The sequence below is a fragment of the Anser anser genome (genome assembly GCF_964211835.1).
Source record: "Anser anser genome assembly, chromosome: Z".
NCBI classification, from domain to species: domain Eukaryota; kingdom Metazoa; phylum Chordata; class Aves; order Anseriformes; family Anatidae; genus Anser; species Anser anser.
In genome coordinates, this window is record NC_139723.1 from 70,037,531 (window position 1) to 70,584,656 (window position 547,126).

At 37.4% G+C, this 547,126-nt stretch overlaps 4 protein-coding genes and 4 long non-coding RNA genes across 19 annotated transcripts; 4 read left to right on the forward strand and 4 right to left on the reverse strand.

Annotated features, from left to right (window-relative positions):
- The first annotated feature begins 16,728 nt into the window (after window positions 1–16,728).
- Window positions 16,729–39,497, forward strand: LOC310889976. The gene is made up of 5 exons (XR_014576955.1): window positions 16,729–19,035; window positions 33,301–33,547; window positions 35,453–35,607; window positions 36,098–36,234; window positions 39,362–39,497. It is a non-coding gene; the product is annotated as an uncharacterized lncRNA (long non-coding RNA).
- LOC310889978 lies at window positions 23,675–39,368 on the reverse strand. Its single transcript, XR_014576956.1, has 4 exons — window positions 38,563–39,368; window positions 26,895–26,982; window positions 26,574–26,641; window positions 23,675–24,833 (listed from the first exon to the last, which is right to left on the reverse strand). It is a non-coding gene; the product is annotated as an uncharacterized lncRNA (long non-coding RNA).
- A 63,611-nt stretch (window positions 39,498–103,108) lies between the features above and the next one.
- MOCS2 (molybdenum cofactor synthesis 2) lies at window positions 103,109–111,374 on the forward strand. 9 transcript variants are annotated; one of them, XR_014576420.1, is made up of 7 exons: window positions 103,109–103,264; window positions 103,413–103,534; window positions 105,972–106,118; window positions 106,219–106,329; window positions 107,225–107,360; window positions 107,927–108,019; window positions 108,292–108,430. XR_014576420.1 is itself a non-coding variant. In XM_083816269.1 (7 exons), the coding sequence occupies exons 4-7, from the start codon at window positions 107,240–107,242 to the stop codon at window positions 111,327–111,329; spliced, it is 468 nt and encodes a 155-aa protein (XP_083672395.1). In that variant the 5' UTR covers window positions 105,972–106,118; window positions 106,219–106,329; window positions 107,001–107,108; window positions 107,225–107,239; the 3' UTR covers window positions 111,330–111,374. The 9 variants fall into 9 exon arrangements, 5 of the variants coding, with proteins under 5 accessions (XP_083672395.1, XP_083672393.1, XP_083672394.1 ...); XM_083816269.1 differs by lacking the exons at window positions 103,109–103,264; window positions 103,413–103,534; window positions 107,927–108,019 and adding exons at window positions 107,001–107,108; window positions 109,902–110,025; window positions 111,261–111,374 and having other exon boundaries at window positions 108,292–108,445; XM_083816271.1 differs by lacking the exons at window positions 103,109–103,264; window positions 103,413–103,534 and adding exons at window positions 109,902–110,025; window positions 111,261–111,374 and having other exon boundaries at window positions 106,089–106,118; window positions 108,292–108,445.
- A 5,862-nt stretch (window positions 111,375–117,236) lies between these two features.
- Window positions 117,237–183,155, reverse strand: ITGA2 (integrin subunit alpha 2). Of its 2 annotated transcripts, none has more exons than XM_083816263.1 (30): window positions 182,963–183,155; window positions 164,750–164,873; window positions 158,287–158,396; window positions 157,047–157,138; window positions 153,719–153,833; window positions 153,093–153,220; window positions 151,786–151,934; window positions 150,561–150,711; window positions 149,941–150,106; window positions 148,620–148,693; window positions 147,068–147,206; window positions 144,917–145,062; window positions 144,074–144,217; window positions 141,577–141,780; window positions 140,613–140,749; window positions 139,022–139,161; window positions 137,709–137,860; window positions 136,501–136,611; window positions 136,083–136,165; window positions 134,522–134,663; window positions 132,859–132,951; window positions 131,851–131,927; window positions 131,669–131,752; window positions 128,859–128,961; window positions 127,937–128,047; window positions 127,350–127,454; window positions 126,925–127,038; window positions 124,629–124,718; window positions 120,984–121,100; window positions 117,237–120,227 (listed from the first exon to the last, which is right to left on the reverse strand). In XM_083816263.1, exons 1-30 carry the CDS (start codon window positions 183,000–183,002, stop codon window positions 120,138–120,140), a joined length of 3,531 nt encoding a protein of 1,176 aa, XP_083672389.1. In that variant the 5' UTR covers window positions 183,003–183,155; the 3' UTR covers window positions 117,237–120,137. The 2 variants fall into 2 exon arrangements, with proteins under 2 accessions (XP_083672389.1, XP_083672390.1); XM_083816264.1 differs by lacking the exon at window positions 182,963–183,155 and adding an exon at window positions 174,682–176,240.
- A 9,060-nt stretch (window positions 183,156–192,215) lies between these two features.
- ITGA1 (integrin subunit alpha 1) lies at window positions 192,216–272,286 on the reverse strand. Of its 2 annotated transcripts, none has more exons than XM_083817662.1 (30): window positions 272,148–272,286; window positions 243,354–243,474; window positions 240,411–240,523; window positions 239,380–239,468; window positions 239,175–239,289; window positions 238,384–238,511; window positions 231,928–232,076; window positions 228,793–228,943; window positions 226,900–227,065; window positions 220,584–220,657; window positions 218,862–219,006; window positions 217,540–217,682; window positions 216,072–216,215; window positions 214,381–214,635; window positions 213,840–213,970; window positions 211,089–211,252; window positions 210,760–210,896; window positions 209,642–209,752; window positions 208,980–209,065; window positions 208,640–208,775; window positions 207,673–207,753; window positions 205,686–205,762; window positions 204,707–204,796; window positions 203,412–203,514; window positions 202,314–202,427; window positions 200,547–200,651; window positions 199,372–199,476; window positions 198,538–198,630; window positions 196,987–197,103; window positions 192,216–196,264 (listed from the first exon to the last, which is right to left on the reverse strand). In XM_083817662.1, exons 2-30 carry the CDS (start codon window positions 243,425–243,427, stop codon window positions 196,220–196,222), a joined length of 3,441 nt encoding a protein of 1,146 aa, XP_083673788.1. In that variant the 5' UTR covers window positions 243,428–243,474; window positions 272,148–272,286; the 3' UTR covers window positions 192,216–196,219. The 2 variants fall into 2 exon arrangements, with proteins under 2 accessions (XP_083673788.1, XP_083673787.1); XM_083817661.1 differs by lacking the exon at window positions 272,148–272,286 and adding an exon at window positions 271,584–271,765.
- Window positions 263,395–271,677, reverse strand: PELO (pelota mRNA surveillance and ribosome rescue factor). The gene is made up of 2 exons (XM_083817663.1): window positions 265,231–271,677; window positions 263,395–264,178 (listed from the first exon to the last, which is right to left on the reverse strand). The coding sequence occupies exons 1-2, from the start codon at window positions 265,954–265,956 to the stop codon at window positions 263,747–263,749; spliced, it is 1,158 nt and encodes a 385-aa protein (XP_083673789.1). The 5' UTR covers window positions 265,957–271,677; the 3' UTR covers window positions 263,395–263,746.
- On the forward strand, window positions 272,023–395,693 carry LOC310889737. The gene is made up of 9 exons (XR_014576746.1): window positions 272,023–272,101; window positions 272,177–272,404; window positions 333,317–333,411; window positions 341,024–341,167; window positions 344,193–344,324; window positions 374,616–374,798; window positions 375,475–375,564; window positions 379,381–380,237; window positions 395,158–395,693. It is a non-coding gene; the product is annotated as an uncharacterized lncRNA (long non-coding RNA).
- A 10,101-nt stretch (window positions 395,694–405,794) lies between these two features.
- On the forward strand, window positions 405,795–418,756 carry LOC310889738. 2 transcript variants are annotated; one of them, XR_014576747.1, is made up of 3 exons: window positions 405,795–405,869; window positions 410,713–410,857; window positions 418,652–418,756. It is a non-coding gene; the product is annotated as an uncharacterized lncRNA (long non-coding RNA). The 2 variants fall into 2 exon arrangements; XR_014576748.1 differs by lacking the exon at window positions 418,652–418,756 and adding an exon at window positions 412,475–412,758.
- Window positions 418,757–547,126: the final 128,370 nt, after the last annotated feature.

Sequence of the window (547,126 nt, forward strand, 5' to 3'; positions counted from 1 at the left end):
TTTATTTATTTATTTATTTATTATTTTTTCAAAAACCAGGCAGGTTTCCTTTTCAAAACCCACACTCTGTAACTGAAATTTTTAGTGACCCACTTGCTGATTGAAATACTATTGTCGTATCACCTGCAGTTTTTCTTCACCCACCTCAGTGCACCACTTTGGTACAGAAAGAACACATCTAAAAATATATTTTCACAAAATGGTACAATTTAGGTATGAGAAAGGCTGATTACCTAACTATCACCTATTAACTACCTAACTTCCTGCCTTTGTCAGATTGTTTCCTACTTTAAAATAAGTAGTTTTAGTAGGGTTAGTCCATTCCAGTTTTGAAACTCTCCAGGGAGTCTAACCACTTCCCCAGGGGAACTATTCCAAAACCTAACACGTCACAATGTCAGGACATAATTCAACCTAATTACTGTATATTTGCTGTTTACATCCTTTGGATATTTGAAGACGTTTACCATGGTTGCTCTGCTTCCCTTTTCTGCAGGCAAGTGGGTTGGAATTTTAATAAATTATTTAATAAATATTGGACAACTTTGTTTACAAACTATCTGGGGAACATCTGATACCTTTTGCTAACTACGTATTTAGGTTATGTGCGGAAGAAGGCAGGGGGTGGGGAGACTACCAGGGGGTGGAATGACTGGTTTGCTGCATTCAGAAGGGTGTATCCAGCTCATCAAAGAGTGAAGAAGAGAAAAAGACAGCTTCTTTGTTTACCTTGGCCTTTAGTCCTTGATTTCAAAGGTGCAGGAAGTCTAGACTTTGCAGGCTGTCTAACTTGAAAGGACTGTGAACACAGCCCATCTAGAAACCTGGCCATCGTTCTTATTTTGTGTTGCAGTGCAGCTTCCATTATGAGGAGGAAGACGTAGGGAATTAAGTGATTTTTTTAAGCAATAAATGTAGATCATGTGAAATAGGAAAAAATTCCTCTGATTAATAAAGACCACAGTCCTGACCACAGCCCTGATTAATAGTTAGCAGAAGCTCATTTGGATCCAGGACTTTACCCACATTCTATACATACTGTTTCTGCTTACAACATTGCAGTTATGTAATTTCTTGCACCTAAAAATCTTTAGATTTAGAACCATAGCATCACCTGGTTGTTTTGGTATAACGTTGGGCAACTGTATAGAGTGGTGAGTACTAGATATGAGTACTAAAATGAAGACAATATTTACTTTGCTGTTCTGTTCTGTTCTGTTCTATTCTATTCTATTCTATTCTACTCTTTTTTCTATCAGTAATATTCATCACTTATGTGGAACAAAAATCTAAATATCAGCGGGGCCTTGATGCTCTTCAAAATTCCATTATGCTTTTGTTTGCATTTTTAAATGCTTAAAAATTGAAAGCAACAACAACAACAAAAAAAGCCTTAATTAATTTGACATACAAACAAATCTGTTTTCGTTTCTTTCTTTTCTCAAATTAATTTTTCCTTTCTCCCTTTTTATTTGCAGTGGTTTACATGAGCAAAGGTAAGCCAGAATAAGTACATGCCATAGGAAGAATATTGTTCTTTGGTTTCTGTTTCAAGCATCTTTTCCTGTTGGATGTGCTGCAGTATTTAATACAGTATTGTATGAAGCAGGTAAATATTTAGGGTGATCCACAAATGACTTATCTCATATTTTACCCTTTTAAGTGTGGGTTTCAAGTACTATGTTATAAGACGAGGTCAAGGCAACTGTAGTTCAGGGTTTCTACCCAATTTTCTCGAACAGTATGTTGCCAAAACTATATCCAAACAATGACCCTTTCAGCAAGTTGTCCTTCAAGAGAGATTTCTGTGGGATGATCTGAAATGGGAACATAAAAAAGGGCAACACTGGAGCAATCCAGGAAGTGGGATGACTATTTTATAAGAAATTTTGTGACCTTGTGAGAACTTTGCCCTACAAAAACAACCAACCAAAATCTCCTGAAAAACAAAATCCCATTTCATTGTGAGTTTTGGTGTAAAGGAATTGAGAGTTCATTTTTGATTTACCATGCCTTTTATTTAACCACTTAAAGTTATGTGGATGTTGTGCCTTCTGGACTTAATGCCTCTCTTGCATTCATACATATTTTATTTATGTGCCTTCATGTAACCACTGCTTGAGATTTTTACTGGGATAAGCACAAAGGGAGTAGGGCTGTTTGTTTTCAGTAATTTTCAGTAGCTGTACAAAACGCTGGTTTCTTCAGTGCTCTCTCTCTCTATTCAAGGATGGATGTCTGTCCTGAGACTTTGCAAACACAGACTGCTGGTTTTTGCATCTTGTATTCATCTCTGGTGTTAGACTGTGGTCCTGGTGAATTAGTATCTCCTTGCTCCTTTCTCAGACTCTTCTGTGGGTAATGGTGGATTCGGTACTTGGACTGACTTGTTAAGATGTGGTTTGAGGCCTAGAATGGTGCCTGCTGCCTGGTCAGCCACCATTTATCTCCTTTTGATCTTGGTGCCCACTTTGCCTATGGACCTCTGAGCACTTGTAGTGCCTGTATAATGCATAATGTATAATTTGGTCTGAAGGACCAAAGGGATCTGGCTATCTGCTTGTTAGTGCTCTGCTTGGCAGGATCACATGAACCTAATACTTACGTAGCTTTGGGTTCTAGCATTTTTTTTCCCTTGGGAAACAGGCCAGGTAGCCTGGCTTTACAGCTCCTTTATACAACATTGTATCTTCTTTCTTCTCATTTTCTTTGTCTGTCCCTATTTTTTATTTATTTATTTGTTTATTTATTTTTAATGCTGTAAACTTTTTAAAATTGGAGATTACACATTTTGGCACAACATAAGTGGTCCAAATGCCTTTTTTTTCCCACTCCAGCCATTTCCACTTCCTCTGTTCTTTAGCTTATACCAAAGATCTGGGAGGGTTACAGTATGTTTTGTACTCTGATGGAATGTGGTGCTAATAAACCACCAAGGGATAGTATGTGCTGGGACTTGTCCCACTGCTCATGCTCTAAAAGAGTAGCCAGCTGTTAAGCCTACCCCGTGTTCCATCAGACTAAGGTTTGGGCTTGGGGCATTTTATAAACCCCTTAGCTCTTCATAAACTTGGTTAGTTGCAATTAAAAAAGAAACCTCCTGGGATTTCTGGGTAGTACTTTTAAACACTCAGATCTGGTCACTTAGAAATTCTACTAATAGTATATCTTCTTGATTTCTCATTGAGAATCTTTCAAATCAATTCAGGAAATAGGACCATCATGATGTAGTGTACAAAGATCACCCCTACAGTTTGCAATGAGGTCTGGGCAGTTAAAGCAAATGGTAGCCTCTGATGCCCCAAATCCTCCCCTCTGAGGGTTACAGATGTAGTAGAAAAACACTGTGATTACTCTGTCTCACTACAGTTCTCTGGCTGGCCCAGCTCCATCCAAGGTGGCTGACTGCCAGTGAGGTCTGTGATCTCTTGATTTTCTTCTCAGTGTGAACCATCTGCTCCTTGAGTCCTTGCTGCAACTCAACTTTTTTAGCAAGTTCAAAGTTGGCTACACCTTTCTCAGCCTCCCTTATTTTCTAGGAAATCTGATCCATGACACCCAGATTGCTGATCACCTTTTTGATTTCTTTTTAATAATAAATGGTGGGCATGCTGTTATTGGCCTTCCTAATGAATCCAGACTATTTCTGAGTGAGAAACTAAGGCATTTTTCCTCTTTCTTTTCAGCGTTTTCTTCCAAACCCTTCCTGGGAAGTTTCCAGATGCTGTTTTAATTCCTTTTGCGAAGTTTCAGTCTCTGACTGGAAAGCATCTTTGGCTATCTTTGAGTTTAGCAAGCTCAACTGGAATCTCAGCTCACAATTTCATCCCATGGGGAAATCTTTTGTTTCTTCTTCAAAAAAGATCTCACTACTAACACCATTGTTACTGTTTTTATAGAGTAGGTAGCCAGTATTCGTGCTTTTGCAGACTGTTTCTATTATGACAGAAGATAAGTGATATAGCCATATATTTTTTGATGTGATCCTCTTTTTTACAAGGATTATAGGTAACATTCACATTCCCAGAACTGAATAAAGGTCAAACAAGAGAGGGCATTTCTCAGCTCACAGATAAAATCATTTTTTTCAGCCAATGCTCTGTCCCCCAAATTCTATGAGTTGGCTTTCTTTCAAACCCCTAAGTACTTGTCTTGCTGGCTTTTTGGCTTCTTTACTTGCATCTGGCTGCTCCTGCCCATAAACACATGGACACTTTTACCAAACAATATGCAGTTCAGATGAATTTATAGACATCTCCCAGCAAAAGTCCTTCACCGTGTAGCTCAGCTTCTGGTTAGGCCTGCATATGGCCAGATTTTTGGGTAGTCAGAGCTCTCTTGAGCCTTATACATAAAAGCACTGTAAATGCTTCTTCTGTTTGCCCTTTATGAGGAGGCCTGGTAGCAGCATCAATGATGTTTCACTCATCCTTCACCATGACACTAGATCTGTGTTTAAGGAGTCTGGATTATCCTGCAACAGATCACAACTGCATAGCCTGCCATAAAGCTTCACCACAGTTTAATTTATGCCGTGATTCATCTTCATCCTTGTGGTTTCCTTGGAGTGGTCCTTGGAAAGGAACTGAAAGACTATCTGAGTTAAAAATTCACCTTTTACTTGTTTTGCAAGGCATGGGGGGACACAACCATTTCTTGTTCAATCACTAGCCCAATCAGTCAATGAGAATTGACAGTACCCAATAAATGCAACCTGGTGCTGTTTTATTTGATCCCCTCCCATATTGGTAGGATATTGTGTTGGGTGCAGGCCCATGTATTAGCAGTTGTGGGCCTGCAGAGCTGCTCTGTGAGGAGAGGCTCGGGCTGCCCGAGGTGGACATGGATGGCTCCTGCGAGCTCCAACAGCCCCAGCTGCAGTGCATGGCTGGGCCCAGCAGTCACGCGTGTGGTGCTTCTGTGAAAATCTATTTAAGAAAGGGCAGAAAACACGGACAGGCAGAGGAGGAGGGAACAAAAGAATGACAAACAGCAAAGGGACTACCAAAGCCAGATGAGAAGCACCATGGTGGAGCAGAAGTCCCTTGCAGCCCATGGAGGACTCTGTGCAGGTGGGCATTTACTGAAGGAACTGCTGCCTGCTGACAGCCCAGGCTGGAGCAGACATTTTCCCGAAGGACTGTGGCCCTCAGGAGATCCCATGACTGAGCAGGAGAAAAGTTTGAGAGGTAATGAGTGGGAAAGAGAAACTGCTATGTACTGGTTGTACCCCGTCCCCAGTCCTCCCTCAGCACCACTTGGGTTAGTGGGGAGGGAGTGAGAGGCAAACTCACCACAGCTGTGAAGGTAACATAGATGAAGATAACCTACACTTCTGTACTGGAGACATCCTGTTGGCTAGAAAGCCATCTGTAAATCATAGCTGGGATGCTGAGGGGCGTGCTGCGCACTGCTATGCAATGGGAAACAAAAGGCAAAGACTTGAGGGAGAACTGGAGCAGCTGGGTCTGTAGTCAGACCTCTGCATGGTTTACTTCTTCCAGTTCCTTTTAATTTGCACTGGTGAAAGACAGAAGAGAGAAAGACAAAAAAGGTTTTGTCTATACTTATGAGACAGAGAAATAATTTTGTCAGTACCTGCAGAAAACTCTTTCTCTCCTGTACGTGCAGAAATTTAGTTACTGTAGGAAAGCCTTGACTAGGGAACAGGATCCCAGAGCTTTCAAACAGTAGAAATACAGATCTATATTTATGTATGTTTAACTTACATCGTGGTTTCAAGCAGCAGAAAAAAGGTCAGAATATCAGATGAAAAAGGCTTAATACCACACAGAAAAGGCTGAATTTAACACCTATCCTTTAAGTCAAGTCTGAAATTAAAAATAAAATTCATGTTATATATTGATCAGCAATCATGTTAAACAAAAGCTCCTTCCAGAAGGATGGCATTTTTATTGATTATTGTGACTTAAAGTGTATTTCCAAATGGTTACATAACTGTTAGCAATGAAAATACATGCATTCTTTTCCAAGGAATCTATGCGGGCCATTCTTGAAGGTTTACTGAAGCTGTTTTCCCTCCTTTCCTTCCTGAATGCACTGAATTATTTGTGATACTTACCTTTATCCCCAGTGCAACTTGGCTATCACTGTGAGGAATTCAATTGCATAAGTTCAGTGGGAACCTAAATGAACTCTACAGATGGGATAGTTTTCAGAATGTCTTTATCCCTTGAACTGGAACACTGGCCTATGTAATTTTTTGAATTATGTTTGTTTACTTTTGCCTTAACAATTCTGGAACTTTTGTTCAGGCCAAAACCAAAGTCAACCCCATTCGGGCCTTTTTTTTGTTTCATTTTCTGATGGTCCTGTAATAAAACAGAGAAGGCCTTTCAAAAATCTGTTTGTTATTATAACTTCACCCTAATTCCTCCCATACAGGAGACGGATCTTGGTGTCTCAAAACACAGAAAGTTCCTGAAGATCTCAAGGATTTAAAGGAATTAACACTGCTCTTTAAAATACCTACCCAGCCTTTGTATACAAAGAAAACAAATATAAACAAATATAAGTGCTTTAAGAAGTCTATAACAATAATTACCTTTTCTTTCACTTGTTCTTCCTTCATCCAGATTTTATCCTATTTCTTCTTTCTCGCTTGGTGTAAATCTGAGAAAGAGCTGACAGAACACAATAGAAAATACTTGCATATTACCTGAGAAAACTGCAAACAACATACCCAATCCAGTTATATAGAGCATAACACAGTGTAAGGCATAGGACAGAAGTTCAGTTGTGCAATCCTTTCTCTTGTTGCTAAGACAGTTTTCTGACAGCCTGCTTTCTTCACCTCACCTTGTGTGTTCTGAACACTAGTAAAGAGTTTTGTCTAAATTGAGAGACACACAAAGCAGACCATCAGAAATTCTAGTATCATTGGGCATCCACGTTATCAAACCATGGTTTGGTTATCGACTTAGTGTGGATATCTAGATATAATATCATTCAGTCATCATGACAAACAAAATTGAATGAAAGGCAGATAATTCACGGAGTGGCTTTAGTGATGAGACACAGATAAGCTGTTGTTTCTTCTGTCACCAAGAGCTGTGGTTAAAGCAGTGATCAATCTGCCAGTTTCTCAGTTTCCTGAGGGATTGATCTGAATATTTTTCTTTTCCTGTGATTTACAGATTTATACAAGTTTTGAATTAAAGCTCAATCCTAGTGTGAAATAAATGCTGAATTTTAATAATATTTCTTAATCAGGAGAACTGATCTAAAAGACTTTGTGATTTTTGTGGTAGAGCTATCCTGAATTACATGTTTGTAATTTTAAACATAGTTTATCTCCAAGCTAAATCAGGACGTGTTAAGGTCTTCGAGTATTCATAGTCTGATCTATCCTCACATTGAACTGTTGTATGGCCTTTGGGTCTGGTTTTCACATTCATTTAAAAATGTCAGGGTAAAATTTTGGTATTTCTCATATTCAGTTGTGCATCACTCTTAAACCATCTCTATTGGTCACAGAGTAAGGTGACATCCAACATGAGTAAAGGCAAAAGAATCAGCCCTGAGCATTGAAAGCTGTGACGTGATACAGAGCTAATTAATGGAAATTTAGAGATATATAGACACTATGGTAGATACCATTGTGAAGAAAAAAAAAAAAAACAGACAAAAAAACACACTTTATTCAAGAGAGAAAGTAAGAAGTATGAAAGACTATAAACTTGCAATATGTTCCGATTAAACAGCTCATGCTGAAGATCATATTTTAAAAATGATAGATAAATGATAGATAAAATGATAGATAAAAATGATGATAGTGTAAAAATTCAAACAGAATTTAAGAATAATTCACCCTAAAATTAACAAAATATATATATACCAAAGAAGGTAACGCTGTTTGTGCTGTATTTACTAAGATAGCACTTTAATCTCTGATATAGTTGGCTATGCAATTAATAGCAATATATAAATTATTTACATGTTATTTTCATATATGTAAACTTACTGTTTACAGCAGGGTAGCATCCAAAATCACACTCAAAATAGGACATAGATAAACATTGCCTACATTACAGATAATATAACAGTCCCAGTGTTTGTTTTTCCATCACTGTCTAGGTTCGTAAATTAATAAACTTCTCCCTGACTGTCCTGCAAGTTTCTCAGGTGCCAACCTCAGCTGTCCACAGTGAGAACGTAAGTGCTCATGTCTTGCTCTAACTCCACTGCTGTACAGGCTCCAGCGTGGAGGTTGCCTAGATTTTTCCTAAGCACCCAACAAAGCCTGATAATTTGCCATGGCACTGTAGGTGATGCCATTATTCAGAAAGGGTCTTCATAAGGTAACCTATTGCTTAGGAGGTTGTTCTTGTGGTGTCCTGATCCTGACAAGATGTGAACTACTTGAACACACAGTAATTTGGATGCAACGCTCTTTTGTCAATACTTAAAATGCACCAGTGAGGGACAGGAAGAAGAGCATGCATTAAAACTCCAAACTTAAGAAGGGACTGAGGCTATTAATAATCACTCCTAGCTGGATACTTCTGTTTTATTTCTGTACATTCCCTGTCTGGTCCCTGTAAGGGGAGAGCCATTTGTCTGTTTAGCCTGCTTACTTTTGTGTTTTTTGAAGGTGGACAGTGTATGTTTGAGCCTGCTGGATAGGTGACTTGTGTGAGCCATGGAAGCCTGACTCAGATGTCTCAGACTGACCGTAACACCGTGTCTTCCTGATGGTCCTTCCTCTGGCTGGAAATGGCTCCCATGTGCATGTCCTCTGTGGAATCAGTGGAGATTTAGACTGACTTTCATACAAGATGTCTTCAAGATCCCATCTTTTCTCCATTGGTTTTATGATAAGGTGGGCAATTTTTTTAGAAGGACAGGATTACCTTTTCTGTAACTGAGTGACTAAGATTCTTAAGCTAGGCACTGGCCACTGAATCCCACCCAGTGATACAGTAATAGATCTGTAAGCAAACACTACTTTTGTGGTATTTCAGTGTGACACACCACATCATTATCACTGAGTCACAAATGGAAAATTTTTAATGGAACCTTTCAAAAATCTGCTTTTCAGCTTAGTATTGGTTTATGATCATTTTGAAAATTATTTATTTAATTATTAATTGTTCATTTTTTAATGAAGAAAACAGAAGTGGATATCCCTTGGTAGGGTTAAGCTCTGCCATTTTATGAGCTGAGCTGAAAAGTCACAGTGCATGTGCTTCAAATGAGATAGGTTTTCCAACCACTCTGTTGGAGGTGAGGATGGTGAGTGAGCAGTGAGCACGATTGGCTCACCATTTGTTTGATGTCAGGGGCCTTGTGCTGTGCTGTGCACAATGTGACATGTCATCATACTATCTGCTGGCTTTGATCTGCCCTGGAACGCTGACTCCCTTATGGAGAACACCCAGATGTGCTCATCCAGCCACAAGATCTGGATTTGGAAAATTCTTAATTAGGGCAAAATATTCCCCTGTGCCCACCCTGAATGATGCAGCTCTTGCTGACGTAGGTGGGTATCTCATGTGTTGCATGCATGTAGCGGGTGAGTAAGGACTGAAGGCCCAGCCCCTTTTCCCTGGCTACTCCCTGGAGCAGACGTGGGCTGCTGTGTCACAGGAACGGGCTGACTCAGCTGTACCTTGACCTTGCTCTGACCCTGTGGCTCTCGGTCTGAAGGAAATAGTTAAGTAACAACTAAAATACAAACAAGTGTATCTGCTTACTGTATTATTTTGCCTAGATTTACAGTACTTAAGAGCAATCAAGTATTTTACTTCAACAGAGGGATACAATTATAGTATTACAATCAGTAGCAGAGTGATCCTTCTTGCACAATCGCCATGTCCTTTTTCCATAGCATTGACTTAAATGCAGATCACGAGAACAGTGAGTGCTTGCCTGCAATTTTCCTTTAGGTTTGTTATGTAGATTTTTCTCTTTCTGGAACTTTACACGGAGAGGCCAAGGGCCTCAGGTCCCTGCAGGTCCCCAGGCACTGTTGAGTGTTGCCCACATTGTGGAAGCTGAGGTAGCGGACTAGAGTATCTTGCACCATCAGGCAGCACATGGATGGGAATGGGGGAAGCTAGTCTTGTCAGACAACTGGATGTAATTGTATAAGGGTGTGCTGGTTTTACCTTGCTGCGCAGCTGAACTTCACCACAACCACTTTCTCACTCTGCCTCCTTAGAAAAAGAGGGGGAGAAGAAAGTATGCTGGGAAGAAAAAAAATCTCATGGGCTGAGATAAGGATAATTTAATTAAAGGGAAAAGAAAGGGGAAAAAAAGAAACAAACGAAAAAAAAAAGAAGAAAAAAAAAAAGCAACGGCTGTGCAGAAGAACAGAGAGAGAGAAAAGAAATTACTTTCTACTTCCCATCAGCAAGTGATGTTTGGCCACATCCTGGAAAGCAGAGCCTCAATACGCGTGGCAGTTGTTCAGGAGGACAGACGTCTTCACAACAACAGCCGTCCCTCTCCTTCCCCTTCCCCAGCTTTTATTGCTGAGTGTGCCATCTCACGCTATGGGATATCCCTTGGTCAGTTCAGGTCAGCTGCCCTGGCGATGTCCCCTCCCCACTTCTTGCCCACCCCCAGCCTGCAGGCGCTGGGGGGTTTGGAGGCAGTCTTGGTACTGTACCAGCACGGCTCAGCAACAAACACAGCACCGGTGTGATACCAGGGCTGTTCTAGCTACAGGTGCAGAGCACGGCACTGTATGGGCTGCTGTGGGGAAAGGGAACTCCATCCCAGCCAGACCCAGTACAAAGGGAAATCACATGCTCTTAGCATCAATGAGTAGCAGGTAATTTTTCTCCTGCAGCAAGAACTGCTCCTGCCTGTAAGATTATGGACTTCCCTTTAGAAAGGGTCAAATGCACAGTGACCCTGAAGGGCAGCAGAGCTGCCATTCTCTAAGTATCGGTTTTCCTCACATAAACAAATTTTTATGGCTGCTGCTGAAGAATGATGGAAAATGCATTTTCTGTGCATTTACACACTTACAAGCTGTGCCACTGCAGATCTTTCAGTGCTTTTCTCACTAGTATTTATGATCCTTGATTTGAAGCATGAACTACTGGATAGCAGCTGGCAACCCGTGGTGTGAGTGACACCTAGGCAGCCTTGGTGGGGCATGGAAAGATAGAGTGGGGAACATCTCAGCAGATAAAAGGTTTGTTTTTATTATAATTTGGGCACTTAAGATACTTGCCTAAGCAGCTCTGTCTCATTGGTGTCAGTAGGAATTAGACACAGCCACCTATTTATGTTTTAGCAGCTGAAATATTGAAGAAGGTGGCAAAAACTTGTTATACTGCAGTGGTGATACTGGGTAGGATCTTCTGAAATCAGTAAAGCTTCACATACACAGGAGGACCCACTTGCTAAATATGTCTACAGAACCAGGGCCTCTGAGGGGGAAGAGCTGAAGGAAAGGACTGGATACAGTAGAAACAGGGAATCCTATTGCAGCTGCCAAAAGTGCAAATCTGGAAGCATTATCTGTGACTCAGAATTACTCATTATCCAGACGTTCTTCACATGTGCTGCATGTACTCCTAGGGTGGAGGTTTTAAAATAAAGATGGGGAAACTTGAGTGTTTCCCGGGGTTCTGTGAATAAAATAAAATAGTGTTTTTATTGATTACTCTTGAATAATACACCCTTAACTAAAAATGATCCTTGCAAGCACATTAAATGAAAACAAAAGATGAAAGAAAAGGAAAGGGAATATCTGAAAAAAAGTGTAGGTCATTGCAGCTGTGTTGCACTCAGAATGGTTCAGCGATGGACTAATGAAAGATATGTGAATAATTTGTTTCATATTTATCTGCTTTAAGGTAATGTGCAACATCTATTATCATAACATTTGAGTTCTTCACAGTCTCTGTTGTATCTTCGTATCTCCCTTGTCAGATCCAATTATTTCCATCGTGCAGCTGAACAATCAAATCAGCCAGCACCCCAGTAAGGATTTATCCTGCTTTTACGCCATTTATAGCACCTAAGTCAGAAACTCAGACCTTGTGAGGACAGCTGGCACTCAGGAGGAAAGTCAGGCATTCTCAGAATGTGCTTGAGATGTTCTTGGGTTTTATCATTGCCCAGGGAAGCCTGTCTCCCCACCTCACCCTCTGAGGGTCTCAGGGCAATTGGGTTTGAGGGAGACTCTGTGAAGTGCCATAAACTGGATGCAGTAAATGGGAACCTCAGGGATGTGCCAAAGACTGAACAAGAAGGCCATGAAAATGGTACAACCTCCTAAGCCCTATACCATTAACCTCACTGCTTCTGGTGTCTGTTTTCTGACAGAAATACATCCTTTCATAAAGCTCAGTATAATCTATATATATTATCAGCTTGTCCTGATGCCTTTGAATTGGTGCTGATACAGAGAGAGGAGAACATAATAAGCTGTGCTCCAGCTACCGGAATATATACTGTTGTCAATGTATGTTATTCAGTACAATTTAGCATCTCGGCATGACTGGAAGCCTGTTACTGGCTTGCACACAGTGTGTGTCTTTTTAAAGGCAGATAAACTGTAGGCTGCTCAGATTTTATAAACGTTTTCTTCTTCCCAGCTGAAATAAAAGCTGGCCAAAATTCAGGCTCACAGAGACACCAATTTCTGTCCCAAATAAGTCTTTAAGTTATGTTATTTTAGATTTACATGCATGCAATCAGGAGCAGAATTTAGATTATTATGTTTAATCTAGCTCACTCTTTCTAATTCTTTCCCGGTGGGAGGATATTAAAGCTTTCAAGAGTCATTCTTTGTTCCAGTTTTTTGGTGTACCCATGGCAGGTTTATAATTTTCATGTTTCATCCAATTGGAATGACAACCACATGCTGTAGGATTTTTTCCCTCATTACACAAACCTTCAGTATGTACTCTACAGAGAAATATCTGATCTTGTATCAGGTGAGTAAAACTTAATGAGTTAAAGTATAAGTCCCAACCTGTTTAGATTGATTTAAATCCCCTTTTTCCCATTTCCTTCTGGAATTCCTACACCTTGGCTTTGCCATTGCTTGTGACTCCCTACAATTCCTTATGGGTCTTGCAAGGCTGGACTTTTTCTCTTTCCTGCTTGTACTGATGGCTTTTGACAGATTAGGTTTTGAAAATGAAAATACTTTGCATGAATATAGCTCTTAAATGTTTAATATTCTTATCTTAGAGTTTAAGTGACTTGCCCAAGGCAACAAAAGGAGTTAGAACTGGATTAGACAGAGTGTTTCTGGCTCATTGTCTTGGGCTCACACCTCTGGACAAGGCTTTTCTTTCCAGAACAGTAAAATTCCTCCTTCGGTATTAGAAAAGAAGTCCAGTAGGTAAACTTCCAAAAACTAAGAGCTGAGCTCACTGAGATTTGACTTAGAATTTCCCAGGTGGTGATATATAAAAACATCATTTTTCCCTGCCCAGCACTTAGGTCTTATCTGGTTTGTGTCTTTTCCTGATGCTCTTCCTTGTTTTATATGATGCAGAAGGACATGATGTTAATATTTGATTAGTTTTGCTAAACTGTTGTCATTGTAATTAGAATTACTGCTGAAAGTGTATTCCTTATTTCTGTTCTGAATTTATCTTCTCATACAAACTCTTACACTGGTGTCCGTTAAACTGAAGAGCTAGTGGTAGACTGGTGGTATGTTCTGGATTTACAGATTATAAGATTGACACTTAATTTTTCAGTGGTTAAGCAGAACAGTGTAGGCTCCTACTCTCCCTCAATGTAACACAGATTTCACAGAATCACAGAATCACAGAATGGCTGAGGTTGGACGGGACCCCTAAAATCATCTAGTCCAACCCCCCTGCCAAGCAGGATCACCTAGACTGCATTGCATAGGATGGCATCCAGGCGGGTTTTGAGTATCTCCAGAGAAGGAGACTCCACAACCTCTCTGGGCAACCTGTCCCAGTGCCCTGTCACTCTCACAGTAAAGAAGTGCCCCCTCATATTCATCTGGAACCTCCTGTGCTTCATTTTGTGCCCGTTGCCTCTTGTCCTGTCGCTGGGCACAACTGAATAGAGACCGGCTTCATCCTCTCGACACCCTCCCCTCAGATATTTATACACATTGATGAGGTCTCCCTTCAGTCTTCTCTTTTCTAGGCTAAACAGGCCCAGTTCTTTCAGCCTGTCCTTGTACAACAGGTGCTCCAAGCCTCTCATCATCTTAGTAGCCCTCCTCTGGACACGCTCTATTAGCTCCATGTCCCTCTTGTGCTGGGGAGCCCAGAACTGGACACAATACTCTAGGTGTGGCCTCACCAGAGCTGAGTAGAGGCGGGGGGAATCACCTCCCTTGGGCTGCTGGCAACACTCTTCCAAATGCACTCCAGGATAATTTCCCAATAATGTGTTAATTCTCATGGTTCTTTCTGGATTATTCTGTGAAGTACCCACCTGTTTCAGAATTGTGTACACTGGAGAATATACTGTTAGTGCAAGCAAACTGACCAAATGTGAACTACTCGTCCAAGGGTACCTATATGACATTGAAGAGAAAGTCACTTTCAGGGTGGAATTCATCTGATTGGTTTCAGAAGTCTTCCCTAAATGAATCACACCATAAAGGGGCCTACTCCTCACTCGTTACTGTAAAGAAACCCAGCATGAATAAGTCTGTGTGGATGACCTAAGATACGTGATGAGTCCTCCTCACTCAATATTCCAAAAATCAAGCGCAGCCATTTCAGAAGACTTCCTTATTCCTGATGGAGATTCCTTTAATTGTACACAAAAGGGTTAAACACTACTTTCTGTTTTGCAGGAGATCACAGCATCACAGAATCACAGAATTGTAGGGGTTGGAAGGGACCTCAAGAGATCATCAAGTCCAACCTCCCATACCAAAGCAGGTTCCCTAGAGCAGGTTGCCCAGGTAGGCATCCAGACAGATCTTAAATATCTCCAGAGGAGACTCCACAACCTTCCTGGGCAGCCTGTTCCAGTGCTCAGTCACCCTCACCGTGAAGAAGTTCTTTCGCATGTTGGTGTGGAACTTCCTGTGATCAATTTTGTGGCCATTGCCCCTGTTCCTGTCCCCACAAACCACTGAAAAGAGGTTGGCTATATCCCTTTCTCTCCCACACTTCAGGTATTTATAGACATTGATAAGATCCCTTCTCGGTCTTCTTTTGTCAAGGATGAACAGACCCAGTTCTCTCACCCTTTCCTCACAGGGAAGATGATCCAGGCCCCATATCATCTTTGTGGCCCTCCGCTGGACTCTTTCCAGGAGATCCCTGTCTTTTTTTGTACCGGGGAGCCCAGAACTGGACACAGTACTCCAGGTGAGGCCTGACCAGGGCAGAGTAGAGGGAGGATCACCTACCTTGACCTGCTGGCCACGCTCCTTTTAATGCACTCCAGGATCCCATTGGCCTTCTTGGCCACCAGGGCACACTGCTGGCTCATGGTCAACCTGTCGTCCACCAGGACCCTCAGGTCCTTCTCCTCAGAGCTCCTCTCCAGCAGGTCATCCCCCAGCCTGTACTGATATGTCCAGTTGTTCCTTCCCAGGTGCAGGACTCTACGGTTGCTCTTATTAAACCTCATTTGGTTTCTTCCTGCCCATCTCTCCAGCCTGTCCAGGTCTCGCTGAATGGCAGCACAGCCTTCTGGCACGACAGCCACTCCTCCCAGCTTTGTATCATCGTCATACTTGCAGAGGGTGGACACTATTCCCTCATCAAAGTCGTCGATGAAGATGTTGAACAAGACCGGACCCAGCACCGACCCCTGGGGAACACCACTAGTCACAGGTCTCCAGATGGACTCTGCGCTGCCGATCACCACCCTCTGAGCTCGGCCAGTCAGCCAGTTCTCAACCCACCTTACTGTCCACTCCTCTATCCCACACTTTCTCAACTTTGTTAGCAGGATGTCGTGGGAGACAGTATCAAAAGCCTTGCTAAAGTCAAGGTAGATGACATCCACTGCTCTCCCCCCATCCACCCAGCTGGTGATGCCTTCATAGAAGGCATATGTTGGTTGAGCACAGTTTCCCCTTAAATGAGATGTCAGCCTACAGTTTGTGGGGTCTTTGCATCCTTATGGTATACCTTCAGTTTGTGGCCCTCCCAGTGGAAATCTTTCTCCAGAGCAACATCAGTGCTAATTGCAGGCTGGCCTGGGCTAATTGCAAGTTGCACTGACAGGATGGCAGAGTGTTCTCCCACACCACCTCTCCTGGTGGCTCTGAAGCCACACAGCCTTTAGCCATGGAGTTGCATGTGGAGCAGCAGCTTAAAGCTGTTGGGTGCGAGTTCCTGCCCGCTCTGCTGCATGTTCAGTTGTCCATTGTGCCCTGACTCTCCATATGTACCAGTCTACTTGTTGCAGATGTGTGGTCATGTTTGGCAGGTAAGGCTGCTGTAGCAGCATTTCTTTTCTGTCATTCACAGAATTGATGCAGCCTGCCCAGGCATATAACTTGGAAGCTTCAGTTTATCCCAACAGCTCATTTTCTTCCAATATCACATATTATCTTTTTTAAGTCATTGCTTACCATACTGGAGTACACATCTTTTTTAAAATATGACCTGTATTCTCTATTCTCGATTTTCTATTTGGCTGTATACATATAGTCTGTTAGCCCATGCAAGACCAAATAATATGGAGTTTATTTGCATCCCTCTTTTTGCTATTTATGATTGCTCCAATGTAAGCATGGGCCATAAATTTTAACAGTAGAAACTTTATGTTTCACCTCAGGTTAATGATAGAAGATGTCTAATGAGAGAGGGACAAAGAACAGAAGGTAGAGTGACTTCAGAAGGCACAATGATTCTCAGATTACAGTTGTAGTTTAATGCCTACCAGTCAAACAATTTTAATCTGTGTGGGCTGCACTGATTTGTTTTCTCAATCACAAGTTTATGTTGCAGCATATGAAATTGTCTTCCAGAATTACCACATAGGGCTTCCATGTTTTAAACAACTGCTTATGAAAGGAAAGCAGGCAGACACACAAAATATTCACATTTTCCTGTAATTACTTTGATTCAGAGGGGAAAATTGTTCAGTGACTTTTAATAGACAAATTACCATTTTTTTTACAACCAGCTTAATAACATCCATTTATTTAAAACAAAACAAACAGAACCCTCTGTGGTGTAGACAAAATCCAGATAATGGAACTGCTGCTTGGATTTCCACTGGCTGGCTGGTACAGTCATCATGAGGAAGCAAGGAGTAAAATCGTAGAGGCAAACCTAACTTTATTTATTTCATATTCAATAACTTGAGTCCTCTGGTTTGCTGAGATCATAACACATATTTGAACCTTTGCATCTGTACTACTTTACTTTCTGATTGCATTAATAGAGCTGCTGAATTCAATTAACATCTGAAACTACTTGGCTAGCCAGACATTACACAAATACTTTCAGGAGAATCTGAAGTCTTTAGAAAAATTGTAGTTTAGGCTTGTTCTTCCTAAAACGCGACCGATGCTGTGTCCCATGCCTCTAATTTCCATTAGCTACAGTGTGAGTAAGTTAGAGTCCTCATAGCCTTTCAGCTAGTGCTAAAACTTTCCGGAACCATGTCCTGTAAGTCTGTCTCCCATCTGTGCTGGAAACTGAGCAGCTCACAGACGTCTTTATTTTTCTACAGGTTAAAATCTTCATAAACATTCTTCCCTGTTCTCTTGCCTTCCTCATCAATGTTGAAGTTGGTCACTTTATAAAAGTCTATGCATCTGGAAAATTTATATACCCTATGTGTAAAAGCATAGCCGTACCATTTCTAATAATATTGGAACTAATCAGAACTATTTCCCAAAAATCTCTGAGTGTGATTAAACAGAACGCACTGCGGAATTTTTCATGCAATTTGGGAGACAGTTCAAAGCACTGTCAAAGTAGAGCTACTGCTTCAAAAAGAGCAGATGGGAAATGTATATTCGATTTCCACATGGATTGGAATGAGGAACTGAGCCAGCCCCAGACCAGCCCTAAGCTGGAGGCAGGATCGATAACGCTGCACTTCCAGGTATGTCTGTCTGATTGGCCTTTGCTTCCCCTATCTCTCCATCTGCAGTGAGAGTGCTAAGATGTCTGGTATTATTTACAGTTGTTTGCTACACCTGTCATGGATTCAGTAGAGATTTAAGTCTAATGCAAGCCGGCACAGGTAGAATGTAAACAGGAGAGAAACATTAAAACTTGCTTCTTGGTAACAGATGGCCTCCAAGTGAATTTGGAGAGCTGTCCTAACTCTAGCCTGAGCATTTCAGGTGGCTCCATAGGAACACACAAGTGACATGCTGCTTAAAGAAGAAAGAAAGAGAGAAATCTGGTGGTTTTCTTCTGAGTGCTCATCACACCCATGAACGTTACTGGGCAATTGCTAATCAACCTCAAAACTTGCTACGTGCAAGCCATCATCACTTCTTTTGAGGCTGACGTGCGGTTTCTCAGTGCAAAGGTTTTGCAGAATCAGAAGCTCACAGGGCAGGAGATGGATGTAAAGATGATTTAGTCTTTTGGTCATTTGGGCAGTGAGAACTCCCTCTTTCCTCTTATTCCTTATTCCCTAATTGTCTTTCCCCCGAGGTTGCACAAGTATATCCATCGCAGTGCTAATTTTGCATCTTTTGGCAGGATCTGGTATGATGCAGTCTACATTCCAGAAAAAGAAAAACACTGGTATTTATAATTGCAGTTTTGATGAGCTGTGTGGCAGCTAAAATCATTATGGGTGAAATCCGATCTCAGCTTCCAGACCACAGAAATAATGTGTCTACATTTAAGTAGGGAGGGGAACACTGATTCATATAAAATACAGCTTGAATCATACAAGAATGAATGCTTCTTGAAGGCTTACAATGTTAGGTTAATTATTCACTTTTAGTATGCATTTTGATTTCCCACGGGGCTAGGAAAATGTAGAAATACTGTCCTAACCACAATAATACTTGTCTTCACCATGTTTCTAGCCCACAGAAACACAAGAGATCTCCTTGAGAATCCTGATCCCAACAGACTTCCAGCCTTTTTCTCAGAGAGTAGAGCACAGGTAAGTCCAGATAACTTTCAAAGTTTGTATGTGTATTGAAGCCAGCTGCAAAATCTGTAGATGATGTAAATCAGCGTAGTCCCACTGATTTAAAAAGAGCTGCATCAACATTCACCAGCTGAGCATCTGGCTCCTCATCCTGACTCTTATCCCAAACATGTGTTCACTAAATATTTCACTGCATCTTTCTGACGTTAATAAAGTTTTTCTTCTTACTCTGTCTCCTGCTATACTTTCTAAAGCAACTCTCTTACATGTGTTTGTACTTTGCAACTATCATTTCCATCTAATATCCATTATTTATATTTTAACTATCATGCTGTTTTTAAGAGTACATAAGAGCAATTTAGCTGGAGGGGGGAAGTGCCATTGCTGTGTTATTGCTTTTGACACTGATCTGTAAGTGTTTTAAGTTATGTTGTTGCTGTGCTTTCATGTGAAAAAGTAGATCATTTTTTTTCCTCCACATGATACACGAGTGTTTTCTTAACATATATGTAATTGCAGCCTAATACAATTATATTTACCAGTTGCTATACTTTGACATAGTAATAAGCAACTTTCCATTAAAATGTCTTCACAGTTTTGAAACACACTTTTTCTCAGCTGGTCTTACCCCTGTGGAAGACTAACTCATCTCATTTCATGCCCTAGTTACAATATGATTTGGATGGAGTTCAGGAACAGATCTCCCATTCTTAAGATCTGGATCCCAGAGCAGAGCTCTCACATTAATGTGAAGCATGTGGCTAAATCCCTTAAATGATTCTTATATCTCATCATAATTTTTTTTATTATTCTTTTTTTTTTTTCCTTTTCTGGCTCAACTCCTACTGTTAATCAGAAAATATGTGGGGTTTTTTTGTTTGTTTTGTTTTTTAATAAAAAAAAGTATTCGGTTCATAAAATAAAGAATAATGTGAAATCTAGATGAGTGGGATTGCTCTGATAGTGTTCAGATCCTATTTTTCCCAAATTTCATTATGCACTTTGAAGAATTTACTCTGTACCTAACTCCGCACTACAGCTACATTAATAACAGTCCATAAGCTAACTTGATTGAAGCTAGTTCAGTTGGGCTGACAAGCTTTAATATCCCACTTTGACTGCGATGTAGGCACACCCACAATGTGGGAGAGGAAACAGAAGTAAAGCAATATGCCCAAGATTACAGAGGGAGCCCACAGCCAAGCCAGTGAGGAACTCTAGACTTGTGGCTTCAGGATCAGCGCCTTTTTTTCCCTTCCAGGAATCTGTAGGATGTGTTCTACCTTCCAAATTTCAGGCATAATGCAATTTATAGTTTTGGAATTTATGATATATTGTGTTTTGATTTCTCTCACATTCTGTCCTTTATTTTTTAATCACATGAAGGGTTTGCGAGTATTATCTGCCTTGCTTCTCTTAGTGTGAACTGGGGATGTTGGATGCCTGCAGAATTTTTTTCTGCACTTTTTAATCATTTACACAGTCAAGACTGAAATCATTTCATGCTGATTTTTGTACTTGCTAGGCCAGAGGCATCACTGCACTACTGTAGTTTCAGGTAGTAAATAATCCTTTTCTTCATTTTCTAGCATGATTAGTGAATTAGGCCCAGTGTTTATGTGCAATTAAAAAAAGCGATACAAAGATAAAAATAAACCAATCTGTAGTGGCTCTTGGGGCTAATAGGAAGTAGTAAGGAATCATCCTCACAGATTGTTTCAGTGTGATGTAATTTCACTGGTACTCAGGCACCATGGGAAGGAAAATGTTGGAAATACTTAAATACAAAGCTCCAGTTGATTTTAAGAGAGATTGCACATTAGGGTGGAATTTGGCCTTTCTAATTCACAGTGGTCTTATGATCAGACTCAGGCTGATTTCAGCTCCAGCTACACGCTCTCTCCCTCCAAGCGCTTGCTGCTGTGATCCTTTCCAGGATTGCACAGGAGGGGCATTCATAATGCAGAGTGAGGCACTGTGGTTTATTCCCAGAGCTGCCGTTGTCTACCTGAATGACCTCAAACGAGTTGCTTTACATCCTGAGTTTTTCCATCTGTATGGCACTTTGAGATCTACAGATGAAAAGTGCTATATAAAAAGGAGGAATTATTATGGATGTGGCATAATGAAGTTATTCGTTTGTAATCGGTTGCTTGTATCGCACAGTATGTTTATATTGCCCCTTTACACTTCACAGCAACGTTTTCACTCTCATCAGTCCTAAGAACAGGGAGGACGTGACTAGAAAGATGACTCATACAATCCTCTAGGATACAGAAATGATATCAATTATGCCTGCTAATCCTCATTATACCTGTCTCAGCCTTCTGGGAAAGAAAACTCTTGTTTTAGTTGGTCTTTTCTTAAGCAGTGGGAATTTCCCAAGTAATGTTATTTAAATACCAGCTCTAAATATCCATGCTAGTTCCCAGATTGCCATTTGTTCTGAGGGTACAAACAGCACAGCACATGCATTTCTTTGGATCAAAGCAAAGAAATGCCTAAAGGTTTAGTTTACTGGCATTACCTTGGTAGTTCTGACTCCTCAGTTTCCTCAGGGGGTTGTACTTGCAGCAAGCAGACAGCTTGGGAGAGCACAGGATATGGAAATATATAGTGCAAAGTAATGCTATTGCCATGCAACAGCAGACCTCATTACTTTTATTTAGGGATGCTGGACAGACACAGATTTGGGTGGCAAAGTGTTCATATATCTACTTCCTAATTAACTCACTGTGTTACCAGCAATAGCAGAGCACTGAAAGAGACTCCATTAGCTGATGGATCTTACTGAAAAAAAGGAAGGGTGTGTGGCTCAGCAACAAATAAGACCTTCATAAAATTATTTTATTTGGATCGTTGCCTACTCAAAAATAGCTGATATTTCCAACTGCCCCTTTGGTCACTACAATAATATCCAGTCTCGTTTAAAGTCATTCTCACTAGGAGAATGGTTTTTCTCTCATCCCACAGGGGACCATTCCAGAGTCTGATACACCTCATTCTCATATCCATCCTTCTTTCTTTTTCTTAGGATTTTGGTTGTCCTAAAATAATTCCTTTCCTATTAGATACCTTTTAAATATTTATCCATGTGGCTTTTTTTTTTTTCACTTAACCAAATCTGACAGATTTAATACCTAATCTTACCTATTAAAATCAATTCTCCACACCCCTACTCCTTTTTATTTTTCCCTCACTGCTCCCCAGTGCACCTTTTTCTTTTTTCAGAACCTGTATTCCTAAAATATAGTAGAGTGTTGTGGATGGCATGATACCCACAATGTTTGGAAACAGATTTTTGCCATCCTGCCCACTGAGGATGCTACCTTTGCCTGTGTAATCTACAGCTGAATTACCTATTTGTATGCTGTATCCTGTTTCCAATGCACGTCTAACTTTCTGTCCACTCTCACCTCTTGACTCCTCCAAAATGACTGGTTTCCAAATTCCTGCTTTCCACTGAATGTGTTTTCCCTTATATTCATATGCCTGCCTAAAGACTGACCCTTTATTTCTTTTCTCCTGTTCATTTTTTAAATCTCCCTGGATCTATTAATGCTATTTTATATCTTCAGTATTTGCAACACTTACTTTAATGTTACTTGGGCTCATACAGGCATTCTGTTAGACAGCAATGCCTATGATTGAAAAAAAAACACAATAATTTCAATTTATAAAATTCATCACAATGAAAAATACCAAATATGTTATCTTTGACTAAGTTTGGAAGTTTGCAAATCTCACACTACAAAAATCAGTAGCATCTTTCTTCTTACTACAGACAGTAACACTGGTATTCAGGAAGAAAATCCTCTGTGAAAGTCATTTGAAACAGAGGTATTTTTCTGATGAATGCTTTCTGATTAAGGAGTGGTTTTGTGAATATGCTGCTCCTGTTAATCTTCTTGGGACACTTCTCAAGCTAAAAGCAGTATGGTCAGACAGTTGATATGTCAATTGCATTTCATATTGAGAGATTTTAGCTTCTGGATATTTCCAACATATCCAAAACTAAAGAACGTTTCAGAAGTCTTTGTTAAAAAGGTTTGGGGAAAAGATCACATTGCATGCAGCAGCTGTTTGCGTGGATTACCTAGTCTAGCCATTCTGTCAAGGCTAAAAAAAATACTGTCTGAACGGCAGGGAGAAAACAAGTCACTGAAATATCAGTTAAAGTAAGAGCATGCTGCAAGCAGCATGGCTGAAGTTCCTCAGGGGTCGAACTCCAGCTTGGACAATTAAGTGGAACAGTGCTAGACAAAGAGCTTGCCTGGATGTCCTGTTTATGGGCTTTTTTGCCTGGAAAAATATTTCATTGCAGTGTAGATCCTTCAAATGTGTTGTTTTTCACTACATATTGGTGATCAAATAAAAGAAATCCATACCAAGCCTTAGAGCTTCATTTTATGTAATGGTAGGACATGGCTTTCTTGGGCTCTCTATGATCTTCCAGCACATTTCCTTCCTTCCTTCCTTCCTTCCTTCCTTCCTTCCTTCCTTCCTTCCTTCCTTCCTTCCTTCCTTCCTTCCTTCCTTCCTTCCTTCCTTCCTTCCTGTTCTTTCTTCAAAGAAAAAAAAAAAAGCAAAAGGCTTCTTAGAGGTTTCTTTACCATTCTGAAACCTGCTAAGATGAATGTTTATTCTCAAAGTCCTCAGCACTCTATTTTACTCTCAACTTTTCATTTTTTCTTGAATCACTGTCTAGCATCCTGGCTTCCATTTCTTAGCACTGGCTACTCTCATTTTCATGGGAAAAACAAACAAAACAAAACATTAAATTGATCACAGGATTTCTGCTGCAGATCTGGACCATCTGCGGTAATGAACTGAACATACGATGATGACAAAGCAATAATTAAAACATGCCCAGTGACAGTCTGTTGACCCTAGATGGGACATTGGTATCTCTGTGGACCATGTGGGAAATTTTTCTCTTTTATAGTTGTTAATTAGTCAGCAATACAGTCATCAGAATTAATAACCACTAATGAGGATTAAGAGCAGATGAGCAGCTTTGATTCAGACTGTTGTTTTTTATGCTCTTTATTTCTTTTTTCATTTTTCTATGGAATTACCTGTTTCATTGTGTACTACTTGCAAACACCCTACTTTTACTCAGATAATAGAGGTGTCATGGCTTCTTGGAAAGAAACATAATTTAAAGCAGTCTTTGCAACTTCTTTTCCTCTTTAAACCCCTACCAAAGCTTTGAAAAGCCCTTAATTTACTCACTCAGGTCACTTGCTTCCCCTCACACACGGATCTGATTCATTCCCCACTGGGAAGACACAAACACAACTCCCTCCTGAGTCACTTCGTACTACTTGTAAGTTGGCTGGAGGAAAGTAAAAAACTCAAGAAGTGCTCCTTCCATCAGAACATGACTGCATGATATGTTGAAATGACGAATGAGGCTGATGACCCTCTATAGCTGTGACGATGTGGGGCTGATCCACCAAAGGGTCTTATCAGGTCTATGAAGCTGGTAGCAATTTAGTTGCAGGAAAAAGTGAGCACAGAGCCACTTCACTTGTCTTTGCAAGGTTTAGTAAAAAGTGGCACATTGGTATTTTCCATGAGCCACTTTCTGAACTTGAATGGTCTTAAATGAACTGGCCGCAGCCCCAGGAGAAGCAGGAAGGGCACTGCCTTGTGCAGGACCCAAGGGCTCCAATCTTCTTTCCTTCCATATGAGGAGAATCAATTTATATGGCTTTTCTCAATGAGCGTAGTTAATGTATGCGAAGATTTTTCAAGTTTAGACCAGCCTTTAAGCTTTCTGAATTTACGTGCTGCTGGAGATTTCCCTGTGGACATTCAGATCCATTGAGAAAAAATGTATTAGTAGGTTTTTAAGTCACCCATCAGCAGGCTTATTTTTCATATTAGCCTTTTGTGGACCCCTCACTCTATCCCAAGCATCCACATACAACAGTATTAGCATGACTGGACTCAGAAATAATTTAATTCTCACCCTGATTGTATCTAATTTTAGATACTGGCACAATGTTGCCAATTAAAACCAAACCACTTTTTTTTCCTTCTTGTCTAATCCTCAGCATTATTCTCAGGAAATCTCATATCCCTATAAAAATGATCTTCCTTATCCACTGATGAACTGTATGCAGAAAATCAGTTATTTTCTTAGAAGTGCATTTTGATCAACTCCCTTTTTGAGATTTTTGGGGCACAGATCATCGAAGTCTCACTGGAACTGTCAAGACACGTATAGATTTCCCTCTTATTGTTCATTACAAGATAACATAACTCTAAATCGGGCTAGTGACTCACCTCCCCCTGAGGGGCTGCAGTTATAAGAGAGTTAATTATTCACCTTTCAGCCGTGGAAAGATTCCATGCAGCTGTTGGTATTGGTCTGGCTTTTCTTCACCCAACCACACCTACTGAACATCAAGGAGCTTACAGGGGGAAGGGTATGGGGCTGGACTGCTTTTTTTTGAACTGACCAGGCAAGATCCTCATCTGTATGTGACTCAATAACTCGACTATGAACTCAGGTTTCATGAATGTGGAGAAATCTCCCTGAACTTTCACTTACCTCCCTGAACTTATGCTCCCTCTCTCTGTGTTATAAAAGAAACCAAACCAAACAAAACATATTTTGTACTGGACATGGCTAGCATTCCCTGATCTAATCTGGTCTGCAGTTCACATTTTGAGTGGGAGGCATAGGTAATATTAAGCACCACTCGACAGGACATCTCTCTAGGTCTGTATTTGCATGTGTTACATCTCCTTTTTTCCCCCTCCTCTTGCCCCTTTGCCCCATTATCTGGCCAACAACTCACCAAGCAGGAAAAAAAAACAACCTGTGTTTTAATTTAATTTGCAAGCCACAGGCACTTCTGCCTACCTGATCTTTGTTCAAAGATACAAAGCCCCTCCATTCTGCCTCCAGTAGCACTACACAAGTTCCAGCACAGGTAGTAACCCCTCATACACACACACACACACGCACACGCACACACGCCCTTCATTGTTTTGTTCTTCCTATTTCTGTCCTTGTCAGCTGTGTCTGCTTTCACTCAGCACTTAACTCTTTCCCCATCGGCACCAAACCTAATGATTGTTTAATGGCAAGCAAAGAAACAGCCCAAGGAGCAGAGGTCAAAACTTAGGACTTCTCCCAGGCACTGGGCTGCGTAAACATGCTTTCTTTTGTACTCTGCCTCTTGGTCTTAGACCCCTTCCAAGAATGCTCAGCGACAACAGCTTTATAAAGACAACCATTTCCTTCACAGCAAGCTGCGGTTTAAGAGCTAGCTACTAAAGCATTGAGAGAATGGATGAAAGCATCTGCCTTTGGGAAATAGTTTTGAGGAAGATGATTGCAATGTGAATAGAGGTGCCCTAGTCACAGTGAAAAGTATTTACTATTTCCTACTGGCAGACCTGACCCCAGCCGAGTGTCTTCTGTAAAACCCATTTGTGGTACTTTTGCATCCTCTTGGTCTATATGGTCTGTCTGATGTGTGCTCCTGGGATTGGTGCCAGGAATGGGCATGTACACATGTGATGTTTCCTACCTGGGTTGTAGGAGCTCCCATGTCAGTGCTGTGTTCGTCCCTTCAGTCACACTGCCTCTGGACTATTCCTACACAGGACACAAAGCAAGCATAAAGAGGGACAATTAAAGTAGTTGTTAGATTAGGACAATACTGTATGTAGCTTTAAACAGAGCAGAAATCAATGTGAAGACTGACTTTACAGCAGAGCATTAAATATTTCTTTTGGACTCGTATTCAATCCTGTCTCCCAAATCAAGGAGAAGGGATTTAAAGATAAGTCTCTCATATTCGTATCACATCCCACCAGTAAATTAACTATATTAAGGTCTGCAAACTTACCAGCTGGGTGGAAGGTCTCACTTCTTGCTGCTTTTTGTGTGAGGACTGGTCCCATCTGCTTGCTCTGAATGTACCTGGCAGCTGGGCCCTGCATAAGGGGAAGAAGGGAGAACATTTTTAACACTGAGTTGAAACGGGGTTCAAGCAGCCCAGGAATATCAGAAGTTTTACACCTGGACATAGCCCTGCTAACACGTGAAGAGGCACCTGACCAGGGAATTTGAAGCTTCATGTGATACCTGTATATTATATTCAAATGCCTAGCTTGGTGGGAAGGTATCAGAATCTCTCTCTTTCGTCTATACACATCTATACACCAGTTCAGGCTGGGGACTGACCTGCTGGAAGGGAACTCTGCAGAGAAGCTGGGGGTCCTGGGAGACTGCAAGTTAACCATGAGCCAGCAGTAAGCCCCTTGTGACCAAGAAGGCCAGTGGCTTGGGGTTCATTAGGATGAGTGTTGCCAGCAGGTCGAGAGAGGTGATCCTCCCCTCAGCTCAGCCCTGGTGAGGCCTCACCTGGGGTACTGTGTCCAGTTTTGGGCTCCCAACAAGAGGGACATGGAGTTATTGGAGTGAGTCCAGTGGAGGGCTACTAGGATTATTAGGGGACTGGAACATCTTATGATGAAAGGCTGAGAGAGCTGGGCCTGTTTAGCCTGGGGGAGAGAAGGCTGAGAGGGGATCTTATCAATGTATATAAATATCTTAAGGAAGGGTGTCATAACAATGGGGTCAAACTCTTTGGTGGTACCCAGAGACAGGAGGAGAAGCAGCAGGCGCAAGCAGAAACACAAGTTCCATCTAAACATAATGAAGAGCATTACTGTGAGGGCCGGCTGAGCACTGTTACTGTGACTGAGCACTACACGTTGCCTAAAGAGGTTGTGGAGTCTCCTTCTCTGAAGACAGTCAAAAGTCACCTGGTTGTGATTCTGTGCAACATGCTCTAAGTGATCCAGCCTGAGCAGGGGTGTGGACTAGATTAATTCCAGAGGTCCCTTCCAACCACAGCCATTCTCTGATTCTTTGATAATATTCTGTTTACACAGGACCTACACATGACTTCTTGACATTCTGGCTTTATTAGTTGTATTTATTGCTACTATCTTCTGTTTGTAGTTTCAGTGTAACCTGTGAGGAGAAGCTGAATCTGAACTGACTGTTAAATACTTAATTGTTAATTAAGTATTGTTAATTTGTATTGTAAATTGTTAATACTAAATAGGCACTTTTCTACAGAACACCCTTATAAATTCATATTATATCAGGACACTATAAAATTCATATTATATCAGGACACTATAAAACACCATCTGGTAGCTTGCTATTAGATCACAGAACCATAAAGTCATTTAGGTTGGGGAAGACCTTCAAGATTATTGAGTCCAACCATCCAGCTAATATAAGTCCACCCCTAAACCATGTCCGTATGTGCTCATCTACACATTTCTTAAATACCTTCAGCAATGCCATCTCCACCATGTTCCTGGGCAGCCTGTTCCAATGCCTAACCACCCTTTCTGTGCCTAATCACCCTTCCTGATATCCAATCTAAACTTTCCCTGGCACAACTTGAGGCCATTGCCTCATGTCCTATCACTTGCCACCTGACAAAAAACACCAATGCCCTCCTCACTACAACCTCCTTTCAGGTAGTTTTAAAGAACAATGAGGTCTCCCCTCAGCCTCCTTTTGCCTAGACTAAACAGAGGCAGTTCCTTCAACTTCTCCTTATATGTCTTGTTTTCTAGTTCCTTCACCATCCTTATTGCTCTTCTCTGGATAAGTTTGAGCAACTCAATATCCTTCTTGTAGTGTGGGGCTTAAAACTGAATGTAGTACTCGAGGTGTGGTCTCACCAGTACCACATACAAGTGGACCATCACTTCCCTAATCCCAGTGGCCATTCTATTTCTGATGCCTGTCAGGATGCCATCACCCTTTTTGGCCAACTGGGCATACTGCTGGCTCATGTTCAGCTGGCTGTTGACCAGCATCTCCAGGTGCTTTTCTGCTGGGCAGCTTTCCAGCCACTTTTCTCCAAGCCTATACCTCTGGATGGGGTTTTTATGATCCAAGTGCAGCATCTTGTTGAATGACATACAATTGCATGCAGCCCATTGATCCAGCCTGTCCAGGTCCCTCTGCAGAGCCATCCTACCCTCAAGCACTGCACTGCTTACTACCCAACACTCCCAGTCAACTTGGTGTGGTCTGCAGATTTACTGAGGGTGCACTCAATCCCCTCATCATAATCATTGATAAAGATATTGAACAAAACTGTCCCCAGTACTGGCCCTGGGGAACACTGCTTGTGCCTAATTACCAACCAGATTTAACTCCATTCACAATTCTGGTATCACAGAGTATAATAAACAAAGATGGAGGATAGCATAAGTTGAATCCCCCCTCAGAATGTGTCTACAGAACTCAATATCCAAGTTGCCATAAAAAAAAAAATTCACATAAGATTTACTGTAATCTCATTTTCTGTTCCACATACATAGATTGTAGTGCATTTTTCTAAGCAAACAGAAAAGTGTATATGGAATATATGATCCTCTAGGAAAAATAAATTAAAAATGATCTTATTTGTGTCTATTAATTTTATGCTTTAATTGGAAGTTTCAAACTCCATATAAAAGCCCATATAAGACAAATGAACAGAAAAAAATAAACTTTCTTATCCAGCTGAAATAATTAAATAATCATGTCCCCCATATTTTCATCATCTGGAGCAGGCTGAGGATCCAATTTATGAAAATACTTAAGCTCCTGACTGTCTTTAACTTCTTAACTGTCTTACTGTCTGTTTAACTGTTTAACTCCTTAACTGTCTAATTCTATTGACTTCTAAGGAGCTACTCAGCCATATATTTGTATATACATGTACATATGTATAAATGTATATCTATACATACAAAAGGTATATACAACACACATATACACACATAAATTTAAATATATATATTAGTACACGTCAATCTACATTAATGTATTTGCAGAATTTGAACATTAAAAAAGAAATTGATGCTGCATTTCAAAAGGAGGAATATTACTCATCCATTAGAAGAAGACAGATTCCCAAACATTTTAGACCACCACAAAAGTTTCATGATCTGTATTTCTCGTAGAGAACAACTGTTTCTTATTAGAAGTACTGAAAAGGGACCTCCTTAAATTTTTGCAATGATTCTGACTTTTCCAAGCCATAAGCAGACAAAATTGCCAATCTGATAGTTTTCACTGTTTTATATGGTTGTGGCTGTGACTGTTTATGAAATGTAATTTGGGAACCACCAAGTATACAGGCATTTAAACCTTGACAGAAGGTCCATGTGACCAAGGAGAATTGTACTTTGTGTTATCAGACAATGTATGGAGCCACTATTACATCTTTTTCTAAATTTCTTCTACTAAAAACACTTCTGCAATAATGCCAATATGAATTGAATCAGTTAATGATGGTTTGAAAAGATGACTGGGAGAACTAGCACTTTTTTTTGGTCTTTTTACACCAACGATTGCTTCAAAGTGTGGAATTGGTTTATAAGACTGCTACATTTGACTGCATTTGTTAAATTCAACATCTTTAGGAGTCAGCTGTGCCCAGTGCACGATATAAACAGTCTGGCAGGTAGACAGTAGGTGTCTTTATTACCCTTTCTCCATCAACGCTGTGTCAAAGGGGTAATCTTGCAAATCTTTCCAGTAGGGTCCATAGACAATTTAGATGTTCATGCAGACCTTCTGACTCACCGACTAATTGACCTGTGCAAAGGCCAAGGTCTTAATCTGAAGAACTGGAGTACTTCTGATTGAAGTTTTCCATCAAAGAATTACCAATGGTCATACTAAGTGCCCTGTTTAACAAAAATAAACCCAAACTTATCTTGCTTCAAGGAAGTGGAGATTATCCACAATGACTCTGCCTTGCCAATGCAAGAATCTATTAAAGATTTTTCCTGGCATAGACTTTCACAGATAAATATTATAACTCTAACTGTAAATAGTGACCAACAAATACTTTCTCTCAGTATAGACTTCTCTCATGTTTCCTTTAATTGCCTCCCCACACAGGCTAAATAAGAGTTGTGCCTTCTATTCCTGCATTTCTTATAATTGATGCAAGGTTTCCAATGAATTGATTGTCAGAGACCTTCCAATCACACTAGAAATGAGATCTCTACCACAGGTGTCTCTCTACAGTGACTCAGTCGTGATGTATTATTATTGAATAACACGATAATAAGTAATAATAGCAATAAAGTGATAATATCAGGACTGATAATAGCAATAGTAATGATAGAAGCAGTTGTAACAAGAAGAAAAAAAAACAATAAGCAATAAAGCACCTGTAATAAAATAAACCTGTAGGTTACTGAAAAGAAGCATTCAACTTGAGCATATCTGAAACCAGAAATTCTCAACCCAAGAGTTGCTCATCTCCCAAACAGACAGTGGAAGAACAGTAGAAGACATTTATGAAGCACTTAAATCTTGCTTTTTGTCATAATTTTTCCTATTTGCTCTTTGCTTGCATGAGAACACAGTGTTATGGTATGTACCAGGGTTGGTACCATGTTCAGTATGGGGAGATTAGTAAGACCCAAACACAGATGAGCAAAGATGGATCCATATTGTCATTTTGAGCAGTACAAGACCAAGCACTGGAGTTGCGATAGCTCTGATACAAAAATCTGGGAGGCTTTTGGGAGGGTTCAAAATACAAGTGCTAAGTTTCATACATCTCTACTCTGAATATCAGTAAACATAAACACTGGGCTAAATCATAATTATGATGGCATGTTTCGCTCCATATATATTTATTTTATTATTGCAAATAAATATATGTAATATATATATACACACATATATTATTATTATTACTTTATTTCTTTTAATTATTGAGTTGCACGGTGAAAAACTTGTTTAGATTAGATAGACCGGTTTGATTAGAGGTATCACAAGGACCTCCTCAGTTATGGGAGATGGCAAGCAGACAAAATCAATCTTTCTAGACTTACAGGTAGGTCTATAGTGCTAGTCAGGATGTGGAGGCTGTAAACATGAATATGGAACCAAACCTAAATTAATCTGGTAAACTGTGAAGATGTGCTGACACAGAGTTTGGTGCAGAGTTTAGCTATGCAAACCTGTGTGGGACCTTCTGTGCTTACTTGCGTGGGTAACACATCCTGAAGTTAACAATGCAATGATTTCACTGTTACTGGTTCAAGTAACACATAGTCTATCAGCCAGCCAGGGCATGACAGGTTATGGCTGGGGAACATTGCATCCCAGTGATCCTCATCTAGCCCAAAAAAATGGTTGGAAAACAACAGAACGGCCCAAAGTTACACCATACAATAAACCTGTCCCGACAGTCCCTCTTGGGGAGGAAAAAAGTGTCTTGGACTTATTACTGCTGCCTCTCTTTTCTCAGCTGGTTCAGGCAAAGTCCAAAGTTCAAGCAAGTTTACCAGAGCCCAAGCCCACTGTGAAGATGCAATATCAAAAAGAATTAAAAGCTGCAGTACATTATGTGCATTACAGTCACTGTAGCCTGACGCATCATTTTTCTTCTGCCTTTTTAACATTGCAAACTAAAAAAGAGTGCAGTGTTAAAAAGCTCAGAGTTATTGAAAACTGCAACGTGGGGTTTGTTTAGAAGGTTTTGGAATTGTGCATCCACACCATACATTTCAGGGAGACTACATGCAGAAGGATCAGAATGTTGTCAGTTTTCATCAGGAACTTTACTTTTCCCTCCTTTTTGCTTCTTACTCGCCCAGTTCTCGCTACCCTAGCATCTTCTCTTTCTTTCTTACACTTTCACAAGTTATTTTTCTGCCCACATGCATTTTCTTGTTTTTAACCACAGCATATATTTGCTGAAGCTTGGACAGTCCCAGCACACTTGAACATGGTAAACATGACATTTCACAATGCTTGTTACACTTGGATATAGAAAGCATGATATTTCCTGAATAGTCAGTTTCACTAAACTAAACTTTGTGGAGTGGAAAAAACAATAGCTGCAGAAATGTAGGTCACACTGAAAGCTTTTTCTTCCACTTGTTATTGGTGGAAGTTGTTCTTCTTGCAAAAGATTGTTTTCATCCTTCTGCTGGGTAAGGAGAGAAACCAGAAGTACAATAGCCAACACATTACTGTTCTGCAGGGAATTTGGCATCCATATACATCTACAAGACAACTGTGAATCATGCATATATTAACAGGTTGTAAAAGATTTATCATGTTTTTAACTGATGTTGAGTTCTCAGAAACAATTTCACAGAGACAGTTGTTCAAGATTGCTATGTTTTAGTTTGCTGGGGCTTGCTATAAACATTTTCTTTCTAGTCTCCTGAGTTTCATTTCGTTTTTTTGTGTTTGCTCAGAGTCACGCCAGCCAAAACCTGCTGGATTTGTCTGATGTGAAACTGAACCACTGAGAAACCTCTGAGCTTTGCAGTCACAAGCTGGAAGAAAATCTGGGAGAAGTGCTGTGTACAGTTCTGTGCAGGCTGGTGTTCACTGGCCTTCTGTCTTTACTACAGTATTGGAGTCCTGCATCACACAGTCACCAAGAGCTTTTCTTACCTTGAGCACACAGAGCACAATGGAATTTGCAAACTTTTCTTACAGGTAATCGTCATCACATTTTCTATGCTTTTGATTTTTTTTTCCTACTGTTTTGCAGTAGAGGTGCATTAAAATGCCACTTTTCAAGACTAAGGCTATTGCTAAAAATAAACCCTAAAATAAACCTTGTTACTTGAAAGGATTCCCTCCTCCTTCCTATTGTAAAACAGGAATAGGCGCACAGCTGATCATAGATTAATGTTTGGTTAAGTAATAGTGAAAAATGATAAATACAGAAGCAATACAGGTTGTTGCATCTAGTCAACAGTCACACTAGTTATAGCATACCTAGTTACAGCATAACTAGCATAAATGGTCTACATTTTACAGGCTGAAGCTCTAGGGATGCTCTATTAAAAAAAAAAAAAAAAAAAAAGTTAAGACAAACTGGAATATGTTCCAGGATATTTATGTGGCTTCATTTTTTAGAAAAGTGAAAACTTGCATTTCTTTTCAAAATTAATTGTCCCCAGAGAATGTTCCTAAACAAATGCTAAGTTTTTAAATCAGCAGTTTAAATGCATGAGAAAGGGAACATAAATCAGAATGGGGTCAATATGAAAAATGAGGTGTCTGTCCACACAAGGCACAGTCTATATTGAAGATAGCTTCTGAAGAAGGGAGTCACCTGAATACACAGTGCTTTACTGCAGCTGGAGGTTTTCCTGGATTGGCCGGGAAGCCTGTGCACTGCCCTCCTCCTTCCTCCTTTGTCTTTGATTCAGTATTGCTCTAGCAAGAGGCAGGCAGAGCGAGAACAGGAGATAAAGACCTACCTCCAAGAAGAGCCTTCACATGTCTGGATGCTTCTTATTCTTCTTTCAGTATAATGCACATGTTTATTCCTAACATTCTGTATATCATAAAGGTTTAGTAATTGTTTGCACTATAGATGTATGCTATTTCTGGCTGGGATGGAGTTCCCTTTCCCCACAGCAGCCCATACAGTGCCGTGCTCTGCACCCGTAGCTAGAACAGCCCTGGTGTCACACCGGTGCTGTGTTTGTTGCTGAGCCGTGCTGGTACAGTACCAAGACTGCCTCCAAACCCCCCAGCGCCTGCAGGCTGGGGGTGGGCAAGAGGTGGGGAGGGGACATCGCCAGGGCAGCTGACCTGAACTGACCAAGGGATATCCCATAGCGTGAGATGGCACACTCAGCAATAAAAGGTGGGAAGGGGGAAGGAGAGGGACGGCTGTTGTTGTGAAGACGTCTGTCCTCCTGAACAACTGCCATTGCAGGGTGAAATATCCTGATGGTTTTTGAAAATTCCCAAACTCTACCTTGTCTAAGAGCAGAAGCTTTCTGTATGCCTCTAACACAGCAGAGCAGTCAAAGTGGAGCCATTTTGATTCTGCAGGTGTCAGGTTGAAGGGTCAGGCTCAGAGGAGGTCATGCTGGTGGACCACCTTCAGAGCTTCCCAGCCTATTCCTTCCTGAACTTCCAGTCAAATACAGAATGGTCTGATCACTACCCGCCTACAGAGCTGCTCACAAACAATGAAAAAGACTATAACAGTAGGATTCTGGTAGCACTTGGTGCTTGGGCCTTCCTAAATATAAAACCACACACAGACCTGGCCCCAAGTCATATAATCAAGACAAGATGTGAAGAGACAGAGTAAGGGAAAATTAAGTATCATTAAGGAAAGGATGGGGGGACAGGTTCTTGAACCTGCCATTATTTAGCGGTAATTTGGTAAGCTTATATCAGAACACAAGGACACATGAGGTAAGAGGGGTATCACAAGGACAGAGAAGGTAATAGTTTTGCTTATCAACATACTTATTTTCTATTTTCTTAAATTAACAGCTTAGCCTGGTACATAGAAGTGATGTTTCAGTTTCTGCTTTCTTTCTAAGAAAGACAGTAGGCTGTTCCAACTTTGGCGGATTATGAGTTTTTCAGAAATAATCTACATCAAAGACTGTGTGACTACCTTCGCAATGAAAGCAGATTGGGCCTTAGATCTGAGAAGTGGAAAAACTTGGAAAAGAGGAAGGAAAGAAAAATACTTCTGTCGCCTTGTTGCCAGTGTGCTTCTGGGGGTACACTTAATGAAGGTAAACAAGGATTTCCAACATTGTATATTGTGCATCTTCTGAGTCCATTGTGTTGAAAGTGTCTTGGCAGTGAGAACCAACTGTGGGATGAGTTTTAAACTTTAGTTGGAAGAAAGTACAAATAAGAGCTGTACCAACAAACGCTTTGAAGGCAGAAGAATTCCTACCCTTTTGTGGCAAATCAGTCTCTGGAATCCTGCTTAGAGGTGGAATATTTTCTGGACTATCAATGAAAATATCTATTGTATAACCTATAGTCATTCCCAAGAAACTATTTGTGCTTACTAAGATGTTAAGCCTAGTTCAGTTTCCTTGGAAATCTAAGAAATTCTTTGGAAATCTAAAAAATTCTTAATAATCTTCTGTATTTATCATTCTGATCTTCATTACAGTTTCTTTGCCAAACATAATACAGACTCAGAGAGCAATAGAGTTAGCATTGGATGATAAATCTTTGTTGAGAATTGTTTAACGCATTGCTTCTTTGCAGCTTTCGCCTCAGCCAGTTTAAACAACATACGCCTGATCACGATTCTGAGAGATGTAATAAGAAAGCCTTTGGCAACAAAGATGAGATTATTTTAGCCAGGTTCTTTGGAAGCAAAAGATGTAGCTGAGAGATAGCAGGTAAGCAAGAGGCCCTAAAAACCAGTGGCTGTGTTATATATCTATTTTATTTATTTATTTATAAAGATCACCAAAAAGGAAAATAGATCAAATTGAAATTTCAATTTGGAAAAAAAGTGCTCTTCCAAAACTCATGTGGGAAGGCTTTTGTGATATGTTTTCACTAATGTTTTTATGACAATGAGTTAAAGAATGATAAATGAAATCCGTATTCCTCACTCTGAAAACAATTTATTTGCAGAGTTAATACTTTTCTTTCCAGAATGAGCTGGTAGAAATATGAAAACTGAAGTGACATGCTTTTAAAGCCTTCTAGGCCAACTTCCTCATGCAGACATATATATTTCACTGTAAATTCTTGAAAGACTAGTGGATTTAGTTATGTGTATAAGAAATGTCTGGCAAGTAGAGTATCTCGGTACACATGCCAGGTGGAGGAAGGAAGCCCAGACTACAGAAATGAAACAAGAAAAATACTGAATTTTGGTCATTGAGCAGGGAATGAGAAGATTAGATTTCAAGCACTGCCTAACCTAATGGGCCTTGATCACTAATGGGAGCTCTAGCCACTTTTCTAAAGCAATTAAAAAGCGATGTAGGAAAATAGTAGATGACAGCAATCTCACCGCACAAAAAGATTAATCTGTTTCCATTGCTAGGAAGCACCACACCAACAGTGTGTAGGTTGTGATGTAAGGGTAGATGACACACCAACTACCTACACACAGGCCAGGGAGGTGTAAAGACACTTGACAAAGTTTTATTCTGGAGGCCAGAATTTTCTAATGAGGCAATCAGAACTTCCTAGAAATGGTGAAAATATCTCAAAGCCAACTTTGTGGGATACTATGTCTTGGCAAAGATCTTAATATTGGTTTTGCAGGGGGGATTAGTGAATATGCCTAGCTACAGTTAATGCTTATTCCAGACAGCCAAAGTGGTATGTATGACAATGGTTTTGGCAGCTAAGGCAATAGGAAGTATACATGTTGCATGTGATTTTGCAAGAAGAAGTCATATGGGACTGTGACAATCATTTGGGATTATACTTTTTTTCCTTCTGGGTAATATAAGATTTTATCCAAAGCTTGCCATTGCACACCACTCATTAGCAAAACTCATATAAAGTAATTAACAGAAAAATACACTTAGAGCCCTTAAAATATTGCCAAATTTACCGCTTTTTTATTAAAATATTTACCAAATACCACTTAAAGGTAGGTATCACAGATCACTAGACAGAAAACACTGTCAGACTAATTCTTTTAAATGACAGTACTGCTTTAGTTTTATATGGTAAGACCAGATGCATCTGGAAAAAAAAAAAAAGATAAAAACTCAGTAAGAAAGTCAGAAAATAAGTTCCTTAGGGATATGTAAAACATTCATACTTTATTGACCTGCTATTACTAGGTAAAGGCTCTCTTTTTCTTATTTGCATCTTGGACAGAGGCAATTTAGGGCTTAAAAGCACTGCTGAGCAGAAATACTGACATCAAGTGTATCATGTAAATGCTACAGTGAATACAACAACTGTTTAAGAAACGTATGAATAATCATTTCAAAACAAAACACACAGATATGGACTAGTCTGCAAAACTCCTAATTGATCAGTCTTGCAGTCTCAGGACCTTCAGCATCCATCACATCCTTCATGGGGGCTGCAGCACAAAGCACTGATTTGGAATAGTGGTCTCTGAAGGTGAAGAATTCTCATTTCAGGAACTTGTTACTAAGCTCCTTACTGGAAGTGATCAATCTGAACCCAAACTGACAGTGTTTAGATCAAACCATAACCTGTTCCAGGAACATGTTCCGTCCTAGGAAGGATGTCTGTGAGTAAATTCCATCAAATTAAAGTCTATAGGATGTAATTGTTCATGCATGACTATACATATTGCTAAAAGAGAAGGTTATAAGTACCTAATATATGCCTGAAAACAGTTTGAAAGCATTCAAACTGGGATAAATTACTTCCAAGCATTCTTTGATTTAAATGCCCACACGTTTTTTTTAATCGAAATTAAACATAATTAATTTTGTAATTGTTATAATTAAAGATTTCTCATACTGTATTAACTGAATCAGTCCCCAAACCTTACAGAGATGCTTCACACTCCTCCCATTAGTTTCCTTCTTAAAAAACAATCAAAATTCATTAATACCGTTAGATAAGTCCTGGATTACATGGTAAACCTTGAGTGAAAGCTGTCTGGTGATGTGCTAAAGAAATACATGAAACTCAGCCCTTCATAGCCGCAAGGCAGGTTTGCAGACAGACAGTCCTTGCAAAGAAGAGTACCATTCTTGTCTTTCTCTTCTCCTTACCTCCTGTGGGATTTGGGCTCTGCACTCCCATTAATCACACCCGGGTAGCTGCATCTCTGCTGCAGAATCTCCTTCCCTGTGGCTTGGACTTCCTGAACTCACACTTTGTTTCTACTGCTTTAGATTACACTGTGACTGCTTGTAAGTCAGTGCAGAATGAAGCTGTTATTAGAAAGAGATGCTCTTTCGATTCAGTATTGCTCCAGCAAGTGGCTAAAAGCAGACATTTAAATGTGCAACAGATGAATGAATGTGTCTTGGGATAAATATCTTATGAACTGGAAATCATCATTCTGTCCTTTCCAAACAACATTTCTATCTGCTTATGTGGTGAACTCCTGTGGTTTGTGGGCAGCTGATTTGGTAGGAGTTACGAAAAGCTCACAGATAAAGTTAGCATTTAATCTTCATTGCCTCACAGCCTTTATACAGATGTTCATTCGTACGTATTGCATGTATATCAGTGTACATGCTGTATTTAAGACCAAATGTCTATGTAAAGACTGCAGGGTAATCAACATTATATTTTGAAAGCAATTGACACCTTACAAACATTAAATGGAACTGTCTCAGACTTGCAAAGATCACAGGGAGGATACAGTGAATAGCAGGCAGATGCTTTTGTTATATTGCAGTATTCTGGAAATTCAGATATATTTTTAAAAATGTTATTCTTTTTTTTTTTGTTGTTGTTGTTCTGTTTTGCTTTGCTTCCTTGTTTTTTGTTTGTTTGTTTGTTTGTTTTGTTTTGTCTTTGTGCTGTTTTTCTCTTCATGTTGACTATTTGACTATTTTGTAGGTCTCCATATGCCTTTGGGATGCTGTTCCTGCTGCTTCATACTTATCCAGATCCTATCAAAAATTTGATTTGTGTGGAAAAATTGCTTGAAATGGAATTTTCAGAGACTTTAGTTTCTCGCAGTGCAAAGCAGCATCTAAGGAGATTTTTAGGAGTTCCAAAAGCAGTTCAGAATCTAACTCCTGTTAAAAACTGAAACTCAATGGGCTTCACATGCATTTCTGGGTATTTGCCATTCCCTTCACTACCCAACTCAGTCTGCCTGTGCTTGCTTATGGGGACAGTAGGGTTATCCAGCATGCAAAGACATTAACAGCACAACCAGCTTCATCATGCACTTGCATGCGTTGAGAGATTCAGTTCATTATTGACGGTAAAACTTTTTAGGTACCCAAAGGAAAGGGGAGGGTGTAGCAAAGAAGACACACTGTGTAACTACTATGTTTACTTAACGCTAAGCATAGACTCCTGTTAATCTGAAGTGCATAATTAGGGGACAATGGTATCAACATCAAATTGTAGGGTTATATTATAATGCTTCCAGTGTCCCAAATAAATGAGGAATTTCATTAGCTTTACCTTTGGCCTACAAAATATAACTTGAGCTGTTTATGTATTCTTTTATGAATAAAATTTTGGATCTTATCTCATTTTTAGAATGATTCATTCTTAGTACTTTGAATCAGTTCTGAGAAATGAATACTTCTCTAGTACTTTGTTATGAGACAAGGTATCAACCACTGTTACGTCACATTAGTGATTCATTAGTCAGACTTCTGATGCTGAAGCCAATCTTGTGACATTTGTGTAGAGAACTTCTGTTCTTTATTGGTACAGTGGCTCAAACAGGTCAGCACACTCTAGTTTTCATTTAACAGCATTAGTGACTCATGTGCCTTTTTAGTTTTAAGCCTTTTTGTCGGAGATTCTTGAATGCTATTCTTACTTAGTAATTTGGTTTCTCTAAATTTCTTTCTGTCTGCCCTGACAGTGGTTGTTAGATTCCAACATGAATGTCCATGTTATCTTGGAAGGAAACTCACCACTTACTGGCCTGTTTGAGACTGGGGCAGGTGAGAGGGTCAGCAGCTTTAAGGAAGTAGCCTTCAGTTTAGATGCTTGTGAAGAGCTTCATTTGGGTAGCATTTTGGCTACAAGTCCACAGATCTATTAAATAGCAATAAAGTTAACCTGGAATGTAATAGCAATAAAGGCAAACCTGGGAGCCACAAAGAAGATGAAGATGCAAGTTTCTAACCTTTGCAGGTCTGTTTTCTTCAGTCTTCTTCATTGTGACAATACAAAGATGATTCTTCCTCTGTCTGTGCAGAAGAAAGGAAGGGAGAGACATATTAATACAAATGCAGTAGAAGAGGTGAGGCATCTCATGTACTTAAAAGGCTCTGAAAGTGTCAAGGAACACTCTGTAAGGCTGACAACGAATTGTGGTTTTAGGATAAGCATATCAGAAATACTGAGTGCAGTCAATAACAGTTCATGGCAACCCATACAGAAGTCTTATCATTTGGACATTACTAATTAGAAATTCTAGATGTTAACAACTGCAGCATGCCAGCTAATACAAAGCATTTCACTTGGATCCCTCCAAAGACCAGCAAAGAGAAAGGTCTAACACAGGTGTCAGTCAACTGTGGATTATACTTGAGGAGACTGTTTTGTTTTGGTTAGATCTTGTTCTGATCTGAATTTTTCAGTAAGAGTGTTAGGAAGTGTGATACCAATGTTTACAATATTCGTACTATCATTCACTGTAGACTATTTATTTTGTTCTTACAGGAAATGGTTATTGACAAAAAGGTTCAACAATTCAAAAGTTATTGTGAGAAGCTGAAATGGAAAAGACTCAGAACAATTTGAGAAAAACTGAAAATAAGCAGATTTGTCCTCCAAAGTTTTCCAGACATGGAACCCATAAACCTAGAAACTTAAATGCACTTTTTGTGCTTTCTCTGGCATTATATAAAACATAACACCAAATGTATTTTATATTATGCAGTTCATCCAAAATATACCCTAAAGCAAGTCATAAAATGGAATGCATTTAGACACACCCTATTACACTATAAAACCAGAATGCTATATAGCAATTAATCCAAGGTAATTCATAAATCTAAGGAAAACCACTGAGAATAAAGTAAATTAAACATGATAATTTTGATTTGGCATTTAAAATACAGTAAAAATCAAATATAAAGCTCCAGAGACACATTTTGAAAACTCAACCTGTTGATGAGTACCTGTAAACTAAAGAACCAAGTCTCTAAGGTAAAAAAAGATTGTGCTAAATGTCACAAACATGTTTTCTTTGAATGTTTAACTACTACACTGTTCTGGCATATCAAATACTTATATGTGTAAATAGCATATATTGCAAGGGTTTTGTCTTTTAATTATTTCTGTCAGCAGGAAAGGTCACTTTTTGCCATTCATCTGTCTAGGTGTGCCTCCAGACCAGAGGTATCTGAAATCCCAGAAAACCATGCATTGCAGCCAAAGTCCATTGGAGTCAACAACCATCAGGTCATTGATTTTTACAGACATCATATCAGACCATAGCTGACTTAGATGGTAAGAGCAAGTCACTTCACGAGCAGTGTTGCAGACAGACTTGGTGGGTGTGCCTAGGTTGGTACATCTGTGCATGCTTCAGAATGTACTGAGACACCAGGACAGGGTCATCTATGCCAGCAAACTCCTGCAGCAGTTCCTGGCATGAACCTGGCCTGAACCTCAAGCTCCTCCCAACAACCTGTAGGCATGGTTTGAGATATGGATGATCCAGGGATTGTTTCCAACAGACAGTCTACATGCAGCCAACATATTTTGGAGGAGAAAGCATATTACTGTCATAGACTCAAGCCATTTGGTGCCAGTTGGCTTTAGTGGCTGGAAACTTCCCAGGCATGAGTGTAGCTGTAGTTGCTATGGGTCAAGAAGTGACTTTTTCACAGGGTACAGTGAGAATGACCTGGCTCAAATATTGATGAGAACTATGTGTCTCCGGGTCCTAAGACCAGTTTCTCAGCAATCCTGGCTAATAAATGGAACAAAACTTGCCATGGAACTATTATCCCAATCAGTGCAGAAGATGCATAAAAAAAACATATTAAGAAACTGCAGAACATCGTGCTGAAATGTTGTGTAACCCACTTGAATAACATGGTTTGGTGTATATCTCTGTATAAAGAATGTGGAAAATTAGCATATAATAGTTTGTTGGTACACAGTGCAGTGTATAAAGATAAGGAAGTATGCAAAGCATGCAAAGGCTGGGAAAACCTGATCATCATACATCTGTTCAAAAATTGTGGGGGGATGTCCTGCTGTATATTGCTGAATCAGCTACATCTGCACAGTGAGAAACTTGTGATAGTGAGCTGAACTTACAGTGATCAAGCCTACTTGCTGTAGAAAGCATGCAACAATAGCTCAGCACTAGCAAGTAAAAACATCTTTTTTGTGAACATATGAACCACATAGGGTGAGCTGTAAGTATAGTTCATTAGAACCTCTTATTTTCGTCTCTACTTTAAGCAAGCAGCAACATGAGCAGATTAACACATTGTTTTGACTAGTAGCTGAAGAGACCTTTGTGAGAGAACACTCTGCTCACCTTCACTGTAGCCCAGGGCAAGAAGGCTGCTCTGCTTCAGCTGTCCCAGGCGAGCCCATGGGCAGACAGCATCTCAGCTCTGCAAGGGTAAGGCCAGCAATGTTGTATGTATGGGTGGGTGTGTGTGTGTGTGGGGGGGGGGGGTCAACAAGTGCTTTTGGAGATAAGGGTCCAGGTATGGGGTTTAGATAGCTCAGCACTTCAACATGAAAAGGTAAGGACTGGGTAGGCTTTCTAGAATACAGGTAGCTCAGATAAAGAGTCAGACCTACCGAATTAGATGTTGAAGGCATATATTTCATGATTCCCCTATTTAGATAGGACATCTAATTTAGATGACAAATTCATTAGATTATTAGGATATGGGTCTAAAATAAAAATGTATTTCTTGGCAAGTGGTTGGACATGAGTAGAAAAACACCTGACTGACATCTGCTATGTTTATTTTGGAGAGTGGTTCAAGAGCACCCTGCCAGATAGTGATGCTGGCTGGCACTCAGAGATAGAAGTGCCAAAATGAACTGAGCAAAAAAAAATATTTTTTTTTTTTTGAATGTAAAGAAATCTTGGCAGTAATTGGAGAAAGACAACACAATAAATAGCCTCTTAAATTGGAATGATCAATCCTATCTATTGCTTTGTTCAGCAATGATGCTGTGAATATTTTGACCAGATAATATGATGAGAGGAACTAACAGTGCTGTTGGGAATAAAAAAATTTGGTTTTCTACATTGAAACAGGTGGTAAAAATATGTTTCCAGTAATTCCATGGCTATATAAATTGTAATGTAATTATAGTATCTTTAAATTGTCACAGCTCTATGAACTATCATCTGTGGATTCGTTTAAAACTTTTGTCTCCCTGTAGGAAGGGCAAAATTTTCAGAAATAACCATCAAGCACATAAGTCTGCTAGCATCTGCAGCAAATTAAGGGATTGGATGGTTGAGATTTCAGACATTGCTATTTTAGCATAGGCATCAAGCTAACGTATTGACATATTATGCCTGACATTGGATCCCTCTATCTTTTCATTGCCATGTAAAGTTGATGAGCAGTGAACAACTAAAAATCACCTATGTCTTCAAAAGAAGGAGAAAAGGAGATAAGGCATCACTGGCATCAAAATATCAGTTATCCCAGCATCATAATATCAGTTGTCTCAACTACAGTAGATACCAAACACATAGGCGCCTCCAATGCTTTGGAGATAATGGAATATCTAATATTCCCATCCTTTCCCATAATTTTTGTCTTTCCACAAGCTGCATCTACATATTAATTACTTGAACCCTATGCTTCATCAGCTTCTGATGCTGTTACTGCTGAGCAATATACCAGCTGGTGATGTGCTAGTGAAGTACATAAATGGGAGGGACAGCAATTTAACCTAAGCTACAACCAAGGATTGAGGGGTATCCTACTGGATTTTAGCATAGTCTATCATTTTATGCAGGCAAAATGTGACTTTGCTAGGCTATGCTGTGCTGCTGTGATTACCTCCCTGCCTTACACAGATGTAGCACAATCAATATGGAGCAGTCTTGTCAGCTGCTCTTCAGCACAGCTTCTTATTTGGAAGCAAGTGACCTCGTGCTAACTCTGTACCATGGTGAATGTGAAGTTTTTCTGTCTCTGAAGTAACAATGAGTGCTGAGGGCTTTGTCAAGATAATAAAATTAGCAGTGAGAGATGTTCTGGAAGAGAAAGACTGCGTCTTGCCTCAGGAAACAGCTTTTGGTGGCCTGTGGGATGCTGCCTCCAATCTAGCAATGTTATCTGTTTTTGTTAGAAAAGGTAAAATACGGTCAAACCTCTCTGCTACTCTTGTTTTCCTCTCTTCCTTCGCTCACCCACTAATGGAGCTTTTGCCAGCCTTGACAGAGGCATATTGACTCCAGAGGTCAATACTGGGTCCAGTATTGTTTAACTTACTCATCAGTGATTTGGATGAAGGGGTAGAGTACCTCCTTAGCAAGTCTGCTGATGATACAAACCTGGGAGGAGTGGCTGGTAGGCCAGAGTGCTGTGGCATTCAGAGAGACCTGGACAGGCTGAGAGGTTGGCAGAGAAAAACCTCTTGAAATTCAACAAAGGAAGTGCAGGGTTCTGCATCTGGGGAGGAAAACATCTATACACCAGTACAGGCTGGGGACTGACCTGCTGGAAGGTAACTGCTGAAGAGCTGGGGGTCCTGGTGGACAGCAAGTTAACCATGAGCCAGCAGTGTGGCCCTGTGGACAAGGCCAATGTTGGCTTGGGGTTCATTAGGATGAGTGTTGCCAGCAGGTTGCGGGAGGTGATCCGCCCCCTCTGCTCAGCCCTGGTGAGGCCTCACCTGTAGTACTGTGTCCAGTTCTGCGCCCCCCAGTACAAGAGGGACATGGAGCTACTAGAGCGAGTCCAGAGGAGGGCTACTAAGATGGTGAGGGGACTGGAGCACCTGTCACATGAAGAGAGTCTGTCTGAGAGAGTTGGGCCTTTTTAGGCTAGGGAAGAGAAGGCTGAGAGGGGATCTTATCAATGTATATGAATATCTTAAGGGAGGGTGTTATGGCAGTTGGGTTAAACCCTTTGGTGGTGCCCAGAGATAGGAGGAGAAGCAGCAGGCACAATCAGAAACACAGCAGGTTCCATAAGAACATAATGAAGAACGTCACTGTGAGGGCTGGCTGAGTGCTGGCACAGGTTTCCCAGAGAGGTTGCGGAGTCTCCCTTGTTGGAGGTAGTCAAAAGCTGTCTGGACACGATCCTAGCTAATATGCTCTGTGGAACCTTGCTTGAGCAGGCAGGTTGGACTAGATGAGTCCCTTCTATCCTCAACCATTCTGTGACATTGTGATATTTGGTAAAATAGAAATTATCATCTGGAAAGCAGATAATTGAATTTGACCTATTATTCCCTTAAATGCTAAAATCAGACCCCGACTATTTCATTTAGCTTTCTAAATTGTATTTGCTTTATATTGATTTTGCAGTGTGGCTTCAGGGTTCTTTACAAATGTAAATCTCATTAACTAGTTTACCGACATGGAAAGAGAGGGTAAAACCTTTTTTTTTTTTTTTTTGTGGTGGTGGCTCTTTGACAGATACATGCACAACTTGCTGCAGCCATCTACAAGGACAGCAAATCCAGTCAGGTCATCAGGTCATCAATCTTCGGCTTGTCTTTGGGGAGTATTTTCTAATAATTTCAGGAGAGGAAGCTTTTAATTTTGCTGTCCCTGCTAAGATAACAAAATAGTGGGCATACACTGCAAGGAGGAAATCATTCAACAGCGAACAGAAAGTGGAAGCAAGCACAATACAACTCAGGGGTCATCCATCCTCTCTCTGTATTTTGTAGTCGGCAGCAAGTCCATTGGTTCAGTAACCCAAACACTGTTGCAGAGTCTTAACGAATGCCTGCAATACAGATTTTGTTGGATTACCAGCTCAATACCTAACCACTAATTACCAAGGGTTTGTTTTCACAGACATAAAACATGAAGGCGTCTACTGCCTACGCTGCCCTACATATCTGAAAGCCACAAAGACAAATATTTGATGAATAGGCCAGCAAAGAGGTCAGAGGAAAGGAGATCAGTGTAAAATCACCTTGAAGCACACTGTGATCCAAAGCTTATGGCACACGTGTATGTTTGTTGTCAGTAGAGGTTAAAGACCTGAACATATGACCAGAATGTGTAAAAGAGACAAACTCAAATAAAAAATACTGGACTGGGCAACTAGTAGGAACTCTGAATTTGGTCTGAGAGCCAATGCTTTTTTTTTTTTTTAATTATTATTTTTAACAGAATAATAACTGTGGAGAGAAACTTGTAGGCAGCAGGAATACTTCTGTAGGAAATGTGGGATCACGAGGGACTGAGGAAGGGGCCTGTCACACCAGCCAGATGGAAATGCCTGGCTGGAACCACGTACAAGTTGTGATTTACTCAGACACAAGTTGTTGGACTTAATACAAGGGTAACTGAGTGAAATTTAATGGTCTGTGACATACAGGAGATGAATCTAGATGATCTAATGGTCCCCATTAGCCCCAAAGCACGATGAAAGAAAAAAAGTGGAAAATTTTACATTTCTGGATAAACTTTTTTATCTGGAAGAATATCACATTTTTGTATTAGTAGTAACCATAATATTTAGCACTTACAGTGTCCTGGAGGGTGTTTTTAAAGCAGCATTTAAATGTAAACTCTTAAAGTGTTTATGTGTATATGTGTTTGTGTGCTCGCATGTGTGTGCGCCTCTGGAAGTACCAGACTTGCAAGTTAACCAAGACGTTAGACTTAATGCCCAACATTTGATTCTCTTTCAAAGACTGATCTCTAGTGACTTCAAAGTAGACCAGACCTTTGTGGTGCTTCTTGTCCACATGAGATATGGTGTCTCCAGCATGCAATTGTACAAGTACTGTGAGTGCTACAAGACATCAGTTCAGCACTGAATCATCGACATAAACATCGACTCAAATCAAATACGAACAGATCTGTATGATACACACATCTTGTATTTCATTCCAGTTCACATATACAGGGGGTGGGGATCATTATGCACACATATTTTTCTGCCCCTCCGTGATAAGAATGCAAGTTGCACCCTGAGGTGGCAATTAGAAAGATGAACATATGTGCCAAACAAAGACCTAGAAAGGGCTGGAGGGCAAACTGATGTTTGTTTACTTATTTTTGTAAAGAAGCATAAGCCAAGAATTTTATCAGAGAAAACTTGAGGACCAAATTATGTTGCCCAGGATTTCTCTTGTGTGTGAAGTAAATGCAAACCTTCAAATCATGCTTGGTACTGAGTCTGGAGCATTAACAAAATAGGCATTGAAGAACATTTGTAACTGGACCAATCTACTGAGAGCAGTTTCAGTGAAAGAGTACAAAACACCTGCCTTTTCCTCATGACATCGACAATACCCTATGGGCAGTGAGCTGAAATATGTATGTCAACCTGCACCTCTGTAATTGTGACATAAGATACCCAGTGACTTGAAAAATAAGAAAAATCTCTGCATTCCTGAATGCAAAGGTTAAAAGGTCTGGGTCTATGAACAAGGTCCAAGGTACAATCTAACTGCCATTTTTTTCTGTTATGCAGAAGCACAAAGGAAATAATTCTCAAAGTTACCATGAGAAATGCTTGTCAGGGAATGATTTTTTAGAAAAAGCTCTTCTATGTCTTCTTTATTGTGCCAAAGTTAACGCTGCAGTTATTGGCTTGCTCTGACTAGGGTAGGAATTCTGCTACTTTTAGCTAGTTACATACAGTAAAGTATTCCTATATATAGTTCTTATTACATACTTCTTCAAGTATGAGGAGGAAAGAAACTAATCCAAACTAATACAGTATTTTGCTGCACATTTGCAGAAACTGTATAAAAAGAGCTGGGCAAAGGACTGCACTATCACATTAATTAATGAATGTGAAAATGGGTATTTAAGCTACGTAGTCTTGTAACAGGTCATTTTTTCATGGATGTTATGTGCTGGAAAACAAAACTATGTGATAGAAAAATCAGTTATATGTCCCTGTGAGCCAACAACCAGAAGTGGCTATGTTGAATATTGAATTGTATGTTTACTTGCTTTCTTATATTAAACTCAACAAGTTCAGAATCTCCTCTTGGGTCTTTATGAAGTCTTTTCCACTCCTAAGTTGTTATTTTCAATTAAATTTCTCTATTTTCAGCTTGCTCCTGGCTACCCAGAAGATGAGGTTGGATTTGGATGAGGATAGTTCATTCCTGTCAAGGTTTTGCCAGTGGTTTAAGTACAAGTGGTTAGTAATGTTCTCAATTAAGACTAAACTAAATTAAAGTAACTAAATTAAGCCTAGAAACCACTAAACATCAGGCAACTCTTACTGATCTTGTATTGGCACATTAAATTGAGCAGGATATAAACTTGTTTGGGAAGAGACCTCCTCAAAGGGCAGGCAAATGCTCACAAAAAATTCAGTTCTGGACTATGAAGGCGGAAAGTCTAGCACCACAAGCCCACCGAGAAGTTACTCTAGCCATTCAAGACTTTCAGACTTAAGACGCCTCAGATGCAATCCTATGTCTTTGTAGGTAGCTGGACACAAACTACATACAGTATTAATCAGATTGTTGGAAGGAAGAAAATCATTAGCTGTCCAGCACAAAATGAAGAAAAAAAGGGGCTTATGGTGGAGCAGAAAATTAAAGAGCATTTGTCAAGAACAAATGTCAACTCCGGGAACAAAAAATACAGTTCAAGGCTTAATTGAAAATAGCAATAAACTGTCTTTTTTCTGTATAACAAAGGACTATTGTCAAGAGTGCTGGAAGATAATGGGATCACTGATACACGGAGTTTCATTTCATAGTTCTTTGTACTGGAAGTAAAATTGTCATATAACTTTCTGGAATAGAAATTAATTTAGCAAACTGTGAGGGTCACTAATGTTTTCTTAGGTGGTAACAGTGATTTACTTATTTTTAGATTTAGTGTCTCTGATAGAAAAGAAGTATGGATAGATTTAACTTTTTTTTCAAATTATCCAATTCTTCACTTTCTTTATTTTTTATTTTTAATAAATTTCTAACAATTCAAACACAGGTTTAAATTCAGCATCTGCTTTTGCTGTGAGTGGTCACCCGTGCCATCTCCAAGTGTATTTTGTTTCCTAAAGTTTACATCAGTAGCATCTTTCTAATTTGTCTTGATAGATGTTCCTTTCAGTGTTTATTCCTACCATTAGGATGACTTATGTTTCTTTACAAAAATGTAAGTCAGGTCCCTGTAATTTTCTGACTTAAGTATACCATCAAATCCCATCTTAATTGCTCTTTGGAATTACTGACTATTAGCCAACAATATTTCGGTGAAGAGATAGATCAGGCTATAGATCATACCTACAAAATGAAACTTAAGGTGATTTCTCTTAAACTGCATACAGAAGATCAAAGCAGTGTTTGCTTTCAGCTGATGTAACTATACTTTCTTCATTCTCAGGAAAACAAAACAAACAAACAAACAAACAAAAACACAAAACAAGTATCAGATGCCATATGATGCACAATTTGCAGATGGTATTTTAGGATATTCATCTTCTATAAATATAAGCAGAATATGGTTATTTTTCTTGTCACTTCATAATTATTATTTACTTGGTTTCATGTCTCACACACAATTCTATTAAGGAAAATGCAGTTATTTTGCTCCTTTTTTGTTTTGTTTACACGTAGTAGGAATGAGAGTATGTACTATCTGTAAGATAAGAATAGCGCTGCAATATTTGTGTCCAACAAATTGCTTTTATGCAAGAGGAATTACTATCTGGAAGGCAGTGCATATTCTTCATCTTCTGTGTCGTTGTAGCTCAAATTGAGTGGCCCCATAAAACTCAGTTGTAAAATGTGATATTCATTCATGCAGGTGACTAGGTTTACCCATCTCCTGCCTGCATACAGGACAAAGGGGCTGCTATCTCTAACTGAACAGACAAGTTGTGAACTGCTATTTTTTTTTTCCTAATCACAGAAGATTCAAAACTAAAATGCTTTTTTTTTTCTTGATTTAAAATGTAAGTTGATGTTGTGACAGTAACCCCATAATCCTAGGAGTGACACCCAATATACAAGCTAGACAAAGGTAAGAGAAAGGGAAAGCTTTTAAGTGGACAGCTTTGGCTAAAACCCAGTTACATATACATTCAGCATCAAATAATTTAGTGTGATCTGTAGATAAAAGTCTAAAACACTTTGTAATGCCTGCCATTTCTGTGTTATAATCATGGAATGGTTTAGTTTGGAACTCCCCTGCCATGGGCAGGGACACCTCCCACCAGACCAGGTTGCCCAAAGCCCCATCCAGCCTGGCCTTGAGCACCTCCAGGGATGGGGCATCCACAACTTCTTTGGGCAACCTGTGCCAGTGCCTCGCCACCCTCACAGTAAAGAATTTCCTCCTTATATCTAATCTAAATCTCCCCTCTTTCAATTTAAAACCATTCTCCCTTGTCCTATCTGCTCATGTAAAAAGTTGCTCTCTGTCTCTTTTATAAGCCCTCTTTAAGTACTGAAAGGCTGCCATAAGGCCTCTCCAGAGCCTTCTCTTCTCCAGGCTGAACATCCCCAGCACTCTCAGCCTGTCTTCACAGGAGAGGTGCTCCAGCCCTCTGACCACCCCTGTGGCCCTCCTCTGGACCCGCTCTAACAGCCCCACATCCTTCTTGTGCTGGGGGCCCCAGACCTGGATGCAGCACTGCAGGTGGGGCCTCACAAGGGCAGAGCAGAGGGGCACAATCCCCTCCCTCCACCTGCTGCCCACCCCTCTGTTGGTGCAGCCCAGGACGCAGTTGGCCTTCTGGGCTGCAGGCACACACTGCTGGCTCATGTTGAGCTTTTCGTCCATCAGAACCCCCAGGTCCTTCTCTGCAGGGCTGCTCCCAATGAGTTCTTCTCCCAGTCTGTGCTCATGTTTTGGATTGCCCCAACACAGGTGCAGCACCTTGCACTTGGACTTGTTGAACCTCATGCGGTTCACATGGGTCCACCTCTCAAGCTTGTCCAGGTCCCTGTGGATGGCATCCCTTCCTTCTGGTGTATTGACTGCACCACTCAGCTTGGTGTCATCTGCAGACTTGCTGAGATGACTTGCTGAGATTGACTTACTCAATCCCACTGTCAGTATCGTTGATGAAGATATTAAACAGCACTGGTCCCAGGACAGACCCCTGAGGAACATGTTGCAGTCTGGTACTTTCCTCTAGCATGGACTTGAGGTCTGCCTACTCTAACTGAGAATAATGTTTCCTGGGCTTTGCCCAAGAGAAAAAAAAATACTATTTATGATTGCAATACAAATTAAACATAACAGCATTTGTGCCACATCAATTATACTGGTGCTTACAGACCAAATTCAGTGTTAATGAGATTAAGTGCAGTTCATTTGAAAGAATTGTTTCCTTAGCTGCGGTGGAAGCATTTAATTTTATTTTTATTTTATTTTTTTTTACTGTTTCACGGTTTTCAGTCCCCACCTGAAATGAAAACAAAATACTTCTTTTCACTCTTCTAGCAACATTAAAAGTATATAAAGTCACATTATTTGATACAAGAGCTTCACATCATGAATTCAGTTACATTTCTTACCTCTGAAGGCGAATAACATATTAATGAATATAACCTACTGCAGTAGCATTTTTTCATGTGACAGGTTTGGTGTTTTACTGTATGCAGCTTTTAAGTGTTTTGTGTAGTCTTTATAGTTGATTTTAATCTATAAAAACTTTATTTGTATAGCTGATTTTTTGCACAGTTGTATTTTTCAAGCATTTTATTTCATTGTCAGTAACAACTGTGTATTTATCAACTATATGTTTTTCATTGCTCAACATGCTGATAATTCATGATATATCTGAGAGGTTCTAACATCACTAATTTGATTGCTAGGCTATTATGTCTCAATAGAAACAATTTCAAAGCAAAAAAATGTCCAAGTAGGATGACACAAATTTACTTAAATTATTTAAAATAATTCTTTGGAAAGCTTCATCCAGACATTCTTCATTTAAAGAAGGAACTAGGAAAAAAAAATGAAAGAAAAAAAAGAAAAAGTGTCTACACAGGGCTCTCCTGTTCTTAATTTTGGTTGAAACCATGCATACCCCTTTGAAGTATTGGCTCTAGTAATACACACCTTATCCCTCTCTGTGCCAGCCACATGAACCTATTTACATTGTAAGATTCAGCCAGAGGCCAGGAAAGAGATATGTACAGTAATTCCAAACACAGTCTATAAGGAAGTGCCTCAAAGATTTTCATAAAAGTCAATGACACCTATCAAATGGCATTAGAAACATGTAAGCAGGCATGGCCATGATTACCTCAAACTGACATGATAGTACCTGTCTCAAAGAAATTGCACTTTATTGAATTGTCTTTAAACATTTATATAAAGTAACAAAGTCAGCAAAGTAGTTTAAACTTCCACCAAAACAGATGTCAAAGAGTGACTAGGCTTTGAAATATAAATGAAGTCAAGGGTCTTCTGTTGCTTTTGAGTAAGACAAGCTGACTGAAAAGCAAAACAATTTAAATGAAAAACATTGTTTTTCTGTTGTGGTACTTCTAGCCATAACTATCTATCAGTCTGTCTGTCTGTCTGTCTATCTAATAAAAGTAATGTGTGCTCCTAAAGGTAAAGAAACAAGACTGAAAATGCACTCCAAACCCAGGCTGTATTACTCTGCAGTAACAGAAGACTTTATTTTCCATTACTGGATCCCTCATCAATACCGGGGACTGCATACCCGTATAAGGAAATTTCATAAATTTCTGCAAAACTTACTCCACCATCAATGAGTGTTCTAGGTATGATGCTAAATATTTTGGAGATTACTTCAGCTCTCTAGTTATGAAGAATGACAGTCTGGTGTATGTCATAAATCTACAGTAAATCATAAATCTGACATAAATTATCTTAGTATAAGGGGAACTGAGATAAAGCCGTACACACTGAGTGGTAACAGCTTTGGATCACCACAGAACATATGTGTGTGCTTGACTTTAAGTACTGAAACCATCTACATTCTTCAAGGGAAATATGTGCTTGGGGGACTTTTGCTTTTCACCAAACCTTTGGAAAAACTGTTTTTCAGAATTTTCCAGGACTGAATTTTCTGGTAGTGTTTATTTTTTATTTTTTATTTTTTATTTTTTATTTTTTTTTCACATCATACAATATTGACAGCATTTGTCACTCTGTCACTGTCAACAACTGATTGGGCATAGATCCCTGGATACTCACACTGCAGTGCTTCTTTATCGCGATCTCAGTCTGTGTATGAGCACGTGCTGAACACATTAAAATGAATCATCAAAAGGCACCAGGTGCATGGAGCGAACAGAACCATATAAAAAAGCAAGAAAGTCATAAGTGCTATCATGCCCTGTTTTCCATGAAATAAACAAGGGAATACTGTGCCATTCCATATTTATTATGGTTAAGGGTTCATTTAGCTCCCACAGTAATCCAGACCATCCCTATGCCAAAGAGTTTCATGCACTAAGATGGGGGAGATGACAGAACTAACTTACTAAGTGCTAAGTATCTATTGAATAATTTTGCTGTGGGCTATATCCATATGCACTTTGTAACCTATTCGCAAGCTCCAGAATAATTTATTCATGTTTCTGCTTATTCTGTGATGCCTCCAATTAGCATAACATTTTTGTTCTGGATCTCAACCCCTGGTGTTCTGGGATACTTGGCTCTCCCCAGACTCTGGCCATTGCCCAAATTCTGGAATTCTGTAAAGTCCATATGGATATAAAAGTTGCCAGACCTCAAATTCCAAACAGGAGCTTCTCCTGCTCTTGCTCTGCACAGGTCGCTGGATCACAGAGAGATGTACGAGGTTCCTGGGTCGTCTTGTGGGTCTCTATACCCATCTGTTCAGCCTCATCTTTGGATTGAATCAGGGCAGTGGTTGCTGCGTGTGGCTGCTCTGTGGATTCTCTGCAGCTCTGGCTGGATCTGTCCTTCACAGATGTCCTCCCTCAGGTGCCTCACCTGGTGTAATGCTGATGCCCCATATGGAGGCCAACCAAATTCAGAAGCCAAGCTCATGGGAACAAACTGTTCCACCAGACTGTGCTTACTTTGCCCCACCTGATATGGACATAAATTCCATTCTTTATGCCAGAAGTTCTGGATGTGGTTTGCCAATGCTTTGTTCATAATTTTTTGCTTGCTACCTCTAGCATTATCAAGATGCCTAAAATGCCTAATCAAAGTGCCTAACAAATTACAAACACATGATTAATTACTTTCTGAACTTTTTTATCCATGTGTGAATAGTAAAGTGTCTGGCAGTGAACACCAGTTCAACATTTCATTTGCATCACACTGATATGAAAATATGCTAAAAGTAACCAACGAAAATGTGCACTCATTACTATCATAAATGTTCTAGAATTAATGTTGGATTAGGGTATGTCCTCCTCAGTTTTCTGGAGACACAGTGAAATTTTCCATATCTGCATATTGACAGCAATACAGAGAATCCTGCAGAAAAAAATCCCAGAATCACAGAAGCATGGAATCACAGAATGGTTGAGCTGGAAAGGGACCTCTGAAAGTCACCTGCTCCAAACCACTGCTCCTGTTTCTTACTATTATTACCATCAATTATTCCTGTTACTACTATTTTTGTTAATGCAATGTGTTTTCACTGATGGCTGATACCATGTATCTACCATCCACGCTCAGAACATCGCTACCGAAATTCAGAAGTGGCCAACATGCTCCTGCAAATTCCCTTAAATTCCTCAGACTCAACCCTTTGTACACATATCACCGAGGAGCTGTGTTGGTGGTCTCCAGCCTGAGATCAATTGGGTGTTTGCTGGAGAGAAACCAGCTGGACCATTCAGGTTTCATCCTTTCCTGATGGGAGCTCACCTGGAGAGTCCTACTTGTATCATCCCTCCCTTTCTTTCCATGTTTATGCTGCCAGGCCTTGCAGAAATCTTGTCAATACAGTTTAGTTGCTAAGAAATGCTTTAAAAGCACCCTTTCCTTTATAAAGAATAGAAGTGAAGCAAATTGTGCTCTCACAAAAGAAAAACACAGAACCAGCAGCTCATGTGACGACACCTGGAAGCACAAGAGTTAGAAATCTCGACTTTCTGTTGGCAGGCAGCTGCCAAGATCCCAGCCCTGGGGCAGGAAGGGCAGGGATCATTGCCCCACTGCTGCAATAGCACAGACAGCTGCCTGCCAGCCTGCCAAGCTCCCTGTGCCTCGTGCAGCAGGGCTTGGCAGCCCTGCCTTGTCTCTCTGCACCTCCAGTGCATTATGGAGAGAGGGTAACCAACAGCCTTAGGGAGGAGGCACTGAGTTGAAAATGTAAGGTTTGGGCTTTACCACTTCAAAGGGCTGACAGTAATCCTGTGCACATCACAAACCATATCTTTGACACTTTTCATATCCCTGCTGGCAGGCAGTTATCATTCTGACCCTTCCCCTCAGCCACATGTTGCACAAGGTCTCCCCACACAGTGCTGGGAGAAGGTCCCAAGTATGACAGATCCACACCTCAGCCCTGTTGCTGCTCCAAAGATATCAACCAAATCTGGAGCTCTGCTCACTCTGTGCATGTCAACAGGCAGGGACGGACCTGAGACGTCTGGATGGAGACGCTGTCCTCTCACCAGCAGCTCTGCAAAATAGCAGGGTGTGTTGGGCGCAACACCTGGAAGTGGGTGGGTACCAAATAAAGTCATCTTTTGTGGTCATCTGGAGGGTTGAGTTCTGTGTCAAGCATCTTCAGAGCTGGGATTTAAAGGTTTGAGGGAGAAATATTTGTAATCTGACAGCGAAAGATGAATAATAGACTGCAGTAGTAATGGGCCAATTGCTGCATGGCAACCTTTCCACATATCTAAATCCTTTTTTTTTTTTTTTTTTTTTTTTAAAGCCTGAGTGAGTCTGCAATCATAAAAATTAGCTCATTAAAAATGGCTTAAAAATCAGACATGGAACTGCATGAAATTCTGGCCGCTAGACTCTTTCTCTACATGACCCCACCAGTCAGCAGGCAGGGCTGAAGCAAGCTTCTTATAGCCCAATATTAAGTGAACAAAGACAGAGTCTGGTTGCACTAGGGTGCACTTTGGAGAGGGAGAATGTGAAAAAGAAGTGTTCTTTGGCAAATTTCATTTAAACGGGCTTCAATGGAAATTTAAAGAATTCATTGCATGTCAGTAGCAGAAATATGAGTGCTGTATTCAGTCGTACACCTCTCATTATATTTCTATTTCGAACACTTCATTGTTTCTCAGACAAAGCATTAGCATTTCTTTCATTCCTGTAATAATAAAACATGATATTTATTACTAAGGGGTAGAGACTAGAGACAGAAGGTGGGGAGCTTTCATCCAGGGGGACAAGACAAGTGCTCTGTAAGAACATTACTTAATGTGGAGCCATGACTCACATGCAATGTCATTTTAACAGCTTTCTGTGTTTAATTTCCTTTCCTTTAAGCAGTAGCCTAACACAGCGGCACTCAGACTGTGGTCTATGGACCACCAGTGGTTTGTGGGACTCTCCCAGGTGGTCTGGGGAATTAAATGTTTTGGGAGCTACGCCATATTTGACAGATCTTGGGGAAAAGAACTGAGTGCTTCAGAGGGTGATTTTTTTATTTTTTTTAATTTTTTTCCTCTTCTCATGCGAATGGTCTCCAGAGCAAAAGAGCTGAGACACTACTGGGTTGGGGAACCCTTTTGTTTTTGTAGAGAAAAATACTAATATATGATTTTTGGACATTGGCTACGTTCTCAGTGTCTACAGGAGTCAGAGAGCCTTAAGCATTTGCAAGACAAAACAGAGAAGTAGATGATTCAGAGCAACGCATCAAAGAGCTGCAGAGGGGGCTGGAAGCCCACACACTTTGGGGAGATTTGGGGTAGTTGGATCCCACTACCTAGGGCAGATTTAAACTTGGCTTTGCACCTCTCAGCCCCCACGTGGTCCTGATATCCCAATGGGAAAGCTTCCTCAGGGTGTGGACAAGCTTTTTTTCTTCTCCCCACCTCCATCCTGCTCATGCCCTCCCATATGCTTTATGTGGGCTGGTGGGAGGTGTGAAAGGGGAGCACCAGCATCCAGCAATGGGATAGCAATGACACCAACACTGAGAATGCAAGAGGACACTCACCCCTGTGCTCATGGACCTGTGACACTATAGGGTTGGCTTGCATGGCAAGTGTGTATCCAGCAGTGTTTTAGGGCAGACCCAACGGAAAGAGTGCCACCTACTGAACTGCACCCACGATTCCCACAGCACTCAGCTTCTCCTTGGAGATGCTCTCCAGTAGACACTGACCTGGCCTAACCCTGCCATGGTTTATGAGATCCAGTGAGCTCATTGCCTAAGAGGGCATGGCTGCAGGCCAGGTAGGAGAAATGTAATACATAAACAATGCATGTACTTCAGTGTTCAAAAATGCAACAGTCTGGAGAGGGTAGAGAGGATGGGAAAAAAATGGAAAGCACATCCAAAATTACTGCTTGTACCAGAAGCAAGAAGGAGGACAGTATAACTAGTTTACAGGGAAATAACACTTCCAAAAAGGTTCATTTAGCCTATTTCTAGAAAAAAAAAAAAAAAAAAAAATTTTAAAAAAAGAAAAAAAAACTCTGTCCTGAGAAATTTCCATTGCATTATGGTGGACTGAATTATAATCATTATAATCAAATAACTGCGTTTAGCAGAGCAGTGGGGAAGGAGAATACAACCGTTGAAGGGTTAGCTGCATGCTCCTCCTTTGCTGATTCAGTCCCATGGTGCCTGCTCAGATGCTGGGCTTTACTTTTCCTCAAGTGCAGTTCCACAGTTTTCCCAGGCTCAGCCTCAGTTTTGAGAAGATCAGGCCTGTGCATTAGACCCAGATACCCAGCAAGTCTGAGTAGATCTAGGGCATGCAGTTCCTCTACATCTGAAAACAGTAATAATAAAAAAAAAAAAAGTACGGAAATATTCTCGTTAAATTACTAGGTCATGGAAGCCTGTTCTGTACAGTCTAAGCCCTTTTGTTGTTCTTAAAAGCTGGATTGACTTCTATGGCATCAGTCTGGACTCTCATTAGAGTCACATCAAATTTAAGTCTCATATAGCGGTATTAGGTCTTGCAGTAGTCCTGGAGAGCCTCATAACTGCCCAGAATTTCTAGACTAGTGTCTGGTGTGACCCTCACTTGCATCCTAACTCTTGGTTTGTCTCTTGCCTCAGAGATATTTGGGGAATGCTGAGGTTAGAGGGAAGATGAAATGGGAGCTGCAGGAGGCTGCCATAAGGCAGTTCAGTCTTTTTGAGCGGAAATACTCCTGCAACTCTGACTTCAGAGACTCATAGAACAGCTTAGGTCAGAAGGGACCTTAAATTTCACCCAGTTCCAACCCCCTGCCATGGGCAGGGACACCTCCCACCAGACCAGATTGCCCAAAGCCCCATCCAGCCTGGCCTTGAGCACCTCCAGGGATGGGGCATCCACAGCTTCTCTGCGCAACTTGTGCCAGTGCCTCACCAGCCTCCAAGTAAAGAATTTCCTCGTAATACCTAATCTCAATCTCCCCTCCTTTAGTTTAAAGCCATTCCCCCTCATCCTGTCATTATCTGATTGAGCAAAAAGTCGCTCTCCATCTGCTTTGCAAGCCTCATCTAAGTACTGAAAGGCCACAATAAGGTCTCTCCAGAGCCTTCTTTTTTCCAGGGTGAACATCCCTAGCTCTCTCAGCCTGTCTTCATAGGAAAGGTGCTCCAGCCCTCTGATCATCTCTGTGGCCTTCCCCTGGACTTGTGCTAATACTTCCACATCCTTCTTGTGCTGGGGGCCCCAGACCAGGACGGAGCACTCCAGGTGGGGCCTCACAAGGGCAGAGCAGAGGGGCACAATCCCCTCCCTCCACCTGCTGCCCACCCCTCTGTTGGTGCAGCCCAGGATGCAGTTGGCCTTCTGGGCTGCAGGCACACACTGCTGTCTCATGTCGAGCTTTTCATCCACCAGAAACTCCAAGTCCTTCTCTGCCGGACTCCTCTCAGTGACTTCTTCTCACAGTCTGTGCTTGTGTCTGGGATTGTCACAGCCCAGGTGCAGCACCTTGCACTTGGATGTGTTGAACCTCATTAGATTCATGTAGGCCCACTTCTCAAGCTTGTCCAGGTCCCTCTGGATGGCATCCATTCCTTCTGTTGTATCGACTGCACCACTCAGCTTGGCGTCATCTGCAGACTTGCTGAGGGTGCACTTGATCTCAGTGTCTCTGTCACTGATAAGGATATTAAACTGCACTGGTCCCAGGACAGACCCCTGAGCAACACCACTTGGCACTGGCCTCCACCTGGACATAGAGCTGTTGACCATAACTGTCTGACTGCAGCCATCCACCCAATTCCTAACCCACTGAACAGCCCACTCTACATATCTCTCCAATTTAGAGATAAGGATGTTGTGGGACCATGTCAAAGGTCTTGCAGAAGTCCAGGTAGATGACATCAGTCAGTCTTCCACTGTTGACTGTTGCAGTCACTCCATCATAGAAGGCCACCAGACTGGTCTGACCCTTGGTGAAGCCATGCAGGCTGTCTCTGATCACCTCATCTTCCACATGCCTTGACATTGCTTCCAGGAGTATCTTTTCCATGATCTTCCCTGGCACAGAGGTGAAGCTCACTGGTCTGTAGTTACCTCGGTCTTTGTTTCTACCCTTTTTAAAAATGGGAGCAATGTTTTCCCTTTTCCAGTCAATGAAGAATTCACCTGACTACCAGGACTTTTCAAACATGATGGAGAGAGGCTTGGCAACTCCATCAGCCAGTTCCTTTAGGACTCTGGGATACATGGCATTAGGCCTCATAGACTTGTACCTCTTCAGTTTCATCAGGTGGTCTCAAACCTACTTTTTACTTAAAATAGGAGGGACTTCACTCCTCCAGCTCCTGCCTACAGGTTCAGGGGACCAAGGGTTCAGGGACATTATTTAATGCTATTTTGAACTTTTATGTTACATGGAGATTGAGAGGAATACTAAAGCTTCCTTCTCTACTTTTTAGGGCTTAAAGCTGCAAATGTCTTTAGTAGACACAGGTCCTAGCTCTATTACTGGCATTTCTTTCCCTGGAAACATTCACTGAAATAATAATTATACTTTCATAAAATATTTTTTGTATCAGTTCTTAAGACCTTTTTTTTTCTTCCTTCAAAGTGACTAAAAATTGCTTTAAGAAAGAAATTAAAAGACCCCAAAAGCAAGAACTAAGGGTCAACATCAAAACAAAATCTATGTTCAGCTCTGAGGCCCCCAGCATAAGAAGGACATGGAGCTGTTGGAGCAAGTTTAGAGGATGGCCATGAGGATGGTCAGAGGGCTGGAGCACCTCTCCTGTGAAGACAGGCTGAGGGAGCTGGGTTTGTTCAGCCTGGAGAAAAGAAGGCTCTGTGGAGACCTTACAGCACCCTTCCAGTACCCAAAGGGGGCCTACAGGAAAGCTGGGGAGGGACTCTGTCAGGGGGTGTAGTGATAGGACAAGGGGGAATGGCTTTAAACTAAAAGAGGGGAGATTTAGATTAGACATAAGGAAGAAATTCTTCCCTCAGAGGGTGATGAGGCACTGGCACAGGCTGCCCAGAGAAGCTGTGGATGCCCCATCCCTGGAGGTGCTCAAGGCCAGGCTGGATGGGGCTTTGGGCAACCTGGTCTGGTGGGAGGTGTCCCTGCCCACGGCAGGGGGTTGGAATTAGATGGTCTTTTAACGTCCCTTCCAACCCAAATCATTCTATGAATCATTCTATGATCAAAACAATAAGGTCTATATATATATATATATATATATATATATAAATCTCCTAAAATCAAATGCTTTTTTTGTTTACTTTTTATATTTCTTCTGATTTGGCATCGAGAGTGTCCAAAATTCTTTTTTTTTTCTTCTTCTTCTTCTTCTTTTTTTCCCCTCCTAATGGAGAGAAGACTCAATTTCATTGTGTACTCTTTCAATCAGTGTTGAGGATACCAAGCGTCTTACAAGATCATGCTCTGGAACCACTCCACTGCAAGTTGGTGGAAAAGTATTAGAGCAAAATAGGGCTAAAAAGAGAATCAGAGAATCAGGCAAGTAATATACCCCAGGGACTCAGAAAGTTCCAGTTTCCTTTCCATATTCTTATATTACTCGCACTAGTACCAATGCCATGAATGCCTTTAGGATTTCAATTGTTAACAGCAAGCCATTTTATTATAGGTATCATTTTAAAAAGAGTGTAAAACCAGGTGAAAGCAAATGCATGCTGCTCTACAATCAGATTAGAAGATAACTAGCCAAGAAAACCTAAGAATGTTTCACATTTGGCTTCTGGGCTGAGAATTAATATTTTTGTGACATTTCAAATAATTTTATTGTAGCTACTAAAACAATACGCCAATAAGCCACCAAAATGATATTTTTGGAGTGAACTGAACTTTCAGTAAAATTTGATACTTCCAAAGTACTTTTTGTAATCACTTGAGAGAGATTTTTTTTCTTTTTCTTTTTTTTTTTCTTTTTTTCTATCTTCTTGTGAAGTGAGAGGAATGTGCAAACCAGTATGGGCTAGTAAAGCATATGACACAAAGTTTGGCTCTACTGAAGTCATAATTGGATGAGACTACGATCCACCCACAGAAATAACACAAATCCTTTAACAAGAGTCTTAAGAATAGTTAACCAAAGCCAACATAGCAACAAACTTCCCCTGAAAACACACCTTATCTCAGGAAGTGAAAACTATTCAATGCCTAAATTTCAATTAACTTTGTCACGCTTCTCAGAACCACAGCAGTTGTAAGTTTGTTTCACGTTATGATGACAGATAATTGCTTTTACAGGTCTGGCTTGGTGGAACTGTGGAAAAAGCCTTGCCAGACTGTATTACATGAGTGAAAAACATTAAATAGACAGCTTACATGTCTCATCTCTTCCTCTACGTCCTCTCTCTCCCTCTCTCTCTCTTTTTTTATATCTTTTGTAACCTCCCATAGAGGTTTATGTGTGTGCATCTGTGTGTGTCTTTGTGTCTGTGTCAGTAAAAGCCCAAACATTAGATCACAAGTTCTTGTTTATATAAGCTTCAATTTACCCTTCAGGCAGAAACTTAGAGATTTCCAAACACACAGATGCTTGCCACTATCCAAATTCAATTTGAAATGCTCTGCACAACATCTCCTTTAACTTAACTAACCTTGTATTGTTTGAATACTTCATAACGTGTTTTGATTGCCAAACATCATTACTAACTTTGCCATCGTTAACAAGGCTAGCTGAGACACAAATAAATGGAATTCTATAAAATGTCAAATCTTCTTTAAAAGTTGCATTCATTTTATTAAACGCACAAATCTGATTTTACAAATGCTTATTAGGCAAAGTTGTTATAGAAAAGCTATCACAGAACCAACAGAAAATGTTGCTACCTGGTACTATCTAGACCCTGAAAGAGATCCTGCAGGAGTCTGCAGCAATGGACCTCCATCTGCCAGAAGTCTCAGGACTGCAAGTTACTCACATAGATCAAAACCGAAGGAAGAGATACAGAAATCCCAGGAAACAAAGGAAGGTTTACTTAGGGAATTGCCACAGAATGCTCACCTCAAGGGAAGATTTGGAAGTTTGTGGAATACAGGGGGAGAAGCGCCAAATTTAGCAGGCTCTGGGGAATGTAAAGTTTTCAGACCATGACATGTTGTGGTTTCTTTCCATGGCAGAAAGCTCTGTGCTCTAGAAATCATTTAAATAGGAGAGACTCAGGAAGAGAGAATCAGTGTCGCTGACTTTCAAAAAAGCCCATACTGCAAGTAACACTTGAGGAGGCCTCAAGATCTCACACCTTATGAATGCATTTCAAGAGAATACACCAAGCAAAATGTGACTTAGTGATAGACAAGAAAGCAGAAAGTTTGGCATCATAATTTTTTTTTCTGCTTTTTCATTTTTCTTTCTTTCTTTCAGACAAAACATGGTTTATGAAGTGACAGCATACAACCCTCCTGAAAATTATGAAAATCTGGGTCTATACCCATGCCATTACTGACTAGATGCCTTGCTGAATCAGGAAGGAATATTCTCCATGGATGTTCTTCTGCAGCAGGTCCTCCTCCTCTTGCTCCAGCTCCTCCCTTCTCCTCCCATGCCTCCCAGAAAAGGGATGTATATCCCTAGTCTACAATTTCCATCTTGTGGAATGGACACACATAAACTCTTAAAACCAATTAGCTGACCCATTTTGACTGTTAATTTTTCTCTGATGAGCTGGATGCTGCAGAGTAGGCTGGAGTAAGCTTGCAGCAAAGCATTCACACTGTGTCAGTGGACTGTGTGACAGTATTGCCCTGCAGTGTCCTCTACCAGAGATGATGCGCAATGATACGCTTTCAGTGCTTTCATATCTCAATGAAAGATTGACAGGATGCCCTGGGTGCACTGCGAGATGCAGTAGGTAATAACATGGGCATGGGATGCTGCCACAAACAGCTGAAACACTGCAAGTTCACTTCCTAATTTACCCAATAGTAACTTGCTCCTCTGCCTATATGTGTTTGATATATATTGAAAATATGTTGTTCTATGCCCACAGGATATCCATATATTGTCCCTTTCTGGCACAACATAAATCTATAGCAGGAATTGTTGCATAGCTTGAAAAATGAAAGCACAGTGCGTTCTCCAAGATTCATAGCAACATATGTCTGTGTGTCTTGTTCAGAGCTGTGCCTGAAACATGTTAATGTGCATCTACAAGTAAAGGCACGTAAAGGGGGTTTTAGTTTTAGGCACATTTTACCACTGGATTTATATGGGCATGAGGTAACACCTACTTTTTTTCTTCAAAGAGCTAATCCACATGCATAATCGAAACAAGTCCTTATTCTGCTCACTATAAATATGTACCAGATGTATCTCTTATAAAAGTTAAATTCTGTAGCATGGTGGGATTTCCTAGTACCTGTGAGTTATGTCAACCTTAATCCAAAGAGAAATACAATTGAAGAACATTGCACTGTAGGATATGGGGTGTCCTAGACATGGTCACAGACAAGTCTGTAAGTATAGTAAACAGCTACATTATCACCCTATTGATTTACTTTGTGCGACATGATGGCTTGATTGCTGTAAACAGGAATCATGCCACTAAAATAACAAACAAAATTGATTGTACTGAAGCACACACATTGTAATTTCCACTGGCTTTTAGGCTTGCTGTGGTATACACTCACAGATCACAGGGTTATGATTAGCTGTTCTTCATGGTCTAACAAGGGAATAAAGATGTGAAAATGTGAATACACTGAATTGTATCCTTAAGAAGAATTAATTTTAAGTGCTATGTTGCTTGCAGTTTGAAGGCATTTTAAAAAAATTAATCATTTGAGAGTTCCTTGGCTTTAAATAGCTAGACACTCAGGGACTCCTTTTAGAACCTTTCTTATACATTAAGAGTTAATCCCTTTAAAAATTTGAATATACCATAGAAAAAGTTTCAAATACCATAGTTTCTCTGCAAATCTCATTTCTCCGAAAAATGCTATCACAGGATGTCAGATACAGACCTTTTTCTCACCAGGTCCAGGTGACCCAATAAAAGGACTTTACTCCCTTGCTCACTAGCAGAAAATCCTGTGTGTAGTCCAAGAGATACAAAACAAACTGGAGAAAAAAAAAACAACACAGCTTCAAAGCTTTTTGAGATGTTTATCCTCTCATTTGTACATCTGCTAAAAAGTCTCTGTTTTCACTTAATATATTAAAAAAAAATACAGCAAAAAAATAGAAAAGCAACTTGTGAACCAATTACTAACAAGCAAAAGTATAACAGATGCAAACAAAGAACTGCAGTATTTTTCACCATATGTTTCAAATCAATCTTATTCCTTCATCAGTTGGAAACAAAGCATAATGTTGTGGTTCTAACAGTAACTAACCTTGATCTATCAAGCCATAGAAAAACTAACAGTACTTTGACAAGCCATTTTTTCTATTTATCATAAACAGTCAACAGGATTAACTATGATTTGCCATTCATTTAGAAGTATATTATCTAATTATTCCCATTTCAGCTCCTTTTCTAATTGCCCTCTGGTGTTCAAATACGTCTATTGTTCATGTATTAGTCACTGCTCTACTCAGATCGCATTTTGTTTAATTACCTCCAGTTTCACGTGCACAGGTCTGGAGGTGAATGGGACGGTGATAGGGAGGAGGACCTGGGGAAAGCTCTGTGCAGGAGTGCAGCTGCTTCTTGGGAGCACAACTGGTGTGGCTATAGGCCCTGAAGTCCTCCTGAGAAATCTACCCACACATACAGACACCTGCACAACATGGCATTTTTACTGTCTTTAAAACAAGTCATTCATCTTGAGGTTAAGGGCAAAAAAGCTCCACATACTTCAGTCTTTATGAGATTGCCTGGGAATCTCAACATGCCTTTGGAAACTAGAGGCTCTATCCTGACTTCTCTCTTCTTCTCTCCTCTTTCTTTTTTTTTTTTTTTTTTTCCATTTAATCATTTATTTAGCTTTCACACCACAAAATCCAAACAGTACTCAGCATCTTTGAGTCTGTCAGCATGCAAGGGGCCTGTAAGGATATTCAGAGTGAGGCACTGAAAAGAATCCCTCAATTTCAAGCTCCAGATGGGAGGCAAGATTGGGTGATCTCTAGAGAGCCCTTCCAGCCACCTTTCCTATCATTCTCCCATGCAGCTTCTTTGTAAATGCACAGAGACATATAAGTAAGAGCTGAAAGTGCAATTTGTCACCTGTCTGCACTGCGTGCCTTAGTGGCTAATTTCATGCAAGCCTCAGCAAAGGTGCTCTCAAAGTGGATGTTGGGGTCTCTCTCCTTCACCACCTGTAAGCAATCAGCCTAAATGCCAGGATATTGCACACTGTGCTCTCAAACAGCTCGCAGGTTTGTTGGAGTGCAGCTCCCTGTGCACACATCAGTTTGGGCAGCATCTTGAATGTCACAGCATTTATGGGCACACCATGACCCATTCAGACTCTTTGTTCCCTCCTCCCTCCCTTCCAGCTGTCTACACTGAGCCCTGCTCAGGTTGGTGTTTGGGGTGATAAATATAATCGCTCTTGCTTTGAGGATGTACGAAGAGTAGAAATCTACCATTGTAGGTCTGCCAGATTCCCAGCTCTCTGAACCACCTCAGCTTGTGTTTGCCAAACTTCCTTGATTGTTGGCTTATGTTCATGAACTCAGTGAACTTTGCACCCAAAACTCAGGTGAGAAAGCACTGAGTTTAAATGTAAATATTGTGTTCAGATCTAACCGTGACTTTGGGCCAGCTCCAAAAGAAGACTTAAGCACTTTATATGGGATCTAGGTGGAATTCAGGCACTTAAGTTCAAAACCCGACATTGGAAATACCTGCCCAACCCTGGAGGCATGTAGGGTTAATAGGTGTTTGACTTTTTTCACTTTACATTTTCATCCAAAGCTACTCAGTTTGTATATCTCTATCACCCCACTTTGACATGGGCAGCCAAGTTGAGTTCCCTCTTCTTTATGAGATGACTCAGCACTATACATCCTCCTTCAGAGGGAAATGTCCTGACACCAGCTTACACACCACTCTGGACAGAAGCACCGTTAGCCACTACAGCACTTCACGGAAAAGCCTTCAAGGTTTATGGACGTGATTCAGGATTTTAGTGGTTAAGTGGCTACGCTCTACAGGAAAAGATCTGAGTTCTGCTTTTTGCTCCCCAGACAGAGTCTGCATTTTAGATAAAACAGATAAAATACAGGAGCGGTCATTGAAACAGGCATCAGAACTGTGCTTCCTCACTGTCAGCCTAACCACTAGACTATACAGTCATGCTCTGCCTCTCTCAGTGAGTCTTTAGCATTTTCTGCACAGAAGCACAGTTTTCCCATGGGGCTGAGAGGAGTCCTTTTCTACCTCCCACATCAGCCTATCAGGACTAGATAACCTCTTGGTGATCTCCATTTTCTGGAAAGTGGGAAAAGAGGGATTAAAGCATTCTGAGATGAGGAAAGAATTGAGTCTGTTTCCCCTGAGCACTCCCACTACTTTTGAAGGGCACAGCACAGGTTCTGGCTATGTTTTAAAAGAAACAAATGAGTCCTGCCTAGCTCTTTAGAGACATATACCTTCCAGTGAGGGTCCTGGCTGTGCATACCAAGTACATAAAAGCAATTTCTTGCAGCCCTGAGCAAAGGGCAAGATCTAAGACACATGATATCCTTGGGGTCTCTTTTTTGGCTGGCTTCTGGCAGCTGTATGATGACTGACATAAGGTAGCTCCTGGCTTAGGTTGCTCTTAGGTTTTTGCTGTTGCTCTAAGATACCTAAATTTGCACGGACAATTTATTAGCAACTACCTTGGAATTCTAAAGTCTGAAAGGTTTTGAAAACCTCGGTTGGTTATTTAAAATGGATCAAGCCTAGAGAATGGGCATACTAAAGTTTCTCTCTTTTCTTGGTCTCTTGAGTTTTTCTTACCCTTGTCCTGCCATGTGCCAGGAAGATGGAGAATATAGGCAAGGCCATGTCTCCAGGATGAGTCCCTTGGTCTCTGTCCTATTTCTTTTTTCCCTTCATTTTCCTATTTAGCCTTTTCCTCCCTTCTTCTCAGGGAGGGTAGCAGAGGTTCTATCCTCAGAGGCCAGTCCTCCTGCCTCCTCTCCTTATTTGCATTTACCTTCCCCATTGTTTAAAACACAATGGCTCCACAGTGATGTCACCAAGGGGAGGCATGCGCAGGCCTCCCTGGGTGCTCCCATTGGCTGGTGCAGAACCAAATTCTTTGTGACATTGCAAGTTCATGCAAAGATGAATTTGGCACCTCCTTTACAGAAGGAATAGCCATGCCTGTGTGACCACTTCTTCTACAGTGGAAGTGGAAAAATCTTCTAAACAATGAATGATTTTGTGATTTTTTCCATATCACAAAAGTACATGGCTCTTGGCTGGAAACAAGTCTCTCCTATTTCAGATCCTCTCTTTATATTGCTTGTGCTGTTGTAGGATCAGAAATCAACTGGTTTATGAGTGACTGAATAAGGGGCAGCTTGGGAACATCGATTATTTATATTTGTACTTACAAAATAAAGGTGTAAACAGACAGATGGACTCAATGTCCTGTATGGAAATAAAACTGGTTAAAGCATGCACAGGGAGAGATCAGATTACAACCCTCTTTTCTGTTTGGTGTCAAGCCAAAGGTCCAGTAAGAGCATCATGACTAATTATTAATTATAAAATGGGGCCATACTGAGCACTTTCTGGCTCTGCTCCATGGTATCATTCCTGAACTGACGCCTAATATCCTACTTTACAGAAAAAAAAGAAACCAATAGCAGAAATGAAGACCCTAGTGTCTGGATTTCTTTTACTTCTAGAAATAAAGGATGTGGCATTGTGATATTCCCAGTGGCGACTGGACATAACTGCTTGCCTGGGTTCAAAATGGGGCACACAACCATCTTTTTCCGTCCTTCTGCATGCAAGGACTGTGGGTCCCTCTCCAAGGAGAGAATATCAGAGCTTAATCCCACACCTCTGCCTGCATGCTGCTCTTGTCCATTGGAGTTATCACAGAAGGTCTGAGGCTGCAAAAGACCTCTGGAGGTCATGTTGGCCAACCTGGAGTGATTACTTTAGGCTCTTTTTTGACTCAGTGCAATGCAACCAGGTCTTCAATACTTAAACTTAGGATAAGTTTTCTTCACAGCTGTGATTTTCCTTGAATAAAACACCAAAATCTAATACCATGACTGGAGATATTGGCTCTACATATTTCCTGCCCCTACAAACGATCTGGCAGGTACTTTTATGGACAGCTTACAGGACGATGCTGCTATCTGTGATAGATCTGTCTGATAGATCTGTCTGAATGCCTTGATTCCATCATTGATCATTAATTGCAGTCATTAATGTTTTTAGAAACTAAGAAGAGACAGAGAGCTCTGTAGTCAAAGAGGAGGACAGTAGCAGATACAAAAGGTTCATTTTTTCACATAGAATGATCTTACGCACAGAGGTTGTCTGTCATCACAGAGCATACTATGTCACAGCCATGCCATATCTTTCAAGGCTGAAAATAAGGCAGAGGGATGAATATAATTAATTTGTTGATTTTTTTGGACACAAAGGAAATTGGAGTCACAAAACCATACAGTGTCCCAGAGTGCTGGATTTTGCATCTGGAGCTCTTTGGATTCTGTCTAATATTACGCTCCTACTGTATAGGAAGATACTGATTTGTGTTGCCAGTTCCTTGGAGCCATGTAGGATACACTGTGCTCATGAAATATGCTGCTGACACCATATTGTGAGGAAGCAGTAGGTGGTGAGTAGGGGTAAAAAACATAGATATTTGATCAGAACACTTCTTTCATCACAACAATGTAGCCACGTATCAAAGCAATGTGATGGGAGTTGTTTAAAGCAGAAATAGCAGTAGCAAAAGCATGCTTTTACTGCTGGGACAATGGTAGGAATCAATCTTTACAGTGTTGATCCCAAAGAATCTTGTAAAAATGAGCAAGGAAAAGCAAAAGCAATGTGAGTCCAGATGCTTCCATCACAGGTGAGAAGACATGGTTTTCCTGGGAAAAAAAAAAAAAAATGTTCCTTACCAGCATTTCTACAAGTTAAAAGTTTGTGGTTTCTCTATACTTTCACCAAGTATTATATTACCTAAAGATACTTGTGCCTCATTTCAGCAAATAGTAGATACATGCTGTTATTCCAGTTTTCATGGACAGACTCACTATTTTGAAAATGAGGGCTTGGCCCTGCCTTTTTAAAAAAAAACAACAACAACAACAAAAACAACCACACAAAAAACTATGATCACTTACACTATTTCAGCTGTATGAAAAGGTTAAAAAACTGTATTTAAAGTCTTTGGTTTAGACCACTGCAAAGGTGGAAAACAGATATATGGTGCTTCTTGATTAGGAAAATTGATCTGTCAAACATTATGACTACCACAGTACAAAATCTTAGCAAAGACAAGGTAGCTTATAGTTTTCATGGCATCATAGAATGTTCTGAGCTCTAAGAGACCCACAAGGATCATCAAGTCCAACTCCTGGCTCTGCACAGGACCACCCAAAAATCAGACCTTCTGTCTGAGAGTGTTGTCCAAACGCTTCTTGAACTCTGTCAGGCTTGGTACTGTGACCACTGCCCCGGGGAGCCTGTCCCAGTGCCCGACCCCCCTCTGGGTGCAGAACCTTTCCCTAACCCCCAGCCTGACCCTCCCCTGTCCCAGCTCCATGCCGTTCCCTCGGGTCCTGTCGCTGTCCCCAGAGAGCAGAGCTCAGCGCCTGCCCCTCCGCTCCCCTCGTGAGGGAGCTGCAGGCCGCCATGAGGCCTCCCCTCAGCCTGCTCTGCTCTGGGCTGAACAAACCAAGGGACCTCAGCTGCTCCTCAGACATCTTGCCCTCCAGACCCTTCACCATCTTTGTAGCCCTCCTTTGGATGCTCTATTTTTTGTTGTTGTTGTTACTTTTATATATAATTTTCACAGTACTTGAGGTGAGGTCACACCAGCACAGAATTTTCACACATTTTGGTAGGTTGTATAGATAGCAGGAAAATATATCTTCTGTTTCTAATGTGAGGTGGCTTACCTCAAGGTGGGTTTTCTTCAGTTAGTGTTTACCTTGTATTTGTTCTTCGGTCTCTGGTTCTTGGAACGTGAGTTTGTTACTGCAAACATGCTGTGGTTACCACATGGGTTAGCTACTTGTGATAACTGTCCTTGTGCCTGCTCTTCAGGAAATTCACTCCTAAATGGCAGCAGGACTTACTTGTACTTACTAGAGAGTGTGGTGATGGCCAAAGTGACACACGACTCTGTGTCAACAAGTTCATGTGACAAAGTCCTGGCATAGGGAACTGAGGGAACTCAACTCTTTCCTAATGAGGATGAAACAACAAAGTCAATGTTCAATATCTATTCATCTTCCAGGGTGATCTCCCTGTATACACCACAAATCACTCTTTTATCTGAACTACCCACTCATTAAGAAATCAGACACCATCTATTACAAGAAATAGCTCATTAAATCAGTGCCTGCTACATTTTTTTTATCTTCCTTTTAACTTTCAAAATTGTAATCTTTAAGAAACTTTCATTAGCTAGTGAAATCCTCTCATTTCAGGAGATAATGCAACAACTGGAGGGTGAGAAGAGGGTGGCAACTCCTCTTCTGCTGTTGAGATTTTCACTGAAAATTCCCAGCCTTCTCTTAATTACAATGTCTTGGGTATTCCCAAGGATAGGAATAAGCATTTGCAGGTAGGACTGAATCTCTGCAAGTACTGCTGATAAAGGTAACTATGTCCAAATCTCTAAGAGAATACTGACCAACTTTCAAGAATACACAGTACCTTTTATTTAGCACCGTGTTGTTACTGCAAAAGGTATGCATTAAACAGATTTCTGAAATCTGAACTGAATCAGTGGTGTTCCCAGTACAATACTTAACAGGCTGCAAAAGCAAGAAGGATATTCATGACATGACTCAGAGACTGTAGACTTCCACCTCAAGACCATGTCTATTGCTGTATTTCTGGCCATTGCGTGGCATTGCAATATTTTTAATGGCTTTGTTTTTTCACTTCTAGAAGTCAAAACTGAGGAGCAGGAATTCTTGTCTACTGCCGAGAGGTGTTCTGAGCTTTTATTGGATGTTCTGCACTGAGAAAATGCAAACACTATAAAATATAGGAAGCCATACTGTCAAACCAGAAAAGATAAGGCTAAACAACTTGTTCTCCATTCAAGCATTTAGGTGCACCAGCTGCTACTGGAAACAAGCACACACCTGTAGTGCATGGTGAAAACAGAGGGACCTGTGAGGTTGAGGCTGTTTACTCGGGTGCTCCTATATCTGATTACATTTTTTAAATTCAGACAAAGTGACTTGAAAATGCAGAGCTTCTATTTTATTTTTTGTATTTATTTATATATATATAAATATATATTTCTGTTCAAACATATTCATATATATGTGTGTGATAAATATGACAATTTCTGTGTATATACAATTAGTATATATATGTGATACATGATTCTGTTTCCCCATATCTGCATGTTAGGCAGTATCTTGCTTCCAGGAATGATTTGTGGGTGGCTGAAGCATGCTCCAGAGCATACAGTAACATTAATACAAGCTGAGTACATGTTGTTTAACTGGAAGCCAGACTGATGTACAAGACCTGAAGCTCCATGTCCTTCTGCCCTTCCATCCTGCCATTACTGTTGTAGGTTCCCTTCCTGGGCCCTTTCTAGGATCCTTCTCTGGTTTTAGTTTGTACTAATGAGCTTTTTTATACACAAGTTTACTTTAGTGCAGATGGTATTTGTCCACAGCCAGAAACACTACCCAAGAAGTACCATAGCTCAATAAATAAGTTCAAAAAGAATCTTAATGAAAATAAACGGTCAAATGAAATATTGCTTGGATTGAAACAGAGATTAGTAACTATCAACCCCTATGAGTACCATAACTGGCCCCTCTTCACTTCCCATGTCTTAGTTTTAACAATTTAATCTAGTACACAAATACAAGAAATAGAAAATTGATTTCATGACTATATATATTTATGATTTAGTGAGACTTGGTAACTCGATCTGCCAACACCTGTGCTGCATTAAAAACAGGATATTGTGCGTCTCTCTAAACTGTACCAGATAAAACTATTCCCTTTGAGTCCAGTGTACTTTGCTTTGCAGGAGTGTGGTAACACATGCCTGTCACCACAGATAGCTGAGCATCCCTTGAGAAATCCTCTCTATGGTTTTTCCATATAGGTGGGATCCCTTCCTTGTATGCACTCCATTAAAGCTAACTTTCTTTAATTTGCCTTCATTTTATTTTTGCATGTAAACAAAGGACTACAGGCATATTGCTGATGCTTTATGATGTGCAGAATTCCTATGAAAATGTCACAGCCCCTTAGAAGAAACAATAGTTGGAAGAAAATGTGAACTGTTTTCTTTATAGTACTATGAAAATACTAGGTAAGGTTCTCTGAAAGGTAAGCAAACATATCATCCTAATTATTTCTGTCATGTGAAGGTCCCACTTACTTGTTTGTATTATACTGTGCTTTAAGAGTAGGCATTCATCCTTTAGCAGTGAAGACTGTACCAAGATTTGGGTCCTGCATTTGATACACTTGAGAGGAATAAAATTGAGATATAAATATGATGAATATATCATCGCAAAACTGCTTTTGCATCGCATTGCTGCTAACATGTACTGCCACCACATGGTCAACTATATGAAAAGCACCACTTTCCCCTATAGACTAGACAATGTAACTAGTATTCCCAGAAATGACTTATGTGGCCTGTTTGAGAAACATGTTTTTGTTCATAAAATAATGAATTTGGTACTTTACTTGGTATTTCACGCGTAGAAAATAGGATATTAGGTGTTTCAGATCCAAAGGGGAGTTATTACTGGATTACATAAAAGTATCTAACCTTTTGGATTACATTAAAAAAATCTAACCCTTTGAATCCCCTTTCCTCACCTTTCCTCCATTCTTTCAGTTCCAATGTTCTCTACACTGTGCCCTCACTGACAGCTAAACATCTCCTGTCTGAACTGGGATTTCCCCCTTCATTGCTGCACCAAGGAGCCTTCCTTTCCCTTCCAATACTTTTCCACAATTTTTGTTCCCCAAGCCTATCAACATTAGCTTGCCAGGGATTTCCAGTCCCTTCATTAGGGCAAAAAAGGAAAACAAAACCAAACCAAACCCCAGACTAGCCAATCTACATGTCCCTCCTTCACTCTGCAAGGCTTTGTTTACTAAATTTGTCTTAGCAACTCCAAGTGCTGCTTCAGGCCTTGCTTCACGCTCAAAGCCAGCAAAAGATAGACACTAGCTGATGACAGGACCACAGTGGGCCACTGATTGAGGCATCCCTATATCAAAAGTCCCTGTGCATGATTTAGTGCTGTTTGTTGGTGAGCAGTGCCAACCTACGGCAACCCATGTCACCTTGTTTACTTCCCTATGTTTGCTTGCTATGTTTCCTTGTTATACAGTCTCCTAAATTATATTTTAAGTTCTGCAGAGCAAAGCCACTATCATCTTATATGTTTCTGTGGTGCTAAGCACAACAGGACACTGATTTGGACATCTGGGTACTATTACAAAACAAAAAATGAATAATGCCAACAACAAGTAGGAATTAAAAAAAAAAAAAAAGAAAAGCAAAAGCAAAACTTATGGTCAGATTTTGGCATTTGCAGCATGGGAATTTAGGAAGTCCATCTCCTTTCTCATGGTCTCACGTACAGACTGTCCTAATTCTGGTACTCGGGCTAAATTAAAAAACACATGCTAATAAAGACTAGCTTACTTGGGGCGAGGGCATCTCTTGTGCAGTACTTGTGTACAGTACTTAGTACACAGGAACTCTAAGGGACTTTCAGGTATTGCCCCAGCACAGACATGCTACCACTGGCTCTGACACCCATGCAATGAGGTCAAGCCTAGTCCAAGACACTCTTCTTTTTGTGGACACACAAGTGGTGAAGGGAGAGATAATGAAGGGCAAGATAAAGCACTGAACATTGCTGAGAGTTATGCAGAGGAGATGTATGAACTACTTCGTATAATGTTTTCTCTATTTCCTGGCACTACTCTTCACAGAATAAAGCTGCCATTATAGTTCATGTATGTATTCCAGCCTGCGGGTGACAATGGTAAGGAAGGGTTGAGGCACAGTAGAGAAAGTTGAAGCAATGTGAAGAGCTGTGCTTGTGAGATGAATGGGGCACCAAAGCTGTATCACTAAAAACTATAGAGTGAGATATCAATGCAGTCACAACATATCTAGGTGCTCAGGACATGATTAGACAATAACAGAAGAAGAAGAAAGTATCTACAAATTCCTTTTGTCCTTATTATGCACAGAATAATTTGTAAATATGAAGTTAATATTATTTTTCTTAATGATAGAAAATGCTGGAATATAAATACCTGCAGCCAGAAGACGGGTTTCAGTATGCCAAAACCAAGCTCTGCTATGCTGTTCTAGACAGTTCAGTCACAAAACTAGACCTCGGTTAACATAAATGTTAATGCATGCACTTAGGCATCTGAGCACACCTCACATTTTATAGACTTATAAAGGAAAGCCAATTCCTTTCAGTCAAAGACAGTTATGAAAAATTATATCCTGGAGGACAAGACATAACTAATGCTGAGATCTTATCCTATACTTGTCTATGGCAACAATACAGAGTTGAAAAAAAAAAAATCAAGTAAATGTGAGACTTTATGAAACCATGGAAAAACTAGTCTCAGTTCACATATCCTCTGGAAAATTTATCACTGTGATTTTTAGGATTAATTAGAGTTCTGACTCTGCTCTTAAGGTACAGAGCCAAATATCAGTCAAAATAAAACAATAAGCATTGTATATAATGTGATTACCTCAAGTAGTCATAACTACTGTTATCTCCTGAGAGGTCTGCTATAGACCTTTGGTGCCCATCCTGTTATGTACATAGCCCTTCTGCAACTGTATCTAATAACATAGGCTTGAGCACCAGGACCTCCTCCATATTGATTTATGGGCCAAAGAAACAGTGCCTAAAAAGTTGAGGAAATAAAGCCTCCCAGAGAGGACAATAGGTTTTCTTTACAAAACATATGTGCTGAATTTCCATGTTTTTACTCTTCTCCATCAGTTTCATTCGAGATGCATTGCAAGTTAATCACTTTCTCATTTTTTTCACATATGGATATCACACCTCCTGGAAAATAATCACTTCTAGGTTTTGTGGAATCACAAAGTGATTTTGTTTTAATTGAAGGAGAAAAAAAAAAAAGGAAAAGAAAAAGAAAAAAAGAAGAAGCCTTAGTTGAAAATGAAAGACTTGTGCCAGACAGACTGGATCTGCATTTGCAATACCCTTGCTTCAGGGTATTTGGATGTATCCACAGTTTTGATTCAGACCATTAGAGAGACAGAACCCAACTGTAAAATTCTAAGTGAGATCTGAGCAATGCTTAGAGTGTATTTGGATATAGTTTTGGCTGACCTATTTAAAGAATGATGTTGTGCAAGCGATTACTCCATAATCTAGGCAAGTGCCAAGACATTTAATAGGAAAAAGTAGCCAAGACCTAAAAGTTTTTGCTAATGTGCAAGATCTGGTTTTTTTTGTTGGTGGTGATGGTGGTTGGTTTTTGTTTGTTTGTTTGTTTGTAAAGACTGAAAAAAAGGATTATCTACCACATTGTAGAGTTTTGTAGATATCTATCTGCAGAGGGTTTTTCCATCTCTTCTAGAAAACAACAGCATTCAAATTAGAGGAGGGGTAGTTTGGGATTATTTCTGTAAAACAAGGCAGCCTAATAGTGGTTTTGAAAAAGCAGTGACGGATTCCGTGAGGGTGGTCAAGCACTGTAATAGGCTTCCTAGAGAGGTGGTTGATGCCCCATGCCTATCTGTGTTCAGGAGGCATTCGTACAATGCCCTCACCAACATGCTTTACCTTTTGGTTATCCCTGAAGAAGTCAGGCAGGTGGAATCCTTTGTAGGATCTTTGTAGATCCCTTTCAACTGAACTATTCTATGCTATTCTTTCTCCAGTAAGCTGGAAAAGCTTTGTTAGCTACCTACTAGTGATCTGTTTGGGCAACTTCACCTTACAGAGGATCAAAACCATGTCCCCTTTCTCTTGGCATGTGCTTTATCTCTCTTTCAGCTCTTCACAAAACCCACTGTTACTGTTGTTGTTAGATCCCTCTAAAAACAGTGATTCAAAACTCAAGTGCTGTAAGAAATGTTGTATTTTATTAGCACAATAAGCTAACAGGACAATAAGTTATCAGAGGAAAAGTATCTAAATACCAGACAAGGAAACAGTATTTTAATCTGTCTTCAGCTGATGATTTCTTTGTGCCCTGGAGGAGTGTCACATGTTCTGTCTGTCTTTGCTTCCACATCTTAGCTGCTCAGTAAGAAGATAATGATCTCAAAGCTTGATGTATGAATTAATAAGTTAATGACAATTAATGTGTTGGTAAGGTCAAATAGCAGTTTTGTGTAAGAAGAAAGTGATTATGAGCATGAATGAGTCTTTTCCTGATGAAAAGCTGATTTAAAGAAAACAGTTTTAATCAAGAAAAAAAAAAGCCTTTTGGTCAAATCAGAGTGTTGAAAAGATAGCAAGCCTCTTACTGAAAAAGAAACCTCTGGCTTAGAAATGCAGATGTACAATTCTCTGTTAAAAAGCAAAACTGTGTTTGTAAATATTTGTAAATATTTGCACCAAGCCCCAAATCTACTCAAACACAGATCCTGTCCAGTCTCAGAAAATAGGTCAAGTTTATAAATGTACTAGCTAGCATACATACAAGCATTACCACACGCAAAGCTTCACTGCTAAATGCATAAGGTGGGCTGGCTGATGGTGAGATGCTTCTCATTGAGGGATGACATATTCATTAAATCCATCCACATTTGTAACAGCTTGATGGTAGTGGAGGAGGTAGAAACCCTCATTTGGGTTTCTCTCCTGAAAATAAACCAAAAAAAAAAAATCCCATCATCCCCACTGGGATCTTTAATTCCCCAATAACTAGATTTCTAAAAATCTTGAAGTAATAAAAAATAAAAATAAAAATAAAAATAAAAAAGGAAGGGAAGGGAAGGGAAAGGAAGGCAAGGCAAGGCAAAGAAAAGAAAAGAAAAGAAAAGAAAAGAAAAGAAAAGAAAAGAAAAGAAAAGAAAAGAAAAGAAAAGAAAAGAAAAGAAAAGAAAAGAAAAGAAAAGAAAAGAAAAGAAAAGAAAAGAAAAGAAAAGAAAAGAAAAGAAAAGAAAAGAAAAGAAAAGAAAAGAAAAGAAAAGAAAAGAAAGAAGAGAAGAGAAGAGAAGAGAAGAGAAGAGAAGAGAAGAGAAGAGAAGAGAAGAGAAGAGAAGAGAAGAGAAGAGAAGAGAAGAGAAGAGAAGAGAAGAGAAGAGAGAAGAGAAGAGAGAAGAGAAGAGAAGAGAAGAGAAGAGAAGAGAAGAGAAGAGAAGAGAAGAGAAGAGAAGAGAAGAGAAGAGAAGAGAAGAGAAGAGAAGAAAAGAAAAGAAAAGAAAAGAAAAGAAAAGAAAAGAAAAGAAAAGAAAAGAAAAGAAAAGAAAAGAAAAGAAAAGAAAAGAAAAGAAAAGAAAAGAAAAGAAAAGAAAAGAAAAGAAAAGAAAAGAAAAGAAAAGAAAAGAAAAGAAAAGAAAAGAAAAGAAAAGAAAAGAAAAGAAAGAAAAGAAAAGAAAGGAAAAGAAAGATTTCAGGAAATGATATTTGGATTGAAATATTTATATGCAAGCAGCCGAAGTAAATGTATGTGCAAAGACACTAAAGATGCAAGTTAGTCTTGTGTACACTGGGGAGAGGCTGAGAAGCTGGAGCTGGGGGAAGCTGTGCACTGCTCCACTCCCTGGCTGCAGTGCCACAATGCCTGCCTTCCATTAAACTGTCCTCCTGGTGGGGTGGGAATTCTTGTGTTCCTAAACCACTCATGGACAATTCATAAGCATAATGGAAATTAAATTCATTGAATAAAATATGTGCTGTAAGTTAAGCAATTGTCTCTAACATGTTCTCTAAAAGCTTTGTCCATTCAATTTCAAATGATTCCAACGACAGATACATGGATATAACTTCTGATTTCCTCTGGCCCTCAGGACGCTAATATCTGAGTACTTTACCATCTGTAGCATATTTATTCTCACAAGACCACTGTGATGTAGTGAGGGACTATTAAATCCATTTTAGGGATGAGGAATAAGAGCCAGAACAATGCTGTGATCAAATAGGTGATCTGGGCTTGAGTAGGGTATGAATTGCAGCCTTCCTGATCATAAACTAAATCCTTAATTACTTCATTCCCACCCCCAGTACAGTCTTTGCTGGGAGTTTTTTCAAGCTGGGAAATTCTGTTGAGTTGGCAAAAATTCTATGAAATAAATTTATTTATTTATTTATTTATTTATTTATTTATTTATTTATTTATTATAGTCTATAGGGCTTTTTCCCAGAATGGAAGACTGGAAGGAGCTGGAGAATTAAATCTGAGTTATTGGGAATAGGTTTACAATCATAACATGAAGCTAACTTTCATGATATCAGTAAGGTAGAAACTCAGGGGAGGCCTCATGGAAGGAAGGGACAGTAGACGTTCCTTGTACCAATGGTCAAAAAATCCACAGGAGTTATACGTTTCACTTTTCAGATCAAATCAAAGTCAAGCACGCTAGATGGCTATTACCCAGCACAGTCCACTTTCCTTGTAAGAGCTTCAGATAGAGTTGGTTTTCAAGCTTGACTTGTAATTTTGCCTCTGCTGCCCCTTCCTGCTGTTTGTTCTCCTCAGTGTGTAGACCTGAAACAGTTTTTATCTAGGCACTAGATCAAATTACACATATCTAATCTGCTGTCCATTGCTATTACCTTTCATTTTTGCTAATTTCCAGAAATTCTAGATTCTCTAGCTATATTAGATTGCTTTTTTTTTTTTTTTTAATCAGGCTGAATCAGAGTTTAATACTCTCAACCCATATTCCTCACCTCTGCTTGTGGACTTTATTATTACTCCTGGCTTCCTGCATGTTTACTTCACCTCCCTGCTTTCTGTCATCTGCAATCTTAATTGCTGTAGTTTAACCATCCTCTTCCAGTGAATCAATATTGACATGCAATGAGACTAATCCCTATGACAATGCATGAATAATTCACCAGCAGCTTGACCTATTGCCATTAACTGTTACTCTTTGTTTATAACCCTTCAGTTAGTGAATGCTCTACTCATGTGCTTACTCACTTCCAAGTCAATGTACATTAATTTTCCAAGTTTTCAAGAAGCAACAAACAAGTTGCTTTCTTATATCTGGCTATATATACCCTAAATACAGTGTCATAGAAATAATTTACATGGACTTCTGTGCTGAATTATGTATCAATAAACTGAGGATGCTATGATCCATCTATCTCTCCCTAACTATTCTCATATGACCCTTTTCATTTTTCAATAATGCTTTGCAGCAAGAGTGTATGATTAGGCTTCAAAGTGTCCATTGCATCAAATGGGCCCTCTGATGGGGAGTGCTGTTAACCCACAGCAAATAGACAATTCACAAAGGAAAAAAAAAAAGAAAAAAGAAAAAAAAAACTTTAAGCTATTTCCAATGAGTTTGCAACTAGTAAAGGCTGGGAGAACATACACAGTCAATTACTAAGGCTCAGATAACTTATGACAACTTAATTGTACTTTTGAAATCAAGGGTGCTAAGTCTGTGCTGTAAATGCATTTGCTTTGACATTTACAGTATCAACACATGCATACGTATACATACCATTGAAAGCAAATATAGCACCAGTTTTGCCACTGCCGGCTTTTCTATTGCACTGAATGACACCCTGACTCAGATTTGGATGTAGTAAGATTTCACCTGGACATATATATAATGCCTTTTTGATTGAATTGCATCAGATGGAAGAGTTAGGATTGTCCAGTACTTTAGGAGAAAATGTGAGCATTTTGAAGAGGGCTTTTAGTGACTAACAGCCCTTAAACTGATAACTTTCTTTCTTTCTTCTTTTTGTTTGCCCCTGCTGCTTTAAGTACTGTTTCTGAGAAAAGGCAAAATGAAGTCATGAGAAATGAAAATGAAATACTTATATCCCTATTGCTGATTCATATATTTACAAGAAATCTTTTAATCACTTTGACCAAATACAAATGCTAATAATTAGATCTGGCCTCCCTAAATATTCCCATTATTGTTTCCTATTAAACCATTTTTCTTAACTTCCCTTCCTCAAAAAGCTGTTATTCCTGGCATGGTATGGTTTACCCTAGTCTTCTCCAGCACTGACTACATTTCAGTGGTGGTTTAAGAATGATTTTTATATGTAGTCTGTAAAACTCTTTGGGATCTGTCATGATGAAAGGTGCTCTGTGTACAACACTATTATTAACTTATTATATTTCATCAGGTTATTCTATTTCACATCATGTCACTCCACTGAAAAACCCTTGCCAAAAAAAAAAAAAAAAAGCAGTGCAATATCATCAATTGAGAAAACAGACTCCTTCAAAAGGCAATGTAGCATGCAGATAGCATGGAATTCCCCGGGAGTTCAGGCTGGCATTGCTATAGCGTGGGACATCTGCAATTTCAGCATGCATTATGTATAAAACTCTTATTTTCTAATGTACCGTGGGATGAAGAATAAGAACTGAATTAGATTGTTAAGTATGCTTAATATATCAATTTTTGAATTAATATATCTTCAGAACTACTGGAAATGATAATTTATATTTTATTAGTTTATGCAGATGGATGTAATTTGGCAAATTCTGAAACAGTTTGTTAAGCTTTTTAGCAGTCTTAATAAAAAACATCTGAGTCTTCTTAAACGGAAAGCTTCTATTCAATTGCTCATTATTTTAAGAGATAAAATAAAACCATTTGTTATTTCCATTTATTTTGCTGGACAGTCAGTGTTTATTAGCTTTATTAATCCCCTTTTTTTTCTAGCTAGTTCTTTGTAATGCTATATATTGTACCACGTAGTTTTTGTCAAATTTATAGAAGGCTGTTTCAGCTAAAGAATAAATGCAATGAAGATCAAACTTGGGTCTGAATGGTTTTTGGTAAGACTTCTGATGGTGACTCCTGAAATCCCAATCAAATTCTACCAGCTCTGATAGCTTTCTACACGTATTCAAAAATAGCTCATTTTAAAGAAGGAAACTAGATCCAAGTGAACAAGATCAAATGGATTTTGGAGTAAAAAAGTAACACCAACACTTTATTACTTGTCTTGCATATCTTCAGACAAACAAACAAGTACTAGTGTGATTAATTTATTGTATTCCCAAAGCCTCATAAATCTACAGGCCTTCTGTGACAGAATAATGAATAATTTTGTTTTGAAGGTTGTAGTTAGTATTCTAGCTAAGCAAGTTTCCTTTCCTTAAGGCTGTTGTGGACTTGTTCCAAGCCCTAAGCAAGAGGCATCACCAGAAGAAGCCAGGACTCTTCTTATGGTCTCAGGAGCCACCTCCTGCTCTGGCCACTTTGGTGATCTGTGGAGGCAGTGGTTTCACCAGGTCTCTGCTTCCTAAAGTGTGTTTCATGGGACGCTGGAGAGCACAGCATGCTGTCCCCTCTCTTCCTTGCACATCTACACTTTCCAAACTATCACATGGCCCTAAATTATTATCCTTTTAACTGAAGGGAACGCTGCTCAATATGGATCAGATTCTTTGGAAAATCATGCTGTTTGGGGCACAGGGGAGTTAAAACTGAATGAAGGTGATCCTTCTTTGCACATTTCTAGTTCTGGACTGTATTTTTCTTAGTCCAACTTAAAACAGTCCTCAAACTGCTCAAAATTATGTGAGACTCAAGCACCTCTTTATAAGGCTCTTTATGGGCAAAGAAGCAGCTAGTAAATGAACTGTGGCCATAACCTCTGCAACTGCTGACTCCTTATCTGTGGTTCAGCACCTCTGTTGGGATAAGAGTAGTACACAGTTAAAGCTGTTAACGCTGCTGTATGCTAAGAGGCAGGTTGCATTCTCCTTGCAGCTCTTCTGTAAATGCATAACTATGCACTGTTAAAATAGAAATAAAAGCCTATGCTAAAATAACATATACATTTAATTAAAAAATAAAGGTTTCTGATTTCAGCAACTGAGACAGCTAGACCGTAATATTTTTACCATGCTTCTGTTAAAATCACATAGGGTATTGATCTCAGCCCCCTGTGGCTGTAAGCACAATGGGTGGACTGAGCATTCGCTCTGCATATGCTACTTGGCTTTAAGTCAGACTTCTTAACAGTATCTCAGTGGCATTTCCCCAGGCCAATTTCTTTTGTTGTGCTTTTCTTTTACAGCAAAATTTAAAAAAAAATAAAAAATATATATATGTCACTGAAGAACCACATGAGAAACAGTTTTAAAATTGTGACATATCCTTCATCTCTGTAGAAATGCCCCCAGTGTTTCATCGTAATGAAAATATTGTAGGGCTGCATTGAAATGTAACTTATAAGAAAATGCAAGCAAAATCTCAGGAAAAATATACTCACTATTATAGAGTGAAGTCTGTTGAACTCCATTCTTTCACTCTGTTTGAAATGACTGATGAAAGAGAAGAAAAACAGCAAATGTAAAGCAGTGAGGAAGAAGGTTAGGAATCTCCAGCAGGAGACAGAGGGGAGCGCTGGGCAGAGGGTGCTGAATAGTCACCTGCCTTGATGCTTTGTATGCTGGCAATAAGAGTGATTTTAAGACATCTGTCCACTCACGCCCAGTAAAAGAAATACCATGAGCCACATTGTTTTCCAAAAATTGGGTTAAGCTAATCCACTGTAAGCCTTTGCAAATTGCCCTGACTGCGATCTTTTTGGTAAAAATTTGTGCTCTACTACTACTTTGCAGAGCTGCCATTAAGAATTAACAATTATTTTACCTATAAATCAAACAAATCTGCCAGTTACTGAAAACAATAATAAATACAATTGACTAGCAAACACAGTATATATAGGTATAATAAAATGAACACATCTCATACATTAATATTTATAGAGCCGTTTTTAGACCTTGACGATTCTCTTGGCTTAAGATTTGACTATTCCAATCTATTTCCTATATAGTTTTAATCTTCAGTTAATGGTTAGAAGTTTATTTTTTGTTTATGAAAATTACATGTTTTTTATGGGTCAAGAAAAAGGCCTTAGGAAAAATGTCGGGATGGAAAGGAGGGGGAAGTGCTCTGAACGTTGATGGAGAATTAATTCAGAACTCAATTCTTCCAGGCCTTTAATGTTTTCTTTCTGGAAAGACATTAGAGTTATTTCACTGATGTGACCCTTATGGCACTGAGGACAATGCTTTGATTTTTATTTTTTTCTTTACTATGCTTTCTGTTTTATCTTTTTTATTTGTTATATTTAATGTCTTTGTTACATATCAGATGTGATGTTTAAACTGCTGTAATTAGCAGCATTTTTTCTTTCTCACATTTAGTTTATTAATGTCGTTACTCACATTAGACTGTCTAAATATTTTGAGAACTCTTCAGGGATTGATAGAGGGCAATTAATATCAACTGTTGATATTCTCTTTTATTTTTTTCCCGTGCTCACAAGATCTTATCTTTAATCTAGATTAAAGAGATGAGAGAAGGAAAAGAATTCAAGTCATTTGGATCAGGATTCAGAATCTAAATGCCTTCAAAGATGTGCTTGGCTGTTTTGGTTTAGCCTTCTGCAGTGACAGGGACCATCTGAGGACTTTGGATTTGGATCCAGGTTTGGATTCTTTGGAAATAAGCCTCTCACAGAGGCAAAGATAAACACAAAAACTTACACGCCAGTTTAGACTGGACTGGGCTCACCTCTGGTTGCATATTTATAAAATTAATCTGGTATCAGAGCAAGGTTAACACTAGAATGATCATAGACAAAAAATAGATGGTCAGAGACAAACTAAGAAACCTGTATGAAAAACCTCTAACAAAAAGCTAAACAGTACTGCTAGATCTTGCTCTGTCTTCTAATACCCAGTCTGATATATAAGATCAGGACAGTAATTTAATAACATTTTATGGATGGAGCAAAAGGTCTTCTAGAAAACATTGAAATTTTATATGCTAAAAGATGCTTTCCTATATCTGAGGAGATTAATGGTGCCCCTGAATTTGGGCTCAGCAGTTAAAAGGAATGCACCAAATCCACCAAACATGCATGTGCACAAAAGCTGCAGAAAGATAGGCAGAATCCCATACCGCTGCAGGACTTGCTTTCCCACAGACTGAGGTTTTTTCTCCCCAGAAATGTAAGCAACACCTGATAAAGCTGACAGGAGCTACTGGAAGCTCTCTGATCACAGGAGTGTGGGAGGCCACTGAGATGCATCCGGTACTGACTGACAGACAGTTATTACATATTGACAAAATGACAGCCAGGTACATGATATTGAAATAGTGAACCAAGAGAGGAAAAAGAAATTCCTGCAGAATCCAGAAAAACACAGTTGCTGCAATTCTCCTTTCCATTTTAGTTTCTTCCTTCTTTGTAGCTTCTTCATGCTTCACCTTTTCTGTACTTCCAAGCCAGTTTCTCTTGCAGTCTTGGGAGGTGGTGGGGTCAAATCCAAACAAGGAAAATAAGGTTGTTGTGTGGACTAGTTTGTGACTAGGGTTGGCCTTGTTAGCTTTTATGCTTTGGCTGGTTTCATCTCACCTAACTCTAGGCAGCTGGCCAGGTACCTTAATTAGGAAAGTATTCATTGTTAGCTCCCTCTTGAAAGAGAAAAGGGAAAATCTTTCCAGACTGTTATTCGGCTCACCCCTAAATCCCCTGCTGAAAATGTCTCTCTTTCTTAAGAGACTATTAAGGTAGCCTAGGGCAAATATGCTCCTCACTTAAGTCCCTCAGCTAAACTATGTGAATCAGGCCTTTGCCTTCAGATTATGTCCCACAAACCTTAACTCAACATGCATAAAACTGAGGAAGAATGAGAGGAAAAAGTGGAGACCTGCAGGCAAGAAAGTGATGTAGCTGAATCCTGTGTGACACTCTTGTTCAGCCAGTAGCATTGTGCATGTAGTTGCATGAGCTGGCACCATGCTTTTGCATGTTGGGACATATGGAAACCAGAGACGCCACAGTGCCACTCAGTGCTACAGGCAAAAAAAACGTGCTGGTCTTTGTTTCTTACATCCCCAGAGACTCAGCCAGCGAGAAATAAATCCTGAGAGGCCTGAAAGAAACCCACAAAAATGGGTCAAATAGTGGAACCAGGTCTCCTACTCTATTCTCTGAGGAAGATTAAAAAAATGACATTTTCTGCCTCTGAACTGTTTGCAATCTAATGGGCTTGAGAAAAAATCTGTGTGGGAAGAGTCCTGAATGTTGGAATAGTTCCAGCTGTGGATCAGCATTTTGTGGTCCAAGCCCAATACCTGGACAAAAAGCAAAAATCTAGACCGTGCCTCAGCAGAAGAAAAACATGAACTTGCTGTTTTCCCTGTCTCAGGGCTGATGGCAAATATTTAATACTGCTTACCACGTGAAACTGCAGTAAAATCAGCCAGCACACACAAGTATTTTGGCATCCAGGCTATTAAGAAATGATGACCTGGTTCTGATCTCGAGAATACATAGATCAGTATTAACCCCATTCAAGACAATGATGTTTGGCAGCTATAAAGGCAGTTTTTGTGGAAAGAAATCTACCTTCTATTATTGGTGACCAAAATTACTCATTTCTTACCTAGTTCCTAAGAAAGGTGTCCCACTTTTTAAATACACATTTAATTTGTAAAAATCCTCTACCTCTGTTTTTTCTCCTCTACAGCCGGCTATTTTACTTTACTGATTAATAAGGGTCCAGCAATGGGCTGCAAGTTTGAGGAAGTAATAAATGTGTGGTCCCGAGCACAGGGATCCGTGGAGAACTGAATCAAAGAATCACAGAATGGTCTGGGTTGGAAGAGACCTTGAAGATCGCCCAGTTCCAACCCCCATGCCATAGGCAGGGATGCCGCCCACTAGATCAGGTTGGCCAAGGCCCCATCCAGCCTGGCCTTGAACACCTCCAGGGATGGGGCATCCACAGCTTCTCTGGGCAGCCTGTGCCAGGGCCTCACCACTTTCTGAGTGAAGAACTGAAGTGTAAGAATTGAAGAAATGAGCACTTTCTGTGGATCTCCTCAAAATGATAGATGCATAGGAGAATCTACATTGCAGAAGACCTCTGGACATAGAATCATAGAATAACTTAGGTTGGAAGAGACCTTTGAGATCATCAAGTCCAGCCAACAACCTACCACCACCAAATTCACTGCTAAAATGTACCTAAGTGCCACACCCACATGTCTTGAATACCTCCAGCGATGGTGACTTTACCACCTCCCTGGGCAGCCTGTTCCAACGCCTAACCAGGCTTTCCATAAAAAAATTTGTCCTGACACCCAATCTAATTCCTCCTGAAGCAACTTAATGCCATTACATCGCATCTCAACATCCAGTGCGAGCACCTGCATAGAGCAGAACCTTCAGTGTCAGGTCAGTCTGCTCAGTGCCCTGCTCAATCAAATTTTGAATCTCTCCTAGGGTGTAGACTCCATCTCCATCCTGGGCAACCTGTTCTAGTGCTTGACTAATGCTGTTGTGAAAATTAGTCTTTCTTTACTATCTTCAATGGGTAATTCCCAGAGTGTTTATGAAGGAATGTAATGGATGTGGCTCTAACTGTCCACTTATCTTGAAATGACTTGAAGAAGACAGAACTTTTTGCTTCAGAGGTCCAGTGCTTCCCCACTCCTCTTCCCACTCTCCTGCTCCTCTCCCCGCTCCCCCCCCCACCCAAAAAAAAAAAAATATCCAGCCTAACTAAGCCTTTCCTGGAAGAGATGGAAAAGTAAGAACTTCTTATCTATCTATCTATCTATCTATCTATCTATCTATCCATCTATTTATCTATCTACCTACCTACCTACCTACCTACCTACCTACCTATTTATTTATTTTTATTGGAAACTTAAAAAAAAAATGTAATGGAATTATTCTTCTCCAATTTACCCCTTGAGAAAGCTGTTCTTGGAAAAGTAGCCTCTACAGAAACTGGTAGATCTAGAAATTCTGGATGTGCCACAGCAAGATTAAAATGCAAGGGGCAGATAACAGGGCTGCTAAGATTTTTGTTTTATTTGCAAAAATCTGTTGCAGAGTAACCTGCAGTTTTGTGTTTTACACTCAGCATTGTGTATTGGAATTAGGACAACAAACATTAAAAGAGACGTCACTGCCATCCATGATGTGTTGAAATTCTGGGAATATTTACTCAAAACAACTACACTGCTGGCAGTTCATTCTGTTTCAAGGTTGAAAAAGTTTCCGTGTCTCAAAAACAACAAGGAAAATAAATGACTATTTTAACAGGTCCTGGCTGCAGAGACTCAGAATCACAGAATCACAGAATATCCCGAGTTGGAAGGCACCCACAAGGATCATCGAGTCCAACTCCTGGCTCTGCGCGGGACCACCCCAAAATCAGACCATGTATCTGAGAGTGTTGTCCAAATGCTTCTTGAGCTCCGGCAGCTCGGTGCTGTGACCACTGCCCTGGGGAGCCTGTCCCAGTGCCCGACCACCCTCTGGGTGCAGAACCTTTCCCTAACCCCCAGCCTGACCCTCCCCAGTCCCAGCTCCACGCCGTTCCCTCGGGTTCTGTCGCTGTCCCCAGAGAGCAGAGCTCAGCTCCTGCCCCTCCAACTTGTGATTAGATCACTTCATTGTCAGGGACAGTTTAAATCAATTCTGCAATTGATCCCTGTTTCCTGAGAGTGTTTACAGCAACTATTCTGTTCTTTCCTCATGATTAAATGTAATAGTGATGGAATGGCCAATACAGTTAATACATGCCAATAGTTAAAGGGAAGTGGTATGAGAATTACCCAGCTGCAAATTTTGCCCAGCAAAGGCACTGAACTTGACACAATTGCAAAAGGTATTGCATCATATTTTAAAAGTCTACTATTTTCCTGTCATATGCTCAGCAAATTTCTCTGTCCCATCAGAGGGATTCTGGTCACCCAGGACTGCTCAGTGAAATGATGCTGGATGCTCCATGGTCATTCTCACCTCTGGGGAAGGCAAGTGAATTTCTAAGGGTATTCATGGATGATGTGTGCAAGTACTGGGAAAGTTCTGCAGCAGATGTCAGTGATGGGTAGATCTCATAGACTATCTGTCCAAATTAACAGAATGATGTTATGCTTATCGTTTTCTCGGCAGAAATATATATGTTTTATTTAATTCTGTGGCCAAATGAGTTTCTCTGATTGCTGTTTGTTTTTCTTTTTCTTTACAACACATCTTGGCATCACACCCTCTGTGGATGCTAGCAGAAGGCTCTGTTGCTTGTGACCCCCTGAAAGAAGGCCATGCCCTGTTTCTACCTTGACACATTTTTATGCTTTAAACATATGTTGATCTGGTGTGGTTTAGTCTGCATGGCAATGTGCAGTGCCATTGTACAGTGTACAATGTACAGAATCCAAACTTTTTGAAAAGGATACTTATGAACATAATTTCATGTATTTTTATCATATTTGAACTAGCAAATATGAAGTACCCTCTTAGGGCAGCAATATTATGAAAACTCTCACATGCTTGGAAATATGAGATTGTTTCTCTGTTTTATGTACTTCAAACATACTACATGTGAACAGAATACATTTCCTACAGAATGAGTAAAATCTCAAGATAGCACTGAAGAAGTTCCAAGATGTAGAAACAGGGGTGATGCAGTCTATGAGAAACATGTTCTGCTTTTCCATCCCAGGTCATACCTTTTGAAATTGTTGCTGTATCTCACTCACGTGCTGGCACTGTGTGGCTGACCTGCATACAGTCCTTTCAAATATTGATCTTTAAATTTGCAAATATGAATTTTCTTTAAGTGTTGCCCTATGCTCTAATTTACTCTAGCCTCCTGATGAGGCCAAAGAGGTGAAGGATCTACAGCTGGAAGAGGCATAAAGACAGATCTCTGTTCAGTAACATACAATGTCAAGGTGAAAAGTCTTGATAGTTTGCTTGTATAGATGAAGTGGTGCTGTAATTTGCATCAAATACAAATTGTATTAAGCTTTACATTTTCTCTGTCTCCACTGCATCATAGAGAGGGGATTCTACAGATGTAAAAAGCTAAAACAGGTACACAGGAGGCAAAAACAATATTGTGACTGGTCAGCAATTACATCAAATTAATTCTGACCCTGTCACCTTTGGTTTCAGAGTCTCTGAGATCCCAGGAGAGTTTACAACACCAGCATTGCCACGTATCCAGAGAGTCAAAAATGGACAAGATAGTAGAAATGAATCCCAAACCACAATTCCTCACTTGCACTCTGTCCCTTCTTCCACATAAGCTGTATTGTAAAACGAACAATGTTGCTGCATTGAAGATTTTTGAATATGTGAAGTTCTATTCTTGCTGGAGAGAAAAAGCATGATATTAAGCAACAATTTATTTTTTTTTTCCAAAAAGAAATCACAAACAGCTTCATCCTCTCTCTGTTCAAGTCCAAGGGAAAGAGCCCAATCAAAATCTCAAATCTACTATAGACTTGTCAGCTACAGGCTGCCACTAACCATGATAATTTACATGTGGATGAATGTGTGCATTGTTTGATTTTAGTTATAAAGAGGATAAAACTGGACATGGCCAATTTTAAATTGGACTGATGCTGGAGTTAAATGAAACTGAGATAGGAGTTCAGGATGAAAGGACTGAAAAATAGGCATTTTCCCTCAGTCCTGCAAAGACTTCTCAAGATGTTTTTACCAAAGGAATAGTAGCAACAGAAGCACTGAAGAAAAGAATGATTACCTTGGGGTCACTGAAGGAGGCCATGTAGCTTTTGAGCCCATATTAGATTTGTTACAGATCACATTCATTTCCCAGGTCAGAGATCTGAGTTGTGAGCCCAAAGGAAATTCCATATCAATTTCTACTTTGGAGAGTTTACTTTTACAGTGGGAGCTTTATGCCAGATTAGCTGAGTAATCCATAGGCCCTCAGTGAATGGTAGGAGGTTACTTGATATTCTAGAGATTTCTCCTCATAACTTCAAATATAATTTCTTTAGCTACACAAGTCACTTGATTTTTAATTGGAAAATTGTGTCATTTGAGTTTTTAATTTGAAAAAAAAAAAATTATCACAGAATTTACACTTGTTTATTCTCAAAATATAGGACAACTTTACTTCAAAGGTACCACCCCTAGATGTGCTCACAATCACAGCCTGTGTCTGGGGGTACCAGTACCCTGACTCTATCAGTGTAGCTCAGCTGATGTTGTGCATGAACAGAAGATAAAATGCACTCCATTTCAGTAACTCACACCTTCATTTGTTTGACATCAGCATGCTCTTTATGCACAAATTTCAAACTTTTCATTTTCTTGATTTAGTATTGAGAGAACAATTTCATTCTGGTGTTGGAAAAAAAAATCTGAAATCTGGGTTCACATTTCTGTTCTTAAATTTATGAATGACTAACAAAAGACTTTATCAGTATGAGTTTCTACTTACATATCATTGTTATATTGGCAATCCTTAGTCAGTAGTCCCACGAACAGTTTATTTTGGCATAAACCCCACACTGCTGCTGAAACAAATGATCCCACCTTCCCACTACTTGTTCCCACCCATACCTTCTCTCTTGAGTTGGCATCAATGTCCACGCAGCTGCATGGTGAACAGATATGCTTTCTTTGCAAAGTATTTCTTGGCTCAGACTAGAGGGCTTTCAGCAGTTACTACATTTGATGGTGACACTGGCAGCACTAGCTGAAAGTGCTTATAGGATGAGAAATGCTACGCATGCACAAACTGCAGTAGCGAATGCTTTCATTAGCCTTTTAATAGAAGGTTAGAAATTATTAGCATCAGGTTAATTGGACTGTATCTCCTCATTATCAAAAAAGTGCTAATCACTACCTACCTATCTGCAATGCTTCAAGAGCATTGTGAATTTTGACAAGATCTGTAAGCACAAATTCTTCCAACAAGACTGTAAATGTCCTTATGACAGAAAACACATAAAACTATGTGAAACTCAAGCCTACAGATACCAAACTTCATGTATTAAGCAGACATGGTGTGCTTCAAACTTTCCAGCTATTTTTATTTCTCACTGTTTAGATATATAGGCTTAAGAGGAAGGGACAGGACTACTCATAGGCTTAGCTATAAATTCTGACCAGTCAGGAAAACCTGAACTTCAGCAGTGGTATTACGCAGAGTGTCATGTTTAAGCAAAGATACACTTCTGTATTTTATTCAATACTTACTCACTTTCATCAGCACTTTCCATTTGTATCAGTACTGCATAATATAATGGAGGGACATTTGCTCTCTAAAAAAATTTGCAAGTCCCAGATCCCTATAACGTTGCTGTGTAACAGTATACGGCAGCATATGGTTCTCTCCAGTCAATGAAAGGCTGGTGAAGAAGGAGTCACTGCTGTCTTACTTTCTGAGCAAACTACAGTTGGGAACATGAATGCCTAGGTCCTGCTGCTGACTAGGAAAAGAGGTAACAGTTCCCTGGTTTTGGCTATATAGCGAAAGCTGAAAAATAAAAATTGAAGAGTCCAGTAGAAGTCCAGATTAAGAAAAGGAAGACCAGAAATATGCTGAGGATGGAATATGCCAGGGGAAAAATAATTGGGAGATCTGGCCAAATTAAAAACAAAAACAAACAAACAAACAAAAAAACCACCATAATTCTGCTCAAGTATAATTTATACTGACAAGGTTTACATGAGAGCTGGAAAAAAAAATGCCATAACTGCAGTATGTCCTAATGTCTTTACCAAATAAATCGCTATCTGCATGATAGAGATATCTGTTAAGGCATCTGAGTTAATCCAATGACAACATTTTAGTGCTTCTGCCCATGGAAGGATTATTTTTTTAATATGCAGGGGGTTGTTTGTTTGTTTTGTGTGTGTGTCTTTGTTTTTGTTTTGCTTTTATTATTTTTTAAATTTTAATTATTGAATAGTATTATTCCAAAAACATCACTGAAAAAGCGGAAATCTTTCAGAAAACTTTATGGCTTGTATCACACAAATTTTGTGTTAACACATTTGGATTCATTTTGTGAAACATTTGAAACAGTTTACTCCATTTGTGATTTGAAGTGCAAAGGAAAAGAAACTCTAGGGATGCAGAAAGATCCATGTTCTCACTGTGTATCTAAAGAAAGAGAGTGTTGCAGAGGGAAACACCACACAAGACCTCTCTAGTTTTTGCTGTAACCATTTTAAAGAGTCATCATTTCTCCATATAAGGACTCACATTGTGTGTTCAAAGACTGCATTATGTATTCACATACATAAAACAAAGCATCTGGATCGCTCATCTACTTCATTGCTTTCTCATTATTTTTCTTAGAATGTCATTGATAAAGTGCTGAGCAGGTTCAGGATCTCCCAGAAGCCTGAATAAGCATATTTCCAGTTGGCCATGTGGTCCAGAGTATAACAAGCTGCAATGAGATAGAAAAAGTTAGAAATCTAATCCAATCACAGAGTGAAGCTTCCTCCTGAAGCTCCACAGCTGTCTCTAGACAGCAGGTATCTTAGTAGGTATCAGAATTAACTGGTGGGAAAGACCTGAACTGCCTCTCTCTCTTCATTAGCTATGGAAGATGCCTAGGCCACAAGTTAGCCTAGGACTTGGACTGGTAAATTTAGGCAAAAGGACTCCCATTTTTTTGTGATAGACTTCAGCTCAGAAGCTAGTCAAAAAAATTGCAGGTCCACTAGCAGTTTTTGCCACCACTCCATGCTGCCACTTCAGTTTATAGCCTTTTTAACCCTTATCTTAGTTCTTCTAGTTCCTGCCATGCCCTCAAAATCTCCTCTGAGAAGTCAATGCCACTTTGGTGCATATGAGTCACAAAGCCTCGTGAGCCAAACGGTGTCTGGCACACATCAGCTTCATAATTCCTCTCAGGTGTCAATACTCCTACATTGCTTAGGACACCAACAGTCTCAGGGTTTTACTGGGTGAGAAAGCTACATTTCCTGCATTATTTCTGTTGTCTCAATGTACATGCTGAAATCTCAGGTTGCCTGTTATGCATGATTAGCTTTCTCATCTTCTCTCAGCACATGAAAAATTTCTTTCCTCCTATATTATCAGCTGTGTTGAAGTAAACTGATGTCTGGTCTACTTTAAAATCAATTGTCAAGCAACTTTAGAAATCTTCCAGTGTCCCCAGGTTTGCTCCGTGAAACTGAAATCACTCTAATAATGTGACACAACAGTGCATGGCCATCCTTTTGCTTCAGCTTGGAGGTGCTGTTAAAAGAAACTTCACTTCATGTTCTTCATATGCTGAACATGTTACAGTGCAATGGTTTCAAACTCAATTGCATAGGCTCTCATCTTTAATTGATTTCAGGTGTAACATATTCATAAAAAAGCTTACCCTAGTCAATCAAGGCACAAGGCATCAGGATTTTCATTGATGAACATATATTCACCTAATTTGGTGATCTAGATAGCTCAACAAGTACTTTATAGATCAACCAGAATTTCTTTTATTATAACACTTAATGACTGCTGATTAGTTCCCCTTAAAAGTAATTCAGAAGAAAAAAAAAAAAAAAGCAATGCAATAAGACAATCAAACAGCTCTCATTCCACTCCTTTCTTCCCATGATATACAACTATCACTCAGAGAGATATCAGAAATAGTTGCTGGGGGCTATAACAAACAAACTTCCATTAGTCATCTCTTGTATTTTACTTGTTAATATCTGAAGAAAGGAAATAATTGCTTAGAGTAGCTCTCGTGCCAAAACAACATCTCAAAATACATGTTCGTATACATATATACCTCAAGATGTTCTGGCATGAAACTAATTTATATTTAGTGGATATGAAACACTTGCATGGAGACTTTTCTTTCTCAGTCCATAGGTGATGCAGAGAGGAATCTCATAGATGTTAAGTTCTTCTTCTTTCCCCAAAATAGTCACTTGAGGATTTTGGACCTAGAGAACATATGTAAATTTTTCAAGACTAAATTACTATGCTAAAGGGAAGATATTGTCCTTCCAGATTACCATTTTTTCTTAGAAAAACTAGCCTGAGGATTCCTTAAGTCACCTTTCTCCATCAGCATATCTGGTAGATTAACATTTTCACAATTGTTTTATCTCCAATCCAACACGCAAGTTTGTTCTCATGCTGTGAAACATGTTTCTGTCTAACTACCTGCTTTGAGGCAAGGACTGAGGATATTCCTCAGCACAACACATTTTCTGAATTCTCCAACTCTTTGGCTTCCTGTTGGGGATGCAAATATTTTCCTATATTCTCCCCATTCCAGAGGTCTATACCATGATATTTCTAATCTTCAAGTAATAGTATTTTGTTCCCCTGTCACCAGAAAAGTACTCACAAGACTAAGATTAGCCCAGCAAGCCTAATTTCCCCAGACCACCCCAAGAGTCAATAGTGAAAAAGGCTTCAGCCAGGTTCAAAAAAGAGAAGTTAATTCAGCTCTTCTGAATGATTGTTTAGAACAATGCATGGGTTTTCACTGCATAGAGTCTAGGGAGATCAGTCCTACTAGGTTAAGACAGCTTTTTTGAATACCTTCCAAAGTGTTTTGGAAATTCCTGTCAAGCTTTTCTGTCCTTTAAAATGCTATGCAGTTGATTTCAAAGAAAAACATCCTCTGCATTACCTCATGTTGTGTGCAGTCATCTCTATCAAACAACCCTGCAATCTGCTTGGTGTAACCTTCCCTATTTAATGAATACACCATTACATCCTCCTCAAAGCGTGCAGCCTGCTGGCCTGCTGAAGAACATATCATGCCTTTACAGTTCTGATTGCCTGGCACTTTGGGAGCCAGAGAAGAAACCTGATGGTTCACATTCTGTGTTTATGTTGGTGAATGTTCTTGGAGTTCAGCAGGGAAAGGAAGTGGGCAGTCTTGGTCCTGAATCCTCAGTCTAACCCACAGTAATTGCTCTTTGCCTTTTTTTTTTTAAAAAAAAAAAAAAAAAAAAGATTGTATAACTTCTACAAATGGAATGGGTGTTGTCTGCATATTTCTGTGGATTTAATAAAAATGCAGCTAAAAACTTTGGATTTTTGTTCTCTTTTCAAGGTTAAGAAATAATAAATGTTACAAATTTTAGTAAGTTCACTAAAATGTCATTATGCAGCCAGGTTAAAAAAAGATTTTAATTTTATTTAATTAAAGATCTTAACATCCCCCCATCTCTATGTGAATAAAAGTTTTTTCTTTTTTCTTTTTTTCTTTTTTTTTCCTTTCTTTTTTTTTTTATTTTAAGATTTCTGTTGAATGTAGAATATGGGGAAAACCGAAAACATTTTTGCCTTAAGAACTGAAAAAGAATAAAACAAAATTTGGGAACCATAATGTTTAAGATTACAATCTTTTCTCTTGCTCTGTCAAGCACAAAGATGGAGTGACAATGGATTGACATGTTTGTTTCACAACCAGATTACATATTGATCTGAGAATAAGATGTCAACTAGTGCCCTCATGTGGACGTGTGTGCTTCTATATGTAAGACAAAACAAAGCAATAGGAACTTTAGTGTCTTGGTTTTGCACACAGAATTTGTACAATCTTTAGGACAGAATTTTTGCATGCAGAATTTGGACAATCTTTAAGATAGGCTTTTATTATTTGCTTGAGGTGTGGGCGATCCTATGTAGTTGTAAGCAGAATTTCTGAGCTGGATGCCAGGATATAGCACGGCTCTTAATCTAAATTTGACATACAAAATTCAACTCATTCTTAACCGCAGAGCCACAATCTCTCTCTCTCCCTCATAAACTATTGATTCATGTTAAAAAGTAAATGTTATCAAGTGACAGGCTTTCAGAACTAATCACACATTTTTCCAGGGTTTGGAAAAATTTCATCAGAATATAAATTTTCTGAAAAAATGCATTTCTTATTTTAAAAAAAAAATAATCCAGATGTCAACCAGCACAGAGAAGAATTGAATATGCATAGTGCATGTAGGCTGGTAGAAATTATTCCTATTTGATCAGCCTCAGTAGAGGATGTTACCAGTAAGGATCTAGTCAAGTTTTTCTTGAAACGTGCAAAACAGTTAAGTGAAAAACATCCAACACTTCCATAAGAATACTGATTCAGGTTTATACATTGACTGTATGATGACAAAGATCTGCAGACTTTCAGCAAGGCTCCCATGTAGATGGCAAAGAAGTAGCTATAGGAACATGGCACATTCCATGCTGCAGCCAACCTGCTAGGGTCAGGGCAGATCTACCACTAGTGTCTCAAACCACCTACAGTAGGATTCATCTGTGAAGAACTTCTTCATCTTTACAGAGCTTGTGCATTTTTGATGCTATTACACAAAAACACTAAGCTTTAGGTGTTGAATTAATGAGGACATGAACCCAGCACTCTACAGCATCAGCTATATAACACAGAATCATTCAGGATGGAAAAGACCTCTAAGATCATGTAGTCCAACCTTTAACCTAACACTGCCAAGTCCACCACTAAAGCATGTTACTAAGTTCTAAATCTACTGGAATACTTTAAATGTTATTGAAGGAATTAATCTTGGGATACAATCAGAGTCTAAACTAAGCTAGACTGGAATTTGCAGAGTATCCTATCATGACAGTGCTGTGGGTGCTTCCAGGGGTAGGTAAAGACACTGATGTTAAATACTGGAAAACTTCAACAAAAAATCAATTTTCAAGCTGAGCAAAGTAGCTACAATGATCATAAAGGATTGATAGCTGCAATCTGTATTTTGATGTGACAAGCGTCTACCTCAAAATTTTGTTTCCAGCGGGTAAAGAGGTAGACTTTATTTCCATCAGCCACCAATGGGTCAGAACAACTCCAATGGAATTCCATTGCCTACGGCAATTCCACATTGTGAAATATTTTTTACCTTGTGCAATATTTCAGATTCTTACACATTATGAAAACTAGTAGGCCAACAATTTAATCTGGGAATATAAACTAACATGAGAAATAATCTGCGAGTGTTCCACATCTCTCTGTGCAAAGTGCTATACAAAGGAAGTACAGGAGAACATACAAGCCAAGTGAAATACTAGGTATGAGAAAAATATTATGCTTTTAAACACAATATCAGAGACATGATTTTTAGATTTGAAAATATTTCGATTTTTTTTCCCTTATCACTGCTCTGTTACAAAAATTTGGGGCCATCGCAGTAAGTAATGCATTTTTGACATTACAAAATATTTATGTAGTTATTTTCAATAATGACAGGTAACACAGTTGATATTTTAAATATTTAAATCCTCCAGAACAAATATTAGCCAGGTAGATGCAGTTCAGTGCCAGGCAATTTGAAATACAAGGTTCTTTGGGATAAAATTTGTCCTTTTGTCTTGGCATCAAAGATTGTGGAAACAGTTTTTAACTTGGCATCATCACTGAGTATCCTAGTGCTGTTTCCCATCATTCTTTACAGCATGTGTTATACTGCTTAATGGTCATCCAAAACTCCATAGCTAGCTTTATTCAAATAATGCCATGTGTATGCTGGTTTAATACAACCTTCTGCTATCCTTTGGGGCAAAGGACAGTATGAAAACGAAAAAGCTCATCTCTTTAGGAATACTGTAGCCATCAACAGAAAAGGAAAATATTTTATACAAAACCTGAAAATTTATGGATTTTAAAAACCTCATTTAAGAAGTTATATATTTCACTTACTGCTGTTGCTCAATGAAAATTAAATAAAAAAAAAATCTTGTAGAAAAGACTTGCCTGTAAATGAAACAGTGGAGCCGAAATACTTGTGTGCCTATGAATTATAGTTCCAGACTGCTTATACTCTGCCTTAAAGCTGTGTATTCTTTCTCTGTACTTGTGCAATGCATTTATATTGGAAGGCCCTCTTAAAACTGGGTGATCTATTGGTTTAGGGAGCTAAAGATTAATTCCAGATGTGGTCATGCTCTTGTAGCCCTTCAAAAAGTAACTACTGCACCATCTGTTTTGTAATAGACAATGTCAAAGAGTACCAAGGGGAATGTTAAAGACATTGGTCAAATGGCCACATATACCTCACACACAGGAATTCCAGAGGTCATAGTGCCACAGACAGATTCATATTTTCACTTTTTTCCCCTCCATTCTTCCACCATGGAAACTCAAGGAACAGTTCTCTTTCCTCCCCAAGTAGGAAGGAAATGTTTTCCAGATTATTACCTGTGTTGACATATTTGAGGCCAAATTTATCGGAATGACTGGAATTCATGGTGATATCTCTCTTATACTTGCCCCTCTTTGGGATCCTAGTAGGTTATCCCAAACAGCTTTGTTTTGTTTTAAATGAACTCAGTAGCAGGAGGTTAATGATCAACTGACTTTAAATCTGGCTGGAGGCCCAAGACAAATGGAGGGTGTAAAAGGTAATGAAGGGTTATTCCAGATCATGATAATTTTTATTTTCCCTGGCTAATACAGGAAGCACGAAGAAAAGTGATCATGTCCATTCTTCTAAATACAGTGTCATGCATCAATATCCACATCTCTGCACAAATGCACTCAGGTGTAGCACTAACACAGGTAAATTCATCACAACCATAAAATAGGAATAAGAGAAGTTCTCTCAAGACTTCCAAAGTACAAATCTGAACTTCAGAACAGTAACTCATGATTTATACAAATAGACCTGAGAGAAGGTCTAAAATGAAAACACAATGAAACAGAAAGTCTAGTAGAGGTTAGACAATCACAATCTTGTGCACGTTCTAAAGTGTCATTTTTTTTTCTGCAGTGACACTAAGTAAATCATTGGTAAAAAGAAATTAATACGATTAATAATACATCAACAGTTCATTCCTCTTTGGTTTTCCCAGTGCATCCAGTTATGTTTTATAACAATTCTTGTAGTAAGTTACTACAAAAATAGCTTAGGACTAGCAGACTGGTGTACCTACTTAAGTTTCATTAACTCTGATGTGGTTCTATCCATTCAACAGCACAATGCATGATCAGTGCCTTAACCCAGGCCTACTGCCTGGTTATGGTTAAGCTAGATCTTCACATTCAAAGTATGCTGCTGGCAGGTAAGAAACAAATTAACAGGAATAGTAGCTCCTCAGCATTTGCCTCTCCTTGGTACTATTAGAATGAAATTTCTCTTAAGCCACTCTCTATTGCAGTGGTGTAACAGCATTCTGTACAGGAAGATTTGCAATTTTTCAGTGTTAAACTATTAAAATTAAAAAAAAAGGTTGGAAAACAGAATATGAAATGTCTGCTTTGGAGGGCTTTGCAACAGCTTTTAAAATTAAAGACATCCAAAAGAATTATCATCTAAATGCTAATGTACATATGGACATGGGAGGATGCACATACATCTGTTAGCAAAAGCAAAGACCATGCCCTAGAACAAGATTTACTTTGAAATACTAGACTCAATAAACAACACTTAGAACTAACCATTACATGCCAGAGCTACTCACAATTGCAGTCCAAACCAAACACTGCAAGAAGAAAATGGTGCCTGAAAGAGGGATCCAAAACAGGCAAGATGTTAAGGGAACAATAATCTGGATATAGTCTATAGGAATCACAGAGAATCACAGATGTTTTAAAATCAAAGTCTCTACAATGCTAATGCGCCTCCTCCAGACCAGCAGAAATATTTTTAATTTCATTTTTCATAGGTACTTGTACTGACCATAAACAAAACACTAAACAAGCCAAGCTAAAAAATAGCAATTTCAGAAAAATTCACTCTTGCAAACCAAGAAACTGTTTCTGAGTCTAATATTCATGGAAGAAAAGACCTCCACAACTAACATGTATGTAGGGATAGTTTTTGTTGGATGTTAATAATATACCTCAGCTTAATTTCTGTTCTTTTTCCTTAAGAACTGCTAGCCTCATTAATTGGTTCTAGAACGTAGTTAATAGATTCTAAGAGTCACACATCCTGCTCTATTCATGGGCCATGTTGGCCCAAATTCTGCCTTTAACCGAGTCACATAACACAATGCTGAAAACTGACCCATCCTTTCAAACATGCACTAAAAGTGGCTTAGGTGAGTCATTAACTGGAGCTCAAATAAAGAAAATCCAGAAACTTGCTGCCTGTAACTGCTCCCTCCTTATTCCATAGTGGACCTCACTCTAAATCCAACTCCAAATCTAGGGATAAATCTTTCAGAGCTTACTGTTTTGTGAGCTGAGAGGCTAATTCACTGCAGCTGAGCCCAGCTACTCACTTGCTTAACTCTGAGGATATGACACCTGTGGCACATCTTTTGCACTGGAAGAACGTGCCAGCAACTTTCTAGCTAGTGGCTAGGTCATATGCACTGTGTCAAAGTGATCTATTTCATGTAAGATGTATAGATCCAAAATTACAAAGCCCAGAGAAAAAAAGAAAGCAACTATTTTATTCACCTGACACATGTCCTCTTGAGGAGAGTTCAATTTGTAACAATAGTTAATCATTCACAAACAAAATAATAGAGTTTTAAAAAATAACTCATTTGTTCCTCACAGCAGAGGATTAAGACATGGTGTACAAACTGTAAACTCCATGAAAATAATTGTGTTTCTGTTGCACTTTTTTTTTTTTGGGGGGGGGGGGAGGTGGAGGGGAAGAACTTTATCACTTCAACTTTGCACAGTAGAAAATTGCTACTGTCTGTATCATTGTACCTCAGAAGCAAGAATTATATGTGGAAAGGTCTATTTCCATTCTCAGTGACCTTTTGAAATGATGGGATAGCAGTTCTAATTTTGAGGGCAGTTTTTATTTTTTTATTTTTTTTCTGCCAGCATTGCATCCAGCTAGGATACTACTACCTACCCCCACTACAAACGTCTGCACACTGCAAGCTCAACATCACTACTAACAATTAAGGATTTCCCCCTACTTGGTGTGATGGAAGAATTTGCTGTTTGACTGCTGTGAGGTTTTATGTATTGCCCAGTAAACAGCACAGAAATAACACTGGCCAGGACTGGAGGTACAACTGTGCTTGCCAAACCAGTGCCAAGGCCTGCCTGGCACACACACACCCTGCACTGTCATGCCGTCCCCTCACTGCACACACCACCAGCTTGGATTCCTCCACCCACTGTCTTCCCCCATGAGGAGTCACTGGAGGCCTACAGGGAACTGGGGTTGTTCAGTCTGGAGAAGAGGAGGCTCAGGGGAGACTTTATTGCTCTCTACAGGTACCTGAAAGGAAGGTGTGGGGAGATGGGGGTTGGCCTCTTCTCACAGATTAACTAGTGATAGGACTAGAGGGAATGGCCTCAAGTTGCACCAGGGGAGGTTCAGGTTGGAAATTAGGAGACATTTCTTATCAGGAAGAGCAGTCAGGCATTGGAACGGGTTGCCCAGGGAGGTGGTGGAGTCACCGTCCCTGGGGGCGTTCAAGGAAAGGTTGGACGTGGTGCTTAGGGACATGGTTTAGTGGTGATATTGGTGGTAGGGGGTTGGACCAGATAATCTCGGAGGTCTTTTCCAACCTTAATGATTCTATTGTCCGCAGGGAGATAGGCGATGCTGTGCCAAGGCAGTCTCTGTACTCTAAGTGAGGTTTTATCAACGTTTTAATGGATTTTTGGGTTTCATATGTTACATATAGCTATGCCACATTCGCGCAGCTTACATACAACGTGTGCCATGCAGTGGATGCATGACTCCTGTAACTACGTGCTGACACCCCCACGCACTGCAGGGACCTAACTTATCCCCAAATCTGCCTTTTGGGAGTCTGCCTCCAGAGCTACGGCCCGTGCGCAGCGTGCACACCGGCCACCGCTGCCTCTCGCCCCGCGCACCCCCACCGCCCTCCGAAGCCCCTCGGGGCTGTCTCTCCCGGAGGTTTTCACCGCGGGGTAAAGGCCCCGGAGTGGGGCCTCCCTGCCCTGCACGGCCCGGCTTAGCAGCCCGGAGCCGGGCCACGCCACACTCCAGGCGCAGGCCGCAAGGGGCGGGCCGGACGCGGCGCCGCTCTCCCGGGCGCAGGCGCCGGCGTGAGGCCGAGGCTGTGCCGGCCGGGCTCGGCGGCTCCATGCGCTGCCAGGTGAGTGCCGCTGGCGCCGGCTCGGCGCTGGGTGGCGGGCCCCGGCCTCCCGTCTGGCCGGGGCTCCCTCGAGCCGGGCCTGCAGGAGGCAGGGGGCCGCGCTTGGTTACAAAAACACTTCTTCCCCCCCCCACGGTGTTCCCCCCAGGTCACGGTGCTGTATTTTGCCAGGAGCGCTGAGCTGGCGGGGCTGCGCTCCGAGAGCGTTTCTGTGCCGCAGCGGATCACCTCCCTGCAGCTCTGGGAAGAAATTGTTAAGATTCATCCAAGGTATTTGGGGAAGGCGCTGCTGAGGTGCACGCCGTGTAACGTTTGTGGGGTGTTTCTGTTTGTTTTGTTTTTGTTTTGTTTTGTTTTTTAAACAGATTCAGTGTTTAGGGTTGAGCTATAACAAATATCAGTATTTTGGTATCATAACAGAAGTGAACTTTTCTTCTTGTAACCTCCAGTGAGTATCTTGTATGTTGGCCAGTTACAAAGAGTATGGCTTTACATAAACACTAAGAAAGGCTGGATCTGGTGTGTGTACCTGAAAGCTAGGCGTCAGTCCTATTCTCCAGTTGAACCAGTGTGAAGTAACTGTTGCGAATAAAGACAGAATGCCTAGGTTCTGGTAGCGTCTGTGGAGAAAATCAAGTGTCACGGGAAGAGATCCAGCCCAGCCAGGGCAATAAATAAAAAGTTTATGACAGTGAGCAAGTGGTTTTGATCACTTATCTTTAACTGTACTGCAAGTTGTTAATCTGAGTTTACAGCACTCTCTGGAAGGCAGCTGAAGAAGGGAACTGAAGACCAGGCTCAGGCGTCCAGCCACTCAACCCTTACAGAAGAAATACTTTCAGTCTCTCACGCTTTTGGCCTGCTGTGTTTTGGAAAAAGAAAAAGCGCTGTTGTTTGCATTTCGTAGGGAGTCTGATCTTGTGCTTCCTGGGAGTGGCAGCAGAATGGCCATATCAGGTTAAGGCTGAGGGAATGAGCTCAGTCCTGCCAGGAGTAAATCTGATGCACAAAGGTGCAATGTCATTTAGAAAAAAAAAATAATAAAGAAAAAAAGGCATAACAGAGTTTAAGGTGTTAAGGATTTACTGTTGAATGCAGCAGGGTTTCCATAACTTTGGACTTAGGATCCAAAGTCTTCCTTTAGGCACAGTGCTTCTTTATTAGATCTCAAAGGATATGGGAAAAAAAAAAAAAAAACCTTCTTAGCATTGGCAGCTGTTTCCAAAGGAGAAGCTCTAACAAGACTTTAGAGCAGGGGACTTTTCTTCATGCAGAATGTGACCAAGTGCATTTTTGTGGAGGAGGAGGAGGCAGTAAGGAATGAGTATATTTTACTTTGTAGTCTATTACTTGGTGTCAGAAGCAGCAGCACCTTTGGTCAGTTTGCAAAAGTTTGTCAACTTCACCCTGTTGTGAAAGATGATTTGGAGCCATACATTTTGCATGTGCAGTTACTTCACAGCGGCCTTCTTGGAAAATGCTTCTGTTCTTAGCTTTTCTGGAAAAACTCAACATAATTGTAGGGCACTGACCACAGACTTCTATTCACATTGCTAATGGATATTCAAACTGCAGCTTAAGCACACTTGACAATACTCTTCTGTTCTACCCATTTTCCCCAATGAATTCACTTGCAAGTGACATTAATTAGAAACCATCCTTTTAATGGGCACTTTAGTTCCATAGTTGCACTCAGTTCTTTGGTGACTTGCTTTACTCTTGTACAGTTCCTCCCTTCAGTCTGTCTTCTGAGTCAGTGCTACTGTGTTTTGCTCAGCCAGTGCCTTGCCCACTTTTGTGTATCTGGCTGGTAGGAAATAAGTTGATTTTTTACATGTACCCTTTTGGCATGCATGCTAGTTTCTAGGCAATACAGCTCTCAGCTGTCTGTGCCAGATTCTGTAGTCTCAAACAATACCGTTATTATGTGTGCATCTGCTAAAGTAAAATATTGGCATACTTGTCTGGTGTCTTAGTGGTGTTGTCCTCATACTCACTGTGTAATTGCTCTTGGTTGTGAAAGCAGGTCCCTGCTTCATGGTATCCAGAGTTGTGGACTCTCACACCAACATCTCACAGATGTGAAGGCCCAAAAAAACCCTGAAGATATGCCAGAAAGCACACCCTGTCTGCCCTCTTAGCACTGTTGCCACCCCCTTATCAGTAGCAAATTTCAGGCCTGGAAGTGCAAAAGACCAAAAGCTTCATAATCAGTGAGGTTACACAAGAGTAATACTTTGACCACTGAAGCTTCATGAAATTTCAAGAACAGAATCTCTCAACACTTCTTTCTGCTGTGCAGTCCAGCCAGACTGAACTGGGGGAACATGTCCTTCTAATCCCAAATCAGATAGTTTGTATGCTTTTGAGTTACCTATTTATTTGTTAGAAGCTTCTAAAGTGGTTTAAATTGGCCAATTTTGATGTAGTTTATACAAGCTAATGACAAACCCCAATATCTGACTTCTGAAAATGTTACTTAATTGGTTTCTTCCTAGCTGCAACAAAAAAATCTAAGAGTAGGAGGTGGGTGTTCATGATGTATGATATTTTTAAAAGTATACTGGAAGCAGAGTTGCTTAAGTCTCAGCAGTATTTACTTCAGCTGCCCTAGACTGTGCACCAATTTGTTGTTTAATGACATCTCATTGTTAAATGCAAGCGCTCTATTTAGAAACCTATTTGTTCTCCTGCCATTCCCCTCCAGGCTTGCTGTCATCCGGGATCAAGTGATTTTTGCTGTTCAGCAGGAGTACGTGTTTCTTGGAGATCAGCTCCTGGTCCTGCAGACAGGAGACGAGGTTGCCATCATCCCACCAATTAGTGGAGGCTGAATTTATGCAACTTCTGTTAGGTAGGTATCACTTCTGACTTAGGAGAATGTCCTGTGGAGGATCATCCTGAGCTGGAATATCTCAAGGACTCTGTGTAATCTTCTTGTATTTTTTATTTAGATCCAGAGATGTGATGTGCAGTTCTCCCCATCTGCCTCTGATATTCTTTGGAAAAAGCATAACTTGTATTTCCTGCTGGAGAGAATCATTGTGCTGACCAGAAACTATAAGGTGCTGCATAAATAAATAATTAACATGTATGCAGTAAATGGAAGAAAATTGCCAGTGAGGTCAGGCATTGTTCTGTTTTTGTCTTTTAGGTCTTGTTATGATTTAGTAGTTGTTTCTGGCTGTCAGTACGTACCCAGCTTGTCTGTGTAAGATAATAATGAAAGATGTCCTACCACTTTTTAACAGTAAAGGTGATATAAAAAAATGCTGATTAAAAACACTTCTTTTTTTTGTGGTTGTCAAAGGATCAGGTACCCTTAGAATATCTCATTTCTTTGCGTGCTTTCAAGTGCCAGTCTCTGTATTTACTGCAGCTTGTTCCATTGCTGCTGCTCAGCCTGTTTCTCCTCCTCATTCTTAGACAAACTGATAACTGGTTTCTACGCAAAGCAGCCAGAAGTGGCACCAATGTCACTGAAACAGGCCAATAGGATGAAGACTTGATGAATGTCCTGGAGCGTAAATTAAACTTTGGATTGGAATCCAACAATCTCTGTGTTTATCAAAATCTCTGGTTTAAACTATTTGATTTCAGGATAGGACAGGGAGAAGGGGCTGACAATCTTACCACAGATTTGCTAGCACAGTGGTCCACGCTGGTAGACTGTACTGTTAAGCCAAGGCCTTGAACTAGTTCTTGTTTCATTTGAATGAACCAGACTTTCCTACAGGGAAGGAGCCTGTATGCATTAGAAAGAGGTCATTCCATGGTATTTGCACTTGATATTCTCTCAGCAAGTCTGCTGAGAAGTGAATTTGCCGTAGAGACTGGTCTCTTGGTGAGTAATTAGATGGTGCATGTTTTCTGAATAAATTGGGGCATCACTACTGGATAAAAGGCAGTTGGCAAATGCTCTTATTGCCAAAAGCAACATCAGGGTCTATTTGGTTTCAGCTCTTCTAGTCAGCCATGGATGAAAGCGAAGATGTGCCAAAAGATTTTATCAAGCTCAAGTCTGAAAAACTGTCTGTAGATGAAGTGTCAGAGCTGGTCATTTCACCAAACTGTGGGGCAGTGTCTCTGTTCATTGGTGAGTTTAATGTTTCATAGCTGGATCTCTGGTGTGTTAATAGTCTAATAAATGGAACCCAGATTGTCCCACACACCAGACTCGTGCTTCTCAAATAAATAAATTCCTGGACTGAACCCAGGACATTTAGAAAACTCATTCTGAATTATTTAGAACAAGACCATGGCAACTCTTAAACAGTTGCACTGGGACTCAGTGGTGAGAAGCTTTCCTGCTGGTGTGGGTCTCCTAGGGCTGAACAGAACAGCAGTGCTGGAGGGCAGGACTGCTTGGGAGTTATTCTGCTATCCACTTGGACACAGTTTATTTGTGGTGGGAAGTGGGAAGTTGTGGCTCTGCAAACCATAGGCCCTCACCTGTGTGAAAGCTGCTGCAACTCAGATCTCGGTTGTTGCCCAGGGTGGTGGTGGAATCACCATCCTTGGGGGAGTTTAAAGAAAGGTTCGAGCTGGCACTTAGGGACATGGTTTAGTGGGTGACATCTGTGATAGAGGGGTGGTTGGACCAGATGATCTTGGAGGTCTTTTCCAACCTTAATGATCGTATGATTCTGTGATTGGTTGAAGGCGAAGTACTGTTCTACCAGTGTTGAAGGTCAAGGCTGATAGCTCTGTCCTGTTGCTTAATGTCCAGATCTTCAAACCCTTTTTTGCTCAAACGTAAGTCCCACTGGGCTTCTAAATACTGAACACTTACATAGTTAAGACAAAAGATGTCCCAGCCTTGGGCATTACAGACTGCAGACTTGTATAATCTCTAGACTAAATTCATCATTGTATGTTAAAGATTTGTATTGTTTGAATAATCTCTACGCAGGCATGATTAGGGGAAGCATTTGCGTTTGCACAGTGCTGACCTTGGCCACAGTGGGAGATCCTCAGTTTTACTCAGTATTTATTGTTGCTTTTGGTTGATAACTATTTGTGTTTAGGTACTACAAGAAATAATTTTGAAGGGAAAAAAGTGATTCACTTAGAGTATGAAGCATATACTTCAATGGCAGAGATGGAAATAAAGAAAATCTGCAGAGATGTTAGACAGAAATGGCCATCAGTCAAACATATTGCAATGCACCATAGACTTGGGTATGTATGTCCAGGCCCCATCCTGCAAATGGTGTACTAATCCTTGTGTGGTTCTTGGGCGTGCTTACATACTTTCAGGATATGCAGGAGTCTGTGAGATACAAGGCAGCAAAACTTGCTGCAGGATCAAGCTCTTACTGCAGAAATAAGTTTCAGAAATTAAGTTTTGTTGTTTGAAATGTGTTTACTGCTACTGTTTGCTGGAACCCGTTGAACCTGCAGAATCTCGATCCTGGTGTGATGGTTTAAGAGTACAGAGAAGGAATTGAGATTTACTTGCAGGAATGCAGATGCTGTTAGGGCTTTTTTTGCATCCCCCTCCCCCCCTTTTTCCTGTTTTTTTTTTTTTTTTTTTAAGAAGATACAAAGTTGAGTTGGTACTTCCATTGCAGTGCTGCAGATTGTCAGTTTCTTGTCAGATTTAAATTTTGCCATACAGAACCTAAAAGCTTAGAATATGAGGAAAGGGAAAGGCATGACAATTGGCAGCCATGCTTGTAGGAAAACCTCCAGTTGTTCCTTGAGTCTTGGATAAGCATGTTTTGTTGGGTATAGAAAATGGGATACTAGTGTCTGACGTACTCCTGAGCCTTCACTGTTCATCACGTTTCTGACTAAAATACCAGGATTTGCATTGTGTGCAAATTTGATTTACAAATGTTTGTTTACTTTCTCTCAGCAGAGGGAACTTTGTGTGATCACAAAGGTTAATATTAGCCCCGAGGGGCAGTTTCTTTGGATTTCCTCTGTAGTCAAGAGAAAAAGAGATTCTCTCAAGGGCAGCTCAAAGTGTTTAAGCTTAGATTTTTCCTCTGAGCTGTTTTCCAATGGAGCCTTGCTATAGAGGGAGGATTAGAAGGCAGCTTTTGGGAATACTACCTTTGTGAGGAGGAAGACAAAACCTTGTGCTACTTCTGTTAGCTTAGTTTAGAAAAAAATGACACACTAAATGGAAAAACATACTTCTGCCAAATTCTGATTTCAAATTAAAGTTCTGTTGCAAAATCTGTGTAGTTTGAGGTGCATAATTTCCTATTTAACATATTCTTATGCAGACTGAGATGATTTCTCAGGTTTCAGATAATACTTTGCTGTTCCTGACCTGTTATTGTTCATTTTTAAGCCAGCTTCCATTGAGTTTCCTATGCATTGTTGCAAGATAGCAGTTTTCCCCTCTTAATTCCATAGACTTTTTTTAAAATAATAATGGAAGAAAAATGCATAAGGCTGGTTTTATTTATTCTAAAGTATGGAATTCTCACATCTGGTACTGATTTTGGTTGCGGTTTTCTTTCTCTTTAAAAGTGCATAATCTTTTGGACATGGCTTGACACTTGCTCAGTATGAATGAGTCAGGAGAGCATGTGGCCAGAATACTGACGTGACACGGCTATGACTTTTGGGTGCTCTTGATGTTAAGCATTAGCTAAGGCTGCTGTTTCTCTTCTCTCCCTAGAGTGGTTCCAATAACTGAAGCAAGTGTAATTATTGCAGTGTCATCTCCACACAGAACAGAATCCCTTGAGGCTGTAACGTACTGCATCAACACCTTAAAAGCGTTCGTCCCAATATGGAAAAAGGTATGTTTGGGACAAATTTGATTCCAGCCTGTGCCAGAGTCTTAGACAGCTGGGCTGGAGGCTGCTGCTGGCTCTGTGGGAATGAGCTGAAGCATTATGTGCAGCATTTGCTCCTGACGGGGTGCTTTTTTTAGCAGTGGTAAGTTTCCTTTAATGCAACCAGGCTATTTGTGGTACATCAGGCACCTGAAAGGTCCTTTCTTGCCTGTATCTCCCAGCTACTCTTCATCTTGACTCCTTCCCGGGGCCAGACTGAAAGAGTCTTGAGCTCACTTCTGGGTGGCAAAGTTCGGTTCTGTGTAGGCTTGTGGAAGAGCCTTGAGTCAGCTCTGCATTGGACAGCATTGCAGTTTGCAAGTAAAAGTGGCATTTTTCTTTTTTTCCCCATGGCCTTGAGTAAGCACGAACCATTAAGCAACAGTGCACGTAAGCATAGCAACAGCACACAATGGAGGGATGTGCAGAGGTCCCAAAGCTCATATGGGGACACAACAATGTGTGAAGAGACCAGCCCAGGTCTAGAAAGAGCCATGTTGTATAACCACAGTGTTCCATGGAAGTAACGAACATTACCTCTGCCTTCTATCCTAGTCAAAACTTGGCATGTGGTAACAGTGCTTTTCTGAGTTACTGCTCATTGTAAAACACTGTCTTCAGTATCTCCACTTTTCTGACACCTCCTTCAGGAGGCTGGAGTTTTGTGGTCTCAGAAAGAATAATCAGGCTCAGAACACTGCTTTATTTGCTGCTTGGGACTGGACTGCTGCTGGGTAGTCCAGTCTGTCCTGAAAATGTAAAGCTGTATTTTGGGTATTAGTGTCTTTTTTTTTTTTTTTTAGCATCATCATTTTATATACATTTACATACTCTCATTCCTAAAAATGATGTTATAGCAGGTTAACATGGCATCATTTAAAAGGGGCAGCATTTCAGACATGAACACTGTACTCTAGAGCTTTTACATCGTTTTCTTCTAGATCTCTTTCTTTAGGTAACCTCAGCTTAGATGGGTCCTTCTAAATTTAATAGGTTCAGCCTAAGGTTCAGCATCTGCCCACATATAAGTCAGTGTTTTCTAAGGATGTTGCCCCTCTTTCTGTTTGCCAGCTAAGTACTGTGTAGTCCTGATGTGATCAGTAAATAATAGCAGGATGGCTGTTGAGTTGTTTGGCCTGGCTTGCGGCTGTATGTAGCAGACTCCCACAATATTTCCCATTCTTTGTTTGTATTTGCAGGAGATTTATGAGGACGAATATTCTTGGAAAGAAAACAAGGAATGCTTTTGGGCAAATTCAGAAAAATAACTGTACTCTTTTATAAATAAAGTGTTACTGCTCCTGATGAACATACTGGTGTAGCTTTGAGTTGTTCTTATTATTGAATCTATATGATTTTAAACAGTTGTAATAGACATTGCAATCTGAACAGTTTAATTAAGACTGAATAAAATGAGTAATAATCAGGATTTTTAAATGTTCTTGTCTCTCCTTTGAAATCATCTCTTTGTGCTTTTTAGCATGGAGTTCATTTTTAAAACTCTCTTCCCTAAAGTTCTTGGTTGCAAGTCATTTAGTCCTCTGTGATATATACTCCTTTAATGCCTTTATGTTTTTAGTCTTTGTTCATTGTCTGCATGAGAGGTCACAACAGGACAATCGGGTTATTTTTTATCTTAAAAAAACACAGTTTAATTTTATGTGATTGCAGAGTCAGTTTGCAAGGTTTATGCTATTTTAAAGTTCTTGTAACATGAAGGCTACTTGAAGTAGATTAAAAATGTTGGTACAGACAGGGAAGAAAATATAAACTATACCCTAGAGTTATTAACTTTTTAGTAGCGGTTACTTTCCAGTAGCTGTGTCTCACAGAAACATGCAGCTGGTAGAAGTCCATTACATTAAAAAAATATGTACAGACCTTGATTCAAAGTTAATTTTAATACTCAGCAACAAACTTGCATTAGCTATAACATGTAAACCTGTAATTACTTAATGATGTCTAGACATGATTAATTTTGAAGGAGGTTTTTTGGCTGTGTAATTTTGTGGTGATGCAGAAAAAAAAGGACATAAGAATAGGTTTAATTAATTTTAGCAGTTTAACCTTAGACAGGCTAGGATTCAAAGTCATCAAAATGGATTAGTTGCTCAAAGAAAACTGAAATCTTTTGATTTTTTTGCAGTTTATATATGCATAGCTTAAATTCACATTTATGATTTTAATAGTTTTTCTTTCATTACTGTTTTGAAACTTACTTAAAGAAGAAAAAAAAAACTGACATAGTAAGAATTATAGTATGCCTGTGCTTCCTCTCTAAATAATGGGCTGCTCATAGGAGTAAGATTATTTTCTTTTTCTTACTGTTCTGAACCAAGATAGAGTTTAGATGCTAAGAGTTCAAGGTGTCATCGTGTATGGCATTTTTACCAACACTAAGAGGCAGTTTTATCTTGTCATCATTATCGATGTAGATAAGATAGATATAAGGGAAGGGGAGTGGGGTAAAGAGAAGTAAAATGATTTGCTAAAGCTTATATATCATGACGCACTCTTAAGCGTCAGCTGTATAAATCCTTTTCATTGTGTCTGCAGTAAAAGTCTTCAAAAGGCTGCTAGCAGCACAAAATAAAACAAGAAAAATAGGCAATGATCATATTTTCCCCCGTGATCTCAATCAGTTTTAATACTTTGTGATGGTTACTGTATCTAGGTTAAGTAAAATCCAGTGAAACGTACAACTTAGGTAGAGGCATGGTTAAACTGCCTGTTAGCTTACTGCTGCATTTTCCCACAATGGAAGTGAGTGAGTTCTTCCTCTGCAGGCCAGCAGCTGCTTCTTGCGTGCATGCACATACGCAGCTTCCAAACCATGTGGGCCCTATTATCTAGGCAGAGCTGAGCAAGTTCAAGGTTGCGTTTTCTTTGCTTTGGATGTTGAAGAGAAGGCCTCTGTTATTTGAGTGTCATTTTGCTGAGAATTTTACAGAATCCTGACTACAGATCACTTCCTCAGACTAGCAATTCTTTCAGTTCTTAAAGAAAAAAAGAAAGAAAACAAAAACTAATACATGAATAGTTTCCTATTTTTGGTATTCATTTCTTTCACGTTAATTTGTTTAATGTTTGCAACTAACTAGTTTATTAATTTCATACAAATGGCTAGCTTGCCTTGTGGTTTATGAATGAAGTAAAACCTGAGCAGTGCTTGCTTACTATAGCTATGCTTTGATGCAGGAGAATTGGTATTTAGGAGTTAAATCGTACTTGGGGCCCTATGGTGGGGGCAATTCTTACATAATCACCATCTTGCACTAGTACTTCTCTAGTGCTGTATTCTCTTGGAAGATTTATCCAGAGTGACCTTAAGTGCACCTTCCCCATCAGCAAGGCAGCTGGGAAGGAGGGTGCAGAAAAGAAGAGAAAGAATAATGCTGTACTTCCCTGCAGTGACCAGGAACAATGAATGGAAGAGATGTTGTACTGAGTCACAACTGAGTGTTACAATGTGTGTACACTGCCATGGTCAAAACAATGAAATGTCATTTTGTGTCCCTAGCTGTGCATGAGGCAAGTACTGCTTTGTTCTGGAACAATGATGCATCAGGATTGTGTAACTTTGGGTTCCTCAGCTGGCATCTAAAAGCGAAATGGAAAAGCCCCTAGGAGGGATGATGTGCATAATTAGAGGTAAAATGTATCTCACTGAAATTTAAGTACACACTCTGAGCTCCTTGTTCAGGCTCCATCTGAAGGGCTTACCTCTCTGCTAGGAAGATATTATCTGAAGAAGGCAAATTACTCTCCTCTAAGATAACTGCCTTAGGCTATGTCTGGAGCGACCCAGAAAGTGCTTCCAAATTTCCAGGCCGGGGGATGAACCCCAGCTGCTTCTGACTGCGTGTCAGGGAAGGATGTGGCTGCACATGTCCTGTTTTCACAGAACTAGGCTGATGGATGGAAACTACCTTGTGTTCTGATGAGGTCTGTAAGCTGAATGATAGGCAGCTGCGGATCAATATAAAATGCAGTCCTAGCTTTCTGGGATGAGTCCAGCTGTTTCTCTGCCTTGGCTATAATGGAAGGAAATCCCACCCTACTTCAGCTCTTCCAGCTGTGTCACAGCATGCTGTAGAGATGCTGGCTCCACATGGAGACAGATGTTCCTGGTAGCAGACCTGTAGACCAGAGAGTAAATCTGTAACTTGTGTAGTGATCTGCAAGACAAGGTGTGTGCTGGGTGCAAAGCAGGCATCTTCATAGTGCGAATTTGTCCTGAAACATCTTGTTCTTGGCTGGCAGCATACAAATACTCTGTTCCCTTTGTCTGGCAGGATGTCTGTATATCAGCATTGCATAATTTTAAAGTTTTCTGCCTCAAAACGAAATTTCATTTTGTCCTGTTCTCAAGAGAAGTTTAAATTGATAAATATTATGAAAATGTAATATGAAAACGTAACTGATGGAAGAAACACCTACCCAGGAGATGGCAGCAGAGGGACAGCTGTGAGGGTGGGCAGCCATTGGGAAGCACAGCCGTGCTGCACTGGGCTCCATCTACCGCAAAATACAGGTACTCACTTCTGCTGTAACCCATGAAACTGCAATTGTTGGACTCAGTAGTGAGGCTTTTAAGTTTTTAAACGTTAAACTAAAATTCTGTCTTTTCTTTCAGCTTGCTTTTCCTGTAGCTGTTCAAGGAATTTGTAGTTTTATAGACTATATATCACACTCCTTTGTTCCATCAAAACCACAGGAAAGAGGAAAACTACTAAAACTAATTATTATTCTGCACCAAGCTTTGAAAACTCAATTTTGGGCTCTTCCATTAAATGTTGTCCTGTGCAGGTATTTGGAGAATGAGTTAAGAATAAGTGAATGACAATAAATTATTGTTTCTTGGAATACCTTGTGACTCTTTTTCTTAAAATAAATAATAATAAATAAATAGACAAAACCAACCAACCACACAGTTTGATCTTACAAAGTGTTACAGAAGTTACTATCCTGATATATTTTGTTAGCAGTTCTGTTTTAAAAGTTCCATTTCCACTGCTTTGAGGGAAAGAGGTAAATATATTTCTAAAACTGTTGGCACACCGAAGACTGCCTGTGAAAAATGAATTGTAAATGAGAGCAGAAAGGTTGACTTAAAAGATAGGATTCAGCTTTTCTGAGGCTATGTGAATTATGTACGCTTTATTACCTTTAAAGGTAATAAAAAGTTGAGGTATTTATAGGTTTCAAGGTGCATTTTTGTACCATTTCTTTAATACACAAGCTTTTGTTGTGCCCCAGTTTTGCATATAAGAAGTAATACAAGTCGGTATATAAGGAATCTGGTTTTCAGTTCTGCAAAACACTAAGACTGTTAAAGATGGAATTTTGTGCCTTAAGATTAGGGACATTTGATCATAGAATCATTCAGGTTCGGAAAGACCTCTAAGATCATCTAGTCCAACTTTTAACCTAGTGCTGACAGGTCCACCATTAAACTATGCTTCTAGGTTCTACATCTACACGTTTCTTGAAAGCTCCAGGGATGGTGACTCAACTGTTTCCCTGGGCAGTCTGTTCCAATGCTGCACATCCTTTTCAGTAAAGAAATTTTTCCTAATACCAAACCTAAACCTCCCCTCGTGCAACTTAAGGCCATTTCCTGTCATATCACTTTGTGCCTGTGAGAAGAACCCTATCCCCACCTTGCTACAACCTCCTTTAAGGTAATTGTGAAGTACAATGAGGTCTCCCCTGAGCCTTCTTTTCTCCAGGCTAAGCAACCCCAGCTCTCTCAACCGCTCCTCATGAGACTTGTTCTCTAGACGCTTCACCAGCTTCATTACGCTTCATTGGACACGCTCCAGCACCTCAATGTCCTTGTAGTTCAGGCCCAAAACTGAACACAGTATTCAAGGTGCAGCCTCGCCAGAGCCAACTATAGGGGGACAATCACTTCCCTAGTCCTGCTGGCCAAGCTAATTCTGTTCCAAGCCCTGATGCTGTTGGCCTTGGCCACCTGGGCACACTGGTGGCTCATATTCAGTTGGCTATTGACCAACACCCCCAGGTCCCTTTCTGCCAGGCAGCTTTCCAGACAGTCATCTCCCAGCCTGTAGTGTTGCATGGGGTTGTTGTGCCCCAAGTGCAGGACCCGGCACTTGGTCTTGTTGAACCTCATACAGCTGGCCTCGGCCCTTGGTCCAGCCTATCCAGATCCCTCTGCAGAGCCTTCCTGCTCTCAAGCATCTCAACACTGGCACCTAATTTGGTGTCATCTGCAAATTTACTGTGGGTACACTCACTCCCCTTGATCATTGATAAAGATGTTGAAGAGAACTGGCCCCAGTACTGAGCCCTGGGGTACACCACTGGTGACCAGCCATCATCTGGATTTAACTCCATTCACCACAACTCTCTGGGCCTGGCCACCTAGCCAGTTTTTAATCTAATGAAGCATACACCCATCCAAGCCTTGAGCAGCCAGTTTCTTGAGGAGAATGCTGTGGGTAATGTTGTCAAAAGCCTTACTGAAGTTTAGGTAGACCACATCCACAGCCTTTCCCACGTCCACTGAGTGCATCACCTTGTCGTAGATCAGGTCAGTCAGGCAGGACCTGTCTTCGGTAAACCCATACTGACTGGGCCTGATCACCTGGTTGTCTTCTATGTGCTGCATGATGGCACTCAAGTTAATCTGCTCCATGAGCTTCCCTGGCCCCAAGGTCAGACTGACAGGCCTGTAGTTTCCCAGATTCTCCTTCTGGCCCTTGTAGATGGATGTCACATTTGCAAGCCATTGATTTGATACTATGGAATTTTTATTGTGTAGCCATAAATTATAGGAATGCAAGAGATGGGACTGGCAGAAAACAATGTAATTTTAGATTGTAGTGAAGATAACCGGATGTGTATAGGAAGGTCTGGCCCTGGTAAGGTTTATCACCGACGTAGCTGCAATCAGAGCTATCCAAATGCAGTCATTTTGCATTAATGTGAGCTGACTTGTAGTACTATTTAGATTACTGGTAGTGTAATACTCATGCCTATAACCTGAAAGATTTTAAATGCAGCTTCTTTGTAGCAGAGTCATCCCCTTAGGGTTTTTGCTGTGTGCTACTGGAACAATGACATATTTGGCCCCATTTTATACAGTGCTTTTTCAGTAGCATTTGTTTTCTTTAGGGTGCTGTTTAAAAATAAATAAGTCTGTGTTCAGCAGTATTCTTGTTTTTATTGTAGTAACGCTGTTAGGCCCTCAGGTAGGCACCACAGAGATACAGTCCCTGCTCCCATAGAGCTTACACGCTAGCTTTCAGAAGTCAGTTTGCTTATAAACTCTCTTGTTCATCACAAATCTAAACGTAACTTTGAGTTTAGACTTGAATCTAGTACTTCAAGAAGTCAGCAGCTAGATTCAGGACCAGAATCAGGTATAACTTGAAATTGTTGAAGGTATTCCTGACTTCTCTTCCTGCAAGCACAAACAGAAGCATTTGCTGAAGCCCAGCATTTCAGAATATTATTTCACCTGTAACATGCTGTTTTAAAAAAGTAAAACTAACAACAACAAAAAAAAAACAGTACAAAATATACATAATATTTCCAGCATTACTTGTGGCTGTGCCAACTTAAAAGTGCAGTAAACTCACCCATTACAAAAACTGTGAACTAGCCATGTAAGTATTAATCATAAAAGAAAAATAAAACTAGTAACTTGAAGTTGTTAGGATACAAAACCTTATGCATTGCTATGCCTTCCCTTTATTTTGGGAAAAGTCTTACTTCCAGGACCAGGGGGGAATCCTGTTGTCTAGGACAAAATAAAACCCAGTGTAGATTAGTGAACTGAATCATTGTTGCGCAGCTGATAAACTGTTAAATACCCAAGAAGTTGGGTGTCTGCTACTCACCTGTACTTGCCACCTAAGGTGGAAGAAGGAAGTCTAGTGACTGCCTCCATCATTTGTGGTGCAAGCAGTAACAGAAATGAAGGATGCTAGTCTGCTCCATTGTGAAATTCCCAATCTGGCCTGGACTGCAATGACCTTAAGTTATGTAGGAGTTTCTCACACATATAGGTGTGGGATTTTGTTTTCTTTCTCACAAGTTTATACAAGAATTGAGGCAGACAAATTTTTACCCTTATTCTTAGGGCATTTGCCTGCAGGGTTCATAACTATAGGTCAGGACCTTATTCTTTAGATCTATACAATAATGGCTACATTTTTTTAAACTTGTTAAACAATTGTTTTGTTCACAAAATCAGCTGATGGCAACAATCTTATTTGACAGTTAAGATCAGAATCCAGATTATTTTTCAGAATGTCAAAACAAACAAACAAAAAAACCAAACCACACCTCAAAATGTGTAACCTTTCATAGATACAAAATAAACCCAAAACATAAAATTATACTGAGCACAATGCAGCTGTCACTGCAAATGAAGCTGTTATTTGCCAGAGATTGGTTGGCCCATGACTGATTAAAAAAGACTGAATGAAACTTTCAAATATGCTCACATCTAATTTTTGAAAAGTTCCTCAGAAAATAATTCGAAATGTGCCTAATCATACTGACAAACTAGGTTTGGGAGAATGAAAACGTGACTTTGGGTTCTGAGTCACTTAGACACATTTAAATGTTTTACTCTTCAAGTAAATCACCTCGAGTCGGAAACAATTTTACTTGCATGACAGCATCCATAAAAAGACAACACACGCATCTTGTCTCACAACTGGACATACGTATAATTAATTGCCAACCACAAGAGTGAAAGGCAGACAAAAGGCCAAATCCCCTGACTGTTAACCAGTCTTACAGCAGAGGACTTTGTGAGACCGAGCTTTCATTAAAACCGGCCAGCATGTGATAAATTTGAGGTGTGTTAACTTACACAAAGTCAACCAAGTGTGCTCAGAGCTCATCCAGAGCACTACAGTACTTTACTGTATAAAGTATAAGTTAGCTTCTTCAAGACACGAAAACGTGGGACCAAATAAAACATGACAGGTAAGAAGGTCATACTGAACTTTGGTCTCTTGGAGGGCACTGAGATGTTAAAAAAAAAGAGTGCAGTACACAGTTTATAGAGCTTAGGTCTTCTCTGTCTTCTGTCCTAACATGTGCATAGTTCCTCAGTCATTATCCCCTTTAGTTCACTTCATGCTCTTGGTCTTGCAAAATCTTCTAGTACAGAAATAAAGGCAAGATCTTGAGTTTCTTCCCTATTTATGTCAAAAGCCAAACTGATGTCAGAGTGACTGCGCGTGTAAAGCCCAGTGTAACGGTATTGGTAGTGCTCCTCTAGTTAAAATTTGAAAAAAGTTATAACATGGCAGAGAACACGGTGTAAGTGGTTATGAAATTCATATTTTCTTCTCAGAGACAGTATGCAGAATGCAGTTATACGTATCATTTGGCAATATTTAAGAAAAAAAAAAACAGTATACTTCAGTATTTTGTGACCATAGTGCAAGGAATTTGGTGGTATTTTGGAACAGTATGCCTGTCCATTTGTCCTACAGCATACACAGACATCCTCATACACAGTTCCCACTTCACAGAATAGTTAAGACAAAGGTTTGCTGGTGCAAATCATTTCTCTAAAACAATAAGGATGGAGCTAGTCAATGAAAAAATGAGTTTTCTTCTCCCAGTCTGGAAGTGGTATTCACCACACATTCATCATCAACTTAATAGAAAGTGTCCTTTACACATATGGTATTTGTCAACTGAATTACGAACTGATGCTGTTCCACAATAATCTGAAATAAATTGCTCTGTTTCACTCTGCAGTGGATCAGAAGTGTTGCTGGCACAATATGTTACTGTAAACTCCGGACCTGCCAGTTCTAAAGGCTAAGTTTGTTTGAAAAGCAAAAATATACAAGAAAAGGCACTATAAATCATTTTTTGAAAAAACAAACAAACTGTCCTGCAGTTACTCTCATAATAGAGTAGAATCTGTAAAATATTTTCATCTATAAAAAAGACACTTTAATTAAAAATGTGTAAATGTTATTAAGCTTTAAGGCACTCTAGCTGAAGAACTGATTGTATCACAACTTCTGTTGGTGGCTCAGATCTCCTCTCTTTATACAGGTAACTCTTCATCTTCAGTCTTTGTCCTTTGTGAGTTCTGTAATTTCATCAATATCTTCTGTATCCTGTGTCATTTTTTCATACTGTCTCTTGAAGAAGCCAAGCTGTGAGAAGTATTAAAATAACATGGTCACAATCAGTCATCAATAGTTATATTTCTTGGTTAATCTAAACAGTACAATGGTAGAAGTACATGATGCATGCACATGCACACATACAGTGTTTAATTTGTAAATGATTCCTAACTGTAAAGTGAAAGGAGCTGGGCCTTAAACTTCTGCCTGGTACAACAAATGCCAAAACAGCAGTTCTGAGTAGCCAGTTGTCTCCCTGCCAAGGTACAGGGATCTCTAGCCTGCCTTGGTGTGCCAGGGCTTCAAGAGCCAATGCTCTGGCACACACAAAAACCTTTCCCTCCCCCTTATCTAGATAACCTTTGTAAATCACTTTTTGCCCTCGCCCTTCTCTGTTTTTGTCTGTCCAGCACATGTCCTCTCCTTGCTTCTGTTTCCCATCCTTGCCCACTCAAAATATGAGAGTTCAGAGTCCAGTTGGTGAATTGTGGAGGGAGACAGGCAGTGTCAAAAGACAAAAATGCTGCTGCCCTCATTTTGCACCATTGGCAGCCCATTTATCATTTCACGTTGCTAATTTCTACGGAGACTCACTTCAGAATTTTGATTTTAAAAGCATTTCTAAATGCTCCCATCAAGGGTGCAATGCCAATGCAATGTTATTCTTACTACCAAACTGTGTGTGCAGTTTTGTTCAGCACTTATGAATCGAGATTCCAAAGAAAAGAGCCCAAATGTATTTATCCCTTTCTGCCTTTCTTTTTAAGGTTATAAACACCTACTTACTTTCCATAAAACAGCAACCAGTATTAACAGCAAGAGGAGTCCAGCCAATATACTGCCAATCACAACACCAATGGGTATCTCAGCTTTCTCATCTGGCTTCATTATTATAACTGGGATCTGAAAGCAGAGAGATTGTGCATTAAGGGTTAATATTAACTGCACATTAAGTAGGATTTGTAAACCAAGTCCTTACCAAGAATAGCTGTACTGCATGCATTCCAGGATCAACCACTGGAACATGCCAGGCAATTGCAAACCTTTCACGAGTGTTCATACACACCTGCTTTCACCACAGTAGCACAAGGCAGTGCCATTTAACCATTAGGGCCCTCCACCACTCTTAGCTATACACAACAGGCAGAGAAGCAATCTCTTCCTTTCAGCTTTCTGCCTTACCAGGAACAAGGGTTCTTTCGGAGTTGTCCCCACAGCGCATGGACACCCTACCACGAGGTAAACCACAGATGCTTAAATGCAGGCTGGGAATAGCCTTGCCCCATCTGCTCAGAACAGACAGTTCTGCTGCATCAGCTAGAGAAGAGCTACTTCCAGCTGACTGTTTTCAGAGTCCATTATTTGTGGTGGGCAGCCGTAGGAGGCAATACTAATCAGAGGCCAGACACCACCATGCAGTCACTGTGGCTGCTCAAATTTCTTCCCTCCTGCCTGGTAGTACCACCTCAGTCTCCTTTGTCTGCTGTTCCTGCCTTCCTGGAAACCACAAAACAGCTTGCTAGTCTTCTCGTGTTAATCTGTGTTCTCCTGAGTTAACTTTATGGATTTGCAGTAAGATGTATGGGTCAAACAGGAGTGCTTCTAGCACATCTGTGCTTCCTGAGCAATACCAGAGAGCTCACAGAACAGCAAAGTGTCTGTAAATTCATTTTCAGGTGATACTGTATCTAGTTGCATTGAGTATAACCAACTGTATAGTTGCATCTAACAGAGTTGCTCAGGGAGATATTGCTCTAATATTTATGACCTGTCAAATCTTTGGATTTAAGCTTGGAATGACATGCATTTAGCATGAAGATGTTTTTTTCTTTCCTGAAACACGATAAAAGAAGAAGTCATGTCGGTTTACTTTCTCTGAGTTGCTTGCTCAGTGCATTTGCCTGGTGTAATTTAATCCTAAGATTTCTGGGAAACTTGCACTGAACTGAGATCTCAGTGATTTAAGTCATTTCTGCTGGAAGGCTCTAATGTTGTGTTAGGTGTGGCTATATGTATTCATTTCACTGAGGCAGGCTGGCTTTAGGTATTTTCTAACAGAATAGCCGTAATGATGATTGTAGCAGGTTAATGTTATGTCCTCCAGCTGGCAGTCTTTCCCAACTTGGAAAAAAACTGAAAGCTCTTACGCACAAATATCAAGCAGCTTCCCCACCTAGCATCACATTAATTTATTTGACTACACGGCAATCCAGCTCATCCAAATAAAAAAAAAAAATGTGTAATTTCTATGTGCAGCTTGCCTAGTAATGCTTTCTCTATTAGATTAACAGGGAAGTGCCACTACTGGAACGGTAAATCTATGCCTAAAAACAAATGTCTTCCTTAAAGTCAAACTGTGGTCAGTAAGACACTGTGGCTGTAATTCACCTCATCTAACACCGTATCTACCTACAAGTTAGCCCTTGGCTTCCAGTGGAGAAGGATGGACTTTTTTTAGGGCACAATTCATCTTCCTATTTTTAGCATCACCTTTGAGATGAATGGCATCTCAAAAATACCTATTCTTTCTACTGATTAGGGTTTATAGGAGTACTAACTCTTGTGTGGATATCTAATGTAGTTGCTAAAATGGATTAATCCTACCACTTCAGTTGCCTGTCTAAAATAGCAAGGTAAGTAGGAAATAAACTCGGATTGCTACTGCACTGTCCCATTCCAAGTAAGTGTGAAAGGGGAAAAAGTGGGTACCACTCTGTCCTTCCAAGCACTGTGTCCACTGCTGGGTACTTGCTCCATCTCTGAAGTGGCAAAGGAAACTGCCCTAGGGAGAGTGTATGGTACTCTGCCCTTCATCAGCTGGCACATTTGCCAAGAGTTTTCACAGGTCAAGAGGCTCTCGAGTAAGGATAAGACTGTAAACTTCACTAAAACACATTGTGTTTCTTAGGAACCCTGTGGATAACTTTCAGGGTCTGCTCAGCCACTGCCTCAGAGCTGTAGAAGTCCCAGTTGCAGATCATAGAATCATTTAGGTTGGAAAAGACCTCTCAGATCAAGTCCAACTGATGTTTTAATGGCTGGCTGAAGAACTACCTATTATTTGTCAACTAACTTAAGTAAGAGTAAGTTAAATAGTTGAATTCTGATGCTCCTGAAATAACCAAGAGCAATGCTGGAAATGTAAATTTGGTAGTATCATGGTCCAACCATGGAAAAATACACAGTGAGCTACCTAAAAAATCTGTACCATAAGTGGAATATTTGTATTGTATGTTAATGAGTATCATATCCTAGCAGAAGCAGTATCATGTCACAAAACAGAGACACTCAGCACACTTCAAATACAGGTATGTAATTTTTCTACAAAAACATGGCATTAGTTCCAGGCCTACGCATCTATTTCCTTTCCTTCTTCAGGGTTTGTAGGTTTCCCAGGATAGAAAAGGGTCTGTTCAGAGGTTCCTCATAATAAATAAATAAATAAAATAAAATAAAATTCTCTGTGAGAAAACAATGAAAAAATAGTACTGAAATATGGTCTTATTTCCATATTCAGATAGGCTGGTCAGTAACTGTCTTGGTACACACTTAACTGACTCTTCCACTGCCTGTGAATGGACTATACTACATACTCTCACAGATAGTTGACTCTCTTACTAATTTGTATTTTGGTCTTCAAAGGACTTGATTATTTTTTATGGATGAAAGAGGCTGGTAAGTCCTGTAAAAATAAATCTAAACTTAGTCTTGCAAATGGAAGAGCATCACTTTCTAGATAAGTCAGGAGAACAAGGTATTTTATTATTATTATTACAACAGCCCAGCAAAAATGTATTTTTAAGTGCTGCTTATGTTTTTATTTAGTGGAGGGAAACCTTGGGAAAAGGATTCTAAACTAGCAAAGTGGTAGTTTGGTGACTTTTCCTAAGATTAGCTGTGTCCATATTGTCCATATTACAGCCATTCCATACACAAAAATGTTCCTCAGTCTTTCACAAATGAGATTAAGCATATTTGCTGGAGATCTGTGCAAAGTATCTGTCTACAAACATCAAACTAAATACACTTAACAGAAGACTATAAATCAGATTTGCTAGAATGTTTCCCAGAGTTCATATATCTATAGCAATTAATTCTGTTGGAGAAAGAAGTCCAAATTTTGATCTTTTCATGCACAGGAAACTAAATGAGTTTCACAACTTTTCAGCTGGGTTTTGCTGGTAGTTCTATTATCTATTTAAAATCTGAAGATTTTAACTGTCTCGTTTATATAGCAGTCAGCTGAAATTAAAACATTTTAGTAACTTAAGGGAGTTTGTATATAACCAAAAGGATACATTAGTTCAACATACTCAAATGTCATCAGAGCTTGTAATTCGCTATGTACTGCTAAATGACACCGAAAATTACATGTTATCAGTTTAATTCAAGAAAAGAGAAATTGAAAAAGTCTACTTATACTTCACTTACAGTTAGGGTATTCTCTCCAATTATAAATAAATCAGTGTTATGCGTATTGATTTCTGCCTCTGCAGAGAGTTGCAATGTCTGGAAAGTTGACTGAAAGAGAAGATTAAGAAAAAAACAACTGTAAAACTCTGTTACAGGACAACTCATTAGAATATAGACATCCTAAAGTAATTACCTTGTTTTGAAATGAAGTCTTCAGAACCAGAAGAAATTCACAGTATTAAGAAAATTAAAATGATCTTTCTTTTTATTTGTCCCAAGATAAAGTGCATATGGAAGTAAGTATGTATCAGTAATCCAGACTTAATTTTGCTATTTTTATTAACATTTCCTCTTTAACAAATAGTTCAAAGAAGAAAAAGAAAAGAAATAGAAGAATTTGATTATATATCCATTTTTATAGTCATTTCAAATCTGTTGCTTCAGCTAGCTGAGAAGAGATAGGGAAAAATATAATGGTGAGAAAGGGAGAAATCTCTCTGGCCTTTGAAAGAAATGGAAATTGGATGTTCTTTCCCTTCTTTTCCCCCTCACCTCTATCCAATGCTTCTCTGTTTTTCCTTGTTTATTTTTTCCTACCACGATCTGTTCCTCTCCACTGGTCAAACTCTGACATCATGCCCTCAGCTTAAACAAAGACAACAAAAATCTAGGCCAATTCCCAATTGAAAAGAGACCTTATGCCAGATACCACTTCCTCTGCAAACGTATCCAGAGGCAGAGAAGCATGGCTGTGCTTATTCTGCCATCTTAGTGTTGCTCTTATCCCCCTGCCTTAGACATGGCAATTCCTGATTCCCACAGGACCACTGAGAGCAGATTCAGGTTATGGAAGCACTAGCCAGCCATTCTAGAAGCAGTGAGTGCTTTGTCCTTTTGCCTCTGAAGCCAGTTAGTTCTAATAAGCCTACAGCCACTGGCAGGGCCAGGTATAGTGGACTTGACACAGGGAGCATGAGCTACAAGGCGTTGAATTGACTGCAGGTTACAGCATATCTGCACCATGGCTATCTGTGCAAGTGGTCTGTCCTGCGATCCTAGGTATGGAGAAACCTGCCTATGCACGATTTAAAGCACCTTGCTTATTCCTAAACACATCTTTCTTTGCTTTGATTAGCAGGTATCATCAAGTCTGCTGCCTTCTCCTTGGGCAATGATTGATTGCCACTAAATAACAAGGCTATGATGTGCATCATTGGGTGCTTGCAAGGGTATTTGCATTGACAATCAAATAGAAAATGACAAAATGGAAGATGAGAGGAAAACTAAAACATTCAGTCTTCCCTTCCCATCTCCCAGTGGAAAACAAATTGTTTCCATGCACTGTCTTGTGAGGGTAGCAACCTTTTACTTAGGCCTCCACCTTCTGCATATCTATCAGCACTAACAAATGTTCTTGACCCAGCTGATTTGAAAAACACCATCTTTAAAGACAGGCAGATGCTCTTCTTCACAAACTTGCCATAAGTATATTACATTATCAACCTGACCTTTTCCTTTTAAGCGCTGAATGATGAAGCTGACAACAATCCTGCTGTTCTATGTCAATACTTGCTACCAGACTCGCCAGACAGACTAATGAGACTGCGTCATGTTCCTGATGCTCTGTGCAAGCCTAGGACTCTAAGACAGTTTGGTTGGTTGCCTAGCTGAGGAGCCAATATAGTCTCATTTCAGAAATCTGGTAATTCGAGATGATTTATATTCTGGAGGACACATAATGATTTAAAATGGGAAAGTCAAGGTTTTATTGATGCATATTTTTAAGCATCCTGTAGCTCTTTAAGCAAGGACTGTTTCCTTGACACCAACTCTGATAAAAACAAAAAGTCAATTTAAAATAAAAATCCACACCTTCTCTAACAAATATAACTGGCAGCACTAATAGGCTTTTCGTATTTTGATGTGACTTAAAATGATCACTATGTAGCCTATGACATTCAAAAGCTAAAAGCAACATTATTTTCCAGGCTATGACTATGCTCTGCTGTCCTACGCTGAATTTTGTGGAAACTCTAGTTCACCTTAAATGAATTTAACAGATGCAGAAAATGTTTTTATAGCTATGAAGATCTGTATTGTCACTGCATTTTCTTAGAGTTTGTCCTGGACTGAAATTTGCAGTTCTGTTATGCTGCCTCACTTTTTGATTCAACTTTTCAATCTGGAAAAACACAATAACATAAAAGAATATCTTTCTAGATTGGGAAGTTCTCTTTAATGAACTTTAAAAAATACCAGGAACTAGGAAATACTTGTGTATTGGTTCCTTCATGAAGATGCAGGTGATACTCACAGCAGCAAAAGTACCATTCCAGATCCGGGTGGAGACATTCACAAAATACTCTCCTTTCAGCACGAGGTCTTCCAGTTTGCATGTGATGGTACTGCACTTTGCATTTTTACAGTTCTTCCAGGGAAAACAGCAAGGAGAGACAACAGCATGCATTAAAAAGTACAATTTAACAATAGGTCCTTTGATATCGAGTTTAAAATTTTACTATTCTGTGCCTGCAAATTGAGTACTTGCACACAGTGAAGAACATTTAGTGCTGCTTCTCTCTAAGGTAGATGCAGTTATGTGTGAGAGTATCCATAGGAGGCACTCCTGCCCTGTGAGTGAAAAATGCCATGGCCACCACAGTCATCCCCACAGGTACAGCAGCAAGGATCAGCTGTACACCCCTGTCCTACTGTACAGCAGACCTGACGTGTACTCACCATTTCTTTCAAAGCCCTGAAGTTCTCTTTCTTGAAGGATGCAGAGTAAGATCTTTTTCCTATTTGCAGTGGATTTATCTGAGCTTGACAAGTAACACCTCTGGCCTAGGAAAGGGATGGCAGGAATTAAACTGGTTGACATCATACTCCAAAATGTATAGTCATCGTAAGAATATATACTTCTGATGACATGGTGGCTGTGAAATTATAGGTTGTGAATTACGTAATACTGGATGATTTTGGAATCTAACAGACCATGTATTTTAATCAGAATTAAACTGAACTGAAAGTTTTGTCCTGATCTAAAAAATCCATTTTTACTATTGTCTTCCCAGGATCTTGGAGAACCACCTAATTCCAGGGTCATATGAAAAGTCAGCTGTGGACTGTACAGATAATTGGCATCTGCCAAGGAATAGACTGGTGTACAGTTGATGTCTGGTCCTCCCCAGTCCCTTTGTAGGAGGGGGCATACAGAAAGGGCGGGGATTATCCGAATCTCAGATACACTGTGAAGGAAATAACTGATGTAAATGGTGCTGGTTAAAACCCCCAAACATATCAACTTATATAGTGCAGTCCTTCACCTGATCTGTTTCAATTGCAGTTAGGTACATCAGTGGGTTGTCTTTGTTGGTCAGCTCTGGAAGAAGGATTTTCACAGTTGCCATCTTCACTGGAATTCCTCCTGTTGTTACCTGCAAAATAAATAGCTCACAATTAATTCAGGTAGCAATACTTATATACACAAAAAGTATTTGGCATAACAAGAGAATCAGAAATCACATACGATTATGGAAGAACTGGATTCCTTTTGCATCAATGTTTTTTGTATTGTCACATTTACTGTGGTAAATAATGAAATTATGCCCTAGTGGAAAGCATACTCTATAGCTTCAGGCCCCTGCCTGTTTCCTTAGCAAAGCTCTTATTATCTGCATGAAATATTTTTTGAAAAGCAAATATTCCACAACGGCCAATAGGCTTTTACAAAAGCAGTTACAAGAATATAAATGGAATATAAAGTTTCTTCCACATTGCATATTTAGATTTTTTTTTTGAGCTGTGTAATAAATGCTGTGATCTGGCTAGTTCCTGCATCGTGTTTGAGCGCTTAACCCCTGCCAAACTTCAAATTTCAAAGTCCAAGCCTGCAAAGACTTGTTTTCCTTTATCAAGTCAGCAGAAGACAAATTAGCTCTGTGAACAAATAGTGTAAGCTATCCTGAAGTTAAGCATTAACCCTCTTCCAAATACGTAAACAGTGCAGGACCAATCCCTCCACCATTCTACTTAAGTGTTACGTTCAAATTTCATTTTTGACCTCATCAACATTGTAAGGATTTATCCCTCCTGCTATTTGCAATTTTCTTCCCCTGTTTGACTGATTCAAAAGCATCAAATTCAGATGGTGAAATCAGAAGCATTTTTTTTCAACTGCATTTTGGGACCCAGGTGCAGGCAGAGGTAAGGCAGCTTCTCAAAACAGAACCAGAAACATTTACTAACCTTAACTGAGAAGTTGAATGCGGGGCCAATATCTTCAAAATTATTCACAGTGGAAGGAATGTTATGACCAGAGTATACTTCATAGAAGTTGATGTTGGCAAGCCTAGTTAACAACCGTAAAACAATACATTTCAGTTTCGCATCTACTTTGAAAACATATGCAACTGGATGTGCTTTGGTTTGTTCTAAGTTTGTGAATCAGGTCAGAATTATAATCGCAGGAAAATCAGTCGCTTGTCCTGCTGTTTGAACGTTAAAAATTTAGTTCAGAAAATAAGTGCTATACTGAAGCCAACCGAGCACATGAAGACAGCAGGGCAGCATGAGATGTAGGTTCTGTTCAAACTTGTCCTTGCCACAGTGCATCTAGAACCCTACTGCAAGCTCCTCTCCCGGGCAGAAATTACAACTTTCGGCCCTAATGCCCTGTGCTACAAGTGGGTTTGTTTCCTCACTGCCTGGGTGTGGAAACACACAGCACCCCGTTTGTATGCATGCCACATACCTTACAGCCCTCAGTCTGCTCTCATCCACTTTATTACTATAGTTTTTATCATTCAAAATTTCTAAAGTAATGTGAAGGTGGTTGCAGCCCACTATATCACGAAATTACAGGTGTGAGATGGAAAAACAGGTTGTGAGGGCCTGTGGATGACTCAACCAGGTGAGTCTGTGCTCAAAGACAACAAAACATCCCTGTGTAGTTAATTGCATCCATGTGCTCCTTGTGACCAACTACTACTGCTGAACCATCCCATAATCTTTCTGGTCTTCATCCTACAGGAGGCTTAGTTAAGTAATTTCGAACATGAAAAGCTAGGGAGTGAGTTAACAAGGAGCTATCATGACTCCCTACATCAGCTCTTCATGTAGCACAAAGTGCAGATCCCTTCTATTTGGCAATGCAGCTCTACCCAGTTAATCTGGGTAACATCTGTGCACACAATCCCAAACTCACGTGTGCAGTCTCAAAGAGATGCTTTTTGATTAGTTGTGCTCCTCCATACTGTGTCAGGGATCCTTCTCATTTCTTCATGCTTCCTCCCAAGGGCCCTTTCCTCAAAGACCCTCCTGACTAGACCTGCTAGGAAAACCCACATGAAACATTTTCTGCTTCCTTATTGCTCAAATATCTGGCCTTTCTGGTTTACATGATATCAGCTTCCTTGTCCTTGCAGATGTCACTGATAAGACTGATTCCCACCTCTGAAAACCCGAATCAGGATGTTTTTCACTAGAAAAGCCTATCTTCAATGAGTTGACACTTTTTTCTCAACCCTTGTAATTTAAAAAGTTAGTTATTTGCTAAATTACCTGCCTCAGGAAGGAGCTATTTCCAGATAGATACTTCCTAAGTGTTAGAGGGTGTATAAATGAGCTATCTCCAAGGGAAGCATTAAAAATCGTGCGTTGGCTTAATGTGTACTTCCTTCAGTTCCTTTAAGCTGTCTCATCACCAAAAATAACTAAAATCTTTTTCCAACTCTAGAGATTCCTTCATGCCCTGACTTGCATATGAAACTGCATTTTCTCATACTTCAGGAGATGCACCTGAATTTGAAACACTATTTTATCTTGAGTAACTCTTTTACAGGCTCTCTGCCTAGTCTTTTCTGAAGCACTGAGCTTCTGTTCTTAGCGCTCAGCTAAATTAAATTTGCTGATTCAAGTTTGCACTTTTTCAAATTCCTCAGAAACTACTACTTAAGTTGGTGTGATAGGCACCTACTCAGATGCTTCTGTAGTCTCTGCGCTGCTGCTAACTTGAATAACAAAAACTCTTCTGCTGATGTCTCACGTGACTTTCCCAGTGAGTTGAAAGAATTTGCATCACTGACCTAAATACATGCTTTTAAGCAACTAAAAAAATCCAAAAAATTCTGCAAGACTATAATTGGTGCACCCAACTGTGCTGAATCCTGGGCCTTATATTTTTAAACTGCTGCTGCAAATTAAAATCAGGTTCTGTACTGTGGTCCATATTCATGCAACGACCTGAGCTAGAAGTTCTTGTGGTTACAGTGGCCTTTGAATGTTCATTTCCTAAATTCATTGTTGCTGTGCATTTTAGGCAGCTAAATATCTTACCCTACAAATCCAGCAATTAGGAAAGATGAACACATTTTTTGATGGAAAGTGAAGTAGTCTATCTTAAACTAAGAGTCAAATCAGTATATTTTTGTTTCATTTGTAATTTTGGATAAACTGTAACTGGAATTATTCTTGTCTAGAACCGTAACAGATGAATTACTAATTTCAGTACATCCAAACACACTGGACGTTTCAAGGGCTGAAGATGAGAAGTTTCAAGGGCATGAAACTCTCACTCTCCTTAATTTTCTTTGCTGAGAGAGGTATGCATTTGAACTGGAGCATTTTGTTTTGTTTGTTTGTTTTTGTTGTTATTTTGCTCAGTTTTGATCTGTTCAACTTCAGATTTGATCCAATTTCAGTAACATCTGAGAACCAGAGGCTGATCCTGATATAGCATATACTAACTTTATTACCAAAACCATGGGCAGTGTTTGAGTTTTATACATATTCCATCCATGTGAGCATCTGATCACCTGTAACAATTGTACAACGGTAAACATGGATCCCTAATTTCTTACTACATATTCTATAAATTTTTACATATAAGATTATCGGAAGAACATGAAGTTCTGCTATTGTTGACAATATAAAAATTTCTTATGAATTCCAAAATGAAAATAAAATTTCAGTATATTATCAGTGGTCTTTCAGGACTGTTAGTATAGTCTAAAGCCTTTGAAGGAAACGACAGTGACTTTTTCCATTATTTAACATACCTTGTGAAGTGAATTTCTGCATCATACCGCAAAGGAATTGATAAGCTGATCTGGTTGTCCTGTTCTTGCTCTTCATTACTTTCACTGTTTATCAAAACGCATTTAAGTCAGGTGTTACAATATTATTTTGAACAAATATGGTATTAATACAAAATTTGCTTTCATAAAATTATATACTTTACCTCAAGGCATGAAAACTTAGAACAGCCATATTCTGAAGATTTTTCAGGTTAAAATCAAAACTAATATCAAAAGATACCTGTGGAAGAGACGAGGAACACCAAGAGCACTTACCAATAGCAACACAATTATTCCCATGTGCAAACATCTAGAATTGCCCTCTGTAACTGAATTTTCCTATTTCTGTGTACTATTTCAGTAATCTCTAATACTACAGAATCTTTTTTCTCTCATGTACAAATTGACATCATTTTGTAAACATTACCTACGTGCATTTTCAAATGATACATGACTAGCTACAAGCTGCAACAAAAGGTGTTTGCATTGCTTCAGTCACATTTTTAAAAACCAGCACTTACACAAGCTTTTTATTTACATTTTAATTTGATTCATTGCAACAGGTTCGCTTTGATGAATGCCATTAAAAGTTCAGAATAAACAAGCTTTTTATTTTTTTTATTGTTTTGATTTTGCAGAACATCATATTTATATTACCCCTGGCAAGTTTCTTATTGCTCCAATTGAGGTTGGAAGCCTATTTCTCTTTTGCCCCACAGGAATAAGAGATTAAGATCCATAAAAACAGGGATATCCCCAAATTTTATGGGATATATGAGGAAAAAGTTTATATGATCTATGCTAGGGGATGTGTGGGCCTCCCCTTGCATCTCAATCTGATGGAATTGTGCTGAGCTCCTGAGAGACTATGCACAACGCCTGACTGCTCTGAGTCCCCAGCCTTCACCCTCCAAGAGTTACAAAGCTACAGAGGATCCATGGGCGGAAAGAAATGTGCTTTAGATTGCTTTAGATATTTTTTTTTTTTTGCGTTTAATCTGGTAGGCTGGTAACAAAAATTTAGCCCTTAGTTTGCTTCTTTTAGTGCCCCTGAAACCCAAGGGAAGTTAACAATTGCCATATCTAAAAATGCTTGCCACCAGTACATGCATATAAAGGGGAAAACAACAACAATGCTTTGGAGTATCACACAAGGTTATTTAAATTTGTACCTGTTGTCCTGTTCGGAAAACTGGATAGCTTATTTGGCAAATGACTGTAGTTTGTGTTGTTCCTGTCTGACATGAGACTTCAGTCCCATCGCTCTGCAGAGGAAACAGAAAAGTCATCTTAATGCTAGTTTTTGATAAAAGACAGGAAATTCACAACTTGCATCTTCAACAGGACCTGTGTTAGACTAAGGGGTAGTACAACTAAGTGTTACAGCAATAATTCCTAAAGATGAGATGGTTGGGGAAGAGAGGCAGGGCTAGGGGTGAGGGAGAAGGTGGGATAAGGACTGGTCCTGTGTCCTGGCTCTAATGATCTTGTGAGAATTTTGTGCTGCACTTGGAAGAAGGAATACAGACCAGAGTACAGGCTGCCTACTGCATTCTCTTACCATGCTTTTTACAGTATTACTACAAAATTTTTACAGTCATATTTGCATGACCTGAGAGACAGTTAACTACTCTCACTGTAGAATTTAGTGTGCAGAGAAGAACTATCATACGTTTTGTAGGAAAGTCTACAATACATAAAAGTTTATTTATTACTTTGCAGAAAATTTTGCATGTCATCATCTCATATCAAAGACAAACTCATAGACCATAGCCAGTTATCATAACATAGAGAAGAATTAATTAAAATGCACTGTTTTTTGTTAAACACATCCCTACCAGACACTTACATTCATGACTTACACTCTGACAAGAAAAAATAACAATTCTCTACTTTGAAACAGGCAAAATCTTCAATTGCAGGCTGAAAGAATTCTAATCAAATGGACTTTTAAAGCAGAAGAAAATCATAGCTCTGGTGTGGCCTTTTGACATGAGTGGCATGAGTAATTTTGTTGGACAAGGATAGGGAGGTAGAGGAGCAACCTCAGCACTTCATGGAGTACTTCTGCCAGCCCACTCTTCAGGAAAATGCAGCTCTTGGGCAGTGATGAATGCTCCCATCCCTCCTCTCCCTTCAGTATGGCTCTAGATTTCACCCCTAGTATTATCAGACACCTCTCCAGTAGCAGCCTGACAGCAGAAATCCACTCAAGTCTGGATTTCATCCTACATGAATTGTTTAGAAGTAACAATTCAGATTAAAGATTTATTGCACTCTCTAAAATAGTCTGTAAAATTCCTTTATTTTCCTTTTCTAAGACACAATTCATTGTAAGAAGAGTTTCTGGTATAGCAATCATTTCAATCTGATTAACTGTCTAGCTGAAATACATGGCTTTGGCAGTAACACCATTTCTAGATCTAAAGCCTGTGCTTTAAAGGTGCATCCACGCTGCATGCTTAATTTATCAGATATGAATTCCCTGTGGCAACAGCAACTGCATTCAGGTATGTTGTTGGGAGTCAATCAGCAGATGTGGGTGCCAAGGCCTAAAGTGAGGAAAAGATGACTGAAATACTGAGGTGAGGTCAAAATCAACAGGTTGCCAATTTTTATGCTGAGTTGGCAGTGTCTCTCCTTGACCTATATAAACTGATATGCTGAAGGGAATAATTCTGGTAGCCAAGAAAATAAACTGGGAGAGAGCTTTGCACACACATTCTCCTTTCCTGGGACAGGCACTAATAGAAAGAAAAAAATGTAAAATGTTTTCCCGAGTAGCTGGAAAAATCAGTGGCAATAACAGAAACAGTGAAGATGAGTACCACATACCGGTAAAGACGAAGAAGCAAAAAACAAGTTGTCTGAAAATGTAGCCTGTATTCTGGTATTATACGCATTTTCTCTTTTATTTCTCAAGTTCACGTTGAATGTTAGTCTTTTGTTTTTGCTGCTGACAATGAACTGCTGTTTGCTGTTGGAAAGTAAAGTTCAATGTTGTAAATGGAGGTACCAGAACAGCTGTGGATCATGAAAATGTATTGTACTGTGTTGCCTCTAGTCAACAAAGAATAACAAGCACAGCAAGACATTTCCTATGTTCTATACGCATAAACCTTCAGCTTTCTAAACCCTTTGACATGAGAAACTCTGTGATGGTGTTTTTTAAAACCAAATAGAATTAATGTCATCTTAAATTCTGGGACCTTGATTCTGTACAGTCATAATCACTTTGCTGAATTTTCAAGGTTTCCACCCTGGTGAGAAGGTGGGCAGAGAATGGCTGTCTGAGTCATATGGCAGCTCCAGGAGAAGCCAGTCTTTCTGCATACTGTAAATATATGTGTGTAAATATATGGTTCTGGATTATGTGCTGCCCAAAGAGCTGATCTCTGCTACCCAGTAGTGCAGCCTGATGCAGGATCCCCACTGCTCCTCGCAGGAGGGACTGAAACAGCCACAGCTGCTCCCCCAGCACACTTCCTTTTCTGACAGCAGACAGCCAGACCTGACTCTTCTGAATCCTCACTGTCTACTCATCTCTAATCTAACAAAAGTCAGGTTTGTCTACACTGACAAGAATCCTACTTCTGTATCTGTTATCATATTGCTCCTCTTTTTCCTTGACTAGTTATTTAGACAGAAATGCTAATATTTTTTTTCCTCCCCTCTGCTATTTCTAAGTAGCATAAATAGAGGAAGAGCAACTGACATCGTCTACCTGGACTTGTGCAAAGCATTTGACACTGTCCCCCATGATATCCTTGTCTCTAAATTGGAGAGACATGGATTTGATGGATTGACCACTCAGTGGGTAAGGAATTGGCTGGATGCTCACACTCAAAGTGTTGAGGTCAATGGCTCAGTGTCCAAGTGGATATCAGTGATGAGTAGTGTTCCTCAGGGGTCAGTACTGGGACTGGCGCTGTTTGACATCTTTGTTGGTGACATGGACAGTGGGATCAAGTGCACCTTCAGCAAGTTTGCCGATGACACCAAGCTGTGTGGTGCAGTCGACATGCAGGAGGGAAGGGATGCCATCCAAAGAGACCTGGGCAGGCTTGACAGGTGGGCCTGTGCAAACCTCATGGAGTTTAACAAGGCAAATGCAAGGTCCTGCCTCTGGGTTAGAGCAATCCCAAGCACAAATACAAATGCCCACAAAATGGGCAGAGAATGGACTGAAAGCAGCCCTGAGGAGAAGGAGCTAGCTGATATTTAAGTTCCCTTCCAACCCAAACCATTCTATGATTCTATGATGATTCTATGATTCTAAGTAGATGTTGAACTAGAAAGATATTCTGAAGAAATTCATCCAGAGCCTATAGAAAAAACAACCTATGAAAACTAAGAAAACACCATACGCCACCAATTCCACTTATTCAGCTCTTACCTGTGATCTCCCTTCTGCTGGACTTTCAGAACAAGATCACAGATACAAAGTTCATCTTCACCACAGTCTTTAATAAAAGGAATCTACAAAACAAATAATAAAAATAATCCTGAATGACAGTGCTCTACTTTAAAATTATCTAGTCACAGCAGTCTTAAACGCCTTTGAGGGGAAGGACATTGTTATCTTGCTTATGAGAAAGTCCCTTTTGCTGATGAGAAAGTCCCTTCAAATAGCATTAAGAGCCCATGCAATTCCAACGTATAAAAGTACTGGTGCCTGCTTTCAGTCCAGTGACTTAACTAGAACACCAGTTTTTATTTGTATGTAGCATTTTGGTATGTGCATGTTTGAGGGGGCACACGTTATGCACAGAAGTATAGTCATGTCTTTTCCAATAGTAAGGCTGTATACTTACACTGTAGGCCACAGATGTTGGAGAATATATATCGAGGACAGGGCTGGAGCCAGGATTTGTAAGGCCAATGTCAACACGCAAACTAAGAGAATTCACTGCATCAGAAGGTTCCTGTAAAACACATGTTCATATGATAGCTGTCAGCACAGCAAACAGTGCAAAACTGGTAACTCTGCTGTAAATTGATAACGTGTAGTAATACTTGCTCTTTCTAGAAGAGCAAGTAACAGAAGAAGAGAAGTAACAACATAGTCTTTTAAATGTTCCTGGAGACTCTACTCATCACACTCACTTCTAGGGCTAAGCAACACGCAGACTGTCTGCATCTGTGGAAGCTGGCTCTCAAAAGCCACCAGCAGGTGATTTTTCTTCTCACCTGGCTGCAGAAATCAAATTCCTATTCCACTTTGCTTTGCCATCACAGAGAGCAGCTGGGCCTGGGCAGGACTAAAACACAATACCCCTCATGTCTTTTCTGCTTCTTGGTGCTGGGTAAATACTCTTCTAGATCATGGTTCTACAATGACACTAGATGTGACCAACAAATCAAAAATATTTGTCCTCACAGTATTTGGGTATGCAATGAATAAAAGAAGGAAGTATCAGAAAGAGGGATGTGAAAACATTCCTATTTATTATTCAGCTCTGACCTTGGTGGTTTGCAAATATTGCAAAGCAAAGCATGTATCAGTCCTTTCGCTTTTTAACTACTTGACCTAGCACAATGCAGAGAGCTTACTGCAAGTCTCAGTGCTGCTGCGTTTGGTCTTTGGTACTAGGAAATGGTGGATGTTTTTGTATTTTTATTTTTCCCAAATACAGCTTCTGTATACTTAGGGCTAGCATGGATGAGAAACCCACCTGAAATGTTGTTAATCTGAGATAAAACATTTGCATATATTATGGAAGATTCTTTATGGAAGAATCTACTGAAAGGGAAATTAAAATCTATTGAAACTATGGACTATGAGCTCTGTGTTACATCAGAGCTGAAGTACATAATTAACAATGGCCTCTACTGTCCTCAACACCTGTGCTAAATAAGTCAGTTATTAGTTTCTTTGAAATCAGCTTCGTATTCTGTATTTTTTGTTACTGGGGAACTTGAGAAACTTAAATCATGAATTAAATTCATCTTACAGACATAAAATTCATCAACACCTTCCTCTGATCATTTTTGTCATGAGGCTCCTTGCAGTTGCACTTACCTGTACGTTGAAGATGTCATGAACACAATTCTTTTCACGATGTACCACAAGATCCCTCTGCAAGTACCTTTCATTATTTTCTTTGAACAATCCTCTGGAAGTCACTCTAGAGGACTGGAGATCTGCATCCAGTGTTGCATTATACTTTATAGCTACAAAAAGAATAATAGTACTTTTTTTTGCTCAGCCTTACTGCTTATGATCTCACTACTATGTCCAGCATTACAGAATGATCAGGCTTTCCAAACCAATATAAATATTTTACTTTTTTCATGGTTTGCTAAACACAGAGCATTCACAAAATGATAAAGTTTTCCCTTGTGTTTTCCAAGTCAGTCTAATAGGTTTAAATCCTGAAGTAAGTTCTCATCCACAGACAGCACATTAAATGGCAATGAATCTGGTCTCCACTGATTGATGTCTGAGGTGTCTCAGATGTCTGAGCCCACAACTCAGGCAAGGAGCCAGCCAGCAGTGCCAGGATTACAGCAGGTAAAGAAGCCTTGAAACCATATCCCTCAGTTCTGAGGAGGCTATAAAGAAAACCTGCATCTTCTCTTCAACCACATCATAATTCGTCTTCTCTTCATATGATGACTAATACACTGTGGAAGTTCACCTTTATTTTATTACTAAAAATCAGAAGTTCCTAAAGGCACTGTATGTAACACCAAAGCAGTTCAACTGGTGTTATCCACAACACAAATGTTTAACTAAATAGCTTCATGAGGCACCAGTGTTGGTCTCGGAAATATTTGGTGCTCTACTGTTCTCTGAAAAGAGGTTCTCCCTATGGACATCTGTCTGCATTGAACTTATGGAAATTAACTTTGTGCTGAAGAAGTTTTGTGCTGAATTATTTTTGTGCTTGCCAGAGAGAAGAAAAGTCTGCAGTCTGCTGTTGAAACCATCAGCTCACAAAGACTCTGTCCCCAAAAGGAGCATTCTCCAGAGATACCCAGTTACCCTTCCTAAAGTGTCTTGCCATATCCGAGTGATACCAGCTGAAGAAAAATGATAGAATTGGTGAGCAAAGGATATACATATATATATATATATTATATAAATAAAAGCTTCTCAGTAATGACATTTCCTGGGTTTTGGTGGACAGCTCTTCCTTATATTGTTAAGTCCTCATTTATCACAGGTTATGGAGGCAGTGATGACAGTAGGTCTTTAAAACACTTTCTTAAGCACTTAAATTTTATAGTGATTTCACCTTCCTTGACATTTAATGCAGTATTTCCACTACTCATTTGAATAATGGACTTCTGAAGAAATTAATAAAAAACAAGTCATTGAAACACTCTTACCCACTTGATTATTTCTGTTAGCAGGTCTAAATGTAGCCTGAAAACATATTTTGACAGTTATTTCTGTGTTCTTGTTCAGCAGACTGATTTTCTCAGGTTTAAATGAGGCAATTATAGACACATTTGCAATGCTTTGTGACCTGAAAAATATTTTTAAAAGGTTATATGTGATTTTCAAGAGCACTAGGTAGCTTAGAAGCTGTTTTCTGCATGTAAATGTAACATTGATCTTTTGGGTTCTGAATGTAAACACATTTTATGGCACTGGTAAAATTATTTTTCTCTGCATGTAACTGAGTTTATTGATACGGTACCTTTCAGTAATTAAAATAAGTAATTTATCACATCAAATTAATGGATAATCAATGTCTTTACCCTAACGCCCTAAGTATTCCCTTAAGATAACAGAATGAAGACCATGCCCTGTTTTCCCAACAAGTAGCCTTCTTCTGCTCCTTTAGAGAAGTCATTCAGCTCTTCTAGGAAGGCAAAGAAGGGTAATTCTTCATTTTAATTGTATCCTAATTTGTATCCTTATTATTATGTCAGAAAAACAACTTTCATGAAATTAATCAAGACTTTGAAGAACAGTTTCAAAGGAACCCTACGTGTAAAAACAAACACTTTAATCAAAAGTGAAACTCGTTAATCAGACCAAATGTTGGAGTGAAAGAAAAGATCTTCATTAATCAAATTGAAATAAATGCTGATAATCCAAGGAGCATAATTTTCTTTAATGTAATCCTTATCAGCACCAGCAGGAGTTCTGTCATGGGTCAAGGGTCCAAACTGATCATTCATTTTGTATAATCTCGTTTTATTATGAAATAAGTAGCACTACAGTGATTTTTTCTTGTTACAATGGGGAGCCTCAGGCTAGAATATGGGTGACAGACTGGAGAGCAAGCGACTTTTTAACTTAGCTCCTCATGGAAATAGTGGTACTTAGGGAGCCACAAGATTTGGGTTCTGTGAAGCCTTTCTTTTTTATTTTGTAAAAGCACTCTGACCGCACTGGTAAAGTCCACATGCCAGAAAAGATGGTGTTCTTGCCAGAAGTAGATGCCAACTCTGTTTCACTGCTCTCTGTCCTTACCCTGCAGGACTACTGTTTCCTAGAGATTAGCCTGCCAGCTAGTAAAGGTCACGCAGGTTGTGTGGGAAGGGGTTTTGTCTATCTCAGTAGACACAGCTATCAAAATTACACTGCAGCTATTGAAGTATGACCTGCTGTTTCACATACTGCCCAGCAAGCCCCATTCCCATTTACCAGCCTTTTCCTCTGGACCACATGCCCTCACATGTCTCCCAACCCTCCCCATCCCTGCCTGCATCCCTCTCAGCAGCCCCTGCCACCTGGCTTCCCCCATGCAGCCTTGCTCTGCCCCCTAGACTGGCTTGTCATGTCTGTTAGACAAGTCCAATGCCGTTTTTCAGCTCTGTAATAGTAGTGACAAGGCATTAAGCATGTTAGTGCAGAACACATGGAATAAAAGAGCTTTTTGTTTTCTTTGTTTTGCTGTTTAATTAAGTAAATGCTTAACTGGCATCTGAAACATTAAGTGCAGCTTTTAGAAAAGAGTTTACTAACCAAAGCAGAACCACTTTTCCATCAGCACCAACTGATACATCAGTAATGTCATCGTCATCTAAGTCTCTATGGCCATCTACTGATCTTCCAAAGAATTGGAGCCGTTTTCCAAAAGCAGGATCCGATCCTAAAATTTTCTGGTAAAGAGAGTTTGGTTACTAAATTGCCACAAGAGCATTTAAGTCTGTAGATACCAGCCCAAGCAATGGATTTTTGCAGATATTCTCTGAATACGTAATATATTGTTTAAACAAAAAACCTGTGTGGATGTTTTCTCAAATGCTTTTAAGCACTTTTTCCTCCCCTGTTGGAGCAGACAATGGACTAGATTTTTCTGTCTTGGTAGTAAATCAACTAACTGACTGCTTTATGCCAGTTAGTACTTACTGGAAAATTTTTCCATCTTACATTGAGCAACTCAAAGAATAGGAATCCTAACAGGACTTCTGACAAATACTTTCTGTGACCAGAAAGTCAGCATGGACAGTGACATTAAAATTATTACTATTATGTTAATATATGAGATATGCAAACACCCTTGAGACACTTTTCCGCAAATACCACTCTTTTTTTTTTTTTTTTTTAAATTTACAGAGCTGGAATTTATAAAATCTTCATTGTTGTACTTCAGCTTTGAATAATAGTTTGTCAAAAACGGTATAGGAAATTAGCCAACTTCACACACAGATACCAAAATTATGAGAGGCTCAGATAGAGCACCTTGCAAGCCCTTTTCCTCTGCACACTTCAGCTGAAAGCACCACAACAATATCATCCAGGACGTGTTGACAGCTGAATTGAAGGATGGTGGGTGGGGAGGGCACAGAACTTGGAATAAACCACAAAAATTACAATACTACTTTAAGATGATGAAGTAGTAGCCAAGAAAAGCATAGAAAATCCTTCAGTTTTCCTCTAACAGATCTGAAGGCACTAAGTACAGCATTATACAACAGTTATTTACCTGAGAATATTTGGTACGTATACTCTTTTGAAATCCATTGTAAATATAAATTGCTCCAGAGTTTTGGTTTTCCAGTGGTGCACCTATTACAACATCATTAAAGCCATCCAAATCAATGTCTGCAAGTGCTGTGATTGCTGATCCAAAGCGAGCATTTTCTGACCCTTGTGGACCCTCCAAGAGTTCCTGTTGATCCAAAATTCCCTTTAAAAAGGGAAAAAGAAGAAAAAGCAAAAACATAACTATCATTGCACCAGATTAGACATAGGAGCAGTATCTATGTGCATTGTTTCTTTTGTTGTTTTGTTTGTTTGTTGGTGTTTTTTTTCCTCTCCCAGTACATTCCCCTCGGACTGCTCAACCCTGAATTCCTTCCCCATTGTATTGCCCATTCAGTTTGCATTATGTCTCAGAGTCTTGGCAAGCATTACACAGCAAAATTAAAGCATGCTATGCAGAGCACTAACAGCAAATATAACCATATGTATGAAGCTTAAATGCTCTCACTGTCCTCATCTGACTGTTCTAAAGTTTCACAATACATTGAAAAATACAGTTTCCAGTTTTGGATTACCAGTTTTTATGCAGAGGGAATGGAAATTATGTAACTGGACATAATTCTTTGAAACAGAAATGGAATTTCCTAACTAAACTAATGCAAAAAACATGTGTCTAAATGGTAAACTCCTGACCTCTCCAGTGCCAATGAGGAAAGAAAGGTTGGAGATCTTTAGAGTTAAATAATCACATTTACTTAAATAATCACATTAAGTTAAATTCAGCTCCTTGGCAAGCATGACTCTCATCTTTAACCTCAGTTATCGCACTGTGCTTAAAATTTAAAAAATACCAGCCAAGTTATTTTTTAAAAATGAGTAGAAAAGTATAATTTACGCAACATAGACACAGTTACACAAGTACAGGTTCTTTATTTGTTTATTTGTTTTATTATTTTTAATCATTCTCTCATTATACTGAACTTTTATATAATTTTAAATCCAAAACTTGTCACAGACAAATTGGTGTCAAAAAGTTGTTATTCAATGTATTCATTTTCGAAACATGTAAAAAATTCCTTTTCTTCTGTATTTTGTGTCTACAGTCACAATAGCACAGTTCCACAGTCACAGTGACCAGTGTCAGCTGCCAACAGTGCTACTTCCAGCAGTTTGTCTACCACGTAATTGCTCTAGGATACACTTTCATGTTGCTCCAGGATGATCTGACTCTGAGTTGCTCTGAAGAGGATGGTACTTTATCTCTGCTTATTTGACTGCAATTTACGTAGGAAAAATGCAATTTTCTCTAATACGTGCCATCAATCAGAAAAACTTTCTTTGCATATTCAGACATCCACAATTGTTTGCAAGACTGCCTATATTAACCATCCTGAAGACTCTGGCACTTTTGAACATTCTGAAAACACCTACCACAGGTCTGAATAAAAAAGAGTCAGGCAGGCATCAAGTGAATAACATGGCTTTGCTGACAAAGGAGACAACATGAGTAATAGTGTCCACTCAGTGTGAACGTCCATGAAACAACGCGTTGGCAGAAAAGCATTTATAAAATGGTTTTGGGAGTACTGTTAGGTGTTAAACTGACCTCCCAAAATCAAATGGCAAAAAATTGGTTAGCAAAAGCCTTGAGCTAAACATTCCAGAGAAACGGTCAACCTTGTGTTATATTCATCCCTGGAAGTGTTCAAAGCCAGGCTGGATGGGGCCCTGGGCAACCTGATCCAGTGGCTGGCATCCCTGTCCACGGCATTGGGCTGGAAGTAGACGGTCTTTAAGGTCCCCTCCAACCCAAACCATTCTATGATTCATGTACTGTGCCTAGCACAATGTCTAAAACCAGGACCAGGGAGGGAACCTATAGCAGCCAGCCACTAATCACTAATACTGCTTAGCTATTGACTTGCCTTGTTGCTCTATTTCAGGCTGGTCCTACTGGCTTATTACCAGATTACATCCACAAGTGGTTCTAGCGAAAGCTTGCAGCTGCTTTTGAAAAGCACGACAGGCAAGACTGCACTGGGAAAGGCTCATTCTGCAGTCCTCTGAACAAGCAGTCTGCATCACCTAACCCTGCCCTTAAATGACACCCCAGAAAAAGCACACACAATTTCTCATTATAAAAGTACTGCTGTCAGTATTTCAAACACTTTGAAAAAGATACACAAAATAGTGACTTAAGGGCCCAAAATATGGTGACAAGGGATTTTTAGTGTAGCTGTGGCCAGCCTGCTTTGCAAGAAGATAGTGCTAAGCAATGCCAGATCGAGTGAGTCTGAACAGGTTGGATTTGGGTACAGGGATCACTCTTCTGAAATAGAACAGACATTGTCAATAAGTACTACTGCAGTTTGAACTGCCTTGGTAAAACTCTAGTTCAGGGAAAAACAGTAAATTCTTCAGCTGAAGATGAAAGTGCTCAGCACTTATTACGGATGGGTACGTAGGAAGCCAATACTTTACTACAGTGCTGTTCTTACCTTTGTGATGGAAAACATGTATACTCTCCCTTCCTCTTTTTTAAGGTCATTCATAAACATTGGTGCACCTACAAGCAGCACATCTGTCACAGAATCCTTGTTAACATCCACTGAACACACCACACTGCCAAAGTAGGAACCAATCTGAAATCAGTAATAAGAAAATTGTGTTTGTACGTGGATTTTACAAGGCATAATGTTTTAGCATCTGAACCAGAAAACTCTTATACTTGAAATAGTCCAGCACTAATGAAACCGCCCACTGGGATGAAATTGCTGTATAACATACTCTAGTGTCTGAAGAATCATATCCTTACTATGTGTCCACTGTTTCTGCCCAGTAGCTGCTGCTATGGCTTTACCACTCAACAATATGAATGAAAACAGAGAACAAGCTAAGGAAGGTATACTTTTTATATTAAACTGCACAGGTAAAACTACCCAATCCTTTTCTTACAAAGCAAAGCAAAGCAAAAGGCTTTCCGTCCTTTCCCAAATAGTGAAAAAGAGAACGAACTTCCAAATCTCTCTTTTGATGTCATCAACTTCACAGCTTCTCAGGAAGCGTGGAGCTCATCGAGTCTCTCCCACTTAGAAGCATCAACAGAATGATACGTTAACAGGTTTTGTATATTACCTTTTACCACTAGTTGAATGACTTCCTGAAATGCTGTTGAAGAATTAATCTCGTTGAAACAGTCTAATGGCAGAGACAAATGCAAGCAGGATTCTAAATGCATTGCAAGAAAGAGGAATTTTCAAAACAAACACACTGCAGTCTACTACTGTGTCGATAAAAACAGATGCCTTCAAAATCTGCATTCATGACCAAAATATACTTGCCTGCTCGCCCCTCTGGGACTGCACAATTGCGATATTACCATGTCTGTCAACATCATAAACCACTACTCTGCCAGTGTAGTTGGATCTGGGTGCACCAGCAACAAAATAGACAGAGCTCTGAGTTGAGAGAACAGCAACAGAATAACCTGGGGGAAAAAGCCAACATTTAGTATGTGTGAGAGACCATTAACTACAATTTTGTCAGCTCATAAAGGCACAGAAGATGAATCAACCTGGTGCATTAGTGACAGAGAATGGTACTTCCAGATGGGAAGCTAAGCTGTCACATATGCATCAAACTTGCAGTAGTCTTCTAGAGAGAGCAATGACACACAGATCAAGTTGAAGCATGTTTGCAGAATAGCGTGGACAACAGCCTGGCCTATCCAGTCAAACATAGACCACAAGATTATCATGCTTATGAAGGACATAGAGTGTAAAGAGTATCCTGGGAATGAATAAATAAAGAGAAACATGAGAAGAACTTTTGAGCCAGCCTTCAAACCACAGCTTCAAACACCTAGCTTCTGCAGAATTCTCAATGCATTTTCTCATACATCACAAAACCACAGCCCTGTGCTTTGGCTGAACACAACAGACCATAATAACAGTTTGTCAGCTGAAGGGCTTAGGTTGATTGAACTTCTTTCAACATTTTAATCCTCGTTCCCATTATTCTAACATTATTTGCTTTCAGGAAACATCTTTTAATACCTGCTAAGACATTATACATGTATTAGCACTGTAAAGCTAGTATTACTACATATTTTATGTACCTGTGATTTAATTACACCAGGTTTATTTCAAGACAAGAAAACAAAATCATCCTTTCTAAAGTCTTTACTTAAACTGAGTAACAAAATCCCTGTGATTGGACAAAACATGCACGTCTTTAGCAAGCTGCAGTCCAAAGCAAGGAGTACACTCCAAAAGGATTATGTCTTGATCTTTACACATATTGGTGTAATTTGGATTTGTGTGTGGTCATTATGTTTTTCCAGGGAAAGAACATCAATGGAGACTAAAATTTCAAAACAAGACTTTATTCCGTAGGTTAAGGCCACATTGTTAGTTAATACTGCATATAGCCATTGGAAGTGAGAGGGTGCAGTGCAGAATGGGATCCAAAACAGCAAGCTGTGCTGTGCTAGCAACCCTTTAGCTTGAGCTAAAATCTCCAGTGCTATGGAGAGCTCTTACTGGGGAACAGAAGGAGGATAAGATAAATGAGGGGACAGCAATAGCGCAGTAAGAAAAGGCACCGACATTGTTGGCTCCAAAAATATTAAGGACAATACTCTAGAAACTGCCTAGTGAGGAAGTGTTGAACAGAAGTGACCTGACCTTTTAAGAATTACTCTAGAAAAGGGAAAAACAGAAAATCTGAAGAGATCAGATATGCAAAAGAGCTACTGGTCTTTAAGGTAGGTTTCGTGATTCATTGTGCTGCATACACGTACTGCTAATCTATAGGGAAAAGAGTACATATCAATGTTAAAAATAGCATCTCTTTTAGTAACTTCATCGATAAGAAAACCATAGTCGATAAATGCAGTTGTATTGCTCAGGAATAAATTGCCAGAGCAGGCATATTGTAGGTTTGCAGAAAACATTTCAATGAATTGAGAAGACAAACTTCCTGGCTTTACTGGGTCATAAAACCATGCGTCAGAAAATAGATGGGGATTATAAATAAGACCTCTGTTAAAGTCCAGCGATGTGCCGAAAACTATAAACTGTATTGGAAAAGGCCAAGAAAAGAGTGAGCAGAGATGAAACTACAGTGAGTCAATCAATGTCTCATCCACATGCAACTCAGGAATTACAAACAAATATTAAACTAGAAGGTATCCAATATGATTATACAGTATTATACACTAAGTCATTTTCAAATCCTATGTTTTTTCTTTACTGTTTTTGTGAGAGAACCTGATTTTTTTTCAGCTTACCACATTGATGTGAATAGAATTTTAAAAACACAATAAAGACTTCACTCAATGTTTTCTTGTCGAGTAAATGAAATATTTTTGGATGCCAAGTTCTCTTCATCTCAAATCAGTTGTTAACAGGAACTAGAGGAGAATTTTCCAATTTCTTTAATATCTTAACAAAGGTTTGATACATTTCCAGCTCTGCATTTCAGCCTCTTACCTAGATATGAACTATGATTTCTGTCCTGCAGAATTTTCTCAAACACATTGCTTGGAAAGGTCGTGACTCTGTTTGAAGACTCCTGAATCACTGTTCCACTCCAGTCATAAGCCCCAACAGCACCCAGCAGCAGAACATCCTTTCAAAAATAAAAATCAACATTTCAGAACTCCCTATTTCAGCAGAAGTGTGAGTGAAGTTGAAGTTACCGTATGTAATTACATAAAACATCACTGTATTTAAGGTAGTGATGTACAGTCTAATGACTGCAAGCAGTTGGTGGGAGTTGCTTCCAGTTTTTGCTCACATGCTGGACTTTACTACCTTATTAAGAGTGAATACCACTCTTCTATTGCAAGAGGATAACTGTCAGCTTTAGCTTCCATGGCACTAAAAAAGAATGGGCTTATTTAAAGCCTGATAATTTCCTAAGCCTGTCTTCCCTAGTGTTGGGCTTTAAATCTATGCTTTTATGCATTCATGATCCCCCAAAGACTGTCAAACAAAATGGTAAGAAAAAGCTAAAATCCACTTTTTGCCATTACAAGTGCAAATGATGGCATACAAAAGCTATTGGAAAAAGTCAGAAATTTCATCCTGTAGGTGTATTGTAAGGAGACATCCCAGAGAACACAGTTAAATCTAAAATCCAGATTAATATGCTTATATATAAATACTTAAACCTGTACACAGAAAACAAATGTCATTTAATTATTCACATTATTAAAATTCATTACTGTACCCAGATAAGGACATAAAAAATTGCAACAAAAGTAGTATGCGTAATTTCCCTGAAGAAACACTTGACTATTTTTTTTTGTGTGTGTGGTGGTGGTGTTATTTCCTAGCTTCAGATGCTTAGTAAGTTAAAACATCAATTTGTGCAAACATGGAACTTAAAAAAATAATATTTTATTATCTTTAAGGGCTAAAAGAAAAACTTTCTATATTTTCAGTTGAAAAATGAACCACACTTGGATTTTACAGTGAGATTTGGTCAAGATAATCTTAAAATTGATTATCATGAAATATATGCCTGATTTATCATCCTTTCTAATTTCTAAGGGAAATATAATTTAAGCAAATATCATTAACTTTATAAATATTAGATCAATTATTTTCAGACTTGATTTATATAAATCTTGTCCAGAAATATATCAGCATTACAATATTGTTTCAATTCTTCCAAGTTATTCAACCGAAAAATGTTAATTTGGAAAGAATAAATTTTTCATGCTAGGTGAACTCAGAACTTTCTAAAAACACTGGATTAACTCATTTCAAAATCATTACAATGAAATGGTACATAAGTATGTATCTATTACACAGCTTCCTGTATGAATATGTATTTTCTCTGTTTAGGAAAATACACCAACTGTTAGAAGTCATTTTTGTGTTATTCTGGTGAAAACAAAGAGGATAATTTGACATTCTCCTGCTTATAAAAATCTTAAAATTGGTATATATACATATTTTTAAGTCTTACATTGTTGCATTTCTCTGCTTTCATGTCTATGCAATTATATCTAATTATATAATTAAATTCACATACCTTTTTTTTTGAGTAATATGCACTGAAGCCCACCTGTGACATTTCCATTTGGAATGTATCACCTTGATCTGTACCTGGCAAAATAAATATTCACATATGGTTAACCCTACAGAAACACACAGGAGATCAAATTCCACTGCCCATGAGTGTAGCTATACAAAGGCTATAAATTTGACATTTTCACTAAATTCTGCTAAAAACATTTCCAACATTTACAAACAGTGTAAATCTGAGAGCTAATAACTAGTCAAATATTTTGAGGATTTAATGGCAAGTTGTTAACATGGCTGCATGGAGCCACATTACAAGTCTACTCCAAAAGAGGCAGATGATAAAGATGGCTTGGATCAGTTTGCACAGTGCTGTCACTGTAGCTAATCTGCTTTTATGTTCTCTAAGAACCACTAATAGTACAGAGAAATTAACAGCTATATTCACGACTTCCAAATGAATGTTTATCATCTCTTGCAATTGTCTTGAAACTACAGTGACATGATGAAATATTCCCTAAGGTAGATGGATGGTACTTGAGGAACAGAAATTCAACAAGAGTACTCAGCAAAACCCAAGAAGGAGAAGCTCAACTGACCCATTTGATTAGCAGCACAAACCTGCTGGTAAAGAGTAGAAGAAGGTGACAGAGAGGGGGAAGATTTTATCCTCAATACAGTAAGGCTGCAGCCATAAAATGCTCCCTAGGCTGAGGTCAAGTCATAAATATCCCAAGCAAGGTCTAAATTTGACTTTAAAAAAATGGCTTTCAGGGGGATGAAGTGCCTCTGAGCCACCTCTACAGCACTTTCAGCTAAACTGTACAAGGACATGGATGATCCTAGGAACAGAGCCTGGCAGACACCATGAAGATTGATTACAAAACTGAGAAGGTACAGCAATGCAGTAACCCAAAATTTTGATTTGCTTTTTATCTTTACACTTGCTTAGTGTTAACAGAGAAATACAGTTGACTGACAAACAAAAAGATACCTTTATTTGTCCATTGGTAATAGCTGCAAACACATTTGGATGTGTATGGATAAACCCTCAGTTTTTTCCTGAAACCCAGGACATGACTAAAACTCAGCAACTGGCAAACTGTTCCCACTAATCCACAGAAACTTGGATTTCAAGCTCATTAGAGATTTGGTAGCTAGGGGAAAGCTTGTGCAAAACAGAGCCCGCCTGGGGAGCAGCATGCAGCCTGCAGCTCCAGCTGCCCCTCATTTGTACAGTATTGCACTAAGGTGAAGCCAAATAAAATTCTCACTTCTCTGCTGGGAGAATCTGATCTAATTTTTTTTTCCAGAGACATTGATTATTTTACCTTCTATGCTAAAAATGCGCTCTCCAAGTGTTCCTGCTTCTTCCAGTAGTGCAGCTTCAGATGATACATTAAAGAAATACTTGTCTGTTGGATGGCTAGCAATTCCTTTGATTTCTTTAATTAAGTTTTTAGTATCAAGTTCATGTCTGATTAAGTATCCCAAAACCTTGTGGGGAATAAAATGGACAAAATAAGAAAAGCAAAGGAAACCACAGTGTTCCTCCATTTCCTTCTGTATTACTTAAGTATTCCACATATAACAACAAAAATAAAATTAATTTCATTCATATTAATGAATTGCTAATCAGACTACATTCCTATCCAATGGACCATTCAAACAGGAAAAAGATATAAACCAAAGCAAAGGCGAAAACAACTGAAGTTTCTCAGATAATACAGCTGAAGTTTCTCAGATAATGTCAGCTTTTCTTTTTCTGCCAATTAACGAGGACCTATACTTCACTAGTTCATAAAGATGAATTTCACCTAGTTTCAGTCTCAGCACTGTAATAATGCATGCATTATATACAGTTTACACATAGAATATGAACCTTCATATATAAACAATGAAATGATCTTTCTACAATTGCCATAGTATACATAATTATAGGATTACTTACAGCAATGCCAAATCTGGTTATATTGTCTTCATTACATTTACCTATCACAGTTTTCAAATTGGAGCCATCGTGTGATTCACCATCTGTCACAACAACCATTACTTTGGTAGCTGTAGGGCGTCCTCCTGATTCAGGTGAGAAGGCATACTGTCTGTTATAAAATATCGGATTTAGCAGATGTAATTTATAACGTATGGAATTCTGCATACATGCTTTAATGAATACATCTATCGCTAACTTAGAATAAGGTGCATCTGTAATGCAATTAGAAGTTTTAATTATGCTCCTGACAGCTTTTTCTCAAAGAACCATCAAAAATGTAATCTAGGAAGTAGAAAACAAACAAACAAACAAAGTACAACTAGATGTTATTTATGATAGAAATGTATGCTCTACCTTTTGTGCACACACAAAAAACAAACTTTTCTAAATAAAACAGTGATTTTATTTTTGTCGGAACTATCAGTGTTTTGTAACATTAGAGTACTCAGAAACTGGCTACACTAATTTCAAACCAAAGGTACAGAATATTAAGGATAGGTTCCTCGATACTGCTACAGATTTGGACTCCACCAAATTGATACTTCCCCTAAATAAAGTTTCCAAGGCCATTTCATTCCACAGCTGCTTAGGCCTAGAGTCCTGTTCTCAATCCAACTGCAAAGCAGTACTTTCCTACTGAGGCCCTGATTTGTATATGTATTCAGAGTCATGGCATATAATTTTAAGTTTTCCCAGTTTTTCATGCTGCTAGTACAATAGTGACAAACTGACACCAGACAAGGAATTATTTTTCCTTGCAGCTAACCTGACCTTCAAGCACAAATGTTATCAAATCCACTAAATCTCTGGATAATTTTTACCACTTTCAATGATTTTGTACCTTTCCTTAAACTTTGTCCATGATGTTTGATGCACTCTCATATTTAGATATCTGAGACAGACCAAACAAGTCTGTTGGGTAGCAGAAATACATCAGTGTAGAGCTTAACTCGAAGGTTAAGGACTTGCATTTCAGTAAGTTGATTATACATATCCCTGTCCTTTTCTGCTCGGGGCACTGTTCACGTAGCTGATGTACATTTATTTACACATACTTATTTACAAATGTACCTCCTCAGAGGCTCAAAATACTTGCGCTCCCAAGGGGGAGTGAAATTCATGATGTGCTCTTCACCTTGAGAGATAAGTTATGATAGCACCAGTAATCATCAATATGTTTTACCTCGCATTGTCAATGGCTTTGAAAGTATTAGTCAGATCTCCTCCCTTCTGATATGTTCCCTCCATTGCTTTAACAACCTCATCCTTTGTTTGATATGTATTCAAGTTGAACACCACCCGGGGATCATTAGCGTACTGAATTAAACCCACCTATAAAATGAACAAATTATGTTAGATTATCATGCATTATAATCACTTAAATGGAAACGTGATGCTTAATTATTTGCCAGGCTGGAGTAAAGGATCTGCAGATACGTACCATTTTTCTTTCAACACATAAAACCAATTAATATTTACACATTCGGAAAGCTAAAAAAAAATACCTAAATACTCTTGCATCGTACATCATTTCTTATGGACTACAATATGTTAATGTAAAGAATCTGAAATAATAGGCATTAAATGTTTGCTTGGTTACTTCTGGAAGAGCTTATGGACAGCAGTAATACAGTGAGCTGTGGGATAAATAAAAATAGCAAAAATTCTACAAGCTGATGGCACCTCATTCTGATCTCTTCTAAGAAAGTCCTAAAGGTTAGTTACTTGACAGTACTGCTAACACTATTTATTTTTAAAACAGGTGAATGCTATAGAAATATGCTAAAATGTATATGTAGCATGATGAAAAAAAAAAAAGAAAAAAAAGAGGAAAGATGCTAAAGGTAAGGTTCAGAAAGGACTCATGACACTGAGCAAGAAGGCTAGCTTTTAAGCACCTCGCTTCCAAAGTCGCCCAATGAAGAAGGCAGCCTTTGGGAGAGAGATTTCCAGTGCCTCAGTCTTTGTTCCCAGAACTGTTTATGGAAAATGGACAACTGCAAAGACAGAAAATGTTTAAAAACAGGAAACAAAATTTTCCTTACCATCATCAAATTAAAAGGAAAAAAGAACTCAAAGATCAGACAGTAACCAAGCAGAAAAAACCACTATTTTAAAGATATAGAAGTTGGAAAGTAAAATTGATATGAAAAACTCCATAAAAGAAACTGCTCTACTTTTACCACATTCCCACAGACTGCATTTTAATGAGTCTGACATCTAATATATGAAAGAGATCTGACACTTTAGAGTCAGATATTAGATATAACCTAGACTTCTATTTTAAACCAAATTACTAGTCCCTTTTGGAACAGATTAGCTGTGAGATTGAAAAAACCTCCCAATACTGAAACACAAAGGACAACTGCATTATCTATGGCCTTGGGGGAGTTACTGTAATTATGCTAAACTGAATTTAGTTTCCTTTAAAATTGTCAGACTTTGCTAATAAAATCCATCGTTTCCTCCCCAAAGCTGTCTTTGACTTACCTGGGTTTTGTTAAGGCCTATATCTAAGCCTTGTACAAATTTCTTCAAAAATGCCCGCACAGCATCCCAGGGATAAATACTGTTTGACTCATCACAAACCACCACAATATCTATGACAGATGAACACTCTAAAAAATAAAAATAAATAAAAAGTGGACATTAAATGCACTTATTGAGACTTTCACTCTCAATATACTTACAAGTCTTTGGCTAAATCCAGAGGAGCATATTTAGATCTCACATAAGCCACGCAGAAGGTTTGAAGGATCAAGAAAGTTTTGCCAAAATGAAGATTCAATAAAGCCATATACAGACTTTGAGTCTATATCAATTTTCATTGCTCTGGTTCAATGCATCCGAATTCAGAAGAGTGAGTCCAGATTCTTATCAACATTAGATCAGAATCCATCAATCCTTACGGGTGATCACAGGGCTTTTCTTTTTCCATGTATACATTTTTTTAAAATCCCAAATTAAATTGTCCCCAACACAATGTATCTTGATTTTATATATATATATATATAGATAGATATAGATATATATATAGTGTGTGTGTATATCTATATATATATACATATAAATATAAATATATATAAATTGAATCTGTTTTGTATATGTTGCCTTACTTTGAACAGCAGGAGAAAAGCTTCTTAGGATCTGGAAACTTGGACTGATTTCAGAACACACTCCTGTAGCATAGTATTGCCTTCCACACTGCTGTGCCCACAAGGGACCACAAGTCTTTAAAAATAACAACAAAAAGAAACTATAAGAACAACACGTATTTGTCTAACTGTATCCATATACATAAACAAAATAAGCAGGACAACAGGAATATAGGGTAAGATGAGCCCTGTTGGGTTATCAGGCCAAGTCCCTTGCTATCACCATGGCAGTGTCAGATACTTTTATATACAGCGTCAGATACTTCATATACTTTTTCATAAAAAGGATTCTATTTGTGGTCATCCTAATGCCTCCTTCTGCAAACATCTTCCTACAGGCTATGCACAGCTATAACTTCTAGTAGTATGACTAAGTGTGCAAGAAATCTGCGTTGCTTTAATCTACCTGCTCTACAAACTGTAGGTTTAAAACTAGGTTTGGTATTTGCACATTGCGGAGAAATACTTCCACTAAACCAGGAGGTGGCATCATATCCACAGGCATCTGTGTAGCTCCAAACATGCAGAGATGTGCTTTTATTGCAGTATATTCTAGCACCATGAACAGTGTGACAGGACTGAAAAGCCTTGCGATCAGTGCACACATTAATTTCAGAAGACTTGTTCTCAAGGGAAATGCACTTTGCCAAAATATTTGCAAGTTAAACTTCTTTGTCAACTCCAGTGAGGATGCATAATATACACAATCCTATTTAGCTGCTGACCATAGCTAAAAAGATACATTTGACCCTTGTCTTCTAGGAAAATAATCTTTGTTCTTCAAGGAAAATGGTCTCTGTATAAAGAAAAGTCTTCAGCTGGTTGCGTAACAGCAAGAACTCTAATATTGGAAGGATTTTAAATATCAAGACAGTATTTTGTCAGCAGGATATTTGAGGGAATTTTTAAATTATTATTATTTTAAAGAAAATCGTGTTAGAAACTCAAGGAGAAAACACTTAACTTGTGTTCAATAATTCTAAAAGAAATAATAGCTTCAATACAAATACTTTCTGGCTGACCTATCAAGTCAATCAAAGTCAGAAGAGTCAATGAAACAGAAAATGCACCATGTCTATTTAGGAAGAGAAGAGAGAGTGATAGCCTCATGACCCTTTTGCCAAGAATACTGGAAAAAAAAAAAAAAAGAAATTAAAGGCAGAAGTAAATGGAAAATGACCTAAATGACACACAGGTTTACCAGCAGCAGTTGGCATCAAACTGTCCTAATACAATTGACAAGATGGCAATTTTTTCTAGACAAAAGAAAGGGGGAAATGTTCTAATGATCTAACATAATTATGATCAGAAATACATGTTTACAGCCAGAGATGTAAGACACATCATTAATACAGGGGAAAAGTGCCAGTTCTGATATTAAGAACTGATGAACTTGATAAGTGGAATATTGAAAGAGGCATAGACTTGCCCTTAAGGTCTGATCTTAAGAAATACAGACATAAACCAGGAGCTCACTGGATAGAAGAGACCAAGGAGCAGATGAATCAGGCACTGGCTGATTACAGGGTGACCAGCATGCAAGGCAAATATGGCCTGAAGGTACGCAACAAGAAGTACTTGTAGTTGAGACAGAGAAGTACTAAATACACCTATAACACAGTATTCAGGAAAGATTCACATGGAATACAGCTTCAATCCGGTCAGTCGTATTTAAGACAGGTATGTTTTAAAAAGCTCATTTTAGCCAAAAAAAATGATTGTCCAGCAAAGTGAAGGATATAAGAGAATGTTGTGTTAAATACACACCAGGCTGGGTGTACACCAGCCAAGCAGCCCCGGATATCTCCTCGGAAGGAGCACATACTGACACCACAGGCTGGAGTCTGACAGAGAAGCAGCCCCAGCGGGAAGGAGCACAGGGAGCCGGGATGGGGAAGCCCTGAGCTTCCCAGGCCCCATCACAGAGCCCAGCTGCCATAGACAGCATCTCAGTCACCGGCACCAACTTGCAATTACAAGCAAAGACAGTCTCTGCCTGCTGTCCAAGTCAGAGGGCTTTTGAAATTCACAGAGGCTGAGTCACAGATAAGCACCTGCCTCCAATACTCATTTCTCCTTCTGTCAAAAAGAACTCCCTTCACCAAAATGGCAAATTGTTCACATCTTAGTCTTCAACTTTTGTTGTTGATATTGTTTGTTTTGTTACTTATTTCATGCAATTTAGGCAGCCATTCAATACCATATGGATCAGGATAGTCTTTTTAAGTGAAAGAAGTTCAAGTATTATTTGAAAATGCAAATTTTTCTGCATGAGATGTTTTAACTGCTCCAATCACTGATACTGATTAAAGTGGTTATGCTTGGTATGGCATTAATAGTATTTAAAGGTATTATTTGAGATACAGAATAACATTTTTAATAAATATCTTCTCAGGACAGAAATCAAGAAGAAAACTGTTGCTATATTTTGAATTTAGGATTAACCTTACTAACACTAAGAAAACTGCTGGAATTAGGTCTATTTTTAAGTACTTCAACGAAGCTGGCTATGTGGTAGTGAAGATAAACCACTGAAAAATTTCACAACTACTATGAACATGAAACAGAAAGATACCAAGATTAAAGTATGTTTCAAAGCTCTTTTTTTCTGTATTTTATTGTTTCACTTGATTACTACACATACTTGCAGTGTGTACATCATAAACATCTACACTCCAGGCCTATGGTTAAAAGTGTAAGATAGCATATTAAATTGGCTTTAACTTCCTTTCAGTTATTAAATCTGTTTTATAGGCTCCAAGGAGTTGCTTGCAGGATATACACACAGAAAATACATCCTCCTCCAGCTCACTAACCAAATAAATCATATTGCTAAAGCAAAAGGCAGATCCGTGGGAATGGAAATCCTGACATCTCAGGAGAACTGTCACTGTGCAAGGGCAAGAGGCTTAGAGGAGAGATCTCATACTGTCTTCTGAAAGCATAACCAGAGATAGAAAAGACTTCCTTACAGATGTCCAGGGTGGAAATATTCCCGCCTATGTTGTCTGACCTAAATTACAGAATCGTTAACTGTATGTTTGGTGACTTTCTTCCACAGGGTATTTGGATAAATGCAGAAGGAGACGATTTATAAGTTTCCTGATTTCAGATCCTAGAGAGTGATAGTGGGTGGGATGGAGTATTTTAAAATATATATATATATATTAATCTATGCTGAATAATAAAACACATTTAGTTTGGACTTAATTAAGAAGTGTGGAGAATTCTAGTTTCTTCACTGTCCTCATGAATTTATGTATCTATTGAATATGTTCTCAATACACACCAAAAATCCTCCTGTTTTTGAGTTCTGGATCAGAGTCAAGCCAAGGTTCATGTCTTCCTTTATCTCAGTCACATTTGGAATATTTATTAAAGCTGAAATAAAAAGAGGAAAAATAATAGCAAAAATAATAGATACAGAAGCAATTTAGTAAATTAGTATTCCTTTTCAAAAGCTTGATTTCTCAGAATCTAAGATGCCTCTTCCAAACACCTGTATAATATTTTGAGACAAAAGAAATGAAATCCAATCTCCATTAAAAATTTGCTAACCATTCATTATGGACACTAATTAAGCAGGGCCATTTAGAGTACCTGCCCTTACGAAATTTGAAGGAAAAAGAGAGGAAGAAACTTCCTTCCAGTTAAGTTATGTTTGGCTTGCTCAGTAGCTGTAGATGAGCAACTGCTGTTACTCCTCAGGACACCAGGCTTCTCTGATCCAGTATCACACTTCAGACAAAAATACAAAAGGAACAGTAGAGGACAGAAATGCTCTGCACCACAAATAAACATGTGTACATGAAGTACACATCTAAACATACTGTTATACTGTATTTTCACTGTATCCAGAAGGGAATCCCATTTTATACTTAGTCTGTAAACACACAGAAGCAGAAAAGGCTTCATATATGTATTGACAAAGTACAATTCAAAATGATAATGTAACAAGGATCCTCAAGTATTAAGTAAATATCTTACAAATGTTAGTATACTAACTTCAATAATAGGGCTGCTACAAATGACTAAGACTATAAGAGCTTATAAATGCAGAACAAAAAGAGTTCCAGAGAATATATAGTGGATAATAATAATAACAACAATAACAACAATAATAGTAGAGTTGTACAATAAGCTGATGTCAGATATCAAATCCACCTTCTGAATATGTGCAATAAATGACAGAAAGAAAAAAAAAATTCATGTCAATATCACAGGGGCAGCTGTAAAAATATGTGTAAGTGCTTACCCACAGTTAATTTTAGAACTCAAATACAGCTAAGTGAAAAAGACAACAGAGAAAGAAGATCTTTTTTATTCTTCACGGGTCCTAAGATCAAGGAATGCTGACCTTGTCAGTGAAAATGAAATTCCTTTGAAGCAACATTCGTGCATACCTTGCTGACACCTATTTTTGCTATTGGTCTTGCTAGTTTCCAATTGTTATTTTATTAGATAGATTGGCCTAGTATAAAAATGAGTAAAATCTGAACAATCACAGCAGATACTTTATTATGACTTACCTTCTAAATTCAATTTGTTACATGTGATTTTGGGGGTACCAACAGGACATGCATAGATATCTCCAGTTCTGTTAGCTGGATAGCCACTCCAGGGTGAACCAACCAATAACCTAAAATAACAGGAGTGTCATTAGGTCTTTAACGGTACAGGAAAAGCCCAACAGCATTAATGCAAAGCAAACTGAAGGCAGCAGATAAAGAGGCTTTTACCAGATATAGAATGTAAGGCTTTCAAGAGTTTTCTTCAGAGCTGTTCAGAAGCTGAGCTTTATTTGTGTGTTAACACTGGGTTCACAACAGGCAGCTTTGCTAGAGAAGCCTCTGGGGAGTAGACCTCAAACATGTACACTGTTGTTATTGTGAAATTGTATCATGGTGTCAGAAGAAATACAGCACAAACACTAATATATATTGATCATAAAAATTTAGAAATATATGGGTTGTGGATTGGGAGACAAAAAATGTTATTCTCCTGTCACGTAACAGTTAACTGCTTCCTTTTAAGTTATTCTTTTAATTGATAAGAAACTTTTCCTACTGGTTCTGCTCAGCAACAGTGAGGTTCTTATGTTTGAGATCGAAAGCTACCACACCTTGACTACACTGAGTAAGAAAGAAAATACCTCAGGTGATAACAGACTGCTGCATGAAGTACTTAATCCTGAATAAGAAAGTTAAGACTTTGATAATTTCTGCCCATAATATGAAGGGATTCACTTTCTCCAACTCATTCCTTCATCTGCTGTACCATTCGCTCTCCAGTATCTGTTCTTCAAAATGCATTTCACGTTTAATCTGAAAGCCTTCACAAAACGAGCAGGTTCAGCCAATAGAAAGAACTAAACCAAACAGCATAGGGCAGTGGAGCTCTGGGGGAGAAGGACAATTCTTTATACTGTTTAACATGCAGTGAAATGAGAGTAAGGTGAAACATGATCTCGATGGATATAAAAAAAAAAATTAAACGGATGATTAGAAAGCAGGGACTTCCCAGCAGCCATATGACACGGAGCATAATCTATTAGTAGTAATTATTACTTTTAGAACAAACAAGGGAAGCCCAGTACAGAATACAGTTTTACATGAAACCATCTGTTTTTTTCCATTTGCCAATAGATTGCTAAAGGTTCATCTGTCATCCCCTAAAATTATATAGGTAGGTAATACAAATACTTTGCACTGCAAAACAAAGCATTTTATGAAATAATTATGTTTCAAAGGAGTTGCCTTGAATGCTAATATAACATTAACTTTCCAGGGATTGTCTGATTTTCTCTCTCCAATTTTACAGTTCATTTTAGCAAAATGGCTTTGATAAGAATACATATTTTAAATGTAGAAAAGAAGAGTTTGAGTAGTTTTCAGATTTGTCAATGAAAATACTGGTATCTGCTTTTTAAAAAGTTTATTTAACATCAGTTAAACAACAAACAGTTATTCTGTTTTACCAGCTCAGCTGAGCATAACTTCAGATTCTATTTCCCTTGTGTAGGAATATTTTAAAAATACCTACACACTTCTCAATTACCTTGTGGAACAATAGTGATTCTGCAGTTGTGTGGAAAAAACAAAAAACATGCTAAACAAGTAAGCTCCTCTAATTCTAAACCCAAATCCAAATCTATGCCAACTGTGCCTAAAGTAAATTTAATTTTGGCTCTTATTTAGTTCACACTGCACAACAACGATGCACAACCATAAGCCAAAAAACCACGGTGCTCTATACACTGAATTTAACACAGAACTAACACTGTGATTTTCAAAAATGAATAGTTACTAAGCCTATATCCTTACTTGACTTAACTAATCAATCTTTGCCTGAGAAAAAGTTATTAATCGATTTCTGCCAAGCCTTGGCCTCTACTGTTTTGTTTTTTTTTTTGTTTTTTGACAGTCTTAAAGGTCCTAGGAAATAACTTTATTATTATTTCTCTAGGATCTTGAGACTTACTTAAGTTTAATACAATCTTTAATCTGTATTATAAATCATTAAGTCCTCCTTGCCTTTGAAAAGTAAAATAAACCATTATAGTACATAGTTACAGAATACTGCTCTGGGAAAATACATGTGTATCTTTCTAAAACATCAGAAATTAAGCAAGAGAGTATCTGGCTAGTATCTTGCTAGTGACAAAAATATTTCTTTACTGTGATTAAACAGGATGTAGATGAAGCAGAATGAAACAGAATGTTTCAGGAAAGAATGCAAGAAATGATTACTAAAATACTTGAAAATACTTGTTTTAAAATAAACTGTATCGTATATAGAATGTTAATTAAGGGCCTTTTTCAGGCATGAGTTAAATATTTATTTCTGCAAAACTTCATTATGTATCCTTGTAGACCATCTTTACATAATACTATAGTGATCACTGAGTAATATTGCCATGGATTTTATTAGTCAGCTTCTCAATCAGTCTCCAACACTGCACACAAAGCAAGTGAACTACATGAAGTCAAATAAAGTTCAGCAGCAATGCCATGCCACACAGGCTGCAGCACTGGCAGATCAAAGTGTAACGGGAATTATTTCTGGGAAATTACACCATGACAAAATGAATAAATGGCAAAGTGTGATGTAGCAAAAAACAAAATCAGAATTCATGGTGAAGGGCTAAATTCTCAGCTGTTGTCAAAGCATGTTTTATACTTTGTGATGTTGTTGTGTTGTTTCTTTTTCTTTTTTAATTCATTTGCTCTTTAATATATATATATTTTTTAAACAAAGATGGCTAATAGGAAATAGGAATATAAAAGTAGAAAGGACCTTCATCATGTGGTTCTTTTCTCTACAATTACAGGAAACGATGAATAGATATGAAGAACAGAAAACTCTTCACTCTCATAGCTGCTTTTCTTCACACCCTAAAACCCTTATCATCACCTAAAATTTTCAGTCCTTTGAACAAGAGGCTCAAAACGTCAAAAGCTACAGTGAGTTGTGGCAAGAGTTTTGACTAACTAATTTAAAAGTCCTTGAAGACAGAAGATAGTGCTGCTTCTCCAAGCTGGGAAAAGGCTAACTGTATATCATGTAGCTGAGGAAGCAAAAGCTGGGCGAGGAACCTAATACATTTAGTTTAAAAAAAAAAAAAAAAAAAAGGGCCAAAATCTGTCCTCTTCATTAAAACCAGAAGGTTCTGTAAATGCATCAATTTCAACCAAAGTTTCTTCAGAAATATGTCTTTTTGACAAAATGTCTTATTGGTCTAATGAGGCAAAAGACCACCTCAGGAGAAAGGTACTGTACTTTGATTGGTAATACGTAGTTTTCAATAATTTTTAAACCTGTTCAGTAGTGCTATGATTATGTGATACCCACTAATGACAGTATATATTAAGGTGTCATTACTGACGTGATATCAAGTGTAACATAAATATTATAAAAAAGACAAAATCCATAACATAAATTGCGAAACAAAATTGAAAAATTCCACATCCTAAGCATGCAGATACAACTGAGAAGAATGGCTGCAACTTCATAACAAATAGCATACTGAGATTTCAGCTCTATTGTGGGATCTATCCCACAATATGTTAATAAAATAACAAGAATTTGGCCTCAATTTAAGGTTCAAATATAGTTAATCACATGACAGGGAGAACCAGATTATAAACTGAATGACGTTTCTGTTGTGGGTAATTACTTGAGCCTATATTTTTATATTTGTTGAGTTTCTTTGGTGTTCACTATTTTCTTTGACCTCATTAAAGAGTTCCTGCCTGGAAATTCCCACCAGACACTGTGAAAAGCTTGAGCTTTGCTTGGCTTGCAAGTTTGTCCTTATTTACGAGCTTCACATGCCACCAATGCACAGCAGAGCAGTGTCCAATTATCCTGGATCATCTGACTCTATACAAAAAGGATTCCCTTTGCTGGTTTGTGTCACAGCTTCCCAACATGAACCAGCACCCTCTATAGCCCTGTACTCCTGGTTGGATTGTCTTCTTTCTGAATACATCTCCAGGCAAAAGTGGTAACATACTGCTGCACACAGAGTCCCAAATCTGCAAAATTTTATCATTTCCTGTAGTTCTTATTGCTTTGTTGTACCTCCCAGAAATACATCTAAATAACATAACTAGACTCTGATGGTTTTTGTTTGTTTGTTTTAATTTTATTTTCCTCTGTATCTCTCCTTTCTGCTCTTTGAGAGAATAAAGGAGTTTTAAAGCTATATTTGATATGGCTCTATCTGATTTTATTATCAGAAGCAAGGTCTAGGAAGTGAAGAAATTTCCCATAGATCTCACATTCTGGATAGTCTTTCCCTTGGAGAGAGCTGCTACCCCAGCTGTGTTGGACTAGTGAGCAGCTCCACTGTTCCTGAACAGAGTTTTCAAGTGCTTTACACTCTTGCTGCACAATGAAGTACTCCTTAAAAAAGCACGTGGTGATAAACGCTCCCTTCGGACACACAGCAGCATCCCATCCTTATGCAAAGCCTCTATCTTTTTCCTTCCTAGCTCAGCCATGTCAACGAGTGCTCTGCACATGGACTGCAAGCCTGTGCATCACTTACAGGAGAAATCAACTCTAATGAACAGTTTGAATGTTTAAATAACATACACAAGAAAAAGCGCTATTGTCCCCAAGAAAAAGAAAACAGCCTACAAATGAAGAGAACAAGAAAGTAAACTGTGATTTTTTTTTAAGCATGTCTAGTGATTTCTTGAGAGGAAGACTGAAAAGAGCTTTTCTTCAACAAGAGTCTCTAACAAGTCATGGTTACCAGAACAAGTGCTAATAAAATTCTCCAGAGTTTACAGTCAGACATTGTGCAACAAATTAACAAATGATGAAGTGCCTATCTGCAGAAAACAGTCCCAGATTCATAATATTCATATAGTTGAGAGAAAAGAAAGTTAATCCAAAGTTACTTTCTTTCTCAAACTCCAGAGTGTTAGCCAAGAGATTTGGAGGAATTATTATATCAGAAGTAGTAATAAAAAGGAAAATATAAAGCAAAAATAGGTTGCTTGAGTCCTGAACCTAGTGCTCCTGTTGTAAGCTTACAGAAAAATTTACAAGGACAGAATGCATGAAAATTTCTCCAGAAAATACCAAAGCATTCAATTCACTTCAGGCAAACATTCTTGTTCTCCTTCAATAGCTTTACACAGAAGTTAAAAAGTAAAGAATTTTTTAAAATGCTCTGAACTATGGACGACTAAACACATAATTAAAGGAGGCAGAAACATGGCAAGAAGCTACTGCTGCATCAGGCAAGGAGCTGGAGAAGTACCTACCTAAAGGAGGGAGAGGAAACATTGAGCTTTCATTTCAGAGGATACAGCTTCTTACTTCCCTCCTGGTCACTGGTGGTAAATGAGGGAATTCTAGAGAAGCAGTGGGATCTGTCCAGTCTTACATTTTTCCATACGAAACAAATTGCAACTGCACAGTGCAGTTGTACAGGGCTATGCATAAAATGTCTCAGCTAGCTCTGTAGTTTTGTTCATGCTCTTCCAAACTTTAAAATACATTATTATGTATTTATAAAATACTTTTTTTACTGAAAAAAGTTCAGCTACTTACTATCTGTCCATCATCAATTAAAAAAACATGCTAGTTTGTTGTTGTTTTTTTTTCCAAGACTTTCAATCTAGGGAGAATGATGCATCCAAAATGTCTCAATTTATTATAATATGTATAGCTTGCATGACTTTTCATTAGTCCTTTCCATGAAAGACACCTTAAGCTTTGTGGTTGCTGAGATTGCAGAAGGGAAAAGAACAATGTGTTTTCCATTAAATGGGTTTACTCTGGGTTAATATTTTAAAGTTCTTTTTGAAACCAATGTTACTAGAAAAAATATTTTACTAATTACTCATTAAGCCCAATGTTGTGGCAACACTGGATTTCACATCAAATTTTATGCCTGAGAAAATGCAGCAGACACAAGGCCTTTGCTGGGATTGCGTTATGATATACATCCAAATATATTGTCCCTTGAGAAGTAACCACTTAATGTTATATCAGAAACAAAATTATGCAAGTTTAAGTTCAATTAATTTTAATAAATAGAACTTCTTAGCCCTATTGATTTGTTTTAACCTCACCAACATTAAAATGGAAAAACGTTGCAAATATATGAACTGTGTAACAGAGATGCTATTGCTAAGCAAATGACTGAGATCAGACTTAAAATGCTAAAAGAAATTGTGAGTTTGAGGAAACTAGTGTAATGGAGGTGAAAGTAAGAGCTTAAGAGAGAAAGACTTCAGAATGCATTGTGTAAAGGAAAAAAAGACTTGAACATTCATATGAATGAGTCTTTAAAATATTTTCACTTTTGTTTTAATTCTGTGATTCTATGAAAGTCAGTATTTACTAGTAAAAAGATAATATAAAAGTGAAATAATTGGAAGTAATTTAAATTTGAAATTAAAAAGTAAAATCAAGGTGCAATATTTTTTAACTGTTTAATTGGACATATAACAAGGTATTCAAACTGCTTACCATTTGCCTTGATCATTTACAAACTGTTGAACTGCATATCCAAACTGCTCTGTTGATGGACCAGAAAATATTTTTGCTTCTAGGAGCCCAACATTGTAGGCTTCACAGCAGTTATGAAGAATGCCTGTTAACAGAAAGATTAATATAACCACAGAAGCAATTAAAGAAGATTTTTGATCCCAGTGAAAACGGCTCTTAATCTGTGCCATCTCCCCCAACAGACGATGTAGCCTTTGACATGTGCAATTAAAAAACAAACAAAAACCGCCTTTTCCCTACAGTACCCATATGTCCATGCATAATGATTATGTAGCATTCTTTACAGGTGTTATAATATTATGGGCAGATATTAATGACTTGATCACTGTTTGGCTTAACAAATGTCTCAGCATTACTAACAGCAGTGCTTTAGCTGAAAGGAAGCAAGAAATGTGACTCAGAGGTCTGTTATCCTCCCTTACCTTAAGATGTGTTAACTTATGGCACACCCAAATACATCAATGGCCTGCTGAGTTAAGCTAAAATGAAAATCCACAGACAATAACTGTTAATGCTGTTTGTATTCTACTGTTTATCTGCTGTTTAATGTTTGAAATAGTGGAACAAAATCAGATTATCTACCACATCAGAAAACCTACATTTTTGAGTCATTTTATTAACACAATATGTTTGTTTTCTGTCCAAACAGCCAGGACAGTTGTCCAAGCAGGAAAACTTAGAAATACAAACATGGAAGATATCACTGCATTAATAAACTATGACACTTAATATTGAAAACTTCACTTGGCTGTGATTATGGAATTAATAACCTTGTCTTGGTCTATTGCATCCCATCTGGGGGGAACCAGCAGCATGGGCTGGTACATGTCATAAGTTTGCAGGATGCATGGGTTCACTCCTCATTCATAAAGGACCTGAATTCTTTCTAATCAAGGGCTGTAAGTGGTCATCAGGGAGAGCGTCTACTACAGAAGTTGCAGGACCTCAGTTTATGTTATTTGAGACCACTAATAAGCATGAATAGATAATTCTCACCCTACTTGGAGGTAGAAGGACTAAGACAATGGTGAGAAAGTTCAGAAAAATCCCAGAAATACAACCCAGCTCAGAGACACATTCTGGCTCCTGACGATCCTCTAAAAATGACAGCAAAGGAAGAAATGGTGACCTGTGGTTGCACTGCTGAGGTTCCCAGGTGAGAAAAGTTCACAGAGTTACTCACTGTTTAAACAGTTCCCTCATGTTTTTCCCTCCCTTCCTGTCTGCCCAGACAGAATGAGTTTATCTGTTCCACACACAAAATACGTCTCATCACAGTTATTTAGTACGAGTCATTCTGTAATAAAGTGGGGGTTTTTATGACAATTCTTTATAGCAAGATCCTTTAAGGAGATAACACGCTGATCTTTGACCTCTTAAAAGTCTGAGCTTAAATTTTCTCTAGTTTTGATGGGCAGAGTGAGAACTGTTGGTATTACTCTTTTCCAGGTCCCCACACTGGCTGGTCAACAGGGATTAAATTAGCATGAAACATCTCATCACAGTAGCTTAGCTGTATAGTAGCTTAGCTGTAATAGTAATAACAACAGCATCATAGCGATAACATTAAAATCACAACTGCAGGTGTGCAAGCAAAGTTCACTACATGTAAAAAAATTCATAGAATTTCTTATCTTAGCCATATATTAGAAAAGACAAATGTTACTAGCAAAATACAAAATGCAGCTCACACAATTACTACTTTTTGACCACGAACTCAAAACAGGAAATCATTCATTCGTCATTACAAACAACCACTATCTATAGCAGGCCTCTGAAAAGCAAACAATCACCATTTGCTGAAAGTATAGTTCCTTGAGAAACATCATTAGAGAAACAAAATATTTTCTCAGTCATGTTATTTGAGACTGGAGAAGAGAATGTGTACAGACATATCACTCTGTGTTTCACAATACTTTTGACAGTAATTACAACCACTTACAGTCATAGCTCAAGTCTAGGTTTTCGGAAGGGGAGCAAAGAGTAGGTTAGATAGATATTGACTACATAAAAATTAAGATTACTGGGAAGACTTTGCCGCGATTTTTTTGTGTGATCTAATGTATTGACATTTTATCAAAATGTTTTGTGTACATTATAACCTAGGCTTATTTTGGGGGCCTAATTGTTTTTAAATTATATTATCCTCAGTGAGAAATCAGAGAACCACAGAATGGTTGAGGCTGGAAAGGACCAGTGGAGGTGTTCTGGTCCAAATCAAGTACCATTTAGCAGTGCCATTATCCTCAAACGCCACAGGAAGCTTCACCACAGCAACATTGTATGCTCTAATTTCCCACATGCAAATTCAAGAGAAGAATAACTCTCTAAGTCAGGAAGTGTACATGCATATAAACCCTGACTTTGGAGTGAGGAGCCAAAAAGATCCTAGAATGATAAACATTTAAAGTTTGACCCCAATGGCATAGGCAAAGAATCTACTTGACTGCCTGGACTTTGTTATACAGTTATTAGCAAATCATGTACCAATTTTAAACATGTTCTTAATATGCTGTGCTGCTCTCTAGCCTCAGGTCACTTATAAGCAAGCTGCATTGCTCTCCAAGTCTGTACACTCACTTCTATGTATGCCTGCATTAGGTTACTGCAAATATTGTTCGCTACACTCGTTAAAGAGTGAAATATATTTTAACGTACTAGTAAGCCTGTCCTAACAAGTTTCTAAAGGCGAAGAGAATAAGGGTACAGAAATGTTTCCTTTTGATTTGCTCCCAAGATGCCACATTGCAGAGCCTATTTACAATCAGCCAAAGGCAAAAACACAGCACTGCTCTAACTGCAGGCTGTTGTATGTGCAGAGAAAAGATACAAGAAACAGATTTACGCATTCATGAGATTCACTGGCCACATTCTTGCTACCCTCCAGTAGCTTCAACTAGACAGGATCTCCATGTGTGATATTAGGAAGCAGTGTAATGTGGTTTTGCCTTAGCTGGATGGATTTGAGTGCAGGGAGAGCAGTCCGACTTGCCTAACACAATTTAAAATGATTTTATCTAAAAGGATTTTATCTTCCTAATGCCATCTACTGACACTGCAGCCATCCCAAATGGTACCTGCAGCCCTGGAAGAAGGGGCCTCAAGATAAACTTCCATTTGCATGACTTAGGCGAACACTGCTGCTGTGCCCAGTTGTCACTGGGTAGAAAGGCGTACTATCATGCTTTAATGCTCCTGTGTTTCAAAGGTATGCGTTAAATCCAGTCCACTAGCCAAACTGTAACTTTGCTAAATGTATTCTAAGTGCACTGGCCAACTTAGGTGCAAATACATTGAAGATCTCTCCTCATGTGTCCAAGGCTATGATTTTATTAAATGCACGAGCAAGGGCAAAAAATGCCAGACCTGGATAAAATAGAATAGACGTCACAACTAACAGCCTGAAGAGAAACCCTCAAGCTGGTTCAAATTCACCTAGGGCATGGTGTCAAGTCAGATAGGGGGTTGTGAAAGTGAATACTGGGTTACACATTCCCTGTCCACCTCTCCCCTTGCCCTCTTGTGGGCAATGCAGCATCCCTCCTCAGTCCTCCCATGGTCAAAAAACGAAACAACAACAACAAAACAACCAACCAACGAGCACAAAGAGCAAAAAAAGCACAGAAGACATTGTCTCTGGAGATATACTATAATCTGCAATTTTTTTGTGGATCACATTTGCCTTTCACCCATGACTACTTTGCAAAATCAAAGTAGAAAAGCTGGCAAAGATGCTCTGACTCACCAGGGACATTACCAAGTGAACCATAGTGTAAACATACTTCATACTTCATTGACAGTCATTTAAAATTCCACATTAAATTTGATAATCATTAGCAGGGTTTTAATTTATCTATTTATTTTCTATTCCACACAAATCTTACTTGCTATGGCCTTGGTGATGGCCTGAGAAGAATAATATATGAGGCATTTTCCCGCAATTTTCCTCCACCTTATATAGTGCTTACACTATAAGGTCATCTTTATCCTTTTTGTACATCTATCTAAATACAGTATTCAGAACAAGAAAATCAAGTATTCGTAGCCAAAAAAAGAGAAAATGCTACAATTGCTGCAAACTTATTTCAAGCCTGTGCCAGAATAAGAGGGCCTCTTACGCATTAAAAGGGTGCATCTAGATTCAAAGTACTGTACGTTCTAGGCTGGAAAGATTCAGTATCTGCTGCTGCCTTCAGGCAATGAACTTTGATAATCTGGGAATCTCAAAATAAAGAAAACTAATCCACTATCTGGATTTTAATAGCTTTTGGTGACAGAATTCTGTTCTGTGACTTAACGATCACGATGAGAGATTAGTCAGGCAAGTAAAAATCCACCTCCTAACTTCAGTCTGCAAATGGCACTTTATTTACAGTCAAATAAACAGACTGCATGGAACAAAGGAAGCCAGATACAAGCCTAAAGCTTCTGAAGGCCCCTCTGAAAACTTCAAAAGTGTCCGTTTCTCTGCACTGGATGGGCAGGGGACTTGTTCACTTTGGTTTAAAGAGGATTACTTCATCAGGCAGGGTGGCTCCCAACCTAAAGCTTCAGAAAAAAACAGAAGTTATAAAAAATACCTGAAAGGTATAAAAGGAACTGTAAGATTTCCAATAAAACTGTCGTATCACTTTGCTTTGTATTTTTTTTTTCTGGGAATTCCCACATTTCAGCAACTGCATTCCATCGTATGCAGTAAGAGCTGCAGCACAGAAGTGCAGCTGCTTTTACACTTTTGCACCACTGGTTTCTTGCTCCTAGTAGAATGAAAAATAATACATGTCCTGACTCTGCACCTTTAAGCCTGAACATGTGGGAATTCTTCTGTAACTATAAATGACGTCTAATGATGTCTTCTCTTTGCTGCTGTTGAAGTACAAGTTGGAGCAAGTTTTTTGAAGTAATGGCTTATATAAGGTACACCCAGTTTGTAATTGTTTTGATTGTTTTTGAAGCAAAATTCAGATCTTAAAGTGAGCAAGCAGAAAATATCTATTGAGTAATCAATCATTTAATGCTGTGATTATAACAATAGAGTGACTGCAATCTCTTAGTCGGATTAAGCAGTATAAGAAAAATAAATTTGTTTAATTAATTGGATGAGAAAAAAAAAAGAAACAATTCTCTGTGTTGGATAATCTGGTTTGCCAAAAAAACGTTTATAGACAATTAATAAAACATACTAAGAATATTATTGGTCTTCATTTTGTGTTGTAGTAAGTGTTCCAATAAATGCTTCATTTTCTTTTAAGTCTAAACACTAAAACTGAATTTTCAGTCATCTGATACTACATGGAAAAGGTAATGCTGCAGTTTGAAGTGGTAGCAATATATGACAGAATTTCATAATCATATAGACCCAGTTATGCAAAATCTCATCTCTGATTAAGATATACAGTCAAATAGAGGCATTTACTGTTGTCATAGTTTGAATTAAATAGGTCTAGCAACTGCCATGCAAAGAAAAGGCAGACTCAGTGGAATTTGATCACTGAGTCTATAAAGATCCACTTCATCTTAAGCATTAGTTATAAATTTATCTAGCATTAACCTTGCAAGTAGAAAATATTACAATGAAGCAACCTTCATTTTTTTCCTCAGTGATATGGTATTTTCTTCTTCAAAAAACTATTAGCTATAAAACAGAAAAAGTTCATTACATAATCCAACTAAAGCTACCATTTGCCTTTGTGAATGAACCCTCACTCCACTAATGTATCAAGAGAGGAAACAGAAACAGCCCCAATGCAAAGCTCCACTCTGCCCTGGAACATGGCCACAACCACAATTGCTGCCCACTGCGCAGCACCACGGCTTCAGAAACTCTCCCAAAACAGGGCAGCAGAACCCAGTAAACACACACCCAACATCAACAGCGCACCTCTGCCAGGTTTGTAACTGAACAGAAAGGACTGCCAAGTTCAAAAAGAAAAAAAAAAAAGGCACAAGAATTAACTCTATGTTACATAAGGTTTACAAAATAGTGGTAACTCATTTAGGAAAACATCCAAATACAGGGGAATAATAATAATAATAAAAAGACAGTAAAGGATTGGGAAGGACTAAGCCTGTAGTCACTGAAGAAGACAAAGGCCATGACCTAGTATGACAGCATTACAAACATACTTGTATAGCTTTTTAGTCCATGAATTGCTCTGGATCAAAAAACCCCAATGGATTATTGCTTCCTGAAGCAATTTCATAAATTAGCAGCCACTGAGACGTGTATAGCCTACATCTCCTTAACAGTTTGGTCTAGTGTTTTTTTTAAAACTGTCTTCTGGAAATAGTAGATACTTTAAATTGCATTTCATGTTAATCTGCTCCAAAATAGTTGCTACATAGAAAAGGATTCTATGAAGAAAATTTTCCCTTTAGTCCTAAAGATTTCTTCCTCTAAATAATATACATCAGCAGTGCCCTGGAACCTGCTAGCCCCCAGTGGGGACAGAGAAAAAGAAAGTAGTGGGAGGGAAGAAAGAACTTAACTCTTGTTTTCCTCTGGCTTCATCACACTGTGAATTACACATTCTAGTTCCAGCTTTCTCTACCTCCGAAGCAATTCTAGGGGCTCTCTTTGGGGTGGGTTTTTTGCAATTGTGCAAGCTCGCACTGGATCTCCTTATTTGTCAGGGAACTTGTAAAGGCACTTTTGTGTCACCCCAATGCTCATCTGTTTATTTTTTTTTTCATTCCTCTGCAAAAATTAGCTGAATTTGGCTAACAGGTTCTAGAGTTAGCAGGGGAATACAGGCATCTACAGGCACTCACACTGTGAATCACCTGCTGTCCTTTAAATACTGGCAGAAAGGTGGAATGAAGGCAGGAAGAGAAAGTAATAAAGTTATGAAAGAGGGCAGTCAAGTAGTATTTGCTTCGTATTAAATATATTCAGTGTTATTTTCTTTAAAAAAAAAAAAAGCTTTTTAGTATAAGAGTATTCTTATCCTAAATGCTATTCAAAACCTACTATACTTACTATTCAAAACCTATGTTATCAGAACAATAATTCTCAATAATTCTTCACTGTGCCTTCTGGAAGCCACCAAGTAATTTATCACTGCAATGAGCTTGTTTGAGGTGCAAATCTAGCCAAAAAACACTTTTTTCTTTTTCCAACATGTTAGTCTTCAGCGTGATCTGCTTTACTCCACTGCTATGTGCATTGGGTACATGCACAGGTAATGACATCAAACCAAGTTCTTTTTAACGTAAAATAAATAATTCTATATTGGTTGCACTGTTTTGGGATTTTCTGTACACGAATGTAAATACGAAACACAATTTTGTGTATTGCAATTATACTCATACATTAGAATCCAACTACATATAGCAGAGAAAATAGAGGACAACTTATAATTTAACCTGGAAAGGCTTACTAACCTTCACCTGCAAAAGTCAGGATAAGTAAAAAAATAATTTCTTATTAGATTTTTGCTGTATACGTCTCTATTACTTGTATTTTTTCTCCAATATACACAACCTTATCAGTATACACTCACAACAACACTTAGAAATTTTCAGCTCACGTACTGAAGCACTGCTTTTATAATCACAGTTAACCTGTTTTATTTTAAATTGAACATATTTCTTATTAGAAAAACCCTCTAAATAAAAATAAATAAATAAATAAATGAAAACAGAATGTAAATCTTCAAGAGGAAATCAGAAGAAAAGTATGTGAATGGCACAACACTGGATCTTTCATACTAGAAGTCAGAATATCTAATAATCCTCCCTTTTATTACTTTGTTATATGTCATCATGTTTACAGAAGTCTTAAAAAGGTAAGTCCTGATTACTTTATTCGTTCAACTATTTATTTTCTTTTACCTTGAGACCGAAGTTTTCTTCCCATCAGCTACAATATATCAAACTATTTAATAATTAACTGAGATTATACAGGTTAGTGTAGAAATAAATTAGAAGCCAAAAAAAAAAAAAAAGAAAGAAAAAAGAAAGAAAGAAAAAAACAATGCCCAATGCCTCATTTAGTAATAAATCATCCTTTTTCCTTCCTCTCCCTCCCTCTAAAAAGTCTTTTTAGCTTAGTTGGCCAACTGTGTCTTCATGGAAATAGGTCAGCTCTGAGCCTGAAAGCTTCTGAGTGTGTGAAAGTCTGAGTCACTGCTTTTGAATTACAGCTGTTTATGAGAAACTGCACTGAAGAGTTACCAATAACCTGCTATGAAAGCAAACAAGATATAACACAACAAATTGTGAATGAGAAGTAGAAGAGCCTGGGACAATGCTGCTAGTTGCTGTCTGTTTTACTGCTCTGGCACTCCTACATAGTACAAGATCTATATAAAATTAGCCACCACTGCATTAGTTATTGTTGAAGACTCTACCTTGATATCTCCCTTTTTTGCCTACACATTGTTGTCTCCTCCATTCCCAAAGCAGATGAATATGCTGCTCTTCATCTGGAGTTAAGAAATCTCAACAACCTACTGTATATACAAGGACTGATTCCAAAGTCACACTCAAGAGAAGCTCCTGCTGGACTGACAACTTCCTACATGTTTTTAATAAAGACAGCAAGTATTTGGACCTACTCAGACTTATTATCCTGGCATGTTTCCATCTTTAAATCCAGTGGGAATAACTTTCTTTTACAGAAAGCTGACAGGAATTGCATCTTTACAAACTGACTTGCAGTTTTTTTCTTTTCTTCCTTGATCTTGGTACAACGCAGGATTATTTCGTCTTAGCTCTTGGACTCCCCCAATTTGTTCTCAATAATACCACAAAGAGATTGAAAGTACACATGGCTAACAAGCTGTACACACATATATGCTGCATGTGCAGTTAAGTTACTGGCTTCACAACTAATGATCATGAAAAGAAGTTTCATATGTTTCCCTGCGATAAAAACTGACTTTTCATGTGGAATTTTCTCTCCAGCAACTTCTCGTCCCTCATGCTCACATTATCGGTTGTTGACCCTTTTTTCAAACCATCAATATTTCCAAATATAGTCAGAGCAGCATGAGCTACATTAGGACTGTAAAAGAGGAAATGCATGTCATCACACAGAAACCAATATTACTGCTATCTCTGTATCCTATTTTCTGCATTTGCTCTTTTTGGCTTTTATGAAAGCCTGTTTGTACACAGATGAACACGCATGTTTGTACACAGATACCAAGAACACCAAAAACAATCAAAGTGATCTATATTTTCCTGTGCATAGCATACTCTAGACTATACGAGAATTTCAGTGTGTGTATCCTGTAAGAATATTATATCATACTATAGCACCTGAAAAGGCTAAATTAGAAAAAGTCTGAGGGACTTGCCTCATGACAGATCCAGTGTCACAGCCTGCAGCATGAGGACTGAAGTGACTTGAGAGCAACTCTACCATCACGATCACATTAGGACACCACATTTAATGCCCTGATCCCCCATCTCAGATTCTCAAGAACTAGCCAGGAGCTCAGCTCTCTGGGCTGCATACAAGAACTGCATCAGCTGTAAGAACTTCACTACATTAGCTTCCTGCAACAAGAAAACCCCCAAAGCACCACAGGATATATAATACAATAGTTGGAAGAGCTATAATTATCAGAACTTTTGTTTTCCTATAGCAGACAATGACTACTTGTATCCACTGTTTGGAAGGGGAGCTTATGGCCCAGCAGACTGGTCCCAGCCACTCACCTGAAATTCATCCTTAATGCACATCAAAATCATCAGTTCTGGCACCAGGCAGAATGTGGACTCATTAAAATCAGGAAAACAATTCAAGGATGCCCAGACTTCAGCAGCTGCCTAACCCAGACTGAACTTAAAATCACCTGTCTCCCAGGTTTTGTAGTGTAAAGTCATATACATTCTTAGAATATCACAAAGGTGCAGAAGCACCCCAAACAGCAAAATTATCCTACCTGAGACACACACTGCTATCATGGCCAGTGGTGATGGATGACTCCTGGATTAAATAACTTCTGCTCTAAATAAGTAAATGATTAAACTAAACAGCTAAGTAATTTCTTTTAATGCACTGCCTATTTTCCTAATGTAAATTATACCAGCAGTCCAAAAAGGCTAGCTCAGAACTCTTATACCAGCCCAGTGCTCCAGCCATAAGGCCACAGGCAAGATGTGTCTTTGCTTGTCTGCCTGCAGACATGTGCTGGGATGAGCAGAGACCAGTTTCAGTAGCACAGATTGAGAGTACTTCACTTTGACTGCTTTACTGCCTCGTAGAGAAGATGATTCTGGAAAAGTGAGAGAGGTGAATCCACACTGCAACACACCTCAAGGGAGAGCTAAGTCCCAGGTGACTATTATCATTACTTCTCAGGTAGCAACTTGAAAAAGAGCTCAGCTGGATGCCTCCTTCCCCAGAATTGTCCCCAGCCTGTACCTCAGGGAAAGGAGACACCTAAAGCAGGTGTCTGAGGAAGACAAAGTTTAAATACCCTCTCAGTCTACTGCTTGACTTCCAGAGCCTTCCTACTTCACATGCAAATACTTCTCACGCACTTTAAAAGTGCCTAAAACTCTCCACTAACTCAGCCACTCTGACTCATGCCAGCCGGGGCAGGGATGCCAAACTTTGGGTGCTGTGGGGCAGAATCGTGCACTGTCCCAGCCTCCAGACCACAGGATTGCAGTGTATCTAGATACTTGTGGTCAGGTGGGTGATGCTATCTCCGATCAGAGTTCAGAAAGAAATTCTTTTTTTTGAAAAATGCAGCCATTGTACAATCTGGGCACAAAGAGCAGGGCACATGTACATCTAAGAAGAGTTTTCTAGAGATAATATTTGTTTCCACAAAAGCAGAACAATTGCTTTTTGTCTTCAGAGAATGAGAGTCTATTGTACCTGTAATCAACTTCTGTGAAAGACAACTCCAGAGACTCCTATTTTCTTTACCTTATTTGTTCGATACGCTGAACTGGTTCTGGGCAGTTTGGAAAAGAAAACAAAAACAATAACAAAAAAGGGAAACACATAGACATGGTGAAATGAAAGCAAATTTGGCTAGAATAAAACAAATAACATAACTACTAATTAAGAGAACTACTAAAGGACTGACTACTATCCAAGTAGTGCTGCTGATTTTTTTTTCTCTGTTTATTGTTTTGCCCATCTTAATAAGGGAGTTACTTCATTGTCAATAATTTCTGCTGTTCTAAGTGCTTAGGGACATGGTTTAATGGGTGATACTGGTGGTAGGGCAATGGTTGGACCAGATGATCTTGGAGGTCTTTTGCAAACTTAATGATTCTGGGATTCTATGAATATTTCTTAATTGTCTAAGATGCACTAGGTGACCAGAAACAAGACACTCCAATTCAGACAGGTCAATATGAAGCAGATTCTTTTTATGTTTTACCTTCCTTAGCATATCATAGCATATTACTATCAAGAAATCAGGACACTATTTCTTGGCATAGGCTGTCCTGACTTATACAATTATGTATATACATTTACCTCACTAAGAGAACAGGAGTAGCCAAGCATAGATTTAAAGTTCTGGAACTCACCGACTTGTTGTTTTAGCAGTTATGCACTTTCTTTCTTACTCACTGCACTTTCACAGTCAGAGGGAAACATGCACTCTCTATGGTCTACCACAGTCACAACAGCTGCGAAACTAGAATTGACCGCTACATATGTGGAAAAAGTAGACGTGCCATTTTCTAATCCCTCTGGTTTACCTCCAGGCAGCTGCCTTACTGCAGGCAACGTAGAGCATGGCACCTTCACACCCCAAAAGGTGGCAACATTGGTGCGTTAAGTTCGCATAAACCAAGCACTGGTAGATTATTCCTCAGTGAAATAAGTGCTCTTACAGATGGTTGAGTTAATACTTAACTGGGTAATCCAGAGAGTCAGGTGGCCTATGCGTCTGTAGTTTTAGCTCTACTGATTTCATACAGTTTTGTGTTGCAGCCTTAACGTAGCATCAACTGCTGCCTGCTTTCCTGTACAAGGATCCCATATATGAGATAGACAGATAAAAGGTAAAAACCTAAATCAACCCTTCCCTACCACCAGCCCCATCCTCCATTATTCTCTATTATAACTCCATTATTTCCTTAGGCAGATCTCATTTAAGAATGACCCCTTCACTGTGCAATATTCTCTCTTCCAGAAGTTTGTTGTTAACAGTAATTTTCCTCTGTTCTTAAGAAATAACTAACCATATTAACCAAGGAGATTTATGTGATTTTAAAAAATATCTTGTATGAACTAAAGGAAGAATGATAAACTTGGAAGCAGGAATAAAAGGGCAAAATAATCAGGAAGAAGTCAGGAGGGTTCCACCAGAGCTGTTCATAACTTGCAAGCCCTTCACCCTGTCTACCAGTGATTTGAAAGGGACAAAAGAATCTGTCATCACGTGTGACATTCAACCATGCACATGCCATTCAGTTAAACACAAGATGTCTTTGCTCATACAGCAAAGAGTCTGTGTTTATCTTACTTCTTTGCCTGTATAGTTCCTCTTTTAAGTCCTGATTAGTGTGCAAGTCTTACTAGATTTTTGAAGAATATGCATCTCCAGGAGAAAATAAAACTGACTTAGTCCCTGAATAGTATTTCAAGATCCTCAGAGGACTAATTCAAAGTAACAATTGCTGGCACTCAGAATATTGAATTCATTTGCTAATTCAGAAATACCAGCCTGATTTGGAAGTGATGTAAATGTTCACACAGCTTATATTGACTCCGCTGGATGCTTTTAGTATCCTCCACATCCAAAAAATGAGTGCAGCATGAGCAGAAAGAACATTATCTCATATTGTTTTACAGAAATATATACTCACACTCAGTTAACATAGACAGAAATTATCCTTTATCCAGCATATTCCCATTCAATTATTTTTATTGTCCTTTTATCAGTGCCATGAAAAGGGGGGTATGTTCATACCCCTTTAGTACAGATACATATCAGTATTTCACTTAAATGTGTTATAAATAAAAATCCTGCTCTGTTATCCTTTTTAACAGAAATGAAAACTAAGGCTGAGACTGTTCTCTGATGTCCTTGACTAATCTGAATGGGAACAGCATGGCCAATTTATTTACACATACACAAAAAAAAGCTTATCAACTCAATTTCTCTTGCTTTGCAGGGTTTTGAAACCCTAACACAGCTCTTTATCACAGGGCCAGGGATCACTTTGTGAAGAAGAAGTCCTAAACATGAACATTGCTAATGGAAATGTCCTAAAGCAAGCAGATAACATGTGTTGGTATGCAAGTGCATGGCTACTCCGATGAGAAGCCAGCCTGTGTCCTGTCCGCATTTCAGCATGGTAACCATGGAAATGGGAACCAGCCTGCACAGAGCCTAACAAAGGAAACCTTGAAATGAAAATAACAACAGTGACGAGAGACTGGCCAAGATTTCTGCTGGGGAAAATGACTGGTCTGAAGATGGATAAACTCCCTTTTACCTGCATTACCCATAAAGGACAGCGTTTTTTTCACATTTACCCATTTGGAGATTAAGACATTGTATTGGCAGTTCCAATTATCGGCCCTCATGAAAATACGTTACACAAATTACATGCAGAAACTACTTTTATTCATTCAAAATTAACAACAGTGAAGAAAGACCACAATGAATAACATTTATATAGTGACTAAGAAACACAATGAAATCAAAAAGTATCCGTCCTTTGACTTCCTAAATGAAATTTCTGTGCAACTGAGTAAATAATAATAATAAAAAGCATAGGACAATTCAAAACCTGTTCCAGAATCAGATAGCACACAGTTAAAACTTGTTGGTAAGATCTCATGTTTGCTTTGCCCAAATTATGCACAAATAAACATTAGCTGTTAATGTGTTTAGGAGTGTGACAGTAATACGCTGTGTACTTTCTAAATTAAATGTAATTTGTACAAAATACAAGTCCTGTGACACAGTATGAATGATGTCTTGCCTCAATGTGCAATGCTGTGAAAGGCAAAACTCCAAGAATAATATATAATAACACTCCTGCTACCTGACAAGCTCTCTGAAAGCAGGAAAAACTAGCGATAGGTTTAGTTTCAGAAAAGTTCACGTTTGGGTCCTGCTTTTGAACAGTCTTCAGATTTTAGAATGATTTTAAACAAAAAGATAAGTAGGATACTAAAACAGCAAGGTGACAAAAGTTGATCACAAAAAGGGAGAAATGCAAAACTTGATTGGAGCTGTACAGCTTTAAATTGATGTGGTGGATTGTGTGTGTTATCATTACACACTACATTTTTACCTGGACTTTTGACTTCATTTATTTTTACCAAATGGGCAATTTTCACTTGCTATTCAGTTAAGAGTTTTCTCCTTTCTGGTCAGCACATGGTCTAGTACTTTTTACGTTTGCTAACTTAACCTGCCGAATTAGCAGCTTCCTTGTGTGTTCATCCTTACATATTTTGACCATAAACATCTATGTATTTGCAAATGACTGTGAATTTATTTTTGAACACTCATGTGAAGAGATCCTCATAAAAAAAAAAAAGGTTGAGGTCTAAAGTACTCACCACTTTTGGATATCTAATGATACAGCTAAAACCTTGTTTTTTCAGAATACATAGCACATTCAAAATACTATTTCCATTGACTTCATTCACAGCTGTGAATACACAGCAGCCTTGCATGTCAAGATGCACTTTCACAAGCAGCTCAAGCCAGTGGAAGTGTTGGCTACCAGTGCAAGAAACTTTTCCAGCTTCCCTCCCACCTCTGGCTACAAGTTCTGACTGTCCCCTATGCCAGTGCTAACACTTAAACAAACTGCTCAAATGAACAGGATCAGGTTAGCTGATCTCCAAAACTGACCTGGCCCAAAAAAGGGAAAAATTATTCAGACAAATGGGTCCCTGACCTGTTCCCCAGACCACGTTTCAGTAGCACCATGGGGAAGCTGGTGGGAACATGCGATCGGGAGAGGGTGAAATGTCCTTGCAGCAGCAGCCTCACATTCAGGTCAGCTTAACCAGATTGTGAAAATGCAGCTACAGTTTTGAGAACCCCTGGCTGAGCAAAAAGAAAGAGAGGAGCACAAAAGCTCCAACCACGTGTCAAAGATTTGATTTAAATGACTCGCCTGCAATTGCACTGGCTTTTTGTGTCCAAAAGAAAAAAAAAAAAAAAACAGAAAAAAATCCAATTCTGCAAGGAACAATGTATGTATATATATAGATGTACATATATATATACATACATATATATATGTATATATATATATATCTTTTCTTTTCTCTTCATCCTACTTTTCTTCCCATTCTTAGGGCCCTTTTCTGATGTCAACAGTAAGGGAGGCAGGAGTCCCAACCTCTTTTCTGATCATCACTACATTCACCTGTTCACAGACAGCCACATCAGAGAGAAGAAAGGATGTGGACCTGGGTTCAAAGCACCACGTGATGTGCTGGATGCGCAAAGGGGACAAATCCAGGTTGCTCACTTACTTCTTGCACTTCCTAACTTTTGCATCTTTGTCTCAGTTGTTTTATCATAGCATTCATATTTATAGTCACCAGTTCTCTAGGACTTAAACAAAACTGATCAGAAGAAAAAGACTGTTAGTGGGGTCTTCCCGTCTCACTATACAGATCTCACCATGCAGCCCATTGCCAGGAAGTCTGAAGGACACTGCTGCTTCCTGGAACCATGTGATGCTTTTCATCAGCAAGGATCAGATACGTACTGAACAAAAACCAAGAGATTACAACTGGAAATTCCGGATTCTATATGAAGTTTCAGAGAACCACCCCTTCCCAATTTCACATAGGACTGATTTCTTTCTCCAGGCTGTCTGGGCCTAACAGCTTAAGAGTTTGTGGTCCCCAAGTGGTACACATGGTCCAAAAGGCATAACTCTTATTTAGCTGGGATTTTTCAGTTCAGAGTGGAATAGTGTGAGCGATATAGGCTTGACAGTGGGGATTTTAAGAACATGCCAAAGTTATATCTCCTGAAGGATCCAGATTAAAACTGGAAAGCAGAGATTGCAGTAAAAATACCAAATAATACAAGAACACAAAAGAGACAGTTACCATGTTTGCAGATATAGACCTAGACCTCATGCAGCTCATTGCAACTATAATCGCAGATAAAGCCTGGCTGAGCTCCACATCAAGGATGGACAGAATTTATGTTAAAACCACACTGATAAAAATCAATTTATTTCCAGAGGAATGAAATTTTCCAAAGATTTGTTTCTTGGCCAACTTTGGGTACAGTTTCAAGACGATGCGAATAACACCCTCCTGACAAATTTCAAATATCTGCTCTGAAGTATGAGGGCACTAGAGCTTTCCAAAGTAAATGTTACCAATATTGAGCCCAGGAAAGGCACTGTATTTTCCACTGGCATCACTCTCAGGAACAACTGCGCTATTTTGGCTCCAATTTTTAAAGAACAGCCTAAAGGAAGAAACCGGATGTTGAAAATGCAGATTTAAAGAATTACTTGTGGTGAAGCTATAAACAGCTAAAACCAGTGTATTGCAACAGAAAGCATCAGGTATAGGTTGCACTATGAAGTTACTCCTCTTAACTTAATCTACTTCTGCGCTACTCCTCATAACAGAATCTACTTCTATGGACTGTATACTGTTTGGCCATCAAGTAACAAGTTGGTAACAAGTTTATAAACCAAAACAGTAGTTCTATTACATTTTCTGTTTCTTCTTGTAGCATCTGTAAAGTCTTAATGACTTTCCAACCATAAAAATGCACACAAAATAAAATCAATAAAGAAACAAATAACCCACACCTTTACCAAGTGTTGCGTTACTTTTAGTTGAGTTTGAAGATACAACAAAGCAATACGCTTATGTGGCCCATTTAATAAAGCTGATAATTCAGAAATTAATATATCATACAAAATCAAGTTTAAAATATACTTGGGGTATTTTCTTGCTGGATGGCCTAAGGTAGCCCAATTAGATTTAAGATTACTGCCTTTGAAGGTTAAAGAGTTCATCAGAATTCAATCATCGCAGGAGGACTAAACCACTCAGAGAAAACACTCCCTTACTGAAACTTACTTTTTCCTTACTTTCCTTCTAGTTCTGTAAGATCAAAAAAGGCTTTAAAGTGAGTATTAACGCAGCAATTACATCTATTAACATCAAATGTCACAACAGATCTGAAATCAAAAGTATGTCAGCTTTCAACAGTATAAATGAAGATGAATCATTGATAGTGCCTGAACAAAGCAGACCTATCCCATTCTGTCAGTCTCATTGCCAGGGGAATCCTGCTCTCAGAACCAGTCCTTATCTTGTGCTTTCAGCACCACTTGACAAACTTTTGCAGTCCTAGGACTTTTAGCCTGGGAACAACAGGGCCTGTTAATGCTCCTGGTGTGCAGTGACCATAACCAGGAACATAACAGACGGATGAAGCAAAGGTGCAGAGTGGACGTTTTTCCCCCTGATGCTTTTAAGAATTTTTAAGAAAACTACCAAGTTGTATTTATACTGTGTATCTCATCACAGGTTAATACCATTGCATTTAATTTCATACCCTGCAGCCGCACATTCCACTGTAGTGTTTGCTATAGTTACTGAAAGAACAAGTTGGAACAGCTCATCAGTGAAAACTCATTTTTATGCCTCTTCTTCAGTGACTTGCTAATTAAGGGTTTGAGAGAGCATACAGTAATATTACAAACTCTGAACGTGTTTGGGAATTTGCTTATGGCAAGTGAATATGATGGCTTATAGTTCCCAGGAAAATATATGTAATGGTAATTTAGTCAGCCAAGAGAAGGAGGAGATTGTTCAAGTTTCCCTGTCCTTTTCCAAGGAGAGACATCTGCCCAGCAGGGTGGGATTAGACCTAGATGACTTTTTGCAAATTAGGAGCAGGGTTCACAACAAAGAGTATAACCTTCCCAAAAGGGAAAGGCACAATCCCCGTACAACCGCAAACCCGCACAGCAAACTGCACCCTCCCCGTAGCACCACCACCACCACCATTTTTCTGAAATCCCAACCCGGTGCCAACCCGGGAGGAGTTCAGGGACCCGACCTGCCCGGGGAGCACGGGCTGTGCGCCTGCCCCAGAGCATCGCACCCAGAAACGAGCGCAGCAACACGCGCAGCGCCCGGCGCCGCGCTGAGAAACGGCAGCGCAGGGGCTCCGCGCTCGCCCTTGCCCCTCGCCCCGCTCCGCAGGAGCGCAGCCCGGCGCTGAGACCTACCCAGAGCCAGAAGCAGCGGCGGCAGCGCCGCGGAGCCCATGGTGCGGTGCGGTGCTGCGCGGTGCGGTGCTGCGCGGTGCGGTGCGGTGCGCGTTGGCCGGACCGACGCAGCTCCCGAGCTGGCCGCTTCCCAGCGCGGCACTGAGCGCCACCTGCTCCTCGCCGCCCCGAAATACCCCTCCTCTTCCTCCTCTTCCTCTTCCTCCTCCTCCTCCTCCTGGTCCCGCCCGCCCCCTGCGCCCCGAGGAGACCCTGCGCTGCGGTCCGCCCCCGGTGCCGCTCCCGAGGGGCGGCTGTGCCCGGTGTGTGCCCGCTCTTCCTGGCTGTACCGGGCTGGAGGCAGCCCCCGGTACCCTCAGCCAATCCTCCGCAGGCGGGGGGGGTCCTCTTTCCCACTTTTGGAGCCAGCTGAAAGTGCTGCAAGCCGTGGTGAAATTGTTGGCTGCCGAGGCAGCGCATCGCGGTTGTCTTCACCGAGTTTAGCACTTTGTGCTCAATTGCCTTAAGCCGGCATCTTCTCCTTTAAATGAAATTCCTGCAGAATATGCCCTCAGCTGTGAGGAGTGCAACAGGATGCGGGAGCCTTGCCACCCGACTGACCCGGCGATGCCTATGCAAAATGCTGCCTTAGCTGCCCTGCCAATGTCCAGGGGCACAGTGGGAGTGAAAGCCTGTAAAAATATGAAGGCGAGGATTCTGCTTGCAAAGAAATCAGAAATCAGCGCAAAGTGCAGGTTTACCTCCATTCTGCGCAGCTTTTAGTCTGTGTACTGTATATTCAAAGTATTTGAGAAACCTTCCTTTTCTCAATCCATCTGTTCTGGTATGTATCAGAAATTGTGGTACAACCTATATTATACTGCCTGTTTTTATACATTCTGTGTTTGCAGCAATGATTTTTGGTGAATAAATTTGAACTTTCTGTCAATAACTCAGTGGAGTGAAAAAGGCAATTTGTCTGGAAACTTGAAATAGAAATGTTTTCTTCCTTCCCCCTGCTCATCGTCTAGGTCACAGTCCTTTTGGTGTGACATAGACCATAGCTTTATTTCAGGAGTGTTATAAAAATACGTGTATTCTCTCACTGTCTTATGTCTTTTTAATGCTGTGAATTTGAATTGTAAGTTAACATGTTAACTTCAGAGCCTGTTAACTTATAGAACCTGTTAACATGGATTGTTCAACAGGTATTTATTTGGACATCTTTTTTTTTTTTTTAGGAGCTATGTATAGTTTAAGAAAACTTCATCGGAAACTTAATGTCCTTGGTGGAAGTACAGCAGGGACCTGTCACTGCATAACTCACATTGGTCTCTTGCACATATTTACTCTTTAAGGACACAAAGTCTTGTTACTCAGCCTAACCCATGAACTCACACATGGACTCACTTCTCAAGACATCGTCAGTTCTGACCTAGGAAACATTCCCGCTGAGGACTCAGTCAATCGTTTACTGACAATGACTCACATGTCTCAGTGCAGTCCCTCGATTTCCTCTTTATGGTGTCTCAACAGCCCTGCAAATACACACTTCAAGGAGCAGCTACCTAAAGCAGAAACATCTGCTCCAGTGCCAGGTGTGGTAACAGTTCTGGGCTCTTCTCTCCTTGTCCATGCTGAGTGTGTAAGTATGTGTGCAGCTCTGGGACGAGGAGGGAAATCTGTACTACCACAAAGAAAACAAAAATAATAATAATAAAAAACAGAGCATAGGAAATTTCTAAAATCAAATTTCTAAAATCAAATACACCTAGAATCATGCTCTGCCCCACCTTAAAATAGGCTATGAAGACCAAGGCACCTCATTTTCCTAAGGAACAATGTCTTTGATTCAGTTACATCATCCTAATTATAAATACACCCTCAGGATACGAAACTTTCTTCCTCATCCAGACACAATGTTGAAAAATAGTTTCACACACACAAAGGCTGTCTCCCAGAGTGTTGCTTCCCAAACTGATATTTGTCTGTATCTGTGAAGAATAGGTCAAAAGAGAATATATGCTGCATAAATTATTTTGTTCTGTAACAATATACCTTTAGATGAATACTTGTTTTAAATAGATTAAAAGGCATTTTTTTAATAATCCTAACATATAATCCTGAACTGCATATTGTGTATTATAGAAAACCATATTTTCTGTGCTGTGCAGTATTTCACCTTTTAGATTATTTTTTAAATTATTATTTATTTATTTTTTCAGCTACACTATACATACTCTTTATGTAATTAGGGAAAGAAAGAAGGAAGGAAAAAATAAGAAAATTGTTCCTTAATATATTTCATCAACAAAAACAAACAAAAATTCAGAGAAAAGATAGCTTAGCACTCATTATTTTTGGAATTTAAAAGGGAGCCTGATAAGCATTCTGTGCTCTACATGTCTTCACTATTTACTGATGTTCTTTCTAGTACCCTGTTGTGCTTGCTCGTCAGTGATCACAAGGACACTTGCCAAAAATGCTTTATCTGCCTGAGCTGGTTTGCAAAGTTTCAGGCTTGGTTCTACGCAAATACGGATGAGTTGCACTTCAGAAGTATCTGTTTGGTTGGCAATTGCCAAATGAGCTTTCTTTTTTCATGGTAAGTGTTGTGGGAAGCAAGTAGCTTGATCAGTGCCACTACAAAAAGTTCACTATAGTTTTTGCATTTTCAAGAGAAAGAAGCTGCACAAATATTTGATTAAAAATATTGTGAATGCATATCGATCTGTTTTATTGTGGGATTTTTGCAGTCAATATATATTTTTAACATGATGACATAATCAAAACTTAATGGCAACCATCTCATAAAAACATCTGGGTATTTCCATTTTTTGTCATCTGTGAGGGGTGGCTGCACACTCAGAGTTTCTGTGCTGTGCACAACCTAGGAGTTTTTTGTTCGCTTATTTCTGGGAGGGGCTCTCATGAAGATGATGCAATATACAGGCTGTGAGGCCAAGGTGTATGGCTCCAGGTCACTCCTTTGATGTGTATGAAGATGTTAGAGGGAAGGGCCACCAAGTAACAGTTATTACTTTGGGCAGGCACATGTCTGTAACAAAAAATGTTATATTAAAAGAAGGCACTGAAGGAAGAAAAATGAGCTACGAAAACCAAACAAAAACAACAAACAAGCAAGCAAAAACAAAAACCAAACGCCACCACCACCAACAGCAACAACAACCCAACCCAACCCAATCAAAAACCAAAAAGAGAATGCTAAAAGTAGTGGTGCGGACGTAGTTTAGACATTAGTAATAATTCAATTTTGGTATTAAGCTTTAAAAGGTCAAAAACCAAACCAAACCAAAGCAAAACAAAAAAACAACCTCAAATGACATATCAGGAATTATTTAGCCAATTAGTAGAATATAAGCCAGCAGTTTGCTATTCTCCTGATCAAAACACACATTTTAAACACTGTGCAATTTTGCTTCATTCACCTCAAAGTGCTATGTTAGAACTAGAAAAGCTTGAGACAGAGGATGGAAGGTGAGGAAAGTCCTCAATCCAAAGTCTAAATAAGTTAGGACTTTTAACTCTGGATTAGGAGTGTCTTAAAAGGAAATATTAAATGTATAGTATTAGAAGGGGCATGGATGATGGTGACGGGGTTAGTAATACTCTGTCTTCTAGAAAGGTGAGTTTGGGCTGTGTGACGAAGCTACCATGAAGAAAGGTGAGCACAGAAAAAAGGGTATGTTTCTTCTCCCAGGGTGTACTCAGGTGCAGACCTCAGTGCCATGGAGTGGTAGAAGTTTAATCTAATACGGGTTCCCCATTGTGGCCAAAGAAACAGATTACTAAACACACTGAAACCTTCCCAGCCTGTGAAGAACTTGAACTGCAAAAAGGCTTGAGGCTGGAACAGTGCTGGTGAGAAGCTGGTCTTGTCTAGGTCTTAGGCTTTTTCATAGGTATCTGGTTTGGCTGACATCAGAGACAGGACTATATATTACACAGATTTTGGTCTGAGCCAATATTAGTGCTTTTACGTGATTTTGCCATTGGGCTAATTTATAGTTTTCTATTCAGTTAATTTAATTCCAAAGACTAATCAGGAAGACACACTTCTTAGTATTTATAAGGATTGGCAATTTTTAGTATTTAGCTCATTTTATGACTTCATTCTAAGCCATTATTGAGAATGTAATAGTTGATTTGACTTTAATAGATATATTTCTTTATTCTCAATATTGTATTATTGATGAAATAAGTGTTTTCAAGAGGGTATATGGTCCATCGCTCTTGGGAATCTGCACAGAGGGCATAAGTTTAGTGAAAGATGAAAATATCCTACACTCTCAGTCACCTTTGAAACCCTCTGCATGCAAAGGGTGGACAGGAAGAATCACTCTGTGTAGGTTTCAGAAGTGCCTACAATGTTGACTTAAATTAAAAAAGAAGTAATTTAGTTCAGGAGGACTGGTGTGTCAGATGCATAAAGTACTATGTAATATGTAATAAAATATGTAAAGTAGTATGGTGAGGTCCCCTGCCTAGGCACACACATGTGCACACCCCTTACAAAGCAAACAGTCCCACATTTAGAGCCCATTCCCGTCTTTAGTGCCCTCCATTAGAAAGTCACAATATACCATCTACATGATTGACAGTTTATCCTGACGGATAGGTTAATCCTCACAAAAAAAAAGATCAGTTTAAAGCATATGGAGCCGCTTCCTTCACCTCCTCATCCATCTCAGGCCCTCCAAGAATCATTCAAATCCACGTGGGGAAGTGGATTTTCTTACATGGTGATTTGAGATTAACAGATCTTGTTACACAGCCCAACGAAGAGTAAACACTTTGAACTGAGTAATCTGTTTTCCACTAAACCTGCCAGCAATGAAGAGAAAGGGATAACTGAGATGACAAAGACTCACAATAGACCTTGGCAAAATGTTTGAAAGTTGAGTTGGGTCAGTATGCACTTGATTTTCACCAGCTGATATGAACCTCAGAGGAACTAAAAAGGATTGAAAAGTGAAATTTGGATTTTAAAGGGAAAACACAGGAGCCATAGTTTTATACTCCTTTTCACTACTGGCAAAGAGAAGTATACCAGTGCTTTGATGTGAACAGCAGATGTGCAGGAACAATATTCACATCCTTTAAAGTCAGGCTGTCCTCTGAAAAATAAATATGAAATTGATATTCATGAGAGGGTTCAGTAGAAAGCCCTCAAAAGGCAGAGTTTGGCCATCGTGTCCTCTCCAGTTCTGCTTCTGTCTATACATATCTGCACATGCTAACCTATTACAAATTGTTTTGACAGAACTTTGTCCTACCACCATGGTACATACATATTTTTACTGATTCTGTTTATAGGTGAGCAAAACTTATGCCTGTTGTGAGGAAAATATGCTCATGGGAAATAAAGTAGCCAGGGAGGAAATGTTGCCATTCATTTTTGATCCAGAATTGAGGCTCAATATGACAGCCTGCTAAATTTTTATAATTTTGTGCTCTGTAGAACAGTTGGTGTTCTCCCTCAGTGGCTTCAGCCCACTTCCCAGAGCATTAACCTTGATGCAGCTCCAATAACCACTTGAGCTGATAATAACAGTGGGTATCTTCTTCCAAATATTTCTCAGACAGGAGTTATGGATTATAGGTACATGATGAGAACATGAGCTCTATCTGCTCAAAATATGCCTTTATTTACATTTTTGACAATTTTATTTTGAAAATTTGAAAACCTAGTTGTTGTCTGGTGTGTGGAACTAAAACCTATTCATTCTGCCTTTTTATTTGTCTGTCACAAAGAGTTGCTTAATCATTTGTTAGGCATTTTTTTAACCAAGCCTTAAAAAATCCCAAAGAATCTCATATGAGTTGTAAATGGATGAAGTGAAATTGATTAAAATCTTAATACATTTATTTTATTTTATTTTATTTTATTTTATTTTATTTTATTTTATTTTATTTTATTTTATTTTATTTTATTTTATTTTATTTTATTTATTTTATTTTATTTTATTTTATTTTATTTTATTTTATTTTATTTTATTTTATTTATTTTTCATATATTATTTGCAGCTTATCAAAAAATAATACTGAGTCTTCAAGAAAATACTTTTCAGTATGTTCATAACTGCTGAATTGGATCTATTCTTAACAGATCTTTTGCTAAGTTACCTTCCATTTGCTACTGAACTTTGAGTTAAAGATGAAATATAAGACAAGATTGTGGGGGGAAAATTATGGTAAGAAGATCAAGTGTCATCTAGTTGATCAGATGTACAAAACTATTCCTTATCAGATTGCAAAAATCTTATCATCCTACAAGAAAAAGTCTCAGCTGGCAAACAGGCCAGCCTTCAAAAATGATTAAATCTGAAGGTGCTTTGTATGAAAGAACAAAATGTGTTGCAGATGTATCTTATAAGACACGTGTTGCTCTCTAGCTATATTTGCCAATGCTTGTGTGCTGATAGCTATGGAGATCTTTTCAAATATTGGGAATTTATGTTGTAAAGGAGGCCAGAGTCTTTGAATTAATCTTCTGATCTGAGATCCTCAAATGGCAGATCCCTCAGATAAATGGCAAAAAACCTAAACTCAGTAGTTTCTGACATTCGCGAGATTCCCTAAACTCACAACACTGGTATCAGCAGAGCGCTTTTTCTGGATCAGTGTTGAGGGAAGTTTCAACTGAACCCTAGCAGTCTGAGACCTGCTGGCATCTGTAGTGGCATACATAAAATGTCTGGGACCAGAGAAATATACTCTTATCAGTGATGTTTTATGAGCAGGCAAACAACAGCGAGCATCAGTGGCTATTAATGTGGGCCATAAGATGAGGACACTCAGCAAGGTTCATGTATACAGTTCCCCAAAAGGAAGGAAAATGAATTATATTTCTCAGACTACATTGACTGCCACAATTGCAATACTTCAAATGCCTTTTTAGGATAAATTGAGGAGATCTTCTGATAAGATGCAAAGGCTCCGTAACATAAGACCACATGAAGGATACTTCACTGGAGAGAGTAATCCTATTTCGTTACTGCAGGAGGAGTAACAATGGCACAGTAAACGTGAAGAAGCCTTAAGAACCATACATAATAATGAACCAGATAAATGAAAATTTGCAGTAAATACTCAGTAACTCCCAGTTCCAAATCAAGCTGAACCATAACTGAGAAGCCAGATTTCACAATAGCCACCTCTGAAAGTGAACAGTGCAGAAAGAAGAAAGTTTGCCAAGCTAACTGACCTGCTAGATCTAAATGTGCAATACACTTCAAGCACTTCTGCTCCTTCTCACATTTCTTTGAAAATACGTACGCAGTGTAACATTCAGTGAGCCCTTGAGGAATGTCAATCTTTTCTGAGAAGACATGAGGAGGGAGAAAAGAAGACAGAGGAGTGCTTTGCATAAGGGGCAAAGCAGTGAAGGACCAACATATCTCCCCAAGAAAAAAAAGCTTGGGGGTCATTCTTTTATTCATCCTTTTATTTTTTATTTTTTATTTTTTTTTATTTTTTATTTTTTATTTTGTTTTGACTGAAGAAGTGAAGTCAAACACCTCTGGGATATCGGCTCTGAGGTTTTGTAATTAAAAACAAGACTGCACCAAGGAGAGCTCACTTTATCAATGAATTCTTTAAAAAGAATCTAGCTGTGCTTTCTGAGCAACCAGTTGTTACTAAAATTTCAGTAGTACTTTAATCTTTGTTGCAAAGGAATTTTATTCTTACAAGGCTCAAATCACACATGCTCCATGAAGTCCTATTGCTTTCAGAATCCGAAGTATCAGGGCTGCTTCTGCTAAATACTATTAGTTGCAGTCCTCTTCTGTGCAACTGCTCTATAATATTGCACACCTTGCTGTGTGAAATGGACTATAGCCGTATTATTATTATTATTATTATTATTATTATTATTATTATTATTATTATTAATTTCATTGGAAATAACTTTAAACAAAAAAAAAACAAGCGGCTGATTTTCACTGAAGTACTCCCATCGAAAATGCCTAGTAAACTCCAATTATCAGATACATACATAGTAGGACTGTTGGTAAGCAATCCCCTATGACTGGACAGGATGTTGCTGTTACAGGATTCTGACTCACCATCAGAGTAGTCTCTGATAACAGTTAAGTCATTATGTGTTTTGTAATTTTTTTATTTTTTTTTAATTTAACTGTGATATGAGTGCAATCTTTATCTTTTAGGAAGTTTTGATACAAATAGTTATTATATTATAAGGAAAGAGGTGTGAACATCATTTCTATGTGGGACAACAGAATATTTGGGTCACAGGAGTAAGTTCTGTAGAGAAATTACTGGATGGCAAGGGTGGTTGGATGAGTGCAAGGTGCTGCACCTGGGCTGGGACAATCCCAGACCTGAGGACAGACTGGGAGAAGAACTCATTGAAAGCAGCCCTGCAGAGAAGGAGCTGGGGGATTCTGGTGGAAAAACAGCTCAACATGAGCCAGCAGTGTGTGCCTGCAGCCCAGAAGGCCAACTGCGTCCTGGGCTGCACCAACAGAGGGGTGGGCAGCAGGTGGAGGGAGGGGATGGTGCCCCTCTGCTCTGCCCTTGTGAGGCCCCACCTGCAGTGCTGCATTCACCTCAGGGGCCCCCAGCACAAGAATGTGGGGCTGTCAGAGCAGGTCCAGAGGAGGGCTACAAAGATGATCACAGATGAGGACTGGAGCCCGTCTCCTGTGAAGAAAGACTGAAAGAGCTGGGGATGTTCAGCCTGGAGATTAAACCAGAGGAGGATAGACTAGGCATTAGGAGGAAATTTCTCCACTGTAGAAGGGTGCTGAGGCACCGGTACAGGTCGCCTAGAGAAGCTGTGGATGCCCCATCCCTGGAGATGTTCAGACCAGGCTGGATGGGGCCCTGAGCAACCTGATCTAGTGGGTGGCATCCCTGCCTATGACAGGGGGTTTGGAGTTAGATGATCTTTAGGGTCCCTTCCAACCTGAGCCATTCTATGATTCTATGAGGAGTGAATATATCTTCAGCTTTTTTTGTATATAATGTCATGAAACCAAATCTGTCAGAAATTCTTACTGTCCTTTGAAAAGTTTTTAAATGTGGCTACAAGCACAATCCGTACAATGCATGGCAACCTTCTGAGAGATTGACAGAATTCAAGATTTCCTTGATTTTATGCTGGGCAAGGATGCTTAGTTCTGCAATAGCTTTCTATTGACAAGTAGACAGATTTAGGTAGTTTTTAGGTACTGGGATGTCTTCACATGCATCTTATACCATTGAAAGTCAAACAAACTACAAAGTACATACATTAGATTTTTATTTTATTTTTAAATCAATAAAGCACATGGAATAATTTTACAGGAAAAACAAAATAGTGTGCAGAGTGCTGTGATTTCTTTCTTTAACACAAAATTCCATCCGATTCCCGTTAAGAGGCATAATTAACAGAGGTATACTCTCATTCTCTTGCTCTGCTTTTATTTATTTATTGTTTGAATTGGATCATCTATACAGTAGTTAATCCAGGAAAATAAAACAATTAGACAATGTGGAATTCATTAGATAAGCCTGATCCTCTGTCCAGCCTCTCTTTACCACGAGAAGATGAAAACACTTGGCTCCAGTTGTTGGTAGATTGCCCTGACACAAGCCCTAAAAGGTACATTGTGCCCAAAAGAACTCAGCACAGGCAGTGTACTACTGATCTCAGGTATGGGCTCAGGAAAAGTGGCTGGTATCTGTGGCAAGGGCTCAAGATACAGACCAAGAATGACAGTGGCATAAGCAGCAGCTCAGGGAGATTGCTCTAACGTAGATGCTGTTTGCCAAGTCTTGTAAAATCATATAGGGGACTGACAACCTCTAGAACAGCCTCGGATTGAAGCAGGAGCAATGTTTTAAAGCTTTTAGTCCTTTCCAGAGAAGTGCTATGCTATAGAAACATAGATTCTCCATTCCCTTGCTCTAACGTTAGCTACTTCAGTGCTGAAATTAGGAACAGGCCAGGGCCAGATTCCTTCCATTGCTTAAGCTCAGGTTATACACCCAATTTATTATATTTTTTATGGGCTGTTATTTGAATAACAAAAATGTTTAGCTTGCTAGTAGTTAGAATCACATTACAAGCCTAATGTGTCTTTTTGTAGGAATAAAACAGATTACATGCTTTACTGATATTTTTGGTGCCTGCCAAATTTCAATGAGATGTTCCTGATGTTGGAAATAGTGATTTCAGTAGGCTTTTCTGCTGTATATAGTGAGAAGCAGTAAAAATACCGCTCTTGCAGTGCTGTGGAAAGATTCTACATATAAAAATAGTGATTTCACTAATGTAGCCTGTGTAAGAGTAATGTGCTACAGTGGTATCCCCTTTACATACTTATATTTTAAATAGATATTATAATTAAGCTTCTGATAATAGGTCAAATGTGAAAAGGGAGAATGCATCATGAGAAACAGAATAGCAGTGTGGTTATAAGAAGCTTCCTACTGTTTTTACCAGTGCAAAGCAGGCTAAAAACAATGGGACATCAATCTCAAACATACTTTGCATTGATAAGATACATATTTTTGTGTACGCATTAGGGAAACAGACTGTTCTATTGACTTATATTTTAAAACAGGCTGGTGCTTTAAAATAAGACATATCATCAGAAAAAGTACAAAGCATTGGTTATCAGATTACCATAACTAAAAAGTGAAATAAACAAAAGGTATGCTGCATAAAAATGATGTGTGACTTGAATTAACTTAGAGTGATTAATTTTATGAAGCCAGGAAAAATGACCTAATGGTTAACAAATTGGGTGAATAATAATAAATACAAGTATTTCCTTTACTACCATAGACTGTATGTGTGCATAGGTGAGTCACAACTTTTTCATAATTGTTCCTCCACAAAACCATATTAGGATAATAGCATTGTTATGTCTTTACAGAGATACTATAAGGAAAAAACAAACAAACAAACAAAATAAACACACAATTCTAAGACATTCAGATTTTGTGCTGACAAGTGCCATTTAATTCTTTCAAACAAATTGGCAAAATTATACTTAAAAAATAAAAAAATAAAACTTGCATCTCACACTGACTGAAAACACCTTTGCAAATATTAATTTATCATCTTTGTTCAGCAGCTGGATTTTTGCATTCCTCTGAGGACAGTTTAAATCACATGATATATGAAGCAAGGATCTTCCCACAACTCTTCTGCCTCATTTTTTGCTTCCACTCAAGTTTTTACTCTGTGCTCAGAACCAGGGCAGCACATCTTGTATCCCCTGGGGTCAGGCATGCTTGCAGACATGCAGATGAGCCCAGCAAGCAAGCCCACTGACTCCGTGGCTCTCCCAGGCTCCTCACAGTGCTCCTGCAGAGTGCTTTGCCTTCTCCTCTGAGTCTTGCTGCTTTCAGCAGAACATTTGTTATGAAACAATCACCTTTCCCACAGGCAGAAGGAGAAATTACAAACACTTTCAAATGTAATCCTACTTGCTGCATTAACATAAATCTCAGCCTTTCTCAATAACTACTCTCTAATTTAGGAACTAAATAGAAGGTACTTAAGAGTGACAGCATCTTTTAAACAATGAAGCACCTTCTGGCACATTTCCAGAGTCATACTTGCCAGCATGTTCAACCCAAACTATGGTCTCTTCTTAAAGAAGAAAAAACTCTTCATTAAATGTATTAAAAGAAAAAAAAATCTTTATAAAATATATTATTGCTTTTTAAGCTGTTACTATAAAGTCAGTAGAGCGTATCTGATAAAATAAAACCTTTTGAAAACTGCAATGATTTTTTTTTTTCATTCCAGTGAAATTTGTACCAACAAGAGGAACAAATTATCCTGGTTTCCTTGGCAAGGCAAAGGCATTTCCGCAAATGAGGACATCTTACAGAAGTGCTCTTCAACATTTTCTGATATATTGGCAATCGATATTGAGTCATATCATGCCGAGACAACATTGCACTTTGCCTGCAAGCCTCCATTTTCTACTTAGTTTTGTGTGACTGCAAGTAAAGTAGGAAGCTCTTACAGACAACGTATAGCCATGAGCTGCAGAGAGAAATACTTGTAGGAGGAAAACAAGTGTGTGAAGGAAGAAAGGAGGAAGTTTCCTGTTAAGCTGAATAGTCTAAATAGGTTTAAAGAAATCTTTTGTTATCTACAGTTCAGTGTATTCTTATATAAACTTTTAATCCTTGACACTAAATAAACATCATTTGTTAAGTGCTTATTTAGTATAGAAATTCTTCATTCCTTTTTAAACTCGTAAGTAACAAAGATGAGGTGCGACTTGCACTACTAGAAGAAGCTTGCCAGTGCTAAGTTTATCTGTGCTCTTTTGTTAATTATTATTTTGTACACATTAAACTCATTGGATTAAATAGCTACACAACAAATGTACAGTGACAGTTTATGAAGCACCCTCCTGGCTACTCCAAGATATACAGCAAGAGTCAAACTTTCAGGGTACCTCTAAACATTTTCTGCATAAATATGGACATTTCAATCTGCAGACACAATTGTGCCTCTGCTTATTTGAGTACAGTGTGCAATTAGTTGGGCTTGAATGTTCTGTGCATACACTTCTAGGTCTGCCAAAAATCTGTTTGATGTTCAAACAGTTACATGATTTAATGGATCTATCTTTACTGGTCCTCTTGACAATAAAAATTTCTTTCTTGGAGTATCCTGGGTTCAGCTGGACATACTAAAATAGTTGAAAGAACAGTCCAAGGAATTTCAGTGATTTTCACCCAAGGTTCTGCAGGTGCTTCTATCTTCTGAATTTTCATTACCTCAGTTGCCATACAATATTTGGTGCATTCTCGAAGTTTGAATGTTCTGCTTTGTGAACTGACAGCCCATAAAAGGGAGGAAATTTTGAATATAACACTTTTTCCCTTTGAAAATCATAAGTTGATAAAAACAGTGGGACTGCTACATACAAACTGACTTGTTGCATAATGTGGGATGAAAAAGGATTCCACATGTATAGGCATATAAAAATATGATTAGGCATTTTTCGTATTAAAAAACTTAGAATCTTTGAACTCAGTTACTCTCCAAAAATGAGTAACACGTGAAAGTATGTCCTTGAGTATCACAAAATGACATAAGGCTGTTTATTCTTTCTTTGCATCATTCACCTGTGCCGTTGATTTTCTTGCTTGACGTTCTGCTGTCTTTTAAATGCACCAGAGTTTAGAAAACATTGTAGCCACTGCATATATATCTAAGTTTTTAATTTTACAGTCACATTTTTGAGGCAGACCTGAAGAAATCTTTTTTTTTTTTCATTTTTCCATTTTCTTCTTTAGTGGTCTCTTGAAAAATCCAGCCTGCAGGAGAAAAAAACACGAATAAAGAACTACTCAAAGCATACAACTCAAAGCATATTGGTAGCATTCATACTCTAAGTTCTTACTACTACTTTCACACTTGCAGTGCAGTAAAAAGTCATTTAATATTTTATCAGTGAAGTACAACCCTTTAGGTTTTCCGTTCCAGGAAAATATACAGTGAGTGATTGCTGAATCATTGTTATTCTCACATAATGTCACAGACTAAAATGCTTAATAACAGTTGGTACTCAGTTGAATAAATAATAATTTACGCTTGTCAAATTTTTTCAAGGCATTATGCATGCTGAAATTTATAAACTGTAGCTTTCTAACTGAAATATAACTTGAATATTTAGCTTGGAGAAGAGTGCCCACTTGTGGCAATACTTACACCAGGGGCCTAGCATTCCGTGTACAAAGAAAACACCTGGCCACATCCAGCCAAAGCTAAAGCAAAAAACCTTATGGTACTAAAATCTCTTTTTAAATTTTCTTTCCATCACATAGTTATGTATATAGCACTACAGGCTTTAATCAGAAAGCATAGCATGCCACACTTCAGAAGAATGTGGTGTTATTAGTTATTTTGTCGTTTCTACAAGATTTCACTCTTCCTATTGGCTAATATTAGTGTCCATGAGGTTCTAGTGATTATAGAACATGACACAGAAGTTAAGTATATTTGTTTATTTTCATGAAGAGACGAATGTGCAGCTTACCTTCCACAAAGCAAATATAAGCAGTGCAAGAATCAAGAGTCCAGCGAAGATACTCAGGAGGATAACCCAGAGGGGGACTGAACCAGGTGGGAGTTCTTTGGAAATCTTAATCATGGTCTGCAAAGCATTCAGAATGTAAGCAATAAATAACTTGTCCTTCTAAAATAACAACAGAGCAGCATGACTTTTATTAGTAAGCACTGATTTTCCAGGGTCTCACTTCATGAGGAATGGCCCTGCTATTAGTCAGTAGTCATTTTTATAACGAACTCAGAACCAAAAATATGGATAGTTGAAATGAATGTTAAGGACTTTGTTCAGTATATTCTTCATCACTCAATGCATGCCTCCCTGCAAGATGGCAGTGATTAGCAAGCTTAGTATGAAAGGCTGTGGGGACACTAATTTAATTTTAAGAAGGCTTAGCTAGTGTAAACTGAACTGAAATATGGAACATTCAAATTTTAAATGGAAGTGATGATACAGTGAATTTGAATTATTTTAACTTAAGAGTTTATTAAAGAGACAACTTTACAGTTCAAAAACATTAAAGAGCTGAACACAAATATTCAACTTGAAATTATGTCTTTATCTACTCTTTATCTACAAGCCTCCCACATGTGTTTTTGCTCCAGGATTGTATTTCAACCTGTCACTTAAAAGACATGCCTGGATATAGTATCATTTAATAGTTGACTTTCGAGATCTGCATCCCAAAAATATTTTGCACAAGATCTAATTCTCATTGTATGTTACACTGTTATGAATTGAGGGATATTAACAATAATAACATAGTAACATTTAAAAATGTACACTGTAGTAAGTAAACCCCTGCATGTACAAGTCATCACAGAAAAGCAGTGCATTAGCCACTATAAACCTCTTGGAATTTCTCTTGGAATAAAATGTATTCAAGGATAAATAGCAAATCAAAGAAATTGAAGACATTTATTTCTCTTTGTATCTGATATCTCTGCTATGGCATTATATACAAGTTCCTGTTAATAGCCCATGAATAAACAACTATAGATTTTAATAGGAACTCATTAGTGGAATGTTGTTTCAGATGCAGCATACAAGAAAACAACCAGGAAAATTTCTGGAAAATAAAAGATACTGTTTCAAATATATGTCTTGGTTAATGGAGTGGAAAGAAATAATAAATAAAGGAATAATAAAGAAAATACAATGTACAAAGTAGGATCACTTCACCAAAGACAGCTTTAAAAATACTGTAAATTCACTAAAAGAATAATTTTAGTTATGCTTTCAATTTACACACATGCAGGAAGTACTTATACTGCATCAGGCAGAAGTACTTTAGATAGTGCTTCTTCTTACCCAGGTACATTGGTGGGTAACAGGATTTCAGTATAATTAGCTGTCTAATTCTGACATTTTCTACTGTAATGTGAAATCACTTACTTGTATTTAGAGTAGGATAGTACACTACAACAGATAGCGATCGATTCACTAGAAATGAATGACTGAATAATTCAGTAGCAGAATAAATCCTATGAAGAGTAAATCCATTAATTATCATGTTATTACCTCTAGTTTTTGGTGGTCATTTCTCAAAATCAGTGACGAGTTTTCACTCCTAAGTAAGGCTTTCACAACAAGGGTTAAGCTGTGAATAGTTGCCTGGAATAAGAAAGAAATGTCAATGGTTTGTATTAGGTATTTTGAAGCAGAAAGCTTTGCAGAAATGAGAAGGCTAAGAGCAAAACATAATGCTAAAGTTTTGGGGGTGATGCTGAAAAGGTGTATTTATGAAAGTCAGCAAAGCAGCTTGTGCATGACACCTTCAGCATGCACGTCACTGTTTGCAAGACAGCAATACAGATTTAAAAGTATAGAGATCAGAGATTTCAAAGAAATACTGCTTAATCCTGGAATAGTACTTTGGCCACAGGGACAGATTCAGGCTTTCTAAAATTCTCCTGTATCTCCTATCTTGTCCTGTTATTTTTCATAGAAAGACAAGCCACAAACCAGGAACTCAACTCAGTATCAAAAACTGATCAAAATTTGTTTTCTAGAACTGTGAAGTCTTTCCAGTTTAAAACTTAAAATATGTTTCTATATATCCCTTTTTACATCTGCTGAATTATAATTTGTGGATGGTTAACCAACTAATAAAAAAGACCATCGATACAGAATAAGTAAGGGTTGTCTTTCTAATGTGTTTTAAATTTCATCTTAAGTATTATAAAGACAATAAAAGAGATCGAAATTAATTTTGCAGAAATATAAAAAGAGCGAGATTAAAAATTCAAAATACCAGAGGACCATGCAGAGTTAAAAAATATTAAAGATATAAGTTCAAGAAACATTAAAGAGAGTGGCTTAAGATTTTCAAACTTCCAAATGAGATTTACTTACTTTAATGATAGTAGGCTTCCACACTCTTAATGAAACATTCACTTGTGATATGTCAGATGGGAGCAGGGCACAGTTAATAGATGCACAGCTGTATGTATCACAGTCCTGTTTAAAAGTCAACAGCGTGAATTAATAGTAACAGATTTTTCACATTATTAAAGTAAAAACAGTTAAGCTTATTATGTACGCAAATCATAGTCTTGCTGTGATATCAATCCAAGATTGGTATAAATTACTAGGGCTTTTTATGCAAAAACTACACTGCAGTAGGCAATTAATTGAGATATTCATGCTGTGGTAGAACAGTCCCAGTTTTTGCAGTCCCTTAGCCTTCAGGAATCTCAGTTTCTGTAGCTACGCAGCAAAAGGCATCATTAGAGTTCCCTAAACGAGGCACAGCCTGTAACTGCAGGAAGTTTTCTGCCAACACACCTATGTCTTCTCTACAGTGTTTCTTAAACATTTCTCTTTGTGGAAAGATGATTCTTTCAAACAGGGCAGGAGGGCTTGGAGAACAGCAGACATGTTCAATGGCTTGGAAACATGTGCTAGCCTGAACAGTTATCATCCATGTGAAGGATATATGATAAACACGGCAGAGCACTTGTTTCTTGGCAGTTTCACTCATGCCAGAAATTCAACTTGTACCTCTCTGCTGAGTAGGTAGTGTGATGGCTTTCCCCTCAACATGACAATGTAACAACATCAGCAAAATTATACTTTGCAACTCTTCGGTCTAAATGTGAGAGGCTAGTCCTTTCCAAATTGGGTCAGCAACTACATTTCTTCCAGTTGCATAGAAAATTTGTCAGATTGGATGGGTAGTATTTGAAAGTATTTTTAACTGGATGTCTGAAAAGTTGCAAGCTTTTAAAATATAATTTGCTAATTACAATGGAAATACAGAAGGTGAGATTTACTCAGCTGTCAGAAGTACTGTTGAATTAAACAAACAAGCAAACACACGAGTTCAGTTCTACATACAGTTTTGTAGCTGGAAATAATAAAACACATAGCTAGTCCTACATAAAGATACCTTTTATGGCTATTAAACACACTGATTTTCCATAGGATGCAGCGTGAGAGAAGATTTTGTATGTTAATTGTAGAAATACTCAGCTCAAAGACCTAGATTAATATCTAGGATGAATTATATATACTATTGGTAGGCTTACCATAATTGTATCCTTTGTAGGTTCTTTTATTTTTGGCAACACAAACGGTTTTCCAGAGCTGATTTTTAAGGGATCTACAGGGTAACTAGTTCGGCAGATGGCATTCTGTTAGCAGAAAAAAAATATATATATATATATTATTGCTTGAATATTCAACTTATTACTAATAAAAGGTCTTGGAAACAAGACAACATTAAAAATATTTATTTTTTAATTATTTTTTAAAAAAATAATATTTAGTAACATCAACTAACTGTACCAAGCAGCAAAATGCAATAAAACTTCATATAGCAAGAGTGCAGAAGAGCAAGTTCAGATGGTGTAGGTACTGAAGTATCATTAAGCAAGCAACAAATGAGCTTTTTATGAGATAATTTAACCTAAGCTCTATCCAGCTACTTAAACATCTGTAGAAGCAAACAAGAACTTCCTGTATGTTGACCGCCTCATGAACCAGCAAGAGTTGGCTATTAAGGGAGCTAAATAGCTTTTGCATGGGGACCCACAGCTCTTCTGCCTTAGCAAGCAGACAGGTAGGTTAAGTGCAGCTTTCAGGTGCTCCTGCTATGCCGCCCAGGGAGGAGGGGAAGGTGCTGCGGTACTACTGGCCTTTCATGACTCCTTCAAAGGCAACTGAGAAATTCTTTGCGGGGAAGAGAGATGAGCTTTCTCCTGGAGTCCACCCCTTCCCCCTCCTTTTTTTTTTTTTTTTCAGTCCAGGATATTTACTTTCGGATTACAACAATGAAGAAGGATTGCAATCCTCTGCAGTGCACTTTGGCACACCACTATCACTAGGGTGTAGTTAACAGTAGATGAATTATACCCACAGAAAATTCAGATCTGTGAATGCATGTGTAAGCTTAGGTCAAATGTGGTCACTGGTTAGCAATTAAAATAATGGGGGAAGAAATTAAAAAAGTCAGAACTTCTTTGCATTCTAAGCATGAAATATTTTGATTTTGTTTTGTTTTAAAGTGAACCTTGAACTTTCATTTAGACCTTTCATTCATCTTGTTTTTCAGTGGTGCAATACCTTACACCTAAGTGAAATATTTGGGAAGAGGTGTGGTTCTGAGGGAAAGATGAAAAGGAAAAAAAAAAAGTGGGTTCAGGTCACCACTTAGTGCTCAGCTGTCGCATTATTGATATAGCTCTAGTTTTACTGTTTTGCTGGAATTGTGGTATCCTCCAGCTGCTCTGGAAAAACTAATTACCCTCAAATAAGGACTACAGTGAAGAGCATTTGAAAGGTGTGACCTACTATCCCTTCAAGATGTCACAGTGCCCCAGACAAGGAAGAATCCAGAGGATTGCTAGCGCCAGGGAGCAGATATACAGGAAAGCTAATTTCAGTAACAGAAAGAAGAGGATTGTACAGAAGACTGAGCTCTAGATTCAAATAGCAGGGCTACAGCATTATCAGTAAGCACTGCTAATAATGGAGATAATCAGCGGCTCAGAAAGAGTCCTGTCCCTCGTATCTCAATCTGGACTCCTAATAACATGGCAATATATCATATTAAAACTATTATATTCCAATTATTGTTCAAAGTTGTTTTACACTTGCTTATTTGCTTTTAAGAAAATTTGCATTTCTGTCTTCCTGTGAACACCTTCACAAACATTAAAAACACCACCATCTTGCCTTTTAGACTACAAGCAACATCTACTTTGAAGTAATACAAAACCCAAAATGTTTGCAGTTCTTTACACCAAAAAGTTTAAAAGTTAAGATAATAATAAAAATAGAAATTACTAGCTTACTTGGGAATGTGACAATGCAGTAAGGTAGAGAAGAGTGTTCTTAGAAGATGTTACATCGGGAAATAGGATTTGCAGCGTAAGGTTTGGCATTGGAAAGTGTTCACCTTTTTCAATCTATAAGAAACAAGAAAAATGTTTTGATTAGTACTTTCCTTACTTTATTGGTTTTTAATTATGCTTTTTTCCTTCTCTATATTTTTCTTCTCTTTTTTTTTTGTTAAACATTTTTACAGTCTGTCACACAAAAAGTGGTATGATGAACTCTTACTTTTACCCCTCCTGACCACTCATTTGTGGTAAACTGCTTGCAGAGATAAGTTATGCTTATGAGATCACAAATGGTATGCTCTGCAGTCCACCAGCTCTCTTTCATATTCAGAGAACACATTTTTTGAAAAGAGATTGAACAGTATCTAGAAAAACATACACAAAAAGCCTCAGGATTACTGGATTTAAAATTTTAGACTAAAAGAAGTAGTCAAGTAAAACACTGTAGGTGGGATAGAAAATATAACAACTTTTGCCTTTGTTGCTTATTGAGAGCAAGAACAATGGGCCTTTCCCATGGCCCATTTTTTACAGACAGAAAGTTGGTTCAGAGACTTTTATCCTCTGTATACGGGACTCTTGTTCAGCTTTGGATTTGACACTGGGAAACAAGGATGCTCCCAGTTTAACTGAATTCAGTCCTACTGCAACTTGAGACTGGGCTTCTACTCCATAACATATCTTTCCCAAGTGATTTTGGATTGCAGTATTCATTCCATTGTGAAGACAATGTTCTTGGAGCATGGCATATGCCTTTTTTCAGAGCTGACCGGATTTTGGAAATATCTGTTCTAAACTGTAATGGACGTAGGCCAAGTTCTCATTTATTAGCATATGCAGCAGCTATAAAACCCACTGGAATTACTCCACAGGAAATGGACCACTCTGAGAACCTCTGACTCACTTTATTCTAAAGCAAGCAAGAAAAAAACTGTTAAACAATGTAGAAGGTTTAACATATTGCATAAAATGAAACTACTTAAGTAACAGGCTATCACATTGATTAATTCAAACTAAATGAAAATATATATAGTTTTAATTGTGTCTTACCCTATAATGCAGAGTAACTTCATCCCCAATCTGCTCTGTTGTGTTAATAGCAGTAGGGATGGTATCATTTGCAGCAATTATAACATGGTGTTCTTTGAAAACACTGCAGATTTAAAAACAGAAACAGTAAGAACAAAACTTCATAAAAACTGTAGTGAGTGAATTATTTTTGTTAAGCGCACTGCTGCTTCTACTAATTTTCTGAGAAGTGTTCACTTTTTATCGTGTACATTTCAAACGCTGTGTTCAGTTAAAACAAGGAAATGAGTAAATATTGCCCGTGCAGTTCCTTATTCTAAGAATTGAACGTTTGAAATGCATCCAAAATGAATTTACACATGCACACCATGCCCTGTAATTCTACTGGTAGTATTTATGATGTTTTTCAGGGATGGAATTTAACTGAATTTAACTGGAATTTAACAGGGATGGAATTTAGCTGGGGTTGTTTAGTCTGGAGAAGAGGAGGCTCAGGGGAAACCTTATTGCTCTCTACAATGGCCTGAAAGGAAGTTGCAAGGAGCTGGAGGTTGGCCTCTTCTTGCAGATAACTAGCAACAGGACTAGAGGACATGGCCTCAAGTTGCACCAGGGGAGGTTTAGGTTGGAAATTAGAAGACATTTCTTCTCAGAAAGACTAGTCAGGCATTGGAATGGGTTGCTGAGCGAGGTGATGGAGTCACCGTCCCTGTGGGTGTTCAAGGAAAGTTTGGATGTGGTTTAGTGGGTGATATTGGTGGTAGGGGGTTGGTCGGACCAGATGATCTTGAAGGTCTTTTCCAACCTTAATGATTCTATGATTCTACGAATTCCAGCTATTTCTGAAAGTACTGTATAAGACCTGCATTAAAGCTTATATCTGAACTAATAGAAACAACTCTATGTGAATCTAAAATTAAGGCTAATTTTTGAAACTGGAGATCAGACACTACACCATGCAACATTACATTAATACAAAGTTGTGGCTGCCAGGAAGCTGAAAGTGTTTTCTTTCTTATGTACCTGAAATGCCTTTGAATGAATAGGGCAAAGTACAAGAATCAACAAAAGCTGCTGTTGTACTTGCAAGTTGTAGACTGAATTTAAATAGATAAAAAGGAGCTGCAGCAAAACGGAGTTGTTATCCCTATCTTTTCCTATACCTGCTCTTTCAATGAAGCTTGTTCTTCCTATTCATGAGAAGCTGTTGCTTGTAGATACTGCGTGCAGCTTAAGAACAAAGCAATACTCTATTGTCTTTGAACATCTGGCCATTTACTATGTTAGCAAACAGAAGTACAAAGAAGCATATATACCTTACAAATATTAATCCTACTTCATATTTTACTGGAATTGTAACTTGTCCTCTGTTGTCACCCAAGGTCTCAGGTGGTTCTTCGCTGTCACTAAAATAAAACAACATATACAACTTATATCTGACCTTGATACTCATCTGCACATGTGACAGGACTACCAGGTGCCAAGAGATATGAAGAAATTGAAATACCTACAGTTCTGGGTGTGAAAACCTACATTCCAATTAATTACAAAAAAACCTATGTATTTCCAATTAATTACTATTACCCCAGCAAGGAGGCTGTGGGTGCACAAGAAGTTGGGAGGGACAGAACCAGGACAGCTGACCCAGACTGGCCAAAGTGTTGTCTCACACCGTGTGGTGTCATACTCAACAATAAAAGGTGGGGGAAAAGATGGAGGAAGGGAGGACATTGGGAGTGATGGCATTTGTCTTCCCAAGAAATCATTACGCATTTTGAGAACTGCTTTCCAAGAAGTGGCTGAACATCTGCCTGCCAACAGGAAGCAGTGGATTCCTTGCTTTGCTTTGTTTGCGTGCGTGGCTTTTGCTTTACCTCGTAAATTGACCTTATCTCAACCCATGAGTTTTCACACTTCTATCTTTCTGATTCTCACCCCCATCCCACCTGGGAAGAGTGAGAGAGTGGCTGCGTGGTGCTGAGCTGTCTGCCAGGGCTAAACCACAACAGCCTTGAGGGTCAGAACTTTCTGTTTAGCATACAATAAGGCTGCAGAAGAAGAAAACTACTGTGAATTCTGACTCATTTGTGACTTACACGATCTAGAAACAAGCAGCAATTTGTTTAGTACACTAAGTCCTCTGCTAGACAAAGTACATCTGCAAAACTGCCAGCTCTACAGACTGTTTAGCCACTTCTAAGTTTAGACATGTCATCCTTGATTTACCATGAAACAGAAAGCTCTAGAGTTTCCTAAATAAAATCACAAGATAAACAAGCAACAATTGGAACTAACCTTGTTGCATATACATCAACAGTGGCATTTTCCAGAAGATATGATGCGTTGAATTGGAATGATATTTTGAAGGAAATCTGTTTGGAGAAATACATTGCACATTTTAAAAAGTTTTTTTTTTTTTTTTTAACAAAAAAAAAGAATTAAAAACATAATAATAAGGTTTGGACTGATGAAAAATGAGCAAAACTTTGCTACTTTTATCTACGGAATCCTTATTAATATTTTAACCCTTTTCTATGAAGGAATCAACTTTTTTGAATTTGTCCCAACAAAGAAAGAAATAAGTTATCACTTATTAAACATGAGCATCAAATTTTTGGAGCTGAGAAGCCTCTGTAAGTCTTAACACATAGTATATTAGGAATACATAGCTACATAATTCTTAATACAAAACTATTGCTCTTGCAAGCAATTTATCAATTGGATATATTTGAGGAAGAAACACTTTTTTTTTCTCCACTGAGGAAGAAACAAAGCATAAAAGCCTGGTAATTGCAACGGAGATGAGTGGCCTAAAGAAGGCTTCTGGAAACTCACCTAATATATAATGAAACAACTAGAATTCTGAACAGAATTTACAGTGTAAATAAATGGCTACTAGGTCTCTCAAGAAATCCACACTCATTCTATCTAGGGTGAACCTAACACAGTTTGGTGCCATGTAAGATTTGTAAACAAATCCCAAACAAGTCGCACTGAATAGGGTAAATTTTTTATACGAACCAAAGTTTTACTGTTTGTCACAGTAAGGACTTTTGAGCTCAGAGTTTTATCTTTTCTTTAATGGTTACAAATCTTTATTACGAAGTGATACAGAGAAAATTGTCTTAGATATTTCTTCATATTAAAAATAAACTCAGGAAGAGACTTTAAAAAGGAATGTATTAAGGATGCATATCAGTGAATTGGAGATTAATTTTCAAATGCAAAGGAGGGAATTAAATTTATAGATTTAGGGGTCTATAGCTACATACATACTGACAAAGAAAGAAGAAAAAATGAAAAAACTAGAAAATCTGGGGATGGAGTGTTGTGGGCACTGGCTTTGGGTAGTATGCTCATTTGGCTTCACGAAAATAACCACTCATTGACTTCCTGAAAGTCCCATGTACCTGTTCCAGCTTGTGTTTTGGAGGCAATGTAAGAGGACATCACTCCTGACCCTCCCTCTGTTATGCATCTGCAGAACAGACCTGATAATGATAAGGGAACAGACAAGAAACTAACAGGAAAGACAGTTTGTCTTGCTTGCTTGCAATATGGTATTTCCCAGATCAATATTAGACTAATTCAGTGAGGCTTAGATGTATATTTTCAAAGGCTAAGTTCAGCTAAAACTCCTCTTTCCTAGCTTGAGATACAGACTCATCACTAGAGAGATTCAAGCTGGTACTTGATTTTAAGTGGACCGCTTGCTGGAAAAGCCTCTCAGTCTCCACTGAGCATGGGTGAAACCTTGATGCTTGGCTTTGGCAGATCCAGGTTAGCATCTCCACATGCCAGCTTACCCTCTTTTCAAACAGCTGGTTACATTTTTTATATGAAATTACTAAAGTCATAGGCTCAAACCTTTGGAAAGTCACAGTGTCTGATGTCTTAGTATATTTTTTATAACACACGCAAAACAATATCCTATGCATTTGGAGACAGATCTTTCTAGCTAGGTGTGCTCTTGCCTTCTGTTAGTGTCATTGACGGCAGTATGCACTTTCTACCTCCTTACATACCACAGCTGCCTGTATAGGTACCAAAGACCTGATATTTTCATGTCTGGCTCAGTGTACTTGCTATGTGTCTCTGCCTTCTGATTTTGCCACAGAGGAGAGTGCCATCAGAGAAATTCATGTCAAATACAGCTTAGGAAATGTGCATAGACAAGTTTTTGAGTGAACGCAAGACAAAAGAAATTCAGAAGTGATAGTGACTGGGCTGGCCTTAGGATAACACGAAGCAAGGAAATTGTGCATGTGGGAGAAATTTTTACCTCTTCTGCAGTTTTTAGAAATGGATATCCCACTTTACAGGTGATGTTGTGATTAGATTCACAACTATCTTTCTGTATATCCTAAAAAAAGAAGAAAGTGAAATTATCACCATGTGCTAACTCCTAAATTTTGACTAAGCATCAAGGGGCTATAAAACATATACAGCATTGTAATTTTTCATTATTAAAACATCATCAGAGTCAAAGCCTTAACTGAGCTGGGACAGAACCAGGACAACTTCTGCAAAACAATTTCCACAAAGGAACATTTGCATCAGTTAGTTTCCATTACTGAACTTTAGTACTTACTATATACAAGCTGGACATTATCCAAATTAGTCATGGGGTCTAATAGATCAACATGGATATAAGTACACAGGTTTTACACATAGTTTTGTAAATGTATTCCTAACTTAGCAATAAAAACGTCATTCAGCTGTCAGCTGACTTCTCTCAGTGTGCAGCATCTGGACTGCTGACTGAAAACAAACTTCTCAAATGATTTCCACCTGAGCTATGGTGAATTCAGAGCTTCTACTGAGGAATGCAGAAGCAGATAGCTTGAAGATGCTATATGAAGCTGTGATAAGGCAGGCACTGATTATGCCTCCCTAGCAAGACAGTGCAAAAGGAGAATTCTGGAGGCACAGGAGCCATTCTGATGAATAATGAGGCATTTCTGCGTCTAGAGAGAGATGTAGAGATGTTTCATGATTCTGACGTTCATCTGAGATGCAGCCACTTACTGTCTAAGTGGCATTGTGAAATGTGTCAGTCATTAACAGAGGTTTATGCCATAGTCAGGTCAAAATAAGTGCATTCTTTTAGAGGTATAAGCAAGGACAGCACTCTCAATGAATCTTTTACAATCAACTGAGATGATGTCAGAACAGTGAAATTGTCTTGATACAAAGACTTCCTCAGATCTCCCTAGCAATAAGTTACGAGAAATGTGAAAAATTCCTACCTCAATGCCAGCAAAAATAATATTTGGAGAATACTGGACCAAAGCTCTGGTATTATAGGCACTGTCTTTTTTATTCTTGATAGAGAGCTGGATGGTGAACTTATCATTGCGTGACTTTACAACGAATGGAGAAGAGCTGTGAAATAAAGTATGATTATTAGACATGTTAAATTTTGGATATGTTCTTAAAAATAGAAAGGAACATCTTTCAGTGTCCAGACTCTATTGTTTCTGATTTGAAAATTATACCACAGCTCTATTTTACCAGACTAAAGATATTATAATTGACATACAAATTTTGTACAAATATCAAGCAATACAATAAACCCAGTGTAGTTACCTGTCTCCAGCTATGCTTGCTTTTACATTCAGAACAAGATCTGAAATGCATTTATTTTTGGCTCCACAATCTTTTGTGAAAGGAATCTGCAACAATAGTATTTTTATTCTCAATTTTATTACATTGATTATTAAAATTAAATACATGCATTTTATTTTCTTATCTAAAAATATTATCTAAAAATATAAAAATATTATGTTTTCTGTCTGACAGTCAAAGAAGTATTCCCTAATGTTAATCAGTTCAACATGCCAATATCCTGTAAAATGTGCAGGTAAAACATAACTTTCCTACTCATTCTGTCATAAGCGATTCATCTAGGTTAGAAAAAGAAACAATAGTAAAAGCATGAATGATGCCAAGCACCACCAAAATATGTGACTAATATTTCCCTGCTCAATCTATGTTTAAAAAAAGAAAAAAAAAAGACAATAAAATCACTTGTACTCTTCTATCTTCAGTTAACTCTGGACAGCTATAAAACCACAGGTTGGTTCCAATGCTCATTCACCCCTGAAGACTTATTTAGAGTAAACATCTTCTGGACAGGCTTAACAACTCTCCCTCTTTAGTCATTTGGGGCCAATACTTTCAGGTCTTGTATGAGCTATGAATTTTACTTTAAATATTCTTCTTATTGATACAGAATCTTGCTGACTTACATATTCAGATATTGAATTTGGCAGATTGCTGTCAAGAACAGGTCCACTCTCTGGATCAGAAAAATTGAACTCCAGCAAAACCTTTACAGAGTCCTGAAAATCAGGTTTATCCTAGAACATAAAGAAAACAAAATTGCTGTTATGAACATTCACATTAATATCTAAGCCAGTAAAGGAGGATATAAAAAGCAAACCAAATGCTAAGGTAAAATATTTTTCAGTCACACTTCATCCTTGCTAGAGAAGCATTTGAATGTTCAGAACACATTTAATGTACAAGCCAGTCCTTATAAACACCTACTAATGTTTTTGTGTATCTCAGCTTGTCATAAAAATGTCACATAGCCAGAGCATTTCCAACACAGTTGCATTAAAGAATATGTCAGAAATGTCAACTTGTACACTTTCCTTTTTAGTTGTGTTTAAAAAATCAGTAAGACAAACAGCAGTCATATCATGTTATGTGAAGTCAAACTGAGACCTGCTGCTAGGAAATGTACTGCATATTCAAGAAAATGCTAGCCATCATTTATCATTAGTTTTGAATTATCATACAACTGTGAAGTTGCTAAATGTTTTAGATGTGGGGAGCTTGTATCATACACCTCTATTCTCTCTGTGAATTAGTTATAATCTGAGCAATTTCATACTCATAGTTGCCAATTACATTTCTAGCTTTACGATGAATTAGTATTCTCTATGCCAAACTTAATTTAGGAGTTTTTGATTACTTTTATATTAGAAGAAATAGCAGCAATATGCAAATTAAAATTCCAGCCCACATACTCCTGCAGAATTTTAAATGCACCTGAACTATTAACAAGTTTAAGCTGCTTAATTCAACTAAATATGTTATACATTTTCTTAAGACACACCCATAATAGAGAGACAAAGATAAATAGACCACATAAAAAAGTAAATAGTTCATACCTATATACATATATATGTATACATATGTATATAAAGAGTAAATATATACATAGTAAATGCATTTTATGTACACTTTTAAGATTAATTTTGGATGCTGATTTTTTTCCAATTTACAATTAACTGAATACATTTGGATCATTACAATATCAACTTGAGAAAAATATAGCCACTTTAAATGATTTACTTGCCAACATGTAGAAGTTATGTTTAATACATTCTGACCCTTTGATAGTTATATTTTTTTGCATTTTCCTCTCATGGGTTTCTGTGAACAAGCTTCGAGATATTTGTCTTTGTGAGTCAAGAGTAACCCAATACTGCAGATCTGCAAAGGAAGTTCAGAATTAATATTCTGCAAAATTTTAACTCTACACATTATTTTTTTCCCAGTATCATAAATATGCTTCAAATAGTAAATTTAAAAGAGAGTTGCATTCCATTTGGGGGGAAATAAATTAATGTGAGCCTAGTAGCTTTATAATGGAAAGATTCCATAACTCAGTGCTTGTCTACTTACTTGATTCAAATATATCTTCCTTTGATTTTAGTCTGGTCTTAAAACAAATTGTGGCATTTATACATATTGTTTTTCTTTTATTTATCTGACAATTTTGCTGTTGGATATTGATGCTTTTGGGTATGAACTGCATGGAAACATTTACTTCAGCCACATCACGAGACCTTAACAAACACACACATACACAAAAAAAAGAGACAAAGCACCTTGAAAATAATAGCAGCAACTTTTAAAACTTATATTAATGAACTAACTAAAAAAATTTGCAACACTGAACATTAAAATACACACATATCACAATCTAAACAATTAATTAACTATACACTCTCTACATAGTACCAGTAAACAATATATTAAAGATAAAGTGGTCAAAGGGCTTCTCCTCAGTGCTCTACGTGTTTCAGAATGGATAACAGATGAAAGGAAAGATTTTAAAATCATTTAAGCAACACTAAAGAGCCCTTCAGTCTCTTTTCAAAAGAGACTGAAGACCCATATCCATTCTCAAGTGCAATGACAGATGAACAAGTTACTACACAAGAGCTAGAGGGCAGAGTGTCATCTTAGGTTGTGTGTTGATAAATGGGCTGAGGAATTTGCTGCATCTTTAACTCCCCTTTACCCCCACCCCCTGCAATGCCTCTACCTTTGCTTTGAGCCAGTTCCTTTTTGGCCTCAAGACACCAGCCTCAAGTATGTCAGTGTACTAAATTAGGCAAAAAATGTAGCTGACAGAATAGCTTTCCTCAGATGTGTGATCTAAACATGACAGTGAAGGAGCAGATGAGTCCCACCCCCAGAAAATGTAGGGACAGGGGCAGGTGTATGGCATTGGGCAGCTGGGAGGGAAAAGGCAGGAGCTGTGGCCACCAGCCAGCAGAACCTAGGCCTTGGGAACAGCAGTGCTTGAGCAGCATGGACAGTCCTCACTCTTGCCCTTATCTCCTCCTCATGGTCATCTCTTGCTGGAAGGGCTCAGCTTTTCCTCTTCCTGGGTCACTTTAAATGGCAAAAGCTTTGATGCAGCTGCATGGTGACCAGGCTGAGGAACAGGTCAAAGTTAAAGAAACAAATAAGGAAAATAAAGGGTGGGAGGGGATGGGTGACCTTTGCTCCAATTAGATGAGATCCTGGGCTAGCTCATTGAACGGCTGCACAAACATTTGGAAGGAGAGCAGAAAGCGGTGGGACTGCTCAGCCAAACAATTCTGTATAAAGAAGAATGCCTATGGCCCACAGCAAATATGAAGCAACAGCGATTAACTTAAGCTTGTATCAAAGAATTTTAATCAAAATTATTTTACCTCACACTTACTATGGTTAGATAGCTTAATGTCTTGCTAAGCCCCGCTGACCTGACCACGGAGCTTTTAAGCACCCTGGACTCTACAGCTCATTGAGAAAAAGAGGAATTTTTGTGGTATCCTTGCTCATCAGAAACATATTTTAAAGAATTTAGATCTTTGGAACAGAGACTTTTGATGCTCTCATGCAAACTTGTGAATTCAATCCAGTGCTAACAGACTAATAAATTATAGTAATATAAAGAACCAAAAGCTACTGTAAGCATTACAGGCCAAGTTGGAAGTGAAAAAGATTCTTTTGCTAGTATCAAGATTTAAAACAGATCAGATATGCATTGAAACAAATGGTAAAAAACTTACAGAAAATAAGTGCTCCCTGAACAAGTCTTTAAAGTCTTTAATGTGAATATTGGGCATTTTGTGTACCAAAGAAGAGGTGGGTTATGACGGATTCCCAGCTTTTATAAAAACATAGAGAGAACTTAACTGTCATTATCCTAAGTAAAAGTTTAAAAATGTCACCAAAATTAAGAACAGAAAATATAAATCAGGAAATATTATGAGATCAAAGTCCAGCTTCTGATTTTTTTATGGGGGAATGTGTCCCATAACTCTTCAAATGCTGAAGTTAGTAATACTGAGTTTCCTTTCTAATCATTGTACAGTTTCAGATCCTGATCCTACAAAGACTTTGACGCATTCTCTTCTGTACTGAGAGCTTCCCTACTAATTTTGCAGAACATCTGGGGAAGACAATGCAACAGGCAAAAAGGTAAAGGAGGAAAGGAGTGTAACACAGCACAACAGAATGTATTTAAAGATTATTAATAGTTTCTGTAACATTCTTCTATGTTAGGCTGTAAGAGCTAGAAGTCAGGAAAACAAAATCAGAAAAATGACTTTGCTAAGGAGTCTTCTGTAAGCTGTGAAATGAGAGAAATTCTCTAAAAATCTCAAGTTTTTAGCTGAATTGTTTTCCATCCTAACTTTGTATACATTTTTGCTAAAAGGTGAGTAGATCAAATGCGTTTTCTCAATGAACCCTTTACATTTGAAGCTGTCCTTCATATTGGTGATAAAACAATACACAATATAGTGTATAAAAGACAATGCTTAGTTTTATTTATTTATTTATTTATTTCATTTTACTTAGTGCCATGAGTGGAATCAGTTTCTGTTTTGAATATGACGTAGCAGGACAGGGTCTTCATACTAGGCTAACAAGGTTTCTAAAACATTTCTATATTTATTACTACTATCTATTAACTTTTATATTTCCTCCAGAGAGATATGAAACTAGGAATATTTACAGTCAGTATCAAAGTATGAGATGAAACCTGTTGAAACTTGTATTCTCACAACAGTTGAAACTATAGTGCATGCAAGTTACACAGATATCACAAGACAAATTATTTTCTAGCCTGACAGCTGCTGTGAGCATCCTTACCAGAAGAGGGCAGCCCCACCAAGGCCTCCAATAGTGACATCAATCAGCCCATCATCGTTTAAATCCATTTCTCCATGCACGGACTGGCCAAAAAATTTCACTGTCTCTCCATCTCCACCTGATGCAATACGCTGTGAAAAGCATTAAGAGGTTTATTCAGTGCATACTGATGCATTTTATAAGAATATCCAAGGCGCATTTGTTGGCAGTTGGATGGCTTTTAAACTTTATATGTTTTAAATTTTCTTTACAATACGCCTAAAAAGGTTACCATGGTAACCGTTATAAACACACTATAAATTTTCAGAATTACAGAATACAGAATATTTCAGAAGGTTTCTAACAAAAACATGCAAATATATTTTCTAGCAATACTATAGTCAAATTTGGTTAAATCAGTTTAAAAGTACCGAACATTTTAAAGCAGAAACTCTCATGACAGGCGAAGTCATAATTTGATTCTACATTGCAAAGACATGCAGAAACGGGAATTATGCTGCATATTATAGCACCTGTCAACCTGTAAAGTTTTACTTCATACCTGTGTATATTTTTTATTGATTGTGTTGCCACGGCCATGATAAATATAAACAGCTCCCCGATGATCATCCTCTAAGGGAGATCCTATTACAATGTCATTATATCCATCAAGATTGAGGTCCTTCACTGCAGCAATCGCAGTCCCGAAGCGTGCACCACAGGGCTCATTCCTAAGAACTTTGCAGGTGTCATGTTTTAACGGCGAACAGCATGTTTGCTTTACAGGTTCGAGACTCATCTGATATTCGAACTTTGTCTGTGAAAGAACAGATTTAGAGTTTGTGGATTTCCATGAGCTATGCAGGTTTTCCATAGCTATGCAGGTTTTTAAGAGCTCTTGTACAGAAGACAAACTGGTGAGTTAAATAAAACAATTACATCCTATTCATAACGAATGAGAGCACTGCAGAAACTGATTCTGTAACTATGCTATTTTTAAGCAGTGTTTGTGAAAGAACCTCGCTCCCTCTCTTTCTCCATCTAGATCCTTAAATGCATGTTATGCTTATTCTTATGCAAAAGTTACGTGTTTACAGGAAAAGCATAGTTTTATAACAATATTTGGATGTTATTATAAGTAAACTACTTCATTCTTAAGATAGCATAAAGATTTCTTCCAAAGGCAGTCTTTTAATTTGAGAAGTAAGCCAAGTTTCTGATGAATCACAGATGGCAATACTGCTATTCCAGAACAAAGGAAAGGATTTGTCTTACATAGACTGAATTCTATCTTCAGCACACACATACTGCATGGCCTCACGTATGTACTCTTCTGGTGAACTGTGTCTAGTGTGCATGAATCCTAAACCAAAACCACACATATAGTATGGCATGTAACCCATCTTTCCAAGAGATTCCCCAGGAGCTACATATTAGAGATTAGCAGCAGCAAGCAGTTGCTGCACCTCCTTTTTTTGGTGATGGATAAAACTAGTAACAGGAAAAACAAATTTCAAACCCTTGCATTATTAGAGGACACTGAATTCTTGTTTTCTTGCCAAATCTATTCACCCACCATCAATTTGTTGTTAGCAACATGCATGTAGAAACTGGAAGAGTTCCTTGTCAAACAGATCCAGCCTCTTCAGACCCTTTTCCTGCCATAGTATTTTAGGAGACCATTGTTTCTAGGACCTACTTTGATAACTGTTACTACAACATACAATGATGCTGGACCAAAAGAAGAGAAAAAAGATGAAAAAAAAGAAAAAGTACATACAGACATTAGGAAAGAGGGGCTTACCAAATTAAGAAAATCAACTGTATCTGATATACTTGATCTAGCTGTGACATGCTTAAAAGCTCTTGAATGTATGGGGTTTATCTCTAGGCTGGTAATTGAATCATAAAACCCTTGAAACACGTAGTTTTAAGACAGATGAGCCCTACTGTTCTCTAGTGTGTGACAGCAGGAAGAAAATATGATAGAAAATTAATATTATAATTTTTCATCTATTCCATATTTCAGTTTAGTGGATATAGGGCTTATCTGTATAAAATACTCTATTAGAAAAACGGTGAGAAGAAAGTTTTCAAAAAATATACAGTGTCATACTCTCAGTTGTCAAAAAACTGTTTCTCTGTTTTCAACTGGTCATCATCCCCAACTCAAATTATCATATTTAATTAAAATAAGGTTATGAAGACAGAAGGGAGCACATTCTGTTCCTGGTCAATAAACATTATCCTTACCTTGTTCAGAGCATACACATACACTTTCCCCTGCTCCTCTTTTTCAGTTCCCATATACATAGGAGCTCCAACAAGAAGAAGGTCTGTAAAAGAGTCCCTGTTGATGTCAACTGTGGTAATAACACCTCCAAAGTATGAGCCAATCTGCAGAAAAATAGAAGGTATAAATCAGATGCAGAGTCAGTAGCATGATGCAACAATTCCTACTGAGAGACCTGTTTTACAACTGTTTTACAGTTGATTACAACAATGACAAATATTACCATTATGCAGAAGTTTTCTTTGCTACCTAGAAGATCCTTCTGGTCTGCATGTTTTTGAAGCTTGTTTCTGCTTTAGCGTTCATTGTTTTATTTATTTATTTATTTAATTATTTATTTATTTAAGGCTGGTCCATCCAACTTCCAACTTTGTTGGATTTGAAAAGTACAAAAGGGGCCTCTTATCTGCTAAGGAGACTGGAACCTCTCAGGAGAGACAGCATTTGAACAGATGTGTCTTGGGGAAGTTAGTCCCAACGGTATTAAATAGAGCGAAAAATCAATGGTCATAGGCTCATGAGGGGAAAAAGGTAGGATGATAGATAAAAGTTCTTAGCTAGTACAGGCACTATCCAAAATTCCCAAGTTGCTACTGAATGAAGAAGAACAAGATTTACACAAAGAGCTAGATTCACTCATAGTTTAGGCACAAGGTGTGGGATTCATCTGACATTTATTTTACAGCTAAGCTAGACACCCTTGATTTCCTTTACACTTAACATGAAAAGCAGTCCTTTCTAGTGCTGGATGCATCTTATTCAACAGAAAGTGCTTCAGGTAGGACAAATCACTCAAACCTTAAAATGCCTTCTTTCCTTCATTGACTCTAAAAGCGTCCAAGATTGATTAGCTGAGCTGCAAACACCAGCTACCGAAGATAAATATTAGGTAACCTGAGTTGTTCTGAACGAAGCTTGTACTGCAGCCTGAAGAGAGTGGAGTAGAAAGGTCTTTCAACTTGTTTGTGCATTGTATTTTACTACCGTCTTTTATTATGTAGTTACATGATATTTTTTTTTCCTGCAGGAGCAGCTGCTACTGAATGTAATGAGCAGCTGTTCAATATTTTATGGTATCCCAGATGATGCTCACTCACAGAACCCTGCTTATCACATCTGTTTCTTGCCAATAGTGTACCCTTTCCATGCAGCAGACAGAAAATTGACAGTGCAGAGATGGCTACAACCACTCCGACATCTGCGAAGACTTACCCCAAACAGAGAAGATTTCCAATGTTCTCTAACTACTATGTCTACTTTCTATTACATATTACACCACAGCATTCACCTAATCTTTAGTTCTGATCTTGTAACCTTTCTGATTACAACTTACAGTTTTGCTTTTTTGATACAGAGTTTTGTCATTTACATCATTTCTATGTCTCATGCCATATTCCTCTCACATGTAAATCATGAATGCATACTTACTTGTTCTCCTTTTAACCTCTGAAGTACTTGCACCTCTTTTCCCTCCATTTTATAAATGATAACTTGGCCAGTGTGATTGTATCGTGGCTGTCCTGTTATATACAGCACACCTCCAGGTGTCAATGCTGAATTCACAGTATAGCCTAGGAAGCAGAAAGAATTCAAGATGCAGTAAATACAGAATGCATCAGGAATAATTGCTGTGATTCAGAACCTTTTTAAGGCGGGGTTCTGCAAATAGATGTTTACGCTTAATTCTGCTAGAGAACAATAGCAGAGTCAAATAAAAGGGCTGGATGTGTATTTGGCTACAGGTTCAGAGTCATGAGCATCAGTGTGTCATTAAACCTGGTGAGGCTGGTGAGGCTGGTGATTCTAAACTTCTGCAGAATTTTTTATAACGTTTGCTTTTCTATTCTTACATAGTGTAAGAGAATGATGGCACAGATTAAATAACAGGTGAATAGCTGGTTGAAAAGAACAGTTGTCACTGGCTCACTGCCAAACTGATGGTGTCCAGGTGTGATTCTGGAGGCATTTTGAACCTAGCTCTGTTTAATATTAACAACAATAAAACAACTTAAGCGGAAAAAGACTTATAAAATTTGCAGATAAATAAAAATTGCAGCAGGGTTGCAAGTATGGTGGAGAACAGTGTCTAAATTTGAAGTGACTAAATTGGACATATAAAAAAATAGTCTGTAAAGAAGGGAAAAATGTACTTAGGGAAAAAGATTAAATGATTCTAGTGTTGACTCCTCATCATTGAGATGTGTGTTACATGAGAGGAGGTAACAGAGAGCAAGCAGAGATAGGAATGAGCAAGGCCATTGAGATGGTTTTTGGTTGAAAAGGCTCAGAGGAAAAGAAGAGCTTGCCAATATGTAAAACATTATATAAAAAGGATGGCGGTAAACTCTTGTTCTTGTCCACCAAGTGAAAGAAGATAGCTTAATTTTAAGCAAAGAAGATTTAGATTGGATATTGTATCAAACTTTTTAAGTATGAAGGCAGAGAAAAATTTGAAAATGGTGCTAGGGGAATCTTTGAAATCTCTGAACAGATTAGACATCTCTACCGGAAAAAGTCTAGATATGCTTAGGGCTGCAACTGTTTGGACTATTTTTTTGATGGTAGAAGTAGTGTTTTTTTTTTAAAGAAAAACAACAAAATCATACAAAAGACACATCCATAAATTATAAATTCTCCCAGGCTCCTAGAATATAAGGAAATACTCTGTAAGAGAATCTTTGTGAATGAGGTTTTAGAGAGCACTTGTAGCATTTATCAAGAAATGTTACAAAATGGGCTAATTCTCTTACCTAGATAGGCTGCAAGAGGTTCATTTTTTTCTGAAAATCTGTCACGAAAAGTGTCATTAGTTGGTATTGAAATACCACTGTCCTTCACCATGAGCACTGTACCATTCCAGTCATATGCTCCGACTGCCCCAAGCATGATCCAGTCCTTGTGCAGAGAAAAACAAAAGCCTTTTCTTTATGTGGATCATCTTCAGACATTCATTGATCGTGATGCCCACATTTAGATAATGCTTTCTGTATACTTACAAGATTCAGCCCTGCTTTTCTTACTAGATTATGGGCCCCACACAATCTCAGTATTTGTTAAAAATGCAAAATTTGAGAAAACAAAACAAAACAAAACAAAACAAAATCAGGAGCTGTTCAGGAAAAGTATCTATTAATTGGACCACCAATGAATAGCCCACCAAGACACACAGCACAGAGAGATAAAAGAGATTTAGCAGAGGTAATCAGAGAATACCATACCTAAATAGAGTCCACAGATAAACTTTCAGAAAGTTAAACCATTCTGTGTTGAACCTGTGACTATCTGAAAAGTGCTTTTTGTCAATGACAAATGCTTTGCTGACCTTTCTTGCCTGAAGGGATGAATGTAGTCTTCTGGATAAAAGAGACACCAGATGCCCTGAGTCTGTAAAGGTAGCAAGGTCTGAGGACCATCTTCTGAAGTGAGGTTCTGATGACAATAGGTCAGTTCTTTGGTAACTTCAAGCATATGCTCTACCAAATAGATAACCTTATAAATCTTTCTTGGGTTGACTAACACCTGTTTCTAAGGTATAGTACATCATCTGAAGTATAGTATACGATTTTACAGTGCAGAGAGTGAAAATGGATGGAGAGTATTTCTGCAAAAAAAGTATTTATGTTAAATTTCACTGAAGGTCATTTATGATTTGTTTTACCAGTGATATGCTGAGCCATACGCAGCCATACTGGAAGTTTTCCTATGCATGTCAGTTTGTCTTGTACTGCTCAGAGTCTGCCTAGTTCAGTTACTTTCCTATTGTGGTCTTTTCAACTGTCACTACTTTTTCACATCTTTAAAACTTAACTCTTCCCAGTTCCTTTGATCTTATGTTAAGATTCTATTTCAGTTGTGTACACTGAGCCTACCATCACAATGAGTACTTTTGATTTTCAAAAAAAAAAAAAAAGATGTAGGGAGTCATTTTCTGCTAATAAATATTCCCAGGGTTTTTTGCAACCCAGTCTAATAAGAGTTTACCCCCTGAGAATTCATGTATTCAATGTATTAACAGAACTAAGAATATGCTGTGTTACTGTTAATGGAGATATCCATTACAGAAATAAAATATATGTATGTACAGGGTAAAACCACCACAATCCCTTACATTTATATCTTCTTGTCTACATTTCACCAATGCAATACAAAAACAATTTATATATTAGTATTTATAGAGAACAGTTTTATAGTTAACATATTATAGAATATTTCTCTGATAGAAAAATGCTATGGGAGTGTTAAATTTATAGTTCATGTGAAGACGGTACTTATTCTCTTATGCATTCATTGTATATAATCATTCTTTAAGTACATTTTACAAAAAGCTAGATTACAGGAAACTCCAATATATCTATCAGCAAACAAGTAACAGGACTGTACAATGAATTCTAAATACTTGTTCCAAATTCATGCCATCAGCAAAAGAAGTCTACTTTGCAAAAGTTATTTCTATTTTCAAACAGCTTGTTTACCTGAGAATAATGAGCACTGAAACCAGCTTGAGACATTTCCATTTCAAATGAGGCTGCTTGCTGGTCTTTTGTTGCTATTAAACAGAAAAAAAAAAAAAGAGAGAAAAAAAAGTTTTAAAATAAATGAGTTTTAATTTGAAAAAATCTGAATACTGTAATGAAAATGCTTACGTGATGGTAAAGGATAACACCATTAATATATCTTGCCATAGATTTTGATAATAAATATAGAAATTAAGATCTGTGTTAAATATTACCATTAAGTAGGAGAAAACGTTTCCATTTTAAGATCACGTCTCAGAACTTTTCCAAGAAATATTTCTGGGCTAAAACTGACCAGATTTGACCTCAGGCTGATGGTAAATATGTTTGGAATGTTTGATTAATATGGTTAAGCCATTTTCCACTTGAGCTAAGTGAACAATAAAACACCATCCATGTAGCCCTGGCCTTGTATTCAAGCAACTAAAAATTTGTAGGCAGCTGGTAGAACTTTAAATGAAAAACACTTGATGTTTGTATGAACCTTTGTTAAAAACAACATAGGAAAATCTCAGCCATCCAAGCTTCGTAAGCCTCAGGGAACTGTATTGGGAACTGTAATCCTTCCCAGAAAGTTACATGAAAATCTCTGTTTTTCTTAAATGTCTGAATAAAAAAGGTATCAGGTGATTTAGTACTACTGTCAGTATCTTTTTCAGGTAGTCATATACTACTTATTAAATTCTGGTGGGCCTTCATAAGATTGCTGTGGTCTCAGTTACATGGGAAATATCCAAGAAAAGTCTGACTTCTCCTCTACTTCAAAGCAATACTCAGTGACTATTTTGCCACTGTAAGCACCACAGATCAGGTAACTATATTCTGCATATTGATTCCTCCGTGAGAGCATCACATGGTAACAGGCAGCAGATGGGATCTATGAAATCTGTTCTGAGACTTCCACAGGAAGAGTACACAATTTTCCACCAGATGAGTGCAGAGGCAAATCTCAAACAATGTGACTGAAACTGAGGCAAGCCATGGCTACATGAATTTCTGGCATCAGGACTACTAAACAATACTGAATTTCTGCTACTTGGCAACTAAACCACTGAGGTTGTTCACTTGGACATGATGCCTGTGCTAATCGTTGCGATTTATGACCAGCCGTGGGAAGCAGACATGATCTCAAACACAAAATGTTTGACACACAAACATAGGCCATCATGTTTCACAAGATGTAGCTGCTTTGCTATGTCTGAAAAAATATGGTTCCTTTTAAGCATAAAACTCTTAAGTTGCCCATTTGCTGATAAACAATATTTTTCAGTGGCAGCATTAATCATGCAATAAAAGATGCTCCTTAATGAGCTGAGAAAGGCAGGACTCTCACAGTTTCAGGCAGAGTACAATGCCAGTATTGTCAGTATGTGCAGTTCTGAATGCTGCTTAGATAATGGCCCCCAGTCTAACTTTCCATTAAGTTTCAAACTGCCAAGCATCCTACAAAAGATATTTTGTGAAAAAACATTTGTGCCTGCCTACAGATTGGATGAAACATAAAAATGCTGTTAAATCCAGAAGTCCATGCCATGAGACACAGAAGCATATGAAAAAGATTATGTGTAAAAATCAACTGGCTGTCAAGTGTGGGTTTTTGTTGGATTTCATTTTTCAACTCTCAATTTTCCTTTGCATTTTTTTAAGACAAAAACCAAAAAGAAAACAAGAAATCTAGAGGGTGAAAAAAAATAAAATGTACTATTATAATAGTAGGAGACTTAAAACACATTCAGATACAGAATTGCAAGAATCAAGTTTCCTGTGATCTCCATGTTATGTACAGAAATTTTGTACAGAAATTATAGAAACATTGTATGGGGTTAATTTAACTTTCAATAATGCACAAATCCAATAAACTAGTTTGTCACAAGAAAGCTGTGTGGGACAGGAAACCATGGCTAAAGAATCAACAGAAATGGACTTATTCACCATCCTCTAGCTCTAGGGACTTTAACTTCCCAGACATATTCTGGAAATACAGTACAGCCCAGAGGAGGCAGTCTAGGAGGTTCCTGGAGTGCATGGAAGACAGCTTCCTGACTCAGCTGGTTAGTGAGCCTACCGGAGGGGGTGCCCTGCTAGACCTGCTGTACACAAACAGAGAAGGACTGGTGGGAGATGTGGTGGTAGGGAGCTGTCTTGGGCAGAGTGACCATGAAATTGTAGAGTTCTCTATTCTTGGTGAAGTCAGGAGGGGGTCAGTAAAACTGTTACCTTGGACTTCTGGAACGCAGACTTTGAACTGTTCAGGACACTGGTAGGGAGGGTCCCTTGGGAGTCAGTTCTGAAGGGCAGAGGGGTCCAAAAAGGCTGGAGCTCCTCAAGAAGGAAGTCTTAAAGGTGCAGGAGCAGGCTGTCCCTGTGCGCCATAAGATGGGCCGGCGGGGAAGAAGACCGGCATGGCTGAACAGGGAACTTTTGCTGAGTGATTGGAAGAGTTTATGACCAGTGGAAGAAGGGGCAGGTAACTTGAAGAGAGTACAAGGAACTTGCCAGTGTATGCAGAGAAGAAATCAGGAAGGCCAAAGCCCAGTACGAGCTAAACCTGGCTGCTGTGGTTAAGGATAACAAAAAATGTTTTTATAAATATATTAACGGCAAGAGGAGGGCCAAGGAGAAATCTCCATCCTTTACTGGACACACAGAGGAACGTGACTACTGAGGATAAGGAAAAGGGTGAGATTCTCAATGCCTTTTTTACATCTGTCTTTACTAGCCAGACCACTTATCCTTGGAGTACTCAGCCTCCCAACCTGGAAGTCTGGGACAGGAAGCAGAAGAACCCCCCCACACACAGTTCAGGTGGAAACAGAGACCTGCTGCTCCACCGGGACTGTCACAAGTCTATGGGGCTATATGGGATCCACCCGAGGATGCTGATGGAATTGGCTGATGTGATGGCCACTTTCCATCATCTATCAGTAGTCGTGGTCATACAAGGAGGTCCCAGATGACTAGAGACTTGCTAATGTGATGCCCATCTATAAGAAGGGTCGTAGTGAGGACCTGGGGAACTACAGGCCTGTCAGCCTGACCTTGGTGCCAGGAAAGGTGATGGAACAAGTCATCTTGAATGCAATCACGCAATGTATGAAGGACCACCAGGGAATCAGGCCCAGTCAGCACGGGTTCATGAAAAGCCATGGGTTTATGAAAGGCAAGTCCTGCCTGACCAACCTTATCTCCTTCTATGACTGTGTGCCACACCTGGTGGATGAGGGAAAGCCTGTTGATGTAGTCTACCTAGACTTCGGTAAGGCCTTTGACACGGTCTCTTGTAGTATTCTCCTGGAGAAAGTGGCAGCCCATGGTTTGGACAGGTACATGCTCTGCTGGTTTAAAAAACTGGCTGGATGGTTGGGCTGAAAGAGTGGTGAATGCAGTGAAATCCAGCTGGCAACTGGTCACCAGTGGTGTTCCCCAGGGGTTGGTGTTGGGACCCATCCTCTTTAATATCATTGTTGATGATTTGGATGAGAGAATTGAGTGCACCCTCAGTAAGTTTGCAGATGACACCAAGCTGGGGGGAAGGGTCTATCTGCTGCAGGGTAGGAAGGCCCTGCAGAGGGACCTGGACAGGATGGGTTGATGGGCAGAGGCCAGTGGGATGAGGTTCAACATGGATAAATGCTGGGTCCTGCTCTTTGGTCACAACAACCCCATGCAGCGCTACAGGCTTGGGGCAGAGTGGCTCAAAAGCTGTGCAGAGGAAAAGGAACTGGGGGTGCTGACTGATGTTTGCCTGAACATGAGCTGGCAGTGTGCCCACATGGCCAAGAAGGCCAAGCACATCCTGTCTTGTATCAGGAATAGTGTAACCAGCAGTACCAGGGAGGTGCCCTGGTCCCCTTGTGCTGTCCCCTTGTATCCTGCTCTGCTGAGGCTCCACCTCGAGTACTGTGTTCAATTTTGGGCCCCTCAGTACAAGAAGGACATTGAAGCCCTGGAGTGTGTCCAAAGAAGGGTTAAGAAGCTGCTGAAGGGCCTGGGATACAAGTCCTATGAGGAGCGGCTGAGGGAACTGGTGTTGTTTAGTCTGGAGAAGAGAAGGCTCAGGGAAGACCTTACTGCTCTCTACAACGACCTGAAAGGAAGTTGTGGGGAGCTGGGGGTCAGCCTCTTCTCACAGATAACTAGCAATAGCACTAGAGGGAATGGCCTCAAGTTGCACCAGGGGAGGTTCTAGTTGGAAATTAGGAGACATTTCTTCTCAGAAGGAGCAGTCAGGCATTGGAACGGGTTGTGCAGGGAGGTGGTGGAGTCACTGTCCCTGGGGGTGTTCAAGGAAAGGTTGGACATGGTACCTAGGGACATGGTGTAGTAGGTGATATTGGTGGTAGGGTGATGGTTGGATCAGATGATCTTGAAGGTCTTTTCCAACCTTAATGATTCTATAATTCATCAGAACAACTCAGCCTTGCTATGCTTTGCCATAAAGCTAATATCATATTCTAGTTTTCATTCTGACTTTGCTTGTGGCCAGATTATGCTATTTCTGAAGCTTCCACAGCTGTAGGAGGTCTCACATTACAGGTGTCTTATATAGAAATCTTGGCACAGACTGAAGTCCTAGTGAAGACGTGGAAACCAAGAATCCTTTTGGGTGTGGTGAAATTACCTAGCTCAACTCTCAATGCGCGGATGAACATAATATTTTGTTTGCTTGTTTTGGATATTTATATTTTGTAATAGTGTCAAGTCTATCGAAAAATAAAATTTGAAAATAAAGCAAATATATATCAAGGCACGAATATCCAAATGGTTTATGTTAAAATTTTACGTTAAATATAAATTACTCATATTCAAGAAGTAGATATTTGTTTCTGCATCTTTTGCAAGAACTTAAAGCTGAATTCAAGTAGTACTGTAGAATTTGCTGATACTTAGAAAAGGTGCAATATACCGGAAGTACCACATTATTGAAGGAATTGTGTATATCATATAAACAGGTAACACTTCTGCAATTTAATCAAACAGATTCATCATCATGTACATAACTATACGTATTTGGACATTTTATTAAGCTACTAAACTTGTTTAATTTTCAAATGTTTTGCAATTTTTTTTCTTATGATTAGAGGAATGAATTACTAGTGTCAATGGAAGGGTTAGATCCCATTGTATAAATCATTCTCCATCAGCAAAAAGTATTTAATTTCTGTTTGAACAACTGTTTTGTAATTCAAAGTGAATTCTTTCTACTGAGCAGGGACTTAGCAAAAGACCTCTTATTCTATGAATTTTAAAGTACTCAATAAACTTCAGTAAGGTAAACTTTGGTCTTTGGAGAGATTAAATACTTCTCAATAATTATTTTTTTTTATAAGTGATGAAAAAAAGTCTTCTGGAAAGAAAAATGATAAGAATATATTAAATGGAAAAGAAATAGTAGCAATCAGCTGAAGATAGTAATATCTACTCACACTAAATGATATACTAACAAAATACTTAAATGTCTGAGAAACATAACTCCAATTTAAAAAACTTTAAAATAAACTCTCATATTTGTATTAGTTTCTTGACATTTAACTCCACGTTATCTTTTGTTCCAGCTATAAACTATACTTTTCCTGCTACTTGTAAGCTGAGATGTTGAAAAAAATAAGTCCAAACAGATGGATGTTATATCTGTGTGACACTAAGCCCTTTAGTGTTGGCCAATATAATTTATAACTAATAAACTGTTTTCTGTTACAAGTACTGAGCTTGAAACAAACAGAGTTGGACGGTGTTGCCTAATTTGGATGGAAAATGTAAGCAGACATTAGGAGATGATGACTTTTCTCTGCTAAAATCTGATCATCACAAACATTTCCAAAGAAAAAATATTTCTTGCCAACTCTATACACCAAGTCTGTGATAACGTGTACAGCAAAGTAGCATGTTGCAGTTAATATATATCAAGAGAACTTAAAGGTATAGGCAGACAAACATATGACTGTGGGTTAGTTTAGGACATGCTCTTACAATACTCTTTTACATAATGGAAGGCACCTTTGCATTCACCCAGGGATAAAGTGGTAATGGTCTACAATGACCCTTCTTACTCTTCTAGGCTACTGTTCCTATCTGTTCTAACCAATCTGAACACATCTTCACATCATTATCTATATTTTTGATGTCTACTGATCTTTACAATCAGCATGAAAAAATACACGTATAATGCATTTTATGCAGCACAATACATTGCAAAGGAAGATAAAAGCAGGTGGTCTTTTGTTTGCTTCATTTTTAATGCAGGCATAAAGTAAAATTTTAAACAGTGTCATACCTTCCAGGGCAAATATTCTCTCTCCAAGTGCTTCAACAATAGTTAGAAGAGCCAATTCATCAGAGACATTGAAGAAATGCTTCTCGGTAGGCTTACTGGCAATTGATTTTATTTCCTCTACAAATTTCTCAGTACTTAAATTTCCTCTGCTGTAGCTGCCAAGAATCTAAAGAAAAAAAAAAAAAGAAAAAAAGAAAAAAGTCAAGGGTATGTTTTAAATCCTATTTTTAAAGATACCTTTGAAGTAGGTTGTCAGAAAATATTGGAAAATCATATCTACCCTTAATTGTTCTGTTAAAACCTCCCTCATATTCCTAGTCTTGACTGATTAAAAGCCATTCTTTTCCAACAAGAACAGAACAGTATGAGGGAGGGCTCAGTTTTTTCCTGAAAGTACCAACAATAGTGAACAATGCAACTGTATGGTGTAATGTCTGCTATCCTCAACTGCCCTTTTTTTCCTTTCTTCACAAAATTCTAATGATTAGTTGAAGCGGAGCTTCATTTAGAAAACAAACAAAAAGCCATCCCAAACAGAATACACAATTGCATTGACTTCTGTATAGGTACCACTAGTTCTCCTCATAACATAGCATATGAGCAATTAACGACATGCTAATTTAGGTATAGAATAGTTTTTTGTTATGTGCAAATTTGCCCTGTAAATGCACACACCACCACCACTTGCATTCAGCATCATGGTACAAGACTTCAGTCCACAGTTTTAATATTGCTGCTGTAAAAACTCAGGATGCCTTAAAATGAGGAAACACATTTTTCCAATTTCCAGACCAACGTTTATTTTTCAAGGGAAAAAAAACATTCTGCATGCTTACTTGCTTTGAGAGGGGAACCAAAACCAAATTTCCAGGTTCTAGCACTGCTGGACATGGAAGCAATTCAAATTTGGTTCTAGGCAAATATTTTACTGCTAAAAAATATTGAAGATTCAGCAAGGACTTCTTCTTTAATGCTCTTCATCTTTATGAAGGAAACCACTGAAAATGTGGTTCATTTGTGATTCAACTTCAGTTTGATAACTTTCTTTAAAGACAACATTTTTCTTTAAAATGCTTGGTTCTATACTTCATTGTATTGATACTTAAGCAAGTAGCAAGCTTTTTCATCATCTGGTAACAACACTTCTGGAAGATATTGTTTAAGGTATGAAAGGAAAATGAAAAACATACTACTTCATTCATTTCTGGAACTGGAAATTGAACTGTATTCAAAACCTGAGGGTATTGTAAGATAGGTTGATCTTGTTAGAAAACAAAGAGAGATAGGGACAGAGAAGAAACAATCCAATGTACCTTAAATATTAATAAGAAAAAGCAGATTATTCCAGTATAGAATGTACAAATACAGTAGTTTACACCAAATGCATCATTAATTTTTTCTTGTCACTCCGGATGAGCTAACCTCCATCATGTTCATACTACCATTCAGCTACTAAGTTTGCTCAACATGAAAATGACAACTTTAGTATCCCAGCACACAGAACAGCCATAATACACCATGATTCATTTATAGTTTACTCGTTTACTGCTTTTTTTTTTTTCTTTTTAAGTGGATAATGTGTCTGTAGAAATTGCTCAGATCTGAATTAGTCCACTCTGTTCACTGTTCCTCTTAACTAAAAAGATTACATTTTATACTGCCCCTCATATTCTTTCTCTCCTTTATTTTCACAAACCTCTCAAGATACATTGCTTTCTGATGTGCTTTAATATCAGAAAACATTTTTTTTCATTTTTTTTTAAAATCTATGAAATCATTATATTTTCATAAATATTCTGTGATGTGAACTTTTTAAACAGACATTTAAACAGACATTTGGAAGACGAAACGTGCCTATAAGATTTATAATATTTCCCATTACATTCCACTTACAGCAATAGCAAATCTTTGAATGTTTTCATCTTCACAACTATCAATCACTTCTTTCAATCTGTAGTTATCATGTGATTCCCCATCAGTCACAATAACCATTACTTTTTGTACTCCTCTTCGTGCACCATGAGCCTCAGTAAAAGCCTCTTCCCTAAAGGGAGCATAAAGGGTTTAGAGAAAGGCAAGGTCAGCATTTAGCACACACATAATTTCTGCAGTGTCAACCCTAAGCTAAAATACTTTACGTTAATGAGGATGTAGGAAAGGGAAATTAATATTAACCAGGAACAAATACAAAAAACAACAATTGGAACTGTGACAGAAGAAAACAATGCTGAATGGTGAAGAATTCTTTTTCTACCTAAATAAACTCCCAGCACCTTAAAACAGTTTTGTCACCTTAAAAACAAACAAACAAAATCCCATCACCAATCAACACCCTTCCCCTAAAATCCACATACTAAAAAAAATTATTTCCACTCTACAGCAGCCCTTCTAGTGGTCAAAATTCAGTTACCAGCACCTCTACACATTTACAGCAAAACTGGGTATTGCAGGTGTGTCAGAAGTCATCTGCAAATGAGTGACGGTAGGCAGGGATGACCCTTTGAATCCACAGCTGTAGGTGGGGAAAAGGACACTGAGGTTCTGGGGAGCTGCTCAGGCAGGCTGGGCATGGCTTGGTTCTGCATGCGACCAGGAAAGGAGAGGCCGAGTTAGGGTTCTGGAGAAGACGGAATGAAGCAAAGCTTCCTCTTTTTAGAGAAATACCACAGAACTCTATCTAATACTGGCCACGTGGGTAAAAGCTAAGATCCACATCTGACAATGGCCTTAAGTAGATGTGTAGGAAGACTGCAAGAACTGAGGAAGCTTTGCTGATACTTCCTGTATATACAAGCCTGCAATGGTTTGTGGTGCCCAGGGACATTCTGAACCACATGTGGTTTCTGCATATTTGGTAATCCTCAACTGGTTCTGCTTTCATGAACTTATTCAGACTCCCTCGAGCCTCTGCTTGTATCTAAGAATTGATCTAGCTTTACTTATGAAGACGTAACAATTCTATTAACTTTAAGACATGATATCAACAGAGCTTCAGTCAGATAATCAAACAGTTCACCAGGAAGATGTTGCACATTTTAATTAGATAGTTGTTTGGAAAGGGAGAATGCATTCATTTATGGAATAGTCATGCTGCCATGCCAGGGAAAGTAGTAGAACAGAGAAAAGATATGAAAGGTTTAGCAGTGCATATCATTAGTATATTTGTGTATATCAATGAGGTCCATTCTTAGGTAAACTTTTGTGCCAAACCTATCTCTGAGGAAACACTTTTCTTGAAATGGACAGCAAACTAATGGCAAATATTGCCCATTTGAGCAAGTAGTTTCTACTGTTTGCTCAGTAATGATCTGAGTAAGCGAAGAACCAGAACAACATCATATGTTTTCAGAATGTCTCTCAATGTCTTCTATTCTAATTGTATTTTGTTTTCTTATCTTTCAGATCTGATGACCTGGTCATAACCAGGTCTGATGAGCTAGGAGTGGAAATGGATAACTGCTTGCTTATTTCATATGGGAGTTTGATTTTGCATTTACTGTCTATTCTAAAAGAGTCAGATTTTATTTTTCTCTTAAAAGAAGTAATTCTAAGTAACAATACTAATACAACAGATCCAATACAGGCATCGGGGATATATTGGGAATGGTATTATTTAACATCTTTGCCGGTGACATGGACAGTGGGATCGAGTGCAACCTCAGCAAGTTTGCTGATAACACCAAGCTGTGTGGCGTGGCTGACAAACTGGAGGGAAGGGATGCCATTCAGAGGGACCTCAACAGGCTTGAGAGGTGGGCCTGTGAGAACCTCATGAAGTTCAACAAGGCCAAGTGCAAGGTTCTGCATTTGGGTTGGAGCAATCCCAAACATGAATACAGGCAGGGCAACAAATGGATTATAAACAGCCCTGCAGAGAAGGACTTGGGAGTACTGGTGGACGAAAAAGTGAATGTGAGCCAGCAGTACGCACCTGCAGCTCAGAAAGTCAACTGTATCCTGGGCTGCATCAAGAGCAGTAAGGATAGAAGGTTGAGCAAGGTGATTCACCACCACTTTATTCTCATGAGACCCCACGTGGAGCACTGTGTTCAGCTTTGGGGCCCCCAACAGAAGAAGGACATGGAGCTGTTGGAGCAAGTCCAGAGGAGGGCCACAAGGATGATCAAAGAGCTGAAGCACTTCTCCTAAAATGTCAGCCTGAGAGAGTTGGGATTGTATAGCCTAGAGAGGAAGTGTATTTCGGAAAAATTTACAGTGACCTTCCAGTACCTAAAGGAGGTCTACAAGAAAGATAGGGATGTGAATGTAGTAGTCTGACAACGGGCAATGGCTTTAAACTAAAAGAGGGCAGATTTAGATTAGATTCATGGAAGAAATTCTTCACTGTGAGGGTGATGAGGCACTTGAACAGGCTGCCCAGAGAAGTTGTCAATGTCCCATCCCCGGAAGTGTTTAAGGCCAGGTTGGATGGGGCTTTGAGCAACCTGGTCTAGTGGTAGGTGTCCCTGCCTATGGCAGGTGATCCTTAAGGTCCCTTCCAGCTCAAACCACTCTATGATTCTATGATTTTTAATTTCCCAATGCACCAGAAGCTTCAAAAACTCAGATATGAAATTTCTAGAATTGTTGATAAATGTGGACTCAAATTGCATAATAATCTTAACCTCAGAAGAAAGATGAATTAACACTAAAAAATTCTACTTTTTCCTGTTTCCTTTGAAAAACTGAATCTGCTTTACACCACTGCGTAAACAGTTCCTACCTGCTTTATGTGGGCATCAAAGACTTTAAGTCTACTTTTCTTAGGACTACAGCCTTGTTCCACATCTTTTTTATTTCCCCATTTCCTCCATTTAAGAGACAGATGCCTTTCCAGTGTGCCATGTACAACTGCTGTAGTAACTGGATGGAGTATGTTTATCCAACCTCTTCCTAAATCTCATTCATCTAGCTAAAATGATGTCAGATGTCAGTCACATCATATTTTTGATTTATAAAATCGGAACTATCACCTTAGCTGTTAATATTTGTTTCTGCCTTATCCAGGACAATATTTTGAGAACATACCTTGCCGTATCTATTCCAAGGGCTGTCATAGTTTGTGTGCCACCTCTCTGGCGTATTCTTGTGGCTGCAGCCATCACTTCTTCTGTTGTTGAGTAGGTATTCAGGTAAAATTCATGGACTACAGTCTGTCCATACTGAACAATTCCAACCTGAAACACACCATTCATAATAAATATCAACCACTGTTAAAGAAAGAGGCTGTTTCTCTTGCAGTAATGTAAATTCCCATCTGTACCTAAACCCAGGAAAAAACTGAGCACTGTCTTTCCCCCAAATATTAAATACCTATTACCTTTTGAGCAAGACTGGCTAGAAAATGGTCAATTTCTGTGAAATGTCTTGAAGTTTTTAAGTTGTTTTTATAAAAAAACTGGAGTAAGTGAAAAGCAGGTTCAACTCTTAGCTTTTCCTGATCTGAGGTAATCTGAGCTGCAGCTCTGCTCTGCTCTTGGCCAAGGCAGATCAATACCCTAACCATCAGTCATAACTTTTCAAAAAAGATTTCCTTAAAACATAAGAAACTGTGTTTCACAACTGTTATTTCTATCCAAATATAGTGCTCCTAAAACCAGTAGACTATTTACCCTAGAAACAACATTGCATTGACAAATTTAGGCTCTTGGGGCATGAGGAAGACCTAAGTACCCTTATCTTGATGAAGATAGTCGGGCAGTCCAGGACATGGCCATTCTCCAGCAGGAGGTAGGCCAGAGTAATATGTCTGACCAGTGCCTGAGGGGACAACATAAAATGACGGCTCCTGGAATGTTTGGATGATGGAGACTCAAGATGACCTCACACAGGCTATTCTTTGTGTGAAAAATCAACACATGGGATTGAAACCAAACCACAAATGCCTGAGGGAACCTGCTGCAAAAACAAAATGCAAAATGAAAAGAAGAGGAGCAATATTCTTAAATACTAATTAATTTCTCTCATTCATTTCTGTCACTTTTAATGTTTTGGCAGGTACTTGACAGCATTTACTGGGAAGAATCCACACAATGTTCCATTAGCATATTTCAATTTTATGTTACACATGGCAATTTATAGGTGTTATTTAGGATAATGCAGTGTTACATGGCATATTTATGCCTCACTCATCTATTATTAAAAGCACTCTAGCATTTAGGTTCTGAGGATCAATAAGATCTCTGGGATGTTTATGCCATCATATTATTTTAGAGGTGGCTTAGTACGTACTTTGCAATTGCTTTATAGGTGCTTTTTGAGGTACTTTCATAGCCTGTCAGATTATGCACAATGTTTGTTTGCTGGCATTCATTTAAATACATTACTTATATTTAAACCAAAAGTGTGACTTGTAGAAGAGGAGCAGATTTGGACAAATATTTGATACTAAACATGGATATCATGATCACTATGAAGAGCTAGCTACATAAGATTATGGGACAATGCCCATCTCTGGAGGTGTACAAGGCCAGGCTGGATGGGGCTTTGGGCCCCCTGGTCTGGTGGGAGGTGTCCCTGCCCATGGCAGGGGGGCTGGAAATGGAAATCTTTAAGGTCCCTTCCAACCCAAACCATTCTGGGATTCTGTGATTCTACGACAAGAAGTATAATGGTATGTGGTAGGAAAATCTACACCACTTAATTTCTATAACCTGTTGAAAATCCAATCAAATCTGGAAGAACCTATGTAGTTTAAAAGTTAGGACAAATTGCACCCTTTAACAATATTTTAATTCTCTCTCAGAGGCATGCTCTCCACCACCAAGAGCAGCCAGAGGTTGCGCCTTCTCCTGGGCAGCAGGGCATTAATTTTGGGCTGGGATTACACCATAGGCTGGGGCATGCACTGTATTACAACTCACAGCAACCTTGTGATTCCAGCTGTATCCAACACTGAAGATGAAATTTTTAACCCTTTCTCTCCAAGGCAAATATTTTGTGGCATATATCTGTGACGTATACACTCTGAGAGAACATGCTGTGATGTTCCTGTTCTGTAGAAAATACTGTTAAATTCATGATAGAGTTTTCTCTCTTCTCTCCCATTTTTTGTGGTAGCAGCGAAAAATTTATTTCTAATTATTATTATTATTTTGTTATCTGACACTTTCATACAACATAATCTGAAGAGGATGGTGCTCATCATTTAAAAAGCTTGTTGCTAACTGTTGAAAAATGACAGGTCTTCATCATGCTTGGTCTTTTGGAGCTGAAGAGGAGTGCCACAACTATTCCAGGAGCACACACAAGAAGCAAAAGCAGAGACTTTTGTATGTCAGTGAGCTTGCCTCTGTGGATTCACAGACTCCATCTTTGAGGATTTTATTGGCACCAAGGTTTGAATCAGCCATTGACTGCTGCCAGGATCAGGGTAATACGTATCTGCTCATCTTCAGCTATTCTAGAGACCCATCTTGGTGTTGTCTTTTTCCTAAAAAAGGAGTACAAGCTGAGACACTGAATTGTCTCATTTCCTATTTGAAAGGAAACACTGTCCATGATCACAGCAAGTAAACATTTTGAGCATTTCCTTCTCAGGAAGTGAATAGGAAGAACATCTGAGTCTGGAAAACTGCACTGTGTAGCATAGCTTGTAAATCAGGAAGGAAAGGGGGCATGTGGTTATCTTTTGGGATACAATTGTTCTGTGGGACCCTTCCTTAGCACTAGCTTTGAAAACATTGGTCATCATGTTCTACGTATTTCATGGCATCAGTGGTAAGCCACACCTCACAATGGGTAACAAAACTTCCTGAAACCCACAAAGCAGTATGTCCCAGTCTTCTGCTAAATCATAAATTCAAGTTCGCCTTTTAAAATTAGAATTGTATGCTATGAAGCATATAATTATATAGCCATGAAGGTATGAGATTTTGTAGCTTATAAATCTAATAGATAACTATAAATGACACAACTATGTGGTACAAATATACCATTTATGAGACAATAAACCTGTTCAAACTGCTTAACTTCAGCAAGACCCTAAGACTGGCTTACAGGTGGTGTATGTTTTGGCTTGCTTGTTCAATTTCAATCTGGAAAATGCAATAGTATTAAATAGAAAAACATAGTTTTGCTCTGCTCCAGAAAACCCAACATTTTTCCCAGCATTACGGACCATAATCTGTTGAACATCTTTGTAATTCCTAAGTTAATGTTCCCTTCCCTAGCATACCATGGATTTTATAATACACAAGGGAATAATTCTTTAATTGTCTCCAGTTCCTGTGAAAAAAGTGTTGTAAGAGAGAACAGGCAAATGGAAGATTGTTCTACTTTGGGACAAAACATTTTAGAGGGCAATTACTTACAGTTCCTTCTATTAATGAACACATCCCCTTATTTGGAAAGCATGATCTGGCTTTCCCAATCAATTATTAAATTATTCTATATGTTTAAAAAATAAAAATAAATGGAAAACCATGCAGCACACGGCAAGGATATGCTAGGATTTACACCACTGGTTTGTATAGGAAAGTAAAACCAAAACCATTTCTGATTTAAGTCATATTTAAGGTAAAAGAAAAGCAGAGATGCCTTAGGAAGCACTAATGAACAATACATTTATCATATGGATAACTTGCTAAAGATTTCAAAATCAAACCAAAGTTGAATTAATTTTTCTACATTTTGTTTGGTCTATCACACTCGCAAGGACTCAGACAGAAATTACTTTTAAAGCACTGCAAGTATCTTTCTTCATCCTGATTTTTTTTTAATACCTCTAAAACACTTTCATTCTTCTGGAGATAAAACTGATAATAACATATGACATGGGATGATTTATTAGTTCACTGATACAGCCCCTTTGGAAATATAATAAGGTACAGGCCAAACACCTATAGCTGATTATGTCATATATCATTGAAGAATACAACATCTGAAAATTTCTGAGTGCCATTACAACAGAGCTTTAAAGTTGGAATTGAGCATGTCAATGCATTCTGCTCTCTCTTTTGATACTCTTCTACCACAGAAGGTTGTTCACATATGAACAATTAAAAAGCATACTCTCATATTAAACAGACAATTATCTCTACAGAATTTAAAAGAAAACAAAACAAAACAAAGCAAAACTTTCCTTTGCAGTTGCATTAAAATGTGCAATAAGGCAGACAGAAGTATTTTCTTCCTTGTATTATTTTTTCTCATCTCATTCATCTTCCATTTCCTCTTCTCTGTTGTCACTTTCCCATACATCTTTTATCCCTAACCTCAGGATATGCAGCTTAACCATCAAAATGACATTGTTTTTCAGAGAATGGGACAAAAAGGAAGGAAGTATTTCTGAAAAATATTGTACTATACTAAACTTTGGTTATTTGCATCTGAATCTTCTGGCTTTCACTTTATATGCCAGGCAGGGGACACAGAAGAATTATTCTTCCTTCTTGCCACAACTCTAATGACCATTGTTCATGGATGGGGTAAGCAAGAGTGGAAAATAATTCTCCTAAGCCTCTAATCAAAACATGGTTTTGAACAAGTCACACCCAAGCGGCTAAGGAGCTATTCTGTAATCACCTCATTCCTTTCCCATGCAAGAGGAAAACAATCTGAAGCCAGTGAAAGTACACTGATTTCAATGCGCTCAAAAATGATGAGAAAATTAAAATGGAAAAAAAAATGGTTAAAACAGACAGAAAGTAAACAATTGTTCTTTTACTCTGTGTAGGAACGGGAGGGGGAAGAAACCTGCCTGCTCTGTTGTTTCTCCTCTTCCCGACAGCATAGGTGCAAGAAACATAAACTTTTTACTATGTGTGGCTATTCCTGGGTTCTCAGGAAGAGAGATGGGAGGAAAGGAGAGGGCTGGAATACCCCTCATGGGGAGGGAGAGGAAGGGTAACAAGTCCCAAGAAAATTCCATTTAGGTTTGCCCTCCATTTCCAGTTTTTCATTCTTTCTCTCCCTTTTCCAATTCTTATCTCCCTTTCAAATATTTCTGCTCTTTAGCAACCACATGCCAAAGTTGACATTCTTGAGTGAATAAGTATATGTGTGAGAAGAAGAAGCGTAGTTATGCTAAATAATTGAAAGAACAAATTTTGTAGGTGGAGATGGCTGGCTGTTGGAGTGCAGGCAAGCAAGAGGACTTTTTGTGCAGGTCAAGGTAGGAATCTAAAACCATACATAACAGAGGTGTGACAATGTAAAAAAAATTGAGAATTTCTTTGGGAGGAATACAGGTGAGGGTGCTGTATAGTTGATTGCCCTATGTACTATTCCTATGAAACCCTTTGGGCATAAGGCAGTAATGATTTCCTTGCAGACATTGCCCTGTACTGGGAAGTTCAGCTTTAAATATTTTCTCAAGGTGCCATGTATGTTTGAGTAATCACCACCATAGGGACCAGGAAGACTTTTTCCCCTTTCTATTAAATTTAACAAGGTATTTTTCCCTCTTCCACACAATATCTGGAAAAGCAGGGTGTTTAAAATAACAGGACGCAATTTTAAAGCTGACAATTTATAAGCAATAATTTTACCAGCCAGTGTTCAGTACAGCCAACAGGGAAGTTAACCCGATCAACTTGGGAAATGATGGGGATACTCTCTGCAGACAGATATATCCCTTTACAGGATATACTCACTCTCTTCCTTGTGTAGGTAGTCTGAGGAGATTTAGGCATGAGCTGAGTATTAGGAAATAACCTGAAGTAGGAAAAAAACTGTAGCATTGGCCTGCAGCACACCAAATATTATACAGGATCCTAGAAAATCCTTCATTTTGAGAGGAGGGAGAAGTGAAAGGAAGTTTCTTTTGTTGTTAACATAGCTTTCTGTGTTAAAACGTATTCATGTGTATGTGTTTGCCCTTTCCCTGTACTCTGCTCAAATTGCTATTTAAGTTCTCTGTTCAGTGGACTCTGAAACACATCAGGTCCTTAGCTGGGGTAATCTGTTGTAGTTCCATTAATTCTGATGGAACTGTGCTGATTTATAGCAGCTGGGAATTTGGCCCTCTCCATTTATTATACAGCTTTTGCCATTAATAACATGCAGCTTAACAGCCACTCATTAATTATGATTTCAAATGTTTTAAAGCTATATGCTTAGTGCCCCAAGATGCAAAATTTTGAACACTGCTCCAAAAGTCTTGTAATGGGACTCTCTCAACCATATACGTCTGTCTTAGTGGAGTGGAAATGTCCTTTGTGCACACAAGAAGTGTCTGTGGAAGGAAGGTGGGAAAGGACAATGTTCAAACTGCCTCACATGCCTACCTTTCGTCTCTTGGTCAGAAACTCAGTCTCTCCAGGTTGCCAGAACAGTGAGGGGAGGGAAAGCTGCCCTGACAGCGCTACATGGCAGCAAAGGCTGACTGAGTTATGGTTGTCAGCTGCTTTGTTCTGGTACTCCACTGCCATTAGTTCTTATAACTGAAGGGCTCCATAGATGATGCTCTCATCCCATTTCTTAGATTTTTATTTCCCCCCCACAAATTAAACAATAATAAAATGTTGTAAAAAAAAAAATTACCTGTGTTTGCTGAGGACCTATATCCATGTTTTTCAGGAGACTATTTAGGAAGGCTGTGACGCTCTCCCATGGATAAATGCTGTTGGACCCATCAAGGACTATGACAATGTCCAACTGGGTTTTACACTCTGCAACACCAATGGCCACATAAGAATTGATACAAACAAGGTTCAAATATATATTTGCAGTTCTATTAACTTTTGTGATTAGTAATAAACGCATATCCCTCTATAGTGGGGCTGCACTAACACGTTTGATGTGGACTGTCATACAACATCTTTTCCATTGCACTTTATGTGGTTTGGTATTCCCTTGATTAGCAAGGCACTTTCTTGTAAGCAGAAATTTAAGAATGGCATTAGATCACGTAACTGAAGTATTTACCAATGACCTCTGTCTTCTTTACTATCTACCCATTCCTCTTTCACTTTCCAAATGACCAGACCTTTAAGATTTTTATATTACTAAGTTTGATTTGTATTAGGTCTTAACAACATGCTGTCATTACTTAAAAAGAGTCTTTTGGCCTTAAGTAAAAAACATAAGCAACTATTTTTAGCAATTGTGTTTAGATGTCACATAGCCCTCTAATGATTGTTTATACTGAGATAAACTCTAAAATTAGCAAGAATTTAGGTTATATACTGACAATGAAAACATTTACTTAACTTGGTAATGCTGGTAGCTAAGGAAAGCAGTTCATACTTTTTGGTATGCCTCTGTGTATACATTCATCTTGTTTGGCACTTCGTATTTTCAGACACACAAGAGAATTCCTGTAGCATGCATACCTTGCACAGACGGTGCAATCGCCTCCACAGTTTCAAAAGTGGAGCTGACGTTGGAGCAAACTCCAGTTGTGTAATGTAAACGCCCACATTTATAAGCATAGAGTGGTCCACATGCCTTAAAAAGATGAAAAAGGTTGAAACTTTTGATGTGGTACCTAAGGAGAATACAGACTTCTTTTAAAATTGACAAAAAATCCTTTCTTACCAGAAAGCCGCCTTTTGGGTTAGTCACTAAGGTTGTTCCAAGAGTCATGTTTTCTTTTACTTCCATGACGTTAGGAACTGAAGTAGAAGCTATAAATAGATTGAAATGTTAAGTATTTGGGAATGTGAAAACAAAATGTTAAAGTATATATCAGCTAGCAGAGAGCTTCCAGCTTCTAAAATAAAACACAGACTGACACTGGTTCTATCAAATATTTTAGCACCCTTCATCCTCCTCCTTCAGTTGCAATGAACAAGGAAAAATTCTGAGACTGGCTTGTATCCCAGAAAATTTGTCTGGGTTGCTGTCTCAAATAGTTTCTTGAACTGGGAAAAAAGGTAAAAATAACAGTACAATGAAAGCAAGAGATTACTGTTCACACAGTTTTGTTAATTAGAAGACAAATATTCATTTTTTACTCTGTCCTGTTATAAATGAATTACAGCTTTTATGTTTGCTACTTTTTTGTTACATTATTGGTATTCAGGTTTTCAAGGAAAGAGATTTAAGAAAAAATATGGTGATAGGCGTATTTAGTGGAATTCATATTAACAGTCTCTTCTTGTCTACATTGAGTCTCTCTTGCCACAAGCAAAAGAAAAAAAAAAAGGATGAATGCTAAACACCTGATTAAGGTGCTTCAGCCTTGCTCTGACTACTTAAGTGCTTGTTAAAAGCATTAGGCTTTTAACTCTTATTGGCTTCCAAGAGTTTTGGAAAGGGTAGCCCACAAATCTACATTCCTCAGCCTTTCTGCCAGGACCGGTAACCACAGTCAATCAGTATCAGTCATAATAATGCTTTGATAACACAGCTAAATGCCTGTTCTAGGGTATCAGTGTGTTTTCCATAGAGCAATGAGAGACTTTAAAATAAAAGTATTTTTGATGTTACAAATACACATTTAGTTCTGGAGCCCTAAGTAAATTTTCCGTATAAAACCAATCCTAACACATATTTATTAACTAAAAATCTCTTTAAGATTTGACCTTTACTATTCCCCCGCATGACAGCTCTATTTTCTTTCATACCTGGTAAATTCAGTTTTATGCAGGGCGACTGGTTGTCCTTTCCTACAGGGCATTTGTATACATCTCCTGTTCTTTTCTCAGGCTGGCCAACTAATGGAGAACCAATAAGTACCCTGCAAATGAAATGTTATCTGAAATTTTCTTCTTTCAAAAAAGGTTTGAAAGTCAGCAAATAAAACTTACATACAGAACACAGATACAGCAAGTTCTGCACAAACAGTAGAGGACGGAGAGCAAGAAAAGTATTATGCTCTTTCAGATACAATAAAAAGAAGCTATTCTGTCTCCTCTGTAATAAACAACACCAAAAGGAAATATACCTATATACCAAATTACACAATAGAGTAACATTACAAAAAAATTCCACTGAAAAATACAAGCAGCATTGGTTGGTGGATGAAACGTATTATAAGTAGTACAGAAAGAGATACATTTTTTATTTACATCACCTTGATCTTTAATATATTTTAGAAGAAAAATTATTTTAAATGCTAAGGAGGGACCAAATGCACAAGAAGAGGGTCACAGGCACCAAGCAGAATTCAGTTTTAAATAATGTGAGCCAGCATTTTAAAATACATCATGTAAGGCTTTTTATCCTGAGCAGTTAAAAAAAAAAAAAGGGGAAAAAAAAATATGTTCAGAAAATCTCTATTCTGATACAATATTTTGTAAGCATAACAAATTAGCATTCAGTCCTAAATCCATTTTCAGCAGAAAATGCTGTTTAGAGAGAGACACTGTTTTTGTTCTCACATCCTCATCAGCAACACTAAATAGCCCAGCATCACCCAGCAAGTAACTGACTCCGTTAAGTGTGCAAGGAAGAACTCAAATTAAATTAGAATTCACTGCACACACTGAAAATAGAAATCCTGCCATTAAAAGTAACAGTTCAGTAAGATTTGCTCGTGGACACTTAGATGATTGTGAAGAGTTACTGAGAGAACTATTTCTACCTTTAATCATAAATTAATGAGTCTAGGCAGAAGATACTTGGATAGAATGACATAATAGGTAAGATGTAGCCTACAGATGAAAAGAGCTAGAAAGGAGATTTTAAATGCAGTACACCATTCAGCTTCTAAACAAATATACTGAAACAGCTCATCCAGTAATTTTTTTTTTTTATTAATAATTTCTAAAGCGAAATAAAATGGTCCAAGTACATACTGCATCTGACTGATCTTTCAAGCTACACTCTGTAATGCATTTTTAACACCAAAACTTAGAAGCATGCACCAGGACCTATTATGCATCCTTGACTTCTGTTTAACCACAAAGAAACTGAGTGTGCTTGACATTCCAGAAGAGGTCATCAGTACTTAGCAGGATAATGTCCACATGCTGTTCTTTACCCAGAAAAAAAGAAGATCCCCATGAACTGAGATAAGTGGTTTGAAAGACTACTCTGTCTATTTGCCAAAAGGATTTTTTGTTTTTATTTTTTTATTTTCGGGGACTCTTTTGAGGAACTACTTTAGTCAGGTTTACAAGACATCTGATGCTGAAAATCTGTCTGTGGTATCAAGGTAGTGTTATAGCTCTTGTCAAAGCACCACAAAGATTTATATATTTAAAATACCAATATGCAGATTTCCTGCTCTGTATGTTACGCTGAAGGAAACTTGGAAACTTGAAAATTTAGCAGAGGCTCTGGAGTTTTATTTCAGAGATGTTCAGACCTAGCATGCTCGTTTAAATTCCTGTCTTCCTTCAGCCACTGAAAGAGTACCCATTTCTGGCTCATAATATTTTTTGCACTTGAAAGGCTTCAGGGCAGTCTACAACAATATAGCTTACTCCACAAAATCCCAGCTCCTAGAATGGATACCATTTCCTGAAGGTCTAGGTTAGCTCAACAAAGGTCACTATTATCCTTTCATCACCCCCGTGCAGAAGTGTATTTAAACATCCTGCAACCTGGACAGTCGAGAACTAGCATTTGCAAAAGCAGGCTCTGCTATTTCATTTTAGTGATCATTCCCTGTGTCTAATAGAGAACAGAGTGCTGCAGTGGTGGACAGACTCTAAGAATCGAGCAGGTCTGGTGCTGCAGAGCAGTGTGACCTGGCTGCCAAGTGGCCACATGCCCTTTGTTCCAGACTGCTAGGAGTCATCTCTGAGGCTTATCATGAATGTCAAATTACTGGCGAAGCTCTTGGAAAACCAGAAAAATCAGCAAACAACAATACAGCCCTCAGGTTTCCCAAGCCTTTTATCATTCAATTGCTATTTCAGTCCTCCAGCCCTGAGATTCACCTGTGATGTTCATTCTTATCCATAAGCTGCTTATCAAAAGACTGAGAGGCAATGATATTAGTAAGCACATCAAAATGCAGTCTATAATTCAGCAGAAAAAGCAAGGAAATGGCAGGTTAAGAAGGTGGCTCCAAATCCCAAATGCAAATATATTGCCAACTGCAAGACACAATTAGACCTCCAAAAGAGAAGAGGGAGAACTGCATTACTAAATACTTAGAGAAATCTTCCCACCAGTCCCACCAAAAACTCAGTTCTGGCAACCACTGACAGAAAACTTTAGAAAAAACAGGTTAGGCAAAACAGGAGCAATTTCACTGGTGATATATTAATAGAAGGAAAAGATGAATCATGACTGTTGTGACTTTTTTTTTTTTTTTTTGTGAAACAGAAAAAAAGATGGTTCAGGCATACATAAAGCTTTCTTAGCTCCAGCACACAGGTAATTTACCCACTTTGTGAACTCATTTATTTCTTTGAGAAAATTATGTAGATATAGATTTGAATCTCTGTCTCCCAGTGTATGGAGATTTCTTTAGGACTGTTCATAGATTTAATAAATACAAATAAGCCTGACAGAAAACTGACCCTTAGTTATGGGGCATACTTAGAAAAAACAGTATAGAACCTGAGTCACTGAATATGTGTTAATTTGCAATTTAGACAAGAAAAGCAGCTTACCACTTTCCTTCCTCATTTTCATACTGTTGAACTGTGTACCCAAACATGTCTTCCAGAGGCCCACTGAAGGTCATTGAATTTTTCACATCAACATTGGAAGAGGCAACGAGATGAAGGAGAGCTGTATAAAAAAAACAAAAAACAATGACAAAAAAAAATCACAACATGTAACAATATGCATGAAAACCCAAACTTTTCAGAAATCAAAGTTCGGTTACGACTTACTGAGGGTTTAAGACAGGGATTGAAAGTGGTATTTTGAATATATTTACCACAGCTGGTAAAAGATTTAAAATGTACTTTCTCACACATACATATGCATCTATATTCACAGACAGATTTCTATAGCCAAAACTTAGATGTTAGTTTTAAAAGTCAAAATTACTGAATTACTGGTCAACATCACTACTTATACATTAAATAAGGCTTTTTATCTTTTCTTTATTCTTCATTTCAAGCAGTGATCTCTTCCATTCTTGTCCTGTTGAAGGACAACCACTGACTTCCATCTGCAGAGCTATTTAATACAGAACCAAAACTTTGATGAATTTGTAGAACATCAAGACTAGTTAAAAACAATTATATACATCTTTATTTTCATTTCAAAGAAGCATTTCATGATCATTTACTGACATTTAACAGTTACATAGAAGTATCCAAATCCATAATACTTGCTGCACGTCAAAGCATTCAAATGATGTCCAGTCAGTCACTAAAATACTTCTGTGTTATTCACCATTGAGATGATGACATTCTCATAGAAAGTTTGTCACTATAATTAAGCTCCCAAATGGTCAGTGCTAATCTGTCCCTCTCAGCATCACATTCCCTGCTTAATTGAGTAAAATCATCACAAAAAGACTATTTATCACAAAAAGACTATTTATCACTGAGTAGGTATTTCCGGTTTCACTGGACAGCAGAAAAAGGAAAAGTTTCTTTTGTGTTATTTCAGTTTTTCTTCCTCCAGTCAGAGTCAGGAAATAAAAAGAAGTGGACACATTAAAATCGTGTTTACTTTTACTCTTCAGAAAAGATTCATTACAAGCAATGAGAAAAAATTCATGGCTGATGGTCTGAGGGGAAAGCATTTGCCGGAAAAGTACGCATTCTTGTCTTAACTACTTGCATTCTCTGTCTTAACCACTGATATTTACTTTTAAATAATGCTGCCATGTCTCTTCATATGCAATAGAGGTTTTTCTCTTTTACTTTCTTTTTTCTTTGGAGTCATCAAAGAATAGTCAAAGTCAACAAAATTGCAAAATTTAAAAAATCAGTAAAATTATCATTGGCTCAAATCTTTTAACTTAATTTTCAGAGTAAACGTAACAGCTATTATTATTATTAATATTTTTATTAATATTTTTTATTATTTTTATGAATATCATACATATGGTATTCTGGCCATCATTTAAAATCCCAATTTACCTCTTAGTCAGTGAAACTGTTCTAATGAGATTATCTGCTAGAGTCTAAGTTGTTTAGCTAAAGAAGAAAGGTAGTTGCAAAATCCATCCATGTCAACTCACCTCTTCAAGACCTCTGGAAGTCTGTTCACTTTAGCCCCTGAATGAGATGGGCAGAACATCCTTCTAGAAGTCTTTTCCCTCTTGTTTACCACATAAAACATAATTTGATTTTAAAAGGCACAGATTCCAGTTCATCTCTTCAAATTTACTTTCTTCTAAGGCTATTGAAGGTTACATATGCAGTCTGTGTTCTGTATAACTTCATTACACATCACAGAACCATAGAATCATTAGGGTTGGAAAAGACCTCCAAGATCATCTGGTCCAACCATTCCCCTGCCACCAGTATCACCCACTAAACCGTGTCCCTAAGCACCATGTCCAACTTTTCCTTAAACACCCTTAGGGACAGTGACTCCACCACCTCCCTGCACAACCCGTTCCAATGCCTGACTGCTCCTTCTGAGAAGAAATGTCTCCTAATTTCCTGCCTAAACCTCCCCTGGTGCAACTTGAGGTCGTTCCCTTGTGTCCTATCACTAGTTATCTGCGAGAAGAGGCCAACCCCCAGCTCCCCACAACATTCTTTCAGGATGTTGTAGAGTGCAATAAGGTCAATAACAACCCCAGTTTCCTCAGCTGCTCCTCATACGACTTGTGTTCTAGACCCTTCACCAGCTTTGTAGCCCTGCCATGTCAATGATACCCTTTCACATCATTCCATTCTCTGCTGAAAGAGGAGTTTCTTCACAGTACAACATCGGCAACTATTGTGATTTTTACAGTGTGTTCATGGTACTAAATTGTCTTGAAAATTTCTGACTCTGTTACACAATACACTCAATCCCTATAGTTTTAAAGAGTACACTTCTGATCCTCATGGTTATAACAGGAAGTCTGAAAATCTTTGAAATGTTAAAACAAGAAAACTAGATGACAAATAGAAAATGCCAGCTATTTGCTACTACCCCCTAAAAGCCTTCTGATTCTGATTGAGGTCAATTCAGAACCAGCAATAATAATGGTTCTTAAAAGACAGAGCTAGAAGAATTCAAACAAGCTAGGACTGGTCAGAAATAAAAAGGAGGTGACTCTCCACATAGCAGGGAATAGAGATGGAGACTTCGTCAACAAAGGATATTTTGGATGGTAAATATCATATATTCAATGGATAACTGAGTAACCTAATGGAGGTAGTTAGCTACTGCAGGTTACAAACCATACAGAAACCACATCAAATTCAGGAATTCCCCTTAGCTGGAAATATTCTGAAGATGGAAGAATACACAGGAGGAATAACATATATGCTTTCTCATCTATCTTTTGTCTCTGGGTATCATCTTACATTTACTCCTGAAGACATGACGCTGGACCAAATACTTGATTTGATCAGTATAGTTATCCTTTTCCTCCCAACTTCCCATTCAATTTTAGCTTGAAATCAGATGCTTTGAAGTTTGATTTTTGTATGCAATTTGTGTGGCTTATTTTCATATGCAGATGTATTACACAACTTCCTGTGGCTTCTATGTGCATCATGAGCTAATAATTTTGAATAAAAGTAAGGGTTGTACTACGCAGTGGAAGATTAATTTATAAATACTTAATAAAGGTATCTTACTACATTTCCAACAGATTGCTTAAAATGAAATCTTACTTTTTCATTTAAAGATTTATTGAAATCTGCAGATGGTAAATGAAAAAGTGGAGTTTACAGTGACCCATGTTACACTATCAGCTAACAATAACTCCACTTTTATGACTTTCATGATTTTTTTTCATTTTTCAGTACAATGTTGTATACAAACCAGCGTTCACAATATTGAAAAAAAAAATGACTGTGACTGAAAATGATACTTTATATTAGTAATAATTTCTAGCTTGTATACTTCCAGATTTCCAATTTCTGTCTAAGTTGTAAGCATTCTCTTCAGGTTCTAGCAAACTGGTGTAGATAAAGTATAAAGACTACTGGCAGAAGTAGTGAAAAAAATAAAAGCTACAGAAAAGTTGGAGAGAATTCTTGAAGGGTATAGGGAATAGTTGGAAAAAATTTCTTTTGAGGCATGTAGTACTTGACTATATACTTAATCACAGTTATTGTAGGTAAATTAAACTAAGATTTTGAACCATTCCATGCCGTGTTAACAGAATGACTAAAAAGACTGATCAAAGTACTGATCAGAAATACAGAATATAAAAGTTTACCAGAGGATAATACTGAAGTTCCAGCTTTTAGGTTCTCATTTTATAACAAATGAACCACTGCAGAAAACTGGGATAATGACCCTCTCACTGCTGACTTGAACGGAGTAAGAAAACTAGCTGGTGCACATAGCATTTGTAGCTGGGCACAGTTTGTACCTGCGCATGAGAAGTTAACACTCAGTCACCAAGACAGCAAGACAAATATTATTGTAATAGATAATTGCAAGCCTAGAGTAGTAGCTCATACTTGTACGGTAGCCACTAATATATTTTTTTTCCCTTCTGTTTTATTTAACTGGAGTTTTTAACCAAACTTTCATGTCATCTGCCTGGTTATTCTGGTAAACTATGCAAAAAATGCTTAAAATATATTTCCCCAGGACTTGTCTGCGTGCCTATTGCCTGGTCACTCTAATCTTTGCAAACAGAGAACTGCACAGAGCCCCCATGTTTTCCAAGTATGTCAACATAACCAGAGCTGCAGCACGTCTAACTAGCACCTGGCTCTTGACTGATGAAAAAAAGATAAATCACCTGCAATAGATGACATTATGGAGAATGACTTAACCAAGAGAAGAGAGTACATTCAGTTAGGATATTTTGTCTGTGTATGGTCTGTAGCAAATAACAATTGCATCCTCTATAAACAGTGGCTATTCTTGGAAAGGACAAATTCGCGTGTTACATTTAACATTACACGTTGGCTGCATGCTAATTTTCCCCACCAGCATGCGGTCAGAGACACTTAGTCAAACACTTCCTGCTGTAGCATTTCAGAAGTCTTTATTAGTTCTTTTGTATTTTGCAAGAAGACAAAGAAACAAAGCAGGTCTAAGTGCAGTTAGGAAAGAAAAAGTAGAAATATATTGCAAAAGTACGCACAACTGGAAAATACTGGGAAAGTCTGAAGAAAGAATGTTTTTAGGAGAAGAATTCCAGACTGCATCCATCCTGGATAATTAAAGAAATTTAAGATTAAAATAAAATTAAAATGTTGTATTGTCTTCTCATATTCAGGGACCTCTTGCAAAGAAAACGACAATGACAAAGTGCTTTATTGTCTTGCAGTGATACTGTAATGGTATTTTAAAGATCTGCAAACAACATAGGAGTGCAATACAGAACACACCGAAAGCTAAGTGACATTAGGAATGATGTCCTAGCTTATAAAGCAGTATCTAACAGCTCTGTTAGAGTATTTTATACCCATGTTGCAAAAATCCTATCTCTATTGTACTTTAATAAAACAGGTGAAGAAAGAAGCTTATGTGGAAGTATCCAGGATGTTGGTTACTCACTGAGAGGAGCAGGACTGGGAGTACTGGCTTTACCTCCCACGACACCTGAATATGAACACAGCAGCATATGGTATCATGCTTTGCAATTAGAAAAACCTTTCACCTGAGGAAATTGATATCACCAAGTGCTGACACGGTCAAGTTTGTGCTACTGCTCTCAGCCAGCTGGAATCCATCTGTCGAATCTGTGTGTGATTCTGTGTGAAAGAAAACTGGATCTTTTAGCTGCATCACCACAACAGGACTCAGATTCAGGGCTGGTCTGCATCTGGCTAGTAGAAAGGGAACATTAAACATGTATCTGCTTGCAAAGATACCTATAAAATACTATTTGTAAAATGGCTCAGGCATACAGAAGTAGATTCTTTGCTGGTAATTTAAAGGGGAGAATCTTCACATTTTATTTTTACCTCACTTGTGATAATGTCACTGCAGCATTATACACATCTTATGAAAAAGACATTTAGTCACAGACATTTCAAGTGAAAGAAAATATGGCTGCATGGTACAATTGCCATCTGTGAGCTTGGAGGCTACAGTGCTTTGGCCTTAATGTGGAAGGCCACAGAGGCCTTCATAGGAGTTTGTGCTGCATTCATTTCTGGCTGGCTAACTACCACTGTATTTCAAATAAAGCTGAATATTAAAAAAAAAAAAAAAAAAAAAAAAGGAGGAGGAAAAAGGATTAACTTTTGGAACTTTTTCAGTAGAGCTTAAATCAAGCCTTTCATTTTTCAGGGCTACAAAAGAACCTTTGTATAATTTTGCCTCCAGCTTTTTTTCTTTAATCTTTAACCTTTGAAAAGCAAAAGACTGATTTTCTGGAATAAGCCCATATAATTAAAAAAAGACTTATCATAAATATCCAAAAAAGTAAAAGGAATGTGTATTTGAAAGTGGTTCCAGATTCAGTAGCCACATGCTTTTCAAAGCCAATTAAATGCTTTGTACAACTCCATAAATAAAGCTTCCTTTGCCAGTTTTTGTACTGAATAATTTGTACTGGAAAACAGCTTTATAATGCAGTGTCAAGCCTGAAAATATACTGAATCAAGGCTTTGTAATGTGATCCCAAATGAGTAACACAATGCAACATGCAAAACTCCTGTAAATGTAATAGCAGAGACCAAGAATACGTCCCCTACTCAGCAGTTGTCAGAATAAAACCATATTGTTCAAAGTTTGCAACCTTTGAAATTATGCCTCTCATTAGAATGATTCTTAGCACTTTGCAGTTTCTCATAGAAGGGAGAAAAAGACTTAGAAATATTCAATCACATACAAAAAAAAACATCGTGAGGTCAGCCACTAGACTTGTACAGATGTACACAAGCTTAGAAAATTTAGCAGTTAGATGAAAGCCAAACAATTCCTAGAGAATGGTTGAGTTCGGCTCCAATGATCTCCATCCTATCTTTTGGGTATAGTTCTTCTATCAATACTTAACTACGTTCAAGTCCTACAGCCTTTGTGTTCCCCTCTAGCCCCATTCTCCTTTCTTATCAAAGACCATTTCCTCCAGAACACCCCACTATAACTTTTGCTTCCTAATATCTAACTTGATATACCAACCCTAAGGACCTTCTATCTCTGGACCCCTTTTAGGTAGAAGGTATTTATAGTCATTTGTTATTAAATCATATTTCACACAAATGCATGGTTAAAATGATCATGTATATTACTTTCCAGAATGAAGACCAGAAGCTTAAAATGGAGCAATTTTGGGCAAAAAAAGTAACTGAACAAATGAGAATTTGTTAACCTAAAGAAAAACGCGTTCTTCACAACACTCTCTAAAACTGCTCACAGACCTGTAAGTTTTCTTCCACAAAAAAAAATTCTCCAGTTTGATGAGAAGAGTTGAATGTGTTTCAATCGCTTTTCTGTGAGCTTTCTAACTGCTCAGTTATGCTGGATCTCAGTTTTGCCAGCTGTTGTCCTGCTGCTGTAAGCTTTCCTCTGTGTAGCCTTGTCTCAACTAGCATTGCAAGTCAAGTACAGCTATTGTTGGGGGAAACACATGCCAAAATCCTTAGCAAACCCCAAACCCTAAGTGTTTTTTATCTGACTTCACACAGTTAACTGGTCTGCTTTTCCTATGCCAAAATGCATACTTTAAGTATTTCCAGTTAATGTTGTTTGTATTGTGCTACATGAAAAGCCCAAGTAGATTCAATAAGAATCATATATTTTCTTTTATACAAGTATGAAGCTGCTTGACTATCCAAAGCCTCATTACCGTTATCATACTAAATAATTTCTAAATATGTCTAAGTATTCTTTTCAGGTTTCTTAAGACTTTAACTTCCCTAACACTTGCTTCGTGTGTGTGGGGGAGCAAACCCCAATCTTGTTCCACTCAAACAAGGAGCTCCCGTACCTTTTCCAGCTTATGTAATCACAAAGATCACTTTATATCAAGCAATAGCTTCTTCAACATTATGCTTATGATTAAATCCAAAGACGTAGCTGGAACATGCAATAGGTAGCCCAACTGCTTAAAAAAATAGTGTGATCATCATTACATATGACAACTCCAGTATGGTTAATAATCAGTTTTTATGCATCTTTGAATCAGAGAAGTACTGTACAATATCAGAGTTGAAGCTCATGTAGGAGCTCACAGAATCATAGAATCGCTCGGGTTGGAAGGGACCTTGGACTACAGAAATGTATCAGAAATTTCAAGAAAGAGATGATAGTGTGATGCGTGTTCAACAGTAAGCATCATGCCTATTCTCTACTCAAAGGAGGTTTATTTTGATGAATTATCTGCAAAACATTCTACACCTTTCATAATCTCAGTGTATTAGAGCACAATCAAGAAAGCAGAAAGCACGAAGTACTAGTTGCTAGCCAAACATGTGAGTTGGAATAAATTACTACCTGTCGGTGTTCAAATGTGAATGTCAAATGCTGTTATATCTGAGTTTCTTTTGAATCCATGCTTTGTAACCATACTTTCTCTTTCCAACTAACAAAATATCTTTAAGAATGAAACGAAAATACCATGTCAAAAAATACTTGAGAAAACTAGCAAACACTGCAATCAAGTTAATGTACTTTTGAAGGTGGATGTATTGCCACTAGGGTGCTTTTTATACATTAAAAATACTGTTCTCTTTTAAAAGAACATGAACCACTGCACACACACAAAAAAATACTCTGTCAGCATATGTCACGAAACTTAAAATTGAACATCTATAAAATTGGCCAGTAGGTACAGAAATGATCACAATTCTTTTTGAACAGTCTGGAAAATGTGATAATCACATAAATGATGGGGAAAAAAAAAAAAGCCCAGTTGAAAACTCTTGTTATTATCTCTCCACCAGGACGAAATATAGTTTTGTTTTTGTCTTCCTGGTCTGTTATCATTATTCATGATTTTTTTCCCCAATTGTTTTCAAAGACTGTCAGGTAAATTTTCTCAAAAGTCAGCAGACTTAAGGCTAATACCAGAATGGAAATGCTTCAGTGGCACTAGCAGCTTTCGGAAAAGCAACAACTTTCATTTTTTCCATTTCTTTACTACACAATGGCTACAAACTCCTTTCTTTCATCACCTTATGCTAAGCATAATCATTGGCTGTCAGCTGAATCACTCAAGGCTTCAGGAAGAGAAGAAATCCTCCAAAAGAAAATGCAAATATCTTGATGTCATCGTCTCACACACAGCTAACCAAAGTACTATGGAACTTAAATTCAAACCAGTTTCTATACAGTGCAGCAAAAACACACAATGTACACGCTAAAATTGATTAGCTCATATTTGATATCTATAAAATTTATCAATATCAATTCAGCTGTGATCCAAGAAACTGTAATAACTGCAGTGAAATGGAAAAGATGGAAGCTCACAAATCTCTTTTCCTTCAGTGCAATATACCTCCGTTAAGCAGTAATTTTGGAGAAAAACAAAAACAAACAAACCAAATAAAGTTATGCAGAGCTTGAACAAGGAAAAATTCCAGAGCCTAGCAGGGATGTACATACTTTGGAGTTAAATTTCAGATGTGTATACTAAAAGAAAACAACAACTTGCAAACTATAGTTGAGTTGTCCAAAGAACTCCTTTCCCAATATTTCTGATAATACAGCATCTATGATAATTTTGATTAGAATACACTACAACATTAGTTTTCTTCATCTAAGCCATCTTCTAGTAGAGTAAGAGGGAACCACTATGTTGCTCCAATTTTTTATTTCATGACTGCATGAAAAAAGAATTCCATGTTTCCCTCTTTAAAATATTTACTTCCTAACTTTAACATTTGAATCATGGATTTGAAAACTCCAGAACCTAAGAAGTCTTTCTTAGCACCTTCCTTAACATTATTTTATTCTTAGTCCTCCTTTATTTTTCAAACTTCTTGTATCAAGTTCAGCTCACAATGAGTTGCAGCAAAATGTAAAACAAATGAATTTTTATGAAACTGAACTCCATTTAAAATGCGCAGGGAGAATCTATGACAGCCTAATACAGATAGCACTTTTACAAAGTAAAGTATCCTAGTAAAGTTTAAGCTCTATTCTTTTTTTTATTTTTTGTGTGTATGTGTGTGTGTGTGTAGTTAAATAGTCATACATGCAGTTTTCTGAGAGCAGAACAGGACAGTAGAGGATGAAACCTGCTGTTACTAAAAACTCATCTTGGAAGGTTTAAAAATGCTGGACACTGAGATTAGAGTGATAAACATGAATCATTATCCAAATAGCTTTTTATTGCTTTTAATCTATTAATTCTTTGTAAAGAATCAACTATATCGCCAATAATATTGTTCAAGATGTCGTTTTTTACTTTTTTTTCCCCATAACTACAAAACATAACTACAGTGGAAATATAGTTGCTTAGACATTGCTAGAGGCAGTAATGGGAAATAAAGTCCCATATTTGTTGAAATGCTGGAATGACCCCAGATGCCAGCACCATCACAACATGAAGCACCTCTCCATCCCCAACTGTGCAGCAGCCAACAGGGGATGCCTGCTTTGTCCTGTGGGAGCACAGCACAGCAGGTGCTGCCTGTTTAAACAGAGTGGCACAGCCTGCTTACAAGCAGTATCTTGAGCTTGTCTCAAGCACAGACTGGCATGAGTAATCATGGTATCAGTTCTCTATCAAGACATATGGAGCATTTCTGGTTCAAAACTCATTACTGCTCAGTGGTGAAAGCGAAGATACACCACAGCAGTCTATTTCCTTACCCTACCTACAAGTTGTTGCCTTGCACTGTACAGTTTAAAGAATATGGGTTGATGATACAATAATTTTTTAACTGAGAAATCCAAGCAGACAAGAACGTGGGACCACAGTGGTCATTACATTCAATCTTCCTTAAAACAAACCATAACTTACTGCCTAATGTACAAATGACCACAAAAACCACCACCACATGCAGGCCACAAAAGACACTGCAGACAAGAGAAGCAGTAATTTGTTCTAATCTCAGCTTTCATAATTGCATGGAAACTACCACAAGAACAACTGGCATTACACTGGCCAATTCAGAAACTACTGCTATGCGTATTTCCTCACCTTGCTGAAGCAGCTTTACTCATCTTATGGTCTAGGACAATCATAAGGACTTTCATGTGCTTGCTGTTTTATATGTTAGTAGCTAATCTCCAGTTTATCTGGAAGGTGAACATAATTTACCGGCAACAGATAAAACCCAGCCTTCCGTAAATAGATTAATGTACCAGTAACTCAGGAAGTGGCAAACAACGTTCACCAGAGAGTAGCAGAAAACTCAATGAAGCCAAAAAGCCAAATTTGCACCTGTGTATGTCTGCTGAAATGAAAGTAAAAGATACCTCTAATGTAGGTTAGAAGCTTGCTCCCCAGAATGATCATGTGTGACATCTTTTAAGTGGTATATACCGCAGATCTGTGACTCCACCCTTGTCATTTCAGAGTGCAGTCTGGGAAATAAACTAATTTTAAAAATTGCAGTAACAGTTTATGGGGAACATGTATTTTTTGTTACACTTTTATAGTAAAGATACTTTGTTTTTCATTTACAAGGTTAATAAATTATCCAAAAGAGAGTACGAATTATCAATATTGAATAGCAATATGCTGAAAACTCAATACATAATAATTATATGCATTGTCAACCATTTCTACTAATTTTTAAAGACTACGACACTCTAGTAGCAGGAAGAGCAAGACCACCCCCTTTTCTGTACTGTTGGTGTAGGGATTTTATTGGCAAGGCAGCTGAAAGCACTACAGAATTAATCCCAGGTCTTTTTACTGCAAATGTTCTCTTTTACTCGTCAAGAAACAATTCAGGGAAATTTGGAACTAGCCATTCAGAGATTATAAGAGGAAGGTTTGTTCCTCCCCTCTTCCCCCCTCCAAAATAAACCTGGACTCTAGAGGGAGAAAAACATCCTGTTTTTTAGATGTAGTTTAAGATAGAGCTTTCTACATGACTTACTGGTGCTAATAACTTACATTTCTCACCCACAACACATGAAGTACACCCATGATTTTAAGATAGCTGTCCAGACCAAGCTGGTTCAGGAACAGTATTCAGGCATTAAAAGGAGCTGCACAGAGAACCCGTTATTCCTTTGAAACATCGACATCAACTTCACACAAGTACCCTACAGAGTTTATCAGTGAGGAAATTTTATTTTGTCTTGTGGATGTCACTTGTCCAGGGTAAATAGAAGTTTGCAAAGCTAAAGTCAGATATCTAAGACTGACTCAGTCTTCTAAAGTCAACGTGAGCTACAAGTGTTGGAAAAGGACCTCCTAAAAAGGCAAAAAGAACCTCATGACACCATCTTCTGTCCCATAGTACTCCTAGAACTTCTGCAAAAACTTGTCACCCTATCACAGATTTAGCATCAGCTTTACGTAAGTAGCATCTTAACTAGAGTTTCAGCAGCAGCAGGAGTGATGATGTTCAGCTTTTCCCTGAAGCCCAGCTAAGAGGCTGCGACAACAATGCTGATGCTGTGCACCTTATTATTATTACTGTTATTCTATGGCCTATAGCTCTTTGGATACTGCTGCTGCATTTGTCTAAGGCCAACATTTCTAACCTGTGCAGAGATAAACAGGGGATCAGCTCAAAGCAGCTCACTTCAGAGTCTTTGGAGGAAAAGTGCTTTCTAAAGGAAACACATTTAATGATCAATGAAGTGAGATCGATGCCTGTTCATAAACAAAAAGCTGTTTTTTTTTTTAAATAAATCAGTAGAGCTCTTGGAAGACACCAGACTGACAGAGATTGAGAGGCAATTACTCAATAAACCCAGGTACCTAATGCAAGCATCTTCACATTTGTCAGCTCAGCCATAGTTTGAGAAAGAGTTCCTGCCTGCTCACTCAATCCTAACATGAGGCATGTATTGCGGTACAAACTGGTAGATGTGGCACAAATATACGTGCTAAGCTTTGGACTCATAAACATGGCAACTCCATTCTCCACTAAAACAACAGCAGCAGGCACTCTGCTTCTGTTCAGAGCACAGGGTACAGGATTGCTGAATCAATTCCTATCTGCTGCTGGCAGCTACATCATCTCTTTCAGGGTAAACAAATTCCATGTCAAAGAGACCTTTTGCTCTGATTATTCTGACTGGAAGGCAATTCCAACTTCTTATTTTCTAGTAGTAGGAATTTTCTCCTCTCTGGCATATATTTATTTCTTGCCAGTTCTTATGTCAAAGTAAGAGTTTTTAAGATAGAGAACAAAGCAGTTTAAAAAGTGTTCTAGAAATAAAACTGAAAGCATTCAATTCCAAAATACTGCTGTCTAAAGCTCTAAACATTTTTCACTGACAATTCCAATACTGCTCTCCTTGAAAAGAAAGACTATATAAAACTTTACAAGCTTTTTGGCTAGAAGAACAAGTCTTCAAAGTTAGGAAAGGTTAGATTTACTGTTGTCAGCAATAACACTAATTTGGTTCTTTCTGAACACTTAATACGATTTTTGTGTCATAACAGAAGTAGCATGTGATCGTGCAAGTAGACTTGCATAAAACATATACAGACAGCTTGCAATTGCTTAAGCTATTAAACTTCTTTACCAAGGGGTTTGTATGCTTGACTTGTCAACTGTCTGTCTACCAATAGATTTTTAATAACTGATTCCTGACACTTAGATAAAGCATAAAATCTTGCCATTTGGCTGACTTGACTTACTATAAAAATGGTTAATAAAAATGCTTTAGCTGAAACTTAAACTTTTTTTTTTTTAATTTTTCAGCTTGATTTTTTATGGCTTTCTCTTATTTTGTCTAAATTCATCCTCAAAAACTCTCAAGGGTTTATTTTAATCATCTTCTGTTGATTTTTTTTTTATTAGAAATTGACTAGAAAGCACACAAAGTGCTTTTGTCACAAAGCAAGACATGCTACTTTTGTAAAAATAGACAAAAAAAGGCTATGTTCATAGGAGGGAATGAAAAGAAAACCATCTTTCACAATTCTCAGATATATCAATGACTCCATGTGTGACTTTTCTGTAGCCAGCCCAACAGAAATTTTAGTGACCACGCAGTGACAGGATTAGCAAATTCTCTTGAGCTCTCAATATCGTAATTTCTAGTCCCAGGCTCAAGGCTTCTCTCCCTTGGATAAAAACTTAATCACATTAGCTGGCATTGTAAAGAAGAATAAAATAGTCCAGTTGGAAATGACTACCGATATTCCAAACATCCACTGCTGTTCTTTTCAGGGAAGAAGTCTCAAGCCCAACACAGCATCTCATGTTTTCTGTCAAAATGTAACTTTTCATCCTTCCTCACTGCTCCGGAACTTGGAAACACTCGCTCGTTAAGCAGCTGCTCCTTTTCTGCCTCTTAACACCATTTTCCTGAGGTACCAGCTTGGAGTGAGAACAGTTGCTGCCCCACGTTTGGCCATTCTGGCAGACAGCTGATATTCTCCCAGCAATATATTAAACAAACCAAAACCAGAAAAAAGTCTATTTAAGCTCCTCTTACCTAACCTATAGCAGTACACCAATTTCCACTTGGGAGAGGAATAAATTACATGGAATAAAATAGTTATCTTTACCAAAGGGAGTGGAAGTGGTCTTAAGACAACTTTACAAAAAAGATAAATAATTAACAATGTAATTAATAAATTTCTCTTACACCTAAACCAAAATGATTATACCAGTGTTAAACACTTTAAGTCACCAGTCTGAACGCTGCAGGTCAAAGGAAAAGGCACTTCTCTTCAGTAGAACCTGCTGCAGGTTTCAGAACTTCAGAAGCCTTTGAATGAAATGCTCATGAGCATTTGATAATCAACCATCAGATATCCTAAATGTAGCATATGCTACCAGTCTCCTCCAACTGTAAGGAAATGTTGAGGTCTGAAGATAAAGATCAAGCCTGCGTTCTAAAGTCATTGCTTCAGCTACCAAATGCAACTACAAGATAACAGTTGTTAGCTTTTTTTTTTTTTAACCATGAAGAAACTACATTCATTGAGGATACCACATTTTTGCACACACGCACACAGCTACCTACTTTCACGTATCTTTGATGTTTCATTTCCTTCTTTTGAAGTGCTTTCAGTAACAAACCGTAGGACAACTGCTTTTAGCTAAGCATACGTATTGAAGCTGGATGGGGAATTATCAGCTTGTCTTCAGAAGTGAGATTTGCTTGACTGCCATCAGATCCAAAATCTTTTTGAAACACTGGACCCTCTTCAGGACTATTTTCTGAAACATGAAGACTGTGGTTGCAGTGTGTTATACAGGCACAGACCCAGCTTTAAATCACTTTCCTATCCCACTCAGATAAGAAACCTAAAAATTGTCTCCTATTGCCAAGAGGTTTTGCACCTGGGTCAGTGAGGAATACTTATGCAACGTGGAATAGTACTTTCCAAAGATACTTATAGAAAAGGAAGCACCTTTAGCCTAGTACTAACAATACATTCGAAAAGGGTCTTAAGCTTCATGCATTCAGTCCTCTTTGACTCCTTAACCACAAGACTTTCTTCATTATTCTAGGGGTGGCTTTGATTATAAATTCCATTTTAGACCAGAGATAATACAGAGATTGACCCTGGTATGTACATTCCTAAAAAGGATGACTAGTTTCAACCAATCAACATTGTCTAATGGAACAGCTATTTTGCCAGAGGATCATAGCTTGACATTCAGTAATTATTAGAACAGTATGACAGTAATTACATGAGCTGTGAACATAGCATTTCCCAAACACAGGGCAATAAATTAGAGATTGATACAGCAAAATCTATCAAAAGCTGGCAGTGTTTGAAAGCTGCTTCTGCATGTTGCATTTCCCAGAAGGCACTGACTTGGAAGCAAGTACTTCTCCAGTGTCAGCCCCGCTGTTTCTTGTATAACCCCCAAGTAGGACAAGAGGAAGAATTATTTTCAGAAAACGGAACAACTGTGGTTTCAGAGATCTTTTCCTCACACTCCATTTTAGACTATGACATGTTAGGACAATGTTTTTGACAGAAAAGCTATACTGCATTTCTAATACACTCAAGTTCAGAAGCTTACAGAGAATATGCACTACAGTTTAGTTGTTACACTTCAGACACTTTTTCGTGTTCTGTATCATGCAGTTATCCTCAAATCAAAGTCAATGCCCTACATGAGTCAAGCATAAAAATATGTGGCAGGACTGAGCATCGAGCTTATTAAGCAATTCTTTGGGCAACTGTCACAAGAAGCTACACAGCCAATGTTTATTCTTTCCAGGGCTGAAAAAGTCCAGGCTTGACCCATGTCAGGGACTGAATTAAGAACTGTCACAAAAACCACAAGACCCAAAAGGTTAGGCATTTCCTTAGGTCTAAAGTAGCAGTATAATAAATTTGCAAAATATTTTCCTACACAAAACCTGAACACAGCAGTCTCTAAATACAGGTTGTGGCCATTACAATAGAACCAAACACACTTCAAAATCAACTACTGCAACTACTCTGTTTCTATTTATTTATACCATCTGCAAAATCAAATCAAATAGAAAAATTGTAAGACCCAACAACATTGAAAGTTATAATTCAGTCACATTATAACAACTTGTAGGCATTTAACAGGAACTGAGAAGGGAGAGAACACCACCCTGAGCTATGTGATTCCCCACATTAGCACAGTTTGTGAAAGAAGAAACTGTCATCAGCCTCAGCCACCTAAGTTACACACCTAGCTCTGCATTTTGAAAGCTTTCTTCCAAATACACATTATAGCTGTATCTTAAAACAAAAGAAAAAGGAAATCAAGTCTGAAGTTTTGCCATATTTAAAAAGTAGGTTTCTGAAGTTAATTCTTCACTTTTTTTTCCACATTACTAATATACCTTGAAGGAATTCCGAGTTACAAACGATTCCTAATTGCTGAGCATCTAATTGCAGTTTCACATTTTGAAAACTGCTTTCATAGATCATCTGTAGAAGAAATAAAGAGTATGCACTGCACAAATGCGGCTTCAGACAAAACACTACAAATCTTTTTAGAACTTGTTTCTCCTGTACAACTAGACATCCATTCCATTTATAAACAGGTTTCTTTTCTTTAACAGGTAAGAAAATCCCAAAATAAAGTGAACAGTATGACTAAAAAATAAATTTAAAAAAACATGCACACGATTCCATCTTTTATTCCCGCCTTGCCTTTACAAAACTGACATTTTCTGGACAGATGATCCAGCTTCCAGAAAGAAATTAGAGAAGCTCAGACACTAAATAAGTCAGAGAAAGCAGCTACAATATACTTTCACAGAAAAAGACAAACCAATGTCAGCAGCTGAGAAGTTAAACTAAGACATTTTCAACAGGTAAGTAAGAGATTTTATGTTCAGGGCTCCCTAACCTTTGCAAAAACAGTAGCAAATGATGAAAATTACCGAAGACTACACACAACATCTTTAAAAACATCACACACGTTACATCACAAATTCAGCTGAAGAGCTACAGGACTGTTATACTGGTCACAAGATCATTTATTACCAATATTTAGCTCAAACACTGTGTGTACAATGGTGAAAACAGAAAGAAGAAAGGAAATAAAGACTTCCCTGGGTTAAATACTTCTAAATGGCATACAATTTCAGTGAAGATTTGCCTTTTATTATTTTACTTTTTAACTAGTGGGATTATTTTGGTCTCTTAATGGTAGCAAGCTTTATCCTATAACCTCCTCCCTCCCCCAAGCCTGACATAATAACTGGACGTTAATGCCAAAGTGGACATAACAAACAAACTATGGTCTACTCCAGAGTATGAGTTTGCAAGAGATGCTCTATGACCTAAATCAATGAATTTATTTGAATCTTTTAAGCTAACTACACTGCAGGGATCAGGCTCAAGCCAATTTCATGATACTTTTAAAAGCTTTCTTCCCACCAAACACAGTAACTATTAAAAAGTCCTACACCGTATAATCATTTATTTTGAAAACAGAAAAACTGGAAGATAAACCATGCTACTAATTCACAGAATTATGTCAGAATATAATCAAAATAAAACAGATACTGTTTGAAATTACTAAATCCTTTATGGTATAAGAGAAAAAATTACATATTGTTGACTGGTTTTATTTCATGTTTATTTTCATTTTTTATTTCTAGTTCAAAACGAAATACATGAAAATTATTTTCCCATAGCTTTAACACTTACTCATCTGAACTGCAGGTAACATGTATCTCCTGTGTATGTGTTATCTATACCCAGAATTTAAGGTGTTTGTTAAAGAAATATCTTTTGCTGATACCAACTTTTCAGCTACTCACAATTCTTTTGATTTTAAAAGCCACTTACATTCCTGGAACTTTGCCAGGTCAAGCATCTGCACTACTGAATATAGCCTGCTTTCAAAACTAAGCCCTTAAGCTGTTTCCTGAAACAGGATGCATTTGTCTACAGAACGCATGTATATTTATTTTACTATAAAATGCTTCCCAAAAAAATAAAAAATCCCACCCTTCCATATTTGGGCAACTAGCTGTATATTTCTCTCAGGGGCTTAATGCAATGACAGCAGTAGCAAAAAAAAAAAAAAAAGAAAAACATTCATAATTTGTAAAGTCTGTGTAGAATTCTAATTGTAAATAATTCAAAGAATCACCGTGAATATAGTTTCTTACCAGATGCTTGCTGGTACATCTTAAAAAACAAGTAAGTAGCAAAACAGTTGCCCCTTTTTGTCATTGATACACTACCATAGTGCAGGCACAAATACGTAATTGTCATTGTAACCTTTTTACAGTACACAGCAAAAACTCTTCACCATTTTTAAATGGAATAACTGGATCCAATTGGGTCCAAAAAATAGCAAACTACTTCACAGTCTAGGAACAGTGTGGTTTGTCATTTAAAGTTCATTGAGAATTAAACTTAAAATTTCCTGGTGTACTACTAATCTGACGGTAAGTAGCATTACTGTACAATAGCAACAAATTCGCAGTAATTTAAGCAGGGAAATAATATAAAAGATTATCTTAAAAAGAGAAGTTATTGGCTTTATTTAGAAATAAGCGTCTATAAAACAATATAAAAATTTATTGAAGGCTACGTTCTTCTACATGCCATATGTATTCTTTACATTTAACTTTGTATGTAGCAAGAATGTGGGTGCTTTAAAGCTGGTAGTGTATAAAATCAAAATAGGCAGATTTTTTTAAAGAAAAAAAAGCTTTTTATTTAGAAAGTCCTACCTAACGAAAGAGCCTACCTGACCATTTGAGGATGTGTGGCACTCAACATCATTCAAGACAAAACCATAAAGCTCAAATAACATAGCTGATCTATATAAACTGACTGTAAACAACGCTCTTATTGGGCTTCTCTTTGAGAGAAAAATCACAGTATTATTCAAGTACAGCTTTAATGTGAGTGCTGTTCATGCATTCTTTAGAATACCTGTTCTGTGGGGAAGACAGAAGAAAGAGGGCTTTTAACTCAAAATGACTTCCCCATCAATGAGTTTAGGCTGATGTTTCAGTTGATACAACATAGCAATAAATAATATCAAATTCACAGAGCTGGCGCACATCAGCATTAAGAGCGCACCATTAAATGTTTTTGGTAAAATTATCTGATGCAAACTGTTTTAAGTTTTACTCTCCAGTTGTTACTGCAGTGTAAAAATCAAAAACATCAACCCACAGAACATCAGTGTTTTTCCTAAATGTTTTTTTGCCAGTCTCTCCTGTTCCATTCTCCTGCCACATTTTAACAAGGAATGCTTGTTTACACCCACAACCTGCACCATCACACGTTAGCTTAAACTGAACAAACAATTCCCTAGGTTCATTCTTGCATATTCATACATGTCAGAATCTGAAAGGAGTTTGTACTTCCTCAGCATAAGATTTTTTTGTCCCAGGAAGAAATAAAACTTACTATGGCTCTCAGCACTTTCAACAGATCAAATAAATAATTTGAAAAGCAATTTTGATTTTTAGAGTTGTCATTGTCTTAAGCCAAGTTCTATTTGTAAATTTGTAATCTTTACTTCTATATTATAAATGTTTTGAAATGGGCAACAGGTAGACAAATAACAGATTATGAAACTATTTATAGTAGTTTATAGTAGTAGTAGTCAGAAGATTCCTAATGGAAACTAGGGACTTAATTTTGTGAGCCTTAATCATATTCATATGGCTTCACAGAACTGGATACTTAACCTCCATGCCAATTCATATGCCATGAACCATGCCACTGATAGCATACATACCTTGTCAGCCCTCAGGACAATTTCCCAGGATAAGAGCATTCAAAGAGGTAACTGAAAAGGACACACTGAGCTTCACCATCTGCTGTGCATCTACTATCACATTAAGGAAGAAATCATTAGTTTGAATGGTCTGGTTTCTGAAAGATTTCTTCGAATATTTCACTGAAATATTAACCAGTTGGATTCATACACTTTAAGAAACACCTAACAGATATGAAGAAGGATAGAGAGTAGTGGGGTTGACACTAAGATGTGGCAAGTGAGTTCCTAAGAAGACCAACTATAGTTTTGCTAAGTCTTGCATTAAGAAGTTTGTATTTGTAATATTGCTTTCAAGCATTTGAACAGAAATAAAGACAGTCTGACATAATTTTCTCCCTCTTAGTTTATTATCTTTTCATACACATTCCAAAACATTAAGCTTCCAGTCTGCCTTAACATGCAGAATGAGCAGCTTTTGGAACACAGATCAGTTTCTTGTCCTGCTGGAGGCCCGCAGTTTAAGTTGCAAAACAGCTCCACTCCACAGCATACTCAAAACCATTACCATAGAACAGTTATCCATTAGTGCGGTGAGCAGAGCTATGTATTATAAGAAATACTATCAAAAATTTAAATTAAATGTCATGGTATGTTTGCACGCATGATTTCAGAAGGGAGAGCCTTTAATGTCATTTCAACGTGACTTAGAAATAAACTGTGGAATAAAGTCACTGTTATCAATCCTCTTCAGAGCTAGATTCATCTTCCTGGTCAGAGAGCTCAGCAACAGGAAATCGCAGGATGGCTGCCACCCCTGTCAGCTGGCCAAGCTGCTCACCAGACACATGAAGGCTGGAGAAAATGCGCACCGTGCCCATGTTGTCCCGTACACTATCTACTAATTTAACATAACGGGCACGTGTAGCCACATCCTGGTGCCGGAAAAGCTCATCACTGATCAGCAAGGTATCAATGGCCATGGCTTCATTGGCCTTCTCTACATGTTTTAAACCGTAAAAAGCCCTGTCAGGCTCATGCTGCAGCATTTTGTAGAAGTCATCTAATGCTTTGACTTCACCCGCTGCCTTAGTGTCAGAGAGACGGCTAGTTACAGCTGGGTCACAAAGGGCCTCCTTCAGTGCGTACTTATGTCCTGACGATGAGTGCACCTAGAGAAAACAAAGATTGTATTCTTTAATAAAGCATACCATTTTCTTGATTAACCAATCACAGCTTCCAATACACACATTTATCTTGCTCATAATTGATTTGGCTCTTCCTTGAAACCTACTTGACTCTTTTCTTACAAGAGCTTCTCTCCTGCAGACCAAAGACTAACACAAATGCCTTAAACTGTATTTTAAGTGTAGGAAAGATGCTTCTCTTCTTCAAAGACTGCCTTAAATTAGCAGGATGCTGTAGGCAGTACCCTAGGTAGGAGCACCTGAAACCACTGAGAAACTTCAGCCTCCTCATTTTAAAGCATTCAAGAAGAAGCCCTCTTAACATTCTTCAATCTTGCAAAAGCACCAAGTCTTGCATAACTGCATATTCCTATGGTTGTAAAACTGTGTGAAGTACATTAAAACCTTTCACACATTATCATCATTTTTCTATAAATGCAAAAGACTACTTTGTGCAATTTCAGACTCCTAAGTTTTGTGATGATTAAGCACAGGACCCCCATTTTACATGTCTGCTCTAAATTCAGTGGAAGGATAAAAAAAAAAAGCAACCAACCAATGAAGGATGAAAAGATTATACAGACTATAATATTATCTATTTATTACAAAACTAACAGCAACATTAGCTAACCTATACCACATCCAGGTACTTCTTTTCCTCTTTAAAAAGCTTTAGAAAGCTGTTATTAAACATGATGTTACACAGTATGGTAGACTAACACAGTTAAACTGTTTTTCAATTTGCATTTCACCTTCAACTGAATATTTAATATATATTTATAGGTAGTTTAAAATATTTAATATTTTTTCTACTTCACTTTAAGGAATCCTAGTAAAGAAACATCCCTATTTCTCGGATAACTCCCTTATATATATAATTTGAGAAGCATGAAAATAATTTCCTTAGAAGAAAAAATAACTTTGTCAGAACATTCTAAGTCAGTTATTTCCCCATCATCCTTCTAATTCTCCTTCTGTTACCACATACAGCTCTTAAACCACTTTGTAGGTATTTGAGAGACAATATGGCTCCTTACCTGTAGGAACTTGGACCTGTTCTCCAGCAGAAGCTTGTTGTCAGTCTTGACCGCCTGCTGGAACATATAGTCACAAAACTGCTCCCGCACGAAGCCTGGGCTGGCCACCAGTACGCACTTCACCACCTCAAAGTTGATGTGTCGCTGGATGGCCTGCACCACCTGTTCGTAAAACCTCTCCAGGGCCCGGTCGTGCTGACTGCAGTTCCCTTTCCGCTTGCGGGGGATGTTCACCTCCACCTTTGCGCGGGTGAGGGTCATGCTGGGGGTAACGAGACACACGTGCGCCAGTCCCTCCTGCATGACAACAGCTGCCACGTCCGCGCTCCAGGCAGGGTCGCAGGCTTGCTCAATGCGCTCCAGCACCACACTGTCCCACTGCTTCTTTGCCAGCGTGAACTGCCGGTTGGGCTCCAGCTCGATGGTGTGGTAGGCCCCCATCTTGACATACTCGTTCTCCTGGATATTGGTGCCCTTGACCCGCAGCTGGCAGGCCTGAGAGTCAAAGTCGATGGCCTCTACGCAGAGGGTGAGGGTGGTGCGGATCCGATTGCTGCCCACGCTGCCCGTGGCCGACTCGGTCTGCACCTTGCGGATGGTGGAGGCCCGCAGGCTGTCCCCCACCTGCAGCAGGTTGTAGGTGTGCCACATGTCCTCGGGCTCCTCGGGGATCAGCGTCACCTGCCCTGCGTTGTCCTTCTCCAGGTCCTTCCTCACCAGCTTCATCCTGACGGCGCCAACGCGACACGCGGCTTCCCTTCAGCTGCGGCGGACAGACGGCCCGGCGCCGGGACCCGCGGGCTCACGGGCGGCTGGAGGTACACCGCGGGCGGCTGCAGGCCTGCTCGGTCCCCTGGAGGCCTTCCCCGGGCGGCCGGAGGCCCACACCGGGTCCCTCGATTTCTACCCCGGCGACACCAGACCACCCCAGCCCCGGCCCCTCGCCTCACTTCACCCCGTGCGCATGCGCAGCGCAAACACCACCTACGGGCGCCTGCGGCGGCTCCGTCCTAAATGGCGCCGGCAGGACGGGAGCCGTCCGCCCGACGCGCATGTGCAACGCCGTCACTCGCCAGTAATTCCCGTACAGATGGCGCACGCGCACAGGGGATGGATGGGTGGGCAACGGGCCGCAGGCGAGGGGGCGCTGCCGGGGGCGAACGCCCGCCTTCAGGGCTGAAGGGCGAGCGGGGTGCGGGGCGGCGTTTGTCGCCTCTCGCTGGACCCGTCGTGGCCCCCCCGCCGATCCTTTCCCCCTCTAGGTCTTTACAGAGAACGATTCAAGCGCCCCCATCGCGGTGCATCGCGCTTAGGAGGCTGAAAAACCACAACAATAGCAACAACGAAGTCGTTGTGGCAATGTGGGGTGGGGACTTCGTGGGCACAGATGAGGGAGGTGAGGAAAGTACAGCTAAATAGATAGCCCGTTTCCTCGCTGTGGTAAGTGTACTTGGTACTTAAAAAAGCCACACTTAAAGAGAACAGGCAGTGTTGTCACCTGTTGGTGCATAAAAGGCTGGGGAGACAGCATTTATATGAAAATCAGTCCAAGGCAACACCAGAACACAAACTTGTTTCGACATTGCTCTTAAAAAGAGCTTCAGCTTAGAGGTTTGGGTTAAGCTTACGCTATCTTTTCACACATTCTAGCTTCAGTTACACTTCAACATGTACGAAAACTTGAGCTGCTTTCTGAACCTTCTGGTGGTTTCAGTCAGAGTAAGATAGTCTGAGAGAAGCGTCAGAGGCAGCATGTTTCATATGAAATCTGATGTTAACACATAAGTAATACGCAATGGAAACCCCCTGTAAACTATCAAGGTAACGTGGATTAGTTCAGTGATCCTTGCACAGAAAAGGGACCTGACAACTAGACAACTCAATGTGCAGCATAGACAAATTTAACAAATGACAACTAACATAAAAGTGATAATGCCATGATGTAAATTCTGCTCCTTATTTTGAAATTGTGTGTGGTACTGAACACTGCTTTAGAAAGCATGGTGCAAATTTAGAAAGAATGACAGAAAAATAATGGAAAATAGAAGAATACTTGTGTGAATAAAGATTGGGAAGAATGCCGGTATGAATAAAGTTCGGGAATAATGAAAATATCTGAGAAAGTAGACAAATTAATATGCCATGATAAGTGACTCCGCGCAACTGGAACAGACAAAGAAATTTTTGCAACTCACTGATGTGTATATATGGTCAGTCATAACTGGAGAAGCAAAAGATCATTCTCTTAGAGATGAGAAGGTGGCAAATGTGAATTTATTAACAGGAAGTTTTTTTTTTTTTTAAGAAAAAATGTGAAAGGCTTTGGACTTTCAATTTAATGAGATACAAGGCTAGAGTGAGCAAAAAATCATCCCTTATCTCCCATTATGATGTAATTTATGTAAATAATATAAATTTCTCTCAAATATCTAGCACTGGCCACTGGTGAAACAGGACACTGAACTCAGATTTGGCCCAGTAACATGCATTTAGTGTTTCTAATCTTGATACTGATGTAAAAACAATTTTATCAGATATTACATAAGAGGATTTATTTGTGAGACCTCAGACTTTCTTCCTGTGAGTACACATGCTTAACTCTGTTAGCATGAATAGTTTCACAGAAGGAAACTGGACCACCCAAGGGAATATAACATAAGCACACGCATAATTATTTGTTTAATTTGGGCTTGTGTGTACTCATAATTTTGTATTAACGTTTTGTGGCTTAGGTAGAAAGAGTGTATTTAGTTTTCCCTCAGGAGTTCCTTTTACTTGTCTATGCAGATACTGCATGGTGCATTTAGGGTGAGTTTTCTTGTCTATCTTCTTTGTGATTATAAAATTGTGGTGGTAGACCTTATGCCATTCTTTAAATATAATTAGCTATGGTGCATATTAGCCTTCCACATTAATATTTTTCTTCTTTGGATGTTGTTTATGAACTTTTCTCCGGTTGTTCGTTCCAGTCAAATTTTAATAAGAAGCCTCACATCCTTGCAGATACTATGTATTTCACTGAAGGGTTGCAAGTTGGCATCCAGTACTAATAGAAAATAAGTGTTTACCTCATTCAGGCAGGTGACTTGCTGCTAAGCATACATACAGTTGCTGCATAAAACAAACACACAACAAGCCAACATTCAAAAATTCAAGGGTTGCTACTCAACATGTTGAATTGTTGTGGTAGAGACATTTTGAGATTCACTTGAGTCTTTTCTCAAACAAGTAACGATGAGACTTTATACAGTTATGAACAAAAGCAGTATCCACAAATATTTAGTGGCAACAGTAGACTTAAATGTTATTCATAATTAGCAAAAACACTGTCACCTTATAAAGGAAAACATCTACTAGATGATGGTGCTTTGCCTGCTCTGGTAAAATAAGTGACCAGTGGGTATTGTTGTGTTTGAATGTCACAGAATGAGCAGTAGAAAAATGACATCTCAAAAAAATTACGAATCATATGTTTGCAAGTTCATACTAATTTTGTTAATGTCAGAGAGAGATGTGAACTTGACCTTGGTAGAGTCAAACCAAGAAAATATTTGTAACTTTAACATAAAAGTTTTAAATGACATTGTATGTTCCAGTCTCGGTAAAAGACTAAGACTAGGTGAAGAATCTGAGAATTCATGCAATTTATCACTTAAAAATGAGATGCTAATAATTGCAGGAATTTATCACCTATTTTCAGAACTTTCTAAGCATGGTACAGGACAAGAATGGTGATAGCAGGTATTCACAGAGGTTTTAGAGCCGTCCTGGTTTTTTGTAATGTTGTTGTTTTGAAAAACAAGACAGCCCTACATCTTCCAGTCTTGATCAGCTGCTTTATGAAGAAGGGCTGTATTTTAGATAAGGAGAGGTGATGTTTTTAGCAACTGGAACCTTCCCCCTCCCCCCACCCCTTCTGTTATAGCTGGAATCATGCAAACACATTGGAGTCCTAGATAAGAAAAAACAGTGGGAAAGAATCTGAAATAGGGGGAACTCTGCTGAGAGATTTTGGATGTTACTGCTGCAAGAGAGATAAAGGTAGAGAGCAAACCTGTTTTCATTCTTTCCTCTCGCTCTATGTTTATACAGACTCTGGACAGAGACAGTTTCCTTTTCTATGAAAAAGGAAGTTCTAAAGTTCTGTCTTCATGATTTATTACTATTTTCTATAATAAAGATGAGTACTTACTTAATACAAAAGACACGATCATCACCAACAAGGGGAGAAAGAATTGCAGGAAGGAGCAAGCTAAGCATAAAAATATAGTTCAAGAAGTGTTAAAAAGTAATGGAGCCCCTCTGGCTAGATTTCTTCCTCTTCTTTTGAGTAGGACTGGAGGAAGCTTCAGCAGATCCCTAGTCAAACCAATTACACTGAGGTCAAAGGTGAAAAAAACTGTGGTGAAAATAAACTTTTAAACATCCCTTACCATGTTTACCCAACTTCATCAAGACTTCTAGTGAAGGTGAATAGGTAGTTTTTTAAAGTAGTCTGTTCTAGTGATTCATTATCTGGTGAGTAAGAAAGTTATTTTGAACATTCCTTAAATTTTTTGTCCAGTGAATTACCTTGATTTTCTCTTGTCCTTCATTGGACGTTCATTAAACACTTTATATTGGACTTTCTATATGGGATATGTTGGTTTATAGAGCGTGTACTCTCATAAAACAAAACATTGACATTTGGAAAAATGTTCTCAGGTAATAGTAAAAATCTGTATTTGAAACACTCAACAGTTTGCCCATCTCTGTCCTACATAAGCAAGCCTAATTTCTTCAGTCTTTTTTCATCGCCTGCATTTCCTGAACTCCTATCAGGCTTGTTGCTTCTCTGTGCGCTCTTGCCTGTTTGCATTTCTCTCTGACTTTCTGTACCTCTGGATTCTCAGAAGCCTCACCAATACCAAGATGAATTAAAAAAAAAAAAAAAAGTATAGATATACAAACATACACCTCTATGCACTTTATTCTAGTTTGGTTTTGACTGCTACTGCATGTATTTGATTTATTTTTTCCTAAGAAAGAGAAGCATGTAATTAATTTGTATTTATTTTTATTCCACTGTAATTCTAAATCTACTTGTCCATATTTTTATGATATTGGCCTGTTTATATATGACTTTCTCTTATTTATCTAAGGCAATTTGAATCCTGTTCCTGATATCTGTAGTGCCTCCTCTTATTTTTAAGTGTTTTCTCTTTCACACCAACTTTTTTTACTCATATATTTATATGAGTAAGCTTCTGACAGATTTGGACAGGATCAATGCTAGAGATGTGGTCCTATCTGACACATTTTTTTTTCTTTATGGTAAATTATCTGTTGGTATTACCAGTGACAATTTTGCAAGCCTGAAAAAGAACTTGTGGCACACCAAATTCTTGCCACTTTACAGAGCCCACCCTCTGTAAAGGAACACAAACAAAAACATATTTTGGAGAATACTGTTCTGTAATAAGAGCAATAAAGACACCCATGAACAAGGGCTAGATAGGACACACCAAATACTACATTCAGATTTTCACATGCTCATGCTGTGCTTGCACAATAAGCAACGTTAAGAGGAAAAAAACCCTTGTCTTGCCTTTTCCCCACTTGCTGTTGCCTGCATTCTAATGATTCTTATGAAATTGATTTCTTCCTCTGTACTGGCTCAGGTTCACTGTCTGCTAGTTACTAGCTCAAGAGCTGCTGGGGAAGCTCAGCATCAAAGTTTGCAAATATGTGAATCCCAGCGTTGCCTTAACCTCTTGCCCACTCTTTTGGATTCCCCTGATTTCAGATCCAAAGCATTACTACACACTGACTTGCCGTGGGCGGGGGAATGGTACTTGCCCTATTTGTTTTATTAAAAAAGAAAATAAACTCCTAACAATAAATGAAACCCTAAAAGGCAGTATTACATATTTTAACTCTGGATGAACTCATGTTTCAGAAGTTAGCCGGGTAGTTAACCGTTTCCTTACTTCCCCTTTTACCACTCAGAACATCTGAAATTAGGAGGAAGAGCTCCCCTAATTAAAAGAGTTGCAAGGTACACCTCTTTTCCCCACGCCAGCGCCAGTTACGGTACTTCTCACCCATTCATCCTGCTCTAGCAGTACAACCCCCCCCACCCCACGGAGTTAGGACTGTTTTTAGGGATGGGAGCTGCCGGACAAACGCACCGAAGAGCTCCCCCACCATCCTACAGGAGAGCTGTAGGGCAAGGGGATGCCGGGGGACTGGGGAGGGGGACACGCGGTCCCCGGGGCCGCCAGCCCCCAAGGGTTTCACTCCCTTCCCGGAGAGAGGAGAACCGCTTTCGGGACCTGGCTTCTCCAAGCGGGAGCCGGGGGTGCTTTCCTCACCTGTCAGCATCCAGCAGGAGGCGGCCATGCCTGGAGCCGGGGGCCGGGAGCCCGGGGCCGGGGCCGGGGCGGCAGGAGCGGTCCGGCCGCCGGCGGTGCCTGCAGGGCGAGTGGAGGGAGCCGGGCGCTCTGCGCCTCCCGCCCGCCTCGCAGCCGAGTCAGGCATTTCCTGTTTGTTATTCGGTCTTTACGTTTTTTCTTCGCATCAAGAGGAATTTCGCCTCTCCTCCCCCCCACCGCGCGCCGCCTTCCTCCCACCCACCCCCCAAGACCTCCGAGCCTTGGAAACCCCCCGCACGGAGCTCGCCCCGTGCTAAGATGTACAAATAAAGCCAAACCTGCCCCCCTCTAAGCCTCCGGCTACAGCCTCCGGAGAGCGGAGCAGACCTTAAAGGGGCATCTGCCCGCTCGTAATTAATTAGTAAGTTTCTCCCACCGGCCAGCCCCCCTCCCGGTAGGGCAGGAGAGAGCTGGGCGTGCTCTGTGCCCGTTCTCAGCAGGAGAAAAACATCGTTGAGGTAGGGGTTGTGTTTGGCTAGCCGAGTTTAATTTCTCTTACATCACCTCTTAAAAATGCACTCTACGGCTGGTAGTTTGCTTGTAGGAGGAAGACAGCCACCCTCTCCCCGTTCTCTGCGGCTGTGGAGGTGCAGTAACCAACCCTTCAGGCAGAGAACGATTTTCCCAAGTCTTCCCGTCTCCCCTGCACGTCGCAGAGAGGAAATACCGGACAACAGCCTTTGCCCTCATCTACCGAACATATTTGCATGGCATCTTCCCCCTCCATGCCCCCTGAATGACTTCACTAATAAATCGCAAAGGTAATAATCAGCCAGGTTCCAGCCTGTGGGTAGGGGTTTTCAGAGTTCATTAAACACTCAGCAAAAGACCAGCTTGCAGGACTTTATTTTATTTATTATTATTATTTCTTTTTTTTTTTTGTATTTACCAGAGTGATGGTCAGGTGAAGTGACATATACTTTCACCAGTCTCGGTTCCCATCGTGAGACCTGCTGAAAAATCATTTTGTTGCTTATAGAACAGGAGGAGCTAAGGTCCTTTGATAAAAAAAAAAAAAAAAAAAGGTCAAAATACTCTAAGGATTTGGGGATCTTGGTGCTACTAGAAATAACACTTATTTTCTTTGAATTGCAAAGAACAAAGAATGTGGTGAATAAGTGGAAGTTTGTGGAAGTTTTCTAAGTTCCTCTGTGGCTAATAAACTACAGCTGTTAATCATCACTGCAATAGTTACAGACGTCTTCCAACTTCTCTCTTATATTTTAAGGAACACATTGAGTGTACTTTTACTTGTAGGTCTGTGGAAATGCAGATTTTAGAAAATAGTGCACAATTTCAAACCTGGGTTTAAGAGCAAAGGCCCTCTTTCAACAATAATTTATGCACATGGTTGCCTTTACACATTTTAAAATATATTTCATTACCACAGAGGGACTACTCAAAGTTGATGAAATTAAGCACATGTGTAACTTTTGCTGAATAATGGGGATCTTAGCTCTGTTGTTCTCAATTTAAAAGACTACACACATTTTTCCAGTTGGAAGTTTTATGCATAAAATTGAAGGAAACCAAAGTGGCATTCAAAAAAAAAAAAAAAAGACTCAGAAAAATGTGTGATTTCATGTTTTTCCAAGTGAGTGGTATTATTTCTGTGAATTTTACTCTAGTTTCAAAGAAGGCAGTAACTTCCTGTATTGTATTTTGGAAACAAATCTTTCTATTCCCTTTGTATCACTATACTTCAACTAGTATAATGGAGGAGATGAGCTTGCTTTCAAATCACTGTGAAGGGTTTCTGTATGTGATGTACTTAAACACTCCAGAGGACAAAACAGGGAGAGTAAGAACTTATACACGGATTAAAATAACCATTTCAAACATGTTTGAGCTAACTATACATAATATTTGGTACATATGTGGGGAATGTACCTCATGATGGAGAGTCAGACTTCTTGACAAAATGTTCCTGATATAAAGTTATTCCTAATTTCTTCTAGCTTTCTTGTTATTATTATTTTTTTGGTGGGGTTGTCATGGTCTCCTACACATCTTGCATTAGGCAATGTCAAAAAGCAAGACACTAGAAACGAACTGCAGGACTGAGCTAGCATTGCCTACTAACTTGTGCACGTTCAAAGAAGTAAATTATATTACAGACTCTGAAGAACTGGAGTCTGAAAAGACAGGAAAAAAAAACAATCAGAAAGACCCACTTCTACCTTTATGGGGGTGTTATTTGCACAATAATAATAATAATAATAAAACAAAACAGTGGAAATGCATTCTGTCTCAAAGGTGAGGAATAATGGAACAGGAACCAAAGCTTTAAAAATAGTCTCAAATGTAGATGGTCTTCTATATAATGCGGCTGTGGTGTACATAGAACTAATTTTCCGTGAAATTTCTCTTCCATTCTTATAGAGGATATGAACAATTTTTCATTTCCTGTAGCACAAGGGTGCAATGAGCAATGACTTTGACATCAAATAGCCAAAAGCATGCTTTAACTTACTTCCATTAAAGGAATAGTATGTTAGCATCAATAATTCTAAGAGAGACGTAACGTGTTTCTGCAATGTTCACTGTTGCTATTACGCTATATTCTGTGCTACTTAGAAAATGGTACAGAGCTTGTTCGTATGGCTTCTAAGTGAAGATTTAACATTGAAAGCTCTTATTATCATCTTTGATAGTTTACATTGAGCTGGAAATTAGTGATATTTACATTTACATTTTTTTCTTATGCTTGCTTATTCACAGTCTCCAAGATGTCTTTCACCTTGATTATCCTGTTGTTCATTTTCATAGTCTCCATTTTTTCCTATCTGATTCTAAGAGCATGTTAGAATTCACTTGGCAGAACTTGTGGAGCTGTAGTCTTATTTTTATTATGTCTGAGATACTCAGGGGCTCCTTATTCAAGTACCAGAACTAAGATGTTGCAGGATTTGTTATAGTTCCAGCAATACTCTATGCATAAATCTTTTCATGTTTTACAGCTCAGCTTTTAGCCAATACTTGATATACTTGGAGAATGCCCATGCTTCTGCTCCATCTGTATTAACCAGTGGTACAAATGTGCCAAAAATCCTTTTTACTGTGCAAAGAGGTCTTCATGAAATTTTTGTCTTGCAGCTTGTGCTACTTTAATTAATGTTGTTAGGAAGCATTATGGAAAATGCCCTTTGTGTGCTGTGTTAAATTTATTCTCTGCAATCTTTTATGTCTTCTTAGTTTGTCTTTCTTATATATTCCAATAATCATAGAGCATTCATGAAACAAATTAATATAAAATCTGTATTCTTTGCAAAATAAAATAATCTGATTTTCCTACTTAACAGATTTAAAGTGTCTCACATCCTTTATCATGCTGCCTTTCTTTTCTGCATTTTCTCAGGGCACATTTTTTTTCAATATTCATTCTAAGTTTATAGAGCTTATCTTGATCAAAACTGTCTGTATCACAACAACACAACCATTTCAACTTCTTTATAACTTTTTATTCATTTAACTTCTTTGCACGTGATGATCTTAGAACAGAAAGGAATGAATTTATCACTTACTGTTACAAATCTGCCACCAACCTCTTTATTTTATGATTGTCATTTTATACTCATGTAAAAGGATCTTTATATTAAAATAGTATTTATGATTTTTGCAGAGGATACCTGTACCTTTCATAATTTTCTGTGACATTTCAATTTCTTTTGTATCAGCTTCTTACAAAAAAAAAACTTTATTTAAATCCTAATTCACAGTTTTCTCTTGCAACATGATTTTAATTTTCTGCTTGCTTATTTACTTATTTATTATGCCAGCAATATATCTTTGAGCTCTGTTATAAATGACCAGGCTTTAACATGAATATATGTTTCTTCAAAGCTACAAATAAGGCTAGAAACACACAAGACTGTTTAACTAATTCAACTGAATTAGTTAAAAATCATGATACTCTCTCTTACCTGGTTATTTCATCCTTTTTTTGTGCTGACACATTTTTCTGCAGCACTGAAGCCATTGGAGCTATGGCATTGAGTCTGCAGGGAATAGAACTGGTAATTTCATGTGGGGGAGGTGAAAGAAATAAATTCATATTTTATTGTACAAAATCAAGGTGTTGAACTAGACACTACAGTATGTTTTAAAGTTTATTTTGCTAAAGGTACATGTAACTTATCAGCTAATATATTTGAAAGGAGGCCACGTTTTAGAGACAGAGGATCAATTGATTCTTATTATTACCTTGGGCTTTCTGCACTCCACTTGTATATCTTCTTATTACAGCTTCTTAATCATTAGTGTCTTTTTAAGTGCTGTTTATGGTATGTTGCATAATCATTATTATTTATTCTTCTGATAGAGTCCAATTATGAAACTTCATAAAAGAATAATGTACTAACTGTGAGGGTGCTGCAGAGGAAGATTATCTGGTAGATGATAATTTCTCAAAAAAATAATCTGTCTAAAGATTTTTATGCTGTATTGCATTGCATTTGTTGCATTCATAGCTGGGCTGTATAATAATTACTTATTATTGTATGTTTGCAGAAAAAAAGTTATGTGCGACTGCAGTATCCCTGTCGTAAAGTCTCAGGTTTATTCTATTTTCTTTCTTTCTACTCCAGTAGAGTTAGAAACTTTAACTCTTCCCCTTTTCCCTGTTGCATACACACAATCCTCTTCAATTTCTTTTATTTTGTTCAGCTAGGTGAAAACCAACATTTAAATACAGAACACTGCCCAGGTTTTCCTTTAATCTTCCTGATCAGGAAAAAAATAAATAGATTTGCTTTTACAGAAACATGAGCCTGATCCTGATGCCAATATATGTTTAATGGCGTAGATCTAGGAAAAACGAAACCAACCAACCAATCAACCAACCAACCAAAACCAAACAAATGAATAAAACCTGAGCACACACAAGAAACTTCTGTACAAGAACCCTGTAGTGCAGAAACTTCAGCTCTTGCAGTGATTGCCATTTTTTAAACAAACAAACAGACGAAAAAACAACTATGTGATTTTAAGACAAATTACAAGTTTGCAACAGTCCCTCTATAGTGAGCAACACATTGCCACTTTTTAGAGGATGTTGCAAACCAGGTGCCTGTGGGGATTCCAGTTCCTGTAGATTGTTATAACTCTTTGTTTCAAAGGTACTACAATAATTTTTAACTACTGAAACCTGTAACCTAAATCACACTACTCCACTTGCCCTTCCCTGTGAATAATTTGTTTTTGTGATCTGAAACCCTGTGATGTTTTAATCTTGATGGTTAAGTCACTCTGGTAAGACACAATACTGGGTTTCATACAGAAGCCTATACTGGGTTTTATTAATCAATTTGGGTTTTCCAGAAGTAAGATAATGTCAAGAACATGGGATGTTGAGTCTGAAATCCCATGTCTTTTTGAAGCCTAGGTGTCTTAGTGCATGACACAGACAAATAAGCATCTCTAGCTACCTCCAGGCCAGAGTCTGACACTTTCTTGTGAGTTATATAGAAACAGTGGACTGCTGACAGAGAAGGTAATACATATTACTTTGTTAGCAGACTAATAAGGCGCCCAGCCTCTTCAAATTCAGAATTATAAATTGGTGTTCCATTTCAGGTAGAAAGACTTTTAAAAGTGTATCTCCAATCTCCCAGAATTACATCATAACCAGCAGGCTTTTGTCTAGTTGTCTGCAGGATTCTGTTGAAATTAATGCTTGTACTGAATAGCTATGTCTTCTTCAGGCCAGCAAGTGGTAGCAGAAGCGTAGAATAGCATAGGTCAGTTGGAAGGGTCCTTTAGAGGTCGTCTGGAGCTCTGTAACTCTGGAAGGTACCACAGTAGGCCTAGGTACCACAGGCTGAGTTACGTAGCTTATTAAGTCATGAGATGTGCTCTCCTCAAGTGTATATGGTACGTATATGCAGATATATATGCCCTGTAAGATGAGTAAAATGCAGATATTCCAAGACATTGTGCTTTTGTTCTGATGGTCCAGATCTACTCAGTCAGTGTAAGTTAATTCACCCACATAGGAGTGTCCTGAGCATCATGTAGAATGCATATGGTCCTAGGAGAAGGAACCAGAGATGAGGACTTTCTCATCACCACAAAAACAACTTAGATACATCTTGCCAAAGGACTCAAAACTGGGACATTTTCCTTGGGCTGCAAGATGAGGTTGTGAATCTGTGAAAGGAAGGGAATTGATGTTTCCCAATGAATGCTATAAACATTAACCTGTTACAGAAAAAAAGTGGATGCAGTCTCTTCTTTCGGCCATGCCTTTGAAGAAGTGGTGGCAACTGCATAGTTTGAGGAGACTTTGTGCTAAGCATACTCTGAGTGTGTCAATAGGAACTGACTCTTTAGGAAGACTGAGGAGAAGATTGTGTGATCTGGAGGTCTGATCCAGATACCAAATTGCTTGGGAAACATAGTTCTAGCCGTGCAAAGACAAAATCCTAAATGGGTGGAGAACCTTACATACTCAAACAGGTTAGTGCTCAGTCAGAGTAGGTATCTACAGGTTCATGCAAGAGTTGAAAGAAGAATCTTTAGATCAATATTTACAATATTTTAATCACATGGTAGCAATCTTTCCTGATACAAAAATAAGCAGCTGTGTTCAATTTCTGTAAAATGGTAATTGGGTGTAGCAAATATAACTTAAGCACTTCCTAGAAATTGTTTAACGTATATGGTCACAATGGAAGTGCTGTTCTGACAATACAAGTTTGTGATCAGTAGCTTTTTGTTAGTCTCATATTCTATGAAACAAAACAAAGTTCCTCATACTGCATTATTGTCCTTTCTAATTTACCCAGAAGCTGGACCCAGTATTTGGACTCAGTGGTCCTTGTGGGTCCATTCCAACGCGGGATATTCTCTGATTCTGTGATTATAAGCAACGGAGCAGGAAATTAATAGAAGTTATACTATATATTTATCATCATTATGCCATTTGTGTAATGTCTTGAAATATTTTCCATTTGTTGTAAAAGAAGAAGAAAAAAAAAAAATATGGAGATACCTCCTTTAGCTGGCAGGAAATTGTAACAGGTTTTAGAGACCAGTACTTGAAATTCAAAGGGCAAGGAGAAGGTTCTCTCTTGAAATTTTCAAAGCTGATGGTTACCAATGTCATAAAGCAGGAATTCTGTGGAAAGATATGCGCTGTTCTGGTGTAGCATAATGTTGACTCAGATTTTAGAGCATTAATAGAAGCATCTCCAGAGTGATCTGTGTTTTGTATATAGATGGAAGAAAAAAGAGTTATTTTCTACACATTTGTCAGGCCTAAAGACAATTTCTCTTCATCTTTGAGATATTCCCCATTGTAACAAGCATGGACAAATCAGTTTCTCCAGACTATGTCATATGCTTTCCATTTAAAGAAATTGTGTTACCTTCATCAAAGATGGTTGATTAGAATATAGCTGAGTCCAAAGCTTGAGTGACCACAATAGGGTTGTTAAAATAGCTAAAATAACTGCCAGAGGCAGAATTAATTTTATTAATAATAGCGTGTTTATTGGTGTGTCAGTGGATATGAGTGTTGTGCCTGGATTAATTTGTGCTTACTGTCTATGGAAAACTTGTTTCGCCAGTGGGGCCGGGCTCAAAGCCAAGACCTTGGTTCAGGTCAGCACTCTTTGTAGAGGCTTTAAAGCTAGCTCAGCAATCCAAATAACTCCCCATGGAGCAATTCAGGAGAACATTGCTCCCCACACTCTGCAGCCAAACTATTTTTTTTGACCTTGGCCAGAGCAGGTTGCAGCTTCTTGATTAACTCAGTCTGGCACCACTGTCAAATACCTGTGCACCTAACATACATTTCTCTGCCTGGGATCTTCAACTCTTTTAGAAGCCTTCCAGGCTCTAACATAAGGTCTTGTGTCTCCAGGACAGAGTTTAATTGTGACTGCTAGAAGAAAATAATTTGTTTTCATGAATGGTCTTGTTAAAGTAACATGAATGGTTATACTCTTGACCATGTTTTTTCTCATTCCCATTTCCTATCCTTTTCAGAGGCTCATGGCCTTTTCTGAAACTATTTTATGCAGCCAGCAAGGAATACATATATCACAGACATCAAAATTGTATTTCTTATATGAAACTCTTGCCACAGTTCACATCTAAATAATTATGACATCTATCTATGGCTGAATAAAAATTACTCAGAGCTAGAAGTAAAATACTTTTGCTAGTTTTTTTCTGAGATTTTGAAATATTCTGCAGGTGATATATATATATATATTTTTTTTTTTCCAGGAAAGTTGCAAAACAGCTTATCCACTTGACATTTGCAGCCCCCTTTTTAAGCTGATTTGGGGCCAGCCATCACAAAGCTCCAGGAGATGTATTTTGTAGATGTAGACCTAGTTTCTAGGCTCCTGGATTATTCTTCTGACAAGATAAAAACATTTATTCCAGCTTCTAGGTTTATCATTTCTTGCATGACATGGTTATTGGTGTGTATAGATCCAAGGTAGGCTGCTAGATAAGACTGTATCAATGAGGAAAATGATGTCTGTGGCAGTACCGAGCTGGCCTGCCTGAAAGGTTTCACTTCATAGAATCATAGAATCATTAAGGTTGGAAAAGACCTTCAAGGTCATCTGGCCCCTACCACCAATCCCACTAAACCATGTCCCTAGGTACCATGTCCAACCTTTCCTTAAACATCCCAAGGGACAGTGACTTCACAACTTCCCTGGGCAACCCCTTCCAATGCCTGACTAGTCCTTCTGAGAAGAAATGTCTTCTAATTTCCAACCTGAGCCTCCCCTGGAGCAATTTGAGACCATTCCCTTGTGTCCTATCACTAGTTATCTGTGAGAAGAGGCTGACCCCCGGCTCCCCACACCTTCCTTTCAGGCCTCTGTAGAGAGCAGTAAGGTCTCCCCTGAGCCTCCTCTTCTGCAGACTAAGCAACCCCAGTTCCCTCAGCCGCTTCTTGTAGGACTGGTGTTCCAGGCCCTTCACCAGCTTTATAGCCCTTCTCTGGACATGCTCCAGGGCCTCAATGTCCTCCTTGTAGTGAGGGGTCCAAAACTGAACACAGTACTTGAGGTGCAGCCTCACCAGAGCTGAGTACAGGGGGATGATCACTCTGCTGGCTACACTATTCCTGATACAAGCCAGGATGCCGTTGGCCTTCTTGGCCACCTGGGCACTGCTGGCTCATGTTCAGGCAAACATCAGTCAGCACCGCCAGTTCCTTTACCTCTGCACAGCTTTCCAGCCACTCTGCCCCAAGCCTGTAGCATTGCAGGGGGTTGTTGTGACCAAAGTGCAGGACCCAGCACTTATTCATGTTGAACCTCATCCCATTAGCATCTGCCCATTGACCCATCTTGTCATGGTCCTTCTGCAGGGCCTTCCTACCCTCTGGCAGATCAATACTTCCCCCCAAATTGGTGTCGTCTGCAAACTTACTGAGGGTGCACTCAATTCCCTCATCCAAATCTTCAATAAAGATATTAAAGAGGATGGGCCACAACACCAACCCCTGGGGAACACCACTGGTGACTGGTCGCCAGCTGGATTTCACTCCGTTCACTACCACTTTCTGGGCCCGGCTGTCCAACCAGTTTTTAACCCATCAAAGAGTGTACCTGTCCAAGCCAGAGTGTACCGTGATTTTTTGTGGAGGAAGATAACTGAGCAGTGAATTTGAACAAAAACAAAGTACATGAGATAAAAATCTCTCTTTTTTTTTTTTTCTTTCCATGCAGCTGAGTAGATTACACTGTCTATGCTGCAGCCATTCCTAGATATACACTTGGAATTATTTTACATCTAGTTTTAGTGTTATATTTAAACCTGCTATATTGGTTTGTTCAAGCTGTGTAGCCAGCTAGCACTCAGAGCAGCATGCAGACTCTCCTAAGTAGCAGAATAAAGAAAGGTGTGCAGGAAGAGGGGAATTTAGACCACAGTGATCACTACACTGCTGTGCCTTGTAGACATAATACTTAGTTTAAGATAAAACAGCCATCTTGGTTTTAGCTATGGCAACAAGATTATTATGATGCTTAGTCAGCATTGTGTATTTCAGGTGGGAAGGAGCAAAGCTGTGGAGAAAAGAGCCTTGAGAAGTCACAGGGTTTCTAGGCACAAAAACCGAGCCTCTCAAACTGAAAGAGAAAGCAACTTGAATTGGAGACCAATTTTTTATACTGTTATTAGCTGTATGGAAAAGATCAAGAAAGTTATGCTGCTAGGTGCATAGTAACAGCATAGGTACATAGTAAGATTTTCTAAATAAACCGAGCAAATTCAAATCTTTCTAACTATTGAAACCCGATTTGCTCATTTAAATTTTGAAGATGGTATCAGTATATGTTTGTATGTGAACCAATAAAGATTTGAGAATGAATGTCAAGAACATTCTGAACCTGGTCTTGTTTTTTTTACCGCTACTGACTTTTCCAAAATTTATCTACATACAGAGCTTGATAGGAAAATTGGTAAGGGAGTGTCTCATGAAAATTAGTAAGGGAGTGTTTCATGTTTCAGGTTGCTAGTAAATTTATGTATTTAGTAGAATTAAAATTAGGATAAGTAGTAAAATTATATGTTATATAGTGAAACAAGTAATGATAATATTATGTAATGATAATATCGTAAAACTGATTTACTATAATTTGATTTAACCCTTCTTGATACATTATCTTTATATCACACTCATTTACATTTTTTTAATACTACTTGGTTCTCTTTATTTGAGACCACTATTTGACTATTGAGACTACTTTGGTGAAAAAAACACCTTATATGTTCAGAGAAATGATGAATTTTTTACTTTCTTTAAGTAATCAAAATCCAACATAGAATATAATTTTCTAATAACCCAAGGTATTCCATTAGTTTGGTTTGATATTTTACATACCACTTGTCTTTGCAGACCTGAGATGCAGTTATTTTTTGTTACACAATTTGTTACACAAATTATTTATTGCTTGCATTTCATGATGCTATATTGACTTTTTCCAAAAATTTAGGCCTGCAAAATGCATAAGAAAATCTGTTACAGTGGAGGAATAGTATTTCCAGTGGGATGGCCAAATTTTTTTTTCAGACAGAACAAATTTTAAGGCCAAGGGTATTATTGTGATTGTTGAGTCTGACCTACTGAAGAGCACAGAGTTGTGGTTTAATATACTGTTTTGGTCAAATAAAAATATGAAGTATATTTATGTAGTACTAGTCAAAATACAATTTTGCTTGTTTAATAGGCAATTTTTATTTTTATTTATTTCTTTTATTTTAGATTTATTCAACCCATTCACCATTTTTTTTTGTTTTGTTTTGTTTTTCCTGCAGCATAGATGAAAATTTTCAGATGGGGCTTCAACTCCTTTGAGCCAATACAGGTTTGAAGGAGTAGTTAGGGACAACTCCACTTGCCCTCCCCCTCCTGAAAAAAAAAAAAAAAAAAAGAAAAAAGAACTGAAAAGATACTATGTTGTGGAGCACTTATACCCATTTGTTAAAATCCTTGCACTGAACATTACCAATAGAATTAATCTAAGTTTATATGAAGATCTAAGTTTAACTTGGCATTATTTTTTAACTTTTTCGTGGTCACCAGAAGAGAAGCATAAGCCAATTTATAAGAGGAAATATGTGCTCAAAAGTATAACTGGGCACAATGTGTTCTTGTTAAAATGCAGCTTCTTTTCACATAAAAATATTGCAACCAGTCCACAAGCAATATCAACAAGTTTCTTGCTATTAACAGCCGAAGTCAGTCATGACTATATATTGACTATTTTTAGGAGGTTTGATGCAATATAAGAATTTACAACTGTAATGAATGGACACCATATTTTGGACCACAAGTATAAGCTGATAAGATTTAAACAGGTTTGGGGGATTTCAAGAGAGAAAATGAGAGGGATTTAAGGGGTAAGTTTTGTGACATCTTCAAAGTATAAGGAGTGCTGTGAAGAAAAGGACAAAGCAGTATAATCTTACATGGGAGGAAGTAAAGAGTTAAGCTATAAATAGTAACATCATTAGCCCCGTGTTTATTATGAACTCAACCTAGTTTCCTGTTAACAAACTGTTTTCTCTCCCCAGTATAAACAGGGTACTAATAAAAAGAAAAATCAGGAAAAAAAATCCCAAACCCCACAGATGTAAACATTAACTTAACCTGCATTAATGTTTATCAGAGTTCCACATGTAAAATAATCCTATTAAAGCAGCTGAGGAAATAGTAGACATGCATGCAACATTAAATAATTCTCTAAATTTTCTTGTCTCAAAAATGGAGTCTGAACATTTCCATAGTCATAGCATCCAACAGAAAGGATTCTTCTTAGTGTCAGTAAATTCTACTTAGAAGGTCTGTTTTTTTTTTTTTTTTTGTTATTTTGGATGATAAAGGTTACTTAGGAATTGAGGTTGTTGTAAGAGCAAAGCTGTAACTGTTCTACCTCAAGAAAGACAATACAGCAACACAGAAGTATATACTTTACATTGGTAGATGTCGCTTGTAGTTTGTAACAAACTTATTAATGCTTTATGAAAACTGCCTGCCTTTTCCTGCAGCTGAACTAGATAATAAAGTTTATCTGAGTGAATGTAGATAACTCTACCTGAACTAGTCACTTTAAGCTTTCTTCATAATCAGTGAAGATAAACAGGCTTTCCTATTGTGTGAAAGATGCCATCTTGTAAGAGGTCTAAAAGAAATCAGCTAACTCATCTGAAAACACCTTTTTCTCTCTTTTGTCTATAAGATTCTCTGGTGGATAGCTACGATGTAGAAGTAGACACTGTAGACATGCAAACTGAAGAGTTGATTACAGCCTGGGAATGGAATCTTTAATTTAGAAAAATTCATGACAAATATTTTGATAACTTCAGTAGCAACAGAATGTAACTGTGTGGTCTGAAACGGACATATACACTATATGGAAGGTAGCTAAGATTAATGATTGTTTTTCCACTTCTAATTTTCCACCCACACAACTGATGTAACAGCCAAACGTTGGTTATGTGTTCATTGGCAGGGAGACAATCTTTCTATTACATTAAAGCCCATATGATAGATATATGGAGTTTTTGTTTTTCAAATAATTGTGAAAAGAGAGAAACCACTTCCAACATTAAGAATGCCAGTGGGCATTTTCAAAGAGATGAGTCAAAGCTAAAATGTGCTTGCTATGTATCTATAGTAGTTACCAACATTTGCTACATATGTTGATGACAAAAGAAGATTCATGACCATAATTAGGAAGGGAGAAAAAAATCCGCTTGCTGTAAGATAGATGACGAAAAGACAATAACTTTGAATAACTGTGATGACCACATTTTGTCAAGAAAATAGTGTTTTCAGACAATTAAATATGTATTTATTTTTTTTAGTTTTGAATTTTTCTGAATTTGTTCTCTCTTCCAGAGTTGTTTGTGCAATTATGTTGTCAGTTATCAGTTTGATCATGTATTTGTCATTTTCCCCAGCAATGTTTAAACTTAACACTGTTTCAACTAATTCCATTCACCTCATTTGTATTTAAAATTTTAATGCAAAACAAACGAACAATCAAACAAAAAGACCAATGCAACAACTTTTTTGGTCTTAAATAACTTTCAGTTAGATATTGAAAGTGAAAAAAATTTGTGCCCTTTACAAGAAAGCTAGTAAAAGACTGAAACTTAAGGTACACTTGCTGAAATTTTGTGGCAATATTTGGGAACTGACAGATCACAGATACCTGTTTAAAGTTACCAAACTCTTTAGTAGACTAATGAAAAGAGGTGGTCCTACCTCCCAGACTTTCTTTTGGAAGATAAAATTTATGAAATTTTGAAGAGATATTGACCAACTGTTCTCTCTACAAAGAAAAATGAGATGCTTCGATTGCTCAAATCCATCTAATAGTATTTTTAAGATGCCATTTTGAAATCACAGTCGTTAGGCTATATATGACACTTTTTTTTTTTTTCTATTATTATCTATTGATTTTTTTTTCATTTTGAAATAGGGGGCAAAACACTGTAAAGTCAAAAAGTGCAAGAGAAAATTTAGAATTAAAAGAATGGGATAACTTTTCAACAGCATGAGTTTTATTTTTGAATAATCACATTATTTCAATTTGAGAAAGGTTTGCTATTAAAATGCAGCATCTGTCAGTAGAGATATGTATTTTTAGTCAAATCCATCGTTATACATTGTGTATAACTGAACACTATTTGTGTACTATCTGTTTATCAAAAACAGCTGATGAAGTAGCTCTGTAGAATTAATTTTCAGATTGACCCTAACAGCTTCTTTCTCCTGTAACTTGCACATAAACACACAGATCTCTCATATCTTTCTGCAGGAGACTGTGTCAGTTATGTTGTCACACACACTGACCACAACTGCAGAAAAGCCAACACAATAGCAAGAAAGCAAAGATGTTATTTATATTTTTTATCACCAGCTTTATTGGGTCACTTGTGGTCTCTATTTCCTGTTACAGAGGTCAGTATAAAAACAGATGTTATAATAATTAATAGATGATATTTTCCCATCTATGAAAGGCAATGCAGATTTTTATACACCCTTAAGTTCTATCTAGAACAGAAACATTTGAGGGAAAACCGTATACTATATTTTGCTGTAGGAAGGAAAAACGTTGGAAGACGCATGCTTTCAAAAGAACAGTGTTTAATATGAAGTAGGATGCATTTAAAAGCTTTATAACAAAGCAAATTCCTTGTAAACATAGTTTTCAGGAAATTTCGTATGCAAGCTATCCACGCCTTTTCCTGACAATGCATTGTATGATATCTCTGAAACTGCAGTTCTTTATCCCAGGTCTAACACTAAGAAGGATTTTAGTTATCTTAGATCAATGGAGGGTCAAGGTTTAGTCTTTTTGTTTGTTTGTTTGTTTTGTTTTGTTTTGTTTAAACAAAAATTGCTGAGGAGGTTTATGTGAAAGATAGGTGGATTTTAATGAATGTGTAGAGATCAGTACGGAGAGTGCCTTGAAGTTTTGTGGATTTTATTTTCTTAAACAAACCATTGAGCAATAATATTTGCATCACTTACTCCTCATATACTGGAGAATTCAAGCTTTTCATCCCAATTGAAATATAAAAACTGTTTTCCGAAATTAAACTCATACAATATCTCCCATGAGAGATACAGTGATCTAATGAAATTCACTTGCCTTTATTTTTTGCTAAGTCAATGTAAATTTTTTTTGTTTTAACCTTATTTCCCCAAAGTAACGTTTTAGCTTTCTTTTGAAAGGTTACCAGATTTTTTTTTTTTTTTAATTTTATTTTTATCTTTTTACCTCTTAGGGATCAGTTATCTATAAATTATGCACTATTTGTTATAAAGTCTCGCCTAAGTTAATTTTTATCTGACATGCTGAAATTGACAAAAAATTGAATTCTCATATGTAACTGAGTGAAATAAAAATGTGATCCTTTGAAGGCTGGAAAAGGGACATAAAATCTGAAAGTCAGGTGCAGGTCTAATAAATTAGACTCAGGTTTGGAGTCCAGTCAGTCCAGTGCCAATATTTATCAGGTAAGGGGTTTTTGATCATCGTTCCTGTTACATTTCCAAATAGTCTTGACCCTGAAATTCAATATTGGAGAGGATTCCTTAGTGAGTAACCTGTCTGCGCTTTGTGGTAGGATACATCTTATACATGTGAAATGTGTCTGTCTAATCTAAGCCATTTGTCAGGAGTTATTTAACTGTCAATAAAAGAAGTACCCCCATAGCCAGATCTAGTCTGCTTTTCTCAGAATAGCTACAGTATTTCTCTTTTACCTTCTCTTCTCTGTCAACTCTAGAACTCTGCCGTCTTGGGTAGAGTTTAATATTCAGTTGTTAAGGGTAGGGTAAGTGAAGTCTTAACTTTTATTAAATTTTTATGTCTATATATAATACAGCAGTATTGCAGTTTTTATTAGGAAAATATCCCTTACTATCAACTAGTAAATGATTTGAAATGTACGGGGTTTGTTTATTGCTTTCTTCATCCTCCTCTAGTTCTCTAGCTCTGGAGTACCTTCTTTCCCCTATTCAAATCCTTTGTTCAGTATCAAAATTTGATTAATGTTTTCTTGGCAATTGTTCATAATTTTGGGTGTGTTTCTTTTTGTGCAAGTTAATTAAATTGGAAGTGAAAGTAACAAAACAATACATGACCTTGAATAAACTACATGATTTTAACACAATATGAGCGAACCTCCCATCCAAAATAAACAATATAGCAAGTTCTTGAAATGATACAACATATTCTCTTAACCATTAAAAAAGGATGTGAGCAGCTCCAGATCTGTGCATTCGGGATAAAAACATTTCACACCTTTTCCCAGGTGCTTCAACATTGTCATGCAAAAATCCATTCCTTATCCTCCAGTAGGAGAGCTACAATGATTTATAAAATGAAAACAGAGCTTGCATTTACTGTAAGGTTTCCAGCCAGGCAAATAGAAAGAAGATAAAATGAAATAAAAAATATAAATACTGAGGTTTCTCCTGCAACTAAAATTTAATCCATGGGTGATTAGAAACTGGATTGCTGTAGAATGATGTCCTATAGAACAGACTGAGAGGTTTTCAAGCAGCTACATGGGAGATCCTGACTGGAATTAAAAGATCTCATTTAACATCAATAATTTGTAATATTGTAAAATATTACAAATATTTTGTTTCAGTTCTTGGATAGATCTGAATATATTTTTCTGACATTGGTATGGCAAAATAATACATTCCTTAATCCTAAAGTCTGTTCAGCCTTAACTTGACTTGTGGATTCTACATATTTGGCCAAAAATGGTATTAATTTTATCAAATTTTTGACGTATGAGAATGACATGAAAGCTAGTTGGGCTTTCTCTATAGTTAAAGGAAAGGGAGAGTTTCTTCAGGAACTGATTCCTCCCATCTTAAAATATGTGTTATGAATGACTCTCTATATAAACTCTGTCTTTGAAGTTTTTGTAGAAGGAATCTAAGCAGTGAATTGGACTAGCCATCTAACATCCAGATGTCTAAATTTAGTAAAATAAATTACACCCCAAAGGTCTAGCACCAATTATAAACTGACAGTATGAATCTTCTCCTTGCCTTCAAGAAATGAATCTGGGTTTCACTTGTAATATTGTCTCCATACTAACCCAATCCCTTAGAGGGGTTGTACTCAGGGGTAGAGGAATCTTATCAGAGACAGTCATGTCCCTTGTATTCCTTGACGTCTGCCAACAGATCTGCCACAATATTGTTTTTATATTGGTAAATCCTTTTGTACTCCCTTTATAGAATTGTAGAATGGCTGGGGTTGGAAGGGACCTCAGAGATCATCTAGTTCCAACCCCCTGCCGTGGACAGGGATGCCACCCATTAGATCAGGTTGCTCAGGGCCTTGTCTAACCTGGTCTTGAACACATCCAGGGATGGGGCATCCACGACCTCTCTGGGCAACCTCTTCCTGTGCCTCACCACCTTCTGAGTGAAGAATTTCCTCCTAACCTCTAATCTAAATATCTCCTCTTTTAGTTTAAAACTGTTCCCCCTTGTCCTGTCATTATCCAACTGAGCAAAAAGTTGCTCTCCATCTTTTTAGTAAGTCCCCTTTAAATACTGAAAAGCTGCAAAGAGGCCACCCCAGAGCCTTCTCTTCTGTATCTTGACTCTCAGCCTTTATTCATAGGAGAGGTGCTCCAGCCCCCCATGATTATCTTCGTAGCCCTCCTCTGGACCTGTTCTAACAGCTCCACATCCTTCTTCTGCTGGGGGCCCTGGACCTGGATGCAGCACTCCAAGTGGGTCCACACAAGGGCAGAGTAGAGGGGGACAATGAATATGAATAGTTCCAGGGAGGATTATATATTAGCAAACTACTATTAATGTGTTTACCACATCACTCTCTGACTGGAATATCGGCATTCATGAATAACCTGTAGATCATTCCAGTCTCTGACAGATCTTCAGAAATCAGTGTACATGTTCATAATAAGGCACATTTCAGAGATGAAAAAGTGTCTATAAGTGATCTCATGCAAGAGAGGAGAAAACTATGGTTTCTGAATGCCAGTTTCAGAGAATTCTCTACTTCATCTTCCAAACATCATCTTCCATATTCTGAAATGGAGCAATGCTGGACGCAGGCACAGTCTGGAAGATGAGTGGCTGGGGAGCAGCTCAGCAGAGAGACCTGCAGGTACTGGTCCCACCCCTACATCATGTTTTTAAGACATTCAGACGAGATATATGAGACCAAATTCACATTACTTCTGCTACATAAGGAGAATCAAGCCCACAGTTTCTGCTTCCTGAAGAATGCTGTCCTGCTGAATCCTCAGACAATCTGATAGCCTACAGACTGTTCAAAGGGTTTTCCTACACACTCCATCTGAAAATGCTCTTCTTGTTTGTTTGTTTGTTTTTCTGGAAGAACTTGTGGAGATTTTATTTTCTTTCCTGAAGACATTTGTTCTAACTTTCATAAAAGCACTGAAAGCTACATGCTTTAGCTTGTAGAATTCTGCTGCCCTCTCAAAAACTGAGGTCAGCAAGTGTAAGAAGCTACTCACAGTTTCTTATAGAAGACAGATAGCATGCTGTTGGCAAATATAGGTTGAAAGGGTAACGGTTTAGTTTATAGCAAAAAGGGCCAGTTTCAAACAGACTGGGAGTTCTTCCTCAAAGAAATAAGAAAATGTTTTGAGTCCCTGTTCAGATAGTCCCTAATCACCAATACTGTATCTTTAAAAAGAAATACATAATCTCTTCACACAGTGTCTGAAGCAGGACAATTTAACATGGAATAAGAATATAAAACCAACCTATTAATTCAAGTAACCTGAACAGTCAGCTGATTCTTTTTCTTCTCTTTGAATGGCAATGCCCAATAAAGCATCCTTTTGGACAAATTGTCTGACTTTGATAAACAGGCTCATGCTACACTGGGTAATGAACTGGCTTAACAGTAGAGCTCTAAAGATTGTAGTGAATTGGTCATAAATATGATCAGAAGGCTGCAGCACCTCTCCTAAGAAGACAGGTTAAGAGAGCTGGCGAAGTTCAGTGTGGAGAAGAGAAAGCTCCAGGAAGACCTCATTGCAGCTTCTCAGTACTTAAAGGGGACTTATAAAAAAGATGGAGAGTGAGTTTTCACATGGGCAGATAGAGACAGGACCACTGGGGACAATTTTAAACTGACATTGGGGAGGTTTATATTAGATGTTAGGATGAAATTCTTTACTCAGAGGGTGGTGAGGCACTGGAACGGGTTGCCCAGAGAAGTTGTGGATACCCCAACCCTGGAGGTATTCAAGGTCAGGTTGGATGCGGCTTTGGTCAACCTGGTCTAGTGGAAAGGGAGGTTGGAACAAGATGATTTTTAAAGTCCTTTCCAACCAGGTCATTCTATCACTCTATGATTAGTCAGCAGAAAAGTTGTATTATAAAATAGAAGGAAAAATAGAAGAAAGGGACCTGCAGGTGCTGGTCAACAGCAGGCTCCATGTGAGCCAGCAACGTGCCCTGGCAGACAAGGGGGGCAAGCTGCATTTTGGGGTGCATTAACCACAGCATAGCCAGCCGTTCAGAAGAGGTGATCCTCCCAGTGTATTTGGTGCTGGTGCGGCCTTACCTTGAGTATTGTGTGCAGCTCTAGTCTCCATAATATAATAAGGATGACAAGGTCTTTGAAAGCATCCAGAGGATAGCAACAGAGCTGGTAACAGTCCTGGAAGGCATGTCCTGTGAGGAGAGGCTGAGGACACTTGGGTTGTCCAGTTTGGAGAAAAGGAGGCTCAGCAGCAGCCTCATTGCTTGCTGCAACTTCCTGAGGAGGGGACGTGGAGACGGAGGTGCTGGTCTCTGCTCCCTGGGAACTGATCACAGGATGTGTGGGAACTGCACCAGGGGAGGGAGGTTCAGACTGGACATTAGGAACAATTTATTTACCATGAGAGTGGTCAAACACTGGAACAGTCTTCCTAGAGAGGTGGTTGATGCCTCATGCCTGTCAGTGTTCAAGGGGTATTTGGACAATGTCCTCACCAATATGCTTTAACTTTTGGTTAGTTCTGAGTTGGTCAGGCAGTAGGACTAGATGATCTTTTAAATAGCCAATAGTTCCAGCTGAACTATTCCATTCTATTTCTTATCTAACACTTCTCTTCTGTTCCTTGTCATGCTGAACTTCACTCAAAGTTCATTACAGGTGACTAGCATAACCCTAAACTTACATGGTACACATTTCTTCTTATTTCATAGCATTATTTCTCTCAGTCCTTCCTTCCCTTGCCACTTTTAAAATGTGAGCAAATAGTCTTTGGATCCATCGTGGTGAAGCATTCAGACTTTATATTAATTTGATGATCTGTTCAGAATCCAGATAATACTGAGCAGTTGTGTCCCTATACACATTATGCTGTACATTCATTTTAGAGTGAAAAAGTGATGGGGACACTAAATATATTTTCTTGCTTATTCTTTCTGGTGTGCAAAGCTGACCACATGTGGCAAAGTTATTCACATTTATTTTGGAATGGTTCATTGTCTCAAATTGCAGACCATGAATAAATGTTAGCAGAAAGTCTAATATTTGCATGTTAAAACAATAAATTTCAATAAATTAATTAAAATAACACCACGGCTCAGACATGAGGTTTTGAAATTTGAAGTACTTGTCAAAGTTATTTTAATGTATGTCATTCCTGCATGTTCATCATAGCTGAAAGTCACGACATAAGAATAGAACAATGTGAAGTTTGGGAACTTTCGTACGCTAGGATTTTACACAAGATTTTTCTTAACAGTATTCTAGCTTCTAAGTGTTTCATCACTGAGGAAATATAATTGATCAGTTTCGTCTCTTGGCACATGGACACATGATCTATATTATTTGTTGTAATGTATTAAGAGATGCACCACTTTACCATGTGGTTTACTGTTCATAAACAAAACAAATGGGAAATCAAATGGACAGCCTCAGTGACACAATGCTTTTAAGCTGTGGCAACACAACTTTGCCATAAACATCAATTAGTTTTATGGGGAAGAGAATATATGAAGGACTAATTTTACTCACAACTGAAACGCAGCAGTCTCTGTTTTCAGCAGTTTTTCAACAACACAGAAACACTGTACTACTGCTACCTCTTTTTTTTTTTTCTTTAATGCATTCATCTTGAGTAAAAGAAAAGTTTGCATTACCTGTTTTCAGTATATACTCTCATCTATGGTTAATATCCAATAAATACATGTATATTTTAAGTTCATTTGCTCTACCGTTTAGGCTAGAGAAACATGTAGTAGGAATAAGGAGATGTTGCTGAAGCTTTTTCGTATATTTTAAAATGTCTTACTCAATAGTTGAGTATCCAGTTCCACAGACTACTGTGATAATTCTAGGTCTGTTTAATTTTTACGTTTCTTATAGCTTTGTAACTTTAAAACACCTATTCTGCCTGAGTTTCATTATCTCACTTTCTCTTCTACCCTGTTCCTATGCTAGTTTAAATGAAGCCTTTATTATTCTGCTCCTTATCTATTCATCTGTTTTACTAGTTAAATATTTGAATGACTTTATCCACTAGAAACCAAATCATGGCTTTTTTTATCACTGGTATATTTCTTGAAGACAGAGATTTTGTATATCCCCCCCAAAAAAAAGTTTTCTGTTTTAAGAACAATATTTAGTGTCCAGCTGCTTAAAAGACTTTGTGGTGTAGTTGATGAATAGGCTCTGACCATCCTCATATTTCTTCTTTTTCTATTCTCTCTAGGATGCAAATGGTTGTCTTCTTTGGAAAGACAATTAGTGTTCCAATATCTGTATCAGTCCCACCGTAAGCAAAATGAACACAAAACCTTACTTTCCAATATTTTCATAGAATTATAAAGGTTGGAAAAGACCTCCAAGATCATCTGGTCCAACCATCCCACTACCACCAGTATCACCCACTAAACCATGTCCCTAAGCCATGTCCAACCTTTCCTTAAACACCCCCAGGGACGTTGACACCACAACTTCCCTGGGCAACCCATTCCAATCCCTGACTACTCCTTCTGAGAAGAAATGTCTCCTAACTTCTAACCTGAACCTCCCCCTGGTGCAACTTGAGGCTATTCCCTCTAGTCCTATCATTAGTTATCCGTGAGAAGAGGCCGACCCCCAGCTCCATACGCCTTCCTTTCAGGTAGTTGTAGAGAGCAATAAGGTCTCCCCTGAGCCTCCTCTTCTCCAGACTAAACAACCCCTGTTCCCTCAGCCGCTCCCCATAGGACTTGTGTTCCAGGCCCTTCACCAGCTTCGTAGCCCTTCTCTGGACACGTTCCAGGGCCTCAATGTCCTTCTTGTAGTGAGGGGCCCAAAACTGAACACACCACTATTTTGTTCAGCTTGCCACAGCACACAGAGAAGCAGACAGTATCTAGAGCAAGCTCAAAGGCTCTCTGATAACTGATATTAATCCACATGAGGAAGTCCCTCAACATCTACATTAAAGTAGTTCTGCAGTTGCCTTATGCAATCACATTCAGATCTGACCCAGAAGGGTCTGCTTCTAAGGAAGGCATTTTGAAGAACAGATGGATTCTGACTGCTATTTATTAGAGTGATTCTGGCTATAAACATTTAAGTAAGCAGTCTTTACTGGTGCAGAGAAATATATATCTTCCATTGAACATTAAAACAAATTCTGTTTTTTTTGGTTTTTTTTTTTTTTTTTTTTTTTTTTTTAGATTTGAGGTATGGCAACAGAGTTTCTAAGTCCTGACTTTCTTGTCTTACAATCTCCAGTCAATGGAAGCACATGAAAAAATTCATAGTATTTCGTGCAGTCTGTGTCTTGTTACTGAATCCAAGCTTTACACTCACACACAAGCTTTACACAGTGTTTTGCTGTTTCAAACTTGGCAGTGCTCTATCTGGACCAAGCCAGTCTCACGTTAAGCAATGTAGAATTTTTGTACAAGTAGCTGGAAGGTGTCCAGGAGGTTCTGGAGGTGGGAGGGAGCCTGGAATATGACACTGAAAGTTTTAGCAGGTTGGAGTATTTCGGTAGAGGTCAGGGTAAAGACAAGGGATAGAAAAGCTTGGGGGAGCCTATGGCTGCTCAGGGTATTGTTAAGAGACAGTTGGATTTCAGAATGTCTCCCTAGAAGAATGGAGAACAGAGGACATGAGTGAACGGGAGTTCCAGAGAACAAGCAGTCTTTGTTAGGGATTTCAGATAATATTTCAGGCACATGTAGTTTCATTTGTCTATACCTCATTTTTTCCCTCAGAGAGACAAAAAGTTATGAGTTACCTAACACATTAATATGAGTGATAATGCAATGAAACTAATGTTGGTGTTTAAAAATTTTCCTGAACACTTTTATAACAGATTTTTCATACTGGTAATGAACATTTAGTTTCTTGCAAGTGAGCCTAGCAACTCCTAGACATTAGAACTGAGGCTAAAGGAAAAAGAATTTGTGTGTAAGAATGAACACAACTGAGTAATTAAAAAAAAATGTTTATAAAAGGCAACTTTTCTGCTTACAACCAAAACAAGGGTTAATACAACCCAGCAGGTACACACAGTTACATTTCATTCCTCTCCTAAGTTGCAGGTTTGATCCCGCAGCGGATCATGAAGCGAATGAAAGGAGTACAGATTCCTAGATGTCGGAAATCAGTCCCACAATATAGTTCTGTTTGTTGTTGTTGTTGTTGTTGTTTTGGTTTGTTTTGTTTTCTGGGAATCCTATTGACAATAGAGAGAGAAAAAGAAATACAAAAAGTAAAATAAGTTCAGCTTCTGTGTTGGCTTACCTGGAGACATTCTCAGATTTTCAGAGACAAACTGGAGAGTGTCAAACCCTCAGAGGCCATCTATCAATACAGTCCCCATTAATGTCACTGATTATTAAAATTGTCTAAGAATCTAGCCTGAGAACACCTAGATGTGTCAAAAATTTTTCACATGCTACAGAAACTATTGTCATTCTAACAGTAACAAATAATAATTTTCTTCAATTTATTTAATGGAGCCTTGTCTGTGAACTCTCTGCTTCATTGGCGCCTACATTTTAAATGATGTTATGTGTCATTATACTCAAGTAGAATATATGTGTTTTAAAACAGTTAAAAATAGATAGATACATACTTATTTTCAAAAAAAGCCTAGAGTTCAATATTAAATATTGCCATTCCAGCTTAAGCTGGAAAACTATTATCAGCAGCAATGGTTCTACTGCTCAGGTTAAAAGATCTTGTCATTGTAACAGATTACAGCACTTTTTATATTTCTCCTGGTACACAATCCACACACTGTTTTTTGGTTTGTTTGTCTGTTTGTTTGGGGGGGAGGGGGTGCATCTCATTTGCAGGGTCTCTGGGTTCTAAAGCTTCTGTGGGCCCACTGAGAAAGAAATGTTTCTCCTAGGAATGTTTCTCCTGTTCTATGGAACAAACTTTGCTTAGGATTCTAAAATAAAAGCCTATTTCTACATATGTATATATATATAGAGAGAGAATGTTTACAATAAAAAAATAAAATAAAAAAATCTCACCTTAACCCACTTCCCCACCTTCTTTCCACATCACACTAAAAAGAAATTGGGGGAAAAAAATGAAACAAAACAAAACAGGTGAGTGATGTGAGATGGGCAAGATGTCACCAGATGCATATGGTATCTCTCCAGAATTCTGGATGACACCCCTCCCCCCCCCTTTCTTATTCCTGTGCTCTTCATCTCTCCAACAGGAACTTCCACACATTTACATTGTACAGCACACCCATCTCTTCCCCTTCCTGACCCAAGCATGCCCTGTGGATCACAGTCATTGCCACCCCAATTGGTCTCTGGTTCAGAAAGCCTTACTTTTATTTTGCTTTTGCCTGACTTGGGGATTTTCCATTTTGCAAAACTATCTCTGCGGGGAAACATGGTTGGCCACGTTCACTAAATCTTCAACTATCTATTGTCCTAAGGCATTTATGCTAGATAAGGCAATTAGAAATACTGATTTTTATAAGCAGTTGTAACAGCCTTGTCAGTTCACAGTAGACTTACACAGTGATGCAGTTCTTAATATCTCTGTTTCAAAACATCAAACAGAAACTCCTGACAGACTTTTTAAGTTGTGACAAATTACTTTAAGCTAAAGGACAAGGAAGAACCACAATCCATCTCTGAGATGAAGGAGAGACGAGCAGGGCACAGATAGCGTTTCTAACACCCTTACCTAGAAGTATGGCCACAGTTCTTGCCATGCTAGATGGACTCCACCCAAAGGAAAGGAACTTGGCTTCCACCACTGTTGGCACAATGTGTCTCCTCAGGCTTGGTACATGCATAGGTCCTCGTGGGAGACAAAACACTCTCCTTTGTTCAGAGTGGTATTTTCTTGACAGATTCTCAGTCACATTTGGCAAAGGACAGAGGTAGAATAGCTTTACATTTTTAATTTCAGTTAGAGCTAGCTAAATTAGAATCAGTCTGGTTGTCCTTTAGTTCCCCATCTGTTTCCTCAGGAGCTAAATCCTAGATTTATGATTCTTCTGGTTAAAATGGCCCTCTGTTTTTTTAAGAGCATTATGTAGAGTTGTGTATGCAGGCCTGAAAAGTTTTACAATGCTATGAGAAATAGATTGGGAAAGACAGGAATTATTACATTGTTTCAAGTTACTGCACAGCTTTGGGAAGCAAATATAAATGCACATTACACATTTCTTGATTTAATATACATATTCATCAAAGATGACGCGGCCTGTCCCTGCAGTTCATATCAGAGACATCCTCAATTACATACTCCACCATTCCAGCTGCTGCTGTGATATTTCTGACAGCATCTGACCAAAAATAAAATTGTTATTTCTGTCAGTGTCTGGCCAGAAATAAAATTGAGTGCTAAAGCAGCAAGTAGTATTATCAATGAAACAAACCTCTCTCTCTTTCTGATTCTCCCTCTCTGACATATCCACACACAAGCAAATAAATCATTCTCAGAATAAGCACAGAGGAATGAGCACGCTGCATTACAAGGTTGTAGCATACAGAGAACTCCAGAAAGCTTACTTTCTCTGTTCTTCTTCCAGCAACCAATTTTTAAATATAGGTGAGACTTCCCTGCTGTTCTGTGGTACACACCCCTCAGTTAGCTCACAGTGAAGTTAGCTGAAGCAATGCTCAGACAATTGTTGTACAAGTTCTGCCCATTAGTAGATCACTTGTCAATACAAACTTGGTCAGGACTGCATAGTTAGCAAAATCAACCAGCTGAATCTCTTGGAGGAGTTACCATCCCTGCTGATTCCTCCTTGTTGACAGTACTTGTAGCAAGGAGTAGAGTTGAAGGTTCAGAACTGAACACATCCCAAAGGAAATACCCATTTCCATTATTTCATCCCTCACTCTCTAGCTGCTCACTGTATCTTCATCAGGAGTAGCAGACTTTTGCCCAGCTCTTGTACCTGCAACAGGCATGGTTCTGGTGGAATTGGAACAGTCTTTAATAGCAGAAGACCTACTCTTATTACATGTCCACATATTACACTTGGCCTGTCTGTATCTGACATAGGACTCTCCACAATATGCACCTGGTATTCCTTGACTCGTTCAGGTTTTAGGTTGGCAGGATCAGAAATCACACTTCAGAAGTGGCTGTATGCAAGGAATCTAGAAAGAAGATAATTTGTTTGACCATCCTCAAGGTCCTGTACACCCTTCCTGTATAACCTTCACATGCTGTATTGCTGCCCATAGCCGTCATCTCTAAACCTAAAAGCAAAGCTGAACAAAGAGCAAGAGCAAAGAGCAAAGGCTCCTAAGAGCAAAGGCTACAAATTTACTCTCATTCTATTTTTCCTCAGTATTCCCAGCAAAAGAAAACTGGTCTCAGACAACGATCATCCCACATTCTTCTGTTGTTGCATTGTGTTGTCTTTCTCCAGATGTAGCTGTCCCTTATGACAGAAGGGCTCTCTTTTGACTTCAGGGTATTCATTACTGACTTTGGCTTTCTTCCCAACACAGGGTCTTCATTGATTTAGACCCCTAACAACTGTAAGCTACACTCTTTCAGTTAGACTACAAAATGGCATGTTTCTCAAGATACCTTTTCAGGTACACTTGCCCAAACTGAATTATATCTCTTAGCCCCCCTGAATCCAGATGGGATCATGAAAACATTTGAGCAATGCAACTTTATATTCTACATTGTAATGGAACTCAGACTTAAGCTTCTATCAAGCAATAATTTTCTTTTGTCTGCACTGTTGAATCTAGCTGTTTGTTAATGGGATTAAGGTGAAGAATAGCCAGAATGAAAGAAAAGGAAGATCCTTCCACACTCGTGCTAGCAAAGAAGTAGGATAAAATTAGTCCAAACAGAAGTGGTGGTTTGAGGTAATGTATCAAAGAAACAGTCATGGGGTGAGTCCAGTATCCAGCTGAGTTCAGTTTTCGTACATACTCTCATCATTAAAACAGGACATGAATCTAAGCCAATCTATAAAAGTGTAACACTCTAAAAAGAGATTTTTTACAGTATTTGGCTACAGCTTCACTTCTTCATCCTTCATAAGCCCCATTATGCAATATACAGCCAATGAATTAATATTTGTGTTAATACCTAAGTCATAAATATAAATTTCAGTGACAGATAATTTCACTTTAGTTTTATAGCAACCTGAAGAAAAGAGCTAAGATTCATCCCATTGCTTACAATGTTTTTCTCAGCCTTAAATACAGATACAATTTTATGGAGTGAAGTTAATAGAAATCAAGTCCCATTTTAAATTGTTTTGTTTCTTTTCGATGAAAGCAACAATATATGAAAGCCGCTGTAGCAAACACACAAAACATCAATATGGAAATGTGAGGAAATCTGGTATAAATTCCAGAAATTTTAAAACGATAGGTTGTTTCAATAATCTGAAATTAATCATTGTTTTATGTCCTGTATAGATCCAACATAAGAAATAAATTATTTTATATTTTGAGTTCAGTCCTGCAGTCTTTGCTAATCAAAACAATATGTATTAAAGTGAATAAATACAATTACTCTGAAAAAATGCGTGCATGGGCAAGACATAATTCATCCAAGTACACATGCTCTGAGAAAAAAAGTAAAATAATTGATAATACACAACAGAAAAGCTTATTTCAGTTACAAGCTTGAAGGCCAAATGTTCTTTTCAATACTAGTATTGCAAAAAGTACCTTGATCTATCACGAACTTTCACTTTAAAAGGAAACTAGAGGTCGTTACCTGACTCAGCAGAAAGGATTACCATGCTGCAGTCAGCAGTCAGCAAAAATGTTCCTGTTGTTTTTAAAGTTCCTATGCAATTTCAAATTTTTATTTTTTTTCAGAATCTCTTTATTTTTAATTATGTAGAAAGAGATTATCAAATGATTGTCAAAATTCTGTAGCACAAAAGTAATTTGTACTGCTCTTCATTTAGAACTGAAAAACAAGGCTGACAAAATCTCTGTTTAGTAGCATACCTATGTTCCTAAACAGGAAGACTGATGGCTGGTTGTCCCATTACTAAATATCCAGATCTGTAGTGATACTGGAAGAAAAAAAAAATTATTGAAGTGAGCTTGTTGGTTTTTATTTTTTGATGGTTGTGTTTGTGGTTATTGTTTTTATTTTCCAGTCATATTTTTCCATGAGAATCTCCTCTTCCACCTCAGACAGTTAAAACATAAATATCCCTAACATTTTATATTGCAGTCGTCCTTACAACCATTGGAATTTCCCATCAAGACCAAAGGAAATCACCAGGAAATCATCAGCCAAACTGTAGCACATCCAGATGATTTCCCCCCCACTTTTATAATTCCACCTGAAACTGAGACAGCCAATGCAGGCTACTGAAGCGTGCCTTTATTTGCAATAATATCATCACATCCCGACATAGTTTCCAAATATGAGGCCCACTTAGTTTTGAGAATGAAAAGAAAACATAATTTCCTGAAAGAAATTTTGCCTATGATTCCATTTTTGAATCTCCATGCATATAGAACTGTTGGAAGGGAACTTCAAAGATCAAGTCTAACTGCCTGACCAACTCAGAACTAACCAAAAGTTAAAGCATATTGGTGAGGACATTGTCCAAATGCCCCTTGAACACTGACAGGCATGAGGCATCAACCACCTCTCTAGGAAGACTGTTCCAGTGTTTGACCACTCTCATGGTAAATAAATTGTTCCTAATGTCCAGTCTGAACCTCCCTCCCCTGGTGCAGTTCCCACACATCCTGTGATCAGTTCCCAGGGAGCAGAGACCAGCACCTCCGTCTCCACGTCCCCTCCTCAGGAAGTTGCAGCAAGCAATGAGGCTGCTGCTGAGCCTCCTTTTCTCCAAACTGGACAACCCAAGTGTCCTCAGCCTCTCCTCACAGGACATGCCTTCCAGGACTGTTACCAGCTCTGTTGCTATCCTCTGGATGCTTTCAAAGACCTTGTCATCCTTATTATATTATGGAGACTAGAGCTGCACACAATACTCAAGGTAAGGCCGCACCAGCACCAAATACACTGGGAGGATCACCTCTTCTGAACGGCTGGCTATGCTGTGGTTAATGCACCCCAAAATGCAGCTTGCCCCCCTTGTCTGCCAGGGCACGTTGCTGGCTCACATGGAGCCTGCTGTTGACCAGCACCTGCAGGTCCCTTTCTTCTATTTTTCCTTCTATTTTATAATACAACTTTTCTGCTGACTAATCATAGAGTGATAGAATGACCTGGTTGGAAAGGACTTTAAAAATCATCTTGTTCCAACCTCCCTTTCCACTAGACCAGGTTGACCAAAGCCGCATCCAACCTGACCTTGAATACCTCCAGGGTTGGGGTATCCACAACTTCTCTGGGCAACCCGTTCCAGTGCCTCACCACCCTCTGAGTAAAGAATTTCATCCTAACATCTAATATAAACCTCCCCAATGTCAGTTTAAAATTGTCCCCAGTGGTCCTGTCTCTATCTGCCCATGTGAAAACTCACTCTCCATCTTTTTTATAAGTCCCCTTTAAGTACTGAGAAGCTGCAATGAGGTCTTCCTGGAGCTTTCTCTTCTCCACACTGAACTTCGCCAGCTCTCTTAACCTGTCTTCTTAGGAGAGGTGCTGCAGCCTTCTGATCATATTTATGACCAATTCACTACAATCTTTAGAGCTCTACTGTTAAGCCAGTTCATTACCCAGTGTAGCATGAGCCTGTTTATCAAAGTCAGACAATTTGTCCAAAAGGATGCTTTATTGGGCATTGCCATTCAAAGAGAAGAAAAAGAATCAGCTGACTGTTCAGGTTACTTGAATTAATAGGTTGGTTTTATATTCTTATTCCATGTTAAATTGTCCTGCTTCAGACACTGTGTGAAGAGATTATGTATTTCTTTTTAAAGATACAGTATTGGTGATTAGGGACTATCTGAACAGGGACTCAAAACATTTTCTTATTTCTTTGAGGAAGAACTCCCAGTCTGTTTGAAACTGGCCCTTTTTGCTATAAACTAAACCGTTACCCTTTCAACCTATATTTGCCAACAGCATGCTATCTGTCTTCTATAAGAAACTGTGAGTAGCTTCTTACACTTGCTGACCTCAGTTTTTGAGAGGGCAGCAGAATTCTACAAGCTAAAGCATGTAGCTTTCAGTGCTTTTATGAAAGTTAGAACAAATGTCTTCAGGAAAGAAAATAAAATCTCCACAAGTTCTTCCAGAAAAACAAACAAACAAACAAGAAGAGCATTTTCAGATGGAGTGTGTAGGAAAACCCTTTGAACAGTCTGTAGGCTATCAGATTGTCTGAGGATTCAGCAGGACAGCATTCTTCAGGAAGCAGAAACTGTGGGCTTGATTCTCCTTATGTAGCAGAAGTAATGTGAATTTGGTCTCATATATCTCGTCTGAATGTCTTAAAAACATGATGTAGGGGTGGGACCAGTACCTGCAGGTCTCTCTGCTGAGCTGCTCCCCAGCCACTCATCTTCCAGACTGTGCCTGCGTCCAGCATTGCTCCATTTCAGAATATGGAAGATGATGTTTGGAAGATGAAGTAGAGAATTCTCTGAAACTGGCATTCAGAAACCATAGTTTTCTCCTCTCTTGCATGAGATCACTTATAGACACTTTTTCATCTCTGAAATGTGCCTTATTATGAACATGTACACTGATTTCTGAAGATCTGTCAGAGACTGGAATGATCTACAGGTTATTCATGAATGCCGATATTCCAGTCAGAGAGTGATGTGGTAAACACATTAATAGTAGTTTGCTAATATATAATCCTCCCTGGAACTATTCATATTCATTGTCCCCCTCTACTCTGCCCTTGTGTGGACCCACTTGGAGTGCTGCATCCAGGTCCAGGGCCCCCAGCAGAAGAAGGATGTGGAGCTGTTAGAACAGGTCCAGAGGAGGGCTACGAAGATAATCATGGGGGGCTGGAGCACCTCTCCTATGAATAAAGGCTGAGAGACTTATTGGGTTATAGATTTAAAATTGGCTTATAGATTTAAAAACTAAGCCGAACAGAACCAAACTGCAGAATGGCACTTCAGTGACATTGTATTACCCTGGAATAGCACTGGGGTAGCTGGGGTCTGTCCTAAAACCTTAGTTGTAGGTGTATTTAAATCTGTATGTATCAACCTTCATAACTTTGTATTCTGCCCTTGTTTTCAAATAAGTTCAGTGCTCCATTTGCAAGCACATCATGTGCCTTGCATGCAAGAAAGTACTGAGGTATGAATTCAACTTTCATTTCCTGAGACTGAGAATGCAAAGAAAAAACAGACACAAAACTACATAGAAGAACAGTAAGATTTTCTTTTCTAAGACTTCTTTTTAAATGTCTTTATATCGATATTCTCCTCACTAGTATAAGGGGAACCACATTGGTTGTGAGGGCAGTGTCCTTTGGATTCTGTATTTTCCTACAAAATATGACTTAGATATTTGCCTCTCTAACCTCCCATATTATACGCTGAACTGCTTGTGCAAGCCATGGGCTGCAGTAGGCTTTTCAAATTAGAAAGTGCAGAAGCCAGCTTGGTATAGAATGTTCAGGTACTAAAGGTTGGCATGAGTTATTTATTTATTTATTTATTTAGTTAGTTAGTTAGTTAGTTAGTTCAAAGAAGTAACATATTCAGGATTAATGCTCATCATTCCATCTTAAAAATATCAAGACAGGAAATGACAGTTTTATCTCTCAACTTTATGTTGTTTGCTATTTACTGTGAACCTTGAACATGGAATAGAACAAAAAGCATCATAGAAATACTCAGTGTAACTACTGAATATGTTTGAAAGGCACTGCAGTAGTTGTTATTCATACTAACATCAGTTTAAACAAGCTTCTGGTTGAATAAAGCTTTTAAAATTTAACCAAAAATGTTTCTTGCTGTTTCAATGCCAATGTTAGACCATTGTCATTCATTTTTTGAATGTTTTTTTTTAATTTCTCAAAAAGTATCCTAATATTCATAGATTCCATCTGATTCCTGTATTCCACGCATGAATCTGATTCTGCAAGAAAAATGATTCTAATGCAATTAATTACTTTTGAAACGTTAGAAGGGGTTCTGATTTGTCATAGTAAATAAACTTGTATTTGTTTTTGTATAGATTCCCAGATAGTTCTACACTTTTTATTCTTGGCTTTTCTATAAACCTGAAAAGTGGATGTGGGAACCATCATGCTCGATCAGACCAGTTCTCCACTGAAACCATGACAGTGTCCCATCTGTAATCAAGACTGCTTGGATCAGAGTAGTATACAGAAAACTTCCAGAATATTGCTGATTGAGTGTGTATACATCTTCTTGACTATTATGGTATGACTGGACCTTAAAACTTATGAAGTCTTAACATTATTAGTCTCTGCTTTATGTCCAAAACAGTATTTCAAATACTGTCTATAAAGCACTGGCTTCTTACTCCAGCTTTTCCAAAGTAATGGTCATTATTGGTAGTCAAAATTAGAATTGGCGGAGAAATCAATATGGTATTCAATTTACTGTGCTTTGCCTAGACTTAAGAAATCACTATGTACCAGGTATAGGTGCTCTAAGAAGCAGTAAAACGTTCTATACCCTGCTGTCAGACTGGTGAGCAGTAAAATACTGTATTAAGTTTCTGATTACATGTTTTTTCCTGATTGTGGTTAATGCCATATAGCTAAAGTGCTTTAGGTGATTTATACAGAATTTTTTGCTAAGCATGTTTGCTTAGCATGTTTTGCTAAGGTTTTAGTAAGTTCATTTGGGATACAACCTTCCAAGGAAGCACACAAGATTTTGAGCAGAATCTATATAGTTAGTACATATCTGAATGGGGCCTGTTGAATAGCTCTGACATCCGTGTATGTGGTGTGGCTTGGTATATATACATCTGCAGGACAAAACAGCCTGTCCAGCAGCACTGAAGTTGACATTTCTGATCACCTTGAACTGGCGTGTCAGTTCTTCTTAGCTCAGAAATTAATTCATGTATTTCCAAGGAATTAAGTTAAAAATCAAAGGAAGATCGTTTGTTTCTTCAGGTATAAGGATCCACCCAATATCTCCAAAACCAGATATAGATAATACAGATGCTTATTTTGTCATCTACTGGTTCTTATTTTACTTATGAACAATAAATAATAGTTATTTTTCTGTACATGTTATTTGGAATAATTGTCAGAAGTTGTAAGAAGAAAACAGTTGCCACTTTTACTCTGTCTATAATATACATTTAATCTGGATAAAATTCTGCAACATTTTATTTCTAGTCACTTCGTTGTTGGTAAATATAAAGGTGCCCTGCTAGTGAATTAAACACTAATTTCACTCTTTTTTATGTACTAACTGCAAGTACTTCTTGGATATTTTAAAAAGATTATTACTTTGGAAACTTTGTAATGCATTTTCTTAACAGAAAAGGGATCAGCAATTCCATAACACCAAATATGTAGTAGGTAACCTATATTCCATCCTGGCTGAAATGATAATTTATGCAGTGTTCCAACTGTATCAATAGGCCTTAAAGGAGTGAAAAGGAAGGAGAGAGGGAGGGAAAAGGAGCAACCAAAGCTCATTCCAAACATCAAAGAATAATTGCAGCTGAATTTCTGCCACAAAGGCAGAACAGCTTTGCCAGGAGCATTGCAATGGCTATTTGGCATTTAAGCTGTCGGCCCTGCAGCATATAATCACAGGGTGTATTTAAGTTCTCCAGCAATTGAAAGTCTACTAAAAATGTAGTATTCTGACATCTATCAAACTGAAGGAATGACAGGTAAAAAATACGTATGAATATAAATTACGTTCTTCCTGATGGTGCTTTTTGTAATAAAAAATGATTGAGCTTGCATTTAAGTGAGGTTTTTTCATTCTTCTTCATTGCAATCCTTGAACTCACTTGGTAACAATAACAGTGTAATTGTTTTAGGAAGCTATTTTGAGTATTTAGCTTCATAACGACTACCTGTGCACTCCCTAGCCAAGGAGAAATTTGCTGCTGCTGCAGTACAAGAGTCTCTTTGCCTTTGAAAAGTGCATGCTATTTTTCTCAACATGTCAAACAGTTTCAGGGATGGTGGTGGCAGATTTGGAAATCTCAGCTATCTTCTTCCCTGTTCCTTTGGAATCTGTCTCTGCTAAGAGTAATAACCTCAGCTTCTTTCACGTGATGACATTCCCAGAAGAAATATCTTTTATGCACTGCCTTCCAGGTCATAGAAAAAAGTCACTGAATGGCCTGTGTGGCAAAACCAAAGAAGTGGAATGAAATAGCAATGTGGTTGTGACATAGTGTAGAAACCCCATGTCATTGGCAAGTAGCAGTTAAGCCTCAGTTTACCTCTATCATTGTGGTCTTCTTTTTGAAAGCTCATCTTCAGGAGCTAAGAGATTAAGGTCCCCATTCAGCACAGCATTGTCACGTAAGCTTATTGTTAATTCTACTGAATAAATAATATTGTTCATGTCATACAAGAGCTGAGAATCTCAAGTAGGCAGTGCTATACAGGCAGAATGTCGAAGAATGGAATAAAAAGCATAGTTTTAAGCCACTGGATCAGTAACATCCATTCCACTGTAGGCTAAAACATGAATTTTCTCTTCCTTGTGGAAATGCCTTCCTTGAAATATATTTTCCTCTGCTTCATCTTAGTCATGTGACAGATAAAAGTCTGAAGTTCAGACCTCAAAAAGATCCTTTATTTCTGTACCTACAAACTTACTGAACTAAACAAAGTTGTGCTGCAAGTCAAACTCCAAGTTGGAGCCATGTGGAAACAGCTGAACAAGAATATTGGAATCACCCTAACTCAGTAATGTATTTATTCTCTTAGACTGAATATATATTTGCAGGTTGGAAATTAGGAGACATTTCTTCTGAGAAAGAGTAATCCGTCATTGGAATGGGTTGCCCAGGGAAGTGGTGGTGTCAACATCCTTGGGGGTGTTTAAGGAAAGGTTGGACGTGGTGCTTAGGGACATGGTTTAGTGGGTGACATTGGTGGTAGGGAGATGGTTGGACCAGATGATCTTAGAGGTTTTTTGTTGATGGAAGTGTTGGCTGATGCTCACCTAAACACGAGCTAGCAATGTGCCCAGGTGGCCAAGAAGGTCAATGGCATCCTGGCTCATGTCAGGAATAGTGTAGCCAGCCGGGCCAGGGAGGTGATCATCCCCTTGTATTCTGCTCTGCTGAGGCCACACCTTGAGTATTGTGCTCAGTTTTGTGCCCCTCACTACAAGAAGGACATTGAGGCCCTGGAACATGTCCAGAGAAGGGCTACGAAGCTGTTGAATGGCCTAGAACACAAGTCCTATGGGGAGCGGCTGAGGGAACTGGTGTTGTTTAGTCTGGAGAAGAGGAGGCTCAGGGGAGACCTCATTGCTCTCTACAATGACCTGAAAGGAAGTTGTGGGGAGCTGGGGGTCGGCCACTTCTCACAGATAATTAATGACAGGACTAGAGGGAATGGTCTCAAGTTGCACCAGGGGAGGTTCAGGTTAGAAGTTAGGAGACATTTCTTCTCAGAAAGAGTAGTCAGGGATTGGAATGGGTTGCCCAGGGAAGTTGTGGTGTCACTGTCCCTGGGTGCGTTTGCGGAAAGGTTGGACATGGCTTAGGGACATGGTTTAGTGGGTGATATTGGTGGTAGTGGGATGGTTGGACCAGATGATCTTGGAGGTCTTTTCCAACCTTGATGATTTTATGATTTTGTGATTCTATAAATAACGACACAAAAATGAATGCTCTGTATCTGAATTGTTCACCCAACTTAAAATCACAAAAACTCTCCACCCTGCCTGCAAACCTGATCGAACATTGCAGCCATTTAACTGAGCTTACAAGCAAATATACAACTGAAATAGTATCTCCATATTAAATTACTGCTGCAAGCATTATGAGAGTATCTGCATCAAGCCATGCCAAAATGATGACTCAAGACCATCCACTGTAACATTTTTGTTTAACAGTAAGCGGATAGAAAAAATGCCCAGCCTCAATGACACACTTCAAGATTTGTGTAAGCAAGAGAGGAGCACTTGAAGGCTCAAAGGATCTGGGGATTAAGTATAGTGTGAAAATAAGAAGATACATCTTGTGTCCCAAAGTGCGTAGAAAGTAGAGCTTGAGAGCAGTCACATGTACCCAGACCAAGACTGAATTCAGGTTCTGGGCTTGACTGGGGTAGGAGAAGTGTTAATTCAGTGTAACAGCTAGAAAATCTCTCCAAGTGAGGCTGAAATGGAGACATAATAGGAATTTAAGACTACTTCTCAGATTAAAAAAAAAAAAAAATGAAGGAAGGAAGAGGAAGGAAGGAAGGAAGGAAGGAAGGAAGGAAGGAAGGAAGGAAGGAAGGAAGGAAGGAAAAGAAAGAAAGAAAGAACGAAAGAAGGAAAGAAGGAAAGAGAAAGAGAAAAAAAGAAAGAGAAAAAGAAAGAAAGAAAAAAAAGAAAGAAAAAGGAAAGAAAGAAAGAGAGAAAAAGAAGGAAAGAAAGAAAGAAGGAAATAAAAAAGGAAAGAAAGAAATCAAATGTAGGGCAAGAGGCCACATACAATCACATAGCTGGATATTCCTGGGGGGGAAGGAGGAAAGCAAAGCAGTCCCACATGAAGAGGTGTCCTGAAATTAGTCTTCAAGCAAAAATCTGTGGTGACTGCTAATCTGAGATGGTTTATTCCTCATCTCTAGCTGTTCACTTTATAAATCTCAGCTGGACCCATTTGGTATTTATCCTTTCTCTAGGGAGAGAAGGGAAAAAACAGTGTACAGGCTTCCCAGTCTTTGAAAGCCCAAAATAATAGCTGTTACACTTCACATTGGCTGACCTCTGCAAGTGAGGACATGCCTCCAACTGGCTCAACTGTTTTCTCAGTGGAGCTGTCACTGTGTTGCACATACTTGTTACTGGAGGAAACTTCATGCACATCTTAATAATCAAGACTCCAGTGAAATCAGCTTTCATTTTCATGAGAAGATTCCTTGCAAACTGCACCTGGCAAATGAAGATTTGTTGTGAGTCCATTGCGTTTAGATTGTGTGACACTGCTAAACCTAAGAAATAGTATTCATAAACTAAACATACATTTTATTCTAGTAATGCGTCAAAAGATGATGCCCTGAGACTGTTCTTCAAATAACTCTGCAAGCACTATCAAGTGATTACTTCAAGATATGAAAGCACAAGAAAGACTGTTCCTTAAAGCATGTGTTACAGACTTTAAAATAAGATTTTAACTGGTTTAGCCATTCTTTGTGAACTTCAGAATTGTGACAATGAATGTGGCTTAAAAACTAAGATGGACTTTTTTGTTGTGATAATTTGGAACCACTGGCTGCCTGAGACCTCATCTATCTTCAACAGCACATCAGCCACTATACTAGCGGCTGGGATCAAGCTAAAAAAGAGAGGGAAAAATGCATGATGAAAATGAAATTAGCTTCAAAAGAGAAGTTCTTCTTACTCCAAAATGCTCTATTGTCTGTGCCATTTCAAGGAAAAAGGAATGAAAATTAAAGGAATCTAAAGCTTTTTCTTTTATGCATAAAGCCAAAGATCTTAGTGTTTAGGTTAGCAGCTTTACAAGAAAACAAAGCTCTGAGACCTTGTGGAGCCACTAAACTTGTGGATGGATTTCAAAGGAAGGGTGATGGAAGATAAATACCCAAAATTGCCGTAGTGGTAGGTTATATTTGAGGTCTCAATTCACACAAATTTAAAAGAGGCTTGGAAGCTTCATTAACATTTGTGTATGGTATACCTGGACTCTGGATAAAAACACTGGGAGCCTCATGAACCTGGGGTTGTGGGGTGTCAGTCTTCTAGAGTTACTGGTCAGAAGAAGAAGTCTAGTTTGCAGCTGCCATATGGTCAACTCATACCTTTCCAAATCCTGATAGCAGCTCATGTGGGATTCAAATTTATTTTTGTTCAAGACTCTGCATTGCAATTGAGATTTTAGAGGCTGGAAATGAAAGAATTCAGCACCAATCAAGCAAAGCAGAAGTTGAAAGGATGTGGTTTGGTTCTTTTAGAGACACCAGTTGAACGTCTTATGGAAAAACTATGCTTATATGATCATGTTTGTCCATGTATTGTGCATCTTGGAAAAATAAGTTCAACGTTGTGCAGAGAATACTGAAACAGGGCAGAAAACTAAGCAGTCATTCCCTACACTGAGCAATTTCATCAACTTTCTGCTATTGTTATTGATAGTATGACTAAAAGCAGAGAGAAAGGAGTCTGAGTACCCTTTCTACAGGAAAACCTACAGTGCAGCATAATGGGGAAGGCAATCTCTGCAAACCCTTTTAGAGGGTTCTTCTCAGTCATTCCAAGTGGGGAGGAGGCAAAATTTGCCTTTCTGTAAGGGAACACAACAAATTCTTATGGATATCAGCTGTAGACTGACACCAGAGTGATCCCAGGCAATTGATGGCAGAGCAAACATTTAGCCATAGAGGTATCTAGCAAGCTTTTGTACAAAAGATTATCCCTGGGGAGAAGCCTCAGAAATAATCAAACACATAATTCCATTATGAAGGAAGTCCCTTGTAATCTTTCAAGGTTAAATGACATCAAGACCCTCTCAAAAACAAAACAAAACAAATCATCAAGAAATAATTTTGGATTGTCAGAAAATCAGAACAGTGCTGCCAATTTGAACACACTGAAAGACATTTGTCTGAAAAGCTGTATGATACAATTCATTGTACAATGGCCTGCACACACAACAATCTTCTGCCTAGCTGCTAAAATATGGGGGGCATGCAGTAGGGAAGAAATAAAATTGTTATGCAAAGAACAACTATAGGATCGCAGGCAGGAATTTTAGCAAAAGAACTAAACTCTTGTGGATGTGCTATGCACAAAAAGAAAATTTATTTTCTGGATTACAGAGTAAGAGAAGTGTATGAGCTCCAAATACATGTTAGAGTTTTAGGTACATATGATGCCTCTGAACTGAGAACACTCCACATTGTTTCCAAGTAGGAAAAACAAAAAAGATTCAAAACATTATTACTTTAACCTGGTATTAAAAAGAAAACAAACAAACTGATTATGTTTTACAACATTGTAATCTGAAAAAGCACGTTCAGCAACTAAATGTAAAAGATATGCAGACCACAAACTACTAGTGATAGCTGAAGCGTACTAAACAACTATGAGCTGTGTTACACAGAGAACTGTTTTTCAAGATTCAAAACCATATTTGATTTGGTGGCACACATAGATTAAAATGTAGTTTTCAAAATCCCTCCTTTGAAAGAATGTATCTGAGATTTGATCAAGCATTTCTGTGGGGAATATTAACTATAGAAGAGAATGGTAATGACAGAGTTGATATTCTGCATCAGACTGATGGTACGTGTAACTGAGAACTCTCTGACCATCAACAACATTCAGTTCAATAATAATAGAACTAAAATAAGTAACGAGTAATACTTTCTCTGTATGGATGCAGTATGGGTTCATTTGGTGGCATAATGATGCTTCTGTTTTATTCTTCATCTCTTTCCATTTCTTTTCTAACCATGTTTCTGTTCTGCTTGTTTGTGTTATTTATTTATTTATTTTTAAAATTTATTATGTGCTACAACCAACCACCGAATAGACATTTTTCAGAGAATTTAACTTTGAGGCTGGAATTAGATGATCTTTAAGGTCCCTTCCAACCCAAGCCATTTTAGGATTCTAGGATTCTCTTTTCTGACCACTAACAGCTAACTCAAAGGCCAGCTGTTTTTCTGCTGAATACCCTTAGGTGACATACAGCCCTACAGGAACATCTGTTACTTTCTCAAGTAGATTTGTGAAGATTCTCAGAGAGAGTACTAGAGTACTTTGTTTTTTTTAATTTTTTGAGAAGGAAGCCTTGTTAAAAGTGCGTTTATGACAAAGATTGCCAAAATGTAGGAAAGAATGAATCCAGCCAGCTTTGTTGTATGGAAGGTGCACTGTACATGGCACAATGCTGACAGTATGGTGAAGTACTCCAGAATGAGTAATTCTACTCTCTTGCTGATTCCCACCATGAGGCATTAGACAAGAAGTATACAGAGTTTGTGTACTGGCCCTGTGGTGTACCATGTAGAGTCTGTTCTTGCTTGCTTGATGAAACAGCTGGGAGGACATACTTCAAAGGGTTTTGCTCCCCTACCATGAATTTTCCAGCTGTCAGGGTCAACTGAATCTTTAGCATAGGCGATCATAGACACAGAAATGTTTTCACTAATACAAAGAAAAATAGAAATCTTAAACCAGAGTAATTTCTACATTTGTACAGAGACAAATTGCTCTCAGTTCTTTCCAAGGCACAACCTTGTTGACCAGTCTAACATTACCCAAGGGTCAAAATGGCTTGAGGCTGAGGTGGTCCCTTATTTGAATAACATGATTGTTTGGAGAGGCAGCGGTCAGGCAGTCTTAAAGCAGAGGTTATTCATTTATCTATGTTACATTTAGGTCTAATAAAACTGTAGAATTTCAGTGTGATGAGTTATGGAAGAAGACAAGATCCTGGGTGAAGTAATAAAAGAGACATGATAAAAGCAAACATATTACAATTAGTAGGTACCACTGAGATGATACATCGTTTCTAATGATTAGTGTACTGCAAAGGAAACAGCAACAGCTAGAGTCAGTAAAAACAAAAAGTAATGAGGTGAAAAAAAGCATGCTGGATATAAATATGAAGCACCAAACACAGAAGATGATGAGACAGAGCATAGACAGTTGTAATGCAATCAGAAATGAAAGACATTTAAGAAATAAGAAATTAAGAAATAAGTACCCAACTAAACAAAACTCTCATCATTGCAGAAGGAATAAAGAGTAGCTGAAAGAGATAACAGAGGCTAGGATGTGATTCACTGACAGAAAGAAGTATACATAGCTAGACTTATCAAAAGATTTATTTAACTGTGGAATCCCAAAAGATTATACGAACAGACAGCAAAAACATTCATTTCCCAAGGGAAGAATATGAAATACTGAAGAAAAATAAGAACTTGCCAACAATGATGATCAGGAAATTAGAATGTCTGAAGCCTGTGAAAATGTCAGGACATACATATCCATTCCAGATCTTCCAAATAAGCAGGAGGAAAGATAAGGGATGTTTTCGCAGATGTAAAATAGGCAAAACCATTCTGAAGGAAACAGGGAATGAAGCACTGGCTTTATTTAATATTTTAGAAGATACACAGTGAAGATTAAGATGACAACTAACATCTGAAATTTAATCAGCAGACTGTACATCTGGAAGGCTGCACTGACCAAGATAAATAACACAGTGGGTGTTCATGAGTCTCAGGCTTATAACAACAAGTTATTGTTAAGTAATGGCAAATCCTCCATTTATGCCTTAGTTTCTCTATCTGGAAAGATGAGATATCAATATCTAATAAATATCTAATAAATATCAATATTTATTCAATGAATTATAGTTGCAGTTAATAAATTATTTACAACTATTATGTTCTTTCTTAGGGAGGGAGGAAATCTTCCTTTAATGAGAACTTGTCTGTCATAATTTCACACACTTTGGAGAATCCCAAACTTTCTGAAGGGCTGAATTTTCTGAAAGGCTTTGTGATACTTTTATATGATTTTGACAGAACTTCAGTGGCTACAATCAACATCTTTTTCATATGAAATTAGGAAGGTTCAAATACCCTGGAATTCAGTTCTGTTTAGTGTTGTAATCTTATCCAGTCTGTTTGTTTTCCAGTGATTTAATACACTGGAGAGACACCTCACTTTCTCAGTACTGGATGGTTGCTACCTTATTCCATAACATTCAGCCAAACAGGGTGTACAAAACATTGACTTTTCTTTCTAAAATTCAGTAAAGTCTATTTCTGGAGTCAAACAGTGAAGCTGTAAAAGATTGGGGTTTCCATGTCTTGATTTCTATTCTTAGGATTACAGTAAATTAAGATAATTTATTGAAAATTGCTTTGGTTTTAAGGATTAGTGGTTCCACGGAGAATACTTAGAATTCTTATTGGAGTTGAGGGTTACTGGTGAGACATTATCATTTCCACTAACAAGTTGAGGCTTTACTTCCATTTAGTTCAGAATAGTTCAAAATAAAGCAATGTTTTGTAATTCAAAAGATAGTAAAATGAAAAATAGGAGTTTTGGGGAGAACTTGATTTTTTCATTAGCTTTAGTAGGTTTGGCATAGGACAACACAAAAATCTAATTGTGAAAGTAGCTACGTACTAATGCAAAAATAGCAGCATTGACTAATAGATATACAAAAGATTCTGAATGACAGTAATTCTGTCTCATAAAAGCGGTCCTTTACAGACTGTTGAGAATTGTCTGCTTCTGCCTGTGCAGAGAATTTGGTCAGATTTCAGGTTCAGAGACATTCTTCCCATCATGAAGTCTATATTTAAGCACAGATTCCCAAGCTGATGGTTTGCTTGGGAGAAAAATGTAACTCCAGCTGAAGTTATTTGCAAGGTTCCCATTGGCTTCAAATGGTAGTTGGAGCAAGATCCATGTAAGAAGGTAGCCTGTAATCTCTCTAACAGACTAACTCATCTTTGCTGCTTTTTAAATTATGTTTCCTGCTACTGCCAGATGAAACAGTTTCAGCTGGAAAAACATGATATCAAGTAAGAGATTTCTAAACTGGATAAGTCTACCTGGTTTAACTATTCAACGCTGAGCAACATAGAGGAAATAGAGATAAAAACTGGATGAAGAAAGTAGAATAGGATCAATGCAGAAGAAAATAATCCTCAATTCATGTCTTGCTGGAGTACAAAGTAGCACTTTGACAGACTTTAATGAAAGTTGATTTCTATCATTCTAGGTGGGGAATTTTACTATAGTTAAGCAGTGAGAGTCATTTCACTGGTGAGGTGTGACAAACTATTTCCTTTCTGTGCCTTCCTCCTCAATTCTTGTATATAATGCTATCGTCTTCCCACATATATTGTTAAGCTGTTTTTTGGAATAGAAAATATCTGGATTTGATGGCCTTCAAAACAATGGAGAGTATTTCCAGACATTAGGAAATGTATATATTCAATACATTTTGTAGCTGAAATGACCCCACTAGTATTATTTGTTGTGCAACAATAATATAAAAATATTGATGCAAGTAGCAACACAAAGTTATGCAGAAATGAAAAAGAAAATAAAAATAAGATGGTCATAGATCCTGGACTGATATATTTTGACTCAGCATCCTACTGTTTGCAGGATCCCGACTCAGCAGTGGCTATCAAACTCAGTAATTGTTTGGAGATTTTACCACTCACCACATGAGGCAACACTAACATTAATTAATGTTCAAACTTCAGTTTCATACAGAACCGTTCCTAAGAATGATTGAGGTGGAGGAGTAAGATTCACAGAATTGCTGTACTATTGCAGAATGAATTCACAGATAGAATTTTTGTTCACATTTTTGTTGGAATAAACAAAGAGGAGTCAGGATGTTTCCTAATCTTTCTTAACCCATGCTTTACCTGCTTTGGTAGGGGGGTTGGACCCAATGATCTCTCAAGGTCCCTTCCAACCCCTACAATTCTGTGATTCTGTGATTCTAACAAAGGGTATGTGTCATTTCTTCATATATGTCATTTCTTCATATATATATGTCATTTCTTCAGCTTTAGAAAATTGGTGTGTATTCATACATTAAAAAACAGCCAAGTTTAGGGGCAATTGTACTGTTTATTTATTTACAATGGTATAAAATTTAGCTATCTTGGTTTCTACCTCTGAAAAATGAGAGCATTTAATCCATAATACAATAACTGACGCACATAAGATGCTGTGCTGCAGCTATGCTATGTATTATTAATTCAGTTTTCACCATGCTGTAGACCAAGGGTGCAGGGGAGATGATGGAACGGGGGGGAGAGTATGAAGTGAAAACCCTCTGGAACCAGTTTAAAAAAAAAAGGAGGTAGTTCTGCACACTATAGGTATCTGACCATTGCAACTCCCTGCCAAAGGATGTTGTGGATTGTAAAAATCTATGTAGGTTCTAGAGGAAATGGTAAATTTAATGGAAGAGAAATTCAATGAAGATTATTAAAGGTGTAGAAACCATTTGTAGCTCAAGAAGAACTGAAAATATTTGAAGGCTGAAAGATTTTAGGGTGAGACAATGTATCAGCTTTCCCTGTTCTTACTTGTAGTAAGGCATCTGTCCTGTCATCCCTACTGGATACCAGGCACTGGGCTTGACAGACTTTTGGTCTCTTCTGGATGACCTTCTTGTGTTCTTATTTTTAAGAATCAAAGTGTAATATTTACTGAATATAGTATATAATTTTAATCTACCATATATTACATGTATAACATAAATATATAAAGGATTCCTTACTTGAAAAAGTATGTACCACATATACACATAGTCCCCCCATTTTCTTCTGATATAATCTTGAAAAAGTATGTACCACATATACACATAGTCCCCCCATTTTCTTCTGGTATAATACTCCATCAAAGAACAGTGTTGTTCTATCACTGCCTGCCTTCCTATGAGCCATAGTTTAGTTAGCAGGAGAGCTTAGGCTGAAGGTATTTACAAACGAGATTTTCATATAGGAATTGAAATGCTTAGGTTAGTAGTGGCTTTATTTGCCCAGAGAAAGTTATCACAGTTCTCTGAACACTAGGTGTCTTTATTGGGGCATTTTAAATTAAAGTATTGTAGAATTTTGGTGACACATTTTATGCTTTTCTAAAAGAAAACATTTCTCCACTGTAAAATGAAATCCACATGGACAAACCCCAAGTGTCTTACAGTGAAAATCAATGCAGATAGAAGGGTCCACTCATGCAGATTAAATTGCAGGACTGGATTCTAAATATGTAACCCCCCCCCCCCCTCCATCTATAGGACATTGAATGTTCTCCAAACACAAAACATGTGGTCAGTGATACATCATTTTGGATGCCTTTCTGATAGCATCCCATAACCCCTTTAGCAATTTTTCTGCCTTGATATGATAAACAGTGCCATGCATTATGGGGTGAGAACTCTTTGATTTATGAGCATTTCAAAGCAGCAACGTGTATTTGAGCAATGTGTACTTGTTCACTTGGTATATACAAGAAGAAATTCTAGAAAAGCTCTTTTTTTTTTTTTTTAAACATAACAAAAAGGAATTTTATTATTTTAAACTTAGAAGAAAAAAAAATGTTATTTTCTAAAGCCTGGCCCAAACCCCTTTAAATCAATGGAAATTTCAATTTGATTTTGGTTGGTCTTGGATCAATGTTGTAGTCATCATAAAATAAGAAAGTCATATTAGCAGAAAACTTTATATTTTACTCTGAACATTAACATTATGTTGATCTCTTAGAAATATATTTTATTGTAATGATTGTTCTGCATTCTGAATGTGTAAATGGATTCCTTTTATTTTCTTTTCAGTTATTCATCTTTAATGTCTACTAGGGCTCTGCGGCTTCATGATCCCAATTCCTCTGTTTGTGATTTATTGATTTATTCTCTTCTTACATATACATATATATATATGTATTGTCCTTGTAATACCCTGCTCAAGTGTAGAAATATTTGTAGAAGACAGAAGTTATTTCACTGTAGTATTTTTGCATGAAGAATTATGTGGCAGTAAAGTAAATGGTGAGTGGAAGAAGGTCATGTCTTTACTATTTTCCTCTTTAAAGCAGAATCCAGTGGGTGTGATTAGCAGCCACTTTTAGTTCAGCATCTGCATTTAATCAGAAGTTATTTCCCCATTTCCTAGACTGCTTAGTGTAACACTTCACCACTTCATCTCTCCTCCCTGCCAAACAGGCAATAAAAGAAGGATTTCTAACTTTCTCCTCTTTTGTTGGCCAGCCTTGATAAAGCTTAAATATCTGATTTTCTGTAAAGAAGTGATAACATAAGTAAAATAAATGAGTAGACAAACCTTTTCAAGGGCCTTCTGAGTTTTTTGAAGAGTGTTTCTACCTGTGCAAGAGTAATTCAGCAACATAGAATGGGATGAAAATTTTTATATATTTACCTATGTTTAAATTTAAGCTCAAGTGTTAATTTTAGCTTACTGTAGTTAGAGGTGCAAAAGAGTGGTGTTTTTCTGGCACATCAGTGACATTTTGCCATATATCAGGACTCATAGGTTTGAATTAAGGAATATACAATGTTAAATCTTCCCCCATACCTTCCTCCTCATTGTCCCCCTCCAAGAAAAAAAAAAAAAGGAAGAAGAAAAAGGAAAAAGAAAAATAGAAAAATGGCACTTAATTCATTCTTCCATGTAAACAGTTCATCAAAAGCAATTCATATGTCCAAGGCAAACCACATCAAGGAACAATGATTTAATTATATAAAGTTGAAAGAAACTTTTGGCTTTTTTAAGAAAAGAAACCTCCCTTTTCCTGTGTGAGGCTTATGGCTACAAAAACATCGGCATTTTCATTCAATTGTAGGTAATTCTTTACAAAGTGGAAATGACATATGACATATATATAATTTTTGCAATCAGCCATCAGACATGAGATAGGTTATATTGAAAACAAATATGGAAAAAATATATTCTATAAATGATCTCTTTCATGAAAATCTGCCGACAGGTTTAATTAGTATTAGGCAAAGAATTTTATTACTTTTCTTTGAGCTATTCTCACATGAGATTCATTCTGTTACCCTTGTTTTGCTTCCCATGTCTTTGTTTGACATCATGATGAAATAATATGCAGAGATTTTTATGATATATGTAATAAATATAAAATATAATCACCACAAGGATCAGTTTGGATACGCCCATCTGTCTGTGTCCAGAAGATGCAGATAAGAAATAATCACTAACAAATCCCAGCAATTCTTCCTTCCTGTAGGTGAGATATTCACCTACAGGTGAATTGTTCGACACTGTGCACATTGGTAGCAGACTGAAATGAATTGGCTAGTCATTTCCAGATCTTGGGAATTAAGGAAGATTCCAAGAAACTATTAAAATATGGAAATAAAATATTTAAAGGATTTACAAGTTGAAAGTTCAGGTTTCAGTATCAAATGTTATGATTTTAATAGATCTCTTGTAGAACTCCTCTGTCCATTAAAGTGAAAGATTTTGATGTGTTCTGTGTGTGGGCTAAAGTCTGTCTCTAAACACTTACAGAAAGTAATTCCTTTCACCTAAGATCTGAATTGCCTCAAAACTTAACTCCTTTTGGAAACCTAGCGTTGAAGTACAATTCTACATTAGGTAGAATACAAACTAAAGAATACAAACTAAAACAGAGAAGAAATTGTTAAATAGAATTATTTTTCACTATGCAATACATTGCACAAGTACAGACAGAAAGGCAGCTAGTACATTTTCAAAGTCTAGAACAGAATTGTTAGATAATTATACTAAGTTCCCAAGTTTTTGTTTCCTTCTGAAGAGTTTAAAGAGAGAAAACAAGTAGTTTTCTATGTTCTGGTTCATGGGCTGTGAAATATAAATTTTAAGTCTTTCTCTTTAATGAGACTGTGTTACACATTACTCAGATTTTCCCATCATTGAACTTCGAGGCACAGCTGAATGTTACCATTTATGTCATTAAGGAATGTCTGGAGGCTGTTTTTTAAGGATGGGAGGAGACAGCTATCTCTGGTGTTTCCTTTTTTATGTATGTATATGCTTTTCTGGTCTGTTCTTACATCCAATGCATCATATAAATGGTTCAAATTAAAGTTATTCTGCTACCTTGTGGCTGTAGCTTGAAATACCAACTCCTCAGTGGTTTAATTTATAAAATTCTCTATTATATTGTCATTTATTCCACTCAGTACATATGAAGATGCATCCGGAACATTGTGTTCAGTTTTAGACCCCTTCCCAGTTGAAGGGAGAATTTTCTTGCTCCAGAGGCTGAGTAACAGAGATGATGAATTCCCTTTTTTTTCCTTACCCTTCTTCTGTCACACCTTTAAAGCATTGAAGAACATGGAGAGGAAATGCAGCACTGCTGCTATTCTTGTTCCTGATCAAATGGCATACATTGATGACAGCAGTCCACGGATGATGGAGGATGCCACACAGAATCCAGGAGAACTGAAAAAATTGGCATCCTTAATGCTTAGCTGACTCAGAAACTGTATGTCTTCAAGAATCATATTTTCATACCCTTTTTTGATCTCTTCCTACCTTGCTGCAGAATCTTTTCCAAACATTCTGTGGTTCTGTGATATGTCTTTTGAATATTTTTGGACATTCCTTGAAAAGAAAGAGGCACTTCATTCAGAGAAATAATCTGTTATTAGGCACTTGGAGTGACTGTGATTGTTCCTTAGTGTCACACTTCACTTGTCAGTTGTGAGCAATGTACAGCATAAAGCATTTTTCCAGTCTATGTGTCTAATAACCATAGCTCTCTTCTCGACATTTCTAGAGAAGTCTTCCTGTGGACATTTAGATGGGAGAAAAATGTATTTGGAAAGTTGAACTCTTCTGTTAGCCTGTTTTCCTGATGCCCCAGATATGAATTTGTCTGAGAGTACAAAGATAATGTATAGCCCCTTTTAACTGATTTTTTTTCCTATCTTGACTAAGTTCAGATTCGTATAAATGGCTTATCATAAGAATTACTCCGCTGAGAATTTGAACCTCTGGGCCTTTCCAATTAACCAATTTTGAAAAAATAATGCAAATATTATTTAAATTCCTGATTTTTCAGAATTCCCAGTTTGTGTTGTCTGATTGTAGATATGCTGACATTAAAGTATCATCTACGTAATACTTAAATAGCATAGAAATATTGAGATAGTCTCTAACCTCTGTCTAACCTGAATACTAATAGTAAAATAATCTGATTCTGTTGCGTGTATTTTGAGAAGGAATTTATATAGGTTTTTCTGCTAGTCCACCTTCAGATGACCTCAGAAGAGCTATTTGCATTGAAGCCAGCTTTTTGTCCCGGTATTTGTTGCTGTACTTAGCTGAAGTAGTTTGAATAACTCAATTAGCTTTTAAAATGGTATAAAATAGTGGCAGAATATCTTCTTAATAACAATAACTTTCAGGTCATATTCTAGCGTAATAATTTATTTGTGTTAATATTGACAATAGCCATAGATAACTATAATGAATTATTAGTTTTTATCATATGCCAGCTCTGCAGAGAAGCCATTCCTTCATAACCTTCTTGCTCTGTTAAACTGAATCAGATTTGCTGGATGAACTCACTTTATTTGTATTTTTTATAAAAACATACTAATTAAACTTCTCAACAGTGTTTTCCTGAAACTATTTTCATTGTATTAACAGATACCAAATGTCATGGTGGATAAAGAGAGAGCTTTAAAAGTTCTTAGTTTAACATAAGAGAAGAAAAAAAGCCTTTATTTTTGAGTTATCAATTCAAAATACCATTGGAGCCCAAAATATTGATATGAGTACTGTTTTATACTTTAAACCTCAAATAACTTTTTGCTTTCGAGGCAGAAGGAAGCAAAAGAAGCAAAGTTCCACTCTATGTAGACAGAAGCACATCTAGCACAGAAGCAAGTACGGATCAACTTCAGCCACAGAGAAATCAAGGGAACTATCTGCAGCTGAAGTTGTTTTTGGAAGTGGCTGTGTTCAGGGAAGCTGCCAACAGAGGTAGTGTGTGGCATGGTTAGCTTGTGTTTTAGGAAGAGCAGTTCTATCACATACACTAAACATGGTTCCCTCCTTGATGCCACTTGCCTTACTACAGACTTGGCTCTGAGTTCTTCACTTTCTAACTGCTTTCCTATGCTCCTTAGGTTGAGAGCTGTTGCTTAGAGAGCCAGGGTGCTACTCTGTCCTCCTTTTACCACCTTATATTTCAGCCATCACTGCTATGCTCCAACATGTGCATGTAGGATCTTATAGTCCTTACGTTCTTACAGCTCTTTCTGGAGAACTGCATGAGACTGTACTTTGGGTTTGTGTTTTGTCATAAGCTATGAGCACCGTTCTTTACAGGAGCTAGAAAAGGACCTGCTAACCTGCTCTGAAATAGCCTACATGTTATTTTTTCTCATTGAATGAAATTTCATGATATAAAAACTCATTCCCTGTTTGGGAAATCCTGTGTTTGGCCTTGAACAAAGTGCTGGACTGCAGGATTTTGCAGTGGTCTAGCAGTGCAGGTAGTGAATTTATTGAACTCTAGTTTGGTGAGACCTAAAATATATTCAATTTTTACAAATATTTTCAAATTTTAATGGATTTGTGACTTCAAAAAAAAAGTTTAAAAATTTTAATGATCTCAGTAACAGTTATATATATATATATATTTGTTTAAATTCAGCAACTCAGCATGGGACTGTTTCACAGTTATTTGACAACATTGCCTGGAGGTGTACATTTTAGTAACGTATCACTGGTATGGCAATTTTGGTAAAAAGAATAGAATTTTCAGTTTTATTGAAAGAGGTCATTAATGACATTTAATGTAAAAATTCATCTCAAATATGGAAATTCAAAGACCTTATGCTAATGAGACATAAAGAGTTAAGAATTTCATTTCCTCAAGAAAAGTGAGGAAATGTCAATGAGTACTGAAAAATACAAAGATCTGTGACTATGACATTTTGTGAAGACCTACACTTGTTTTCCTGAGAATCAAGGCTGTAAAATCCTTCAGAATTATTTAGTCATGCAGAAAAAAGGAAGGGGAGGAGTAAACTGGTTGGTGAAAACGATGACTATAATAAACCTCTAACTATAGTAACATGATCTAGGTTTTAAGGAGAGTTAGGAAAAATGCAAATAAAAGTATTCTTAATTTTTCTGTTTTACAGCTTTTTACAAATGCAAAGCTAAATTCAGCCTTGTGTAAATTAATCACACTCTGGAGAATGTTGGAGTAAATTCTGTGATAAGTCAGCAGGAAATTTATATTATAAAATAAGAGGAAAAAATCTTCCATTCCTATCACAGCTAGTAATTTTAGGTATGGAATGAGAATATCAAGGGACAACGGAACTTGCAGAAGGACCTAGATATTCTAGAGCAATGAGCAATCATCAACAGCATGAAGTCCAACAAAAGAAAATGCCAGGTGCTGCACCTGGGATGGAGCAATTCTGGACGCAGGCACAGTCTGGGAGATGAGTGTCTGGGGAGCAGCTCAGTGGAAAGAGACCTGAGGGCGCTGGTCAACAGCAGGCTCCACGTGAGCCAGCAACGTGCCCTGGCAGCCAAGGGGACAAATTGCATTTTGGCGTGTATTAACCACAGCATAGCGAGCCATTCAGAAGAGGTGATTCTCCCAGTGTATTTAGTGCTGGTGTGACTTCACCTTGAATATTGTGTGCAGTGTCCTTATTGCTTGCTGCAACTTCCTGAGGAGGGGAAGCGGAGAGGAAGGTGCTGGTCATTGCTCCCTGGGAAATGACCATAGGATGTGGGAACATCACAAAGCGACACCAGGGGACATTCAGTCTGGGTATTGTGAAAAATTTCTTTATTTCGAGGGTGGTCAAACATTGGAACAGGCTTCCCAGAGACGTGGTTGATGCCCCATGACTGTCAGTGCTCAAGGGGCGTTTGGACAATGTCCTCACCGATATGCTTTCACTTTTGGTTAGCTCTGAATTGATCAGGCAGTTGGACTAGATGGTCTTTGAAAGTCCCTTCCAAGTGAACTAATATAATTCTAAGAATTCTGAGTGTAATTCTAATTCCAATTCTAATATCATGTAAAACAGATGCTGAATAGTTGTAAGTTTTTATGGGCAAACACTTAACACGATATTTGTACAAGAAGATGAATTTGTATATATTTTCTTTCTTCCTTTTTTTCTTTTATATATATATATATATATATACTGAAGAAAACTTCCATTGCTGTATGAACTTTTTTCAGCCTATTCTAGTAGTCAAACACTCAGTATAGACTTTATGTCACTGGAATGTCAATGATTTACTTCACTGCTTACTTTTGGTGGCAAGTTACTTCATACAATCATAGAATCATAGAATATCCAAGTTGGAAGGGACCAACAAGGACCATAGATTCCAACTTCTGGGTCTCCAAGAAGGTACTTTTGACAAAGACAGTAATTTATGATCAGTAATGTGGCCAAAACTCTTCTATTAAAAAATCAAAATTACTTTGCGCATTATGGGCACCGGTAACACTCAGATTAAAATAATAACAGTAAAAGCATGAATCTGAAATTCTGTTCTTCAAAATTCTCAAAATAAATGTCTTCCTGAAAAAAAGGCTGTTGGGTGGCTTAGATATAAAACCACTTAATATTTTTATTATTAAATATTAATCAAATTTATCTTGATAGGATATGTTAGCTAAAAAGCCAATTTGCCTAGTAGATCGTTGACATGGTATTATTAGATCCTTTCTCTCTCCAGTTACAACAAGAATTCATTAAAGGAGAAACGGATTATTTATTATTATTATTTTTTTAAAGTTGATGGGCATTGGACAAAATTTTAGAGTATGTCTAAATGTTGTAAATTCAAAACGAGGAGAAAAAATGTTTTTTGTTTTGATGTAAATTCCAAATCATAGATTCAAATTTTGCCACCAAAAGAGTCTTAGAAAATGCTCTCAACCAGACTTTCCTATGCATCCTGTTTTAAGTAGCTGAACAGCAGTTAGATTCAGCTGTTCCTATATGCATAAAATCATCATTAGATGGTTGAATGCAAGCTGTTTTATTTTTAACTCTCATTATTCTCAGTACGTATGTGGTCTGTCAAGAAAGCTGTGTTTATTATTTAAAATACCTTTGGGACAGTCTGGTGCTTGGAGCATTCTCTTTGATGTTTGTACTTTCTGTTTTCATCAGAGGACTGACTAAAACAACTAAAATCAATTTAGATCCAAAGTTGTCCAAATGGAGGGGATGTGATTGTAATTGTATTTGGATATGAAGGCTGCATTTATTTCAGACCTGTGACTCTCTTTTTCATAGATCGGTTACACTGTTTCATCAAGTTAATTCTTATTCATCAGCAGGGTAAAAACCACAACTGCTACTAAAAATTCCCATGTTCTTCAAAAGGACCTATTCCCATGAAAGATGCAGGAAACTGCTACTGGGTTGAGTTTTTTGGCTACGTAGGATAAGAAATAGAACAATATCATAACTGGAAAGATTTTCCAGAAGTCTATGATACTACAGCATAATGTAGATGCAAACTCTCTCTCTCTCTCTCTCTTTTTTTTTTTAAATTTAGTTTTTGGGAGAAAAATGTATAGATGGTTTTCATTTTGCTTATTAAAAAGTCACTAATTCTTCCTTTTTTTCCCTTTTTTTTCCTTTCCTACTTTTGCCGTGGGACCACCAGTGGCCAAGAACCAACTTATTCTTGACCAGTGTTTTTATTTTATTTATTTATTATTTTATTTTATTTATTTTATTTTATTTTATTTTATTTTATTTTATTTTATTTTATTTTATTTTATTTTATTTTATTATTTTATTTTATTTATTTTATTTTATTATTTTATTTTATTTTATTTATTTTTATTTTTTTTTCTTCTAGATGTAAGACTGCCAAAAGTCTTAATCATTTTGTAATGTACTCTGGAATAAATGAAGCTGTACTGCTGAATTTGGGACAAGGAAGCTGAAATGGAGACTGATTTATTTCATCCCACTGGTCTGGAGTATCCCACACTCTGAAACTGTCTTTTCTGGATAATCATGGACATCCTTGGGTAATCAGAACCCAGACAATGCTCTCAGTATGACAGATAAGAGGTGGGAAAGAAGCAGCAAGCAGGAGCCAAGTAGAGACTGAAGCTGGGAAAGCAGCTGCTAACATAGGTTAAACAGAGCAGAACAGATCCTAACAGTGTTTTCTAGAGTTCTGACTAGTTTCCTTTTGCCCTGAGAAAATCAGCTACATGATCTAGTCCTGTCCTGGGTCCCTTTCTACCTTTGTTTCCTCTCATCTGTTCAGTCTACCTTTGCTTGTCTTTCTTTAGGTTGTCCTTTCCATACCTAGCTGCTGAGCTATAAAGTGCATGTGCAGTGTGAAGTGTTACCGTGAATATTTCTTTTATTTATTTATTGGGTTGTTTCCAGCTTTTAAATGCCCTGTTGGTGTCAAAGTGATGTTTATAGAGTGTCATGTTCAGTATGGATGGTCCTCTTTTTGTTCCTACTGCTGTAAATGCAATTGATAATGATACAGAAGTTATACATTGATTGCCCACACATGGCATAAGAGTAGGACAGTGCAAACTGTCATTTTTCAGTTGAAAGACTCAGTTAGGCAGTAGGAGATGCAAACATTTAGTATATAATAATACAGCACAATTACTAAATTGAATAATGCAAAATTACTCAGTCCAAGAATAATATATTCGCATGGATAATGGAAATTTTTAACCAAAGTTTCCTTAATGTGAAGGGTTCATCTAGGAACAGGTAGATATTTGCATCTAAGATACTCTAAGCTCTGTGAAATGACCAGAGAGGAATGTGGTGGTTAATGTCATCCTAAAACAGATATCTACAATTGGTCAGATGAATCATATCCCATAAGTCTCTGTTTCTCTACACTAATTGTAAATAGAGCCTACAAGGATTGACTCAGATGAAAATCCACATTATAGAAATCTGATGTTAGATGAAATTAATTGCACCTGAAAGATCGTTTCCATTTTCATTACTGTTAGCAAACACAAAACCACGAAGATGAAAAGCTACATGTCTATATCTGTCAAAAACCAAAAGGTGAAATAAAAATTAGAATCATGACTCAGTAAGAAAACAAAATCAAAATACTCAATGGTCCATTGTAAGGATGCTATCCACCTAGGGTACCCATTATTTCCATTTTCCATTTCAGTTATTTCCATTGCCTGAAGGCTTTCCCACTCATTAGTAGACTTTAAGCTTTGTGTAGTGGAAAACATGCTTCTAGTTTTGTTGTCGACAATCTGTCATTGTGAGTGGAATACTTAAAAATGGGTAGCTGGATGTTTAACTTCTGATAGACTTAAACTTCTTGACCTACTGAATGCTGGTCTAGTGTAGTTGTGAGAGAAACAAGTATGGCATACCTGTCTGAAAACCACACCGTTAGCATGGTAGAGAAGAGCAAACATTGCCACTTGTCAGTTCAAGTTCTACCAGATGCAGTTGCTTCCTCCCACTGTGAAAACAAACAAACAAGCCCACAATAAGAGTAAACCAAAACAAACCAAACAAAACCAGCCAACTAACCAACCACCACCAACAAAACACCACCAACAGCAAGAAAGAACAAACCAAAAGCAAACAAAAAAACACACATCAGAAGAGCAGACATGAAGACTTCACTAAAACAAAACCTTTTTCATTTGAATTAATAAAGACACTGATTTCATAATTAACAAGTAAAAAACAGGTGTCTAGCAACTAAATGAGGTTTGCTTCTGTATTTTGCATGGAAGAACAATCTGACTTTAAATGATGAACGTAACGCTTTGTAATACTGTTATTTTAACACTGTATCAGTATCAAAGCTCCTGTTTAGTAACAGAATTCATATTGTACTCACAGATTTGAGATTTAATGATTTTACTTAGCAATTAAAATCAATTTCTTTTTCAGCATAAGAGGTTAATAGCACAAATCAGCAAGAAAAAAGACTTTTGAAATGCTGTACTTTTAGGAAGCGGTTCTGTGCTAGTTTGGTGCTTATGGATATTACCACTTGATATCTATATTTTAACAATAGCTGGGGTAGAAAGTCATGAATTTTCATGACCTCAGGTTGCAGACCGCTATATATATTGAACTGTTACAGATATAGCACACTTTTTAACTTACTAACAACAACAGCTATAGAATTGTAGAATCATAAGGTTTGGTTTGGAAGGGACCTTAAAGATCATCTAATTCCAACCCCCCTGCCATGGGCAGAGACAAATCCCACAAGACCAGGTCAAAGCCCCATCCTGGCCCTGAACAATTCCAGAGATGGGGCATCCACAGCTTCTTTGGGCAACCTGTGTCAGTGCCTCACCACCCTCTGAGTGAAGAATTTCCTTCCAATATCTAACCTAAATCTCCCCTATTTATTTTAAAGCCATTATGCCTTGTCCTATAACTTAACACCCTGACAAAGAGTCCCTCCCCAGCTTTCCTGTAGGTCCCCTTTAGGTACAGGAAGGCTGCAGTAAGGTCTCTCTGGAGCCTTCTCTTCTCCAGGCTGAACAACCCCAACTCCCTCAGCCTATGTAGGAGAGGTGCTCCAGCCTTGTGGCCCTCCTCTGGATTCCTTCTAATACTTCAATGTTCTTCTTGTGCTGGGGGTGTGTTCTGGGGACTTAATTATGTCCAAAAAGATGTATTTAGTTGTTGTATGTTACAGCTGGACAATATTTTTCTGATGGATTTTTTTTTTTGGTGGGAGAACATTTTCATGAAAGCATATGTTTTCTATAGAAACATTAACCTGACACACACACACACACAAACAAATCTTGAAGATAGTTACAGCATTCAGACTTTTTTCTGCTCTTTCAAAGTTTCTTGACTATATGAAAATGAAATGTTCTTCAGTTCAAATTACTTGAACAACAGACTAAACACAGTTTGGCTGACCCAAAGTAACATTTTGAAATTTTCTGTTTCATGGCAGATTTTTTTTGTGTTATGATTTGTAATTAAAAAAAAAAAAAAAGGTTGGAATTTCTTCTCAGCTGTCTTTTACTTGCTTTTGTTGTACAAATGCTACTATTAAAATTAATATAAATGTTTGTATTGAACTGAGAAAACAAAGCTTATGTCATCAGCAGTTTTCTAGTACATTCAGGATTTGAAATTGCTAGGTAATTTTAATCAGATTTAAAAGAGGAAAGATGTCTCAGCAGTAACTGTGTTTCTGTAAATTTTACAAATATAGCAGCTGGATCTCTGCTGCTGAGTGGAAACTAGATCACTGTGTCCCCAGGACAAAGTGGAGGCAAAACTCAGCTGCTACACATTTTGTTTGGCAGCAGATGGGTGCTAGCTAGGGCTTCAGACCATCCACAGTGATGCTGATTCTTTCTTCGGTGAGGATATAAAAGGTATGTGTTGAATGATAGGAAGCAAAGAACACACACTCATCTGAAATAAGACTGAATAATAATATATATATTATATACAATATATATATTAAATATATTATATATACTATACATATTATATATATTATTTATTATTATTATATATTATAGTATATATAATAATAAGACTGAAATAAGTCTGAAATAAGACTTCCCTAGTTCTTCTGAATCACCCACTCCCCACCCCCAGCCCTCACATAAATAAGTAGTTAAGGTAGCATTCTCAGCCTAGCAGTCCTGGTATTCAACAACTAAATGATCAGCCTCAGTTTATCTTTGATGTCTATCTTATTGGACTAAGGTTATCACATTGGACTGGAATACAGTTGATGTGATTTCTAATGATCTTACATGAGTCTAGAACAGACTGTCAGAAAAGATGTACATATTGCCTTTGCGAATGCTCTATGACGCTAGACAAATAAATGACTTCTACATACAGTGCTCCCTGATGTTTCTTCCTAGAGAAGATTTTGTTCTTAGTATCTAATTCCAATTTCCTTTGTTGCACCTTCTGACCATTACTCCTTTGTATTGCTCAGAAAAGAAAGCTAGAATGTATTGCTCAGAAAAGAAAGCTAGAATGAACCTTCCAATAATGGAATCAGCAGTTAAGTCCCCTCTTCTTCAGGCTAAAAAACCCAGTTCCCTCAGCTGCTTTAGCAACATATTCAGCTGCTTTAGCAACATATTCTCCAGTTTTCTTAGTCTTAGTGGCTCACTTTTAGATTCTTTCAAGCCTATCAGCATCTTGTATAGTGGAAGTGTCTAAAAGTGTCTCCAGTGTCCTAGATGCATCCTCACAAGTGCCAAGTATGACATAATCACTTCCATCAATTTGTTAGCCCCACTGTTAATATAAACTAGCAAATGTTTTGTCTTTATACTGTAAGGGTACATTCTGCACTTGTTTAAAAATGGTGAACATTCATCATGCCCAGTTTATTTGTTATCAGACCCAATTTTCAGTAAACACAGAACGACTTCTCTCTCAAAGTTAGACTCCTTTTTGTTGACTCAAACTAAAACATACCAGAACATGAAACACAGAAGTTGCTAATCCCTTCAGGATGTTTTGTCCTGTGTGCTTACAGAGTAGTGTACAGAGTTGAAGATGTTGTTGTTATCATTGCTGATATTCTTGTGTCTATCTCCCTTTTTACAACCAATAGCCTATGAGTACTGTTTCATGCATCTGACACTCATATGACCCGACTTTATTTTTCTGTTCCTTTATAACTTTACACTGCTTTGAGGGTCTGGTTTATGAGCAAATTTGCAGACCGAAAGCCTCATTCACCTGAGGAGTTGCAACTCTTGGGTTAGGAATCTCATATGAGCATTTCTGTTCATTTTGCCAGGAGGACTGTTAGTGATCAATTAAAGTCCTCCTGACTGGTATTGCTGCTCTGGAAAATACACTTCATGAATCTTCAGTTTTGAAATGTTGTATTTACTGTGTCTGTTGAGCACTGAGTTTGCTTGAATATAATTTTATTTATATTTTCAAGTAATCTGAGTTCTAAGTCAGTAGACTGGGTCTCTGTCTCTTTTCAATCACGTGATGAGAACAAAACATGGTGTATATGAATGAGATCTTCCCTATTTTTTTCCATTCTATATATTTAGTTGTGTGCTGTGGCCCAGCATACTTAAATAATGTTCAGGCTTCCTCTAAGAGGCTTTTTCTTTCCATATTTGATTATTTTCATTAAGATGACAATACCCGATTCGTCATCTCTATAATTATATTGTCATCCATTCCAACCTTATAACCATACTTCGAGCTGTTTCCATTGAGAGCATTATCTTCTGAAACTATGCTTAACATTTTCAGGGAATTAACTATGTCCAAACATTAAAGCAAATAGCTGTGAGACTGTTCTGGATGGCAGTGTCAATGTCTTCCAAGCAAGTTTAAATCCAGAGGGGCAGAAACACTCTCACATTGGTATTGGTGGTGGCAACATTAGTATCACTAGTTTTACTTTGAGCTACTAAAGTAAGATCAGGATACATACTATGTTAGGACCTGACACTGAAATGGTAGAAGAACCAAGTTTATCCAGCAATGGTTAGTATATGTGAGTAGGATATATTAACACCGTACATGGTAGGTCCTTTAATGAGGAACATAGCCATGTGCTCTTTGTTTCAGCCTTATAAAGATATCTAACAAATTAAGACAAAAATCATTTAGAAGACCTAGGAAAAGAGATATTTTTCCCCTGCTTCTGAGGCTTGTAGAGTAGTAGAAATCAGAGTTGTAGCAATTGCGTCCAGATGCCATGAATGAACTGCTTCTCCCTGCTCCACCATGTATCATCAACTGCCAGTACTACCTACTGCCCACTGGTCTGTGGACTTCCACCACATTCCTGCCTTTGTTCAGCAGCCATTAAATTCAATTTTGAATTTTCTACCATTAGGAATTTGCTGCAGAAACTCCATGTCCTGTGTCTAAGAGTGGATGGAAAAACCCCACTTACTTTCTTCTCTGAAACCTCAGCAGTTCTAAGATCAAAATGTAATTGTGATATATTATTTCACGAAAATTCTATTCAAGTTGGTTTTCATTTAGAATCGGTCTGCATAAAAGGATTTATTTGCATATGTGCATTTTCTTCATCAGCCACAAGATGGGAGTATTGACCTTTGAAGCTGTCTCTTATCCCCCTCCCCACCCCCCCCCCATGCAATGCCTTGCAAGGACTGAAAAAATATTTTCTTCCCTTCTGAACAAGTTCTCTAAAATGAATGAAATAAGTTTCTGGAATGTTTGGAAAAAGTTAGTAAGATTATTTCCCAATATGAATCCGGAAGACAAATGTCATGTGCACATTAACAGAATCTCTTGTGACTAAGCATCACATTTCTCTGATACAAGTTCCAAACCAGTTCTTTTTCAGTTCTTCATGGACCAGACATCTTTTTAGATAATGGTTTGCCCTTAGCACTCTCGCTATGCTGTAAGTATTAGTGGAATAACAGATCAAAACCCTTTGGGCTGTATTTACAGGTCACCATCTGCAAGTCTGATAGAGCAAATCTTTCTTGCTAAAATGACCAATTCCAAGTACTTTTGGGGGTGAGAACACATGTTAAGAAGGCATTAATAAATAGAAAACCCTACAGTTAAATTTATTACATGGGAGACTGGAACAGAGTTTCTTCTGCCTTTAGTGTTATTTCTGAAAATTATGAGCATGTCCTATTTGCCGTGTGATGCAAAATGAATTGGTGCACAAAAAGAAAATGGACTGATCCCAAACTACTGATCCTAAGATTTCTGAGTATTGAGGGAGTTCATATAAAAACCTCTTTGGCCTGTACTCAAAGCATTCATAACTTTTGGGAAGCTTTCATCCTCATATAAGCTATGTGACCTATAACCCTATTACAACTCTCCTTCTCGTCAGTTAAAGAGGAAATAATTTCACTAAGAAGTATGTAGGAAGTACTTGCATGCATTGTTACCTCATAATGGAATTTATATATGTTTACAGGTGTTTGTGTACAGCTTTGAAAAATTGCATAGCGTAAGCAGGTGTGTGCTTATTTCCACCCAGCTGGTGCAAAGAAGAGAGGGAACAACTTAACCATTACATGTTGTATGCAAGTATTAAAGCAAGCGTATTCAGACAAAATACAATTTCCAGTCTGGCTCATTAGATTAATGTTATAAAAAAGAGTTGACTAATGCTTTTGCAAGGTAATAAATTTTGCAAGGTAATACACTTTCCAAAACCTTTGGCTCCTATTCAAATACAGAAGAAAGAAAGCAGATTCTTTCAGAGGCCCATTACTTGCCACTGACAAATTTTAAATCAGGTGTACAGGTTTAAATCAGGTGTACAGGTAGGTTTTGTTGTTGTTTGTTTGTTTTGTATATGTTTTAAATGCTAAAATTTCATTCTATTTTGTTATTTTCCATGAAAAACTCTTAAAACTATTACTGGATTTAAATAACTTGTTGAAGGTAGATTTAGTAGGAGAGAAGGATACCTTCTTGGATGTAGCTGATACTAGTAAAAACATGGATTATCCATTGCATTTTTCATTTGTAAAACACATTTTTCCAGTTTTGTGAACTGTACCTACCTGTTAGTTTTTATGCAAATTTTTGGATGCATTTGAACAAACAGAAAACTTGATTCTTCTTATTTCTGTATTGCAGGCATGCTGAAAACTTTTGGGCTTCTCTTCCTTCCATGCCTGCGATATGGAACAGAAAGGCTGAGCTGAGTTGTGGCAAGCAGTAACAAAACTGCAGTAAATATATTCATGCTTTCCCCCTATACCTGGGTCTTCTGTTAAACCTGAAACCTTGTATTCCCTTACTGTGATGGTGCTAGGAAATTAATATTATGTCTTCTCCAAGGATAAAAGAGACTAATCATAAACACATACAAATGGCTGAGGAAACATGGCCTTAGATATAGTGCTGCGTTTAAAGATATGAATAATAGTCTCACTAGGAGAAAGGAAAGAAAAAGCAGCATTCCCATGGAAAATGTCTTGCTGTCCCTTTGGCAGAAATGATCTTGGAAAAAGATACTATTCACCTCTTTCACAACCTGTCTGTTTTCTGCCCTGGTGCAGTTATACAATGAAAAATGGCTCATGCCTTTTTGTACCATGTCTTTACTCTTTCTGTATGTTCAGAATCAGGTCTGTTTGTCTTCAGGTCAGTAAAACATTTAGTTTTATCTTTTCTGTTAACAGTATAACTATATAGCTAAGTGGGAATCTTTGCCTTATGTCCATTCACAACTGTTTACTGACTTACAGGAATTTAATCCTTTACAGTCTCATGCATAGTTTTTGAAGGAAGAGCCTAGAGACAGTTTCCTTAAAGAGGACTCAAAGACTCCTGAATATAACACTACAGCTCATCTGCAGCATGCCCTTTCATATGCCTTTTCAAGGCCCTCTTAAGTAACCTGGAGCACTTTTATTTATTTATTTATTTATTTATAATGAGAAAAAGGATTACTTCCCAGGTGGGAGGTATAGCTAGCTCAAAGAGTACAGACAATTTAAAACTAATTTTATGATGGGTGATGAAAAATAGGGTTGGTTTTCTTTCCTTTCCTGCTGTATTTTACCAGGGCTGGGGACTTTCTGGTTGTTAAACTGGTAGGAAGGCAGCCAAAGATCTTTGCTGGCTTTGATTTTTTTTTTGTTTAAATGAGAATTACTTTGATGTAGGTATAGAAAGAATGAACCAGATAGTGTAATACTTTATTTAACTGTGTTACCCAGGTGAAAGAACCACCTTACAATATCACACCATGTTACCTCTATAACAGTTTCAGTAGGGTCAGTGGTCTCTACATACAGCAAAGGTGAAGGTAATCACGAAAATCATGTTCCTATGTGCCCTCAGGTCTGAATTCAAGTCTGTTACAACCCTCTGTGATCAGAGGGGAACTGAAGGAAAGTCACAAGCTGGGTGAAACAGGAGTCCCAAGTCTCTAGGCACTGCTGTGTCTGGATCAATAAATAGCCATGAGAAGGTCCAGCACGCATCTCAGTCATTTGCAGATTTATTTAGTTGTTTCTCATTGCCTCATAGGAGACTTTCCACTGGATCAGTTGCCTTTTGTGTCCTATGTTATAAGGACAACAATTCCACACAGGTGTTTTATAGAGGTCCCAAAGCACCATCCTGAGAGCTTATAGTACAATTCAGTTTCATGGCTAGTCACATTAAAGTCATGTATTAAAAGACTTTCATCTTTTTGCCCTGTCTCATTTACACATTTATTCATTTGAGATGCACTGGCAGTCCCAAGGAAGCCAATGGTCCTTGCCACATGTTCTTACAGAGTCAACGTGAGAAATATCTTTCTTTCTGTATTCCTGAGATTTTATCCAGATGAAAGATATCATGTTATTACAAGGACAACTTTGACAAAGATATACAAATCCCTACTGCATTTGAAGTTACCTGATTTTTGTTTAGTTATCTCACCACAGCATTTTATTTATTTATTTATTTATTTATTTATTTGTCAGTGGAAGTATTTATCCATGGATTTTCTTTTCAGAACAGTGACAGAGTATGTTAACAAAGTGGCATCACACATATGTGGCAGAGAGGGCATAATGCCGTAAAGAGTTTCAGTTTCTCATGTGCAATAGTGATTTAAAAGTGTCAGAAAGAATTTTGTTTAGAGGACTAGTAGGAACTGGTAACATTTTTAATTCACTGAAGGCTGTGGGCAAACTAAAGTATTTCTCATACCTTGTGCAAGTTCAGAAAGTATAGAGGAACAAATCTATAACACTAATCTTGTAGAGGTGGAACAGCAACACAGAACATTTATGATCTTAGTATCTCCCTTGCAATGTTTTGTTTTGGTTCTGTGCTCAGGTTGCAATCCAGATGTAGTTCACTGCCCAAAAAGCCTGTCTTGTATGCGCAGGGACTGCCTATGTGTCAAGTGCAGCATGGCCTGTCATCTCACCACACTCCCCGGAACAGCCTAGGTAGACTAGGGAATGGACATGGAGACCTGGGGCTGGAGAGGCACTGGAATTCAATTACAAGTCTGCTGCAGACCCAAAATCTATCATAAAAACTGGCCGTAACATTTTAGCTTTAATCATCCCTATCTGAACTCTCTTTGATGTTAAAGATGGGTTATTCTTATCCCTCTTTCTTGTCATATTGTGGGCAAGCATTACTAAATCAGGCAGTGAGATGCAGACCTTTCAGGAAGCTCAGACATGGACTGAACAGTTTTCTCCAGCCCTTGAAAGTACATGGGATTGATCTGTTTGCTGTACAATCCCTAAGCCCCAGGCTAGGGATAAAATTTCTTAGAAGGGAGGCAAAGTAAATCAATTCTCTTCTGTTGCTGGGGTAAAGTTGGTCAATAGCTCATCTTTTAAAGCACCTCCATCAACAATTTATGAGATTTATTCAGTTTATGCGAAAGAGCACTCCATAATCATCACTACACAGTGATGGCCCAACAGGGTGTTGCTAACTGGATATCATTTAATAAAAGTTTTTCAAGTGCTCAGCATGCTTTCATCAGAGGGTGATTTTTGTTTTTATCCTTGTTTTGTATGAACATTAGGAGGTAATCAAGAAGTTATAAAAGTTGATGATTTATGAAGCTTTTGAAGTGGTGGGTGAAATTGTAGGCTAGATATAATGCTCATATTGATCACATTGTTGGTAAAAGCATGATAAGTCTCTTGACTAAAAGTACTATTAAAATGAGTTTTATGACAGAATGTTGAATAGAGATTTAATATTATTTTCATAACTTGACTAATAGTGGCCTTGGTCAACAGCAGGCTTTGTAATGTTGATAGGGTCACAAACCTCACAAATATTACCAAGACTTGTAGGTAGTCATAGACCTTTTTCAGAATTACTTATGTTCTGAAAATAGCAAAATAGGTCTTCAATTTCTTAGGTTGCCATCAGTATTTTAGTTCCTTACCTTTTGAAATTTTTATTCCATTTATGGGTTCATCCCAGCCTACTCCTTTGATTTCTCAGTTTCCTCTTGCTTTGTTGATTTTTTTTTTAATGCAATTCTTCTACCTTTTATTCCTTTTCGTTTTCTCATATCCTGAAAGTACTTTGATTATTACCTTTCTTGTTTCAGTTTTGAAAGAACAAGGAAAAACAGTCATCATATATCTGTTTGCATATGTAATGCCATATCCATTAATTCCTATTGCACATTATCTACCTTTTACAAGGAATTACAAGAACTTTTAAAGTTTCATATGTATCTCAAATTCAGTCCTCCTTTTAATCTCTTGTCTCTCTCACTACTATGTTTTTTTTTTTTTTTTTCATTTATATCTACTTATGTCCTGGAGAGAGTCTCAACATTTATTTTCCTTTTTTTTTTTTTTTTTGATAAATCACCATCACAAACATATATATATATCTTTGATGAATCTTAGTTTCTCATTTTGATGCACTTTATTACATTCTGTTTCACTGCATCCCGTTGAAGAGCTCGTATCTTCATATCAATGCCCTTTCAATCTGCTAGTTGTTAGCTATGTGAATACGTGACTACAACCCCCTAATTTTGGAAAGCAATCTAGTTCTAGCTTTTAGGACTGTGTAGCTTCCTTCTCCATCATTTTTATGCACAAGTTTTTTTTTCTTTGTTTTATCTAATAATACCAACCATCCCTTTAGCGCTACACTTGTCTCCAACAAGTTTATATAATTTGAAGTATTTTTTGGATAAAAAAACAAATCTGCATACTTTTGGAATAAGCTCTGGTTTCCAAGGAATGGACTTGATGATCCTTGTGGGTCTCTTCCAACGTGGATATTCTACGATTTTATGATTCTTCATTTTATTTAGTTTATACCACATCTACTGTATAATCTAGGCACTGTATAAGAATGTCTAATGCTATTATGAGGAAACTGCAGCAAAATCCATTCTATAGTAATACAGAACCATGTTTTCAAATTAAACATTTGCAAGTATGTCATGAAGAACACTTGCCAAGTACCTCATCTGAGAACACAGTTGCCATGGTCTGCGTTTGTGGATGATCCTCTGAGATGTCACAATACAGATCTCTGCAGAATATGTGGTGTGTTCCTTAGAAAATTATTCCCATTGAATCTAAACCACACAAACTACATGTGTTCATAAATATTATCAGTATCATAAAACCAATCTGAAAAACACTCACTCATTTAAATTTAAACTGGATATTTTATTATTTTTCTATGGCCTTCTTTTGACATAGAATAAAACTTACTTTTGGTTTTGTTTATTTTCAGAAGAACTTCAGAAGTAGAGGTTCACTGATTTTAATTATTTTGTTCTTGTTCATTACAGTATCTAAGCAAATGCTTTAGGAGCAAAATCACTCAAGAGACAGCACAGTCGCTGAAAGCTTTTTTTCCAAATTAATTTAGAAAACCTTGCCAATAATTGAGATTTTATGTTGTTATGTGGCCAAAAATACCAAGACATCTATTCTAAAATCTGAGAAAACCTAGAGATGCTGGCAAATCTGTCTATCATTTTTGTTTCTCTTGAAAATCCAGTGAGATAATCCTGGAGTATCTCTGAAGCTGGAAAGTCCTAGGATGTACTGGAAGGACTTTCCAAACCAACAGATGTTGGTGTCTCTTTTCAACAGCTTGGTTCCAAAAAACAGAGACGACCAGATCTGTGACCCTGTAATAAATGGAGAAATTATACCCAATATTAAAAAAAACACAATATTAAAACTAGACAAATACCCCATATAGAAGCTAGACAAAATTTGTCACAAAAAAGTAAGAATAACATTTACATCTGTTGCTGTTATTCTTAAAATATAGTATTTCCTGAAGCATGTAGAGTACTTGCTTTATAAATAGAAAAGAAGATGAAATTTACTTTTTTATCTTAGGAGACAAAAAATTAAATTCTGTCACAAATGTGGGGCTATTTCTTCCACAAAATAAGAATTAATAAATTTTATTTATATGATTAAAAAATCACATGTTCAATAACTGATGCTATTTACAAATGCTTAATTTACCTCTCTTTGTTGAAATTTGAAATAGTAATGAACTTAGATTTGTTTATATTTAATGTGAACTCATTTGTTTTTGGACAGTGAAGAAATACTATTGAGAGGAATTAAGGTGGTAAAGGCAGTAGATGTTTTGGGTTTTACTAGGCACATGCATGTAATTTCATTTTGAGAGCAAGAGAATCGTGAAAGAAAAGAATGCTGAAATCCCTGTTTTTTTATTATTATTATTTTTAATGGGACTGGCGACACATCAAAAAAAGAATTGTTGTGGGCATTAGAAGAAAATTATGAACTAGAGGAAAGAAAAATAAGACAAAACTTTTGGAGAAAATGACCTAAGAACGATCTCACTTAATATTCACTATGCAAACATGAAATGGCTGGCTGTATTTGTGGACATTAGACAAATGTATAATTCTTGGACAAATGATCTAAGCAATATGGATCTTCTCATGTTTTCATTCTTTATGACATAAATTATAACAACATTGATAAGCCTGAAATTGAAAAGAAAACTAGGAGACAAGATGATATCATTGTTAGATTTTGTTTTGCTATAACAATTAACTGAACCACTTGCAAATCAAGTGATCCTTGCCTGCTGAAGCATTGGATTGTCTTGAATCTTTATAGGAAAAATGCTCTGTCAAAAAGTTGCATCACATTCCCGTTGCGAAAGCCCTTGTTTTCACTTAAATGTGAGAAAAATCTTTCCTGGTGTGTTAGAAAATCAGCACAAACTTTTCTGTGCTTAGGCACTGGACACTGATCTTTTTTAGCATGGACTCCCACATGATACTAGTCAGATCAGCTCTGTTGAAGTCAGTGGAGCAAATCAATCAATACTGGCTAAGGGTTTTGTCCCCAGTCAGTGTTTTGATGGGAAGACAGAAAAGGGACACTTTTCACTGTCATGTACTGAAAAACATCATGTGTCTTACTGGGTCAGGCTAAAGACTGCCCTTTGGAAAAAAAAATAAAAAAAAAATCACTGCCTCTTGGCTAAGCAAAAGAATTGTGCAGTTTTGAGTACAAACAATAGAGCCTTTGAACTAAAGATGTGCAAGCATCTGTTTATTTATAGGGAAAAATGACCCACTTCTCTGGGAACATGACCCAATTTAATCTGCTAGAAAAAAATTGAAAAGCTATTTGACCTAAATTTTCTGAAGCAAAAGGTGTGTGGCAAACAGGGATCTGTCCATAGAGTTCACAAGGCAGCGTCATTTACAGGTCACTTACTCCATGAGTCAGGCAGGATTTTGTTTCTTTTAATAGGCTGTGATTAGAAACGTTACCTGAAGAACTTCCACAGAGCTTTGATCTCTCCTGTCACTCCTTTGCAGCTGTCTTAAGGATGCAACTACGCTGTAAACATTAGTATCACTTAAGTACACTTGGAGTCTCAGGACAGCCTAAGAAAACATTTGGTGATAATAAAGTACCTTTCACAAACAGTTGTGCAGAGACAAGAAGACCAGATCATTGGATTGTAAGATCTGAGATAATTTAGGTAAAGGATTGTATGACTGTCAACCTACAATATCACTGCCTAAATAAATAGACACAAAAAAATAATTTTATTAGTTCAGGTGATTATTAAGGTGAAAGTGTCATGTACTGAAGAAATTCATGCTCCTACATGTTCATGTAGGAATCTTTTTTGAGAACAGACCTGCTTTGACTTTTACTTATTTCTTGTTCTCTACATGTCTGTTAATTTATTGAGTCATCAGTCAGTCAAAACTGAGTCACTGCAGAAAATTCATTTGCAATACTTCAATGACAAGTCTTTCCATGCACTCTCCTCAATCTGAATATTAAAGCTACAACTTTAGAGAATTGTATGAGTGCTGTGTAGTCTTCAAAACATGTTGGCATTTTTTGTTAAAAGCCCAGATATTTCCATGCCTCTTCTCAGATAAATCAAAAATTGGATAAAGAATGCTTGATCGACGTTTCTTCTTTCTGTCTACAGAACTCCAAATGCAAAATGATTCATATCTGCTTCCATTTCTTTCACTTCCAGAATTGTTAAGGGACCACTAATTTGGAACAAAGAACAATATGAACTCACTGTCATCCAAGCTTTTACTAAAATTGACGATAAATAATTAACGATCTCACAAAAAATATAATAAAATTGACCTTTGGTCACACAGAGATCAGTAAAATTACTGAATTAACTAAATTAAAAATTACTGAATTACTAAATTAAAAGTCTACTCTTTATCATGGCCATTTCGTCATTTACTCAATGGAAATTTCTTATAAAGTATGTAAAACATGACAAATAGGAAAATGGATATTTTTCTCTAATTAATCTTTTTGTTCATTCATTATTTTGTAGATACTTTGTATTACCTTGCTTTGATACTCTGTTATATATCTGGATGGGCAGCAAATAGTCCCGTGTGAATTTGCACAACAACAGAAAGATGCTAGAAAATAAAGTAAGATTGAAGAATGCCCTTAAAGGCCATGGTAGTCAGAGGTATGTTGACTTTACAGCTTTTTATTAGGTCCCAATAATTCTGTCTTTCTCAGCAATTTACCTTGTTACATTTACCCTGTGGTATCATAAAACTTCAGCTCTAACTACTTTGATTAAGTGGATATTACTATTTTGTGGCTGTCATGATATACAAAGTCATAATCTCTTTTGTGGAAGACATGCAATAAAATACAGCAGCATGATGGAGAACAACAGATTTTCACTGCACAGGTCTCAGTTTTCTCTGTTTAACAGAGGATGCACTGTATGGTTCATTCAGCCACTGAACATGACTTCACATTATAAATGTATTACTGTGGTTAAGTGGCATTTAAAAGGCCTGAGCTGGCCTTTTCAGTTACCCCTGCTCTATCTATACCGCTGAAACCCTAATAAAAGTCACACTAGTTTGTTGAGCATTTTGGGATCTGGGTGCTTACCCATATCTAAAAACTAGCAGCATTGGTAGAACAAGCAAGAAGTTATCTCAAGCAGAAAAATGGAGAAAAAAAGCAAAATTCTTCCAGCCCAGGTATGCATGTCAAAAATAAAGAGAACTCATGAGTGTCATCATATCAGATTTACTCCTTCCATTTGCAAAGATTTTCAGATACAAAATACCTTTCAGTATCTGTCCAACCTGTCCAACTGAGATGCTTTCTCATTCTGATGAGATAATTATCTAGCAGTATCAATTTTGACAGCGATTCTTAACAGACAAATGGTTTATCACAGAATGATATATTTTTTTTTTCATCATCTGTAGTGAATTCAAGTTGGTATCTCCAGGTGCAGGGTTTAAAACCCCTAAACTAACTGGAGCTCTCCAATTTGTGTTTGGAATTATTTGGGTGTTTTCTTCACAATACTTGTCTTCAAGTTTTCTACTCTCACGTTTGCCCTTGTACTAAGTGTGGTGCCAAGCACTACTTGTATGTCAGAGTGACAGTTTTACAGCCTTGATTACCCATAGCTTTCCTAGTCATCAACAGCGTGCTTTTGAATATGAACATTTCACAACAGACTCGTCTTGTTTACAGACACCATGTGGCTTACCCTGGCCTTTTTAATCTAATGCAGAATTTAACATTAGAAATTGAAGGTAATTAAGTAAAGATAAGAGCACTGATGGTTATTATACAATAGGAAATAGATAACTGAAACTGGTAACTGAAATTAGTGGAATATTGATTGTTGGGACTAAGTAAAACTTTTTTAATTTTTAAAGCAATACTTCAAAATGAATAATTTAGCCAATGTAACTGCTATAAACATGGGTTCAAAATTTCTGCTGACAGAGACTATAGAAAGAGAGCCTTGTGCTTTTAGAGAAGCTCCTTATCAAAGAGGGAGTGTCAGAAGTGCTTGGCTGACCAAAGCCTCTATGTTCAAGGTCACCTCTAGGTCCATCCTAATCTCTTCTGTTTCCCTGCTAGCAGTTCTGCTTTGACTGATGCTTCTCATGAACTTTTTTATTATCAGGTGTAATGGTACAACTTTAATTTTCTTGAATATTTAGTTTATTTTAAATTGGAGTTTATTCTTATATTTAATTTAATTTAATATAATTTATTTTGTATTTTATTTATTTTATTTTATTTTGTATTTTATTTTATTTTATTTTATTTTAATTTTTATTTTATTTTATTTTATTTTATTTTATTTTATTTATTTTCTATGCACACACTTCCAGTATCTACATTTCAAATATCAGAATTCTGGATTATTATTATGGAGTATGATTTTAAAGTATTTATATTTGAATTTAAAGTATGATCATTTAATATTATTATTACAAATGATCTGCTTTTTTACCTCAAGGAATACCTATGGTCCATGCAGCATTAGTCATTAAAATGTACTTTGTATTTTTTATTTTTAAATATTTATTGTGTTTATTTAGCAGATGAATTCTCCTCCAAATCCTGCTTCACAGAATTTTGTTAAATGTAACTTTTGTAAATGAAGCATATAAGTTTTTTTTTTTTTTAAGAAGAAAAAATAGATTTATGCATGCAGTAAGTGCTTCTAGAATAAAGTTTGCAGATTCAACCTTACAGTGCTACACAATTTGTTACAGATCTGTTTTTCAGTCCTTGGCTTGGCAGTACGGAATGAAATAAAAAATATTAAGAAAAGGAGACACTCACCTCATACATATAAAAGATAAAAAATAAGTTAACATTTACCATGTTTTCTAAATCACATTCTAGAATCCAAAAATCTCTTTAATACTCATGACAACATGACTGCTTAACAAGCACTTACTTTCCATTGTTGCTTTAGTGTCTTATTTTTGGCCAAACCCTACTTCCAGGCCAAAGCCCAGCTAGTACTGCTTAGTATGAAAACACAGTATGTTCCCATGTTGATGTTTGGGAAAAGAAGTGCTGTGTAAGTTACAGGAGCCTTATGGCAAGTTGCACTTATGTCCTACATCTTGCTCAATTTGTTTCAGGCAATTTGCCCTTCCTCCTGATGAAAGAAGATTTTGCCTCCATTCCTCTACAGAAAGTAATCACCTGTCTTATGGTGGTTAATTTAGTTATGCAGATTTTCTCCTGCTTGTCTTCAGAGCTACAGCCTCCCTGAGCATTGTCACAAGCTCCTTTTCTATGCAGAGGTTTACAACCCCTAACACGGGGTATTCAGAGCAGTACGCCCCCATGGAGCAGTCAAGAGGTCTGTCCATGTGGTGGAGTAGCTCTTTCCCCAACTGAGCTATGGTTCAAGATTAACCAATGTTACACCAGTCCTCTGTTGTCAATGGGCAACAGTCATAATGGGTGAGTACAAGCAGCAACTCCCTAATTGCATCTTAGATGCTGCAGCCTGGATCATAGCCCAGTCTGGAAAGTAATAGAACTAACTGTACATTCTGGAAGGTACGGGAATGGCACATTTGGTGGAAAAAAAAAAAAAAAGTCAAAATTGCCTTGTCTGAACCATAGCTAGGATGGAAAAGTACTGACAGTCAATTCTGTTGTGGTCCTATTAACAGTGGTCCTATTTTAATATGTTGCAGTGGTCTGTGACCCTTGATCTCCCCGTGAACTGGGACATCTCTCAGGGTTATCTCTCTTAGCTGGGACGCCTCTCAGGCCAGACACCTTGAGGTTCAAACTTTGCCTGCTGTATGTGCCAATGAAGGAGAAGGGTGAGTAATTCACCAACGGGGGAAGTTTGTAAGTGTGCTTCTGAGTTTAAAAACTCCCACTATCCTGCTGAAAGTTTTGTGTGAACCTTGCCTTTCTTGATTCTTTAAAAAAAGTGCTGTTTCAGTTGCAGTAACTTCTGCAGAATCACTAGGTTAAATTGGCTAGTGATTAAGTACTGTTAAGAATCATACAATCTAATCTTGTGATTTACCATAAAAGTATTAATAAATCTTGAATTGCTGGTAAATTAAAGTTGTGTAAAGTCTATTCACAACAGTCTGCCACACATTCCGTCCCTGAGTCTTCATCAGCATTATTAGTTACGATGCAGCCATTCACTCCAAACTCAGCTTGTTCCAGTTCATTCTTCTGAAGTACTCCATCCAACACCTGGCTATCTTTATTCCAGACCTTAATCCCAACCTTTTCCTCTGCAAAATTATTTTTGCCAAATCTTGGTTCCAGGATGGAGCCCAGAAAATCAACAATTCTGGACATTGTTTACTGGGGAGGAAAATTTCCCTATCTTCCTTCTGGGAGGAGAGGTGCTATTGGCTCCCCAAATTTCCTTCATCATTTGGTGACCCTACCAGCAGGTTCTGCACTCCACAAATTTACCTCTCAGGGAGAAAACCCTTTTTATTTTAACAGTCTTCCTCCTTTCCAGTCAGCCTTGCCGTCATCCTACTGTTCTTTTTGGTTTTGGCAGCTCTCCTAGAATGCTGGGCTGAAAGTGGAAAGAAACTGCACTAATTCTGTGGTTTCCAGAAGAGACCAGTACTCATTAATACATATTTCATGCAGCTGTGCTTTCTTGGCCATCTCTCTCACTTCCCCAGATATATCCTTGTCTTCGTTCTCCATTAGCGCATATGGATTTCTAAGATGATCAGGTCAATGACTCATTGTACATGCTTTTTAAGAGGGAATCATTTTGAAGGTGCTGTGCAATGAATTGGTCTAGTTCAGTCTGTGCATTGGAATGCAGAATTACTTCTCCTGCCACTGCGAAGAATAGGTGCTTCCATTTTATGCCTCCTAGAATATTGGTAGGCAGCTTTTCATGCTAAAATACAGTTTACAGTAGCCTAGTTTGAAATAATTTATTAATATCAAAATTGCATATAGCACTATTAAATCATCTTTAAAGACATTTGCTTTTAGTAAGCTTGTATTTCTGGGTTCTGAAAAGGAAATACAGATTTCATCTATGTGACTGTGTACATATTTGTGTGAATATATGTATGTTCTGATACATGTGTTTATACGGAAAAAATACTGGTTTTCATTTTTTTTTTCCCCAAATATAAAAGTAATTTTAAAGATTCACAACCAGTCTATATAACATAAATGCAAAAAAGATGTTAAATCACTCTCAGAATATGCTTGAGATAGAGAAATGAAGCACACACACTCTCATAATAAATTTTTTAGATGGATGAGTTTTACTTGTGTCTAGTCCAAGGGAAAAAAAAGGAGAGGCTGTCAAATCTGTCTATTTAAATTGTAGTAATTTAACACTTCTTAATAGGCTTTGGGAGAAAATGAGACATTTTACTATCACTGACATCCACAGATAAATGTTTAGCTTCAGAATTCTTTAGGAAAAAAATAAAAATTAGATGTTATAATCTCATGTACGTCATGGGAGAAGTGTATATATAATTAAAGATTAATGAAATGGAGGTTTATACATACATTTTCATATGATACTTTCTTTTTCTTACCTTAATCTCCCTCTTCATTTCTACAAAGAAAAGGAGTGGTTAGAGCCCCTTATTCTACATTTGGAGGTTCACAGAAAACAACAGAAATATGTTGAGGGAGCATGTAGCTCTGTGAATTCTTGTAGTTGGCTGCTGGTGCTCCTCTGCAAATTCTGTAGAACTGAAGCACTTTTGTTTTGATAATTATAAACATGTGCTTTAAAAATTAGAAATCAGTCACCAAAGTTCATGCATTGAGGAACCGTTAGTGTGACTTAATGTCATAGGCTTTTATAAGAAGAACAAAATGTCTCTCCCTGTCCAGACGTCTGCCGCCATCTTATCCCTATGTTCCAACCCCTTTTGTGCATATGTGTCAGTCCAATTACATTGCCTGACACCTGATAGCTGTGTTTAGCTGTGGTTTCTAGATCACTGATTTTTCAGTGGATCCAAAAAAAAAATGGTAGAGAAGTGAATGCAGTGATTTGAAATATACCTGAAGTTTGCAAGCTAGATGTAAGGAGACCACTTTTATTCTGAATAGTATGACATTAATGGCATTAAGAGAAATACGAAAACAAAGAATAACAAAAAGTTTCTAAAAGAAAATGTATGGTGTAGGTTTCTTCTGTACTATAGAGAATGGACTGATTCTCCCTCACACACCAGTAGCACTTTCTGCAGATTGGGTAGTTTAAGAAGGCTCTATGCAGAAAAAAAAAAAAAAGGAACTGCTGCACTGATGCTTGGGGTTGCGTAACCTGAACAAAATTTCTGGGTTCTTACCTTTTTGGTTGCTGAGGTTGACACAGGCTGACAAAATTAACTACGAGCTTTTCACAGCTGATCACCCATCCTGAATTTACTTTGAAGGAACTGTAAACGGATGAAGCTGGGCTGAAGAAGTCATATCTAATCTGGGTGACCATCTTTCCTTGTTTCACTGGCTATTTTAGTAGTTTACTTCATGCCTTGTCCTAGCCCATTTTATGGACATGGAGCTCACTTTATCACTGCTAGGTGTGTATTTTTGTAAATTCTAAAAATCGTGTCATCAAATGGCTCTTTCATACTTCATCCTGAGGTTGTAATATTGTAGAATTGCAACACTGGAGAGGAAAAAAAAAAGAGTGAAACTGAAAAAAGTCCTTGAGCACAAATGTTTACAGTAAAACTGTGCATTGTTACTTGATATAGGCTTTCCTGACACTGCGAGACACCAGAGAAAATACCCTTCAGGCTGCCATTTCTGTGCAGCTGTATGCTATTATGAGTATGTGGGAAGGTTGTATAAACTGTGGATAAACTTTTCTTGCAACCTTGCTGTAAAAAAAATTTCTCTGTCACAATAGTTCCAGTTAAGGTTTGGTTGAGAAATACCTCACTATTATCAAAAAAATGTTTACTGGATGCAGCGTTATGTGTTAATAACTTATGAAAAATAATACTTTAATAATAAATTTTTAATATGTTAAAAAATAATTGCAGCCAAAAGGACAAGAACATTTTCTTACTTTCATTCATAGTATGGTAGCCTACAAGAGTTGGGAAGAAATTTTTCTTCCGTTGCTTATTATCTAGTTACATAAGAAGAGTGAAAGGGAATTTGATTTCCAATGAAATCTCAGGTGCTAGCCTCTACTAGAAATATGATGATGACTAGATAAAATAATAGTATATGGTATGATGAAGACAATAATTATTCATAGATTATAAGACCCTGAAGGGACCATTATGATCATTTAGTCTGACCTCCTCTATAACATAAACCTTATAATTTCATACTATAATTCTTGCTCTCAGCTTCTAGCACATTCCTGTGCATTAGTAGAACAGTTTTAATAAACCAGATTCTGAAGTCTTATTTTGGCACAGAAAAGAAAGTGGAAGTCAGTAACAGGTAAGAATATCAATCCTTTCTCTGTCCCACTGAAATCAAAGATAACTTCACCTATAAACTACAGCCAGTAAGTGATTTCAGAGCACAGCCCCATATTAATATCTTGAAATCCTGAATAGTGTAGAAGGAATATGCTGAGTTAAAATATTGTAATTTATTTTAATCAGTATAGAATATTACAGCTTAGTCTACCTGTAAATGGCTCATTAACATTTTATTTCTGTATCACCCCTTGCAGCATGGGAACAGTTAGAGCACCCCGGATTTACAGTTAGTGTGCTCTTTCTGCTCTAAATGTGTGCTTATGCTTTGAAATTGTTTGTCTCTGTCTGTGCCAGAGAAGATCTTTTATTCATACAGTGTCACCAACCTGTAATGCTGAGAGATGCTTCAGTTTATCTGCTGGGTAATGTTATTCTGCATGAACCTGAAGTTCTCCATGTGTTTTCTTGACTTCCACTACTGGCTGATTTCTCAGCTCAGTTAACTAAATTGTGTTCAGGTATTTTGGCCTGAACTTTGATATAGGTGGATTTTTCCAGTGTTTTCCCTCTGTCTTAATCTTAGTTCTTTCATCTTTATTCTGGGGTGGGGAGATGGGGGAAGAGAAGACTTGCAGTACAGTCTTGCAATGCAGGCAGTCAAATGACTTTATTCTGAGTACTCTTTTCTGGTGAATGATGGATACATGTGTTTTAGATACTCCTGGGACAGCATAAGCAACAGTAAAGATAATTTAAACAGTTTCAGAAGAAGTGTTGTTTGTATTCCTTCCTCTCAATCATATCTTCCCTTCAGCCGAACTGTTCCTCAAAGGCATTATGAAGAACTTTCAGTATGTTATTTTGCTGTTTAATCTCTGTAGAAAGTTTCAAGACTGAACAGATGGAAGATTGTTGTGGCAAAAAGAAATTGGGTTGTAAATTTTCATGGGAGAATATGTATGTATTCTTCAGAATAAACTGGTACAATTCTGATGGAGACTCTTGATGAAAAAGTAGAATGAACTAGAATCCCCTGATGGTTCTGTGAATTCAGTCAGATTTGCTCTACTGCATCATTAGCCCCTAACATCCTATTTTTGTTCTGCTGACGCATAGCTATCTGTCAAATGTACAACGGCAGTTTGTACCTCAACTTTATCCAACTATGGGTAAAAATTAAAGGGAGATTTGGCAGATCGACACATATTACCAATGCTGATACTTTTCTAGCATAAAAATCTGTAGGTGTGGACGAGCTCCCCACAAGTGTCACTGAGCTATGGGCAGGCATACAGACAGAATAGTTAAGACAGTTATATTTGTAGATGATGGGAAGTTTCAAGAACTCTGAAAGTACATTGTTTTAGAAACAGGACTGTTCTTGTTTAGAAACAGTAAGGAGAATGCAACTTGTCAGGAGAATGTATTTGATCTCCCTCTAATTCCAGAAATTTTTTCCTGGAATATTTTGAGATCTAATGTGGGCTATGCAGAAGATGGCAGTGATATTAGCCTTCTCTTGATTGCTGTCTTTCCTGGACTATCTCTCTATCCCTTTTCATTGTTATGCAAGCACAGAGGAAATAAAATGCATATGAACTGCACCATCGGTCACTGAATAAACTAAATTAGTTTAAACTAGACTGAATATGGACACACAGGTGCAGAACTGGAGACCTGTGCAAATTAAGAGAAGGACTTGTTAATAAATCCTGTAAGGACAAGTGTGTTCCACTGATGCTCATTGCCATGTAATCACACCCTAAGTTCAGAATGGTTCTATTATAGATTTTATATATTTTAATTATCATTAATTTGCATAACTAAAAGGGTAAAAGAAATCCTAACCGTAGTTACTCTTTCTACCTAACAATTAATGTATCGATATTGGGAAATTCTGGTACATTGGCTTTTTTTTTTTTTTTTTCCCTAAGTTGCTATTCCTGATATAAGTAACAAGAGAGAAGGGTAGAAGGGCAGTCACAGGCTTAATTCTGTGTCTCAAATTCTTTATTTCCTCATCAATCCAGGTTCTTATCTCTGCAAATGAACACTATCATGCTATGTTTTTGCCCAAGAAACACCATATTCTATTCAATATTAATCATTATTATTTTTCTTTGCATTTACTTTTTACGAATATATGTTAACTTGTTTCATAGTTAGCTGGGCTTTGTAAACATATATAAATAACATGAAATATAAGAAGTAAAGAAGACAGAATTCTGCTTCAGTCTTTGTTGATACTTAGGAAGAGAGTGAAAAGCAAAGATGAGATATTTATGAAACTGTTGCCTCTTTCAGGATTTACCTCACAAGCATATTAAAACAGGATATAGCAACTATTTGGAACTGTAAATAGGAAGTCTAAGTCCCAGTAGTTCTTATACATCGTACCCAGTAGTTCTTATACATCCTATTTCCTCAGTAATTAGTGTGTGTGTATTATGAAAAACATCTGATTAAAAGCAAAACAACAACAAAAACAACAACAAAAAATAAAACAACCCACTCCCTATAGCCAAACTTTCCCAAGAAGAGAAGTAGCACCTAAAAATTAACCTCTATAAAAAGAAGCAAGTTTAATATCTAAGTTTCTTTAGGGTGATGCTTTCAGAGAAGCATAGTTATAAGAACAATATTTTCCCATTTTGTCCTCACTCTTATAGTCCATGTTATACCAGTTATATGGTTGCTAAGTCCAGGCTTAGCAACCAAAAGAAAATACCAGTCTGCTGAGACAATGAAAGTGAGAACAACCTGTATGAATATTATAGATACTTCAAGATATTGCCTACAGTTATGCCCCTGCTGACACTTTGGTCCATCTTCCAGTGATTCTTCTCACTCTGAAATGAAACCATCAAAATTATGATGATCAAGAAGCACTGGGCTTCTTGAGTGATGAGAAAGGTATCTTTATTTTTCTTACCTTTTTCACATGTCTCTCTAGCATGGGAAAATGCCATCCTCTATGTGCCTGAATTATACACGTATCCACAGTTTATTCTGAAAACTCTGTTATGGTAGCAGATGGCTAGGGACCTTAAAATGCATGGTATGAGTTTTATGAAAGGCTAGTGTGGGCGAGAAAACAAAAGGATAAATGTAATCACATTACAAAGCATGACAGTACTGAAAAAAAAAAAAAGGAACATACAGTTGGTAAAATGTAGGTACATTCTGATGGAAACTTAACAAAACGTATATGGGTTGTTTGAAATCAGTTAGTGCAAGAATGAGGAGAAATAAGATGGGGACTTAAGTCCCCCAGAAGCATAGATTACCAAAAAGAGTATTTTTTTTTAAATCTTTTATGTTGATTTAGTAAGAAAAGATTAAAAAGTGGGAAGAAAAGGAAAGCAAATGACACACCAGGTTTTATTTTTAATTTATTTTAATTTATTTTTATTTTTATTTTTTTTCCCGCAGTATTTTATTCAAAGGCAGTTTCCTCTTAACTAAATTGCACTTTGAAATCTAAAACTTTGCTAGTAACATAACATCCATATTCAGGCTCCATGGTTCACCTTGTGTTGGGAAAAGGTGAATTTTAAACCACAAAGCATATCGTAAAATATCCTCATTTGTTTAATGTGTTTTTATCTCTTATGATCACATCATCCCTGATTCAATTAGCTCAATGGTGACTCCTGGGTTTTCTTCAGATTTACTGCAGTAAGGTTTTTCTTTCTGGCATATCTGATATGCAGAGGAGTTACCTCCTGTCATTTCATTCAGAGACGGATGGAAATGCTAATTTTCTAGGGAGGAAATCTTTGTCTGCAGTTTTATTAGTAATATGACTCCAAATTATCTTACAGGTGTTTTTCAGTGCTGAGGTTAGACTCCATCTCAATCTGATAAGGCATTCCTAATAAGGGGAAATTAGGCCAGTACTCACAGAAAGAATAAAGTGCCATATGTCCTGACTTTTCATAGAGATCATTAAATCCCAGGAGAGTATGCACACAGTGTATTCAATTCTGAGGAAAACAAAGAAAGTCTTCATGAAGCAGTTACAGTTTTCTAACAAACAGCTAATTAGGATCAAGATATTAGGTACTTTGGTTAATACAAAAAGAGAAAGAATAGGTCTGTAAGCAGAGAACTGTGCAAACTGATCCCTTTTTTCAATCTGGGTAGTTTATTTTTATGCATTAGCATAACCAAACATGATTTGTGTTGATGTAATCAGAAATGTAACTTGATGAAGAAAAGGAATTATAATTATATGCCATTTAATCACATCCTTCTGTTTATCAAAATTTAATAAAGTTTTCTAGGTTTTTTTTTTTGGATTAAAGCCTTCCCCACCTCACAAACCTCATTTACAAGCAATATGACACAAGCAATGTAAGCCTGTAAGCCACCCAATATTGCTTATAATATAAATCGGAAGAAAAAGTATTCCAAGTAGTATTCCAAGTATATCATATAGTTTCATATATATATGAAATTATAAAACACAAAGATATTGTCATAGCAGATAAAAATGTAAAAATTTCTGCTTTTAATGATGCATAAATTGAAAGCAGATACTGCTGCCCCTCAGTGGCTCATCTATGAAACAGAGAATAACCACTATCAAGTGACTCCGTTACCAGAGCTAGTGCTCAGCCAGTGTGTTTTACTTAACATTTGTCACATTACAGTTTTATTTTAAAAGAATGATTAGAGCTCTGTGTTTTATGAAATGCAATTTGATTTTGTTCTTTAGATTGATTACTACAAAATGGCACATTTCAACCTAGTAACAATATATAAAGGAATGGACAGAATATGGAAATTTATTTCTATAAGGGAGTTCTCATTTTGTTCTATAAAGCAGAACACAACAATAAAAGTGGAAAAAAACTCTTAAAATAATTAAATGTAAAAACCTTGTAAACACTGCAAATATTTGTTCTTTTCAGGCTGCACTGAAAGATAAATACTGCAAAATGTGCTATGAATATAACTTAAGAAAAAGGTAAGCACAAGTTGTAAAAGTCAATTACTTCAGTTATCAGCAGGGGTAAAATTTACTAACACAAGTATTAAAAAACAGATACTCAATGGAATATATACAGTAAGCTGTGTATAACACACCTTTTGGGAGTCTAAGGTCTAATGCAGATGCTTAGAATCAGAATAAATTACTCATAAATACTGGGAAACAGTAGTTTTCTGAAAGAAAGGGCTTCCTTTCTATTTGGAAGGTCTGCTTTACTTCTTGGGAAATAAAATATTTTAAAAGAAGAATGATTGTGCTATTTATCTTTGATTTATTTTGCTACAAAGAGATTTATACAAAGATTTATACATTATACAAAGAGAGCTTTATTAACAAAAGAAATGTATTCCACCCCACCGCCATACCCCCTCAACTAGCTCTAGTGACAGCTTAAAGCTTCTGTTTATAGCTTCCAGGAAAGCGCAGCATATATGAGAATCAGTAGGATCCAATGGTACAATTATTATTTCTATTTAGATCATTACTTCCATATACTCTCTGGTTAAAGTCCACATTTTGAAAAGTTTTTGGTTAGAATCAGGAGCGACACAGTTCAGTTTTCAGATGTTTTATGTTCTCGTCGCCTTTGAAAAATCAGGCAATTTATTGAGTTTTTAACATTAAAAAATTTGAAGAAATTGGGATTATTTTCACATTGGTTGTAAGCAGCTGTTTTTTTAAAAAAAAAAGTATTATTAAAGGCAGTGAAAAAAAAAAGGAAATAAATCAACTGAGAACTTTAGTTTTGACTATAGAGCTTTGACTGAGGTTCATTCCCAGAACAGCTTTTGAGAACTTCAGCAATTGTATTAGTTATACTTGGTTCAGATGAGTACTCATCACCTTTCTGAGGCAACAGTATATGTTTTTAGCAAAGAAAGAAAGATTGCTTTATTACAATATCGTACACTAGCAGTTGCTTGTCTGAAATGAATATAAAATTCTTGGCTAGTGGGGAGAGGCTAAGATAAATTGACATTTCATGTGCACAATTAGATGAACTTGTAGAGGAAAAAAAAAATCCAGTCCTGCAGGAACCTGCAGATTCTTGATGAAAACGAGGTAAATACATGCAATTCTCTTTAAGCTTCTCAAGCTTCCATCCTTTGGACAAATATGCAATTATTATCTCTTTCTAAGTAAGATCTTTTACACACTGTCTAAAAACAGTGGTGCTGTAAAGCATGGTCTATTCATGTGCTTGATAACTGAAGCCTGACTATTACAGTCCATAACCTAGCCAAACTGCTAAAAAGATGTGGCAAGAGATTTACAGCTTTAAGCAGTCATTGCCCTGTACGGGTGAAAATGTTATCAGTGCTGACAGGATTACTAAATTCCAAAAGTTGCTCAAGAGAACAGTAGTAACACCAAGGCTATCACACTGAACTCAGCATGTTGCTCTCTGTTCACCCCCTGTGGCACATTATTGGATGAACTTTCTTTGACTGTGAGCAATTTTTGCACTTTGGAACATACTAATGTGAGCCCTAGCTTCTGTCATTGATTTGAACTTAATCTGCATGTTGCATCTTTATTGTATTGCCATGATTCATTTAAAAGCAAATGCTTTTGAGCATGGCTGGCTGGCTTTCACGATAGGGTAGGCAGCCAGAAAATGAAAACACTCCAGTACTGTTCTTTGGGGGCTTATGTCTGGAAGGGAAAATGGCTAAAAATGTTAGTCTCCCTGCTATTCAGAGTTTTGACTGCTTTAGCTAGGGGGGCTGGATTCATGATCCATTTACTGTTTCCTGTCCAACATCTAGTTGGTGCATTATGTTCCACGTCTCTTTCCATTAGCTGAACCCTATATGATGTCAATTGAGAAAAGCAGTAGCTGTACATTATAAAATCCTTGTAATGGTATGACAATGGCAGTGTTATAGTGGCCTATTACTTTGTTCCAATGTACATTTTACCATTATATTTCATGCCTTTAGCTCAGCTGCAGTTACAGAAAAGAGTTCAGCTATAGCCCAGCTGGAGTTTTAATTTTTTTCCCTGAAACATTACATAAGGCAACACTTTTGATAGATGGAAAACTCTGATACTCCATTCAGTTTATGAAATGTAGGACATTAATCTCAGAAACAGACCCGACAACTTCATAGATACTTCACTTTGAAAGAAAAAAAAAAAGCAAAACAAACAAACAAAAAAAACTTTTAAAGTAAAAATTGTATATTGTCAGAATAAGTTTTTCTTCAATTAACAACATCACAGAGAAAGCATATCTGGTGGTAGTAAATTAAATTTAAGAAAATAAAACAAAACTCTTCTGAGAGGCATGATTATACTTGGATTTGGAAAGGAATTAGTGTAATGTGATTTGGAAGAGTGGAGAAGTAGTCTCTGTTTTTGTAAGAATTGGATGCTTATTTAAAGAGTTGGATTGTATTTAAAGATTCACCAGAATCAGAATTACAGCAGTTGTTCCATTTGTGACATATTGTTTCATGCTCAAATTTGTTAGTATGTGTATAATGTGGATTTGTTACACTAAGAAAGGAATCATTCAGTGTCTTAAAGGTTACTTTTAGTAATCGTAGAAAAAGATATTGACAAATCTGAAAAAGGGTAAAAAAACTAATTTGGACCAAATCTTAAAGTCTATACCCACAGTATGCCCCATTTTTGTGCAGTTTCCCATTTGCCTATGTTACATGTGTAAAATGTGGTTATATATAAGGCTGTCAGTTATGTTTCTGCTGGTGGAGCCAAGCAAACTCCTGTGAAAGATGTCACATTTCCCAACACAGGAGACGTCCATCTTTAAAGGAAGAGATTTTGTCTGAATTAGGAAAAGTAAAAAAATGTTTGTTCATACTAGTCTTGAAAGAATCATGGAGAAACTGCAACTTCAGGAGCTTTTTCTGCTGATCAAGTAGTACTCTGTGAGATTTACTAGAGATAGAGTATACCAATGTCTGTTTAAGCCTATAAAAAGTTTATGTTCTGAAAGCCCAGTTTCAATACAGTCTAATTTTTGCCAGTCCTTGATTTTGCAAGTTGATATTTTGTAGGTTCAAAGTGCATAAAATAACAGTTTTGCTCCAAAAAAAAGGTAGGGTGGAAATATTTCTTATTGTATGAAAAGAAACCAAATATTTGTTAGAGAAAACCTTGTGTTGCAGTGGTAAAAAGTGCTTGTCTAGGAGAAAGAAGAGAAAGGTAAAGTACAAATGATCATAAAATGCTCATAAAATACTGGACTGTGTTCTCTTTCTTGTGTGTAAACACTATCTGAGCATGTAAGTGTTTTTATGAAATATTATGGGAAGGAAATATTTCATACACATCACAACAAAGCTTGCTTGATTTATTGTGTTTTCAGCAATAGTAAAATTCCTAAGGAGCTCACCCAAAAATTAAGTCAAAAAATCCTTTGGATATCTAACATTTTTGTTTTTTAATTGCTTTTTATTTGAAAAGGAAGTGGGATTCCTGTTGTCTCCAAATAGAAAAGAGATATGTAATTGGTCATTAAAATTTTCTCCTTCCCTGAAGTTTCGTTATTGATAACTCATTACAGATTTAAATGATTCTAGTAAAACAAAACCTTTTCTGCAGTCTTAAGAGTTAATTGGACATCATTTTGTAGTTTATCTGCAGGTTGGTTTACCCTGTCCACCCTAAGTCCTAGATTCCTTACTGTAATGATACTCTTCTGTATGTCTGGACTGGAGATCATGAGAATCATACAAACAGCTGAAATTATTCTGCACTGTCATATAGATTACTAGCCTCCGAGGCTGTAGAAAGGAATCAGAGTACTGTGCTCATGCCAGGCTCTGTAGCCATTATCTTTGGGTACTGGAGATAGTCCAGAAACAGGCTATTACAGAAAGCAAGATAATATCAGAAAAGATCCTGAAAGTCCAATGGGAAGATTTAAATAAAATACAGACAAGAAATGAACAATACTAGAGTGTAATGAAGCTTTGAAGATCCTGAAAACAGTGAAATTGCTATTATTATGTGATCCTAAAGAATATTAAATATATGAGAATGTTTGTTTTACAGAACATGTTCCCATCACATAATCAGTTAAAAAAGGTTATGCATTCCTTCCTTACAGCTTTTTCTTGTGTCTTTAGTGAAAAAGCATTCTTAACTGTATAGTATTTTGTAAAAGTAGCGGACAAATAAAGACTTAAGAACAGTTAGCTGCCTTGTTACCATGGTTACCAAGAGTAATCGACACTGATTGCTGAATACAGTAAAATAGAAACAGAATGTACCATTTCAAAGAGGGTACACCTAGAATATTAAAAGTAAATTAATACTCAAGAAAAAGAAAAAAAAAAACCACAAGTTATTTTAGACTGGGTTCCCTAATCAATACAGTTCTATGCACAAAGCATATTTTATAGATGGCAAAAAATAATTCCATCATTTGGAAGTGCTTTTGAATAATGTATCTCGTCTTTAGCTGGACGTGTGTGTGTGTGTGTGTGTATGTGCATGAGTGAATGTGCAGACATGAATATCTGTTATAGGGTAGTAGACAAGTAGTGTCCTTTATTCCAGATCCTGATAATAGCATACAATTTCATCTATACTGTGTGTGGTGAAATGGCTTGGTTATTATTCTAGATTATAGACAACTTATGAAGTCAGGTTATATGTTTTTCAGAGTTCTGCTCCATGCCATCATTTAGATGAAACTCTTAAATAAGGTAACTTAAATGTAACAGAAGCAAATAAATGGGCAATAATATATTTCCACAAACTGTGCATTTGAATATCAAAAGCAATAAACTTTTAGTTTGAGCAAGTAGAACACAGAATATGTCTGAATTTTCATAGGAACAGCACTTGTTTTTGCTATTGCATTATCACATTTCTTTAACATTTAGAAGGCTTGTACAGAGAACTAAGTCATTTTAAACATTTTGTCCTCTAATGTGTGTTTAACCCTTAGAATTCATGCATTATGAACCAAGGTAGAGTTGATCCTGCTTTAAGGTTGAGAGATGGACAGCTATGATGAACCTAATTTCTCCATGGTTTTCTTCCATTAAAAAAGGTTTTGCAAGAGGCAATTATCCCCTAAACCACAATGTAGGAACCAATGAAATTGTTTTGTATTTGGTTAGTGCAGAAAGTGGTTTCTAAAGCACTGCAGATTTTTATTAACTGTTAATTTAACTGCAAATTTTAATGGTTATATAGTAATAATATTAGGTCCAATGACTTCCACTCAGGAAACTTAGATTTTCTAAACATGTGTGGCAAAATTTAGACAATGAATGTCTAAAAGCTCAGTTCCCAGTAATATAAAAAATTGATTTTTTTAAAAGAACTGAGCATACTGTCTTTTGAGCACTTTCAAAAATCTGGTCTCTTAGGTGACCAAAATCAGGCTACATCCTTAGCAGGTGTAGAAACTAAATGCTAAGGGTCCTATTAAATAAAAAGCATAATCTGGATTCACATCGAATTGCACCACTTTCTCTTGTTATCTCATGCACTTAGTTTAGTTGGCAACTAGTTAAAAATGAAGTCCTGCCAAATATTTTTTTCAATAAGAGAATTCAGCAAGAAATCATCACCAATGCAGCTAGTAAAGAGGAATGAAGACTGATCAGTGAAAAGCAGCCATTCAAAGCCAAAAACCAACCTGGATGCAAATTAGTTAGTAAAAAGGAAAAATTTCACTGAGAACAGGAACTTTCACATAAAATCCCACTGAAACTGTTAAGAATTAAAATTATGAATGACCAAGTCTGCAAATAAGAAATAATTATATTTAAGGCACCTCTGTGGTAACAGTCTGAACTTCTAGTAGCATGACTTTGGGGCTGAATTTGGGCTCTCTAAGATGTTGCTGTTGTGATTATACTACCTTTCCAAGCTTTGGGAATGAAAGCCTTCACTTTGTCTCCTTTGGATTTCTGTAGTACTTGGATCGTTCTTGCATCTCATATGGACCCTACCCATGTATTTTTTCTGCAACTGAGAACCAAAAGCCATCATTTTGATATTTATCCCTTTCAGACAGGGATCAAAAAGACAGCTCTGAAAGTTAGGGAAAAAGATGGCCAGACCAGTTTTGCCTATAAACCAGTCTTGTGAAGCAATAGGTTTCAGAGCTTGGAAAGCACCTCTCACCCAATTCTTGCAAGTAACTCAGGTAACTAAATGCCAGTTCCCAGGTGCTTTTCACATCATCTTGCTCTAGGTACTTAACCGATAAATTCAAGGAGATGATAGTGAATTGCCTTGGAAATGTGGAAGATGGGGATTTTCTAGACTTGCAAGGAGAGGAAATACTTCATTTGCTAGGTTTAAAGAATAATGAAGGTGATAGCCATCATCTTCCGTCTTAGCGTACCTCTGATGTTTTCTTTGTCAATATACCATTCCGTCTGTTATCTGGTGCTGGTTGCAAAACAGATTTTCTTTGTGTGGATATGAAGTTGGGACATGGATGGAGATTGCACTCAAGCACAGGAATTTGGGATTATTCCTAACTATAGTAATATTGGGGTAGCTGTTGATCCTCCAACGCCTTAAAAACTGGCAATAGGTTACCCTGAAGAAGTGAGACGAACTGGATTGAGGTGCTAGGCACTAACATAGAGTGAAGACTCTGGAGACTTTGATGCTCTGGAATGGGAAGCTATCTCCTATGGAGATAGCTCTGGAATGGGAAGCTGTCTCTAATGGAGAGAAATCTTCTCCATTTAGTTGCTACTGCACTTCACCAATCCCCTCAGTGTGTGTCTATGCTGCAGTCATAAGTGATTCCAAAGTTTGTTGTGTTGTGAAAACATACATTAGCTAAGTTTAGAGGTGGTAAACGTACCCTAGAAAAAAGGTAAATAAACTTAGCAGGGGTGTTCTCTGTACCTGATCAGAGACATTTGTAATAACTCTGTTCTGTGTACTTGATCAGGGCTGTTAGTAATAGCTCTTTTGCAGAGACAAAGCTGAATTGAACTGCTACTGTGACAGCTGCATAGACAGATCCTCAGCTGTTAAGAGGGCTATGGGTTTCACAATCCTATTATGAAGTTGGGATTTTTTTTTTTTTCTTAGTACAGATACCAGCATTTTCTCCTTATTGTTTTCCTAAGGCTGCAGCAGTGTGGTAAGATATATTTGTCTATCATGCTGCCCAATCATATAACTAGAAAATGATATTTTTAGTATGGAAAAAGAAATACTACACTTGCTGGTAGGTAAATCTGCAGGGAGCATCCTGTGGCAATGACTATTTCACTCCAGATAAAAAAGCATTATCCACAGTTTTAATTTTATTATTGCTTTTAGTTTTCTGCCAAGGATGCTTAATGAGAAAGGTCAAGGTATCATCAAAGCATAGACAGATTTTTGCTGAATGACATAAAACTGTCAGAGATGCTGAGCTTTGATGTTCCATTAAGTGATCGATGTATATTACTGACTTTTGGCTAAATGCTGCTCAACTCTATAAGGTCAATATTTGTTAGTTCATTGGTAGAATAATTAATCAATCAATACAGGATGCTTGAAGTCAGGAAAAAAATATTGCCAAGACTGTATGTCTGGCATTAGTAACTAAAATTATTTCACAACATCTTTGGAGTGTTATTAACTCCCTGTGTACAGAATTTATTTGTGACCATCAAATTCCTAGTGAAAAAAAAAAAAATCCAAGTGAAGAGCACTTCTTGTAACCTTGAGCTCCTGGAAGGAAAAACGTCTAACAAGCAGAGTGCATCATCATTAGTTCTTCCCTTTCACATCATCACACTCAGCTTGGGAAATAATTGCATGCAATTTTTCTATTTTACAGTTGGGCCACATGACACAATGTTCTTTCTTTCAAGCACCTACCTCAGTCCTCCCATTTTGTCTTTTATTGTAGTCTATAGAGTTGCCAGTAGCCTCTCAAATGTCTCCACTGGAAGCTTTTACAGCACTGCACGTACAGTGCCTTGCACGACAAGGCTCTGAATTATCAGATGTGACTTTTAGACCACAGACTACTGTAATATTAATGAATAGGGATAAAGGCTTCCATAGATACCCAGGGTATTTTCCAGATGTAATAGCTTTAAACTTCACAGATCCATTAGAATTTATACTCTAATGCACCTCACATTGCTTTCAACTTATATGCAAAAAGTGTATATAGCCTTCTTCTTGTCTAGAATGCTAAGCTGAACACTTCTTTACTCACTTCACATGTCCAAGAAGCTTTCAGGCAGTAAGGATTGAAAGGAAGACATCTTTCCTAGAGGATTACAGAAAGTGTTTGTAGTGGAGGATTTTGAACAATTTTAAAAACAAACATCTACTTTATATATTTTATATTTGTGCATGTATGTATGTCATTTTTTTGTGGTAAATTTCTACAGTCATGCACAGTGAGATCTTGATCTTTGTATGACAATACGAAATAACAAAACATAATAAAAGAGTGCATTTAAAATAATTGCATATAACAGACGATTGCAGTCAATAATGAGATGCAAATATACTTTTGAAAATTAAGGAAATGCCTTGTTGAATGTTTGAAGAATAAACCGCTGACCCCTGCGGCAAAACTATGTAAGGAAAGAAGTAAGCATATTTTTTATTTCTCTTTTTCTTCCTACTGAATGTGAATATCAAACTCAAATCAATATCAATATGAGAATTAATTAAAAGAGTTGGGAAAGAAGGGAATTGCATTAGAGATACTGATTTTCCAAGTATCAATCATTTAGGACTTGGAAAAAAGTAGAGGAAGAAATGAAACTGGTATTTTCAATGGCAAGAGATGGAGTAAATGCTTAAGAGCTCCATGCCAGCTGGCTTCAAATGCTAGGCCTAAATAAGGGCATCTCCCTGCCTTTGGTACTTAAGTAGACCATACCATGGTTTTATGTAACTGCCTCGCCCATGCAGTCTGGTAAGGAGATTCTGCAAGTGAGAGGCTGAGCACTACTACAATGTAGAACTTGCCTTGACACATGACTTTGGGGACACATGGTTTAGAGTCATTGGGGCTGCACCAAGTCAGATGAGAGAGAAATTATGGCCCTTTATAGACTCTTTATCCTGACAACAGCAAAAGCTTTTACTTTCATTACACCAATGGACAAAGCACAAAGAACCAATAGATCTTGAACTTAGAGCAGGGCAGAAAACTGAACCTAGATTTGTCAAGGCATAGGTTTATTTTGGATGAGGGTAAGATATATAAACATCTTGGTACATTGTTAAAATTACTAGAAGTTTGATGTATTCTTATAGGAGGATTGACTCAAAGGATATGATAGATTCAAGGTATGTCACTCATTTTTCTCATACAGTTAATTCAAATCTATATTAATTGGTAACTATATAATTTAATTTCTAAAGAGACATTTTATTACAGAAATATTTGCTATTCACGACGGATCTCAGAAAAGACAGATTGAGAGCTCATCTCTCATGTTATTAGTTTGAAGGTTGTATAAGGTCAATTTAAGATCACAAATTCGAAGAAAATTCTCTGATGCAACTTCTCCAACCAACTCAAAGTTTTACAGTTTTGACTTTTCAATATATTAGGTCTTAATTTTCCCAGATGTTTATGATGAGTTTGAGGAATTTGCATCCCTTTTCAAATCCTTCCTGCAAAAACTTTAGAGATCCACTTGCCTTCCACTGTCATCTACACATTGAGATTGGAATGACTCAAGGTGTCAAATGGTATGATCTTTACAGAAGGGAAAAGGAGCACTTAAGTGAACTTTCCTATGTACTGTGTTTCACTGGATAGTACTGCCTTACTGTGCCACAACTTGTTATATTACATCACAACTAACATGTCCTGACAGAAATGTCATTGAGGATTTAAGATACCAGCTTAACTCTAGCAAATGCATACAAACCAGAAAATCAAATGGTTTAGAAATATACACTGTACTGCAACTGCTATTACAAACCAACGGTTTTCACACAGTGATTATAGGATTGTTAGTCTTTCAAAAAGCCATCATGATCCAACCTGTGGTTCCAACCAGGGGTTAGGAGTCTCTCTGAAATGGGAAAGTCTACTCTGTTTGCATAACAATTCTTCTGAATATCAGAAGTCTGAAGAGCAGACTGCAAAAATAATCTCTAAACTTGCATGGCATTGTTGTCTGCCATCAGGATACAAATATTTAGTGCTAGGTGCTGTATAGACATACAGGTGGATGTATCCTCAGTTACAGCCTAAGCAGCTTGAAATGTGAAAGAAAGATTTATTTGTTTATTTGTTTATTTTATTTATTTATTTATTTATTTTCTGAAAGTCACAAACAGCTGCTTTCACTGGGAATAAATAGAAAATTAATCCAGGTTTTGATGAGGATACAAGCTGCAACACAGCAGTCTCTTTACCATCAGGAGATGCTGAAGAACTTTCCAAAAGAGGTAACATTATTTTCTCAGTTTCATGGATCAGGAGAGCACAATGAATCGGTTTGTTCAGAATGACCGAAGAGATGAGTGGCCAAGGGTAGACCAAAAGCAATGCCATCAGAGAAGTGGATAAAAATTATTTTGTCTGCTCCACAGAATGCATATTATGAATGCATATATGAAGAAACTTTCCAAAGAATAACAGTGTAGTCAATGTACTCAAAGTCACCTGGAGTACAAGCATGTGAAAAACTTTCTGCCTATAATATTCTCCTTTTCAAAAGCTTTTCAAGGAAGGTTTTTCAAAACAATTTTAATACTCATAAAAAATTATATCATTTTAAGAATTTTAACTACTGAAAATCATGTCTACACCATGGTCTAGAGCGTCCTCACGAGGGGGAGTTTAGGGGCAGGCACTGATCTATTCTCTTTAGTCGCCAGTGATAGGACCTGAGGGAATGGTGTCAGGCTGCAATAAGGGAGGTTCAGGATGAATATCAGGAAGAGGTTCTTCACTGAGAGAACACACTGGAACAGTCTCCCCAGGGAAGTAGTCACTGCACCAAGCCTGTTGGAGTTTAAGAAGTGTTTGGACTGTTCACTTAGTCATATGGTCTGAATTTTTGGGTAGACCTGTATGGAGCCAGGCATTGGACTTGATGATCCTTATGTGTCCCTTCCAACTTGGGATATTCTATGATTCTATGATTCTATGTTTTCTTAAGAATTTTGTACAGGTGAAATTCATGACAACAATCATTTTCTCAGCTTGTTTTTCCCCTATGGCATTTACCTTAGAGGTGGATGAAAACCTTTGTTTCTTAGGAATATTGTCCTAGAGCAATTTTTTTTTTTTCCTGATAATGGGATAAAATACAAAAATACAAGCCAAATAAATAAATAAAACAGAGATGGTCTATAATTTCCTTCTTATTCATCTATTCATCTCTCTCTCTCTTTTTTTTTTTTTTTTTCCCCTATGTTTTCTTGCCTTAGAACACGTAGGTACCTGATTTTCCAATATTTAAATATGTTGTATTTTAAACCCTGTCAGAGTGAATAGCACTCAGTATAAAACTGCAAAATTGACAACAATTAGGAACGGTTCTTACAAACAGCATCAGCATGTGTCTCAGAGATTTTAGCCTTTAACATGTGTGGATGCACCTTTAGCATGAGCCATGATTTACATCTAGATGCAGATTAATACTGAAATGTAGCTATGTTCAAAAGCAGGAAGCTGAGGAGGGAAGTTACCAATATGGAGGGACTGGCATGACAACTGGTGTTGTGGATAAAGTTATTTCCCAGATTAGAGGAATATACAGTGCTGTGAAGTTTTCTTTGCAGAATGCAACTGGTCAAAACTAAACATTTGGAGGTTATGTAATATTCAAAGTATTCCTCAGTTCATTGTCATATTTTTTAATATAGTTTTAAAGGGCAGATATAAAAGAAAGTTTTGCATGGAACCTGCTGGCGTACACATTTGCTAATATCCATTACACCCAATAAAGAAATGCTGCAATGGTGGAAGTGATAGGCAACCACTATATTATGAATTCTGATAGGAGGCACTAAACATGAAAGTGTTGTTCTCCTTTGGCTGCCTGGGGGCTGTCTTAAGTGCTAAGCTTTTGATCATTGTGACAGTTTTAAACCCCTTAAGAAAACTAGAACTGAGAATAAAAAAGCTGACAGCTGTGGTTCACCTCTCTCTGTCTCTCTTTGCCTTCCTATTATCCTAAACCCTTGAAGATCTCTGGAGAGAGATACAGCTCATACTGCACATATGATGAAACAGCACTCGTCATTTGTCCCCTGCAAGTGAACTATATATGTCCTTTATACTTCTGTTAGGTTATTGAGACTGCTAAAAGGCACAGCGCTCAAGATATGAACACACAACTCAAAGAAATAGGGTACTAAAAATTTTTAACATATATTGTATCTTTGCATGTACATGAATTCTGAAATACATAGCAGTTGCTATTGAATGACAATCAGGCAGGAAGCAATTTGTGGTTTATATAAATTAAATTGTGATATCAACTAACTAATTTGCAAAAATAAACAAACAAACAAACAAAACCCCATACACCACCACCAATACAAAAATGCCTCTTGATAGGAATAGGGAATGTTTATTAACAGAATAAATAAAAAATATATAATTTTGTAGTATGATAATTATTACACGATGAAAAAGTTTCATGGAATATTTGGTCAATATTTGGTCAAATATTTGGAATATTTGGATGAAAGAACATAGAATTTAATCATGTCAGGTTAATAGTAAGTCTGTTTTAGCTGTAAAGTCTGTTATGACATTCATAGTAGCTTTTTTTTTTTTTTTTTATGATGCAAGTATGTAAAAGCTGTGCATATTTTACAGGAATAGCTGGAAAGATCTGTTCAAATATGGTCAGTAATAGCCACTGTAACAAGCTATTAAGATCTTTTATGGAAACTCTAATGTCACCTATACAAATTCTTTATCACAATCAGTATAGCTGAATAGCTACATGGGGAATTGTAGAGACAGCAGATGAGACCTTCCATTGATGGCCTTGAAGGACATTGTAATGATCTATTGTCCAAGATCATCAATGCTGTGGCTCCTAAACTCTCTTTCCCATATACCACTTCTAAAACCACCATAGTTTATGGATGACAGTGACTCATTGCATGTTAGGAAGCACCATTGGCAAAATTACACTCCAGTTACGGTTGAGAAAGTTTTCAAATTCTTGTACTATGGATGAAGTGGAATTAAAAAAAAAAAAATCTTCTACAGCATGTGATAAATCTGCTTCAATGGAATTCTAATGCTGCTTGCTAACAGATAAATCATTGCAGGCTCCACTTAAAACATTAGATTTCTCTTACTGTAGCAAAATTTTCTGTTGATTTCCTGGATTAGATCAGAATCAGACAGTCAGCCATGTTTACAGTAGATGAAATGCAATGTTCTTATCAGTATGCTTAGACTAAAAACTATTCTCTGAGTGTCTAAGGACAATAACAGGTAATAATTCAGTGTTCTTTGAGTTCTCCAGTGATTAATGGACATGAGTTGGGTTACCAGATTAAACAAGCCAAAACAAATGTGTAAAAAAAAAAAGATGTCTGAAACACATAATTTTTCTTTCATTTTTTTCCCTCCAAAAACAATCATAAAAACAAACAAACAAAAACAAAAAGTAAATCTAAGTGCATGAAGAGATTTTGCAGTGAAATATTGGATGCCATGTATAGTATTGTGTAGTGTATCTGATACACTGGATTTTTATATGTGCATTTATGGAGAGTTTCTTTAAGGGTTTCTAGGGCAGGTCTGGAAGCAATCTGCAAGCAAAGCAAGAATCCACTGACTTGTTAAAGCCCTGTGCTGCTGATGGCCTTAGATATTTTGGTCAGGATCGTGTCTGCTCCTGTGTTTTTGCACACAATAATAGTAAATAAGCAAAATTAATAGTGATTAACTATTTCCCAGGTTTCCCAAAACACTATTTTAGGGATATTCTCTATTTGAAGACTGGTGTTCAAATCTCAGTTTGAAGACTGGTGTTCAAGTTTAATGAAGCCTTTTAGCTGAGAACAACAAAAGAAGATTGTAGAAAAAAAACAAGTGGAAAAGATGACTCTTCAAAAATTTGAGGTGGACAGCAAAATACAGTGTAAATCCCACTAAGTCCAGAATCAACAAGGAAAATGACATAGTAATTGTAAGGGTTGGTCTGGGTTCTTCTGAGCAATGAGAGATATATTTATACTGCAAAAACATGTAATATATCACTGTAATTTTGTATTTATGGGCGAAAGTTCTTAAGGTCAAAAGCTTAATAAACAGGTAAGTAATAGAGAAAGAGTACTTCAACGTTGTGAATAAACCAAGCAAGCTTTACGTCCTATGTACCTTAGTAGCTCCCTCTGTAGGAAATAAGCCTTGTTTTGAAAAGGAACTACATGTGCTTTTACTTCACTGGACTGGGGCTGTGGAGTCATTGCATTGAATGTGTCAAATATGTCACCATATAGTTATCTTTTAAAAGATACATAGTCACTTGAAATCTGTTTCATCATATGTGGTAATGCTGATAAAACATAATCAACTATTCAATTGCAGTGGTAATCTCAGCGACTGAAATCACACCAAGCAATATCACAGAATCACAGAATCGTCTAGGTTGGAAGAGACCTCCAAGATCACCTAGTCCAACCTCTGACCTAACACTAACAAGTCCTTCACTAAACCATATCACTAAGCTCAACATCTAAACGTCTTTTAAAGACCTCCAGGGACAGTGACTCAACCACTTCCCTGGGCAGCCCATTCCAATGCCTAACAACCCTTTCAGTAAAGAAGTTCTTCCTAATATCCAACCTAAACCTCCCCTGGCACAACTTTAGCCCATTCCCCCTTGTCCTGTCACCAGGCACGTGGGAGAATAGACCAATCCCCACCTCGCTACAGCCTCCTTTAATGTACCTATAGAGAGCAATAAGGTTGCCCCTGAGCCTCCTCTTCTCCAGGCTGAATGATCCCAGCTCCCTCAGCCGCTCCTCATAAGACTTGTTCTCCAGACCCCTAACCAGCTTCGTTGCCCTTCTCTGGACTTGCTCGAGCACCTCCGTGTCCTTCTTGTAGAGAGGGGCCCAAAACTGAACACAGTACTCAAGGTGCGGCCTCACCAGAGCTGAGTACAGGGGGACAATCACTTCCCTAGACCTGCTGGCCACACTGCTTCTTATACAAGCCAGGATGCTGTTGGCCTTCTTGGCCACCTGAGCACACTGCTGGCTCATATTCAGCCGACTATCAGCCAGTACTCCCAGGTCCTTCTCTGCCAGGCAGCTTTCCAACCACTCATCTCCCAGCCTGTAGCTCTGCTTGGGGTTGTTGCGCCCCAGGTGCAGGACCCGGCACTTGGCCTTGTTGAACTTCATACAGTTGGCCTCAGCCCATTGGTCCAGCCTATCCAGATCATCCTGCAGAGCCTTCCTACCCTCGAGCAGATCGACACACGCACCTAACTTGGTGTCATCTGCAAACTTACTGAGGGTGCACTCGATCCCCTCATCCAGATCACTGATAAATATATTAAAGAGAACTGGCCCTAGTACTGACCTAGTGACCGGCCTCCGACTGGATTTGACTCCATTCACCACAACTCTTTGGGCCCGGCCATCCAGCCAGTTTTTAACCCAACAAAGCGTACGCCAGTCCAAGCCACGAGCAGCCAGTTAATATATTTTGTTCTAGACTCTTACAGCCCAGTAACGTTACTCTCTAACTCCAAATGAGACAGGTTACATGTGACTATAGAAATTTTAGAATTCCTATTAGGATTGAAGTTTGGAGCTTGATAGAGCCTGTTCTAGATACAAACTAGGCACTTCATAAAATTCAAGTAGCTGCTTCCTAAATACGGAGAATACCAAACTCAGGATCTGGTTTCAGGGTTGAGACCTGTCATTGGAATTATTCTACTCTATTCTTCACACATAGCATGTCCATTAGAGCATAACTTCGAAATAATTCTCATATATAAAAATGGTATAGGAAAAGAGTTATTTGGAGTAAAATGGACCATTTAGTTTTCTAAATGTTTTCTTGTCCAAAAATTTAAATGGTAGTGAAAATGGTATACGTCTTTTATAATCATGATTCTGAAAAAAAACCAAATATTGGTACAGATTAACCTATATGTACAGTGATTGTTTGTAGTGTAAATGGACTTTTCTTTGTGCATACAATAATGTTATCTTTAGCAACCTGCTCTGCATAGCAGAATCTCCTTAATTTAGAAACATAACTGCTTCAAAACATTCCTTCTCACTTTCTTTTCAAACATACATATTTTTTTTTCTTCTTGTAGGGTTCTGATGACCTTGATGGGTATTATATCCTGTTTCCATTGTCCTCGTGCCCCAGTTAGAGTCTCTGATAGTTTGTTGATGTTTTCTGTGTTGTGTTCGTATGCAATGACAATTTTGACAAGCTACAAATACTTCTGTAGTATTATGGATTAAAATTTTATGTTGTATCTCATTTGATTCTTAGTTTATTAGTTCTAATATTCATGACATGACTGTCAGGTTAAATTGAAGTCAGAATAAATAAAGAAGAAATAATGAATAAAGAGGTATTGCTGATAAAGAGATATTGCCACTCTTTATGAATCTGTTTTTTCTATTACAAAGACCAACTCTATTATTTTTTCAAGGACGTTGCACTCAAACTTAACACATTTGCATAAAAACCCTTTTATTAAAATTAACAGAAAAAATATTTTACCCACTAGGAAGAATGTTGAATTAGTTATTTAAAGGAAGTGTTCCTAGCACTAGAAAAACCCATCTCAGTATTTTATTATTTTATTTTATTTTATTTTATTTTATTTTATTTTATTTTATTTTATTTTATTTTATTTTATTTTATTTTATTTTATTTTATTTTATTTTATTTTATTTTATTTTATTTTATTTTATTTTATTTTATTTATTTTATTTTATTTTATTTTATTTTATTTATTTTATTTTATTTTATTTTATTTTATTTTATTTTATTTATTTATTTTATTTTATTTTATTTTATTTTATTTTATTTTATTTTATTTTTATTTTATTTTTATTTTTATTTTATTTTACTTTGCTTTATTTTATTTTATTTTATTTTATTTTACTTTATTTTATTTTATTTTATTTTAGTGAAAGTTTAAGTGCCTAACACAACAGTGAATTTTGAATTCAGTAAGCCAAGTAGCTAACTAAAAATCCATTGACTACAAGCAACATGGCAAAGGGCAACATCATATGAAAACAAAACCACATTAAATTATCTACTGAATCTTTGCTTACACGTTCCAAAAGAGGGCAGCAAATGTCTGCCTATCTCATGCTCTTCATTTCTGGTCAGCAATGGTCACCAATGGCAGAGTGTTGCAGACCTTTCCTATATTAAAGGACTTGGTATGATTGGAAAGGAATTTTAAGAAAAGGGATATAAACCTCATTAGCTCATCTGTATACATCCTCTAAAATATTAGAAAGAAGAAGGTACTGCATGTTGTATTTTATTTTATTCTAGTCTGCTAAAATATAATTCAGAATAGACAGCAAAATAATAAGTGCAATCTCTCAAAGGCTCTCTTATACCCGTATTAAATTTTGTCTGTCTTTTGTCTCCCTTACAATAGTGAAAGCCTAGTATAAAAATAAATAGGCACCCTCTTCAGACCAAAGATCCATGCAGGAAAAAAAGAAAAAGAAATATTTCGCAATATGGAATTGGATTCTTTAGAGTGCAGTAGGGGATGTAGAACCAATATGCTGCTTCAGAAAGGCTGACAAGAAAAACAAAAATTAAAAAAAGGATGAAATTAAGACTTTCTTCTAAAAAGTTTATACACGGGGACCACAATGCTGCTACTTCTCACAGGAAAACTTGAAAAAAGCGATGTATATATAATTTATTGAATATTTTACTGCTTACACTACTCCTCCTCCTAAAGATTGCATACTAACTCTCTTCGCTGTGAATGTGTATTCTCATGTTCATTCTTGCACACACTTATGCAAGCTTTTGTGAATTTCCTTTCAGCTACTGCATTTTCCACTTGTTTGTATGGATGTTTATTACAAAAGTAGCTTGTCTTTACAAGGAAAGATAAGGAAGGAAAAAAATTCAATGGGCATATAAAAGCAAAGAAGTAATTCAAAATACCTCTGTGTGTGTGTGTCTCTTTCTCTCTCTCTGGAGAAAAGAATTTGTATTTTTGAGATCTCTAGGATATTTCTGATTATTATTATTATTTTCAACTTCAGAGTGATTTATAGTACAATTCTTTGAAAATAAAAACACAGTATGTTGAAGATGTTTTGCCTCACTTTTGTGGAACTGGAAGACATTTCATAGAAAGGTGTTTCGGAAGGACTTGCAAGGATAGAAGGTACAGCTGTAAGCTAATGTCAGAAGGCATATTGTGCGTTATGAATAAAACACCTTGAAATATGTATATGTTGGTAAATTCTTGTACTGCTGAAATGTTTGAATTCTGTGCATTTTTTCAGTTGCCTGACAATTTATTTTACCACTGAACTGGAACATAGCCTAAAAAATGTCAAGGATGCTATGTTCAGCATGTTAGAAGGATTTCAGTCTATCCATTTTTATTTTGTTTTCCAGTGTATTAATATTATGTGTCTCCTTTAAAAGCATTTAGATTTTCTGCAAGTTAATTCATTTGTTACTAATTGGCTGAAGGTTCCTCTTAGAGCCCCATATTCCTGTCTAAAATGCTCAGATTGTGGATAATTTCAAACTTAAAGCAGGTCACCTGGGGCCTTTTCCAGCCAAGGTTTCAAAACCTGCAAGAACAGGGATTTCACAGACTATGTGGGCAACCCATTCCAGTGTTTAACAACCCTCTTGGGGAAGAATTGTCTGTTTGTCCAGCTGGAATTTGCCTTGTTAGATTTTAGATCTGTTGCCCCTTCTCCTTTCACTCTGCACCTCACAGAATAGTCAGCTCTACATCTCAATGACTCCTCTTCATATATGCTTTATGTCTCCCAGTTGTTTGTCAAAGAAATCTCTGTTTTCTACCATCTAAAAAGAGACAATCTAAAGGACATTTAGAATTACAGAAAAAAATATCTGTAAGATTATTAGAGGTAAGAGAAAATGAAAAGTTTTTGCCCTATCTTTATTCAACAGGAAGGAAAAGCTATTGCTGCATAAAACCATAAACTCTAGTGTGTCTGATGGTTTTCTGCCTCTGATTATCACTTAAAATCAAGCATCTGTCATGCTTTATATTTACGGAAGTCAATCAAAATTTTGGACGTGAATGAACAGGTTAAAACATTCAGAAAAGTTCTGTATTTCAGATCAGCTGAATCTGAAAACCTTCAAGAGCTGACTAATGATTTGAGTGCTATCAACAATTTGAAAAATCAAAGTGCAAATATGTTGCCTGCATTTTTAAAAGGAAAATAAGCTGTTGAAGAATTATAGACCTGCTAGTGCTAATTTCATTTCATATAATAATATTGGAGTGAAAAATCAATGAAACATTGCATGCATTTGGAACAAAACACAGAAAGGAATAATGACCATCGCTGGTTGTTCAAGAGCAAATTGTGTCAAATTGGTGAGACGTCCTATTAGAGCAGACTAGAAGACCTCATAGATAAACAACAGAGAGTTTATATTCTGATTTAAGTGAAGCTTATGTTTCATTCTGCATCACTATAAGCTGATCTCAGTCAAAATGAAAAGAGTCAATGGCAGTGGTTGTAAGTTGAAATCAAAGCATTTTTTTTGGGGGGGGGGGGGGGGTAGAAGAGTTCTATAGGGTAAGTTAGCATTCACTTTAATGTATTAACCTTGATGATGGTGATCCCATTTGATGTTTCCTGTCTCTCTCTGAGACAGGAAAACTACAAGTATGCTGAATTGAATTAAAACTCAAAATCATCCTAAAAGATAGGATTAGAATATTATTCAGTAGGGACTAAAATCTCCAAGTGATCAGAGATATTTGATTGCATGTACAGAGTGTGGGGAAAACTAGGTAGAAATTATTTCAAAAAGTCCCAGAGGTTATTGTGAATCACAAGCTGAGTATGAATCAACAATATTTTGTTATTCTGAGAAAAGAAAAATGCCATATATAGACGTATAAATAGGATAATAGATGGTAAAACATGAGAAAATCCTTATGCTTGTGTGTAGCACTGATAAAGCCTTAACAGCAGTGTGACATCCAGCCATGGACATTACACTTCAAGAGAACTGTGAACCATTCCACTAGAGGTTGAAACAGATCTATAAGAATTAGAAGGATTTAGGAAGTCTGATCATTAAGAAAAGATTGATTGAACTGTGATTACTTAGTTTAATGAAATTTGAGCATGATGACTTTCATATATACACAGAGAAGGGAGAAATGTACTGTTTGTAACCATGAGGAGGAGAAAAAAGAGGTCATGGCCTAAACTGCAAAAAAAAGACATCTAGCTTAGACATTAGAAAGACAAGGTAATACTACTACCTCAAGTAGTAATGAGGGAGAAGCAACAAAATTGCATGTTTCAGAAGACTGAGGAATTCCTATCATTAGAGATTTCAAATGGATTAGGCAGACATCCGTCAGGAAAGAGGTAGGGTTGGATGAGTCTGTCCTGGGATAAAGGGATTCAGTAAAAGGAAGCAGAGATGATATCCCCTCCAGTACAGTTGGTTTTCTGGGTGGGACTTAGGCATTTGCCTTCAGGACGATTCCCCAAATGATGGAAATGATGGAAAACTTCAGATTTCCTTATACCATGCTACTCTTTAAAGAATTATTTCTCATAAATCTGTCTGAAAGAAAAGCATGTATTTAGTTTATACAGAGAAGAAAAAGTTACATTTCCTAATAACTAGGCTAAAGTTTCAATGAAACCTGTTAGAAAGAAATGGAACCTGGTCCTGTTGGTTAGAAATTGAAATTGTTTTGTATTCCTCTTCCTTTTTTTTTATTTTTTTAAAATTTATAGAACAATTGCTCTTGATATTTCCTTCAACATTTTTTAATTCTCACTCAGTAGCTAAATAAATGTAAACAATTACAATGCTTATGTTGCTACTGCAACTAATTGTAATATTAAATTCCCCCTGTGAGTGGAATTTTAATGTTCTTTGTGGCGTTTTGTCAGCAATTTTCCTGCTGTTTAAAAGATCAGTGCCTAATGGGATTAAGGTGGATAATCAAATCTCAAACTGGAATCTGGGTATGAGGTTTGGATGCCTGTGGAGTACTTCCTTACTGAATATGAATGAAAGATGTTCAGTGCTTAGAGTAGAGAAAAATAAATTGAAGACTATTTTTTTTCACACTGTGATGTTACCTTAGACTTCTTGACAAGGAACAGGGATTCCTTTCTTAATAGTCAGACCATTAAACAATATGAAGAATAAATCCAGTTTATCATACAATATCTGGTATTGAAATAATATTTCAAGTGATAGAATAGTTCGCTTGGAAGAAACCTACACAAATCATCAAATCCAACTGACTGACCAATTCAAGGCTAACCAAAAGTTAAAGCATATTGGTGAGGGCATTGTTCAAATGCCTCTTGAACACTAATAAGTATGGGGCATCAAGCACCTCTCTAGGAAGCCTGTTCCAGTGTTTGACCACCCTCATGGTAAAAAAAAAATTCACAATAACAAGTCTGAACCTCCCCTGTCACAGCTTTGTGACATTCCCACACATCCTGTGATGATTTCCCAGCAATCAGAAACCAGCACCTCTCTCTCTGCTTCCCCTCCTTAGGAAGATGCAACGAGCAATGAGGCTGCCGCTGAGCCTCCTCTTCTCCAAACTGGACAACCCAAGTGTCCTCAGCCTCTCCTCACAGGACATGCTTTCTGGCCCTGTTACCAGCCCTGTTGCCCTCCTCTGGACGCTTTAATCCTTATTATATTATGGAGACCAGAGCTGCTCACAATATTCAGGGTGAGGCCTCACCAATGCTAAGTATAACAGGAGAATCACCTCTTCTGACCGTCTAGCTATGCTGTGATTAATACACCCCAAAATGCAGTTTGCCCCCTTGGCTGCCAGGGCACACTGCTTGCTCACGTGGAGCCTGCTGTCAACCATGTCCCTTTCCACTGAACTGCTCCCCAGCCACTTATCTCCTATCATCTGCTTATGTCCAGCATTGCTCAGTCCCAGGGGCAGCACCCAGCATTTCCCTTTGTTTGACTTCATGTCATTGGTAATTGTCCAATTTTATAGTATATTAAAATATTCTGAAGATGTTGCAATCTGTATGTTCCTTCAATTTTTAAAGCAGTATTGAACTCACTGCTGTTTTCTCTTACACCTTAAGCTTTGCTTATAAGCATACAGTGTTGTTGGTAATGATTTTAACTCTCCCATCTCAGAGGGAACTCTGGGCTGTCAATACTACCACAGAATCACAGAATTGTAGGGGTTGGAAGGGACCTCAAAAGATCATCGGGTCCAACCCCGCTGCCAAGGCAGGTTCCCTAGAGCAGGTTGCTCAGGTAGGCATCCAGACGGGCCTTGAATATCTCCAGAGAAGGAGACTCAACAATCTCCCTGGGCAGCCTGTCCTGTCAATTCTTATCAGAACTGATCTGAGTATTTTTTTTTTTTTTGTAAGCTGGAACACAGTGACAGACAGAAGGCAACCTAGAGGACAGCATAGCCATCTGGAAATTATCTTATAAGCTTGATTTGGTATGGTCTATGGGTAAGTGTCTTCCACCCCCTCTCCCCTTGCTTCACTGTTTTATCTGAAGAATTTCCTTTCATCAGAAATAAAAGAATAATAGTGCTTATGTAGATGATTATTATCATAGTGGTTGACAAAGGAATGGAGGACCATGTGCTGTGTTTAAGCTGAATGTTTATGCTCTATAGCTAAGATCAGTAACAGATAGATGTTCTCTGAAGCTTCATTGGAGAGAAGCATATATACCACATATTCCTCTTTGCTTAAATGCATTTGGTCAAGAGTATTTTCAGATTTATTCAATGGCATTTTCATATTTTTGGAACTATGAATTGTCCTGCAGTAGAGCAAAGGCTACTTTCCCAAAGTCAGTTATTTCAATCTATTGGTATCTGAAGCTTTACTAACATACAGCAGCATATATCTTCACATCGGTATGTAAACAAAAATGACTGTGAAAATGAATCTAAGTAAATCTATGTATACTTAAAACTCTTAATAAATGCTGACTTTTTAATAGCTTAATTTACAGAATAACAGAATAGTTAAAGTTGGAAGGGACTCTGGAGGTCCTGGTCCAACTCTCCTGTGCTCAACCAGGGACACCTAGAGATGGTTGCCCAGGACCATGTCCAGGCAGCTTTTGAAAATCTCCAGGGAGGGAGGCACCACAACATCTCTGGGCAACCTGTTTGAGTGTTCTGTCACCTGCACAACAAAGAATTGCTTCCTGATATTCAGATGGAACCTCCTGTGTACCAGTTTGTGTCTGTTGCCTCTTGTCCTGGCACTGAGCACTAGCACTGAAAAGAGCATGCCTCCATCCTCTTTGCACCCCCCCTTTCAGGTTACATACTGATGAGATCCCCCCAAGCCTTCTCTTCTCCACGCTGATCAGCCCCAACTCTCATAACCTCTCCTCACAGGAGAGGTGCTCCATTCCCTTGATCATCTTGGTGGCCCTACATTAGACTTTTTCCAGTATGTCTATGTCTCTCTTGTACCAGGATGCCCAGAACTGGACACAGCACTCCAGATGCGGCCTCATCAATGCCGAGCAGAGCAGAAGGATTACCTCTCTTGACTTGCTGGGGATACTTTGTCTAAATTCAAGTCTAAGAGCAGGGCAACTTAATATATTTCAATTTCACAGTGCTTATGATTTCTAGCTGATTTTTCTTTCACAGCTGTTTAATACTTACATAACTCTTTCAAAGCACTAACTGTATGCCTGTTATAAGACAGTAGAGTGTAAGACCTTATATGTCTGTTACTCTATTACATCTATTTCTAATATTATTTACCTACACTTTAAAAAATCTATAGCAATTTGTAAATAACCTGTAAATGGGGTACATTCTTATTATATGTATAGCAGTTGTTTAATATATTTCCTATAAAGTTTTTTGATTATTATTATTTTTTTTAGTTGAAATGATGTTTGTTTCCCTTTTATTGAAAAAATAGGATTTTATTCCCTGTCTAGTAGCATCAAATGTTTCTATTGATGTTTTTCCAGACTTGTTGGCAATGGTTTGTAAGCATACAATGAAGTTCAACTCTTGTTGAAATCAGTGAGATTTTTCCAGGTACCTCAGTACCTCAGGCAGAAAAATAATATTGTTAGCATGAACTACTTTACTTAGTTCTTGTTTTAGAATAGCTCCTCATAGAGCTGTCCCTGTGCCAATGCAGACTGTCTGGCATTCATATTTTCTTAACCAGAAGTTAACATTTAGCAATGAGGAAATATTTATTTATTTATTTTCTGCAGAAAAGAACAGATGATCTTAATTCCTTTTACATGAAAAATTTCAGTGCTAACAGTAAAGTCTCTTGTCATATTTCTCATTTTTCCTCATGTGACTTTAAGATTTCATACTGAATGGATGTGCAGGAATATTACTAAATAAGAATGTTCACAGAAGTAATTCAGATGCAGTTCCCGATACTGAAGCCAAAACCGCTAAATAGTTATGGACAAAATTATGTTTTGTTGTTTACATACTTTATTACTCATATGTGGGTCTGACTTTTACAAATGAAGAGAACCTCTACTAAAGTAGAATCATAGAACAGAGTCATAGAATTACTTAGGTTGGAAAAATACTTCTAAGATCATCAAGTCCAACTGTTAACCTAGCACTGCCAAGTCTACCACTAAACTATGTCCGTAAGCACCACATCTTCTGAAGACCTCCAGGGATGGTGATTCAACCACTTCTCTGAGCAGCCTGTTCCAATGTCAATGAAGAATTTTTTCCTAATATCCAACCTAAACCTCCCCTGGTGCAACTTGAGGCTGTTTCCTCTTGTCCTATCACTTGTTGCTTGGGAGAAGAGATGCATCCCCAACCCACTACAACCTCCTTTGATGTAGTTGTAAAGAGTGATAAGATCTCCCCATAGCTTCCTATTCTGTAGGCTAAACAAACCCAGTTGTCTCAGCTGCTCTTCATAAGACTTGCTCTCTAGACCCTTTAGCAGCTTTGTTGCCCTTCTTTTGACATGCTCCAGCACCTCCATGTCCTTCTTGTAGTGAGGCACCCAAAACTGAAAACAGTGTTTGAGGTGCAGCCTCTCCAGGGCCGAGTACAGAGGGACAATAACTTCCCTAGTGCTGCTGACCACTGTATTTCTGATCCAAGCCAGGATGCTGTTGGCCTTCTTGGCCACCTGAGCACACTGCTGGTTTATATTCAGCCGGCCATCAACCAATACCCTCAGGGTCCTTTCCACTGAGCAGCTTTTGAGCCACTCTTACCCCAGCCCATAGAGTTGCATGGGATTATTGTGTCCCAAGTGCAGGACCCATCACTTGGCCTTGTTGAACCTCATACAGCTGACCTTGGCCCGTCGATCCAGCCCATCCAGATCCCTCTGCAGAGCCTTCCAACCCTCAGGCAGACCAACACTCAAGCCTGACTTGGTGTTGTCTGCAAAATATCCTCAGACTGTCCTGTGTGATCTTAAGACATGTCACACAATTGAGTAGTTTACAAAGGCAGAATAAAGAGAATAGCAAATCAATATCAGAAATGACAGCTGTCAATATTTAAAATAGAAAATACACATACATATGCAATTTAAGGTGGGCAAGGTCTTGAAGACAAGATGAGTAGAAAACTTATTGCTGTCAACTGAGAAATCACAATTCATATGCTAAAATTTTTGGATAAGTACTACACTTTATCTGGCAGAAAACAATGTAGCTTCATGACCTCTGTAGAGCTATATTGATGTCTATTTTCTGAGAATATGACCCAACTCGTTCCAGACTTCAACACCTGAACACTGCAAACCACATGTAGGAGTAAAATGCATTGACTACCCCATTTTTTTATATAGCCATGTTCATGTAGAATGAAAACTGATCTCTGCAAGAGGAGTGGAAGCACTCAGCAACACTGGCATGTAAGGGCCAGGAAAGGCTCTGCATTTGAACACTGCCCTTTACATAGCAGGTTATGCTTTCTGTAATATATTGTTCAGGATACTTTTTTACCAAGTACCAGGGGTAAAATGAGTACTGACTCATTTTATATCTTGTACTATGTAGCATGTTCTTATACTCACAAAGTTTTAAAGATACAGATTAAAATGGTCTTGTAGGTGCTGGACATTCAATGCCAGAAAGACTGTGCAGTGCTGTGGCCTGAAAGCTCAGGCAAACATAATTATACCTATCACCAGAAGAAACTGAAATCTCAATCCCACAATTATACCACATAACAATGTTCTTCAGCTTCCTGTCAGTTGTTCCAATGCCACATGTATACGGTAGTTTAAAACACTGTGTGCCTCATCCTGCCTGTTCTTCATTTTCCTACACAGCACTTTATATGCGGTATCCTTTGGGAGCCTGTTGGGATAGAGTATAACTATGCTGTAATCATGGTTTCTGTGGGCATTCCCCTGCTGATGTACACAAGACAATTGATGACAACTGTATTATCGCACCTTTTGCTGGTAATATTGCTGATTGAACGATCTCTTTCTGTTGTTCATCTCCACCATTTCCCTCATCATTTTACAGCCCTTTTCCCCCTTTCTTGTTTTGCGTCCCAGCTGAGCAGTCTCTGATTGCCGATTAACTCTGGTGAGTCTCCTGAAACATAAGCAATTTGCTCAACTTTGTATGTCATGTGTTCAGATTCCAAGTTATGATGATGATTGCACGTTTAGTTTAAAAGTGTTTTGCACCCACTTTCATTGCTTATTCAAGTCCTATAAATAAGAAAATTTGAAATGCATCTCTTCTCTTCTGCAGTTGATTGACTGAGCCCCCTGAGGCATAACTGTCTTTAGAGGGCTTAATGAGATGACAAATCATTCAGCCTTAAGCTTGTAGGAGACCTGTTATGAACATCAGCACTGGGTGCATAGTTACAACCTATAAATGTGATAACATTTACTCTATACAAAGAAGCAGTGTAATTTATTGAAACAATGCAAGTAACAAGGCATTGTATGTAGCTCTTCTTTCCCTTTCATTTCTCCCCTTTTAATGTTGATTGCAAGATTTCACCTAGCCATTGGACCAACATTAAGTCTGACACATGCTCTGTGCCCTTTCTAGGAAGATAGTTCTCAGCTATTTCCCTGTTATGAATTCAGTTCCACATTTGCTTTGTGACTGTTAAGTCTGCTGCTTTCATGCAGAAAGGTGGCAATATGGAAAGTTTCAACAGGTGAGTGTGATTCTTTCTTTGCTTATTTGAAGGCTGCCTCCCCAAAGGTAATGATGCAAGCATAACTGAGGGGACACTGATATTTATTCCTCTACAGAACCTGTCCAGAAAAGTAAAACAAATGCCATATTCTCCAGCTTTATCCTCAGGGGGGTGGACTCTTGACTCTGGATAGCAGAGTCCTGGCATATTCTTCATAACATTAACTCCTATTATGCTTTTTAACAAAAGATGCCATTATTAGAGTCACTGTTAAGGAGAATATCCCAGTCTAGAGACTAGGAGTTAGTAGTGCTGGCTGAGAAAACAGCCATCAGCTGAAAGTGAATCCCAATTATTGTTAGTGTGACACAAATTCAGGCCAGCACTGATAAAGAGAGAATGTATGGTGAAACAAGGAATCAGAATCACTGCACACAAATCTGTAGGATTGCTTTCTTGTTGTTAGCACCACTTAAATATAGCAACATTTTTTCTGATAACTTTGTTTCTTTCTTACTTGATTATAAAAATCAATTATTAAACTCAGTTTTATAAAGTGCTTAGAGATAAATTCTGCTGCAGTGATTGCTATATCTCTGTATTGCAAGGGAATAATTAGCAACATTAACCATCCTTGCCACTCCAAAATCATATTATTTTACATCAGTTACAGACTAACAGCAAAACAGAGCATCAGGATAAACTAATGCTTTAGACTCAAATACGAGAAAAGAAATCTTTATGAAAACCTTTAGACTGAAAGACTTACTAGGTGTCATTTTAAGGTGCACACCCTTTAGAATTCCCGCAGAAAGACTGATGTCCTTCAGCTTATAACATACTTGTGTAAAATGAACTTCTGCTCACTTTTCTTACACCCCCACATCTAAGAATTAGAAGAAAATAATTTAATTTGAAAGATAACATCTTGGAGAATTATACTTTTAATGTACTGATTGAGGTTCAATATAATAAAAATGCCACCTTTATAGGAAAGAGCTTCAAGGTAACACAAATTCGAATTAATTTTCTATCAACTTCCTGTTTTATTTTTCCTACGTTCCATTAGATTTCAAATTCTACAGGATAGTACTTTTGTAATCATGTAATAATAAATTTAATAATAATAAAAAAATCACACAATATATTTTTATTTTAATCTAGGTTATCTGAAAGCATATCTGAAAGCTAAAAGTTGGGCGTTTGTTGATCTTTAATATTTTAAAATTTTCAATAAGTCTTCATTTTACAGAAGTGGAAATCAGATTTTTCTGCTGTAGAAAAACTCCTGTTCTGGAAAGAAAATAATTTTTTTAAATACCTAGGAATCTCCAGCAAACCTTACTGAATGGGTCAAGTGCTGTTCTTACTTACACTTTTATTTACACAAAACCGCTTCACTGAAAACCACTTGATTCTTTATACCACAGTCTCAGGAAGAGCCTTACTTTGGCCAAAAGCTCTATCTCCAGTTTAAAGTAGCTACATTTGCAGTTCAGTATTTATATTAATAAAACAAGGGCATGGATTATCTGAGAATAGAACAAATCCCTTTTATGAACTAATATCAATAAGTGCAGCACTGAAGGAATTGATTCCTTCCACAATTGACTGCAATTTCAGTGTGTGCCATGGCCTTTTTCACCTTTGTTGCACAATATAATCTGACCTCAGCTGAATTTCTTCATCACTATTGGATTTGCTGTCTCCATTCTTTTTGTCAGGGTTTGTCATTAGTCCATTTGGTCTTGAAGAACTTTTATTATTATTATTATTAATTATTATTATTATTATTATTAATAATAATAATTTTGCTCCCTGCTTTTGTCTTGTCTACCTGTGTTAGAATTTTCTTCATCCCTTGGTACACTTTCCTTTGCAAGGCTCTTCCTGAGAGTTTTCCAACTATATGTCAAGCTGAGCATATGGGCAAGCTGTCAGTACTTCTTAGAGGGTCAATGGAGTCTTCAGAGACTCAAGAATCTTCTCTCAGTACCTGTGCTACTGCCACTACTCCATTCAAAAGTGCTGCAGAATGCTTTTGTGTTATTCAAAAGTATTAGCTGTGACCCAGGTTTTTACTCACATATTATCCAACTGTTTAATATCAAACTCTCTTGTGAAATTTATGCAGACAATAATTACTGTGAAAAAGAGAAGGAAGCTTCTCAAAGGAAAATAGCATAACTCAAACTCTTAAAACCCTATCTACTCACAATGGGGCAAATATAAGTGATTTGTGTGTGTGTGACATCAGAAATTACCAATTACATGTCTTGAAACTAGTCCAAAAATCATGAATATGACTTGCTGACTTCACAATCTCATATTTTGCAGAGTCTGAGTACTTCCATAATATTTCCAAAGAAATGTGAAATAACATTTTAAACTAAGCTTAATTAGATACTAAAAACAACTACAGTGAGTCTGCAATGTAGACAACAAAAATGTAATTATATTTCCTGTAGTGCCTGCACAGCAAAGGTAGGTAAGTGGCTGCTCCAGATCTTGTGGAGAGCAATGATCCTTTTTTATTCTAATTGTTCCTGCTTTTTTTTTTTTTTTCCCCTTTACACTGTGCTTTGTTAAGAAATTTTATTTCTTGCAAACCCTCTGAAGATCTCAACATGAAATATATCAGCCCACTATCTAATAATTAGCATTTCAGTTTACAGACTAAATATATGCTCATGATTTCATGTAGGATTTCTGAACAACTGTTTCATCTTGAGCTTTCATAAGACTTGTCTCACAGAAAGAATATTGCCTCTGTGTAACAGATCTAAAACTCTGCTTGGGTTTGGTCTTTCTTCAAATATCATCTGGCACAGCAGCACTCTGTGGAGATTTAAATTTATTTATTTATTTATTTTTAATGTCAACTGATAGTTACTGATTTTACTGTTCAAATTTCTTTATCTCTATGTTAACATAAATAATTAAATGAAATACTTTATTTCCAGTATACATGGTATATCCAGTATACATATTATCCAGTTACATGGATATAGTTCTCAGAATCCTTGTCCCTGAGACTCTCTTGAGATGGAAGAACAATGTCACTGTTACTAAAAGTATATAATCTAAGAAGATATAACCCATACTCTTTGCTGTTGGCATCTGTGAAAAGGCTGCTTCAGTTAAAGCTGCAGTAGATCACATTAGAAAAGACTAGAGTCCTGTGTCTTTTATTTTTTCATTTTCCTCTATTGGCTTATGGACCAAAATATTTTGATTTTGATTTTTTTTGAATATCAAACACACCTTGATCTGAAATGTAATTCTGAAATTTTTTTTTTTAAACACTAGTATGATTTCACAACAACCAATTTGTTACACCCTTGTTTTTTCATTCAGCATATTTAACATTGCAAATTGCTCTGCAGTGCAGGTCCTCATTCAAGTAAATAAAACTACATTGGAAAAATAGCTGTTTTAGACAAAAAAAAATATTTCCATTTTTCTGGAATGGACTTTTGATGAATTACTATCCATTCTGGGTCATTTATAGAACCATCTTAATTTATTAATATTCTTAGCTATTATTGTTATTGCAGATTTTAAGATTACTTGTCAACATCTTTGAGAATCACATATAGTTCAGTTACACTCGAACATTTGTGTTTTAAGATATGCTTGTCAAAAAGAAGCAAAAACACCACATAACTATTCTTTTTTTTTTTTTTCAGCAGTGTTTTGCCGAACCTGCTTCCTAATTTTTTTCATACAATCATTCACAATGCACACTAGTAGGACTGTTAAGATGCAAAAAATAAACTAAAAAAAAATGTAGTCAGGTATAAATACTTCTACTGCCCCTGCCATGCACTGCTGTGTTCCGTGACCTGCAGACCCTGCTGCAGACTGCCTACAGATAATGGATACATCCATCTCTTTCTTCCTTTTTCTTTCTTTCTTTTCTTTCTTTCTTTCTTTCTTTCTTTCTTTCTTTCTTTCTTTCTTTCTTTCTTTCTTTCTTTCTTTCTTTCTTTCTTTCCTTCCTTCCTTCCTTCCTTCCTTCCTTCCTTCCTTCCTTCCTTCCTTCCTTCCTTCCTTCCTTCCTTCCTTCCTTCCTTCCTTCCTTCCTTCTTTCCTTCCTTCCTTCTTTCCTTCTTTCTTTCCTTCTTTCCTTCTTTCCTTCCTTCCTTCCTTCCTTCCTTCTTCCTTCCTTCCTTCCTTCCTTCCTTCCTTCCTTCCTTCCTTCCTTCCTTCCTTCCTTCCTTCCTTCCTTCCTTCCTTCCTTCCTTCCTTCCTTCCTTCCTTCCTTCCTTCCTTCCTTCCTTCCTTCCTTCCTTCCTCTCTCTCTTCCGCTTTTGCTCATTTTCCTCTCTCTCCCTTCTCCCCTTTCTCTCTTTCTCTTTCTCTTTCTCTTTCTCTTTCTTTCTCTTTCTCTTTCTCTTTCTCTTTCTCTTTCTCTTTCTCTTTCTCTTTCTCTTTCTCTTTCTCTTTCTCTTTCTCTTTCTCTTTCTCTTTCTCTTTCTCTTTCTCTTTCTCTTTCTCTTTCTCTTTCTCTTTCTCTTTCTCTTTCTCTTTCTCTTTCTCTTTCTCTTTCTCTTTCTTTCTCTTTCTCTTTCTCTTTCTCTTTCTCTTTCTCTTTCTCTTTCTCTTTCTCTTTCTCTTTCTCTTTCTCTTTCTCTTTCTCTTTCTCTTTCTCTTTCTCTTCTGTGTACGTTATCTTAAAATTTCAGGGGTGTTTTAGTCTTAATATAGACTAATCACTATAATGGTTATCTAAAAAAAGTCTTATAAATAATCTCATTTTATCACTTGATCTGTTCCAAAATCACCATTGCTATGATTAGTCCATATTAAGATAAAATATATATGAAATTTTGTTTGAAGATAATAGAGCAGAAAAAAAAACTTTCTTGAATCATGAAGCTCTGCTAAGTCTTAAATTATCACAGCAGAAGATGGTATAACAATGATAAAACAGCTACCAAAGATGCTAGTCCCAGTACAAATTAAAATTCCTCCAATTTCTCTGTAACAGATGTAGTAATTTTTCAGTAATTGTTATTAATTATTTTTGGCACGAAAGTATCAACAATTCTTCTTTAACAGTGTTAAAGTTAACTTCCTTCTTTCCTTCTTTCCTTCCTTCTTTCTTTTTCTTTCTTTCCTTCTTTCTCTCTTTCTCTCCTTTCTTTCTTTCTTTCTTTCTTTCTTTCTTTCTTTCTTTCTTTCTTTCTTTCTTTCTTTCTTTCTTTCTTTCTTTCTTTCTTTCTTTCTTTCTTTCTTTCTTTCTCTTTCTTTCTGTCTTTCTTTCTGTCTTTCTGTCTTTCTTTGTTTCTTTGTTTCTTTTTCTTTTCCTTCCTTCCTTCCTTCCTTCCTTCCTTCCTTCCTTCCTTCCTTCCTTCCTTCCTTCCTTCCTTCCTTCCTTCCTTCCTTCCTTCCTTCCTTCCTTCCTTCCTTCCTTCCTTCCTTCCTTCCCTTTTTTTCTTTCCTTCTCTTTTTCTCTTTTTCTTTCCTTCTTTCTTTTTCTTTCTTTGTGACCAGAAAGCAACACCTTGGGCTCAAATGATCTCACAGCAGATCCTGCAGACTTGAAGTGGAATAGGGAGCTTGTAGCCTGCCCAGAAACCATTCCTATTTTAAGTATTATGTTGGGCATCTATAGTATCCAAAAATGATAATTGCTTTAAAGAAAATACTCTTTATTGTCCTCATGAGTCAATAAAAGATTACTACTGTGTGTTCTATGACACTTTGAGCAAGTTGAAGAGTATTTTGATCATCTGAATAGGATAGTATAAAATGTAAAAATAATTATAATCATCATTATAGTTGTTATGAAAAGCTATTTTTTTTCATCATAATAGGCTGCATTTTATTTTCTCTGATGTTTTCCAGAATTAGTTGTTTATTTAAAAGGTATTTTTCTTCCTGTTCTTTATCTTTATTCTCAGGGAGTTGAAGTTTATAACATTAATTTAGTTTCTCTCTCATGTTTTTCTCATCTCTTATATTAGTAGTAACAAATTTTCCTCAGGAATGAAGCTTTAATGTCTTTTAACGATGTGTCGTTTACAGAAGAGTGCTCTGGTAGTAGCATATCCACTTCTGCTTTAATTAGACTGCTGCTTTTCTAGGTTCCTTTCATCTTGCAAAGTATATCCAGCCATTCTCTATTTCTTCCTTGCGTTTCTTCTCTCTGTTTTCTAATTTTCATGAGAGTTGAAGAGCTTGCCTACTTTTAATGATCTTTGTCTTGAAAGAGCTTGCCTACTAGCTAAAAACAAACAAACAAAAAACCCAACTAATCAACCAACCAACAACCCCTGCCCCCACTCCCCCCCCGCATAATGAATGCACTTGCTCAGCAAGCTCAGCTAGTTGTTTTTCCATAGAATAAAAGAAGAAAGAGATGCACCAGGAATGAAGAAGAGATTCCTTACATTAAAGCCTGTGAAATAAAGATTTTGAATTAATTGAATTAGTTATTTGGTACTTCACTTATACCTAGACTAACATAAATTTTATCAACTTTTTTTTTTTTTTTTTTAACCTGGAGAGTAGTCATATGCTATAACATTAATGAGTTTCTCCCCATTTTTCAATGCCGTTTGAATGCAGTGTTTATGCTAATCTCCGAAGTCTGTTGATCACAATCTTCATTTTCTTAAGAATGTCCAGAGTCACACTTCTCCCTGTCTTTCATGGTCAGGATGAAGCATCTGCTGCCTGCCATCTTCATTACCATCATAAAGAATGAGAGCTAGAGGGCTATAGGGAGTGTGCAGCATGCACTTGAGAGATGAGTCTTGCAAAACTGTCAACCCATACATATATAGGTTTTTCTGGGGTACCTTTCCTTCCCCTCTGCCTTTTTCTTTATTATTATTTTTATTCATATTTATTTTCTTTCCCACAATTAACCTTGTCAGCAGTATCGCGCTACTGATCATTGGATGACAATATAAATAAAATAAATATAAACAAACAAAATGTATAAATAAATAAAAATATATTACATATTATTACGTTATTACACATTACATGTTACAATGTATAATATACGATATATACCATGTAATATACCATATAATATATAATACATAATACGTTGTGACATATAATAAATAATATATATATGAGAAATAATGTATAACAAATAATATTTAATATATAACCCAAATATATATATATGTGAAATGAAACTTTTTATTCCATCTTCCCTTTCAAAAAATCAACAAACTTCTTCAAGGAAGGAAGAGAAGTAATTTTTATGTTCCAGGTCTTCTGGATTTCAGTTTTTGGTTATCTGGGAGAAATATGTAATAATGCACATTTCAAAGATTGTTAGAAGTTCTGAGAGCATTGAATTCAATTCACAAATGGGAAACAGATGACTAAAGGAAGGTTAATACTTTTTAAGTAGTGAAAAACATAACTATTTTAATCATTCACATAATAAATCTGTTAAACAAAGACTCATATTCAGTTGAAAGCAACTTATTCTCAACATGTATATTTTTACAGCAGAATAAGAAAGAATTAACATTCACATCCACAGAACCACATTTATTTATTTATTTGAAAATTATCGACAAATAATATTTCTCTCTCTCTGTCTCTTTTTTTTTTTTTCTTAATCTTTATTATCGTCATAACTTTAAATTACTGAATTAAAACTGAAAAATCTGGACAGCTGTGTTTGGTCTTTTGTCAGTGACTTCGAATTGTACAGTTAAAGTCATGGATTCACATTTTGTACAAACATACAATAGGAGATTATTTACGAATAAACAGGTCCTGGGGAAAAAAAGAGCAAAGAAGGGTGAAAGTATTCTTTACTTCAGACAAACAAAAATGAAATAAAGATGTGGTGTTTTACCTAGAATTACTCAGCAGTTCGCAAGAGAACCCAGCAAAGTCTTCATCTCAGAAACAGTAATGGGACTTGGAAAGACAACAAGAATCTAAAAAATATGGAAGGCACAGTTTTTCCCAGGCTTTACAGAAGGGAAAATGTATCCCAACACTCTTAATCACTTTTTGTTCTCTGGAATTCCAGAGTGAATTCTGCTAAAAATTCCCATATTTCGTAACAATAGCTGACACTGTGTTTAACCAATCTTTGGCCAGATTTTTTTTTCTCTTTTTATGAACAATTTTAGGAGAGAACAATAATTTGTTAAAACATTTTATGAAACACATCCATGACTTTAGATATTTTCATAGATGCAACATCATACCAATTACTTTCTGAAAAGACATAGGCTATAGAGAAAGATTGTTGCTTTTCGAATGCAGTATGTTTCCAACCTGCAGAATTGTAAATGGCTATCTGAAGTAAGGTAGATGCTGTCCCCAGATTTCCATTTTAAAGAAAAACCTGTCTACCACACACTGTGTGCAAAAAAGACTCTTTTGGTTTATTTTGTAAATCATTGACAACAGTGCTTTGCAGATTATATACAAGTTAGTCTCATCAGTGCTATAAGTTTTTAGTGGAATTGTGGATAATTTTCTGGAGAAAAAAAAGGAAAATAAACACATAAAAGTCTTTTCATCTGATTGAAAATTAATACTTGGAATTGAGATTGTTTCTGAAGTATTATTTGGAAATGATTGATTTCATCTGGAATTGAAAAGATCTGAATTGAATAAGAATATACTATTTTTCAATTTTTCTTACATGTATTGCATATATTTTCTTAAATGTTTGGAAACTTTTCAGTAGAGGCCAATTTACACTAGTCAGAACACAAAAACACCCCAAATTCTTACTGAATGTGCTACGTTGTAGATTATTAATGGTCAAAAATTTCATTACATTGATCCACATGCAAGGTGCAAATGAAAAACATATATATCTCGTGTCTTCTGTATATTGTGTTCAGCCAAAGAACAAGAGCAAATTAAAATACACAGATAAGTTACATTAATATAATTTGCACAAATAAGAATAAATTGTCATTCCAGTTGTGATATATGTTACCAAATCATTCCTTGATCTTGCAAGTGCATTTCCTTAAAAGTGCTGGATGAGAGGACGAATGCAGATGATTCTATAAGAAATGTGACGTGTTCACTGATCATGTCAGATGGCAGCTACTCAGTATCACACAATACTTTTACATCAGCAGAATATTAATAATAAACTTAATCTATGATTTTTTTAATCTAAATTGGCAATTAACATAATTTTAATTTGGCATCTTGTGATTCAGAAATACTTCTCAAGTCTCTTAAGTAAAGCACCTCCATGAGGGAATAGTAGCAAAAAGAAGTTTAGCTACTGCCATTGATACTGCCTTTGTTTGCCTGAGATTTCTAAATGATAGGCAGGTGTTCAAAAGTGTGGTCACCCTACCTACTCAGACAATGTGTTCAGACATACTAAATCCAAGATAACACATGCAGTTCACATGCATATTTCACTATTTTACTACTCAGAATGAAATATAGGGACAATAAATAGCTATATATCCTCTCCTGCTTTTAGTGTATTAAAAAAATCCAGAAGAAATATCATTATTTGGAAATCGATGCTTGATATTGTTATGTTTAAATCTAGTAACTGTTTTTCCTCTTAGAAAGTAAAAAGAAAATAAATTATTTTGATAAATTGTAGATTATTTAAATAAATCTTAGATTCTTTGATGATATATGAAATATTATGAAGAAATGGATGTTTTATTTACAGGGAGAGTCTAGCACAACACAAAAAATAATCATCATCTAGGTCATCCAGTACCAGTTCTTTGGACAAGATCATCATTTATATGTGTTTTCTAAGCTTTTATTTTCAATTAATATACAAATACGTAGAAAACTATATGGCTTCTGCTTTATTTCTTCTTGTGTCTACTGAAATATCTTACCTCACGTCATTCAGGGTAATGTTTCCTCAGTTTTTCCCTTTCAGCATAGCTTCAAATTAAATGTTACCAGAGTAGCAGATCAAAAGAATCTCAGAGGAAGCTGACCTAGAAAATGTTTTGAATGGGATTTTTCCTTTATACAGAGATAAGAAAAACAAGTATCACACTGCTTGGTGTTCATCCATTTTGCAGGCAGTAGAAAATTGTTAGTTTTGGTGGGAAAAGGATTTGATCCACTATGTCAGTGCATTTCAACTAGGCTCACTAGAGCATGTAGTGATGACTGCAATCAGTACTTTTCGTAAACGCAGTTAAGAATGACTGGAAACTAAGAAAAAAATCAGAAATTATACCAATTGTATTGCAGTTTCTCACTCTCTCTATAGAAATGTAGATCACATGTAGATCACAACTTTAAAATCTACAAAATAATTTTACAAATCTAACGCAGAAATTGTACAGTCATTTACAGAACATACATATTTTTGTCAGAAAGGTAATAACTGCTTCGAACAAAAGAATAAAAGATGTTAGAAAGTTCATCAGAAAATGGATGAATAATGGATACATATTTAATAAATTATTTTTTGTCATTTTTTTCCCCCAAACCATTCTTTCCTGTTTTGATCCTAATGCCTGCATATTCTCAGTCATGCTCCTACTCAGGACAATATTCAAGTACTGGCATAACAGTGCACGTACATGATCAGCAAATTAATTTAAGGGACGACATTTGGACTGGGGTCCAAATTTTCATTTTCAGCAGACTGTCCAAACAACTCAGTCAGCTCTCCTATTTCTCCGATTTCTATATAATGTCATGCAAAATAGAACAGTTATCAACATGTTTGAGTCATAGTTTCCTTCCATTTCAAGGATCAGTTGAATGGTGATCACAGTTTGCTTATAGGGTTTTGAATCATGCTGGGAAAGAAACTGAACCTGCTGCTACCCAAGTTGAACACTGAAGCCCCTGACTCATGCTATGCACTGCTATGGCTAAACTGCATCATACTCTGTGTTCTGAGAATATCTCTTAGATGAAGGCCTGCAAGGGCACAAGAAAAGGATTGTTCATCTATACATCCTAACATGGACTAAGGTTTTTAACTCTGCTACTCACAGAGGTATTTAACTGCCAATGCTGAGACTTTCCAAAATGCTGAAATTACACTTCCATGCTGAATATTCTGCAACTTTTACACTTTATGTGCTTTTAGGAATAAATGAAAACTCGGAGATTTTAAATTTATGACATTTACTTAGAGAGCTATTTAGTTATTTAATTATGATTTAGTTACTAGGGGCAAATGAAAGGAAGGATAAGTGAGGAGAGGTTATACTAGAAACATATTATGGGTTACAAGCTACAAAAGTAAAAATGTATTTCTACACTTCACAATGCTACTATCCCGAAGGGACAAGTGCTTACATAAAGTGCTCACATCAAAGGATGCTGTGTACTCTTGAATGCATTTGCCTCATCTCACAAATTTCACTGGAGTGTGTGCATCTTTCTTTTTTTTTCTCACCCTTTTTCTCCTCTTTTGTCTGTTAGTTCCTTCTACCTTCACATCTGTTTTTATCCTTTCTTTTCCTGCTTACTTAGTTGTTTATGTTTCTTTAAAAGCTCTGGAATATGAAGACAAAATATACTGCTTATGAGAGGGTGGTGTTCTCAAATAACCACCATTGCTCTTGCAAATAGAAACATGCCAGACCTTACCTTGTGTAACAGTACACTTGCTAAATGCACTGTATGGTTATAACCCATTTTTTTTTTTTTTTAAACCACAGACAAACAAACAAACAAACAAACAACTATTTTATTTCCGCTAGTATATATCTTTGCAAAATTCAAAATGACAGACAGGCTTACTGGCACTGGTGTTTCAATCCATTGATCTCCTCTTAAAGGTTGCGAAATCAAAAGTAACAGAAGTACAGAAGGGCAGAAAGAGAAACAAGTTATTATTTCATGAGTAGCTGTATGCAGTGGAAAGTTGCACTGATTTCTGACTGATGGGAAATTTGGAAGGGTAAGCTCAAGGACAAAAAACAAAAACACAAATAAGCAATGTACTACTGCAAATGTCAAAGTTCCGATGTAGCAGAAAACTTGATTTAAAAATCATGCCAAAAATACACAACAAAAGTATCTGTCAGAACTTTTGTACAGGGCATAGACTTTTCAGCGCAGAGCTTGCAACCAGGTGCCTTTTAGGATTCACCTCCTGAATAATCTTATAAATGGTTCTGATGAGGAGCAATATATATCTAAACTGTCCCAACAGTTCATCAGGGACTGAATTGTTATTGAGACAAAGATGGACCCCCCCCCCTCCTTCCACTGCTGTGACAGTGAAGACAGTTATCCATGTGGCCTTTTGGGAGAAGAGCTAAGAGTATTTCTGGCTGGTGAGAGACAGCAATCGAGCTTTCTGTCCAGTTGGTCACTGTGGGCAAGATTTGGCAAACAATCACCATAGGTTTGGTAAAAGAGCAAAGTAAAGAGCATAATTGTTATTGCCTTTACTGACTAAAAGTTGTCTTATGGGATGATGAATAATTTCTTATACTATATCTGAGCCTGATATTGATGAGTAAAGTTATTTTTATACTACTAAGCTGGAAACACCTCATTTCACAGAAGTATGCTAGTCACCCACACTGTAAACACCTCTCTGAATGAGATAAAGTTACCTTGAATGAGAAACTGCAAACTACATTTTATCCTAAGAAACACTACGTTTCAAATGGCTATAATCAGAGGCAGGTGCAGCTCCTGGCATGTTCCAGATTACCAGCATGTCTTCCAGTCCCACTGCAGTGGGAGTCCTGACACCATTAGCAACAATAGGTAGCTGCAATTCTGTGTTCTGGATAAAAGGCAGAGCCTAACTTAGTAGCTGTGTGTGGCATGCAAAAATGTCCACCATCTGTCCGACATGTACCATGCAGACAGACTTGGTAGCAGAATGTGCAGCCTGTCTACCAAAACCCAAGGAGCAACTGGAAAGCTGTTGCTATTTACTTCTGCCAAAATGAAAAATGATGTGAGAAGTATGACTGTTCACAGGAGGTACAGCACAGAATATGTTCACAGGATCTACAGGTTGATCCAGAATTAGGTTGGTATGGTCTGTAACATACTGTTATATAAGTTCTGCCAAAGTGCATGCTTTTTTGCTCATCTGGGGAAATGTAGGTGCAGTCTACAGTTGTAGAGTTAAATTAATAACTACAATTTCATGGTAATTGTGATTCCATTCCAATTTAATTATTATACAACAAGGATTCCAAGGAATTTCTCTAGCAAACAAAACTACCTCTGGCATGATAACTTCCAACAAGTTGATAACATATATTCAATAAAACATTAAAAAAACATCAGAATAATAGATTTTGCTACTAGAATGAAATTGGAATGACCAGTTTAGTCAAGCTCATTAGAACAGCTGAAAACAAAACCAAAATCTTTGCAGACAAAAAGCAAACAAATTAAATCCAGTAACCAGTCTGTGCTTTACTTTGGCAATCTTAATTGCAATATATTAATCTTAATTTTGTTTTCTTAATCTGTCATGCTACCTGAGATCTCTCACATAGTCAAGAATGACACAGTGATTGAACAAAATAAAAATACCCCAGATACAGAGAGGGGACTACTGACATAAACTGTTAATAATGAAAATATGGACCAACAAAGGAAACACACTGATGCAGTATCTGTCTGAAAGCATATCGATTCTCTAGTACATTAATCCTTTCCAGTGAAGAATTATTGTCAAAGAATGAGTCACAGGACAAAATAGAGGATGTATTTTTCGCTGTTCTCATTTAAGAGAAGTTTTTTTACTGAACTTTAAAAAAGTGATTCATGTATTTTTTGATTTATTATATTTTAATTTAATACATTTAAGTCCAAAACATTATCTTTCTTAGAAAATGTTATGTACCAACTGATCACAATGAAATTTGATATAAAAAGTTTCACTAAATATATTCATAAAAGACAGAAAAAAAAATAAAATCCATCTAATTTTAAACAAATGATTAGAATCTGCAGGCAAATTGAAAATTTATTTTTGGAACATAGGCAATTAAAATCTTGTCTAGAAGAGGAAGTTGCATTATCTAAAAACAAAACAAAACAAAACCCCCCAAAACAACCTTATTCTGAGTTTATGTCTTTCAGTTTAGCCGTTCTTCCTTTCTAAATTAACTTAAAATTAGAATGATTGTGTGAAATTACTGTGGGCTGCCCTTTGCAAAGATTTAATGAAAACTGGTAAGATTCACATCTTATATCATTGACATAGTCATGGAAAAAAAATCCCACGTTGGATTGTATTTAATGGAAATAACAGGAGTGTTTTTTTCAACAACAACAAAAAGTCATTAGTTTAATAATAATGTAAATACAAAAGATATTGGGATATGTCAAAAGCTCCCTTGAGAGCTCTGGAGGTTCAAGGATTCTTCTCAAATCCTATTGCATTCCAGACATCCTTCTGATTATCAGTACTGACTGAAGATACTTCTTTCTATTTTGATTTCGCTTTCCAATTGGCTCAGAAAGCCAAAATGGGAACATCTTCTAACATCTCTGGCATACTTTGGAGAGGTGAGATGCTAGGCTGAATGATCCCAGTGCTCCATTTTCTCAATTCTCAATAAATCTATGTAGGAAGTAATTTATTGTAATTCAATTACCTTGAAACCTCACTTCAGATTAAAAATTAAGAAAAAAAATAATATTAAGAACATTACAGTCAGAAAACACCATTCACAAAGTATAAAAGCTTTATCTACCTCTGTAATATATAATTGAAGAAAAAAGAAAAATAAAAAATTCCCTCTCTTGTCCGTTATCCATTAGACCTGCCTTTGACTTCCGAACTGTTCATCTAGGAATAACCCTGCTAGGGAGACTGCTTTCCTGGTAGAGTGTGTAGCTTTTGAACACTTGTGGAGTTTATTCAGGTACCTATGTCCTCCCAGCAATTTGTTCCTTTCTTTCTATTCAAGTATTTTAACTGAGCAGAGTGGCAAGACTACGGATGTGCTTCCATAGTTAGCTCAACTGATCTTATGGTTCTCCACAGCTGAAAGGTGGAAGTCTGGCTTCCCTGAAGACCCAAGCCACTCCTCCTGGCTGCAGAAACAAGAGAAGAAATATATTTTTCGCATTACAGCACTGAGATGATGGTAGGCTTGCTCATCCTGCCTTGACAACCTAAACAGTCCACTTAGGTGAAAAATGTAAATTTCTTCTCAGGTTAAGTGTCACCTTGACTGTCCCACTCACAAGGAGGGGTGGAAGTGCCTTTCTCCACTTTAGTGACCAAAGCTGAGATTTCATGAAAGAGGTGACTAAAAGCCCTGAGGAAAAACTGTACGTATGACTTTTTTAGACTTTACACTACAGTGTTCTCAGATACTGCCATTTCCTAATGCCAGATACTGGTATTTTGTAGCTTTTCCTCATCTGAAAATACCTACTCAGCCTTTTAACCTACTAAGTTTTACAGTTCTGAACTACCTGCTCTAACTTGTGAGGATGAGTCAAAAGAGTAGTTATGCACACTGTCTGATAGTTTTGCCATAGGACACAGTCTCTAGATTATATACGAGTAAACGTGTTGACTCTATGTAACAATGTAATCTAACAATATACAATAATACTAAGTATATAAAGTTATGATGTACATTAATTGACTTGGACTGCAGAAATATTGTAAATAAGAAGTTCTTAAAAATATTTTTTTTGAATTCTAAATCAGGAAAGAAGTGCTTCATATAGTCTATATTTTTATATAAACTTTCTACCTCTTTAATATCTATAAAGCTATCAGGTGGAAATCCTGTCAGTTTAGGATTTAATAATGAGTTAGTAATAGCTATAATATATATATATATATATAAATCACTGGTAAGTGGAATTATAATTTTTTACTGGATATTTCATGATTATTATTTTTTATTCTACCTATTCCTTAACACATAGAAAATATTGCTTAGTATACTTTAAATATATGATCATGCAGATGACACTATTGAATAGAAACCACAGAATAAGAAAGTGATAAAAGATTAATTAAGAAATATTTTTTCATCACCTTTTCCACACTCCATATGCCTAATTCAAACATTTGAGTATTAATGGCAATTTACTTGCTCAAATTTAATGAAACATATGTAGTCCAGTGAATTGTAATCTGAGTCCGTATTTTTCACTACATTTTTGACAAATACTTTCAGTGATGGCTAACAACAAAGGTCTTGTTACCGAGAACCTTCAGGAGAAATGCAAGAGAAAGAGATCCTACCCCATTATAGAAGGTGAAATTTGATCTAAATAAAGGCAAAATAGGAGCCCTTCCAAATTCAATAATAATAATAATAAAATAAGCTCATGTTAAGATAGACAAACAAGGTCAAGTGAAGGTGGTTTAGGCTGGCAAATAAATTTAATATTTTTTGTTCGCACAATAACAGGAAAACTCTGGCATGGAATGTCTTTGGTCATGCCCCACAGCCATATGAGAATTATTGTTTCACAAGACTGCATGAAAAATATTTATCCTTCATTGACAACATTTTAGCTGTGTCAGTTTTCTACTTTGGAACTTGGAACTGAAATCAAGAGTAAGCATGGAAAATGTGAGTCTTAATTATTTTCATATTGTTATTGGATAATGCCAAAGTGAGAGTTAAACATGCAGCCTATCAGAGGCACCTCAAAGGCTCCCCTTAACATTTCTATTTCAACTAGAGTTTCAGTATTAACACTTTTGTATCAAATCAGGATTGAAATGAAATCTAAAAGTAATTGTAGTAGTCTAGTGTAGAGTTTAGTGGCTGTTAAGAATATTTTTTTAGGTAAGGGCAGTTTTAAATGTTTCATCTCTTTCCTTCATCATTCTAGAGAATTAAAAACAAAAACAACAACAACAAAAGATCTAACACAACTCCCTGAAGATAATTCATCTCCAAGAGATAATTCATCTAGCTAATATAATATGATAATAATTCAGCTGGATAATTCAGTGAGCAAGGCACCGTGTGCTCAGTACCTTGAGTAACACAATCCTCTCTACTTTCTTTACAACAGTCCTTTTTGCACATAACCCAAGAGAATGTTTCATTTATTCAATTTAATTTAATTTAATTTAATTTAATTTAATTTAATTTAATTTAATTTTATTTTATTTTATTTTATTTTATTTTATTTTATTTTATTTTTTTATTTTATTTTATTTTATTTTATTATTTTTATTTTTTATTTTTTATTTTTTTTACAGAAAGGAGCTTGATTTGGTTTCCAGAAGTCCAGATCTCCTATGCATAACTAACAGCCTCTGCTGTTAGGATTAATGGTAAATTGTTGCTAGGTGTCCCATTTCTGATAGTTCTTTTCTGTCACAACCTTGATTGTAGAATCAAGGGAAAAGTGAGAAACCACAGACTTAAACAATTTCAGTCTCAAAATAAAGGGATTCTAAACTGCTTTTGTGTGAATGTGTGTGTGTGTTGTTGGTTCACAGCAGCTACTCACTCTTTCCCTGATTTAGTAACAGCTGACAAGCAATACATTTCCTAGGACTAGCATATCTCGGATTTTCCCAATTTTCTGATTGTCTGTCCATACTAAATAAAATAAATTGGATGAGTAAGTTAATGATATTCCATAGTCATCTTCGATGTATAGAGTTTTTCTTTGTCATGTCTGGATGGAAAATTTTTCCTGTGGCTAGTCACAATTCTTTGTGCATTTGACAGTCGACTCTCTTAATAGGAACTACTCTTAGTTGCTAGGTGGATTCTACATCTGAGATTATATCTCCTCATAACGTTCACTGTAATTATGCTCATATTTTGGTAGTCTATCCAGCAGTACAGGACTCACATATTAAATAATATAATTAACTGTGCTTTTTTCTTGGCTGAAGAAGAGGAGAAAGTGTGGGCAGTGTATAATGTGACCCATATCTGTGGGATGATGAAAATGAATTCTTGAAATCCAACCTGGACTTTGTTGGAAGTAATCTGGCTCAGGTATTGAACTCAGGTACTAAATTTGTGTGCTTTGAACAGAGTCCATCTGTGTTCTCGAAATTGGCTGTCAAGAAAGTATAATAGAAACAAGCAGATCAAGATAAAAAAAACACACCAATGAGATAAAAGGTTTTGGTGTCTCACAGTGTTAAGGTAAAATGCTCTGCAAGTTACACCTTGTTGGCAGCCTTGGGCCTTAAAAAGACCACAGAAAATTGGGTAAACAAACATTTTAATCAGTGACCTTAACTTTTTATTATGGTCCTGGTAAACATCTTTTCAGTTATTGGGTGAACTTGAAATGATGACAATATTGAGAACTGGTCTTTTGATGATGGTGTCATTACAAGGACTCGTGCTGGTAGGACAGATCAATTTTAATATCTTGAAACAGATTTCCCAGTGGGATTCATTAACTTGAACAAACTTACAGTTCTTTGCTGGGTCCTACCAGATATCCTGAGTTATTCAAAGAGTCTCCAGCCCAGCTCAGCTAACATAACCCTTCTGGTAATATCTCTTCATTATTTATATTGCTAGGTCTGACCAAATCATGATAATGGAGAATCTGGATGTTATCCAGATTCTGTGCCTAGCAGCAGAAATCAAGGTACATGTGATGGTGTGCCTTGTCACAGGGCTTATCTCAGCTTCATGGTTGAACAGAAAGGGCTCATCCACAGGTTGAAAAGAATTTTTTTTTTAAAGTCTCTCACATGTATTAGGTAATATTATCTGTTATTTTTTGGTATCTTTGGTCTGCCTGGGATGTTTTCAATACATAGAGAGTGAGTGATGTAGGAAAAAACGGTAGTCTCACTCATGGCATGGAAATCACAGAAACTCACCAACAAAGTCCTCGTCATCATTGAAAACATTGAATTGATCCCAGAAAGGATATTATTATTCCCCATTTTGCCCCTGAGGGATTGTGTTCTACAATTCTTCAATAATAGTTTGGTTTTATTTTATGAGAAATAAGACCCAATCTTCATTCTGAAGTATCAGGCAGCAGCTTGCAAATGTTATAATACCTTTTTTATTTACAGATGCTGCAGGTAATAGGTACTTCAGGTTTAGTAAAGTGCATGATTGCTTTTTAAACTGAACATTTTTTCATAATAATGTATTGTAAATAAATTGTTGTACTGCAAAGCATCACCACTCTCTCACAAGCCTCTAAAGTCCTTAAAAGCACTCATTCTTATTTGACTTTTTAAAACTAGCTATTAATATTTACATTTGTGACTGTGCACAAATACATAAAATCATTGTAAAAGCCAGAGGTTTAGGTGCCTGCCCTTCCACTCACCAGGTTGGAAAGAACTTTTAGATCTGTCTCAGAGGATTTCTTGCTATTACAAATATGAAACTGGGATGTTAAAATGAAAAAGAAGCAAATTTAATAATAATAATAATAAATGTTTGCAAAGGACAGTGCTCATCTTGATGGCTCCAGGGAGTGGAAGGAGATTATGTTAAAGCATAAATGGAGTTTTAACATTTTTAAATCCAGAAGGTCTAATCTAATCTAATCCTTTTCAATCCAATTTTTTTAATGCAGCCTAGACATCAGATTAAAGCTTGCACTTTTCTTTTCTAGGCCATTGCAAACAGAATCAGCATCTGTGCTGCCTTTCTAATATTCAACATTTCAAAAAGGATTTTAAATGAATCAAAAGTAAATAAAGGAAAAGCTATAAATTGGATACCAAGTATTTTATTTTTGTTTTAAGGTGGAAAAAATTACAATTCCTTTTGGTAGATATGCCATTTCTGTTAAAATAAATAACTTGAAAGAAAAGAAAGAAGAAGAAGAAGAAGAAGGAGAAGAAGAAGAAGAAGAAGAAGAAGAAGAAGAAGAAGAAGAAGAAGAAGAAGAAGAAGAAGAAGAAGAAGAAGAAGAAGAAGAAGAAGAAGAAGAAGAAGAAGAAGAAGAAGAAGAAGAAGAAGAAGAAGAAGAAGAAGAAGAAGAAGAAGAAGAAGAAGAAGAAGAAGAAGAAGAAGAAGAAGAAGAAGAAGAAGAAAAGAAGAAGAAGAAGAAGAAGAAGAAGAAGAAGAAGAAGAAGAAGAAGAGGAAGAAGAAGAAGAAGAAGAAGAAGAAGAAGAAGAAGAAGAAGAAGAAGAAAGAAGAAGAAGAAGAAGAAGAAGAAGAAGAAGAAGAAGAAGAAGAGGGAGAAGGCCATATTCCTGAGCTCAGATAATAATAAAAATGTAGTAATTACACAGGAAGAGGTTTTCTGTACAGCAATACATTTTCTTCCCTAAATAATTTCATTCAAATAGCTCCATAAAATAAAAAATATGAATTTTATCTGTTTTTTCCAAGAGTCATGCTACTGAAATATATTAATAAACAGATAGAAAGCTTTTTTTTTCCCATTTTTTTTCCTGATTTATACGTTGCATTATTTTTCATTTTGAATTTCAAGTGAATCTTAAGTTCTTGCACAGCACTAAAGAAAATACTCTATTTTACCATGTCCCATAGTAAATATAGCCCTAGCTTGCCTACTATTCCAGTCATAGAATCATAGAATCATAGAATATCCTGAGTTGGAAGGGACCCATAAGGATCATCGAGTCCAACTCCTGGCACCACACAAGTCTACCCAAAATTTTAGACCATGTGACTAAGTGCACAGTCCAATCTCTTCTTAAATTCAGACAGGCTCGGTGCAGTGACTACTTCACTGGGGAGCCTGTTCCAGTGTGCGACCACCCTCTTGATGAAGAACCTCTTCCTGTTGTCTAGCCTAAACCTCCCCTGCCTCAGCTTAACACCATTCCCATGGGTCCTATCACTGGTGATTAAGGAGGATTAAGGTCAGCGCCTGCCCCTCCACTCCCCTCATGAGGAAGCTGTAGACTGAGATGAGTTCTCCTCTCAGCCTCCTCTTCTCCAGGCTGAACAGGACAAATGACCTCAACCGCTCCTCATACGTCTTCCCCTCTAGTCCCTTCACCATCTTCGTCGCCCTCCTCTGGACACTCTCCAACAGTTTAACGTCCTTTTTGTACTGTGGTGCCCAGAACTGCACACAGTACTCGAGGTGAGGCAGCGCCAACGCAGAGTAGAGCGGGACAATCACTTCCCTTGACCAACTAGCAATGCCGTGCTTGATGCACCCCAGGATACAGTCGTGTGGTGAAATACTCATTGTTACTGTAATAAACCTGTTTTGTTGAGTCATCCTTTTAAGACGCTTGTTTCTCTAGAGCAAACTACAAAATTCGGAGACCTTTTCAGTTAGATTAGTGAATATTTAGATGTTGGGGAAAAAATAAATACTTCCAGAAAGATGACTACCACATTTGTATATTAGAATATAATTCTTAAAACACTCAATCTTGGCTCTGATCCTGCCAAAGTTAACAATAAAAATCACAGTTGGATTGTCTCCAATGGGAGGTCAACTGAGTTCTTACCGAATATTTTGAAACTCCCACCTGTAAATGCTAAAGTTTCCGATACCTGTGGACCCTTTCAAATTTCTAGTGGCAGGGCAGAATCCTTTGGAAATGCTGTGCATGCAAATATAATTTTGTTTTGTTTTTCTGATACATGTCTAGGAGCTCTTCAAGAGATAATCCAGGGACTCCTTGTATAGTGCAAATCCAGTCCACTGGAATGAATTGCAGTGAGTGGAGTCCAGGAGTTGACTGAAAACAGGCAGAAGAACTCTAGGCTATTTATGATCTTTATGGTACGATTTTTATTTTGTTACCAGTATATCAGCTAGGTTTGTTTAAAGCAAAATCAAGGAGCTATGGCAGACAGAGTAATGGAAATGGCTTGTGTTATTCGGAATTAGTAGATAATCAAAAAAAATGAGCACTGATGTGGACTCCAAGTGTGGATAAAGAGGTATGAACAACATGTTCAGAAGTGTCTGCATGGTCTGAGCCTATACATAAGCAGCAGTAAGCCTTCATGTTGACAAAATAAATAGAATAATAATAAGCAAAGTTTGTCATATTGTAAAGCATTTTTTTTCTAAAAGACCACAAATTTTGCCTGCTTAAAATGGTATGTTGGATTCAAGAGCCTCATTTTTATGTCAGAGAATAATAGAATCATTAAGTTTGGAAAAGACCTCCAAGATCATCTGGTCCAACCATCACCCTACTACCAATGTCACCCACTAAACCGTGTCTCTAGGCACCAAGTCCAAACTTTCCTTAAACACCCCTAGGGACGGTGACTCTACCACCTTCCTGGGCAACCCGTTCCAATGCCTGACTACTCTTTCTGAGAAGAAATGTGTCCTAATTTCCAACCGGAACCTCCCCTGGCACAACTTGAGGCCATTCCCTCTAGTGCTATTGCTAGTTATCTGTGAGAAGAGGCCAACCCCCAGCTCCCCACACCTTCCTTTCAGGTAGCTGTAGAGAGCAATAAGGTCTCCCCTGAGCCTCCTCTTCTCCAGACTAAACAACCCCAGTTCCCTCAGCAGGTCCTCAAAGAACTTGTGTTCTAGGCCCTTCACCAGCTTTATAGCCCGTCTCTGGACACGCTCCATGACCTCGATGTCCTTCTTATGGTGAGGGGCCCAAAACTGAACACACTACTTGAGGGGTGGCCTCAACAGAGCAGAATACAAGGGGACGATCACCCCCCTGGTCTGGCTGGTTACACTATTACTGATACAAGCCAGGATGCTGTTGGCCTTCTTGGCCATGTGGGCATACTGTCAGATCATGTTCAGGCAAACATCAGTCAGCACCCCCAGTTCCTTTTCCTCTGCACAGCTTTCCAGCCACTCTGTCCCAAGCCTGTAGTGTTGCATGGGGTTGTTGTGGCCAAAGTGCAGGACCTGGAACTTATCCATGTTGAACCTCATCCCATTGGTCTCTGTCCATCGACTCAAGCCGTCCAGGTCCCTCTGCAGGGCCTTCCTACCCTCTGGCAGATCAACACTTCCCCCCAACTTGGTGTCATCTGCAAATTTACTGAGGGTGCACTCAATTCTCTCATCCAAATCATCAACAAAGATATTAAAGAGGATGGGCCCCAACACCAACCCTTGGGGAACACCACTGGTGACTGGCCAACAGCTGGATTTCACTGCATTCACCACCACTCTCTTGGCCCAGCCATCCAGTCAGTACCTGTCCAAGCCATGGGCTGCCAGTTTCTCCAGAATCCTATGGGAGACTGTGTCAAAGGCCTTGCTGAAGTCTAGGTAGACTACATCAACAGCCTTTTCCTCATCCACCAGGTGGGGTCATAGAAGGAGATGAGGTTGGTCAGGCAGGACTTGCCTTTCATGAACCTGTGCTGACTGGGCCTGATCCCCGGTAGTCCCACATGCATTGCATGATTGCATTCAAGATGACCTGTTCTATCACCTTACCTGGCACCGAAGTTAGGCTGACAGGCCTGTAGGTTCCCAGGTCCTCTTTATGACCCTTCTTATAGATGGGCATCACATTAGCAAGTCTCCAGTCATTTGGAACCTCCCCGGATGACCATGACCACTATGATAGATGATGGAAAGCGTCTCGGCCATCACATCCGCTAACTTCCTCAGCACCCTCGGGTGAATCCCATCTGGCCCCATGGACTTGTGACAGTCCCGGTGGAGCAGCACATCTCTTAACTGTTTCCACCTGAACTGTGGGGGGGTTCTTTTGCTCCCCATCCCAGAATTCCAGGTTGGGAGGCTGAGTACTCCGAGGGTAAGTGGTCTGGCTAGTAAAGACAGATGTAAAAAAGGCATTGAGAACCTCAGCCTTTTCCTTATCCTCAGTAGTCATGTTTCTCTGTGTGTCCAGTAAAGGATGAAGATTGTCCTTAGCCCTTCTCTTGCCGTTAATATATTTATAAAAACATTTATTGTTATCCTTAATGACAGCAGCCAGTTTGAGCGCATACTGGGCTTTGGACTTCCGGATTTTTTCTCTGCATACACTGGCAACTTGCTTGTACTCTCCCCAAGTTGCCTGCCACTTCTTCCACTGGATATAAACTCTCTTTTTCTCCTGGATACTCAGCAAAAGTTCCTTGTTCAGCCATGCCGGTCTTCTTCCCCGCCAGCCCATCTTATGGCACAAAGGGACAGCCTGCTCCTGAGCCTTTAAGACTTCCTTCTTGAGGAGTGTCTGGCCTTCCTGGACCCCTCTGCCCTTCAGGGCTGACTCCCAAGGGACCCTTCCTGCCAGTGTCCTGAACAGTTCAAAGTCTGCCCTCAGGAAGTCCAAGGTAGCAGTTTTACTGACCACCACCCCCCCCCCCCCCCCCCCCCCGACTTCTCCAAGAATAGAGAACTCTACAATTTCATGGTCACTCTGCCCAAGACAGTTACTGACCACCACATCTCCCACCAGTCCTCTGTTTGTGAGCAGTGGGTCTAGCTGGGCACCCCCTCTGGTAGGCTCATTAACCAGCTGAGTCAGGAAGCTGTCATCCATGCACTCCAGGAACCTCCTAGACTGCTTCCTCAGGGCTGTGTTGTATTTCCAGCATATGTCCTGGAAATTGAAGTCCCCCATGAGAACAAGTGCTGGCAACTGAATGACTTCCACCAGCTGCCTCATACGTCTCTTCATCCTGGTTTGGCAGTTTATAACAGACCCCCACAAGGATGTCTGCCTTGTTGGCCAAGCCCTTGATCCTTATCCACAGGGACTCTACCTTATCATTCCCAATCCTGAGCTCAACAACATTGAAACACTGTGTAATATAGAGAGCCATGCCACCGCCCCTCCTTAGTTGCCTGTCGCTTCTAAAGAGCTTGTAGGCATCCATTGCAGCATTCCAGTCATGGGAGTGGTCCCACCACATTTCAGTGTTGGCGACTATGTCATAGTTTGCTTGCCACACAATGGCTTAGAGCTCCTCCTGTTTGTTGCCCATGCTGTGTACATTTAAGATAATGACAAATCATAACTGCACACTACGGGGTCACTGCACACTCGTGTATCTAATAACAGCCTGAAATGAATCTCCAGTGTCTAATTCTGAAGCTAGTCATGACAAGTCTGATGACTACCTAAAGGACTGCCTGATTCAAGATACGTATATCCTTTCTGCCGTTTATGAACCTTGTGATTTACCAGGTTCAGGATCAAATAAACAACATATAAGACAAAAGAAGATCAGTGTTCAGTGCACATGCAGTATTAATCAGGGTACACCATATTTCCCACTCCTTTTTCATGCACAAAGAGGGCTGCAGATAAGCAGGATCTAACAAGTACTAATACTCTGAAAGGACAGCTCTTACGTCACTTCCAAAATCTCAAAATTTATCCTCAGGTTCTCTCCAAAGATGATGTTTTCACTTGATGATGTCAAGTAATTTTAAGATTGTTTCATGCATGACAATTTTCTGTTATGTCCACATGAAAGGTGTGCACCTTTACAGACAGAAGCAGCAGTCTAAAATCTATCAGCTATTAGTACAAATTATTCTAGCACTGATATTGCTGGGCGCACGAGTGCATGCATGCAAATGCTTCTTTTAAATCTTCCTATATTTCAGTCACTTTCTACAAAAGACACCAAAATATCTGTGTTCTTTGCTCATGCATACCAAAATGTCAGTGTGTCCTGTGTGGTTTGTTTAGCGGCAGATAAAAAAAAGCAGGGGGCTTGTGATGTCATTCAATAGTATGACTGATTTTCTCATGTTGGTAGCCTCTGTTGACTTGATGATGTTCTTTTGGAGGTGTTTTGACAGATGCTTCCAAGTGACACCCAGGAGAGAGAGAAGGGGACCTAGAGGAGGAAATAATAGCAGCACTGAAATAAACGGTAAATAAACCTTAAGAGAAGCCAAGTTCTTGGAAGAATTTTGGCAAAAGACCTTTTACAGTTTTGTCTGTATGTCTTTTTACTTCCTCCTCTCTCTTTCCATATGGTTTCCATAAGGTTTTCAACTAGTCTGGGATTACGTTAACAAGAAGACACACAACAATATAGCTCACTGATGATAAGGATATCACAGAGGTTGCCTTTCTTGTAATTGGTTATAGCCATACAATAAGAGTGAAGATCAGAGAAAATCCTCCCACAACTCTTCCGTGGAGCCTAAAAAACACAGCACTGTTATTGGTGCAAGGGGTTGTTTTCTCTTTTTGGCAAGTATTCCCTGGTTTTGCTTGAGCTGTCTTTGTCGCAGCCTGATATAGATGAGACAAAGGTATAAGGTACAAGGAGAAGAGTAAATTCAAAATATCTGATGCAACCAGGTCATTTAACTCCACCTTCCTCTGCAGGGAATTAAAGACAGTGATTCAGCAAATATTATATAGGAGATACTGCAGAGGAACTTTTTAATTTGACAGCAGGTTGTCCTTCATGTTTTTCCTCTTAAATATTCCCTGCATCACTAACCTTGGTGTCTGGGATAACAGCTAAAACATGCCAGATACAATTTTCCAAGAACACATCAAAAACACATGTATTTCTCTGTCTTTTCTTCCCAGCTTTGTGCTGATGTTGTTTTCAGTGATTATGTTATGTGCTAAATATAATTTCTAAGCTAGCTATGGGAATTCTTTACCTGAAGCTTTTTATTTGTAGCTGAAAAATACAAATTCATACCTATAAAATGAATTTAAACTTATGCCAATTTTTTTGAGTCCTTTCAGACAAATAAGACTTGGAAAAAAGAATGAAATTCCCTTTCCCTCAGTACTCCAGTATATTCTAGGCCAGCATCATTAGAATTTCAGCAACTTAATAGCAGTCATATAAAGCAGGTGTAGTTAAATATTATCGCATTGGCAAGCTCTGAATGCATACAGTTATACCCAAGCTGGAGAAACTGAAAAAGCTTCCCATTTCTCATCATAGATACATACATAGCGATTATATTAAAACTACTTGCTGGAATGCAAGCAATGCAATATATGCACCACAATGTTCTTTAGCTGGAAGAAGACCTGCATAAACAAGGAAACAGAAGACGGTAATGCATTTGAGTTGGCTCTCTAGGTGGGAAAAATCAAAGGATGACTGCACCTGAGAACACAAATCCATCCTATAGCTTTGACAAAGCTGTTAAAAAGAAGTTGGTAATGTTAACACGGCACTAAGTTCTATTACTACTGAAGCTTGCCAAAAGCTAGCTCAAATACAGGCTTACCTGTTTCAGCTTATGCACTATGGGGTTTGTGCTAGCACCCTTTTAAAAGCAGTTCAAATTAGCTCTAAAACATTGTAGCTAATACATGGAAAAATGGTCAGAAACAAAACAAAAGAGATGGCATGTTTAAAAGGTCCTGCATTTTACATTATACATTTAAATATATTGTAAATATACAATATGTATATTACATATCTATGTTATACATGCATATTATACATTTAAATAGACAGGTGTATACAGGTGTATTAATTATACAGCTGTATTATGTATTTAAATTATCAAAATGAAATTCAGTTAATGTTTGGAGGATTCCCTTATAATGGTTTAGTGGGTGTGTACTGAATGCTCCTGAGATAGAAGGTGAGATCTGGGCATATTTAGATCCTTCTATTAGGTAAAGTAATAAAGGCTTATTTTGTACTTGTTTTCAGTTATGTTATATGCAGGCATAACATTCACTGAGTTAGGGAAGTGTAAATGTTCATAGTCAATAACTTGTTTATATCTACATTTTCATGTAAATAAATGGCTACACAGAATACTGGGCAATAAGGAATCCAGATACTCATTTTACAGAGAGTTTCTGTCTTTATAAATTGGCCTTCTAAGTTCAAAATAATACTTCAGACTACATGCTCAACCTGTGGAAATAAATGTAATTCCATTGACTTGAAATAAGCATGACATATTAATTCCAAATCTTCCCCTGAGCACTAAACATTTTATCTGTATGCACATCTGGACTCACAAGGTCTTATGTGCATTAGAGCTGGGATCTGCCCAGATATTTATGCATTCATGGAAAAACTTCTTTCATGTACCAGAAACTGCTGATGTTGGAACAGAAACAATTACAGTCTTAATTTTCTGGTTGCTAATTCCTTTTGGGGGCAACACATGATCCTTCCAGCTACATTGTCATCGCTGTGCACATCATCCAAGAATGCCTTCTTTTTATGTTGTGGGCTTTTGGGCATAAGCAGAACTGCAAATTGAGTTTCTTTCATCCAAACAAGATATCAGGGTTTCATTCTGGCCTAAAAAAGAAATAAAAAATCTTACTGGTAATATCCTCTATTGCATGCTACTGTAGCCAAGAGCATAATTTAAACATAAACAATTAAATAATTAACAAAAGGTAAACTTCACTGATAGAAGCAGGGAGAATCAGAAAGTTTTTACCACTTTGTGATAGCTTTATTCCCCCACTTCTGCCTTTCTGCTGACATTGGTGTTGCTTATCTTTTCCAGCCTCCCACACATATTGATTACCTCTCAAGTTGATGCCCTCTGTTCTCCCTTGACTTGCTGCTTTATCTGGCTCTATAACACTTGTACATTTTTAGTTACTTCTGTATGTACATATGGGCCAAATTTATCCTTGGTCTTCTGCCAAGGGATTACATCAGGTATAAATTTGACCCTCTCAATCTGCTTTACTGCTTCTGAATTCAAGTTTCCAAACACAGTTGAAACTGGCTCCCTGTGATGAAATAAGTATTTATAGCATAGGTCCTGACCCTGCACAGAGAGAAAAAGCAGGATGCTAATCAAAGCTACAGCTTCTTCATAAGCACAAGCACATGATTTTAAGTGTTTGTCAGACTTGCTCTCTCTTTTCCCTTTCATCTCTACTTTTTATTCATCTGACAGGCAAAAAGGTATAAAAAGGTTCTGTTAGACTAACAAACATATTTCAGTGTAGTATGTTCACCTATATGAGAGCTGGCCTAAACCAACAGCTGCACAAAAGTTAAACTTATATGTAGAAGGAAGCTGGAATTTGTGTGAATCTCCGTATTTACCATGATTCCATAATCACTCTATTTAAACTCTTTGCTGCTAGTCAGAATCATTTGATATTTTAATGTATTCATCCTATACCGCAAAGTCAACCATCGGATATATGTTAACTGATGCAAATAGAAAAACATAATTTAAGTATTTATTATTCTTAGATACCCTTATTACCTTTTAATTTTTGTAATGATTTTTAAAAAATCATTAAAAAGGATCAAAATGATGGGTCATTGCTTAAAAACAAAGTTATGAAATATTTTAAATCATTTAATTTAAATGATTTATTTAGAAAAAAAGAGGGAAGATAAACAAAAAAAGCAGACATTTCTTATTTATAAATATCTTCATTTTTTTTTTCAGAAATCTTATTTCAGCACAAATAATCTACCATATGTATAACATTGAAGACTTCGTCCTGTCATTTTATGTTTTCTTTTTGTAAAGTGTCTTTTTTACTAGCTATGATGTGCATCTATTTACAGTTAGCCTCCTATCACATTTCTCTCACAAATGCGTATTGTTACCTGAGACAATATCTAATTTTTTATTAGATTTATCCTAAGACATATTTCAGTAGCAGCCCTTGGATAAGACCCAACAGTCAGAGATTCGGAATCTCTTGTTCCTGCTGAGCACATAAATAATACTGAGAAGTACAGAGTCATGAAAGCAGTGGATAAGGTGAAAGCAGAATGATTATTCATTGAATCCCATAATGGTATAACTCAGAGAAAATTTATGAAACTTTTAGGAAATCAATTTAAAGCAGACTAAACACTTCTTTATACAGTAGTCTGTGAATTTCTTGAGCTTGCTGCCACAGAGCTTATGGAGATGGATGTTATTATTATGTTAACAAGAGTTTAGACAAATGAATATACAATACATCCTTAAAAGGACAACAAAAAGGCTAAGCATAGCTATACTGACTATTGTTTCAGGATATTTGAGAATTATGAGAGGAATGAAGTGGTGAGACTCAAATGCTTACTCAAAGTGGCATCTTGTACTGCCACCATCAGACTGAATATTGGGCTAGAAGAGGGACCATTGCTTTGACCCAGCAAGGTGTTCTTTATGAGCATGGATCATTCAGGATCTTCATACATGCAGTGTATCTCCTTCAGGACATCTACTCTCAGCTACAGCATGTCACATTATATAGTTTCAGGAAGCCCAGCCTTAGGCTTCCTGTCTAGCCCACCTGTACGTAAGAGAGCACACTGAAGTAGAAGGTCTTGTTTGAGGCTGATCATTTGACATCTGGAAGCATTAGGGATACATGGTGACAAATGAGGGCCAAGAATAAAATGCCACATCTGCAAGGACTTGCATGTTTAGGTATGTTCTGAGGACATAATTTCAAATGGCCTCCACCTCAATAGTAATGACCTTTTTCAAGCCTTAACCTTTGATGAATTTAGGGGCTATTTTGAATGCTACACAGTTTTACATCTTCAGATAAACGTAAGGATTTTCACTGCCTAATGTTTATTCACACAAATTTATATCACCCCCATGACAATTTCTGACATGGCTGATAAAACTTTGTGCTCCTCATTCTTTGCCCAGAGATTTCTGCAGTTAAGCTCTAAGGCACATAGCTTTTGTTGTGTATAATTACTGTACTATGTGCATACCCCCAAAACTGATTTGAAGCCTTCTTTGTGACCTTGTGATCTTGAGCTGTCTGTACACCACTAGGTCTCCCAGAGTAAGTTTGAAGAGAAAGGTGTCCCCAAGGGACTGTCATAGAAGTTGAGGACTGTGCCAGATTCCAGCAACACTTCAACTCTGCCCTGCTTCTCCTGGAGAAATATGGAAACCTCTGTGACAGCTTTACACCAAGGTGAGTCTTCTGTGACTACCCAGGAAGTGTCACATCCAAGTAACACATATATCTTGGTTCATAATTTAACATAAGTGATAGAATAAGATTTATTTTTAAACCACAACTCTTATTCTTTAAATGCAGAACATATTAGAGTTCTTGTTAACAGGAGCAAAACAATTCACTCACTGTTTCACTTTCTTAATACAGAAAAATGTTACTCAGTTTGAAATCACCTGAAACACAGAGTAAGAGTTTTCAAATAAGACATACTTATTAAAATATTTTCCTATAAGATTTTGCCTTCACTGTTCCTTTAATCCTCCCGTGTTTAAGAACAGCTGGCAAAAACGTACAGACTTACAGTTTTTTATTTATTTATTTATTTATTTGTGCATGGGCTTTCCTTCAAGATAAAGCCAAACTACTCCATTAAGATCGAATAAAATAAAAATAAACTCTAAAAGTGAACTGTAAAAATTTCTAATCATTCCACCAAAGATCTATCAGATACAGCACAGTAATTCATTCAGTTTTTCCATGCAATTGCTTTGTGTCTGAAGAGGATAGAATGGTAAAATCATTAAGAAATACTAACAAAATCAGTAGGTTGCCAAAATTAAGTAGGACTTCTGTTTTAATTAGCTTGTACCACATAACATTGAGGATGTCTTATTAATGAGAGCATTTTTAAAACTGTGGAGCCTTTCTTCTCTCATTATTATGGTGTTTATTGTGACACAATAGTGTCTTCTTTATTTTTCTTGAAGTACTCCATACAACATTTTCTATCAGTAAAACTAAATATTGCACTTTTTACGTATGTGGTTATGTTAAGGTTTGCAAATATTTTCAACTGCTTAATATAAAGCTGGAGGTTATACAAGGGTGAATTTTTGATTGTAAGCAATTTACATAATTTCTACTGCAATCATTGAGATATATCTTTGACTAGCAGGCAGAAAGTAGAAAGCATCTTTTAAAGACATCTCTAATATCATGCAAAAATCTAGTGAAAATTTTGTTCATTTGTGGTGTTAAAATTTACAAATGATGATTCCTTGCTTTCTTTAGGAGATTTATTCTCGTTATGAAACAGCCTACTGGCAGATATGTCACCTTATATTTATCTTACATTTCCCATTTTTAAAACATTCTTTTACTACTCCACTATACAACTTTGATTTGTTGTACTATGTACTTTCAGTTATACTTCAAGTCCTTGCAGTTTCAGAGCTAACAGTTATCAAAAAATCTAGATGAGAAACAAAACTTATTGAAAGCAGGATGTTCTGGTACACAGTGTGTATTGCAGATACTACTAGTACAGGAATTATATGTCAAATGTAATCTGGAAAAGAGAAAGGCATTTTGGAGGCTTAACATATTAAAGAGTTTGGTTTTCCATACTCAATTAAAATTTAGCTGTTATTTTCCAAGCAGGTGTGATTTTCATTAGTTTTTAAAGTAAATTAATGAAGATATGAAATGACTGTAACAGTAATTAGATGAGAAACACAACATCTGAAAGCTTGAATATTTTGAAGGTTTCTTTCTTTTTGTGGTGTGTATTTAGAAGGAGGTTTTTTATTATTTATTTTTTTATTTATTTGTCTCAAACCTTCTTGTTGACAGATGATGTTCTCAGATGTATCTTTGGTAAACTCCTGGCATTTACATCATGCTTCACAAGCAAGATCCCATTGTCAACAAATGACTGTCTCGTTTTTGAGCTGAGAATCGGAGCACAGGGATGCAGAATCTGAGCCTCCCAGGCTTCCCGTGCTCTCAACATCCTGCATCACCCATGTCTTGCCCCAGAAAAGCACAACACTATTGACATTTCATCTCATCTCTCATATTAATGAGCTTTAACTGAACCCATTGCACTGGGATCACTGAAGCTGTGAGGAAGCAGGTAAAAGTACAGGGCCCTCTGATGTATCTTTGCTCACAAACAAAGATATTTTCTTTACTGCTTGAAGAAAACATCAATGGGATTGAAATTAAGTGAGCTTTCTACTACTGTCCTAACGCTCCATCATTAGGGAGATTGAGGCTATCTGTAATGTAGAAAAAGTATACAGAAACATAATCATTGCTAATAGAGCATTGATATGAAAAACAGATATGAAGCATTTCACTGTGCTGCTCTATTGCCTGGGATCTAATGTGGCTGATCACTAAATAACAGATGGGAGAATTCTGCCGTGACTTGGGTCTTTCTGTGTTGTTTCTTGCTATTTTCTTAACAAATATATTATTTGCTTATGAAACTAAATTGCATTTAGTTTGGGGGGGGGGGGGGGGGGGAGTGACATCTTAAAAATTTACCCCATCATAAAAGCCAATCTTTCTACTTTCAACATACATGATGCATATAGTATCCAGTTTAAAATGCTAGGGAGGAAGCATCTACCCCTGGGAATAAAGAAGGCCAAAACTTGCACTCTGTCATGCCTTTAACCATCCTTAGGCCTAGTGTGAATATGGTATTCTGCTTATGTATTGTAGATGTTATCTAAAATTGGGCTCAAGTGGGTGACCCTGTGTAATGGCTTGGAACTGGGGCCAAGGATATAATCTTAAATTAGCTAGGCTTCTCCCACCAGAAACATATATTGATAATTCTCACAGAATTCACATTCTTGCCTGGTAGTTACAAGCAGAAAGTCATATTAGAACAGAATGGATACCAATGATATTGAAAAGGCAAGTACTGGCGTTTGTCTGCCAGACATTCAAGTTTATTTTTCTTCTGTGTAAAACAGTTTGAGTTTCAATATAAGCAAGAAAAATGTTTTGTCAGTTACATTCTTTTATGTACAAGTTTATCACTGTAAAGTCGTCTTTTACAAGAAAATCAACTAGTAGTTTATTTCCATAAAAGTGAACTAATGCTTATTTTGACTGAAAAACTCTGGAAGAGTATACAACGGAATACTCAACATCCAGAGGAGGTGTTTTCTTAAAGATTCCATAAAATAAGGTACAGAGGTTAACATCATCAGTCCTGTATTGAGTATTACCTGAACCTCTAAATAACAACAAGCCTTCGTTAGAATTCATATTAATGCCTCAGTAATGGAAAACTTTACATTTAGAATTGATGGTACAGAAACCCCATGAATAATCCCTGTTAGATATTAACTATACACTTAAGATTTTTTTGAAATCAATTTGTCTGGAGAGATTGATATATCCCTGGGCCACTTGTAAACTGAATATAAAAAATTGACCTCTATCTGGCTTTTTACATAAGATAAAACCAAATCAAGATGAAGGAATGATGACTTTCTAGAAAATCCTGAGATGAGATGTAAAGATTTGATTAGACTTATTTGGTTTTCATGTTCCAGCCTACAAGTTTTTTCTGGGCTTGATTCTAAAGAGTAACTTTCTTTTTAACATATGAAATGTTTCAGGTGCAATTCAGCTTGTTTGCAATTCTGTTAAATAGCATGTCTAAGATATTGAATATATTTGAATATAATTAAATGATCTTGAGCCTTAAATAACATATTATCATACTTCTCCTTTGTGTGCACTATGCATCCATGCCTACTGGGCTCTGTTTATCTCCGACATCCTTCTACATCTCATTTCTGAGATTTCCGTGGAATACTGGGTCACATGAAATGCCACAATCTAAACCATATTTACAGACCCAACACTTTGCAAAAGCAAAAGATGTTAAAACAGAAGTAGAAATACTTTTTGAGCAGTGAAAACATCAGAAAATTACATGTTGCAGTGCCTTTCAAGGAGGCAGAGACCATAGGTTTGAAGGCAAAAAATCTTATCAACTCACATAGAAACACTCGGAGAAGTGGAAGGAAGTGAATTTGTGGAGGTCTTGTGGTGACAAGAATAAGATGTACTTAACACAAAATCATTGGATGTTCTGTGAATATGTAAAAATTTTAAAATATATATTTTGTAATTTAAAAAATCTATATTTTTATTATTTTTATTACTTTTTTAAATATATCTGACCCTTCTGCTAGTACAATTGACATCTTGATATTAATTTTAACAATCTTAAATATGATATATTTAGTCTTAAATGAAATATCAGTCTTAAATATTAAAAAATTAGTCTTAAATGTAAAATATTGAAAATAATCTGTCCACAGTGGGAAGAAAGAGATATCGTGACCCCCGAAGTTCATTGTTTTATACTTGTACCAAAGCACTGACAAATCCTGCTGGCAGATTGACGGCAGTGCAAACTGACATCTACTAATTAACACAGCTGTTGAATTATCTCAGAAATTATTTGATACCTGCCCAATATTCTCCTATCTAAATGTGAATTACAATAACATCTAAAGAATCAACTGAATGAATATTCCACACTACTGGAAGAAAGAAGAATAGGAAATCAGTCAAGGATTTTTGCTGAAGGGTATGTGTTTATGAAGTTGTATGGGAGAAATAACAGATTGTCATTTCTGATCCCTCAAATTTGAGAGATGAGAGGTTTCCTAATGAAGTGGCGGTCCTCTTTTCCATCTTCATTGAGTCCACACAGGACAAATCAAATGACCCAGTAACACATGTAAACTGTAGGGAAGCAGAAAATCCTGAAAATCTGTACCTTCCCTTTGCATGGGCAAGTAGTAGGTCAAGGGAAGTAGAAAATGAGACATAAAGCCTTATCTTAATGAAAGTTTATAGCCAGGATATTAAAAACAGAAGGTATGAGAATAAATAATATATTGTTAACATTGTAAATCCAGTTCAATGTGTAGTGTCACCTTAAAAGTGTCAGAATATATTAACATTAGTTTAAGAAGCTCATTATATAACTATAGAGAAGAGTGTGCTTCACAAGCTATACAGGAGACTTTAAAATCTATATCACCATGTACAAGCCAAGTGACATTTCATACTTAACATTTTATTCAGCCTTTATCACTTCTGGTTGAAAAATATGCAATACTAGCTGGTGGAATCCAAAAGTAGAAACAACAAATATATTAAAAAAAACTATTACATAAAGACAAACCAAACCAACTAAACAACAATAAGAACAAAACAAAACAAAAACTAAAAAAAAAAAAACAAAACACAGAAAGAGATCTTTTCCTTGGGAAAAAGCCTTGCAGAAGAAAGGCAAAAGATGTATACTAAAACAATGAATGGCACCAAGGCACTCAAGACATTTGCTCATAAACATAAGAGCAATGAATCAATTAAATAAACTTGTCATTCCAAGGAAAGACAAGGAAACAGACTCCATTCTAACCAAAATTCATCAGCAGAACTTATGTCTGGAAAATGTATTAATGCCATTGAGCTGACTGAAAAGCTCTGTTTAAACATTGAAAATGGCTTATTGTAGGATTATCTATCTATCTATCTATCTATCTATCTATCTATTTATTTATTTATTTTTAACACACTAGGAGGCTTTTCACAAGACAGATGACCAGTTTGATCTGAGACAGTAATTCACATAATTGCAATCTGGTATTCTGGAGACCTACATGATCTGGAAGTTAAAAAATTCTGATCATGCATGGATATGTCCAGGCCTTGGCACGGGACAGCTCACCCAAGTGTTTACCCCTGCCCTTTGTGCCTGACTTGTACAGTACTTAACACCTTTTCTGTGCCCACCTGATTTCTGAAAAAATTCGTAAGCAGGAGAATAATAGGTAAATACCTAGTGTATAATTAACAGCATGAAATGATGAGCAATGGAGACTATTTTATATGTTCCTAGAATAGGTCCAGTGCAAATAATCAAAAGTACAGCAGTGGTGCTAATATTAAGAAACAGTTTAGTTTTAATGCGAATAAGGAAAAGGTTGCACAGCTATGGCTGTCTCCGATACTATCAGGTGGATGCTGTCTTCTTGTCTCCACTGTTGACTCCATAGCAGAAGCATGGGGATGAAATGTGCCCACAAAGCCATGGGAGCAAGAAATTCAGGAAGAGAATAGGGAGAAGGTCAAAAGCATTAGAGAAAAATGTTTGTTTAGAGTTCAGATAGTCATGATAAAGACATATAGAATAAGGATGGAGGAAGCCAGTCCAGCAGTTGCACACATTTCTATCATTTCCCACTGAATTGCCCATGCTCTAGGTTATGTCACGTTGGAGTATCCACAACACTCTGCACATTCTCTATTTATATATCACCAGATATGGCCAAGTGATAAAACATAACTTTTGGTGTGTTAGAGTAGCCAAATGAAGATTTTGACAGAAAACTGAAAATTTTGTGAGAAAGCTTGAAATGGGAGGGCCTGCATTTCATCCTTGGAGAGCCAGGCTAGTGAGGAAGGAATGTCAGGACAAACAGCATCTTCAAGCGGACCAAATTCCTTAGACTTTAAAACTTCCCCAGAGCCTGCAGCCTCGCTCTTTACCCAGGTACAATATTCAAGCTGTTACTGATGTTTGCAAAAGGGCCACAACATATTTGTCTCTTCAAAACCTCTCATTTCCCTGTATTTGCCTTCAATAATGTGTGGTAAATGTGGCATGGTAAAAGCACATAGAGCCTGTAAAACATACTTCCTTTCCATCCTGCACATTTGTACTCTATTGAGAATTTAGGCCTTATCACCCACTCACTGGAGTCACACTTGAATGCACAGCAGAGATTTGTCATTCAGTTAATCATTAACTGCAAACCTTTATGAACCTGGACACCAAAATTTGTGGGTTTTACAACTTAGTCATCATCCACCTTGAAGGAAACAAGCAGGACTTATAAATCACTCCAATTAATCACCCCCTCCCCCTAAAAAATGTAGTCAGAGCACTCCAGAAATAAAACCATATGGCACGATCAAGTCAGGTCTGTTTATATAAGCTGTTCCTAGAAACAGCTGTAGTGTAATACCAGATTTCCATATACTGAATCAATATTTGAGTGTTTGAGACCAGATGTTTTATAAGATGCCATTAAGTGTGCAGAACACATTAGCAGGTTCAAAACAGGCTGTGGAGGGTTCCTTAGACCCTGTGCCTCTACTTGCATTCCTCAGTCTCACAGCACCAACATGCACTTTCCAGGCCATTTTGATTTGATTCAGCAGACCCAGACAGATTGCGACTACCATGCTTTGTTTTTCCTTGAACAGTTTTATACATTTAGGACCAGCAATAGCAAACTAATGAACTACTTGTTTATTTGAATTGCAGCTCCTGGTTGATGTGCTCATTGGATTACACAGTCTTTCGGAGGTTTCGTTTTTGCATTGCATTGTTTCTAGGCTGCGATACAATGGCTTTAGCTGTACATTAATAACACCCGCATCTTTGGTGATATTTGTCTGTCATTCCACTTAAGATGGAAAAGCATAGTCTATACTTCTATACTTGCTGGCTTACCATGCAGTTTGTGTAATCATGGATGTGGGGGTTAAAATACAAGGTAGAAGATTTTATCACATTTTTGTCAGTATGGGGTTTAGTTTATTTGGCAAGAAAATGTCAGATGTAGATTCAAAATTATATATAAATTATTATGTGTGTTGTAACTCTGTTATGGCACATTGTATATAACAGTATGTATTTTTGCATTAATCAACATTTTAAGCCACTATCTGAAAAATTGAATGTTTTACAGTCTACTGAGAATTCTGTATCTTCCTACGATGTAGTATTTTGTATCAATAAAATCTAAGTTATCTATATACCTTCCACATTTAGCAGGTTGGTTTTATTTAGAGAGAACATTCAATACTCTTTCAATATTTTTCTCTGAGAGAAGAAAATTAGTGTCTACCAGGAGCTCTACAAAGCCTTTAGAGCAGAGGAATGATGGATTACCTTTCTGTTTTGTTTTTCAGATTCTCTGATGCCTACTCTCAAGTCAGCTGTTGTCTGCTGTCTCCAGAAGAAAATTAGTTCCTCTTGCTATTCAGGTGGATTTGCTGCTACCAATTTCTTTGACGACACACTGTGTAAGTGCTCTGTATTATTACTTGTATTTAATAACTTGTAATCAATTTAAAACAAAATATCACCGTGCTTACTACAAATTTCCTGTGCAAACAGATATTTGTTTGGAAGACAGTTAACTTTAGTGGTCAGAATATGGATTTGACTGGACATAAACTCTGGTCTTCCTTTCTGTGTTTCTGTTTTGGATAAATCATTTGAAATGTGGATGCAAAGAATGAAAATGAAAATGATTTGTTATGGTTGATAGGCTGTGGTCTGATGTCACTTTAGGCTTTATATATCAAGAAAATACCCCTAGCCTTCAAACTTTATTGGGGATTGAGGTTAAAACCGAATTCTTTCCAATTTGCATACTAACATCAGTTCAAGAAGTCTGAAAAGACACTCTAATCTCTCAGAGCTGTCTTTTTAAGACCTGATTGTTTTCTAGCATTCCTCCCAGTCACATCAATGCAAACATAATTTTACCCGTAGGAAATTCTGTGAGAAAATAACTGGCCTGATGCTCTGCATTTCTCAGCCAGGACTCTGAGGGCAACAAAGTTAATACCAGTAAGAACATTTTATCAAAATCAGAATAAGACAGGGGATCTAATTCCTGGATTTGAAATGTAATCTGTTCCTTTTTTTTTTTTTTTTTTGAGGTAAACTTTATTTATCCATCATTATATCTTGAGGGAACTATGGCTGTTTAGTCTGGAGAAAAAGAGTCTGAGGGAAGATCTTTGTTCTCTACAACTACCTGAAAAGAGGCTGCAATGAGGTGGCTGTTGGTCTCTTTTCTCAGGTGACAAGTTACATAATGTGGGGAAGTTGACTCAGGTTGCACCAGGGGAGGTTTAAATTGCATATCAGGAAGAATTTCATCACAGAAAGGGTGGTTAGGCATTGGAACAGGGTCCTCAGGGAAGTGATGGAGTTGCCGTTGTTGGAGGTTTTTAAGAGACATGAGGAAGTGGTGGTTAGTGACATGGATTAATGGTGGACTTGGTATATGATGGCTGGACTTGATCTTGGAGTTTTTTCCCAATTTAAATGATTCTATGATTCAAATGAGAGACTGAAAAATTCATTTGTACTTAGTGGGAACCATTTACTAGAATGGTTTTCCTGCAGATTTATCATGACAATCAAATATTTTTCTTATTTTGTAAGGTATTAGAAACTGTTTAGTGTTTCTTTCCTTTATAGCTCTTTTAGGAGTGATATTGGTACAATGAATGAAAGTAAAGCCTAATGCTCAGTGGTGCATACGACACCTATGTCACAACAATAATACTGTAAAATTATTAGAACAAAATAAGTGAACAGAGAAATTTCCTTTATTTTCAAGTGAACCTGGACAAGGAATATGTCTAGTCACCTCCTTTTTAATAGAACTTAAACTTTAAACTTTCAGATTTCACATTTTGGAAAAAGTTGCATCACTAATATAATATATTCCCCCTCCCAAAACACAAATCATTTAATTTCCATTTCAGGCAGATCTTGTTACTTAGTTAGCATTCTACTCAGACAGAAATTTTGCTGTTATCTTCATAACAAATTAAGGAATTGTTCATTATCCAAACATACTTAGAAATGAGACCTTTCTTTGGGTATGTATGAGGTATATGGTACTATTTTAGCTATACAAAAGTATGATTATTATGATTATTAACAGAAAATATATTTTCTGCTCAGACAATGCAGAATAAGAAAAAGATTGAACAACTATTTGGCCATTTTTTGGTATTTTATAATAAAAAAATCTAAAAGTAAACATTCCAATTTCTTTTAAAATGAAAAAGAAGACACTAAATTTCAAGTCAATTGAATTTTTAGGCTCCCCTGCATAGCATAGTAATTTTAATATATTTCAGATATGCTCCCATTCTCTTCCATCTCAAATTCAAAATTCAGTCAAGCAGGATGCACCAAGTGTCCTCTTGTTAAAAATACAGTTTTTAAACTGTAAAAAAGCAGTTACAGGGCTTCTACAACCACACTCAGTCTTGGAAAGGACGATTGAGAAAGAACCAATAAGGATAAGGATAAGGAACCTGGACCAGACCTTAAATAAAGGATCACTTACAAGATGCAAGAGTAGAGATATATTGTGATCAAAGTAAAATGCTTCAGCATGATGATTAAAACTTGCTTAATTTCAATTCTAAACGGAAATATATATATATATAATATTATTTATATATATATTATATATACATATATTTTTTTTTTTCTGTGAAATGTTTGGTAACTTGTAGTCCTAATTAGCTTTAAGAACAGAGTCTAAAGATGAGAATTACTCATGAGACAGAAACTCAAATGAAAAATAAAAAATCTTGTACATTTAATATCTTTTAAGTCTTAGCACCGTTATAACTTAAAAAGCTGTTTTCACCCAGGGCACAAACTGAGATTTTCTATTGAGAAGTCTAGTATTACACTACTGAAAAAGAGCACTGAAAAAGAATCACTGTCCTTATTTGTAAATTTCACCTAATTTAGTATTATCATCATCAAAATGATGCATTATGATAAGACCTTTTTAGAAGTTGAGACTGCTTTTAATGTGATATGAGTCTGAGTAAAGTAAATGTCAACATTTAACTTAAAGTAATTGAATAAGAGCCTCGCTGGTCATTTCAACTTTTTTTTTTTTAATTTAAATTTAAATTTTATAATAATTATTATTTTACTTACACTTAAATCATTCTTTCATGTACCTACAGATATGCATGTGAGTGATTGCCTGTTCATGTAAAACATTCTTGTTTCAAGTATAATTGTTGCTCAGGCATATATACTTTCTGTTTAGGCATGTTTTTTAAGGTAAAAAAAGCTAAAAATGTGTTCATTTGCAGGAAGCTTCTGCACTATAATGATGCATTTTTTGGACCATGTAGCAATTATGAACATGACTGCAACATATAATTAACAATTAATTTGCAGCATTGTTTTGACCAGAATTTCACAGAATGAATGTCATTGAAGCATGAGTTTAATTAGATTGTAATAATAATAATAATAATACAAAAAATTACACTTGCTGTGATTCACTAAATAAGGAAATAAATAATCATTATACAAGAAAAATCCAAATACTTTTTGGGGAATTCTATTCAAGAGTAAGAGTGGAAAAGGGAGATCTTAAACAGATAATATCTAATAGAATCCCACAGTTATTTTAGTTATCTGTAAAGGTGATGACATGCCAGTTTAAACCCAGTTGATAATGTTCAGACAGAGTCCAGAGATCTGTCTACTCATAGCAAATACTGGTTCAAAGCCATCAGTCCAGTTAAAGAAAAGCAAATACCTTTTAAAACTCAAAAGACTGGCTTGCCTTTCATAGTAAAAGAACCCCCAAAGCAATTTAACTTTGAAGTGTGCTTGCCGTCATATCCAAACTAATTTTATATACATTTTGTTCCTGCACTCAGGAGTCAACATATCCCAATTCTGCTGTTTTTTTTGGTGGTAATATTTAGGTTTTAATTTCTTCACTGCGAATATAGTCTGCTTACTAGGGGAAAGATAGAAAAAACAGTTTCTTGACTAATTTTATTACCATTCAATGTATCTACTAAATTTTATTTTCTCTTCTTGCCAGAAAATATGTTAATATCCTGTCAATCATTACTGCACCTAAGTAAGCTCTGAGTATGCCATATTTTAATAAAAATGTCTTCTAAGCAGCTTCTATGCCTGTTTATCCTCCTTATGGTGGCAAAATCTCCTGGGAGCGGTTCAGTCATTTCTTCTCACTATTACCAGCTTACATTTAAAAGCCAGTATAACTTCAGACCATTATGAAAGATGTTTTGAAATCCCTGACGTATCTGATTTAGAAATGGGAATGTGCTTAAGAGAATTCTGCTTCATTTTCTTTAAGATGAATCTGGTCACGACCAAAAGATTTCAAATCCATAGGAGTTTAGCTGTTGAATTTCATTTCATAGTCACAGAATAATTCATGTTGGAAAAAACCTCAGGATGCTATTCCTTAAATCTATGTTCACGTTAGTAACTTACACTTAATTTGGTTAAAAAAAAAAAAAAGTCAGAGTCCATTTCAGAATTCACTCTTTGCCATGCTGGATTTTACTGGCTCCAGTAAAAGCTTTGGTTCAGAATGGAACTAAAAAGAGAACTAAAAAGTTGTAATTAAGCTGCTAATAATTACCTAAAATGTTTATAGAACAAATCCCTTGCCTCTAGTCAACAATATAATCTGGTTGTTCAGGTCAACAGGGTTGGCTGAAAATGTACAAAGATTTTGTCTTTATCTGTGGATTTGAAACAGTTATCCATTACACAGGTATTTTCCTTTTCATATTTTAAGGAAAATAAAGATGAAATAAATACACTGGACAAATGAAGCACGAGTTTATATTTAGGTTTGATTACTCACTTGGTGATTAAGTGCTTGTTGGTTATTGAATATCAGCTTCCTTTTCTAAAACTACAGCCAGCAAAAGTGTCTTTTGTTAGCTTTAAAATGTAATTGCAACATAGCAAGACATTTTCTTTATCTCTGACATCATAATTTTTACTTTGTTCCTTTCTCTTTTGGAATAATAGGAACAGTGAATTAGTGCTTTACAGGAGAAGAAAGTGGAAAAGACAACTGCAAAAGCAAAAGGGAAGAGTCGATGAGGTCAGTCTTGAAAAGCTTTAACCAATTCATCCCCCAGTCTGCATAATCTGCATAATCTCTAGCTAAAATAGATGTGTAGGATACTTTCTTTCTAAAACAAAGAATAGGACTTGCTAAGAACAGAACTCCAAAAAAGTGAGTGGTAAAAAGGACCTTAATGATAGGCAGCCTTGAAGAGGTGTGTTTCCAAGGACTTACACACCTCAAATTTAAACCTCTGGCTGTGGAGCAGAGTTTTCACTTCACTTCACAGCCATGAACACTAACAATTATTTTGATCCCTAGACCGACTCTATATTAGGAAGGCAACCAAGAGAGAGATCAGCCATTTTTAATTCAACATACTCAAGGCTGTACAATGGAAAATGACTTGAAAATCCTCTTGCCTGAACAGAAATAAAAATAAAATATTAATTAAAACAAAACAAAACAAAACACTTTTTTTTTTTTTTTTTTTTTTGGCAAATGCTGATACCTTTCAGGCATGGCGATACCTCTATAGAAAATATTACAGAATTTTCACAGTCTGCATCAGTGGAGTGTAAGGATGTACCTTTTAGCTAAGAAGAGGGCTAGACAAACTTCTGTAGTCTTTTCCAACCTTATACTGCCACAATTCTACATGAAGTCTCTACAAATACAATAAAGAACAATATTTTTGGTCATATGCTCGAGAAATAGCAAATCAAGTATAAAGCATGCATATTATTTTGCCAAGGAAATCATTTTTCTCTATTGTTATATGCCAGTGAATTGAAAATTATTATTTCTAAAATCCTACACTGGTAGAAAAGATGTCTAAAAACTGCTTTGACATCTAACAATATTAGTATGCTCTCTGTGACCTCCTTATTCATCTATTCTTATTGAATATTTCCTATAAACTATAGTTTTAGGAAATTAAGCAATTATTGACACATACTTACTCGTTGAAAGGCCTGTTTTGGAGTAATGTTTCTGAAATGTTGTACTGAAATATTGCATTTCTGAAATGTTGTACTGAAATATTACATTTCAGAATTTGGAAGTTTCGTTCTTAATAATGTAATTTGTTGCTTTATATTTTGTCTAACTACATTAATGATGTTTGATGTGCAGACTCATTATACTGCAAAGACAAGATACTTTGAGCTAGGAAATGCATTTCCATCAATTCAAAGTAGCAGACATTCTGCTGCTAAGAATAATTTGGTACATTGCATTTAAATCTTGGTCTGACCTGTAAATAGTACTACTGTAATTTTACTGATGCACTCAAGAATATTACCAGGACTTATTATAATAGCATGCTAACTGTAAATAAGCTAAATCATCCAAAATTACTGTAACTGTTTCAAATAGGAAACTGTTTGGGAAATTTGATTTTGGAAATAAGATATACTCATATCTGGACTTTTGGTGATAAGTTCTGCAGTAAAGATAAATATTGTGAGTATGTGAAGGGTTTTTCCTTAGAGAGTAATATTGTGAGTAATAGATAGCAGGTTCTGGTGCAATTAATTCAGGGACTGAGTCAAAATTACGACAGTGATTAAGAATATTTCTCTGGATTAGATTGTGTGTTAGATTGCACAAACTACTCAGCCACCTGAACACTGAGTTTCATTTGGAAAAGTTTACAGAGAGAGCAGGAGAAAGTTATTGCAGACAGCAATCAGAGACATACAGGCTTGGAGTGAAACAGGGAGTGAATTAAATTCATGGTGTATCTATACTTTTAGATCATCCTCTAAAGGCCCGTTTTACATTTCAGGTCACAGTCTCAGATAGTGGAAAGTCAAAATCAATTTGAAATGATCACTTTTTGAAGTGATGAGAATTTTAGACTGTAGAGTGCTCTACTTTATTTTATGAGTAATATTTCTTTATATATATTAACAACTGTTTTTTAACATTGCCTATATTCCAACAAAGGCATGTTCATTGTCACATTGGGGACAAGTAGACGGTAAATCCTTTTGTCTTCCTTTGCAGTCTGATATCCCTACTGATCTCAGCAATTTGTTTTCTTAGATCAGAAGTGTCTTTTCAGTTCAAGTTCTGTTAATCATAAACAATAATTAATATATATACCTATACATAAAAATAGTACAAAGCAATGCCCTGTTTATATATATATATATTTTTTTCCCCATCATGCATTATAATATAGCGTATTCTGGCACATCTGCTCCGTTTAAGGCAATGACAACATTTTTTTTTTTTTAACTTTCCTGAAAGTTAAAATATTCACTTTGAGAGTTCTAGGAATAAACTATATTATAAAATGTACTGACAACACTGAAATGAAAAGCTTCAGACTAATGCACAATATTAAAATAATAATAATAATAATAATAATAATAATAATAATAAATCTTAGCATTCACTTTCAGCCTAACATAATTAAAAAACAAAAAAAAAACAAAAAAAAAACACAAAAAAAATCCTTAGAAATCCTGTAGATCAAAAATGTAAACTTGTAAGGGGTAATAAAATACACTGTACTTGTCAAGAGGAAAGCAAGAATTTGGTTTTATATTTGTCAATCGTAAGAGTTTTCAAAGCTATAATATTTAAAGAGAGAATAACTCTTAATTTCAGTGGCATATTTTTACATTTTTAAAACTTCTTCAATTTTATATCTTATATTGAAAGGATATAAAATTGAAAAAGAAGCCCTGTCTTGCTTCTTTAGACTAACTCCTCTTCAGGGAACCTCATGTGCTTAAACCAGTATTGTCACCTCCTCTCTGTGCTCTCCATAGCTATTTCCTTCTTGCAGGAAATGACCTGCATCAAAAAGTCTGTCTCTCAACACTCCTACAGAACATCTTTAGCAAAACCATCCAGAGTGCAAAAACTTAAAGTAATCAGGAAACATTTCTACTTATTTATTTATTTATTTATTTATTTATTTATTTATTTATTTATTTATTTTTAGTCAAGTTTGCCTAGTACTTTAGTTCTTAATTGAGAATGACATTAATTAAGAAAGAGCAACATCCTTTTATGTCCATGATTTTTTTATGCCAACTCTTACCTGAAGATCAAGATAAGGAAATGTGCATGTTTGTGCCAGTATAGCTAGTATTCTTTTTATCAACTCTGTCCTTTTTGATTTCCATGTTAAACAAGAATTATTTCTTTCAGGGATCCCTCTTGATGTAAGTAAATTGATTTTCTGGAAAAGTAACATTCAGAAAAAGGTGTTTTAAAAAAAAATTAAAATCCAAGTCCCTTTCATATACTGAATAATCCCACTCCATCCTCAGTTGACAATTTATTTCCTTTCGTCATCATCTTCAAGGGTAGGAACCAGAAACATTAACAGTGAAAAACTACTGATATTGGATCCTATGCCATAATGATGTTGTTTCCATAGTGTCCACTGGACTGGAGAAAAAAGAAAGCTTCACGGATTCTTAGCTAAGGTACGTGCAATTTTGCTTCACAGCAGGTGGTAAATGTCCCTGACCTGCTCTTATCCTCCCTTGAATATTCATTTATGGTCACTATTGGAAACAGATTACTAGATAAATCTTTTACTATACTCAGGATGGATGTTCTTCTATTTGAAGGTCCTGCTCAGCCCTGGCCTCACAGAGAGAAGAACCTACTGAAATATAACATCTGAATCTCTTCTTTTTATATCCCCAAATTGCTATGAACTGTGCTTTTTTTAAGCTATGACTTAGCCAAAACCAGTAGATTTATCCTTCTAATTTCCTGTGATATTATAAAAAGAGAGAGAAAAAGAGAGAGAGAGAAAGAGATAAAGAAAGAGAGGAAGAGAGGAAGAGAGAGAGAGAGAGGAAGAGGAAGAGAGAAAGAAAGAAAGATAAGAAAGAAAGAAAGAAAGAAAAAGAAAGAAAGAAAGAAAGAAAGAAAGAAAGAAAAAGAAAGAAAGAAAGAAAGAAAGAAAGAAAAAGAAAGAAAGAAAGAAATATTAAGAAAGCAAGCAAATAAACTATAGACATTGGATTGAACATATGCAAAAATATTTTATCTGTAACTTTCTGATTGTAGTTTTCCAAAAATATTCAGTTTGAGCCAGATGAATGACATGGACAATTTTATAGCCAAAAATGAAAAAATGAGTAATCTTAATAATAAAGCTTCTAATTGTTTCCATTGTAAAAATATATTTTCAGTTTCACCAAAATTTGAAGAAGCTACAAATCCAAAATCAGATTTTGATTTCACTACATGTTACTTAATCTTCTCTGTAGTCCTACTTTACCAAAATTTGAGAATATTCTTACATATACTTCTCATTGAAGAGCCCTTTTACCTAAAACTGTATTAGCAAGTACACTTCTCTCTTGTATTGAAACTGTCATTTTTCCCAATACATGACATCATTTAATTCCTATGAAGACTCTGCAGTGTTTTATTCTTCTCTCTATAACTCTTTTAAAAAGACTGTTGCATTTCACTGTAGGTTATGAGGGTAAACTGTGATCTTTACATGCACAGATAACTCTATTTTACTCATCAAAAATGACACTGACTACTCAATAATGAGTGTTCCTAAGCAGCAGACTTTAGATTTATTTATTTCATTCTCAGTATGATTTATTTAATTTTCAAAATATAATTACTCCAAGAATGTGTTAAAAATTAGACATTTTAAAATTATTCAAAATTAATTTAAATTATTTTATCTGAAGCCATCATTTTTTTCATGTCAGAAAGATGCTTTCCAATTATGAAATCATTTTTCAAAAGTTTGGCTTATTTATAAGAAATGATAGTTGGTTCATTTACCCTTCTAAATTAATCATATGCAAAATTCAACCCTGTGTAGCAGTACATATGACAGCAGCAAGCTGGTCAGAATTAGTGGAACAGTGTGTTTTCCCTCACAAGAACAAGAATTCAGAGTTCAGTTAGAATGATTAAAGTCAAAACTATAGTCATGAATCAAGATTATGATTTTTCTGAATTTCTGAAATCCTTAATTTTGCAGGAAAAAAATTTATGTTTTAAGCCTCTCATAGGCTCTCATAGGCAGGAAGACTGTAAGGAAGACTAAGCAAAGCATTGGAGACATCCTGGAATGTAAATGTGGATCTGAATGAATTCTAACTATATTTAGGTACAGACATTAGTATCTGTATATCTCAGAGGGCATAAACATCTTTACTTTCTGCATTTTTTTATTCCTTTTCATAAACTAAGACAAAAATCTATTGAAAAACACAGAGGAAGTGTGAAAAAATGGATCAGACAATGTAGTAATGACCTGGAAGTTCCATAATCCTGACAGAAAAACTTTGCTCAGAAACGTTACTGGCTCTTTCTTTGCACAAAAACATTCTTTACAAGCAATAGAATTCTTTAAAAATGAGAATACAGATTGCTGCTTGGAACAGATTAGTTAGTCGCGGGTGCCAAATAATCTCTAATGTATTGCATAGGGGCCTGGGACAAATCAGATCTGACAGTTCCCGGTAACGCTGCCTAAGTCAGTGCTCTTCTGCCAAAAGTGTCTGTAAATGTTTATTATGTATTCAAGCAATCTGAAAATGGTCAACAGACCAAAACAAAGATGGAACACAGCAAGTTGCAGGTGTTACTTTTCTATTCACTCTCAGGGATCACACTGAGGTATGTTTAGACTGTTTTCTTCCAGCTTGACAATTTTTACTTCCTACTGTAGTGCTTTCTCTAGAAAGTTATCCGGCTATTGAACAAGTGATCAAGAGCAAAATTTTGCCATGCTGGTCAAAACGGGCATGGTTGAGTTTATATCTAGTCAGTTGAAGGTTAATGAAACTAAATTATTATGGGGACCCAGATATTGCAATGATCAGCAATATGGAAATATCTATACAAATAATTAGCATTATGCATAATTCAGGAACATAGACTACATTTGCATTAGAGGCGACTACAGTATCATGAGAATAGATATGGTTAAGAAATCTAAAAAGACAAATAGATATTTTGATAAATGACCAGTCAGTCCAACCCTCTTCTGTGGGTACCCATCATTAACACAGTACTATTTATTGGATAGAGCTTTTTATGACTGGAATTCATTCTCTTGCATCAGTGAAATATGTTAACCTCCAGGAACTACTGCAAAACCAAAATTTATGACCTCAGTCTACTGAAAGAGATTACCAAAGTACTGAACATCTACTGTGAAAGGACTAAACACTCCAGAGGATAAGCCTCAGTGGTTCCTTATGCAAGATTTACCTTCTGCATACATCCTTATATGTCTCACATTGGCTTCATCTAACCTCAGGAGGAGACCAGACTGTACAAACCAAACCACCCTAACACTTCCCTTCCATAGGTCCTTTTCCCACAAAAAGCAATACGCAAAGGTGAAAGAGGCACAGATCAGATGATACAACCAGCTGACATTACTTCTAGTCCCTCATATAGCCTACAAATAAGAAATCCAGAGAAATGCTAAAATGATCTGTACTGCTAACCAATAATCTATTTATTATCTTTTCTACTGAATAAATGTGAAGGGAGAAAAAGAAGATGTGTACTCAAAGCTGATAAAAATGAAGTCCAGAATGCTAGCCAATTGATGCCACTCTGTAAATTACAAACATTTTCATGCTACTTTCAGACCAAAATAAAGTTAAAATGACATTATTACTATTACTATTGTTATTATTGTTATTATTTTGCTGTACAAAACAGTAGGAAGAGGGAATAAACTGTATCAGAGAAGTTTCCGTTTGTTTTTTCAGCTGAACAACACATATCAGCTACTTGCAAGAAGGAAACCACATGGGTTGTATCACTAAATGGAAACACAACAGGAAAACTATAAACATCATATAGACACTGCAGATTTCCCAGTTCACTGATTTTGACGCTGATAGAGACAGACTTCCTTTGAAAGTGCAATGATCTGCATGCCTTTTGATCAATGTCTTGGGACAGTCTAATATTATTTCACTTTAGGGTAACAACTAGTCTTTGCATTTGTTTCTTTGTAGAATACTTGCACATAGGAGAGCCGTCAAACAGATTAATACATGGTATGCTAATGAACTGTGAGTGAGACTGCATGCATGTACATCTGTATATCACAAGGTGTGTTCACAAATGTCCATGGGAGGAAGATTTCATTTTTGTCCCTGGTCAACCATGCTGGTCTTCAAAAGGTGCTTGGAGCATAATTTCCAGCCTTCAGAGACTCTAGTATTGATGCTGTGCCATGCCTTTCAGATTTGAAATTTGCAACTAACTGTTCATGCGTGAACATTACTTCCTGAATGACAAGTGTGCATATATAAAGTATGTGTAAGCTTAAAAATGAGCCTAGCTGTGCAGAGACATTCCTACATGTGGTAGAAGAAGCACTACCTTTGATTAAAATACATTGTAGAAAAAGCTACTTTTCTACAGGAAAATGGTGCCAAAACACTTCCATGTGGATGCACACGCTAAGTCATGACTCTGAAGCTGGTATTTCTCGTTTAAACTTTGGTTATAGAATTATAGAAGCAGAAAGTATCTCTTGACTTCAGCTAGTATAAAACACTTTTCAGTTGTGGGTCAGTACCACTTGCATGGCTGGACGTATGCTTAGCTTTACCTCTTGAAGGGTGTATCCTACCAGCTGCAATTCTATGACACCCTTGAATAGTCAAAGTCATGATGAGTGTAACTTTTGTGACTTGATTATGAGATTTTCATTGCTAAACTTGAAAGATAAATCTGTAGCATCAGAATTCACAGAAAGAATGAAAGGCTTAAGAATTTGTAGTTCACTTAAAGGGGAAATTTATTCTGAAAATTTTAAAAATCAGATGTTTAAATCTGATTTATGCTTTCATAGGGAAAAAGCTGGGGCATTCTGTGATGGACTGACTGCATTAATGGTCAGGGGAAGACCAGCTGATGTCTTCTACCTGGACTTCTGGAAAGCCTTTGACATATCCCTGTAACATTCTTCCCTCTAAACTGTAGAGAGAAGGCTTTGATACATGACTATTGGATAAGGGAATTGGATAGGTAGCCACATCCAAAGTATTACAGTCAGCAGCTCAGTGTTCAAATGGAAACCAATGAGTGGTGTTCCTCAAGGGCCTGTATGAGGACCAATACTGTTCATTAATGTAATAGACAATTGCATTGAGTGCACTCTCAGCGAATTTATGGTTGACACCAAAGCTAATATACTAGCAGCCATCCAGAGGGACCTTGACAGGTTTAAGAAACAACTCCATATGAACCTCATCAAGTTCAGCAAGGCCAAGTGCAATGTCTTGCATTTGGGTTAGGGCTATCCCCAGTATCAGACATGACAGTTTTATTGCTTTATTTAAAGACAAAACCCTTACTATTCACACTGGCAAATTAGGTAATAAAAAGATTTTCAGGTATTAAAGTGATCCCTTTCCAACCCAAAATATTCTATGTTTTCATGATTTCTATGATTTTCAAAATTTGATATTTTGGTATACCATATTTGCTGGATCTGTTTTTTTTATGCATTCATTAATTCATTTGATTTACCATAACAAAGGTAAGTACCATTCTAATTCCAGAATAAATGGATGATGTTTACCCCTGGACAAGTGAAAGAAGTCCAGGCAAAAGCCAGCAGAGAAATAGCATAGAATCACAGAATCACAGAAGCATCTAGGTTGGAAGAGACCTCCAAGATCACCTAGTCCAACTTCTGACCTAACATTAACAAGTCCTCCACTAAACCATATCACTAAACTCTACATCTAAACGTCTTTTAAAGACCTCCAGGGATTGTGACTCAACCACTTCCCTGGGCAGCCCATTCCAATACCTAACAACCCTTTCAGTAAAGAAGTTCTTCCTAATATCCAACCTAAACCTCCCCTGGCACAACTTTAGCCCATTCCCCCTTGTCCTGTCACCGGGCATGTGGGAGAATAGACCAACCCCCACCTCGCTACAGCCTCCTTTAAGGTATCTATAGAGTGCAATAAGGTTGCCCCTGAGCCCCTCTTCTCCAGGCTGAACAATCCCAGCTCCCTCAGCCGCTCCTCATAAGACTTGTTCTCCAGACCCTTCACCAGCTTCATTGCCCTTCTCTGGACTTGCTCGAGCACCTCCGTGTCCTTCTTGTAGAGAGGGGCCCAAAACTGAACACAGTACTCAAGGTGCGGCCTCACCAGAGCTGAGTACAGGGGGACAATCACCTCCCTAGACCTGCTGGCCACACTGTTTCTCATACAAGCCAGGATGCTGTTGGCCTTCTTGGCCACCTGAGCACAATGCTGGCTCATATTCAGCCGACTATCAACCAATACTCCCAGGTCCTTCTCGGCCAGGCAGCTTCTAACAATTCATCTCCCAGCCTGTAGCGTTGCTTGGTGTTGTTGTGCCCCAGGTGCAGGACCCGGCACTTGGCCTTGTTGAACTTCATACAGTTGGCCTCAGCCCATCGGTCCAGCCTATCCAGATCATCCTGCAGAGCCTTCCTGTCCTCGAGCAGATCGACACACACACCTAACTTGGTGTCATCTGCAAACTAACTGAGGGTGCACTCAATCCTCTCATCCAGATCATCAATAAATATATTAAAGAGAACTGGCCCTAGTACTGAGCCCTGAGGGATGCCACTAGTGACCAGCCTCCAACTGGATTTAACTCCATTCACCACAACTCTTTGGGCCTGGCTACCTAGCCAGTTTCTAACCCAGTGAAGAGTACGCCAGTCCAAGCCATGAGGAGCCAGTTTCTTGAGGAGAATGCTGCAGGAAACAATGTCAAAAGCCTTACTGAAGTCAAAGTAGACCACATCCACAGCCTTTCCCTCATCCACTAAGTGCGTCACTTTGTCATAGAAGCAGGACCTGCCTTTCATAAACCCATGCTGACTGGGCCTGATTGCCTGATTGCCCTGCAGGTGCCATGTGATGACGCTCAAGATGATCTACTCCATGAACTTCCCTGGCACTGAGGTCAAACTAACAGGCCTATAGTTTCCCGGGTGTACCTTCCAGCCCTTCTTGTAGATGGGCGTCACATTTGCTAGCTGCCAGTCTACTGGGACCTCCCCTGACAGCCAGGACTGCTGACAAATGATGGAAAGCGCCTTGGCCAATTCTTCTGTCAGTTCTCTCAGTACCCTCGGGTGGATCCCATCCGGCCCCATCGATTTGTGTACATCTAAGTGCTGTAGAAGGTCGCCAACTATTTCCTTGTGGATTGTGAGGGCCACATTCTGCTTCCCGTCCCCTTCCACCAGCTCAGGGTACTGGGTATCTAGAGGACAACTGGTCTTGCTGCTAAAGACTGAGGCAAAGAAGGCATTAAGCACCTCAGCCTTTTCCTCATCTCATGTTGCTAGCAAGAAAAAAAAAAAAAAAGGATTTTGCATTAATTTTTTTTTTTTGGGGGGAGGGGGGGAATTCATATTTTCCTTGCTTTTTGTCCAGAACTGTCAGAGTGGCCATAGACAGGAGGGATATCAAATTGTTAATAGTTAGACTACGACTGCTGTCCTAGTTCAAAATTTGAAGATATAATCTGCAGCAGGTTTTCTAGCAACCAGTCTTTCCTGTTAGCTAGAAAACACATCCCTTTTGAAGCAGCTTTCAGACTCTACTCAGTAATTGTAGCTAATGCTTCAAGCTCCTGTGAAAGGAAGAGTGACATTCAGCTTTGGATGAAATTAAATACCAGATAGGGTTATTCTGCAGAATTGACAACAATATTGCAGGATTTTGGAGTCCAGAAAATTAAATTGTGATAAGAAAATAATGACACCAGAATGGAAGAATAGGTCAGAAAAGATTTCAAAGTATTTAAAGACAGCAAACATTTGTACACCTTTGAAAGAGACATGACTTTTTTTTTTTTCTTTTTTTCTTCTTTCTATTCACACTGGAAATAAGGCAATAAAAATATTTCCAGGCATTAAACCAAGCAAAACATACTTCTCCAAGAAACAGCTTATGATCCCAAATTAATACTGATTTGCATTTTTATCAGTAAATGTGTAAAACTAAGTAATAGAAATAAGAGGGAAAAAAAAAAAAAGAATTTGTGTCTCCCTGAACTAGAGAGCTCAATTCTGCCAAAGAATGAGTGGCCATGTTGTTTGTTTGCTCTTTGACATGCTAAGTATAAACCTTTGTTTTAAGAGAAAAAAAAAAAAAAGGAGGAAAAGATATGGCAGTCATTTCAAAAGAGCAAAATTCTTGGGACTCTTGGGGAAATTTTAATTTAGACATAAAACAATATTTTTCACTTTTGTGTAAAATGGGTAACTGTTAGAGTAGTCATTCTCCTACTTGTGCAGTTATTCACTGTGTTCTTGTACATTCTGGTCTGAACTGCTTTCTGTCATTATACTTTGATTACTTCCTTTGAAGGTTTCACATATAAACTTCTAGGCAACACATATCTATATTTAATTTTCAACCAATATTTCTCAACCCATTCCTACAGTATAAATTACAATTATCCTTTCATTTTAATGATCTATAGACTGTGTATCCTTGTAAACATACAAGAATGCTGACCTTATCAACTGTGTCAATTCAGTATTAGCAAACAAAAGAGGAGAGGGGGAAATCAACTCTCTGGATGAATTAAAACATTTCCTCTATTCTCTCATGACAGTTATAGATCCATCTAGAAGGTTATTGTCTTGACAATAGCTAGAACCATGTGGTAGAAAGAAAAATGCCCAGAATCTGAAAATAGATTCACTACTCCATACAAGAAATTTCTCTTTAACTTGTTTGAGTTATTCTATTAAAAGAAGAACTAGGAAAAGTTACTAACTATAGTTTTGCATTTATTTCATTTATCATTAAATGAAAAATGGGAGTGCTCTCCAGCTACAGTATACAGCATACAGCTCAATATCTTGGGTATTTTAATTTATCTGTCTCTATGTGGCCAAATATGGCTTTAGCAAGCAATGTTGATGAGCAAAAAGAAAGGTGAGAGATGTGTAAAAAGACAGTGACAATAAAAGAACTTTGTTATTATAGACTCTTTGCCTTGCCCAAGTAACAAAGACTTGTCATCCAAAAAGGTAAAATTTTTGATTGCAATAATCTTAGAATTGTAGAACCATAGAACCAAAGAATCATAGAATCATACAATTCTTTGTATTGAAAGGAAACTTAAAGAACACTTACTTCCAAATACCCTGCCATGGTCAGGGACACCTTCCACTAGACCAGATTGCTCAAAGTCCAATCCAGCCTAGCTTTGAACACTTTCAGGGATGGGGCAACCACAGCTTCTCTGGTGAACCTGTTCTAGTGCCTCACCATGCTCATAGTAAGGAATTTCTTACTTATATCTAATCTAAATCTGCAGAAACTAGAAATCAACACATGAAGTGTGCAGACTGAATGTTGTCACTGAATACTGCCAACTTTCTCAGTACAGGTTACCACCTTTTAGCAAGCTGTTTTTAATTTGTAGATGTGCAAACAGTAAAACATTTAACCTAGAAAGCAAGTTTGCATGAACTCGTAGGATCATAGAATGGTTTGGATTGGAAAGGACCTTAAAGATCATCTAATTCCAACCCCCTTGCCATGGGTAGGGACACATTCCACTAACGAGCTTTAACATCACATTCTTCCTTTGACAGTGAAAACTATGTGATTTTATACATTAGAATAACTGAATTATTGTTAAACTCTGTTAGATAAGGTGCTGCAAACATAAGTAATAATAATCAATTTCTAGAGTTTTTTTTAAGGAAATGTTCTCAAAACTTTGATAAGAAAATGATGTTTAAGTAGCTAAAATTAAATTTCAGTTTATTAGAGTATTTAATTAAGAAATACCTATGAAAATGTTCCATAGAGAAATCTAAAATAAATCTGACAGTACTCAGTGTGTGTAGGAACATTTCCCATATTTACATTTCTAGATTCAAGCCCATCAGCACTGACCATGCAATAGTAAAAATAAATAAGACCTAAACCTGCATATTTTATCACTAAATTACTTAATTGCTTTTTATTTAAGCCTAAGACTTTCCATAATAATTTTAATGCAATATTCAGAATTGAATCTATAAAAAATAAAAAGCATTGAAGAGATTTATTACATTAATTTCTGCAATTCATTCTTCTGTATGATTTCTGTAGTAACTGCAAAACAAAGATTTCTGTAAGAAAACGCAAACAAATATAAAACAGAATTTGGCATCACAGAATTTGTAAATTAGTTTTGACCATTCTCTTTAAAGGTAATGGGTGGTCTGCTTTGGACTTATATTACCAAAAATCACTTGTTAGATCCAGAAGTTACAAAATAATTCAGTGACAGAGAGACAAAGATTGATTTCTTTTATGTATTTCATATAGGCTCAGTAAAGCTCAAGAAGTTCATCACTTGCATGATAGTATGGACATTTTTTTAAGCTATATTCTATTATGTTGAACATATTACTGTTACACTAATTTAGAAAACTGGTTATAGTTCAGCCTTTTCCCTGAAGCAAAGAAATCCAGTGGGAAGTAAAAGCTTGGGTGAAATAAACCTTCACTTCTTCTCTGGATGAGTCTTAGCACTATGTACTCAGGTATGAAGTACAGATATTTCACATGCTTTGCTGCCTTACGGATCCAAAGGTCTTAAAAGAACAGCAAGGCAGAGAAGCCCTAAGTTTCTCAGGTAAGTATGGCATTACCTGTTCAACCATTGCTTTCCCAGCCAGCTCTTATACAGGCTAATTAATATACTCCTTTACTCTGCAAGATGAACATTCTACCCAATTTTCACGTTCATTACAATAAGCTACCAAAACCAACTGTTTACAGATTCAGTCTGTACCTAAGTCTGTAGCTAAGTCAGTATCTCTGAGAGATCAGCTGGGGGGAAGAGAGTATAAAGGCAGTATCCTCCCTTCCTATGGGAAAACAAGATGATAGCACTACAATAACAGAAGGCACTTTGGAAGACAGGATTAATTTGTCCCATCTGTTTAGTCTAACAGCTTTAGACAGTTGAGGCTGGTCATTATTAAATCTTTAAAATATCTGTTTACTAAACTTGGAGGGAAAAACTGAGGCACGATGGTGTCTTTGCACCAGAAGCTATTGTCAAAGAGAGACTGAAAACTGAAAAACTTAACCTACTAAAATATGTATTTTCATATTGGCAGCCTCAGATAAAGGAGTCATTAAAAATCTCAGATAAAGGAGTCATTAAAAAATAAATAAAAATAAAAGGCTTAGGAACGAATCATAGCCACTGTTTGTTTCTCTGCTTGATAATGTGGAACACTTAATCCACGAAGGAGTCATTTATGTGACTGCAGAGCTAAGCCAACCAATGCACTCCCAGATCTATACAGTTCTGGTTTATACGACTGCATGGCCGAAATGTTTCCTATTCAGAAGCAAAGACTTTCTTTGGAAAACCTAGTTAAAAATACGAAATGCTCTTTTGAGCTGTTTGCTATGTTTGAGAACCAGGTTGGCATTTACTGTTCTTGAAACTGTACTATTTCTTTTCTAAAACAAAACAAAACAAAACAAAACAAACAAACAAAAAAAAAACCTCCTGGATGCCAAAGTTAGAATTCACTTTGAAGTGTAGAACTGAAGGTGAAGTGTCTCTTGCAGACATTTCTCTCCTTAAGAGAGAAAATAAAGACAAAACTTAATTCAATGTCAGATGTTGATTCATATGTAAAATAATAAATCAACACATTATTCATCAGCCCTTATAGTACCATCTCCCTATTGTCCTTGCATCCTCCTTTGTCCTCGAGTGATGCCATTTTCATTACAGACTTTGAGAGTGAAAACTGATAGAGATTTAAAAAAAAATTAGTGTCATGCATTTCTGCATGAGGCCTCATATAAGGGGTTAGAAGGCAATATAATTAATTGCAGACTGTGAACTTTCATTGATTTTTCTTAGCCAATTGCACAGCAGATGGTGTTTTGGAGGTCTTGGTCCCTAGCACTCAAGCAAACTACTGAAACAATTTTCAGTAGTTATATTCAAACCAGCAATTTTAACATCGCATAAAATTATGCAGCAGAAGTAAAATATTAATATTAATGGAAAAATTCTGAATGTTCCTTTAATGACCTTATTGTAGACCTAAAAATGAAAGTCTTTGCAAGATGAAAGACTCCTAGATTGTAGAAATAAATAATAATACATACAGAAATAATAAACCATAAGGTGACATAAACACATATGTAAGTTTTTATTTCAAAGAGGTTTTTGCGAATAGGTCATCACTCACAGGTGTAATCTTTCTGAATCCTACCTGCATAGCTTGTAGCTACTTTCTTGACGCTGCATTAGATTTGCTTACAGTTGAATGTATTTGCTTTTAGAGAAATTTGGCAATGCATTTTGAAAGTACAGATGAAGAAGGAATAAGTAACCTTACCTTTTACAGATGATTTGTTTCTGGAAGTTGTATGAATTGCTTTTTTTTTTTTTTTTCTCCAGACATCTTAAACAGCTTTTGGTTAATCTACGTGATTAACAGTGATCAAAACAAAATACTGTAACCAGAAAACAGGATCCTAGAGAAGAAAAATATCCCACTATTAATAATTATTTGTGCTAGTACAAATGATACTGATGTTACTCCTGGAAGCCTCTGTGGTTGTGGTGACAATACACTGGCTCGCTTCTGCCAAACTTTCTGGAAAAGTATACTTTCTCCTCAAACAAAAAAAAGTTATGTTATAATACATGTACATTTCTAAAATATCAGAGGAAGTATTTTTTAAATTAATTCTATAATCCTAATCTCTGTTAAAACTGAAACAAGGGTCTTAAAAAAATCTTCAATATTGGATTAAGTTCTCTATATTTTAGATTTATATAGCTTATATAGCTTTGTTTGTAGCTCCAGGGTTACTCTTAAGTAACCAGACTCATGACCTGGCTCTTGCAAGTCATTATGTAAAGAAAATGTTTTCTGAATTAAATTTTAGAAGGAGTAGGCAATTATTTGGAAATAATATTCATAACTAGGAGTAGAAAAGTGTAAATATTGTTTGCAATAGACAGGAATTCTATTGCTAGAGGAAATGCATACATCTAATTGTAAACAGAATTCCCTTTTCCCATAATTATTGCAGAGAAAGATGAAGTTTTCTTAAGGTGAATTTGAAAATGATAGAGGAGTCTAGAAAGAAATGAACCACTGTTGACATACTTGATGAGTGGTTAACCCTACTAACTCTCAAGGAGAGCTGGTTCAACTTCCAAATGTAAAGCATCCATTTAGCTTCCTGCTCTTCTGAACCTGAATAATCAACAATATTACAAGTTCAAGGGTATGATTTTAGTTTTTCTTAGATACCTGAGAATAAAGGGCTGTTGTATAACTTCAACTAGGTATCCAAAAAAACCACACCAAACAAAACACTCACCAAAACCTCCCAAACCAACCACCATTTTACCTTTTCTAGTCATACAATGACTTAATATTCATTACAATGAAGCCCTGAAGCATGTCCAGAGAAGGGCTATGAAGCTGGTGAAGGGCCTAGAACACAAGTTCTTTGAGGACCTGCTGAGGGAACTGGGGTTGTTTAGTCTGGAGAAGAGGAGGCTCAGGGGAGACCTTATTGCTCTCTACAGCTACCTGAAAGGAAGGAGTGGGGAGCTGGGGGTTGGCCTCTTCTCGCAGATAACTAGTGATAGGACTAGAGGGAATGGCCTCAAGTTGTGCCAGGGGAGGTTCCGGTTGGAAATTAGGACACATTTCTTCTCAGAAAGAGTAGTCAGGCATTGGAATGGGTTGCCCAGGGATGTGGTGGAGTCACCATCTCTGGGGGTGTTTATGGAAAGTTTGGACATGGTTTAGTGGGTGATATTGGTGGTAGGGGTATGGTTGGACCAGATGATCTTGGAGGTCTTTTCCAACCTTAACGATTCTGTGATTTTATGATACTCTGTGATCATTCATTTAACAGGGTGTAAGTATAAAAATAGTGCATATTCCTATGGCAACAAATCCTCACTTCTGTGCTGGGTAATACTTTGTCAAATTCAACCTTTGTGATCCAGTTTATTTGAAAATATTGGGAACTTCATAAAGAACCTCTGTTTTGTACAACTGTTCCTTAAAGTACTGATCAGATTAAGTATCAATATTGAGAAAATTAAATTTCTCACACAGAAAATGAAAAAAAAGACTTATAAACTTTTAGGAAAATATTTGAAACATGATATTGAATTCTATTAAAGAAAGAAAAAAAGAACCTACCATTGTACACATTAATACATTAATACAAAAGAACCTACATTGTACACAGGTTTTTACAAGAACAGTGAGAATTATATATTCCCACAAAAGGACAAAAATATATTTATTCCACCTAAAATAAATTAAAACAACCCAAACCAGAGATTAAAAAGATAAAAGATAAAACTAGACTACCACTTTACTTGTAAGGAAAAACTGAGCAACTACCCTCCTACCCTTGAGTGAGGCAGTTACAGCTCTCTTTGGAGAGGAGCCCACACTGGAGCAAGTTGACTGGTGGGAAATGTAGCCTGTTTTTTTTTGTTTTGTTTTGTTTTGTTTTTGTTTTGTTTCTTTGTTTGTTTTCTAAAAATGTTTAGTCAAACATATGTCAATGTACAAAATTCAGCCTGAGATTTTGAACACATCCAAAACAAACTGATCACATTCAGTACAACTCTTATCTATTTACATTCAATTCCAATCATAATTTAGGCTGTGGCTACACAGAGAGTTACAACACAAAGCTGGCAGAGCAGCAAGTAATGAACCTGAAAAACAATCTGCATGATTTTTGAGATCTAACTTTGTTTCAACAGGAGGCTTTAGCAATAAGACAAGGTCCAGACACAATTTAAAAGTGAATAAAGCATCAGATATTTAATTTTGTATCTGAAGACTAACCCGAACTTATTAAATTTCATTTAGCTCTCCAAATACTGATAGGTAGAAAATTTAAACCTGAAATATGGATGATAAAACTGGTCTCCAGCTAAAAGTTGAATAAGAAGTTGAGGTCAGAAAAGATTTCTTTTTTCCCTTTTGATTACTTTATAGAACTTATATTTCTTTTAGTATTCCACATGCTCAAACATGTAGCATCCATTCATTTAAAAGCTTTAAATGAACTAAAAATAATAAATAAATCATAGATACATAGAATATCCTGAGTTGGAAAGGACCCACAAGGATTGTTAAGTCCAAATCCTGGCTCCACACAGGACCACCCAAAACTGGGTGATGATAATCTCAGATATCTGAGAGCATTGTGCAAGCACTTTCTGAACTCTGGCAGGCTTGGTGTCATGACCACTTCCCTGGGGAACCTGTCCCAGTGCCTGACCACCCTCTTGCTGAAGAACCTTTACTTAATACACAATCTGAAAATATCCATTCAAGAAATCTTGAGTTTATTTGCATTTATAATGATTTCATAGTTCATTATGAAATGACTTGCAATAAATTCTGCTGGTTAGAATAAGAAGATAAAATTCATAATATTTCTTATACTAATCCATCTCAGAGTGTTCAAACCTAGATATTCCTTGACAATTTAGTTAAATTTAAATTAGTTTCATTGAAATTCTGAAGTTTTGGCACAACTACTGATGACAATTAACAGAAAGTATCTCTATTATGAATATTTGTGGTAAATGAGGAGGGAATTACTAAGTTTTTTGTAGTTTTCAAGGCATAAGTGCAGATAAACATAGAGGTATGTAATTTTGTGAAATAATATAGTGCCTCAAACAGAAAAAATTCTGCTGGGTGTTTTTAAGGGTTAGGATAAGGACACAAAACATGAAAAATGTTGTGTATGAAGAACAATGAACCAAAACTATTGAGACTGTTATTGCTTTTCATAGTTTCTATGTTTTTATCAAAAACTTAGGTGAATATGGAATTTTCTTCACAAACACCTTCACAAAATGAGCAAAGTAATTTGGACAAAGAAAGAAGCACATATAATTTAAGCACAGATTTTCATCATGTTAAAAATATTAACTGTATTTTGTTAATATTAACACTCTGAAATCAGTGCAAGGTCTGAGTCATATTTTAGGAAATCAAATGTGTATTTTATTACAAAGGTCAGATTTACAGAAATGTCCACACTGATTTATCATTTGAAGAGAATTATTTATTTTAGTTTAATATTAGAATTGGAGGTGAGGAGCACAGTAGAAAATAAAGTAGGACAGAGAACAAACTCATCTGTGTGACATTTACACATAGGTAATAAAAGGAAAATGTTCTATACAGCCCATGCTAAAAATCAGTATACCGTACAGACATGCATCCAGTCTAGTCATCTAAGACAAATAGGAAGCAAAGGCTGGAAAATACTTGGATTCCATATTTTTGTCATATTTTTAAACATAAAGACATAGCTGGTGAAAAATGGCATAGTGGTGTAAAATGGATTTGGCCTCTATATAGCAAAAGCATAGAATTCACCTTCTTCTTCCACATTTTAAGTTTGCTGAGGCACCTGGTACCAGTCCCCTCAGGACTGATTTGAATAAATTGTAACAGCAAAAAATACGCATTTTTATTACTGCATTTAACATAAGCTTTATTAAAAAGTGTGTTTGGCAGTAAAATCACAAGAGTGCCTTAAAATTGTTTGCACTATTTTATTTGTAATACAGGTGAAAAATTTATGTGCAGTGTGCTTTTTGATTTCAGCTCTTTTCAGAGGCAACATCTCAGTCTAGTTTGGTCATAAAATGTACTCAGTGTGTGACATTGTATTTTTAATGACATGGTGGATGCTTCTGCAGTTGCAAATGGTAGCATTTCAAGTATTTCAAGAGATCACAAGAGACTGTCAAGAAACAGTTTGTCTTGACAGCTGGCTGTAGTCACCAAACCTGGGACGTGTCACAGAACCGGGAGGTGACCTCAGGAGGTCATCAGCTATATTCCTCTGCCCCATGGCAGGATCTGCTATACTTGTGTTATTCCTTTCTGACATTTGTTTAATTTTTTCTCAAAGAAGGGAGTCTCCTCTCTAGTAGAGGAGATTCCAGTATCTCTCCAGGCAATTCATTCATTTACTTTGCTGCACTCACGTTTAGGAAATAATTCTTAGTATTCAACCTAAATCTTTCTTTCTGTCTTTCCATCTACTAGAGGCGTGAGGAATAAATTACAATTCTTTGCAGCAGCCATAGATGTTATTTGAAGATTCAAAAACCATTATGTCTCAGTCCTTTTCTTTTCTAGACTAAACAGTCTTATTCTCTCAGCTCTTCCCTTGCAAATCCATTTTTCTCAGATCTCTGATCATTCTTGCTGCCATTCTCTGGATTCTTCCCATTTGAGCATGCTTTTCTTGACATCACTAAGTAAGCCTAGCATACTCCATTGCTAAGCTAAGTGCAAGATATATTTCCTTTGCTGAAGGCCTTGTTCCTGTTTACCATAGTAAGATTTTTGCCTCTTTAGTAATGCCATGAACCTGTTGACTCACATTCAGTTTGTGAAGCGCTGAATCCTCTCCTGCAGATTTGACATACAGCCAGTTATTTCTCAGTCTGCTCTTGTGTGATTATTCATGCCAAGTGCATTGCCTTGTTTACCTCTGATTCAATTAACAATTGTCAGTTCTTTAGTTACTAGTGGAAACAAAGGACCACAGTTTGTATTTACAGAGTACAAATATCAGGTCTGTATTACAGATTTATGAGAATAGCACTGAGTTGCCATAGTTCTGCTCCTTTACCATGATCCTAAAGTGAGAGGATGTACCTTGCCTGGTACTTTCTGTTGACAGGACATGCTCTACAGAGTATTTTATACAATGCATAACTCGCAGCCCTTTTGGAACTCTGTACTGCCTGAAAATATTTCTTGCTGTATGTTCTGCAAAGATTGCAAATAAAACTCATGTATTTCTCCTTCCGCTTTGATCTCTTTCCTTCAGCTAACCAATATCAAAGGCCAAAAGTGGAAAGATGGATTGACTTTATAGTCATACCTTGTTCTGGTAGATTATTTCCACTTTTCTATCATTTTACTTTTTTTTTTTTTAACATCATTACCTGATGTTTAGTTAGATATATTAGTTTAGTTAGATGTTTAGTTTGATATATTGAGCTTAAGCTCTCTCCTATTTTTGTTGGAGTCTGAGAGGATTTTCTCTCTTATTACCGTGGTGTTTTTCATTTACAATGAAAAATAGGCCAATTTAAAAAATATTTATTTTTTCTATGTCCCCACTGTTTTTCCTTCTTCTCATGCATGGGTATGAGTGGTTGTGAGGGTGGATGGGAAATGGGCTGGCAGACAAGAGCACATTCTGACTGAATTTAAATGGTAAAATACACAGCAGAGTGCAAATGCCATTCTTTCCCATAACCCAAGCTTCTGCTTCTTTAGATTATTAGCAATAATATTTAAGGGAAGATTTTATTTTATTTTATTTTATTTTATTTTATTTTATTTTATTTTATTTTATTTTATTTTATTTTATTTTATTTTATTTTATTTTATTTTATTTTATTTATTTTATTTTATTTTATTTTATTTTATTTTATTTTATTTATTATTTTATTATTTTATTTTATTTTATTTTATTTTATTTTATTTTATTTTATTTTATTTTATTTTATTTTATTTATTTTATTTTATTTTATTTTATTTTATTTTATTTTATTTTATTTTATTTTATTTTATATTTTTTTAGAGATGGCCTTTGTGACAAGTAGCTTTTAAAAATTAGTTCCTCTTAATATTTCAGGCTGGGTGAACTTTTCTTAACACTTTAACTAAACACAGTCAAAGTTGCTTTGAACTTGTATGTGCATACATATATTTTCTGCATTATCTTTCATGCACACTTCTGACTTCCTAGCTGAATCAGGAACAAAGTAAGTCAGGCCATTGACAAAATGTGTATTCTCATATTTAAAAATGAAAAATGTAGAAAGCCTGGATTCAGAAAACACTAGAATTAATCTCTTAAATGTGCAACTACTCCCTTTGCTACAGTGACAGCTATGTTAGAAGTCCTAACTTAGCTCTTAATTAATAGATGTCAAGGATCATGTTAATTATGCTACTCCTGGCAGCATTAATACAACTGTACTGGTTTTACCAACTGACTTACCTAAGCTCCAACAGCCATGTGCAAAGCAATGAAATATTAGTAGTTTTAATCATATATGTTTACATTGCCTCCTCCAGAGTAAAGTACAGTTTGCCCTTAGGCTGACCTTTACTTCTAATCAAGGAACAGACTTTAAGTAACTGACAGAAACTACAGCTAAACGTTGCATTGTAAAGAAATGATGGAAGTTATCCAACTTAGAAATAAAATGTTAGACTAATGTTGTCAAAGATTTACATCTCCATCCTTTACAAGTTCAAAGATCATAAGTTTATTTGATATTCAGATACAGAACAAAGTAGAAGACAATTGCTGTTGGCATGGTCTAACACATCCAAGTAGGCTCATTAGGATAAATTCTTTCCAAAGGAAGCTGTAAATGCTTTAGGTTTAAAATGGAACTTGAGGGAAAAACTTAGTGCCTACTACATATGTACAACTCTGTGTTTATGCAGTAACTCTGACAGCTGTGGAAAATTCTGGTGTTACAATAAATATATAGAAGGAGAACGTGTACTGGAGATCTGGTTGTGTGCTTGTGACATGAACTGCGGTATGAATGGAAGAACAGTATTACAAGCAAAATATCCTGTGTGGTTAGGAATTTATTTTCTTATACCAAAAAATATTTTCATTTCTATTAAAAACACTGTATGCGTTGTATAGAATCATAGAATCATTTAGGCTGGAAAAGACCTCTAAGATCCTCTAGTCCAACCTTTACCCCAGTACTAAATTCCACCACTTAACCATGCTACTAAGTTCTAAATCACATTCCTTGAAGACCTCCAGGGATGTTGACTCAACCACTTCCCTGGGCAGCCTGTTCCAATGCCATACAACCCTTTCAGTAAAGACATTTCTCCTAACAACCAACTTAAACCTCCCCTGGCACAACTTGAGGCCACTTCCCCTCATCTTATCACTTGGTGCTTGGGAGAAGAGCCCAATCCCCCACCTCACTACAACCTCCTTTAAGATAATTGTAAGGTACAAATGTGGTCTACCCTGAGCCTTCTTTTCTCCAAACTAAACAACCCCAGCTCCCTCAGTCACTCATAAAATTTGTAAAAATATATAGTGTTTAGTGTAAAGAGTGTTTAGTTATTGGAACATAGTAGCAAGGGAAGTGGTCATTTCTCTGTCTTTCAGTGTCTCCTGATCAGAACTTTTAGCTTGGTGAAAGCAACCTTCCAAAACAGAACCTAGTAATTGGCTTAATAAGAAGATAATCAAGTGAAATTTTGTAGCTTTGAGCAATATTTATTATTATTATTATTATTAATTATTATTATTATTTATTATTTATTATTTATTATTATTTGATTGAAATGTACATCCTTCACTTAGTACCAAAGCTTATTCTAATACATTCTTAGGTTTAGTCCATGCCTTATTCATAGGGAGATAAAGACTAAAGTTAGAAGATAATATTTTTATTTGGCTTAAAGATGTAGACCTATTTTCCTTGCTTTTAACCTAAGCCATCTTCACTTTGTTAAGAAGGTCTCCAGTGGATTATTTTCATACATATAAAATAGAATAAAAATATCAGAGAAACCAAGCAGAAGTGCCCTTCCATTTCATATACCAAAGGTGATTTTACCTAGTATATTTTCAGTCTCTGAGATGTAATGCTGGGTATGCTGCTGTATAAGGACTCAAGCATATGGCACTTGAGAGTGTTTAATGATAGCAAGAGTACTTTCTGTGTATTTGGCTCAGTCCAGCTAAAAGTCACAGCTAAGATCTAGGCTTGATTAGAAAACTATGGTTGTACATGGACTGTTCGCTCTAGTCAGGTTAAGGTGGTACTGTTATAAAGGGTGATAATTAAGCAAGATGATAAAGATTTCATACAGGATTTAATGAGGTATAAATCATTTATATCAGCACACTTAATCCAGAAGTGGTTATTGATATTGATACTGTTTAGTATTAGGAAGATACATAAGCAGCTCTTAAGAGAGTGCAAAACACTTTTGATTATTTACCCAGACTGAAATTACGGGATGCTTTATCAGGACCACTTGCATGTTGGCAAAGGGTAAAGGTCAAGACAGGAAACAATGAAAATGAGGAAGGAGAGAAGAATGGGTCTTCAGCTGAGCCATACTCAGGCAGACTAGACATAGCGGCTACTTCTGTGGCTTTACATACAGCAACCTTGTAAGCCTTTGTGGGCTCAAGTATGTTTAGAAACAATATATTTCATCTGTAATTTTTACTTTTTATACAGGATAGCTGGTCTCGATTCTGTAAAGGCTAGTGCAATTTCTCCAGTCATTTTAACTGGAATTAGTGTTGGAGTTTCACCTGTTTTTAAGAACGGCTAGCATTTTTCTTTAGAAAACCAAAGTTCTTGTGTTATGCAAATTTCTGGAAAGGTATGCAGTATCATTTCTAAGTGACCGTATTATAAAGCCTTTTATGCTTTATGATTACTATAAAGCCAGTAGTGTTGTTATAAATCTATTTTGCATAATAATTAAATCGCAAGTCTCCAACCCCAAGAAGTCATAGACCTTTTGTCATCATTAGACAAAATCAGGCTGAGTGTAAACACAGCCTAGTTTCCTCCATGTTTTTGTATTTGTATGCAGCAATTGTCAGCATGTCAGCAGTGGACGGTGATAAAGTGCATTTTTCTGCTTGGGTGGTTAGCCCTTTCATTTTTACAAGTGACAAAATAAAAATCTGTTGAAGAGTGAACATGCTGCTTTCACTGTGTCATCTCAGCCCTGCGGGTCATTTTATTATAAAAATGTAAAAATCCAGTCAATTTTATTTAATCAGCTGAAAAGGAAAAGTGTTTCCAGGTCATTAATCAAGTGCTCCTTCTCTGTGGGACTTGTCTCTTCAGAAACTGCCATCTGAATCATTAATAAAGCTGAAAAGATTTTGTGCCAGCAGGTTTTTGAGAAACCTAGATGTTATCAATATAACTAGAGTAAAGTAATTTGAGGTCAACAAATAAAGATTTATATATTCAATGCTTCAAAAGCTCTATCATGTCTATTAAAAGCAATTAATTATTTATTTTTTTTAAAAATTAATTGTTAGAAAACATACAACTGCTTATAAGGCATTTGATTATATGTTCCATAATTACATGTTTTCTTTAATGTTACCTAACCATATATTTACAGTACACTTTTACGTGAATTGATCAAAACATAATGAGACAGTAAGAAGAGATAATTACTACTGTATCTATAATAATGATGATAGTAATTAAGCTACGGAGAACTATATTCAAATAGCGTCAAGCTAGAGACTTAAACCCCTGTTAACAAAGATACCAAAAGCACTTACTGCATTGTTAACATATTCATCTCTGTGCACGCCTTGATGTGGCAGCTGATGACACCTGTGGCCGAGTGTCTGCAAACCTTTCATGGTAGGTGAGGAGAGCACACATTCTCATCCTATGAACATGTGAAATGAAACATGTTTCCATCCCACATGATGGGCAAGGCGAAAACCTTACAAAATGTTGGAATTGGTAGGACAAATAAAGAGAGGTAGAGTGCAGGGTAGAATAAGCACAAATGCAATATTTAGAACACTCCTACAGCTGTTCACATTCTCACCTGGCTTTGGGGAGGCTGAGCTCTAAGTCCCTGTCCTTTCAGCTATTACCTCAGTCTGGAACGTGAATAGTACCAACTGGCGCAGTTTGGGAGTAATGAACAAATAGACTAGTGCTTAAGGTTTTAATTTTGCATGGGGAATACAGATTCAGGTGTCAGGTGTTTTCAACAAACAGTGGAAGTATTAGAATCCAGGCTCCCATCTATTGCCTGGTCAGAATTGCTTTCTTTCCCTCAGGCTTCCAGTGAAAACTGCCCATTTGGGTTTTGACAAATCTCAACATGTTAAATGAAAACTCTTTCTGATTCAGTCCACTTATGAATAAATTGTTACACCTGTGTATACAGTAATAGGCTTTGGAATTAGGAAGATAAGATATAGTATTTGGATTTAGAATTTTTGGATGTCACTCAGAAACTTGGTTTACATTGCATCTTCTTCTCTAATACATTTGATTGCCCTCAATGAACTGGTTAACTATCACTTCCAAATTACCTTTAATTTTTTGATAGATAAGAAATTATTTTTTTTTTCTCAAAGCGCTAAAGTTACAACTTCAAAACTGATATAAATCCATTTTTATTCAAGAAGGCAGCAGTCCAAAGTACATATATGTGAGTGTGCTTTTACTCATGCATATTCTAATCTAAAAAATAAGACAAAAACCAGAAACCATATCCCCTTTTCTCTTATACTTTAAAGATGACTTTATTGTCATACACAATATTATGTCTGAATTAAGAGGTTGATTTCTTCCTAGTGAAAGTTCATGAGCTATTAGAGTGTAATCAAATCTACATGTCTATTAATATAACTCAGGCTGTGCCTTTTTTTTTTTCTTTTTTTCAGTGTACACATAACAGCCGACGTGAACTACCATCATTCTCATTAGATGTGATAAACTGTAAAGACTCCTCCTAGACCTGTAACTCTATAGCAAGATTACAGGTAAATTATGCATAACACTGGACTTTTTGTCTTACGTTGGACTTTGCTTACTGCAGCCAACACTTACAGTGGAATAATAGCATGAAACTTGGCACACAGGCTTACAACAGGCCACCAAAGATCTGGAATAAAATTGCATTTACACTAGTTCACTTCACTTAGAGTTACTTATTTGTACCTGTGTAACGAAGTGAAAAAGAGCCTGCAGGTCAACAGCAGAAGTAATTACTTGTCCACTAGGAACTGATCAGAGGCCACCAATTCATTTCACACAGCTGACCAAACAGTCATTGGATGGTAATGACATCTTGTCCCAAGCAACTCAAGCTATTCATAACAAGAACTCAGTAGCAGAGGCTTCAGAGTCCATTTACTAATCCCCAGGACTAGATGGTTTATGAGACTAGTATTATGAAGTGTCTCACCATTATGAAGTTAGTTTTAACTCTATGTGTGCGTGTGTTCATGCACATGCATATGCTGTTTTCATCCTCCCCCTGCAGAAAATTGCTTAAGGTGCTCTGCTAGCTTTCGGAAAGAGTATCTTTACCCTGCTGTGACAATTTAAGATGTGGTAGAATTTTGTGATTCAAAGCAGGTTTACTTCTTTCTTCCTCCTTTCTTCTTCCTTTCCTCCTTCCTGCTTCCCTCCCTGCATTTTCCTTTTTCTCTTTCTTTCTTTCTTTCTTTCTTTTTCTTTCTTTCTTTCTTTCTTTCTTTCTTTCTTCCTCCTTTTTTCTTTCTTTCTTTCTTTCTTTCTTTTCTTCTTTCCTTCTTTCCTTCTTTCCTTCTTTCCTTCTTTCCTTCCTTCCTTCCTCCTTCCTTCCTTCCTTCCTTCCTTCCTTCCTTCCTTCCTTCTTCCTCTTCCTTCTTCCTTCCTTCCTTCCTTCCTTCCTTCTTTCCTTCTTTCTTTCCTTCTTTCCTTCTTTCCTTCTTTCCTTCTTTCTTTCCTTCTCCCTTCCTTCCTTCCTTCCTTCCTTCCTTCCTTCCTTCCTTCCTTCCTTCCTTCCTTCCTTCCTTCCTTCCTTCCTTCCTTCCTTCCTTCCTTCCTTCCTCTCTCTCTTCCGCTTTTGCTCATTTTCCTCTCTCCCTTCTCCCCTTTCTCTCTTTCTTTCTCTTTCTCTCTTTCTTTCTCTTTCTCTTTCTCTTTCTCTTTCTCTTTCCTCTTTCTCTTTCTCTTTCTCTTTCTCTTTCTCTTTCTCTTTCTCTTTCTCTTTCTCTTTCTCTTTCTCTTTCTCTTTCTCTTTCTCTTTCTCTTTCTCTTTCTCTTTCTCTTTCTCTTTCTCTTTCTCTTTCTCTTTCTCTTTCTCTTTCTCTTTCTTTCTCTTTCTCTTTCTCTTTCTCTTTCTCTTTCTCTTTCTCTTTCTCTTTCTCTTTCTCTTTCTCTTTCTCTTTCTCTTTCTCTTTCTCTTTCTCTTTCTCTTTCTCTTTCTCTTTCTCTTTCTCTTTCTCTTTCTCTTTCTCTTTCTCTTCTCTTTCTCTTTCTCTTTCTCTTTCTCTTTCTCTTTCTCTTTCTCTTTCTCTTTCTCTTTCTCTTTCTCTTTCTCTTTCTCTTTCTCTTTCTCTTTCTCTTTCTCTTTCTCTTTCTCTTTCTCTTTCTCTTTCTCTTTCTCTTTCTCTTTCTCTTTCTCTTTCTTTCTCTTCTGTGTACGTTATCTTAAAATTTCAGAGGTATTTTAGTCTTAATATAGACTAATCACTATAATGGTTATCTAAAAAAAGTCTTATAAATAATCTCATTTTATCACTTGATCTGTTCCAAAATCACCATTGCTATGATTAGTCCATATTAAGATAAAATATATATGAAATTTTGTTTGAAGATAATAGAGCAGAAAAAAAAACTTTCTTGAATCATGAAGCTCTGCTAAGTCTTAAATTATCACAGCAGAAGATGGTATAACAATGATAAAACAGCTACCAAAGATGCTAGTCCCAGTACAAATTAAAATTCCTCCAATTTCTCTGTAACAGATGTAGTAATTTTTCAGTAATTGTTATTAATTATTTTTGGCACGAAAGTATCAACAATTCTTCTTTAACAGTGTCAGTTGCCATTACTATAAATCTTCCAAGACTCATATTTATGTACATGTATACTTCTTGCATAAGAAACCAGAGACATGCAGCTGTAAAATAGATTTAAGAAGGGATTAGAAGATGCGGAACGACATCGACATCCAAATACAACGATTTTACGTTTTTACACCATTATATAGTGCCTTTAGCCTGCCTGAAAAGTGTCTGTCTGTCTTGTTTGTTAGCAGTAACACTGAAGGAAATAAAGAAAATAAGTTAATACATTTTCTTAATCATAATTATATATATATATATATATCTTTCTTTTAAAAGATGAAGACAAGGTGTATATAGGCTCTTTTTTGACTGTTTTAACAATAGACATCTGGATGCTGTTGTAATGAATAACCACACAGTTAAATACTCTAGAAACTGACTTTTATACTTCAACAAAAAATATTGGCATATTTTAGTTCTGTCTAGCTCTTATTGTCAGCAATGTGAAGCTATTTCTTTTCTTATTTCACTCACATTCTGTATGTTTACCAAAATAAAGTGTCTTACAATATCTTTACATCTTTTATTATCACACTGATCAGGATATTAATCTCCCTTGTGACATTGAGCTTCAGACTGAAACTGATCTCTTTTGGTCACTTGAGTCTGACCTCATGCCACTGCAAGAAAACTATATTTCTTGCCTTCATTACCTCTTCCACAATCATATGTTTTTGCAGGCTTGATTTTTATTCTTAAGCTTTTAATTTCAAAATATTTGTCAGCACTACATTTTAGCTTTGTCATTTCTTCTCCCAGGAGTTTAATGACACTCACATCTTTTTCTAACTTTCATTTTGCCAGGATAAATGAACTACTCTATTTTACCACTTCCCTCTTCTCAGAGTAAATATTCCTTTGCACCTCCTGTAGTTTACACTTTTCCTTTTTTTTTCCTCAGCCTCCTCCTTCCCCAGGTATGGGTGACTAGAACTGTGTTCAATACTTAAGATGAGGACACATCCATTCTGAAATAAATAATTTTTACTAATTTCCATTTTTTTCCATATTTCTGTAGAGGTTTTTCGCTAGCATTATTGTTATTCTTTCAGTACAGCCACCACCATCTTCCTTGCTCAAGACTGGAACCTGCCACTGATTTCCACCTACTGCTGCTTATCTATTGATTTCTCCCCTAACATTGTAACAAATGCTTGACTGAAATCCAGGTAGATAAAATCAACTTTACCTGCCTTCAGCAATAATAGTGAAAATGAAAGTAGCTTTACTGATGACAGATGTCAGCTGATTGATGCAATGTGCCTTTTTATCCCTTTTACTTTTCTCCTCACTACTTTGGAACACTTAGTGTACCAAATACTTTTCTTACCTGTTTTAAAATCTTATAAAATCCCTCCTCTGCATTTTGATTTGAAATTTTGTTTTGTTTTGTTTTTGTTTTTGTTTTCTTACTCAGTTGCTTTGTGTAGGGAAACTAACAAATATTTTGCATGTGATTAAACATGTAAGATGCACAGCTACATCAGAATGAAATGCAACACAATGGCACTAAGACAAATTTAATTGTCTTTTTGCTAAATGTTCTGCATGCTCATTACTATAACCTTTGACCCTGTATATTGATTTTTATTTGCATTTGTCTAACAGGAGTTCCTAGTATGCAAGGAATATCTGTGGTACATACTGAAACAGTGGAAGAGCCTCCCAGAAATTTATGTAGGTGACACAGAGAACCAACTTCTTAGTGTTCTGTTTGATAAGTAAAGTAAACACAGAAACTTTCTCTCTTCTGTTAAAATACCTATTAATGATTTTATCATATCTATACTGAGCCTTTGCAGTTTGAAACATTTTAGGATTAGACAGTTTTCTACAAGGTTTTGTTCCTTTAAAAGTACAGATTCAGAGAAAATACATACTTTTTACTAAAGTGAAGGGATCATGAAGGTGTGACGTCTCAGTCATTAATGACAAATTACTTCCATTCCAATTTTACCAGGTGAAGTGAACTAACTTATTGCCATCTCGAGTCTAATTTTTTGTCATTTCAAACTAACATTTTTATCCAATCATGTTATCCAATCATTTATCCAAACATTATTATCCATGCTTTTTTTTTTTTTTGTAGATTTGGCTTTGAGATAAATGAAAGTGTTATAGATCCTTTTTATTTTTTTCATGACAGATAGCATGGATTTGATGTTTTCTAAGCTTCAAGATGGTTTTTGTTTCAGCAGCGGCCCGACTTAAGTGTTCCTATGTAAAGGCATGTAGCATGGGAAATAATCAGGAGGAACTGGAATTTTTAGCTCATTCTCAGGGATATGATATCACAGGCCTCAGTGACGTGGTGGGATGATGACTCACACAACTAGAGTGCTGATGGATGTCTATAGGCTTTTCAGGAGAGATAGGCAGGGAAGAAGAAGGGATGGGGTAGCCCTCTGTCAGAGAAAGTCTGTATGGAGCTTAGTTATGGTAATGAAAGGGTCAGTTGTCTGTGGGTAAGAGTCTGGGGAAACACCAACAAGGGAGATACTGTGATAGGAGTATGCTATAGATAAACATGAAGAAGCAGATAAAATATTTTATAAGCATCTAGGAGAAGTGTTGTGATCTCTAGAGCTTCTTTTCACGGGACACTTCAACTTCCCTCATGTCTGCTGGAAATACAGTATAGTAAAGAAGCAAGCTAGGAATCCTGGAATGTGTGAATGATAACTTCCTGACAAAGATGGTGAGGGAACTGACTAGGGAAGTTTGCCAAACCACTTGACCTGTTGTTTGTTAACAGGGAAGGTCTTGTGGCCGATGTGCTTGTTGCAGGCTGTCTCAGGCACGGTGATCATGAGATGACAGAGTTCTCCATCCTGGGGGAAGCAAAGAGAGTAATTAGCAGAACTGCCACTTAAGATTTTTGTAGGGTGATTTTGGCCTGTTAAGGGACCTGGTTGACAGGGTCCTTTGGGACGCAGTTCTAAAGGGCAAAGGAGTCCAGAAAGGCCGGACATTCTTCAAGAATGGAATCTTGAAGGCCTAGGAGCAGGCCATCCCTGCATGTCCAAAGACAAGCTGGCAAGACAAAGGAACAGCCTGGCTGAACAGAGAGCTTGTTTTGGAACTCAGGAAAAAACAGAGAGCTTATGACCTTTGGAGGAGTAGTCAGGAAACTCAGGAGGACTACAAAAATGTTGTGAGGTTATGCAGGGAGGAAATTAGAAAGACCAAAGTCCAGCTTAACTAAGCCAGTCAGTGACAATAACAATAATAAAAAATTACAAGTACATAAACAAGAAAAAGAGCATTAAGGTGAATCTCCATCTTGTGTTGGATGCAGGGAGAAAGAGTGACAAGAGATAAGGAAAAGGCTGAGGTACTTAATCCCTTCTTTGCCTCAGTCTTTATTAGTAAGACTAATTATTTTCTGGGTACCCAGTATGCTGAGCTGGAAGACAGAAGCAGGGTTCACAATGAAGCTTTTATGATCCAAAAGGAAATGGTTAACAATCTACTACACCACTTGCACACCCACAAATCTATGGGGCCAGATGGAATCCACCCAAGTGTAATGAAGGAGCTGGAGGAAGTGCTTGCCATGACACTTTCAATAACTTATCAGCAGTCCTGGCTTACCAGGGAGGTTCCAGTTGACTGGAGGTTATTGAATGTGCTTCCCATCTACAGGAAGGAGAACCCAGGGAATGACAGGTCTGTAAATCTGACCTCAGTGTTAGGGAAGGTCTAACAGCAGATTATCTTGAGTGCCATCACACAGCAAGTACAAGACAACCAGGTGATCAGACCCAGCCAGAGTGGGTTTATGAAAGACAGGTCCTGCCTAACTAACCTGATATCCTTCTATGACAAGATGACCCACTTAGTGGATGAGAGAAAGGTCTGTCGATGTTCTTTACTTGGATTTTAGCAAAGCATTTGATAGCATTTCCCGCAGCCTTCTCCTGACTGGCTGGTCATGGCTTGGACAGATGTACTGTTCATGGGGTAAAAAACTGTCTGGAATTTTTGGACACTGGTGGGGTGAATGGAGTTAAATCTGATTGACGTACAGTCATAAGTGGTGTTTCCAAGGGCTCAGTATTGGGGCCAGCTTTGTTTAGCATACAGAGGGACTGGGTGCTAGTGAGGTCCTTTGGTCTGCTCCACGAGGTCTGGTCCACAAGGAGCTGCACACGAGACACATTTGAAGTTCTTCTACACCAATGCATGCAGCATGAAGAACAAGCTAGAGGAGCTAGAAGTCTTGGCCCAGTCCCAGAGCTACAATATCATCGGCATAAGCAAAACCTGGTGGGATGAGTTCTGTGACTGGTGTGTTACAATAGACGGTTTCAAGCTCTTCGGGAAGGACAGGCAGGGCAGGCGAGGCAGGGGGGTGGCACTGTATGTGAAGGAGGGGCTGGACTGTGTGGACTTCAGCTGGTGATGACAAAGTTGAGAACCTCTGGGTAATGATTAAGGGACAAGCAAATATAGTCGATGTCACTGTGGGAGTTGTAGTGATTTGACCCGGCTGGCAGCTAAGCACCACACAGCTGTTCACTCACCCTTGCCCCCTCCCCTGTGGGATGTGGGAAAGAATCAAGGGGAAAAAAAAATAAAAGGAAAGCATGTGGGTTGAGATAGAGGCAGTTTATTAGGATAGAAAAGAAAGGAAAAATATAATGATAATAGTACTAATACTGCTAATGTGTACAAAACATGTAATGCACAATGCAATTGCTCACCACCCACTGAAAAATGCCCAGCCTATCTCTGAGCAGCCGGTCCCCCCACCCCTGCCAGCCACCCCATATTAATTGTTCAGCATGACAACATATGGTATGGAATATCCCTTTGGCCAGTTTGGGTCAGCTGCCCTGGGTCTGTCCCCTCCCAGCTCCTGCTGCACCCCCAGCCTGCCCGCTGGCAGGACAGAGCGAGAAGCTGAAAAGTCTTTGGCTTAGTGTAAGCACTGCTCTGCAACAATTAAAACATCAGTGTGTTATGAACATTATTCTCAACCTAAATCCCAAATACAGCACCATACCAGCTAGTTAGAGGAAAATTAACTCTATCCTAGCCGAAACCAGGACAGGAGTCTATTACAGACCACCCAGCCAGGAAAATGACACTGATGATAATTCTCTGAGGAACTAAGAAATACCTCAAGATCAACTGCCCTTGCCCTTATGGGGAACTTCAGCTTGCCAGATGTTAACTGGGAATATCACACAGCCAACATAAGCAGGTCAAGGAGGTACTTAAAGCACCTTGATGATAACTTCTTGGTGCAGGTGCTAAGGGAGCCAACTAGGAAAGGAGCCCTCCTAGATATGTTCCTTGAGCACAGAGAGGGTCTTGTGGGGGATGTGGCAATTGGCGGCCGTCTTGGTCAGCAGCTGAATTTAAAATTTTTGGTGGCAGAAGGAAAACTGCCACCAAAACTTCAGCCCTGGATTGGGGAGAGCAGACTTCAGGCTGCTCAGGGAACTAGTTAGTAAGGTCCCCTGGGAAACTGCTTTTGAAAGTGTTGGTGTCCATCAGTGCTGGTCAGTCTTTAAGCACTGCCTCCTAAAAGCACAGGATCAGGCAATTCCAAAATATTGAAAGTCAAGCAGGCGGGGCAGAAGGCCGGCTTGGCTGACCAGGGATCTTCTTCTGGAGCTTAGGCACAAAAAAAAAAAAAAAAAAAAAAGTGTATGGCCTGCTGGAAGCAGGGTGAGGCAACCTGGAAGGACTACAGGGATGTTGTTCACCTTTGTAGGGATAAAATTTGTGTGGCCAAATCCAAATTAGAGTTGAAGCTGGCCAGGACTGTGGGAGACAATAAAAAGGGCTTTTTAAAATATGTAAACAGAAAAAGGAGGACCAGAGAAAACACAGGTCCACTACTTGATGGGGATGGTCACCTCACAGACAAGGACATAGGCAAAACAGAGATGTTTAGTGTCTTCTTTGCCTCCATCTTCAACACTGATAATGGGCTTCAGGAACCCGGGTACCCTGAGCTAGAGGACCGTGACAGTGGGAATGATAAACTCCCAACTGACCCTGAATGTGTGAAGAATTTGCTGCTCCACCTGGATCCATACGAGTCTATGGGTCTAGATGGAATTCATCCCAGGGTGCTCAGAGAGCTGGCTGACATCATTGTGGGAACTCTCTCATTTATTTCTCAATGGTCTTGGGAATCTGGAGAGGTCCCAGTTGACTGGAAGCTGGAAACTGTTGTACCAATTTTCAAGAAGGGCGAGAAAGAAGACCCTGGCAACTACAAGCCTGTCAGTCTCATGTCATTGCCTGTTAAAATTATGGAGAAGATTATCCTGGGAGTTATTGAAGCGCACCTGGAGGACAATGCAGTCATTGGCCAATGCTCTATTTTAGGGCCAGTTCTTTTCAATGTTTTCATAAATGATTTGGATGTAGGACTAGAAGGTGTTTTGAGTAAGTCTGCTGATGATACTGAACTGGGAGGAGCTATTGACTACATTGAGGGTGGAAAGGCCTTGCAGAGAGATCTGGAAAAAATTGGAGAGCTGGGCAATCACCTACTGTATGAAGTTTAACAAGAACAAGAGCTGGATCCTGCATCTGGGAAGGTGAAACCTTGACTATATGTACAGACTGGGGGTGAGACGCTGGAGAGCAGCCCCGCAAAGAGGTATCTGGGGGTTTTAGTTGATAGCAAGTTGAATATGAGCCAGCAGTGTGCCCTGGCAGCCAGAAGGGCCAACTCTATCCTGGGGTGCATCAAGCATGGCGCTGCTAGCCGGTCTAGGGAAGTGATTGTCCCACTCTACTTTGTGGTGGTGCAGCCTCACCTTGAGTACTGTGTGCAGTTTTGGGCACCACAGTACAAAAAGGACATGAAACTAATGGAGAGTGTCCACAGAAGGGCTATGAAGATGTTGAAGGGTCTATATGGAAAGACATATGAGGAGTGGCTGAGATCACTTGGTTTGTTCAGCCTGGAAAGGAGGAGGCTGAGGGGAGACCTCATCGTGGTCTACAGCTTCCTCACGAGGGGAAGCAGAGGGGCAGGTGCTGATCTCTTCTCTCTGGTGACCAGCGATAGGACCTCATGGAATGGAGTCAAGCTGTGACAGGGAAGGTTCTGGTTGAATATCAGGAAGAGGTTCTTCACCAGGAGGGCAGTTGCACACTGGAACAGGCTCCCCAGGGCTATAGCCACAGCACCAAGCCTCTTGGAGTTTAAGAATTGTTTGGACTATGCTCTTAGTCATATGGTCTGAATTTTGATTTTTGGGCAGACTTGTGTGGAGCCAGCAGTTGGACTCAATGATATTTTTGGGTCCCTTCCAACTTGGGATATTCTATGATTCTACGATTTTTATCAATGATCTTGGTGAAGAGACCAAGTGCATCTTCATAAACTTTGCAGACAACACCAAGTAGGGTGGGAGTGTTGATCTGTTTGAGCATATGAAGGCTCTGATTGGAGGATCTGGATCGGCTAGATCAATGGGCTGCATCCAGTTGGCTGACATTCAACATGGCTAAATGTCTAGTTCTGCACTAGGGTCATAAGAATCCCATGCAGTGATATAAACTTGGGGAAGAGTGGCTGGAAAAATGCCCAGCAGAAAAGGACCTGGGTGTGCTGGTCAATAGCAGGCTGAGCTTGAGTCATCAGTGTACCCAGGTGGCCAAGAAGGCCAATGGCATGCTGGTTTGTATCAGAAATAATGTATCCAGCAAGATTAGAGCAGTGATTGTCCATCTGTACTTGGTTCTGGTGAGACCATAACCTGTTTAGTTTTGGGCCCCTCACAGCCAGAAGGATATTGAATTGCTTGAGAGTGTTCAGAGAAAAGCAATGAATCTGGTGAAGGGACAAGAAAATAAGATATATGAGCTGTGGCTGAAAGAAATGGAGCTGTTTAGCCTGGAGAAGAAGAGGCTGAGGACAGACTTCATTGCTCTTTACAACTACCTGAAAGGAGGCTGCAGCAAGGAGGTCATTGGTCGCCTTTCTTTGATGACAAGTGACAGGATGCAAGACAATGTCCTCAAGTTGCACCCAGGGAGGTTTAGACTGGGTATCAAGAAGAATTTCTTCATGGAAAGGGTGGTTAGGCATTGGAACAGGCTGCCCAGAGAGGCGGTAGAGTCATCATCAGAGGAAGTATTTAAGAGATGTATTGATGTGGCACTTAGGAACATGGCTGAGCTGTAGACCTTTATTAAGTGAATATTTGGACTTCATGATCTTAAAGTTTTTTTCCAATTTAAATGATTCTAAAACCAACCTGACCTGAGAGTTTTCTTCTGCTTTTTCCCTCCACAGTTCCTCCCTCCCAGCCCAATGCAGCAGGCATACAAGTCAGCCTCTTTATATAATACTAAATATTTATTCCAATGTATATTCCCCTCCTAGAATCAAATGCAGAGATGCAAATAGCATCATGCACTTTCCATGAGTCTGACTTCTCTCCGAATGTCTGAGAAGTATACAGCTTGTTAGAAAACAACCACTTTTTCTCTCCGCTCCAGAATAACACTGACTTCACAGGAAAAATCAAATCCCTGAATCACAGATCTACTTCCTAAAAATGATTCTTTGGGTGCTTCACCATTGTAATTCCTCATTTAGAAATAAATTTCACAAGCTGCTATCTTCAGTTTTTGTGAAGAAGCAATGCCTTATGGCAAGTCAGCCCTGCTCAGGGAGTGCAGAGAAAAGGGGAACACTGCTCTTTTCCAGGTATCTCCAGAAGAGACTTTGTTGATGTGGCAATGACATGTTTGCACTTTGAAAGCAACATGCTATGTGCTAAAAAACTGTGAAGATGCCTATTGGCACATTAAATATCAACTAAGTGGTTAATAACAACAAAAGAAAAGGGATCTTGAAGATCAGTTATCATAGCTACAAGTTGCCAGTTTGGACAGACACTCAGTTATTGTCACCCAGGAGTAGGAAGTCTGGGTAGCAAATCCTCATTTGGGGTCTTATCCAAACAGTGGAAAGGCTCACAGTACAGCAGCTAAATGTTAATTTAGGTAACAAACTCATTGCTATTGTTCATTCAGATTAGCATGGTTAAGAAGCCAAAACAATTGTCTTTTTTTTTTTTTTTTTTGTATATACATAAGAAGTTTAGTGAACTATGATACTTTATAAAATGACAAAAATATAAAAATAGAATACATTCTTAACAGTAATATAAAGGCTTTTCTTTTTCTAGCAGCTTTTCCATTTACATGTAGAGAGGTGTGTTCTGAAAGATTGTCACTGGCCCACCGAGTTGTTAGTGATCTTGAAGCTCCAGTTCTGACAAGACTAATCACGAAAGGGAAGAGGTGTATTAAAAATGCATTAATGCATAAAGCCATAAGATGCATGGGAGACTTAAGGTTTTGCTAGAGTAGATTTTTGCATTTCATCTTCTATTTATCACACTGGTCCTTCAGTATGATAATCTTAAAAATAGCAAATCATTAATATATTTAGTTGTCTGGAGAGCTCTAAAAGCCACTTGAGAATGGTATAGAGTTTATTCTTGTTTTCTTTCTGGAACAAAGAAAACAAGAAAAAAAAAAGATTTGTCTTTGCAACATTATTTTTTCATGACAATCACTTAAAATGAGAGATAATTCCATGTGAAACAGAAAAAAAAATTTCTTCAGTTTTGTGGTATACCACTCTATGATCACAATAGCAACCAATGAAATTAAAGAATTTCTGCAAAAATGTTGTTATTATATGCATGTTGTTTATTCAGTGTATTTCAGCCTATTTCGTCTCCATTCTCCCCCATATGGAATAATTTATTAGGTGTTAATAATGTATGTTTATGTATATTGTGTAGACTTCTTCTGTTTCTTTCCTGATATATTTATCAGTGGCTTTGACTGATTTTTCCCCTTTTTATGTTTTGACTCACAAATACCAATACCTTTATTCTTTATGAGAACAAGCTTCCATAGTCTCAGGTTAACCTTTGAAGGTCTTCTGTGGATAGCTGTTTTAGACACAAAAAAATTATTGTAAAACACATCTAATGAGCACTGTATTTTTTAAGTGTGATGTATTTATCATCAGCACTTATTTCATATTGTTATATCACAGAAACCACTGGTTGTCAACTATGTATCCCTTAATATCTGAAAACAGGAAAGAAAATATTTCATTTTACAGGAATCATAAGTGAACGAGTGATCTAAGCCAAAATACAGATTAGATGTTACACAGAAAAGTGGCATGTGACTGTGATCTGGAATGTAACTTGTGGTGTTTGGAAGAATGCAGTTCTGTTTTTTTTTGGATGTTTTTTAAGAAAAACTACCAACAACAACAGCAACCATATTTTGTGACAGGATCATTCTTTGGAGATTCTAATAAGAAATACAACTGAAGTGGCTCCCCAGAAATGTACCCTATGTATTTTCCAGAAGGGAATTCTTTCTCTTCATACTTCTAAGAGGTTAATCTCATTTCAACCCCACCTTGGTCCGTTACAGTAAAAAACTCTTTCAGAAAAGTAGCAACATTTCAGTGATGCATTTCAGGGTTGGTCTGAGAGTTTTCAAAATCTGTTTGAAGGCATAGCACTGACAGTTTGGGAAAATTAGCTGAATGGGCAAGCTGTCTTTTCTTACAAGTCACCATAAATTTGAATCACTCACAGCAATGATGCAGTGAAAACATAGTTCAGATGTCCCATTATCAGAAAAAAACAAAAACAAACAATCAAACAAAACAACAAAAAACAACTCTTGCCTATCTGCGCTCATTACCTGCCATTCAGATAATATTTTATTGAAACACAGGACTTGCAGTGCAACTCAACAGAACTCTCTTGCAAATTCCTCTCTTCCCATCAAGCTGTTGTTTCATCATCTAAATCATAGAATCATAGCATATTCTGAGTTGGAAGGTACCTACAAGTATCATCAAGTCCAACTCCTGGCTCCACACAGGACCACCCAAAAATCAGACCATGTGTCTGAGGGTGTTGTCCTAATGCTTCTTGAACTCCGGCAGATCCAGTGCTGTGACCACTGCCCTGGGCAGCCTGTTCCAGTGCCCAACCACCCTCTCGGCAAAGAACCTTTCCCTAATACCTAGCCTGACCCTCCCCTGTCACAGCTGTTTCCTCAGGTCCTGTCACTGTCACAACTGAGCAAAGATCAGTGCCTGCCCCTCCATTCCCCTGCTGAGGGAGCTGCAGGCTGCCACGAGGACTACCTTCAATCTCTTCTTCTCTAGGCCAAACAACACAAGTGACCTCAGCTGCTCCTTATATGTCTTTCCATCTAGACCCTTCACCATCTTTGTGAGTTTTCTTTGGACACTCTCTAATAGTTTTATGTCCTTCTTACATTGTGCCATGCAAAACTGCACACTACTCAAGCTAAAGCTGCACCACTGCAGAGCAGAGCACCCAATTACCTCATCTGAAAAGCAATGACGTGCCTCATGCACTCCAGTACATGAGTTGGCCCTTTTGGCTGCCAGAGCTCACTGTTGACTCACATTCAACTTGTTGTTGACCAGAACCCCCAGAATCAACCATGATTTAGAGGTTCTGCTATCTCAGCACTTCATATACCTATACCTACACCTACACCTACACCTACACCTATACCTATACCTATACCTATACCTATACCTATACCTATACCTATACCTATACCTATACCTATACCTATACCTATACCTATACCTATACCTATACCTATACCTATACCTATACCACTATACCTATACAACTATACCTATACCTATACAACTATACCTATACCTATACCTATATGTACAATTTTATGTTATATAGTGCCAGACCAAGAATAGATTAACAAGATGGGAAAGCAAGATGGAATTAATATATTTTAGACACCCTCTTTCCCCCATGCCCAGTTCATGCTTTGTGTGTCAACAACACATAATAAATAATAGTCTAACATTTAATATTTGGAATTCAATCTACAGTCCACTGAAGTAAGTAAATTCAGTCATCTCTCCCATCAGACCTCAATGGAAAAATTAAGAGATGGAAAGTTTATCACTCCTTTCATTTTTCAAATGGCTTAATGTTGCGCCTGATGTACCCCAGGGTATAGTTGGCAGTTTTGGCTGCCAGGGCACACTGCTGACTCATGTTCAACTTGCTGTCAAACAAAACCCACACATCCCTTTCTTCAGGGCTGCTCTCCAGCCTCTTGTCCCCCAGTCTATATGTATAGCCGGGTGCAGAATCCAGCACTTGCTCTTGTTAAATTTCATATTGTTGGTGATTGCCCAGCTCACTAATTTGTCAAGATCGCTCTGCAAGTCCTCTCTTATTTATCATAATTCATACTTTTTATTAATTATCATAAATCATAATTATAATTCAGCTTGAAGCAGTACTATTGCCGGCATTTGATCACTTCAGATGTTGCACAGTTTCAGGCAGTGTTTTTAAAACTATATTGTGATCTTATTATAGGACAATGCTTGCACAGGGAATCAAATATCTGAGGCAGGTAGTATGGTTTGTTGCTGACTGGATAGTGGTGGGGGCTCCATAGCAAGGGTCTTCACCTGGATTAGGTGAGATTCCTTGAACTGTTTTCTGCCTAGTTCATAAAACCTCACTGGCCTGTGGTCCTGTATGAACACTCCAGCACGTGTACCATATTAATGATGTACAAAAATCTGTACTTACTTTTGCAACTGCCTGAACAATTTTTACAGAATAATCACAAGTGTCATGGTGCAGTTTGGTCAATTCTGCACTAAGAGCCACCTGGGAAGTCTCTTTGTCTCAAGTAAAAGGCACAAACCATGGGAATACATATTAGCAGCATATAGTTAAATTATCTATTCATTTACCCATTATTATTCATATTACCCATACCTATTAATTTACCCATCTATTCATCTATCCTTTAAATCAGATGTAGCATTTTATCTACCACGTTTTGTTGTTGTTGTTGTTGTTTTTTAACACAACCTTGTTATTGTTTTTGTTTCTTTTTGATTATCATTAGTTAGAATTTTAATACCGTAGGCTCTTCAGACTGATTATACTGTGGACACCTTAGGATGTTGATCATCTCCTCAGGCAGCCTGGTGTATACCAGGGAGCCAAGAGGAAATACCTTGATTGTAAAGTTATCCAGATTATTTTCAAATAATTGCAAGAAAACAAAGCAGTGAACTGATATTCTAAGACGCAAAAAAGCAATCCTATTGTCATACTGATTTACAAAGACACTGTGTTTATTGTTGAAGTCATTATTGTATTTATTATTTTTTTTAGACACTTTGCATTTCTCTTCTGTGGCCTTTTTTCTTGTATTTTAGATACTCATATGTTCTTTGAAAGTGTAAAAAACACATTTTTCAGACTCCTGTCTCTTGCTAAGATAAAAGATGTATGTGAATGCAGTAATATTTCTGTAAATTGAACATTTTACATTAAGTCTAAGTAACATAAATCTGTTCAGCTACTATTAGGATTTTTCTCCCCAGTAAAGAGATTTTAGATTTTGGAACTCAGTTATGAACCAGAAGTGTGATTGTATGCTATATTTTTTCCTCCTATCTGTCCCAAATTTTCCCCCCAGACAATGCTATTCAAGACTTTTAGACTCTTTCAATGCATTTCTTGTCCCAGATTACAGATAAATCAGATTAGAAAGTAGGTGGTAAAACGGTAAGACATGGAACATGAACTGTATGTATGTACTTGCTTTTTAGGATATAGCTATTTGTGGTTCTACTCAAAAAATGTTATTACAAAGGGTAGTGTTTACCAAAGATCCATCTTATTTCAATTAAAAAAGTATTTGCTCAAAAGATAATAATTTCAGGGAGTTTCTTTCTTTCTTTCTTTTTTTTTTTCTTTTCTTTTCTTTTTGTTAAAGACAGTCATTATGCAGAAGGGCAAGAGATTGAGGAATCCTCACATCACTTCAGGTTGATGACCTGTTTGGTTATTATTATTCCGACTTGGATAGCATTCAGTATGGTCTACATTAAAATATATTTATAATCTTCAAATATGTAACTATGGAAAATTAACTGAAATTTTAAATGAAGTGTTATAAAATAATATTGGCAGAAATAAGTAGAATAATTTATTTATTTATTTATTTTAAATTGGTGCTTATGCCTAAATGTTTTAGTTATAAAAAATAATCTCACAATGAATATAAAAATTGCATATATAAGTAAACATAGTTAAACACAAGTCTACCTAAAGTCCTCTTTTTTTCCTGCTAGCATTGAATTCCTCAATTGTTCATGCTTATATCTTATCATAGAATCATAGAATCATAGAATCATAGAATCATAGAATCATAGAATGGTTTGGGTTGAAAGGAGACTTAAAGATCACCTAATTCCACCTCCCCTGCCCACCAGACCAGGTTGCTCAAAGCCCCATCCAACCTGGCCTTGAACAGTTCCAGGGATGGGGCATCCACAGCTTCTCTGGGCAAACTGTTACAGTGCCTAACCAATCTCACAGTAAAGAATTTGTTCCTAATATCTAATCTAAATCTCCCTCTTTCTTAGTTTAAAAACATTACTCCTTGTTCTATCACTACACTCCCTGACAAAGAGTCCTTCTCCTGTTTTCCTATAGGACACCTTTAGGTGCCAGAAAGCTGCTATAAGGTCTCATCTGTATTGAAAAGCAGTTTTAACTAGAAAAATGAAAAAACACCACCACCACCACCACCACCAAAAAAACCCAACAACTCAAACCAAAAAGAAACTTATTTGTAAAATAAATTTTGAAAACTGTAAAATGCTTTTTTTTTTTTTTTTTATCAACTAAAATTCCTCAAGTCTTCCAGCTTAGGTAGCCTTATTTCATTTTACTCCTGAAACACCCATTCACTAGATCACTTACATATGTACACACACCAATTCCTCATTATCACATCATCTTCATGTGGCAAAGATATTTGAATCTCAAATATGCACTTGTGACACTTTGACATGACTTTCTGATGCCATTAGTCACACAGTCTTCATTGTTGTTGTACAGTTAACTTCCAATTTACAGCATATCCTGCTAATATCTATGAAGTAAGGACCAGATCCAAAGCCTAGTGTTATATAATGCCGTCTAGTTGACTTGAATATGTGTTAGATCAGGTCTTAATAAAATCAAAGCTCAGTATTCACACTTGTCGTTTACTGGTTTTGTTCTATATTTAATGTGGGAAGCACTTAGTGTATGATAGATTATAAGATTAATAACAGATTATAAGAGGGCAATAGAGTTGTACTAATCAATGTGTAGAGTATATTCCTAAATCCACTAACTCAGAATAGAAGTATGCACTATTATGTTTTTTTTGTTGTTGTTAGTGGTGTTGGTGTTGTTTGCTTTTCTTTTATTTTTTTTAAAAAAAATTTATTTTTAACTAGAATTGAGAAAAATGGATGGAGATGCAAATAATGGTTCTAATAATGTAGTAGAGTTTAAAGGATGCTGCAAATGTTAATATGTAATAACAGTACATTACAGTTTAACTTTAGATCCTCTGTATTTCTCTACTGAAATAACAATAAATGGAAGCATCCTACTCTTTTGTGAAATACAGAAGTGTGTAGCAATAGCGTTTGTATGTGAAATGATGATTGTTAGAGGAAAAAAAATAGTGTTAAAAAAAGAAGTGTTCCCAAAGTCACAGATTGTAGGCTGACTGGAAATGGGGCTTGAGTTAAGGTATGAAGAAAGCCAAAAATCAGAATCCTTTGGGGGGCTCACATGAAGGTCAGAGGCACTGAATGTGTAATAAGCGGGAGGCAATGCAGCAGCCATTATCTTCCCTCTGACAAGAGAGCAGCTCACTGACCTGGCATGCTGACAAATGGAGAGGAAAACTCTGCACTGAGATGTAAATTCCTCACACAGGTCCCTCATGAATATCTTGTCTCCAGAATTCAAACCAGTGACCTGGAAAACAAGGTTCCTCCCCAATCAAAATGACAGGCAGAGCTGGTTTCCTGTTAGGAAGACTGCTAGGTGTGTAAAAAAATTATGATTTCTGAGGAGAAAAAAATGAGATGTCACACAGAGCAAAATATTACTTCCAAATGGTCCTCTGCAGTTCCCTTGAATGGCAGCTGTTAAGAATTCAATTTTGTGTATGACATGCTGCAATGCAGGATGGAAGTTCTGTTGGGGAGCAAAAATGAATAGAAATTTTCAATTCAAATACTCATTTGAGAATATTTGAATATCTGTCATTCTTTGTAGCCTTAAGGTTAATTCTTGAAAAGAATTTCCATTAGTAATACAAATTGTAACCTTGTCAAATCCTCTTATGTAATGCATCAATGCTGAAAGACATACTCTGCAAAATAGTACTATTAAATACATAACCTTGGATCATAGTGAATTTATACATTTGCAGTTTCCTTGAAGGTTTTATGGTTTTATATATGTACTTATGTCAGCACACAGAGAACATTTTGTAAATGTTACCTTACTTTTTTTTTTTTTTTTTTTTTTTTTGCATATGTATGTCTTATGTTCTGTTGCTAGGCCCTCCTTATTTTTAATAGTAATATTTTAAGTAGTGTTTTAATAGTAATTAAGAAAATTGTATGGTATCATTGCCCTTGGACAAAACATGTGGCTGTCTAAGGAATCCTTTTCTGTATATGAGGTCTTTGTTCTGTGCATGTATGCCAAATTTATATCAGGATATAAATAGCTCCATATTTATATTTCTATATGTTCAGTTTTCTTGTAGAGGGAAAAAACAACAACAACAACAACAACAAAAACACACACAAAAAATGATGATTTTTGTGTCTGAATGATTATTTAGCTCGTAATCCACCAACAGTCCCAAAGTGGATCTGTATGCCTATTTTGATGACTGCTGTAATGTTTGCTGTTAAAAACTGCCCAAACTTGCAACATGAACTGATTGTATGTAATGTTCCACTTAATCATATACATACGCAGCTGACATCCTAAAGGTGTTCATGTGTTTCTCCAATAGACAACTTTATTTATTTATTTATTTAAAACTACTGTAGGTCATTGCATAAATTAAGTTTTTACTACTGTGGCTGGGTTTTTGGTGTGAACACTTTGGACAACCCCATGAAATGTTCTTCAGAAATATAAATAATTTGCTACTTATCATGATTATAAAATCATTTTTTCCATAATATATTTTCACAAACTTTTAACTCCAACAATTTTGAGTTTTAAAAATAGTCTTTTTGCTTCACTGTGATCTCTCCCTGCATTGTATTCATAGTTGCACTATGCACTGATCTAATGTTCACACTGTTTCTTGCCTGGTACAATCCTTGTTTCAAAAAGCACATTCTGAGTTTTCACATGGAGCTTAGACAGAATGAATATGTTAATAAGCTCAGGTTGCACACTCAAATTACTATCAATTGTGCATGTATTTTTTTCCAGGCTATTTGTTCTGACAATAAGAGCTAAATTATGCATTCAATGCAGTGTCATGTATGAGTACAAAAGATGAACTTGCTCAAATATTTCCAGATGGGAATATTTGTGTGTGTAAATATGATGCAATTCAATTATTCCATGTGCCTACTTTAACAATTTAAAAACGAGGACACACAAAAAAAATATCTTATTGGATGAGGAGATCCTGTGCTCCGGAGGAAGGCAGCTGATCCTGTGACCTACAGTGAATTTATCAATTTCATTTATCCAACATTAGTTGTTAGCAGGCCCATTCAAGTCCTTTAAACTGGATAGATCCCTAAATAACAGCAGAAAACAACTAGAAAAACATTTTTCTTTTCTGGCCTATTTAGAGATGTGTTGTCAAGAAACTGTGTTGTTCATAGATGTTGCTCATCCTCCTCACGAAGTCTGTCTGCTAACTCCAATGGCTTTCCTAGAATACATTTTGCTCAGAGTAAACTATGCAGCTGAATAACAAAAAGCAAAGAAATACATATGAAAAGCCAAGCCCACGCTTTCAGTACAATGAGAAATAAATGATGTAGTCCTGAAAAAGTCTTTGTACAAAGCATACACATCCATAGACAAGAGAGAGAGAAGGAAGTTTTTGCAACCAGCTGCGTCAGCCTGTAATTCACCTGGGAGGAGGAGACAAAGAGCTCTGGATGCTCCTTAAGCAAGACCAGAAGACAAGTTCCAGAAGATTTACACTGTCTAGACTGATATGATTTGCAGTCATAAGATTGCAGAACATAATAACTTTTAAAAATAGATATTGGAACATATTCTAATTGAAGAACTTTGAATATTGGCCAAAATACAAAGATGTGAACTCATTGATGGTCATCTAACTGATCTCTTCATTACACCAGTTTGCCAAGCCCCAGATCTTTTCTCAGTGAGGGGCAAATTGCCATCAGTTTTGGTTTCAGATGTGCTCCACTGATCAATATCATGAGTACAAGTCAGGAACAGACATCTGCTCTGTAACTTTGAGGTCCTATAGCAATAGTTCTCAGGATGATGGAATATGACTACACAGACTGGATCTCTTCTCCTCAATGAAAGATGGCACTGGTCTAAAATGGACACTGGTTATGTAAAGGTCTCTTGAATACAGGATGTAAAGTTGCTAAATTGGATCGCAGTGTTTGTGAGTGAGTAATTGTAAAGAGCAGGATAGCCAGTGATCACCCAAACACCCCAATATGTGCTATGAACATATTATGTTCATAATATGTTCCATACTATATGTGGACACATAACTCTATTGAGATTCTTTGGCAAAGGAGGTAAGGTTTGTCCACAATCCAGTGAACCCTGAAAACAACATAGTACTTCAAGATCTTTCCTTGTCTGTTATTCATGTAATCACAACTGAATACATCTTTCTTCTTAATGTTGTGTTAAAAGTAAAGGAAAGTTTTTATATTTTAAAAGCTGTAATTGCTAATGTTTGAGTATCAGCAGTTTAAAAAGTATCTATAATTATTAAGGTCAGCAAGTGTTTTTAATTTTTCAAAGAGAAGGGGAAATTCATCTATACACTCAGTGAAATTCTTCCACAGAGTGTTTGTGTACTGAGCCAAGAGTGATTTGAAACTTACATTTTGAGATGGGACTTCCAGTTCCAATCTAGGGGGAGGGAAGTAAGACCTGCTTGCTGAGACAAGCATCTAAAAAAGACACCACAGAGCTGAGCTTGCTACAATTTGGTTTCAGTTTACTTATACTCAACTAGATTAAACTACTGTCAGCATAGTCCTGCCTGAATTTTGGGGGAAGAAAAATGTCCTTAAATTGAATTGTCAATAAATTCAGTTTTTACCCTATGTTCTGATTCATGCACCCAAATTATGGGAACTGGGATGTGAACTGTGCAATTAATTTCATGTCAATAACCAGTGGAATTCTACAGAAAGATGTTGAGGGTTAACCCAGTGAATGCCACGAGGAGTAAGGTTTCATTGTAACTGAGAACTGAAAGACTTGCAGTCCTTAGGGGTTCTGAACACTAGCTGCCTGTGGACTTCAGTTATGCTAAAAATAAGCTTGAGTACACTTATCCCACAAGAATTAATCTTTGTTTTTTTTTTTTTTTTTTTTTTTTTTTTGTTTGTTTTTTTTTTTCCTCACAAAAAATGACATTCAGGCACATGTACAACTAAACCAATATTTGATCACCTTCGTAATATGTAAGCATCCTGGTTGGGTGAACACAACTATTTGACTCAGAAACTGAAAGGCTAAACACAAAAGTGATTTTTTATAAGATCATGAATAAAATGCTTATGGTTGATGCACAAAACTGGGTCTCAGAAAAAAATGCATCTCACTGCAGAGATGTAATTTTAGTATTTATTGGTTACATAACTTTAAATGAGAGCTCTGAAATTATTTAAATCAGGAAACACTGATACCTCATAATAATAAAAAAAATCTACTCATATTATCATATTTTCTATCAAAGCAATCATATCCTTAATGGATTATCTCATCAAAAAGAAAGAAACTAGAAAATACTAAGGAGTGCCAGTAGAAGGAACTCACCTGGGAAGAAACGGGAGGAACCTGGCTATTCTGTCATGAATCAGTCTCTCATGTGAACTCTGATATTCCATGTGTACACAGGATTATACACAGGGTCACTAATGATTTAAAGCCAAGTTTCTTATATTCAAGTGGAATATTTTAACAGCTAGTCAAATGCGGCAGCTTCTTCTGCAGGAGCTTTTCCATTTCATGGTTGAAACTAAACATTATTTGGCTAAGTACCGAATTTTTGACTACTGCTATTTTTTCCTTCTTTTCCCTCTATCTCACATTTCTCCCTATTTTTATTAAAGATCCTGTATTTGATCAGAATTTTACCCGAATTAATTGATTGGACGATTATGACTAACCAGACTTAACTAACTAGAACCTGAACCTGTTCTCTCAGATTGAATTCCAGTGTCAGAGTCCAGCTAGTTTTGATTCATAATTAAAACATATTTAGCATGATTTCGTACCTTGTAATGAGTTAAGACGTAGGGGGGCTTGGTCCTCTCAGGTTCTGGTGTAGAACATGATAAATATAAATAAAATCAAAAAAAATAGAGGAGTTTGACAAGAACAAAAAAATCATAAGTGAATAATTTTGAAAATTCTGCCCACTAGGATAAGTAAAATTAAGATGCAATCATAATGTGGAAATAACTAATTTAGTATAATTAAATCATATTTAACTCATCTTTTTTAATCACAAACTACATACACCAACTCCTGTCTTCACTCTTTTTACCTTGCTGATTTAGAAAGGTTAAGGCAGCAAGCACTCAGGATGTTCTTGGAAGAAAGTTTAATGGAACTTGCACTGCCTGTGCTCTCACTTACAGTTCTGCTGGAGCATGCAGTGCTGTTCCTCCAAACAATTCTACTCTGAAACATTAGAATAAATAAACGAATATGAGTTTCTGGTTGTTTTAATAATAAAAAGGCAATCACTGCAGATGAGACGAAATCTTCAATCCAAACACAGCTATCTCTATCAGGATACACTAAGGGGGATCTGGATAGAATGAGCTACACTTTTCTCTGGGGCTTTCTGTGGACATTATGAGATTCAAAATTTGTAGCCATCAGTTTGATGAAAAATGACCTTGTAGACTGAAACCTGCCATAGCTGCATTTGTAGAAAAAGATAGGAAAAAATGTTTAAAAAAGGTGAAATTAGTGAATATTTGTCATGTGAAATTTTATTTTGAAGCTACTGTCTATGGGTTGTCAAAAGCCATTATACACAAAGCTGTATTGGAAACATAGTCTTTCTTTTTTGATATTTCATGGCTTATAATTATTAGCTGTACTAGACATTATAGCTATATATAGTTATGTACAACTATTATTCTTTTAGTTCACAGTTTCCTAAATAAGGTCAAAATTGTGCTTGTGATACATGTACATACTTGCCATAAATTTGAAGTAGCAGCCAAAATGCCAGAGTAAGCTTATCTATGTGCTCCTTCGAGAGTAACGGAAAACAACTTTGCAAAAACAGTATTTTAAGGTGAGAGTGGAGGTCCCTTTAAAGAGGGCAAAATTCATAAACATAATAACTTGATGACAATTTCACAGCAGAACTTCTTTTAAATTTAGAAAATAATGTGGAAACCACCCTACACAGTTGTGTGTTTACAATTTTAGTAAATAATTAGTAGATTGAATTGTTCCTGATCCTACTGATTTTAATTACAAGTACACACACAGTTAGGTGTTGGTCATTAAATATATGTACAGCTTTTCTAAGACAAGCATAAAACACATGGGCAGAGCATCCAGGTAAGTTTGCTTTGGGAACTGATGTGTTATGTGGCAATTGTTTTCCACTGACCCTGTAAGGTCCATATATTTAATTCAATGAACTCAATGGTCTTCACTTTGGTGTTTTTAGATGTTCAACAAACATTCACTCCAATCTTTTTTTTTTTTTTAAATGTATTTGCTATGTCTTTTAACAATAATAGAAGGCTAATGAACTTCATACTAGTTACCTATTATAACAGCAAAGTGAAAATGATATATTCATATGAAAAAAATTACCTGCATACAGAATAACAAATGTTTATAGTATTGGACTGCCCAAAAGGAAGAAACAATACATCTGTTTTGTGGTGATCTGCATGCATCAGACTCATTGAGATGGGAAGATCTTATCACCAATGATCAATACAATTTCTATTTATTTATTTATTTATTTATTGCTATTATGCATAAAATACAATGTGCAATTAAAAAATGTGCAATGTGCAAAAAATGCAATGGGTAATTTTGTTATAATAACAAAGCCTCAGGTTGCTGCAACACAATTCTGACCAATTCACCCTTAGTGTATAAGAAGTGACCATAGCATGCCCTGTGGCATGCTCTTATTCTCTGAGCCTTCCTTATGACTACAGCATTGCTGTGGATAGACTTTACTAAAATCAGGTTTTGGCCATTGATGAGGAGCACTGAGGCCTCAAGATGATGGAATTTGAATGTCAGGGAGATCTCTGATCTTTGATGCCATCTGCTAGGCAGACTTGTTCTACTAGGATGGAGAAAGCAAAGAAGCCGGGGAAAAAGGTACCAGGGAAATAGCTATACACAGCAGAAAATATCCTTGACTTCGTTTGCACTCATGATTGGTCAAGAAAAATGACAAAATTCTGATGCAACATTGACATAGTCTGGAGGTTGTTCTGATAAGGCTATAAGTGTCTATGCTTAGTAGTATAAATAATTTGATGTAATACAATACTTATCATATACTTATAACTCTTTCCATGTCATATATGAAAAAGAAGCCCCCTTTTTTTTTTTTTTTTTTTTTTTTGTTCCTTCTTCTTTAAACTAAGAAAGTTGATTTAGGACTGATTAAACCAGTCTGCTATATTTTTATTTTTACCTTTGATGCCATACTGCCCATGGCCAACACAAATGTCATTATTGTAAGCCTCTGCTTAAGTTAAAACTAAGAGAAACTCTGAAATATTAAAAGTAATTTTTTTGACTAGTGGTTACTTCATCTACCAAAAACCCATAATCAAAGAAGAAGCTATTAAATGTAGAAGTGACATATCTAGATACCTGAACAAAAATACCTCTGATATTTGGCTAAATAGTCCAGGAGCTGGATTCGAAGATCTTTGTGGGTACCTTCTAACTCAGGATATTATATGATTCTAAATAGAACTATTGCTCAAGCTGAGCTGAAAGATCAGTTTTGTTCTGCTTGATGTTTTTGAAAGACTATAAAAAGATGAGCAGAATCTTATCTGATGTTTGAGAGTAACATAAATAGGATTGAATTGCTGCATATTTACAGTAGTTAATATGTAGACAGAGCACTTTTATAGAATTAGTTTGGCTCTTGTTCAGAATCTAGCAATATCCGTATTAAATTTCCCCTTAAATCTCTTGTACAGATGAAATAAGTAGAGGATTAACATTTTTTGTACTGTGTTCTTAGTATTTATATTGACACTTAATTTCTCTACGTAGAAAGTAAAAGAACAGACTCCTCATTTGGGCCATAAATGAATTGTCCTCTAGATAATTAATGAAACATTTGGTTTTACAGATAAATAAATACAGATAAATAAATATATTTTCCAAATGTTTTCATAACATAGCAAAAGTTAAAGAAGAAAATTCATCTATCTACAGAGGACCTCATACATATTTTTTTTTTTTTCTTTTTCTTTTCTGTGTATTCTGCAGTCAAGATAGGAAAAGAAATTCCACTAAGATCAACAGGAATTGGATTGGACCCTAATAAAGAAAACAAAAAAATCGTTGCAGCAAGGAGGAGGGCAAGACTAACAGCTTTCAGAGATGAGTTGTACTTCCTGTACTTCATTCAGGGACAGAGTTTGACATTTTTTTATTTGTGAGAAAAGCTGAAAAGGTGAAAATATTTCTTCATGAACTGGCTAGTTGTCACTGTAGCTTAGACTACACCTTGTTTCCTTTCTCCCCATTTTCCATATATTTCACACAGTCATAAAATTTGGTTTTCCTTCCCCTGTTGTGTAATTCTAATTTAAAGTCAAACTTATTGCACAATACACAATTTGTTATACACTTTGCATTTAGTATGTAGTAACTTTGTCTTTACATAGGCTCTTCACACTTCCACAAAAATACCAGATTTATACCCTCCTTCATGAGGACAGGATGAAATACTGATGCTCTAGGAATTCTGTAAGTGTTGTTGATTTAATTTAATATGATTTTATAGAAAAGTCATTAGTATTTGAAAAATAAAAAGGGGTTTATTTCAAAGAATAGGTATTCAGCACTCCATAAATCAGGTCCTTGAAATGTCTCATGCTGGAGAAACAAATACTGAGAAACTGGAAAATCACTACCTTCTTTTCTTTTTTAATTCATTTTTATCCAGAAAGTATAATATGCATTGATGTCATCTACAGATATCATTATAGAGAATTCTGCAACAGGCATAATTTCCTATTTAATATCATTCGCAACTTTTTTTAGGAAATTCATTATTTTGTGACAGGTGACATGATATTTCACTGAGGAGAATTTAGTAAGCTTCCACATATTTACAAGCAAGCTTTCCACAACTGTACACTAGACAACCAATTTCAGCTATTTTTTTTATACACAGTGGCTTATAAGGTTTTCTGTTTTTATTGTTGTTGTTTTCCCTTTTCTCCTTGCATTTTCTATTCTTTTATACTGGTAATTAAAAACAACAACAACAACAAAAAACAGAGAGTATCTTCCTTTAGTATTCTAGAGGCTGCCAAATACCACCCACAATTAGAAAAACACCACGCTCTTTGCAGACCACCCTTCAGCCATCACAATGACAAAATAATTGTAGAACTCGTAAGATTAGATGAACTACATGGGAACAGGACACTCAGCCTTTGACAGAAGCTGGTGGGCTATTAAGGAAGTAGCCAAGTAGTGGCATGCTGTTCTGACACTTTTCTTGCTGCCTATGAATACAGAGTGACTTCTCTGAGCGAATGCCAAGGCATTGTGATTAGCATAATTAGAGCATACCTTTGTGGCACAGTTATATCTGTAAGAAGTTCCAGTGAGCAAGGCTTGGTTGCAATCGGTGATATGCCTCATTATCTAAATACACAGCTTTTGAATTTAAAGGCTGTCAAGTGAGATGAAATAAAACTACACTTTGCTTGCCCTGATATTTCTTGATTAAAAATTTAAAAATATAGCTTTTTTTTTCTCATCCACTTAGAAGAAAAGTTGTGCTTTGTGCTGACTTTGTGTGTTGTATTAACAGCTGAGCCAGATAAAACATTTTTCCTACACAAAATTCCCCAAAGTGCCAGCTGCCTAAACAATAACACATGTAAGAAAATCACACTAATTACTATGCTATTGTAGGTCTGACTGAAGGGGCAGAGCACCCTTCAGTGCAGGGCTCATTGTGTCTTTGCAAATGTACCAATATATTAGAGTGTGACACAACGTACGTACGATGCCTGAAGCACAGGAGCCTTTGAAAGCCCTCACTGGTAAGTCTATTTAAAGAAAAATAGTCTAATCCATTATATAATAATAACAGCTCTTTTCCTTACAAAGAGAATCTTTCAACAGAGCTAAAAAACCTTTTCTGCTGATATCCTTGCCCATCACAGCTCCTATTGTTTTTGCTCCTCGCCTCTCCCTGGGTTTCTCTCCATCACATCTGCATACCTTCAAAAAAAAGTGACCAAGGCTGTCCTTCTTGAACTTGAGATGTTCAGTTCATTATGCCATATAGTAGTCTTGAAGTCTGTGTCTGTAGAAGACTGCAGCAGGGAGTGAATGCCCAGTTGCTTGTTAAAGTCCAGCCTGCTTAATGTATATTAGAAGAACTACAAGTCCAGTGGGATGCTATCTTGACAAGCTAGTTCAGCTTACTGTACATGGCAATAGACTGGTTATGGTCAGTCTATTGACTAAGCAGCCCAACAGCACTGGATTGATCTGTCTTCATTCAGTCTAAGGAAACACAGCTTGGGAAAACTTTCTTGCCTCTTCTCCAAATACTTGCGGTTGACACCACGGTTTATTTGCTGTCATCTTCCACCTTGCTTTCCATATTATCCTTTGGATCACATATATGATATTTGTAAGAATTATCCCTTTTATTCCTTTACAAGCCCAATAAATTTCTCTTTTTCTACTTGTTTTCACTGTGTGTGCTACAGTGAGCTTTCTCTTCAATCAGTTCTTCAAAAATGGGCTTATATTTTTCAGTATGTTGCACAGCAATAGTGTTGCAAAACTTAACGGTGCTTGTGGATATTCTTCTGAACTTAAACTGGTGAAAAAAACAAAAACAAAAACAACAACAAAAAAACAACCAAACAACATAAAAAACCCCAAAGATCTCTTATTTGTGATTCAAAAATTTTCAGTTTAAATTGCCCTTACTTTTTATGGATCCAAAAGAATCTACTTCCAGGTTTGGATTATTATTGTATTTTACTGACATTTTGTAAAATTTCCTGAATTGTATTTCCAAAATCATCATAAAAACAATTGATTTGTTGCAAGAAATAATTTATCAAATATCTGAAAATGAAATCAGACTTTTTTCTTTTTAAAAGCATTATTCATCTTTTTGAAAAAGCTTTTTTTTTTTTTCCGCATGTCTTAAATGAAATATATTTTATTCATCAATCACATTTTTATGTTTTCCTCCTTAAAGCCTGCACCCTGCCCCAGATAAAAAATCTTTTCACAAGCCATTACTGATCTCTCAGCAAGAAATGTCTTGTGGGTTTTGAACCAATTATCCATGTGCTGTATTTTCCAGAGTTCATATCTGTTGTGGTGACCTTCTTCCTCCACACAGAAAAATCTCGGAAAAGCACAAATATCAGTGCTGAGACTGAAGTCCTGGTTCTGTGGTAGGCCTGTTGTGTGTAGATAATATTATATGCCAAAATCTAATGTTGTTAATCATGTGAATATATTCTGTTTTAAATTTGTATGATAGCAGGGATGACTTAACAGTCATTGTTCTCCAGTCATGCTTTTCAAAGGAAAGGAAAGAAAGAGTGAATGGAAATCACTTACATTTTCTGACCAACCACACACATACTTATGAAGATAATGAAAAAAACAACAACAACTGTCCATTCATAAGTCTGTTTCAATTAATTGTGGTAAAGACACTGGTAGACTAAGTTCAAGATAGTCTTCAGCTGGAAGAAGAGAAGGCTCCAGGATGAATTTATTTCAGCTTTTCAGTACTGAATAAGGACTTATGAGAAAGATGGAAAGCAACATTTTGCTCAGGCAGACAATGATAGGGAATGATTTTAAACTAAAAGAAAGGAGATTTGTATTAGATGTTAAGAGGAAATTCTTCACTCAGAGGGTGGTGAGGCACTGCAACAGGTTGCCCGGAGAAGCTGTGGATGCCCCATCCCTGGAGGTGTTCAAGGCCAGGCTGGATATGGCCTTGGCCAACTTCATCTAGTGGGTGTCATCCCTGCCCATGGCAGGGGGTTTGAAACTAGATGATCTTTAATGTCCCTTCCAACCCAAGCTGTTCTATGATTCTATGATAGTCAGAACCTGAGTGCCCGTACATAAGAAAAAGAAGGGAATACTCATAAATTAAGTCCTTTTATATAATTTAAAGGAATGATTCTAAGCTTGCTAAGTACAACTTTTTTAAGGTGTCTTATGAAGAGCATAGACAAGTATCATGATTAAGGACCTTCAGTTTTTGATCTTATACAACACTTATTAAAACAACTGTAGTAGTCATCTTCTTCCCACAGGAGTCTCTAGAAAAACTGTCATTGATTCAGTGGTATCGACTTTGCAGCCTTCATCTGCCACTAACCTTTGCATTCTTCTTGATATTAATTCTGAAAATCTCCAATTTTCCTTAGCCTCTGCATATTTCTATGTAGTAATGATTAAAAAAGGCTAAATCTTTTTGAAGATTTAAACATTTTAAACTCCAGGTTGTATAAAATATGCCACATTTGATAGTAAGTATCATATCTAATAAAAATGAAGATTATATTCAATATCTAACTTGTAGTTGGATGTTCGGGGAAGACCATTGTAAACTATGCTGTCTTGTGAGGTAAACTTGAATTATCTCTTCTGCCTATTTTCCAGAGGCAGTAGTACAGCACTTGCCTATTAGGATTTGATCTAAATAAGGATGGAACTGAAGAGTCACTGCATGCAAACTGAGTACTCAAAATGCTCACTTGTTCCTTTGTTACAGTCTGTGGATATACAATTTCTCATTAATTCTTTCACTCTTCTAATTCTAGGATTTTCCAGATACCCTGCAGTTTTTCTGTGTCTTCCCATAATTGTTCTCTTTCAAGTAGTTGGTCACATAAGACCATGTGTCTTTCAAGATGTAGATGTTTCTCTAACTGTTTTAGATCCCAAAATGAATGAAAAAGAAAGATGAAGGCATGATGCCTATAGTCATGTAACAAAAAGAGTGAAGCCCTCACGTCTGGGTTTCAGAAGCTAACTACAAGCTTGCAGTTCCTCTCCAGGGCAGGCTGGGACTTAATTTTGTCTGTTCCCTGGTCACAGTCCTCCCCATGCCCTTAGAGAGCAAGGATATGTGTCAGCGCTGCAGGTCTGTACCTAGAATGCCTTCACAATTTCCTGGCAAGAACTAAGAACTTTCAGCTCAATTCATACAGCTCAGGTCAGCATCTGCCAAGATAATAAACTCTTCACATATCCTGCATACAGTGTCCTCCAAAGAGTACTTTCACAAACTGAGAAAAACAAAAGGCATCTTTTCCAGTTCTGTCATAGTGTTTTTCATTTACATATAACAGCAACAGAAACAGTTAAACTTTGAGTGTTCATTTATTCCTATACATAAATATTATGCATAGTAGCATATGTGCAAGAGTCATAGAACCATAGAATGGCTTGGGTTGGAAGGGACATTAAAGATTATCTAGTTCCACCCGCCCTGCCATAGGCAGGGATGACACCCACTAGATTAGGTTGCCCAGGGCCTCATCCAGGCTGGTCTTAAACACCTCCAGGGATGGGGCATCCAAAACTTCTCTGGGCAACCTGTTGCAGTGCCTCACCACCCTCTGAGTGAAGAATTTCCTCCTAACCTCTAATCTATATCTCCCCCCTTTTATTTTTAAACCATTCCCCCTTGTCCTATCATTGTCTGCCTGAGCAAAAAGTCACTTTCCATCTTTTATATAAGCCCCCTTTAAGTATTGGAAAGCTGCAATAAGGTCACCATGGAGCCTTCTCTTCTCCAGGCTGAACATTCCCGGCTCTCTCAACCTCTCTTCACAGGAGAGGTACTCCAGCCCTCAAATCATCTTTGTGGCTCTCCTCTGGACCTGTTCTGACAGAATCACATCCTTCTGGTACTGGGGATCCCACACCTGGATGCAATGCTCCAAGTGGAGCCTCACAAGGGTAGAGTAGGGGGGGACAATCCCCTGCCTCAATCTGCTGGCCACTCCACTTTTGATGCAGCCCAAGGTGCAGCTGGCCTTCTGGGCTGCAACTGCATACTGCTGGCTCACTTTGTGCTTTTTGTCCACCAGAACCCCCAGTTCCTTCTCCGTAGGTCTGCTCTCAATGGGTTCTTCTCCCATTCTGTTCTCTTGTTTGGGATTGCCCAGAGCCACGTGCAGCATCTTGCTCTTGGACTTGTTGAACCTCATCAGGTTTCACATGGGCCCACTTCTCAAGCTTGTCCAGGTCCTGTTGAATGACATCTCTTTCTTCTTTGGTATCAGCCACACCACTCAGCTTGTTGTCATCTTCAAACTTGCTGAGGGTGCACTTGATCCTATTGTCTATGTCATTGAGAAAGACATTAAACAGTTCTGAACCCAGTACAAACTCCTGAGGGACAGCATCCATCACTGGCCTCCACCTGGACATTTAGCCATTGACTACTACTCCCTGTGTGTGACCTTCAAGTCAACTCCTTATACACTGAATGGTCTACCTTTCAAATCCATATCTCTCCAATTTGGAGACCAGGATGTTATATGGGATCATGTCAAAGGCCTCACAGAAGTCCAGGTAAATGACATCTGTCGGTCTTCACTTGTTGACTGATGTTGATTCCATCATAGCAATCCACCGGTTTGGTCAGTCATGATTTATCCTTGGTGAAGCTTTGCTGACTATCCCAGATCACTTCATTGTCTTGCATGTGCCTTGACATTGTTTCCAGGAAGATCTTTTCCATGATCTTGCCAGGCACAGGGGTGAGGCTCACCAGTCTGTAGTTCTCTGGGTCCTCCTTTCTCCCTTTTTTAAAAAATGGGACTGATATTTCCCTTTTTCCCATCACCAGGGACTTCGCCTGCCTGCCAGGACCTTTCAAATATGATGGAGAGAGGCTTGGCAACTAAATCAGCCAATTCCTTCAGGACCCTGCAATACATATCATCAGGCCCCATAGACTCATGCTCTTTTAATTTCATCAGGTTGTATCGAACCTTCTCTTTGCTTACAGTAGGTGGGACTTTACTCCCTCAGTCTCCTTGTACGGGTTCAGGGAAATGAAAGGCTTCAGAAGACTGACCAGAAGAATCTAAATGGTTTGTCCCAGGCACCTCAGAATTATTTTCTAGGAAAGAAATTATTTTTTCTGGAGTCTAGCCTTAGAAAAAGACAGATTTCTAAATAAAATAATAATTAAAAAAAAAAAAAAAGGAGCCTTCTGAAGTGAAAGAGGTCAGGAAAATGTTCAAAATGAACATAAATTTTGCTAGCCCAATGCCTGGGAATCCAAGGGAAATTAAACAGATGTCAGATATCGTCCCTTTTTCTTATTTTCATAGGAACATGCTAATATTCCAGGCACAGTATGTCTGGAATACATTCTTCAAATAAATTAATTTAATTTAAAATGTGTGGTGATTCTAAGAGAGAGAATTCAACCCTAAAGCTGTGTGTTGTCCATGTATTTCTCTGAAGGACCTAGATCAGCCTCTTGGAGAAAACCAGAACAATATGTAAAATTTAATCTTTTCGGTCAGAAGACATTGGCCTTTCCATCTAACTTCAGCATCTCATGATGTTATTGGCCGTTCTGATGCCATCAGCAAAGTGAAACAACCAATTGGTGCCTTTATTTCTGTGAGAGGTTTTAAGTAGGTTAGTTTTGTTTTTACAGCAGTAAAACTTATAGCTTGTACACCACTGCAAAGTTTACATAAATGTTTCTGCACAGAAATATTCATCACATTCTCCATTTTCTGGGTCTTGCCAGGACACTGTAAGTTGAAGAATGTTTAATAACATTTGTAAAGGGCTGTTTTTTTGGGAGAAGACACAAACTTTTATTAGAGACGTGAAGAATCATTTGAACTAGACATCTACTTCACATCTGGCATGAACTCAAGCTTAGTATAAACACCCATAAAGCCATTCTTCTATATTAACCTGTTTATTTATTCTCACAAGTTTTATAACTTCTATGCTTGAACAGCTTTTAAGTATTCAAGGTCCAAACTGGAGGTCAGCTTGAACAGAATAAATCACACCTAAACCTTTTCAGTAATAAAAGGAACAACTTGTAAAAAGACATTATTGTGACCAGCCATCTTTTTCAGCAATTTGCCAAACACTTGAACAGACAACTGGAAAAAGATACATTGTGTGCAAGAAATTTTATTATTATTATTATTATTATTATTTTATTTATTTATTTATTTATTTTAAGACTGGAGTGCATGAAATGCCTGATGTACTGGGGAGTGATTTTGAAGTGGAGGACCTGGTGCTATGCCACTGCTTGCACTTGGAGACCAGCTGTGCCAGTTGCTGTATTGGAAAAAATGCCTGCTGTGAATCTAGTCTGCATGTGTTACTTAATTTCCTGAATTAACATATTCTCCTAATCAGCTTCTGAGTTAAGGACCAAAATTGAGGATCCAGGTGAGCAGCAAGGATATAATGTCTAGAATGAAATAGTCTGTTTTGTCATTTTGTTGTTGTGCAATCTACTGGTACATTTATTTCATGTATCTTGTCTCAGCCACTGAACACTTCTTTTGATTCCACTTTATCTAATTGATCTAAATGATATTTCACAAGCTCAAGAGACTTAAGCAGTGTTATGAGAATCAGATGAGGGCACATCTACAAGGGATCTGCAAAATAAATAAATTTATCAGCTTCAGTGAGTGGTGCCCATTGAATTGTTCAATGTGAACAATGCATTTGCTGCTTTTGTCAGTATATGTACTGTCCTTGAATTGGCCATGATTGTGATGAATTTTTACATATGTGTAACTGCTCGGATGCTTTGAAAAATAGAACTTGATTTGATAGTTCAAAATAATCATCACAGCTTTCTTTAGCACAAGATCAAGGCAAAATTAGGCCTGAAGTTGTTAACTTTCTGTGTTATATATGCCATAAAATGTTCAAGGAGATTTAAGATAAATGCTCTAAGACTGTTGGCAAAATCATACAAGTATTTCCCTAACTATTTGACTCAGTATTTGTGAAAAACTGCAGGGTGAAAAAATTGCCAGGTCAGAATCTGACTTTTTTTCTGTGCTGGAGGAATAAGGCTATTTTCATGGAAAAATGATACCGCTATCTAACAGCTATGAATGAAATCCTTTTTTATTGCCTATGAACATCTCATAAGACATCGTGTGTGTCCACAAATCTAAGAAGGAATAAGTCCATTAAATGGGGCTTGGATCATTGTATCTTTCTAATGGATAAATGGATCATAAGATTGGATGGACATGAATGTTTGACAATTTAATTACTTCAGTTTGTGTAGTAGCATATGATAAACTGATACTACTTCCTGGCTCTACAAATGTTTTAAAGTACTTCTGGTAATAGGCTGTAGGAGCATACTGAAAATAATTTGAATGGTTTTTGATGTTATCTCAAATCTTCTTTTAGAGGAACCCCTGTTGCTAAAAGAATGCTCCTATTTAAAGGTTGACATCCACTGCCTGTCAGCACTAAATGGCTACTAATTCTCCTGAAGTTAGACATGAATAGATACACAAATGCTTATTTATGGCTGCTAGAGTAAGCTTAACTAGGAGGTTTTAGGTACAACATGCCTGTACTCAATCTACATCATATTTATGGTAAATCCTTCCTTTCTCTGATGTTGTCTTGTTTCACAAGTCTGGTTTAACTGAGACACAGTGCTCAGCTCTGTGAAGTCTTGTCCTCCTGCAATATTGTTTGTGTAGGGAAATAAAAATGAAAGGGCTGAACCACATAATAAAACAAAAAAGCCTCACATGACTGTTGAAGGAGAAAAATTAGTACCAGTTCAGGCTACACTTACTTCTCCGCTCTTAGGGCTCTGAATGAAATTGACAGTGTTGAGGTGGTAATACTTTTACAGACTCTCTATTGGAATGGTAAATTTTATCAGGAGAAGGGTAGCAGGTCCACTTAGTTCATACTGATAAATTTATTTCTGCAGTAATGTTATTGATAATTTTCCCTCTTTCCCTTTCAAATGGCACCAAAAACTCCAAGCTTTTTAAAAATTGGAAACAATACCTTGAAAAACTGAAGCTCACGTAGATATTATAACCTGTGATTTTTGCATTTATATTTCTTTAGACAAAAATAAAACTTTTCCTCCATGGCAAAAGGGTTAGAAACTGAGTACTTAAATAAAATAAAATAAAATAAAATAAAATAAAATAAAATAAAATAAAATAATAAAAAAGAAATTATAACATTTCTAGGAGCCAGATGATGACAGATCCTCTCTTTCACATCAAATATCATGATTTTCATGATATATTTGAAATCTGACCATTCAGAATCTTTTATTTTAGTCTTTAAAAATGATTTGGGACCTTATATTTGGGAAATTAATTTTTTATACACTAAAGTGGAATTTCTTTGGCTATGGTTTTACTGTCAAGTTAGAATGGAGAACCAAGCAACCAAGTTCCTGAACAAAATGATGCATAGCATCTACCCACTAAGATGATATAACTTGTTGGTACATATAAGTCACATTAGTCTTTTGCCCTCATTCAGGTTCCCTTATAGCAAGTGTAATATAACATTTTCCAAAGTACGTATCAAGTATGCGCCAGTAGATGTTAGTTTTTTTGCAGCCAATGTGACATTGAGGGTAGGGGATGATGTCCTGGAACACAAGGCTTCTGCTGAGAGGAATCTTGTAGGAATCTTGTAGAGATTTGGGCTTAGAGGAACCTCTTGATGTCTAGCAAAGACAAAAGTAATGTTCTCCACCCGGGCTGTACCTCTAATGCCCATGCAGCAGAGCACGCTGGACAACGACTAGATAGAAAGCAGCTTTGCAGAACCAACTCTTGTGACCCATTGAACGAGTTGAATGTGCATCAGCTCTGCACCTTTGCAGCAATGAATGCTAAGCACACTGGCTATATTGGCAAGAGTGTACTGAGAGATTTTAGAGAAGTGATTGTTCACCTCTATCCTGCATAGTTTATTCTATTCAATTTTGCCTTCCCCAGTACAGTAAGGACACTGACATACCAGAGAGAGTCCAGTGGTGGTCAATGGGGAAAATTAAGAAGTGACATATGAAGAGAAGATGAGATCTTTGGGTTTATCTAAAGACAACTAGGTTAAGAATCTTGCCTTTTTTAACAACCTGTTGCTAATTTATGGAGAAGATGGAGACAGACTCCTCTGAGGTGCACAGTAAGAGCACCTCAAAAGTTTCAGTAACAGAAATTCTGTTTAGAAATCAGGAAACAGATTTTCAAGGTGTTTAAATATTGAAAAGACTGCTCAGAGATGCAGTGGAATCACCAACCTTAGAGATACTCACAACTCAGCTGGCTAAGTCCTGATTGTTTTTTTTTTTTTAACTCCAAAACTGGCCCTGATTTGAGTAGGGAGGTTAGACTAGATGAACTCCACAGGTCACTTCCAAAATAAATTACTCTTTTTTTTCCTGTGCTTCTGTGTGAACAAGCAATGGCTAGCAGATCCAGACTAGCAGTACACCAGTGATGCTGTGCACACACATGCAGGAACCTTGGATAACCATTAGATCTGTAACTCTGTGTACCTCACATTACAAAAGTAGACTACAACACAACTTCTTTTTTCAAGTTGCTATAGGGGAGCGGGTCTGTGCTTCCTTTACTCTTCCTGACCTGATGCGGACATCCACCAAATGAACAACTCAGTTGTATCCAATTCTCCATGCAGTGGATAACTGGAAGTCTACCTAAAATTAAGTGGTACCATACTCATTCCTCTGCTGCCGTATCTTGTGTCCTCCTTTGCATTTATCAGCAGTTTCTTACTTCCTCCATTTTATCTCCTTTATATGATCAGAATAACTCTTACAGAGCTACTGCAGACTTACTACAGCATAACTGAAGGATGTTCTTTTCCTAAACATTGTAGTGAACAGTGCCATGTATCTCAGCTTGACAGTGACTGTGCTCAAAATAACAAAGTCCAATAAAGAAAGGCCATCATATTCTGCACCAGCATATATGTAGCCAAATACAAATGGCAGTATGCTGCTAATGATTGTGAAGTAACACAGCCGTACCACCATACCTACCCTGTCTCCTGAACGGAAGTAAATTATTCACAGTAGAACTCAAGTACCATATGCCATACGTAATCCTTCTTTTACGTGTCACATTTTGACCATAGATGCCTAGCTTTCCTCCCTCCGCCCCTTGTAATTGGCTTGAGTCAAGAGCCTAAAGCACATTTCTTATTTTCAGTACATTGTAAATTGAGGCAATTGTCAAGGAAAGTAGGACAACACTACTGAAAAACCCAACCACTATAGAGAATATAGTGTAGCCCTATTGAATACAGTCACAGAGAGAAACAAACCTCAGTGGATTCACTCTCTCGGGTCTGCTCAATGTCTGTTTCACTCAACCACCTATAGTATAGGAGCCCTTGGATAGCATTAGAGATTAACCCAGATGAAATTACCTACTCCTTGGAATTTTAGCAACCTGCTTATAAGCATGTTTTCTTTCGAAACACATATGCATTTTGTTTTTCGAAAAGAGGCTTGTTATTTTCCTTGGACAATATCTATTTTAAATGAAGGAACAATTGAGATTAGATGGCAACTGTTTACATAACTGCTGATTTAAATAACTGACAATGATTTTGAATGCAATTCTTTTTTACGTTATGTTATTATTAGGCAGAACAGCACAATGCTGGGATAATCAACATAATTTTCTTGTACTATTGCTAAATACACCCTCAAATTGATAACTTGCCCTTTGTTCAGTTTTGGTAATATCCACTTCTTGAACAAACATGCAGTCTGCAAAACAATCTAGCTTTTAAACATTAATAGCTTGTTGGGCTAAAGCCAGCCTGAGTACTATTCCATTAAATGATGGATTTAACCTGCTTTGGTAACAGTTCCATGGCATGTATGTCAATACGATAAAATATAATTAGGCAATATTATCCAGCTTTTAATCAGAAAAAAAAAAAAAAGTTCCATTTATAGTCACTTTAAGGGGCATGAGATATAAAGGGAAACCTGCTTAATGCAAATGTTTACATATAAACCCACTTATCTTTTCTGTGTTTTCCATATATACCCTTGACATTTTGGTTTAATTATGAGAGTTGCTTTTTTTTTTTTAAATCATTGTGTTACCTTCTTAGCCTAACTTGTCTTATTCCATCTTCTTCTCCTGTGTGATCCAGAAATGAAGTCAAAAAGCCAAGGTGTAAAATCTCTACAATTTCCATGGCAACACAGTTATGATTTAGTGAATATGGCACTTTATTTTCCAGGGTAGATTAGGTAAATGAGAGAAAAACCCTTCCTCAGTGAAATATTATTTCATCTTATTTCAAGGTATGAAGTACAATATGAGGATTTAAGTTACATCGTGGCAATAAGAGATCTTCTAGGACAAAGCAAGGTAACAACTTGTTTGTTCAGCACCCAAATGGAAATTCTCCCTAGAGAAACAAACACACTCAGGAAAGGAAGGTCAGTGATTCAGCAGCTGATGTGCTTTTCCCTGATATGCTTATTCACTGGGCTCATGCCCCTGCAGGAGGATATTGAGGATATTGTAGAAAGTTTGCTCTCCATGATGACATCTAAAACTATGGTCTTATAAATACATGTACTGATGTATGTTGAAAAGGAGGCTGGATTTTTGATAACTCTTACATAGGTCTTACTGCAGTAACTTCCTGTTAATCTTCTGCAAAAATACAGAAACTCAAGCTAAAATATGTTTAACATCATGCACTGGAGTTTTTCCAATATCTTGCAGCTGCGGAAAACACATGTGCCTTGCAGATCAATAAACTGAGACCATTATTGACCAAACGGGTGGAAAGTGAATTCCAAAGATGAGGCTATTTTAAGCTAATTAAAGGTCCCATGATACTATATGTAAGTGCAGGAACATCTGCTACCATGCCCTAGTCAAATTACAAATTGGATAATTGTTTTCTGCCTAATTGAGCTCCTGATTAATTTTTGCTGGATTTAAATATTTGTCATGCCTTTCCATGTTTTACTGCTGCTGTCAGTACAGTGGAGTGGCCAATGGTGAGAGAATGGTTACTTCACTTTGGCTTGCACTGTATGTGCTATATATGGTGTTCCAGGGAGCAAGTGGGAATAATGAAAATTAATTTATGTGTGACTTTTGTAGGCAGTCGATGAAAGCACAGCCGTAAACACTTTACTTGACTGAGACTTGTGTACTATAGAAGGCCAACAACAGTTCTAGAGATAATCAAGAACTCTATGGAATAAATATCTTTTGCCCCACTGTGCTGCTTCCCTGCCCACGTTCTCCCCTTTTCTCCCTCCCCAATTTACAAAGAGTCTTCTTATATTAATTATTTTAACTGTTTTGATGTACAGATGAAACAAGCCTATTTGTTTTAAAAATCTTCATAAAAGTATATTCCATAAAATTGCAGAGTGTGTTTCTTATAATGACTTTAAAATTCCATTTGAAAGTAAGAGTAATTCAAACCTTATGTACTGTTTAATGGAAAAATGATAGAGATACTTACCAGATTATCTGCCAAAACAGAACAGAAATAATTTGGTGACATATCAGTATTTTATTTTATTACCCCCCCCCCCCCAGTGTGTTCAAATTGTAGATTCATACTGACTTTCTGTTCACGTGATGAGTTTTATAATGACGTGTAAGTATGTATGTATTTTTATACATAAATATAAATATATTTTTATTAATATATTTTATAACCACATATGGGATTATGTGGGAATTATGGCAGATGGACAAAATACAAGTCATTTGGTGTGATCACTGTAGTCTTGATCATATCTTTAAGGGGACTTCTGCTAAGTTAAACTAAGTGAGCATTATGTTTCACCAGCTGTGCCTGACAATAGAATGCGGCTAGGTCTGACAAGGCCCTTGGGAAGGAGTGCTGCCCTCTGTCACCATATGGTCTGGAAAGGGTTTCATACCTGTTACAATATCCTGAGGAGGGGGATTCGTAGTTAAATCTATGCAAGCTCATTCTTAATCCCATGAAGCTAATGATCTGTGAAGGATATCTTAAAGATTCTTACCGTGAATAAGCACATTAGTCATACATTCAGTTGTAGATCTCTTCCCTGTATTATGCAATAATTATACTCCTCAACTGAAAATATAGTATTGAAAATTATTGAAAGAATTGCTTAATCTCTACTGTAATTCATAAATAACTGTAGAACCTAAATGTAACAAACCCACTGATATTCCAAGACAATTTATTTATCACACAATAAGTATCTTATTTCCTAAAGTGAAATTAATTCCCATGATAAAATCCCACAATATCTGATTCCTAAAAAAACCTTTCAAATTTGCAGATAATGCAAAATATTGTTGAGCTCCATTAATTTAACCAATAAATTTCTCCTTACTGCATGTTTAGTCTTGATCTCTTGTCCAAAATAACCTGTTTTTCCCTCATATCAGAGTGCAGAATTTAACTTAATGTAATTATCAGCCTTCAAGATACTTGCTGCCCTATAATTTTAATATGTCTGAAGAAAACTGTATACAAATCACTCTTCTGTCTACAAATCAGTAGAAACTACTATCTTCTAATTTCTGACCCTGTATCTGGAATAATTTATGGACACTGATGCTGTTATTCTATAAAAGTTTAGATTCACAGAATCATAGAACCATAGAATGGCTTGGGTTGGAAGGGACATTAAAGATCATCTAGTTCCACCCGCCCTGCCATAGGCAGGGATGACACCCACTAGATTAGGTTGCCCAGGGCCTCATCCAGGCTGGTCTTAAACACCTCCAGGGATGGGGCATCCAAAACTTCTCTGGGCAACCTGTTGCAGTGCCTCACCACCCTCCGAGTGAAGAATTTCCTCCTAACCTCTAATCTATATCTCCCCCCTTTTATTTTTAAACCATTCCCCCTTGTCCTATCATTGTCTGCCTGAGCAAAAAGTCACTTTCCATCTTTTATATAAGCCCCCTTTAAGTATTGGAAAGCTGCAATAAGGTCACCATGGAGCCTTCTCTTCTCCAGGCTGAACATTCCCGGCTCTCTCAACCTCTCTTCACAGGAGAGGTACTCCAGCCCTCAAATCATCTTTGTGGCTCTCCTCTGGACCTGTTCTGACAGAATCACATCCTTCTGGTACTGGGGATCCCACACCTGGATGCAATGCTCCAAGTGGAGCCTCACAAGGGTAGAGTAGGGGGGGACAATCCCCTGCCTCAATCTGCTGGCCACTCCACTTTTGATGCAGCCCAGGATGCAGCTGGCCTTCTGGGCTGCAAGCATGCACTTCTGGCTCATGTCAAACATTTCATCCACCAGAATTCATTCAACATATTCATGTATATACTCTTGCTCTAAGCTTATTCATAGGTATTATGGTAACTGCACATACAAGAAACAACTTCAGATGGGAATTTATGAGGAATCCAAAGGGATGCTAAACTGCTCTCACTATACCCAATAACATTGCTCAATGTTGTGTCTCCATTCCTGCCCAGAAGATGTATTCCTGTATTTCCCTATTTCCATTTCCAGTCTCCACTTCATACATGAAGAGCCTGAAATATTTGAAAATGCTGTCCTGAAGATTAGCAAAATGAAAGTAAAATCTAATTATTGTGTAATTTGCTCTGATATTAACTTCACGGCAAATCAAGAAATAGAGCTCTTGGGGAACAGAGAAGTAGAAGAACCTCTGTTTAAACGAACAGAAACAATAAAATCCTCAGTTCATCCTGCCATTCAAACAATACTCCACCTTAGTGACTGTTCCACTTGCTTTCACTATTTAAATACCTGGGAGTGGTTCAGAAGGAACAAGCTTAGTGACTTCTATGAAAAGCAACAGTTTAACAGGATGAGACTTGGTGGGAGATGAAGAGCCTTCCAGGAGCAAGTTTTTAGAGCATTTCTTTCATGTATACACTCCTGGCTAACCCAAATCACATTGCTACTCATGGTTCACCAGAGTTGTATATTTCCCCTCCCCAGTTCACTGAAAGCATGAACAATTTTTCTGGATATGCAAGCTATACTGACAATACAAAATAAATATAACACGTTCTGTAATGCTTATTTAGTAATGAAATAATCAGGACAAGAACAGGCTTTTTAGGAGTCTAATCTTTTCCATCATTTTCTTCCAAAATCATTGATTCGTATCAAAAGAAGCAGACAGTCACAGATGTAATATAAAAGTGTTCACTCCGCTGTATAGATATTGCTCTATCTTCCACCCTTTGAAAGAACCTTTGAATAAGTTTAGCTAAATGGTACCTTTTGGGGAAAGCTGTAGACCCTGACTCCTTGCTTTCATTGCTTACTCACCTACACAGTCACTGGAGCTCTGCTTGTCTTGAAAAGAAGTTGGCCCAGCAACTGTGTTGCTGTGATCCACAGCACAGAAAGTCCTGCTGTGTTTTGAATCATGGTGCACTCAACCTGGATTTAGAAGGTTATGGGATAAAAAATATAAAACACCTGAAGACAACTTGTTATTTAGTGCTATCCATCTAGTAAAATCATTGGGCAGTAAGTAACCTTACATGCTTACATCTAAAGAGCTGCACAAAATATTTCTCATCCTTTCCCTGATATTTCTAGGTACAAAGTACACTGGCAAAAGCCTCAGACATAAATACTCTTCTCGAGGCATGCAGGGAATCATCTACATTGAATCAATCACTTAATCAAGCAGAGAAAAAAACACAACCTTTCATTATATGAGAAAAAGAATGTGGTTGATTAAGCTATTTCTAATCCTGATTTGTACTTGCTTATACATTACATTACAGTTTGAAATAAAAAGATTATGTTGAAATAACAGCCCAGTAGGTGTTTCTAGAGGACAACAAAAATGTGTTTATTACAATCCCTCACCTGCATATAATGCCCCAGAGACAGACTGACCTTGTGAGAAGTCCTAGTCTAGTTTCAATGGGAAATGACACAATTTGTTTAAAAACTTACCTCCAAAACTATCACATTCATGCCAAGAGCTGCGACACAAAGATGCAGAATCAATAAAATAACATGATGAATTCAGGGTGCAGTTTCCTTCTCAGGAATTTCAAATGTTTTAGGGCAAATGGCTGAGTTAAAAGAACCAATCCATAAATCAAGCAATGAAAGAATTTGATTTCATAATGCCAATGAAGTTTTCCTATGACATGGGTAGTTCTACATCAAATAAAGAAGTTCTGTACAGAGGCATCTGTGTGTCAAGACAGGTACTCAGCACTCCAGGAGTCTAGAGCTGCTCTTGCACTAGAAAACCAAAATTGAGAATTAGATCTTGGTGTTTTTTACCCCTGATGATTTCAGTCGTTATTTTCTGCAAACAAACAGATCATATTAAGAGAAATTCTAGCACTGGTTGTATGAATACCTTTGGTTTTCATTTCTATTTTATTTTCATTTGATTTAAATAGCCAATCTTTTTCTTAACATTCATCTGGAATATTATGTATTTAAGTTCTTGTATCATCATTTCTTTCCCTGATTATTCTCATTAATTCAGGTCCACCTACCCCATCAGTTACCACTGATATTAACTTGCACGTTTTCCCACCTAAAACTAAACTTAGATAACACATTCTAAGGTGTCCACCACGTATGCATTTGATATGTAGACCAAAAAGATTATTATTATTTTATTCTGTCTATGGTGCTTTCACATTTTTGGACAGGATCACCATGATAGCTGAAAAATGTCTAATAATGAAAAAAAAAGAAAAGAGGAGACTATAGAGTTAGTGAATTAGTACAAATAACAATTTTTGCTTTCCTTAAAAACAACAACAAACAAACAAAAAACAAACAAAACAAACAAACGAACAAAAACATCTGGGCCTGTGTGAACCTCATGAAGTTTAACAAGGCCAAGAGCAAGGTCCTGCATCTGTGCCAAAGCAACCCCAAGCACAAATCCAGGCTGGGCAGAGAATGGATTGAGAGCAGCCCTGAGGAGAAGGACCTGGGAGAGCTGCTTGATGAAAAGCTCAACATGAGCTGGCAATGTGCACTTGCAGCCCAGAAAGCCAACCGTAACCTGTGCTGTATCGAAAGACGCATGGCTACCACATGGAGGAAGGTGATTCTCCCCCTCTGTTCTGCTCTCTTGAGACCCGACCTGGAGTACTGCATTCAACTCTGGGGTTGCCATCACAAGAAGGACATGGACTTGTTGCAGCTAATTCAGAGGAGGGCCACAAAGATGATCAAGGGGCTGGGGCACCTCTCCTATGAATACAGGCTGAGGCAGTTGGGGTTGTTCAGCCTGGAGAAGAGAAGGCTCCAGGGAGATCTTACAGTGGCCTTCCAGTACCTAAAGGGGGCCTAGAGGAAAGCTGGGGAGGGACCCTTTATCAGGGTGTATAGTGATAGGACAAGGGGGAATGGATTTAAACTACAAGAGGGTAGATTTAGATTAGATATAAGGAAGAAGTTCTTTACTGTGAGTGTGGTGAGGCATTGGCACAGGTTGCCCAGAGAAGTTGTGGATGCCCCATCCCTGGAGGTGTTCAAGGTCAGGTTGCCAGTGGCTTTGGGCAGCCAGATCTAATGGAATATATCCCTGCCCACAGCAGGGGATTTGGAATTAGATGATCCATAAGTTCCCTTCCAACCCAAACCATTCTGTGATTCTAGGATTCTATGATTCTATGGTATTTACTAAATAAATAAATAAGAGTAAGTTAGCAATAATTACATGTGTTCAGAAGGCTTTAAAATGAAGGCATTTTTGTGCTGTCAGTCAGCATTGACAATATGATATTTATGTTGCTGCCCTGTGTGTAAGGAGGACCAGGGGCAGCAAATAAGGCCTTGAAAAAGTTGTGTTTTTTATTATTTGCCTCCCTTTTTGTTCTAAGTTTTTAAAGGATTAAATAGAGAAGGTCAGAAAGCCACCAGAGGTCTCTGGATGTTAAAGTGGTTTCAGTGGAGAGTAATGGCAGTAACTGATCGGTGCATGGAAACTGCTGTCTCAGAAGACACTTCAGCTGAGTTGTGAGAGCATATCTGCCTTGAAAGCTGGGATAAGAGTTTAGCATCTTCACCAATCTTATGCCTTTTTCTTCTGAAGTCTCCTGTGAAGCAGCAAATCAGTCTTCTGAATATTCTGCCCCCCCTCCCCTCCCGCCCCTCCCCCCCATCTTAAACTTGGTGATTTCTTATGGATTTACTTTCTGTAGAAACCCAAAGATCTTGAGATTTATGTAAGGTCTCTAAGGCATCCTTCCAGACTTTTAAATAGCTGCTGCACAGTCTGAATAATCTGTGGCTAAACTGACGTCATTCAATGTGATTGAAAAGCACAGATCCTTTCGAAGAATAACAAACAATATTATCAAAAATATTTTTCCCTTTTAAAGATTGATGTTATATATCTACATCACAAAGCAAAAAGACATATTTTTGTATAAATTATGAACATTCATATGTCTGGATGGATACTGGCTCATTTGTGAAGATTATGGAAGGTTTATGTATTCAGTAATGCATTCAGAACTATTTCCAAATATTCTCTGTCTTAAACTCTGAGATTATAATCTGAATGAGCTAAATATAGTACTGACTCTTGTTGATATTCTTAGCATACTGAGGTAACAGTTATATTTTCCCACACAGAACCATGATTCTCATTGGAAACCAAATCTTTAATAATTACACAGATTAGCCGAGCAAATGTGATTTAGCAGTTCTGGTTCTGAGATAGGATATTACTGTTTGAATTAGATTTGAAAACTTTTTTTTTTTTAACATCGGTAAGTGGGGTTACTCTAATTTTTGAGAATACCATGATTAGATCTCTCTCCATGGTGTAGAAAACCAAAGTAGAACAAAAACATGGATTAAAGACTCTAAAGAGAGTAGCAAATACAGAAATCATATATACAGAGTTAAAACCAGAGTAAAAGGGCTATGAAGAAAAACAGTGGCAGAGAGGTAAAGAGGCTATTTTTTTTTAATTTTATTTTTTGTAAGGAATGCAATTTATATTTTTCAAATACTTGGGGGAATTTTTATATCAGTATGTTGCTGTTTTTGTTTGTTTGTTTTTGCATGAAATTTGAAAAAACGAGTGCTTTTATGACTTTTGGGAAAAATGACCATGAGAGCATGAAGCAATTTGTTAAGTCAAAATTCATTTGACTTATTCACAGAACCTCAAATACATGGTTCATTCTTTTCCAGACTCTGTTTTACAGTAGTTTCAGGTCTGCTTTTGGTTAAGAAATAATGCTTGCCATAATACTTGCTGGGTTTCTTGTAATCATCCAAGTATCATAAAATGTAAACTTACAAATTATCCTTAGTACTTTTGCAAGGGTATTAGGCCTTTCATGAAGCATTTCTCTTTGAAGTTTTGGCCATAAAGCTGAGCCAAGTTTCACAAAAGCATGGGAGGATATGTTACAAGTGACTTTCATTTGCAATTTACACACGCCATAAGGAGAATTTCCCTTTTATTACTGTGTAAATCCAAATATTCTGCATTTCAGTTTATAAGTGAGGATATTTTACAAAGACCATGGTTGTGTGCATCAAAGTTGTTACTAAGTTTTTGGATCTGCTTTTCTTGTCTCAAGAAAATAATCTTTGTGATCTTCCATCCCTATCTTTCCCTACTCCATTCCTGAAGATCTATTGTCTGTAAAACAATACACCAGTGTGTTTTTCTTTTATCTTTCTTTTATCTTTCCCCAGAATGTCTAAAAATACTAGATTTTCAGAAATGTCACTATTTTTGCTCAAGCCAAGCCTACAAAATTTATTACCTAATCAAAATTATTTCTGAGATTCAGCTAAAGAAATAATTACTTCTCACATTTGTGTAGAATTTCCCAGGTAGTAACAAGTAACCATTTGCTCAGTCTACCTGGTTAATACCATTCCAATAATACTATGGAATCTAATTTGTGAATTTCAGTTGTTTAGAATCATAGAATCATTAGGGTTGGAAAAGACCTCCAAGATCATCTGGTCCAACCATCACTCTACTACAAATGTCGCCCACTAAACCATGTCCGTACGCACCAAGTCCAACCTTTCCTTAAAAACCTCCAAGTGTGGTGACTTCACCACTTCCCTGGGCAACCCATTCCAGTGCCTGACTACTCTTTCTGAGAAGAAATATCTCCTAATTTCCAATGTCCTAATTTCAATGTCCTTTTTGTAGTGAGGGTCCTAAAACTGAACACAGTGCTTGAGGTGCTGCCTCACCAGAGCAGAATACAAGGGGATGATCACCTCTCTGGTCCTGCTGGCTACACTGTTCCTGGTACAAGCCAGGATGCCTTTGGCCTTCTTGGCCACCTGGGAAGCCACAATTTTACACATACTGTCATGTGTCACTATGAACTAATTTTGGGATGTGCTGCTACTTACAGAATAGCATTTTGGAGTCATCTCTGATACCAGCAAATGGCTGGTATTTTGTTAGTAAAATGTCTACTAGACATTTTCACCTGTCTAGGTAAAACATATTTTAATCTATTCTTGATTTAAATAACCAGAAATGAAATTACATGTTGGGCCATACGTGGGCTGTATTATGTGCACGTCTATCTTGTGTTTTGAAGCAGATGATGTATCCATGAATAACTCTCCTGTGGACCTTTACGTAATTTGAACGTTGGCATGAACAGCCTACTTATGAATGACCAACATCAGCCTTAAGCAAAATACTCTGATCTGGCTTAAATTAGACATTATTAACACTCTCTCAAACAGCAGTCTGGGAATACAAATAAGTTTCTAAAAGAACCATGAAAATAAACAGATTCATGTGCCACCATTTCTGCAGCAAAACAATTTCAGAAGCTGTAGAACTTAACTGATATTGTTCATATACCTTCATTTAAACCTCATTAGTCCAGTGCAGTTTTACTGTTTTTCCACTGTAATTTTGACAGATCTGTAAATACAGGTCCAACAACTCAACTGGTAGTTAAAAATCCAAACATTGATTTTGTATGTTGCTAATGGTCAAAAGACTTGTCAAAAGATGAATGACTACTAGATGAATGACTTCCTTTGGAAGGAGCTGGCAAAACAGAAGAGAACTTGCACAATGAGCAGTTAGCATTTTTTTTCCAAAGCTCATATGCATAAAATGAATTTAAAAAACTGTAGACTAGCATGATTTGCCATCTAAACAACATCTTTTTCTTGACATTTGTGATACAACAGAAGTGATCCTTTAGATGTGTTGGTAACATTTTGCAAAGACACTTCCCTTGGTTTTTGTTCCAACCTATCAGGTTAAAGTCACAGCAGCGATTCTATTTCCTTTATTAAAAAAAAAAAAAATGTTTAAATTAACATCCACAACTGCAAACAGCTGAAGTGCCTGGATAGAGGACCTGGTTGGAGAAGTACACAATGTAGATGCTCATATACTCGAGAGTCAGGCCACTGACTTTTTGTTGTGAAGAACAACAAAAAAAAAAACGGCCTGACTTTTTGTTGTGAAGAACAACAACAACAAAAAAAACAGCCTGTGGATTAGGCTACTAGGCTAGAAGTTGCTCAGGTAGATCTGGACTAGCAATATAAGCGTGAATTGTTTCTAGCATGTCAGGCCCATGACACCTCAGGTCATCAAGGAAGAGATGCAACATATAGATGGGGTCGTGATTAAGTAGTGGACTTGACCATGGACACTATTGCACAGATTATCCATGAGTGTGAAATGTGCTGCAGTTAAACAGGCTAAGCAATTATGGTCTCTCTGCTATGGAGGATGATGTCTGAAATATAAATACAGGGAGGCCTGGCAGATTGTTTATATCACGCTCCCACAAACCTGCCACAGTAAGTGCTATGTGCTTGTAATGGTGGGAGCAACAACTGGATGGCTGGAAACATATCCCATGCCTCATGCCACTGCCCTTAACACTACACTGGGCCAGAAAACTTGTGGATGCCTTATTCTGGAGGTGTTCAAGACCAGGTTGGATGGGGTGTTGGCCAACCTGATCCAGTGGGTGAAATTCCTGCCTATGGTGGGGTGTGTGTGGGGTGGAACTAGATGATCTTTAAGGTCCCTTCCAACTCAAGCCATTCTCTTATCCTATGATTCTATGAAAAGCAAGTCATACGGTGACATGGCATCCTGGACTGAATTGAATCAGACAATGGGACTCCTTTCTGAAACAAACTCATAGATACCTCAGCCAAAGACCATGGTATCGAGTGGGTATATAACATCCCCTGTCATGCACCAGCCTCTGGGAAAATTGAACACTATAGTAGAATGTGGGAGTGTGGCCATGGGGGTCGACAAGCCCCATGGTTGGTGATAACATTGGACTCTTAATGATGAGGCCAGGAGGAATGTAAAGTGTTTAGAAGGAACAATGAAGGGTGATTCAGGATATGCCTTGTTGTCTTGGACTGCTTGTTCTCCAGCTGTTAAGACATGGAAGTTGCTGGGTGTTCGCTGTTGCCAGGCAAAGTTGTTGACCAAAGGACAGTTAGTGGAAAAGTACTGCTGTAGAGCAAATGGTATAAGAAGGGAGCCTGTCCTCAATAAGAGAAGAGTTGAAGTTATGTCATCAATAAAGTAGTAGCAGTTACTGATCCTAAAAGGACCCTGGTGTCCGTGTGGTCATTATGCCACAGTAGACTGTTTACACTGAAGGCAATGGTTTTTTGCCCTATTAAACTCTCTTTATCTCGACCCATGTGTTGTTTTTTGCCTTTTTTTTTTTTAAACTTTTTTTCCATTCCTCTCACTCATTACACTGATGGGTGGAGGTAGTGTAGAGTGGGAAGTGAGCAAATGGCCGTGTGGTTTTTAACTGCCTGCCTGGTTAAACCACAAGAGTAACATTCAAATCTGCCAGGGTTGTATCAGAAACTGCCCACACCTTAACCTGCTCACTTTCTTTAACATCCTTATGTTAGTCTAATATTGACAAGATGGTAAATTTTCAGAATATTGAAAAAAGGGAGAACATTTTTCTGAGGAAAAAAGAATATGCAGAAGTTATCCTAGGATAGTTAAAGCACTGCCTGTCAGTCAACAAGCTCAGTATATTAACAGTTGTCATAGAATCATAGAATCATAGAATATCCCAAGTAGGAAGGGACTCACATGGATCATCGAGTCCAACTCTTGGCACCACACAGGTCTACCTAAAAATTCAGACCATAACTAAGACCATGACTAAGAACACAGTCCAAACACTTCTTAATCTCCAACAGGCTTGGTGCCATGACTATGTCCCTGGGGAGTCTGTTCCGGTGCATGACAACCCTCTTGGTGAAGAACTTCTTCCTGATATCCAGCTTGAACATCCCCTATCTCACTTAACACCATTCCCTTGGGTCATCTTTACTCAAAACACCTTCTAGTCCTACATCCAAATCGTTTATAATAACATTGAAGAGAACTGGCCCTAAAATGTAGCCTTGGGGGACCCCACTGGTTCCCGGCCACCAGCCTGATGTGGCCCCATTTGCCATAACTCTTTGAGCCCTATCCGTCAAGCGATTGTTCACCCACCGCATGATGTTCTTGTCTAGCTGTATGCTGGACATTTTGTCAACTAGATCAACTCAATAGGTGATCTTATCATGAAAAGAAATCAAATTTGTTAAACAGCACCTACCCCTTATGAAGCCATGGTGGCTGGGACCAATAACTGCTTTGTCCTCCAGGTGCGCTTCAGTAACTCCCAGGATAATCTTCTCCATAATTTTACGAGACACTGACATGAGACTGATAGGCCCGTAGTTGTCAGAGTCTTCTTTCTCATCCTTCTTGAAAATTGGCACAATATTTTCCATCTTCCAGTCAACTGGGCCCTCTCCTGATTTCCAAGGCCATTGATAAATAATTGAGAGAGGTCCCTCAATTACATCAGCCAGCTCTCTGAGCACCATGGGATGAATCCTGTCTGGACCCATGGATTTGTAAAGATCCAGGTGGAGCAGCAATTGTCCTCTAGCTCAGGGCACCCGGGTTATTGAAGCCCGTCATCGGCATTGAAGACAGAGACAAAGAAAGCATTAAACATCTCTGCTTTGCCTGTGTCCTTGTCTGTGAGGTGACCATCCCCATCAAGTAGTGGACCTATGTTTTCTCTGGTCCTCCTTTTTATATTCACATACTTAAAAAAGCCCTTTTTATTGACTCCAATATATCTGGCCAACTTCAACTCTAATTGGGCTTTGGCTGCATGAACTTTATCCCTTCAAAGCTGAACAGCACCCCTGTAGTCCTTCCAGGTTGTCTGACCCTGCTTCCAGCAGTCATACACTTTTTTTTTTTTTTTTGTGCCTAACCTTCAGAAGAAGATCCCTGGTCAGCCAAGCCGACCTTCTGCCCCGCCTGCTTGACTTTCAATATTTTGGAATTGCCTGATCCTGTGCTTTTAAGAGGAAGTGCTTACACAGAATCACAGAATCATCTACGTTGGAAGAGACCTCAAAGATCACCTAGTCCAACCTCTGACCTAACACTAACAAGTCCTCCACTAAGTCATATCACTAAGCTCTACACCTAAATGTCTTTTAAAGACCTCCAGAGGTGGTGACTCAACCACTTCCCTGGGCAGCCCATTCCAATGCTTAACAACCCTTTCAGTAAAGAAGTTCTTCCTACTATCCAAGATAATCTTAGAGTGCAAGTTAATGTGCCCTAAACATAGTGACTGATAGATGAGGTCAAGATGGGTTTCATGGAGTTTTATCCTGTGTGTAGCTCTGTTTAGTGCTCTCTGTGTTTCTTTAATGAAATAGGAAATGAACCTGTTAAGTCTTCTAATGCTATGAAGGTAGTAGTGTCATTTACGTTAAGAAAGTATTAGTGTTCAAAAAGATTTTGACAAACTGAATAAATAAGGTGTGTTTCAGAAAGGAAAAGTGTGGGGTATTATACTTAGGTGGGAATAATCTGCTGCAGAAACACAAAATGCTGACAATCTGATAGCAGGTTTTCAGAAAAAGATCTGAGAGTTATGACAGATATCAGGCAGAGTGCAAGTCAGTAAGCCACAAGATTGTGGAAAAGTTAAAGTCACTACAGTGTGTGTAGGAACTCCTTCTTGGCTTTGCATTGCTGAGGGCTCACATGGAATACCATGTGTCCTTTGGCAGCTGCATTTCAGAAGAACATCGAAGAAACAAAGACCCAGAGGAGAATTAAGAGAACAATCAAAACCACCACCACCAATGAACCGACCAACCAGAAACAAAAGCAAACAAGCAAAAACCCATGACCTTTGAAAAAGATAATCATAGAATCATAGAATGGCTTGCATTGGAAGGGCTCCATCCAACCTGGTTTTGAACAACTCCAGGGATGGGGAATCTGGAACCTCTTTGGGCAACCTGTTCCTCTGCCTCACTGCCTTTACAGAGAAAAATTTCCTCCTAGTGTCTAGTCTAAATCTATCCTCTTTTAGTTTAAGACCATTCCCCCTTGTCCTGTGCTTAATTGATGGAGCAAAAAGTCGCTCTCCATCTTTTTTATATAAGCCCACTTTAAGTATTGAAAAGCTGCAATGAGGTCACCCCAGAGCCTTCTCTTCTCCAGGCTGAACATTCCCGGCTCTCTCAACCTCTCTTCACAGGAGAGGTACTCCAGCCCTCAAATCATCTTTGTGGCTCTCCTCTGGACCCGTTCTAACATATCCACATCCTTCTTGTACTGGGGACCCCACACCTGGAGTCAGTACTCTAACTGGGTTAGAGTACTCACAAGGGCAGAGTAGGGGGGGACAATCCCCTGCCTCAATCTGCTGGCCCCTCCACTTTTGATGCTGCCCAGGATGCAGTTGGCCTTCTGGGCTGCAACCGCATACTGCTGGCTCATGTTGAGCTTTTTGTCCACCAGAACTCCCAAGTCCTTCTGTGCAGGGCTGTTCTCAATGGGTTCTCCCATTCTGTTCTCCTGTTTGGGGTTGCCCGGACCCAGGTGCAACATCTTGCACTTGGACTTGTTGAACCTCATTAGTTTCATATGGGCCCACTTCTCAAGCTTGTCCAGGTCCCTTTGAATGGCATCTCTTTCTTCTTTGGTATCAGCCACACCACTCAGCTTGTTGTCATCTTCAAACTTGCTGAGGGTGCACTCAATCCCATTGTCTATGTCATTGGTGAAGATATTGAAAAGCACCATTCCCTGGACAGACCCCTGAGGGACATCGCTTGTCACTGATCTCTACCTGGACATGGAACTGTTAACCACTACTCTCTGGGTGTGGCCATTAAGACAATTTCTATTCCACCAGATGTTCCACCCTTCAAATCCCTATCTTTCCGCTATAGAGATTGGGATATTGCCTGAGACCTTGTCAAAGGCCTCACAGAAATCCAGGTAGATGATATTGGTTGGTCTTCCCTTGTCGACTGATGCAGTTACTCCATCATAGAAGGCCACCAGATTGGTCAGGCATTATTTACCCTTGGTGAAGCCTTGCTGGTTGTCCCAGATCACCTCCTTATTCTTCATGTGCCTTGACATTGCCTTTAGGAGGATTTTTTTTTTTTTTCTATGATCTTGCCAGGCACAGTGGTGAGGCTTACTGGTATGTAGTTCCCTTGGTTTTCCCTTCTACCCTTTTAAAAAACGGGAGTGATGTTTCCCTTTTTCTAGTCACCAGGGAATTCATCTGACTGCTAGGACTTTTCAAATATGGTGGAGAGAGACTTGGCGACTACATTAGCCAATTCCTTCAGGACCCTGGGATGCATGTCATCAGGCCCCATAGACTTGTAGTTGTTAAGTTGCATCAGGAGGCCATACCAGATATAATCAGAAGATTATTTAGGGTTTGTTTCATGTAAATGAGAGGAGATTTAGGAGAGGGAGATGATTGAAACATTCAAAGATATAAAACACTGTTGTAAAGAGGAAGAAGATAATGTATTGTCCATTTCCATAACAGAGAGGACCAGAGATATTGGGTTTGAACAACTGTGAAGAATATTCATCTTAAACACAAAAAACTTTTTCAGTAGAATAATGCAACTCTAGAATGGATTTTATGAGGAGGCTGAGATGTCCCCGTCACTGGAAGACTCAAAAAACGAATTAAGCAACTGCTTGCAAAGACATATTTTCAGTTGATCTTACTCTGAAGGAAGACAATAAACCTAGGTTATCGCTTGAAGTGTCTTCCCTATGTGTCTGTATCAGATTCTGTGATATACATTAGCTTTCTCCAAACAACGCGGTAACATACTTAACAGCATACCCCATTTTTATAGTTTTAGCAGTGCTTAGGAAATGTTTATGTTTTAGCCAGACAATATACATATATATTTAACATTTTAAAACATTCAGTAAGCACTTAGCTTGAATTACATTCCTACTTTGCATTTTCAAACAAAATGTCCTGTTTATGTAATTTCAAAAATTCTGATTTCAGATTAACAGGTTAGAACCATTAATTTGTAAATTTGAAAGTTAAGACCAATTTTTCTCTTTTTCCTCTACCTCCTCTGCCACTCACTGGTACTTAAAAATATATTCAGATTTTGAGTTTGTGAGGTGGACAAGATTTTACATGAATGAAATACTTAAATGAAATAAATTCTGTTCACATACACTGCCTATGATGAAACAGCAAAAAATCAAAAATGTTGCTTTTATTAGGTAGAAAAAGAACTAGCATTGGAGCAAATACCCACTTAAGACCCACACAACCTGTTTTTCCACAAATTCAATGTCATGAGATTAAATGCCAATACAGAAAATCATTGTTAAGAGGTTCAAACAGCAAGCGTTGAAATTTATGTGGACTACTGCAGAATCATTTCCAAGCAAGGAAGATACCTTTTTAGTGGGAAAGCTTTCACTGACAAAAGTTATACTGTTTTCAGGAATATAGTGTACATTTCTTGCCAAAGTGCTGACTTGAGAGAAAAATAGAACAATGGAAGTAACAAATTAGGCATGGTACTACTGTATGTTTGTGTGTACTTATTCTGTGTTATGATGGTAGTGCCTAGATGTCTATGAAAAAACTTGGGATTAAAGCAAGGCAGAAGAAAAAGTGTTTTGTTAACATTATTAGTACTAGGAATATATTTGCCAGCACAGTGTTTGCCATTTAAAGATTTGGTGTTAGTAGTGGCACCTAGTATATATTTTGGGAGACAGATATTCTATCACATGTATTTTTCGTTCAATTTATTCTTGCCAGATCCATAAAGTATTTGAGACAAGGACAAAAGTCTAAGAGAGAAAGTTATTGATCATAGGCTACAGTTAATAACATCAAAGTCAACACTGAGAAGAGAGACGTACTGTAGAGTTAGTGTGTGGTGAGAAAGATTGCAATATGTAAGAGAAGGCATCATTTTTTCAATATTGAGAGGAAACAAGGAAACATTTAAAAAGGAGATAGAAAGTGAAGAAAGAAGGATGAAGAAATATGTAACCATAAATTTTTAAGTCATATTTGGTTTGTCTTTGTTTTTGTCCTTCAGACTTAAACATTTGAATGAAACAATAAGTTAAAGATAGATAAGTTAATCAGTGGCAAACTGATTAACTTGCATGCAAGTACAGTGATGACCCAGCATTCACAAGGAAATAAAAAGCCTATTATAGAAGAGTACCACTTTTTTATCAATTAAGTATTTTTTCTATAAATAAGTCACCATCAACCAGTTAGGAATTTGGTAACAAGAGGAAGGAAAATAAGGGGGAAAACATACATGTGAAAATTGGCACACTCTTTTCCTTCCTAGCCTACCTCACTGTGTCACTTGTGTTTTTAGGTCTTAGTAACAGAGCTAACTATTTCCAGATTTAGATTCTCTATATATCTTTGTAGATACAGAAAAAAAGCTTCTCAGATTTCTTTCTGCACTGTACAGCTGTGATGTCTTTATTTATTTATTTGTTTATTTATTTATTATTCTCACCATCTCTTTTTTAAAGTATACTATTTAATGTTGATTTCATACAGAGTAGTAGAAAAGTGTAGTAGCAGTAGTAATTCCAGCAGTGTGTGCTTGCAGCCCAGAAGGCCAACTGCATCCTGGGCTGCATCAAGAGGGATGTGGCTAGCAGGTCAAGGGAGGTGATTGTCCCCCCCTACTCTGCCCTAGTGAGGTCCCACTTGGTGTACTGCGTCCAGGTCTGGGGACACCAACACAAGAAAGATGTGAACCTCTTAGAACAGGTCCAGAGGAGGGCCACAAAGATGACCAGAGGGCTGGAGCACCTCTCCTATGAAGAAAGATGGAGAGAGCTAGGAATGTTCAGCCTGGAGAAGAGAAGGCTCTGTAGAGACCTCGTTGCGGCTTTCAATACTTATAGGGGACTTATATAAAAAGAATAGAGTGGGACTCTTTACTCGTGTAGATAATGGCAAGGGGGAATGGTCTTAGAACTGAAAGAGGGAAGATTTAGATTGGGTGGGAGATTGGACTGGATTGTTGTGACCATCCAATCACCACACAGTGGAGAGAACACAGATGAAAAGAAAGTTAAGCATGAAGTTGGGAGTAAGAAAAAGTGAGTTAGCGACTTTAATGAATTAAAGATTTGTTCTGTTACAGTAAAGTGTTGTAAACAGAACATGAATAGATTGAAGTAACTTAATCATGCTGAGTTACTGTTTTCTTTACTTTTTTTTTCTCTACTTCAGAGAATAATAATGGCATAATTTTTTTTTCTTTTTTTTTTTTTCTTTTTTATTTGAATGAACATTTTAAAAATTGCTTCCTTCACTGCTGTAGTGATGTCCTGGTTTCAGTTAGGGTAGAGTCCAAAAAGGACTGTTGTGATTTAACCCGGTCTGCAGCTAAACACCACACAGCCATTCGCTCACCCTCCCCCCTCCCTCTCTGGGATGGGGGAGAGAAACGGGAAAGTGAAGCCTGTGAGTTGAGATAAAGACAGTTTATTAAGACAGAAAAATTATTATTAATAATAATAATAATAGTAGTACTAATAATAATAATGTGTACGAAACAAGTGATGCACAATGCAATTGCTCACCACCCACTGAAAAATGCCCAGCCTATCTCTGAGCAGCCGGTCCCCCCACCCCTGCCAGCCACCCCATATTAATTGTTCAGCATGACAACATATGGTATGGAATACCCCTTTGGCCAGTTTGGGTCAGCTGCCCTGGGTCTGTTCCCTCCCAGCTCCTGCTGCATCCCTAGCCTGCCCACTGGCAAGGACAGAGCGAGAAGCTGAAAAGCCCTTAACTTAGTGTAAGCACTGCTCTGCAACAATTAGAACATCAGCATGTTATCAGCACTCTTCTCATTCTAATCCAAAACATAGCACCCTACCAGCTACTAAGAGAAAATTAACTCTATCCTAACTGAAACCAGGACAAGTGGAGATTAAAAAAAATAAAAAAAAAAAAAAACATTAAAAAAAAAAGAAGAAAAAGAAGGAAGAAATTCTTCATTCAGAGGGTGGTGAGGCACTGGAACAGGTTGCCCAGAGAAGCTGTGGATGCCCCATCCCTGGAGGTGTTTAAGACCAGCCTGGATGAGGCCCTGGGCAAGCTAATCTAGTGGGTGTCATCCCTGCCAATGACAGGGGGGTTGGATGTAGATGATCTTTGAGGTCCCTTCCAAACCAAGTCATTTTATGATTCTATGAAAATGACATGTTTCATGCACCCTCCCCCTCCTAGTATTAAGGTTCATTTTCAGATTAGTGTTAGAATTAGAATCAATGTTGGCTCCTCACCTATTGTAGAGAGAAAACTTAAGCAAAGTGACTAGTGTATAAATGGCTTTTGGCTCAGTTGGTACAATAACTTTAATAACTTATAGATGATAGAGTGGCACAGGAAGGCACTGTGCTGGTTCTGTGACAAACATTGATTATGCTCAGAGAAAAAAGTCATGATAATAAAATATTATTAAAGTATTTGTTAAAGAATACACATGCCGTACTGGGAGCAACATGGGGAAGTGAGTTTAACGTGAATATCATTTTAACTCTCGAGAATTTCCTCAGAATTCATGATACACCTTTGAAGTATATATGTCATTGGAAATTAGAGAAAAAAAAAAGGCAAAAAAAGCTGCAACTTTATTAAATTCTTTTGCAAAGGACTACATAGAATCAATCCCAATATCAGTCTCAGTATCAGACATTAATATTTCCAAGTGAACTCACATGGTCTCTGTGAAATATAATTATTGCCTTTCCTTTATTTATTTATTTATTTATTTATTTATTTATTGGTGAATTTGGATATCCATTTTTGCATACAGTTTTCCAGTGGTCTTCACTCACTTCAGCAACCACTGAACTGTGCTCTGCAGAAGAAATCCGTTGTATTGTAGATGAATGTAGAGGTGACAGCAACTCTCCAGCAGAGACTATGGCAACCTTTTTAATCTGAAGTTATCTTCTCCACCACCACTTCACCCTGTTTCATTATTTCACTCTTCAGTGGCAACACTATGTATTCTTAACTGAATTTTTTAAATCCAAATTTCCACATCTAACCATACACCTCATACAGGCCCCAAAAGAAAAGCATAGCAATACACTTTAAATCCTAGATGAGAAGCTTATGTGGGGATTAAGGATTCAGGGTCATCTAAAAATGGGGACACTGCTAGAAAAAATGGAACCAAACCAGAAGGAAAATATTTTATCTGATCCATTATGGAATCAGTCTGTGGGGTTTAAAATCAGGAAAACTGTGAGAGATCTTCTGAATTCTGAATGTAGAGAAAAATGACAGCAGTGGAAAAATATATGATTAAGGGTGCTGTGTCTGGTATTGATATGGATATAAGGTCTTGCATGCAAGACAAATTGGAGGGTGCAGTTAGTCAAACAGGAAATAGAAAATAAAATATCATTTAAAATAAGACTCCAGGAAAACAAACAAAATTATTTGGTACAAGTGTTTTTATAAGACAGAAATTTAGATAGAATGATAGAAACTTAAAAAGTGACAACTAGGATATGTAGCCCTTCATGAGGGTCATGGCAAAACTGTAAGCAGAGCAAAAATCTGGTGAAGAAAGACAATCAATGAAAATCAAACGCAATGAAAAGTGAAGGAAACAGAAAATACAGAGCAGGCTTGGATTAGGATTGGATTAGTACTGTGTTATAAAAGATCATAGAACCAAATGGTACTAGCAAACTCTGCCTGAATAAGAAGAGAAACCTTACAATAAAATTTCAGCTTGTTTGTAGAAGCAGGCAAGTGAGATGGTGACATTAGCTGGGATATGGTAAGAAAGGTTAAAAAGGAAGTAATGCAACTGTGGTGATAAACTTTAGTTATACTCATGTTGGCTGGACAAATGTCCAGTCATGATGCAGGGTATTATCTCACATTGATGACAATAACACCTTGTCTGTTTCATGCAATGGCTGATTAGGAAAAAAAATGAAGAAAAAAGCAGCACTTTATGTGGTGCTTAATATCATGCAGGATCTTCAATTCAAGTTCAAATTAATTCAAAATTAATGTCAGTATGGCCTCTGTAAAGAAGAGTCCTTTCTGAAAGTGTAAGCAAACAAGACACAAGGGTGACATCCACTTGACAAAGTCCCTCCAGATTTCCACCATGTTTTAGACAAAGTCTCTCACCAAAGTGTTTTAGGGAAAATACAGAGTTAGGGAATAGGAAGGAAGGTTCTGGTCCTTATAATTAAACGAAAGACAGGAAACAGGGTATAGAAGCAAACACCAACTTCTCACAGTGGAGAAAATAAATGGCTCCATGGGTATCTATGTTGGTCAATGCATAATAGTGTAAAATATTATGACAAGCTCCTCCAAGGGACATTTTAGCACTCAGTGCTACTGAAAACATCTGATCTTCCCTTCCTTTTTTCATGGTTTTGACATAAATATATGTAATTAAATTAAATTAATTAAACATATTAATTAAATATAATTAAATTATGTATATATTTATATTTAAGGTACAACTAAAGTAAAGATATAAATGTAAATATTAATGTAAATTAATACTTTGATGCTTTGTGAAAGACTGAAGTGTGGTACTGAGTAGATATATATAGTTAATTTGTTTTATTATAGTCCAACAGACATTATAGTTAATGTCTGTTTGAGTGATAGGAATTAGTGTTTGCTGACAGTAGTGGCCTGCCAGAGTGGAACTTGGAGATCTGTTTTGTGCACCAAGGATTTCACAACTACCAAAACAAACATTAAAATATCCTTGAGGATTTTAGTTATTGTGAAATCAAAACATAATTTGAGCAATATGAATCAAAAGCAACTCATTGAAAAATGAGGATAAAACTGAATAGTTTCTTTAATTAAAAATCATACATCTTAAGCAGTGAATAAGTATTCATATGCAACAGTGAAAAGAAAATATATATATAGATGCAATAAATACTTAAAATATGTAGCTCAAGATTACTGAAATATGTAATTATTTCCATGGTATAGGTGTTTAAATTTTCAACCTCTTTTATAACATTTTCTATGGAACATTTCATTGTTTACTAAAGTAAAAGTAGGCAATAGAGAGATGACCACTGCCAAATCATGATGCTGTAAATCTTAGCACAGTTATTGACTCTTTGTACAGACGCGTAAATTCCATGAATGCCTTTCATACGTGCACTCCCTCCATGTTCCACAGGACACTAGAGTTCCCTTGTCTGAACTTAGCACTTTTCATTATCTGTCTAAACTGAACAGCTCACAACCTACTTCATTGCTACATTTGTTTTACATTAAACAGATTTGGTTAAAACATTTGAAATGAGGAACAGAATCAAAATTCCGACAAAATGCTCACACTAGAATGTGCTAACTATGCTTTCTTATTTTCTTTCTTTTTTTCGCTGTTTCTTCTCCAACTTTTCTGCTCATGTAATCTTGAATTATTTTATACTAACAAAAACTATAAAGGATAGTAATCTGATTATGACAACTATTTCCTGGGAGCCAGGAAATATAAATATAAGTCTCCTTAGGCTGAAGAGGATTCTAAATTTAAACCTCTTGCTTATTCTAGGAGAGCCATCACCATTAGTCTAGTTTGTAAGAGGTGAGTACAACCACTCCCTTTTGAAGAAGGCAGTGAACCCTTACCATTTCTCTGAAGGAAATGCGGCAATCACTTAACAGAGGAGCTTCTGGGATCAAGGCAGGTGGATGTGCACACACCAATCCTGAAGGCTGGTGGATCTACTACTAGACACATGTTGCTCTTTGCAGCACCTTAGATAGTCTGCTGTGTTTTCCATATCCTATACTTCTCTGGAGTCTGCACTCTCTGTATAGGTGCTCTATTTTTGCTGAAGTAAACCTATGGCTTTAATAATTGCAACGTGCTTGGAAGAGAAATTTAAAAAAAAAACATTGACCCCCCGCCTAATCTCAATTTAATATGAAAATGAACTTTACTTAAATTTTGGGCATTGTAATGTAAACTTTCTGTTGTTTAAAATCTTAGTTAGGTCTTCAGCTCTAAATAAGAATGATTATACTTTCAATTTAGCCACAGGTTTTTGAGATAGATACTAATTTTGTGGTAGAGCTAATGTTACTGAATGCTTCTAGACCACAAGTATCCTGGAAGAGGATGTTTCCACCAACATTTCTGTGCAATTATGACTAAAATAACAGTTGTATGCAAAGGCACAACAAACACATTAAGAAACTACGAATCACTTACCCCAGAGGTATAAATAGGCCATTCTCAAGAAAAAAGAGAAGATGCAACCTTCAGCTACATGAAAAAAAAAATCACTTTTTCTAATTAGATGGTAATTTCTTGATGAATATCCACAAAAGTGAAATATGAAATGTGTGTAACAGGAAAATATTCAGCTCTTATTTCAATTTCCAGAACAATCCTACAGAAATGAAATCATATTCTTATTTGGTGCAATGCTATAATGATCCCATATATTTGGAATGAATTTTATCAATATATTTAAAAGTTCTGTACCACAATTTTTTTGCTACCTCTTATAGAAAATCTTTGGAGTGCTTAGAATAATCAGAACCACAGCAAACAGTTCACGAAAAAAATTGTTAGAGTAACAGTATATAACAAGAGATATTGGTATATCAAATTAAACAAATTTATGAAATAATAAATCACTTTAAACATGTCATGATGGATTTGCATTGGTTTAGCTACATCAGTGTTAGAATCAACTAAATTAGCTGAAACTTTCTGCGAAAGACAGGTTCATTAGGAAGTAAACTAAGAAAATTATTTTTACTTTTTGTTCTGTTCTGTTCTGTTTTCCTATAGCTCCCGTTTTCTCTTCCATTTATATTTTGATAGAAGCACAGGTAAAAAGATGAGCTGCCAAAAAGATTATTAAAGGAATAGGTAATTTTGTTTTGAAATAAAAACATATTTTTGGTGAACATGCAGGATGACATTCCAACAAGCTGCACGCCAGTGAAAAACTAAAAAAACAATTAAGAACACTTTCACAAGCATTTGTAGGTCTGCTATTTTACAAAATGAAAGATTTAATCCTATCCCATAATTCCCTTCCATTTGGAAAAGTGTTATTTTCCATACTGTAACAAGAACAGGTGCCTTGTTAAACCTGCACAGTACTGGTATGTGTTTTGGCAGGTAAAATGAGCAATATTCTATCATGAAAGATTACCTCCTGACTAATGATGATCACTCTAAACAGTTGGGTGCTATTTGACTGCGCAGATGGTGGTCCCACCTAGCTGACAGACCATGCATATGTTTTATCTCATCTTGCCTTTCAAACCATGCATGGAGTTAGACAGAGAGTTGGAATAAGTTTCAAAAAGTTAGGATGAAGGAAATGATGAATAGTAGGCTATTAAATGATATTGCAACAAATAAAACATAAATAGAGGTCTTTATCATCATCTGAGTTTATCTATGACAGAGAAGATCTTTTTGAAGCTGTATTTAAGAGCTAAAAAATGAACTGCTTGACACATAAATATAACAAGAAGCTTAATCCAGATTCCCATTTTTTTGGTCTGTTGAGACTGCACTGAAATATCCAGCTGAAATCTTGTTAGGTGTTGCAGGAGGTTTTGAGTATACATTTTCAGTATTTTCAGCGGCATGCAATAGAGTCCATGCAAAAATTCCCTGACTTGTTTACAATAAGAATTTTGAAACAAAATTAGCTTTCACCTCTTCTTCCAACAGGTTGAAAATGGGACAAGAACCCACGATGTCTGATTCTAATATCAATTTTTGGAAATACTATTTTTAAAGTTTTAACCAGGCAGATTATTTAGGCAAAATATTCAAATGTGCAAAAATAGTTATTAGTTACAATTTTCTTTCTTTATGTTTCATTAGACTGTAAAAATTTATACAATTCCATCCTCAAGCCAAAGTCTTGGAGCAAATTTCATTTATTTATTGTAATCAATGCATTTATACTTTGACAGAGCTTTATAGTGTACATTCTTTAGCCTATAGTGTTCCTTTACACATGTTCTCCCTGGACCGTATATTAGTCTAGCAACCATCTTAGGGTAAAATACCACTGTGACTGTTTGTAACTAAGAAATAGAATTTCCAACAGTCAAATCCAACAGCTCTAAAAACATCTAAAAAACTTTTAACTAATATTTTTATCAAAATAAATATCAAAGTCTTTTCTGGGTATTTTTCATTGTGACATATATGGGGTTCAAATTAATGTTTTTGTTTTTTTTTGGTTTGTTTGTTTGTTTTTCTGCTGAGAAACCTAATTTCAACACCAAGATTTTGCAAAATTAAAAATTATCTTCATGGATGACCTCTAATTTTTTACCTAATCCGGTACACAGTTATTGGGGAAGCTTATCATCATCTAGTAAATTCTAGTAGCCCTTTAAAGTTATCAAAGAGAGAGATTTTAATGCAAAGTCAAATATACTTATAGCAGATTGTTTTGACAGACTTCAAATAATATAGGTTATTTTCCGGATCTACTATATGTAGGGGGAAAAGTAAATTCTTTGTTGATGGTCTCAGTTTAGTGATTTAATGATATATGAAAGGGTGAAATTTTGATTCTTTTAAAACAAATGAAATTAGGATTACTTTCTACATCTGAAATTTACATAGAAGGCAGAAACTTTTAGCATGAAAAATTCTGTTTGATTTGCACACAGAAATTAGCAGACTAGTAATTAAAAATAAGAAAACCTTTCTAATATAGGTACCTCAGCCTGAGCTTCTAAAAACATGTATATATGACTCTGTATATAAGTTTTTTGTTTGTTTGTTTTTTCTGGACAACTGAATCATAGTCATAGAATCATAGAGTGGCCTGGGTTGGAAGGGACCTCAAAGATCATCTAGTTCCAACCCCCCTACCATAGGCAGAAACGCCACCCACTAGATCAGGTTGCTCAGGGCCCCTTCTAACCTGGTCTTGAACGAGGGATGGGGCACCCACAACCTCTCTGGGCAACCTGGTCCAGTCTGTAAACACTATTTTTGACCACTCCTTTTTACACTTGAAATACATACACACAAGAAATATATTTCTTTCAGTCCAGATATGAGCATGGGTCTGACAAAAATAGCAGTTAATTTATTCAGAATCTCAGTTTTATATGTTATAGTGACATTGACAAGCACATTTCTGGAGGCTTAAGTGAGTATAGCAAACACTTTGGCATTATAATTCTCACATTCTTTGCCTTCATGAAAGTTGAAATGTAAAAATTTCTAGATTTTCCAGCACTTACTCAAAATGACTCTTAAAGGCTTATAGGTTTTGATACATATTCAAACTTATTAATAGTAACATTAAAAAAAATATCTAATTTTTATTTTTTTCCTGGAGCTTCCTTTCTTAATTAATACTAAATTAATACTATGTAAATCTATTTGGTGAAGAAAAATATGTTGAAAAAAATCTAATTTTGGCTTCTTGGTCCTGATAGATTTCACCTGTGCAAATTCTTAAAAATTTAGATCAATATATAGGAACCAGGCACCCAGTTTTACACACTGGCACATTCATATATATTTCTTTTATCTATATTTTTTTCTTTCCTTATTTCTTTTCTTACATGTTTTCTTGCTCCTTTCTCTGTCTCTGTCTCTGTCTCTCTCTTTTTTTTTTTTTTTTCCCTTACTGATTCAGGGGAGATCCTGGCATAACAAACTTAGATTATACCAGCATCTCTGCAACTACACTGATTTTGTGGTTCTTTTCATTTCCAACCACCCGGTGGCATTATTATCCTCATTTGTTTTGAAGTTGAGCTAAATTATGAGAATAAATGTTATTTTCAATTTCACAACAAAGAATACAACTGAGGGGCAGAAAAATTGAAAAATTGAAAAATCTCTTTGTTTTTCTAGGAGTACTATGCTACATAAGTAGCTGGAGATCAGTACTAAAAAAATGAGGACAAAAAATAGGATCTTTCTAACACTTAAACTGGCACCTTGGCTAGTAATACAATTACATGTCCTTCATGAAGGGAGTGTTTTTTCATGTCGTTATTGAAAATTGATGCAAAGCTTTCTGCTCTTTGACATTCACTGTTTTTCCTCCGTCTATTAGATCCTTTTAGAAGAGAAAAAAATCAGTTGTTTCAAACACAGGCACATAAATGGAAGCATCTGCCCTATATTCCTGGTGCTGTTGGACACATTATAGAATTAGAGTGATAGAGTCTACTGCAATTATTTCTAGAGGAAATAATATCTTTCAAAAAATCTAAGTCTAAATTCTGTTTTCACAAACCTGAGATTTGTAAAAGGTGTACAGCCTGAAACGTATTGGGGTGGGCCTTTGTCCAGGCATGTTTTATCTGTCATGTTACCCTCTGCACCCCCACAACCATGTCTACCCCTACACCCCACAAAATATTTTGAAATGGGAAAGGTACTAGCAGTATTCACAGATTGCTGACTGAAACTTTCTGATATCTAACGTGACTGATTTTACCTTTGGGGATCTGTCTTACGAGTCTGAACTTTAGCAATGTGTGCCATATTATTATATTTTATCATATTTTATATTTTGGACTTTCTTGCATGATTCAAACACAATAATCTTGTAGTAGGTGTTTTTTTTTTGTTGTTGTTGTTTATATAAGTCATATATATATGTATTTAGTTTTGATGTCTTTTTTTTTTTTTTTTTTTTTTTTTTAGGGTGGAAAGGGTAGGATTGACCTAAATAAGCTTTTCCACAAGCATATCGAAAATGGGCAAATTTCCATTAAAAAAGGCAATTCCTATAATTTCTCATGAAAAAGTTCCTACATGTGCATAATTATTAATTTTTAAAATTAAATTTTATTTATACACATTATTTTATTTTATTTTATTTTATTTTATTTTATTTTATTTTATTTTATTTTATTTTTTATTTATACACATTAATTAAACACATTAATACACATTAATACACATTAATACACATCAATTAAACACATTTATACACATTAATTAAATTATGAGCCCATTTTGCAGAGATCTGCCAACACAACACTTTTTAACACTGAAGTGCATCAGAGAGAGTGTAAGCTTTAAATATTGAAGTTTCCAATATAATTAGATATTTCTGAAGGCACACATTATAACACTATTATGACTTAGGAAGTGAATGAAATTCAGAGGGAAAAGGCATCAAAATGCAGCTGATTCTTCAGGTAAAAATTCTGAGCGGGTGTTGAGAAGATCCAAATAATATAAATGTCATCACTGGATTCATCTCCTCACTTTTTAAGTCACCTTTAATATTAAGGGTCATGGAGAAACTAATAGGCCTCTTCTACCCTCAGATGAAAATGTCAGCACATTCAATAGTTATCTTTGAAAACTTGAATGTGCTTCCTACTAGAATGGTGTTTTCATATATCACGCTAGCAATAGTAACCATGATATATGGTCACTCATAATTTTCTTGCATGTATTTATTTATTTTTCTTTCTATGGGGAGCATAATTTGTTTTGATAATCATACCTGTAAAGTGATTTAGAAATGTGTATGCTTTGTGTATGCTTTGTGTATGCTTTGTGTATGCTTTAAGTGTAACTAGTGTCTGGGTGCAGCAATAAAGCCTGGAAATGTTAACCCAACTCCTCAATTTATTTATTTATTTTTATTATTTTAACATTGTAAGCACCAAAAAGTGGAAAAGCTAGAACTTTGCTTTGAAACTCTGTTTGAATTATATTTTTTGAAATGAATATAGACATGTAAAGAGGCTTATCTGTACAGGTGGTTCATGTACAGGAAGTAGAATTATACACAGTTTGACAAAAAAACCACAAAGGAATAAATGCAATTCTTTTTGAACTTGACAATAATTTATTAGAGCTTTGCTTATTTTAAGCAATGAAATGGCACACTAAAGCTTCAGAATCCTCTTTTGTATACATTCATTTCACCATCTTGACTCAGTCTGAGAATAAACTGTCCATAGTGAAAAAGAAGTGAATGTTGAAAGATAGTTAACCCTTTGGCCAAAAATTTGATGTGAAATTACGAGACCTGTCAGTTTGTTGTGTTCTTTTTACCTCTGTTTCTCCTTCTAAACTGAAATCCCAAAAGCCATAGGTTCAATGGGTGCTTTGCTCCTGGTGAAAGTCTTGTACCATTATACGCTGGTAACATCTGAAGATAATCCAATGGGAACAAATTAAAGTACTGCTTTATTGTCCACTTGCATTATTTATAGTCGGCTTGCAGCATGTTTTGTTGTTTTATTTGTTTTTGTTTCATTTTTTTTTTACTTCTGAAGTGACAGCTGATTCTAATAAGTACTGGAGAGAAGAATCTGGCCTGTGTATTAGAGTAACTTTCAGAAGTCTTCCTTTGAATGTTTGTAATGGCTGCATGCAACTTTGACAGCTTCTGTAACTACTGTCATTGGTTGATTTCCTTGTATGCAAACAGGTTGAAGAACTGAGTTTTATTATGATTAATTTTGGACACAGGACACAGTATATACACGCAGATTTTAAAGATCTTCAAATGCATGTGTGAGGAACCTTAAAGCTACAGTATCTCATTCCTAGTCATGAAGAGATTAGCTCTGTATAAGTAAATTTGATCATACTGGGTGCTGTAAGTTTTACAAACAAGCAAAACCTTTAAGGGTTTATCTAGGAACACCTCTGCTATTTCTACCCCACACTCTTAAATCATACAGTGAAAGTTCCAGCACAGGAATACTCAGCATTAATCCATATTTCACTAGTAAATATCTGGCCATGGAAACATTTTCAAAGTATCAGAGAGGTGACACATTTGGGAAACCCAAAGGCTCCTGCTCTGGAATTTACTACACAGCCTGCTTCCCATGCACCAGCTCAGGCACCACATTCTGGACAGGGCAGACCTGCAATGGGGAATATGCTGCCTTTCAATCAGAGCAATGTGACAAACTGTAGATACACATGAGAGGGTGATGAAATGTAGGCTGCATAAAGTAGCCTGTGACACAAGGTCATGACATGAGCAATGGTGCACTGGTCAGCCATGGCCACAGGCTACACCACCACAAGGTGCTTGGGAACCTTGGAACTAAGCTCAGGATTATCTTGTTTTTCACATTGTTAAAACTCTGCAGAGATCACAAGTTCTTGCAGACATTCTATTAATGGGATGGAAATGTCAGGTTCAAATATAACCTTTGTTTGTCTGTGCCAGGAAACTTTATGCTAACATATTTTGAAAAATTAGCTTAGTAGTTCCCAGAAGAGAATCCAATGGCATACACCCTCTGGATGTTGGGCACAATGCCCATTACACATTGATTCTTGACATATCATTTTGACGTCAGTGATGAGACTTTTAAGAGAACTGTTTGATTTTCCTGTACATGGTCATGCAGCACAGTTGATATGACAGGAACCCGATGGGTCTGTGCTGATAACCTTTTCTTCTGACCAACTGCTTTTGTTCTGTTTCCTATCTTTCAGCCAACTCTTAATCTATAAAAGCCCATGACAACATAATTCCTTTTAAGAATCTTTGATAAAGAAGCATGTCAAAAGCTGCTTAGATTTTCAAAAGAAATTAATTTTCTGCTTTGACAATTGCTCACCTTCAATTATCTATTGGCCACACAGCATCTCTGGTAAGCGTCCTATTTCTGAAGTTTGAAAAAGTGTTCAAGTAGTTCTGCAAAACCTGTTTTGTTATACTTCATTATATATATAATTTTTTTGTTTGACTTGACACATTTTCCACTGTTTTCCTGTTTTGACAATATCTGATTTTTGAAAATTTCTATATTTTTTTATTCCTAAATATCTTCTTCACTGTACTTTAAACACATCTGCTCTTTTTAGTTCTAAGCTCTTTCTGATGTGTAATAGAACCTACTTTGACAATTACTTCGACTATCCGATATGGTATATTTAAATAAAAAAACCCTGTGTCATCTGAAAGCATTTTCTATTTTTTACTGATATATTTTTTTTCTTTTTTTTTCTTTTTCTTTTGGACAAATATACTTGTTCCTCATGTAGGTGGTGGAGATAAAGTGAAATATCTTCTTTCCTGTACTGCTTGGCTTTCTGGGTAGCCAGCTACCGTAGTTCATCTTGGTAAGTGGTAAGAGACTACCCTGATGAGAATTTCCTGGGTCATTCTGTGTTCAAGTCTGAGCCTTTTTTTCTGTCTTTGCTTCAGAAGTTACCCTTCTCAATCAGACACATCTTCATTGATTGTTGGTGTGTGGTCTGTGCAGGGCAGGTTGGCTACACCCTTCCTGGACTCCTTCCACTTCCAGAACCTGATGAAAAAGTGATGTTGCCTTATTGATAACTTGGGTTACTACCTATTTTCTGTAGAAGAGTGGAGTGATCATACTGCAATTTCATTATTTATTATGAATGCTATTTTTTTCCAACCTATTTGTTCCATTGACAGAGTCTATGTGTGTAAGAACACATAGGCAGAGCAAACAGCATGACAGCATGGGCCATACATAGTCTTGAGGAATATATTGACTACAAGGCCTGCAAGGGCATACTGGAAATACACAGGACACACAAATAACACCCATTGGCATGCTTTCTGGGGAGCTCTGCCATTCACTAAGTGACACTCTGGGAGCTGGACAGTGTGTAAAGCTCGTAAATTAAAACTTGAGGATGCCTTTGGATGTTTCTCAGCACAATGTATACCCAAAACACAGAAAACAATATTTAACAACATTCTTCCAGAGCTCAGAAGAGACAGTTGAAGACCACACTAAAAAATAAATAAATAAATAAATAAATAAATAAATAATCTAAACTTCTGTCCCATTCATTGCAAAAATCAGTATTTTCAAAAAGTGTCTATACATGGACTTGCCATTAATTCTGAAAATATGTCCAGTAATGGACTTTCTGATTATTGAACTTTAAGAAGTCTGCCTTACTTTCAAGTGCAAGAATTATCTTCTGGAAATCTCCAGTCTGGAGGTCTCAGACCCTTGAAAAGTCAGGATATAGCTTTTTAGAGATGTAAATTTAAAGAAAGAATAGTTGTTGCCCCACACTATATATTTCAAATATCAAGGTGAAATGAATATTTTATATATCTGAGTCACCGCAGAAATGCAGAAACCACCTCCAAATCCCTTCTACAGATCAAAATTCCTATTCAATACAGGTTAGCATCTGTGTGAATTTTGGAACAATTTCACGTCAAACATTGGAGAAAAGATCTATGGTTGGTCATGGAGTTTGACTGTCTTAAGTTCTTAGCAGACCACATATATGTATTTTTAGCTGCATTATTATTATTATTATTATTATTATTATCATCATCATCATCATCATCATCATCATCATTATTTTTCACAGGGGGACAAGGAATTGCTTGTCTCTGACAGGTACAGATGGTTTCTTGATAGTAGAAAAGATTCACCTGGTAGAAACAATGACTTTATATATAACATAAAGCTATTCAGCTGAGAAATTCTTTTGAACCAATGTCAGAGAGGAAGTAAGCCTTTTCTGAAAATCAGACCAGTTTAAATTCACCTGAACTCTTCTGCTTTTCCTCCTTTGTTGTTTTCTCTTGTCATCAATTTTTTTATCTCAACCTGCTTTCCTTTCTTTCCCCTCCACTCAATGGATTGCAACTCAGTCACCTACAAACAGTTTTGTTGATCTTGGCCCCACTTTTTTGCAGTGTTTGAAGCCATGGCTGGGAATATCTTTGATTTGTGCTTGCTCTTTACTCATGTCGGTCAACTGTCATGCAGATAATCTCAGGGTTTCATGACAGAGTCTGAAAAACAGAAGGCAGTGAAATATCTCTCACACGGGTATTATATTTTGTTTAGCACTCTGCAAAAGGTTGTTGGTTTCCTCTAAATTTTTAATAATTCAGTAGTTTTACTGCTCTCTGAGCGTGTAGATAGAAAAACAAGTTCCTACATTTTAATCCTAAATTTATTTTGATCCAGACAAGTAGCAGAGATTTCACTGAGTGTCTGCCATCTCTCTACCCAAATTCTCCAAACACCTTGGCACTTCTCAGCATAGACTATGCATTGCTTGGCATGTGAAAATGTCATGGCTGCATGGACATGCAGGTGCAAGATTGTCCATGTAATGAAATGGCCCACAAAAACAGCCATGCAAAATGGCAGCTTTCAGAATGCTGTTCTGCATCTATAGCATGGTCAGTCTTTCCATAGACTTACTATTTCTGGTGAAAATCATCTTCCGTGATAAAGACTGAATGTTATGTATCACATAGTTTGCGTCAGGACTAACAGGAGAACTTTGCTTGGCCTCAGAGTTTTTGAAAATTTGGAAACAGACAGTGTCTTTCTCCAGACTGTTAAACAGCTTACTCCTTTAAATGGAATTAATCTGTTGATTTATAGATGGAACTATCTGATGGCCTTGTAGGCAGAGTAACATCTTTAGTGGTATTTTTTCGTCAGTGCTTTGCTAAAAACTTCCAGAATATTCTTAGCTTTACTTTACCATTTAATTTTTTTTAGTTTTGCGTGGGAAAAAAGAAAAGTAAGATCAATCTTTTATTCAAAATCACTTTGTTGAAGTTTCCTCAGCAAAAAATAGAAGTGTAAGGAGTCTCCCAGAGGCCTTCTCCCACTTCACACCAGCCCTGGGGCTGGTCCCCCAGCCTGTGCTACTCCTGCAGCTATACAATGATCTGGACTTCTTCCCTGACACTATCAGGGCTGATTTTAGCTAAATTATGTTGAACCTGGCTCAAACACAGTTCAGCTCACTCCTTTGTCTCACTGCATGAAAATGAGCATCCAGGGATGGAGGGAACCATACTGCTGCTTCCAACCAGACAAATATTCGTTGAACAACAACCTCTGCATCAGATGTAATTTCTTCAAATGAGTAATTTGGCCAGACAGCTGATGTACTAGACTGCTAAAAACTTAAAGAACTAATCAAGGGATACTGAGGAACCTGCCTGAGTATAATATGTTAGTATTAGACATTTTCTGGATACCACGATTAGCATGTAAAACGAAAAGACATTTGAGCAAAATTCTTTCTATCTCACAAACTAAGTAACCTTCCCAGTATCAAAGCAGAAATAAAATGTTACCCTGACTGATGATCAGAAAAGGCACACTAAAATGAAACTGACCTGCAGATAACAAAAAGTGTTCCCTAATATCCAAATGCATTTTTATTAGTTAAATATTATATTTATTTATGCTATAGAGTTAAAGCAAGATTACAATCTGCTTTAGCTCTTTTAATTATTTTCTATCCAGAAATCCTTACAATAATTTACTTCAGGTAATGGCTAAAACAGTTTAATTGAAAATATGTAGTTCAGTGAGTATGATTAAAACTATAACAGTAAAATCCATTCTTCCTCCTTGGCTGTGTGAGTAGTACTCAGGTAACTGTGTTTTGCTATACTGGATATGTAGCTAAAGGAGTCTAGCATCAGTGTGAACAGAAGGGGGTGGTGTTACCTCAGTTTGTACAAGAGTCTGTACTTCCAAATAAAGGAACAAAAAATTACCCCTAACTTCTTTAGCTCCACTGAGAGGAGAATAAAATACCTATGAAAAAGAAACAAACAGATGAATGAGACTTCTATACTATTTTATTGCCATTTGACATTTTGTTTGTTTGTTTGTTAGTTTGTTTCCTACTCAGCATTGTGGAGTCAGTTGATTTGCAAAAGACACATGAAGTGCATAGAGATATTTAGTATATAGTTCTGCAACATCAGTACATAACATTTTTCATGCTGTGTTACTCTTGGAAAAGCATTTCATGCATTACAAAACAGTATTGCACATTAGCTTGGGACTCAGAGGACCCTCTCCTTGTGCCCAACTGGTCAAAATCTGTCAGATGGAAACTGAGAGAAGATCGAGTCCCACAACCCTCAAGAGGCACAACAGTATTGTCCACAGTATTGTCAGGTCACACTCCTGCTCCAAGGACTAACATACTGGAGGAAGATTTTGGTGAACTAGTGGTAGCAATGGAAGACTTGCTGTGCCACTGAGGCCAAGGTGGAAGCTGTTGTGCAGGAGGTCCAAGAGAGAAAGTCTTTCAGATTTCTAATATTCAGTGTTTGTGTGTGTTTGTGTGTAAAAGAGAGAAAAACCTACTAATTCTTTGGCAAAGTAGTGATTTGGTTCTTGCAACTGGTTATTCAATAAAAACGCTATACTGTAACTCATTAACACAACAATGATTAAATAGACAAAACATCATGTAAATAAAGAGAATAAAGATTAGGCTTGAATGGAGAAAAGCAAGTAGGGTAAATATGTTCTGCTACCGAAAGTTACCACAGTGTCATTTATCAGCTGAGGAAAGAATGATATAAAAAAAAAAAAAAGAAAAGAAAAAGAACTGCTACTATTCCGACAGTTTTGTAGAGTCTACAGAGTCTAGAAATTTGTTAATTCCAACAGTTTTATAGAGTCTAAAGAACTGTTAATCTAAGGAATAATATTATTTTGGAATCTGATTCAAAATGTATGCAACACACCCAAATATCTCAAAGTAGTTGACAAATAGACTCCCATCCAAAAACATTGTCTGATGAGGAAAAGCAACTTCCTATAGCCATCACTTCTCAGAAAGCTTTGCCTGTATTTTTCTGCCTCCTGCACTGTTGATAATTTTGATTCACAAGAATGTCAGGCTTTCCAAAGATGATGCTAAGTGTCCCTAACATCACCCAAAGTGGTCTGAGGAGCAGAGAGAGTTTTAAAAACATGCATTTATGACTCTTTGAAACTGTGATAACCACTTGGAGACTTGGCAGCGTATCATCACTGACCTTTTTTGTGAGCACTCATAATTGCAGAGAGATTAATTAATTAAGTTTTACTAAAATGTTTAGAAAGTATAAGATTCCAGATACTGTAAGTATGACAGAAAACCGTAGTGTTGTTGGCTTATCTCTAGGATAGTGTGCTTAGTGAAATAGGCATGCACAGTAAAATACCTCACTGCAGAAGTCATAGTCACAACATGAGATCTTGGGGTAGGAAGGGAAACATAAAATCAGTAATATATTTATCTGTAGAGATCTTCTGCTGTGCAATCATGGCTTTCAGAGACATCAGTACAATAGCTACTTTGGTGTTTTTTCCATTATCATCCAAGGAGAAAAGTGCATGGAGGAAAGTCTATAGTCACTGCTCAAAACAAAACAAAACCAACAACAAAAACAAACAAACAAAAAAGTGAGTGAGTGAGTCTTAAAGGGTATGGTTTGCAAAAACACTTGGTCTCCTCTTGTTCATCACAAGAACCTTAATTTTGCCTGATGTTGCATGTCAACCTGGCAAAATGTTATCTTAATATCTATATCACTGTATTGGATTAGGAATGTCTCTTATTCCCAATCTAGCAGTGAAATTAAGCATGTGCTTAATTTTAAGCATGTGTGTAAATCAATAGGATATATGCACATGTTTAAGTGCTTTGCTGAATTGGGGCCAATAAAGAAATAAGATTAATCTAATGAAGAAAGGAGACAGGAGTTACTCCTAGTTACTTAATCACAGTCTGTTTATTGGGAAATAGCTGTGCTTTTTATGCCTTCACTGTCTCACTCTTCAAAAAATAAATATACATCAGAGAGCTAAATTTAAATTTCTGTAAAAAGATAATACTTTGATTTGCACAGTAACACCTTTGGGGCTGTTCTTTTGCTTGTTTGAGCTACTGATGTTTCCCACCCTTCAGTAAACCAGTTTCCCACCCTTCAGTTTGGCAGTCCCTTTTAACTATGTTCTCTTTCTGACTTCTCCGTCCTTTTCTCCCACCAAATCTGTTCTATGTTGAGTTTGGCGAAATTACACAGATTAATGCTGAATAATCAATAGAGGAAAATTGTAACGAGAGATTTAGGATTAAATTCGTAACTGATGTAAATCCTCACAGCTCCACAGCAGTGGTCGAAACAACATAAATAGAATGCTGGCAGGGGTTTTAAAATTCAGGATTTTTTAATTATTATTTGCATTGTTGTTGTTGTTGTTTTTATTTTTTTTTTATTTTCACTTTTTATTTTGTTCTCCCCCCACACTTCCCCTTGTGGATTGCAAAAAACATACATAATATTGCTAAATTTTGCCTAATCTGGAGGCGATTAGTTGTGCTTTGGCCTTATAATTAAGGTAATATATTTTTTTGATGAGTGTGGGTGCACTTATCAAAAAGTAATTTTTATATGGAAACTCATACAATGGATTTCATCAGATCCTGATTCAAAGTTCACATTCTATGGAGATTTTGATCTACTAAAGTTAAAAGACCGCAGAAAACAAATACAGGGAACCTGATGTCAATAAATAACTTTTTTGCTGGTGTTGCTTTTAGGGAAACCTAGTCAATATGTACTAGGAAAAAAAAAAGTCAAATTACAAAATTCATGTATAGTAAATCATTACACACACACAAAAAAAAAATCAATTACTATATTTAATCTAGGTGTACAAAAAGCTCCTTGGGACTCAACAACATAAAGCAGAGGTAGAAAGTATGGAAAAATGAAGACATTGCCAATGAATATAAAACAAGGCAGTAAAAGGAAAAATCTCAACTAAAATAAAAGATCAATTGTAATGAAAAGCCAGAGGGAATGTGGAAAACAGATATAAAACCATCTTCCCTCTTAATCTCTTTGCCTGCCCTGGTCTTATAAATTTTATGCACTCTAAAATTTACCGAGGATGATTATAGATGTTGAAATTCAAAGTTGTGCATTCTCACTTTCAAAATCGGTTGCTTTCCTATGATGTGAAAAAGGCAAAATTTAATTCTATGCTAGTTTCCAAATGATGTTCCTTTTCCCTTACAGTACAAGCCAAGCTAAGAGCAGAAGACTTATTGCTGCTTTTTAACATGACACTTCACAGCTGTTTATAACCTCTTGGTAAAAGTAAAATGATTAATGAAAAAAACTACCACATCAAATTTTTTTTTTTTTTATTCCCATCTATTAAAAATCTAACTTATGTTGAGATGCTAGCTACCCATATTATTTTTTACTCTGTCTAGAATTACTGCAACACTGCTAGGGATATCATTGGATTTACTTTGCTAGCCCTTCCTGGAGAAGTCCTAGAGAATGAAACATGAGGTTATCAAGTATGACCAACATAGCGAGTCTAATAAACACTTATTTCTCTGGTGTTGATGTGTGTGAATTAGCCTGAATTAATTGCAGTGCTGCTCATGGCATGAAAATTAACTGGTTGCCAGCATTTCTGTTGCAAGCATCCATCTTCAGAAATATATAAATCAGATGATAAATTTTCTCTGAACTGAAATGTACAGGATTAATCATGTCATTGCCCTGTTTAAAAAGAAATTGCAGAATCACAGAATGGTTGAGGTTTGAAGGGGCCTCAAGGTCATCTGGCCCAACCCCTCCTGCTGTTCCTGTAGGGACACCTACAGCAGGTGGCTCAGGACCAAGTCCAGGGAGCTTTTGGAGATCTCCAAGATCTTCAAAAAAGGAAGGAATTCTCCACTACATCTTCAAAGGAAGACTCCATTACTGGCCTGGAGACCCTATTCCAGTGCTCCATCACCCATATGTTAAAGAAGTGTGTCCTGAAAGAAGTTCTGTCATTTTTATAGACTTTTTTTTTTTTTTTTTTAGCATAAAAAATTACTTTAGGTCTAACTGAACATATGGGACAAACTAATTATAAGATTAAAAGTTCAAGGTGAAATATGGGCTCATGGCCTATGATGCGATGGAATGGCCATTGTGATTTCTTTACACATAATACCTTTTGTATTTGTGCTTTTTCTCAACAGAAGACATGCTCATACTATGCATATACATCTTTGTAAACCTCTTCCAAAAACATCCCTCAGAATACTCAAAAGGCAAAAAAAAATCTTAATGTCAAGAACTTGCCAAAACTGAGATAGAAAATAAAGGTTTCAGTTTCTCTCACAGTTCACGATACTCCTCTGTTATGCAGTCTAAAGTTCATTGTTCTTGCTGCTAGAAAAGTGAAAATACTGTATAAAGAAGTATGAAGAATCCCATGGAAGTCTTGTCTTGTCAAAAAACCAACAACAGCAAACACACTTCTTCTCTTATCCTGCTCACCACAATGAAGCATGAATATTAACCCTAACCTGGATTATTATTATAATAACATTTCAACGAATCTTATCTTTCAATATCTACATTTTTAACAAAGAAAATATTAAAGCAAAATGATATGCAGTCATAATATTTATACAAAACAAGAAGTAACAAAAGTCACTGACTGAGCGGTGTCAATACAGGCATATGGCGGAACCTCTACAGCATTTCTAAACTCTAAACTCTTTATACTGATATTACTTAAGTGTTTATTAATACATTTTTGTTGTTGTTGTTGTTGAAAGACTTTCGCTATTTCTCAAATGTACTTAATGGGCTTAAGATATGTGTTAGAGATGATTTTCAAGAAGTTGTAATTCTTTCATATATTAAAATTGAGGGATAATTCACACTTTATTTACCTTTCCACATATCTCTGCCAAAATAAGATGAGGGAAGATAAGCTGCAAATTGATACAGAGAAATTAATTACATGAAGATTAACAAAGGAACAACTTATATTATGGACAAGCAACCTCCAATAAAAGAAACTTGTGGCTGGTGATAAACTGTCTGAATCAGTTTTAACATTTGGTCATTTGTCTGAGCATCTTAAAATTTGATTCTCTACTGAACCAGACTGGGAATGTTCCCCTTGGTAAAATGATGAAGCAGAAGAAACATGAGTTAACAGGAGAGGCTTCAAGAAATACCTGTAACCTTGTTCATTCTTAGGTAGATATTCCTTGTGCTCCTTTTGGAGAAAAGTCTTATAAATAGGCAAATAAACAGAATTTCTTATCTACTGGTGTGGCTGTTTTATTTATTTATTTATTTATTTATTCAGACTGTGCAGACAAGGACTGACTGGATCAAAATAATTTCACTGAGCGTGCCACTATGTAGGAAGTCTCAAGTATTAAGATGCTTGGTGGAGTAAAAATGTGAGTCCAGGCTCTAGATAGATTTGCAGTTTAGTAAAGATTGTTGTGCTTAAGTCAGCTTTAATTCTCATTGTCATTTAATTAAGTCATTGCTTTAGGTATTACAGCCATCTGATGAATATTTATTCTGAATTTTATATATATATATATGTAACTACATATAGTTATACATAACATGCATTATAGTTGTTTAGAAATAGAAATAATAGAAAATAATCGCTAGTTTGTCTGGGAAATCTTGCATACCCATGGTTTTCTTCATGTCTAGATATTATCCAGTTAGTAACTGTCAATATAACATGGGTTCATAACCTTCTGCAGCAACCACCAAATGAAGGGATTTGTGGTGGTGTTTTGTATCATAAGTGGGGGGTGGGGTGGGGGGGGGGGGGAGGAGGAAAAAACAAACAAACAAACAAAACACCTTGCATTGAGAAAATCAAAAGGACAAAATCAGACGACACTGCACCATAAATTCAGTTGACTACTGATTATATGAGGATCCAGATCACAAAACAGGATTAGTGATATTCCAAGGATCTCTTGCATGCTTTTGCCTAGTAGGAAATCACAGTAGGAGGTAACCCAGAAGTTGTGGGATTGATTCCCAAAGATTAGATGGAGGGAAGAGAAGATAAAATGTAAAAATCTGACTTTTTAGAAACTTGTAAGCTATTACTGTAAGAACAGAAAGATCTACTTAGGTTGAGTCAACTTTGTTCTGTGCCTTAAAAAAAAAAAAAAAAAAAGAGAGAAAGAGATAGAGAAGTGTTGTAATAATTTTGTAAATGACATCAGGAATGTCTGTAATAGCTCAAGTTAGCTGTTAAATTGACTCCTGAAATGTGGATTAGTTTAAATACTCCTACAAAAGTTCCGGAAGACAAGTTGGCACTTAAATCAGTGTGCCACATTCTCCATTGGTGATACAGGAGCCTTTGATTCCTTTTTCTCTTGGCATAAATGATTACAGAGATTAAATGGGAGCTCATAGGTTTGGTTTGCAAACTACTACTACATCTATGAGTAATTTTGCTTTTGCCAGATGTATAGCCCAGATGGATGGTACAGTATTTCTGGATTTGGCCTTGATGAAAGGAATAAATTTTTTTTTTTTTTTTTCTCCCCATGGGTTCTTGTTTCCTTTCAGTCTTCCTAACTTGGCACACAGGCCCCACAGATCCCAAAGCGGTTAAAAACTGTGCTATGGATTCATTTGCGTTCTTGCATTAAACAAATAACTTTGCAAACAGCTGAAGGTTCAGAGGGTTCTCTACTGTGATTGATTGTCTGATGCCTGATCTACATGCTGAACCCAACCTGCAGGCTCTCCCTCTGTGGGGACTGATTTGTATGTTTTTGTTGTAACCAGCTGTCTATTTTCTTTCTGAAAGTGGTATTGCTGCCCTTGTCATAAATTATTTGAAATTGGCAAACATTTTCCCATATTCATGAAACAGCACATGCAATTTTTTGGGGCTGATTTGCTAAAACTGTCAATTTTTAATGCAAAGATTCTGGCAACAGAATAGCTCTGTTCCAAACCTCCTAAAGACAGATTTAAGTCACAAATAATGGGAAAGGAAATGGAGAGTAGTGTAGAGAAAGAGAAACTGAAGCAGATTTATATCTCCCATTTTTTTTAATTTTTTTTTTTTTAAATATATATATATATTTAAGCAAAAGAGGAAAGGGAAAAGATGTAATGTAATAGGAGTTTGCAATTTGCTTGTAATGACTGTGCTCCTCTGTTACCTGGAAAACAAAATAAAACAAAAAAACACCTCCTTTTCCCTGACAGCACACACGAGAAGACTCCGCTAATTCAGGTTGGCTCCTAACAAACTTCCTTGAAGGTTGTCTTCTGGATGGGCAGAGTCTTCCTAAGGCATACCAAAGAGTCTTCTGTTAATATGGCTAGATTAGATATTGAAAGTGTTTATTTTGCAAAGATTTTTACATGATTTTGGTTATATTCATATATTCTAGAAATTCTTATGGTCAAGAACTCAACACCAGGCTCATATTATTAGTTCATAAATTCCAAACATACACATATACTCTGCAGTATGTTACACTGTTGTTTTTTCAGGGCATGCCTGTTTATTATAAGCCTGAAGGGGGATAATGCACAATGCCATGTCACATTTCTTCCATTTAATCTAATCCAGGGCTAGAAATAGTCCTCCTGTTCCTCTGAGTGCAAGGGAAATATCCAGCTTCCTCATATTTGCCACAAAGAAGTGAATAAACTCTGCTGGATTTGTTCTTACAGATCAACCCAACTGTTAATGAACACACATAAATTCTTAAACCTCAAAGGTAACAACATTTTTCCTTCATACACGAGCGGATGAAATCCATCCACTCCCATGTAGTAGGCAAAACATGCAGCAGCTTTGCAGAAATTCTAGGAAACTATGGCATTTCTTTTCAAATCAACTTTTTTTTTTTTTTCCTTTGAAAAACTCTAAAATGCAATTTTACTTTATATTTGGCATAAATTCCCCAGAGACAACATGCCTGTCTACCACATTTTCTTATCTGTTTGAAACTTGAAGGTACTATTTTTGATCTAAGGACATGTTCTGAAATATACTCCCCCTTCAAAATAATGTATTAATAAATATTTCTTATAATCTAAAATTATTAATTTCTATAACTGTTTCTTAATGCTCTGGGCACACATATCTGAGATATTTAATTCCATTGTTTTAATCTTGTAAGTTTAAACAACATAAAACTGCACAGACCTTAGCACTTCCAGAATCACAGAACTGTAGGAGTCAACCTTTACTCACTCATGGAGTGAGTATGCAAAAGTCACAATAAATTTAGCATGATCTATAAATGATCTTTCACAAGGGAAATGTGCATACAGTTGATTATGAAAACTGAATTTTAACAACATATCTTGTAGTTTATTAGGCAATTGTAAGACATTCTTGTGCAGTATGAACCAACCATCTTTAATTCCATTATTCTTAACTAGAATATCATGTTGTGTTTGTTTGTTTGTTTTCGTGTTGTTGGAAAGAATATCCATCATTCTGTTTTACAGGACATTGATATAGAACAATGAAATTCTTGTGTACGAATAGCCTAGGAATGTAAATATTTGTCACTGTTGATGACCATCAGACCACAATACAGCCTCTAACAATCAGTGAAAAATTATTCACTTAAATCATCTCACCAATTGCTCATAAATGGAAATAAGTCACAAGCTGGTCTTCAGCTGGAATATTTTCTCAAAACTAGTTAAGTTCTCTAATGCCTTTATAAGATTAAATTCTTATTACTGCTTAAAAAATGAAAGCGTAAATATATAGGTTAACATGGTACTGTATAGTCGATCTTGTTAACAAACAGAACCAAATTCCTTCCGATACATTTAACTGTGCAGTAGGCTCTCACTCAGATGAGTAAGACAATATAAAACTAAGCACTGTTTAGGAACTCATCTTTTTATTAGGCAGATAACACTCTCAATTATTTCAACAAGCTAATGAAGTACAAGTTTTTTCTAAATTAACCACCTTAACAAGAAGAGGCAATATTATTGCTGAAGAAGTTTTTAAACAAACTTTTTTTGAAAGTTACTACATTTGTTAATGAACAAGAGACCTGGGACCCATTCTTCTACCCCCAGTATGACTGGAAATATAGAATAGAATTGCTGTGAACTTGTGTGGAAGAAATGTGTCCTTGCACAAAGCTGTAAATGACCCTGTAGGTGACAGTTGTGTTTTTGCTTTCTAACCTCAAAATGAGTTTCAGACTGAAGCTCAAGAAAATCAGGGCCATACAGTATTACAGCAGAGCTGTTAGCTTCCATGGTATGTAGGAGTTTTAGGGGCATAATAACCATATGGTCATTATTTGGCCAAACATTGTACAGCAATGGAAATGAAGCAATATTTGTTCTGATCTGGGAAGTATCCATTGACAGATTGCAGACAGGACAGATAGTAAGTCAGAGACTATCAACACAAATGAAAGGAAATCATAGAAGGAGGAAGAAGCTAATATTTCATCTTCAGAAAATGATAAACATTCCCACGTGAAAAAGACATTTATTCAGCTAATGAATAATTAGGATATTCAAAACAATGATGGTTTCTTAGGCAGTTCGGATCACTGGCAACTGTTGCATTAAGCCGACTTCCCATTTAAATCATTGTCATGAGGAGAGGCACAATAAATTATTTTCTGCCAGCCCACCTAACACATCTGTTGGAAGTATAAGAGAAGAAAAAACACACGATGGCAAGAGTACTGAAATTCTGAAGACTCTTCTAACTTTTTTGAGCTATCAGAACTTGTTTAATTGAATCATGAGCTGAGCATAAGAAACAGTGTGTCTGGCACTGAGTGGGACTACAAGCTGGCATACTCTGACCTTTATTGTTCCAAAAGTATCTGACACTTGTATGCATTTTAAGCTGAATTTTAGTCTTGATATCGGCAAGGCTTTTCTATTCTCTGAGATAAATATCTATTTATGCTTATATATATAGCATATTATGTTTACATACGTGCTGATAACACTGTCTGGATTTGGAAGAAGAATTCAGAACAACATAATTGGACAGAATTTTTAGTATAAGAAAATTTCATAGTTAATAATACAAATATAATTATTCAGTTATATAGATTCATATACAGATTGACAGTGAGAACTTTAAACATAATGATCACAGGATCACAAGATCACAGAATGGCTGAGGTTGGAAGGGACCTCTGGAGGTCATCTAGTCCAACCCCCGCTGCTCAAGCAGGGTCACCTATAGCCGGATGCCCAGGACCATGTCCCAGAGGCTTTTGAACACCTCCACAAATGGAAGTTCCACACCCAAAAGAGTCCCGATCATGTCAAACATTTAACTTTCACCTGAAACAAATCAAAATGATACAAACTACAGTCTCTGAGCAATCAGATCTAATATGCAGATATCATCAACTAGGGGGTGGGAGGTGGGGGAGGGGAAAGCCCTGATCTCTTTTTTCTTTTTTCCCAACACTTGTGATAGTTGTTAAGATCCTTTTTTTGTAAGTTGCCTACAGACATACAAGATTAATTCAGGTATCTCCTACACCAAAGAGGATCTCATTTGATTTTGTACTACCCATAAAAATATATGTTTGAAAATCTGGTTCACAAAATATTTCATTTGTTTATTAAAATGAAATATATAAACTGTCAAAATACGTATGTAAACTCAATTTCAGAATTTGTAAAGATCACAATTTAGTTATAAAATATATCAACCATCTACCTGTTTTCAATAGAGTATTTTCTTACAAAGATACCACTACTTTGCAAAATATTGCTTACCTTACAAATTAGTCTGGAAATTTTGCACTACTTTCAGCGTATAAAGCATATATTACCACCTCATTAAATCCTTTGGTATATATCTTCATTTTTTTTTTTCTTTTATCGTTCCTCTGTTTGGTTTAAATGATTCAAAGCACAGTAGAATCTCCAGACAGAATAAGCAGTGCATGTTTAATTGTATATATAATCAGCACATGATTTATTTTTCAATTATAGATGTTTATCATGCCCAGTAACTAAAAAATATTTTATCTCTCTGATGATGTCATACTCCAGTGAAGGGCAACCACTTGTAATTCTGCTGGCTTGTCCCACTTCATCTACAAATCAGGAATGGAAGGGTCTCCTAGATAGAGCGGTATGTTCCACCATTTCCAAGAACCTTGTCCTTTCTTCAATCAGTTATGGTGAGAACTGTTGGGAGGTGAAGAGAAAGGGCAAAATTGTTCACCATCCAAACACTGACATTTTACAAAGTGAAGTGACTTGCCATGAGTGGCATAGGGGACTAAAGAAAAACATGAAGTATTTGCTTGGAGCCCGGGAACATGGCCAAACATCTGGGAGCAGCAATGTTGTCATAGAAAGGGCAGCACACATTGAACTATTTTTCTGAGCCAGGGAAGAAAAATGTCCTCTAATGATGAACATCTAAAAAGAAAAAAAAAATCCTTCAAATTTTTTATCAGAAAAACTTATATGTGTTCTGGGCAGCGAATTTGTGTGTTAACTGAATAACAAAACAAAACAAAAGAACAGCAACAACAAAACAAACAAAAAACACCAACAACAAAAAACACAACATCCTAAAATGACTGTGATTCTTTTTTATCTCTACAGCCCTTCAGAGTAAGACTAATTTATATTTAAACTAGATCATAGTGTTTAATTTTTAACTGTCTGTAGACTAGTTTGAATGTGTCAGAAATATGAAGCAGATTTCTTTGCACTTTAATTGTTAATTTCTGTAACCAGGATGTGTAATGTAAAAAATGATTACCCTTTTATTCAGAGAAGCCCAGTAGTTAAGAGGTTAATCTATTAAATCTGTTAATACTGCCCATATACATAATCAGCTGTGGAAATGAACAGTTCTGCAATTCCATTTTATGAAATCAAAATCATGGCTAAGGTCACTTGAATAATCCTTGAGAATAACAGCTTTAAAAAGAGAGCTGTGTTTGTAATAAAATGCCCATTATCTGCTTCCACCCGTTGGATAACCTGCTTTTACCCTCTGACCCACTGGTCTGCCACACTGAAATGTCTGTGAGAAGCAGTGCTTCTGGAAGTGGTACATTACAGCCAGTGAATTGGCCCAGCCAATGATGAAATGTCATTTCTGGATCTCTGCTCCTGAAACAGCATTGTTCCCAGGAACAGCAGTCTGCTGAGCTGCAGCACAGAACTGGTCCAGAGAGGCACCTGATGGTGGGGAGGAAGTTCCTAAGCCCATAGGTTAACAGATATACAGGAAAATTCACAGACACCAAGGGATTTATCTGTTTAAAAAGACAATTATTAGCCTCCTCTCTGACAAGATAATTGGACAAACTATAACTTTGTGTCTGCCTGAAGTCTGTGCATATTCCTTGAGTGTTGCCTCTGCTTAAAGGATGATGTTCAGTCTTATCGAGCATTTCTGTGTTACTTATTTCCTTCACGTATTTTCAGTCCTTGTGTGGTTTTTTTGTTTGTTTGTTTGCTTGTTTTTGTTTTTGTATGTGTGTGATTCCTGGTCATCCAAACACCATTTTCATTGCTATCATGCTTAGTTTTGAATTTGAAGGAACTGAAGCTTCTGTGACCATGTTGTTTGTCTACCTTTCCTTCCTCTTTTTTTTTTTTGACAATGAGCTTCATACTATTTATTTTGACTTGTAAAAACAAAAACAAAATAGAACAAAACAAACAAACAAACAAAAAACAGGTTGCCCTATATATGAGAGTAGGCAGAGGAAGAAAAGCATAAAACTTCTAAACTGTTAGGAAAAAATGTTTCATGAACTTCTGTTCAATAAGGCAAGAGGGGCCTCCTGAATATCCTAAATAGGGGAAAAGCTTTAATCAAAGCCTTCAGTTTATCATGAGAGACAAATCCATACAAAATGAGGCATTGATAGTGCTGTTTTTTGGAACTACTTATTTAATACAACATAACCAATGGTGCAAAGACTGCTGACTCGGGGGAGGGTATAGATTTTGCAAAACTAGAGCTCTATGAAAAACTCCTCTGTGCCATTGCCATAGGTTGTACACATCCACCTCAAAGGCATAATCATATGTTTCACCCTTTTTAATTTACCACAGTATTCTGAGCTCACAAAATACAAGGTTATCTGAATTCTAATACTGAGCAGCATCAGTAGCAATTTTGGTTTTCAAATATTTAGGAAATATTTTGGAAATATTTAGGCTTTCATTTGAAAGCACATTTAGTTTTTCATGAGAAATTAATATTTTGAAAGTGTAATTCAAGTTTCTGGATTATTGCCAATGTCTCTTATTGGTCTGGGGTTAACTGTAGGGCTCCTACCACCATGTAAGCAGTATAAGAACCTTGTAATGTAGACAGAAGCTTACTGGGATTTTCAAAAAGGATGATGTGCGTGGCTTACTTTATGAAATTGTTTTGAAGGCAAAAATTGTGGTAGGTTCTAACAAGCACAAACAGCCTTTAAAAGTAATCACGTTCTATACTGTGCTTTAGGAAAAAAAATCGACTATCATGAGGACTATAACAGTAATGTTACAATATATTAGTAAAACAGAAAAATAGTAGTAAAATGTTTAGTGCCTTTATCTATTATGAAAAGGTCTTTCCAAGAAACATTTTCATGTTTCAGGGTTGTATGAGTTCAAGGGAATAAATGCTGTCTCATAAAATTCGATGTATTAATGGGCAATTTAAAGTTCAACATTCTTCTTCCTGCTCAAGTAATCTTTTCCTTCCTGTCACAGATTTTGGTGTAAAGCAGGAGACAATGCTTATTTTTTGGCTTTTCAACTATGAGAAAGGAAAAAACTCTGGTCCAGTAAGTGCTTCCTGAATGGGGAAAGGAACCAAAAAAAAAAAAAAAGGAAAAAAAAAAGCAGGAAACCACAATCAACACATAAAATTTTGAAATACAATGAGTGAATTTGAAAGGAAAAGTGTTTAGAAGAAAAAAAAAATCACAGAAAAGGGCATTCTAACATGTAGAGAAAAGCAAAACTGGAATTAAATCAGGATATTACAAGCACATATTATGTTGTGTATTTATATCTATATATACATTCTGTAGATTCTACCTAAATACATCTGTATCTATAACACAGAAATTAGTTCTATTTCAGCTCAGTCACTGACACACACAGACATCCAATGTGTCTGTGTATGTTAGTGCTGCTATCTACAACTTTATGCCATTGAAATAAATTGCACCTTAAATTTGAAGGCAATTTTAGGTAGTTTGGTGTGCGGTACAGATCCCATCTTTGATATTTAGCAAGCTTGAGATCTTTCTAACTTGTGAAGTCTGCATGTCTACAAACTAGTATGGCTGTGTTTGTGTTTATTACCTTTTTCCATGCATGCCTTGAAATGACTAAATTACAGGTATTTTACATGTATTTTGTGGTACAAGACAGATACCGTCCGCTAGTATAATTTATCTTGAAACACCCTGTTTTATGAAATTACAGAAAAGCACAGCAATTTGCTTTTATTCTTATTTATTTATTTATTTATTTATTTATTTTTATTTCTAAGACTATGGAAAAATCTTCAAAGCCTAGAAGATGCCTTCTAGCTAAGAATTTAGTCATGTAATAAACAATTTTCATCAAAGCATTGGGTTTGTAAAAATAGAGTACAATTGTGGATTTAAAATTTTGATAATGTTCCTTACTTATTAGCTATTTTGTCTTTTGTATTTTGACCTAATTCAGCCAGCAAAGGCATCAACCCTTATGTAAGATTAGATACACATACATACACATACAGCAGCCCAAATCAGATTAGCTGCAATCAAGGTAATTGTGTTGAACAGAATTGTTCATCTGTGTTTTGCAGCTGCCTTATGGATCTAGCGTTTGATCCCAAGTGACTGAGTTATACTTATGTTCCTCCTTAATCCTTGGTAACTTTGGTTTTATTTTTATATATAATCATTGCTTTAAAACTCATCTGAGAATACAATGTATTTAGTCTTGCACATAATTTAATTCATATTTTATTTTGTTATTTTTCTTTTGTAGAAGTCACAATTCTTTAATGGAATATAGGTGGAATTAGGGTTCCCAAAATCTAAGGCAGTGATCTAGACAGCCTACTCTCCAGCACCTCTGTCAGTTATCAAGAGCTACTTCCTTGGTCAATCTACATGCTCCTTTAGCAGTTAAATGTAGACTGTCCATACTCAGAGTGCATAGCTTACTTACCGTGAGAAAACGTGTACCTTCCCTCTTTATTGCTTCTATTGACCATATTTCAGTCTAGATGCAAGAAGGCAATATGACCTCTCATAAGCTCCAGTAGTTGTTTCTATAAGAAAACAAAAAATAACAACCAAAAAACTTTGCCAAAGGAAAAGAAAATGAAAAGATGATGAAGTACTAACTGAGAGCTCATTCCTGAGCTCTTTATCTAGTGAGGGTGTATCAAGTTGTAGCCGAAGGTGTAGTAATGAATTTATTCTTGTGTAAATCAAAGGGATTGTAATGCCTAACAGGTATGGAGGGATTTGCCTAATTCTTTTTTTTTTTTTTTTTTTTTTTTTCCCTTGGAAGATATTGGAGTTTCTGCTTTTCCCCTGAGGAAATGAGCTATGAATAAATCTACAGATCCATATGACATAGAACTGAATTTTCATCTCTAGTTAAGTTTATAGTTAAATAATATTGTTCCTAGAAGGTGTCCATCTTAGAATTCTATTTCTATTGCCCAAAGAGTAAAATTCCCAGCTTAGGACAAAAAATCATAGGTACATATCTTTATATACATGTATATATATATGTATATATATATATGTATATATATTTAGGTAGCGGAGTCAAATCCTCAGTTACTAATCAGCTAACACATCACATACACAGAGAATTTAGCTTTCTTTTGTTAAAAGAGTTTGGTGTGGAAGGAAATTTGGACTGCACAATTTTATTTTTTAAGTTCATTTGCAGTAAAGTTGCTTATGCAATATTTTCCTGTATCCAGGTTCTGATTGCTAGTGAATGAATTTGCTAGTTAAATGAAGTTACTCAGACTGGGCTGCACAACCTTTGTGTTTTTGTTGGCTCATTGGAGTGTAAGCATTGATCTCATTAATGGAAGTGGGTTATTCCTGATTTCCCAGTAAAGTTGGAAATAACACATTTAACTGCAGTACTAAACTTATTCTCCTGTGTGACAATGATTATGCTATATTTGACATGATCTTACCCAAATCAATCTATTTGTGGGCTTGGATATCTAGTAGCACAGAGCTCAACATGGACCGACTGCTTGCTCAGACTTAGGCTTTGGAATAGAAATTCAAGTAATATTACCTGTAGTCTCCCATTTAAATGTATATTCTCCACAATATACATAATGACTGAGACCTGTTCTCAGATACTAAAGATTTGTTATGCAACCTTGGACAAGTCCCATAATCTTTCCATCTGTTTTCTTATCTGTCCTCTTTATGTTATCAGTAGAGCTAGGCAGGAAATGAAGCATCTTTCCTATGAATTGCAGATGAAGGGTCTGGAATATTTTAAAAGATACCAGTTTGGGACCAATCAATTGAAATAAAAAATTCATTTAATTATGATAAATTTCTGAGCAAATCCTTCTGTGTCTTTTACTACATGATGCAGTAATCTGCCAGATATTCATTTCCTAGTAGAGTTAATCTTCTGTCAATGTGTAAATTGTTTTCATATAAGCAAAGTGTATCTCAGAAATCTAAATATATGTAAATGTATATAAATATGTGTTTTTATATATGTGTAATATATATAAAATTATAAACATGTTAAAGTATTTAAAGGTTTCAACAGCTCTAGAAGTTGCTTGTTGTCTAAATAGACAGGATGTCTATATGACATTAAATGAAGTTACGAAACACTTAGAATTAAATAAGTATATTAAACATGATGTAAAGTGTTATGTTAATAATGCTTCAGTAGATGGTAAAAGTCTGTGTGTAAGCTCTATTCCATCCATTTTGGTGAATTCACTATATAGCAGCAGGAAACTAAAAACCTTTCTCATATGGGGAATGTTTAAAAAATAAATATGGAGAGTCATATCTGCAATTGCAAATTATATGCATTTTGCCAAGTTTCCTCCATGATTTGATAACTCTTACTATAGCTGTCCTTGTAAATATGACAATAAATTCTTAAATCTCCTGAGAACTGGTAAATACAGGCAGATGCACTTAACTGCTGGTGAGCAACAAAAGTCAGTCTGCAGGAAACTGTGGCACTAATGTAGCTCTTGATTAATCTCTAATTACACTTTTGTCATCTTAGCAGGGAGACAAAACTATAGCAGTTCCTAAATAGGCAGGCAGCATTTTGGCACCTAGCAACCAGCAGTTCTTTCATATTAGCTGCAGTGGACTCTGTGCTGTTACATGGAAGGTGGTTATGGATCACTGCTTTATTATTTATAGAGCAGCATTTACAGAGGCCTTCACAACAGTATATAAATTAGCAGCTTAATAGGCCATCACTAACTAAAAACATGGCATGAGATGAAGCATCAAGTATGAAATTAAAATGTGACTTGGAGATAATAATATTTGTAACACACATAGAGAAGAATGTTGATTTATTTTCCTGTTAGCCATTTCACATGCAAATTATAATATGGACTTTAAGCATTTCTATATGAATGTGTGTGTTTGCGACTCTCTGATATCTCATGTGCACATAGTGTGTATTTATTTCAATATATAAGCCTATATATTTATATGTAATAAATCCTTGTTTCATATTCTTCATATAGCTTTTTTAAAAAATTAGTATATAAGCTTGCCTTTTTTTTTTTTTTTTTTTTTTTTAGTAGGCTAATAAAGCACAGAGATGGATGAGCTAGGAGAGCAGTGCTAAAAGGGATCTGCTAATTGGGCAGCAGGCTACAACAACACTCCAAGTGTCTTTGTGAAAGGGCCTTATTAGCTATCAATCAGGCAAATAACACTAACTTTCTTCTGCCTCCTGTCCTTTGGTAACTTGTCAGTGAGAAGACTGACTCCAAAGAAAGACCTCACACCTCTATTTGGGGTCATTCAGAGTGAAAGGAATTCAAAAGTGACTAAATACTCTAAATGAATGTTGGCAAGTTACAGCTTGAATTCTTATTTAATCAACTAAAGAAAGACATAAAATAATGTTTAAATATTACGGATTCTGTAATAAGAGAACAGAATTATTAAGAATAGGGAAACATAAGCAGAGAAATGACAAAAACATAATGCTTTCATTTGAGTGTTTCCGTAACTAAACATACACTTGGTAATGAAAGACAGTTCTGAACTACATGACAGTGGCTCCTGAAGCTTCTGCTGGACCATTTTTCTTTCCCCTTCTCAAACTTATCATCAGAGAAAGTATAAGAGAGCTCACAGCCTGGGCAGACATAATAGATGAGAGAGAGGAAGGAATGCAGCTGCATTCGTCTCCCTGTGTTCGCACAGCTGACTGGTGAAAGAGTAAGAAAAGGGAAGCTGGATCAGACACTTCTATCCACTGAAATCAATAGCAAAATTGGTGTTATCTTCAATGGAAAAAGAAATTATCCACAGTTTTGTATCAAAAAAAAAAAAAATTGCTAGATGTGGTTTACTTTTCTTGACTAAGCTCTTTGTTACAGGATATTTCTACAGATAATATATATATATATTAGAGTTTGAAATTAAAGTGTATCTTCTAGTACATAGGTAATAGTATTTTGTAATTCTATCTTAGAAAAAAATTGCCCACACTTTGCATATAGATATTAGCCATCATAGTTGGTGATTATAAAATAGAGATTAATTGAAGAGTCACATGTTGATGGCACATAGAAAATTAATTATTGACATTTGGAATTCTGATATTTTCAGAATATCCCAAATACTGCACCATAGGGTTTCTCCCAGCTGGCCTTATTGCCTCTTTGTACAGCAATACACAGAGACAATCTTATCAAATGGTGAGCAGAGAACCAAGAATGAGGGTTATAATCCAAGCAGGTAACTCAACTCTTCTGGAATAACGTTATAATGTTTTCTGATTTTTGTCCCATTTTAGGCTTGACAAAAAAAAATCCCAATTCACTGAGGTTTGCTTTCTCCTGAGCAACTTTGACAGGGATATCAGTGTTCCCTAATGAACATTCATATGAATATTCCTCCACTGGAAGGCCAACACTGAAACTGTGCTTCCAGCAACCATTACTGTAAAGTGACAGCATTATGTGGGACTTAACACAAAATGGAATATTGTTTAGGTTACTAAATAGCAGATATAGGAACTCTGAAACCTAAAACACTTAGAAAGTGACTTCTGAGAGGTATTTTGCCTGCTACCGCCAAGATTTTCATAGGTGAAAGTGAATAAAAGTAAGTTTTTTGTTTTGTTTTTGTTTTGTTTTGTACACAAATAATTGGTGAATTAGATAAAGCAAGAACATTCTGCTGATAAAAGAGTTCTTTACAAATTCTCCTATCTCTACTCAAAATTCAATAATCATCAAACTATTCCCACCATAATGTGAAGCAATTACTTAATTAGCTAGTTCATTTCTATGACAATGTTCAAAGAGATAGCATTTGAAATTATGCATTGATATGACACCAAGAGGCTGATAAGTTGTTCTCACCAGTTAATGTTGTGGCTACATATTTTTCAACAGAAGAAGATATGCTGTTTGAAAAGCATGGATCCTGCAGTTGTATCTCTGTAGAGTCACAGAAGCCAAGCCCTATTTGAGAGAGCTCTGCATGGAGACATATTTCCCCCAGTCTTGCTCCAACTGTGAGACTTGCCTTGCATTGTGGTTAATTCTAGCTAATGGAAAGGAAATTAATTTTATTGGTGGAGATAAATATAACTCTATTGATTAGCAATTTTTAACCTCACTTGTTTAGACTTCAAGTCACAAGTGTTTTGAAGCAAAGTTTGAAGTTCCTGTGCAAATATACCTTGTAATCGAAAGAACTATAAGCTGTACCCAGAACAGGGAGCAGAAAAGAAAAATATAGAATGTTGTGAACTCATAGTCATTTTAGTTACTGCATTATTTTGCAGTGGCATGTAATTAAGGCTGTTAATACATTTTAAGTATTCATTTTCATATCTCAATATATTTGATTTTAAAAGTATTATTGTCACTCAGAATGACCTATCCTTTTACATGTTCATTTTGAGGGGATAAAACAAAACAAAACAAAAAACAAACAACAACTGATGATTTTTTTCAGCTTAAATCCATACATATTTCTAACACATATCTTCAATCTCAACTCTATTTCAATTTAGTTGTAAGTCAAATAAAAAGTTATTTTTCATTTATTTTATTTTGTTAGAGTGCAAGGTGCATTCAGTGGTTGTTGTAGCAAAAGGTATTGGTATTTATTATACTAAGTATAAAAGAAATAAAAAATAACTAGCTAAAAATGACCTCAAATAAGGAAAGTAAAGAGTCACAAATGAAATTAAGAAGATATATTGTCAATTACCTCTGATGATACAATTTTCAGCAATTTGTTTAAAGATGACACCTTGGTTTCAATTAATCACTTTTGAGGGGTATTTTTCAATGAAATGTCTCTCTCTGGTGAGTAATTTAGAATAAATAAATCCATACTTGTACCAATACAAAAAATAAAGTCCTTTTATTAGCTTTCTGGATTTATTAGACATGGATAGTTAAGGATTAGAAAGGATTCTGACACTAAGGTTTTGGGTCATTAAACAGGTCACTGGAGCTTTGAACAGTAAATCTGTGCAAGACTGCTTCAGCTGATGACTTCAATCAGGCAATTTGTTTACCATTCATTATAGATTTCATTTCATAGAATATATAGAATCAAAGAATCTACATCATCTGTAAATTGATCTTCAGACTCTGTTCTATTTGTTTTTCACCATTCAATAGATATTTCATAGTACTATCTTTCCTTGCATATGAAATACTAGATAGGAAGTCCATATTATTGTTAAAAGAAAAAAAATTCTTTTTGTGAATTTAGCATAAATGATGAAAATATCATTCCTGCATTTCTGTGAAGTGACACAGATCAAATAGAAATTAATTCTTTATTTTCAGAAACAACCAAAGAATATTTCTGTTCAACCTTGTAAATGATATAGAGTTAAAAACATGTATTGTTTTATGAAACATGAACAGTGTGGTATTTACTCTTTAAAAAAAATGTTGTGACATACTCATCTTTCCTATTTATGACAGGTAGGATAAGATCAGCCTTTTTTTTTTTTTTTTTTGTCTGTTTGTTTTAAATTTTAAATTTGATTTTGTAATTATTAGGTCCCTCCAAGCAGTCTTTTTTTTTTCGTTTTTGTTGCTTCTACAGAACTTCTCAAAGAAGTGATTATTCTGAAACACTTCTTTAGATTTCAGATAAAGAGAAAAATATACTGTGCTTCAAATATGAGAAAATAAAAATTACACGTAAAGAAATGTGAATTTATATGTATATATATGTATACATTTGAAATTTGATGTAATTGTTTTTGTACTTCCATTTGCTTAGTTTCTTCTTTCTGTACACATCCCTTAAAAATGTAGAATATGCTGTTTTTACAGCTTTTATAACAGAAAATTGTCTATATACAAACATTTAAAGTAAAAAAGGTATTTTGCTATACTGTTATGTTTATATATTATGTATATATGAGTGTATATTTGATTATTACATAAATCTCAAAATTTATTCCTCCTGTGCTTCATATCATTGCAACTATACTGGCTGCAATTTTATTTAAATGAAGGAAAACATTCCCTCCAAAAGTAGGATAAAAATTGGAATTAATTCAACATTTATTTTTTTAAGTTTCATGAAAAGAAAACCAACAAAACATTGGTCTGATTCAAGAAATAAGTTTTACTCAAATCTTTATGCTATTTTAGAACTCTAAATGATTGTATATAGAGACTAGAGAATCTTGTTACAGGAAGTAAGTTAAATATTTGTTTCTTTATACAGCAAATCAGTTACAGTATGTATTTGAAATCATAGTTCTGTAATCACATAGGTAATGTTTAGCACATGCTGAAATGTCTTCAGTGAAGATGGGCTTGGGTAATATTTAAGTAGATTTTTTTTGGAATATTTAGGCATATTAATGTCAAAATAAATAAACGCATACATACAGTAGATAATAAGTAATAATAACAATACATACATACATAAATAATAAACATGCATACATATAATAATAGTTAAAATAGTACTAATAGTAATAGTAATAGTAATAATAATAATAGTAGTAGTAGTAGTAGTAATAATAATAATAATAACAGATTATCATCTTTTAGAGTAGGAGTGGTTAATGCCCTGATGTTCACTATAACATCTGAAGAAATATCAAATAAATACATGTCACAAGTCAGAAAATCATTCAATTTTTTGTCATACTACACAAATGTATTTATGTTGTGCTACAAAATGAACACATCAACTAAAAGAAAAGATTACCTAAGAATAGCTATCACTTATGTTCATGACTGTCACTGGGAGCACTTCTTGTTTTTTTGTTTTGCTTTTGTGACTCAAGTTAACTGAGTATTTTTCCATTACATTTGCAGTCATTTACACAGTAAGCTACAAATTTGGATTTCCATTAATATATACAGATCAGAATATTTTCTGTGCTTAAATTTCTCTCTTAAAATTAAACTTAAACCCACTTGCTTATTTTAAAATTTATTAGATATAAAAGAAAACAATACATGGTCACAAAGTAAAATGTGAGTGTGCTTTTAAAAAAAGTGAAAAATAATCCTTAGAAATGATAATTTATATATTCATACATAATAGAATACAAAACTTACTCTAGTTCACCATAGGTTTTAAGAAGATTCTTAAAGTCCCAAATTAGTTTACGAGCTGTCTTAATTTAGTCAAGTCATTTAAGCACACTGGAAATGGCTTATAGTAGAGAATTGTCATATTTTCCTCTGTACAATGTGGCATCGTGATAAGCAGAGGCTTTAATATATATATATTTTTAAATGCTGTTTTCTTGCATTTGTGACACTGAGAATTTCAGAAGATCTGGACCCCCACTTCAAAACATTCTTCATAAATGTCCAGATTCAAAAAAGAATGCTTGGAATAAAAGTAGACATGAGAAGTTTTGTTGCTGAATTTTTTTCATAGCAAAAAGTGGCTGTTGGAATATTATTTCTGTGAATACATGTTCACCATGTAGATATTATAAAATGGTAAAAGTGCAAAATAAAAATAATTTAAAAAGAATTTTCTACTCAAAGTTTCCTTCAATTGTATCTATAAAAACTTTAATACTAAACAATCAGGATTTAGATACATATTTATTTCTAGTCAAAATTGACTGATATTTCTGTCAAGAACTTGGAAGAAGGAAGTTTTATACATGATTAGTTCCTGTAACTTTAGTGGACCAACACATTCAAGGGCAGGGCTAAGTTTTTGTCTACTCATAGCCTAATTGACAGTGTGGAAGGACCAAAGATGGACTCAACCACTGTGTTTAATTTGTACAGATTTGGTTTCTTCTTTCTTCTTTCTGCATGCATTAAATGTGTTAAAAGGATTTATATTACATCTGTCATTCTGTTAGCTTGCAGTCTGTTTTGCAGATGAAACCATAGAACTGCAGCTCTGAAAAGGAGTGCTTTTTTTTTTTTTTTTGAGGGAGAA

Excerpts from the sequence above, each read along its gene's own strand:
- MOCS2 (XM_083816267.1), top strand. The coding sequence starts at position 107,240 with ATGGATGAAAGCGAAGATGTGCCAAAAGATTTTATCAAGCTCAAGTCT. Across the intron at positions 107,361-108,291 it reads GGCAGTGTCTCTGTTCATTG|GTACTACAAGAAATAATTTT; the intron begins GTGAGTTTAATG and ends ATTTGTGTTTAG. Across the intron at positions 108,446-109,901 it reads GCAATGCACCATAGACTTGG|AGTGGTTCCAATAACTGAAG; the intron begins GTATGTATGTCC and ends TTCTCTCCCTAG.
- PELO (XM_083817663.1), bottom strand. The coding sequence starts at position 265,956 with ATGAAGCTGGTGAGGAAGGACCTGGAGAAGGACAACGCAGGGCAGGTG. Across the intron at positions 264,179-265,230 it reads ACAGGTCCAAGTTCCTACAG|GTGCACTCATCGTCAGGACA; the intron begins GTAAGGAGCCAT and ends TGTTTTCTCTAG.
- ITGA2 (XM_083816263.1), bottom strand. The coding sequence starts at position 183,002 with ATGGGCTCCGCGGCGCTGCCGCCGCTGCTTCTGGCTCTGG. Across the intron at positions 140,750-141,576 it reads TACGTACCAAATATTCTCAG|AAAATTTTAGGATCGGATCC; the intron begins GTAAATAACTGT and ends TCTCTTTACCAG. Across the intron at positions 127,455-127,936 it reads CTGCAATTGAAACAGATCAG|GCCAGAGGTGTTACTTGTCA; the intron begins GTGAAGGACTGC and ends TCCCTTTCCTAG.
- ITGA1 (XM_083817661.1), bottom strand. The coding sequence starts at position 271,749 with ATGCCTGACTCGGCTGCGAGGCGGGCGGGAGGCGCAGAGCGCCCGGCT. Across the intron at positions 220,658-226,899 it reads GAGAATATTTGCCCTGGAAG|CAACAAAAGACCAGCAAGCA; the intron begins GTATGACACTGT and ends TCTGTTTAATAG. Across the intron at positions 210,897-211,088 it reads GGAAGATATATTTGAATCAA|ATCTGCAGTATTGGGTTACT; the intron begins GTAAGTAGACAA and ends CTTCCTTTGCAG.